Here is a 496,334-nt window from a genome sequence, read left to right on the forward strand (position 1 = left end):
CCACTGGTTGCCGTCCTTGGCGACGGCACGAGAAACAAGGGAACGCAACAAGTGCAGAAATGTGTTTAGTGTAAAAAACGTACATGCACACAAAAGACACTCATATACACACAAAACAAACAAGACCACATTGGTCCTCCAATGTCCTTGCAGTCGGTTAGTTATGAAACCACGTCACTCAGTTTCAGGTACTGCACTATGGAGCGCCAGCAGTCAACATTAAGTGCATCTAACTGCGTACTGCCATCACCAGCCTCACAGAGAACCCTCGCACGCACAACGCCAGCATAGACCATGTAGTTATCATCCAGGTAGCACCTTGCCTTCTTCACGTCCATGGACACCTGGAGCTCGGATTTTCCAGATAATGATACCAGGTGCTCCTGCAGTGATGCTGTACCACACAAATCGTCGAAGGCAGATGCGCAGCGATTTTTGGCAGAAGCTGTTTGGCGTCCGTCAAAGCTCATCACGAATTTCGCTGCCTTGTTCAGCAGGCCCCGGTTCTGCTCTTTAGCGTCGTCCATCGCTGCACAAGCCCACACCACGTCTTCCCAGGAAGAGCACCTCACAGTAACTCTCGATAGGAAGACATTCTTGGTAATCATATCTTTAAGCGCGCCAAGGACCGCGTTGGAAATGCTGCCGGTGCTCCCGATGCGCAGCTCAACTAAGCTTCTCTTGATTTTGGGAACCAGGACTGAAAACAACTGAGCAGTCTTCAAGGTTAGTCGAGAGGTGTCCAACTTCAGTTTCCTTAGTCGTGGGTTGCATATCAGGGCATCAAAGATCTCGGCGATTAGTGGGGCCGTCTCATCCCACTCATCGTAAGCCCTCCGCATGTCTAAGTGGAAGCTCTGGAGGCACGCACATGCCTTGAGTGCTGCACAGAGCGCATTGGAAATATCTCCTTCTGTTGTGCCGTCATTGCCATTGACAACGCCCCCGTAGTCAACGTGTAGTGAGCGCAGTGAGGGATTTGAAGCCAACGAGGCATATACAGAGCATAGGACTTTGCCGTCGAGCAAGCTGTGGCTGATCTTCACCTTTGTAGCGAATCCGAGGGCCTGTTCCAGGGTTTCGGTTACGACCAAGGGCACGTCTACAAGCAGGTAAAATTGCACGCGGCCAGGACACTCCAGTCTGAGCTGCTCAAGAGTGGAATTTTTCTCCTGTAAAAATCGGCATCTGCTGCTGAGCTGCGGCAGAACGAGGCTCCTCAGTGTAGAGTTGGAAGGAAGTGCCAGGCACAACTTGCTGAGAGTTCCTTCTTCAAGGTAACAGTTGTGCAAACTGAGGTGCTTCAGAGTGCAGTTCGCAGATATTGCCTTGGCAATACATGTAGCCCCTCTGCCATCAATGGTGCAATTTAGCAGCGACAGTGTTTGAAGCGAGTGGTTCACAGTCAAGAACTTTGCCAATGGCTCTCCCACTGTGTCACTAATTGATGTGCCTCGCACAGCCAGATGTTGTAATGATGGAATGCCTTCTAACGAACCAAACAGATTTGTCAAACACTCAAGACAACCTCGCCGCCCGCTTAAGTGCCCGCAGCTCATACTTGTTTCGCATAGACCCCCCAAGGAGAGTTTCTGCAGAAACCTGGTGCTCTTGAAGGCCTCTGTCATGGCATCGCAGGCGAAAGAATTTCGGTAGTCCTGGAGGGTCAATTCCTCAAGCCGTTTGCATGCGAATAGGGCTAGAAGCAGGGAAATTGCAGATTCCCGAGACAGTTGGTTCCCGATCAGCTTGACGCTGTGCAGAGTTTGCCCGTTTCCTCTCACCACATCAGCCACCTTGGGCGCCAGGGCGTCGCTGATGTGAACGTTGGTAAGGTCAAGCTCACGGAGGCACTTCGGAGGTCCAAAGGCTTGGAGAAATCTCTCAGGCAGGGGTCTATGGCTGGCATGAAGTACGAGGCTCTGCAGGTTGTTCGCCGATCCAACGATGGCAGACGAGATGAAGGACAGCCGGTCAATGTGTGCTCGGTCGAATACACGGACCTCGCGGATGCAGGGATGTTGTCTCGGAAGCCAGGCGATGAGCAAGGCGCCATCGTTTTCATTTCCAGAACCACGGTTCCTCGCCCACTGGTCACCACGGTCGTCATAAGAGCGCAGACAGAGCTTGCCCGGTTCAAACTGTGTCAACACAAGCCTCGTCGCTCGCAGAGCCTTGTTCCACGACTCTATATCTTCAATGAGCCAACATTCTTTGAGCTTGTCCGCGGAGCAGGAGCGTTCGCTGCGTAGGCCACCTAGCAAGTGTTCGAGTCTCCAACGCCAAGGATAGCGGTTACCTGCACCGTCCATGCTAGTATCGCCTTTTCAACACGCTTGATTCAGTTGGTGTCGTAATACCAAATGAAGCAGGTAAATTTCTTCCGTAGCGGTCTAATCTGTGCTTGGACGAAGAGTTGGTACTCACGCGCCCATGCGCAGAGTGTGGGCAGTCATTGTTGGAACACGAGTTCTTGCTTTTTGTCCGGATCTTCAGATCAGGCCATGGCGATGCCAGTGGTAGCACACTACCTGATCAACCGTGAGGGCGTGCTTCGAGGCCACAGGATTCGGGAATCAGCCGGGGGAACGAAGCCTAGCACGGTTTCGAACACGAGAGCCTCCAGCGCTGATGTGCTACGGCTTCATCTTCTTCTTAGCAAGTGGCCCCATCTGTTGTCACTTCTGATTACGGATTCCATGCTTGGATGTGATGTGGGCTTCAGGAGCAAGAATATATAAATATAGGTCTCTTGAACTAAATGATATGCTTTTATAATTATAGGAATTGATGCCTGTGGGGGATATCGACAAACAGCTAAGGCGTGTTAGCGTTTCAATTGGTTACCTGATATTAATAGTTAGTTCCTGAGCGTTAAAGTTTGACTCTTCAGTGTATTTAGAGGTTTTTTTAGTCAACCATTACTCGCCATATCGTCGTCAAGATTCTCGAGAAGGCGGTTCTGGGAGGGCCCCGCCGCGGTGGCTCAGTGGTTAGGGCGCTCGACTACTGATCCGGAGTTCCCGGGTTCGAACCCGACCGCGGCGGCTGCGTTTTTATGGAGGAAAAACGCTAAGGCGCCCGTGTGCTGTGCGATGTCAGTGCACGTTAAAGATCCCCAGGTGGTCGAAATTATGCCGGAGCCCTCCACTACGGCACCTATTCTACCTTTCTTCTTTCACTCCCTCCTTATCCCTTCCCTTACGGCGCGGTTCAGGTGTCCAAAGATATATGAGACAGATACTGCGCCATTTCCTTTCCCCAAAAAACCAATTATTATTATTAATTCTGGGAGGCGCTGCCACGCAACGAATTCTAGCCCTCCACTAGCGCCACAAATTGCGGGTGTTAGCAGCGTCCGCCAGGTACCTCCACCGTGGACGCTGCGTTCAGCTCCACCAGTGGCGAGTCTTGCCTGCCCAGCGGGTCAGCGCCCCTTAGGAACCCGTGCCAAAAAAAGTTCTCAATGCAGTCTTATGATTTCACAGTGCACCCATTATGCCGTCCCTTCGTGAAGGAAAGCCGAGTATGCCCTAGAAGAGGTTGTTAAAGTCTCAAGCGTCATGTCAAGCGTGCTGTATTTTTAAAACACCGCCATACGAGCGCGCTTGTCAACCTCGGCTGTGGGTACCGGAAGAGAGTGCGACCCATAGGAACACACGTAAACGAAGCTTTCCGAATAATTTTTTTTTTGCTTTCGTTTCACAGTCTACTTATGGAGGCAGCCGTTCGTGAACAGTTGACGAACGCTTTGAAGAAGACTGACAGCATGCAATGTCATTTCGAAGGCAATCTATTTTTTAAATACCGCAATTAATGTGTGTGGTGAAGACGGACATCCTCCCGAAAGGTGCTGTATCCGCTGGGTGTTTCCCAAAATTGCACAAGCTTCTCGTGGAGTCCCACATGCTTCCGTGCGCGCTGCATTTGGTCATTGATATAATCGTTCAAACTGTACAGCCTAGCCAGCTCTACACGAACAGAAGTTCTCAAACGCCATGATAAGCGAAAGAAAACAAACCGCGTTACGCAACAGACGTCGGCGCAACCGATGGCCCAACCGCGTTCGGCATTCGCTGGCGTGTTTATCATCGTTGCGGGGTTTCGGTCGGTCAATAGCCTCACCGGTTTCTTTCGAGGTGGAAACTTGAATAAAGGCGTCAAGCTTTTTGAATCCGGCAATGTCCACGACGTGAGGGAACGAATGACGGAAAATGGATGTGAAGTCGGTCGTCGTCTGCCACAGGTCGACGACAAAGGAGCCGCGGCAAAGGAAACGGGGGAATATTAACTTACTGTATTGTTGCACTCCAAAGAGCACTTATGCAGAAAGAGAGAAGCCTTTTATAGATCTTTTAAAACGCCAACAAACACTTGTGCGATGAAAATAACCGCGAAGAAAGATTGCAACAAGATCTTAGTTTTGACATCAAAGTATTTGAGTCCATGCAAAGTCTTCGCCGTTCATGCTTCCTGTGTCCCGTCTGAAAGCGGCACGATTTGGTCCGCACAGAACTCCGACAAGTGCTATTACAGCCAGCAGCACAGAAGTTAGCGTTACTCAATTTTACGTTTCATAGGTGACGGAAAGAAAGTATGGGACAAAACCGCTCGCTGCTATTCCATAGCCCTCGCTTCCCCCCTCCGGACGCTCGCGCCGCCGCTAGAGGCGCGCGCGTCGCAGTGGCGTTAGAAACGCCGGGCGCTTGTCGCGTGTTCTTTTTTACGGCAGTCGGGGAAACAGCGAGCAACATAAATATCACGAAATTTGAGCGGAATTACATTCTAGGCCCGGAACGGCCATTTGGACTCAAGTGACTTCCGCGGTGCTCCACAGCTTTTTTGAAGGCAGTCGAAATCTTCGGCATATACTCGGCATGCTGCAGTGGCGCTGAAGGTGTCATGTGTCGTTTTGCCAGCTTTAGCTGAACCTTTGAACAATATTGCTGAACCCGGACTGTGATGTAGCTTAGGACAACAGTATATTGTATAGTGATTCGGGCCGAACCTTAATTGAGTTTATCGAACACTCACTGAATCGTTCAGCGCGTAACATGGTTTAGTGAGCCGGTAAAGGCGCCCGTGAAAGTGAAACGCGCCCGCCTCGCCTTTCCGTGTAGTTCTCGCGTATGACTGCCCCGGAACGAATACAGATGCACTTAAGTTTCGAAATCGAGTTTTTAAACGGCAGTGCAACGTGTCACAGATGCAACGTTGATCGCTCATAAATCGTGCTGTTTCTTTTTCTGGATTCTGTAGTCCGGACGGAAGCGTACAGCGCACTAAGGGACGGGGACTCAAAAAAGCAACACACGTGAGACACACGAGTATGAGATATCCCGGGGCTTACTTGCCGTTACTGCTCAAACTCGGAGCTTTCGCGCTCGGACCTACTAACCATCCCTTCCTACGCGTACTGCGACGACCGTTATAACCCTGCGGCTGGCCAATATGGCCACTTCCCCAGGAGATCGTTTAAGTTTCAGAGGCCGGCTACGGGGAACCCTCCGCGAGGTCCATGGTTTTTCCCAGCAGAAACCGCCGCGTCGCTAGCCGGACGGCACACCCCCACTTGCAGGAGGGAGATAGCAGTGTATCTGAAAACCTTTTGAATTTTTGCACACGCCGACAGAGCCGGATTTCATGGATACAACATCACTGTGAACCAAGGCCTGGCTCCGCCAGGCATCGGACTTCATGAGCGCAATTGGCCCTCACAGTTGCGTGAAATTCGCTGAAGTCTCCCATGTGGTGTGTTGCCACAGTGGATGGGTCCTAGCCACGGTTATTCTTACACCGTGGTCCCAGCCATATCCATCTCCACCACCCGGGTTGCCGGTAATTTATATAGTAGCTTCTTGTGAATCTAACGATAATGTTACAACTTTTAACTTTAAACTTTTGGGGCTCGAATAATAGCGGATAAATCACACGGGAACAAAACTGTTTAACGATAAGAAAAACAGTGGCTATATTCAAGAAACATTACACACGTCTTCTTCCGACGACTCTTTTTGCACTGGCTCCATCCACCCGCTTTTTCACCCTCAATGTCCATGAAGCACTTTTTCTCTCTCCCCCGCACGTGCACATGGTTTGGTGGTCGCGTCCCCCCCCCCCACCCTCCCCACTTGCACCGTGTTTTATATCTGGAGTTCATTCGGGAAGGAGACCGCTTGCGCAGTCTGTAGCCGACCGCGCGGCTCTCCCGTATGTCGCTGCCAATTAAAGGCGCCGGGACTCGCCCCGCGCCCACCGACCGGAGCAGACGTGCGCGGATGGGCTCCCGCCCGACCCCGAAAGCTGCGAGTATCTCTCCCCACCATCGCCTGCTGTGAGCCGGCTGCCCCGACCGCCTCCCTACCGACCCGACTGGTTTCGGCGTAAAACCTGCTTGCCGGATCGACGGCGCCGTGGTATGAGGGGGGCATTCCGCTCGCCTCGCGCCCCTCGTTCTCGAGCTTCATGTTGGTGATTTTCATCGAACTGATTTCCTGTGAGGCTACAGGACCACCAAATGGCCACTGGGTCGTCGTTGAGCGGCGCGACACCGCTATGCGGCACCTACCCGAATGCATACTCTCCAAACCCGTTGCACGACGACTCCGAAATGGATTCCCGTGACACTCCCCCGCAGAACCAGGATCTTCTGTCCTCTTCGTCCGTGGAGAATGCGAGCCCACCTCTTGGCGGTGGTCCAGGCTGGCAGCACGCACTCAACAAGCGACGGGCAAAGAAGCTCCGCAGACAGGCCAGGCAAGCCCGGAATCCATCCACTCCGGACTCTTCTGCCTCCGTGGGCGGAAACCCGCCGAACACGTCAGGACAGTCATCGAACGCAATCCGTCAACCGGGCACTCGCCGTCCCAAGCTTCAGCCCCTTCCAAAAAATTATATAAAAGTCGTCATCCGACCGACACGTGGGCTAGCGCTCAAGACCTACCCGACCCGCGTCATTTCGGCGGCGCTCGTTCATTCCTGCCGAGACCCGAACAAGGTGAAAGGCAAATACATACTCCGACCTCATGTCGGGTCCAACATCCTCGTAATCAGCACCCCGCACGAAGAAACAGCGGCGGAGCTCTGTACGATCACCCACCTCATCCTGGGCGAGAGCCCCCACCCCGTGCGAGCGTACGTCCCTTTTCCAGCTACCACACTCCGAGGGGTCATTCACGGACTCGATCCCCAGGAGACACGCGACACCCTCATGGCGGGGGTGCGCATCAGGGACAACCGTATCGAACTGTTAGACGCCAGAATCCTTGGCTCTTCAACGACAGCCCTTCTCACGCTCGAAGGACCCCAACTCCCCCGATCCGTATACTACGACGGCTGCGAATACCCGTGCTTCGTGTACAGGCCAGCCAGGCAATTCTGCCATATATGCATGCAACCCGGACATCGCCCGGACGTCTGCCCGACACCAAAAGTCAGAGTCTGCCGCCTATGCGGCGCCCAGGACCCGCCCATAACACACCAGTGCCAACCCAAGTGCGGACTGTGCGCCGGCCAGCACGAGACGGGGTCTCGGGAGTGCCCAAATCGTCTAAAACCAGCCAGAACACCACGACCCGCTACTAACAAAGGCGCCAAGAAGACGACTCACCAGTCCCGTAAAGACGCGGGACCCAGGATCTACAACAACAGATGGTTCTCATCGGACGACGAGGAGACTACAGGTCGTAGCCAGAGCAGCAGCCACTCACGGAGCCGTTCCAACTCCAGACCCCGGACGAAGACACCAGTCCCACCCCCAGCCCTTCCGGCCGCGGACGAGGGAAAACGAAATAAGAAGACGCCACCACAAGGCCAAAAGCAGACAGCACCTCAAGGCAGCAGGCGGGCGAGCCAGTCTGGGAGCCGTTCCCGTTCAAAGACCAGGATCCCGGTGCCGCCCCGGACCACACCGAAACCGGCGCCAAGGAAAAACAAGCCGCCGCCGACGACGAAACAGCTGAGCTGGGCAGAGAAAGTTACGGCCTCCCTTCCTCCTTCGTTAACTGACTCCCGAACTGCTAAACTACAGGCCCAAATCGCGGCCCAGGAAACCCGCTTAGCAACACATGAAAAGCTTATAGCGAATATCAACGCCAAACTAGATCGCCTCCTCGCGCAAAAAGAATCCCCTGTCCCTAGCCCGACGTACGTCACGCAGGAGCAGCTCTCCCGATTCGCGGAGCGTCTTGACCAAACAATCCAAACCGAGGTAACCTCCCAACTCACGCACCTCCTTGAGACCAAAATCGAACCGCGCCTTGCTCGTATAGAAGCGCAGATTGAACACGTTCTCAGTATACAAACACAAAACGCGGCGGACATTCAGTCCCTCCGGTCTACGCAGCGAAAGCGTGCCGCCTCGAGCGACTCGGGCCCCACCCGAAATCGGGGTCGTGCAGAATCGACCAGCAGTGGGGCGGGCGTTTTCCTTGCCCCGCAAGTCCACCAACATGGCCCCACACCCTAGACAGACACCCACCGAACACGTCGAAATTTGGCAGTGGAACTGCAGGGGGTTCCGACGAAAGTTAGGTCTCCTCAAGCAGTTCATTGCTAAAGCTCCTATCAGACCCGATTTGATATGCCTGCAAGAGGTCAAGGCCGACAGAGCCCCCTCCGTGCCGGGATACTACACGGTCGTTCATCCCCTCATGCCGACGGTTGCAACCCTGGTTGCAAAAGATGTGACCGTTGTCGAGCACACGCTACCTGTGCCGGATGTAGAGCACTTAGCGGTCGAAATAGTGCCTAATAAGCGTGGCCGAAAAAGCACATTCGTCGTGAATATGTACAAACCACCGACCCCAGCGAGAGCTGACTTCACAGATTTCTTAACGGCGGCCGTGCAAAAGGCGCAATCTAACCAACTTGTCGTAGTCGGCGATTTTAACGCCCCGCACAAAGACTGGGGATATCGCACCAACTCGGCAAGAGGAGCCTCAGTGGCTAGGGCGATAGCAACTCTCGACCTCGAACTCCTCACCGATCCAGCCTATCCGACACGAGAGGGAAACAGCGTCACGAGAGACACTTGTCCGGACCTGACCCTTGTCAAAAATGTCACCCATGTCACATGGACGAATTTCGGAGAAACTCTAGGAAGTGATCACTGCATCCTCAGTACCTCGCTCACATCGACGAAAATTCGCAGAAACCTTGGCCCGGCACGGATAACTGACTGGACTAAATTCAGACAATCAGAAATTTCAGAGGGCGCCATCGAGTCGTTCTCGGATTGGTGCGACGCCATAAGACAGGCGCATGCTTCCGCCACCGAGATAGTACAGCGTACGCCGGAATCGCCGGAAATAGATCGGCACCTGCTCAAGCTATGGTAGCAAAGAATCAAACTAGTGCGACGGTGGAAGCGTCAACGCCTGAATCGCCCCCTAAAGAAACGCATCGCAACACTTACAGAGGAGGCCCAAACGTATGCCCTACAGCTTTCTCAAAGGAATTGGCAACAGTTCTGCGAGTCGCTGAGAGGCACGCTGGGAACATCGCGTACTTGGACTATCTTGCGAAATCTAATCGATCCCACGAAGTCCAAGACTGAATCAACTCGTACGCTAAAGCGCATCGCTCATCTGTTCCCGGGAGACGATGCAGCGCTGCTCCGAGCCCTGGAAAACAGATACGTCGGCACAATGCCGACACCACCGAGCACGGTCGAGTACCGAGGAAATCCCAATTCGGCCTTGGACGCTCCCATCACTACGGCGGAAGTCTACGCTGCGGCCCGTTCGTGCGTCCGGAATACGGCGGCGGGCGTGGACCGCATCAACAACGCAATGATCCGGAACCTCAGCAACGCTCAAATTCGAGACCTGACAAAATATATCAATGATTCGCTCTGGGAGAAGAACGTCATCCCTGAAGAATGGAAACATTCGGAGGTGATCGTAATCCCCAAACCCGGGAAAAAACCTACAATTGATGCCCTCCGGCCCATCTCGCTTACATCGTGCCTCGGCAAGTTGTACGAACGAGTAGTGCAAACAAGACTGCAAAATTATTTAGAAGAAAACAACCTTTTCCACCCATCGATGCTGGGATTCCGGGCGGGTCTCTCTGCGCAAGACGCCTTCCTCCTTCTGCATAACGAGGTCCTTGTCGGCATCCCGAGAGAATGCGAGCACGTCATCATGGCTCTCGATCTCAAGGGAGCTTTCGACAACGTCTCGCATGACGCCATCCTGAACGAACTGAATAACCTCCACTGTGGTGAACGGGTATTCCAATACGTGAAGAATTTCCTCTCGAACCGCACGGCCACGATTGGCATAGGCGAAACACGCTCCGACGTCAAGAGCATGCCCAACAAGGGCACGCCGCAGGGATCCATCATCTCCCCGCTCCTATTTAACATCGCCATGATTGGAGTGGCAAAGGCCTTGCAAGAAGTCCCCAACATCGAATTCACTCTGTATGCGGACGATATCACCATATGGACCACCAAAGGCTCTTTGGCGGCCAAGGAACAAGCGCTACAAGTGGCGGCGACATGCGTCGAAAGAGAAGCACTATGCCGCGGCCTGCAATGTTCCCCCGAGAAATCAGAAATAATCAGAGTCAAGGGGTTTGCTTACAGATCCCAAGACACCCCGGTCAACGTCCTACTTCACGGCACCTACGTCAAGGAAACCCCTCTAGTCCTCATACTAGGTCTCTGGATACAAAGCGACCGCAAAGCCACACACACCTTCAAGCTCCTGTCCCACGCCACCCAGCAAATCGCCCGAATGATACGCCGGGTGGCCAGGAACAGAAAGGGCATGCGAGAAGAAGACACATTAAGACTGGTGCAGGCGCTTGTCCTCAGCCGCATCTCTTACGGTCTTCCGTATCACACACTTCTCAGACAAGACTTCAAGAAAGCGGACGCGTTGATCCATACGACATACAAACACGCCCTCGGACTGCCCCTGTATACGACCAACGCTAAACTCGAAGCACTGGGACTTCACAACACCTTTGACGAAATCAGAGACTCTCTCCTCCTCGCACAACGAGAGCGACTCCTTCGCACGGAAACCGGCAGGCAGATACTGAGTAGAATCGGCTTCCCGGCCGATATCCAAGTCATTGAGTCGACGGAAAATCTTTCACCTAAATACCGCAATAGGGTTCATGTCAATCCATTGCCCAAGAACATGTCACGCTCGCACAACGAGGGCCGACGCAACGCTCGGGTCGACTACCTAAAGCGCACAGTCGCCCGCAGCTCCAAGACTCTATATGTAGACGCCGCCCTACACAGAGACGCAACGTGCGCCACGGCAGTGGTGGTGGACTCGACATTCCAAGAAGTGGCCAGCGTTTCCCTGAGGCACTGCACGGTCATCGAAGCTGAAACGGCCGCGATAGTGCTCGCCGTCCAATACGGAGATACTCACGGCAAAGAAGTACAGATTGTGTCGGACTCCCAGGCGGCATGTCGACTTCTTCTCGCAGGAAGAATCCCAAAAAAGTTAGCCAGATTTGCAACAACCTCTCCTGTACTCAATTCCGAACTCCAACACGAAATCACTTGGGCTCCGGGGCACTCGGGGCTCGAGGGAAACGAGGTCGCGGACCTGTCAGCTCGAGGGCACACCAACCGAGCGACAGACACCCCCGACCCGGATACCACACCCGAAATCCCCACTGCATACAGTGCACGGCTCCAATACTTTAGGATGCTTCGCCAGCATTACCCCCCACCGCATAAACGGCTAAATGCTCAGGAGGCACGTGAATGGAGACAGCTCCAGACCGATACCTTTCCTAATCCATATAAGTACCACATTATTTTCCCAGGCCGTTACAAAGGTTCCTGCCCGTGGTGCGAAGAACGTCCCACAACCTACCACATTACAAGTGGATGCGTCGGACCAAAACCATTACAGCTAAAATTCCTTAGAACGAAGGAGCAGTGGGAGGCCACTCTGCTCATCTCGGACCTTGCCATTCAGCGAAAGCTGATTATGCAAGCCCGGGCGGCAGCGATAGCCACTGGGGTCCTGAAATGAGGACACCACCCGTTCTGCAACCTTTCCTTTTATGATTTTCTTTCATTTTTGTCAATAAATGCTTCAACAACAACAACAAAGGCGCCGTGCTGTTGGTGGTCTTTTGTCCGCTTTCTTTGGGGCGGCGCCTTTCGAGTGTCTCCAAGGGCCCCCAGATTTCTGTTGCCGTCTGTTTCTGTTTTGTAGCACTTTACCAGAGCTTGGCGCTTCTTTCCGGTGGAACTGCTGGTTCTGCTTCTTCGTTTCCTTGTTTCTTTACATTGCCATTCTACAAAGCTATGCAGCCGAAACCGCCCTGGGCCCATCCAGCTGGCGGGTCGCGGACGTCGTACACGTGCCAAATCGGATTTTCCCCCACGGCAGAAAAAGAGCCCGTATTAGAGAGAGAAAAAAATTTATGATTGCCTAGCTCTGTTAGGCCAGTATATACGTAGCGAAAGCGCGGCGACATCTGGTTCGTAAGAGTTAATATATGAAACCCGTGCATTCACTAGATGTGTCTTTATTAACGACTAAAAATTGAGCCGTCGTCGCGGAATGGTAGCGTCTTCGCCACAAACGCCAAAGGCCCAGGTTAGATTTCCAGCCTCGTAGGTTTTTTTTAAAGGGACAGTGAGGAGAACTCTATCAATTTTTTTTGTTAACAAAATCTGATAGCTCGGCATTTCATGGCTTTGTTGCCGCTTGTCCGGGAGCGAAAGATGCATTTATTTCAAAGAAATTTGGATTCAAAGTTGAAAAATTTTTTCCCACTGCTCCGATTCAAACTCGAAAACTCTTATGACGTCATAGGACGGAGTGACGTGAAACGTGACGTAAACGCAGACTCCGTGATTTCTGAAGACTAGCGGTGCGGTCTGGCAGCAGCCGAAATGAAAGCTACCGCCGCCGCACGTTGAAGGCATCTATCGGGGGTCGCCACCGTCGCTTCGTTTACGTTTGCACCGGCGTCTTGCCAGCGTTACGATGGATCCCGTTCCCGAACCCGACGACGTAGTTCTCGCAAAAACTCCGGCCTGAATTTCAGCGACCTCAGCCCCACAGAGCGTGCGATGCTTTTGAGGGAGCACGGTTAGGTTAGGCGCCGGCGGGTGGTTTCCCCCTTCCTCAGAGAGCAGCCGTTGCAAACTAAATATCATAACACCAGTGCGGGGAGTCGCGAGGCGCGAGGACAAGGTCGGCGCGTCGTGCCCATCGGAGGCTGGCCGGGGCTTTGGGGCCAACGGATTGTGATTTGACTTTTTGACTCTTTGTGTAAATAATGTATACAGTATATTTATTTTGCATTTATAGTGTTCACTTTTAATGTTTTTATGCAGTGTATATTTATTTTATGTAGTGTACTATTTACCTCCCCCCATGTCTTTCTTCTGTCCCCTCACCTCTTTTATTTCATTTCTCCCACCTGCCTGCTATCCTTTCTTTCCGCTGCCCCAGCTCAGGTGCCACCGCACGTGATGGCAGATGCCGGGGCTAGCAAAAATCTTTTACCTTCCTTTTATGTTATTTTAAATAAACCACTACTACTACTACTACGGCGCGGTTGCACGGTGCAGCAGGCGGCGTCGAGGAGGTCTCCCACGGTTGCAGGGGCCAGGTTATTTATTATTTTTTTTGCCACAAAAAATGGATGGGTGCTCAAGGGCGGTCGCGTTTAAAGTGGGCGCCTTGAAACTAAAGCCGACGCTTCAACGGCTTCCGCGCGTTTCCGGAGGTACGGGGTCCACTGGATCGGGCTCTCTCGCCCACTTGCATGTACCTTCAGATGTGTACTGTGAATGGATTAAATTATGCGAGAGCTCGAAAAGAACAGCTCCGCCTAACTGCCGAAGCTGTTGTGACATTCCTTGTGTGCTACGAGGTACATTCCTTGTGTGTGCTACGAGGTACATTCCTTGTGTGTGCTACGAGGTTCCACGTTCGACGGCGCGGCGTAGACGGAGACCCAGATGACAGGCATCATCAATTACCCAGCCATGCTCGTTGAGAGTGACAACCAGAACGAAGGGGTTTAAGCCCAACCGGACCCAACCGGACCCGCCGCCGCCGCCGCGGGGAAACAGGCTTTATCCTCCCCAATTGGCGTGGCGGTTCCAGGGGCGGCCCTCCCGAGCACATTCCAGGACAAGGGAACTGTCAGCGATCCAGAGGGCGCCTTACCTTGAGGAGCGAGTGTCAGTTGATGGATGAAGAATGGAGGCCGGTGACCCGCGGGAACTGTCAGCGGGCCAGAGCGCGCCGTACCACAGCCGACGCTATGCGCTACCGCGAAGACAACCTTCTTTCCCTCGGACTAAACACGTGAGGGGGGCGAGACAATAAGTGCGGTGGTATGTTTGTGCGCCCAAGTGAAAGCCCTAGCCCCCCCCTCCTTCCCCTCCGGCGTGGGCGTCCTCACCCTAGCGAGTGTGGAGAAGAGGATATAAAAATCGAGAAGCAGTACGGAAGAGGGACGCTCAGGACGACATCGTTCGCCAAGAGGGCCTTCAGCGCCGAAGCCCGACGGCGTGCAGCTTCTGCCAGCAACCGCTCGAGCCCAACTCCGGAGCCACTCCATCGCCCCCATGAAGTCGTCGGCACGTAAGCTCGGACGCCCCAGCCTCTGATGTATAATCTTAATCATGTGTAATTATTGAATATACCTGTTTGTTTAAACTGAGCCATACGGTGTCTCTTTGCCTCTCCGTCCCGTGTGGACCTGCGCATTATGGGGGTCATCACACTGGTGTCAGAAGTGGGGTCTCAAAAGCAAATGTCCTCTGAATGCTGCGACATTCATGACTTCAAAATTGTAATCAAAAGGGAATCACGGGACTGATTGTGGGACTTTTACCCCCATTTGAGAGGCTTGAGGCACCGGAGGGCTTGAAAAAAAAAATGTCTTTATCTGAGGGAGCTCCCACTCCACAGCCGTCGCTCGGAGCAAGCATGCTGGCATTAGGAAGCGTCATTCCGACGTTTACGGGAGATAAGACAGGGGTTCCAATCTGCGATTTCTTTTCCATGCTAGAAGAGATTGGGAAAATGGGGGGATGGTCCGATGCTCAAATGCTGGGAATGGCGAGGTGTAAGATGGCAGGAGCTGCTCATGATTTTGCATGGCGAGACGAAAAAGTAAAATCCACAAAATCATTTGCGGAATTTAAGAAGCTCGCGTTTGAGCATTTTGACACTGAACCACGTCACGTGCGAGTACAGAGGTTCCGTGACGCCGGACAGATGGTAGGGGAGGACGTGCGAACGTTTGCGTCGCGGCTTCAGCGCTTAGCGCGCGATACGTTAAGCAGGGAGGAGGAAGGAGACCAGCTTAAGAAGAAATACGCGGAGGATATACTTAAAGAGGAAATGACCGCTTTGTTCGTGGCTGGTCTGCAAGACCCCGTGCGCCGGTTCGTGCTCTCGCGCAAGCCGAGCAATTTCGACCAAGCCGTGGAGGCCGCATTGGATGAGGAACAAAATGAGGCGTTAACGACAGCCGCAGCGAGAGTACGCGTCATAGAGAGAGCGGTGCTCAACCCTGAGGTTGCTCTCTTGACAGAGCGGTTAGATCGCTTAGAACAACTGCTATCTCAGCAGGTAGAACGCCAGGTTGAAGCGCGCGCTCAACAGCGCCCATTCGCTGGAAACCGGAGACCGCCACAAAGCTACAGGCGCGGTATGCGAGAGTTTGAAGAAATCGTATGCTTCGCTTGCCAGGGTCGCGGACACATCGCCAGGTTCTGCCAAAACGTGCGCCGTGGGGAGCCACAAAGAGAAGCAGGCGAGACACGCCCTAAGCAAGCCTACAGCGGGGCTCCAGATACCGAGACAAAAAACTAGATAGTCCTCCCCAGCCTGAGGAGCGTGGGGAGGGAGCAGTGGAAGATGAGGTGGTGGTAGTTTGTGTGGCCGACGAGGCATGCCCTGTTGTGCGTTGCCAGTTAAATGGTTGTTGCATGGAATTGTTGATAGATACGGGGTCAAAGGTGACATTGCTTAAGGAGAGCAGTTTTAACACGCTTCGAAGGAAGGGGGACCACGAGGTGTTGGAAGCGTCTGGTGGTATGGCAACCAAATTTGTAGGCATAACGGGGGATCCTCTTGGCATAAGTGGACTCTACCGGTTACACTTCTCTCTCGGCGGAATTGCATTGGAGCACCCCTGCTACGTATGCTCGGACACGGTGTCTCTGCCAAACGGAGTGTCAGGTATATTAGGGCAGGATTTTTTGAGAAAAGGGAAGGTAGTAGTCTCATTCTCTGAGGAAGAGGTTAATGCGGGCGGATCAAAAGTTCCGTTTTTGAACAGGAGAGGGGCTGAGATTCGCATTACCGATATTGACACCCGTCAAACAGTGGGATCATTGGAGAAGGTATATTCGCGGGTTGCCGTCAGGCTGGTCGATGAGGCGGTCGTCCTTCCTTGGTCGGAGCACATTTTGTACGCGTTTGTGCCTTCAGATGTAGAGAGCGGCGCCGTGGGAGTGCTTGAGCCGGTCGACTCTCTCAGCAATGGCCTGAAGGCAGCCGCGTGCCTCGTGACAGTTAATGACGCCCACAGAGTGCCCCTACGGGTGGTTAACTGTAGCCAGCAGCCACTGAGCCTTCCCAAGAACAAAACATTGGCTTTCTTCACCTCTGCGATAGAGAAACGTGAGCCCACCGATACGGTACTCGCAACTGTAGAGCATGCTAGTCCTTCGGCTGCTCCAAAGGTGTCGTTCGATCTTTCTCACGTAAAATCCAGGGAGAGGGAGGCTCTGGCTGGTTTGCTGAACGACTACTCGGAAGTATTCGCCGCGTCCAACCTGGATTTGGGCTGCTGTGGCGTTATAAAGCACAGGATAGAAACCGGCACTTCATCGCCCGTTTACCAGCGTGCGTACAGGATTCCTTACTCCCAACGTGAGGAGATAGAGCGGCAGGTGCAGGACCTGATTGATCGCGGCATTGTCGAACACTCAAAGTCACCCTGGGGAGCACCAGCACTATTGGTGGAAAAGCCAGATGGCTCGTATCGATTGGTAGTGGACTACCGCAAACTAAATGCCGTAACTCGCATCGATCCATACCCCATCCCCAATATACAGGAGACGCTTTCTCAGCTGGGCTCTGCCAGGTACTTCACGGTAGTGGACATGGCGGCGGGATTCTGGCAGATAGCAATGGATCCGGCAGATGCCGAGAAAACGGCATTCAACACGCCCTCAGGGCACTATGAATGGAAAAGAATGCCGATGGGTCTGGCCAACAGCCCTGCTGTCTGGCAGAGAACCGCTGATGTTATCCTGGCAGGTCTTCTGGGGAGGCTGTGCTTCGTGTATATGGATGACATTATCATATACAGTGACAGTTTTGATAACCATTTGCGCGATATTGAGCAGGTTTTGGTGCGACTAAGAGCAGCGGGTCTCAAGCTGAAGCCCTCTAAGTGCCAATTCCTCAAAAACGAGGTGAAATACCTCGGGCACGTTGTTTCAGCTGACGGCGTGCGACCGGACCCTGAGAAACTAAGGTGTGTCTCGGATTTTCCATCCCCGACTAGCGTCCGCCAGGTCCGGCAGTTTCTCGGCCTGATCGGTTACTACCGAAGGCACATAGAGGAGTTCGCCAAGCTCGCTAAGCCGCTCACCGCCTTAACAGCCAAAAATGTCGCCTTTCGCTGGGACGAAAACGCGGAGAATGCTTTTGGGGCCCTGAAAAGGAAGCTAATGAGTGCACCGCTGTTGCGCCACCCGGATTTTAATTTGCCCTTCGTTATGGCCACAGATGCGTCAAAGTTCGCAGTTGGTGCCGTGCTATCTCAGGTTATCGAGGGCAAAGAACATCCCGTTGCTTTTGCTAGCCGACAGCTGAGCCCCACAGAGCAAAAGTACGGAGCTACGGAAAGGGAGTGCCTCGCCGTTGTCTGGGCAGTAAAGCACTTCAGATGCTACCTTTACGGCCGCAAATTCAAGCTAGTCACAGACTGCCATTCTCTGAAATGGGTGATGAGTGTCAGGGACCCTAGCTCGCGACTCGCTAGATGGAATCTACACCTGCAGGAATACTGCTTTGAAGTTGAGCACAAGTCAGGAAAGACACATCTGAATGCTGATGCACTCAGCCGCACAGCTGCCGTGGCAGCTATAGATGAGTTTGTCTCCGTAGTCGACCCCGCCGAATTACGCACAGAGCAGTGCAAAGATCCTGACCTGAAGCGAATAATCGAAAGCTTAGAGGGCGCACCGTCTCACGCCGAACAGCTAGGTTATTTCATTGACAAAGACGGCACCCTGTGTCGGCGCACGAGGCCAACCAGGAAAGGGAGACCAGAGAAAACCGCTTGGGAGAGAGTCGTCATACCTCGGTCGTGGACAGAAAGGGTTCTTCGCGCGTTTCACGATGCGCCATGTGCCGGTCATTTTGGCGTAGCGAAGACACGCAGGCGTGTGGAGCGTTTGTACTTTTGGAGTGGCATGCGACAGGATGTTAGAGACTACTGTGCGAAGTGTCATTCCTGTCTCGAAAGAAAAACACCCAAGGGACGAAGACCAGCTCCAATTCAGCCGTTCTCTGAGGTTTCGGCTCCCTTCGAGCGGACAGGTATGGACATAATGGGCCCATTGCCCACGACCACTTCCGGAAACAAGTACATTTTAGTATTTGTCGATCACCTTTCAAAATACGCGGAAGCGGTAGCACTCCCAGATCAGAAGGCAGACACGGTTGCAAGAGCATTTGTCGAACAGATCGTGCTCCGACATGGACCCCCGAGACAACTCTTGACAGATCGGGGAACGAACTTCGTGTCGCAGCTAATGAGGAGAGTTTGCGAGCTGCTTAAGATCGCTAAGAAGCAGACAACACCGTACCATCCGGCTTGCAACGGCGCGGTGGAGCGACTGAACCAAACCGTGGCCGGGTTCCTGTCGCATTTTGTTTCGCGCGACCAGCGGGACTGGGACTTGTGGCTCCCGTATGCAATGTTTGCCTACAATTCCGCAGCACACGAGAGCACGGGCGAATCGCCATTCTTTCTTCTCTACGGCCGAGACCCGGACCAGCCTAGTGAAGTGCCAGAGGGCCCCCGTCGTGTCCCATACGCTTCACTGGACGACTATAAGGTGGAGCTAGAATCGCGCTTGCAAGTGGCGAGGGACATCGCAAAGGAGGCCTTAAAGAAAGCGGCGAAGCGCAGGAAGGAGGTGCACGATCGCAGTGCTAGAGACGCGCCGTTTAATGTGGGGGACAGCGTGTACATTGAAAACTGCCAAAGGCAGATTGGGCTAGCTCGTAAGTTCCAGACGAAGTGGAGAGGACCGTGCGAGGTTGTCGAGAAGCTTTCTCCGGTAAACTTCAGAGTCCGAGACGTGAACCGGCGCTTGATAAGGATACATGCAAATCGCCTCAAGTCGGCACCGGTTCAGTATTCACGAATTGAGGAAATGGAAAGCGCGGATTTTGATGGGGACAGAATTGAAGCGGAGCGCGCAGATAGTTCGCAAGAAACGCCCTCTCCTGCATTTGTTCGGCAGGCGCCAGAGGTGACGGCCAGAATGCCACCGGATTTACTTCATGCATTGCTAGAAGAAGAAGCGCGCGAGGTTGCTGCGCAGATAACGCCAGGAGAGGCTCCTGCCACGAGCCCTCGCGAGTCCCAAAGCAGACAAAGGGTCACAGACTTACTTAGTATGACTCATGAAGGCCGATATCCGCTGCGAAATCGGAAAGCTAAGTCGGACTAATGGTGTAAACAGAGCGGAGTTGTGAACTGGTCAGAATTGTGTAATGCCGCAGCTCATAACATTGCTATATGCGTATGTGTTAAGTTATCGGAGTTAGTAGTTAAACCTTTCTGTCATTAAGTAACACCTTCACAGGAGAGCATGCGGAGCGCATGCAGAACCTGCCCTACTTCCTTTCGTTATCTATATTTTTGTCTGTGCCGTGATCGTGCTAGAAGTGGGAGCTCCTTTGTAACTGTGGTAAATTTATTTCGTCCAGTTTGGACTAGAAAGGAGAGGCTTGGGTGCTGAGTTTCATGTTTATCTGTAAAAGAAGATCAGTGCTGCCCCTGGAGACGCCAGTTATGACAGCGGAGGCATATGGTGTTGTGCAGTGGTGTTGAGTGCAGCGAAAAGTGTTTTGTCGGACGCACTGTGCGAGGCGATTCAGAAAGACAAGGGGAGCTGCGTGGACTCAAATGTTCGGAGAACATTCTTCTGGAGGGTGAGCGTGTGTGACATTCCTTGTGTGCTACGAGGTACATTCCTTGTGTGTGCTACGAGGTACATTCCTTGTGTGTGCTACGAGGTACATTCCTTGTGTGTGCTACGAGGTTCCACGTTCGACGGCGCGGCGTAGACGGAGACCCAGATGACAGGCATCATCAATTACCCAGCCATGCTCGTTGAGAGTGACAACCAGAACGAAGGGGTTTAAGCCCAACCGGACCCAACCGGACCCACCGCCGCCGCCGCGGGGAAACAGGCTTTATCCTCCCCAATTGGCGTGGCGGTTCCAGGGGCGGCCCTCCCGAGCACATTCCAGGACAAGGGAACTGTCAGCGATCCAGGGCGCGCCTTACCTTGAGGAGCGAGTGTCAGTTGATGGATGAAGAATGGAGGCCGGTGACCCGCGGGAACTGTCAGCGGGCCAGAGCGCGCCGTACCACAGCCGACGCTATGCGCTACCGCGAAGACAACCTTCTTTCCCTCGGACTAAACACGTGAGGGGGGCGAGACAATAAGTGCGGTGGTATGTTTGTGCGCCCAAGTGAAAGCCCTAGCCCCCCCCCCCCTCCTTCCCCTCCGGCGTGGGCGTCCTCACCCTAGGGAGTGTGGAGAAGAGGATATAAAAATCGAGAAGCAGTACGGAAGAGGGACGCTCAGGACGACATCGTTCGCCAAGAGGGCCTTCAGCGCCGAAGCCCGACGGCGTGCAGCTTCTCCCAGCAACCGCTCGAGCCCAACTCCGGAGCCACTCCATCGCCCCCATGAAGTCGTCGGCACGTAAGCTCAGACGCCCCAGCCTCTGATGTATAATCTTAATCATGTGTAATTATTGAATATACCTGTTTGTTTAAACTGAGCCATACGGTGTCTCTTTGCCTCTCCGTCCCGTGTGGACCTGCGCATTATGGGGGTCATCACACTGTTGAATGACGACACAACGCGCACCTCGCTGCGGAGCCGAGTCGGTCTGGCCGGGCCGGCGGCGGCCGGTGCACTCTGCGCGAAATATAAACATGCTCCATGTCTCCGCCAGTGCGGTCAGACGAACGCGTCGGCGGTCAAGCGCAGTTGGAGTATAGAGGGTCTCGCTTTGGCCGACGTGAGGTAGCCGTGCAGAGCGCGCGCGCGCGTTACACCAGAGTATAAACGCGCCTTAGCAGAGCCTGCGCTTACCCGCTAACCAACGTATCCGGTGGCGGCATCTATGGGAACCACTGAAACCCTTCCCGCCCACTTACTGAATTAAAAAAAGAAGTCGAACCACGGCCACTGGCATTTGTGGCGGAGACGCCACCACTCCGCCACGATGGCTAAGGATTTAAGCGCGAATAAAGGCGCATCTAGTGAATGCATTCTTCCGATGCAGAAGTATCCGCGCTTTCGATAGGTATATCCTGGCCTAACAGAGCTATAGGTCTCCAGCTTATTTTTCTTAACTGCCTTGTACCTTGTCTCCCGTCCCTAATAAACGATTTCCGTTAAGTAGTTTGTAGTTGACTGGCACAGCCGGGAATGTTTCGTCGGGCGAGCGTGCGAAGACACAAGTGCTCTTTATACTGCGAACTGCCTTGTACGATCACCGACCATCGTGCCATCATAGTTTTTCATCGACTGTGGCGATCATCTGACGAGCCTTAACAGGCTCCTTCAAAGGTTAACAAAGGCCTTGAAGCGGCACTTGGAGTTCCTCTGCTGTTCGGCGCTTGTAAATCGAGGCGCGTCAAAAACAAAACCACGGGGCACGCAAAGCTAGTAGACGCGAAGCGCCATAGAAAATCGAAACTCTCCAGGCCGCCTGTGGCGCCGCAAAGCATCGGTTTCCTTTGCTTCCAACATTCAGGTTGTCTTTTGTTGTCTTCCTTGTGTAATAGAAGTGCACTATAGGTTTCCAAACAAAACTTACTTCAATATTCAACCGCGCAACCTTCTTTTGTCAGCCTCAGAGATTCGCGGTCCATGCAGGAAGGAAAATTCCTCCAAGGTGGCGTCTCTTCTCCTATGAGGTCTTCACACTTGTACTTGCGAGATTGGCCTGTGGCGGCGATACCTGTATTTTGGTCCTTGCTATTTTCTACCTTACAAGAGCTTTCTTTTCAGTAAGAGTGGCGTTTTTGTGATCAGGAGCTGGTATTCTATCGATACAAGCCAACTTCAATTTCTCCTCAGTGTCCCTTTAACAAGCCGTCTTGTATTCATTACAACTGGCAAAAATTTCTTGAGTATGTACTAGATGCACTGCGTAGCGAGTACCACTCAACAGCTGACTATCTTGGCCGCCTTCCCGTACACTGCCGGAAATGTGGATGCCCGCCACACTTACCCAGGACCACTCTTCTGTTCCGTCATAAGGACGTGACTTATTTTATTTCGTGACTTGTGAGGTAATGGAAGCATTTATTAGTAGGAAAACCCAGTGCCTCAGTCAGCCTTCCGAGGCCGTCCGATAAAGAACTCCGTTACTTAGAAAACCCGCTACCATCTGCTCCTGGCTAGTATCTTTTTGTGTGCAAGGTTTTATGTGTTTGAACTTTCTCCACTCGGTCGTGATGTGCGCAGTTTCCGGTGGTTTCTCTGTATATATATTCCTTCGCCTTTTCACGCAAACTTTAGCACGTGTGGTGCCTCCTCCTCTTGTGCGTCCGTCTAGTTTGTGCTGTTTTTCGCAATCAACCTTCACTTTCATTCCTATGCATTGTGAACAAGCTAAGCCCTCGTAGCGGGCCTTGGTCTGCGCTCGACGCCCGAGGAAGACAAGAGGAACCAGCCCAGAACATCGGTGGCAGCGCCTCGGTTACTTTCCTATTAGTGCGAAAACACTCACACACTCACCAACACCTACCAAGAATCTTCTCCGTCCGACCTTTCTTGCGTCGACACCTAGCAACAGTGACGTCATGTTGAACTTTAAAAAGCATGAAACACAGATACGTCCCAATTTCGTCTGGCCGCCTCCGAATTTGACCGCACCCAACACTATGCTGACCTCCAAATTTGCTCCGGGCAACACCAAAATTTCGCCCATTTACCCACGATTCGCCGCGGTGGCTCAATTGTTAGAGCGCTCGGCTACTGAGCTGGATTACCGGGTTCGAACACGACCGCGGCGGCCGCGTTTCGATGAAGGCGAAATGCAAAAGGCGCCCGAGTGCTGTGCGATGTCAGTGCACGTTAAATAACCCCATGTGGTCGAAATTATTCTGGAGCCCTCCACTACGGCACCGCTCTCATCCTTTCTTCTTTCACTCCCTCCTTTATCCCTTCCCTCACGGCCTGGTTCGGGTGTCCACCGTGATATGTGAGACAATTACTGCGCCATTTCCTTTCTTCAAAAACCAATTTTCAATTTTTCCGCCCCAAAAATTTGACCTTGGCCGATTAGCACCGAAATCGATGTCCGGCCATATTTAACCGCGCCCAAGATAATAGCGACCTCCACATTTGGCCGGCGCCGCCCCAAAAATTTGGTCCACCAGCCCCTAGAAATTGACCTCGGCCGATTTCGACCAAAACCTATGTCCAGCCATAATTAACCACACCAAACATGGTGACCTCCAAATTTTGCCCGGGCCACTCCAAAAATTTGTTCCAACCCCCCCCCCCCCCCCCGAAATTTGACCTCGGCCGCTTTGGACCAAAATCGATGTCCAACCATAACAGATCATGCCCAACACTATGCATGGTCACCTCCAGATTTGGGCCGAGCCATTTGCAAAACTTGGCCGGGCGACTGCAAGAAAAAAAAAGCCAATGATTTCGCGCTATAGTGTAACGAAGTTAAAACCCTAACATTTTTTTGGGCTCATTTGGCTCGACTCAGCGGCTGTTTTGAAAGAATATTGACAATCTGGGGCGTCCAGAGGCGCATCGCAGGGATGCTGTTCGCAAGTGGCTTCACAACGCGACTGCAACGTTCCGTCATATTTGACTGATAACACATGGTCTTCTGCTGCCGGGCACTTGCGCTGCTGCACATGTACCACGGAAAATTTTGGACTTGGATTACACTTCGCACAAGGCGTCGACCGTCACCGCTCAGCAAAGACTGCATCCTGGACAATGCGACGTGCCGTACGCACAGAAATCAATACAGCTGAGCCTTCTATTTCTATAACCAGCCGACATATGCCTTAAAGTTGAAAGCAAGCTTCGATCGCCTAATCGACTGGCCCGACGGCATACTGTCACTGAACGACAGGATCACAAGACAAGTACGCGCCAGGAGATCGATTGGATTGTTTATCTCTTGATGCGTTTGCTGCTCGTATTCTTTTCTAGCCGAGGAAAAATCGGGCAGCGACGCGAGAACGGGTGCCAAAACTGCGTCGGGTCGATATGATGACTCGCGCTTATGATATGCGAAGAGTCCGCGTTGCTGTGCTGCTTATTTATCATTAGTCGGCCTACTGCAAAATTCGAGCCATATCGAACGAATGTGGCGCGACGGTTGTGTTCGTCACGGAGTTCAACGGACCTGGCAGCTTTGTAACGGTGTACGAAGCTGTCTAATTATATAGCAATAAATCTGAAGCAGTTCGGCGCAGTATTTATGATTTCCTATCAGGATGGCGCAGCTAATCTGGTTTGGCGTAGTTTCGCGCGAGGGTGAAATCCCTGTGCGTGTTTCAAGCTAAAGCCCGTATTATATTGAAAAACAAGAGCAAAGAGACAGGTTGACAGGTGCGATTTCAGATGCTGTTGCCAGTCTGAAGGAAGGCCGCACGGTGTCATCTCTGCTTCGTTCGCCTTGACTAGTGCTTTAAAGTCAAGGGGGCGTGGCCCCCGCCAATATTGGCAACGGGTCTGAGACCCCGGGCCCGTGCTAGAATGTAGGAACTGATTCCGAAGCAAGCAACCATTTTTTTTATCCTTGTCAGTGGTGGTCGGAACATTTCTTCTCTATCGTTCTGAAATTTTCGCACTGATAGTTGGTAAGAGTCATTAACATGTTTTCTAAAACCCGAGGCGTAGAAAAATACAAAGTTGGCAGCGTTACACAAAGGGTAGAACAAAAGTGGAAGCCCGTGCACTCACACCACCATCGAGTCAGTCCCGAGCTGGCCGCTCAGCTCCAAGGATGCAAAGCAACGAGCACACTGGCAGAGCTTGCGGATGGTTTGTTTCAGGACCTGTGCTCAAATCACTTGCGACACCCCTTCGATGCCGCAAGACTTTAAAAGGGACCCTGAAATGAATCAGATGACCACATTCTAGTGCAGCGGATCTGAAGAGGTGGTCACTGTGGGTATTCGAGTCAAATTTAAAAGCTCTGCGTGGACCCTATAATTTAGAAATAATTTTTAAAAATCGCTGCTCGCAGTAGCTCACAACCAATTAGGGCGGCACACCTAACTGCGCGTGTCCCCTTCCCCGATGACGTCAGTGGGCAGACGGGGCAAGCTGGAAGGCTGGCCCTTCTGCACACTGACGTCATCGGGGAAGGGGACACGCGTAGTTAGGTGTGTCGCCCTAATTGGTTGTGAGCTGGTCAGAGTTCCAATGACTTTATTGGGAGCTGCTGCGAGCAGCGATTTTTGAAAATATTTCTAAATTCTACGGTTCGCGCAGTGCTTTCAAATTTGACTCGAATACCAACAAAGACCACTTGTAGATAACTGTTGAACTAAAATATGCCCATCTAAATGATTTCAGGGTCTCCTTAAGGACTGGCCTTGACGAATAAAGAGAATTCTGGCATGTGCTTTTCGTTTAGGACATCAGCCGTACTGTACGGATTAAAGGCTCATGTCGTAGTCCCTTCCAGTGTGTGTGTGTGTGTTTTTTATGGCGACCAGCTGTAGCGGGTCGTTCGGCTCAATCTTGGAGTCGTCCTCGTCGGCGCCCCTGTACGTCACACACTGCACGCCCTCCCAACCTTCACAACCTCCAACACCAAATCACGTGGGCCCCGGGGCTCGAGGGAAACGAGGTCGCGGACCTGTCAGCTCGAGGGCACACCGACCGAGCGACAGACACCCCCCGACCCGGACACCACCTCCGAAATCCCCACTGCCTACAGTAGACGGATTCAATACTTTAGGACGCTTCGTCAGCAATACCCCCCCACCGCATAAAATGCTAAATGCTCAGGAGGCGGGCGAATGGAGGCAACTCCAGACCGACACCTTTCCTAATCCATATAAATAGCACATTGTTTTCCCGGGCCGTTACGAAGGCTCCTGCCCGTGGGGCGAACAACGTCCCACAACATACCACATTACAATCGGGTGCGTCGGGCCAAAACCATTGGAACGGAAATTTCCTAGAACGAAGGAGCAGTGGGAGGCCACTCAGAACAGCTCGGACCTTGCCATTCAGCAACCGGGAGGCAGCGAGAGCCACTGGGGTCCTGGAATGAGGACACCACCCGTTCTGCAACCTTTCATTTTCTTATTTTCTTTCTTTATGAAATGTTTTCAACAACAACCTACAGTCCCCCCCCCCCCCTATTAAATATCACACCCGGCTTCTGCAGCACCCTTAGCAAAAGGCTCCCCGCAAAGACTGTAGCTCACCCGTGGCGCTAATGTGAGTGCAGCGATATAAACGCATATTCCTCCCCATAACCCGGAGATTGCAATTCAATCACCACAAGAGTAAACGTCCGATCGGTTTATTTCCCATTTGGTACTGCCTAAATGTTATACATTCAATGAATGCGCCTAAATAAGACAATCGTTTGGCGTTGCGTTCGTGTCGCCACCCTGCCCTCATTCACGTGTGCGGCTGTCAAACTTTATAGAATATACCGCAGCTAGTTCATTTGAACGTTGTATTTACTGTACCACTGAATCGTAGATATGAGGCTTCTCATTGTAGTACAACGATGCTGGTTGCCAAATGCGTCAGTGGTCGTCGGTTTTCAAATAAACCGCCGAAGCCTAAGGCAGGTAGTTGCATCAGAGTCACGTGAGCTGCCGAAAGCTCCACCGGAAACCGCACTCTCCGGATCGACGGTGTCGCCGACGGCTATCCATCGCTGATGCGGCCTGAAGCTAGGAGAAGCCAGGACCGGCCAGGGCGCACGAAATTTGCTCGGACTGTGTTTAGTGCGTACGCTGGTAGCCACGGCGTGGCGTAACTAGTTACACGGAGTTGTTCCAAAACGCTGCTGAAGTTGTGCACGCTCTCCAACCTAGTTTTCGATCGGGCGCAAGTCGTCGGCGATACCGCAGCTATTCATACAGGTGCAGCGCAGAAATGCCATGCACAAAGTCTTTATCCCTGCGTTTCACTAGCGGCGTGAGGTTGGGGGTTAACGCCGAGCATTCCTACTTGGCTTCGAGAAGGTACTGCATCTACTGTAGACATCTGACGCGCAGAGGCCGTATAACGCGAGTACGTCGCGTAAAAGGCGACTTCACACACTTGGAAGCCTCAGTCCACCGAGGTGCAGCTCATTCAGGGCGTTGAAAAGGACACTGCTTTGCGATGAACGCCAAAACTAGAGCGGGCGTGGCAGTCACAGCAGCAAAGACGTCTTGGCGAAGGCCAAACGGTCGAGCAACGCGGCCTAACGGCGAGGGTGCAGTACGCGGGGTTCTCTATGCGACCACAAAAGTGCTGCGTCGAAACTACAGCGCACGTGTGACTGGCATAATAAGCAGCGCGGTGCGGCAGCTAATAACTTGTGTAAAGAAAACCAAACACGGGGTTGCAGTAAATTCAAGAGACATTTTGGGCGTCACACGTTGGCCGTCTACTTCTGCATCTCCATTTAGTGTCTACACACACTGCATAGCACAACCTACTATGTCTGCCCACGAACTGTTTTCATTGCAAATCTTGCTTTTGACCTCCCATGTTATGAACATTGACTAACACACACATAATTGCATGTTTTCACTGTTTCGTGTCTGTTTGCAGCAGCATGGCTTTATAATAAAGTGAGGACTTCTCTGTGCTAGGGGATAACTGAGATTTTATTTCTGGCTCGGTTACACAGGTGTGATTAGAAGGGATAGAGATATGGTTCTGCTGCGCAGCAGCCCGAGAGGCGACGCTTGCAACGTGAGACGCCGTCTGCTCCGTGTTCACATGAGGGTGAGGAGGAAGGCGGCGGCCGACGGCCCGCTCGTCTGGTGCGTTGCTCGCGGCTCCTACGTTTGCCGGGTTCACCGGATGACGATAAAATCGTGCAGTCTGTTGGGGAGCATTCTTGCCCTTTGGGGTCGCGCCGGCGTGTGAGTCACTGCAGGGCGCTGCTGGATTTCTTGCCCCTTAGTTTCAGCTTCAGCAACGCTTTCCTTTGGCAGGCTGGTTCAGAACACTGTCTCCCACGTTGATTTCGTATGATCTGTCGTCAACTCCTTTTGTAACAGTTCCTTCATCCATGCTCAGCATCTGATGGGGCGGACGGTTACCTCTTGTCGTTCTTGCAATGTTGGTAAGTCCTTCGCATGGCTGTCGTGATAAAAGATTGTTCTTTGCCTTCTTTCACGTTTCTTGTCTGTCACATATAGTGGTTTTGGTTGCAACAGCTAGCTCACTAGCTCGCAGTCCTTGTAGCTGTGCTTTTCGGAAGTTTTGGAACGCCAGTTGTGGTTCCGAACTGCTTTCTTCCGCTTTCTTCAATAGGAGTTTTGCAGTTTTCACCGCTGATTCGGCCATTCCGTTTGGGCGTGGACATCCCGGGCTTCAGGTTTTGTGGTCGAAGTTCTAGCTCTTTCATTTTGGCGGTAAAATGAACTACATCCAACTCGCCCAACTCACCATTCTTCTGTTCCAGCTCTTTGCAAACTTTTTAAATTCCTCGCTCGCGAACTGCGGTCCATTGTCGCTCACTAGCACTCTTGGTATTCCGTATCTGGCGAAGTGGGCTTTCAGCCTGTGTATCACATGGTTTGACGTGGTTGCCTTTAGTTGGTCCACTTCCCAATAGCTGCTGAAGTAATCAACTGTCACCAGAAAGTTCTTTCCTTTTGTGCTCGAAGATGTCGCATCCGACTCGTTCCCACGGGTGCCTCGGTTTCGGGTGAAGCATGAGAGTTTCTCTCCGCCGCGAACGCGAATGCTTTGGCACACTTCACATCTTGCAATGTAGTCTTTCAGTTCTCTCAATTCCCATGTGTGCTGCGTGAAGCTTCTCTGATTTCCCGACGTAGAGACATTGGGACGAGCAGTCGTAATCCTTGTAGATGAGGTCATCTTCAACTGCAAGTTGCCATGGTGCGTCTTTGACTGAGAGCTTTCTGAGTGGTCCCGGCACTCGTGAGATTCTTGGCAGTAATCTGGAGAGGTAGTTAATCATTCCACAAAATCGCTGCACGTCTTGCACATCAGTTGGTTGAGGCATTTTTTGAATTTCCTTTGTCTTATCAGGATCCACTTTCAGTCCCTCCTTGGTCAGTACATGTCCCAGGAAAACGGTTGTGGTCGTGCGCAGTCGTGTCTTCTCCCTGTTGAGACGCATTTCTGTCTGTCGGCATCGCTGAAGAAGGTTTTCCAGCTTTCTGTCGTGATCTTCACGCGCGTCCTTTTCAGCTTCACCTACTCCGCAGACAAGGTAGGCGGCCAACGGTATCGACCATTGGGCATTTGGAACGTGGTCTTGAGGCTTGATTCTTCATCGAGACAGCATTGCCAGTATCCCTCTCGAAGATCTAATTTTGAAAAAATCTTGGATTTTGCAAGCTCCGGTAGGACATCGTCGAGAGTAGGCAGCGTGTGGCGCTCTCTTTCCAGCGCTTCATTTAGCGCTTCTGGGTCTATGCAGATTCTCATGTCGCCATTTTTCTTCGTTGCCACGACCATTCGGCTCAACCAGTGCGTTGGCTTTTTATGACTCCTCTTTTTTCCATCCTCGCCAGGGTTTTCTCCAATTGTGGTTTTATGCTGACAGACACTCTGCAGCTTGTGATGGCTTTCGGGACTGCTTATTGTTTAGTTACAAGGTGTACTTGTCTCGGTAGCATTCCTAGAGTTTCTCCAAAGACGTCTGGGTATTTTTACGCTAACCACCTTGTGAGGTCTTCTTCTGGAGCGTCAACCGTAGCTACTAAGTTGTAGTCAGTTGTTATGAGACCCACTTTTTCTGCTGTTGTCCTTCCGATTAGAGGTGTGAGCTCGTCTCCAACAACTACGAATTCCAGGACATGCTTCTTTCCATCTGCGGATTTTACCTCAAGTTGGGCTTTGCCTTTCGAGCAAACTTTGCTTCCATTCCATGCCCGCAGTGTCGTTGAGCTCGCTCTCAGCTGCTGTGGACGGACGTGTTTGGCTGTTATCACAACTGCCGCTCCACTGTCTACTTGAAATTTTACTTCGTTTCCGTTCACTTCTAGGAGTGTGTAGACTGAGCTGGGCTTTTCATTGTTGACTGCCAATATGCCCTCTTCGTCGCTATCGACCCCCAAACGAGTCACTACCCTGCTGCGTTTGCATACTGCTGCCAAGTGATTCTTCTTTTTGCATTTCAGTAGAGTTAGTTCTTGGGCTAGTTGGTATTGTTGATTGAAGTTCATAGTTCTTCAGCGCAACGGCACGTTTTTAGCCAAGGAAAAGAAGACAGAAGACAGAAAAAGAAGAAGGACGAACAAGGACGAACACAGCGCTGACTTACATTCAACTGTTTATTCAGTCACACACACACACAGCTTAAATGCTCTCAGACCAGCGCAGGACTGCTTCCGGATTGGACAGGCTGTTCTTTTGCGTTCGTGGCTTCCTCCGCAGTACTTGCATTTTGTTCCAATCGCCATCGAAGGAGGTTTTCCTTTTTCTTTACAGCTTTTACTGTTGAAGGTGCGACGATTATGCTCCCTTGCAGCGTTGATTTCGCTCTCGCTTGCAGCTGATCCCTCTTTAAACACTTTCGTCTGAAGTTGTGTAGCCTCGTGAGCAAGACACACTGTGACAACTTTCTCGAGGGTTAGATCAACGAGCTTTAGGATGTCCGCTCGCGCTCACTCGTCCTGAATTCCACAGACAATCTGGTCGCGGATCACTTTATCTCGTTCGTTTCCGAACCCGCAGTCGCGCGCTTTCAATTTCAAATCCGTGAGAAAATTATCGAACTGCTCGGATCCAGATGCTGCATTCCAGATCGGAAGACGTATCGCGAGTACAGTTCGTTGTGCTTCGGTAGAAAGTGCGCATCGAGAAGGCTGAACACATGCGTGTAGTCAAATTCTGGGTGTGGTCTTGCTTCGGACGTCTCCCCGAAGTCCAAAGTGTTGTAAATGTCGAGAAGTGTGGAGCCTCCGACGGTCAAAAGAAGTGTCGGTCGGGAGCTAGCTGCTCTCGCTGTGTTCATTGCTTTGAGGTACAGCGTGAAGCTATGCTTGAAGGCTCGCCATTGTTCCGCTGCGTTGCCAGTGGAGTCTAATTTCGCAGGTGGTGGTATCTTCTCTATGGTTGATGCGCTGACGGTACTTTTTTACTTCTGACGCCATGTTTCGTGCCTGTTTACAGCAGGATGGCTTAATAAACTGAGGACTTCTCTGTGCTAGGGGATAACTGAGATTTTATTTCTGGCTCGGCTACACAGGTGTGATTAGAAGGAATACAGATATTGTTCTGCTGCGCAGCAGCTCGAGAGGCGACGCTTGCAACGTGAGACGTCGTCTGCTCCGTGTTTACATGAGGGTGAGGAGGAAGGCGGCGGCCGAGCGTGTTTCCAAAGGCCCGAAGCTGCAGCAGCGGAAGTTGCGGTTACGTCACGAAACAAAAACACAAGCAAAACAATACGATTACGCCGCTTACGTTTGTTCGAGCATACCAATTTTTGCACAAACTGAAATGCATTGTTAATAAAATGGTCTGCAGCATTAAAACTTCTCAACAGCGATCCGCCGCCTACATCGGCCGCCTACATCGGCGTGGCGCGCTCGCTTTCGCTAGCTTTTGCTTGGCTGCGTGTTCACGTCTGCCTGGCCAGCCTGGCTGCGATGTGTAAAGTGTCATACCTAAGGAAGATGTAGCGGGGTGAAATCGCGCAACGGACCGCCACTGTGCAGGTTCGAAAGGAAGAATGCTGAAGATGTCATATGCCGCATCGCACGCGGTCACGCCGCGGGCTCGCGGTGCGTTTATACTTGCACAATTTTGTTCAGAATTAGAAACGTCCCAAATACGATCTATGCTAGCTATATATACAGCTTGTCGGGCCTTATAGTTCAGTGAGGTTGTCTCTGAAAAACGACTATTCCATTTTTGGCCTCATAACAGCGAGACTGAACACAGCCCCCAGTGGAACTATATGCGCGTCTTTGAATTTCAACACACCGTTGTATTCTTCGATCGCCAGAGATGCACGTGAAAACGTTCGGCCAGCACAGACAAAATAGATTTACTTTCAAGACATTGTACGCCACCGTGATATCAACCTGCAAACGAATAGAAGTAATAAATGTAGCATTCGCGCATTCACATGCAACCTGAATGATACTCGTAGTTGGAACCTGGTTGCACGGCCTTTGTTATAAATGACAAGATTTTTTAAAACGGGTGGTTTCTGTATGATATGTGTATATGTAAGGCAACAGTTCGGTTGCAAATGCAAAATTCTGTGTGCACTATCTTAAATTTATTCTTTTGTTTGTGTACGGCAGGTTTCACTGCCATACGGTTTGACGATGTTGTCTTGCTTATCAAAGAAGGTGGCGAGCTGACGCAACCGGAGGTGGAAGGCCACGGTGCATGTTAAGCACAAAAACATGACCAAAAGCTTAAAAAGCTTGGGTGCCGCATACCCTGCCCTTAGGAGTACAATTCAATAGCACAAGATCCCTTTCGCGCAACAACTCCTCCTCTTTCATAGGTTCATAAATTGTGGGGTGTCCTCATACCACTCCTGGTGCAGTGGTTAAGTCATGCGCCAGTGCCCCGGCAGGTGGCTGTTTCAAACACAGCCACCGGTGGAGCTTGCGAGACACAGATTGCTCTTCCTGAGCTCCCATAAGGCTCATTATTGCGGGTAGTTATTTGAGAGGCTGTCTTATCTCTCACCCAATGAGCCGGTCCGCAGTTCCATGGTGAGCAGGTGGGAATTGCATTGAAATTGTTTGAATTGATTTCACTGCCACCTGCTTTTTCGTGACATGGACGGACAGAAGCCCACTTTCTTGCGAATGGGACCTCGAATGCTGTCGCATTAAAAAGGTACGTATTATATATTCCTTTTGCTAAGCTCCCATGTGCAGTCGTGTAGTAGGCCACACAGCACAAGCATGACCACACAGTTGAAAGCGCCAATGCCTCACACCTTTAGCATTTGGGCAGTAAAGTGAAATCACTGTTCATTAGGCTCTTTGCTGATGGACTGCCACCATTCGGAACCTGTACACCTGTCTGAAAGGAGACTCGCTGTTGAGGACACTGCAGACTCATGGCAACTTCCTAGCAGTCATTTAAACCTGACTAAGAGTATCGTGCACATTATCTGTGCTGCAACATAAACACGGCATGGTTGTCAGTCTGCTGAAAAAGCTGCAAGAGAAACTTCCTGGGCTTGCAATTAAAAAAATCAGCTGGTTTCAGCCCCGCATGAAGCCTCTCATGAAGAGCCAGCTTCCACATGAATTAAGATAGCCTGATAAGAAGTTCTCTTTGTTAGCATAAATCGAAATATATTTCCATGGTCTAGGCATTCTCATGAATGTACACAAGAAAATTTCCAGGCATAGGGCTAGCAGTTATCACTCCATGGGTCTCTGTGTATTGATAAACTACAATATGGCCTAATGACACAGATTTAGTTACTGAATACATACTTTTCTGGAAAGACAACCCAGAATTACAAATACTAGCATGAAATGTGACAAACTTGTGAGCTATTTGGCCACTCGGAGTAGAAACCTAATTTAGAATGTAGAAGGCTGCTTAGAGTGCCCCTGTTATTACACAATTTCAGAAGATATAACAACATGCGAGTACAGTGACTACTTCCTAACTTCCAGTAGCACTTAGGCTGCAGAACTGGTGCGTTTTTTATATTAAAATGCCATAACCGACACATCTGCATTAAAATGCATGTAAAATCTGACAAGAATATAATGAAGTTATGGTGTATTCCAAGCCAACCCCGCCTTGGTGATGAGGCATGCAGTGCCTTGGATTTATTTCAACTGCCTGGATTGTTTCACGTGATTGGAAATAATGTGCGCGGAGTTTAGTTTTTGTGCTCAGTCTGCATCAGAAATAGTCTCCTCTCACAAGGAATCAAACATGTAACATAGCTCGTGCAGCAGAATGGCTTCGTCACTGCATCACCACAGAGGCCAGGTCACATTTTCTGAAGGTTTCACTCCATGAAGTCAATAAAACAAGCATGGCAAAAGAATGTATAGCAGTAAAGGTGAACATGGAAGAGCAAAAATAGCAAGGAGAGCACTGAACTTGATACATATGTAACAATGACGGTCTATGAAGCTACACGCAGCAGTGCGACGTAATGTGTTACTTAACACTAACACTCAGTACGAACCTTTCCACAGTGGAACATTTTTCACCTTGTTGATGTGGCACATAGAAATCAATATTGTGCTTCTGGTTCATGTTTAACGACCCAAAGCGACTCAGGCTATGGGACGCCGCAGTGGAGGGCTCTGGAAAATTTTCGACCGCCTGAGCTTCTTTTACGTGCACTGACATCGCACAGTACACGGACCTCTAGCATTTCACCTCCATCGAAATGCGACCGCCGCAGCCAGGATCGAACCCGCGTCTTTCGGGTCAGCAGCCGAGCACCATAACCAGAGCCACCGCAGCGGCTGTGTTTCTGATTAATTATGATAAATTGTTTTCATTCGTATACCAAAACCATATGTATACTTAACTTTGAACTACTTTATGTAGAGTAAAAGGTTAACCTCAATAGCTTACCTTATGTGCCGATTAGCACATTGTAAGGTGCACTGACATAATTGGGTGCTTTCAGGATGTCTGTTAGCTTTCTTTTCATTAAGAAGTAAAAAAGAAACAATGCAACTTCTGAGCTTTTAAGTGAACTGTGAGCGCATCGCTTAGTGCTGGGACAAATAAAGCATTCATGAATTAGTGTTAGTTAACTGGCAATGAAAAACATTCTTACATCGGCTTGAATCCATCTCTAGCACGTCATTTCTTTTTACTCTTGGAACAGTGTTGTTGTGATACCAAGCATGAACACTGCTTATGAATGAAGTACGAATAAGCATAAAAAGGATGCTTGAAAGTTAATGCTGACTGTATATTGCTGCAGAACTGGCACACGGGCTAGTTGGTCTTCATCATCAGACAGTTAAGGCAAATGACAGCAATGTAATAAAAATAATTTATTCCTGCATGCAAATAGTACATGAGTTCGCTGTATCACCCAAACTGCAACGTCTCAACAGGGTACAGTACCTGACAATCAGTACAAGTGGTGTAACACAAATCAGTTGCATGAAAGATGCACAAATCATACCACAAACATACAGATAGGTTTTCAGTGAACTTTTTCAATATGCAGAGAAAATACCAGTGAGGTGCTGAATCCGCATTTGTGGATGCGACTTGACCAGCATCAGACCAGTGTTTATGGAATGCAGTTCCTACAAACACAGATGAAATAAATTGTGTTGGAATCTGAAAGGTCATGTAAAAACATATTAAGCCAGGCATGTAAAATGAGCACAGATAATCACTTTCAAAATTTGCGCCTCCATGTTGTACAGTAGCCCTGGTATGGCTTTGGTAAGTTTGTCTTGGTTTGCTTGTCTTGCAAATGTTAACACATCAGAATGCATAAAATGTGCTCATTTTGCTACATAGCGATTTCATATGCAGGAAAAAAATTATATCATTCAGACCTTTAAAACTGTTCTGACCCTCAATTTGCACATACGAGGTTGTAGCATGGTGTAGTGGTCCGGCCGCCAAGGACTACGACGTACCCCAGCACCCCTGCCAAGCGTGAACAAATTCGATTTTTTGTGACTGCACAGTGGAATGGCGGCGGCATGCTGTCCCACTCGCATCTGACTGAGTGGGTCCTGTCAAATATATTTTGTGGAGACCCGACGACTTGTGTCGGTACTTCTCCACAAATTTGGTGACTCTGGACTTCGCTTCTTTGCACTCTGCTTCCGAGCTGCGCTTGCCTCAACCGCTTAGCAAGACCTACCGCCGCCCAGAGCTCGAGACCCCAGCTGCCTTTGCTTGCCTGCCTTCCACCGTGCAGCCAAGGCCATGGATTCCTTTGCTCACGTACCGACTCCGTTGCCTCTTACGCCACCGCCTCATGAGCCCGTGGTCTCGGCCCTCAAGCTCCCAAACTTCTGGTCACTAGACTCAGAACTTTGGTTCCTGACCATCAAGGCCTTGTTCTGTCAGCACCATGTCAATTTGCAGATGACCATGTTCCACCACGTCATTGGTGCGCTCATGCCTACAACTGCTGCGGCTGTTTGCGACGACCTACGTTCTCCGCCTGACGATCGCCCCTATGATCATTTTAAGGCGACGCACATCCAGTGCACTTCCGAAACGGAGCAACATCATCTGCAGCAGCTCCTTACCTCGGAGATTGCAAGCCTACCGAGCTGCTGCGTCGTATGAACGCCCTGGCTGGAAATGTGGCTACTGCACACAACAGCGCACTCCTCCAGGACCTCTTCCTGCAGCAGCTGCCTCCGCAGGTGAGCATGATCCTGAGCGTGCCTTTGTCTCAGACCCTGGAATCCCTGGCCGATAAGATCAATGCCAATAAGATGGGAATCAGGTAGCGTTCAGGGACTGTGACCTTGTTAAGCGCATGGTAATCACCGCACGGTCGCCAGTCACAGCTCTTTTTGGGCACCATGTGGAGGGGCGATGCCCAAGGACTGCAGGAGGGAGAGACACATGAAGCCAAGGTCCACCATGTGTGCAAATTCATGTTTGGCAACAGCAAGGCGATACAGTGCGAGGCAACGAGCGCGAGCAAACATGGGAGGCCCAGTCATCAGAAGGTTGCGAGAGCATAATTCATCACTGGGAGATAGAAACTTTATGGGGGTTTAATGTCTCAAAGCGACTCGGGCTATGAGGGACGCCGTAGTGAGGGGCTCCAGAAATTTCAACCACCTGGGGTTCTTTAACGTGAACTCACATCGCACAGCACACGGGCCTCTAGAATTTTGCCTCCATCGAAATTAGACCTCTGCGGCTGGGATCGAACCCGTGGCTTTCAGATCAGTAGCCGAGCACAGTAACCACTTAGCCACCGCAGCGGCCTTTGGAGTATAATTAGTGCCTGAAGAGACATGTGACTTGGAAAGTCCACAAGTCTCAAAAAGAATTTATAATAAAACAAAACATCTTGCAGTAAAAGGTTTCAGATGATATTCTGAAGGACATGAATGTCTGGCTATCACTGTGTTTTCAAGACTGCTGGTTATAATTTTTGTTTGAAGCAATTCTCTTCTAGTAAATGTGCATGAAGCAAGAAAGCAAATTTTTTGTGTGCACTGACATCACACAGCACATGTAATTTTTCTTCCATCAAAATATGGCCTGGATTTGATAGAGCGGCCTTGGGCTCGGCAGCCAAACGCCACAGCCACTGAGGTGGGTGGCTTTGTTTACATCCATTACAGTACTCTCGCGGTGAAATCTCTGTATGTGTTTGCGTGGTGATCCTTCGAAAGCAAGTGCGCAACTGTTGCTATTATGCTCTTTAGTCAACTGCAACCATGTGCAGGCCAGAAGTGCAGGAGGGCCTCCAAAGTGTGACAGAATCTGGTAGACATCCCTGTGTTTCAGTGCGAGCATCAGCATCAATAATGTGGAATCTCCAGCTATAAAGTGATTCTCTCTGCCAGTCTGCAAGTAGATGATGTCAATAGCACACTACTCGGTACTAATAACAGCCAGGCCACAACAGCAGGAGGGCCTCCAAAGAATTTGGTAAGCACACTGAATAGAATCTGCAATGCCACTCTTATGCCCTCTCTTCAGATGCTCCTGCCCAGGTTTTTTTTATAAACAGGTTCATTGTTTAGCAATGAGTGCGTCCATTTCTGTCACTGCTCCCAATGTGATCATGAAATAGCTGGAATAAAGAGCACTCACCTGGTTAATTCTCATCACCCGAGGTTTTTGTGCACTACACCAATGATCCTTCCATGTTGGAAAGGCGTAACTACCTGCATTCACAACGCATCCGAACAGCATCGAAAAGCCCCTGAGTTCACAGTAGAAGAAGTGAATAGACAGTTCTTTTCTTGAACAACCTTTTGATGCCGCGCTCTCATTTATTTTGTACAGGATGAGTGCCCACACATGGCCTCTAAAAAGAGCAGTTGCCACCCCTCTTCCCTTGAGTAAATACTACAAGCACATGGCCAGAAGACTTGAAAGCGAAGACCTTTGTGCAAGAGGCTCCTCAAAGCCATCATAAACTCACCGTAACGGCAGCTGCCAGGCTCTTCGCAATGAAAAGTGGCAGAACAAGAAACTCGTGAATACCTCATGTACCTAGCAGCGAGTCATTGGCCCACATCTCACGGTCTTGGGATATAGAGGTATCAAACTTGAATGTACAATAGCTGACGGCATGCCACCAACAGACACACATTCAGGCATGATTTAGAGTATCGTGTGCACAGAATTTTATCAAGTATACATTGGTGAAACGGAAAAAAACAGTGCCAAGGCTGATACACCACTGCTAAGGTACTTTTGAGTGAGTTGGCTTATAGGTGTAAATCAGGACAGTGCCTGTATGAGTTAGTCTGAGTAGCACTCTTCTATCAGACTTACCTTGCTATGTCTACAAAAACAGGTCCTCAAATGCGCTTGCTGAAAAACACTGAAGCCAAAGGCCATGATAGACTTGGTCAAGCAATGCATATTAAAGAAGGAAAAGAACCTGCAGTGCCGGACATATCTGGAATCGCGGATTAATCGAACCACCAGGCACACTGTAGTCTCGGCAACGGCGCCTATTTGCATGCTTGTGCCCGACATCTATGACACATACTGAGCCACAAATTGCTACTCGTTTTCACTATGCACCACTTCACGTGAACAAGGCACCCTCGATACATTAGTGATGCTGGCGGGCTCTTCCTCTATCGACCTCAGCCCACAGTACGTGAACAGGGCTCCTGAGTGGAAGCCGAAACGTCTTTAGCTTCAAATTGATTCACTTACGGCCAGTGTTCCGATTCTTTCGTATTCATGCCTATCCGCAAACTAACGGTTGCCATCAAACTTCCGACTTCCTGAGCTAGTGAGCGCATTTCATTGCATTTTTGGCGTCCACGTATAACACTACTGCAAAGCTTGATTTGCGCCTACTCTAATATTTGACGCGTTCAACATCGCGAGACGCTGCCCGGTTTGCCGGAAGTGCATTACTTTACATCTTCCCAAGCTGAGTTTTGGGTTTCTGCTAGGTTACTTTCACACACCACAATAGCCTTGTCGCCAGATGAGCGCACCTGAGGTGGTCTATGACCTGCGACTTGCGACTTATGCGAGCAGTTCTCCGTTCCGGCGATGACGTTCACATGTCGTCCGAATCAAAGGGCTGTGCTTCATGGCCGATGCCTCTTGCGTTGACGAAATTCAGACTCGAACGGTTCGCTGTGTGGAGCGCATCGGGCCTAGGTTGCACGACGTGCTTGGGCTTCGGTTCCTTGATGCTTCCTGCCAAGACTCAAAGCGTGAATCTTCCCCCTGATATCCTTGATTCGGCTGCGAAGATCGTCGATGGTCTTAACTTCACCGCGAGCAGAATGCGTCAGCACTGTTAGCTTCAGTAACTATTTTGAATGCCTCAGAAAAAAGTTTGAAGAAAATCAACTTCCAATGCTTCTGTCCCTAGATCGAGCGTTCATGGCGGTTTGGATTTGGATTCGTTCGACTTCGAGCCTTTGTGTTTGGATACAAAGAGGCGAGGCTTTGCGAACTTTTTAAAAATATTTTGTTTCAATAATTTTGAAATCAAATTTTTTAAATTAGACTCTATTTTTATGCTTATTTAGAAAAATTAGATTTTCCAAAATTGTTGGTTTAAAACTTCGCTCAATTTAGCAGATTTTTTTGTCGCCACAGTTTTTTGGTTTCTAAGATGGCTGCGTCCATGAGTCGGACAATAACTCGGAGGTTTTGTTTCCTCCCAGGTTGGGGAATGAATGGTTTTCTTTTACATTTGCGTGGAAATATTTGTGCTGTATGTTCACAGTTTTCGCGCAATGCTTTTTTTTTTTTAGTGGTGGTGTTTTTCTCACGCTTGCTTTTTGAAGACTGCTGTTCCCAGGACAGGTTTAGTTTACCTTTCAGTCACCGCAAATACTTGCTTCAGGGCGAGCCGGTCAGGGACTGCGACGCAGGCTCTGGCTGCTCTGCTCTGTTGGGAACGATCGGCTAAGTTTCATGTGGCTTCTCGTTTTGTGGGCTTTAAGCACGCGGTAAGGCGGTAAGCCCGGGCTATGTCTACCCAGTCTCCCGGCCAGGGGAGCTCCCCCTGGTCGGCTTCTCAATCCCCTGATCTGCCTTTGGAAGCTTTTTTGCGCAGCGGCGTCGGCAGTATCCCTGTTGCGCTGGTGTCTCAGGATGGCAGTGCAATCAAGATGACCAACCCTGGAGCTGTTCGGGCTGCGCTCCAGTAAGCCACTTCTCATTATGAGTCAGTCTCAGAGGTACGCCAGTTTGGACGCGGCGGGATTCTGTGTACAGTATTGTGCGTTTTTATCGCTGACACATTCAAAAATTTCCCAGCCTCAACCGCTGGCTCATTTGCGGTGAAACTGCACACAGAGCTTGCGTATTATGGTAACTTTTGTATCGTAGCAAGTTTGACAATGGTACTTACTTAGTTCAGGCGCACATGATGCGAAAACGTAAGCGTCTACGAGAGATCGGCGAGCCAAAACCCGCAGAGCGCAGACGACGCTTTTTCGCTGAGAACCGGCAGTGGCGCTGTGTGCAGTTTCACCGCAAACGAGCCAGCGGTTGAGGCGGGGAAATTTTTGAAAGTGTCGGCGATAAAAACGCACAATACTGTATATCGCCAGACCTCGACTGTGTCAGAGATTTACTAAAGGCCTCATCCTTTGCCTCGCTTCGGATAAGTTCATTTATCCCTTCATATCTGGCTTGCACGAAAGGTATCGTTCGAGGCGTGGACTCTTTCCTGTCTCCAGCAGAGACTCTTGAGCTTCTGTCTGCTGCAGGTGTTGTTGCTGTGCACCGCTGTAGCCGGGATGTAAACAACATGCGGGTGCCTACCGAATCTGTGATTTGCGGCCTTGTCGGAACTTCCTGCCCCTCTGAAATCAAGGCATGACTTCTAATTTTTCGGGTAGAACCTTTGTCATCTAGACCTTTGCAGTGCAACAACTGCTGGCGTAATGGCCATAGCGCCGGCGGTTGCAAATCCAACTTGCGGTGTTGTAACTGTGGGGATGGTCATGCAACGAGCACCTGCACTGAGCAGAACGAGAAGTGTTGCCTTTGCGGTGGGGCCCACTCTGCAAACTACTCAAATTGATCTTCCCGAGCGCAGGAAATCCAAATTGTAGAGCTAATTGACAGAAAACGCTGTTTGCGCCGTGACGCTATTGCACAGTTGAAAGAACGTGCCCACGGTTGTGCAGGTGTGACCGCTCGTCAAGGAGTCGTGTTAGACTCGACGCTGTCCCAGGCAATTGCGGCTGCCGAGGCGAAATGCAGATAGAACGTGGAATCTTGGAAGCTTTTAAAATAAAAAAGCCAGGCACTGATTGCATCAGCGATACGTCAGTCAAATTTTCTTCTAAAGAATACTGATTCATGAATGGGACATAGTCTCCACGTGCAAGATAGCAGTATTTTTAATGACGGACCTTTATTTTGCTTTTGTTTTCTTCCTTTTGTCGGCGTGTCCTGCTCATGCGCATGTGTGCCCTGCTCTGCTCGATTCCTTGGTCAAGTAAAAGGCACATACCCACGACGGGGAATTGGCCAGGGTTCAGTGAGGAGAGCCCAAAGAAGAGGATAAACTGGAGCCAAGCTAATTCTTGTGCTTTGGGTGATATATCAGAATAATTATAATAGGAAAGAAGAAAACAAAATCCGTTGCTGTTGGAGCCCGGTCTTTTTCTTTTCTTTTCAGGACAAAGAAGAAGAAGCGGCGAGAAGCATCACTGCGGGACAGGAAAGAAAATTTAGCCAAGAATTTATTAGCTTTTTTTTCTCTAGGAGGCAAAACATAAAAGTGAAGGATAATTTTGACTACCTGCGGTTCTTTACCGTGCACTGACATCGCACAGTGCAGACATTTATCATTTTGCCTCCACTGAAATGCGATCGCTGCGGCAAGGATCGAACCCTTGTCTTTCAGGTTAGGAGCTGAGCATCATAACCACTGACTAAAAGTAAACACAGTGGGATGGCAAATTGTTATATTTCTAAGGATTAATATAGCAGGTATTACATGCAAAAAAAGCAGGTAAGGATGAAGCGAAGATCGAATCGGAAACTCCTAAAGCAACCTTCTCACGGGTACCAACCCGTGCAACGCAAAACCAACCGTGGGAGGGGTAGGGGGAGATGGGTCTGCATGATGTGGCATCAGTTATCAGCGGCATCAAGCTGTGCAGATTCAAATCGAAGAAAGGAAGAAGAAATCAGGAAATCAATAGCGCTCCAATTCATTCTCCTTATCTCGGCTGACCGGCATGTATAAAGGATAACACACTTGTATTTATGGCTGCAATGGACGCATTTTATTTCATTGACGAGAGCAATGATAAAGCCCAATCATCTTGATGTTGTGCACACAGAATAAATGGGCAGTCACTCCCCTCTATTCCGTCTATGATTCAGGTTGGCAGACTCGCTTCCAAACAGTGGTAATCAAATTTTGAAACGGCCCACTACTTAAAACGTGAAGACGTGACGTTCCTGGCGTGCTCCCACAACGTGGACGGTTCCTAAAGAAAATGTTCAGCGTAACAAAAGACAACGGAGCCGGTAAGTAGCTGTTCTTCCATAGCAGAGCCGCTGGAGAAAAAAAAAACATATGTGCAGCAACCTGAGGATGAAGTACGTATGGCAGCTGACAGGTGGTGATTAAGCAACGAGCCTTGTCTTGAAGAGTTCGGAGGCATCTCCGCCTTTTTGGATGATCCACTGATTCTTAATCGGTACCTCAGACGGTTTTTCGAAGGTGACAGGCGTGAATAAAATTTGTATTGCAGGTTCCTCTCGATGTGCGTACGACGCAGTTCTGGACAAAAACATTTCTTTAACGGATGAGATGACGATGATGACGACAGATTTTTATGGCGCAGGGCATCTGTGGCCAAAGAGCGCCATGGCACAAGGTTTTTTCTTCTTCTCAAGGTGGGGTCAAAGACCAATTTCCCAAGCATTTGACCCTAAATATCTCGAGCACCAGACCAGGGTAAAGCCTGTACCCTCGGCTTGTATCCCCGGTGGGTATCCGATGGCACTGGGGATCGAACCGCGCACCTCCCTCATACGGGGCTGATGCTCAAACCATTAGGCCACCGCTGCGGGCAATTAATAAAAACTAGTTTATGAACGGATTTGTTTCATATGTTTTAAGATTTCACTGTAACAATCCGCTGACCTCCCAACAGGAGGCTAGCATTTATTCGCTCTCTCGCTATCAGCGTTATTCCTATATATATATATATATATATATATATATATATATATATATATATATATATATATATATATATATATATATATATATATATATATATATATATATATATATATATATCAAAAAAAATTTCTCTATCAAAATTTTTCTCCAAAAATACTGAACATGAACATCTTGCGTACCAAACGACAAGGCTGAGAACAGCCTAGTTTTCTGGCAAAATAATATTAAGGATAGGACCCTATTCTCCCGTTTCCTGCTGTCAAACGCGATTTTTGCGGCTAAAGCTGTGTATGATGACGTCACACTTGGCGCAGCCTGGCCTGGAGTATCCCTAGATCAGCTGATGTGGGGACCTTAGGAGAGAGCAGAGGGTCGGCGGCCCGGTAGCGAACTGGTCTCATGCGTTCAGGTGCAGTAGGGTTGAGCTGTTTGCTCGCAGTTTGAATTTTTTGGTCCCTGAGGTGGTGGTGGTGACTATTCTGCTGTTGGATATGTGCACAAATCCCTCGAAAAAGACGACGGAAGCGCCTTCGAAAACCGACATTTAACTCGCGAAAAGTGGACCAATGCTGTTTAGCCCCTGAACTAGCCCCCGACTTCAAGAGCGAGTGCTTGCATGGAACGTTTCACACCGGAGTGCATGTAACAAACACAGCATATTCCTGAAGGAGATATTGCAGGAGACTGTTGAGGACCTGTGCCGCCGTTGCTCTGATACACGATGCCTGTTAAGCTGCCTATTTCCTGACGGGGCAACTGTGAAAAGGAATCGAGGGGTGGAAAGTTTAGCAGATAGAAGGTGTTTTATTCTGGTTAACTAACCTTTACTACGTAAATTACTGCTAGTAGCGGAAAGGAACAAAAATACTTGTAGCTAACTACACAAATTTCACTCGCGCTGAAACGGGTATCGGAGGATGCGCATGTTTGCTTCATCATGAACTAATCACGTGCGCAACCTGTACACATTTCTTATTGTGTAAATAGTGTGTGTATAATACCTATCCCCCTATCCTCTCTTCCTGTCCCCTCTCCTCTTTCAATTCATTTCTCCATTCTGCCTGCTATCCTTTATTTCCGCTGCCCCAGCTCAGGTGCTTCAGTATCGATGGCAGATTCCGAGGCTAGCAAAAATCTTATCCTTCCTTATTATTATTACTTTAATGAACCACCACTACTACTACTACTACTACTACTACTACGACTACTATTACGCATGCCTGGGAGACCACGCCTGACTCAGTGCGAATCAAATATTTTAACGCGACAGCGTTAAGGGCCCAGTTCAGAGGAAAAGCCGGCGTCGTAGTTGGCGCTGGCACATCGAGAAAATCGGGATTGGTCGAGAGGGTCACGACGCCACAACCACATGACCTCCCGCGGGTAATTCAAACACACCACGGCCATTAAAGAAATAGTCCAAAGTTCTGCACCAAATGCGGGACAACAGCCATTCAGTACCATCTCATTTGGAAATGCCGAGATTCTCCAGGGATATTCATAGAATCACTGAGAAAGAGACCTGGGATGCTCTTCTCCGGAGCCGGGCTCCGGAGCATCAAGTTCGAGCAATCCGCCTGGCACGGGACGCTTTGCGGAAGAGGTCCCCCTGCGGGGCTTCCTCTCCCTCGGAGGCCCCCTAGGGCCTGACTGAGGGTGCGGACGGGCCTCTACATCGACGGCAATAAAGTTATGTTGACCTTGAACTTGAAAATGCTCGAGCCGGGCGTGCTACCCCTCGACCACTGAGGAACGTTCGTTCGACTTTGTTAAGGGAGGCCTTGTGTGTCTAGTGATAAATAAAAAATAAAACTTCAATGAAATAGAAATAAAATAAAGAACAGTGTCCGTTGTTGCGAAATGATATGCAAAAAGGCAGCCACCGTCTAGAAGACGTTGAAGTAACGACCGTTAGCTGTTTAGTTTGCTAGACGAAGAAAGTGAAGAACAACGCGCCCGTTGTCGGGTTACACTCCCTCAAGATACGTCCCAAACGGAATTTGCTTCGTTTAGGAGGTCAAGGTGGGCCTAGAATTCGGCTTGTGGTGCGATATGGCAACATTTCAATTAATAATTGCATGTATATAATGTTGAACTATTATTTATTTGCGGTTTTATTTCTATGCCACAACCCATAGGGTTTTATTTGCCTGCCAGATATGGTACACAACTGTCCGCGGACGGGTGCCCCTTGTTGCCGGAATATATATAGCGGAACGAATGTATGCACCTATAGCGGTCCCGTAACAGGGCTGTGTTCCTCCCGTTATAGGATATTCCTTTGGGGGGAAGGGATGGGAGGGCACAACCAATTTTAATAGCCATCACAGTCCGGAAAGAAAAGGCGCGACGCGCTACGCTCTCCGAGCATCGTCCCTTTTCTCGCGGGCGCAGGCAGTCGGTAAATGGCGAGTGATTTGTACAGTTCTCTACACGCAGTCGTCACACGCAGTGTTGGAGACATGGAGAAATAAGTGCGGATTTGAGCTCAGTCTTCGTACGGGCTGTGCCGTCGCTGATTCGCTCGTGGCGTAACTCGGCAGACCCCACATGCAGCTCGCTTGCCAAGAGCGGCGTCATCACTAACGTCGCGCAAAGCAGCCCTTCGGACAGCACGCTGGAATTTCAATTTTTATTCAAGCTGTTCGCCGACTAAAACTACTGTTAAACTATTAAAAAAAACGAAGTCATGTACTCTGACGAGAAAGCCCTCGGCAATATAGTAAATCATCCATAACTGACTAAATAAAAAAATCGCCGGAGTTGCCATGAAAGAATGGGTCTGCTGTGGCGAATCGAGCGCCAGTGTCGTGAGAAGTTTAAGTGTTCTTTTCATTTGTTCCGCTTTCTTAGCGTTAGTTCGCACCGCAGATTGAAGTGGGGGATGCTTCGAAACATGCACTAAGCAGCTATCAGGACCTCGTGGTTAAAACCCGCAGTGAACCCAGAGGTGGCTCGTTACTGTGATCGATAGCCTTTCTTGGTCACCTCAGGTTAAGAAACTTCGTGGGTAAACTGCTACAGCGTTACAGATGTTCAGGTACAGAGCGCGAACACGATGCGGCAGTAACTGCCGCCCAGTAGTACTCTTTCAAAAAGCTTATGTGGAAGGACCACTGCGTTATATACACTGCATGTTCTCCAACGAGTATCTCTCGCGAGTAAGACGGTAAAGCTGCGCGCAACAACAGCCTTCGGGTCTGTCTGGGCCGCCCAAAGGGATCCTGTTCTTTTGGAACTGGGGCAGAAGGCGGGTGCCTACAACTCTACGTCATCCCCTCCCAGAAGGGAATGCGTATAGGCTGCTCCGGCGTTAACTCCTATCCATTAAGCACTTCTTTCATTGCACTGACGCGACCCACAGCAACTCTCGTTATGGCCAAGCCATGCAACTCCTAGATCGTCCTGCTCGCACCCAGCCACCGAAACGGCTGCCTTTATCCTTTTCTCCCTGAACACATTTACCGCCTAAAATCAATTTGTACCAGGTGTAAATAAACAAATGATAAATTAACGCCTGCCACAGGCTGCGTGCTACTCCAAGCTGCTCTGAGCTACAGAGTTGTAAGATACTTACAAGAGACTCAAATCTTCACCGAGGGCTCTTCTTCTAAGGAGGTGGTTACTATGAGACCTCTGCAGGGCAAACGCTGTTCCAACGCCTTCAGCGGACGGTGTACTCCTTATCGGCAGAGCTGTACGGTACCAAAGAAGCTGCCCCGTATACCCTATGTCCAACAGCTGGACGATGTTTGATATTCACAAACCTAAAAGCAGCTTTGCAAAACCTCTCAACCATGCTTAGGAAAACCACTCGCAAGCCACTCCCCCGTGACGATGGATTCTATGGCGATCTGGGATGGAATATTCCTCCCCAATCCGCGGATTTCTGCGTTATCACTCCCTCCTTTACCCTTCCCTTACGGCGCGGTTCAGGTGTCCAACGATATATGAGACAGATACTGCGCCATTTCCTCCCCCCCCAAACCAATTATTATTATTATTATTATTATTATTACCGCCGTCGAGTCCGTGCTCAAAGGAAAAAAAAGGGGGGACGAGAACACGTGTGCACTATAAGCTGTTATTTGTTGGTCATTCAAATAACACACAGAGAGAGGGCCAGCTAGCTGCAAAACATCCATGAGCGAATCATCGGATGGTGAAGGCTACGTAAGACAGGCTTCCGATTTACCGGCTCGGGTAGAGACGCAACTTCGGCGGCGAGCAAGGCGGCGAGCGTTTGCTCGCGCCGAGAACTGAGGCGTTGCGCAATGGGGCCCTCCCGTGTGAGTCGCTTTCGTGTGACAAATCCATCCGGCGCCTGGCGCGGGAGGCCAGGAGCACGCCTCGCTGCCTGGAACCGAAAGCGCCGCGTGAAGCTATAGAGGACAGCGTCCAATAACGCGCTCACTAAATACAGACCACGACGTTCGAATGGGGGGAAGCAGCGTTCCCCGCAATACATACATCACTTAGCCAGGGTTGCAGGCCACTCTATGCTGTATCAGAGCCAGTGTTGGCGGTAACGCGTTACTTTTTTCGGTAACTTAGTAACGTACCCGTTACCATTTCCGAAGTGTAACGGGTAACGTACTTACGTTAACATTTTTCGGTAGCGTAAGGTGTCACGTTACTAGTTACTTTTAATTCCAGTTGTCCCCCACTCCGCCCCTTATTTAGAAAAACAAGAGCAAATCACCTAAAGTGATGTTGCAAACAAACAAAATGTAGAGGTGCTCTCGACGACCCTTGTTGCCGCTCGCATGCATGCCAATAAGCACCTGCCCTCGACAACGCACCCCACTAAAAAAGAAAGACAGAATAGCCATAAAGCACGAAACACGTGCACGAACACGCATTCACACACTTGCCTTCACCTACCTCCCCTTCCCAAAAAACTCACACACACAATTCTCTAAAGAGTGGAAGCATGCCCAGCATTTCGGAGTATCACATTTTTCAGAATTCATGTAAATTTGTTGAGAGTTCAGCGATGTTTTTTTTTGCGAAATTAAAATTGATGATGAAGTGTCAATTTGTGTTTAATGTCACATTCAGAAATAGCTTCACCATGTCGCACAGGGTTAGAAGCCATCCCATACAACTCTACAGGCAACTTTAGGGCACTGTAACATTTCTAAGCTCCTGCACATTTGTTCAATGTATTCTCGTTAAATCAGGATTTTCTGTGAAATTGTTGTTTGGGCTAGAACTTTCATGTGAAAGCTTTATAAAATTGTTATCGTGAGTTATTAAGGCGAAGACGCACAAATTTTAATTTATGGCCATGAAGTAACGGCAAAGTAACGTGCCGTACTTTTTTCGGTAACGGTAACGGTAACGCGTTACGTTTTTTTTGTAGGTAACGTAGGGTGGTAACACCTTCCTTTTTTCTGAGTGTAACGAGTAACGTATTTAGTTACTTTTTTTTTCGGTAACGCCTACAACACTGATCAGAGCACACTATGGTGTTTTGGGCAACGACAAAGGCTGCCGAAGCGGCCCACAGAGGTATTCAGCTCCAAAGCTTCAGGAAGGTTTACTTTACCAAATCCGACGCGTCCCTAACGGTGAAAAAAATACGCTTATGATGAAAGGGATCGGCTCTGAATTCTGCCACCTCATCATTACGCATTTTTTCATTATATTGACCCACACCTGAAATCTGGACTTCCGCCCGCCGTGGTGGCTGAGGGGTTAGGGCGCTCGGCTACTGAGCCTGAGTTCAAGGGTTCGAACCTGGCCGTGGATGCCGCGTTTCGATGGAGAACCGGAAAGGCGCCCGTGTGCTGTGCGATGTCAGTACACCTTAAAGATCCCCAGGTGGTCGAAATTATTCCGGAGCCCTCCACTACGGGACCTCTTTCTTCATTCAATCCCACCTTCCTCCCCTCCCTTAGGACGCGGTTCAGGTGTCCACCGAGACGTGAGACTGATACTGCGACATTTCCCTTCCAAATAAAAAAATAAATAAATAAATAAATAAATAAATTATAAACACAATATTAAAAAATCATTTCATAGACTTCCTGGTCATCTGAAATCGGTGTTCGACTCCGACTGAACGCCGTGTTCACAAGCAGCTTCCACATACCGCTTTGGTTAAACAGTCTTATTGTGACAACTGTGTCTCGTTGTAACAATGCAGCGCATTTTGTTAGAATGTTCAGTTTATGTAGAAGAGTGAGCATTTTACGAGCACAAAACAAACACCCACAGATGCCACTATCGATAAACTACGTGTTTTATGCTCCTTGTCCAGCCTTTCGCAGCAGCGCAGTGCACTGTACCTTCTATTTGCCTTTATAAAGGACACTGGACTCGTCGACAAACATTTAACCCGTCTTGTGCCGCCCCTTGATAAGTATTCGCAGGGCGCTGAACTTTTCGTCCGACCACCTTCAGGCAACTTGCGCTCCCTTCGATGTGTATTCACCCCAATTCAATGTCGGCATATTTTTATTACTTTTTTAATTATTTCAACTTTTTTCAGCCTTCTTTCAATGCCTTTCTCTCCAAAAGATCGTCCCACACCCATATGTCACCGCTTTCAAATGCCGGCTAAAATCGCCAGTGGCGTAAATGGCGGGAAGGGAGGGGGGAGGTCCTGACCCCCCTTCGCTTAGAGTGGGGGGGACACAGCATGCGAGCGTCACCCCCCCCCCCCCCCCCGCTTGTGATCTGTACCGGGACTACTCGGTCGGCGTCGAATGATGCCACTGTACAGGGAAGCCGCAGGAGCGACGAGGCCTCTTCCCTTCCACAGAATGGCTCAGCAGAATCACATGTTCAAAAAAAAAAAACTGCTATCATAATTACTGTCTGCCAACAACCAAAGAATATGTCATGATTAGGTGTGATTGTGTTTAAATTAACTTTAAGCCTGCTTTTCTGTCATCGATTCAATGTGTGATGGAGATAGTGGTTCGGCACCACGCAAAGGTTGGAAACTTCCATCGGGGTCTTTATCTTGTTCGAACCTGGCGAACGTTTTAACACTGCTCGAGACAGGCGCTGACAGATGCGACACGCCTTGGCAGCATGCATAAAACTACTTCATACCAGTTGGTTATCTTTACTTTAAAAAAAGGAAATGAGTAAAACATACTGAGCAATGCCTACCGCCGTCCCCTTCAGTTTCTTAAAACTGCCGGTCCAATTAGAAATTTGTAAATGTCCCTTCCACTTTCTCGGGACCACGCCTCCTGTGAACCAAAAATAAATGAACATGGAGGCTGTGATTATAGAGCGACAAAGCAGTGCTGCTTAAATGCTGCAGAAATAGCCCAACTTTTTCGACCACCTGGGGCTCTTTGACGTGTCCTCATCACATGAATATTATCCCTAGCACATGTACTTGGTGGCTGCTAAGTGCTGTAATAATGTCAATACAGAAGAAAGAGTGGCAGTGCAGTGCATCCACTTTAATACCTCGAACATGATCAAGTCACAGTGACATCAAGTGAAATCCTCCCAGGAAACAATACAGCATTTTACAAATCTAGAGAAGTCATTACAGCGACTGCACAGAAAAGCGCGTACACAGATTCCACTCCATGTCCTCATCGCGAATGTGCCAGAACCATAAGAATGCCTAGATTTTCACATCTGTCGAAGGAGCTTTCGTGTAAAAATATTAACCACCGTCTAGGCTTCTTGTTTCCACGTCACTGTACGTGGGCACAAAGTCAAGGACAGAAGGTGTAAACAGTACTCCTTCCATCACATCTTTGGCCCCCTGGTGGCTTCTTTGGGACGGGTGCTTGCCTTTAGTGGAATTTTTCCCTCTGCGATGCTTCCTGCTTCGTATGAACTCGATGAAGTACCAGCCGGCCCCTCGGCACGGTAGTATTTTCGTGAACTGTTCCGGACATGAAAGGTTTGGTACAATACTGGGTCTTCGTCATCACTCTCGGATGGTGTCGACTTGATGGACTCCGTTTCTTTGTCCCAATCTGAGTATGGGGTGGAACACTCAGCCCGACAGTTGTCAGCGCCCACTGAGATGAAAATGTCATCTTTTTCGGTGAGGTTATTGCGCTGTTGGCTTTCTTCGGCGCGCGTAGCAGAGGGGGCACATTTCACACGATCAGGGGACTTCGGTTCGACATTAACCACGGTTACATGGCAGGGCATAACTTGGGCACGTGGCAGTTATGACCATACATTAATGGTGTCTTGCAGCCTGTGTACTTGCGTCCCTGACAATCTCTCTCCGATGATTTCTCTGTAAATTTCCCCACATGTGACCTCGTTGCAAATAGCGGTGGATCTTCAGGGATTTCATTGTCAGGAATACTCACAGTTTAATCATGCGTAGAACACTGCTCCTGGTTTTAGTTTTAGCGGACTAAATGCTAGCTGTCCTTTTAGAGCTAGTAGTCTGCTTCGGCCGAGGGCAGCTGCTGATTTTTTTCCTTCGCTGCTAGCGCGACGCCTTGACCTGATGCTTGCTTTCCACTGGCCGTCTCGTTGGGCTCTTGCTCACTAAAGTCTTTACAAGACGCTTGTTTTCGCCAGAGACTCACGGCCTCTGCAATGGCCACAGACCATGCCTCGTCGTTCGGCATGGACATCTGAACGTTTCTGCAACTTCCGCCATCAGTGAAATCGCTGCGTGCAGAGGTGCGCGCTCGCTTGCGTCCTAAATTATCGGCCTGCCCAACACTCTCCGCTGGCCTCGCTCTCCGAGTGTTTTGTGACGGCGCAGTGTCGCGGCTCAGCTCTCTTGACCTCAGGCAAAAGGATCTCTGAGAAGTATCTGACCCACTGCGATTTTCTTGTGGGCTTCCGCCTGTGTTACCTTGACCACAGTGAAAGTCAAGTGGCCTGGCTCGGCGGTTGTTAAGCCGATGCCTGAGGTCCTCGCAGGAGGCTCGTTCATCCGGAAACCCTGGCGCCGTAGGCGGCGGTGGCCAGCATCCAGGAACACCCGGTGATGGCGTTGGCAAACAGGGCCCCAGCCGCAGAGACCGGCCAGATGCCCTCCAAGTGTGTCCGTCACGGAGAAGCGGCTCGCGGTGTTCAGAGCTCATTCTTGGAGAAGGCGTTCCCCTGGGTACCTCAATGAACGTCTGCGGCTGTCCCGAGCTGCAGAATGCGGCAGTGCCGCGGTCGAAGCTGAGGCCCGGGTTGCCGCGGCCGCTGTCGATGCCGGTGTGCGGGTGCAGCTCACCCTGCAGAAAAAAGGTGTATGCTCCTGGAAGCTGGCGACCTTCGCAGACAGATTGAACCCATATGGTGGGGTCCAGTCCAGTGTGCTCCATCTTCGGCGTCCTGAAGCTCGCGTCTGAACGAACGCCCTCTCCTGTTGTTGTTGTTGTTGACCTCGGTCTTTTTCGTCTTCTAGCACCGAATTGGAAGGAGTACACGGACACGATTATTTCGTGCATTTTTTTACGATATGCGCCAGACATGGATCGTCCCGAGCAATTAGCTTTCGCCCAGTAAATAATTTATAACTGAATATCTTCTCTCATGTTTCTGCTTCGGTTTAAGCCATCGAACGGCAGCTCTGCCATCAAGAGCGAGGTTTGAATCAGGTGAGGCGCGTGGAAAACGAAATATAACAGCTGACTGATTCGTTTAATTACAGAAAAACGCTCTTATTGTGTGAAGATCCTGGTTAAGGTTGCGCCATGCTTCTGAGGGCCTACTGACCACGTAACAGCCTACTGGGCGGCTATAATCTAGCTGTTTCGCGAAGAGAAGCCGTCTTATGTACGTCTCAACCAGCCCCGAGACAGTAATCTTTTTAAGATGTCTTGACAAATTATCTTGCTGTGTACTTGAAGAACATTTCTAAACATCTTGACAGATATTGAAGTTCAGCGCAGCTAATGCGCCAATTTTTTTAAATCTACAAGACATCTTGCAAAACATATTAGAGGAATCTCAAAAGCAGAATCTCTTCCTCTACAAAAAGCCTTTTTTGACTGAACACCAACCCGCCTTCTCGGCGGCTAGAAGGCCTCTCGGCAAGATTAAAGGGACAGTGAGGAGAACTCGATCAATTTTTTTTGTTCGAAAAATCTGATAGTTCGGCATTTCATGGCTTTGTTGCCGCTTGTCCGGGAGCGAAAGAAGTATTTATTTCATAGAAATTTGGATTCGAAGTTGAAAAAACTTTTTCCCGCCGCCCCGATTCAAACTCGAAAACGCTTATGACGTCATAGGACGGAGTGACGTGAAACGTAACGTAAACGCAGAGTCCGTGATTTCTGAAGACTAGCGGTGCGGTCTGGCAGCAGCCGAAATGAAAGCTACCGCCGCCGCACGTTGAAGGCATCTATCGGGGGTCGCCACCGTCGCTTCGTTTACGTTTGCACCGGCGTCTTGCCAGCGTTACGATGGATCCCGTTCCCGAACCCGACGACGTAGTTCTCGCAAAAACTCTGGCCTGCATTTCAGCAACCTCAGCCCCAGACAGCGTGCGATGCTTTTGAGGGAGCACGGTTAGGTTATGCGCCGGCGGGTGGTTTCCCCCTTCCGCCGTGAGCAGCCGTTGCAAATTAAATATCATAACCCCAGTGCGGGGAGTCGCGAGGGGCGAGGACAAGGTCGGCGCGTCGTGCCCATCGGAGGCTGGCCGGGGCTTTGGGGCCAACGGATTGTGATTCCTTGAACGGCGCGGTTGCACGGTGCAGCAGGCGGCGTCGAGGAGGTCTCCCACGGTTGCAAGGGCCAGGTTATTTATTATTATTTTTTGCCACAAAAAATGAATGGGTGCTCAAGGGCGGTCGCGTTTAAAGTGGGCGCCTTGAAACTAAAGCCGACGCACGACGCTTCAACGGCTTCCGCGCGTTTCCGGAGGTACGGGGTCCACTGGATCGGGCTCTCTCGCCCACTTGCATGTACCTTCAGATGTGTATTGTGAATGGACTAAATTAACCGAGAGCTAGAAAAGAACAGCTCCGCCTAACTGCCGAAGCTGTTGAATGACGACACAACGCGCACCTCGCCGTGGAGCCGCGTCGGTCTGGCCGGGCCGGCGGCGGCCGGTGCACTCTGCGCGAAATAGAAACATGCTCCATGTCTCCGCCAGTGCGGTCAGACGAACGCGTCGGCGGTCAAGCGCAGTTGGAGTATAGAGGGTCTCGCTTTGGCCGACGTGACGTAGCCGTGCAGAGCGCGCGCGCGCGTTACACCAGAGTATAAACGCGCCTTAGCAGAGCCTGCGCTTACCCGCTAACCAACGTATTCGGTGGCGGCATCTATGGGAACCACTGAAGCCCTTCCCGCCCACTTACTGAATTAAAAAAAGAAGCCTGCGCCGCGGCTCGGAATCGAACCACGGCCACTGGCATTTGTGGCGGAGACGCCACCACTCCGCCACGGTGGCTCACGATTTAAGCGCGAATAAAGGCGCATCTAGTGAATGCACTCTTCCGATGCAGAAGTATCCGCGCTTTCGCTAGGTACATCCTGGCCTAACAGAGCTATAGGTCTCCAGCTTATTTTTCTTAACTGCCTTGTACCTTGTCTCCCGTCCCTAATAAACGATTTCCGTTAAACAGTTTGAAGTTGACTTGCACAGCCGGTAATGTTTCGTCGGGCGAGTGTGCGAAGACACAAGTGCTCTTTATACTGCGAACTGCCTTGTACGATCACCGACCATAGTGCTATCATAGCTTTTCATCGACCGTGGCGATCATCTGACCAGCCTTAACAGGCTCCTTCAAAGGTTAACTAGCCCTTGAAGCGGCGCTTGGAGTTCCTCTGCTGTTCGGCGCTTGTAAATCGATGCACGTAAAAAACAAAACCACTGGGCACGCAAAGCTAATAGACGCGAAGCGCCATAGAAAATCGAAACTCTCCAGGCCGCCTGTGGCGCCGCAAAGCATCCGTTTTCTTTGCTTCCAACATTCACGTTGTCTTTTGTCTGTCTTCCTTGTGTGATAAAGTGCTCTCTCGGTTTTAAAAGGAATCTTACTTCAATATTCAACCGCGCCACCTTCTTTTGTCAGCCTCAGAGATTCGCGGTTTCCATGCAGGAAGGAAAATTCCTCCAAGGTGGCGTCTCTTCTCCTATGACGTCTTCCCACTTGTACTTGCGAGATTGGCCTGTGGCGGCGATACCTGTATTTTGGTTCTTGCTATTTTCTACCTTACAAGAGCTTTGTTTTCAGTAAGAGCGGCGTTTTTGTGATCAGGAGCTGGTATTCTATCGATACAAGCCAACTTCAATTTCTCCTCAGTGTCCCCTTACAGTTAGTGCGCGGGGGTTTCTGTGGCTCCCCCCCCTCCCGACCACATGGTTGGTCACGTGGTGCGGAGCAAGCTTCCGGTGGCACGGCGCCGTGGCTGGTCACGTCATTCGTAACGCGGTTTATAACGTGACCAGTCACGTTTTTGGTCACGTGGTGCGGTGCGACCACGGTGGAACTGTCAGCACGGCGAAGCTCCGAGTTCGTGGCCAATGTAGCTTTCGATACAAAAGAGACAAAAATAAACATCAAGATGCACGCTATTTGAGCCACGACAAATAGTTGGCCACCTCGATGGAATTAGAGGTGGAAGAAGGGGTCACATGAGCCATGTTTACTGAGGTAAACAACAGGAGTCGAAAGAATGTCAGTGGGGTAACTTCTCACGGCTCCGCAAACGACGGATCGCCTTCGAAGTGACAGAAGGATCATCGTCGCAAGCAGTTGGCGAGCGCAGCGGAGCGACAAACAGCTTATACATTGCTGTCACCGGCATGTGTAGTCCAGCCAAGCCATTATGTCGCCCTTGGACACTCAGCCGCGGAGGAAGCTTAGCCGGAGATTGAGGTTTCCTTGCAAGATGACGTTGACCACTGGTTGCCGTCCTTGGCGACGGCACAAGAAACAAGGGAACGCAACAAGTGCAGAAATGTGTTTAGTGTAAAAAACGTACATGCACACAAAAGACACTCATATACACACAAAACAAACAAGACCACATTGGTCCTCCAATGTCCTTGCAGTCGGTTAGTTATGAAACCACGTCACTCAGTTTCAGGTACTGCACTATGGAGCGCCAGCAGTCAACATTAAGTGCATCTAACTGCGTACTGCCATCACCAGCCTCACAGAGAACCCTCGCACGCACAACGCCAGCATAGACCATGTAGTTATCATCCAGGTAGCACCTTGCCTTCTTCACGTCCATGGACACCTGGAGCTCGGATTTTCCAGATAATGATACCAGGTGCTCCTGCAGTGATGCTGTACCACACAAATCGTCGAAGGCAGATGCGCAGCGATTTTTGGCAGAAGCTGTTTGGCGTCCGTCAAAGCTCATCACGAATTTCGCTGCCTTGTTCAGCAGGCCCCGGTTCTGCTCTTTAGCGTCGTCCATCGCTGCACAAGCCCACACCACGTCTTCCCAGGAAGAGCACCTCACAGTAACTCTCGATAGGAAGACATTCTTGGTAATCATATCTTTAAGCGCACCAAGGACCGCGTTGGAAATGCTGCCGGTGCTCCCGATGCGCAGCTCAACTAAGCTTCTCTTGATTTTGGGAACCAGGACTGAAAACAACTGAGCAGTCTTCAAGGTTAGTCGAGAGGTGTCCAACTTCAGTTTCCTTAGTCGTGGGTTGCATATCAGGGCATCAAAGATCTCGGCGATTAGTGGGGCCGTCTCATCCCACTCATCGTAAGCCCTCCGCATGTCTAAGTGGAAGCTCTGGAGGCACGCACATGCCTTGAGTGCTGCACAGAGCGCATTGGAAATATCTCCTTCTGTTGTGCCGTCATTGCCATTGACAACGCCCCCGTAGTCAACGTGTAGTGAGCGCAGTGAGGGATTTGAAGCCAACGAGGCATATACAGAGCATAGGACTTTGCCGTCGAGCAAGCTGTGGCTGATCTTCACCTTTGTAGCGAATCCGAGGGCCTGTTCCAGGGTTTCGGTTACGACCAAGGGCACGTCTACAAGCAGGTAAAATTGCACGCGGCCAGAACACTCCAGTCTGAGCTGCTCAAGAGTGGAATTTTTCTCCTGTAAAAATCGGCATCTGCTGCTGAGCTGCGGCAGAACGAGGCTCCTCAGTGTAGAGTTGGAAGGAAGTGCCAGGCACAACTTGCTGAGAGTTCCTTCTTCAAGGTAACAGTTGTGCAAACTGAGGTGCTTCAGAGTGCAGTTCGCAGATATTGCCTTGGCAATACATGTAGCCCCTCTGCCATCAATGGTGCAATTTAGCAGCGACAGTGTTTGAAGCGAGTGGTTCACAGTCAAGAACTTTGCCAATGGCTCTCCCACTGTGTCACTAATTGATGTGCCTCGCACAGCCAGATGTTGTAATGATGGAATGCCTTCTAACGAACCAAACAGATTTGTCAAACACTCAAGACAACCTCGCCGCCCGCTTAAGTGCCCGCAGCTCATACTTGTTTCGCATAGACCCCCCAAGGAGAGTTTCTGCAGAAACCTGGTGCTCTTGAAGGCCTCTGTCATGGCATCGCAGGCGAAAGAATTTCGGTAGTCCTGGAGGGTCAATTCCTCAAGCCGTTTGCATGCGAATAGGGCTAGAAGCAGGGAAATTGCAGATTCCCGAGACAGTTGGTTCCCGATCAGCTTGACGCTGTGCAGAGTTTGCCCGTTTCCTCTCACCACATCAGCCACCTTGGGCGCCAGGGCGTCGCTGATGTGAACGTTGGTAAGGTCAAGCTCACGGAGGCACTTCGGAGGTCCAAAGGCTTGGAGAAATCTCTCAGGCAGGGGTCTATGGCTGGCATGAAGTACGAGGCTCTGCAGGTTGTTCGCCGATCCAACGATGGCAGACGAGATGAAGGACAGCCGGTCAATGTGTGCTCGGTCGAATACACGGACCTCGCGGATGCAGGGATGTTGTCTCGGAAGCCAGGCGATGAGCAAGGCGCCATCGTTTTCATTTCCAGAACCACGGTTCCTCGCCCACTGGTCACCACGGTCGTCATAAGAGCGCAGACAGAGCTTGCCCGGTTCAAACTGTGTCAACACAAGCCTCGTCGCTCGCAGAGCCTTGTTCCACGACTCTATATCTTCAATGAGCCAACATTCTTTGAGCTTGTCCGCGGAGCAGGAGCGTTCGCTGCGTAGGCCACCTAGCAAGTGTTCGAGTCTCCAACGCCAAGGATAGCGGTTACCTGCACCGTCCATGCTAGTATCGCCTTTTCAACACGCTTGATTCAGTTGGTGTCGTAATACCAAATGAAGCAGGTAAATTTCTTCCGTAGCGGTCTAATCTGTGCTTGGACGAAGAGTTGGTACTCACGCGCCCATGCGCAGAGTGTGGGCAGTCATTGTTGGAACACGAGTTCTTGCTTTTTGTCCGGATCTTCAGATCAAGCCATGGCGATGCCAGTGGTAGCACACTACCTGATCAACCGTGAGGGCGTGCTTCGAGGCCACAGGATTCGGGAATCAGCCGGGGGAACGAAGCCTAGCACGGTTTCGAACACGAGAGCCTCCAGCGCTGATGTGCTACGGCTTCATCTTCTTCTTAGCAAGTGGCCCCATCTGTTGTCACTTCTGATTACGGATTCCATGCTTGGATGTGATGTGGGCTTCAGGAGCAAGAATATATAAATATAGGTCTCTTGAACTAAATGATATGCTTTTATAATTATAGGAATTGATGCCTGTGGGGGATATCGACAAACAGCTAAGGCGTGTTAGCGTTTCAATTGGTTACCTGATATTAATAGTTAGTTCCTGAGCGTTAAAGTTTGACTCTTCAGTGTATTTAGAGGTTTTTTTAGTCAACCATTACTCGCCATATCGTTGTCAAGATTCTCGAGAAGGCGGTTCTGGGAGGCGCTGCCACGCAACGAATTCTAGCCCTCCACTAGCGCCACAAATTGCGGGTGTTAGCAGCGTCCGCCAGGTACCTCCACCGTGGACGCTGCGTTCAGCTCCACCAGTGGCGAGTCTTGCCTGCCCAGCGGGTCAGCGCCCCTTAGGAACCCGTGCCAAAAAAAGTTCTCAATGCAGTCTTATGATTTCACAGTGCACCCATTATGCCGTCCCTTCGTGAAGGAAAGCCGAGTATGCCCTAGAAGAGGTTGTTAAAGTCTCAAGCGTCATGTCAAGCGTGCTGTATTTTTAAAACACCGCCATACGAGCGCGCTTGTCAACCTCGGCTGTGGGTACCGGAAGAGAGTGCGACCCATAGGAACACACGTAAACGAAGCTTTCCGAATAATTTTTTTTTTGCTTTCGTTTCGCAGTCTACTTATGGAGGCAGCCGTTCGTGAACAGTTGACGAACGCTTTGAAGAAGACTGACAGCATGCAATGTCATTTCGAAGGCAATCTATTTTTTAAATACCGCAATTAATGTGTGTGGTGAAGACGGACATCCTCCCGAAAGGTGCTGTATCCGCTGGGTGTTTCCCAAAATCGCACAAGCTTCTCGTGGAGTCCCACATGCTTCCGTGCGCGCTGCATTTGGTCATTGATATAATCGTTCAAACTGTACAGCCTAGCCAGCTCTACACGAACAGAAGTTCTCAAACGCCATGATAAGCGAAAGAAAACAAACCGCGTTACGCAACAGACGTCGGCGCAACCGATGGCCCAACCGCGTTCGGCATTCGCTGGCGTGTTTATCATCGTTGCGGGGTTTCGGTCGGTCAATAGCCTCACCGGTTTCTTTCGAGGTGGAAACTTGAATAAAGGCGTCAAGCTTTTTGAATCCGGCAATGTCCACGACGTGAGGGAACGAATGACGGAAAATGGATGTGAAGTCGGTCGTCGTCTGCCACAGGTCGACGACAAAGGAGCCGCGGCAAAGGAAACGGGGGAATATTAACTTACTGTATTGTTGCACTCCAAAGAGCACTTATGCAGCAAGAGAGAAGCCTTTTATAGATCTTTTAAAACGCCAACAAACACTTGTGCGATGAAAATAACCGCGAAGAAAGATTGAAACAAGATCTTAGTTTTGACATCAAAGTATTTGAGTCCATGCAAAGTCTTCGCCGTTCATGCTTCCTGTGTCCCGTCTGAAAGCGGCACGATTTGGTCCGCACAGAACTCCGACAAGTGCTATTACAGCCAGCAGCACAGAAGTTAGCGTTACTCACTTTTTACGTTTCATAGGTGACGGAAAGAAAGTATGGGACAAAACCGCTCGCTGCTATTCCATAGCCCTCGCTTCCCCCCTCCGGACGCTCGCGCCGCCGCTAGAGGCGCGCGCGTCGCAGTGGCGTTAGAAACGCCGGGCGCTTGTCGCGTGTTCTTTTTTACGGCAGTCGGGGAAACAGCGAGCAACATAAATATCACGAAATTTGAGCGGAATTACATTCTAGGCCCGGAACGGCCATTTGGACTCAAGTGACTTCCGCGGTGCTCCACAGCTTTTTTGAAGGCAGTCGAAATCTTCGGCATATACTCGGCATGCTGCAGTGGCGCTGAAGGTGTCATGTGTCGTTTTGCCAGCTTTAGCTGAACCTTTGAACAATATTGCTGAACCCGGACTGTGATGTAGCTTAGGACAACAGTATATTGTATAGTGATTCGGGCCGAACCTTAATTGAGTTTATCGAACACTCACTGAATCGTTCAGCGCGTAACATGGTTTAGTGAGCCGGTAAAGGCGCCCGTGAAAGTGAAACGCGCCCGCCTCGCCTTTCCGTGTAGTTCTCGCGTATGACTGCCCCGGAACGAATACAGATGCACTTAAGTTTCGAAATCGAGTTTTTAAACGGCAGTGCAACGTGTCACAGATGCAACGTTGATCGCTCATAAATCGTGCTGTTTCTTTTTCTGGATTCTGTAGTCCGGACGGAAGCGTACAGCGCACTAAGGGACGGGGACTCAAAAAAGCAACACACGTGAGACACACGAGTATGAGATATCCCGGGGCTTACTTGCCGTTACTGCTCAAACTCGGAGCTTTCGCGCTCGGACCTACTAACCATCCCTTCCTACGCGTACTGCGACGACCGTTATAACCCTGCGGCTGGCCAATATGGCCACTTCCCCAGGAGATCGTTTAAGTTTCAGAGGCCGGCTACGGGGAACCCACCGCGAGGTCCATGGTTTTTCCCAGCAGAAACCGCCGCGTCGCTAGCCGGACGGCACACCCCCACTTGCAGGAGGGAGATAGCAGTGTATCTGAAAACCTTTTGAATTTTTGCACACGCCGACAGAGCCGGATTTCATGGATACAACATCACTGTGAACCAAGGCCTGGCTCCGCCAGGCATCGGACTTCATGAGCGCAATTGGCCCTCACAGTTGCGTGAAATTCGCTGAAGTCTCCCATGTGGTGTGTTGCCACAGTGGATGGGTCCTAGCCACGGTTATTCTTACACCGTGGTCCCAGCCATATCCATCTCCACCACCCGGGTTGCCGGTAATTTATATAGTAGCTTCTTGTGAATCTAACGATAATGTTACAACTTTTAACTTTAAACTTTTGGGGCTCGAATAATAGCGGATAAATCACACGGGAACAAAACTGTTTAACGATAACAAAAACAGTGGCTATATTCAAGAAACATTACACACGTCTTCTTCCGACGACTCTTTTTGCACTGGCTCCATCCACCCGCTTTTTCACCCTCAATGTCCATGAAGCACTTTTTCTCTCTCCCCCGCACGTGCACATGGTTTGGTGGTCGCGTCCCCCCCCCCCCCCACCCCCACCCTCCCCACTTGCACCGTGTTTTATATCTGGAGTTCATTCGGGAAGGAGACCGCTTGCGCAGTCTGTAGCCGACCGCGCGGCTCTCCCGTATGTCGCTGCCAATTAAAGGCGCCGGGACTCGCCCCGCGCCCACCGACCGGAGCAGACGTGCGCGGATGGGCTCCCGCTCGACCCCGAAAGCTGCGAGTATCTCTCCCCACCATCGCCTGCTGTGAGCCGGCTGCCCCGACCGCCTCCCTACCGACCCGACTGGTTTCGGCGTAAAACCTGCTTGCCGGATCGACGGCGCCGTGGTATGAGGGGGGCATTCCGCTCGCCTCGCGCCCCTCGTTCTCGAGCTTCATGTTGGTGATTTTCATCGAACTGATTTCCTGTGAGGCTACAGGACCACCAAATGGCCACTGGGTCGTCGTTGAGCGGCGCGACACCGCTATGCGGCACCTACCCGAATGCATACTCTCCAAACCCGTTGCACGACGACTCCGAAATGGATTCCCGTGACACTCCCCCGCAGAACCAGGATCTTCTGTCCTCTTCGTCCGTGGAGAATGCGAGCCCACCTCTTGGCGGTGGTCCAGGCTGGCAGCACGCACTCAACAAGCGACGGGCAAAGAAGCTCCGCAGACAGGCCAGGCAAGCCCGGAATCCATCCACTCCGGACTCTTCTGCCTCCGTGGGCGGAAACCCGCCGAACACGTCAGGACAGTCATCGAACGCAATCCGTCAACCGGGCACTCGCCGTCCCAAGCTTCAGCCCCTTCCAAAAAATGATATAAAAGTCGTCATCCGACCGACACGTGGGCTAGCGCTCAAGACCTACCCGACCCGCGTCATTTCGGCGGCGCTCGTTCATTCCTGCCGAGACCCGAACAAGGTGAAAGGCAAATACATACTCCGACCTCATGTCGGGTCCAACATCCTCGTAATCAGCACCCCGCACGAAGAAACAGCGGCGGAGCTCTGTACGATCACCCACCTCATCCTGGGCGAGAGCCCCCACCCCGTGCGAGCGTACGTCCCTTTTCCAGCTACCACACTCCGAGGGGTCATTCACGGACTCGATCCCCAGGAGACACGCGACACCCTCATGGCGGGGGTGCGCATCAGGGACAACCGTATCGAACTGTTAGACGCCAGAATCCTTGGCTCTTCAACGACAGCCCTTCTCACGCTCGAAGGACCCCAACTCCCCCGATCCGTATACTACGACGGCTGCGAATACCCGTGCTTCGTGTACAGGCCAGCCAGGCAATTCTGCCATATATGCATGCAACCCGGACATCGCCCGGACGTCTGCCCGACACCAAAAGTCAGAGTCTGCCGCCTATGCGGCGCCCAGGACCCGCCCATAACACACCAGTGCCAACCCAAGTGCGGACTGTGCGCCGGCCAGCACGAGACGGGGTCTCGGGAGTGCCCAAATCGTCTAAAACCAGCCAGAACACCACGACCCGCTACTAACAAAGGCGCCAAGAAGACGACTCACCAGTCCCGTAAAGACGCGGGACCCAGGATCTACAACAACAGATGGTTCTCATCGGACGACGAGGAGACTACAGGTCGTAGCCAGAGCAGCAGCCACTCACGGAGCCGTTCCAACTCCAGACCCCGGACGAAGACACCAGTCCCACCCCCAGCCCTTCCGGCCGCGGACGAGGGAAAACGAAATAAGAAGACGCCACCACAAGGCCAAAAGCAGACAGCACCTCAAGGCAGCAGGCGGGCGAGCCAGTCTGGGAGCCGTTCCCGTTCAAAGACCAGGATCCCGGTGCCGCCCCGGACCACACCGAAACCGGCGCCAAGGAAAAACAAGCCGCCGCCGACGACGAAACAGCTGAGCTGGGCAGAGAAGGTTACGGCCTCCCTTCCTCCTTCGTTGACTGACTCCCGAACTGCTAAACTACAGGCCCAAATCGCGGCCCAGGAAACCCGCTTAGCAACACATGAAAAGCTTATAGCGAATATCAACGCCAAACTAGATCGCCTCCTCGCGCAAAAAGAATCCCCTGTCCCTAGCCCGACGTACGTCACGCAGGAGCAGCTCTCCCGATTCGCGGAGCGTCTTGACCAAACAATCCAAACCGAGGTAACCTCCCAACTCACGCACCTCCTTGAGACCAAAATCGAACCGCGCCTTGCTCGTATAGAAGCGCAGATTGAACACGTTCTCAGTATACAAACACAAAACGCGGCGGACATTCAGTCCCTCCGGTCTACGCAGCGAAAGCGTGCCGCCTCGAGCGACTCGGGCCCCACCCGAAATCGGGGTCGTGCAGAATCGACCAGCAGTGGGGCGGGCGTTTTCCTTGCCCCGCAAGTCCACCAACATGGCCCCACACCCTAGACAGACACCCACCGAACACGTCGAAATTTGGCAGTGGAACTGCAGGGGGTTCCGACGAAAGTTAGGTCTCCTCAAGCAGTTCATTGCTAAAGCTCCTATCAGACCCGATTTGATATGCCTGCAAGAGGTCAAGGCCGACAGAGCCCCCTCCGTGCCGGGATACTACACGGTCGTCCATCCCCTCATGCCGACGGTTGCAACCCTGGTTGCAAAAGATGTGACCGTTGTCGAGCACACGCTACCTGTGCCGGATGTAGAGCACTTAGCGGTCGAAATAGTGCCTAATAAGCGTGGCCGAAAAAGCACATTCGTCGTGAATATGTACAAACCACCGACCCCAGCGAGAGCTGACTTCACAGATTTCTTAACGGCGGCCGTGCAAAAGGCGCAATCTAACCAACTTGTCGTAGTCGGCGATTTTAACGCCCCGCACAAAGACTGGGGATATCGCACCAACTCGGCAAGAGGAGCCTCAGTGGCTAGGGCGATAGCAACTCTCGACCTCGAACTCCTCACCGATCCAGCCTATCCGACACGAGAGGGAAACAGCGTCACGAGAGACACTTGTCCGGACCTGACCCTTGTCAAAAATGTCACCCATGTCACATGGACGAATTTCGGAGAAACTCTAGGAAGTGATCACTGCATCCTCAGTACCTCGCTCACATCGACGAAAATTCGCAGAAACCTTGGCCCGGCACGGATATCTGACTGGACTAAATTCAGACAATCAGAAATTTCAGAGGGCGCCATCGAGTCGCTCTCGGATTGGTGCGACGCCATAAGACAGGCGCATGCTTCCGCCACCGAGATAGTACAGCGTACGCCGGAATCGCCGGAAATAGATCGGCACCTGCTCAAGCTATGGTAGCAAAGAATCAAACTAGTGCGACGGTGGAAGCGTCAACGCCTGAATCGCCCCCTAAAGAAACGCATCGCAACACTTACAGAGGAGGCCCAAACGTATGCCCTACAGCTTTCTCAAAGGAATTGGCAACAGTTCTGCGAGTCGCTGAGAGGCACGCTGGGAACATCGCGTACTTGGACTATCTTGCGAAATCTAATCGATCCCACGAAGTCCAAGACTGAATCAACTCGTACGCTAAAGCGCATCGCTCATCTGTTCCCGGGAGACGATGCAGCGCTGCTCCGAGCCCTGGAAAACAGATACGTCGGCACAATGCCGACACCACCGAGCACGGTCGAGTACCGAGGAAATCCCAATTCGGCCTTGGACGCTCCCATCACTACGGCGGAAGTCTACGCTGCGGCCCGTTCGTGCGTCCGGAATACGGCGGCAGGCGTGGACCGCATCAACAACGCAATGATCCGGAACCTCAGCAACGCTCAAATTCGAGACCTGACAAAATATATCAATGATTCGCTCTGGGAGAAGAACGTCATCCCTGAAGAATGGAAACATTCGGAGGTGATCGTAATCCCCAAACCCGGGAAAAAACCTACAATTGATGCCCTCCGGCCCATCTCGCTTACATCGTGCCTCGGCAAGTTGTACGAACGAGTAGTGCAAACAAGACTGCAAAATTATTTAGAAGAAAACAACCTTTTCCACCCATCGATGCTGGGATTCCGGGCGGGTCTCTCTGCGCAAGACGCCTTCCTCCTTCTGCATAACGAGGTCCTTGTCGGCATCCCGAGAGAATGCGAGCACGTCATCATGGCTCTCGATCTCAAGGGAGCTTTCGACAACGTCTCGCATGACGCCATCCTGAACGAACTGAATAACCTCCACTGTGGTGAACGGGTATTCCAATACGTGAAGAATTTCCTCTCGAACCGCACGGCCACGATTGGCATAGGCGAAACACGCTCCGACGTCAAGAGCATGCCCAACAAGGGCACGCCGCAGGGATCCATCATCTCCCCGCTCCTATTTAACATCGCCATGATTGGAGTGGCAAAGGCCTTGCAAGAAGTCCCCAACATCGAATTCACTCTGTATGCGGACGATATCACCATATGGACCACCAAAGGCTCTTTGGCGGCCAAGGAACAAGCGCTACAAGTGGCGGCGACATGCGTCGAAAGAGAAGCACTATGCCGCGGCCTGCAATGTTCCCCCGAGAAATCAGAAATAATCAGAGTCAAGGGGTTTGCTTACAGATCCCAAGACACCCCGATCAACGTCCTACTTCACGGCACCTACGTCAAGGAAACCCCTCTAGTCCTCATACTAGGTCTCTGGATACAAAGCGACCGCAAAGCCACACACACCTTCAAGCTCCTGTCCCACGCCACCCAGCAAATCGCCCGAATGATACGCCGGGTGGCCAGGAACAGAAAGGGCATGCGAGAAGAAGACACATTAAGACTGGTGCAGGCGCTTGTCCTCAGCCGCATCTCTTACGGTCTTCCGTATCACACACTTCTCAGACAAGACTTCAAGAAAGCGGACGCGTTGATCCATACGACATACAAACACGCCCTCGGACTGCCCCTGTATACGACCAACGCTAAACTCGAAGCACTGGGACTTCACAACACCTTTGACGAAATCAGAGACTCTCTCCTCCTCGCACAACGAGAGCGACTCCTTCGCACGGAAACCGGCAGGCAGATACTGAGTAGAATCGGCTTCCCGGCCGATATCCAAGTCATTGAGTCGACGGAAAATCTTTCACCTAAATACCGCAATAGGGTTCATGTCAATCCATTGCCCAAGAACATGTCACGCTCGCACAACGAGGGCCGACGCAACGCTCGGGTCGACTACCTAAAGCGCACAGTCGCCCGCAGCTCCAAGACTCTATATGTAGACGCCGCCCTACACAGAGACGCAACGCGCGCCACGGCAGTGGTGGTGGACTCGACATTCCAAGAAGTGGCCAGCGTTTCCCTGAGGCACTGCACGGTCACCGAAGCTGAAACGGCCGCGATAGTGCTCGCCGTCCAATACGGAGATACTCACGGCAAAGAAGTACAGATTGTGTCGGACTCCCAGGCGGCATGTCGACTTCTTCTCGCAGGAAGAATCCCAAAAAAGTTAGCCAGATTTGCAACAACCTCTCCTGTACTCAATTCCGAACTCCAACACGAAATCACTTGGGCTCCGGGGCACTCGGGGCTCGAGGGAAACGAGGTCGCGGACCTGTCAGCTCGAGGGCACACCAACCGAGCGACAGACACCCCCGACCCGGATACCACACCCGAAATCCCCACTGCATACAGTGCACGGCTCCAATACTTTAGGATGCTTCGCCAGCATTACCCCCCACCGCATAAACGGCTAAATGCTCAGGAGGCACGTGAATGGAGACAGCTCCAGACCGATACCTTTCCTAATCCATATAAGTACCACATTATTTTCCCAGGCCGTTACAAAGGTTCCTGCCCGTGGTGCGAAGAACGTCCCACAACCTACCACATTACAAGGGGATGCGTCGGACCAAAACCATTACAGCTAAAATTCCCTAGAACGAAGGAGCAGTGGGAGGCCACTCTGCTCATCTCGGACCTTGCCATTCAGCGAAAGCTGATTATGCAAGCCCGGGCGGCAGCGATAGCCACTGGGGTCCTGAAATGAGGACACCACCCGTTCTGCAACCTTTCCTTTTATGATTTTCTTTCATTTTTGTCAATAAATGCTTCAACAACAACAACAAAGGCGCCGTGCTGTTGGTGGTCTTTTGTCCGCTCTCTTCGGGGCGCCGCCGTTCGGGTGTCTCCAAGGGCGCCCAGGTTTCTGTTGCCGTCTGTTTCTGCTTTGTAGCTCTTTACCACAGCTTGGCGTTTCTTTCCGGTGGAACTGCTGTTTCTGCTTCTTCGTTTCCTTGTTTCTTTACATTGCCATTCTACAAAGCTATGCAGCCGAAACCGCCCTGGGCCCATCCAGCTGGCGGGTCGCGGACGTCGTACACGTGCCAAATCGGATTTTCCCCCACGGCAGAAAAAGAGCCCGTATTAGAGAGAGAAAAAAATTTATGATTGCCTAGCTCTGTTAGGCCAGTATATACGTAGCGAAAGCGCGGCGACATCTGGTTCGTAAGAGTTAATATATGAAACCCGTGCATTCACTAGATGTGTCTTTATTAACGACTAAAAATTGAGCCGTCGTCGCGGAATGGTAGCGTCTTCGCCACAAACGCCAAAGGCCCAGGTTAGATTTCCAGCCTCGTAGGTTTTTTTTAAAGGGACAGTGAGGAGAACTCTATCAATTTTTTTTGTTAACAAAATCTGATAGCTCGGCATTTCATGGCTTTGTTGCCGCTTGTCCGGGAGCGAAAGATGCATTTATTTCAAAGAAATTTGGATTCGAAGTTGAAAAATTTTTTCCCACTGCTCCGATTCAAACTCGAAAACTCTTATGACGTCATAGGACGGAGTGACGTGAAACGTGACGTAAACGCAGACTCCGTGATTTCTGAAGACTAGCGGTGCGGTCTGGCAGCAGCCGAAATGAAAGCTACCGCCGCCGCACGTTGAAGGCATCTATCGGGGGTCGCCACCGTCGCTTCGTTTACGTTTGCACCGGCGTCTTGCCAGCGTTACGATGGATCCCGTTCCCGAACCCGACGACGTAGTTCTCGCAAAAACTCCGGCCTGAATTTCAGCGACCTCAGCCCCACAGAGCGTGCGATGCTTTTGAGGGAGCACGGTTAGGTTAGGCGCCGGCGGGTGGTTTCCCCCTTCCTCAGAGAGCAGCCGTTGCAAACTAAATATCATAACACCAGTGCGGGGAGTCGCGAGGCGCGAGGACAAGGTCGGCGCGTCGTGCCCATCGGAGGCTGGCCGGGGCTTTGGGGCCAACGGATTGTGATTTGACTTTTTGACTCTTTGTGTAAATAATGTATATAGTATATTTATTTTGCATTTATAGTGTTCACTTTTAATGTTTTTATGCAGTGTATATTTATTTTATGTAGTGTACTATTTACCTCCCCCCATGTCTTTCTTCTGTCCCCTCACCTCTTTTATTTCATTTCTCCCACCTGCCTGCTATCCTTTCTTTCCGCTGCCCCAGCTCAGGTGCCACCGCACGTGATGGCAGATGCCGGGGCTAGCAAAAATCTTTTACCTTCCTTTTATGTTATTTTAAATAAACCACTACTACTACTACTACGGCGCGGTTGCACGGTGCAGCAGGCGGCGTCGAGGAGGTCTCCCACGGTTGCAGGGGCCAGGTTATTTATTATTTTTTTTGCCACAAAAAATGGATGGGTGCTCAAGGGCGGTCGCGTTTAAAGTGGGCGCCTTGAAACTAAAGCCGACGCTTCAACGGCTTCCGCGCGTTTCCGGAGGTACGGGGTCCACTGGATCGGGCTCTCTCGCCCACTTGCATGTACCTTCAGATGTGTACTGTGAATGGATTAAATTATGCGAGAGCTCGAAAAGAACAGCTCCGCCTAACTGCCGAAGCTGTTGTGACATTCCTTGTGTGCTACGAGGTACATTCCTTGTGTGTGCTACGAGGTACATTCCTTGTGTGTGCTACGAGGTTCCACGTTCGACGGCGCGGCGTAGACGGAGACCCAGATGACAGGCATCATCAATTACCCAGCCATGCTCGTTGAGAGTGACAACCAGAACGAAGGGGTTTAAGCCCAACCGGACCCAACCGGACCCGCCGCCGCCGCCGCGGGGAAACAGGCTTTATCCTCCCCAATTGGCGTGGCGGTTCCAGGGGCGGCCCTCCCGAGCACATTCCAGGACAAGGGAACTGTCAGCGATCCAGAGGGCGCCTTACCTTGAGGAGCGAGTGTCAGTTGATGGATGAAGAATGGAGGCCGGTGACCCGCGGGAACTGTCAGCGGGCCAGAGCGCGCCGTACCACAGCCGACGCTATGCGCTACCGCGAAGACAACCTTCTTTCCCTCGGACTAAACACGTGAGGGGGGCGAGACAATAAGTGCGGTGGTATGTTTGTGCGCCCAAGTGAAAGCCCTAGCCCCCCCTCCTTCCCCTCCGGCGTGGGCGTCCTCACCCTAGCGAGTGTGGAGAAGAGGATATAAAAATCGAGAAGCAGTACGGAACAGGGACGCTCAGGACGACATCGTTCGCCAAGAGGGCCTTCAGCGCCGAAGCCCGACGGCGTGCAGCTTCTGCCAGCAACCGCTCGAGCCCAACTCCGGAGCCACTCCATCGCCCCCATGAAGTCGTCGGCACGTAAGCTCGGACGCCCCAGCCTCTGATGTATAATCTTAATCATGTGTAATTATTGAATATACCTGTTTGTTTAAACTGAGCCATACGGTGTCTCTTTGCCTCTCCGTCCCGTGTGGACCTGCGCATTATGGGGGTCATCACACTGGTGTCAGAAGTGGGGTCTCAAAAGCAAATGTCCTCTGAATGCTGCGACATTCATGACTTCAAAATTGTAATCAAAAGGGAATCACGGGACTGATTGTGGGACTTTTACCCCCATTTGAGAGGCTTGAGGCACCGGAGGGCTTGAAAAAAAAAATGTCTTTATCTGAGGGAGCTCCCACTCCACAGCCGTCGCTCGGAGCAAGCATGCTGGCATTAGGAAGCGTCATTCCGACGTTTACGGGAGATAAGACAGGGGTTCCAATCTGCGATTTCTTTTCCATGCTAGAAGAGATTGGGAAAATGGGGGGATGGTCCGATGCTCAAATGCTGGGAATGGCGAGGTGTAAGATGGCAGGAGCTGCTCATGATTTTGCATGGCGAGACGAAAAAGTAAAATCCACAAAATCATTTGCGGAATTTAAGAAGCTCGCGTTTGAGCCTTTTGACACTGAACCACGTCACGTGCGAGTACAGAGGTTCCGTGACGCCGGACAGATGGTAGGGGAGGACGTGCGAACGTTTGCGTCGCGGCTTCAGCGCTTAACGCGCGATACGTTAAGCAGGGAGGAGGAAGGAGACCAGCTTAAGAAGAAATAAGCGGAGGATATACTTAAAGAGGAAATGACCGCTTTCAGAAGGGTATATGCTTGGGCTTGTTGGTTCATAACTTCAAGGTGAAAAACGTAGCGCAAAGAAACGAGGACACAGAAAGACAGACAACACAAAGCGCCGTGTGTTGTCTGTCTTTCTGTGTCCTCGTTTCTTTGCGCTACGTTTTTCACCTTGACCGCTTTGTTCGTGGCTGGTCTGCAAGACCCCGTGCGCCGGTTCGTGCTCTCGCGCAAGCCGAGCAATTTCGACCAAGCCGTGGAGGCCGCATTGGATGAGGAACAAAATGAGGCGTTAACGACAGCCGCAGCGAGAGTACGCGTCATAGAGAGAGCGGTGCTCAACCCTGAGGGAGCTCTCTTGACAGAGCGGTTAGATCGCTTAGAACAACTGCTATCTCAGCAGGTAGAACGCCAGGTTGAAGCGCGCGCTCAACAGCGCCCATTCGCTGGAAACCGGAGACCGCCACAAAGCTACAGGCGCGGTATGCGAGAGTTTGAAGAAATCGTATGCTTCGCTTGCCAGGGTCGCGGACACATCGCCAGGTTCTGCCAAAACGTGCGCCGTGGGGAGCCACAAAGAGAAGCAGGCGAGACACGCCCTAAGCAAGCCTACAGCGGGGCTCCAGATACCGAGACAAAAAACTAGATAGTCCTCCCCAGCCTGAGGAGCGTGGGGAGGGAGCAGTGGAAGATGAGGTGGTGGTATTTTGTGTGGCCGACGAGGCATGCCCTGTTGTGCGTTGCCAGTTAAATGGTTGTTGCATGGAATTGTTGATAGATACGGGGTCAAAGGTGACATTGCTTAAGGAGAGCAGTTTTAACACGCTTCGAAGGAAGGGGGACCGCGAGGTGTTGGAAGCGTCTGGTGGTATGGCAACCAAATTTGTAGGCATAACGGGGGATCCTCTTGGCATAAGTGGACTCTACCGGTTACACTTCTCTCTCGGCGGAATTGCATTGGAGCACCCCTGCTACGTATGCTCGGACACGGTGTCTCTGCCAAACGGAGTGTCAGGTATATTAGGGCAGGATTTTTTGAGAAAAGGGAAGGTAGTAGTCTCATTCTCTGAGGAAGAGGTTAATGCGGGCGGATCAAAAGTTCCGTTTTTGAACAGGAGAGGGGCTGAGATTCGCATTACCGATATTGACACCCGTCAAACAGTGGGATCATTGGAGAAGGTATATTCGCGGGTTGCCGTCAGGCTGGTCGATGAGGCGGTCGTCCTTCCTTGGTCGGAGCACATTTTGTACGCGTTTGTGCCTTCAGATGTAGAGAGCGGCGCCGTGGGAGTGCTTGAGCCGGTCGACTCTCTCAGCAATGGCCTGAAGGCAGCCGCGTGCCTCGTGACAGTTAATGACGCCCACAGAGTGCCCCTACGGGTGGTTAACTGTAGCCAGCAGCCACTGAGCCTTCCCAAGAACAAAACATTGGCTTTCTTCACCTCTGCGATAGAGAAACGTGAGCCCACCGATACGGTACTCGCAACTGTAGAGCATGCTAGTCCTTCGGCTGCTCCAAAGGTGTCGTTCGATCTTTCTCACGTAAAATCCAGGGAGAGGGAGGCTCTGGCTGGTTTGCTGAACGACTACTCGGAAGTATTCGCCGCGTCCAACCTGGATTTGGGCTGCTGTGGCGTTATAAAGCACAGGATAGAAACCGGCACTTCATCGCCCGTTTACCAGCGTGCGTACAGGATTCCTTACTCCCAACGTGAGGAGATAGAGCGGCAGGTGCAGGACCTGATTGATCGCGGCATTGTCGAACACTCAAAGTCACCCTGGGGAGCACCAGCACTATTGGTGGAAAAGCCAGATGGCTCGTATCGATTGGTAGTGGACTACCGCAAACTAAATGCCGTAACTCGCATCGATCCATACCCCATCCCCAATATACAGGAGACGCTTTCTCAGCTGGGCTCTGCCAGGTACTTCACGGTAGTGGACATGGCGGCGGGATTCTGGCAGATAGCAATGGATCCGGCAGATGCCGAGAAAACGGCATTCAACACGCCCTCAGGGCACTATGAATGGAAAAGAATGCCGATGGGTCTGGCCAACAGCCCTGCTGTCTGGCAGAGAACCGCTGATGTTATCCTGGCAGGTCTTCTGGGGAGGCTGTGCTTCGTGTATATGGATGACATTATCATATACAGTGACAGTTTTGATAACCATTTGCGCGATATTGAGCAGGTTTTGGTGCGACTAAGAGCAGCGGGTCTCAAGCTGAAGCCCTCTAAGTGCCAATTCCTCAAAAACGAGGTGAAATACCTCGGGCACGTTGTTTCAGCTGACGGCGTGCGACCGGACCCTGAGAAACTAAGGTGTGTCTCGGATTTTCCATCCCCGACTAGCGTCCGCCAGGTCCGGCAGTTTCTCGGCCTGATCGGTTACTACCGAAGGCACATAGAGGAGTTCGCCAAGCTCGCTAAGCCGCTCACCGCCTTAACAGCCAAAAATGTCGCCTTTCGCTGGGACGAAAACGCGGAGAATGCTTTTGGGGCCCTGAAAAGGAAGCTAATGAGTGCACCGCTGTTGCGCCACACGGATTTTAATTTGCCCTTCGTTATGGCCACAGATGCGTCAAAGTTCGCAGTTGGTGCCGTGCTATCTCAGGTTATCGAGGGCAAAGAAAATCCCGTTGCTTTTGCTAGCCGACAGCTGAGCCCCACAGAGCAAAAGTACGGAGCTACGGAAAGGGAGTGCCTCGCCGTTGTCTGGGCAGTAAAGCACTTCAGATGCTACCTTTACGGCCGCAAATTCAAGCTAGTCACAGACTGCCATTCTCTGAAATGGGTGATGAGTGTCAGGGACCCTAGCTCGCGACTCGCTAGATGGAATCTACACCTGCAGGAATACTGCTTTGAAGTTGAGCACAAGTCAGGAAAGACACATCTGAATGCTGATGCACTCAGCCGCACAGCTGCCGTGGCAGCTATAGATGAGTTTGTCCCCGTAGTCGACCCCGCCGAATTACGCACAGAGCAGTGCAAAGATCCTGACCTGAAGCGAATAATCGAAAGCTTAGAGGGCGCACCGTCTCACGCCGAACAGCTAGGTTATTTCATTGACAAAGACGGCACCCTGTGTCGGCGCACGAGGCCAACCAGGAAAGGGAGACCAGAGAAAACCGCTTGGGAGAGAGTCGTCATACCTCGGTCGTGGACAGAAAGGGTTCTTCGCGCGTTTCACGATGCGCCATGCGCCGGTCATTTTGGCGTAGCGAAGACACGCAGGCGTGTGGAGCGTTTGTACTTTTGGAGTGGCATGCGACAGGATGTTAGAGACTACTGTGCGAAGTGTCATTCCTGTCTCGAAAGAAAAACACCCAAGGGACGAAGACCAGCTCCAATTCAGCCGTTCTCTGAGGTTTCGGCTCCCTTCGAGCGGACAGGTATGGACATAATGGGCCCATTGCCCACGACCACTTCCGGAAACAAGTACATTTTAGTATTTGTCGATCACCTTTCAAAATACGCGGAAGCGGTAGCACTCCCAGATCAGAAGGCAGACACGGTTGCAAGAGCATTTGTCGAACAGATCGTGCTCCGACATGGACCCCCGAGACAACTCTTGACAGATCGGGGAACGAACTTCGTGTCGCAGCTAATGAGGAGAGTTTGCGAGCTGCTTAAGATCGCTAAGAAGCAGACAACACCGTACCATCCGGCTTGCAACGGCGCGGTGGAGCGACTGAACCAAACCGTGGCCGGGTTCCTGTCGCATTTTGTTTCGCGCGACCAGCGGGACTGGGACTTGTGGCTCCCGTATGCAATGTTTGCCTACAATTCCGCAGCACACGAGATTACGGGCGAATCGCCATTCTTTCTTCTCTACGGCCGAGACCCGGACCAGCCTAGTGAAGTGCCAGAGGGCCCCCGTCGTGTCCCATACGCTTCACTGGACGACTATAAGGTGGAGCTAGAATCGCGCTTGCAAGTGGCGAGGGACATCGCAAAGGAGGCCTTAAAGAAAGCGGCGAAGCGCAGGAAGGAGGTGCACGATCGCAGTGCTAGAGACGCGCCGTTTAATGTGGGGGACAGCGTGTACATTGAAAACTGCCAAAGGCAGATTGGGCTAGCTCGTAAGTTCCAGACGAAGTGGAGAGGACCGTGCGAGGTTGTCGAGAAGCTTTCTCCGGTAAACTTCAGAGTCCGAGACGTGAACCGGCGCTTGATAAGGATACATGCAAATCGCCTCAAGTCGGCACCGGTTCAGTATTCACGAAATGAGGAAAGGGAAAGCGCGGATTTTGATGGGGACCGAAGTGAAGCGGAGCGCGCAGATAGTTCGCAAGAAACGCCCTCTCCTGCATTTGTTCGGCAGGCGCCAGAGGTGACGGCCAGAATGCCACTGGATTTACTTCATGCATTGCTAGAAGAAGAAGCGCGCGAGGTTGCCGCGCAGATAACGCCAGGAGAGGCTCCTGCCACGAGCCCTCGCGAGTCCCAAAGCAGACAAAGGGTCACAGACTTACTTAGTATGACTCATGAAGGCCGATATCCGCTGCGAAATCGGAAAGCTAAGTCGGACTAATGGTGTAAACAGAGCGGAGTTGTGAACTGGTCAGAATTGTGTAATGCCGCAGCTCATAACATTGCTATATGCGTATGTGTTAAGTTATCGGAGTTAGTAGTTAAACCTTTCTGTCATTAAGTAACACCTTCACAGGAGAGCATGCGGAGCGCATGCAGAACCTGCCCTACTTCCTTTCGTTATCTATATTTTTGTCTGTGCCGTGATCGTGCTAGAAGTGGGAGCTCCTTTGTAACTGTGGTAAATTTATTTCGTCCAGTTTGGACTAGAAAGGAGAGGCTTGGGTGCTGAGTTTCATGTTTATCTGTAAAAGAAGATCAGTGCTGCCCCTGGAGACGCCAGTTATGACAGCGGAGGCATATGGTGTTGTGCAGTGGTGTTGAGTGCAGCGAAAAGTGTTTTGTCGGACGCACTGCGCGAGGCGATTCAGAAAGACAAGGGGAGCTGCGTGGACTCAAATGTTCGGAGAACATTCTTCTGGAGGGTGAGCGTGTGTGACATTCCTTGTGTGCTACGAGGTACATTCCTTGTGTGTGCTACGAGGTACATTCCTTGTGTGTGCTACGAGGTACATTCCTTGTGTGTGCTACGAGGTTCCACGTTCGACGGCGCGGCGTAGACGGAGACCCAGATGACAGGCATCATCAATTACCCAGCCATGCTCGTTGAGAGTGACAACCAGAACGAAGGGGTTTAAGCCCAACCGGACCCAACCGGACCCGCCGCCGCCGCCGCGGGGAAACAGGCTTTATCCTCCCCAATTGGCGTGGCGGTTCCAGGGGCGGCCCTCCCGAGCACATTCCAGGACAAGGGAACTGTCAGCGATCCAGGGCGCGCCTTACCTTGAGGAGCGAGTGTCAGTTGATGGATGAAGAATGGAGGCCGGTGACCCGCGGGAACTGTCAGCGGGCCAGAGCGCGCCGTACCACAGCCGACGCTATGCGCTACCGCGAAGACAACCTTCTTTCCCTCGGACTAAACACGTGAGGGGGGCGAGACAATAAGTGCGGTGGTATGTTTGTGCGCCCAAGTGAAAGCCCTAGCCCCCCCCCCTCCTTCCCCTCCGGCGTGGGCGTCCTCACCCTAGGGAGTGTGGAGAAGAGGATATAAAAATCGAGAAGCAGTACGGAAGAGGGACGCTCAGGACGACATCGTTCGCCAAGAGGGCCTTCAGCGCCGAAGCCCGACGGCGTGCAGCTTCTCCCAGCAACCGCTCGAGCCCAACTCCGGAGCCACTCCATCGCCCCCATGAAGTCGTCGGCACGTAAGCTCAGACGCCCCAGCCTCTGATGTATAATCTTAATCATGTGTAATTATTGAATATACCTGTTTGTTTAAACTGAGCCATACGGTGTCTCTTTGCCTCTCCGTCCCGTGTGGACCTGCGCATTATGGGGGTCATCACACTGTTGAATGACGACACAACGCGCACCTCGCTGCGGAGCCGAGTCGGTCTGGCCGGGCCGGCGGCGGCCGGTGCACTCTGCGCGAAATAGAAACATGCTCCATGTCTCCGCCAGTGCGGTCAGACGAACGCGTCGGCGGTCAAGCGCAGTTGGAGTATAGAGGGTCTCGCTTTGGCCGACGTGAAGTAGCCGTGCAGAGCGCGCGCGCGCGTTACACCAGAGTATAAACGCGCCTTAGCAGAGCCTGCGCTTACCCGCTAACCAACGTATCCGGTGGCGGCATCTATGGGAACCACTGAAACCCTTCCCGCCCACTTACTGAATTAAAAAAAGAAGTCGAACCACGGCCACTGGCATTTGTGGCGGAGACGCCACCACTCCGCCACGATGGCTAAGGATTTAAGCGCGAATAAAGGCGCATCTAGTGAATGCATTCTTCCGATGCAGAAGTATCCGCGCTTTCGATAGGTATATCCTGGCCTAACAGAGCTATAGGTCTCCACCTTATTTTTCTTAACTGCCTTGTACCTTGTCTTCCGTCCCTAATAAACGATTTCCGTTAAGTAGTTTGTAGTTGACTGGCACAGCCGGGAATGTTTCGTCGGGCGAGCGTGCGAAGACACAAGTGCTCTTTATACTGCGAACTGCCTTGTACGATCACCGACCATCGTGCCATCATAGTTTTTCATCGACTGTGGCGATCATCTGACGAGCCTTAACAGGCTCCTTCAAAGGTTAACAAAGGCCTTGAAGCGGCACTTGGAGTTCCTCTGCTGTTCGGCGCTTGTAAATCGAGGCGCGTCAAAAACAAAACCACGGGGCACGCAAAGCTAGTAGACGCGAAGCGCCATAGAAAATCGAAACTCTCCAGGCCGCCTGTGGCGCCGCAAAGCATCGGTTTCCTTTGCTTCCAACATTCAGGTTGTCTTTTGTCTGTCTTCCTTGTGTAATAGAAGTGCACTATAGGTTTCCAAACAAAACTTACTTCAATATTCAACCGCGCAACCTTCTTTTGTCAGCCTCAGAGATTCGCGGTCCATGCAGGAAGGAAAATTCCTCCAAGGTGGCGTCTCTTCTCCTATGAGGTCTTCACACTTGTACTTGCGAGATTGGCCTGTGGCGGCGATACCTGTATTTTGGTCCTTGCTATTTTCTACCTTACAAGAGCTTTCTTTTCAGTAAGAGTGGCGTTTTTGTGATCAGGAGCTGGTATTCTATCGATACAAGCCAACTTCAATTTCTCCTCAGTGTCCCTTTAACAAGCCGTCTTGTATTCATTACAACTGGCAAAAATTTCTTGAGTATGTACTAGATGCACTGCGTAGCGAGTACCACTCAACAGCTGACTATCTTGGCCGCCTTCCCGTACACTGCCGGAAATGTGGATGCCCGCCACACTTACCCAGGACCACTCTTCTGTTCCGTCATAAGGACGTGACTTATTTTATTTCGTGACTTGTGAGGTAATGGAAGCATTTATTAGTAGGAAAACCCAGTGCCTCAGTCAGCCTTCCGAGGCCGTCCGATAAAGAACTCCGTTACTTAGAAAACCCGCTACCATCTGCTCCTGGCTAGTATCTTTTTGTGTGCAAGGTTTTATGTGTTTGAACTTTCTCCACTCGGTCGTGATGTGCGCAGTTTCCGGTGGTTTCTCTGTATATATATTCCTTCGCCTTTTCACGCAAACTTTAGCACGTGTGGTGCCTCCTCCTCTTGTGCGTCCGTCTAGTTTGTGCTGTTTTTCGCAATCAACCTTCACTTTCATTCCTATGCATTGTGAACAAGCTAAGCCCTCGTAGCGGGCCTTGGTCTGCGCTCGACGCCCGAGGAAGACAAGAGGAACCAGCCCAGAACATCGGTGGCAGCGCCTCGGTTACTTTCCTATTAGTGCGAAAACACTCACACACTCACCAACACCTACCAAGAATCTTCTCCGTCCGACCTTTCTTGCGTCGACACCTAGCAACAGTGACGTCATGTTGAACTTTAAAAAAGCATGAAACACAGATACGTCCCAATTTCGTCTGGCCGCCTCCGAATTTGACCGCACCCAACACTATGCTGACCTCCAAATTTGCTCCGGGCAACACCAAAATTTCGCCCATTTACCCACGATTCGCCGCGGTGGCTCAATTGTTAGAGCGCTCGGCTACTGAGCTGGATTACCGGGTTCGAACACGACCGCGGCGGCCGCGTTTCGATGAAGGCGAAATGCAAAAGGCGCCCGAGTGCTGTGCGATGTCAGTGCACGTTAAATAACCCCATGTGGTCGAAATTATTCTGGAGCCCTCCACTACGGCACCGCTCTCTTCCTTTCTTCTTTCACTCCCTCCTTTATCCCTTCCCTCACGGCCTGGTTCGGGTGTCCACCGTGATATGTGAGACAATTACTGCGCCATTTCCTTTCTTCAAAAACCAATTTTCAATTTTTCCGCCCCAAAAATTTGACCTTGGCCGATTAGCACCGAAATCGATGTCCGGCCATATTTAACCGCGCCCAAGATAATAGCGACCTCCACATTTGGCCGGCGCCGCCCCAAAAATTTGGTCCACCCGCCCCTAGAAATTGACCTCGGCCGATTTCGACCAAAACCTATGTCCAGCCATAATTAACCACACCAAACATGGTGACCTCCAAATTTTGCCCGGGCCACTCCAAAAATTTGTTCCAACCCCCCCCCCCCCCCCCGAAATTTGACCTCGGCCGCTTTGGACCAAAATCGATGTCCAACCATAACAGATCATGCCCAACACTATGCATGGTCACCTCCAGATTTGGGCCGAGCCATTTGCAAAACTTGGCCGGGCGACTGCAAGAAAAAAAAAGCCAATGATTTCGCGCTATAGTGTAACGAAGTTAAAACCCTAACATTTTTTTGGGCTCATTTGGCTCGACTCAGCGGCTGTTTTGAAAGAATATTGACAATCTGGGGCGTCCAGAGGCGCATCGCAGGGATGCTGTTCGCAAGTGGCTTCACAACGCGACTGCAACGTTCCGTCATATTTGACTGATAACACATGGTCTTCTGCTGCCGGGCACTTGCGCTGCTGCACATGTACCACGGAAAATTTTGGACTTGGATTACACTTCGCACAAGGCGTCGACCGTCACCGCTCAGCAAAGACTGCATCCTGGACAATGCGACGTGCCGTACGCACAGAAATCAATACAGCTGAGCCTTCTATTTCTATAACCAGCCGACATATGCCTTAAAGTTGAAAGCAAGCTTCGATCGCCTAATCGACTGGCCCGACGGCATACTGTCACTGAACGACAGGATCACAAGACAAGTACGCGCCAGGAGATCGATTGGATTGTTGATCTCTCGGTGCGTTTGCTGCTCGTATTCTTTTCTAGCCGAGGAAAAATCGGGCAGCGACGCGAGAACGGGTGCCAAAACTGCGTCGGGTCGATATGATGACTCGCGCTTATGATATGCGAAGAGTCCGCGTTGCTGTGCTGCTTATTTATCATTAGTCGGCCTACTGCAAAATTCGAGCCATATCGAACGAATGTGGCGCGACGGTTGTGTTCGTCACGGAGTTCAACGGACCTGGCAGCTTTGTAACGGTGTACCAAGCCGCCCAATTCTAGAGCAATAAATCTGAAGCAGTTCGGCGCAGTATTTATGATTTCCTATCGGGATGGCGCAGCCAATCTGGTTTGGCGTAGTTTCGCGCGAGGGTGAAATCCCTGTGCGTGTTTCAAGCTAAAGCCCGTATTATATCGAAAAACAAGAGCAAAGAGACAGGTTGACAGGTGCGATTTCAGATGCTGTTGCCAGTCTGAAGGAAGGCCGCACGGTGTCATCTCTGCTTCGTTCGCCTTGACTAGTGCTTTAAAGTCAAGGGGGCGTGGCCCCCGCCAATATTGGCAACGGGTCTGAGACCCCGGGCCCGTGCTAGAATGTAGGAACTGATTCCGCAGCAAGCAACCATTTTTTTATCCTTGTCAGTGGTGGTCGGAACATTTCTTCTCTATCGTTCTGAAATTTTCGCACTGATAGTTGGTAAGAGTCATTAACATGTTTTCTAAAACCCGAGGCGTAGAAAAATACAAAGTTGGCAGCGTTACACAAAGGGTAGAACAAAAGTTGAAGCCCGTGCACTCACACCACCATCGAGTCAGTCCCGAGCTGGCCGCTCAGCTCCAAGGATGCAAAGCAACGAGCACACTGGCAGAGCTTGCGGATGGTTTGTTTCAGGACCTGTGCTCAAATCACTTGCGACACCCCTTCGATGCCGCAAGACTTTAAAAGGGACCCTGAAATGAATCAGATGACCACATTCTAGTGCAGCGGATCTGAAGAGGTGGTCACTGTGGGTATTCGAGTCAAATTTAAAAGCTCTGCGTGGACCCTATAATTTAGAAATAATTTTTAAAAATCGCTGCTCGCAGTAGCTCACAACCAATTAGGGCGGCACACCTAACTGCGCGTGTCCCCTTCCCCGATGACGTCAGTGGGCAGACGGGGCAAGCTGGAAGGCTGGCCCTTCTGCACACTGACGTCATCGGGGAAGGGGACACGCGTAGTTAGGTGTGTCGCCCTAATTGGTTGTGAGCTGGTCAGAGTTCCAATGACTTTATTGGGAGCTGCTGCGAGCAGCGATTTTTGAAAATATTTCTAAATTCTACGGTTCGCGCAGTGCTTTCAAATTTGACTCGAATACCAACAAAGACCACTTGTAGACAACTGTTGAACTAAAATATGCCCATCTAAATGATTTCAGGGTCTCCTTAAGGACTGGCCTTGACGAATAAAGAGAATTCTGGCATGTGCTTTTCGTTTAGGACATCAGCCGTACTGTACGGATTAAAGGCTCATGTCGTAGTCCCTTCCAGTGTGTGTGTGTGTGTGTTTTTTATGGCGACCAGCTGTAGCGGGTCGTTCGGCTCAATCTTGGAGTCGTCCTCGTCGGCGCCCCTGTACGTCACACACTGCACGCCCTCCCAACCTTCACAACCTCCAACACCAAATCACGTGGGCCCCGGGGCTCGAGGGAAACGAGGTCGCGGACCTGTCAGCTCGAGGGCACACCGACCGAGCGACAGACACCCCCCGACCCGGACACCACCTCCGAAATCCCCACTGCCTACAGTAGACGGATTCAATACTTTAGGACGCTTCGTCAGCAATACCCCCCCCCCCCCGCATAAAATGCTAAATGCTCAGGAGGCGGGCGAATGGAGGCAACTCCAGACCGACACCTTTCCTAATCCATATAAATAGCACATTGTTTTCCCGGGCCGTTACGAAGGCTCCTGCCCGTGGGGCGAACAACGTCCCACAACATACCACATTACAATCGGGTGCGTCGGGCCAAAACCATTGGAACGGAAATTTCCTAGAACGAAGGAGCAGTGGGAGGCCACTCAGAACAGCTCGGACCTTGCCATTCAGCAACCGGGAGGCAGCGAGAGCCACTGGGGTCCTGGAATGAGGACACCACCCGTTCTGCAACCTTTCATTTTCTTATTTTCTTTCTTTATGAAATGTTTTCAACAACAACCTACAGTCCCCCCCCCCCCCCCTATTAAATATCACACCCGGCTTCTGCAGCACCCTTAGCAAAAGGCTCCCCGCAAATACTGTAGCTCACCCGTGGCGCTAATGTGAGTGCAGCGATATAAACGCATATTCCTCCCCATAACCCGGAGATTGCAATTCAATCACCACAAGAGTAAACGTCCGATCGGTTTATTTCCCATTTGGTACTGCCTAAATGTTATACATTCAATGAATGCGCCTAAATAAGACAATCGTTTGGCGTTGCGTTCGTGTCGCCACCCTGCCCTCATTCACGTGTGCGGCTGTCAAACTTTATAGAATATACCGCAGCTAGTTCATTTGAACGTTGTATTTACTGTACCACTGAATCGTAGATATGAGGCTTCTCATTGTAGTACAACGATGCTGGTTGCCAAATGCGTCAGTGGTCGTCGGTTTTCAAATAAACCGCCGAAGCCTAAGGCAGGTAGTTGCATCAGAGTCACGTGAGCTGCCGAAAGCTCCACCGGAAACCGCACTCTCCGGATCGACGGTGTCGCCGACGGCTATCCATCGCTGATGCGGCCTGAAGCTAGGAGAAGCCAGGACCGGCCAGGGCGCACGAAATTTGCTCGGACTGTGTTTAGTGCGTACGCTGGTAGCCACGGCGTGGCGTAACTAGTTACACGGAGTTGTTCCAAAACGCTGCTGAAGTTGTGCACGCTCTCCAACCTAGTTTTCGATCGGGCGCAAGTCGTCGGCGATACCGCAGCTATTCATACAGGTGCAGCGCAGAAATGCCATGCACAAAGTCTTTATCCCTGCGTTTCACTAGCGGCGTGAGGTTGGGGGTTAACGCCGAGCATTCCAACTTGGCTTCGAGAAGGTACTGCATCTACTGTAGACATCTGACGCGCAGAGGCCGTATAACGCGAGTACGTCGCGTAAAAGGCGACTTCACACACTTGGAAGCCTCAGTCCACCGAGGTGCAGCTCATTCAGGGCGTTGAAAAGGACACTGCTTTGCGATGAACGCCAAAACTAGAGCGGGCGTGGCAGTCACAGCAGCAAAGACGTCTTGGCGAAGGCCAAACGGTCGAGCAACGCGGCCTAACGGCGAGGGTGCAGTACGCGGGGTTCTCTATGCGACCACAAAAGTGCTGCGTCGAAACTACAGCGCACGTGTGACTGGCATAATAAGCAGCGCGGTGCGGCAGCTAATAACTTGTCTAAAGAAAACCAAACACGGGGTTGCAGTAAATTCAAGAGACATTTTGGGCGTCACACGTTGGCCGTCTACTTCTGCATCTCCATTTAGTGTCTACACACACTGCATAGCACAACCTACTATGTCTGCCCACGAACTGTTTTCATTGCAAATCTTGCTTTTGACCTCCCATGTTATGAACATTGACTAACACACACATAATTGCATGTTTTCACTGTTTCGTGTCTGTTTGCAGCAGCATGGCTTTATAATAAAGTGAGGACTTCTATGTGCTAGGGGATAACTGAGATTTTATTTCTGGCTCGGTTACACAGGTGTGATTAGAAGGGATAGAGATATGGTTCTGCTGCGCAGCAGCCCGAGAGGCGACGCTTGCAACGTGAGACGCCGTCTGCTCCGTGTTCACATGAGGGTGAGGAGGAAGGCGGCGGCCGACGGCCCGCTCGTCTGGTGCGTTGCTCGCGGCTCCTACGTTTGCCGGGTTCACCGGATGACGATAAAATCGTGCAGTCTGTTGGGGAGCATTCTTGCCCTTTGGGGTCGCGCCGGCGTGTGAGTCACTGCAGGGCGCTGCTGGATTTCTTGCCCCTTAGTTTCAGCTTCAGCAACGCTTTCCTTTGGCAGGCTGGTTCAGAACACTGTCTCCCACGTTGATTTCGTATGATCTGTCGTCAACTCCTTTTGTAACAGTTCCTTCATCCATGCTCAGCATCTGATGGGGCGGACGGTTACCTCTTGTCGTTCTTGCAATGTTGGTAAGTCCTTCGCATGGCTGTCGTGATAAAAGATTGTTCTTTGCCTTCTTTCACGTTTCTTGTCTGTCACATATAGTGGTTTTGGTTGCAACAGCTAGCTCACTAGCTCGCAGTCCTTGTAGCTGTGCTTTTCGGAAGTTTTGGAACGCCAGTTGTGGTTCCGAACTGCTTTCTTCCGCTTTCTTCAATAGGAGTTTTGCAGTTTTCACCGCTGATTCGGCCATTCCGTTTGGGCGTGGACATCCCGGGCTTCAGGTTTTGTGGTCGAAGTTCTAGCTCTTTCATTTTGGCGGTAAAATGAACTACATCCAACTCGCCCAACTCACCATTCTTCTGTTCCAGCTCTTTGCAAACTTTTTAAATTCCTCGCTCGCGAACTGCGGTCCATTGTCGCTCACTAGCACTCTTGGTATTCCGTATCTGGCGAAGTGGGCTTTCAGCCTGTGTATCACATGGTTTGACGTGGTTGCCTTTAGTTGGTCCACTTCCCAATAGCTGCTGAAGTAATCAACTGTCACCAGAAAGTTCTTTCCTTTTGTGCTCGAAGATGTCGCATCCGACTCGTTCCCACGGGTGCCTCGGTTTCGGGTGAAGCATGAGAGTTTCTCTCCGCCGCGAACGCGAATGCTTTGGCACACTTCACATCTTGCAATGTAGTCTTTCAGTTCTCTCAATTCCCATGTGTGCTGCGTGAAGCTTCTCTGATTTCCCGACGTAGAGACATTGGGACGAGCAGTCGTAATCCTTGTAGATGAGGTCATCTTCAACTGCAAGTTGCCATGGTGCGTCTTTGACTGAGAGCTTTCTGAGTGGTCCCGGCACTCGTGAGATTCTTGGCAGTAATCTGGAGAGGTAGTTAATCATTCCACAAAATCGCTGCACGTCTTGCACATCAGTTGGTTGAGGCATTTTTTGAATTTCCTTTGTCTTATCAGGATCCACTTTCAGTCCCTCCTTGGTCAGTACATGTCCCAGGAAAACGGTTGTGGTCGTGCGCAGTCGTGTCTTCTCCCTGTTGAGACGCATTTCTGTCTGTCGGCATCGCTGAAGAAGGTTTTCCAGCTTTCTGTCGTGATCTTCACGCGCGTCCTTTTCAGCTTCACCTACTCCGCAGACAAGGTAGGCGGCCAACGGTATCGACCATTGGGCATTTGGAACGTGGTCTTGAGGCTTGATTCTTCATCGAGACAGCATTGCCAGTATCCCTCTCGAAGATCTAATTTTGAAAAAATCTTGGATTTTGCAAGCTCCGGTAGGACATCGTCGAGAGTAGGCAGCGTGTGGCGCTCTCTTTCCAGCGCTTCATTTAGCGCTTCTGGGTCTATGCAGATTCTCATGTCGCCATTTTTCTTCGTTGCCACGACCATTCGGCTCACCCAGTGCGTTGGCTTTTTATGACTCCTCTTTTTTCCATCCTCGCCAGGGTTTTCTCCAATTGTGGTTTTATGCTGACAGACACTCTGCAGCTTGTGATGGCTTTCGGGACTGCTTATTGTTTAGTTACAAGGTGTACTTGTCTCGGTAGCATTCCTAGAGTTTCTACAAAGACGTCTGGGTATTTTTACGCTAACCACCTTGTGAGGTCTTCTTCTGGAGCGTCAACCGTAGCTACTAAGTTGTAGTCAGTTGTTATGAGACCCACTTTTTCTGCTGTTGTCCTTCCGATTAGAGGTGTGAGCTCGTCTCCAACAACTACGAATTCCAGGACATGCTTCTTTCCATCTGCGGATTTTACCTCAAGTTGGGCTTTGCCTTTCGAGCAAACTTTGCTTCCATTCCATGCCCGCAGTGTCGTTGAGCTCGCTCTCAGCTGCTGTGGACGGACGTGTTTGGCTGTTATCACAACTGCCGCTCCACTGTCTACTTGAAATTTTACTTCGTTTCCGTTCACTTCTAGGAGTGTGTAGACTGAGCTGGGCTTTTCATTGTTGACTGCCAATATGCCCTCTTCGTCGCTATCGACCCCCAAACGAGTCACTACCCTGCTGCGTTTGCATACTGCTGCCAAGTGATTCTTCTTTTTGCATTTCAGTAGAGTTAGTTCTTGGGCTAGTTGGTATTGTTGATTGAAGTTCATAGTTCTTCAGCGCAACGGCACGTTTTTAGCCAAGGAAAAGAAGACAGAAGACAGAAAAAGAAGAAGGACGAACAAGGACGAACACAGCGCTGACTTACATTCAACTGTTTATTCAGTCACACACACACACAGCTTAAATGCTCTCAGACCAGCGCAGGACTGCTTCCGGATTGGACAGGCTGTTCTTTTGCGTTCGTGGCTTCCTCCGCAGTACTTGCATTTTGTTCCAATCGCCATCGAAGGAGGTTTTCCTTTTTCTTTACAGCTTTTACTGTTGAAGGTGCGACGATTATGCTCCCTTGCAGCGTTGATTTCGCTCTCGCTTGCAGCTGATCCCTCTTTAAACACTTTCGTCTGAAGTTGTGTAGCCTCGTGAGCAAGACACACTGTGACAACTTTCTCGAGGGTTAGATCAACGAGCTTTAGGATGTCCGCTCGCGCTCACTCGTCCTGAATTCCACAGACAATCTGGTCGCGGATCACTTTATCTCGTTCGTTTCCGAACCCGCAGTCGCGCGCTTTCAATTTCAAATCCGTGAGAAAATTATCGAACTGCTCGGATCCAGATGCTGCATTCCAGATCGGAAGACGTATCGCGAGTACAGTTCGTTGTGCTTCGGTAGAAAGTGCGCATCGAGAAGGCTGAACACATGCGTGTAGTCAAATTCTGGGTGTGGTCTTGCTTCGGACGTCTCCCCGAAGTCCAAAGTGTTGTAAATGTCGAGAAGTGTGGGGCCTCCGACGGTCAAAAGAAGTGTCGGTCGGGAGCTGCTCTCGCTGTGTTCATTGCTTTGAGGTACAGCGTGAAGCTATGCTTGAAGGCTCGCCATTGTTCCGCTGCGTTGCCAGTGGAGTCTAATTTCGCAGGTGGTGGTATCTTCTCTATGGTTGATGCGCTGACGGTACTTTTATACTTCTGACGCCATGTTTCGTGCCTGTTTACAGCAGGATGGCTTAATAAACTGAGGGCTTCTCTGTGCTAGGGGATAACTGAGATTTTATTTCTGGCTCGGCTACACAGGTGTGATTAGAAGGAATACAGATATTGTTCTGCTGCGCAGCAGCTCGAGAGGCGACGCTTGCAACGTGAGACGTCGTCTGCTCCGTGTTTACATGAGGGTGAGGAGGAAGGCGGCGGCCGAGCGTGTTTCCAAAGGCCCGAAGCTGCAGCAGCGGAAGTTGCGGTTACGTCACGAAACAAAAACACAAGCAAAACAATACGATTACGCCGCTTACGTTTGTTCGAGCATACCAATTTTTGCACAAACTGAAATGCATTGTTAATAAAATGGTCTGCAGCATTAAAACTTCTCAACAGCGATCCGCCGCCTACATCGGCCGCCTACATCGGCGTGGCGCGCTCGCTTTCGCTAGCTTTTGCTTGGCTGCGTGTTCACGTCTGCCTGGCCAGCCTGGCTGCGATGTGTAAAGTGTCATACCTAAGGAAGATGTAGCGGGGTGAAATCGCGCAACGGACCGCCACTGTGCAGGTTCGAAAGGAAGAATGCTGAAGATGTCATATGCCGCATCGCACGCGGTCACGCCGCGGGCTCGCGGTGCGTTTATACTTGCACAATTTTGTTCAGAATTAGAAACGTCCCAAATACGATCTATGCTAGCTATATATACAGCTTGTCGGGCCTTATAGTTCAGTGAGGTTGTCTCTGAAAAACGACTATTCCATTTTTGGCCTCATAACAGCGAGACTGAACACAGCCCCCAGTGGAACTATATGCGCGTCTTTGAATTTCAACACACCGTTGTATTCTTCGATCGCCAGAGATGCACGTGAAAACGTTCGGCCAGCACAGACAAAATAGATTTACTTTCAAGACATTGTACGCCACCGTGATATCAACCTGCAAACGAATAGAAGTAATAAATGTAGCATTCGCGCATTCACATGCAACCTGAATGATACTCGTAGTTGGAACCTGGTTGCACGGCCTTTGTTATAAATGTCAAGATTTTTTAAAACGGGTGGTTTCTGTATGATATGTGTATATGTAAGGCAACAGTTCGGTTGCAAATGCAAAATTCTGTGTGCACTATCTTAAATTTATTCTTTTGTTTGTGTACGGCAGGTTTCACTGCCATACGGTTTGACGATGTTGTCTTGCTTATCAAAGAAGGTGGCGAGCTGACGCAACCGGAGGTGGAAGGCCACGGTGCATGTTAAGCACAAAAACATGACCAAAAGCTTGAAAAGCTTGGGTGCCGCATACCCTGCCCTTAGGAGTACAATTCAATAGCACAAGATCCCTTTCGCGCAACAACTCCTCCTCTTTCATAGGTTCATAAATTGTGGGGTGTCCTCATACCACTCCTGGTGCAGTGGTTAAGTCATGCGCCAGTGCCCCGGCAGGTGGCTGTTTCAAACACAGCCACCGGTGGAGCTTGCGAGACACAGATTGCTCTTCCTGAGCTCCCATAAGGCTCATTTTTGCGGGTAGTTATTTGAGAGGCTGTCTTATCTCTCACCCAATGAGCCGGTCCGCAGTTCCATGGTGAGCAGGTGGGAATTGCATTGAAATTGTTTGAATTGATTTCACTGCCACCTGCTTTTTCGTGACATGGACGGACAGAAGCCCACTTTCTTGCGAATGGGACCTCGAATGCTGTCGCATTAAAAAGGTACGTATTATATATTCCTTTTGCTAAGCTCCCATGTGCAGTCGTGTAGTAGGCCACACAGCACAAGCATGACCACACAGTTGAAAGCGCCAATGCCTCACACCTTTAGCATTTGGGCAGTAAAGTGAAATCACTGTTCATTAGGCTCTTTGCTGAGGGACTGCCACCATTCGGAACCTGTACACCTGTCTGAAAGGAGACTCGCTGTTGAGGACACTGCAGACTCATGGCAACTTCCTAGCAGTCATTTAAACCTGACTAAGAGTATCGTGCACATTATCTGTGCTGCAACATAAACACGGCATGGTTGTCAGTCTGCTGAAAAAGCTGCAAGAGAAACTTCCTGGGCTTGCAATTAAAAAAATCAGCTGGTTTCAGCCCCGCATGAAGCCTCCCATGAAGAGCCAGCTCCCACATGAATTAAGATAGCCTGATAAGAAGTTCTCTTTGTTAGCATAAATCGAAATATATTTCCATGGTCTAGGCATTCTCATGAATGTACACAAGAAAATTTCCAGGCATAGGGCTAGCAGTTATCACTCCATGGGTCTCTGTGTATTGATAAACCTACAATATGGCCTAATGACACAGATTTAGTTACTGAATACATACTTTTCTGGAAAGACAACCCAGAATTACAAATACTAGCATGAAATATGACAAACTTGTGAGCTATTTGGCCACTCGGAGTAGAAACCTAATTTAGAATGTAGAAGGCTGCTTAGAGTGCCCCTGTTATTACACAATTTCAGAAGATATAACAACATGCGAGTACAGTGACTACTTCCTAACTTCCAGTAGCACTTAGGCTGCAGAACTGGTGCGTTTTTTATATTAAAATGCCATAACAGACACATCTGCATTAAAATGCATGTAAAATCTGACAAGAATATAATGAAGTTATGGTGTATTCCAAGCCAACCCCGCCTTGGTGATGAGGCATGCAGTGCCTTGGATTTATTTCAACTGCCTGGATTGTTTCACGTGATTGGAAATAATTTGCGCGGAGTTTAGTTTTTGTACTCAGTCTGCATCAGAAATAGTCTCCTCTCACAAGGAATCAAACATGTAACATAGCTCGTGCAGCAGAATGGCTTCGTCACTGCATCACCACAGAGGCCAGGTCACATTTTCTGAAGGTTTCACTCCATGAAGTCAATAAAACAAGCATGGCAAAAGAATGTATAGCAGTAAAGGTGAACATGGAAGAGCAAAAATAGCAAGGAGAGCACTGAACTTGATACATATGTAACAATGACGGTCTATGAAGCTACACGCAGCAGTGCGACGTAATGTGTTACTTAACACTAACACTCAGTACGAACCTTTCCACAGTGGAACATTTTTCACCTTGTTGATGTGGCACATAGAAACCAATATTGTGCTTCTGGTTCATGTTTAACGACCCAAAGCGACTCAGGCTATGGGACGCCGCAGTGGAGGGCTCTGGAAAATTTTCGACCGCCTGAGCTTCTTTTACGTGCACTGACATCGCACAGTACACGGACCTCTAGCATTTCACCTCCATCGAAATGCGACCGCCGCAGCCAGGATCGAACCCGCGTCTTTCGGGTCAGCAGCCGAGCACCATAACCAGAGCCACCGCAGCGGCTGTGTTTCTGATTAATTATGATAAATTGTTTTCATTCGTATACCAAAACCATATGTATACTTAACTTTGAACTACTTTATGTAGAGTAAAAGGTTAACCTCAATAGCTTACCTTATGTGCCGATTAGCACATTGTAAGGTGCACTGACATAATTGGGTGCTTTCAGGATGTCTGTTAGCTTTCTTGTCATTAAGAAGTAAAAAAGAAACAATGCAACTTCTGAGCTTTTAAGTGAACTGTGAGCGCATCGCTTAGTGCTGGGACAAATAAAGCATTCATGAATTAGTGTTAGTTAACTGGCAATGAAAAACATTCTTACATCGGCTTGAATCCATCTCTAGCACGTCATTTCTTTTTACTCTTGGAACAGTGTTGTTGTGATACCAAGCATGAACACTGCTTATGAATGAAGTACGAATAAGCATAAAAAGGATGCTTGAAAGTTAATGCTGACTGTATATTGCTGCAGAACTGGCACACGGGCTAGTTGGTCTTCATCATCAGACAGTTAAGGCAAATGACAGCAATGTAATAAAAATAATTTATTCCTGCATGCAAATAGTACATGAGTTCGCTGTATCACCCAAACTGCAACGTCTCAACAGGGTACAGTACCTGGCAATCAGTACAAGTGGTGTAACACAAATCAGTTGCATGAAAGATGCACAAATCATACCACAAACATACAGATAGGTTTTCAGTGAACTTTTTCAATATGCAGAGAAAATACCAGTGAGGTGCTGAATCCGCATTTGTGGATGCGACTTGACCAGCATCAGACCAGTGTTTATGGAATGCAGTTCCTACAAACACAGATGAAATAAATTGTGTTGGAATCTGAAAGGTCATGTAAAAACATATTAAGCCAGGCATGTAAAATGAGCACAGATAATCACTTTCAAAATTTGCGCCTCCATGTTGTACAGTAGCCCTGGTATGGCTTTGGTAAGTTTGTCTTGGTTTGCTTGTCTTGCAAATGTTAACACATCAGAATGCATAAAATGTGCTCATTTTGCTACATAGCGATTTCATATGCAGGAAAAAAATTATATCATTCAGACCTTTAAAACTGTTCTGACCCTCAATTTGCACATACGAGGTTGTAGCATGGTGTAGTGGTCCGCCGCCAAGGACTACGACGTACCCCAGCACCCCTGCCAAGCGTGAACAAATTCGATTTTTTGTGACTGCACAGTGGAATGGCGGCGGCATGCTGTCCCATTCGCATCTGACTGAGCGGGTCCTGTCAAATATATTTTGTGGAGACCCGACGACTTGTGTCGGTACTTCTCCACAAATTTGGTGACTCTGGACTTCGCTTCTTTGCACTCTGCTTCCGAGCTGCGCTTGCCTCAACCGCTTAGCAAGACCTACCGCCGCCCACAGCTCGAGACCCCAGCTGCCTTTGCTTGCCTGCCTTCCACCGTGCAGCCAAGGCCATGGATTCCTTTGCTCACGTACCGACTCCGTTGCCTCTTACGCCACCGCCTCATGAGCCCGTGGTCTCGGCCCTCAAGCTCCCAAACTTCTGGTCACTAGACTCAGAACTTTGGTTCCTGACCATCAAGGCCTTGTTCTGTCAGCACCATGTCAATTTGCAGATGACCATGTTCCACCACGTCATTGGTGCGCTCATGCCTACAACTGCTGCGGCTGTTTGCGACGACCTACGTTCTCCGCCTGACGATCGCCCCTATGATCATTTTAAGGCGACGCACATCCAGTGCACTTCCGAAACGGAGCAACATCATCTGCAGCAGCTCCTTACCTCGGAGATTGCAAGCCTACCGAGCTGCTGCGTCGTATGAACGCCCTGGCTGGAAATGTGGCTACTGCACACAACAGCGCACTCCTCCAGGACCTCTTCCTGCAGCAGCTGCCTCCGCAGGTGAGCATGATCCTGAGCGTGCCTTTGTCTCAGACCCTGGAATCCCTGGCCGATAAGATCAATGCCAATAAGATGGGAATCAGGTAGCGTTCAGGGACTGTGACCTTGTTAAGCGCATGGTAATCACCGCACGGTCGCCAGTCACAGCTCTTTTTGGGCACCATGTGGAGGGGCGATGCCCAAGGACTGCAGGAGGGAGAGACACATGAAGCCAAGGTCCACCATGTGTGCAAATTCATGTTTGGCAACAGCAAGGCGATACAGTGCGAGGCAACGAGCGCGAGCAAACATGGGAGGCCCAGTCATCAGAAGGTTGCGAGAGCATAATTCATCACTGGGAGATAGAAACTTTATGGGGGTTTAATGTCTCAAAGCGACTCGGGCTATGAGGGACGCCGTAGTGAGGGGCTCCAGAAATTTCAACCACCTGGGGTTCTTTAACGTGAACTCACATCGCACAGCACACGGGCCTCTAGAATTTTGCCTCCATCGAAATTCGACCTCTGCGGCTGGGATCGAACCCGTGGCTTTCAGATCAGTAGCCGAGCACAGTAACCACTTAGCCACCGCAGCGGCCTTTGGAGTATAATTAGTGCCTGAAGAGACATGTGACTTGGAAAGTCCACAAGTCTCAAAAAGAATTTATAATAAAACAAAACATCTTGCAGTAAAAGGTTTCAGATGATATTCTGAAGGACATGAATGTCTGGCTATCACTGTGTTTTCAAGACTGCTGGTTATAATTTTTGTTTGAAGCAATTCTCTTCCAGTAAATGTGCATGAAGCAAGAAAGCAAATTTTTTGTGTGCACTGACATCACACAGCACATGTAATTTTTCTTCCATCAAAATATGGCCTGGATTTGATAGAGCGGCCTTGGGCTCGGCAGCCAAACGCCACAGCCACTGAGGTGGGTGGCTTTGTTTACATCCATTACAGTACTCTCGCGGTGAAATCTCTGTATGTGTTTGCGTGGTGATCCTTCGAAAGCAAGTGCGCAACTGTTGCTATTATGCTCTTTAGTCAACTGCAACCATGTGCAGGCCAGAAGTGCAGGAGGGCCTCCAAAGTGTGACAGAATCTGGTAGACATCCCTGTGTTTCAGTGCGAGCATCAGTATCAATAATGTGGAATCTCCAGCTATAAAGTGATTCTCTCTGCCAGTCTGCAAGTAGATGATGTCAATAGCACACTACTCGGTACTAATAACAGCCAGGCCACAACAGCAGGAGGGCCTCCAAAGAATTTGGTAAGCACACTGAATAGAATCTGCAATGCCACTCTTATGCCCTGTCTTCAGATGCTCCTGCCCAGGTTTTTTTTATAAACAGGTTCATTGTTTAGCAATGAGTGCGTCCATTTCTGTCACTGCTCCCAATGTGATCATAAAATAGCTGGAATAAAGAGCACTCACCTGGTTAATTCTCATCACCCGAGGTTTTTGTGCACTACACCAATGATCCTTCCATGTTGGAAAGGCGTAACTACCTGCATTCACAACGCATCCGAACAGCATCGAAAAGCCCCTGAGTTCACAGTAGAAGAAGTGAATAGACAGTTCTTTTCTTGAACAAGCTTTTGATGCCGCGCTCTCATTTATTGTGTACAGGATGAGTGCCCACACATGGCCTCTAAAAAGAGCAGTTGCCACCCCTCTTCCCTTGAGTAAATACTACAAGCACATGGCCAGAAGACTTGAAAGCGAAGATCTTTGTGCAAGAGGCTCCTCAAAGCCATCATAAACTCACCGTAACGGAGCTGCCAGGCTCTTCGCAATGAAAAGTGGCAGAACAAGAAACTCGTGAATACCTCATGTACCTAGCAGCGAGTCATTGGCCCACATCTCACGGTCTTGGGATATAGAGGTATCAAACTTGAATGTACAATAGCTGACGGCATGCCACCAACAGACACACATTCAGGCATGATTTAGAGTATCGTGTGCACAGAATTTTATCAAGTATACATTGGTGAAACGGAAAAAATCAGTGCCAAGGCTGATACACCACTGCTAAGGTACTTTTGAGTGAGTTGGCTTATAGGTGTAAATCAGGACAGTGCCTGTATGAGTTAGTCTGAGTAGCACTCTTCTATCAGACTTACCTTGCTATGTCTACAAAAACAGGTCCTCAAATGCGCTTGCTGAAAAACACTGAAGCCAAAGGCCATGATAGACTTGGTCAAGCAATGCATATTAAAGAAGGAAAAGAACCTGCAGTGCCGGACATATCTGGAATCGCGGATTAATCGAACCACCAGGCACACTGTAGTCTCGGCAACGGCGCCTATTTGCATGCTTGTGCCCGACATCTATGACACATACTGAGCCACAAATTGCTACTCGTTTTCACTATGCACCACTTCACGTGAACAAGGCACCCTCGATACATTAGTGATGCTGGCGGGCTCTTCCTCTATCGACCTCAGCCCACAGTACGTGAACAGGGCTCCTGAGTGGAAGCCGAAACGTCTTTAGCTTCAAATTGATTCACTTACGGCCAGTGTTCCGATTCTTTCGTATTCATGCCTATCCGCAAACTAACGGTTGCCATCAAACTTCCGACTTCCTGAGCTAGTGAGCGCATTTCATTGCATTTTTGGCGTCCACGTATAACACTACTGCAAAGCTTGATTTGCGCCTACTCTAATATTTGACGCGTTCAACATCGCGAGACGCTGCCCGGTTTGCCGGAAGTGCATTACTTTACATCTTCCCAAGCTGAGTTTTGGGTTTCTGCTAGGTTACTTTCACACACCACAATAGCCTTGTCGCCAGATGAGCGCACCTGAGGTGGTCTATGACCTGCGACTTGCGACTTATGCGAGCAGTTCTCCGTTCCGGCGATGACGTTCACATGTCGTCCGAATCAAAGGGCTGTGCTTCATGGCCGATGCCTCTTGCGTTGACGAAATTCAGACTCGAACGGTTCGCTGTGTGGAGCGCATCGGGCCTAGGTTGCACGACGTGCTTGGGCTTCGGTTCCTTGATGCTTCCTGCCAAGACTCAAAGCGTGAATCTTCCCCCTGATATCCTTGATTCGGCTGCGAAGATCGTCGATGGTCTTAACTTCACCGCGAGCAGAATGCGTCAGCACTGTTAGCTTCAGTAACTATTTTGAATGCCTCAGAAAAAAGTTTGAAGAAAATCAACTTCCAATGCTTCTGTCCCTAGATCGAGCGTTCATGGCGGTTTGGATTTGGATTCGTTCGACTTCGAGCCTTTGTGTTTGGATACAAAGAGGCGAGGCTTTGCGAACTTTTTAAAAATATTTTGTTTCAATAATTTTGAAATCAAATTTTTTAAATTAGACTCTATTTTTATGCTTATTTAGAAAAATTAGATTTTCCAAAATTGTTGGTTTAAAACTTCGCTCAATTTAGCAGATTTTTTTGTCGCCACAGTTTTTTGGTTTCTAAGATGGCTGCGTCCATGAGTCGGACAATAACTCGGAGGTTTTGTTTCCTCCCAGGTTGGGGAATGAATGGTTTTCTTTTACATTTGCGTGGAAATATTTGTGCTGTATGTTCACAGTTTTCGCGCAATGCTTTTTTTTTTTAGTGGTGGTGTTTTTCTCACGCTTGCTTTTTGAAGACTGCTGTTCCCAGGACAGGTTTAGTTTACCTTTCAGTCACCGCAAATACTTGCTTCAGGGCGAGCCGGTCAGGGACTGCGACGCAGGCTCTGGCTGCTCTGCTCTGTTGGGAACGATCGGCTAAGTTTCATGTGGCTTCTCGTTTTGTGGGCTTTAAGCACGCGGTAAGGCGGTAAGCCCGGGCTATGTCTACCCAGTCTCCCGGCCAGGGGAGCTCCCCCTGGTCGGCTTCTCAATCCCCTGATCTGCCTTTGGAAGCTTTTTTGCGCAGCGGCGTCGGCAGTATCCCTGTTGCGCTGGTGTCTCAGGATGGCAGTGCAATCAAGATGACCAACCCTGGAGCTGTTCGGGCTGCGCTCCAGTAAGCCACTTCTCATTATGAGTCAGTCTCAGAGGTACGCCAGTTTGGACGCGGCGGGATTCTGTGTACAGTATTGTGCGTTTTTATCGCTGACACATTCAAAAATTTCCCAGCCTCAACCGCTGGCTCATTTGCGGTGAAACTGCACACAGAGCTTGCGTATTATGGTAACTTTTGTATCGTAGCAAGTTTGACAATGGTACTTACTTAGTTCAGGCGCACATGATGCGAAAACGTAAGCGTCTACGAGAGATCGGCGAGCCAAAACCCGCAGAGCGCAGACGACGCTTTTTCGCTGAGAACCGGCAGTGGCGCTGTGTGCAGTTTCACCGCAAACGAGCCAGCGGTTGAGGCGGGGAAATTTTTGAAAGTGTCGGCGATAAAAACGCACAATACTGTATATCGCCAGACCTCGACTGTGTCAGAGATTTACTAAAGGCCTCATCCTTTGCCTCGCTTCGGATAAGTTCATTTATCCCTTCATATCTGGCTTGCACGAAAGGTATCGTTCGAGGCGTGGACTCTTTCCTGTCTCCAGCAGAGACTCTTGAGCTTCTGTCTGCTGCAGGTGTTGTTGCTGTGCACCGCTGTAGCCGGGATGTAAACAACATGCGGGTGCCTACCGAATCTGTGATTTGCGGCCTTGTCGGAACTTCCTGCCCCTCTGAAATCAAGGCATGACTTCTAATTTTTCGGGTAGAACCTTTGTCATCTAGACCTTTGCAGTGCAACAACTGCTGGCGTAATGGCCATAGCGCCGGCGGTTGCAAATCCAACTTGCGGTGTTGTAACTGTGGGGATGGTCATGCAACGAGCACCTGCACTGAGCAGAACGAGAAGTGTTGCCTTTGCGGTGGGGCCCACTCTGCAAACTACTCAAATTGATCTTCCCGAGCGCAGGAAATCCAAATTGTAGAGCTAATTGACAGAAAACGCTGTTTGCGCCGTGACGCTATTGCACAGTTGAAAGAACGTGCCCACGGTTGTGCAGGTGTGACCGCTCGTCAAGGAGTCGTGTTAGACTCGACGCTGTCCCAGGCAATTGCGGCTGCCGAGGCGAAATGCAGATAGAACGTGGAATCTTGGAAGCTTTTAAAATAAAAAAGCCAGGCACTGATTGCATCAGCGATACGTCAGTCAAATTTTCTTCTAAAGAATACTGATTCATGAATGGGACATAGTCTCCACGTGCAAGATAGCAGTATTTTTAATGACGGACCTTTATTTTGCTTTTGTTTTCTTCCTTTTGTCGGCGTGTCCTGCTCATGCGCATGTGTGCCCTGCTCTGCTCGATTCCTTGGTCAAGTAAAAGGCACATACCCACGACGGGGAATTGGCCAGGGTTCAGTGAGGAGAGCCCAAAGAAGAGGATAAACTGGAGCCAAGCTAATTCTTGTGCTTTGGGTGATATATCAGAATAATTATAATAGGAAAGAAGAAAACAAAATCCGTTGCTGTTGGAGCCCGGTCTTTTTCTTTTCTTTTCAGGACAAAGAAGAAGAAGCGGCGAGAAGCATCACTGCGGGACAGGAAAGAAAATTTAGCCAAGAATTTATTAGCTTTTTTTTCTCTAGGAGGCAAAACATAAAAGTGAAGGATAATTTTGACTACCTGCGGTTCTTTACCGTGCACTGACATCGCACAGTGCAGACATTTATCATTTTGCCTCCACTGAAATGCGATCGCTGCGGCAAGGATCGAACCCTTGTCTTTCAGGTTAGGAGCTGAGCATCATAACCACTGAGTAAAAGTAAACACAGTGGGATGGCAAATTGTTATATTTCTAAGGATTAATATAGCAGGTATTACATGCAAAAAAAGCAGGTAAGGATGAAGCGAAGATCGAATCGGAAACTCCTAAAGCAACCTTCTCACGGGTACCAACCCGTGCAACGCAAAACCAACCGTGGGAGGGGTAGGAGGAGATGGGTCTGCATGATGTGGCATCAGTTATCAGCGGCATCAAGCTGTGCAGATTCAAATCGAAGAAAGGAAGAAGAAATCAGGAAATCAATAGCGCTCCAATTCATTCTCCTTATCTCGGCTGACCGGCATGTATAAAGGATAACACACTTGTATTTATGGCTGCAATGGACGCATTTTATTTCATTGACGAGAGCAATGATAAAGCCCAATCATCTTGATGTTGTGCACACAGAATAAATGGGCAGTCACTCCCCTCTATTCCGTCTATGATTCAGGTTGGCAGACTCGCTTGCAAACAGTGGTAATCAAATTTTGAAACGGCCCACTACTGAAAACGTGAAGACGTGACGTTCTTGGCGTGCTCCCACAACGTGGACGGTTCCTAAAGAAAATGTTCAGCGTAACAAAAGACAACGGAGCCGGTAAGTAGCTGTTCTTCCATAGCAGAGCCGCTGGAGAAAAAAAAATCATATGTGCAGCAACCTGAGGATGAAGTACGTATGGCAGCTGACAGGTGGTGATTAAGCAACGAGCCTTGTCTTGAAGAGTTCGGAGGCATCTCCGCCTTTTTGGATGATCCACTGATTCTTAATCGGTACCTCAGACGGTTTTTCGAAGGTGACAGGCGTGAATAAAATTTGTATTGCAGGTTCCTCTCGATGTGCGTACGACGCAGTTCTGGACAAAAACATTTCTTTAACGGATGAGATGACGATGATGACGACAGATTTTTATGGCGCAGGGCATCTGTGGCCAAAGAGCGCCATGGCACAAGGTTTTTTCTTCTTCTCAAGGTGGGGTCAAAGACCAATTTCCCAAGCATTTGACCCTAAATATCTCGAGCACCAGACCAGGGTAAAGCCTGTACCCTCGGCTTGTATCCCCGGTGGGTATCCGATGGCACTGGGGATCGAACCGCGCACCTCCCTCATACGGGGCTGATGCTCAAACCATTAGGCCACCGCTGCGGGCAATTAATAAAAAATAGTTTATGAACGGATTTGTTTCATATGTTTTAAGATTTCACTGTAACAATCCGCTGACCTCCCAACAGGAGGCTAGCATTTATTCGCTCTCTCGCTATCAGCGTTATTCCTATATATATATATATATATATATATATATATATATATATATATATATATATATATATATATATATATATATATATATATATATATATCTCAAAAAAAATTTCTCTATCAAAATTTTTCTCCAAAAATACTGAACATGAACATCTTGCGTACCAAACGACAAGGCTGAGAACAGCCTAGTTTTCTGGCAAAATAATATTAAGGATAGGACCCTATTCTCCCGTTTCCTGCTGTCAAACGCGATTTTTGCGGCTAAAGCTGTGTATGATGACGTCACACTTGGCGCAGCCTGGCCTGGAGTATCCCTAGATCAGCTGATGTGGGGACCTTAGGAGAGAGCAGAGGGTCGGCGGCCCGGTAGCGAACTGGTCTCATGCGTTCAGGTGCAGTAGGGTTGAGCTGTTTGCTCGCAGTTTGAATTTTTTGGTCCCTGAGGTGGTGGTGGTGACTATTCTGCTGTTGGATATGTGCACAAATCCCTCGAAAAAGACGACGGAAGCGCCTTCGAAAACCGACATTTAACTCGCGAAAAGTGGACCAATGCTGTTTAGCCCCTGAACTAGCCCCCGACTTCAAGAGCGAGTGCTTGCATGGAACGTTTCACACCGGAGTGCATGTAACAAACACAGCATATTCCTGAAGGGGATATTGCAGGAGACTGTTGAGGACCTGTGCCGCCGTTGCTCTGATACACGATGCCTGTTAAGCTGCCTATTTCCTGACGGGGCAACTGTGAAAAGGAATCGAGGGGTGGAAAGTTTAGCAGATAGAAGGTGTTTTATTCTGGTTAACTAACCTTTACTACGTAAATTACTGCTAGTAGCGGAAAGGAACAAAAATACTTGTAGCTAACTACACAAATTTCACTCGCGCTGAAACGGGTATCGGAGGATGCGCATGTTTGCTTCATCATGAACTAATCACGTGCGCAACCTGTACACATTTCTTATTGTGTAAATAGTGTGTGTATAATACCTATCCCCCTATCCTCTCTTCCTGTCCCCTCACCTCTTTCAATTCATTTCTCCATTCTGCCTGCTATCCTTTATTTCCGCTGCCCCAGCTCAGGTGCTTTAGTATCGATGGCAGATTCCGAGGCTAGCAAAAATCTTATCCTTCCTTATTATTATTACTTTAATGAACCACCACTACTACTACTACTACTACTACGACTACTATTACGCATGCCTGGGAGACCACACCTGACTCAGTGCGAATCAAATATTTTAACGCGACAGCGTTAAGGGCCCAGTTCAGAGGAAAAGCCGGCGTCGTAGTTGGCGCTGGCACATCGAGAAAATCGGGATTGGTCGAGAGGGTCACGACGCCACAACCACATGACCTCCCGCGGGTAATTCAAACACACCACGGCCATTAAAGAAATAGTCCAAAGTTCTGCACCAAATGCGGGACAACAGCCATTCAGTACCATCTCATTTGGAAATGCCGAGATTCTCCAGGGATATTCATAGAATCACTGAGAAAGAGACCTGGGATGCTCTTCTCCGGAGCCGGGCTCCGGAGCATCAAGTTCGAGCAATCCGCCTGGCACGGGACGCTTTGCGGAAGAGGTCCCCCTGCGGGGCTTCCTCTCCCTCGGAGGCCCCCTAGGGCCTGACTGAGGGTGCGGACGGGCCTCTACATCGACGGCAATAAAGTTATGTTGACCTTGAACTTGAAAATGCTCGAGCCGGGCGTGCTACCCCTCGACCACTGAGGAACGTTCGTTCGACTTTGTTAAGGGAGGCCTTGTGTGTCTAGTGATAAATAAAAAATAAAACTTCAATGAAATAGAAATAAAATAAAGAACAGTGTCCGTTGTTGCGAAATGATATGCAAAAAGGCAGCCACCGTCTAGAAGACGTTGAAGTAACGACCGTTAGCTGTTTAGTTTGCTAGACGAAGAAAGTGAAGAACAACGCGCCCGTTGTCGGGTTACACTCCCTCAAGATACGTCCCAAACGGAATTTGCTTCGTTTAGGAGGTCAAGGTGGGCCTAGAATTCGGCTTGTGGTGCGATATGGCAACATTTCAATTAATAATTGCATGTATATAATGTTGAACTATTATTTATTTGCGGTTTTATTTCTATGCCACAACCCATAGGGTTTTATTTGCCTGCCAGATATGGTACACAACTGTCCGCGGACGGGTGCCCCTTGTTGCCGGAATATATATAGCGGAACGAATGTATGCACCTATAGCGGTCCCGTAACAGGGCTGTGTTCCTCCCGTTATAGGATATTCCTTTGGGGGGAAGGGATGGGAGGGCACAACCAATTTTAATAGCCATCACAGTCCGGAAAGAAAAGGCGCGACGCGCTACGCTCTCCGAGCATCGTCCCTTTTCTCGCGGGCGCAGGCAGTCGGCAAATGGCGAGTGATTTGTACAGTTCTCTACACGCAGTCGTCACACGCAGTGTTGGAGACATGGAGAAATAAGTGCGGATTTGAGCTCAGTCTTCGTACGGGCTGTGCCGTCGCTGATTCGCTCGTGGCGTAACTCGGCAGACCCCACATGCAGCTCGCTTGCCAAGAGCGGCGTCATCACTGACGTCGCGCAAAGCAGCCCTTCGGACAGCACGCTGGAATTTCAATTTTTATTCAAGCTGTTCGCCGACTAAAACTACTGTTAAACTATTAAAAAAAACGAAGTCATGTACTCTGACGAGAAAGCCCTCGGCAATATAGTAAATCATCCATAACTGACTAAATAAAAAAATCGCCGGAGTTGCCATGAAAGAATGGGTCTGCTGTGGCGAATCCAGCGCCAGTGTCGTGAGAAGTTTAAGTGTTCTTTTCATTTGTTCCGCTTTCTTAGCGTTAGTTCGCACCGCAGATTGAAGTGGGGGATGCTTCGAAACATGCACTAAGCAGCTATCAGGACCTCGTGGTTAAAACCCGCAGTGAACCCAGAGGTGGCTCGTTACTGTGATCGATAGCCTTTCTTGGTCACCTCAGGTTAAGAAACTTCGTGGGTAAACTGCTACAGCGTTACAGATGTTCAGGTACAGAGCGCGAACACGATGCGGCAGTAACTGCCGCCCAGTAGTACTCTTTCAAAAAGCTTATGTGGAAGGACCACTGCGTTATATACACTGCATGTTCTCCAACGAGTATCTCTCGCGAGTAAGACGGTAAAGCTGCGCGCAACAACAGCCTTCGGGTCTGTCTGGGCCGCCCAAAGGGATCCTGTTCTTTTGGAACTGGGGCAGAAGGCGGTTGCCTACAACTCTACGTCATCCCCTCCCAGAAGGGAATGCGTATAGGCTGCTCCGGCGTTAACTCCTATCCATGAAGCACTTCTTTCATTGCACTGACGCGACCCACAGCAACTCTCGTTATGGCCAAGCCATGCAACTCCTAGATCGTCCTGCTCGCACCCAGCCACCGAAACGGCTGCCTTTATCTTTTTCTCCCTGAACACATTTACCGCCTAAAATCAATTTGTACCAGGTGTAAATAAACAAATGATAAATTAACGCCTGCCACAGGCTGCGCGCTACTCCAAGCTGCTCTGAGCTACAGAGTTGTAAGATACTTACAAGAGACTCAAATCTTCACCGAGGGCTCTTCTTCTAAGGAGGTGGTTACTATGAGACCTCTGCAGGGCAAACGCTGTTCCAACGCCTTCAGCGGACGGTGTACTCCTTATCGGCAGAGCTGTACGGTACCAAAGAAGCTGTCCCGTATACCCTATGTCCAACAGCTGGACGATGTTTGATATTCACAAACCTAAAAGCAGCTTTGAAAAACCTCTCAACCATGCTTAGGAAAACCACTCGCAAGCCACTCCCCCGTGACGATGGATTCTATGGCGATCTGGGATGGAATATTCCTCCCCAATCCGCGGATTTCTGCGTTATCACTCCCTCCTTTACCCTTTCCTTACGGCGCGGTTCAGGTGTCCAACGATATATGAGACAGATACTGCGCCATTTCCTCCCCCCCCAAACCAATTATTATTATTATTATTATTATTATTACCGCCGTCGAGTCCGTGCTCAAAGGAAAAAAAAGGGGGGACGAGAACACGTGTGCACTATAAGCTGTTATTTGTTGGTCATTCAAATAACACACAGAGAGAGGGCCAGCTAGCTGCAAAACATCCATGAGCGAATCATCGGATGGTGAAGGCTACGTAAGACAGGCTTCCGATTTACCGGCTCGGGTAGAGACGCAACTTCGGCGGCGAGCAAGGCGGCGAGCGTTTGCTCGCGCCGAGAACTGAGGCGTTGCGCAATGGGGCCCTCCCGTGTGAGTCGCTTTCGTGTGACAAATCCATCCGGCGCCTGGCGCGGGAGGCCAGGAGCACGCCTCGCTGCCTGGAACCGAAAGCGCCGCGTGAAGCTATAGAGGACAGCGTCCAATAACGCGCTCACTAAATACAGACCACGACGTTCGAATGGGGGGAAGCAGCGTTCCCCGCAATACATACATCACTTAGCCAGGGTTGCAGGCCACTCTATGCTGTATCAGAGCCAGTGTTGGCGGTAACGCGTTACTTTTTTCGGTAACTTAGTAACGTACCCGTTACCATTTCCGAAGTGTAACGGGTAACGTACTTACGTTAACATTTTTCGGTAGCGTAAGGTGTCACGTTACTAGTTACTTTTAATTCCAGTTGTCCCCCACTCCGCCCCTTATTTAGAAAAACAAGAGCAAATCACCTAAAGTGATGTTGCAAACAAACAAAATGTAGAGGTGCTCTCGACGACCCTTGTTGCCGCTCGCATGCATGCCAATAAGCACCTGCCCTCGACAACGCACCCCACTAAAAAAGAGACAGAATAGCCATAAAGCACGAAACACGTGCACGAACACGCATTCACACACTTGCCTTCACCTACCTCCCCTTCCCAAAAAACTCACACACACAATTCTCTAAAGAGTGGAAGCATGCCCAGCATTTCGGAGTATCACATTTTTCAGAATTCATGTAAATTTGTTGAGAGTTCAGCGATGTTTTTTTTTTTGCGAAATTAAAATTGATGATGAAGTGTCAATTTGTGTTTAATGTCACATTCAGAAATAGCTTCACCATGTCGCACAGGGTTAGAAGCCATCCCATACAACTCTACAGGCAACTTTAGGGCACTGTAACATTTCTAAGCTCCTGCACATTTGTTCAATGTATTCTCGTTAAATCAGGATTTTCTGTGAAATTGTTGTTTGGGCTAGAACTTTCATGTGAAAGCTTTATAAAATTGTTATCGTGAGTTATTAAGGCGAAGACGCACAAATTTTAATTTATGGCCATGAAGTAACGGCAAAGTAACGTGCCGTACTTTTTTCGGTAACGGTAACGGTAACGCGTTACGTTTTTTTTGTAGGTAACGTAGGGTGGTAACACCTTCCTTTTTTCTGAGTGTAACGAGTAACGTATTTAGTTACTTTTTTTTTCGGTAACGCCTACAACACTGATCAGAGCACACTATGGTGTTTTGGGCAACGACAAAGGCTGCCGAAGCGGCCCACAGAGGTATTCAGCTCCAAAGCTTCAGGAAGGTTTACTTTACCAAATCCGACGCGTCCCTAACGGTGAAAAAAAATACGCTTATGATGAAAGGGATCGGCTCTGAATTCTGCCACCTCATCATTACGCATTTTTTCATTATATTGACCCACACCTGAAATCTGGACTTCCGCCCGCCGTGGTGGCTGAGGGGTTAGGGCGCTCGGCTACTGAGCCTGAGTTCAAGGGTTCGAACCTGGCCGTGGATGCCGCGTTTCGATGGAGAACCGGAAAGGCGCCCGTGTGCTGTGCGATGTCAGTACACCTTAAAGATCCCCAGGTGGTCGAAATTATTCCGGAGCCCTCCACTACGGGACCTCTTTCTTCATTCAATCCCACCTTCCTCCCCTCCCTTAGGACGCGGTTCAGGTGTCCACCGAGACGTGAGACTGATACTGCGACATTTCCCTTCCAAATAAATAAATAAATAAATAAATTATAAACACAATATTAAAAAATCATTTCATAGACTTCCTGGTCATCTGAAATCGGTGTTCGACTCCGACTGAACGCCGTGTTCACAAGCAGCTTCCACATACCGCTTTGGTTAAACAGTCTTATTGTGACAACTGTGTCTCGTTGTAACAATGCAGCGCATTTTGTTAGAATGTTCAGTTTATGTAGAAGAGTGAGCATTTTACGAGCACAAAACAAACACCCACAGATGCCACTATCGATAAACTACGTGTTTTATGCTCCTTGTCCAGCCTTTCGCAGCAGCGCAGTGCACTGTACCTTCTATTTGCCTTTATAAAGGACACTGGACTCGTCGACAAACATTTAACCCGTCTTGTACCGCCCCTTGATAAGTATTCGCAGGGCGCTGAACTTTTCGTCCGACCACCTTCAGGCAACTTGCGCTCCCTTCGATGTGTATTCACCCCAATTCAATGTCGGCATATTTTTATTACTTTTTTAATTATTTCAACTTTTTTCAGCCTTCTTTCAATGCCTTTCTCTCCAAAAGATCGTCCCACACCCATATGTCACCGCTTTCAAATGCCGGCTAAAATCGCCAGTGGCGTAAATGGCGGGAAGGGAGGGGGGAGGTCCTGACCCCCCTTCGCTTAGAGTGGGGGGGACACAGCATGCGAGCGTCACCCCCCCCCCCCCGCTTGTGATCTGTACCGGGACTACTCGGTCGGCGTCGAATGATGCCACTGTACAGGGAAGCCGCAGGAGCGACGAGGCCTCTTCCCTTCCACAGAATGGCTCAGCAGAATCACATGTTCAAAAAAAAAAACTGCTATCATAATTACTGTCTGCCAACAACCAAAGAATATGTCATGATTAGGTGTGATTGTGTTTAAATTAACTTTAAGCCTGCTTTTCTGTCATCGATTCAATGTGTGATGGAGATAGTGGTTCGGCACCACGCAAAGGTTGGAAACTTCCATCGGGGTCCTTATCTTGTTCGAACCTGGCGAACGTTTTAACACTGCTCGAGACAGGCGCTGACAGATGCGACACGCCTTGGCAGCATGCATAAAACTACTTCATACCAGTTGGTTATCTTTACTTTAAAAAAAGGAAATGAGTAAAACATACTGAGCAATGCCTACCGCCGTCCCCTTCAGTTTCTTAAAACTGCCGGTCCAATTAGAAATTTGTAAATGTCCCTTCCACTTTCTCGGGACCACGCCTCCTGTGAACCAAAAATAAATGAACATGAAGGCTGTGATTATAGAGCGACAAAGCAGTGCTGCTTAAATGCTGCAGAAATAGCCCAACTTTTTCGACCACCTGGGGCTCTTTGACGTGTCCTCATCACATGAATATTATCCCTAGCACATGTACTTGGTGGCTGCTAAGTGCTGTAATAATGTCAATACAGAAGAAAGAGTGGCAGTGCAGTGCATCCACTTTAATACCTCGAACATGATCAAGTCACAGTGACATCAAGTGAAATCCTCCCAGGAAACAATACAGCATTTTACAAATCTAGAGAAGTCATTACAGCGACTGCACAGAAAAGCGCGTACACAGATTCCACTCCATGTCCTCATCGCGAATGTGCCAGAACCATAAGAATGCCTAGATTTTCACATCTGTCGAAGGAGCTTTCGTGTAAAAATATTAACCACCGTCTAGGCTTCTTGTTTCCACGTCACTGTACGTGGGCACAAAGTCAAGGACAGAAGGTGTAAACAGTACTCCTTCCATCACATCTTTGGCCCCCTGGTGGCTTCTTTGGGACGGGTGCTTGCCTTTAGTGGAATTTTTCCCTCTGCGATGCTTCCTGCTTCGTATGAACTCGATGAAGTACCAGCCGGCCCCTCGGCACGATAGTATTTTCGTGAACTGTTCCGGACATGAAAGGTTTGGTACAATACAGGGTCTTCGTCATCACTCTCGGATGGTGTCGACTTGATGGACTCCGTTTCTTTGTCCCAATCTGAGTATGGGGTGGAACACTCAGCCCGACAGTTGTCAGCGCCCACTGAGATGAAAATGTTATCTTTTTCGGTGAGGTTATTGCGCTGTTGGCTTTCTTCGGCGCGCGTAGCAGAGGGGGCACATTTCACACGATCAGGGGACTTCGGTTCGACATTAACCACGGTTACATGGCAGGGCATAACTTGGGCACGTGGCAGTTATGACCATACATTAATGGTGTCTTGCAGCCTGTGTACTTGCGTCCCTGACAATCTCTCTCCGATGATTTCTCTGTAAATTTCCCCACATGTGACCTCGTTGCAAATAGCGGTGGATCTTCAGGGATTTCATTGTCAGGAATACTCACAGTTTAATCATGCGTAGAACACTGCTCCTGGTTTTAGTTTTAGCGCACTAAATGCTAGCTGTCCTTTTAGAGCTAGTAGTCTGCTTCGGCCGAGGGCAGCTGCTGATTTTTTTCCTTCGCTGCTAGCGCGACGCCTTGACCTGATGCTTGCTTTCCACTGGCCGTCTCGTTGGGCTCTTGCTCACTAAAGTCTTTACAAGACGCTTGTTTTCGCCAGAGACTCACGGCCTCTGCAATGGCCACAGACCATGCCTCGTCGTTCGGCATGGACATCTGAACGTTTCTGCAACTTCCGCCATCAGTGAAATCGCTGCGTGCAGAGGTGCGCGCTCGCTTGCGTCCTAAATTATAGGCCTGCCCAACACTCTCCGCTGGCCTCGCTCTCCGAGTGTTTTGTGACGGCGCAGTGTCGCGGCTCGGCTCTCTTGACCTCAGGCAAAAGGATCTCTGAGAAATATCTGACCCACTGCGATTTTCTTGTGGGCTTCCGCCTGTGTTACCTTGACCACAGTGAAAGTCAAGTGGCCTGGCTCGGCGGTTGTTAAGCCGATGCCTGAGGTCCTCGCAGGAGGCTCGTTCTTCCGGAAACCCTGGCGCCGTAGGCGGCGGTGGCCAGCATCCAGGAACACCCGGTGATGGCGTTGGCAAACAGGGCCCCAGCCGCAGAGACCGGCCAGATGCCCTCCAAGTGTGTCCGTCACGGAGAAGCGGCTCGCGGTGTTCAGAGCTCATTCTTGAAGAAGGCGTTCCCCTGGGTACCTCAATGAACGTCTGCGGCTGTCCCGAGCTGCAGAAGGCGGCAGTGCCGCGGTCGAAGCTGAGGCCCGGGTTGCCGCGGCCGCTGTCGATGCCGGTGTGCGGGTGCAGCTCACCCTGCAGAAAAAAGGTGTATGCTCCTGGAAGCTGGCGACCTTCGCAGACAGATTGAACCCATATGGTGGGGTCCAGTCCAGTGTGCTCCATCTTCGGCGTCCTGAAGCTCGCGTCTGAACGAACGCCCTCTCCTGTTGTTGTTGTTGTTGACCTCGGTCTTTTTCGTCTTCTAGCACCGAATTGGAAGGAGTACACGGACACGATTATTTCGTGCATTTTTTTTACGATATGCGCCAGACATGGATCGTCCCGAGCAATTAGCTTTCGCCCAGTAAATAATTTATAACTGAATATCTTCTCTCATGTTTCTGCTTCGGTTTAAGCCATCGAACGGCAGCTCTGCCATCAAGAGCGAAATTTGAATCAGGTGAGGCGCGTGGAAAACGAAATATAACAGCTGACTGATTCGTTTAATTACAGAAAAACGCTCTTATTGTGTGAAGATCCTGGTTAAGGTTGCGCCATGCTTCTGAGGGCCTACTGACCACGTAACAGTCTACTGGGCGGCTATAATCTAGCTGTTTCGCGAAGAGAAGCCGTCTTATGTACGTCTCAACCAGCCCCGAGAGAGTAATCTTTTTAAGATGTCTTGACAAATTATCTTGCTGTGTACTTGAAGAACATTTCTAAATATCTTGACAGATATTGAAGTTCAGCGCAGCTAATGCGCCAATTTTTTTAAATCTACAAGACATCTTGCAAAACATATTAGAGGAATCTCAAAAGCAGAATCTCTTCCTCTACAAAAAGCCTTTTTTGACTGAACACCAACCCGCCTTCTCGGCGGCTAGAAGGCCTCTCGGCAAGATTAAAGGGACAGTGAGGAGAACTCGATCAATTTTTTTGTTCGAAAAATCTGATAGTTCGGCATTTCATGGCTTTGTTGCCGCTTGTCCGGGAGCGAAAGAAGTATTTATTTCATAGAAATTTGGATTCGAAGTTGAAAAAACTTTTTCCCGCCGCCCCGATTCAAACTCGAAAACGCTTATGACGTCATAGGACGGAGTGACGTGAAACGTAACGTAAACGCAGAGTCCGTGATTTCTGAAGACTAGCGGTACGGTCTGGCAGCAGCCGAAATGAAAGCTACCGCCGCCGCACGTTGAAGGCATCTATCGGGGGTCGCCACCGTCGCTTCGTTTACGTTTGCACCGGCGTCTTGCCAGCGTTACGATGGATCCCGTTCCCGAACTCGACGACGTAGTTCTCGCAAAAACTCTGGCCTGCATTTCAGCAACCTCAGCCCCAGACAGCGTGCGATGCTTTTGAGGGAGCACGGTTAGGTTATGCGCCGGCGGGTGGTTTCCCCCTTCCGCCGTGAGCAGCCGTTGCAAATTAAATATCATAACCCCAGTGCGGGGAGTCGCGAGGGGCGAGGACAAGGTCGGCGCGTCGTGCCCATCGGAGGCTGGCCGGGGCTTTGGGGCCAACGGATTGTGATTCCTTGAACGGCGCGGTTGCACGGTGCAGCAGGCGGCGTCGAGGAGGTCTCCCACGGTTGCAAGGGCCAGGTTATTTATTATTATTTTTTGCCACGAAAAATGAATGGGTGCTCAAGGGCAGTCGCGTTTAGAGTGGGCGCCTTGAAACTAAAGCCGACGCACGACGCTTCAACGGCTTCCGCGCGTTTCCGGAGGTACGGGGTCCACTGGATCGGGCTCTCTCGCCCACTTGCATGTACCTTCAGATGTGTATTGTGAATGGACTAAATTAACCGAGAGCTCGAAAAGAACAGCTCCGCCTAACTGCCGAAGCTGTTGAATGACGACACAACGCGCACCTCGCCGCGGAGCCGAGTCGGTCTGGCCGGGCCGGCGGCGGCCGGTGCACTCTGCGCGAAATAGAAACATGCTCCATGTCTCCGCCAGTGCGGTCAGACGAACGCGTCGGCGGTCAAGCGCAGTTGGAGTATAGAGGGTCTCGCTTTGGCCGACGTGACGTAGCCGTGCAGAGCGCGCGCGCGCGTTACACCAGAGTATAAACGCGCCTTAGCAGAGCCTGCGCTTACCCGCTAACCAACGTATTCGGTGGCGGCATCTATGGGAACCACTGAAACCCTTCCCGCCCACTTACTGAATTAAAAAAAGAAGCCTGCGCCGCGGCTCGGAATCGAACCACGGCCACTGGCATTTGTGGCGGAGACGCCACCACTCCGCCACGGTGGCTCACGATTTAAGCGCGAATAAAGGCGCATCTAGTGAATGCACTCTTCCGATGCAGAAGTATCCGCGCTTTCGCTAGGTACATCCTGGCCTAACAGAGCTATAGGTCTCCAGCTTATTTTTTTTAACTGCCTTGTACCTTGTCTCCCGTCCCTAATAAACGATTTCCGTTAAACAGTTTGAAGTTGACTTGCACAGCCGGTAATGTTTCGTCGGGCGAGTGTGCGAAGACACAAGTGCTCTTTATACTGCGAACTGCCTTGTACGATCACCGACCATAGTGCTATCATAGCTTTTCATCGACCGTGGCGATCATCTGCCCAGCCTTAACAGGCTCCTTCAAAGGTTAACTAGCCCTTGAAGCGGCGCTTGGAGTTCCTCTGCTGTTCGGCGCTTGTAAATCGAGGCACGTAAAAAACAAAACCACTGGGCACGCAAAGCTAATAGACGCGAAGCGCCATAGAAAATCGAAACTCTCCAGGCCGCCTGTGGCGCCGCAAAGCATCCGTTTTCTTTGCTTCCAACATTCACGTTGTCTTTTGTCTGTCTTCCTTGTGTGATAAAGTGCACTCTCGGTTTTAAAAGGAATCTTACTTCAATATTCAACCGCGCCACCTTCTTTTGTCAGCCTCAGAGATTCGCGGTTTCCATGCAGGAAGGAAAATTCCTCCAAGGTGGCGTCTCTTCTCCTATGACGTCTTCCCACTTGTACTTGCGAGATTGGCCTGTGGCGGCGATACCTGTATTTTGGTTCTTGCTATTTTCTACCTTACAAGAGCTTTGTTTTCAGTAAGAGCGGCGTTTTTGTGATCAGGAGCTGGTATTCTATCGATACAAGCCAACTTCAATTTCTCCTCAGTGTCCCCTTACAGTTAGTGCGCGGGGGTTTCAGTGGCTCCCCCCCCCCTCCCGACCACATGGTTGGTCACGTGGTGCGGAGCAAGCTTCCGGTGGCACGGCGCCGTGGCTGGTCACGTCATTCGTAACGCGGTTTATAACGTGACCAGTCACGTTTTTGGTCACGTGGTGCGGTGCGACCACGGTGGAACTGTCAGCACGGCGAAGCTCCGAGTTCGTGGCCAATGTAGCTTTCGATACAAAAGAGACAAAAATAAACATCAAGATGCACGCTATTTGAGCCACGACAAATAGTTGGCCACCTCGATGGAATTAGAGGTGGAAGAAGGGGTCACATGAGCCATGTTTACTGAGGTAAACAACACGAGTCGAAAGAATGTCAGTGGGGTAACTTCTCACGGCTCCGCGAACGACGGATCGCCTTCGAAGTGACAGAAGGATCATCGTCGCAAGCAGTTGGCGAGCGCAGCGGAGCGACAAACAGCTTATACATTGCTGTCACCGGCATGTGTAGTCCAGCCAAGCCATTATGTCGCCCTTGGACACTCAGCCGCGGAGGAAGCTTAGCCGGAGATTGAGGTTTCCTTGCAAGATGACGTTGACCACTGGTTGCCGTCCTTGGCGACGGCACGAGAAACAAGGGAACGCAACAAGTGCAGAAATGTGTTTAGTGTAAAAAACGTACATGCACACAAAAGACACTCATATACACACAAAACAAACAAGACCACATTGGTCCTCCAATGTCCTTGCAGTCGGTTAGTTATGAAACCACGTCACTCAGTTTCAGGTACTGCACTATGGAGCGCCAGCAGTCAACATTAAGTGCATCTAACTGCGTACTGCCATCACCAGCCTCACAGAGAACCCTCGCACGCACAACGCCAGCATAGACCATGTAGTTATCATCCAGGTAGCACCTTGCCTTCTTCACGTCCATGGACACCTGGAGCTCGGATTTTCCAGATAATGATACCAGGTGCTCCTGCAGTGATGCTGTACCACACAAATCGTCGAAGGCAGATGCGCAGCGATTTTTGGCAGAAGCTGTTGGGCGTCCGTCAAAGCTCATCACGAATTTCGCTGCCTTGTTCAGCAGGCCCCGGTTCTGCTCTTTAGCGTCGTCCATCGCTGCACAAGCCCACACCACGTCTTCCCAGGAAGAGCACCTCACAGTAACTCTCGATAGGAAGACATTCTTGGTAATCATATCTTTAAGCGCGCCAAGGACCGCGTTGGAAATGCTGCCGGTGCTCCCGATGCGCAGCTCAACTAAGCTTCTCTTGATTTTGGGAACCAGGACTGAAAACAACTGAGCAGTCTTCAAGGTTAGTCGAGAGGTGTCCAACTTCAGTTTCCTTAGTCGTGGGTTGCATATCAGGGCATCAAAGATCTCGGCGATTAGTGGGGCCGTCTCATCCCACTCATCGTAAGCCCTCCGCATGTCTAAGTGGAAGCTCTGGAGGCACGCACATGCCTTGAGTGCTGCACAGAGCGCATTGGAAATATCTCCTTCTGTTGTGCCGTCATTGCCATTGACAACGCCCCCGTAGTCAACGTGTAGTGAGCGCAGTGAGGGATTTGAAGCCAACGAGGCATATACAGAGCATAGGACTTTGCCGTCGAGCAAGCTGTGGCTGATCTTCACCTTTGTAGCGAATCCGAGGGCCTGTTCCAGGGTTTCGGTTACGACCAAGGGCACGTCTACAAGCAGGTAAAATTGCACGCGGCCAGAACACTCCAGTCTGAGCTGCTCAAGAGTGGAATTTTTCTCCTGTAAAAATCGGCATCTGCTGCTGAGCTGCGGCAGAACGAGGCTCCTCAGTGTAGAGTTGGAAGGAAGTGCCAGGCACAACTTGCTGAGAGTTCCTTCTTCAAGGTAACAGTTGTGCAAACTGAGGTGCTTCAGAGTGCAGTTCGCAGATATTGCCTTGGCAATACATGTAGCCCCTCTGCCATCAATGGTGCAATTTAGCAGCGACAGTGTTTGAAGCGAGTGGTTCACAGTCAAGAACTTTGCCAATGGCTCTCCCACTGTGTCACTAATTGATGTGCCTCGCACAGCCAGATGTTGTAATGATGGAATGCCTTCTAACGAACCAAACAGATTTGTCAAACACTCAAGACAACCTCGCCGCCCGCTTAAGTGCCCGCAGCTCATACTTGTTTCGCATAGACCCCCCAAGGAGAGTTTCTGCAGAAACCTGGTGCTCTTGAAGGCCTCTGTCATGGCATCGCAGGCGAAAGAATTTCGGTAGTCCTGGAGGGTCAATTCCTCAAGCCGTTTGCATGCGAATAGGGCTAGAAGCAGGGAAATTGCAGATTCCCGAGACAGTTGGTTCCCGATCAGCTTGACGCTGTGCAGAGTTTGCCCGTTTCCTCTCACCACATCAGCCACCTTGGGCGCCAGGGCGTCGCTGATGTGAACGTTGGTAAGGTCAAGCTCACGGAGGCACTTCGGAGGTCCAAAGGCTTGGAGAAATCTCTCAGGCAGGGGTCTATGGCTGGCATGAAGTACGAGGCTCTGCAGGTTGTTCGCCGATCCAACGATGGCAGACGAGATGAAGGACAGCCGGTCAATGTGTGCTCGGTCGAATACACGGACCTCGCGGATGCAGGGATGTTGTCTCGGAAGCCAGGCGATGAGCAAGGCGCCATCGTTTTCATTTCCAGAACCACGGTTCCTCGCCCACTGGTCACCACGGTCGTCATAAGAGCGCAGACAGAGCTTGCCCGGTTCAAACTGTGTCAACACAAGCCTCGTCGCTCGCAGAGCCTTGTTCCACGACTCTATATCTTCAATGAGCCAACATTCTTTGAGCTTGTCCGCGGAGCAGGAGCGTTCGCTGCGTAGGCCACCTAGCAAGTGTTCGAGTCTCCAACGCCAAGGATAGCGGTTACCTGCACCGTCCATGCTAGTATCGCCTTTTCAACACGCTTGATTCAGTTGGTGTCGTAATACCAAATGAAGCAGGTAAATTTCTTCCGTAGCGGTCTAATCTGTGCTTGGACGAAGAGTTGGTACTCACGCGCCCATGCGCAGAGTGTGGGCAGTCATTGTTGGAACACGAGTTCTTGCTTTTTGTCCGGATCTTCAGATCAGGCCATGGCGATGCCAGTGGTAGCACACTACCTGATCAACCGTGAGGGCGTGCTTCGAGGCCACAGGATTCGGGAATCAGCCGGGGGAACGAAGCCTAGCACGGTTTCGAACACGAGAGCCTCCAGCGCTGATGTGCTACGGCTTCATCTTCTTCTTAGCAAGTGGCCCCATCTGTTGTCACTTCTGATTACGGATTCCATGCTTGGATGTGATGTGGGCTTCAGGAGCAAAGAATATATAAATATAGGTCTCTTGAACTAAATGATATGCTTTTATAATTATAGGAATTGATGCCTGTGGGGGATATCGACAAACAGCTAAGGCGTGTTAGCGTTTCAATTGGTTACCTGATATTAATAGTTAGTTCCTGAGCGTTAAAGTTTGACTCTTCAGTGTATTTAGAGGTTTTTTTAGTCAACCATTACTCGCCATATCGTTGTCAAGATTCTCGAGAAGGCGGTTCTGGGAGGCGCTGCCACGCAACGAATTCTAGCCCTCCACTAGCGCCACAAATTGCGGGTGTTAGCAGCGTCCGCCAGGTACCTCCACCGTGGACGCTGCGTTCAGCTCCACCAGTGGCGAGTCTTGCCTGCCCAGCGGGTCAGCGCCCCTTAGGAACCCGTGCCAAAAAAAGTTCTCAATGCAGTCTTATGATTTCACAGTGCACCCATTATGCCGTCCCTTCGTGAAGGAAAGCCGAGTACGCCCTAGAAGAGGTTGTTAAAGTCTCAAGCGTCATGTCAAGCGTGCTGTATTTTTAAAACACCGCCATACGAGCGCGCTTGTCAACCTCGGCTGTGGGTACCGGAAGAGAGTGCGACCCATAGGAACACACGTAAACGAAGCTTTCCGAATAATTTTTTTTTTGCTTTCGTTTCGCAGTCTACTTATGGAGGCAGCCGTTCGTGAACAGTTGACGAACGCTTTGAAGAAGACTGACAGCATGCAATGTCATTTCGAAGGCAATCTATTTTCTAAATACCGCAATTAATGTGTGTGGTGAAGACGGACATCCTCCCGAAAGGTGCTGTATCCGCTGGGTGTTTCCCAAAATCGCACAAGCTTCTCGTGGAGTCCCACATGCTTCCGTGCGCGCTGCATTTGGTCATTGATATAGTCGTTCAAACTGTACAGCCTAGCCAGCTCTACACGAACAGAAGTTCTCAAACGCCATGATAAGCGAAAGAAAACAAACCGCGCTACGCAACAGACGTCGGCGCAACCGATGCCCCAACCGCGCTCGGCATCCGCTGGCGTGTTTATCATCGTTGCGGGGTTTCGGCCGGTCAATAGCCTCACCGGTTTCTTTCGAGGTGGAAACTTCAATAAAGGCGTTAAGCTTTTTGAATCCGGCAATGTCCACGACGTGAGGGAACGAGTGACGGAAAATGGATGTGAAGTCGGTCGCCGTCTGACACAGGTCGACGACAAAGGAGCCGCGGCAAAGGAAACGGGGGAATATTAACTTACTGTATTGTTGCACTCCAAAGAGCACTTATGCAGCAAGAGAGAAGCCTTTTATAGATCTTTTAAAACGCCAACAAACACTTGTGCGATGAAAATAACCGCGAAGAAAGATTGCAACAAGATCTTAGTTTTGACATCGAAGTATTTGAGTCCATGCAAAGTCGTCGCCGTTCATGCTTCCTGTGTCACGTCTGAAAGCGGCAAGATTTGGTCCGCACAGAACTCCGACAAGTGCTATTACAGCCAGCAGAACAGAAGTTAGCGTTATTCACTTTTACGTTTCATAGATGACGGAAAGAAAGTATGGGACAAAACCGCTCGCTGCTATTCCATAGCCCTCGCTTCCCCCCTCCGGACGCTCGCGCTGCCGCTAGAAGCGCGCGCGTCGCAGTGGCGTTAGAAACGCCGGGCGCTTGTCGCGTGTTCTTTTTACGGCAGTCGGGGAAACAGCGAGCAACATAAATATCACGAAATTTGAGCGGAATTACATTCTAGGCCCGGAACGGCCATTTGGACTCAAGTGACTCCCGCGGTGCTCCAAAACTTTTTTGAAGGCAGTCGAAATCTTCGGCATTTACTCGGCATGCTGCAGTGGCGCTGAAGGTGTCATGTGTCGTTTTGCCAGCTTTAGCTGAACCTTTGAACAATGTTGCTGAACCCGAACTGTGATGTAGCTTAGGACAACAGTATATTGTATAGTGATTCGGGCCGAACCTTAATTGAGTTTATCGAACACTCACTGCATCGTTCAGCGCGTAACATGGTTTAGTGAGCCGCTAAAGGCGCTCGTGAAAGTGAAACGCGCCCGCCTCGCCTTTCCGTGTAGTTCTCGCGTATGACTGCCCGGAACGAATACAGATGCACTGAAGTATCGAAACCGAGTTTTTAAACGGCAGTGCTACGTGTCACAGATGCAAAGTTGATCGCTCATCAATCGTGCTGTTTCTTTTTCTGTATTCTGTAGTCCGGACGGAAGCGTACAGCGCACTAAGGGACGGGGACTCAAAAAAGCAACACACGTGAGACACAAGAGTATGAGATATCCCGGGGCTTACTTGCCGTTACTGCTCAAACTCGGAGCTTTCGCGCTCGGACCTACTAACCATCCCTTCCTGCGCGCACTGCGACGACCGTTATAACCCTGCGGCTGGCCAATATGGCCACTTCCCCAGGAGATCGTTTAAGTTTCAGAGGCCTGCTACGGGGAACCCACCGCGAGGTCCATGGTTTTTCCCAGCAGAAACCGCCGCGTCGCTAGCCGGACGGCACACCCCCACTTGCAGGAGGGAGATCACAGTGTATCTGAAAACCTTTTGAATTTTTGCACACCGCCGACAGAGCCGGATTTCATGGATACAACATCACTGTGAACCCAGGCCTGGCTCCGCCAGGCATCGTACTTCATGAGCGCAATTGGCCCTCACAGTTGCGTGAAATTCGCTGAAGTCTCCCATGTGGTGTGCTGCCACAGTGGATGGGTCCCAGCCATATCCATCCCCACCACCCGGGTTGCCTGTAATTTATATAGTAGCTTCTTGTGAATCTAGCGATAATGTTACAACTTGAACTTTAAACTTTTGGGGTTCGAATAGTAGCGGATAAATCACATGGGAACAAAACTGTTTAACGATAACAAAAACAGTGGCTATATTCAAGAAACATTACACACGTCTTCTTCCGACGACTCTTCTTTTTGCACTGGCTCCATCCACCCGCTTTTTCACCCTCAATGTCCATGAAGCACTTTTTCTCTCTCCCCCGCACGTGCACATGGTTTGGTGGTCGCGTCCCCCCCCCCCACCCCCACACTTGCGCCGTGTTTTATATCTGGAGTTCATTCGGGAAGGAGACCGCTTTCGGGCGTGTATAGAGCTGAAGCGCAGTCTGTAGCCGACCGCGCGGCTCTCCCTATGTCGCTGCCAATTAAAAGTGCCGTGCTGTTGGTGGTCTTTTGTCCGCTCTCTTCGGGGCGCCGCCGTTCGGGTGTCTCCAAGGGCGCCCAGGTTTCTGTTGCCGTCTGTTTCTGCTTTGTAGCTCTTTACCACAGCTTGGCGTTTCTTTCCGGTGGAACTGCTGTTTCTGCTTCTTCGTTTCCTTGTTTCTTTACATTGCCATTCTACAAAGCTATGCAACCGAAACCGCCCTTGGCCCATCCAGCTGGCGGGTCGCGGACGTCGTACACGTGCCAAATCGGATTTTCCCCCACGGCAGAAAAGGAGCCCGTATTAGAGAGAAAAAAAATATTAAGGTGGCCTAGCTCTGTTAGGCCAGTATATACGTAGCGAAAGCGCGGCGACATCTGGTTCGTAAGAGTTAATATATGAAACCCGTGCATTCACTAGATGTGTCTTTATTAACGACTAAAAAAATTGAGCCGTCGTCGCGGAATGGTAGCGTCTTCGCCTCAAACGCCAAAGGCCCAGGTTAGATTTCCAGCCTCGTAGGTTTTTTTTAAAGGGACAGTGAGGAGAGCTCTATCAATTTTTTTTTGTTAACAAAATCTGATAGTTCGGCATTTCATGGCTTTGTTGCCGCTTGTCCGGGAGCGAAAGATGCATTTATTTCAAAGCCCCGCCGCGGTGGCTCAGTGGTTAGGGCGCTCGACTACTGATCCGGAGTTCCCGGGTTCGAACCCGACCGCGGCGGCTGCGTTTTTATGGAGGAAAAACGCTAAGGCGCCCGTGTGCTGTGCGATGTCAGTGCACGTTAAAGATCCTCAGGTGGTCGAAATTATTCCGGAGCCCTCCACTATGGCACCTATTCTTCCTTTCTTTCACTCCCTCCTTTATCCCTTCCCTTACGGCGTGGTTCAGGTGTCCAAAGATATATGAGACAGATACTGCGCCATTTCCTTTCCCCAAAAACCAATTATTATTATTATTATTTATTTCAAAGAAATTTGGATTCGAAGTTGAAAAAGTTGTTCCCACCGCTCCTATTCAAACTCGGCGCACTCTTATGACGTCATAGGACGGAGTGCCGTGAAACGTGACGTAAACGCAGACTCCGTGATTTCTGAAGACTAGCGGTGCGGTCTGGCAGCAGCCGAAATGAAAGCTACCGCCGCCGCACGTTGAAGGCATCTATAGAGGGTCGCCACCGTCGCTTCGTTTACGTTTGCAATGGCGTCTTGCCAGCGTTACGATGGATCCCGTTCCTGAACCCGACGACGAAGTTCTCGCAAAAACTCCGGCCTGAATTTCAGCGACCTCAGCCCCACAGAGCGTGCGATGCTTTTGAGGGAGCACGGTTAGGTTATGCGCCGGCGGGTCGTTTCCCCCTTCCGCCGTGAGCAGCCCGTTGCAAATTAAATATCATAACCCCAGGTGCGGGGAGTCGCGAGGCGCGAGGACAAGGTCGGCGTGTCGTGCCCATCGGAGGCTGGCCGGGGCTTTGGGGCCAACGGATTGTGATTCCTTGAACGGCGCGGTTGCACGGTGCAGGAGGCGGTGTCGAGGAGGTCTCCCGCGGTTGCAAGGGCCAGGTTATTTATTTATTTTTTTGCCACAAGAAATGGATGGGTGCTCAAGGGCGGTCGCGTTTAAAGTGGGCGCCTTGAAACTAAAGTCGACGCTTCAACGGCTTCCGCGCGTTTCCGGAGGTACGGGGTCCACTATGGGGCTCTCTCGCCCACTTGCATGTGCCTTCAGATGTTTACTGTGAATGGATTAAATTAGCCGAGAGCTCGAAAAGAACAGCTCCGCCTAACTGCCGAAGCTGCTGAATGACGACACAACGCGCACCTCGCCGCGGAGCCGAGTCGGTCTGGCCGGGCCGGCGGCGGCCGGTGCACTCTGCGCGAAATAGAAACATGCTCCATGTCTCCGCCAGTGCGGTCAGACGAACGCGTCGGCGGTCAAGCGCAGTTGGAGTATAGAGGGTCTCGCTTTGGCCGACGTGACGTAGCCGTGCAGAGCGCGCGCGCGCGTTACACCAGAGTATAAACGCGCCTTAGCAGAGCCTGCGCTTACCCGCTAACCAACGTATTCGGTGGCGGCATCTATGGGAACCACTGAAACCCTTCCCGCCCACTTACTGAATTAAAAAAAGAAGCCTGCGTCGCGGCTCGGAATCGAACCACAGCCTCTGACATTTGAGGCGGAGACGCCACCACTCCGCCACGGTGGCTCACGATTTAAGCGTGAATAAAGGCGCATCTAGTGAGTGCACTCTTCCGATGCAGAAGTATCCGCGCTTTCGCTAGGTATATCCTGGCCTAACAGAGCTATAGGTCTCCAGCTTATTTTATGCTTTGCATTTTGCAATCACTCAGTTCAGTCCTTGGGCGCGGCCGGGCAGCCACCAAACCACGTGACGTGATGTCACGACAGCCGGAGGAAAAGCTGGGCCCCAACTCGCGCGGTCGCGCGCGGCCGCAGCCACCACCTGACTCCCGCTCCTCCCGCTAGGGGCGCTGCGCCGGCGCGTGACGTCACGGAGGAAAAGCTGGGCCCCAACTGGCGCGGTCGCACGCGGCCGCAGCCACCACCTGACTCCCGCTCCTCCCGCTAGGGGCGCTGCGCTATGATTGACGTCACGGCATATGTATAAAAGAGCTGCGCTCCTTCGCCGGGACAGTCTTATACCCCTGTCACACGGGCATTTCGAGGGCCCTCGAACCGATAGTCTATCGACTCAAAGGCGATCGAGCGGTGCTACACGGGCAGTTTCAATGGCGATCGAGTCAATAGCCTATCGAGTCAACGGAGCAGCACGGAACTCCATCGAGATATGAAACGCATTCTTGGCTTAACCAAGCTAAGCCTGGCCATTTTTTTCTTAACTGCCTTGTACCTTGTCTCCCGTCCCTAATATAACGATTTCCGTTAAGTAGTTTGTAGTTGACTGGCACAGCCGGGAATGTTTCGTCGGGCGAGCGTGCGAAGACACAAGTGCTCTTTATACTGCGAACTGCCTTGTACGGTCACCGACCATAGTGCTATCATAGCTTTTCATCGACCGTGGCGATCATCTGACCAGCCTTAACAGGCTCCTTCAAAGGTTAACTAGCCCTTGAAGCGGCCCTTGGAGTTCCTGTGCTTTTCGGCGCTTGTAATTCGAGGCGCGTCAAAAACAAAACCACGGGGCACGCAAAGCTAATAGACGCGAAGCGCCATAGAAAATCGAAACTCTCCAGGCCGCCTGTGGCGCCGCAAAGCATCGGTTTCCTTTGCTTCCAACATTCAGGTTGTCTTTTGTCTGTCTTCCTTGTATCGATTTTAAAAGGAATCTTACTTCAATATTCAACCGCGAAACCTTCTTTTGTCAGCCTCAGAGATTCGCGGTTTCCATATAGGAAGGAAAATTCCTCCAAGGTGGCGTCTCTTCTCCTATGACGTCTTCACACTTGTACTTGCGAGATTGGCCTGTGGCGGCAATACCTGTATTTTGGTTCTTGCTATTTTTTACCTTACAAGAGCTTTGTTTTCAGTAAGAGTGGCGTTTTTGTGATAAGGAGCTGGTATTCTATGGATACAAGCCAACTTCAGTTTCTCCTCAGTGTCCCTTTAACTAGCCGTCTTGTATTCATTACAACTGGCAAAAATTTCTTGAGTATGTACTAGATGCACTGCGTAGCGAGTACCACTCAACAGCTGACTATCTTGGCCGCCTTCCTGTACACTGCCAGAAATGTGGATGCCCGCCACACTTACCCAGCACCACTCTTCTGTTCCGCCATAAGGACGTGACTTATTTTATTTCGTGACTTGTGAGGTAATGGAAGCATTTATTAGTAGGAAAAACCAGTGCCTCAGTCAGCCTTCCGAGGCCGTCAGATAAAGAGCTCCGTTACTTAGAAAACCCGCTACCGTCTGCTCATGGCTAGTATCTTTTTCTGTGCAAGGTTTTATGTGTTTCAACTTTCTCCACTCGGTCGTGATGTGCGCAGTTTCCGGTGGTTTCTCTGTATATATATTCCTTCGCCTTTTCATGCAAACTTTAGCACGTGTGGTGCCCCCTCCTCTTGTGCGTCCGTCTAGTTTGTGCTGTTTTTCGCAATCAACCTTCACTTTCATTCCTATGCATTGTGAACAAGCTAAGCCCTCGTAGCGGGCCTTGGTCTGCGCTCGATTGGTCAGCGCTCGACGCCCGAGGAAGACAAGAGGAACCAGCCCAGAACATCGGTGGCAGCGCCTCGGTTACTTTCCTATTAGTGCGAAAGCACTCACACACTCACCAACACCGACCAAGAATCTTCTCCGTCCGACCTTTCTTGCGTCGACACCTAGCAACAGTGACGTCATGTTGAACTTTAAAAAAACATGAAACACAGATACGTCCCAATTTCGTCTGGCCGCCTCCGAATTTGACCGCACCCAACACTATGCTGACCTCCAAATTTGCTCCGGGCACCACCAAAATTTCGCCCATTTACCCACGATTCGCCGCGGTGGCTCAATTGTTAGAGCGCTCGGCTACTGAGCTGGATTACCGGGTTCGAACACGACCGCGGCGGCCGCGTTTTCGATGGAGGCGAAACGCAAAAGGCGCCCGAGTGCTGTGCGATGTTAGTGCACGTTAAATAACCCCATGTGGTCGAAATTATTCTGGAGCCCTCCACTACGGCACCTCTCTTCCTTTCTTCTTTCACTCCCTCCTTTATCCCTTCCCGCGCGGCCTGGTTCGGGTGTCCACCGTGATATGTGAGACAATTACTGCGCCATTTCCTTTCCTCAAAAACCAATTTTCAATTTTTCCGCCCCAAAAATTTGACCTTGGCCGATTAGCGCCGAAATCGATGTCCGGCCATATTTAACCGCGCCCAAGACAATAGCGACCTCCACATTTGGCCGGCGCCGCCCCAAAAATTTGGTCCACCCGCCCCCAGAAATTGACCTCGGCCGATTTCGACCAAAACCTATGTCCAGCCATAATTAACCACACCCAACATGGTGACCTCCAAATTTTGCCCGGGCCACTCCGAAAATTTGCTCCAACCAGCCCCGAAATTTGACCTCGGCTGCTTTGGACCAAAATCGATGTCCAACCATAACAGATCATGCCCAACACTATGCATGGCCACCTCCAGATTTGGGCCGAGCCATTTGCAAAACTTGGCCGGGCGACTGCAAGAAAAAAAAAGCCAATGATTTCGCGCTATAGTTTAACGAAGTTAAAACCCTAACAATTTTTTGGGCGCATTTGGCTCGACTCAGCGGCTGTTTTGAAAGAATATTGAGAATCTGGGGCGTCCAGAGGCGCATCGCAGGGATGCTATTCGCAAGGCGTCGTTTAGTATGCCACGAGCAGTGGCTTCACAACGCGACTGCAACGTTCCGTCATATTTTACTGATAACACATGGTCTTCTGCTGCCGGGCACATGCGCTGCTGCACGTGTATCACGGAGAATTTTGGACTTGGATTACTCTTCGCACAAGGCGTCGGCCGTCACCGCTCAGCAAAGACTGCATCCTGGACAATGCGACGTGCCGTACACACAGAAATCAATACAGCTGAGCCTTCTATTTCTATAACCAGCCGACATATGCCTTAAAGTTGAAAGCAAGCTTCGATCGCCTAATCGACTGGCCCGACGGCATACTGTCACTGAACGACAGGATCACAAGGCAAGTACGCGCCAGGAGATCGATTGGATTGTTTATCTCTTGATGCGTTTGCTGCTCGTATTCTTTTCTAGCCGAGGAAAAATCGGGCAGCGACGCTAGAACGGGTGCCAAAACTGCGTCGGGTCGATGTGATGACTTGCGCTTATGTTATGCGAAGAGTCCGCGTTGCTGTGCTGCTTATTTATCATTAGTCGGCCTACTGCAAACTTCGGGCCATATCGAACGAATGTGGCGCGACGGTTGTGTTCGTCACGGAGTTCAACGGACCTGGCAGCTTTGTAACGGTGTACGAAGCTGTCTAATTCTATAGCAATAAATCTGAAGCAGTTCGGCGCAGTATTTATGATTTCCTATCAGGATGGCGCAGCTAATCTGGTTTGGCGTAGTTTCGCGCGAGCGTGAAATCCTTGTGCGTGTTTCAAGCTAAAGCCCGTATTATATCGAAAAACAAGAGCAAAGAGACAGGTTGACAGGTGCGATTTCAGATGCTCTTGCCAGTCTGAAGGAAGGCCGCACGGTGTCATCTCTGCTTCGTTCGCCTTGACTAGTGCTTTAAAGTCAAGGGGGCGTGGCCCCCGCCAATATTGGCAACGGGTCTGAGACCCCGGGCCCGTGCTAGAATGTAGGAACTGATTCCGAAACAAGCAACCATTTTTTATCCTTGTCAGTGGTGGTCGGAACATTTCTTCTCTATCGTTCTGAAATTTTCGCACTGATAGTTGGTAAGAGTCATTAACATGTTTTCTAAAACCCGAGGCGTAGAAAAATACAAAGTTGGCAGCGTTACACAAAGGGTAGAACAAAAGTGGAAGCCCGTGCACTCACACCACCATCGAGTCAGTCCCGAGCTGGCCGCTCAGCTCCAAGGATGCAAAGCAACGAGCACACTGGCAGAGCTTGCGGATGGTTTGTTTCAGGACCTGTGCTCAAATCACTTGCTACACCCCTTCGATGCAGCAAGACTTTAAAGGGGACCCTGAAATGAATCAGATGACCACATTCTAGTGCAGCGGATCTGAAGAGGTGGTCACTGTGGGTATTCGAGTCAAATTTAAAAGCTCTGCAATTTAGAAATAATTTTTAAAAATCGCTGCTCGCAGTAGCTATCAACCAATTAGGGCGACACACCTAACTGCGCGTGTCCCCTTCCCCGATGACGTCAGTGGGCAGACGGGGCAAGCTGGAAGGCTGGCCCTTCTGCACACTGACGTCATCGGGGAAGGGGACACGCGCAGTTAGGTGTGTCGCCCTAATAGGTTACGAGCTGGTCAGAGTTCCAATGACTTTATTGGGAGCTGCTGCGAGCAGCGATTTTTGAAAATATTTCTAAATTCTACGGTTCGCGCAGTGCTTTCAAATTAGACTCGAATACCAACAAAGACCACTTGTAGACAACTGTTGAACTAAAATATGCCCATCTAAATGATTTCAGGGTCTCCTTAAGGACTGGCCTTGACGAATAAAGAGAATTCTGGCATGTGCTTTTCGTTTAAGACATCAGCCGTACTGTACGGATTAAAGGCTCATGTCGTAGTCCCTTCCAGTGTGTGTGTGTTTTTTATGGCGACCAGCTGTAGCGGGTCGTTCGGCTCAATCTTGGAGTCGTCCTCGTCGGCGCCCCTGTACGTCACACACTGCACGCCCTCCCAACCTTCACAACCTCCAACACCAAATCACGTGGGCTCCGGGCCTCGAGGGAAACGAGGTCGCGGACCTGTCAGCTCGAGGGCACACCGACCGAGCGACAGACACCCCCCGACCCGGACACCACCCCCGAAATCTCCACTGCCTACAGTAGACGGCTTCAATACTTTAGGACGCTTCGTCAGCAATACCCCCCACCGCATAAAATGCTAAATGCTCAGGAGGCGGGCGAATGGAGGCAACTCCAGACCGACACCTTTCCTAATCCATATAAATAGCACATTGTTTTCCCGGGCCGTTACGAAGGCTCCTGCCCGTGGGGCGAACAACGTCCCACAACATACCACATTACAATCGGGTGCGTCGGGCCAAAACCATTGGAACGGAAATTTCCTAGAACGAAGGAGCAGTGGGAGGCCACTCAGAACAGCTCGGACCTTGCCATTCAGCAACCGGGAGGCAGCGAGAGCCACTGGGGTCCTGGAATGAGGACACCACCCGTTCTGCAACCTTTCATTTTCTTATTTTCTTTCTTTATGAAATGTTTTCAACAACAACCTACAGTCCCCCCCCCCCATTAAATATCACACCCGGCTTCTGCAGCATTCTTAGCAAAGGCTCCCCGCAAAGACTGTAGCTCACCCGTGGCGCTAATGTGAGTGCAGCGACATAAACGCATATTCCTCACCATAACCCGGAGATTGCAATTCATCACCACAAGAGTAAACGTCCGATCGGTTTATTTCCCCTTTGGTACTGCCTAAATGTTATACATTCAATGAATGCGCGTAAATAAGACAATCGTTTGGCGTTGCGTTCGTGTCGCCACCCTGCCCTCATTCACGTGTGCGGCTGTCAAACTTTATAGAATATACCGCAGCTAGTTCATTTGAACGTTGTATTTACTGTACCACTGAATCGTAGATATGAGGCTTCTCATTGTAGTACAACGATGCTGTTTGCCAAATGCTTCAGTGGGCGTCGGTTTTCAAATAAACCGCCGAAGCCTAAGGCAGGTAGTTGCATCAGAGTCACGTGAGCTGCCGAAAGCTCCACCGGAAACCGCACTCTCCGGATCGACGGTGTGTCGCCGACGGCTATCCATCGCTGATGCGGCCTGAAGCTAGGAGAAGCCAGGGCCGGTCAGGGCGCACGAAATTTGCTCGAACTGTGTTTAGTGCGTACGCTGGTAGCCACGGCGTGGCGTAACTAGTTACACGGAGTTGTTCCAAAACGCTGCTGAAGTTGTGCACGCTCTCCAACCTAGTTTTCGATCGGGCGCGAGTCGTCGGCGATACCGCAGCTATTCTTACAGGTGCAGCGCAGACATGCCATGCACAAAGTCTTTATCCCTGCGTTTCACTAGCGGCGTGAGTTTGGGGGTTAACGCCGAGCATTCCAACTTGGCTTCGAGAAGGTACTGCATCTACTGTAGACATCTGACGCGCAGAGGCCGTATAACGCGAGTACGTCGCGTAAAAGGCGACTTCACACACTTGGAAGCCTCAGTCCACCGAGGTGCAGCTCATTCAGGGCGTTGAAAAGGACACTGCTTTGCGATGAACGCCAAGGCTAGAGCGGGCGTGGCAGGCACAGAAGCAAAGACGTCTTGGCGAAGGCCAAACGATCGAGCAACGCGGCCTAACGGCGAGGGTGCAGTACGCGGGGTTCTCTATGCGACCACAAAAGTGCTGCGTCGAAACTAGAGCGCACGTGTGACTGGCATAATAAGCAGCGCGGTGCGGCAGCTAATAACTTGTCTAAAGAAAACCAAACACGGGGTTGCAGTAAATTCAAGAAACATTTTGGGCGTCACACGTTGGCCGTCTACTTCTGCACCTCCATTTAGTGTCTACACACACTGCATAGCACAACCTACTATGTCTGCCCACGAACTGTTTTCATTGCAAATCTTGCTTTTGACCTCCCATGTTATGAACATTGACTAACACACACATAATTGCATGCTTTCACTGTTTCGAGTCTGTTTGCAGCAGCATGGCTTTATAATAAAGTGAGGACTTCTCTGTGCTAGGGGATAACTGAGATTTTATTTCTGGCTCGGTTACACAGGTGTGATTAGAAGGGATAGAGATATGGTTCTGCTGCGCAGCAGCCCGAGAGGCGACGCTTGCAACGTGAGACGCCGTCTGCTCCGTGTTCACATGAGGGTGAGGAGGAAGGCGGCGGCCGACGGCCCGCTCGTCTGGTGCGTTGCTCGCGGCTCCTACGTTTGCCGGGTTCACCGTCGTCATCCGACGATAAAATCGTGCAGTCTGTTGGGGAGCATTCTTGCCCTTTGGGGTCGCGCCGGCGTGTGAGTCACTGCAGGGCGCTGCTGGATTTCTTGCCCCTTAGTTTCAGCTTCAGCAACGCTTTCCTTTGGCAGGCTGGTTCAGAACACTGTCTCCCACGTTGATTTCGTATGATCTGTCGTCAACTCCTTTTGTAGCAGTTCCTTCGTCCATGCTCAGCATCTGATGGGGCGGACAGTTACCTCTTGTCCTTCTTGCAATGTTGGTAAGTCCTTCGCATGGCTGTCGTGATAAAAGATTGTTCTTTGCCTTCTTTCACGTTTCTTGTCTGTCACATATAGTGGTTTTGGTTGCAACAGCTAGCTCGCTAGCTCGCAGTCCTTGTAGCTGTGTTTTTCGGAAGTTTTGGAACGCCAGTTGTGGTTCCGAACTGCTTTCTTCCGCTTTCTTCAATAGGAGTTTTGCAGTTTTCACCGCTGATTCGGCCATTCCGTTTGGGCGTGGACATCCCGGGCTTCAGGTTTTGTGGCCGAAGTTCTAGCTCTTTCATTTTGGCGGTAAAATTCAGCGCGAACGGACGAAGGACACAAAAAAGGGGACAAAACAAGCGCTACATCCAACTCGCCCAACTCCCATTCTTGGATGAACTACATCGAGTAGCTACATCCAACTCGCCCAACTCACCATTCCTCTGTTCCAGCTCTTTGCCAACTTCTTAAATTCCTCGCTCGCGAACTGCGGTCCATTGTCGCTCACTAGCACTCTTGGTATTCCGTATCTGGCGAAGTGGGCTTTCAGCCTGTGTATCACATGGTTTGACGTGGTTGCCTTTAGTTGGTCCACTTCCCAATAGCTGCTGAAGTAATCAACTGTCACCAGAAAGTTCTTTCCTTTTGTGCTCGAAGATGTCGCATCCGACTCGTTCCCACGGGTGCCTCGGTTCCGGGTGAAGCATGAGAGTTTCTCTCCGCCGCGAACGCGAATGCTTTTGGCACACTTCACATCTTGCAATGTAGTCTTTCAGTTCTCTCAATTCCCATGTGTGCTGCGTGAAGCTTCTCTGATTTCCCGACGTAGAGACATTGGGACGAGCAGTCGTAATCCTTGTAGATGAGGTCATCTTCAACTGCAAGTTGCCATGGTGCGTCTTTGAGAGCTTTCTGAGTGGTCCCGGCACTCGTGAGATTCTTGGCAGTAATCTGGAGAGGTAGTTAATCATTCCACAAAATCGCTGCACGTCTTGCACATCAGTTGGTTGAGGCATTTTTTGAATTTCCTTTGTCTTATCAGGATCCACTTTCAGTCCCTCCTTGGTCAGTACATGTCCCAGGAAAACGGTTGTGGTTGTGCGTAGTCGTGTCTTCTCCCTGTTGAGACGCATTTCTGTCTGTCGGCATCGCTGAAGAAGGTTTTCCAGCTTTCTGTCGTGATCTTCACGCGCATCCTTTTCAGTTTCACCTACTCCGCAGACAAGGTAGGCGGCCAACGGTATCGACCATTGGGCATTTGGAACGTGGTCTTGAGGCTTGATTCTTCATCGAGACAGCATTGCCAGTATCCCTCTCGAAGATCTAATTTTGAAAAAATCTTGGATTTTGCAAGCTCCGGTAGGACATTGTCGAGAGTAGGCAGCGTGTGGCGCTCTCTTTCCAGTGCTTCATTTAGCGCTTCTGGGTCAATGCAGATTCTCATGTCGCCATTTTTCTTCGTTGCCACGACCATTCGGCTCACCCAGTGCGTTGGCTTTTTATGACTCCTCTTTTTTCCATCCTCGCCAGGGTTTTCTCCACTTGTGGTTTTATGCTGACAGACACTCTGCAGCTTGTGATGGCTTTCGGGATTGCTTATTGTTTAGTTACAAGGTGTACTTGTCTCGGTAGCATTCCTAAAGTTTCTCCAAAGACGTCTGGGTATTTTTACGCTAACCGCCTTGTGAGGTCTTCTTCTGGAGTGTCAACCGTAGCTACTAAGTTGTAGTCAATTGTTATGAGACCCATTTTTTCTGCTGTTGTCCTTCCGATTAGAGGTGTGAGTTCGTCTCCAACAACTAGGAATTCCAAGACATGCTTCTTTCCATCTGCGGCTTTTACCTCAAGTTGGGCTTTGTCTTTCGAGCGAACTTTGCTTCCATTCCATGCCCGCAGTGTCGTTGAGCTCGCTCTCAGCTGCTGTGGACGGACGTGTTTGGCTGTTATCACAACTGCCGCTCGACTGTCTACTTGAAATTTTACTTCGTTTCCGTTCACTTCTAGGAGTGTGTACACTGAGCTGGGCTTTTCATTGTTGACTGCCAATATGTCCTCTTCGTCGCTATCGACCCCCAAACGAGCCACTACTCTGCTGCGTTTGCATACTGCTGCCAAGTGATTCTTCTTTTTGCACTTGATGCACACTTGCTTCCGGACTGGACAGGCTGTTCTTTTGCGTTCGTGGCTTCCTCCGCAGTACTTGCATTTTGTTCCAATCGCCATCGAAGGAGGTTTCCCTTTTTCTTTACAGCTTTTACTGTTGAAGGTGCGACGATTATGCTCCCTTGCAGCGTTGATTTCGCTCTCGCTTGCAGCTGATCCCTCTTTAAACACTTTCGTCTGAAGTAGTGTAGCCTCGTGAGCAAGACACACTTTGACAACTTTCTCGAGGGTTAGATCAACGAGCTTTAGGATGCCCGCTCGCGCTCACTCGTCCTGAATTCCACAGACAATCTGGTCGCGGATCACTTTATCTCGTTCGTTTCCGAACCAGCAGTCGCGCGCTTTCAATTTCAAATCCGTGAGAAAATTATCGAACTGCTCGGATCCAGATGCTGCATTCCAGATCGGAAGACGTATCGCGAGTACAGTTCGTTGTGCTTCGGTAGAAAGTGCGCATCGAGAAGGCTGATCACATGCGTGTAGTCAAATTCTGGGTGTGGTCTTGCTTCGGACGTCTCCCCGAAGTCCAAAGTGTTGTAAATGTCGAGAAGTGTGGGGCCTCCGACGGTCAAAAGAAGTGCCGGTCGGGAGCTGCTCTCGCTGTGTTCATTACTTTGAGGTACAGCGTGAAGCTATGCTTGAAGGCTCGCCATTGTTCCGCTGCGTTGCCAGTGGAGTCTAATTTCGCAGGTGGTGGTATCTTCTCTATGGTTGATGCGCTGACGGTACTTTTATACTTCTGACGCCATGTTTCGTGCCTGTTTACAGCAGGATGGCTTAATAAACTGAGGACTTCTCTGTGCTAGGGGATAACTGAGATTTTATTTCTGGCTCGGCTACACAGGTGTGATTAGAAGGAATACAGATATTGTTCTGCTGCGCAGCAGCTCGAGAGGCGACGCTTGCAACGTGGGACGTCGTCTGCTCCGTGTTTACATGAGGGTGAGGAGGAAGGCGGCGGCCGAGCGTGTTTCCAAAGGCCCAAGCTGCAGAAGCGGAAGTTGCGGTTACGTCACAAAACAAAAACACAAGCAAAACAAAACAATTACGCCGCTTACGTTTGTTCGAGCATACCAACTTTTGCACAAACTGAAATGCATTGTTAATAAAATGGTCTGCTGCATTAAAACTTCTCAACAGCGATCCGCCGCCTACATCGGCGTGGCGCGCTCGCTTTCGCTAGCTTTTGCTTGGCCGCGTGTTCACGTCTGCCTGGCCAGCCTGGCTGCGATGTGTAAAGTGTCATACCTAAGGAAGATGTAGCGGGGTGAAATGGCGCAACGGACCGCCACTGTGCAGGTTCTAAAGGAAGAATGCTGAAGATGTCATATGCCGCATCGCGCGCGGTCACGCCGCGGGCTCGCGGTGCGTTTATACTTGCACAATTTTGTTCAGAATTAGAAACCTCCCAAATACGATCTATGCTAGCTATATATACAGCTTGTCGGGCCTTATAGTTCAGTGAGGTTGTCTCTGAAAAACGACTATTCCATTTTTGGCCTCATAACAGCGGGACTGAACACAGTCCCCAGTGAAACTATATGCACGTTTTTGAATTTCAGCACACCGTTGTATTCTTCGATCGCCAGAGGTGCACGTGAAAACGTTCGGCCAGCACAGACAAAATGGATTTGCTTTCAAGACATTGTACGCCACCGTGATATCAACCTGCAAACGAATAGAAGTAATAAATGTAGCATTCGCGCATTCACATGCAACCTGAATGATACTCGTAGTTGGACCCTGGTTGCATGGCCTTTGTTATAAATGACAAGATTTTTTAAAACGGGTGGTTTCTGTATGATATGTGTATATGTAAGGCAACAGTTTGGTTTCAAATGCAAAATTCTGTGTGCACTATCTTAAATTTATTCTTTTGTTTGTGTACGGCAGGTTTCACTGCCATAAGGTTTGACGATGTTGCCTTGCTTATCAAAGAAGGTGGCGAGCTGACGCAACCGGAGGTGGAAGGCCACGGTGCATGTTAAGCACAAAAACATGACCAAAAGCTTAAAAAGCTTGGGTGCCGCATACCCTGCCCTTAGGAGTACAATTCAATAGCACAAGATCCCTTTCGCGCAACAACTCCTCCTCTTTCATAGGTTCATAAATTGTGGGGAGTCCTCATACCACTCCTGGTGCAGTGGTTAAGCCATGCGCCAGTGCCCCGGCAGGTGGCTGTTTCAAACACAGCCACCGGTGGAGCTTGCGAGACACAGATTGCTCTTCCTGAGCTCCCATAAGGCTCATTTTTGCGGGTAGTTATTTGAGAGGCTGTCTTATCTCTCATCCAATGAGCCGATCCGCAGTTCCATGGTGAGCAGGTGGGAATTGCATTGAAATTGTTTGAATTGATTTCACTGCCACCTGCTTTTTCGTGACATGGACGGACAGAAGCCCACTTTCTTGCAAATGGGACCTCGAATGCTGTCGCATTAAAAAGGTATTATATATTCCTTTTGCTCAGCTCCCATGTGCAGTCGTGTAGTAGGCCACACAGCACAAGCATGACCACACAGTTGAAAGCGCCAATGCCTCACACCTTTAGCATTTGGGCAGTAAAGTGAAATCACTGTTCATTAGGTTCTTTGCTGAGGGACTGCCACCATTCGGAACCTGTACAGCTGTCTGAAACGAGACTTCCTGTTGAGGACACTGCAGACTCAGGGCAACTTCCTAGCAGTCATTTAAACCTGACGAAGAGTATCGTGCACATTATCTGTGCTGCAACATAAACACGGCATGGTTGTCAGTCTGCTGAAAAAGCTGCAAGAGAAACTTCCTGGGCTTGCAATTAAAAAAAATCAGCTGGTTTCAGCCCAACATGAAGCCTCTCATGAAGAGCCAGCTCCCACATGAATTAAGATAGCCTCATAAGAAGTTCTCTTTGTTAGCATAAATCGAAATATATTTCCATGGTCTAGGCATTCTCATGAATGTACACAAGAAAATTTCCAGGCATAGGGCTAGCAGTTATCACTCCATGGGTCTCTGTGTATTGATAAACCTACAATACGCCTAATGACACAGATTTAGTTACTGAATACATACTTTTCTGGAAAGACAACCCAGAATTACAAATACTAGCATGAAATATGACAAACTTGTGAGCTATTTGGCCACTCGGAGTAGAAACCTAATTTAGAATGTAGAAGGCTGCTTAAAGATATATAACAACATGCGAGTACAGTGACTACTTCCTAACTTCCAGTAGCACTTAGGCTGCAGAACTGGTGCGTTTTTTATATTAAAATGCCGTAACAGACACATCTGCATTAAAATGCATGTAAAATCTGACAAGAATATAATGAAGTTATGGTGTATTCCAAGCCAACCCTGTCTCGGTGATGAGGCATGCAGTGCCTTGAATTTATTTCAACTGCCTGGATTGTTTCACGTGATTGGAAATAATGTGCGCGGAGTTTAGTTTTTGTACTCAGTCTGCGTGATTGGAAATAATGTGCGCGGAGTTTAGTTTTTGTACTCAGTCTGCATCAGAAATAGTCTCCTCTCACAAGGAATCAAACATGTAACATAGCTCGTGCAGCAGAATGGCTTTGTCACTGCATCACCACAGAGGCCAGGTCACATTTTCTGAAGGTTTCACTCCAAGAAGTCAATAAAACCAGCATGGCAAAAGAATGTATAGCAGTAAAGGTGAACATGGAAGAGCAAAAATAGCAAGGAGAGCACTGAACTTGATACATATGTAACAATGACGGTCTATGAAGCTACACGCAGCAGTGCGATGTAATGTGTTACTTCACACTAACACTCAGTACGAACCTTTCCACAGTGGAACATTTTTCACCCTGTTGATGTGGCACATAGAAATCAATATTGTGCTTTTGGTTCATGTTTAACGACCCAAAGCGACTCAGGCTATGGGACGCCGCAGTGGAGGGCTCTGGAAAATTTTCGACCGCCTGAGCTTCTTTTACTTGCACCGACATCGCACAGTACACGGACCTCTAGCATTTCACCTCCATCGAAATGCGACCACCGCAGCCAGGATCGAACCCGCGTCTTTCGGGTCAGCAGCCGAGCACCATAACCAGAGCCACCGCAGCGGCTGTGTTTCTGATTAATTATGATAAATTGTTTTCATTCGTATACCAAAACCATATGTATACTTAACTTTGAACTACTTTATGTAGAGTAAAAGGTTAACCTCAATAGCTTACCTTATGTGCCGATTAGCACATTGTAAGGTGCACTGACATAATTGGGTGCTTTCAGGATATCTGTTAGCTTTCTTTTCATTAAGAAGTAAAAAAGAAACAATGCAACTTCTGAGCTTTTAAGTGAACTGTGAGCGCATCGCTTAGTGCTGGGACAAATAAAGCATTCATGAATTAGTGTTAGTTAACTGGCAATGAAAAAAATTCTTACATCGGCTTGAATCCATCTCTAGCACGTCATTTCTTTTTACTCTTGGAACAGTGTTGTTGTGATACCAAGCATGAACACTGCTTATGAATGAAGTACGAATAAGCATAAAAAGGATGCTTGAAAGTTAATGCTGACTGTATATTGCTGCAGAACTGGCACACGGGCTAGTTGGTCTTCATCATCAGACAGTTAAGGCAAATGACAGCAATGTAATAAAAATAATTTATTCCTGCATGCAAATAGTACATGAGTTCGCTGTATCACCCAAACTGCAACGTCTCAACAGGGTACAGTACCTGGCAATCAGTACAAGTGGTGTAACACAAATCAGTTGCATGAAAGATGCACAAATCATACCACAAACATACAGATAGGTTTTCAGTGAACTTTTCAGTATGCAGAGAAAATACCAGTGAGGTGCTGAATCCGCATTTGTGGATGCGACTTGACCAGCATCAGACCAGTGTTTATGGAATGCAGTTCCTACAAACACAGATGAAATAAATTGTGTTGGAATCTGAAAGGTCATGTAAAAACATATTAAGCCAGGCATGTAAAATGAGCACAGATAATCACTTTCAAAATTTGCGCCTCCATGTTGTACAGTAGCCCTGGTATGGCTTCGGTAAGTTTGTCTTGGTTTGCTTGTCTTGCAAATGTTAACACATCAGAATGCATAAAATGTGCTCATTTTGCTACATAGCGATTTCATATGCAGGAAAAAAATTATATCATTCAGACCTTTAAAACTGTTCTGACCCTCAATTTGCACATACGAGGTTGTAGCATGGTGTAGTGGTCCGGCCACCAAGGACTACGACGTACCCCAGCACCCCTGCCAAGCGTGAACAAATTCGATTTTTTGTGACTGCACAGTGGAATGGCGGCGGCATGCTGTCCCACTCACATCTGACTGAGCGGGTCCTGTCAAATATATTTTGTGGAGACCCGACGACTTGTGTCGGTACTTCTCCACAAATTTGGCGACTCCGGACTTCGCTTCTTTGCACTCTGCTCCCGAGCTGCGCTTGCCTCAACCGCTTAGCTAGACCTACCGCCGCCCAGAGCTCGAGACCCCAGCTGCCTTTGCTTGCCTGCCTTCCATCGTGCAGCCAAGGCCATGGATTCCGTTGCTCACGTACCGACTCCGTTGCGCCTCATGAGCCCGTGGTCTCCGCCCTCAAGCTCCCAAACTTCTGGTCACTAGACTCAGAACTTTGGTTCCTGACCATCAAGGCCTTGTTCCGTCAGCACCATGTCAATTTGCAAATGACCATGTTCCACCACGTCATTGGTGCGCTCATGCCTACAACTGCTGCGGCTGTTTGCGACGACCTACGTTCTCCGCCTGACGATCGCCCCTATGATCATTTTAAGGCGACGCACATCCAGTGCACTTCCGAAACGGAGCAACATCATCTGCAGCAGCTCCTTACCTCGGAGATTGCAAGCCTACCGAGCTGCTGCGTCGTATGAACGCCCTGGCTGGAAATGTGGCTACTGCACACAACAGCGCACTCCTCCAGGACCTCTTCCTGCAGCAGCTGCCTCCGCAGGTGAGCATGATCCTGAGCGTGCCTTTGTCTCAGACCCTGGAATCCCTGGCCGATAAGATCAATGCCAATAAGATGGGAATCAGGTAGCGTTCAGGGACTGTGACCTTGTTAAGCGCATGGTAATCACCGCACGGTCGCCAGTCACAGCTCTTTTTGGGCACCATGTGGAGGGGCGATGCCCAAGGACTGCAGGAGGGAGAGACACATGAAGCCAAGGTCCACCATGTGTGCAAATTCATGTTTGGCAACAGCAAGGCGATACAGTGCGAGGCAACGAGCGCGAGCAAACATGGGAAGCCCAGTCATCAGAAGGTTGCGAGAGCATAATTCATCACTGGGAGATAGAAACTTTATGGGGGTTTAACGTCTCAAAGCGACTCGGGCTATGAGGGACGCCGTAGTGAGGGACTCCAGAAATTTCAACCACCTGGGGTTCTTTAACGTGAACTCACATCGCACAGTACACGGGCCTCTAGAATTTTGCCTCCATCGAAATTCGACCTCTGCGGCTGGGATCGAACCCGTGGCTTTCAGATCAGTAGCCGAGCACTGTAACCACTTAGCCACCGCAGCGGCCTTTGGAGTATAATTAGTGCCTGAAGAGATATGTGACTTGGAAAGTCCACAAGTCTCAAAAAGAATTTATAATAAAACAAAACATCTTGCAGTAAAAGGTTTCAGATGATATTCTGAAGGACATGAATGTCTGGCTATCACTATGTGTTTTCAAAACTGCTGGTTATAATTTTTGTTTGAAGCAATTCTCTTCTAGTAAATGTGCATGAGGAAAGAAAGCAAATTTTTGTGTGCACTGACATCACACAGCACATGTAATTTTTCTTCCATCAAAATATGGCCTGGATTTGATAGAGCGGCCTTGGGCTCGGCAGCCAAACGCCACAGCCACTGAGGTGGGTGGCTTTGTTTACATCCATTACAGTACTCTCGCGGTGAAATCTCTGTATGTGTTTGCGTGGCGCTTAAATTGGCCCAGGGAGCTGCCTCTGCAGAAGACAACTGGGTGATCCTTCGAAAGCAAGTGCACAGCTGTTGCTATTATGCTCTTTAGTCAACTGCAACCATGCGCAGGCCAGAAGTGCAGGAGGGCCTCCAAAGTGTGACAGAATCTGGTAGACATCCCTGTGTTTCAGTGCGAGCATCAGCATCAATAATGTGGAATCTCCAGCTATAAAGTGATTCTCTCTGCCAGTCTGCAAGTAGATGATGTCAACAATAGCACACTACTCGGTACTAATAACAGCCAGGCCACAACAGCAGGAGGGCCTCCAAAGAATTTGGTAAGCACACTGAATAGAATCTGCGATGCCACTCTTATGCCCTGTCTTCAGATGCTCCTGCCCAGGTTTTTTTATAAACAGGTTCATTGTTTAGCAATGAGTGCGTCCATTTCTGTCACTGCTCCCAATGTGATCATGAAATAGCTGGAATATAGAGCACTCATCTGGTTAATTCTCATCACCCGAGGTTTTTGTGCACTACACCAATGATCCTTCCATGTTGGAAAGGCGTAACTACCTGCATTCACAACGCATCCGAACAGCATCGAAAAGCCCCCGAGTTCACAGTAGAAGGAGAAGTGAATAGACAGTTCTTTTCTTGAACAACCTTTTGATGCCGCGCTCTCATTTATTGTGTACAGGATGAGTGCCCACACATGGCCTCTAAAAAGAGAGCAGTTGCCACCCCTCTTCCCTTGAGTAAATACTACAAGCACATGGCCAGAAGACTTGAAAGCGAAGATCTTTGTGCAAGAGGCTCCTCAAAGCCATCATAAACTCACCGTAACGGCAGCTGCCAGGCTCTTTGCAATGAAAAGTGGCAGAACAAGAAACTCGTGAATACCTCATGTACCTAGCAGCGAGTCATTGGCCCACATCTCACGGTCTTGGGATATAGAGGTATCAAACTTGAATGTACAATAGCTGACGGCATGCCACCAACAGACACACATTCAGGCATGATTTAGAGTATCCTGTGTACAGAATTTTATCAAGTATACATTGGTGAAACGGAAAAAAACAATGCCAAGGCTGATACACTACTGCTAAGGTACTTTTGAGTGAGTTGGCTTATAGGTGTAAATCAGGACAGTGCCTGTATGAGTTAGTCTGAGTAGCACTCTTCTATCAGACTTACCTTGCTATGTCTACAAAAACAGGTCCTCAAATGCGCTTGCTGAAAAGCACTGAAGCCAAAGGCCATGATAGACTTGGTCAAGCAATGCATATTAAAGAAGGAAAAGAACCTGCAGTGCCGGACATATCTGGAATCGCGGATTAATCGAACCACCAGGCACACAGTAGTCTCGGCAACGGCGCCTATTTGCATGCTTGTGCCCGACATCTATGACACATACTGAGCCACAAATTGCTACTCGTTTTCACTATGCACCACTTCACGTGAACAAGGCACCCTCGTTACATTAGTGATGCTGGCGAGCTCTTCCTCTATCGACCTCAGCCCACAGTACGTGAACAGGGCTCCTGAGTGGAAGCCGAAACGTCTTTAGCTTCAAATTGATTCACTTACGGCCAGTGTTCCGATTCTTTCGTATTCATGCCTATCCGCAAACTAACGGTTGCCATCAAACTTCCGACTTCCTGAGCTAGTGAGCGCATTTCATTGCATTTTTGGCGTCCCCGTATAACACTACTGCAAAGCTTGATTTGCGCCTACTCTAATATTTGACGCGTTCAACATCGCGAGACGCTGCCCGGTTTTCCGGAAGTGCATTACTTTACATCTTCCCAAGCTGAGTTTTGGGTTTCTGCTAGGTTACTTTCACACACCACAATAGCCTTGTCGCCAGATGAGCGCACCTGAGGTGGTCTATGACCTGCGACTTGCGACTTATGCGAGCAGTTCTCCGTTCCGGCGATGACGTTCACATGTCGTCCGAATCAAAGGGCTGTGCTTCATGGCCGATGCCTCTTGCGTTGACGAAATTCAGACTCGAACGGTTCGCTGTGTGGGGCGCATCGGGCCTAGGTTGCACGACGTGCTTGGGCTTCGGTTCCTTGATGCTTCCTGCCAAGACTCAAAGCGTGAATCTTCCCCCTGATATCCTTGATTCGGCTGCGAAGATCGTCGATGGTCTTAACTTCACCGCGAGCAGAATGCGCCAGCACTGTTAGCTTCAGTAACTATTTTGAATGCCTCAGAAAAAAGGTTGAAGAAAATCAACTTCCAGTGCTTCTGTCCCGAGATCGAGCGTTCATGACGGTTTGGATTTGGATTCGTTCGACTTCGAGCCTTTGTGTTTGGATACAAGGAGGCGAGGCTTTGCGAACTTTTTAAAAATATTTTGTTTCAATAATTTTGAAATCAAATTTTTTAAATTAGACTCTATTTTTATGCTTATTTAGAAAAATTAGCTTTTCCAAAATTGTTGGTTTAAAACTTCGCTCAATTTAGCAGATTTTTTTTGTCGCCACAGTTTTTTGGTTTCTAAGATGGCTGCGTCCATGAGTCGGACAATAACTCGGAGGTTTTGTTTCCTCCCATGTTGGGGAATGAATGGTTTTCTTTTACATTTGCGTGGAAATATTTGTGCTGTATGTTCACAGTTTTCGCGCAATGCTTTTTTTTTTTAGTGGTGGTGTTTTTCTCACGCTTGCTTTTTGAAGACTGCTGTTCCCAGGACAGGTTTAGTTTACCTTTCAGTCACCGCAAATACTTGCTTCAGGGCGAGCCGGTCAGGGACTGCGACGCAGGCTCTGGCTGCTCTGCTCTGTTGGGAACGATCGGCTAAGTTTCATGTGGCTTCTCGTTTTGTGGGCTTTAAGCACGCGGTAAGGCGGTAAGCCCGGGCTATGTCTACCCAGTCTCCCGGCCAGGGGAGCTCCCCCTGGTCGGCTTCTCAATCCCCTGATCTGCCTTTGGAAGCTTTGCGTTTTTATCGCTGACACATTCAAAAATTTCCCAGCCTCAACCGCTGGCTCATTTGCGGTGAAACTGCACACAGAGCTTGCGTATTATGGTAACTTTTGTATCGTAGCAAGTTTGACAATGGTACTTACTTAGTTCAGGCGCACATGATGCGAAAACGTAATAAGCGTCTACGAGAGATGGCGAGCCAAAACCCGCAGACGACGCTTTTTCGCTGAGAACCGGCAGTGGCGCTGTGTGCAGTTTCACCGCAAACGAGCCAGCGGTTGAGGCGGGGAAATTTTTGAAAGTGTCGGCGATAAAAACGCACAATACTGTATATCGCCAGACGTCGACTGTGTCAGAGATTTACTAAAGGCCTTATCTTTTGCCTCGCTTCGGATAAGTTCATTTATCCCTTCATATCTGGCTTGCACGAAAGGTATCGTTCGAGGCGTGGACTCTTTCCTGTCTCCAGCAGAGACTCTTGAGCTTCTGTCTGCTGCAGGTGTTGTTGTTGTGCACCGCTGTATCCGGGATGTAAACAACATGCGGGTGCCTACCGAATCTGTGATTGCCGCCTTTGTCGGAACTTCCTGCCCCTCTGAAATCAAGGCATGACTTCTAATTTTTCGGGTAGAACCTTTGTCATCTAGGCCTTTGCAGTGCAACAACTGCTGGCGTAATGGCCATAGCGCCGGCGGTTGCAAATCCAACTTGCGGTGTTGTAACTGTGGGGATGGTCATGCAACGAGCACCTGCACTGAGCAGAACGAGAAGTGTTGCCTTTGCAGTGGGGCCCACTCTGCAAACTACTCAAATTGATCTTCCCGAGCGCAGGAAATCCAAATTGTAGAGCTAATTGACAGAAAACGCTGTTTGCGCCGTGACGCTATTACACAGTTGAAAGAACGTGCCCACGGTTGTGCAGGTGTGACCGCTCGTCAAGGAGTCGTGTTAGACTCGACGCTGTCCCAGGCAATTGCGGCTGCCGAGGCAAAATGCAGATAGAACGTGGAATCTTGGAAGCTTTTAAAATAAAAAAGCCAGGCACTGATTGCATCAGCAATACGTCAGTCAAATTTTCTTCTAAAGAATACTGATTCATGAATGGGACATAGTCTCCACGTGCAAGATAGCAGTATTTTTAATGACGGACCTTTATTTTGCTTTTGTTTTCTTCCTTTTGTCGGCGTGTCCTGCTCATGCGCATGTGTGCCCTGCTCTGCTCGATTCCTTGATCAAGTAAAAATTTTCAGTTGTGTCTCCAGCGTCGTCCGTGTGAATTCCTATTGTGTACACGTCCTCTTTGCTGGTTTTTCTACCTGATACCTACTTAATGCGAATCCCTTGGCGCTCACACTGAACGAGAGAAGAACTGGAAGAGACACAAGGAGTCCTAACGTCGCAAGGGTGACCTCCAGATACGACTTTCTCTGAAATGTGAACCGCAGGCAAGAGAGGATAAAATGTTCTATTGTTTCAACTTCCCCACATCAGTCACAAAGGTTGGTCGTAGCGAACCCTCATCTGCATATGTACTATCGGGGACAAAACTGGTATACTCCACGCAGCGGGAGTCGGAGCAATGGAAAACTGCATCATAATGCCATCTAAAGCACGAAACATTGAAATGAGTCAAGCGACATGCCTGCAGAGTCTCGATCCCAGATGCCGCCTGTGATGGCATTACGATGCAGTTTTCCGTAGTGTTCATATATATGCTCCCTGCGGGAGCATGTATAGGAACACTACGGAATAACCAACGGAAAACTAGTGTTCCGTTGGTCCGGCTCCCGCTGCATGGAGTAAACCACTTTTGTCCCGACAGTACAAATTTAGGTGGGGGATTGTCAGAAGCGTCATTGACACCTCACACAGCCTTGATTTATATGACCAGACATTCCAATTAAGGGTATACTTTAAGAGCTCAGAACCCGCGGTATTGAGCAACGGAATCACTGAAGCTGGCTGAGCTATGTTGGAAATGCAGGAAACGAAATCTCCACCAGAATGAGGCGAGGGACAGGATTGATTACAAGGACACTGAGAGCTGACCTCGCAGTAAACCGACCACCTCGCTAAAGTAGACACCCGAATGACCAGATACTCGGACAAAATAGACCTCTCTCACGGAGAGTGGAACAAAAAACCTAAAGGAACGATTCAATAGAGATTTTCCTGAAGTTTGGAGAGAGATAAAACTGAAAGGCAGTCTGCAAGGATAAGAACCCCTGTTACATGTCTCGGAATTTTGAGAAGAGCCAAACCAATAGCCAAAAACTCTGCAAAGAATATAGAAGTGTAATCACTGATACGAAACGGAATAGCTCCAAGCCATTCCTGCGAATGTATCCCAATCGCCGCCTTCTCGCAGCTTCCGGAGGAATCAGTGAAGAGAACAGTACGATGAGAAAAGTTCTCTAGGTGCTCAGCAACAAGACCATTTAGGATATTTGCGGGCATATATTTGGGACGGGACGGAAAAATATACTCGTAAGAGAAGACAGGGTCAGCCTGCGTATCACCAAAAATAAAAACGCACTGCACACCAATGAGTATGACAAGATCGCGCGACAGCTATCGAGACGAAGTTTCAGCATAGCTCACCTTCGGTTTTCTTTTTTTTTTTTGCAACCTGTACACTGCTCGTGCTGGTTTTGGGGCTGTGCCGTAGCGCGATACTCAGTCCTATGCACATTTCTTCCCGGCGAAACTTCAAAACTTCAATCGAAACCAGCCAGCCCGCCAGCTGCCCCGTCGGCCGACGTGAAGATGGCGCGACGAATGAAGGCGATGTAAAGAGCGGATTGCTGTGAGAAAGTTTTAATGCAGCAGATCATTTTATTAACAATGCATTTCAGTTTGTGCAATAAGTGGTATGCTCAAACAAACGTAAGCGCATAATCATTTTGTTTTGCTTGTTTTTTGTGTTTGTTGACTTAACCGGAACTTCCGCTGCTACAGCTTCGGGTCTTTGGAAACACGCGGCGGCCGACGAGGCATCGGCACCCCGCCGCCGCCGTTTTCACTTGGCGCAATAGCGCGCCCTTTAAACATGAATATATTTTTCCCTAGCTGCGTTTGAGATTTGGTTTTGTCTTGTTTAATTCTTTTCCCTGTCTGAGGCATATAATCATGTCAAGGAGTCAACATGTGAAGTGTGTTGCAAAGAAAGAACACAAAACAAACAAAAGCAACCCTGCTCTCCGCACGTCTACACATGCGTATTGTCAGCAGACAACGCAATGTGGCATTGCGAAACTTCTTCAAAAGTGCAACATGGTGCAACGAGCAGAAACAACGGTTTCAGAACGTCGAAATCACCACTTGAGGGTCGCAGGCACTGTGGATGCGGGTGGAATAAGCGATATGTCCCAAAACGGCATCTACGCATCGTAACAATCCCGGCTAGAAAAATGTTGACCTGCTGCAAAAAAAAAGTATTTTATTTCTTTTTTATTACGGGAAAAGGCCCTTATAAGAACAGTTACTTTAAACAAATGGCGATTAATATTCAGAGCAAGTGATTTCACAAACTGTCCGGACGGATATGTTTGTGTTGTAACACCTATACTGATTGGTTGACAGGTCTGCACCAAGCAAAGTTTGCCATAGAAGAGGTCTGTTTCTTTTTACATTAAGAATAATGTATAAACACAATCTCATTTAGAACAAGTGGAAGTACGATCAACATATTGAGTGTCACGTGCGTCGGTGCTGGCTTAACAATTCTAGACGAATTCACCGACTCTGCGCAATGGAAAAATACTTGTATAAACGAAGGATAGCAAAAAAAACAATTGCGACTACGACGCAGAAAAGAAGAAAGGTTCTGCACGTTCGTGAGCAAGAAATATATAAACACAATCAACATACGTGCTTGTGATATGTGCCCAACTTTTTTTTTAAATATATGGCGCCTAAAAAGATTTACAGAACATTTTACATTTCTCTCACCCTTCAACCTCTGTATTCTGAGTGCTTCGTACGAGGAGCCCTAAAATTTCAACCAGTTTAACAAAGAAGGCTGTAGTGAAATAGCTTTTTAAATTTGTGGTTTAGCTTTCCACGCTGCCGTCGAAAAATGGCCTTGCGCCGCCGCCGAGTGGAAACAACCGCCACGGCACACACCTCTACACAGTGTTGGCGGTAACACGTTGCAAGTAACGGCGCTACCGGTAACGTTACTTTTTTCGGTAACTAATTACCATATTCGTTACCATTTCGGAACTGTAACGGGTAACATACTTACATTAACATTATTCGGTAACGTGAGGTGTCAGGTTACTATGTACTTTTTATTCCAAATGTCCCCCCACTGCGCCATTTTTTTCAGAAAAAGAAAAGCGCAGAGCGTCTAAAGTGATGTTGCAAAATAAACAAAATGTACAGGTGCTCTAGACAACCCTTGTTGCATGCCAGAAAACACCTGCCCTTGACGATGTGCCCGTGCACGTTGAAGAACCCCAGGTGGTCGAAATTTCCGGAGCCCTTCACTACAGCGTCTCTCATAGCCTGAGTCGCTTTGGGACGTTAAACCGCCATAAACCAAAAAAAAAAGAAAGACAATATCCATAAAACACGAAACACGTGCATGAACACGCATTAACACACTTGCCTTCACCTACCTCCCCTTCCAAAACCACTCACACGCACAACTCTCTAAAGTGTGGAAGCATGAGGAGCATTTTGGAACATCACATTTTTCAGAATTACTCTAAATTTGTTAATAGTTCAGTGATATTTTCTTTGTGGAGTTAGTAGTGATGATGAAATGCCGTTTATGTTTAATGTCGCATTCAGTAAATTGCTTCACCATGCACCACAGAATTAGAAGCCATCACTTGTAACTGTACAGGCAGCTCTAGGCCAGTATAACATTCCTAAGCTCCTGCACATTTGTGCAAAGTATTCTCGTTAAATCAGGATTTCAGCTAAAATCGTTGTTAGGGCTGGAAGATTTATGTGAAATACGAGCTTATAAGATTGTTATCATGAGTTCTTGCAGCGAAGAGACAATTAAAATCTATGGCCATGGAGTAACGGCAAAGTAACATGCGGTACTTTTTTTCGGTAATGGTAACTGTAACGCGTTACCTTTTTTGCAGCTAACGTAGGGTTGTAACGCGTTCCTTTTTATTTAGCGTAACGAGTAACGTATTTAGTTACTTTTTTCGGTAATGCCTACAACACTGAACACAGCCGGTCTCGAGAGGAGTGAAAGTGCGTGCTCCCCTCAAGACCGGCCGTGACCTCTACTCGCGGCTCCTACGTTTGCCGAAGACCCGACTCGTCGCTGGTGTGGCTGGCGCCATATATGGGAGCCTCTTGTAACATTCATCAGAGTGCACATTTCGTGCAGTGCTAGCTTAGCTCATGTATCCCAAACCTAATGGGTATAATATTCTTTTTATATACATTTATAAAGGAAAAATTGTGCACTGATAACGACCACTGATCTCGCACATGGAAAAAGCACAACAGCAAAGGGGCTCCCATTATGTTGGTGCATAGACTCACTTAAATTTGGCCATGCATGACAACGCACCTCTGTTGTATGCGTAGTATGCACTGGACAAGAGGCCGTTGCATGAGAGGAGGAGTGTTCCCTCAAAGGTCAGCATTGAAGACCATTTTGGGCCACATCTGTTAGCTGCACAAAGGCCCTTTTAAATTGTCATGACATTCACTTTTGACTGAAGTCCAGTGACTTTCCTTAAAGCAATTAATATTAAACTTGGCATCCTATGGCCAGTACAGCTCACTCATGTAAGCAAGCAATTTGCCTTGTCATAGATGTTAGAAAAATTGTTTGAGCAAACAATACACTCCCTTTCTCTGTTCAGTGGTACACCGAAACCCACTGGCACCATCTGAAATTTGCTGATACAGTGCTCCAAGAATAGTAGTGCAATGCTCTTATGATGCCTGTAACAGATGCTATCCACTACTAACCGTGCTTGGCACTTCAGGCAAGTTATCAGCCATGATGTGCTTGCTTGCTTAGCTCATGAGCAAGTCCAAATAGAACCTCAGGAGTGAGAGAACATAGGTTTAATTTTTTGGCTAATCCATTATATCAGCTCCAGCTCACAGCATAAAAGCAGCAGTAAGTCAATGTGTCACACACAACAGGATCTTCCACCTGTGAACCTGCATGCATATCACATTTTGATGGCATGCAGGTACAGGTCCTGTAACGATTGTAACAACACTTCTGCACATGACCTTTGATGTTTACAGTAGCATCCCTTGACATGAACTTGAGCCCAATATCGAATGAGATGTATGCGGTGCTAGAGCCAAATCTAGCTTGATCATTTGCACGCATTCCACATAACAGATTGTCATGACTGCTGTGACTATGAAAGAGCAGTGTGCTTTGAGTGTTATAGATGCTTGCAAGGTTTACAGCCTTTGTAAAAAAATATACAGCCCATCAGATCTACTTCCAAGCCAAGCAGCTCGGCTTGTTTTGCATCATTGTTTCAAACCTCTCGAAGGTGATAGGATCTCTCATCCTTGTCTGCACATGCTTGGGACTTGGAAGAGCTGCTGAAAGTTCCACTGTATGGCTTCGAAGCAAGACACTGGGCCATACTTTTGACAAAGGCTGTACATGGAAGAGGGGTCAGCTCTTAAAGGGACCCACAGGAGAAAATTCACACCTAGGTCCAATAAAAATATTTTATTAGAAAAATCAAAATCTGTTGCAAAGCTTGCCAGGTGCCTATATGGCTCAGATGACTATCATGGCTGACTCAATGTAGAAGTCGAATGGGTTACACATCCTGCTGGCCAGGTTTTGCAGCTATGCAACCAGCTGGCTCTTTTCCTCCTGTGGATGGGCAAGGAAAAAAGCAGCATTGGAGCACATATCTGAGAAAGCAATACTGCATGGAGTTTTATAAAACTGGAAAGATAGTCCCTCCACCAATTAAACACTAGAAACACTTAGTTGGCCCCACTTTTCCCAACATCTGAACCTAGAAATGAAATCAACTTATGTGTACAAAGGTTATGAACAATGAAGAATCAGTATGAGACTTTTGTGGTAAGCTAGCTCTGGTTTTAATGAACTTGGCATTACAGCGATGCAAATGCCCTTCAGCTTCAGTACCACGCAGATAAGGCAACTGCTGTAATTTCCGCTATATACAGTCTTCAACTGGTGTATTTTGCTTAAATAAAATTGTTTTTACTAGACTGTCTGCGCCCAGTACATAGTCCCCAGGAGCCAGGTGTGCAACCAGCACATAAAAATGTATGTGCCCACACAGTACAAGCATTAACAAATCTTGCAATAGAATCGTTAGGAATTTCAAGACACTTTAGAAGAGTTAACTGCTGGGCGGTGCGGCCGTGTTGCCGCTGCGTGCGGCTGCGAAAGGAGAGCGAGTGCTGTAAAAAAAAAAGTCGGTAATTCGCTTGTAAATTGTTCCAGTGAAGAAAAGTCAACTGCACACCGGGGCTAGATTTCCCGTATGAACGGCTGCGAGAAACTTCTGGTAACCTCCGGAGCGTGCGTTGCACCAGAATCTGAAACTAGCGAACCGTTGTCTGTTCTGCTTGCCGCTACTCATCTGGACCGCATGCAGGGGTGTCGTTTTAACGCCTTTTATCTCCATTCGCCTCTGACTGCTGGCTTTGCAACTGTATCCTTCCGCGTTTATTCCTTTGAGCTGTGCACAGGCCGTCATGCCATCATGCGGGGAACTACATAATATGCATCTGGGACAGGCGCGGGGGAAAGGGGGAAAGGGGGGGAGATGCGTCGATTTAATTTGGAGCCTTTCTTTTTTTGTCCAGCATGGGGCACGAGCTGTGGAGCGACTTATATGTGGCAATATACTGCATACATTGCATGCTATGACCTTTGTGGAATTTTTCAAGCTGTATTCGTGAAATCTCCACGTTATTTGCTCACCCCCTTTTTCAAGCCTTAATTTTAGGAAGAAAAGTGTGTATATTATGCGAGTAAATACGGTAGTATGTTCACTGCATGGTGCAATGTTTGTAGGTCATGTCTATTTCTCCCACTGTGCTGCAGCAAATAGTAAGACGTTTTGTGCAATGCAACAGCAATATCAGTGAAGATCTGGTCTTACTGCAGATGGCGAAACCTTACGTGAGGTGGAACAGCTGCATGTGAGTGGCGACCTGCCACGACACATGAGAATACTGACCACACTCAGTGCTATGTGGCCATGGGTGCCCCTCATAGTGCCTCGAGGGTCCTGCCCTCTCAGTACACAAAGCACAAGTGTTACTTGAATAAAGACGACACCTGCTGCTGCTAGTGACCTACTACACCCTCAAAGTGCCTGTCAGGCTTCACTTTATCATTAGTTATCTGCTTGTTTAAAAACACCGTAGCATTATGGCAAAGTAGTCTTTTTTTTTCCTCGGAAGTGTTGCAAAGGTACCTTGAATGCGTCATACGAAAAATATGCCTGTGGAGTCACAGCTCTCATTTAGACCTTTCCAACCTGTGTGCCGCCATATTGCTTGTTGAACTGCTTTTTGTAACTGGTGCCGCCAAGCGCTCCCTGGGCGTCGCATTATTCATCGCTAATCCAATGAGACAGGTATGGTAGACTGGTAGTACCAGGTGTGAAAAGTAGTTCAATGAGCAGCATGGCAGCATCCAGGTTGAAAAGGTCTAGTAAAGGAGTACAGACACCATGCTTTCTAATGTGAAGTAAAATTTGAGCAGCCATGTTGATTGTGCCAACAAGTGGTAAATAATTTATAATTGAATTTTTTTCATGTTGTTTCCATTTCAACAGCCAAACGATAGCTATGATTCATATTTGAACAGCGCAATAAAACAACGGGACACAACGAAGAAAGGACACCACAAGCGCTGTTGTGTCCCGTTGTTTTATTGCGCTGTTCAAATATGAATCAATACCAACTCGCCCAGTTCGCAGCTTTAATGATAGCTATGATGTAAAAGACGAGTTTAGGTCACCTAAGGGACATAAAAACTGTAGTATGGTTGCCTCTTTATTTTACTTCACCCCAACTCTAATAGAGCTGGAAGGAAAAAAGAACAAGCAGCAATTATACTCCAGTTTTTATATGGCTCACATGACCTCAACTTCTTTATGTCACAGCCACTGTTCGACTGTTGAAATCAACACAACATGAGAAAAAAAATAATATATATTATTCAGCTGGCGCAGGGGAATTCGACAGCATGACTAATGTACAGCGTGTTCTGTATTTATCTGTCGGGATTTTAAAAAATTTTCCTGTGCAAACTACTTGCCGGTTTGGGCTCAAGCATAAATTATAGGGTAGCTTATGATAGTCTGCATTTCAATAAATAATTTAAACACCGGAATTTGCCTGAATTGTCTGAAATTGGCTAAAAACTGCAATAATCTGTGTGGAGAATTTTAATCTAGGTGAGCGGAGCAGCAGATTTGACAGGCTGCACCATCTGCGATACTGAGAGACCTACCCCAGCTCCGAAGAGGGATATTTGTTGCCTCACAGTTCGCCAGATGGCACAGCCTCTCAAATCGGCTATCCTGCTAACCTCGATTAAAATTCTGCGTGCAGACTACTCCAGTTTTTCACCGATTCCGGGCAGTCCAGGCAAGCTCCGATGTTAAATTATTTATAGAAAAACACAAGACTATTATAAGCTACCCTGTGATGTGTGCTTGAGCAGAAATAGACCAGTGGTTTGGGCAGAATTTTTTACAACCCAGACAAATAAATACGGAACACCCTATATACTATACTGCCCAAAGCACCATTCCAAACAAAAAAATGTGCATCCAAAAATTTGGTCTCTCTACATCGTTAATGCCTTTTCTACATCAACATCAAAATTTCCACGGCCTTAAAATTTTACAGAAAACATCAAGGCTAGCTGGTCAGCAGTGTGAAATAAATCCTTGGTAAGTCATGCAGTGAGTCAGCAAGGCTGGCTGTGGCCTATTTCGGCAGCCTGAGAAAGCAGCTGCATACTGCAAATCACTAGGTCACTATGCACCTAAGGAAAACAGCAGGTGATCCTCTAGTGGGTAAAGACATGGCAGTCATGAGCCTCCACAAGTACGTGCAACACTGAAGAAGTTAATTGCACTTGTGTAACTGTTTTTGACCATATCAGAAACCAACGCATGAGTGCAAGAGCTGCAAAGTCAACTCTGAAACAATTCATGTGAGTTAAGTAAATCTTACCACTGAGTGAGCTTGTTCATATGCTACTGTAGCTTGTTGTGGTGGTTTCAAAACCAAGCTTTCCGGCCGTTACTTCATCACAGAGGCAAGACTGCAAGCAGGTAATTAGACAGTTCATTCAATATGCATTGTTCGCATCACAAAAAAAGACAGGAAGAAAATGTGTACCAGCTGTAGCACACCATGAAGGACATCACAAGAGTGGCAATTTCGATGAGCATTATCAGAGACAGGGTTAACAGGATCAGCTAGTGATCCTGTCTCTGGGCAAGATATATTAAAGGGACACTGAGGAGAACTCCATCATTTTTTTTTTTTTGTTAGCAAAATCTGATACTTCGGCATTTCATGGCTTTGTTGCCGCTTGTCCGGGCGCGAAAGATGCATTTATTTCAAAGAAATTTGGATTCGAAGTTGAGAAAGTTTTTCCCGCCGCTCTGATTCAAACTCGAGAACTCTTATGACGACACAGAGAACTCTTATGATGTCACAGAACGGAGTGACGTGATACGTGACGTAAACGCAGACTCCGTGATTTCTGACGGCTAGTGGTGCGGTGCGCAACCTTCCTTTGTTTGTACGTACTGCTACAACATTCCACTTCTGCAAGAGCCAAAGAAACACTCACAGCACTGTGCAATAATTAAATAAACAAGTTATTGTTTAGCCTCATTTGATCTTCCTCAGAATTATTTTTTTTACAAAGGACACAATCAGCTATAACTTGACACAAACAGAAAGGTAATCGAAAATACTATCATAATGAATTGCAATAAATAAAATAAGTCCAAAAACAGATTCCAGGGGACACCAAAATAAACTTGAATGCTAGCTGTGATAAAAAAGTGGCACTGGTTTAAAATATGGGTCTTGATCCAGGCTTGTATCTTACCGTTTTTTTTATTACGAAGCTGAATTTGTAAATTACCTTTTTGTGCAAAACCTTGTCATATGTCTTGCAAAAACAATAATACTGAGTAAGTTTGTTTCTCTTCATGAACTGCCGTTCAAAATAATGAATTGTTTCTACTAGTTGTGTATATGTTCAGTACTCATTTCTGAACATTTAAAGGGACTATGCAATAAATTAATTGAGATTACATAAAGCAGACGAGACATAGGCATTCGATCAATCGTCACACCAGTGCAAGAATTTTTGAGCTAGCATCAATAACAGCGAAGATATACACAATTAAAAATTACGCTCCTCCTCTCCCCCCTCAACTCGTACACGAGGAGCATCAGAAAAAAATTAAGAAAACAGCTCTGAGACTGGGCCCCGCCCATGAATACGCCATCCGCTGACGTTTATTTTGCAACTTCCGGTTGTCGCTCCTAGCCCCCCAGCAGCCACGTCGGCGGCGTGGTGGCATCTCTCCGGTCTCTTTGCCTTCCTGGATTGTGGCGCGCGTCGGGTTTCTTTGCTTGTCATCTGTGGTAATTAGCAGTAATAAACCCGGACCTCGAGGTGCGACTGGTCGCTTTTATGGCCGCGATGGGCATCGAGCCCTATGCGTGCGCACGAAGAGCCGTGCGAGTGGCTCTGGAACTCCCGACAGAAGGAGGCGGCAGAGGAAAATTGAAACCATATGCGCAAAGGCAATGCCCTGGCTCGCGCTTGCCTGAGAGGGTTGCGCGGCGGCACGAGCAGACGATTTTCACGGCTACCGGAAGTGTGCCCGTGACGTCGTGGCTGCCGTGGCTCCAGCGAATGAGAGCGTGTGGCGGCCTCGCGACGTCATGGGTAGTGTGACGTCGTTTCACGATATTAGTTCCAAAATCAGTCACTACGAGCACACCAATCAGCTCGCGAATTTTGAAAAGCACGGTTTTTAAAAGTTCATAATAAATTGCCGGCTCAGTTCTGAAGACTCATACTTGGTGTGAATGCTTCTTAGCATCATTTCTAAGCATTGAAAACATTTACAAGTGACTTTTTATTCGTCTCTCAAAAAAGTCAGTTAAGTATTCCCAAATAATATACTGAACTAGTTTGCATGCAACAGGGCAATCTTGAACACATGCCTTGTCATCTGTCCGCCAGTCATATGACAAAACACCTTGAGCTGCAGACATATAGAATAACAAGCACATGTACTAGGAACATGACTGTGTGCACTGTTTCAGGAAAAATTTGAGACGTTTGGACCAGAGGATTTCTTAACATCAAATTTAATAAATAAGATAAATGCTCAAATTTTAGATATTACATCAAAGATAAGGGACTAAGAGAAAACAAACGGTAGAAAGTGACCAATGCCTCCAGTGGAAATATATGTGAAATGGTTATTAAAAGCAATACATGCTTCATTATCATCTTCTACACATTTACAATCTATCACAAATGCAACAGTAAGGCTAGAACTCAGCATAATAAAACTCAAAAGTTTTTCATGTGACATTTTAATGAACGAAGGAAGTTGAGCATTACAACAACTCTTTTCGTTAAGCCCAATCTGTATGTTTAATTTTCCCAACCCTTCTTTAATAACGAACTGTGAAACAGCCGATTTTGATCTTTTCTTCCGTTGTTTCAGTCTTCACTGAAAATGTAATGCTTCTGTACTGATCCTAAGACGAGGCTAACAGGATGTCTTGGATATCTTCGGCACAAATACTGAATACATTCATAGTCTATGCTCTTGAAAATGAGCCACAAATCATCGAGACTGTACGAATTGTTTCTGAAATTGTTATAAAGTCAAGAATAGATTTGTTATCTCAGAAATTACGCTAATATTAAATGCCATTGCGATAGCTAGTCTGAAGGCATTCGCATCTACCTCATATATGGGAGGTACTGGGTTCGATCTCCAGTGGCACCATCGTACCCGCTGGTTTTCCAATGGACACAAGGCTTCCCATAGCTGGCCTGGTGCTCAGGCTGCTTTGGGGTGGAAGCCTTGGGAAAAGGGCCACTCTCAAAACATTCCTTTGTTGATTCTTTCACCTGCTTGATTTCCTGAATAGTCACACTTTTACTTAATACCAGAGAAAAAAATAAAGGGGGGGGGTAGGAGTTCAATAAGAATATGTCCCTGCCCACATTCTAGTTTTCAGTTCAGGCAAGAAAAGTCAATGCAGTGTAAAGAGTATCCTGCAAGTGTGTGGGAGTCATCTACATGTACCACAAAGAAAGCACACCTTGGCTTGCACAATGCTTATGTAAAAATGCATGAGCCAAGTTCTTGCATGAGCCCAATTTATTTCACAAGCTCCAACACGTCTCATAGCTACTGTGCTCCCCGGTTTTGAGTTTTCAATTTCCACAAACAAAAAGTGGAAGTCAAGCATGATGAAAAGTTCTTTTTCATGCCAGTTGAAAAGAAAAAATTATTTGCAACATTTTTAGCTATGATGCAAGGTTAACCTCTGTTTGTACAGAGACACAATAAAAATACAAAGGTAATAACCATTCCTAGTGTCTCACCATTCTTCAGCTGCCCGATGAAGTTGCACCTCTTCGAGCAAGTTGCCCTTTACACGACAGAGTTTGACAGAAAGGCTTGCCGTGTGGAATGTACACTGTCAAAAATATACAGCCCAAGGGGTCTGCTTCTGAGCCCTGCAGTTTGGCTCCTCTTGCATACTCAGGGATCCTAATCTTATGAAGGCAGGAGAAATTTAGGTCCTCAACCATCCCAAGCTTAGAACTGTCACATGTGCTACAGAGCCCCACTACACAGATTGGAAGCAAACCCCTTGGGCTGTATATTTTTGACAAAGACTGTACGTCATCCTTGAGCAATACCTGGCATTGAGATAACTCCCTCTCCAAGCAGAAATGGGTTGGGTTATGTGGGTTTAACATCCCAAAGCGACTCAGGCTATGAGGGACGCCAAGCAGAAATGAAAAGAAAAGTGCAAAAGAAGGAAGGTGAACTCTAATTATCCTTTTTCTCAGCATTTAGATACGTCCATTTTGTTTTTAAAGACAGTTTCTTTCACTGCAACCATTTCCATTTATTTTTGTTTTTTGACTGACTGGAGACGCTCTCAATAGTGTCACTGCGAAACCTGATGGTCAAGGCTTGGACAGCATTTACTGTGACGGAAGCCATCTGGCTAGGTTTAGTTAATCCAGATTAGCCAATGACATTGGGTCACTGATTATACGAACAAGCAATGACAGAATAACATGCAACTGCATGCTGCATACTGCAAAGTACCTCATGTCATAACTCACAGCATCACCAACAGTTTCCTCTTGCATGCATTAAAATCGAATGAAAGCCTATGCACAGCTGATCACTTCTGTAATTTCTTAGGCTATTCTATAAAATATAACCATGACTAAAATTCATGTTGCTGCCCCTCTAAAAAATTTTTCAAAAGGTACAACATAAAAAGGCAAGCTAGCCTTCTGGAGCCTTACTTTTGCAAGGCTTCAAAAAGCTGGGTCTCCTCAGCCAGTTTTGTTGGCAATAGCAGAGATGAAACCCTAGAATATAAAAGGAAAGGAAAGCAATCAAGCTCAACTGTCAAATGAAAAAACGGGACCAGAAGTTTTCACCTGCTCCAACTGCACAGCCTAGAATCTAAGAAAAGTAGCATTTACATACAAGTTGCCGGTTATTTTTTCTGTGCTCTGCAAGCTGGCCACATATGCCCTCATGTTAATAATGTAAGAAGAAAAGATAAATGTGGGCCGAAACATGTCCAAATTAACGTATGGGGACTTTAAGGGGACAGGATAAGCAAAAAACCTGAAGAAAAAAAATCAATTTTGTTTTTTTCTTCTAAATACGAAAGTAAATTCTTTTCTGCATCATTTGATGTATCACACTTCATTCTGTGCATTTTATATCAACCTGAAAAAGCTATCTGAAAGCAAGTGGTCAGCGACACACCCCCTTTACGAGCGGTGTGTTTTCTGTGCTTTTATTAAAAATTAAAAAACACGAAATGTTCCTAATTCTAGCTGAAAGAGAAAGCTCTCTGGCACCATCCAAGTTGTTAGCCAAGACAAGCATGAGACGCTGCTGCACGGCTTACACGTGCTTTCCATGCGGTGCTGTTCTGAGTATATGTTGAGCGTTCGGTCTGGTTTATGTGCTGCGTCTTCCGCGACAAGGAACAGTTACTGCCTGTGTTTGAGTTCAGTGGTAAATCTGGTAACCACCTCTGTTAACAGATGGGTAGACCGAAGGTATTTCAAAAGCGTTTCCGCGGAAATCAATATACTTCAGACGGTCAACAAAGGAGTTCTTTGCAAGGCACTGGAACGGCAACAGCGGACCCAATCAGCTTCTCGAGATCAAAGATTGGTGCATTGCCGCAAGAAGAGAAGTCAGGTGTGTGTGATGCCGGCTATGCTCTTGTGGACATGAACATATTTTTCAGCGTAATTGTACAAAGTTCTGATGCAAATTATATGGTGGAGACATGCAACTTGAGGAGAACGCTGCCAAACGCGTGGGTGTTGTCAATGCTTGCAAGTTGAACTGTTTAGCCTGTGCAACCTCACATAAGTTCCATACTTCTGAAAAGGCTGCTTCTGGCCTCTATGAAGCCAACGTAAGAATGGTATATGCCTTGAGATGCATCGGCAAAGGAGCAGCTGGTGGAAGTGTGCCATGTGCTATGCCGAACCTCCCAAAGCCGCCAACAAAGTTTTCAAGATACAATGAAGAGCTCGTAGTCCATATTGAAGCTGCAGCTGAGGATTCGATGCAATGTGGTGCCAAAGAGGCCGTGCCCTTGAACGACAAAGATGACAACATCGCAGTTGCCTTGGATGGAAGTTGGCAAAAATGAGGTCACACTTCCAACAATGGCATTGTTTTGTTTCGGCAACTAGCGTTGACTCCGGAAAAGTTATTAATGCGGCAGTCATGGCAAAACACTGTCGTTTGTGTAACTCAATGGAGGGATATAGTGATCCACACCACGAAAAAGCTTGCTAGCGTAACAACCAAGGAACTAGAGGTGGCATGGAAGTTTCGGGTGCAGTGAAAATTTTCGGTAGGAGTGAAGAACGCCGTGGAGTGCGATACGTCAAGTATCTCTGAGACTGCGACAGTAAAGCGTTTCTGGCGGTGAAGGCAGCAAAGCCATATGGAGAAAGCAGTGAAATCATTAAGCTAGAATGTATTGGACACGTGCAAAAGAGAATGGGCACGAGATTGAGACGAGTAAAAACAGAGAAGACAGAAAAGTCTGATGGGAAAACACTCTCCGGCCGAGGAAGACTAACAGACACAGTCATACACAAGCTTCAAACGTACTATGGCTTGGCCATAAGAAGAAATATCGGCAACTTGGAAGAAATGCAGAAGGCCGTTTGGGCAACATATTTTCACATTTCATCATCTGACAACGACTCTTGCCACGGATTGCGTCCAAAGGGGCCTGGTACCTGGTGTGCGTATAACAAAAGTGTGCATGAAGGCAAACCTTTTGTGCAAGAAGACAGTCTTCCTCCACCTGTCTTGGAGGCCATAAAACCATATCGGCAGCTTTCACAGCCAGAGCTTCTATCGAAGTGCCTGCACAGAAGAACCGAGAGCCCAAACGAGTCCTTCAACAACGTCGTATGGGAGCGTGCTCCAAAAAATGTCTTTGTGGGCCTACAGACATTGAAGATTGCTACATTAAATGCTGTTCTGACCTTCAATGATGGTGCCATTGCAAGAACTAAGGTTCTTGAGGCATGCGGACTAAGTTCGGGCAGCAACACTGTCTGCTGGCTGAAGCAAGTCGATTGGTGTCGAGTTTACTTCGCTGATCCAGCTACGCAGTGACAAAACAGGCACGAGAAGCTAAACGGCAGGAAAAGAAGTGCCAAGCTGACCTAGATGATGACTATGCAGCTGGTGCCTACTGAATAAATTGGTCAAAATGAGTTGGCTAAGTCGAAATTTTAGGATTGAAGATCTTGTTTAATTTAAACAGTTTTCTCAAAACAAGATTTTTTGGTACGTCGGTACCATTATTTTCGAAATGACAACAGATATCAACCTGATTTTTTTCTGTGCATACAGTACATATATGTTGAATATTACTGTACCAAAATTATCAGCGTGTGGATAACATATTTTATTTTAAAATAAAAATATGTACAAAATTTGGTCAAAATTCATGTGTAGAAAGTAAAAAAATCACTAATAATTTCATTTCTCGTATACCAAAATAATTTTGGTACAGCGGCTAGAAGATGAAATTCTGAACAAAATAAAGTAAATATATTGCCGCTATCTTTATTAGTTGCTGAGAAAAGTGCACCACAATATGCCCCAAAATACATGGGAAAGATCGGGCTTACCCTGTCCCCTTAAGGCAGGAGTGTTCCATCAGATTGCTCTCACATGCAGCAAATATTACATTGGTCCTATAGGATGGTGCTGGAATATATAATTGCATGAGAATGAATTAACTGATCAGAAACAGTAACGAAATCGATCACATCTGCCTTATCACTGTGAAGCTTGCAAGTGCATGCCCATTCTCATAACTTGGTTAGATAAGGCAGGACTGCTTAGCCTGAGAATGAAAAGAATATTAATTCACCACAAAAAAAAAAAAATAAAGAGGAGCTTAGAGTTCAGCATCATGTTGGTCATGCTGTGAATAAATTTTGCATTCTGGACGGCTTCTGCTGAAATAAAGGTCACAAACCAACACAGATTTGATTAGTTTTATGTACTATAAACGTCAAATGAAATGTGAACTGTAAAACTGGAAGAAGTTACTCATCATTATCAGCGTGAATACACCCACAGCAGGGCAAAGGCCTCTCCCATGTGTCTCCAATTAACCCTGCCCTTTGCAGCTGCGCCCACCCGATGCCCGCAAACTTCCTAATCTCATCCGTCCACCTAACTTTCTCCCACCCCCTGCTACGCTTACCTTCTCTTAGAATCCACTCCATTACTCTTAAGGACCAGCCTTCGCATTACATGCCCTGCCCAAGACCATTCTTTCCTTTTGATTTCGACTAGGATGTCATTAACATGAATTTGTTCCCTCACCCACTCTGCCCACTTCCGTTCTCTTAACATTACACCAATGATTTTTCTCTCCAAGGCTCGCTGCGCTGTCCTTAACTTAAGCTGAACCCTTTTCGTTAGCCTCCATGTTTCTGCCCCATAGGTGAGTACCGGTAAAATACAGCTGCTGTACACTCTTCTCTTGAAGGATATTGATAAACTGCTATTCATGATCTGAGCGAACCTGCCATATGTGCTCTACCCCATTCTTACCCTTCTAGTTATTTCCCTCTCATGATCCGGATCTGCAGTCACTACCTGCCCTAAGTAGACGTAATCCTTTACCACTTCCAGCACCTCGCTCCCAATTGTGAACTGCTGTTCCCTTGCTAGACTGTTACTTTGGTTTTGTGCATTTTAATCTTTAGACCAGCCATTCTGCTCTGTCTGTCTAACTCATTGATCATGATTTGCAGTTCACCTCCAGAGTGACTCACCAAGGCAATGTCATCAGCGAATTGCAGATTATTTTTGTATTCTCTATTAACTCTTATCCCCAACTGTTCCTAATGCAGGCCTCGGAATGCCTCCTGTGAACAGGTGGTGCATAGCGTTGGTGAGATCGTGTCTCCTTGCCTGACGCCCTCCCTTATTGGAATTTTATTGCCGACTTTATGGAGGACTGTGGTAGCTACACAGGCACACTACACTGCACTACACAGGCTGAATTATACACCGGTTTATTTTTACATTAAAGGCATAATGACCACTTTTTGTAAGCGTTGGTAGGCCACGTCTTCATTTCCTCTCCAGCCATTAATATTTTTTATTGTCTGTGCTCGCATTTCAGTGTTCCCATTTCGTTTGATGCTGATGGTACACAGCTATTCCTTATGGTGTTAATCAGTTTTAATTTGCAACTGTTTCAGTAAATTTTCTTTCACTTTTGTTGCTTTTTAAACCCTCACACCACGAATGACTTCATTTTCATTTCTTCAGAGCATTTTATACCACATATGAAGTTCTCTACAACTGATTTATTCCTTGCTTGTTCTGTGTTGCACTAACTTAATACCAAACATTTCTCTGCATTAGCATTGCCATGGACAATTCACATCTGCACACATTTTGGATAAAACAGGTAAGTGCCATACCTGTATTTAGTATGGCCACTGTCAGATATCGCCTCTGTGCAAAAATTAGAGCACGAACAAACCGACAATTTAACTGCAGGAATAATTTACACCTGTCTCGCAGAGTACAACATTCAATATTTCCATAGCCACAAAAGGCAAAATTACATGACAGACACCATGAAGCAGATGCAAAATCTGGCCAAGAAGAGTTCATCTCAAATGATAAGCACAAAATCTGTAGTGTAAACATGTGCACAAGGTCAGTAACCTAAATGATGACAGCACTTTTGGTAACTACAGTTAGAATAATTCCTGCACTAAAAGTAAAGTGACCACGTTCCTCAGACCCCAAAACAGGACATGAAGGGGGAGGGGTGTGCCTCTAAGCGACACAGCTAGTAGTTTAGACATGCACTTTTTATTATTCTATCTATATATCATACAACAATATTTCTTTTCCGCCAGCTTTTGCCTAGCTGGCATATACACCTAACACTTCTGGCTTGAATGGATCTTCTTCAGCTGTACTTCATTTTTGCAGATGTGTCTGTGGTACTGTTCACATGTCGTGCGCGCATTCACTTTGAGCATTAGCATCGCTTTAAGTGTCGTCACTTTAAGCTGTGTCTTCTCTGCAGGCCACAGTTTGTTTATCAAAGGAAACATCCTCTCCACTGGTACATTTGTTCCTGACAAGCACATGCAGTACTCAATAATTGCCCTCATGTTGTCGCAATGCACATCACTCATCTCAAAGTAGTGAAGAACATCCACCCATCATTCCCCGACCGGCTTCTTGTGGCTCTTCCATTCCTCTAGTTTTTCAGTCAAGGCATCCCAGCTGAAAAGTCCATAGGTTCCAATTGGGACCAGTTAAGTTTTCGGACACCAAATGGACGTGCTTCCAATTGGTTCCAGTTGATTTCAGTGGCGTCAAAAATCGATTGGTTCCAACTGGAACCAGTTAGATTTTTCCCAGGACCATTGGGGAACATTCTGCCTTGTGCCAACATTTTACAAGGAAATTGAAATTATGAAAATTGCACACTGTTAGAAAAGTGAAGCCAAACAAACCATCACGAAAGCATCACACACAAGGAACATAAGCTCAATACATATCCACAGAACACACGTTTGCTTCCACTTATATACTCCATTAAGGGGACCCTCCTGATGGATCCAGTGACGCTTGTCCGTTGAGCGAAATTATTTCATTTACTCACGCCCTCGGTAGTGGTGGAAATTATGAAAGCAATTCAGCAGGTAAAGCTGCTACTATCTTTTTAACAGAAACCTCTTTAGTTCACTGTTGTATGCAAATAAAGAGCAACCTGTAGCTGTGACACGGACCACCTGGCACCTCTATAACGCATCGGAATGTCCAATTGGAATCTCAAGAACCAATTGGATTTATCCAGTTGGACAAGCTGCCGCCAAATGAACTCAGTGACTCCAACTGGTTCCAGTTAACATCAGTTGGCAAAACTAGCAGGACAAGCTGCTGCCAACTAGAACCCAGTAACTCCAATTGGTTCCAGTTAATTCTTCTTGGCAAGACCAGTTGGACAAGCTAGCTGCTGCCAATTGGAACCCAGTAACTCCAATTGGTTCTACTTAATGCCAGCTGGAATTCCATTTGAAACCAATGGACTTTTTCAGGTGGGATAAATGTTACAGGCTTCACCAAATAAAGCATTCTCTTCAAGACGGATGTGACTGTACTCTGAACTTATGAGCGCCTGGCTACGGCTTGTTTCTTCCATTATTAGGCTGGGCTGGTGGAGCTAGGCAGAGCGGGTGTAGCCAGTGTAGCGAAGGTCCTACAGGCATGCTGGTAGGACAGCGGAACCTCGCCCGCAAAAGAGGGACATATCCTGCGTAAATCGGGATGTCTGGTCACTTTAACTAAAAGTATGCGCCATCAATTAGTTCAAGCACATACACAGTTTGGGTCATCGCCACAGAATTAAGAACAACAAACTTAACTTTCCTATACAATACTTATAATGGTGACACCTGCATAAGCAGTGGTTTAATTCAGAATGCAGCACTTTGTGTTAACATTTATTTCTCCTTACCCTTGCAGCGAAAGTACCGCTTCTGGTTATTAATAGCGTTGTGTTGTGGTTGGGTTTTATGGCACATAGGCAGCTAAGGCCATCATGCGCCAAGCTCAAAGTATAGAAATGGTTTTCTGTAGAAAGTTTAGGAATATGAAAAATCGTCGATGGTGTAAATGGCCTAAAGAAATAGAACTGCCTGGCAAAAAACAGAGAAGAAATCTGGAAATAGCTAATGGTAAAAGCCACAGAGAAGGTAAGGTAGCTTCAGCGGCTGTCCTTGGCTGGGCAAGGATCCTGAGGCTCCCAACTAATAAAAAAACAGCCTCAGCCTTCTTCTCAGGAATGAGAAAGTGGCTAAGGTGTACCATGCAACAAAGCGAACCAGTGGTTCAAAATTTACAGTTTTTCAAGTGCCCCTGCTTCTTTTAAAAAGCTAAAAACGGAAGGTATGTTAACAATGGCATTATCATCTAAGAGCAGTGCTGGATGAAAAGGAATGCATTCATTATAAAATTGAGCAAAATACTTTTTTCTTAGTGTTTCAAGTTTCACACACGAAAATAAAATGTGATTAACAGTAAGATAATCGTCACATTCGCAAACAGGTTTGCCTTGCTTTGTTAGCAGGAAGTTGTGCGTAAAGTGCGTGTGGCCTATCCGGAGACGGCATAAGATAACTCCCTTAAAACGTTCCTGGTGAACACATGATTTAAATTCACGTAAAACCGGTTTTACCAAGTGTAGTTTATTATTCACTTCGGTGTTCCATGTGGACTGCCATTTTTCTCTTAATTTACGCTGTACTAAGTTCATGAAATCCCCAAAAGGTATATTTACTTTTTTTATTTCCTTGCCACGAGCTATAGCAGCGCAGAAATCCGCCCTCTCATTGCCTCTTATCCCGACATGACTGGGAACCCAGCAGAGTTTTATGTTTTGTCCTCGAGCTGTCGCTGTTACTATCTTGTGTATGATGTCACCAAGAATCGGAGTGACTGCATCTCTAGAGTGCAGAGCTGTAAGTATACTGATGGAATCTGTGTAAATAATACTGTTGGAGAGGTTTTTGTTTTATATTTTTTATATGGCCACACATACTGCAGTGAAGATGGATGAGCACTGTGGAAGTCGTACTGTTTTCTCCAACTTCCCTCGGACCACTGCGCTTCCTACATAAACGTCCGTTTTTGAACCATCTGTATAAAACTGTGTAAAACTACTGTATTTTTCTTCGAGTGCAAGGAATTCTTGTAGTATATGTTGTTGCGGAGTTTGTTTTTTATGGAACTGAGTAAGAGTGAGATCACAGATTGCAGGAAAAATGTACCATGATAGTGGATCTCGTCTCCGAGCAATGTCAGGTAATGTATCTAGTACGCCGAGGTTTTGGCACATCTCTTCAATACGCAGGAGGAGTGGCCTGATAACGCGCGGTTTATTGTTAAACAATGTTCTAGATGGGCACTTTGTGACTATTGGGTAACATAGGTGTTTGGGCAGTGAACGGATTTTTAAAATGTATGAGCATGTGAGCATGGTTCTTCTATCTGTGAGTGACGGTTCGTTGATTTCTACATAAAGACTATTTGTGGGCGACGTCCTGTAAGCACCAGAGGAAAGACGCAAACCTAAATTATGTATTGGATCTTGTCGTTTCAGGTACGAAGGTCTCGCTGACCCGTAAACTATACATCTGTAGTCTACGGTAGAACGAACAACAGACCGATAAATTTGTAAAAGGCACATCCTATCAGAACCCCATTGTTTCCAGGAAAGTACTTTAAGTATGTTCAAAGACTGGGAGGCTTTCTTTTTTAGAGCATTAATATGTGGTAGGAACGTCAACTTTTTGTCAAAGATAATGTCCAGAAATTTTACTTCACTCTTTATAGGCAGTTCGATTTTGTTTAGATGTAAGCTGGGGTTGGATTGTAGACCTTGTTTTAGTGAGAACAGCACGCCCACTGAATTCTGTGTAAACTGGAATCCATTTTTGTCTGCCCATGTCTCTGGTTTGTTTATTGTTAACTGTGTTATACCCGTGTCACACGGGCACTTGTAAGGCCTTAGAAATTAAGGTCCTTTGCCCCAAAGGCGCGTGACGCGCATCAACATGGCAAAGCGCCGGGACCTTTGCGATAAAGGTTTGTAGCAATAAAGGCGACCGTCAGCGGCCTTAAAGTTGCTTAAAGGAGCAACCCAGACGGCAGCGCCAGCTAGCGAGCTCAAAGAATAAAAAATTGACGCAATTTTTAGTTTTGAAACCATAAAAAAATATCTAATTTATCTTATTTAATGGTTAATTTTGCGTTACAGTGCAGTTAACCGTAGAGGAGGCTATGACTAAAGACATCCACAATGCTAAGAAAGGACTTGAACGCTTTTCAGCAGCCGCATCGACACACACGTGCTTGCGCATCTTGCTTTGCTGTTTTTTCTTCGTTTGCTCTTTGTTGTGTGCGTGTTTTGAGTTTGCTTGTGTGCACAAAGACACAAGCAACAAAGCACGCTTCTCGAACACGACGAGGAGCCGAACGGAAAAGTGCGCCTACCGTGGTCGGACCGAGAACGATGAAAAAAAAAAAGAAACTTTGTTTCAATATATTCGTTTCTCACCGTCAGAACGCTCGTTTATTATCGTGATAGCTACTTTTTCCAACATAAACGAAAGCACTCTTAGCTGAAGTGCTACCGTCTGCTTTAATTTCATAATGTTACTAGCGCCGCTTCACACACAGCGGTGACTTTTGGCATTCACGGAGGCCGCGTTCTAGCTCCTTTGGATTTGCCGTGTAGCAGCGTCGCTGCTCCTTTTCGGTTTTCCTCCTTTAGTGCAATAAGACAACTTTACGGCAAAGGCCGAGAAGAAGTCCCGTGTGACAGGGGTATTAGTCTCTCGCATGTTGCTACATTGGATGATGTACAAGATATTTGAAGGTCGTCGACATAGACTGAGTACATCATGGACTCTGGGATTATTTTCCTTATGGAACTCATCTTTACAATAAACAGTGTTGTGCTTAAAATACACCCCTGAGGAACCACGTTCTCTTGAACGAAGTTCCTGGAAAGGGTTGATCCCAGGCGTACTTGAAATGAGCGGTTGGAAAGGAAGTCATTTAGGCAGTTCAACATCCTGCCTCGGATACCTAGGTCCGCTATGTCACGGAGGATCCCAAACCTCCAGGTTGTTTGGTTTATGGTTTATGAGGGTTTAACTTCCCAAAGCGATTCAGGCTATGAGGGACGCCGTAGTGAAGGGCTCCGGAAATTTCGACCACCTGGGGTTCTTTAACGTGCACTGACATCGCACAGTACACGGGCCTCTAATATTTCGCCTCCATCGAAATTCGACCGCCACAGCCGGGATCGAACCCACGTCTTTCGGGCCAGCAGCCGAGCGCCATAACCACTCAGCCACCGCGGCGGCCAAAACCTCCAGGTTGTATCATACGCCTTCTCCATGTCGAAGAAAACGGCAAGACAATGCTGTTTGTGTATAAAAGCTTCTCTTATTGTGTTTTCGAGGCGAACTAAATGGTCTGTCGTTGAGCATCCCTTTTTATAACTGCATTGATGGACATCAAGATGTTCGCGGGATTCAAGGACAAATGTTAATCTTATATTAAGGACACATTCGAAAGATTTCGGGAGACAGCTAGTGAGGGCTATCAGCCTATAGTTACTTGGGGAAGTTGCTGGTTTCCCAGGTTTCAGGAGTGGCACTATGACGGCTTTCTTCCACTCCTTAGGTATTTTTCCTTCTGTGAATATTTTGTTAAAAAAATTCAAGAGTTCCTCTATGGCAGGCTGGGAAACCTGGGCAAGCATTTCGTAGTGTATCTGGCCGTGTGCTGGAGCAGTTTTTTGCCGGCATACAGTACTTTATTTCTTGAAGAGTAATTAGACAATTGTATTTTTCATTTACCCCCCCACTTGTTGGGAGTCTGTGCTTTTCGGCCGTGCTTTTGTATTTCAAAAATGACTGGCTATAGTGTGATGAACTTGAAACTGCAGCAATGTGCACCCCAAATATGTCTGCCTGTTCTCCTATATTTGTTTGTGTACCGGGTGTTGTCAAAAAAGGAACTGTGAAAGGTGAGTAGCTACCATTTAATTTTCGAACTTGCTCCCACATTTTCTTCGATAGGGTTGAACTATTTATAGAAGACACATGAGCTCTCCAGGATGTTTTTTCGGCATTGCGCCAAATATACCGTGCTTGTGCTCTGGCCTTTTTGAAATGGATGAAGTTCTCGTGTGTTGGGTATCTGCGAAAGACTCCCCACGCTTTATTTTGCCGTTTTTTTTTGCTTCCTTGCATTCACGTGTGTACCACACTTGTGGTTCTGACGGACCACTCCTGATGATTTTGGGATTGATAAGGGGGCGGCAGTAAGGATGCATGATGTGAATGCATCATTTATTTCGTCTATGCCGAGATGTTCTAAAGCAATATTCTCTAAACTGGCCTGTTCTCTAAACAATTCCCAGTTAGCTAAATGGCATCTTCCAACGGCGTGGTTTTGTCGGGATGACTGTTGGTGAGGATGACAGGCTTATTATGACAGGAAGGTGATCGCTCCCATACAGGTTGTCAAGAACATCCCATTTAAAATCGGTAAAAACGCTTGGTGAACAAAAAGATAAATCTAGGCAGCTCATTTTCCCACTGCTTGCCTTGGAGGACAGTACGTCTGTTTTCCTGTGTTCAGGAGGCAGACAGTGTTGCAGAGGATAAAATCTTCTAAAAATCCAGCCTCTGAAATCCGTTTGTTCGCTTCCCAAAAAAGTGGAGTGGCATTAAAATCCCCAACTAAAAGATATGGTTCCAGAAGTTGTATTAAAAGACTTTCTAAATCGTGAAGTGTGACTGTTAGGTGAGGTTCAATGTATATGGAACATATTGTTATTGTCTTAAAATCGAGGACAGTGACAGCAGCTGCCTCATACAAGTTTTTTAGGTCAATTTTTCGAGTAGCAACACCACCCTGGACAACTATAGCAGTGCCTCCAGCTTTCGGGGTGACAGAGCAGCCTTCGCTGTCCCTGCCTGGGGCGTGGATGGCCCTGCCATCGGCTCGGTAGAAGCCGCCTCGGCAGGTGCCAGAGTGCTGTGTGGTGCTACGACCCTGCGCACCACATCAGCGAAGCTGGATTTCGCTGTGAAGGAGAATTGGTTGGTGAGGGCAAATTGCCTTCTCGCTTCTCTAAATGAAATGTTTTCTTTGGTCTTTATATAAAGGTGATTATCTCCTTTTCCCTTTTCCAGGACAAACACACCCTGGAGTATGCAGCATGGTCTCCTTCACAGTTTGCGCAGCGTAGGGCTGCGTCACATTCCTCAGAAACGTGATTCTTCGAAGCGCATTTTGCGCAAGTTTTGCAGCCGCGGCAGCTCTGTGAGCCGTGGCCAAACCTTTGACAACTGAAGCATCTTCGTGGGTTCAGAATACAGTGCCTAACATTTACTTTTAGGTATCCTACTTCTATGGTTTCTGGTAGTGTACTTGACTAGAATGTTACAACCAAGTGTTTTGTATCTATTTCTTTGTTGTCTTTCCAGATTTTGATTCTGTATACATCTGTGACATTTTGATCGGACAAGCCTTCCAGAATTTCTTTTTCACTTAGGTGCATAAGTCATTTTCAGAGATGACGCCACGGACAGTGTTAAGTGACCGATGTGCTGTTATGGAGACCGGGATGTCCCCTATAGAAGCAATGTTTGAGAGTTTCGAGCACTGGATGCACTCGCGCAGTTCAAGGAGAGGGCCGCCGCTGGCCCTTTTTGAGACCTTGTAGCCAGGGCCCAAGGTATCGGTTAAACATTTAGACACAAGGAATGAAGAAATTATTCCTGCTTGTTTTTCATCGCTTTCACTGTGGATTACATGAAACTTGGTGAACGCCGGTTTCGTTTTGACAAAAAAATCTCCTGCTTCGTTCCGCCCACTCTTGAGAGAGCGATCTGGTTTTGAAAGGGGGGGAGCCATAAAAAAATGTAGTTATTCAGTCATGGTGCCAGCCACCCACCACAGAGTCCAAGAAGAGGACGTGACAGGAACTTGAAAGCAAGTCCTGCCCACGCCAGCTGTACACAACTATAACCAAATATGATGGGTAGTTGGTCACACAAGGTTAACCCTCGCTGCCAGGAAAAAAGGAAAAACCAAGAAGTGAGTAGGATATAGGAGAGTTGTGAGACAGAGATAGGAAAGTGGAAGATGGAGGGGAGGATAGGAAAATGCCACTGCCGATTTCCCCCGGGCGGGTCAGGTTGGAGGTGCCATCTACAGGAAGCTGGGGCCAAAGTGGTGTGTTGCCTCCGCCGAGGGGCCTTAAAGGTCCGAACACTCGGCATCGGCTCAACCACCAGGATCCCCTTTTCCCTGGACATGGCGATGCCACGCACAGCAAGGCGCAGGTGCTCGGGTCCGTGGTGATGCACTGTTCACCATCATCACCCTGCGGGGATGTCCCTGCGGATGCTCGGGAACCCGTGGTGTCTCGCCACTCACCAACGCCTGTGCAAGCTGCAGACTCCCCCCTGCGGGGCGGTTATTAATAGCATACTGTGTACTACTGCCAGAGTTTGTCATTCTAACTTGTGTAGACTACATGCACTGGCCCAAAAACAAGCATTAAGCTCTTTACAGTGCATCAAAAATTCCGTTAACCATGCAAATTAAAAGCAGGCCCTAAAAAACTTAAAACTACCACAGCACTGATCTATGCCCCATGAAATATACTGCAACTGGCAGTTTTAAGTGCTAGCAAACTTTTAATGCAGCACTACTGAGTATACAGCCGAAGCAGCCTCAGAACTCTTCACCTTACAAACATACATCATAAATGCACACTACAATCTACAGTAGAGCCGCATTTTCTCACTCAAACCTGCCAACAGTGCCATCAAGGTTGTCCATACACGCCAACAGCTCGCTGGATTCTCTTGCAAGCCTGCTCAGCTTGGATCCCCATCAGTCAATAGAGCCTGAATTGACCTGCACAGACAAAGACAGCCTATTATAGGCAACTGTGGCTGAAACACTGCACATATCTGACTCCTTGTTACCACAGAGCTCCAGCAGAACCACAGGGACAAAACATATACACTTTGCCAATTTCCAGGTTTATTTCTAACTTTTGATCCACTATCACAAAAGTTTCTACTATAAGACATTCAGCCAAGGAGCTTTAATGCTCTTATGACATTCAGAACAATGAGCTGCAGTATTCACAGCATGCCACGCAGAAAAACGTGAGAGAGCAACATAAGGAGTAGAACGAGACAATGTGCAAATTTCAAAAAGTAAAAAATTCCTCTTGTCGCAACGCGAGCGTGCTGAAAGAGAACAGTTTTTGTTTTGATATTTTTCATGACTCAAAATGCGTGAGTGAAGCTATCATTGCCCAGCTACAAATCCGTGCACAGGAAAATTATCACGGTTCTTTTTATGCAACTGCAACTTTGTGCAACATATGACACACCATATGGGTACTTACTGCTGTATACTATAAAGGCTAGACACCTGTTACTTCACCATGCACCTGAGAGCAAGCCTGTCTGTTTCCACTACCTCACATACTTGATGTAAAAAAACAAGCACCCATCAAAAGCATATTGACTTAAATGTCCCTATGATTTGTTCACAATGAGACTGTTTTTACTGTCTCCTGGTATGTAAAAATCATATAAAATCATTGTACAATGATTGCAAGAAAGGCAACTGTAGGAGTGAAAATGTCAATACACTTTGAATTCCTATTCTTGTTGATTCATCTTGGCTAATCTTGTTTTTTTACAGAATGAATCTTCCTTGCCAGATGCATTTCTGATTAGCTTAAATCGGACACCTATAGTGTCACCCAGTTAGACTCATTTCTCTGCGGAATAAATCAACCACCACACATGAAAATTTGCAAAACTTCTTAAAACCTTCGTGCTAGCATACAGACGACCTATTTGACACAGGTTATAAAATCTAGTAATCACAGTGTTCACTATATATGTTTCATGTAAAAAACTTGGGAATGAAAAAACCAAGGCTAGACCATTTCTTCTATGTCCAGAAAACCTACATGCAAATGCTACAGCACACACAACACTTAGACACAGAAAGTTTAAGCTGCTTATGAAACATCTGATTGTTTACAAGCACTAAGAACAAATGCTAGATTACCGAGTAGTTTAAACAGTGCAATGCGAGATTCAAGTCAAGAAGTCTTTATTGAGTAACACAAACAAAATGTATACACAGATATTTGGACCAATAGCCAATGAGGCTAGTAAGCGGTCCAATACAAAATAACATATAGGACAGCAATCACAAACACATTGAAGAAAAACTAACTTTGTAGCCTTGCTTCCATTCCCAAAAAATGTTTCTTGCATGTCAGTTTGAAATTCCTAGCTTGCTTTATTTCAATTGGCAACGAGTTCCAAATTTTCGCTCCTGTAAATTCTATTCGTCTTTCTCCGTACGCATTATGGCAAATTGGAAGGTTAAAATTGCCATTGCTGGCTTGTCTAGTGTTGCGGACGGGAATACTGAATGCACCAAGAGGTAAGGGGTAGTTGGTATTTATAATATTATTAACCATAAGAGCTATTTTGTAATCGCGTAGGGTTGTGAATGACATGATTTGCATTGTGTCAAAAATGTTATTGTTAGAACTATTCGAAGAAGGTAATCCCATGGTTTTCAAGGCACGTTTTTGTAGTCTTAGCAATGGTGTTAAATACGTTCTGTATGTGATTCCCCATGATTCACTGCAATAACTGAGATGACTGTGACATAATGAAAAATACAGTGATCTAAGAATAGCAGGTGGAAAGTGCCGCCATGCCTTAGCCAAGGTAAAACAGCCGCACGCAATCTTTTTACACACATTGTGCACCTGTTCCTTCCAAGACAAGTGGCAGTCAAACATGACCCCTAAATATTTAAAAGAAGGCACACTATCAATAACATTGTTGTCAACACATATAGAAAAATCACTTGATTCAATACACTTTTGTTTTGAACGAAAAATAACATATTTAGTTTTTTCAGTGTTTAAAGTTAGATGATTATTACGAAACCAGGACGAAATACGTTGGAGTTCATTGTTAATAGGTTTTTCTATTGACTCAAGTGAGTTGCCAGTAAAGATAAGTGCAGTGTCATCCGCATACATCAAAATTTGAGAACACTGTATTGCATTGGGGAGGTCATTAATAAAGATTGAAAATAAAAGCGGTCCCAGAACTGACCCCTGGGGTACACCACACGTAACAGTTTGGTATGCAGACTTGAACTGTTTGAGGACAACTTGCTGCTGTCGTGAAGAAAGATAACTTTTAAAGAATTCAAGTGCCCCGCTATGCACACCATATGCTTCCAGTTTCATTAAAAGAATGGAGTGTGAGACTGTGTCGAAAGCTTTTTTGATGTCTATAAATACGCTTACAGCAACATTATGATTATGAAGAGCAGATAGGATAAGCTGTGATAGAGTAACTACAGCCGTGGACGTGGACCTGCTAGAAAGAAATCCGTGTTGCTGAGGACAAATAATATGATTAGCATCAAGAAAGGTTTTCAGTTGGAAAGCAATTTTTCAAAAATGGTATTGACGACACTCAGTACAGATATTGGCCTGTAACTAGATGGGTTGTTAGGGTCACCAGTTTTAAATATCGGAACAACTTTTGCAACTGTTGAGATATTACTCTCACTCTTCTTCCATGGTAACCACTTTCCAGTTATGCACTCCGGTCTCGCCATACTCTCCTTCCAAAGTAACAAATCTCCAGGTGGTTGCCATAGTAACCACCTTCCAGTTACAAACTTTACTCTAGTCATACTCTCCTTCCAAAGTAACAAATCTCCAGGTGGTTGCCATAGTAACCACCTTCCAGTTACAAACTTCACTCTTGTCATACTTTCCTTCCACAGTAACCAGCCTACGGTTACGCATTCTCAGCTCTATTCATGCCCTCGTCTTTCGACCCTACTGGTGGTTCTCATGGCAACCATCCATCGGTTATGCTGACTACTACTACTACTACTACTACTACTACTACTACTACTACTACTACTACAACTACTACCACCACCACCACCACCACCTGTTTGGGACAATAATAAAGCAAATGTATAGCAATTCTATACAGCAAGAAAATAAGCAATCATGCATTTTTAAGTGGTAAAAATAACCAGAAAAGAATAGCACCTGATTTTTATTCCTAGCAATTTGAAAACAGGGAAACCAAAAAAATGGACCTATGTCACTTCGTCGTGCACGTGTCAGAAGACTGCACCATGTGCAGTGCTGTGAGGAGGCTGTTCATGTGATACATTAGGGAATTATCTGTTGTGTCGTAGAGGGGGAGCTCCACTATGAAACAGCTAGGGCATGGAGATTGGTTTTGAGCAAAGGACACAGGCTTCTCAGGGTAAGCGATGGAAGACGGAATGAAAGAAGAGAGAGGTGCTGTAGTTCCTCTTCGGAAAAATTTAGACCACCTGGGTATTAGTGATTTCGAGGAAAGGTCATGGTGCAGTAAATAATAGAGCAAATATATAGCACCTCGACTGCACCGTGAGGGAAGGGAGGAATTAAAGTGGGAGTGAAGAGAGAAAGAGGTGCCCTTGAGGAGGGCTCCGCAATAATTTCGGCCACCTGGGTCGCGCAGAACACGAACGCCTTTTGTGTTTCTCCTCCATCGAAACGGGGCCGCCTCGGTCGAGTTCGAACCCGGGTATCTTAACGTCCACCAATGCGTGCACTGACATGTCACATGAGGATAGAGAAGGTGATGAACGGGAAGGGGAAGGTAACGCGGCAGGCTACCGCACCGGCTGTAGTTGACCCTAGTGACGCCACTGACTTTAACGACAGCTCCATACACGAAACAGCATCTGCGTTTTTGCTGTCTCCACCACTCACTCCCGAGATACGGACAGACGGGCTAGCTACGCACTACTCAACTGTAGCCATCCAACGCCTTGCAAAGCACCATCACCGAGAAGTCGCTAGCTTTGCCGAAGTGTACCTAGACAAATGCATCAAACGATTCGTGCTGCCTAACAAGGCCAAGATCGTCCCTAACAGCGCTTTAGCAGCCGAGAAATGTTGCTTGGCCGGCTCGTAGCGCCAGGCGTGGTACCTAGGCGGCTAGGTACACCACGGGAATGCTAGCGACGTTTTAGTGGACGCTGACACATTGAGGGGCTTTTATTTTTCTCTCCATTTTTCGCGGCGCGCCCGACTCAAAGTCGCAGATGCTGCATGCGACCTTTCAGAATTTGAAGAGGCCAAAAACAAACGAGCATGACTGCAATGCGACCGCTAATGGGGTGGTGAGGTGAAGGTGCCCGTCTCTGCGCCCTTCGTAGCAGCGAAGTATCAACCGCGAATGCATGCAAGTGAGGCCGAGCGTCACTGGCTAGTGAGCGCGAAAACAGCGCACTTGTGGAAGCCGGCGCCTCGTAGCCTCCCTCCATGCACAGCCAGAGAAAGTTGCCCCCGACTTGATACTGATTCGCGTTGGCGAGAACGCAGTTGGTTCTTTCACATCTTTCTTAACGCCTGCAGATAATCTGCAGATGGCGTCTATGCAAGCGCTACACCGACAATGAGTTTCGCTCGCTACGAACAAAGCCGGTTTTCGCGAAAGTAACATTCCCCATTCTTTTGTGCGTTTAACTAGCGCTCAGGTCGAACCAATTGCAATATAAGCTCTAAACAACGTTTTTAGATTTCTCTAAACAAAACCTCGGAAATTTCACCCGGTTTGCACGTGGAAACCGGAATCTATTGCTAGATTTTATTAGTGCCCACATAAAAATAACGCTATAATAGATTAACAATAATGACACAAGTAACGCAGATAACTGCACAAAACTACTTAGGAATCAAAAGTAAAGTATGTCACTTGCACATAGCGGGATAAGGCCTGAACATAACGGTGGAAGCTGCCGAAAAACTTGAACGCCAGCCGATTACCGTCGTGGGCCAAAAAGTCTTTATTTTAAGGATTCGCTTTCTTTTAGAGAAAACGGTTACGCAATTTTTTTTTTCTCAAGCGCCAGCCCAAGCGCTCGGCGATCCAAAGGAGCGGTTGATTCACGGAGGTTGAATGCGAGCTTCCTTGGCAGACACAAACGATGAACGCTACGCTGGGCGCGCTACTTACATGACACCTCAGACGCCAGAAAGGGGTGCGTATCATGCAGACATGCACGCTAACAGAGGCATTGACTACTCATAGCGCTCCTACTGAAACGCCGAGGAGGCACTGCTCCACAACATAACCAAGGTTGACAGATAGTTGCAAACACAGATTGCCAAATGTAGCCAAAAAGCTTTGTTTTTTAGCTATGTAAATTATTTCCCGCAAGTACATTTCCTTAATACTATTAGGAGTGGAGCAAAGCTGGCATGCAAGCGAATCCAGTAGGCAAATGAAAATCTTCATCAGAAATGTCGTTTTTTTTCTTTCAAATAATAAAAGTCACAAAAAGGACAACGCACAAATAGCTTCGCACAATAAACTCTCTGAGCAATGGTATGCATTCAGCCATACAGTGTAGTTACAGCTGACGACAATTTCACTGAACACAACGAAATAAACAGAACACTGTGTGTGTGTGTGTGTGTGTGTGTGTGTGTGTGTGTGTGTGTGTGTGTGTGTGTGTGTGTGTGTGTGTGTGTGTGTGTGTGTGTGTGTGTGTGTGTGTGCGTGTGTGTGTGTGTGTGTGTGTGTGTGTGCGCGTGCGTGTGTGTGTGCGTGCGTGTGTGTGCGCGCGTGGGTGTGTCTGCGTGTGTGCGCGCGCGCAATACATTGCAAGGCAAAATCTTGTACAGATAGCGACTAGCACAAAACCTAGCACAGTAGACGGAAGAAAGTAGGTAGAGAGGAGTCTCAGGAATCATGAGCTGATTTTGAAGTGGATTTGCTAGGGCCTAAAGTCCCATCATGAGCTTTTATAAAAAGCAAAGCTGATCTAGGGGCTTTACTAGGGCCATACAAAATGTTACAGCTGAAACGGGACAAAAATTCTTGGCCGGTTTAAAATCATTGTAGGGCCTGGCCAGGCCAAATTTCACGCGGAGGAGCGCTTGCAAAGCCTAGTTAGACATTGTTTCGCAGGGCGGTTTTAGTGAGCAAGACCTAGCTAGTTGAACACTCGTTCAACGACGTCGTTTGGTACGGGTATTGACAAAAAAGAGAGTGTGCAGCATACACATCAGAGGAGGCGTCGGCTTGCCAGCAACACTTTTTTGAATTTCCCATGCTTACCTCATTTTGAACCGCATTTTACCGCATTTCGAACCTGGTATCTTCTGCCAGATAGCCGACTCTTGTTTGGAGGTGGCGATACTCTTCTATCGCATAAATTGTATTTGTAGCTATAAAAGCACCGAATGAGCGACGGTCAAAATCGGAGTACTTCGCAACTTTTGGTTCGGGAAGGCACTATAGTCGCTCACGTCAAGCTTCTTTAGGTTCGCAGGAAGCCTCTTCAGTGCCCTTTTATTGCACGCAAGAATACAGTTGCAGCACCTATCCAAAAGAAAACGTTTGTAAGAGATTCTGAGGGAAGCAGTGTTATAGGCTGTCGAGAAAAACGACTCCCACACTGCATGTCCTGAAATGTAATATGTGCTGCTCCCATTCGGTGTTGTCATTCTACGCAGCTGCAGACATATTATAACTCTGGCCATTAAGGTTTTCACAAAAGAAATTAATGTCTCATCTATCTCGACAGAAACTGGGGCCTCGCACTGAAGGAGTTTGTTGTTTTTTTTTTGGGGGGGGGGAGAGGAAATGGTGCAGTATCTGTCTCATATATCGGCGGACACCTGAACCCCGCCGTAAGGGAAGGGATAAAGGAGGGAGTGAAAGAAGAAAGGGAGAAAGAGGTGTCGTAGTGGAGGGCTCCGGAATAATTTCGGCCACCAGGGGATCTTTAACGTGCACTGACATAGCACAGCACACGGGCGCCTTAGCGTTCTGCCTCCACAAAAACGCGGCCGCCGCTGTCGGGTTCGAACCCGGGAACTCTTGTTCATTCGCTCCAATTCACCGATAAGCGGGCTTCAAAATTTCTCAAAAAGTAAATTTTGCTCATCAGTGTAAATTTTGCTTAATATGTATTCTTGCTGCGTAGCAGCGTTCTATATTTTCCATTGCTTCTAAGTGGGCTTCCAGTGCAGCCCACTGATTCACGATTCATCGCAAGGCAGGCACAATGCTGAGCCATCTTGTCACACAGCTAGAAGCTGGTTGATGTCTGTGCAACAATAAAAAGCCATCACAGGATGTCCGGCACTGCTGCCAAAACCTCGGGCTATGTCCCGAATAATTATTAGTAACATTGCACCGGGGTGATGGTGGCGTACGTATCCCTGTACTATTGCTGAATTTTTGGAGAATATGTGATCGATTTGAAATTTTCGCGTACAAGGATTCTAGTACATTATATACAACACAGTGAATGTGGGTGGGCAGCATATCGATCGCCAGATTACAAGCTAGCTCTAGGGAAAATGCACACATAATTTAGAAGCACACATTTTCTGCCTTAATTTTTGTGTAAAGGCTGTTGGGCTGCCTACACAGGACACTTGTCCCGTCTGTTCCGAGGCCCACACAATATTTCAAGTTAAATGTTTGCTATCAGCTAACAGTGCTTCAACAGAGAAAATAGCCTCTCCGCAAATTTTGCATCGATCGCTGGCACAAAGCCGAGTAAGGCTGTAGCCAGAGAACAGAATAGCCCAAAAATAGCCACATAGCCAAAAGAAAAATTTTGACAACCAACTCGAACAAAAAGTAGCCCGATTTGGCTACTAGGAAAGAAGGTGGCTTAGGTAGCTAGCTAGGAAGGTGACTAATGAGAAAATTAAGTACTATAGCAGAGCCAACTTTGAAGGAATGAATGCTGAACTATCTCTATTTACTGACGTGTTTCTTACTAGCTTCTCGTCCCGTACAGTTGAACAAAACTGGATTGCGTTCAAAAATGTGTTCTCCGCCCTTGTGGATAAGTATATACCTATCATAACAATTAAGAGTAACAGTTCTGCTCCATGGTTTAACCAAACAACTGCGAAGCTTAAACAAAAAAAAAAGCGATTATACAGGCAAGCCGTCAAGAGCAATCACACATCATCGTGGCTTAAATACAAGCAGTGCGACAAAGAATACCAGGCTTTACTTAAATCCTCTCGTCGATCTTCTATGCTGACTAACAACCCTCGAAAATTTTGGCAAGTAATAAACCCCAGCAATCATCCTGAAGTTACACTTACTGATCACAAAGGCACCACTGTTCCCGAGTCAGAGTGCGCACAGATATTCAACAACGCATTTTCATCTGCATTCCCACGCGAGGACGTCTCTTCATGCCCAAACATAGGTGCACTTTCAGATATGATCATGCAGCAGATTACTATCAGCAAATCCGGCATCATATCACTACTTAATAATCGCAAATTGTCGTCTGCATCTGACCACGTTGGCTTCAACAACAAGTCAATAAAAAACACACCGCAAAGCATTTCGGAAATCTTATGCGCACTTTTTTCACAGTCATTGTCATCCGGCCGGATTCCTAATGATTGGCGCACAGCCAAGGTCATACCAATTTTAAATCTGGCGAGCGCACAAATCCTCTTAACTACCGACCCGTTTCATTAACTTGTACCGTCTGTAAAGTACTGGAGCACATCATATATTCTCAAATCATAACATACCTAGAAGAGAATAACATAATCTTCAAATACCAGCACGGCTTTTGCAAGGGATATTCATGCGATGGGCAGTTAATGGGATTTACTAATGACTTGCTATCCTGTATTGACGTCGGCAACCAGGTGGATGCCATATTCCTGGACTTTCCTAAATTGCTTTCGACCCCGTTCCTCGATCACCACAGGCTACTAACGAAACTAAAACATCTGAAAATTAACACACGTCATTTTATGAATAAAAGATTTTTTGTCATTCTGAAAACAGTTCGCAAGTATAAACCACTGCAATTCCTCTTTTATTCCAGTCACGTCCGGCGTGTACCACAAGGGAGCTTGCTTGGTCCATTGCTTTTTCCAATATATATTAACGATTTGCCTAACTGAACCTCGTCCCGTGTAATACTGTTCGCCGATGACTGTGTCATTTACCGTAAAATTACTACTGAAACTGACCAACAAGCGTTGCAATCAGACCTAAACGCGATTAATATGTGGTGTTCTGACTGGCAAATGACCCTAAATCATACCAAAACTAAGTGCATGTCATTTACACGTTCCTCTTCCCGCATTCTAACCTCATACTTTATAGATAACAATATTGTCGGGCTTACTACCACATACACGAATACCTTGGAGTAAATTTTCCAACAGATCGAACATGGCATCATCACATCGACGTTACACTTGCAACTGCTAATCGCTCACTCGGAATCATGAAACACAGACTAAGGCAAGCAACCTCACACATAAAAATGCTCGCATACACCACCTTAATCAGACCTAAAATTGAATATGCATGTGCAATCTGGGACCCGAGCCAGGATTATATCATACGTAACATATTGAATTCCTGCAAAGCCGTGCTGCTCGCTTCATTCTTTCGGACTATTACACCAGTGTTACATCTTTTAAAAAATCGTGCCGAATTAGATCCACTAGCACTACGACGAAAACACGTTCGCCTATCTCTGTTTCACAAGCTTTCTCACCACGAAGTTTTGCATTACGACTTCCTTCAACCACCTTGTCTCATTTTCCGCCGTGATCACCCTTATAAAGTCAAATCGCCAAGCCTGTCAGTCGTCTCTTAACGCGCAATCATTCATACATAAAACCATAAGTGACCTTCCATCAGATATTGCTACCGAGGCTCACCGAGACAAATTTCACAAAATGCTGCATACTCACATTAGAATGTGACGCCCGTGTGCACCAATGCACTTTTAAAGAGTTAGTAATCCTTCTTTTGTGCATCCTCGAATGCCATTACCTTCTTTAAGATTTTCTTTTCCATTCGTTTTTTTTTCTTTCCGCGTTGTCTTTCTATTCTTAATCCCAGCTGTTTGAATTTTTACGCTTTTCCATTTGCGCCATAGCTTTGTTGTTATTGTTCATGTTATTGTTGTTTTTTTACTCTACTTCAAAAAACGGTGTCTATTTTTTTGTTTCCCTCTTTTCTGCACCTTTCCGAGCAAAGTGTTATCAAAGTGCTTCGTGTGTCCCCACTATGTAATACCCTCCCCGGAGGGCCTTCAGGGTATTTGAATAAATAAATAAAATAAATAATAGCCCAATCTGGAAACCCTGTAGCTTGCCCTGTTGAAACCTATGGCTGAAACATCCTAAAAAGTCTAGCCACAATGAAGCAAAACAAAAAACACTGCGATGTTTAAAAATAAAAAATTATAAAACCAACAAAATTTAAAACATTTAAAAATAAAAGATCTACTGCACACACACTAAAACTAAGAAATTGGAAATAATTAATCATTAGAAATCTGGCAACGATGTTCACTAAATGAGCACGCGCGTCAGGCAACTATGTTATAATTGACAATTTTGCGCAAAACTAAGACTAATAATTTGTAAAATGCATAACAGAAATTAATTAATTTTTATAACTAAAGTATTACAAAAAGTTTAAATAAAATGTTTTCAAAAATCGAGCAACATATGCACTTTTATCTCAAAGTCCGGCAACAAGCTACACCGCAATCTCGAGTGCACGTGCTCGAGTGCAAGTGCCTGCTGTAAAACAACACATGAACGTCAAAAGGATTTGAAACATATCAATTTTGTAATCGTGCTTGTATATTTTGCGCTCAGTCTTGACAAAAAAGGAATAACACCACTTAACATTAGCTTCAAAATTTGGGCCACCCTGTTTACACAAAAAAGTCTGGCAACACAATTTTTACGTACAATAACGTTCAAAATTAGTCACAAAACGCTGGCCACAATGCTTTTGATCACGAAAATCTAGCCACAAGGTCCTGGGTTTGACCAACGTTGCTAGAACAGCTTCAGTGCTCTGCGCGACAAGGAGCAGCGAGTCCAAAACCTGCAGTTTTATGGCAGCCTTTCGGTTTGAGAAGCCGTGTAAAAGACAAGAAACGAAAATGGTAACCTGCAAAATAAGTTTTGTTGTGACTTTTTAACATATATTTTCGCTTGTATGAAGTTGCCTGCTCTCGGCGCTACGGTCGCTTCCACCTCGTCTCCATTTGGTTGAGCCGTGGTCCCGTTGTGGTCGTGCGGCACAGGTTTAAGTTATGGCCCCGACCAAGGGTAAGTGCACCACCCCTTTGTTATACGCTTCATAGAGTTACGGCGGATGGAGTCGAGGGGAGGTGTCATCAGTTCGATGGCCCACCACCGCCAATTGGCTCCTTCCTACTTTTCAAAACGAAAACAGGCCTCTGATCTTAGCGAGTTATTAAAGGTGCAGAACGCAGCCGTGTTAGGCAATAGGATTAACTGCGACGTTTTGTCCTGCACCGCTACTAAAAAAAAAAAATCGAGGTCGTTCCGCGTGCGTGCGTGCTCTCAAAAGACATTCATCCAGTGCAGGGAGGTGTATAATTACGTTCACCGATCCCTAAACATCATCCCCCTGCTCCTCGATAACTTATCCTCCAATGGGATCAGGTTACTCTACTAGAAGGGGATGACGCAATGAAACACATAGGAACAAGGATGACAGAAAAATTTAAATGTTGCACATAATTTATCGAAGGAGGATAGACCGGTTACTGCAATTGCTTCACTTGAGCAAAGAGAGTGGGAAAGGGCAGAGAAGAAGGTTCCTAGTGGCACATCAACAGGACCAGATGGTATTCCGATAATGTTAACAAAGATGCTAGGATTCAGCGCCTTCCGTGTGTCTCGTCTCGTCCTCTGTGTTTTTTAACGCTGGCTCGCGCTTAGCTCGAGCCAGCGGCCCCTCCCAGCCATCGCCACACGTCTGGGAGCACGGATATATGCGGTGTGCACTCAACTTCGACTGGAGGACAGCGGCTCGCCGCAACGAAACACACCTCAAGTTCGCGAAGCGGACTTCAGCAAGCGACATAAAAGCACATGCATGAGCCCCATATGTGTTAGTAATTTTGCAATTCGCACGACGAAATCGACGAGTGGCAAAGGGGCCAACCGGGTCCGAAGGATCCGCCATGGTGTTTGTAATGCGCGTAGCAGAACATGTAGCAGTTCATTGAATGTCGCTCTCGAAGTGTGCACATACACCGAACGCCAATCGGCCTATTCCGGGCAGTGAGTAAGTATTCTTAGCCAAAGGTGTACCTGTCCTGGTAGAAGGTAATCCAAAGGAACGCAACTAGAATAAACCGAGCAGACCGCCGAGCGAGAATCAAATGGCTTAACTTTGAACAATACTCGGGAAAAGAATGCTCCAGGTCCATCCAACTTATACCTCTAGCCAGCCCCCATTCAGATAACCTTCGCTTGGTTACTTCTACCCGCTTAAAATCTACTTTCCCTTCACTGTCCTTAAACCCCAATGCCTTGGGTAAATCAGCCCCCCTGCTTTCCACTGTAGCGTGAAGCCCTTTACAGAAAAGTATCAAGTTCAGCCGTTTCCTCCTCCTCTCCGCATGCAACGCACAACGTGTCTATCTCGTGATACCTGACTCTATATGTCTCAGTCCGCAAAACTCCCGTCCTGGCCTCAAACAACAATGAGCTTCCCCTACAATTATCATAGATATTTTCTTTGGCAATTTCCTGCTTAAAGATCCTGTATGTTCCCAGTGCCGATTTCGTTTTCCACAGAGCTCTCTCTGTTTCTTTAACCTTTTTCTTAACCGATAATTACTGATTTGCCCCCTTACTGCTGTCCAGACATTTGCTTGTCAATTTTCTAGTTCGCTTTCTCCATTTCGTGTCAACATTCCTTATGTACAGGTATCTGAAAACTTTCCTAGGCCACTGCTTTTCCCCCATTTTTCTCATTCGCTCCTCAAATGCTATCTTACTGCTAGCTTCTCTGCTCTCGAACGACGCCCATCCCATATGCCTCCCTGATTTAATTGGTGCATTGCCATGCGCTCCCAAAGCTAGCCTCCCCACGCCGCGTTGTTTGATTTCTAACCTTGCTTGAACATCTAGTGTCATGCACAGGACCGCATTGCCGAAAGTCCAGATCCCTCTTACCACTTCATACCTATTGTAATTCCACAGTGCCCTATTTTTCTTGACAGCTGCATTCCTACTAGCTTTATTCATTACATATTTTTCATGCTCTGTCAGATACTCAGCACCGTTATTTATCCACACCCCAAGATACTTGTACTCATGCACCACTTCTAGCGTGAACTCCTGCATTCTATGCTCGCTGCCCTCATCATTAAATATCATGACTGCAGATTTTTCCTTACTGAACTTGAAACCTAATCTATCTCCCTTTGGACCACAGATGGTAATCAACTTCTGCAGGTCTTCCTTGTTGTCAGCCATTAGCACATCACCCGCGTACATTAGTCCCGGTAATGACTGGTTAATCCATTCTCCTTGCTTTAAAAAAGAAGGGTTGAAGCCTAGTCCACTCCTCTCTAGTTTGCTCTCTAACCTTTGCAGGTACAACATGAACAACAAAGCAGACAGAGGGCATCCTTGCCTAAGCTCCCGCTGTATCTCTATAGGCCCTGATACATTTTTTTTAGATTTTATGAGCACTATGTTACCTTTATATATATATATATATATATATATATATATATATATATATATATATATATATATATATATATATATATATATATATATATATATATATATATATATATATATATATATATATATATATATATCAATGATTAATTACTCCATCTTCCACATCCAATGTGCCCAATATGTCCCACAAATCCTCTAGAACAACGTTGCCGTGGACTCCCTAGCTGATAACCAGAAATGAGGTGATAGACTTCATCATTCATCGTCAGCCTGACAACGTCCAATGAAAGACAAAGGCCCCTCCCATGTCTCTCCAATTAACCCTGTCCTGTGCCAGCTGCGGTCACCATATATCCCCGCATACTTCCTAATCTCACCCGCCCAACTAACTTTCTGCCACTCCCTGCTACGCTTCCCTTCCCTTGGAATCCACTCCGTTACCCTAAATGACTACATCAGTTATCTTGCCTTTCGCATTACATGCCCTGCCCAAGCCCATTTCTTCAATACAGTAAATTGCTGGGCTAGTTGGTTCATAATGCTCAATGGTGGAGCCAGCGAAGCACAGCGAGTACGGCAAAGCAGAGAGCGGCAAAAGCGCCTTCTTAGACCTAGGTGCATATTTCTTTTTTTTTTTTTTTACCTGATCGACACGTGTGTTGGAAATATGCGCCTAGGTCTAAAAAGGCGTTTTTGCCGTTGGAATCAGCACATTCGCAGTTGGTGAAGCGAAGCATCGCGAACTTGTGTTTTTCAATGCTTTAAAAAAAACCTGCCCGCATACGATGCAACAAAGTCTGGCGGAGCAGGTTGACCGCTTGAAAACCCCGGGGTTTCCCCCATCGGTTTTGCTGGCGGTGTGTGAAACCTTGGGGGAAAAAATTACGAAAAGGAGTTCTGAAAAGCCCGCATGCCCACTGGAAGAGGATAGGAAGAAGACTGAAGTGCTCCCCTACTTCCGCAAGACGTCGCATGGGCTGAAAAAAGTGGCTAAAAATTTGGCGTCACGTCGGTTTTTTCTGCCCCGCGAAAGCTCTCCGGTTTGCGAGCCCAAATCTCTGGTGGCCAGCAGCAGACTGGCGCTTGTACCACTAAGCACCAGACGAAGTTCACCAAGTGCGCTCTCTCCATTGGAGTTCACCAAGCAGTTCTCTGTAGTGCAACCGATCGCGCTTACTCCAGTGAAAACTACATAAGCATGCTACGTTCTACACCGGGATTGCTGACCCATGCTCATGCTCTCCTCTCGGCACGTCTCGTGAGCTAGAGCTTACACAGCGTAACACGTAAGCGCGCTAAAACGCTGCAGGAAAGCGAAAAATACTTAAAATGACTGTCTTGTGAAGCCGAAAAGCTCACGCATCGGGTGTCGCGTAGCTGTGACAGGCTGTCACGGTAATTTTATTCAAACCACAGCGGACAAAGACTACATTAAAGCGATAAAGTGGCTTTAAATCACCAGTGCGACTGCAAAATATAAACGACCGTCTCGCATTACTAACCAGCTCCTGCGATCTTTTTCATGTGACAGTCATATCGCTGCACGTAATACAAACATCGTACTACAATGACTCAGAACAGTGTGACTGACGCTCGACCGTTCGGGCGCCTCTCGGCCGTACAGGCTAGTGCTGTAAAACTGTTCCTCGCTTTCCTCCAGCGTTTTAGTGCAGCATATTATTATGCTGCGCATGCCTGGGTACCGGAAGTATGGCTGGAAAACTTTCCGCGAAGGATATAAAAAAAAGGTCGTCCGTGAAGGATCCCAACTGTGAAAAAATATCTATGCCATATCGCTGCTCACGGACTGAAGCGGGCCAGCGGAAATCAGTGACTTAGGGGTCACGTCATGCTGGTCCGCGAGGGCGCATCGCAGTTTGGGCCGTTGTGTTTGATCCCTGACCCACATTGCCCGCTTCCGGTCTCTTAACGTTACGCCTATCATTTTTCTCTGTCCTTAAGTTGAACTCTTTTCGTTAGCCTCCACTTTTCTGCCCCGCAGGTGAGTACCGGTAAGGTACAGCTGTTATGTACTTTTCTCTCGAGGAATATTGGTAAGCTGCCATTCATGATCTGAGAGAACATGCCAAATGCGCTCCACCCCATTCTTCTTCTTGTTTCACTCTCGTGATCCGCATCTGCGGTTACTGTCTGTTCCAAATAGACGTATCCCCGCACCACCTCGCTACCTCGATGCGCGCGCTCCCTCGCAGGGTGGGTGGGGGTCAATGCCGCCTTTCCGAGCGGCGGCCACGCTTCACTGCTGCGGTTGGGGAAGACGCGCGCGCAGCGTCTTCAAGGGGGCCCAGACCCCCCTCTGTGCCCTGCCATGCACGACTGCTGAAGTTTCGACTGAGTCAAATGATTTGTCGTGATCACAAGGTTATTCGAGGTGTTTCAGCGAAGACTAATTTTCAAAAGTAGGCAGTCTAGCCTACAGACTGAGGAAGTATTTTTTTCGGTCTTTCTGTGCTCAGTCAGCACATCACTCATAAACCGAACTTAGATATTTATATACCGAGCCGTATATATTGCAAAAGTAGTAGTAGTAGTAAGTGATTATTTATTTAAAAATAACAAAAGGAAAGTAAAAGATGTTTGCTCACCCCGGCATCTGCCATCACTAATCGGTAGCACCTGAGCTGGGGTAGCGGAAATAAAGGATAGCAGGCAGTTTGAAGAAGTGAAACGAAAGAGGTGAGGGGATAGTAGGAAAGAGATAGGGGTGAGGGCATATATACACTATTTGCAAATTGTAATTTCTGCAAAAGCCTGGATTATAGCGAAATTTTGAGAGGCTTATTTCGTAATCGTTTTCCTTTTTCCAATACTATAGCTACTTACCGCTACTAAAATTGAGAGCACAGCTTAAGGCAAAAGCCGTAATTGCTTAGCACTGTCTGATCAGCTGTCTTCGGAGCCACGTGGAGTGACTGCGCAGGCTTTTCCTCGGAGCCAGGAAAGTCACATATCGCAGGAAGACACTCCGCATATCAAACCGTCGGATCCGGCCAAAAAAAATTGGTAGAATTCCCTCCCTTTTGCAGTGTTGAAGGGGTGTTGCTTCTACTGGCACGGATTAGGCCGGGAGGTGACTCATTCACACCTGTCTTCCAGAGAAAGTCAGGCACTGAGAGCGACCTTCGAAGATCGTGGCGACAAACGACTCCCCAGAAACCGATAGCGGTGGCCGGTTTCTTCCACTTCTCCTTGTTCGTTGTGGCCGGCTGTTTCCTGGAACTAGGACGTCCTCATGAAGGTCGAGAGTAGTGTATAATGTGCCTCATATCTGAAGCCCACTGGTGCGCTAAATAATTTTTCGCACTTAAAAAGCAGTATACAACTCGGGTGATGCACAATCAAATGAAAAAGTGCAACCTTCGCTGCAGTTTATATCACCGCTGAAATAACCATTCGGAGGTATGCATACTTTCAGCAGCACAGCGATTACGTGACGTCACCACCACTGCTTTCCACACGGCGCGGCAGGATACAGCCTGTAACTGGGGTAGTCAGTGATGGAGAACACGACTTGGAAGCGCGCGCATCCTATCGTAAACTGCTGTTCCCTTCCGAGACTGTTGAACATTACTTTGGCTTTCTGCATATTAATTTTTAGACCCACAGTACTGATCTGCCTGTCTAATTCATTGATCATGTTTTACAGTTCATCTCCTGTGTGGGGCTTCAGTCCCCCTCCTCGAATTTTTTTCGTACTTTCATGCACCGCCGACCAAAACAACCACCGGCGCCGGAAATCATCCTGGATTTTGTCGGCAATGCCTTTTTCACGCTCGAAAAAACATTTCGGCGCGACCATTGCGAACTCAGGCTGGATTTCGTGGCAATTAATGCCCGTGCACCTGAAGTCACATAGAACAAGGAACCCCATCCGAAGCACAGTCTCCAAGGGCGTTTCGATGGCGAGCAGGCTCGCCGCGGCATCTCGCGGAATCTACGGAGCGCGTGGATTTCAATTCCGAAGTTTAATAGATATAAAGTTCTCATAAACTTTGTAGTTTAGATAGCAATGCAGCAAAAAGCAATGTCGGTAAAAAGCGCTGTTCCTTCAGGCCCATAAATGCGTAATTATGAAAACGTATGACTGTTAGCTTTTAAAACCCCAGATATTTTTGCCATTTATTCTAACAGTTAGCACCATGATCAAAGTTATCATGTGAATACGAAAATTACAAGGACATCAATAAACAATTTTAACTAACCTTGCTTATTGAAAGCCCAGCCCACGCGGCGTTTCGCAACACACACTTGCCGCATCACCTGGGGCTTTCGTAAGTTATTTTCTTTCCTTTTTAGCTACCTGCTTTCAGTTCTCTTTTCAACCACAGCAATACCCTTTACTTTTGGGTACAGAATAACTGTCGCTGTGCAGGCAGCTAAAATACACATTTTCTTATTTATCTATGCATTCTTCATCCGTTATTCTACCCATATGGCGCTTTCGCGACCGCAACATGGCCCAAGTACATATCACAATTTCTGCTATCATAGTTTTGTTCTCGCTTCGATCGTCAGTCTTTATATGCGTAAGGTTTACTATCTGTGATTGCACAACATGTTTATTTGCCTTGTTTGACGCTTTGTGTACACTGACTTTTGCTTAGATGTGTGGATTTATTGGAGACGTGTTTAAATATCCTGTAGCGAGGCTTCGTGTACACATGCGACGAACTTTGTTCCCAGTGACGCTTTTTTGCCCTTTCTCAAGCTGTATCTTCGCATTCGTAATATTCCATTGTATCTTCGCATTTCATATGCATATATTCTGCAGAACTCATGGTTTATATCTGCACTCTGTTGCGACTGTAATTTCGGTGCAATTACTCACAATACTCGACCGACGTGACAGCTGCTCCTGCGCAATACATTGAAACAAAGGACAGCGCGTCACTGAGATTTTTCCCTGGCCGCTGCATATATACAAAAATGTAAACAAGGTTCTTGAATGACAAAAATTCGTTAAAATATTTGTCCTCAACTTGTTCACTGCGTGGCCTTTACGTTTTTCATATCAGCGGCATGCACTGTTTTGCTGGTTTAGAACTGATATAGTTCAAAAGTTAGTGTGATATTTTCTTTACTTACTAAACAGACAAAAACCATGGAAGCATTGATATCAGTTATTTCTGCCCCAAGTTTTGGGACATACGAATATATTCTTCTGTGGAAAAAAATATATTTTACTTGTCTTGGCAGGGCGTGGCGTTCAAGAATTCGTTTGCAGCATCTAATTCACAGTGGCAATGACAATTCATTTATTATTAATGTATTTGATCCCTCGACAAATTCTGTAAGGAGGAGGCCGCGCTGCAACGCGCAAGCGCCCCCCCCCCCCCAAAAAAAAAAAAAAAAATTCTGACTGCGCCCCTGTCAAAGGCACCTGCTGAGCACCAGACCGCGCCGGGAAGGTCGCGTTTATTCGTAGAAGGCAAAAGGCTTCAGAATCGCACGATGTTCGCTTCTATATACAAGTAGTGCCGACATTCGCCGACTTTTTGGATGCCCGCGACCCTGGAAAGATAGGATAGCGATTTTTCTGTAACCGCTGTGCAGCGCCTGCATGATGCCTCAATGAAATTAAATGGTGATTATGGTGATTAAAGACAGCATTTTTTTCCCTCCCCCAGTGGAACAATAGTTTCGACGCCACTGGCTGGACGGGCCTCCTTTAAAGGGCTTTTTCCGCCCCGTTCTTGAGAAGTGCTGAATACAGTTAAAGTGGGCTAAGTAAACGAGAGAAAGTTTGAGCAAAATAGGCAGGAGTCTGCGCTGGTCGTTAATTTCACGGGAGCAGGAAAGCGGCAAATAAGGAACGACACATTTGCGCCGAGCTGGAAAGCGTGAGCAGTCACGCAGGTGTGTTTTCAGTAAATCACGATTAGTTTATGCGAGTGGTTTGGCACGTGGTGTCCAGTGTCCTAAAGATTTCGACCACCTCAGTAACGTGCGCTGATATCGCACAGTAGATCGGTGTTGTTCTTTCTTGCTCTTTCATTCGCCATCCAAGACCTTTATTGTTCTGTGCTGTGGAGGTTAGCTCAATATTCTTTCCTTACCCGCAAAAAGATGTGGCACTGGATATATACCGGTATATCCGAAGTAGAAAAGACGTTGTACCCGGTTAAGATACGCACATTCAAAATTCTGGGCTCATCTAACAGAAAAAAAAGACGCAGTAAACAAATTGACAATAAATGATGTGGACGTTAGTGATAACCAAAAAATAGCGACAACATTTAATGACTATTTCTCTTCTGTGTTTCTGGTGGGTGATGACCGGACAATTGATTTCAGATCAAGCAATCGTAATGTACCCGATCTTACTATAAGTGAACCAGGCATTTTCTCCGCTCTTCTTCACCAGAATATAAAGATATCATCTGGGCCAGATGACATTCCGAATACGTTCCTTTACAGGTACGCGGAATGGTGCGCGAAATACCTCTCTATTTTCGATGCTAGTCTGCCTACAGGTGAGGACCCCAGTGATTGGAAACTGGCTAAGGTTGTCCCGGTCAATAAATCTGGTAATAGGCTCCACGTCATAATTATAGGCCAATAAGCTTGCTATGCACTACAGGTAAAGTAATGGAACACTTCATTTCTAAGCACATCACAACGTTCTTGGAGGAAAACAACTTTTTATCTGAGTCCCAACATGGTTTTCGCCGTGGGTTATCGACTACGACACACCACCGACGATTTCTTCTCAACTCTTGATCCAGCAGGACAAACTGATGCCATATTTCTGGATTTTGAAAAAAGCGTTCGACCGAGTACTCCACTGTAAACTTTTACTCAAACTTAAAAACGTCTTAGAAAATAAACAAATTCTGCAATGGCTTGATTCGTACTTATCACACCGGCAGCAGTGCGTGCAGATCTCTGGTTCAAGTTCGTCGATCACTCCAGTGCTGTCAGGAGTGCCGCAGGGCTCAGTCCTCGAGCCATTTCTTTTTCTTATATATTTAAATGACCTCAAGTTCGATTCTCCTATGCAGGCTCGTTTTTTTGCAGACGACTGCGTATTTTATCACACAATTCTCTCCGAAGGCGACCAGCTAATTAGAGAACTATTTAGGTGTTGTTAGTAATTGGTGCAACAACTGGAAAATGTCGTTAAATGTTAGTAAGTGCAAACAAATGACCATAACCAGGAAAAAAGTTCCATTGATGCACTCCTACAAAATTAACAGCGTCTCTTTTGAACGGGTAAATGAATTTAAATTCCTTGGCGTAACGATCAGTTAGAATCTAAGTTGGAGCCCGCACATTAATAACATAATCTCAGTGGCATCTAAAAGACTATGGCTAATAAAATACCGGCTAAAACATGCTTCCACTGAAACAAAGCTTGTGGCGTATACTTCCCTAGTGCGTCCATTACTCGAATATGCTGACGTAGTATGGGACCCGCATACGAAAACGGATGCCAAAAGTATAGAGCGTGCCCAAAGAAGAGCACTACGTTTCATTTCCAACGCCTACGGAAGACAGGTATCGATATCTGATCTTTTAGCCGTTCCAGTTTGCCTACCTTGGAATCTCGTTGCAAAATGCATCGCTTGAAAATGTTATTCGACTGCGTCAATAATCACACCAGAATAGACTTTCACACTTATATGCAGCATAACATAACACGACAAACTCGGCACAAACACGATAAAACAATTGTAGTGCCCAAATGCTGAACCACTGCATACAAGCTGTCGTTCTTCCCAAGAACGATAGCCGATTGCAATGCGTTACCTCGCAAAGTGGTCACCTTATCGTCAGCTGAAGCATTTTTGTCTGCAATCAACCCCAGCCGGTCAAGTTAGGGTATTTGGTTCGATTCTGGAGTGTTGCCCGTATCATGTTTTGTTTTGGATTTTAATGTAAAGTGCTTGTTACTCGTCTATTATTTGAGTTGTTCCACGGAAATTATGCTGCCTGCCAGCAGGCCTTCTTTTTCCCTTTTTTCTTTGTTGACAAAGCACTGTGCAGTTGTATCCACACTCCTGCCTTGGACACCAAAAGGCGGCTGGCAGTATTGAATAAATAAATAAATAAATAAATAAATAAATAAATAAATAAATAAATAAATAATAGATACACATGTGAAAAGCAGTTTATTCATTACGTTTCGTCCGGGGCCCGGCCTTCGTCAGAATGATGATTTATTGAGCGGTAGCTGGCTTTTACGCCAGCAGCTGTCAACGCCACTTTTACATATCATGCTCAGGAACAATACTGGAACAATGCACTGGCCATGATATCAGCCTCGCGGATACAATGGTACATGGAAATGAAAGATACATGAAAAAAAAAGAGGGAATTGCGCGAAAACACACATGTGGGAAGTATAACCGCTACCGGAGCTGACAAGACGGTGCGTCTGGACTTTCGTTTAAGCCAGCAGAAACAGTATCAGATTTATACAGTATTGTGCGTTTATATCGTGAAGACTTTCAAAAATTTCCCCGCCTCAACCGGTGGCTCACTTGCGCTGAAGCTACACACAGAGCTTGCGTATTATGGTAACTTTTTTATCGTAGCAAGTTTGACACGGTACTTACTTAGTTTAGCCGTGCATTATTCGAAACGTAACCGTCTACGTAGAGATCGGCGAACCAAATAATAATATAATAATTGGTTTTTGGGGAAAAGAAATGGTGCAGTATCTGTCTTATATATCGTTGGACACCTGAACCACGCCGTAAGGGAAGGGATAAAGGAGGGAGTGAAAGAAGAAAGAGGTGCCGTAGTAGAGGGATCCGGAATAATTTCGACCACCTGGGGATCTTTAACGTGCACTGACATCGCACAGCACACGGGAGCCTTAGCGTTTTGCCTCCATAAAAACGCAGCCGCCAAACGATGTTTTTTCGCTGAAGGGCGCCAGTGGCGCCATCTGTTTTCGGCAGTGGAAAGCGTCACGACAAGTCACCGAGACGAGCGTTGCAAAAAATATTCTTTGAAAGGTAAAGCCTTGCTAAATCATTTGTTCTGATATTTTTTTCCCGCTCAATTATCCGAAACTGTTGTAAGCGCTTCAGTTGAAGCAGACGAAATGGCCGGAACGGCATATTCAAAGGGCCCGCGCTTCTGGCAACGCTCGCCTCGGCGCCTTGACGTTTTCCACTGCAAAAACAGATGGCGCCACTGCCACCATTCAGCGAAAAAGCGTCGTTAGCGGGTTTTGGTTCGCCGATCTCTACGTAGACGATTACGTTTTCGCATCATGCACGGATCAACTCAGTAAGTACCGTTGTCAAACTTGCTACGACACAAAAGTTACCATAATACGCAAGCTCTGTCTGCAGTTTCACTGCAAATGAGCCAGCGGTTGAGGCAGGAAAATTTTTGAAAGTCTTCACGATAATGAGATATGACTCGCGTTCCCATTTAATTACGCGACTGAAAATCTGATTGTAAAATACTGACTTTTATTTCATCGAATGAGTGGCCGGGAATCCTGACGTGTTTAGATAGCGGTAGGCTGGGGAGAGAAGCTTGTGTAGTCAGCCTTGTGGCTGTTAAAGCGCAATAGGAAATGGGTTTCGGTTTGTCCTACATACTGTACTGCAAATTGCACACAGAGCACTCCAGGAGATAAATCACGTTCGAAGTGTCGCAGCAAAACGTGATTTGAATTTTGACTTGATAATCAGAAGCGGTGCTGGTAGCTGTTTCCAGAGTCCTGCTGTTACTGAGGTAGTCGTAAGTGCGCAAATTTTTCTTCTTGGCTTATTACAAAAGCGGCAGCCTTTTGATAGACGATTAGAAATGTTTGAAAAAGTTAGAAGTCACCTAAATTTTTTCATCCTCTGTAGACTACTATGGGCAGTCTGGGAATATTAATTTCAGGCGTTTGGTTTGTTAGACTATCATGTTATGATGCCTACGAAGAATGCCGGTGACGTCTGTAATGGAAGCTGAATGCGTCAGCGTCAGATTAGTTTGCTGAACTATATTAGCTATGGCGATGCTCTTCGGTCGATTTGGTACGCACGTAAAACGCGTCGTCAATTAGTGAGGCGGAGTACTTTTGTTGGATTAAAGCCTGTTTGAGGGCCAAGCAGTTCTCGTTAAAATCGGATTACTCAGGACAGTTGAGTTTGTAGCGGAGTGCTTGAATATAGGGAATGCTCGTCTTACTGCAGTGCTTTACATGGCTGCTGTGGTAGTAAAAGCAGCGATGTCTGTAAGGGGAGGCTTCTTGTAGAACGTTGCAACTAGTTTGCCATCACGTAGGAGCACTGTCACGTCGAGAAAGTTAATGCGCTTGGATGAGTAAGTATGCGAAAAACAACGTCATTAAAAGCAGCGATAAAAGAAATTAAGGTTCTCCATGTTCCCATATTAAGAATATATGTCATCTATGTAGCGCTTCTAATACAAGAGTTCGAGTGAGCGACTGGACAAAAATTTGTTTTCTAATGCACCATGAATGTGTTTGCGTAGTTTGGACCGACTTTAATGCCCATAGATGTGCCGCCGACTTGAACGTAACGTTGGTTATTAAATTCAAAATTGTCAAGGTCAAGGATTAACCGCAGTAAAGTAGCCGAGGTTACGCCATCAAGGCGTTTGTTGCACAGACTGAATACCGTCAGCGTACGATATATTCGTGCAGAGCAGCGAAGACACATCCAAGGTAACGAGAAGAGAGCCGCAAGGGATACGAACGTTAGCGATGTGGCGTAAAAGTGGTTGCTGCCTTTTATGTAAGATGTAAAAATAGAGGGGATGTGGCTGATTAGGCAATCAACAAAACGTGAAAGGTTAATTTTCAGTCACAGCTCCTATGCCTGAAACAACTGGCCGCCCAGGGATGTTAAAGGGGCTGCGAAACACCGCTTGAACGGATGCCGGTTACACTTCAGATGGATTCTTTATTTCCCACAGATGCTGACTCAAAAAGAATTACGAGAATCGATGCATAGGAACGGGAGTTATTCAATGAAGAAATTTCAAAATACAAGCAAACAAAATGCTGCCCTCAACTCGATTTTCGCGCAGCTTCTTATTCCCATTTCACTCTCCCAATGACGACACACTGTGCGACCAATCAAAACAGCCTATCTTGCGCTATTTTATACGTCATGCACTATCAACAAGCCCAAACCGCCACCTTGTTAGCCTATCTTAGCACGTGGCGGAAGTTTACACTCCATGGTTGCCTGTTCTCTGTAACTCGTTCATGCCAAGGCTGGCGGCGCCGTTTGCATGGTTACAACAACCATGTGAACGCCCAGCTGACCCAGCGATGCTTCATCGTCACCACGACGGCGCAGAAGGGAACACTGATCAGTGACGTTCCCTTACTTACGGATCCCATCTCGAGCGCGAGATACTGCGACGGTGTGACAGCCTGCGCAAGATATCAGACACATTTAGCATAGCGCGTACCGCTACCGCTTACCGCCAACCATCGCCCCTAGCGCGCTGGTCGGTCACGGCGAGCAAGAATTGACAGGAACGTGGCGCCATCTGGCGCCGCCGCCCGGTGATCCTCCACAAGCTGACGTTGCGCACTGTCTGCTAAATGTGAACTGAACGCATCATTCCTTGGGACCGAAACGAACGCTTATAGAGTGCAATGGCTCGATCGGATCAACTCTGAAAAGACGCTCTCAGATACATAGAGAGTACCCATAAATGTTAGTGCTAGGTCGTAGGATGTTTACAGAGAGGCGCAAAGTCCGTCGATGCAAAAAGTAGCCAGAGCCCCTAGTGGTTTTTTTTTTGTTTTACTTGCTTTACAGTGCTTTTATCTAGGGCAAACAAGTTGGTTTTGTTAATGTAATATAGAACACAAAATGTATCTCTAGTTATTAACACAATTTGCAGTATATTTACTCTTTGTCCAATCATAAAGCTCGCCCTCCGTGGTGTCATATCCGATGCTAAAAGCCGCCCCTGTATGGTGACACCGTCAGCGCCATGAATTTGTTTTTGTGAGCTATTTAAAATATTAAAAACAGGAGTATACGTGGTACGACCAATGCTAATAGCATCACTATAACTCATTCTATGCAACCAACGGGCAAAACAATGCACTGAAAATGTGTTTCGGGGCCCCTTTAAGGCGGATTCACGTTGGCGAGTCGCGGGGGCCGCGCGACAGGCTTAGGCCGATTCGTAACGGCCTCTTCCCGCTTCCCCAGTGCTCCCAAACCGTGACTAACCGACCGAAATCGGTCGCGCGACGTCTGGAACTCGCCAGTATGAATCCGCCTTTAGGATTGTGCATACTAGGTCGGACCTAGTGGAAGGATGGAATTCATGCTGTTATTGGTGATTCTTTTTTTTTTCTGTGAACAGTTTCTCAACGGCTCCTTTCATTGTGGAATTGAACTGTGCAGTGGGATCGTCTTCAAGTGTCTTGTAGAACGTAGGATGAGCAATTGCCTGTAAGCCCCCGCGACGTACTCATTTGCATTCAGTGACGACAGCACCACCTTTGTCGGTGGGCTTGATCATTATGTCCCTAATGCTTGCTAATTTCTGAATTGCACTGCCTTCATGAACGGATATATTGTGCTTATTACGGATATATTGGCAGCGGCTCGACAGCCGCTGCCAAGCTAAAAGGGGCTGCGGCTTTGTCAAGCTGTATCTTACAGCTTTTTCTGCGTCTCCGCTGTCTGTACCTTTTCAAGGCAGAAATAAATTTGATTTGCTTCAACTCGGTGTTGTCTATTGTGGGCGTCCGGTATGTCGTGTTGAACTCCCTTTATTTAGATATCAAGGCATTTATCGCGTTGGGAATGGGGGTTTCTACAGTTTCTCCCGCGAAGTCGCATATTTTTAGCAAAATTATCCAGGTCTTATAGAAGCTGCAATTAGTCATAACCAGTGCTGGGAGAGAAATTTAACCCTCGTGACAAAAATGCTAAACTCTTCACTGGGCAAGATATATCTAGAACGGTTGATTACGTTATGAAGACCATCATGTTTTTTTGACGCTGTTTCGACTGTTTCATCCGCTATCACAGAACGCTGAGACCGAGGCACGGGAACGTCATCACGGAGGAGCTCTTGCGATTTTACCGCGCCGATTTAACCATCTTTCTTTTGTCGGTATGTGTTTAGCAACGCGATTTATTGAGCTGACAATCGCGACTGAGAAAGCGGTCGGTTATCAGTGTTCAGCAGTGATTTAGAAGAATGTTTATAGCGGCATGCGACAGTATGGGTTAGTTGTAGCTAAGGAGGCTTTTTCTTAAGCGTATAATCCGACTTTGTGCGGTTAACAAAAGATCTGGAGATTTACGGCAGACTTCTTCACAATCGTGAGGCCTTTAGGAGTAATGGATGCAGCTATAGGTACGTCTTTAAAGTGGACATATGCAGATTGGAACGGTCTCTCTTCTCAGAAGAGCAAGGTTCCGGGCTAGTTGGTAATGCATTGTACTTAGAAACAGCGCGAAGAAACGACACACACGAGCGCTGACTCACAACTGAATTTTTATTTTGAAGGAAAGATGCTTAAATAGAAGACATGAAAGGGTGGTTAAAAGGGCTGCTGCAGCGATAACCGGCAATCAGTGTGGTCGCGTCACAGAATTTCAAAAACAGGAACGAACGAAGTAAGCGATAAAAAGACGGTGTAAAGAGCCACAAAAAGGTGGTCAGGTGACAGTAAAAACAACAAGACCAATGAAAAATAACCCCAAAAAATGGGGGGGGGGGAGAATGCGTTAAAACCATGAGGGACACAGATGGGAAAATACAAGTGAAACATAAAAATGAAAGACGTAAAAGCTTTAAAAACGTGCCCAAAAAGGAAGGGGGAGGGGAGGGGGGGCTAAAAGCGTTAAAATCTTCGCTGCGGAGCATAAAACAAGATAAAGGCACTACCAACAAGGGATCATTGAATCATTTGGCTGTAAGTGGCACAAAAGAAACCTTAAGTGTTCATCAAGCCACCCAGAAAATTCCGCTCTTTTTCCGACAAGGAGAGGGATGCGGTGCTCACGCATTGTTCACCAGCATGATGAATTTGGGGGGCTTCGACGACTTCCCTCGTCAACCTATATCGCCCTCGGCGGATAGTGGTGCAGCGATTAAAGACAGGGGTGCAGATTCTTTCAGAGTCGTCTTCTGTGATTTTGCACTTCTTACAGGGCCTATAGCCAGGTGCCCGGAAATGGCTATACTTTTTACATTGTTTTGATGTTCTTGGAGACGGATATTGATGCACCTTCCCGTTTGACCGATGTACCTCTTCCCGCATGACACTGGGATGGAGGAAATTATTTTTGAATCACATTGGACATACTGTTCAGAGTGTGTCACCCTACACCCTCGGGTTTCCGGCGGGTTATTCAGCTTGGAACAGAGGGCGGAAAGCTTGTTGGGAGCTGTGAAGACGACATCCACGCCGGCGCGCTGCGCGACTTTCTTTAGACGATGGCTGATTTTGTGAAGGTAGGGCATTACCACAACATTTCTGCACTTATCGTTTGAAGCAGCTGGTCCGACGTGCGGCCGGGACTTCTTGATAAGTGCAGAAATGTTGTGGTAATGCCCTACCTTCACAAAATCAGCCATCGTCTAAAGAAAGTCGCGCAGCGCGCCGGCGTGGATGTCGTCTTCACAGCTCCCAACAAGCTTCCCGCCCTCTCTTCCAAGCTGAATAACCCGCCGGAAACCCGAGGGTGTAGGGTGACACACTCTGAACAGTATGTCCCCTGTGATTCACAAATAATCTCCTCCATCCCAGTGTCATGCGCGAAGAGGTACATCGGTCAAACGGGAAGGTGCATCAATATCCGTCTCCAACAACATCAAAACAACGTAAAAAGTATAGCCATTTCCGGGCACCTGGCTAAGCACTGTAAGAAGTGCAAAATCACAGAAGACGACTCTGAAAGAATCTGCACCCCTGTCTTTAATCGCTGCACCACTATAAAATAGCTCGTTAAAGTAGCCTGGAGCTGCGTGGCAAAGTAAGGCTTATTTATGTTTGTTTATCTCACAGCCGTGCAGAGATCAGCTTCGCGGGTGTTGTTGTTATACTTGAAGAGTTGTTGATATGGCGGAATTTAATGCGGAAAGTAAATCCTCGTTCAGAGAAGTGCGGTGTTCTTAACAAGACGCGTCGCTGAACTGGTCTTCTTTAGAGCGTCGGTTATAAATAATTATATTCACTGGAGTAAAAACCGCTCCTGAAATCGCAAGATTAACGTTGTCTTTTTCGGGCAGTTGTTTATTAAAAAGCTTAGAAAAATGCATTTTGTAGCGATAGCTATATTACGGTAGCATTTCGAGCCTTCAGCGTGGCGGCGCGCCACACTGGCTGCGCCGCCACGCTGTCACGTGGTTGGTCACGTGACCAAGTTCCACTCGGCCAGCTGTAGCTATCGCGTCATTCCAGGTTTAACCAGCGCTAAACCACCGCCAATTTTTCATGTGCTCCGTGTTTTGCTCACTGCACTTGTACTATACGAAAGCATCGGGGCACTGGTGCGAATCACTGACGATGGAAGACACAGCAGCAGTTCTTTTTGTTTTTGTTTTTTCAAGTAAAACAAGAACTTGCAGGTAAAACTTTCTGAAAGATACGCTACCGACGTGTGCCCATAGACCAGTGAACTCGCTCGCATAATGAACGCACTCCTACTTTGGCTGTCAAAAAGTACATTTTTTCCCCCTCGCGTAATAAACGCACCCGCGCAGATGGCCGATGATAACAGTGAATGCTAACTGGCGCCCTATTTCAACGCCCGAAACAACTACGCAAGATAAAGCACTATCTGTCGAATGTCAAGCCCACTACTATACCGGGTTTTTCACCTAAGCTGTTCTGCAATTTTTGAAAATAGGCTCTTTGAAATAGAAGAGTGCTTTTTTTCGACATAGCATTTTCAGGAATGTAGCGTGTCTGAATACAGCTAAGATATTGAGTAGGTAACTGTTTAACTTTTGCTGTCATTCTTCATATTTACTGAGAGGCGTATAGTCCACCGTACGTAATATCCGTATCAGTTTTTAGAATTTCAGAAACGAAATTGCCCTCGGTGCTGTGGCTTAACAAATTTCGGCTATTTCGACCAGTTTCGTGCACTAGAGGGGTTGCTTTGCTTGCAAGCTTCTCGAAAGTGCATATATTGTGGCGCAATGTAGCCCAAACTTTGTTGGGCCACAGCGCCGGGGGTAACTGCGTTTTCGGAATTCTAAAAACCGATATGGATATTACTTACGGTTAGCTACGCGCCTCTTAGTAAGATGGCTAACAGTAATAGTTAAAAATCAATCAATCAAAACAACTTTTTTTCTCAACTTTACAAGGCGAAAAAGGTGGCCGGAGAAAAAGCTGCTACATTGCAGCTTGACTGGGCTCCAGCCACCCATCGGCAATAGAAACGAAAACACATTCAACAATAATAAAGCACTATACCAAACATAATAAAACAGGAATACATTAGAAATCAGATGCGCCACAATAAGTGCATAATACTTATATTCAGGGACGCCGGAAGTATATTTTCATGGGGGGGGGGGGGGGTCGAACAAGTTTCTTTTTGTTATTTTTGTTTATGTACCTAGGTTTTTGGATATTACATTCCAAGTCTGGCTCCAGAGAGAACATTTAACTGCGTGAAAAAAATTGTTTTCCTTATGCAGTGTTTCTTTGATCGCTAGATGCTGCATATTATACAAGCATTTACAATAAAAAAGTTACAAAATGAATTTTCAGTGCGCACATATTTATTAACATTTGTCAAATTTACATATTTAGGCGTTCGCGCATGAGCAAAACCATAACATAAAACAAGACTTTAAATACCACAATCCAAGCAAACGCGCTATATACAGTACATATGCAGTTACCAGTAATGCACGCAAGCAGCAGATATTTCGGACAGTGCTGCTCTTTCTAGGTGCTTAGACGGGACCAAAGGTTGCTGCTCGCTCCGCAGTTCTGCTCACAAACTCCCCGATGACGTCGTCCAAACTTAGGAGCGCCGTTCTTTCTTTGTGTATATGCAAAATCAAAAGATGCGATAACCTCTTTTGAGCCGTTCAGTTGCGCAAATACGTTTTGGTTCTGCGCAGAGCACTAAAAGAGCGTTCCCCAGAAGCGACAGACGCTGGTATGGAAAACAGAAGCAGAAGATACCTCCCGACCTGATCCATCAACTCGCGAATGTTTTGCGATTCCCTTTGTTGGATCTCCAGAATGCCCAGAGTTGTGGCAGAATCAGCACCGCTTAGAAGAGCTGATAATAGCATAAACTGCGCCGACAGTCTGCACAAGTCAAAATAAACTGCATGTACTCCCAAAGCCGCCTCTAGTTCATTTGCTGTATACTGACTTCCTCCAGTGGCGCTGGTTAAGGTATCTTCTAGTTTTACGAGCTGTTCCATGCCCGGCTGCTCAAAACGCTGTTTTGTTTCACTTATGATTCGGTCGGCAGTAGCGAAATACTCCTTGTGCAGCGCGGCCTTAACGTCAAGTCCAACTGGCTGGACAGGTGTACCAGACGTCTCATACCTCGCTGGAGGTTTTGTCGGCCTTGACATATGAGGTTCCTTCAGGCTTAGGCGCGCTGCTGTTGTGCTTGTGTGCTGCCGCAGCTTCTCAAACTCAGTTTCAGAGCACAACTGGGAGATTGCCTCGCAGAGAGCCTCTGCTGCCTTTTTTGCACCCGCAGCGCAATATGTTGAGCTCTGGAGAGCCCTTGCTAATTCTTCACAAGGCCCAAAGAAGGCTATGGAAATGTGGATACCTAACAAGGTTTCAATTTCTGCCAAAGCCGATCGTAACCTCTAAAAATAGCCTTGCTGCTTTCAGTCACTGAACCTGGTGTATGCAAGAGCTCCTTGAGTGTCTCTTGGACTCTGGCGTAATTCTCAACGAATCTTTGCATCGACTTCACTCTAACGGTCCATCGCGTCGGGCAAAGCGGCAGTAAGATATTTGGCCGTGATCCACTCTCCAGGGCTGACTCGCGTCCTGTAGAAAGTACTATGTTTGCATAAACACTTTTGCGCTTCTTGGAGTCGAGGACTGCGTTGGAAACATCCTTAACAGTGGTAAGAGCGTCTCCAATTATGTCGCAACTCCTGCTAGCCTCTTGCAGTACCAGATCTAAACAGTGATTACTGCAATGAACATGCAATGGCCGTGGCTCGCAATCAATAAGCCTTTTTTGCGCACCCGAAAAACGACCGGACATATTCGCCGCCCCATCAAAGCAGTGGCCTCGTACACAGTGGAAGTCCAGGCCGAGGAGCAAATTCATGTCCTTGATGGCCGAGTATAGGGTCTCAGATCTACTGTCAGGCGCGTTATACAGGACGAGATACTCTTCCCGAACTTAGAGATTCTCGCTCTGAACCCACCGCAAGCAAAAGGTGAACTGATCGTCACTATTTACATCGGTTGTTCCATCAGCAATGATAGCAAAAAAAAACAATGCACTAGACTTCACGTCCTCTATAATTTATCGTTGCATACTATGGGTCATAATCTCTATAAGCTCATTCTGCATGTCACCGCTCACCAATTTATTTCTCTTAGTCATCCGCGTCTTAAAGACCGGGACATCCTCCGAACTTTTGTCGAGCAAATTGAGCAAATTTCCATCACATTTGCCACGTCCTCGAAAAGCTTGACCTGTGCGGCAGAGGTAGCGCACAGAGCTAACTATGACCCGAAGTGCTGCCCTGGCCTCCTCCCGCTCTTTGTTGTATTGTTGCGAAAGGAGACGCAAAGTAGGAATGCCTGCCAGGCATGACAAATGCTTGGCATGGCCAAAATAAATGGTGAGGGCGAGGGTCTTCTTCACATTGCTCAGATTGCTTCAATTCCCCCACCACACCTCTCAAACACGAACCATTTCATGTGGACTGTCAAGGGTTTTTAAACGGGACATCTGAGCTCAATATTTCCAGTTGCGTATAAGCACACCTTATGTTATTTGCACGCACTGCAAAACAATGTTGCTGAAATAAGAATTGTGTTTGGACAAAGAATATATTTGGCTCAAAATAAGACGGAGCCAAGGCAATAAAGAAAAAAAGCCCCATGGATTCTCTGTTCCATACTACTCCGCCGCTGTGGTTAATGATGACCTGCAGCGCTGTCAGTACTTGCATTTAACCCGCATGTCTTCTATTTCATAAAGAGCAAGACTAAGCAGGCATATATACTCCGCTATAATAATAATGTAAGCGCAGATAGCGCGGTACATACCCGGATAAGCCCCCAAAAAGGCTGGAACTGTCCACGCAGGTTGACAAACGGCGCCGGCCTTCCTTGATCGCGGTACAAGCTTCGGCCAAGCTCCCTAAAGATCGGCTCCCAAGCCCCTTCCCAAGCGCTTTTGTATATATAGCCACTGAAATTGACCACTTTTCCAGTAACGTCGTGGCGCATGCGCAAAGCCTCCTCGTCCGCCAATTTCGACGACTGAATTTTTGAATAGGAGAGGAGTTCGCTGAACGTGCTTTTCCACGACGTCCCCTCGATGCGACAAACTACTGCACAATAATGGACCATTTGGAAAAATCTAAGTGAGCTTACCGCAAGACTTGTTTTCCAACCAAAAGTTCTCGTTGCGAGACGACACTCTCGCATTCTCTGTGCAGTCGGGTTCCCCCTTCTGAGTATCTTCTGGAATATCGCCATTTGACTTCAAGATGGCCCCGAGAGAGGGGGGACCGCTGTCAAACTCCTGTAACAGCGCAGTAGAGGTTAGGCAGGAAATGCAAGGAAACGGGCTTCGCTTCCGTGACGGCAGGGGTGGGCTACCTCATACAGGGACTCTGCTCATACTAAACTTTCTTAGAGTTTTCTGCTGAACAAATAGACTGACGCCGCACCGTCGCGCCAACTTCCTCCGTACCCCTCATTGTGGACGGTAACGCGTAACAGGTAACGGCGTTACCGGTAACGTGTTACTTTTTTTGCTAACTTACTAACGTGCTCGTTACCATTTCGGAACTATAACGCGTAACGTATTTACGTTAACATTTTTCGGTAACGTAAGGTGTCACGTTACTAGTTATTTTTTGTTCCAGTTGTGACCCACTCCGCCCCCTTTTTTAGAAGAAAAAAAGCGCAGAACACCTAAAGTGATGTTGCGAACAAACAAAATGTACAGGTGCTCTCGACGACCCTTGTTGCGGCTCGCATGCATGCCAAAAAGCACCTGCCCTCGACAACGCACCCCACTAAAGAAAAAAGACAGAATAGCCATAAAGCACGAAACACGCGCTTTATCACGCATTCACACACTTGCCTTCACCTACCTCCCCTTCCCAAAAAACTCACACAATTCTCTAAAGAGTGGAAGCATGCCGACCATTTTGGAACATCACATTTTTCAGAATTATACCTTATACTTGGTGAGAGCTCAGCGGTGTTGTTTTTGTGAAGTTAGAATAGATGATGAGATGACAATTTATGTTTAATGGCACATCCATAAAATGGCTTCACTATGCGCCACAGTGTTAGAAACCATCACATGTAACTCTACAGGCAACTTTAGGCCACTATAAAATTGATAAGCTCCTGCGCATTTGTGCAAAGTATTCTCGTTAAATCACGATTTCGCGTAAAATCTTGTTTGTCTACAAGCTTCATGTGAAATGTGAGCTTCGTAAAATTGTTATCGTAAGTTCTCAAGGCGAAGAGTAATTAAAATTAATGGCCATGAAGGAACGGCAAAGTAACGTGCGGTACTTTTTTTCGGCAACGGTAACAATAACGCGTCACCTTTTTTCTTAGGTAACGTAGGGCGGTAACGCGTTCCTTTTTATTTACCGTAACGAGTAACGTCTTTAGTTACTTTTTTTCGGTAACGCCTACAACACTCGTACCCCTAGCCAAACAATGAACAGCCGAACAGCCCACCAGCCACTTCGCGACGACAAAGACCGGCCTCCGCCTTTTCGTGCGCCACGCTGAGTGATGACACATCCGACTAACAAAGACGACGGTGACTGGGACTGCCGGGGAAACTTCCCTTCGCATACGTTAATGTACTTCGCCACTTTTTAACAAAGGAAAAGCGAAGCCAGCTAGCTCCCTGCTTCTGCTGCTACTGCGAATTGGTACCAGCGCCAGACTGTTTTTATTGCTAAAATTGCCGATCTATGAAATCCAAAATGAGGGCCAGCACTCTTATTCATGCCTCTTCCAGAGATTAGGGAATGTCTTCAACGTGTACTTTCCTACTGGGACGTCATGGGAACGCGGAGGTCGTAAGTTAGGTTACAGCAAAAAAAAATGTAAACAAGGCAGGAATTCAGGCGGGGGAGGGGCTGAGCCCCCTCATGAGAATACTTGGGGGGGGGGGGGCTCTGCCCCCCTCCCCCCCCCCCTGTTCCGGCGTCTCTATAGCACATATCGTAAAGCATACTGAAACAGTAAAAGTAGAATAAAGCACACAGTAAAGAAGAGCATAAATGCATATCTTCGAGAAAAGGTGGCAGTGTGAAAAAAATTCTGCACGTGACACAATTGCGGAATCTTGACCTATGCACTTTTATACACAAACAAGTGCTCTTTTCATTTTTATTATGTAAATAAACTTATTATGTCTTATTTTGTAAACGTTATGATTTCAATATTCAGTGTGTCATAGTGGTTTAATGTCGTTGTCAAGGTATGCTGAATTCTCTGTCGGCCGTACTGTATGCGCAAAAAACGAACGTGCAAAAGCGGTTGACAGCGAAAACATTATGTTGTAGGGGTGCGCTCAAGTTGTGCAATGTCGAGAAAAAACATGTAATCTTCCTTGAACCGCTTTCTTGTAACAACATAATATGGTGTGAGAGTGCAAGTCCTGAACTCTAATGATTCTGTTCTTTTCAAAAGATGGCGCCGTGTGCTCTAAATAGAAAGCACTTGACACCGCGCGGACTGCCTTTTTCTCCACTACAGTGAGTTTGTGTAGGTTTTTCAGCTCCAGTATGACCCCAGAACAGTGCACAATAACACAAATTAGTGCTCAACGGGGCATCATAAAGTAGTCTCCTAATCGTCGCTGGGAAAGTTTGTAAGTGCCTCTATTCATTATGCCCACTGTTTTGCTTAGTTTTGCTAATATTGGTTAACCAGACTACTAGTTAGCATGTCTCGGCAGTGTTCTGATGAATTACACCGCTGACAAATGCTATGCGGAAGCAAGCGCTGTTCTCAACTAAAAAACCCACATTTAATAACTGCAGAACTATTTAGGTGTATATTGTATACCTGGTGTTTCAGGGAAGCCCGCCACTTACTTTTAAAAATATATTCTTTAGGTAAAAAGAGACTTTTGGCGGAATTGTAATACCAGTGTTGGCGAATGCCAGAGAACCGGCGAATCATGATAATTAGTAAATTAATTATTTACATTTATTATTTTAACTATTACAGGCAGCCGCCTGAATGCAATGAGATTTGTAGCCGGCCACTAGAAATATACATATCAGTTGTTAGAATTTCTAAAATGCGATTACCCTCGCCGCTGTGGCTCAACAAACTTGGGCCATTAATCTCGCAGTTCGAAAACCGCGCGCCTGCGGTGCGCGCTCAGCCAACACCACCTCAGCGGCCATGCGCTGCGGTGCTCGCCACTGCTTGCTGCTCCAGCCGAGGCGGGGAAGAGAGGGTTTCACTCACTCACTTTCACTCACTCACTCACTCAATTTCACTCACTCACATTCACTCACTTTCACTCCCTCACTTTCACTCACTTACACATACTTTCACTCACTCACTTTCACTCTCACTCACTCGCTCTCACTCTGTTATTCACTTTCACTCACTCACTCACTTTCACTCACACACACTCACTCACTCATGCACACTCAATCACTTTCACTCACACTGACTCACTTTCACTCGCTCACTCACTTTCACTCACACACACTCACTCACTTTCCCTCACTCACACTCTCTTTCACTCACACACACCCACTTGCACTCACTCACTTTCAATCACACACACTCACTCTTACTCACTCTCACTCACACACACTCACTCACTCTCACATTCACTTTCACTCACTCGCTCTCACTCTCTCATTCACTTTCACTCACACACACACACACACTCACTCACTTTCCCTCACTCACACTCTCTTTCATTCACACACACCCACTTGCACTCACTCACTTTCACTCACACACACTCACTCTTACTCACTCTCACTCACAGATTCACTTTCACTCACTCGCTCTCACTCTCTCATTCACTTTCACTCACTCGATCTCACTCTCATTCACTTTCACTCACTCACTCACTTTCACTCACACTCACTCATGCACACTCACTCACTCACTTTCCCTCACTCACACTCACTCACTCACTTTCACTCACACTCACTCACTTACCCTCACTCACACTCTCTTTCATTCACACACACCCACTTGCACTCACTCATTTTCACTCACACACTCACTCTCACTCAGTCACTCACTTTCACTCACTCACTCACATATACATGCGCGCACACGCACGCACACGCGCACAGACACGCAGTTCAGTCTACAGGACGAATAGTTAATAATGTTCCGCGTGGAATCCCAGAACAAAAAGAAACGGCGCCTGCTCACAGAAGGTTTCTCTATTCGATCTGCCTAAGTAATGATTTTAGCAACTTACTGTGACTGGGCGTCGCGCTGTATACTGTTGTGCTCGAGAGAACCCTCGTTGCGCTCTCTTTGAACGGAATAATGGGCTGCTACGCGAATTACAACGATGGCCAGAGGCCGAAGTCTATTCAAGGGGCCACGTGAGCAGCGCTCACCCCGCAGTCAGCTACGCTTGACGACGTGAGAACACCGCAGGTCGTGCAAGCACTCACACCCAAGTGGCGAGAAGCTTTGCAGCCGGCTACGGTCTTGAAGGGGGAGCATGAACGCCTGGACTCTCAAGTACGCGACAGACTGGGCTTTTTAGAAACTCCGCAGACGGGCTGTGCAGTGAAGTGGCAGTACGGCACAAGAATGACCACCAGTGTGGGCGCTCGACATCAGAATTTTTTTTTCTCGTTTAAAAACAAATTCCACCGAGTAAAGCCACTGAACAATACGCCAATACCTGGCCATCAAAGTCCAATATTTTATTTGTCCTTGGACGACCTCGTTATGAAGTTTGACCGGATACTTGGCAAAACACTCTTTTTCATAACTTACAGGTTTTTTTTCTCAAGCTGTCTGCGTTATATTTCAGCTAATAATAATTTTCGCCAGCATTACAAGTCCAGGTAGCCTATACAAATAAAAAAAAAATTGGATTTGGGGGAAAGGAAATGGCGCAGTATCTGTCTCACATCTCGATGGACACCCGAACCGCGCCGTAAGGGAAGGGAAAAAGGAGGGACCGAAAGAAGAAAGGAAGAGTTGCCGTAGTGGAGGGCTCTTTTAACGTGCACTGGATCTTTAACGTGCACTGGCATCGCACAGCACACGGGCGCCTTTGCGTTTCGCCTCCATCGAAACGCGGCCGCCGCGGTCGGGTTCGAACCCGGGTACTTCGGATTAGTAGCCGAGCGCCCTACAAATTTTGCTGAAATCATTTTGCGTCCACAAGGTGGCTTCGTCCTCACCGCACTACGTCCTGTGCAGGTCAGCCGTTCGTGCTTCTGCTTTCCTGACGGATCCCGAATACGCCGAAACTCGGTTCGAGACTGCAGGGCCTGAGGAGTCGGGCAGTCTCTCTGCTTCGGCACCCCAGTTGGCACTGAAGATGACGCTACAGTGCACACCCAGAACATCGGCAATATACCACAAGTTTCTGTCAATGTGGCCACACCAGCCAACTCCTGCAGTGATGTGGTCCATGGCATCGATGCCGACAGTGCTCCAACAGAACTCCCGGACTTTACATCATCGGTGGGAAAGATTAAAGCCGCACTGGTGACCTTTCACGGAACCGTCGTTCCTTACTGTGTTACATTGAAGAGCAATCCGCCGGTGCAAGCTCCATTATTTGAGCGCTCAGTAATGCACTGCGATCGATCTGAGGCGTGCGCGGCACCAAACGAGCCACGCTACTCAACATGCGGTGCGGGTTGAGCCACATCCAAGCACACCACACCGCCACTGCGGCTCACGTCGCCATGAACCGCCTCCCCAGCGCTGCCAGCCTCACCGTCCCGTTCCAGCGTGCCTTACTCCAGCCCAGCTGCTCCAAGAGGCGGACGCGGGTCGCAGTCTTCAAGCACTCTCTCAGTCCCGGCCAAGGCGGCGCCGTATCAGCATAAGCGAGCCGCCGAGATGACCCGCAACCCAGGTTCTACCTATAAGGGACTCAGCCATCACCAGCAAGGGTGAGTTGGTGAACCAATCCCGCCGCTCTCTCCAGTATCCCACCCTACAGACAAGTTCTGGTTTCCCCGCTCATCACGTGATGGCACATGTCAAGGGTGAAGGGGTGTCCTTTAAGCACCATCATTCCTTTGTGCAGACCCACCACCACTTCCTCATCCCCCCCCCCCCCCCAACCCATTGGGCATTCATCGCCCTTGACCAGCATGCCCATCCCCGGTTAAAAAATGACTAGTCTCGAGCAAAGCCTCGACACCATGACTACCCAGATTGAGCAGCGAACGGCCCTTCACACAACCAGTACCACATTATTGACCACTGGTCTTGAACTCACTGGCGACAAGCTAACTAAATCGGCCACTGAGCATATGACGTGCAACCCAAAGCTCCGCTCGCAAACATGTGCCCCCGGGATGTAGTACGGCCGCGTCTCATCCCGATTGTACTAACCGCGACAATCTAACTCCCAGGCAGCGAACATCAAAGCCGTCGGGCGCCCTACCCGGTCTGCTTCAGTACAGTAAGCAACCGCGCATACACTGCGATAGGACACGACGCGCTTACCTGTGGCTTGAACACAGTCAGCAGCTAAATTGTGAGGGATGCGGCTGCGCGAAAAAAAAAATACTTTAGCACGCCAAACGCCTGAAATGGCCACAGGTATGAAGGACATGCATGCTTCATCTACTGGTCTCAATAACAGGCGCCTTAGGAGCACGGAAGCCGAACATTAAATTTGTTCCGGAGGCTACTCATGCTGGCGAATGGACCTATTAATTATGCGGTGGACCCTCGCGTACAGCCCAGGAGCTGTGATAGGACACCTGCGTGCTAATGGCTACTAGCTTTTGATTCTTGCTTGTGCGTGTACGCAGTTTCATGCAGACCCCTTCTTTCTCCGCACTATCCACTCTTACTGTAGTTTTTCTCCTTCCCATCTATCATTATTGTCCCTTTTACTTTCCGCTGACTGTCAATCAGCTGCCCGAGGATGGAAGTGCCTGCGGCTGGCATCCATCACTTTTTTCCTTTCATTTTTGTTATTTCCTAACAAAACCGGTGCCACGACCACCATCACAGTGCAGCAAAGTACATGACCAACAAGACGACCGCCTCGTGGCTACATTAGTTCGTTGTACACATTTCACCGGTAATTTGACTCACTACACTACCGCGCGTTCTTACGGAACTCATTCGGGCCGCTAAAGGAACGCTTCATTGTGCCCGGCAGCGAAATTTAACGGGACGCCTAGCTGAGCTCGTTTCCAATGGAGCCAATGTTATAAACAGCCTCTTGTGTAACGGGATCATTTAGTCTACTTTTTGTGCATTACTGGCTTCTCGCGCGATTGCCGGCAAAAACAGGAGCTCAGCGCAGTCCACACAAGCTGTATTTATACCGTGACTTCAAACTGCTCTCGTATGATTATTGCGCGACACGGCGAGAACCAACTCTTGTCTATAGATTGGCCTTGAAACTTCGAAACTGTACCGCTACGTGGACCTATACACCCATGCTTCCAGTGACTACTGATGAGAGGGCGAGCAAACATCATGAATTACGTCTGGTGTCCAGTCCCGGAGAAGCAGCAGAGAACAAGGACGCGTTACTGGCGGCATGTACGCACCTAACCTTCACAGTCACTCCAGGATATATCATACTCGAAGGGCATCGCGAAATAATTCGATATCTAAAAGATGGCCGTAGATAAGCTTATATATATAGCCTAGATGCAAGAGTACGATGATGCGTCCGCGCTAATGGCGCGCACTCTGCAGCGACGTGCCGCCCTCCGACGTACTGGCAGGGCGCGCCGCTCGCTGGGTGGTCACTATGCCTAGCCTGCTTCGCATCAAAGCCGCAACGGTGCTTTGGAACTAGTCAGAGCAAATCATGATGAGCCCAATCATGTTACCAGTACATTATGAATACAATACGCTGTCAATGAATTATGCTGCGTTTCGTTTTCAGCGACGCCTTCTGCGACGAAGCAGGCCGGGCAAGTGCCGCCGACAGCTTCCGGTAGGGTAGGTTAAGCTTCACCGCATGACAGTGATGTCACGTGGAAAATGAGCACGCCCGAAACGAAGACTCGCTTCTTCTTGTCCTCGTCTTTTTAGCTTGTTGCGCTGCAGGATTTCCAAGATGTCCTCTACCTCTCGTCGCGCGAATGTACGGCGTCTTCGCGTGGCCAGCAGCTGCCCAAGGCCGTGGCCAGCAGCTGCCCAAGGCCGTGGCCAGCAGCTGCCCAAGGCCGTACAGCCAGCAGCGCAGCAGAAAAGTCACTTGCAGGAACCAGGCGCATCGTTGAATATATAGAATGTTCCGCTGAACGGTAGTTGAACAAAGGTTAACCGAATTATCATACTTTTTCATGCAATGTATCCGTCATCGACGGCGGCATGGAACGAGGGCGCTATGCTCGCCACGTCGGCGCACGTAGTGCGTCGTCAACGGCTCGGTACGGGCGACGCGCAGCAAGAGTTCCTCAAAGAGCAGGGCGAGTGCAGCCGCGATCTACGGGACGAGCCGAGATGGCGCAAGACGACGTCATCGGACGGACAGCTCGCCCAGTGGAAGCGATAGTAGTGGTGGTAGGAGTAGTAGTCGTAATGGCACTAGTATCAGTATTAATGGACACTTTAGCCCCGCAGGTGAATCCCCTAGTCCGGGGCCTCATAGGTGGCGGCCGGTGTACTAGGGAACGGTCCACCAGCCACTGCTGGCCAGCGCCTCTCCCGCGAGGTCGGGGTGGGGTTGGGAATGGGTGAGCTTGTACGAATGACTTTGCAATGCAAGAGCGTGTTGGAGAAGTGTGGGACGAGTTGGAAAATGTTTGTGCGCAGTTTGGGCCGCAGGACGGCTACGGGAAGGGTGAAGTGAATGGGCAGCGAGGCGTACCTCGTAGCGGAATATGAGAGAGCTCCCGGGCAGCACGCACGTGCACAAAGTGCGCCGGGACACGCAATCGCGGATGAAGGGCTGGCAAAACGACTCGCACATAGCCCGCCTGACAACAGCGGACGGTGCACTTTCTGGCGCACGAGCGCGAGACATCGTGTGAGACACCACCGAATGGCTAAGGCTGCAGCCGAAACGACCCCGAGTGCCGGCGGGGCAGGGGGTGCAGCTCTTCAGCGCTCAGGGTTCGATCTGCGCTTCAAGGTCTCCCAGGTTTCTCTACTGCCTATATTATGCCCCCCCCCCCCCCCCCCCCCCCCGAGTACGGGCATTCCATTATTACGTAGTCGAGGGTCCCTCTCGCCCCACAAAGATTACACCTATCGCTCCTGGCCTCAGGGAACATGCGGTTCGCCATAACCGTGTGCGGGTACGTATAGGTTTGCAGTCCCCTCCACGCGACTGTCTCATTGCGTGTCTGGCGGGAGAACCAGTATACGATTCAATCTATAATGCTGCTTGACCTCCCCAAATTTTAGCATGCGCTCTCCCCCGAACTTTGACCGATGACCTTTAGTTGACCTTGACATTAAGTGACCGTCGGGTTGTCCTTTGACCTTAAGAACGTCCGATGGGATGATAGGGGCCACAAGCGGCTCGACGGTAGAGATCCCTAGCCAGCTCCTGGGCTCGACCCCGAAAATGCATTACATTAGCAACCCCTAGGAGCTTTACCAATATGGAGCGATGAATGAAACCTAATAACTATTTTCCATCACCCTTTCCTTGCGCAGACCACAAAACCTTCGCAAAAAAAGAAGCCACCACTTTTATTGCGGCTGTATTTCCATCGCCGTGAGAAGGAGGAAAAACATTTATTACGAGCATAAATACTGGGTGGTTTCAGTAGGAGAACCCATTGGTCGCCATCAAAACCCAGCCCCTCTCAACCAAAGATTTCTGGTCGAGGGGACTGTGGCTATGAAGGGTTGCCTCCCAGCGCTCATAAGTCGGATCGGGATTGCTGTCCAAGTCTGGGTTTTCTTGACATTCCATCGCCGTGAACAAAGAACGCAGAATCCGAAACGATCGCGCCAGAAGCGCGTCAAATCCTCGCGCGCTCACGCATGACTCCTCGCATAGATAGCGCGCGTCACAGCGTTTGGTTTGGTTTATGGGAGTTTAACGTCCCAAAGCGACTCGGGCTATGAGGGACGCCGTAGTGAAGGGCTCCGCAAATTTCGACCACCTGGGGCTCTTTGACGTGGCCACATCACATGAATATTATCCCTAGCACATGTACTAGGTGACCGCTAAGTGCTGTAATAATGTCAATACAGAAGAAAGAGTGGCAGTGCAGTGCACCCACTTTAATATCTCGAACATGATCAAGTCACAGTGACATCAAGTGAAACCCTCCCACGAAACAATACAGCATTTCACAAATCTAGAGAAGTCATTACAGCGACTGCACAGAAAAGCGTGTACACAGATTCCACTCCATGTCCTCATCGCGGATGTGCCAGAACCATAAGAATGCCTAGATTTTCACATCTGTCGAGGAGCTTTCGTGTAAAAATATTAACCACTGTCTAGGCTTCTTGTTTCCGCGTCATTGTACGTGGGCACAAAGTCAAGGACAGAAAGCGTAAACAGTACTCCTTCCATCACATCTTTGGCCCGCTGGTGGCTTCTCTGGAACGGGTGCTTGCCTTTAGTGGAATTTTTCCCTCTGCGATGCTTCCTGCTTCGTATGAACTCGATGAAGTACCAGCCGGCTTCTCGGCACGGTAGTGTTGTCGCGAACTGTTCCGGGCATTTAAGGTTTGGTACAATACAGGGTCTTCGCCATCACTCTCGGATGGTGTCGACTTGATGGACTCCGTTTCTTTGTCCCAATCTGAGTATGGGGTGGAACACTCAGCCCGACAGTTGTCAGCGCCCACTGAGATGAAAATGCCATCTTTTTCGGTGAGGTTATTGCGCTGTTGGCATTCTTCGGCGCGCGTAGCAGAGGGGGCACATTTCACACGATCACGGGACTTCGGTTCGACACTACCCACGGTTACATGGCAGGGCATAACTTGGGCACGTGGCAGTTATGACCATACATTAATGGTGTCTTGCAGCCTGTGTAGTTGCGTCCCTGACAATCTCTCTCAGATGACTTCTCTGTAAATTTCCCCACATGTGACCTCGTTGCAAATAGCGGTGGATCTTCAGGGATTTCATTGTCAGGAAGAATACTCACAGTTTAATCATGCGTAGAACACTGCTCCTGGTTTGTTTTAGCGGACTAAATGCTAGCTGTCCTTTTAGAGCTAGTAGTCCGCTTCGGCCGTGGGCAGCTGCTGATTTTTTTCCTTCGCTGCTATCGCGACGTCTTGACCTGATGCTTGCTTTCCACTGGCCGTCTCGGGCTCTTGCTCACTAAAGTCTTTACAAGACGCTTGTTTTCGCCAGAGGCTCACGGCCTCTGCAATGGCCACAGACCATGCCTCGTCGTTTGGCATGGACATCTGAACGTTTCTGCAACTTCCGCCATCAGTGAAATCGCGACCTGCAGAGGTGCGCGCTCGCTTGCGTCCTAAATCATCGGGCTGCCCAAAACTCTCCGCTGGCCTCGCTCTCCGAGTGTTTTGTGACGGCGCAGTGTCGCGGCTCAGCTCTCTTGACCTCAGGCAAAAGGATCTCTGAGAAATATCAGACCCACTGCGATTTTCTTGTGGGCTTCCGCCTGTGTTACCTTGACCACAGTGAAAGTCAAGCGGCCTGGCTCGGCGGTTGTTAAGCCGATGCCTGAGGTCCTCGCAGGAGGCTCGTTCTTCCGGAAACCCTGGCGCCGTAGGCGGCGGTGGCCAGCATCCAGGAACACCCGGTGATGGCGTTGGCAAGCAGGGCCCCAGCCGCAGAGACCGGCCAGATGCCCTCCAAGTGTGTCCGTCACGGACAAGCGGCTCGCGGCGTTCAGAGCTCATTCTTGGAGAAGGCGTTCTCCTGGGCACCTCAATGAACGTCTGCGACTGTCCCGAGCTGCAGAATGCGGCAGTGCCGCGGTCGAAGCTGAGGCCCGGGTTGCCGCGGCCGCTGTCGATGCCGGTGTTGGGGTGCAGCTCACCCTGCAGAAAAAAGGTGTATGCTCCTGGAAGCTGGCGACCTTCGCAGACAGATTGAACCCATATGGTGGGGTCCAGTCCAGTGTGCTCCATCTTCGGCGTCCTGAAGCTCGCGTCTGAACGAACGCCTTCTCCTGTTCTATTCGTCTTCTTTCTCTTCACCCTACCTCGGTCTTCTTCGTCTTCTAGCACCGAATTGGAAGGGGTGCACGAACACTATTATTCCGTGCATTTTTTTAATGATATGCGCAAGACATTAGTAAACATAGATCGTCACGAGCAGTTAGCTTTCGCCCGGTAAATAATTTATAACTGAATATCTTCTCCCATGTTTCTGCTTCGGTTAACCCCTCGAACGGCAGCTCTGCCATCAAGAGCGAGATTGAAAACAGGTGAGGCGCGGGCAAAACGAAACATGACAGCTGACTGATTCGCTTAATTACAGATAAGCGCTCTTGTGTGAAGATTCTGGTTAGGGTTGCGTCACACTTCCGAGGGCCTACTGAGCACCTAACAGTCTACTGGCCGGCTATAAATCTAATATAATCGCGGTGAAAAAATTGTAATAGATTAACAGGTCTTTTATGCATACGAGCTGCTGACTAGGAGCGTGACAGTTTGCGCGATGAAATATCTGTAATAGATGAGAAAAAATTATTTGGTGAAGTTTTTTTCTGAACAACCTGTCATTTTTATGTGGTTTGTGAAATATTTAAAAAATAACGGCATTTTGCGTCCCGCACAAAACAAGCGCTTATCGCAAACTGTATTTTGCTGCTAAAAAAGTGCCCGAAAAACCAGAATTATGGAAATTTTTGCTGAATAACCCAATTTGCACCTGACTTTGAACTAAAAAAAAATACCGACCGATTTTTACCCCCAAATTGCAGAAAAAAAATAAAAGTCGAAAGGAAGGGCCGTGCGGTATGCCTGACAGCGAAGCGCGGGCAGAACATGCATGCATTCCTCCAGTGCGGCAATCTAGGCGTAGCGCGGAATAGACCGCTAATTGTTACTATTTCGTTTCACTCGATGGCACGCTCCTTGGCGCTCCTCTCCGAAGTGGCGGTGGTTTTGTGATCAGTAGCGTAATTCTTCCCCGCCGAAATGAGTTGTTTGAAAAACGTTATGCAAGCACTCCGTTCCTTCAATAATTAAGCTGGAGATTCGTCCCATTTCTGCAAATACGCTTCGTTTATGAATTTAATTAACGAGCAAGTGATCTAGTTCTCCACCTTCGCTCCAGTATGCGGGAGATGAACTGAAAGTTCAGCTGAAGTTGCGAATATTCATTTTCTCTCGCAGGTTTTTACTCCTCCTACCTTCCAGCTTTCTCTCTCTTATTTGCTTCCTTCATTTTTTTTCGTCCATGCTCGTTGCGTACGCTTATGGTTCGTGTTGCCTCTTCTTCTGGTATCTTCTTTCCCTCTCTCCTGTGGTCTTTTCTGCACGCGCCCTCTTATGTCGCCACATCTATAGTAGAGTACAAGTAAAGAAGGCAGCAACAAATACCTCTCGTAAGGCGCCGTGTAGCCAGTGGCGGACAGCGATTGTCGCGATATCGCTTAGTTTAGTTTTGTTTATTTGGGTTTAACGTCCCAAAGCGACTCAGGCTATGGGGGACGGTGTAGTGAAGGGCTCCGGAAATTTCGGCCACCTGGGGCGTGCACTTACATCGCACAGCACACGGGCCTCTAGAATTCGCCTCCATCGAAATTCGACCGCCGCAGCCGGGATCGAACCCGCGTCTTTCCGGTCAGCAGCCGAGCACCATAACCCCTAGGCCACCGTGGCGGACCCGTCGCGACGTCGCTGTTAATCCTATTTCACGGAGGCACTTGCCAGTGAACCGCGACGTCATGAGAACCTGTCGACGCCATTAGGCTTCCTTTGAAGGGTATTTGCCGCTGCCGTCTAGACTTGCACCCCTTCCTCAGGCCTTCATTTCTGCCCGTTGACCGCCTGCATCCCACTCCATCACCCCCAACTCACCTCTGGTTCGCTTCGAGCATACTTCACATCGCGGCCGCCTGAGCGTCGCTAGTGTTTGGCCTCATTAGTTATCAATAATAAGACGTTTTCTCAATGGCAAACCGCTCACCACGGGCGCTGGGAGCAAAACTGCAGGTTGATCGGCCCTTGTGCAGTTCACCTTCACGTTTATTTTGTTTTTGTGAATCCCGACATTTCGCGCACGGGGAATAAACGCAAAATTTCTTGTAAGAGTAGCTTGGTTTGGGCTAGTTGATAACTGTTCTTAGAAAACATAGCGCAAAAAAGGACACGGACGACACAGAAGTGGACAGGACAGGCGCTAACTTGCAACTTTATATTTCGAAAAGCCACCACGTCTAATATATAGGAGCCGATCACCACAATCAAGCGATGAGCATGCGCAAAGAAGAGCACAATCAGGATTACAGCGTGTGAAAAACTAAGCAAAACATTTTTACGATAAAATAACAAAATGAAAGCACGGTGCCGGGGGAACACTGAAAGATAAGAGACAACGTGTACTGAAACTTACTGAAAAAGCGCTTTACAAGCTTGTCAAATTAAGAACCAAACAAATAACGCGGCAAAAAAGGGAGATAAACAGATCGACTAAAAGATGAGGGGAGTGTACAAGGCTCCACACTGAGACAAGAACGTGGTGAAGAAAGACAGAATGACAAAGGGGAAACTACATTTGTGGGCATGGCAATGGAAGTAAAAGAGCAGAAATTTAGGCCAAAAACAGATAAGGGCTGTGATACTATACATAATCAAATTAAAAAATTGAAAAAGTTTGAAACTAGGAAACAATGAAAAATATGTTTATGAAAAAATACAGAAAGACCTAAACAGAAAAAGGATAAAACCAGAAGTATAAAACACGAGTGTAGAGGGCTCCACGCTAAAACAGCGAGGGGGGGATGCAAATATGAGAAAGGAAATAACAACTGAAGTAAAAGTCAATAAAATGCCAAGGAATAGAAGCAGCAGGAAAACCCAAAGGAAAAACGGAACCGTTCCAGTTCACAACAACATAAACATTCTTGACACATGGTTCACACCTACAGATAGCCATCAAGGAATTCAACTTCACTGTCCAGTAATTGAATAGAAGGTGCGCTGACGCACTTTTTCCCAGCCTTTCTTATAAAATACGCCTCCATGACTTCACGCTTCGTTTTTCCTTTAGCTGATGTTAAGAATTCTGTTTTCTCTATTTTTGGATAGCATCCACTCTTTTGCTCTGTGTCACATGCTTTGCAATGGTCGGCCAGGTTACTTCCTGATTTGTTGCGTACGCATAATCTATGTTCTCTGGCCCTGTCATTGAAGCATCTTCCTGTCTGCCCAATGTAATGACGCCCGCAACTGATAGGAATTCTGTACACAACGTTCGCCTTACATTCTGTAAACTTTGATGTTTCGTCGTGCAGTCATCTCGTTTTACCATTTTCTTAGTGCAGACCTTGGAAAGCTTACATGGGGCAGAGAAAACTACTTGTACATTATAACGCGCTGCCAGCTTCTTGAAATTATGTGAAAACCTATGATAATATGGTATTACCTGGACAGGAGTCTTGCCTTTTATCTCTTCACTCCCCTGCTCACTACAAGAAACCTTGGGGGCTTTCAGCTTTTGCAGAAGGCTTTCACACACTGCCAGTAGAAGGACTACGGGGAATCCAGCCTCCTGCAGGCGCCTGAATTGCTCATGGATGCTGGCGGCCATACGGTGCGTGCAGGATTTTGTAGCTGCTCCGTGGAGACATGAAGACACGATACCCCGCTTAACAACTTTAGAGTGCGCGCTGTCAAAGCGTAACAGACGTTTTTTGGTTCGTGGATGGTACATCCAGCAGATATTAAGGTTGGTGAAATCTAATTCAATATCTAAGAACTGAACGCGGCCATCTGTAGGTGATTCCCACGTGAAATTTAACCCGGCACCGTGCTCCGAAAAAATTCTCAACACTTCCTTGTCAACATCGCATTTTCTTCCATGACATTTTCTAAAAATAATAAGGAAATCATCAACGTATCTGAACACTTTTAAAACAGGAAGGTCAGAAAGATTAGCTTGAATGCGTTTGTCAATCGCGGATAAAAATAGGTCACATAACACAGGCGCAACAGAGGAACCTATACAAATTCCTCTTTTTTGAATATAGAAATGTCCTTCTGAAAAGATAGCTGTGGACGCAAGGTAGAATTCCAGCAAAGACAGGAAGGAATCGCTGCTGGTTCCCGCGCCGTTCTGGAAGGCTATTTCCCCGCTTTCACATATTGTTTCTCGGAGCACCGAGAGCAACTCTCCATGAGGTACTGAATAATAAAGGTCGTCTATGTCTATTGAAAAACCATTCACGTCGCAAAAAGGACCCTGCTCGAGGTTGACGACCAATTCTTTAGAGCTTCGGATGAGGAACGGATCCTCAGTCTTCAAGGTGTTAAGGTGCCGTTGAAGGTAGGAGCTAACAAGCTTTTGCCAGGTGCCGTTCTCGGACACTATGACCCTAAACGGACATGCAGGCTTGTGCGTTTTCGCAGTGTAAAATACATCTAAGCATCCATTTTTGGTCTTTTCCACTGCTTTACGAAGAGTGTCGAGACCTAGTTCTCCCAGAAGATGAATTCCAGAACGACGGCACCGCTTCGGGTCAAACTTGACTTGGTTGAAGTTGTTTTGGATGGCGGAGAGGGCTTTTTCTTTAAACATCGCTGCTGGTAAGATGGCAAAGCCACCTTCTTTGTCGCACTGCAAAGCAACCAGATTCTGTTGATGCAGATAAGCAGTCACTTTTTGAAACGGCGGTTTTTTGTTGATCAGGTGCCTTTGATTACTCTTGAGGCAGGCTATTCCATCTTCAATCAGACGCTCTCTGTCCTTTTCCGTTGCTCTAGCCGCCGTTTGACGAACACACGCGATTAATGCTTGCCTTTGCACAGGGGGCTGGTACGCAAACTTCGGTCCTTTCTCTAAAATATTCCTTATTTCAGGGGAAATGACAGCGTCTCCCAGAACGGTGACGTCTTCACCTGTTCCTTTCAATGACTTCCTTGTTTGTGGCAGGCCAAGACGCGCTCGCTGCCACAGGAACTCAGTCGTCTGCACTGCTAGCTTCTTAAATTCCGCTAGTTTTGTGGGATTTCTAGTAGGCTGCTCCAAAACGAGGACTCGAAGCCAATCATGGTATAGTCGAACTTGTCTCCAGTACTCACTTTTCAGAATCTTGCAAATTCTTCGTGCATGTCCCCATGATGGTGGTACGGCTCCTAATAAGGCTTGCACCTCCCAAGGGATAAGTCGACGTTTCAAGCAAAACGCCAGTACCCTTGACTGACTTGTAGTTGTGGCGATGAGGTTGACACAGGTGATCACAGGATGAATGGTGGCAGGTGAGGATAGAAAAGAGCCCAATGTAGGAGAAATTTGATGTAACAGTAGCTTGGTTTGGGCTAGTTGGTAACAGTTCTTAGAAAACATAGCGCAAAAAAAGACACGGACGACACAGAAGTGGACAGGACAGGCGCTAACTTGCAACTTTATCTTTTAGTTGATCTGTTTATCTCCCTTTTTTTGCCGCGTTATTTGTTTGGTTCTTAACCTTGACAAGCTTGTAAAGCGCTTTTTCAGTAAGTTTCAGTACACGTTGTCTCTTATCTTTCAGTGTTCCCCCGGCACCGTGCTTTCATTTTGTTATTTTATCGTAAAAATTTTTTGCTTATTTTTCACACGCTGTAATCCTGATTGTGCTCTTCTTTGCGCATGCTCATCGCTTGATTGTGGTGATCGGCTCCTATATATTAGACGTGGTGGCTTTTCGAAATATAAAGTTGTAAGTTAGCGCCTGTCCTGTCCACTTCTGTGTCGTCCGTGTCCTTTTTTGTGCTATGTTTTCTAAGAAAAAATTTCTTACCAGCGCTCCTTTTTTTGTCCTTTGCTCGTCCGCGCCCTTGCACTGTTTTTCAGCTAGCTCGCCTAAGTGTTCTTTCACGCGCACGCACGGAAGCTAGCGGGAACAAGCGAGCAGCGCGCGCTGCCTCCGCGCCTATATATAGAACTGCCGGGGTCGAGCTATTTGGCACGTGACCGAATGTTATCACGTGACCGAGATGCCACGCCTACGCGGACGTGATTACACCACCAGTCACCGCGGTTATCACGTGACTAGAACCAACCAAATTGCCAAATTGCAAACCTACAACTCGGCTGTACATTTTTACCCCTTTCAGTCAGGATTACACGATTAACTATGCCTTCGCAGCTTCATAGTTACCTACGCTTTACGATTCCTATCTGAATTTTCCTAAAAGGACCATGACAACAGCTTCATTTCTTTCTTTCTGCTTAGTGGTTGGCGTAATTTTCTGAATTTTTGGAACATTTATGATTTCCTTCACAAAAAAACAATACACACCGATTAAAAGACGAGGTGTATCCGCTAGAACTTGAAAACGAGATGCATGATATCAGGTTTAAAGTTAAAACCTAGTTTTCGGAAGAGCTAAATTTCGTCGCATTCGCAGTACATTGTTTCTGGAGCTAACACTGCAACATTTTTTTTTTCCTGTACAATTATACAGTCAAACCTCGTTATAATGAAACGGTTTATATTGAACTGACCCATATAACGAATGAATAGCTATTTCTGAATAGGATCTCCCAATAAAAGAGATACGGTCGAGCCCGGATATATAGAACCGGATATTTCGAATTATTGGATATATCGAACACATATTATTCCCTTGAAAATCCTGCGAAAAAAGCATACGCAAGTCGGGCAGTATATCGAACTGAAATTTCGCTGGTCATTCGACATATCGAACCGCGCCTTGCAGATGGCGCTCGTCTGCGTCACTTTTCCCGCGCAGGCGGGTCAGCTGTGCGGTCTTGGGCACCTGCTGGAAGCGCTAGCGCTGTGGAATGAGTGACACGGTGAACGTGGGTTGTGCTCGTGGGTGGCCTTCGGTCTCTTGTACTCATCTCCCGCGCCACATCGCTGTCATTGGTGAAGCCAACTTAATTATAGCCAACCCGCTGCGGAATGTGCCGCGGAAGCCAGCTCTTCCGTAATTTTAACGAGCGATTATTCATTTAATAGTGTACTAGCAACAGGATGAGACGTCTTATGACAGGCAGTGGCTGTAGTTCCAAAGCACCATCCGCTGCGGGTCCGATGCGAATCAGGGTAGGCATACCTAGCAAGCGGTGCGCTAACAGCATGCCAGCGGGCGGCACGTCACTTCAAGATGCGCGTCACTAGCGTGGCTGCAATGTATTCTTGCTTTCAGGTTACGATAAGCTTATCTGCTGCCATTTTATTACATCGAATTATTGATAAATCGAACTCTTTCGCGATCGGCATCGAGTTCGATATATCGGGGTTCGACTACACTGAACCCACAACTAACCCCGCTGGCTACTTTGCGCCAACAATGCGGATTTGTAACGGTGCGCAACAGTTGCGTATCCGTTTGTCGTGACCAGCACCGCATGAAACTTGCGGAAGACTTTCCCCCGCGGGGCTTTGACGGAGGGTTTCTCCGTATAGTTCGTGGGCATCGGCTTCGGCGCGAAAACGTTTTAACACCAGCGCGCCGTGGCCGAAACGCGCGCGCGCGCGTGTGTGTGTATATATATATATATATATATATATATATATATATATATATATATATATATATATATATATATATATATATATATATATATATATATATATATATATATATATATATTCTGCCTGCTGTGCAATGCTCCGCCTCGAGAGTTGCTGAGGTCACTGCAGTTCCCCTGTTCTCCAACCTCCTCGGTGCACATAGTCCGCTGTGAACGCTCTGCGCTTCTCAGGAGCCGTGTGCAGTAGTTTGGGTTTTCGCAGCGTGGGCGCATGGTTTGACCGTTTGGCAGTGCGTTTGGTGTGCTTGACGGTGTACGCACAGGGTCAAGATTAGTATCAACTAGTAGAAACGAGAGCGTGAGTCGGTTTGCTTTGACCATAAGGCGACCATGCATGCATGCTCAAAGCAGTTGCATCGGGGACGAAAAAGTGTCCTTCGACGTAGCTTTGAGCACGTTTCTACATACCTCGGTAACAAGGAAGCAAGCACATACGCCGCCACTTGTGGTGTGAATGGAACTGGAAAGAAGTTGAGATTTCGACCACGTGTGGATCTTTAACGTGCTCTGACGTCGCACAGCACACGGGCGCCATTTTGCATTTCGCCTCTATCAAAACACGGCCGCCGTGTGGCTGGATTTAAACCTGGGTACTCGACTCAGCAGCCGAACACCTTATCCACTGAGCCAGGACTTAAATTCTGCTATTCAAATGTGCCCCAAGAGGGCAGTAGTAAAAGTTCATCGCGTAATGAAATGAATTTTAATAACATTTAATAATGCCCTCTCGGGGCACTGATTAACGAGTGTTTCTATTTCCTTCCCAGTCGCTGCCGGTCTACCCAGCTCAACTGTAGGAAGCTAGCTCAGCCTGCTTTTCTTTAATGCGTTCGCATTAAAACAGTGCTTCGAACAAAAACCAGTCTGTTGCTTTGTGTACGGCGTCGTTGAAAGAGGACAGGAGGTGGCGCTGCAATGCAGCCCCGCAAGTTGTCGGTCAGCCCACGTGGCTCTTCCGTGGCGTTAGGCGCTGGGCCGCGGATGGACGTCTCGCGCGTTCCAAGAGTCGCGTTGTGTTTTGTGCGCTGTAATTGATTGATTGATTGCAGTACGGCACAAGAATGACCACCAGTGTGGGCGCTCGACATCAGAATTTTTTTTCTCGTTTAAAAAGAAATTCCACCGAGTAAAGCCACTGAACAATACGCCAATACCTGGCCATCAAAGGCCAATATTTTGTTTGTCCTTGGACGACCTCGTTATGATGTTTGACCGGATACTTGGCAAAACACTCCTTTTCATAACTTTCAGGTTTTTTTTCTCAAGCTGTCTGCGTTATATTTCAGCTAATAATAATAATTTTCGCCAGCATTACAAGTCCAGGTAGCCTATACAAATTTAAAAAAAAATTGGTTTTGGGGGAAAGGAAATGGCGCAGTATCTGTCTCACATCTCGATGGACATCCAAACCGCGCCGTAAGGGAAGGGAAAAAGGAGGGACCGAAAGAAGAAAGGAAGAGTTGCCGTAGTGGAGGGCTCCTCTAACGTGCACTGGATCTTTAACGTGCACTGGCATCGCACAGCACACGGGCGCCTTTGCGTTTCGCCTCCATCGAAACGCGGCCGCCGCGGTCGGGTTCGAATCCGGGTACTCCGGATTAGTAGCCGAGCGCCCTACAAATTTTGCTGAAATCATTTTGCGCCCGCAAGGTGGCTTCGTCCTCACCGCACTACGTCCTGTGCAGGTCAGCCGTTCGTGCTTCTGCTTTCCTGACGGATCCCGAATACGCCGAAACTCGGTTCGAGACTGCAGGGCCCGAGGAGTCGGGCAGTCTCTCTGCTTCGGCACCCCAGTTGGCACTGAAGATGACGCTACAGTGCACACCCAGAACATCGGCAATATACCACAAGTTTCTGTCAATGTGGCCACACCAGCCAACTCCTGCAGTGATGTGGTCCATGGCATCGATGCCGACAGTGCTCCAACAGAACTCCCGGACTTTACATCACCGGTGGGAAAGATTAAAGCCGCACTGGTGACCTTTCACGGAACCGTCGTTCCTTACTGTGCTATATTGAAGAGCAATCCGCCGGTGCAAGCTCCATTATTTGAGCGCTCAGTAATGCACTGCGATCGATCTGAGGCGTGCGCGGCACCAAACGAGCCACGCTACTCAACATGCGGTCCGGGTTGAGCCACATCCAAGCACACCACACCGCAACTGCGGCTCACGTCGCCATGAACCGCCTCCCCAGCGCTGCCAGCCTCACCGTCCCGTTCAAGCGTGCCTTACTCCAGCCCAGCTGCTCCAAGAGGCGGACGCGCGTCGCAGTCTTCAAGCACTCTCTCAGTCCCGGCCAAGGCGGCGCCGTATCAGCATAAGCGAGCCGCCGAGATGACCCGCATCCCAGGTTCTACCTAGGACTCAGCCATCACCAGCAAGGGTGAGTTGGTGAAGCAATGCCGCCGCTCTCTCCTGTATCTCACCCGACAGACAAGTTCTGGTTTCCCCGCTCATCACGTGATGGCACATGCCAAGGGTGAAGGGGTGTCCTTTAAGCACCATCATTCCTTTGCGCAGACCCAGCACCACTTCATCATCCCCCCGCGCAACCCATTGGGCATTCATCGCCCTTGACCAGCATGCCCATCCCCGGTTAAAAAATGACTAGTCTCGAAAAAAGCCTCGACACCATGTCTACCCAGCTTGAGCAGCGAACGGCCCTTCACACAACCAGTACCACATTATTAACCACTGGTCTTGAACTCACTGGCGACAAGCTAACTAAATCGGCCACTGAGCATATGACGTGCAATCCAAAGCTCCGCTCGCAAACATGTGCCCCCGGGATGTGGTACGGCCGCGTCTCATCCCGATTGTACTAACCGCGACAATCTAACTCCCAGGCAGCGAACATCAAAGCCGTCGGGCGCCCTACCCGGTCTGCTTCAGTACAGTAAGCAACCGCGCATACACTGCGATAGGACACGACGCGCTTACCTGTGGCTTGAACACAGTCAGCAGCTGAATTTTGAGGGACGCGGCTGCGTGAAAAAAAAAAATACTTTAGCACGCCAAACGCCTGAAATGGCCACAGGTATGAAGGACATGCATGCTTCATCTACTGGTCTCAATAATAGGCGCCTTAGGAGCACGGAAGCCGAACATTAAATTTGTTCCTGAGGCTACTCATGCTGGCGAATGGACCTATTAATTATGCGGTGGACCCTCGCGTACAGCCCAGGAGCTGTGATAGGACACCTGCGTGCTAATGGCTACTAGCTTTTGATTCTTGCTTGTGCGTGTACGTAGTTTCATGCAGACCCCTTCTTTCTCCGCACTATCCACTCTTACTGTAGTTAGTTAGTCTCCTTCCCATCTATCATTATTGTCCCTTTTACTTTCCGCTGACTGTCAATAAGCTGCCCTGCCCGAGGATGACATTGTCTGCGGCTGGCATCCATCATTTTTTTCCTTTCATTTTTGTTATTTGCTAACAAAACCGGTGCCACGACCACCATCACAGTGTAGCAAAGTACATGAGCAACAAGACGACCGCCTCGTGGCTACATTAGTTCGTTGTACACATTTCACCGTTAATTTGACTCACTACACTACCACGCGTTCTTACGGAACTCATTCGGGCCGCTAAAGGAACGCTTCATTGTGCCCGGCAGCGAAATTTAACGGGACGCCTAGCTGAGCTCGTTTCCAATGGAGCCAATGTTATAAACAGCCTCTTGTGTAACGGGATCATTTAGTCTACTTTTTGTGTATTACTGGCTTCGCGCGCGATTGCCGTCAAAAACAGGAGCTCAGCGCAGTCCACACAAGCTGTATTTATACCGTGACTTCAAACTGCTCTCGTATGATTATTGCACGACACGGCGAGAACCAACTCTTGTCTATAGATTGGCCTTGAAACTTCGAAACTGTACCGCTACGTGGACCTATACACGCATGCTTCCAGTGACTACTGATGAGAGGGCGAGCAAACATCATGAATTACTTCTGGTGTCCAGTCCCGGAGAAGCAGCAGAGAACAAGGACGCGTTACTGGCGGCATGTACGCACCTAACCTTCACAGTCACTCCAGGATATATCATACTCGAAGGGGATCGCGAAATAATTCGATATCTAAAAGATGGCCGTAGATAATCTTATATATATATATATATATATATATATATATATATATATATATATATATATATATATATATATATATATATATATATATATATATATATATATATATATAGCGCGTCCGCGCTAATGGCGCGCACCCTGCAGCGACGTGCCGCCCTCCGACGTACTGGCAGGGCGCGCCGCTCGCTGGGTGGTCACTATGCCTAGCCTGCTTCGCATCAAAGCCGCAACGGTGCTTTGGAAGTAGTCAGAGCATATCATGATGAGCCCAATCATGTTACCAGTACATTATGAATACAATACGCTGTCAATGAATTATACTGCATTTGGTTTTCAGCGACGCCTTCGGCGACGAAGCAGGCCGGGCAAGTGCCGCCGACAGCTTCCGGTAGGGTAGGTTAAGCTTCACCGCATGACAGTGGTGTGACGTGGAAAATGAGCACGCCGGAAACGAAGACTCGTTTCTTCTTGTCCTCGTCTCTTTAGCTTGTTGCGCTGCAGGATTTCCAAGATGCCCTCTACCTCTCGTCGCGCGAATGTACGGCGTCTTCGCGTGGCTAGCAGGTGTCCAAGGCCGTACAGCCAGCGCAGCAGAAAAGTCACTTGCAGGAACCAGGCGCATCGTTCAATATATAGAATGTTCCGCTGAACGGTAGTTGGACAAAGGCTAACCGAATTATCACACTTTTTCATGCAATGTATCCGTCATCGAGGGCGCCATGGAACGAGGGCGCAATGCTCGCCACGTTGGCGCACGTAGTGCGTCGTCGACGGCTCGGTACGGGCGACGCGCAGCAAGAGAGTTCCTCAAAGAGCAGGGCGAGTGCAGCCGCGATCTACGGGACGAGTCGAGATGGCGCAAGACGACGTCATCGGACGGACAGCTCGCCCAGTGGAAGCTATAGTAGTGGTGGTAGGAGTAGTAGTCGTAATGGCACTAGTATCAGTATTAATGGGCAGTTTAGCCCCGCAGGTGAATCCCCTAGTCCAGGGCCTCATAGGTGGCGGCCGCTGTACTAGGGAACGGTACACCAGCCACTGCTGGCCAGCGCCTCTCCCGCGAGGTCGGGGTGGGGTTGGGAATGGGTGAGCTTGTACGAATGACTTTGCAATGCAAGAGCGTGTTGGAGAAGTGTGGGACGAGTTGGAAAATGTTTGTGCGCAGTTTGGGCCGCAGGACGGCTACGGGAAGGGTGAAGTGAATGGGCAGCGAGGCGTACCTCGTAGCGGAATATGAGAGAGCTCCCGGGCAGCACGCACGTGCACAAAGTGCGCCGGGACACGCAATCGCGGATGAAGGGCTGGCCAAACGACTCGCACATAGCCCGCCTGACAACAGCGGACGGTGTACTTTCTGGCGCACGAGCGCGAGACATCGTGTGAGACACCACCGAATGCCTAAGGCTGCAGCCGAAACGACCCCGAGTGCCGGCGGGGCAGGGGGTGCAGCTTTAGATTCTGTCCGGGAGCCTCTTGGGTCCCGGCGGCCTCTTCAGCGCTCAGGGTTCGATCTGCGCTTCAAGGTCTCCCAAGTTTCTCTACTGCCTATATTATGCCCCCCCCCCCTTCCCCCCCGGAGTACGGGCATTCCATTATTACGTAGTCGAGGGTCCCTCTCGCCCTACAAAGATTACACCTATCGCTCCTGGCCTCAGGGAACATGTGGTTCGCCATAACCGTGTGCGGGTACGTATAGGTTTGCAGTCCCCTCCACGCGACTGTCTGATTGCGTGTCTGGCGGGAGTACCAGTATACGATTCAATCTATAATGCTGCTTGACCTCCCCAAATTTTAGCATGCGCTCTCCCCCGAACTTTGACCGATGACCTTTAGTTGACCTTGACATTAAGTGACCGTCGGGTTGTCCTTTGACCTTAAGAACGTCCGATGGGATTATAGGGGCCACATAGCGGCTCGACGGTAGAGATCCCTAGCTAGCTCGTGGGCTCGACCCCGAACATGCATTCCATTAGCAACCCCTAGGAGCTTTACCAATATGGAGCGATGAATGAAACCTAATAACTATTTTCCATCAACCTTTCCTTGCGCAGACCACAAAACCTTCGCAAAAAAAGAAGCCACCACTTTTATTGCGGCTGTATTTCCATGGCCATGAGAAGGAGGAAAAACATTTATTACGAGCATAAATACTGGGTGGTTTCAGTAGGAGAACCCATTGGTCGCCATCAAAACCCAGCCCCTCTCAACCAAAGATTTCTGGTCGAGGGGACTGTGGCTATGAAGGGTTGCCTCCCAGCGCTCATAAGTCGTATCGGGATTGCTGTCCAAGTCTGGGTTTTCTTGACATTCCATCGCCGTGAACAAAGAACGCAGAATCCGAAACGATCGCGCCAGAAGCGCGTCAAATCGTCGCGCGCTCATGCATGACTCCTCGCATAGATAGCGCGCGTCACAGCGTTTGGTTTGGTTTATGGGAGTTTAACGTGCCAAAGCGACTCGGGCTATGAGGGACACCGTAGTGAAGGGCTCCGCAAATTTCGACCACCTGGGGCTCTTTGACGTGGCCACATCACATGAATATTATCCCTAGCACATGTACTAGGTGACTGCTAAGTGCTGTAATAATGTCAATACAGAAGAAAGAGTGGCTATGCAGTGCACCCACTTTAATATCTCGAACATGATCAAGTCACAGTGACATCAAGTGAAACCCTCCCACGAAACAATACAGCGTTTCACAAATCTAGAGAAGTCATTACAGCGACTGCACAGAAAAGCGTGTACACAGATTCCACTCCATGTCCTCATCGCGAATGTGCCAGAACCATAAGAATGCCTAGATTTTCACATCTGTCGAAGGAGCTTTCGTGTAAAAATATTAACCACTGTCTAGGGTTCTTGTTTCCGCGTCACTGTACGTGGGCACAAAGTCAAGGACAGAAAGTGTAAACAGTACTCCTTCCATCACATCTTTGGCCCGCTGGTGGCTTCTCTGGAACGGGTGCTTGCCGGTAGTGGAATTTTTCCCTCTGCGATGCTTCCTGCTTCGTATGAACTCGATGAAGTACCAGCCGGCCCCTCGGCACGGCAGTGTTGTCGCGAACTGTTCCGGGCATGAAAGGTTTGGTACAATACAGTGTCTTCGTCATCACTCTCGGATGGTGTCGACTTGATGGACTCCGTTTCTTTGTCCCAATCTGAGTATGGGGTGGAACACTCAGCCCGACAGTTGTCAGCGCCCACTGAGATGAAAATGCCATCTTTTTCGGTGAGGTTATTGCGCTTTTGGCTTTCTTCGGCGCGCGTAGCAGAGGGGGCACATTTCACACGATCACGGGACTTCGGTTCGACACTACCCATGGTTACATGGCAGGGCATAACTTGGGCACGTGGCAGTTATGACCATACATTAATGGTGTCTTACAGCCTGTGCACTTGCGTCCCTGACAATCTCTCTCAGATGACTTCTCTGTAAATACCCCACATGTGACCTCGTTGCAAATAGCGGTGGATCTTCAGGGATTTCATTGTCAGGAAGAATACTCACAGTTTAATCTTGCGTACAACACTGCTCCTAGTATTAGTTTTAGCGGACTAAATGCTAGCTGTCCTTTTATAGCTAGTAATCTGCTTCTGCCGAGGGCAGCTGCTGATTTTTTTCCTTCGCTGCTAGCGCGACGCCTTGACCTGATGCTTGCTTTCCACTGGCCGTCTCGTTGGGCTCTTGCTCACTAAAGTCTTTACAAGACGCTTGTTTTCGCCAGAGGCTCACGGCCTCTGCAATGGCCACAGACCATGCCTCGTCGTTTGGCATGGACATCTGAACGTTTCTGCAACTTCCACCATCAGTGAAATCGCTGCGTGCAGAGGTGCGCGCTCGCTTGCGTCCTAAATTATCGGCCTGCCCAACACTCTCCGCTGGCCTCGCTCTCCGAGTGTTTTGTGACGGCGCAGTGTCGCGGCTCAGCTCTCTTGACCTCAGGCAAAAGGATCTCTGAGAAATATCTGACCCACTTCGATTTTCTTGTGGGCTTCCGCCTGTGTTACCTTGACCACAGTGAAAGTCAAGCGGCCTGGCTCGGCGGTTGTTAAGCCGATGCCTGAGGTCCTCGCAGGAGGCTCGTTCTTCCGGAAACCCTGGCGCCGTAGGCGGCGGTGGCCAGCATCCAGGAACACCCGGTGATGGCGTTGGCAAACAGGGCCCCAGCCGCAGAGACCGGCCAGATGCCCTCCAAGTGTGTCCGTCACGGACAAGCGGCTCGCGGCGTTCAGAGCTCATTCTTGGAGAAGGCGTTCCCCTGGGTACCTCAATGAACGTCTGCGGCTGTCCCGAGCTGCAGAATGCGGCAGTGCCGCGGTCGAAGCTGAGGCCCGGGTTGCCGCGGCCGCTGTCGATGCCGGTGTGCGGGTGCAGCTCACCCTGCAGAAAAAAGGTGTATGCTCCTGGAAGCTGGCGACCTTCGCAGACAGATTGAACCCATATGGTGGGGTCCAGTCCAGTGTGCTCCATCTTCGGCGTCCTGAAGCTCGCGTCTGAACGAACGCCTTCTCCTGTTCTATTCGTTTTCTTTCTCTTCACCCTACCTCGGTCTTCTTCGTCTTCTAGCACCGAAATGGAAGGGGTGCACGAACAGTATTATTCCGCGCATTTTTTAAATGATATGCGCAAGACATTAGTAAGCATAGATCGTCACGAGCAGTTAGCTTTCGCCCGGTAAATAATTTATAACTGAATATCTTCTCCCATGTTTCTGCTTCGGTTAACCCCTCGAACGGCAGCTCTGCCATCAAGAGCGAGATTGAAAACAGGTGAGGCGCGGGCAAAACGAAACATGACAGCTGACTGATTCGCTTAATTACAGATAAACGCTCTTGTGTGAAGATTCTGGTTAGGGTTGCGTCACACTTCCGAGGGCCTACTGAGCACCTAACAGTCTACTGGCCGGCTATAAATCTAATATAATCGCGGTGAAAAAATTGTAATAGATTAACAGGTCTTTTATGCATACGAGCTGCTGACTAGGAGCGTGACAGTTTGCGCGATGAAATATCTGTAATAGATTAGAAAAAATTAATTTGGTGAAGTTTTTTTTCTGAACAACACCTGTCATTTTTATGTGGTTTGTGAAATATTTTAAAAAATAACGGCATTTTGCGTCCCGCACAAAACAAGCGCTTATCGCAAACTGTATTTTGCTGCTAAAAAAGTGCCCGAAAAACCAGAATTATGGAAATTTTTGCTGAATAACCCAATTTGCACCTGACTTTGAACTAAAAAAAAATACCGACCGATTTTTACCCCGAAATTCCAGAAAAAAATAAAAGTCGAAAGGAAGGGCCGTGCGGTATGTCGGACAGCGAAGCGCGGGCAGAACATGCATGCATTCCTCCAGTGCGGCAATCTAGGCGTAGCGCGGAATAGACCGCTAATTGTTACTATTTCGTTTCACTCGATGGCACGCTCCTTGGCGCTCTTCTCCTAAGTGGCGGTGGTTTTGTGATCAGTAGCGTAATTGTTCCCCGCCGAAATGAGTTGTTTGAAAAACGTTATGCAAGCACTCCGTTCCTTCAATAGTTAAGCTGGAGATTCGTCCCATTTCTGCAAATACGCTTCGTTTATTAATTTAATTAACGAGCAAGTGATCTAGTTCTCCACCTTCGCTCCAGTATGCGGGAGATGAACTGAAAGTTTAGCTGAAGTTGCGAATATTTATTTTCTCTCGCAGGTTTTTACTCCTCCTACCTTCCAGCTTTCTCTCTCTTATTTGCTTCCTTCATTTTTTTTCGTCCATGCTCGTTGCGTACGCTTATGGTTCGTGTTGCCTCTTCTTCTGGTATCTTCTTTCCCTCTCTCCTGTGGTCTTTTCTGCACGCGCCCTCTTATGTCGCCACATCTATAGTAGAGTACAAGTGAAGAAGGCAGCAACAAATACCTCTCGTAAGGCGCCGTGTAGCCAGTGGCGGACAGCGATTGTCGCGATATCGCTTAGTTTAGTTTTGTTTATTTGGGTTCAACGTCCCAAAGCGACTCAGGCTATGGGGGGCGGCGTAGTGAAGGGCTCCGGAAATTTCGGCCACCTGGGGCGTGCACTTACATCGCACAGCACACGGGCCTCTAGAATTCGCCTCCATCGAAATTCGACCGCCGCAGCCGGGATCGAACCCGCGCCTTTCCGGTCAGCAGCCGAGCGCCATAACCCCTAGGCCACCGTGGCGGACTCGTCGCGACGTCGCTGTTAATCCTATTTCACGGAGGCACTTGCCAGTCAACCGCGACGTCATGAGAACCTTTCGACGCCATTAGGCTTCCTTTGAAGGGTATTTGCCGCTTCCCTCTAGACTTGCACCCCTTCCAGGCCTTCATTTCTGCCCGTTGACCGCCTGCATCCCACTCCATCACCCCCAACTCACCTCTGGTTCGCTTCGAGCATACTTCCCATCGCGGCCGCCTGAGCGTCGCTAGTGTTTGGCCTCATTAGTTATCAATAATAAGACGTTTTCTCAATGGCAAACCGCTCACCACGGGCGCTGGGAGCAAAACTGCAGGTTGGTCGGCCCTTGTGCAGTTCACCTTCACGTTTATTTTGTTTTTGTGAATCCCTACATTTCGCGCACGGGGAATAAACGTAAAATTTCTTACCAGCGCTCCTTTTTTTGTCCTTTGCTCGTCCGCGCCCTTGCACTGTTTTTCAGCTAGCTCGCCTGAGTGTTCTTTCACGCGCACGCACGGAAGCTAGCGGGAACAAGCGAGCAGCGCGCGCTGCCTCCGCGCCTATATATAGAACTGCCGGGGTGGAGCTATTTGGCACGTGACCGAATGTTATCACGTGACCGAGATGCCACGCCTACGCAGACGTGATTACACCACCAGTCACCGTGGTTATCACGTGACTAGAACCGAACGATTTCCAAAAAATGAACCCCTTTCCCAGTGGCAGCCAAATTGCAAACCTATAACTCGGCTGTACATTTTTACCCCTTTCAGTCAGGATTACACGATTAACAATGCCTTCGCAGCTTCGTAGTTACCTACGCTTTACGATTCTTGTCAGAATTTCCCTAAAAGGACCATGATAACAGCTTCATTTCTTTCTTTCTGCTTAGTGGTTGGCGTAATTTTCTGAATTTTTGGAACATTTATGATTTCCTTCACAAAAAGACAATACACACCAATTAAAAGACACGGTGTATCCGCTAGAACTTGAAAACGAGATGCATGATATCAGGTTTAAAGTTAAAGCCTAGTTTTCGGAAGAGCTAAATTTCGTCGCATTCGCAGTACATTGTTTCTGGAGCTAACACTGCAACATTTTTTTTCCTGTACAATTATACAGTCAAACCTCGCTATAATAAATAGGTTTATATTGAACTGACCCATATAACGAATGAATAGGTATTTCTGAATAAGATCTCCCAATAAAAGAGATACAGTCGAGCCCGGATATATAGAACCGGATATTTCGAATTATTGGATATATCGAACACATATTATTCCCTTGAAAATCCTGCGAAAAAAGCATACGCAAGTCGGGCAGTATATCGAACTGAAATTTCGCTGGTCATTCGACATATCGAACCGCGCCTTGCAGATGGCGCTCGTCTGCGTCACTTTTCCCGCGCAGGCGGGTCAGCTGTGCGGTCTTGGGCACCTGCTGGAAGCGCTAGCGCTGTGGAATGAGTGACACGGTGAACGTGGGTTGTGCTCGTGGGTGGCCTTCGGTCTCTTGTACTCATCTCCCGCGCCACATCGCTGTCATTGGTGAAGCCAACTTAATTATAGCCAACCCGCTGCGGAATGTGCCGCGGAAGCCAGCTCTTCCGTAATTTTAACGAGCGATTATTCATTTCATAGTGTACTAGCAACAGGATGAGACGTCTTATGACAGGCAGTGGCTGTAGTTCCAAAGCACCATCCGCTGCGGGTCCGATGCGAATCAGGGTAGGCATACCTAGCAAGCGGTGCACTAACAGCATGCCAGCGGGCGGCACGTCACTTCAAGATGCGCGTCACTAGCGTGGCTGCAATGTAGGTTACGATAAGCTTATCTGCTGCCATTTTATTACATCGAATTATTGATACATCGAACTATTTTGCGATCCCCATCGAGTTCGATATACCGGGGTTCGACTACACTGAACCCACAACTAACCCCGCTGGCTATTTTGCGCCAACAATGCGGATTTGTAACGGTGCGCAACAGTTGCGTATCCGTTTGTCGTGACCAGCACCGCACACCGCATGAAACTTGCGGAAGACTTTCCCCCGCGGGGCTTTGACGGAGGGTTTCTCCGGATAGTTCGTGGGCATCGGCTTCGGCGCGAAAACGTTTCAACACCAGCCCGCCGTGGCCGAAACGCGTGTATATATATATATATATATATATATATATATATATATATATATATATATATATATATATATATATATATATATATATATATATATATATATATATATATATATATATATATATATATATATATATGAAGGGAGGCAACAGTTGTTTTTTTCTGCTGCTTTATAAGTAATTTTCTTTAAGCAATTTATTAATCTAAGAATTATTATCCTATTGATAAGCATAACACATTAAAAAAAAAATTATCGTTCCCCTATGCACCTTGGTTTCGGTGACTGTTGGCTCCCTTCATAAATTTGTCAAACGGGCCCCTCATTTCCTTTAACTTGTCTGCTGATAGCTTAACGAGGGTCTCGGTTCTGGCAGTCTTAATGCCAAAGGTAGGATAAGAGGGCTCTCGCACAGTTTCCGCCCTCGCCGTTAGATGACGTTCTACGTCACGCTCGCGGTATTACAGGACGTGCTACGTCCGCCGCTATGGTCGAGGGTGGCGCTGGTGAACACTCTCAAGGCTCGCTTACACCCGGTAAACATAAATACCCACGAGAGCAGCAGATTGGACAGCCGTCGCCGTAGCTCAGTTGGTAAGAGCACCGGACGCGATATTCGGAGGTCGTGGGTTCGGATCCCACCGGCGGCATGGTTGTTTTTTCTGCTGCTTTATAAGTAATTTTCTTTAAGCAATTTATTAATCTAAGAATTATTATCCTACTGATAAGCATAACACATTAAAAAAAAATTATTGTTCCCCTATGCACCTTGGTTTCGGTGACTGTTGGCTCCCTTCATAAATTTGTCAAACGGGCCCCTCATTTCCTTTAACTTGTCTGCTGATAGCTTAACGAGGGTCTCGGTTCTGGCAGTCTTAATGCCAAAGGTAGCATAAGAGGGCTCTCGCACAGTTTCCGCCCTCGCCGTTAGATGACGTTCTACGTCACGCTCGCGGTATTACAGGACGTGCTACGTCCGCCGCTATGGTCGAGGGTGGCGCTGGTGAACACTCTCAAGGCTCGCTTACACCCGGTAAACATAAATACCCACGAGAGCAGCAGATTGGACAGCCGTCGCCGTAGCTCAGTTGGTAAGAGCACCGGACGCGATATTCGGAGGTCGTGGGTTCGGATCCCACCGGCGGCATGGCTGTTTTTTCTGCTGCTTTATAAGTAATTTTCTTTAAGCAATTTATAAATCTAAGAATTATTATCCTACTGATAAGCATAACACATTAAAAAAAAATTATCGTTCCCCTATGCACCTTGGTTTCGGTGACTGTTGGCTCCCTTCATATATATATATATATATATATATATATATATATATATATATATATATATATATATATATATATATATATATATATATATATATATATATATATATCTTCTGCCTGCTGTGCAATGCTCCGCCTCGAGAGTTGCTGAGGTCACTGCAGTTCCCCTGTTCTCCAACCTCCTCGGTGCACATAGTCCGCTGTGAACGCTCTGCGCTTCTCAGGAGCCGTGTGCAGTAGTTTGGGTTTTCGCAGCGAGGGCGCATGTTTTGATGCTCAAAGCAGTTGCATCGGGGACGAAAAAGTGTCCTTCGACGTAGCTTTGAGCACGTTTCTACATACCTCGGTAACAAGGAAGCAAGCACATACGCCGCCACTTGTGGTGTGAATGGAACTGGAAAGAAGTTGAGATTTCGACCACGTGTGGATCTTTAACGTGCTCTGACGTCGCACAGCACACGGGCGCCATTTTGCATTTCGCCTCTATCAAAACACGGCCGCCGTGTGGCTGGCTTTGAACCCGGGTACTCGACTCAGCAGCCGAACACCTTATCCACTGAGCCAGGACTTAAATTCTGCTATTCAAATGTGCCCCAAGAGGGCAGCAGTAAAAGTTCATCGCGTAATGAAATGAATTTTAATAACTTTTAATAACGCCCTCTCGGGGCACTGTTTAACGAGTGTTTCTATTTCCCAGTCGCTGCCGGACTATCCAGCTCAACTGTAGGAAGCCAGCTCAGCCTGCTTTTCTTTAATGCGTTAGCATTAAAACAGTGCTTCGAACAAAAGCCAGTCTGTTGCCTTGTGTACGGCGTCGTTGAAAGAGGATAGGAGGTGGCGCTGCAATGCAGCCCCGCAAGTTGTCGGTCAGCCCACGTGGCTCTTCCGTGGCGTAAGGCGCTGGGCCGCGGATGGACGTCTCGCGCGTTCCAAGAGTCGCGTTGTGTTTTGTGCGCTGTAATTGATTGATTGATTGAGCAACTTTTATTTCCATCATAAAAGTCGTTTATCCCCGCCCCCGGCACGCAGGCCTGGAAGGCGGGGAGCTGCGCGTCCGCGGTTAGAAGCTGGCCGGCAGTCCTTGACTGGTAGCGGCATCTTCCGCCAGATGGATGGTGGTGCGCTGGAGCTAGTGGCCCGGGCTTCTTAGCAGGGTCTCCCAGGCGTCTCTACTATCAATATTTTTGCCCGCCCCGGGAGAATTTGGGCACGCTCAAATAATGTGGTCGAGGGTCCCTCTCGCCCCACAGTGTGTGCGTCTACCATGCGACCTCAGCTATGGGTATACGTGGTACCTAATGCTAATGCCTTACGGTTGCTTGAATCCTATTGATTGCACTTCATTCTTTTTTAATTTGGTTGAATTAAAATGAAGCATGGGATATATTCCCGTAATGTAGCAGGGGGCAAGTGGGGGGAGTGTCAGTAGAGGGAAAGGGAGAGAGGACCTACATGCACATTAGCCCAGGGCACCCATTTTTCTTAATCCGACCCGGCAATAAGCTTGAGAGCAACTTTCTGTAGTATCCAGTGTCCCTGTTTTGTGCTAGAAAGGCGCGCCATTTGCCGGTTAAGATTTTGTATGTCTCCCAGGGGCAAGGACAGCCCCGTAGAGCATAGGCGCTCGTTGGACGTATGTACGGGAACGTTAAGGGCGGTCTTGTACAACGTGTGAGGCGCAACCTCATTCTGATGTTTTTGATGACAGTCTAGAGTGAGATATGGCACTGTACATAAAATTTTGCTTTGGGCTAACTGCCTGACGTGGACTAACTGCCTGACTTGACCCTCGCGTAGCCCGGCGTGCTTACTGACAATGCGGCGGGCTAGATGTGTAAGCTCATGGCAAACTTTAACGGTTGTAGTAACACTGGCGTGATTAGATGACTCATGAAGTCCATGAATCAGCAGGACAATACGCCCATGTGAGAGTGATGAGATGGTTGTGTTGGCGTTGATATCGTGTTGCATAATTCGGATTTGTCAGGTGCGGGAGAGAAGCGTATAGTGTGTCAAGATAACTTGTGACTGAATCGCTCTTGCTGCAAGGTGTCCTCCACTGTCCCAGGAGACCCAGAGGTGCACCAGAGAGTAAGGTCGTCTATGCGTGCTTGAGGTTTGGGATGCCAGAATACGATATTGGGGAGCTGTTCCGCGGTTAAAAAGAGCGGGTGATATAATTTCACTCTGTGGCGTACCGCCCGTGAGGGGAAAAAGGATCGGAGACAGAATCGGGGAGGCGGAACCTGGCCGTGCGGTCGCGCCGGTATAGTGGCAAGGATGTTTAGGAGAGGATCATGGGCAAGGCTGTCGGACGCCTTACGCACATCAAGGGCAACTGTGACTTGAATCTGGGAAGAGGGTCAGAATCATGTGTCAGGAGGAAGGTCCCGGGTGGACACACCCTTCAGTAAGCCAATTTGTTGACGGGGAAAGAAATCCGTGGATTCAAGATGAGCCGCAAGCCGATTGAGAGCCATCCGAACTTCCATGGTCTTTCCCAGGCATGATGTTAAAGAGATAGGGCGGAGATTTTGAAGGGCAGGTTTTTCGCCTGGCTTTGGTAACAGGGTCATAAGGGACCCTTTCCAAGATGTCGGGAGGATGCCTTCTCGAAGTTTATACTTTTCAGAAAGTTTTCTCTGTCCTGGTCGTTGAGGTTTGGAATGAATGAGTAGGTAATCTGGCCCTCACCTGGGGCTGACTTCCGCTTTAGTTGTTCTAGTGCCCACTCGAGGTCACAGAGGCTAAACGGCTCATCTAGTTCTGCCCTGGAAGGGCCCATGAAGAGAGGATACATACTAGGCAGGGGAGGAGGAATGTAAGTATCGCGGAGCTGGGTCGTTAAGGCGTCCGCACTTAGCAGGGAATGGTGCTTTTCCATAGTAGGAACAGTAGCCTAGACGATATTCCTATCCCATTGTCTCCCGCATTACGCCGGCTGGCGTAAACGCTGTCCCATTCTGTCAAATGTGTGGGTAAAGATTTGCGGATGTTATCAGGGGAGGAGGGGCTGGACTGGGCGGGGATCTAATTTCAAGGGCTGGATTGTGGCGAGGGCTCCTTGTCACGGGTATGGTGTCTAGAGCGGGAGGTGTGTGCATCGGCTTGGCTGTGCCATGCGCAGCTAGTGGGGTGACACTTCCATGGAAACAACGAAGCCGGAAAAGCGCTGGCGACAGCAGCGGCACCTGTTTCTTTGGCGTAAAACTCTCGGACTGCTAAAATAATATTTCCCCTACCGCGAAGCTTTAGTGAACTTCCTATACGTTTTATCTACTGCAGTATACATTCGTTTAAAAATCAAATGTTGACATTGCAGGTTACGTGCGTCGAGAAAGTTAAATTATCGGATGCGCCCAGGCACGTAGCCAGTAATTTTTTTTCGGACGGGCTCAAGGTAATAGATACTTTTGGAATAGGGGGTCCTATCGCTTAAGGGGAATAGCGATGCGCCAGTGCGCATGCGCAGAACAATAACGGCTCTCGGATTATTGTCCGCCGCATGAGCACTGCCTTAAACGATGGGTTTCCCTTATTCTAAAAGTCCCCAATCTCCTGTATCAAATGAGCAGTGGTTACGTTAGACGGTACATGTCCGACGAGAATACTGCTAAAAGAGGGGGTTGGGGCTCCTCTTGGATGCGTGCCTGTGATGAGCATATATGTGTCAAGACAAAGGAATGAACCGTAGTTTTGCAAGAAACGCTGAAATTTTCTTGAAAAAAAAAAACGCATATCACAAGCGGTGGACAACGTCGCTCTTGCGATTTCACGCAATCGCGAGTTTGGATCCGCACAGCACGAAAAAGAAATTTCACTTATTTTTCATTTTTTTTGCAAACTTTTCAGTTGGAAGCGTGCAGAAACTTTTTTTTTTTAATTCCAAGGAGGGACTTTCCACTGGACAAGAAGGCGTAAGGACCTAAGAGGCTCAAATATTTCCCCAGTAATCATCAGTCCTACATATTAACGTCAGAGAACATTCGTTCTTCTAGACGGGGAAGTTTTTTGTTTGCTTGCTTTTATTACCTGGTAATTTTAGAGCAACGATAAAGTATTACATTATTACGTTAAGCATAAAATGCTTAACGCAGACTATATTTCGTTCAGTTATCATAACTGAATACTGTCCATTAAGGTTACGATTACGACTACCAAGTTAGTGGATGCGGTTGAATTTTTGTCGACACAATGACAGAATTTTGGAAAACAATTGGGAAGCTTTCCGTAGCTTGTTAGTCCCGTTTTTATTACGTTCAACATTTCTGTAAGTCCCCTACTTATCAGGTGATCGCTTTGTACATTTTATATGTCCGTTTTATTAATATCGGTGATCCTGCTTCCGGCTTTGTTTGCACGTTAAACTATGCATCTGAGTTAGCTGGGGATCAGACTCGAAATGCATTTTTTTTCTTGGCTCTTATCAAGAAACTGGTGACGAGGAGACAAACACAACGTACGCTAAACGTCGCTATGATTTTTACTTCGTGAAAGGCGGGTATACATACAGAGATCCCTTCACACAAGCCCACGCAGGCACAACATGAAAAATTTGGCGGCCGATCATACGATGCGATGCGGCAGATCCGCGTTAGCAAACATTTCCATTTGACACTTTCGCTTTCACAATGGTCACCTCCCATTGCATCTTTGAATTTGATTTCGTCGTCGCTTCTTCGATCCTGCGCTCGGTGGAGGCTGGTACGTGAGAGAGGCATTTTTTACAAGTGGGTGCCCTCCCCACACGTACACAGTGGCTTATTGGCCCAAAGAGGACTATATACTGCTAGCGCAGTGACATATATAGCAAAAGAAAATCACACTGAAGCATTTTCCGCCAGAGTCGGCGGAAAAATGCAGCGGCTTAGCTCGGCTATGCCAGGATATACGTAGCGAAAACTAATGCATAGCTTGGTTAGCCTTGGTTAATCTTGATTACCAGTCCAGGTTAGTCTGGTTGTCCGGCTAGTTGTCACGTGACCAGTCACGTGGTTGGTAACGTGGTGCGGTGCGAGCACGGCGAAACTGCCAGTTCGTAGGGCAATGTAGCTTCCGCTACAAAAAGTAGTATCGCTGGCAAGACTGCGCCCTAGGAAGGAATGAACCTGCTCGGAGGGACACGATACAAGCGAAACTAAGTGGCCTGCACCACGAATGTGATAGTATTTGATATATGAAGTGTACGCTGTGTCTGTCCTCTCATCCCTGGTCGTGTTAGAAATATATATATATATATATATATATATATATATATATATATATATATATATATATATATATATATATATATATATATATATATAGGACCTGCTGCTGTTTATTTCCGGCACGTAGTTGCAATATGTAGAACAAACTGAATTCAGTTTTAATTTTGATTTCAACTCGCGTCATGACTTCCCGGTCAGCACTGGCGGAGACGTTGGTGCAAGGCGGCGGCTGCACACGTGTGCCTCTGCCCGATGGGCCCGACCTGCCTATGCTGTCGACTCGCCTGGCCTGCTCTACGTCGTGCCCATAGGAGCTGGGCCAGATTCAGTGAACATCTGCACGATACCTCCTTTGCGGGACGTCATGGTAGCGTCCCCAATGCAAGACGCGACCACATCTCCCCTTGATGTCCGCTCCAGACGCTGTTAATTCTAGCCTCATTACCGTACTGGCGCCAATCAAGGCACCTCACCACCGCCGCGGTCCGTTTTATCCCAATATTTCATAGCTACCGCCATATTCGACCCGGCAGCAGCACTATGAAAAATCTAAGCGGCGGCTGCTACGCTAAACCTCGCCAGCTGCGACGGCTGCCCTGTTCACGCCACGTTGAGAGCCGCTGCGCCCGATCTTCTATAGTAGACAAAGACCTCGTCGCCGAGCCTGACTTCACTGCAGATTCGACGGACAGCTGGATTATCCCATACCGTACCGGCACGAAGCCACGCAATGCACCGTGCTCAATGCATGCACTTCACATGATAGGCATACAGTTCCCTACCGGCAGCTTCGCTCGTACAATTCTATACAGGCTTCCTACTGCCATCTCTGCCGCTGCCAAACTCCCAGACAGCGCAAATTCCGACGCTTCGCTCCACCTGTGATCTATACAGAGTCCTGCCATACTTAAGACACGTTCGCATCTCCATGCCTTGCGACCAAATTCGAACCTCCACGGCCACAAGCTTGGTGATCTGTCCGTGACGTCGAAGGAGCGGCCTCTCCTCGGACGCCTTAATACGGGATCTAAAAGTCATATCACGCCGACATCATTATACCTTCATCGGCTCCGTCGTCCCCAGCACCGTAAAAACCTGGCATGTAGCATAAAGATGCCGCCCCCACCACCACAAGGCGAACATAATTATAAGTACAAGCGCCTAAATTTTGGTCACCGCACTTTCCAAAGCTTTGAGTAGTACATCTATCTGTTCCACTCAGCTCATCCTCCAAGTGAATCCCATCCGAGCCCCGCCTGGTGGGTCTGCGTCGACAAGACCAAAGCAGGATGAAGACGGTGTACGAACAGCGCCTATACAGCACCGTCGAGCAACTACACAGAGCACAGAAACATCACTTCCGGCCTCGGCTCGCCTCATCATTCGCCGCGGCCGTCGACCCTTCCGGCCTGGACAACATAAGGCCGGCTAACCGAGCCATCCCTACCACTCCCGCCCATAGAGTTTCTTACTATTAACTAGAGGGAAAGCTGGCGCCCCGCCTATTGGAGTTTGCATGGAGCTTCCTCGAGACCACCTGTACCACCATGGGCGCTCTAGGCATCATGGGGCGGAGAGCTACCGACTGCACAACTACAAATTTTGGCCAAAAAATAATGAAAAAACAAACGTTGTTCGATAGTCAAGAATGTCCTAATGTTCAATATCTTGTCTATAAATTGCAACAAACGAGCAGAAAAGAACGTAAATGCAAAGTTTGCCCAAAATCAGCGATGGCTTGCTCTCTTATTGGCCAAGCATTGCAGACTACAAAAGCCAATATTTCGTGCTTAACAGGCGCACTTTTAAAAAGAATTATGTTCTTGAAAAAAATGTTGTCCCTTCAACATCTCAAAAAGTTTTTCCACAGCATTTCGGAAAACAAAAACCTTTTATTGGCGTCGTGTGCTGTTGCGTTCTCGCTACTATGGCTTTTGCGCACTACTTTTATGCCGAAGTCGTCAGGAACACAGCGTGGCTTTACGGAATGGGACATCTCTGTAAAGCCACACTGTGTTCCTGAAAAAAAAAACCTACTGTCCTGCACCAAGTAGCTCATCGCCCCATGATGCTTTGCGCGCCCATGGAGGTACAGGTGCAGTGCCGCCAGCTTTCCCTCTAGTTAATAGTAAGAAACTCTATGCTCCCGCCAGTCTGATGCCCACAAGCCTATAGACCTCCTGCATGTTTGCAAACAAACGAGGTGGCGCTGCAGTCGCTAGCGGGCTCGTGGTAGGCAAAAGGCCAGGGAGTGGCGTCGCGGAGAGGTGCTTAGCACGGGTTTTCAAGGCTTGTAGGCGCTTTTTCAGTTTCTGCGAATCACAGCAATGGTTTATGTTTTCAACTTAGTAATTTCTTGAATTACACGAGCTCGCGTTGGCCACGTGCGGTGTATTCAGAGAAATAGTCCACCACTGTGTATTGTACGTGGTTTGTAGTAAACAGAACGCGTTTCTGGCGTTGATTTCTATGCTAGGCATTGAAAAAATAGGTAGTTTTTGACACTGCTCTAGCCAGAATGATTTTACTTCGGGACAGCAGTGAGAGGATGTGCTGGCGACCTTTCGGCGGAGCAGACGTGCGCTCACCGTCTGCTGACATACGTAGGTGTCGCGCTGTGCGAAAAGTGGGGACAGCGTCGTGTCCCCATTCTCCTCTGTCTCGCTTAAGCGCTGTTTTTATCCGCAGGATCACGCACCAGCCAGGCCGTCTTCTCTCTCCCCTTGTTAAACTGGTCGATTTGGTGAAAATTTTTGATTTCGGGAATTATTTTCTTTCTTAGCCCTGGTGTGTTCTGTTTCCTGACGAAAAATTATAGCAAAATATTCAGTAGAAATTTATAAATTACGCTTTCTAGATGCGTGGTCGTCGAAAATTGTGAGGTAATTTTTTTGATTTCTTTGAAGCTTCCTTTGAGTTCAGTACGGCATTTCTTTGACCAAAGCGCAAGTAGGAGGCCAAAAACGAGGGAATAAACGTTAAGGTTCGTTTTCTGACCTTTCACATTTTCTGCGATTGGCATCACTCACACCTTCGGAATTTCGTAACGCATGAAAATAGAATGATTCCATTTGTCGCAAACGATTCCTGAGACTTTGAGGAGTGTAATTTATCTCTCGATATTTTTTCCTACACGTGCAGTATTATGTTCGTTATTTTTGTAAGAAACGTTTTCATGTAACTATGGATGCATAAGTACATGATCATCTAAAAAAAGAAGTAATAGCGTCATCATACAGAACAGGGCTTTGTGAACATGCTGGCATACAAAATTGAGTACATTCTGCTCAATTATTTAAGACCTTGAGGTGACTTGACGAGGGTGTTAATTATAATTACCCAAGAACTACACCAGGTGTAGCTAAAAATAAAGAGCATTAATGAAACTACCGTAGTAATTTCATATTCGCACCAAATTTAGTTACATATCGCGTGCATAAATAACGAAAACACTTTTCATTGCCGCGTCTCCTCTCAATCTCGCCACGTATCTGTTAGTAGCACGCCTGCGGCTGCTTGTTTCCAAACAAGCTTCGCGATCATGGACTACATCATGAAACATGACAGATGCATGATGCAATGAAAAAGCATGTGGCTTTTAGCACACTTAAGGTACGTTATTCTAAGCATGCCAACGTGACCGCGCATGAACGTGCTGTGCTATCAACAAAAGAACGCATTCCTTGGGGGCGAGTGAACCTGCCGGCGCCATCGTGCACACCGGCTCAAGGTGATAAATGCGTGCACAGCTACATATGTACTTTTTTCCTTGCGCAGTTATAAGCGTACTATGCTGATGTTCAGGTGAATGAACGCAGTAACTTACATGCTATTAACTATGCTGATGTTCAGGTGAATGAACGCAGTAACTTACATGCTATTAAGTACATTGAGTGTCAGTGCCTATCGACTCCCAGACTTCGCGTTTTAGTACCGCGGCCAATTCCCTGTTAGACAGTTTCCTAATGCGGTATTTATCACGAGAAGCCTATCGGGGCTAATTTAAATTTCCTTTCATGCTACTACGCGGATCCAACAGTGACGCGGCTGATCAATACATGCTGCTTCTGCAGTGCGCAGGCATGATGCAGCCGCCGGTAGCTGGAGCAGCTGCGGTAGGCACGGGCAGGCTTCCGCTGTTTTGCCTACCATGCGAAAGTCGCTGCTGACATCAGCGCCACAGCATCTTCGTGACGTCGCGAGGTGAAGGAGGTCTATAGAACCCGAGGCCACACAGGCCTGACCTAAAGCCACTGAAACTTGACTCGTTGGCCCGCAGACTCCACAGCCCGGACAGCCAGCACCGCGGAATCTTCCACCAATAGCAGCCACCAGTCAGGTACGCCAGCTGCCCTAATTCCCCTCCTTCGTGATTAAATCACCTAACAATTTAATGAATTTTGAGCGCGCGCCTTCAACAACTGTGTTGTTGGGACTGGGTTGGAGTCCCTTAACTGCCTCCATCCTCCTACCCGCTTTCAATCCCCTCGCCGCTGGCACTGAAGAGCTCACAAACACCATTGAATCCTTTGAAAAGGCCGTCTTTCTGCTCATTGTCGTTGCCCCCATGGGCGCCACACCTAAATCCCTAAACTGCTGATGTCCCTCCTTCAAATACCGACCGCCATGATAACAGTCTGCCCTCTTACCTTCTATCCCCATCATGTCCGGCTTAGACCACAGCTCCTAACTGAATATACAACTTTTTCCAGAGGATAGCGAAACCTCCGGACTAGAAGAAAACCCTTCCAAGTCATCTTTCCATTCCGTGTCCGCCTGCTAAAGGAAACTCGCCATGTTCACAACATCCCAGGGTATCGTGATATTCACTTCTCGCAACGCACACCTCTCATTTCTTCCTTCTTCCGTAGATACATCCAGTTAAATCTCTGGATGTGTCCCCCTTCTTTGCAACCCAACCTTCTTGCCCTCTTTTGTCGCCGCTAAACCTCAACCTCTGCGTTTTCTAAATGTCTTATTTCCTCCGCGTCCCTACAAACCGCTGTCTATTAAAGCCCCTCTTCAAAGTCTTCACCTTCGTTGTGGAGCTGCTCCTCCCCCATACGATGTCGTCCTAGTAGGGGATTTTAAAATCCGCATGTCGCCTGGGGCTATCCGAGAACACTACAGCCTTGCTGTGTCCTCCAATCCTACATCTTCCAACATCGCTCTCCTCGGCACCTCAGACACCCCTGCACGGGCCAGTACTTCTCCCCATCACCCCGTCACACAAGAGCTGCACCTTTTCTTCGGCCGCACCCATATCACGCAGTATAACACTGATGCCCGTATCGAAGCGATAACCTAACCCACATATTTTCAGCCACCTAACCGCCCCCGTGCAACCAAAGTTTATCAAGCCAACTGGTACTCATTCCGCAAAGTTCTCACTTCATAACCCCGCCGCCCTCTTGCTACCCTGGCATATCCTTGTAATAAATGTTAGTCTCTCTCCTCCTCCTTGTAATAAAAGCTACCAGCAGCTCGATCCGATGTGTGCCATATGCGCCATCTCTGCGGTCTACATCAAATAAATGAGAGCTTTAGTGCAGCGGAGACGTATACCGGGCTACCGGACGTTGGCTACACATGCGCAGTGGCCCCACCTAGCCCTTCCTTGCCACTGCGGGTGTGCAGGAGGTTCCCGGTAAAGCAGCATACGTATATGCTAGTACGTCTCCGCTACGCTAAATCTCTCTGTCATTGTGCTCAACGGGTAAGTTCTACTGACTCGATAATTCCATAAATGAACCTGCCTTGGTGACTCAATGGCTTTTGTCTTTCGGCAGCTTATCTCAAGATTACGGGTTCGATCCCGCCGGCGGCTGCCGTATTTCGATGGGGACGAGATGTAAAAACGCCCACACAACCCCAGGTGGTCTAAATTATTTTGGAGTCTTCTACTATGGCATCCCTCATAGCCTGAGTCGCTTCGGTACGTTAAGACCCCTTAAACCAGTTCCTTAAATTGGGTAAAAAAGACAGCCAGTATGCGTTTTGTAGGTATGTACCATCGGTGCCACCGGCAGCAAAAGTTTATGGGACGTGCGTTTGCAGAAAAAAAAAAAGCCTCGCGACCCAGTAGCCTTTTTTCAGGGGGATGGATTACGTGAATGGAAAGAAAATTTTTTTCTGCACATTCACGTCCCGTAAATTTTTGGTGCCGATAATACGTATTGAACATGTTAGTGGTGTGTGACGAAGTGTTCATGTCGTGCGTGTGTTATGCTTCTTGTCTGCCTTTATTTTCTCGGAAGTGAGTAATTCTCAGGAAACCTTACAATTCACTTGTAAAAATGTTACCATCCTAGCTGAGGGTTCGACGGAAACCCGTCTGGCGAGGGAAATTCAGCATATCCTTTTAAACGAACACTTACCAAAGTCATGTTACCATCATGTTACCTCATGTTAACACTCATGTTACCATCCTGCACATTTGCCTGCAGTTCTCACAAGCAATGATGTGTTTATTTTTTTGCTTCACTATAATAATGTAAGTGAAGTTGTGCAAATATTTTCCACACTGAGTATTTTGTACAACTTCGTAGGTACTCTAACGTCTCTTGAATGCAGTATAGTTGCCTGGGACATATTGGGTCCAACAGGTGACTGCAATTTGAGGGCTAGGCACACTATTGGAAAAATCCAGTTGGAGAGTAGAAATGCGCCCGCCGCGGTGGCTCACTGGTTAGTGCGCTCGGGTATACTGAGCCGGAGCATGGCCGGTCTCGAGGGGAGCGCGCGCTTCTCTTCTTACGGCCTTCGCAATGGGGTCTGTTTCGACCTCCCGCCGCACCTCGGTGGGGTCGCGACTGCCCCACCGCTCCGCCGCTGCGACCGCCGTTCACTCCGAAGGAGAACGCGCGCTCGCTCCCAGTTCGGCCTGCATCAGTGGTAACTGTCAAGCCTTTATATTTTACCTCTTTACGCAAAGACCGTGTAGTCAGCCCCTTTGCCATGGGAGAAATCTGAAACAACGGATTAACGATTGCGCGCTCTCTCCTTCAGCCCGACTGTGTATGGTCGAACGTATTGCTTCGAGCACGGACGTCAACACGTTCTACCCTTTTATCTGGCTAAAAAGCAAGGCTATCAGCTTACATAGTTCGTCTTCCTGCAGGTTCTTTATGAGCGTGTAGAATGATATGCGGCATGTAATACTTGGATGGAAAGTTTCAAAGAGTAAAAGATTCTGCAGCGTACATATAGCTCCTGAAATTTCAAGTGCAGCTGCTTTAATTTTGCACAACAGCGGCGTTAGCAATAATTCATGGTGCTCCCCAGGAAAACGCATCATGTCATTTGTGAAAGGAACGGGTATAGACGGAACCCAGCGCTGGACGCAGGAGCAGAGCACGTTGCACGCACGCGACGTCCAAGATCTCCTCTTGGAACAGACAGCATTTTGAAGTTTGGCGCAAAAATTAAGTCAGTAGTTGACAGTAACTGCAAGCATGAACTAACTTCCAGCAAAGCAAAATTAGTTCAGAACTGCGTTCTGTCAATAAAATCGGCCTTTACGAGCGAACAGACTTACCTGAGAGGCGATGACTATAAAAGATTTGCATATTCTCCTGCATTTCTGTAGCCTCGTCATCGCTTTCGATAAAACTCCCGAGTGCACGAACTTTCCTCACGTCATTCAGGAAACAAAGTAGCACCCCAAAAAGAAGTTTTCAGCAACCTAACGGAGCTCCACTAAAACTCACAGCAATGCGCGTTATACCAGCTGACTTAGCTTACAATGTAAGGAAATAAAAATTAACATTTGCGATGCTTACATCTTAATAAAAGTCCCCGAATTTAAGAGAATAAAGGGCACTGGGCATTCAACTGCATAATCTGAGATCTTTCGCAAAGATATTTAAACCAATTTTTTTTAGGCAGCTTCAGGACACGGCGCAGGTTGAATATACGTGGGCAACAAAAAATGGCGCTCTTTATGGTAGCTGAAGTCAATCAGTGGACATACATACTCTCTGAAATTGCAATACTCAGTACACGTCAATATCTGTGGCAGCATACGCAGCTTGTACTGGTTGCTTCTGCTACGTTCTGGTAGCGTTAGTCAGGCCAGAATGACGACAAGGAAGCTTGCGTCCAAGTCGAAAATTGTTTATTGGGCGAACTCGTGTCCTCAAACAGGCGGCGCGGCGATAAAACAAAATTTAAAGGTGACAAGGAACTTGAAACATTAGACGGCTAATGCGCTTACAATTTTGAACATGAAGAGAGACTTGTGCGCGGCTACAGTCATTCCAGAGGGATCTGGTGGCTTCTCGTTTGACAACAAAAGCAGAAAGGCCGCGGGCCATTGGCTTCGAGCACGGAACAGTGCATTACAGTTCTTCTTGAGACTTGCTCGCACATTAGTAATTAGCATTCTTTTGAGCTATCGATACAGGCCTCTCGTTCAAGGAAGTTGTGATGTATATGAGGGTGAAAATAAGTACATTCAGGACGTGCGAAAAGCGATATCGGCGAAATCGAGTACTATATACATCTCACAGCAATCAGTTTATTTGACAGCTCAACATTGGTGTACATGAGTCTGACTTTCAACTTTACAAGTATCGTCTCAAGCCACCAGCTACGGCGCTCTCGGATTTACGGCTCACGCGTCGTAGAGAATATTTTCCTCGATATAGTACATTTTTATGGGACGAGCGCAACACTTCCCTTCTCCAAGATTTCATTCTTTTCCCCTTAGCATTAACTTGTCATGTAATCACGGACCATGAGACATACACGAGGAAGTGATCAGAGTATTTCCTTCTGTATTTAAAACCACAAATGCACGACATAGTTCTGGGAAATGTGAGAGTGATTCCTTATTTTAAATGTTTTCATCGAGCAAAGTTTGTGACGAAGAATCTGTGCACAAGTGGACTGTGTTGAAGATACGCAGCTTAAGCACCTGCATTTTGCTTTCTTTGATTTCGGTGCTGCGCCCACCATGAACCAACGGGCTACAGCGCGAAACCAGGCAAAAACCATTCGCCGTCGCAGATGCAGGCGTGGAGCCAACGGTAGGGCCGTCGCGCCTCTAGCGGCGGCAGGCGGCGTAACTCTCGGAGAAAAACTCGCATTGCTTCCGCGGCGAATGCGAAGGCCGTATGAAAGAGCACGCGCGCCCCCCTCGAGACCGGCCGTGGCCGGAGTTCCCAGGCTCGAACACAACAGCGGCAGCCGTGTTTCGATGGTGGTGAAATGCAAAAGGTGCCCATGTTCTGTGCGATGTCAGTGCAAGTTAAAGATCCCCAGGTGGCAGAAATTATTCCAGAGCCCTCCACCACGGCACCTATTTCTCTCTTCTTTCATACCCACCTTCCCTTACGGGCTCCGGTGTCCACCGAGATGCGAGACATTTACTGTGCCACTTCCTTTCATCAAAAAACAATTTTCAAATTATCAATGCATTTTTTTTTAGACTGGGTTCTGGAAGTGCTGGCACCAGCTGAGTTGATGTCTCTTGATTCACAAGGGAAAGTTTAACAGGTGACTGTAATTTGAGGGCTAGACACACTATTGGAAAAATCCAGTTGGAAAGTTAGGGCTTATTCTCAAAACTTCTTGTACAAAACAATTCATGTTCAGACAGTGCGCACATAATGCTAGCACTTATCTGCCTTCTTTTGCATATTCTTTTTTTTCCTGCTAGGACTGCAGTTACCTCAATGGCAGGCCTATTCAAACACAAGACATCCCGTGAGACAAGCCTTTCAGTTCAACTCTGTCATCTGAAGAGCAGCTTGGAGGGAGAGGTGCAGGTTCATCGAGCAGCTGAAGAATGGTGAGGCACGAGGCGTGGTGGCCACCTTTGTATTTTTGCTATATGCTGAGTTTCTGTGAAAACAGCTACATTTCTTGTATCATAGTGGGAAATGTTACAAGTAAAGCTGTCTTGTGTTCACAAAATTAAATGTATATGAATATAACGAGACCATAGAGCGAGCGCAAACTTCTGAGGGCAACCATAACCTAAGGCTTCGCGTGAGCTTGGCGTGGTCTTCAGAAAAACGCGTTAATGTGTGCGGCCTCCTGCATGCGTCCGTTCTAGACCATTGCAGGGGCCTTAATTATTGGCCCAGGCCAGGTACCCTCTACCGCTACCCGCCCGCACCGGGCCCGGCCCGACAAGTGGACAGGCCCAGCTCAGGACCGAAACAACACAAAAGCTATAAGCACGTACAGAAGCGCAAATGTTGTTACTATGAATTTCAGTGAAAAATAGTGGGCTGTTGTTAGAAAAGACGACGTCTAAGATTCTCTAGTTTCTGCTTCTGGTTTAGTTGGTACTCTTTTTATTATTTGCCCCGAAGAAAGTACATTGCAGTGCCTTGAATGCCACACATAACAATTTGCTTGAAACCCGTTTTCCTCCTCTTAGTTTTGGATTTAATTTTCGCAAGAATGTGTCAAACAGCCTGTATTTGACTTTTTGTCAAATACAGCTTTTGTAACATTGCAATTGGTTCGCCACCAACACGCAAGAAGTCACGCGAGACCATAAGGCAGTGAGGTGTCTGCTTGTGTCTGTTCAGGTAGCTGCTTCTCCCACTGTCGCTTACCTTTTACCATCCAGCAAAAACAAAATGCAGGTACATCAACTGGGCTCTGATATATGCCCCATACTTTGCTGAAACTGAGTGTTAATGCAGTCGTAGAGTAGACAATTAGTTTACAAAGCTTTTGTAGAATTAAATGGCACAAAAAAAGCAGGACTTGACAAACAAGCGAGAGAAGTCTCATAAATATTGTGCCATACATTATGAAAAGTGTTTAGCATGAAAACACAGGCCGGAAGAAGAGAAACTACACTACACGAGCACTATGAGCTAAGCATGTCTTGGGTGCAGCCTACAAGTCCCATATTTGCCCGCATGCGCAGCCTCCTCTATGTTCTGGGAAATCCGGGGGAGCACCGCTACGAAACAGAAGTAATAGTCCGATTATTACGAAATATGATTATGAGACATTAATGTTGAGCGTGGAACATGTCAGAGCCAAGGCGCGTGCTGGGGAGGAGGTAATTAAGTGTGATGCATTCAGAGCTGAGAAGCTGAAAAAAAAAAAATGTGCGCGGACGCCGTATTTATGCTTCATGCGTCACGATTTCGCAAAGCTAGGAAGGTGGCAAGCAAAAGTACTGTGTCAATAAGACTTTCAGTGCTTCTGAATCTGAGAGCTTTGCAAAGGGTGAAAATGAGCTTAAGGAACACATAATGGTATATATGCTGTTTTGCCTTAACTATTTTGCATTTTCTGCATTGTTTTCATTTTTTTTTTGCACGCTCAACATATCACATGAATATAGGGTTTGGACACCTTGGGTTTAAACCGAAATAAACCGATAAAAGTACGCCGATTTCAGTTTTCCAAATTCGGTTTACACCCAAAAAGGTCAATATGCTTGTCACGGCACCGATAGCTGGCTGCTGAATGTGAGTTACACTCAGTTAAAGCTGAAATTATGTAAGCAGGAAGCCAGGGGCATGATGCGACCATGTTGTTGGATAAGCAGCGCAGTTGTGCAATTTGTGGTATTGCTCTGCTAGTTTACACGCCTCTGACGACCGGGAAGTACCAACTCCTCACTGCCTGCAAGCTAAGCATTGTTTGTTTGCCATCATCACCTGCTTAGAGCAGTTAGTCGGTTAGGTAGGGTAATCAACTGCATGCAGGACACTGTCACGGTACCATGCATGGGTGTCGCAGAAAGGCATGTTCTGGCTACTGCGGCAATTGGGCGGCAGTTCCATTGCTGCCATCAACACGCAGACCAAATGATGCCCCGCCCTTGCCGCTCAGCTTAGCGCGACAAGCCAACGTTAATATGTCATCCCAGTTCTTACAAGTACACTTTAACGCGTTTTTGTTTGTCGGTTATCTCATTTAACTTGAGTTACTATTTTAATGAAGATAGCAACTTCTTCTACAAGCGCAGCTCCAAGTAATTAAATTTGGCCGCTAGTTATACGTACTGGTAAATAAATTGTCCATGATGACAACTGGCCTCTGACTGCACAGGATTGCCGCATTAAATCATAAAAAAAGCCAGTATTTCATTCGTTGAAAATAATATTCGCCGAAAAAAGACTAAACTTGGGTTCTGAAATAAAGTGCGATAAAATTCCACCGAATTAAAAAAAAACATAACAGAAAAGTCCCACCCCTACACATGACATTTTACCGAAGATCAAAAAGTTCGTACTCTGGAAATAGTTCAAAACTGTCTCCAATTGTCTTGACCTGCCGTTTGTTGACCCCATGAAAACATAAGAAACGGGCATTCTCTGAAAGTACCCGTTCAGAAGCCCGAGCCCGGCAGAGGCCCGTCAGTATACAGGCCCGGCCCGGGCCCACAACCCAAAGCATTGGGTCCGGCAAAAAGTTTTCGTACCCGGTCGGGCAGGGCCCGGGCTTTCGAGTAAGCCCGAGCCCGTGCAGTGCTCTAGACTCCGTTCTCCCTGTCCCCTTTCCCTACTGCTCACAGCTCTTTCATTGCCTTCCCATTCCTACTGGCCCACGCCACCTTGTTTCCGTGGGCGCCCTCTCGGTCGTGCGTTTATCATGAAACATGGCGCACGTGCGCTGTGTTTCACGTTGACTGACCGCCTTCTTGTGCCTTCCGCGCACTTTGCCGCCCCGACCCAAGGTCGTTGAAAAGTTGGCTTCTCCTCTCAGAGCGTGAGTACGATGGGTGGGCAATCGCGAAGTGCCGCGAAAAGAATTCCAAATATGAAACGAGGCACGTTCTGAAGCAGATGATTCAAGAGAAAAAAATCGCCCTATATTTGGGCAAATATGGTAATACTCCGCGGCACTACTCACTAACATACCATTATTTAGTTAAAGACTTATCTAAGGAATGCCCAGGCTCAAATGAACCCAGGCACTTTTCAGAAACAGCAAACGCAGAGGTGGTCTGGGTATTTCTGCTCATTATTGTTTATAATTCTAGACGATGTTTTACAGGAGGACTAGGAGACAGTCAGAATTAAACCATCATATAAACTAAGTGACAAGGGGTATGTTAACAATGATCTTCCTATCTTACTTCTCCACCAAGCAAGCAAGCTACTCGCACACTTGTTCAAAAGGAGGCCGAAGGGTGCTGTCAAATTGGCCACTGGGCTTTGCTCATGGAACCGGAAACAGCTGAGGATTAAGCTCCCCCCACGCTCTCCCATCCCAGAAGATCGGTTGCTCGGCCACTAATGTTTAAAAATAGGCTTTTTGAGCTATAAGAATGGCTTCCGCGGCATTACGCTAGTGTCGGCGGACATAAAAAAAAAACGGGTGGATAATGTTAACAATTAAGTTGGTTAACTAATTTATAATAGTAACATTTTTAGCTATTACTGTTAGGCGCCTGCTTGCAATCAGAGATTTGTAGCTGGCCGTTAGTAATAGCGATATCACTATTTAGAATTTTGACAATGCCATATGCCCACCAGTATATGTCACTCCTGGGCATGTCCCATGCCATCTTTAGGTCTCCTCGATTCGCTGCACTTTCTGCACTACAGTATTTCCCGCTCAATTTAATCCAAACGCCAGAATATTTATTCTGAGTGCCATTCAATTTAATCCAGGTGCCACAGAAATTAATCCAAGCGCCAAAGTATTTAATCCAAACGCCAGCGAATTTAATCCTCATGCATTCTCACACATGGACCGCTCAAACTTAAAACACGGTCTACAAATCCCAGGCGCGTTATCGATGAGTTGTTACTGACGAAGGATTAGACACCCAAAGAGCAAGTAATAATAACAACTTTTTTTTAATCATAACAAATAAGGGCCGGGTATTTATACCACCCACCACATCAACCGAAGTACAGGGTGAGCGCGAAGCATATTGCAGATATGCATCGGCGGTGTCCTGCAACTCGCATCATCATGCCACACCTTTGTTATCCTGATAAGATGAGCGACTCATACCCCTGTCACACGGGACGTTGAATGTCATTCGCAGCGAATGACATTCACAACGAATGTCACTGCCTGCTGGCGTTCCCGTTCTACACGGGTACACAAAACGGCATTTGCAAATGATGGCGATGTCCATCGGCTAACTGCTATGACAGCAGAACGTTACAAATCATGTTTTTCATACACATTTTTTATGTTTATTGCTAGTATCACACTGTTACACATTAATAGACTCTTTAAAAATTTTTTGCAACGCCTTGTGGGAGCAATAGTCAACAAGCAATCCACTGAAATATCCAAAGCAAGACAGGCTCAAAGCCGCTCACGATCCCTCCCGTACATGCCGCCCGCACTTCCTCCCGCTGTCGGCACTATAGAGGGCTGCGAAATTGGTGCCGAATTCTTGACAGTCGCTGATGAGCAACAGTGCAAGCGAACATTGCTTGTTCACACGCCTTCTGCTGGGCTGGCGAAGCTGCAGAGTTGTTTTCCATTGCGAGCACTGAAGGCAAATGGAGTGACGACCAAGCTACTCAGGCAAGATGGAGGATGGTTTGTAAACAAACGCGGCCGTCTCTACAGTAACTGGAGGCGACTGGGAACAAGAGTGTAGTTGCGCAAATCGCTTCAAATACCTTATTTTACATCAAAAAATGATTCAAAAGTTCATTGCAGCAATTAAAATAAAGTTTTCTTTGAATACGTTTTGTTCTCACTAATCAGTTTTGTAATTTTTCGCCAAGCCGCTGTCGTCGAGATTACACAGGTCGCGCTTGCATGAGTTCGGGAAAGTCATTCAATGGGCGAATGTCTTTAGCTGTGAATGTCATTGACTGTGCCCGTGTAGCAGCGAAAAAAACGCCATTCAAAAGTAATGTCATTCGCTGCGAATGCTGCGAATGACATTCAACGTCCCGTGTGACAGGGGTATCACTCTAAGGTTATGACTAATATAAACTCCCAGTGATCAGCCGATAGTCCACTCACATGACTTCGCATCACTTGCAACCTGACGTCCCACATTCTCAACCAAAGTCATGAGAGGTATGGAACGAAGCATTATGTCGAATGTAATGATGCTACCACTTAGACACACCTTTAGCTAGCACATTCACTGTGTTCCTACATGGCTGCCCAAAGATGTGCAATTCTTCCCGCCTTATAAAGCCACGTGACTTTCAGGAAAGGGTAGGCACTTTCGCGACCCAACAACATTGGTATCGGATTTCCCTGGACAATACGTACGGCTATCATTTGCACACAGCTATTTCGTTGAGTCCACTCTCCGCTCTCACGCGACTTGCAGTATCATGCATCACATCAAGTCACTATTGCAATGCTATCGCTATCGCTAACTCTAAACGCTTTCGCTGCGTCATTACAAGTTGTGACGTCACAAGGAGCCTACTTTCATCATGACGGGACGTTATGGCAACCCTGCGGTGGGTTGCAAGTGATGCGAAGTCATGTGAGTGGACTATCCGCTGATCACAGGGAGTTTATCTTAGTCATAACCCTAGAGTGAGTTGCTCAGCTTATCAGGATAACAAAGGTGTGACATGATGATGCAAATTGCAGGACACTGCCGATGCATATCTGCAATGTGCTTCGCGCTCACCCTGTACTTCGGTTGATGTGGTGGGTGGTATAAATACCAGGCCCTTATTTGTTATGATTTAAAAAGTTGTTATTATTTCTTGCTCATTGGGTGTCTAATGCTTCGTCAGTAACAACTCATCGATAACGCGTCTGGGATTTGTAGACCGTGTTTTAAGTTTGAGCGGTCCATGAGTGAGAATGCATGAGGATTAAATTCGCTGGCGTTTGGATTAAATGCTTTGGCGCTTGGATTAATTTCTGTGGCACTCAGATTAAATATTCTGGCGTTTGGATTAAACTGAGCGGGAAATACTGTAGTTCACAAAAGTGCTGTGCTAGTGCAGCGTCAGTTCTTGCGGCGCGAGTGTAGCCCGACACTAGTGCTCTCGTTGCAAGCGGCTAAATGAGTGCAAAAGTGCTGAAACGCTCGTCTGCTTCGTCTGGTTTGACATATGCGTGGGATTGTGCTAGCTGTATTGAATGCTGTGCATTTTTTCGAAGTGCCGCATCTCGTGAAGCGGCTATGAAATTTGTTAATCCCAAAAGCGATGAAGAATTTGATATCGTCCTTTCCGCTGCGTTGTGCAAAGTAGCGCAGGTTGGTCGACCGTGATGCAAAGCAATCACAAGTAAAGAACAACGGCTGCTAAAATAGATTCGGACATTGACAGGCACCTTATTTGGCAACCCGTTCCACTTGCAATAGTCCTTGGGCGGGAAAAAGGAACTGGTGTCCGCATTGGTCCGGTATTGAGGTACCAAAATCGCCTTGTGTTTCATCTGGGTTGGTCATGACGTGTTAAACTGCATGTATGTCTGGAAATCTAGTTTTATCTGGTTGTAAACGATGTTGAATATCATTTTTAGGCATTGCAACTTTCACCATGATTCGAGTGTGCAAAGACCGGACGGTTTTTAAACATCTGATACGGAGACCTGCCCAGGTATATTCAAAGCATGCTGTGCAAGGTGTGAATGATATTTTTTTACTGAGTTACCACGGTGACAGCCTGGGAAGACTGCAGGGAGTGGCAGAAAAAGGCCATTGTGGGGAATTATCCAAGTAGCAGGTTAGAGTGTGTGATGAATTGAGAAGCACCCTCTGTGCTTCATTAAATGTGTCCATGACACTGCTATATGAATTAGAGGAGCAGCAACCCAAAGTCTGAAGAAGTACATTAATGCACCCACCAACTAACCCTGGATGCTTCCAGCAAAGATGAGCGTGACAACTCAGCCGCAGGCATGTGGCGTCGTCGCTGTACAAGTTTACATGGCATGATAAGGGGAGCACGTGAACAGAGAAAAAGTTGAATTGGTACAGCTGCCACTTCCTGACACACAGTGTGACTAAATAACAATGAAGCCTGAATCGCGTTAGCAGGTGGCTATGCACTACAGCCTTGCCGAGAGGTCCAGGTGCAGTGCTAGAATGGTCTCGTTTAGTAGGAGAGGCCCACAAGCCGAGGTGGACAGATGCAGTAGACTGATTTCTTGACGTAGCAAGGCTCAAGCAGGGAGTAAGCCTTAATAGAGATGCAGGCAAAGCTTTCAAGCTTCCTGTAGTTCTATTGCAGAACACTCTGGTGGTTCACCAAAACTGAGGGCATAGTCAAGATGATAGGATTATTACCATGTCAAAAATTGTCCCATTTGTTGACTCTTAAGCATAAGAAGGTTCAGCCTTGAGGGAGAAAGTATCTCATGATGGTGGTTAAACTGGGCCAAGAATGAATAAGAAATCTTGAATTGCATCCTCCTATCCTCCATCTTCACTATATGAATAATGTGTTCTAATAAGCCACACACCTAAGAAATGCGGTACAGCTGGTCCCATAGCAACCACTTTTACTGGTAAATACCTACTGTAGTGGCTCAGGCACTCCACTGTTCAGCATGGCATTGCAGATTAAATCCCAGTTGAGGTGACAACATTTCAGCCAGGACAAGATGCGACGATTCTTCTATTTTGTGCAATGCCAGCGCATTCTAGACCCTCTGGTCATGAAAATTTATCCTGAGCCCTGTACTATGGCATCTGTCATGGCCAGGTGCTTTAAGCTCCAGATATCATTGCTTCTTGTTTGTGAAATTTTCCTCTTGCATCATGGTGCCCCACTGAGTGATTCCTTACTCTAAGGGGTTAACATTAATGGTCTTGCGCAGCTCATCTGCCTGTTTCCCAACACGGCCTCTAGTGCGCCAGTGCTCCTTGTTTGTCCTTTCTGTTTGCAAAATCTTAGGTGCTGCTCGTACAGCATCCTTCTGTGAAGCGTGGGATGCTTGGCCTGAACAGCCTTTTGTTGGGGAGTTTCTGATGAACAGACCGCTGGTAGACGGAACTGATTGTGCAAGAAGAGAATAGGCTTCCTCCAGTTTTTCTGCTGCTTTGTCTAGAGCTGAAGAATCGCTGCAGTAAAAAAGGAGACTGCCACACTTCTCCATTATGCTTCGAAAGTTGTTTCGCTTCATCTTCAGCTGATTCGAAGAACATAGAGGTATGCTGAGAGCTGTCACTTCATGCGAACTTGCTCCTCCTCCATGCCCTTCCTGGCTGTCTGGTTCGTTTTCTTGGTCATCAGCAGTAGCACAGGCTGTCACAGCAACATGAGGCCGATTCAGGTAGCTTTCAGGAAGGTCAGAAAATGAACTCTCGGTCAGCCTGAACACTGCACAAAAGTGCTTGCACGGAAACTTTGTTGCTGCAAAATCCATGCACGTGCAGTTCGGCCCTGCAAAATCCACCGTGTGCCAGCTGGATGACGACTGCGACTGTACGAGGTACTGCCCTACCGCAGATTTTCTCTTGATGCCTTCATGCGTGTACTCGCATGCAGTGAACATCCTCTGCATTACATGCTTAATAAAAGCTGGTGGCCGGTTGTGCAAATATTCTGGGATGTTGTTTTTGTATGTCCGGTACGATGATGACAGGCTCATTACCTTCCTTTGGTGCTGATGTTGTCTGTCAGGCAGAAATTGCTTGACAAGTGTAGAGATCAGCATTGCCAAAGACTTTCTGCCATGGCTATTTTTGATGTAATACTGCTTCAAGATTTTGTTTTGTGCTTCAGTGCCATTATTTTTCGTCAGCACTACATCATAGCCTAACCTATATGCACGCACCCACATTTCTTTCACTCTCAGCCAATGTGTGTCAATGTAACATCTGAATTTTTCATTTTCCCAATGCCGAGATGCTTTGAGATCATTAATACATTGATTCATTTCTTCCTCAGAGGTTGCATTGGCTATTCTTCGCAGCAGAAAGAGGACATCTTCTTTTGCAACAGTGCAATTCTCGGACCTGTTTAGCCACCTTCCCCATGCCTGCTCTCTATGAAAATCACAAATTGTGATTTGGCTTTGGGGGAAGCTGCTCTGAAGGGCATTGATTTCTACCTGACTGTAGTCAATCATCCAATACTGAGGATTGAAGTCGGGGCACCACTGCCTGAACACTTCAAGGGCCTTTGCGACGCAGGCACTCGTTTCAAATTGCGTTATGAAAACACCGGCACACATGTAGCCTTGTGCTGTCTTCACGACAATGAAGAAAAGTGGCAGAGCATAGTCTGTCGTTTTGTTCGTTGCATCCAGGCATGAAACTGATTGTCCATATTTTATGAGCATTTCATTCATAAATTTTGACTGGTAACAAAACAGTAGCGTTTCCTCGCATTCCTGCTCCATTTGCTCCAAAACGTCATCACTTGGAAGGCTATTGATTTGTTCAGTTTTCTTCTGATACTGTCTGTAAAAGAATTTGCTATCAGGCTCCTCTCTCTGATATTTATCAATTAACTGCTTAGCATTTTCTTGATCAAAAGAGCTAAACCTATCTCTGCGAAGAGCAGCCTGTATGTGGTTGTGTATGTCTTCTTGTGTTGGGAAGAATGCTCTGCAGCTTCTTGATGGCTTGTTTTTCCCTCCAAACAGAACGTCTTGTACGTAATAGTCAAGACACTTTTTCACTTCCTGTACCGATGTCACGCCCTCACAAACAAGGTCCTGAATTCGTGCCGACACAGCTTTGTTTACAGTTTGGCTGAAGAAGCCTGCCATTTCACCAAATTGGTGAGCATGGTGGAAACTCATGGGCGAGATTGCCACATAGATGCACTGTTCGGTTCTGCAGTTTACATGGGCCTTTTGCTCCTCAAGTTCTCGTATTTTTGCCGCCTTCATTTGCAGAGATTTTCCTATCCCTGTGTGTTGAGGGATGTCAACCTGAAATGCAAGCAGAACAATGAACACATAAAAATCTGATCACAATAAGAGTTCAACACAATAAAACAAGCTCACTCTTTTATGTGGAAAAGATCCTTTCTGACAAATTAAACAGCAAAATAATTAATTTATCAGGGGCCAAGTGAAAGGAATGTGGTTTAGCATGAATTTTCTAAATGCCTTTGTTCATGCCTCCAATGACGTTAACTAGGCTTGCTTTTTCCACATAGCAATTCTTGTTAATCGATTAGGATGAACTCGAGGTTACAAGAAGGTTTTATTATTACAAGTAAAAGAAACTGATTTAATTTGTTTTCCTGTTCAACAGGATCCCTAAACTTAGCAAACAAATGATTATTACAAAAGGCCTGGCAAGTATAAAGATGAGAATGTGCAAATTGTGTGTTGCAGTGAAAGCAGAGCATAAACTTGATTTTTTGGTATTAATCAACTTACGGTACAATCTGGTGCATGATCATACTATGTGGATACATAAATGGTCATGATAAAATATGCATATTCAATGCCGAAGCTTTATGCTTTAATGTAGGAAGTATTATAAATTAAAATCTAAGGCAAAGCACATAGCTGAACTTTTAAACACATAAAAAGAAAAGGCTAAGGCCTGACACCTGGTGCAATATCCAGCGAGAGCTACTGCTTCTTCCGCATCTAATTATTATAACTGGTGCTTCAGTGAGGTGCTATGAGGAGCTTCACATAAACAGCTCTTGCTGTAAAAGAGAAGCGTAAAACCATAGGCCATAGTTTCAGCAAAAATGAGCTGTACACTGAAATTTTGAAAAGTCTATTGGTCAAAGTATTGGTCTGAAATGTGTCTGAAAATGCTGTGCAGTATGTTCTGTGTACCTAATTATAAATTTATTCTTCTTGTTTTTCCAACTCGGAGATAAGACTTGTGCTTCACTTCATTGTTCAATAAAATGCGTGAACAGTGGCCAACCTTGAATTCTGGGTACATGCTGATCCACTTTAGATGCATGCTTGCAGTGCACCCCTTCTTCTTGGTTCCTTGCAGCTTGATCTTTTTTTTGCAAAAGACTTCGCTGGACCAGTCAGTTGGATCTTGTGCCTAAAAGCATAGCCACACATGAAAATTACCACTGTCTGTGCACGTTATTGCAATGAAATCAGTACCTTACTGCAGATTTTATGTAGTTCATATGCACAGGGTCTGCCATGTTTAGCTAGAGGATTTTAAAAATGTTCTGCCTCCAAAACACTACCCTATTTGTAACCAGAAAGTAGCAAAACGTTATGGTCTGTTTTGCTTAAGAAATGCTTTAATATAGACAGCTGCCTGCGCTGCCCTATATAATTCAGAAACTGCTGTTAACTGACTCCCGTTTGTAGGCAAACAAGGAAATTAGACGGGCAGCGTCAGCTGCTGACATCATTCGTAGAACTCGCCCATCTTTCGGGTTGGTGCTCTTTGCCCAGGCTGCCCTTCGACCCTGGATGGTCCTCCATACAATCTCCAATGGCTTCATAACGCGACTATGAATATAAGATGAATTACTGTCGAAACATGGGATTCAGCCCATGAATGCAGGACTTGTGCTGAAGCTAAACTTTAATCACTAAACCGAGACTCATTTTTATAAATACTTAATATAATCATTTGCTTAACGAAAACATATGCCAAATGTGTCATCAGCCTGTACACAATTAAATAAAAAATAACTGTACCAATGATTGTTATTGTCATTATTACTCTACAATATTGTTTGGATCACAAGGTGCTTACAGTGCTAGTGCTTTCACATTTGTCCTTATGGTGATCAATTCCAAGCACACAGTCCTTGTCCACTTGTCGGACGACTTGAAACGGCATGTCCAGAGAAACAGGCACTGTACCCCCGTTTGAAGAGAACATCAGTTGAGCTGGGTAAAGGGAAAAAGTACACTCTGAGAGACACCAGTTAGACTTAAAGGCCCTAGGGGTCCGTTTGGGCGCGACACGTTGCAGGAGGAAGCTGAGGCGTAGGCAAACTTCTCGGCAGAAATGTACAGCTTGGTTTATCTATTAAACCATTCACATATTTTACACATCGACCAGTGTGGTCGCTGCCATCAAGAACGATCAGGAGCGTCAGGCCAAAGCTCGCCCCTACGAAACTGTCCTGGCCTGACCGACTTGACTCGTGCTACACATAGGGGCTCCTCGTTCTTCGGAACGTGGCCAGCGCAAAGTTTGGCCCTGTCCGTACTCTCACGACTCCGACTCTCCACCAAGAGCCCCTGCCCAAGTCACCCCCTTTTGGTGCCAAAACGCCTCTTTAAATCCGTTTCCCCAGCATCCTGGGGACCATTTTAGCGACCAATCAGGAATGAGCTTCTTAAAGCCAATCGGAGCATTTTCTCTTAAATTGAAGGGACCAATGACACACCGGTGCCCACGAGCTTGTTTGCTCGCGAGGACCGCGAGCATTCCAAGAAGTCGATCGAACTTTTCCACAAACTCCAAAAGCAACATCAACATGACAACAAAATACACACAAGTGCAACTTCCACCAGCCGGTGCTCTAAAAACAGATACAGGGTGGCATCTGAGCCCCGCTGGCCAGAAGCAGAGCAAACACAGCTCATTAACCGACATCCAGCTGCACGACCGTCGCACGTGCACCCAGAGGATGGCCCGCCAGTAGCCTTCCAAGAGAGCTTCATTCTTCAAGCTACGTCCTCAAAGCTTTCTTTGACACTGCGCTCGAAAAGCCATAAAACGGACCTAAACAATGCGCCGGGGTGCAAGACACGCAGGCACTGCGCAGGCATGGAGCGGGTCCCATTCAGGCACCCCTCGCTGCCGTTACTGCTTTTATTTTTTAGCTCGGTAGCCCTCTGCCAGCAGCATTTGCTCTGTTTGTTTTAGAACGGCCGGGCGACCGTCGCCGGACTGTGGGCCACGCGGCGAGCTGCTTAAAAAAAAAAAATCTGCATACAAGGACCAAGTCAGCGGCGCCCGGGGCGAAATGTGGATAACCCATTGCCCCACGGCCCGCAAACCCAACTACATCTACCCAAGAATCTATATAGCACATAAAACAGGCTAATCACACCAGCTTGACACTTGCAAAAAAACAAACAAACCAGTGTTCCGAATCTTGCAAATTTTAGGTTCCAAAGATCTTTCACTGAATTAAGTGACTTGCGGTTTTAGGCAGTTTTGTTACTCAGAGTGAATTGTGCTATGCAACATGACGAAAAAGGTTTTACAACTATAAATTACGACTTCTAACTTTCTGGTGAGAAGTTTTAAGCGTGGATCAACTTGTTTGGATGGCTTGTGCTATGTACATATCCTGCTATTATATACGAGAACGATCTCTACTCCCCGTGACAATAAGATGGCTGATCGAACACACAGCGAGTATAATATTCGGCCAGTTAACGAAGGCGACTCAGGCTATGAGAGGGACATCGTAGCGAAGGGCTCCGGAAATTTCGACCACCTGGGGTTCTTTAACGTGCACCGAGATCGTAAGGCAAACGTGCTTCTAGAATTGCGCCTCCATCGAAATTCGATCGCCGCATCAGGATCGAACCCGCGTCTTTCGGGTCAGCAGCCGAGCCTCATAACCATTAGGCCACCGTGGTGGCTGCATTATACTATATATAAAATGCGTACATATATGTACTCGTGAACATCGCTAGTTCGTCACGTTACATTAGTAGAGCATATATACTTCATACTTCAAGAGTACTCACATGCCCCACACTTGTGATTCCTTGACGACGTCGTAGAAAACTGGACATGAACGGCTGCTAACTTCTCGAACGCTTGCAGCTCTTCATCGGACTGCAAATAGCCAGTCCACTTGTCACCAGTTTTCTTGAGATCTAGGAGGCATTCCTTCATAATCACGTCTTGTGGGTCGTCCGCCGAATCAGGGTCCATCATCTCAAACTTTTACTCAACTCGAAGAGCCGCGCAGGACACTCTGTGAGCGCGTTTAAAGTTCCGTTTTCAACGCGCGAGAAGCCGCGCAGGACCCACTGTGAGCGCGTTTCAAAGTTCCGTTTTCAACGCGCGCAACACAGGCGCAAGCGCAGAAACAGCCTTTTTATTTTTTTTTAACAAATAACCACGTGACCACAACCGCTGGCACGCAGAGGCGCACACCGCCTGAGCGCGCACAATTCGTTTTCTTTTCCTTCTTTTTTTTTTATCGCGGAGTGCCCACGTGATTTTTTGAGGTGACGTCAAGCTCCGCCCATCGGCTAACTCCGTGAAAAAAACGGGTCCCGCCGAGGTCCGTGTTCCATTCCACAACAGTTTTGAACGCTGTACACGAGTTTTACCGATACTTTTTCGATCAGTGCATGCGCCCGTTTTTATGTAGGCCGATGCTGAAAACAGCTTAAGAAACAGCAGTGAACAGTGGTCCGCTGCGTCCTGTATTACTCCGCTGACCAATCACAACAGTAAATAATAATAATAATAATTGGTTTTTGGTGGAAAGGAAATGGCGCAGTATCTGTCTCATATATCGTTGGACACCTGAACCGCGCCGTAAGGGAAGGGATAAAGGAGGGAGTGAAAGAAGAGAGGAACAAATAGGTCCGTAGTGGAGGGCTCCGGAATAATTTCGACCACCTGGGGATCTTTAACGTGCACTGACATCGCACGGCACACAGGCGCCTTAGCGTTTTTCCTCCATAAAAACGCAGCCGCCGCGGTCGGGTTCGAACCCGGGAACTCCGGATCAGTAGTCGAGCGCCCTAACCACTGAGCCACCGCGGCGGGGCTCACAACAGTAAATGAAATCAATTTTTTGATGTTTCACTATATCAAACAAGCCATAGGAATAAAAATTCTTGAGCTTACATTTTCGTCTACCTAATTTTATTGCGCGTTTTCTTGTATCAAACAATACATGGACTACTGGGTGGTATTTGCCTACAACCGCTAAATAAATTATAATTGATTTTCTTCTCTCATGCTCTTTCGGTTTCGGTTTCATCTACCGAACGACGACTGTGACGTCAAGCTGTTTTGGTCACTTGATCCACTAGAAAAACTAATATAATTGCTGATATGTAGTTTTAATTCACTAAGACAATTAATCCAGCCCCTTCCAAGACCTGCAATGACAAAAATGATCTGTCAGTGATTAAATTAAGTTTTTCTAGTGGATCACGTGACAAAACATCAACTTGACGTCACAGTCAATGAAACCGAAACCAAAACAGCGCCAAGAAGAAATTCAATTACAAATTATTTAGCGGTCGCACAAGAATACCATACGGTGTTCCATGTATACGAATATCTAACGCATCGTTTGAAAGAAGAAAACACGCAAGCAAAAAGTTGGTTTCTATATAGTCCTTTAAGGTTACAAGAAAAGTTTTCACAACATACTACTTTTTTGTTGCGGAGGGATTCTATGAGGCGGTCCTAAATGTGGGCGGAGCTTCACTGCAGACTTAAGTTATATCCAAGTGTAGCAAGCTCGTTAGCCAAAATCTAAAAAGTGCCGATTATAGTGCTAAAGCACGGGCAGTATTAGTGAACGAAGACGGTATGCAATGCACAGCCCGAGAGTGGGTTGCAGTTAACATGAGGCGTGTTCATGTACACAGCACATCGCTTCACTGCAATAAATACCATGATTTTAAAGAAGCGGCGACAGCCCAGTGCTCTCACACAGCAGCCTGTGAGCTGATCTGTTTGCGCCGCCGCGGGTTCGACTCCTAGTCGTGCATACTGATTTGATTTCTTTTTTAACCTAACGTGGAGTCACTGTTTCTAGACAACGGCACAAGATCCAAAGCTGACAATTAAGTCCGCCGTGGTGGCTCCGTGGTTAAGGTGCTCGGCTGCTAGCCAGAAAAATACGGGTTCAATCCTAGCCGCGGCAGTCGAATTTCGATGGAGGCGAAATTCTAGATGCCCGTGTACTGTGTGATGTCAGTGCACGTTAAAGAGCCCCAGCTGGTCGAAATTTCCGGAGCCCTTCATTACGGCGTCCCTCATAGCCTGAGTAACTTTGGGGCGTTAAACCCCCATAAATCAAATCAAAGATGACAAGATTCTTGGTCAGTTTTGGAGAGCGTATGAATGCCTTCGCACTAATAGCTAACCTTTTAGCAATCAGAATTAGGCACTTGATTAATTTGTAGGTTAAATGTCTATATCAGTTTCTAAATTTTCAGAAACGCGATTCCCGTTGGCGCTCTAGCAGTACATAGCAAGAACTTTGGGCTCAACAGGCAAAAACCGAAACCGCGCGGCGGAAGTGCCGCACGCAGCCTCGTCGTCGAGTGCGTGTCACATGTAAAGGGTGACGCAGACTGTACATGATATGAAGTATGTGACGTCAACAACATGTACTCAATGAAATGTCCAATTATTTGCATGCAGTCATTCCTCTGCATGGAGGCAATGGACTTCAAGCTTGGTTTAGAGGGCCACCACAACAAGCTGCAATAGCAGATCGACAAGCTCACTGCAGACAATGGTAAGACTGTCTTCACAAACGTGAATTTTTAGAGTGAACTTTGCAGCCCTCTCTGTCACGGGTTTAACAGTTTCTGGCAGGGCGGATTTATGGGTCACTCCTGAATGGGGGGGAGCGCAGTTTTATTTGATCCATGTATTTCTTCGATTTTTCTGTCAAAAGCAATACGGTTCAGTATGTTTTCCCCATGCGAAAAAAATCATGCTTGGGTGGGGGAGGGAAGCGGCTCTTTCTTAAATATACTTCTGGCTTCTGAGAGAGTCAGTAAGCAGAAGTTCACATAAACTTGTTCAGTGCAGTAGGTAGTTGTGAAGACTTGACTAACGTGTCTATCTATTAGTAAGTCATCTGTTTTCCTTGGATGTATTACAAGGTGTATCCCAAGAAAAATTGGCCAATGGCCGGTAAGTCACTGGTCCTGAGTTGGTAGCCGATGTGCTCGGCCTACTATAAGCCGGGCCAGCGTGGGGCAATGGCTGGCTAACATGCCGTGTCAGCCAAGGTTGGCAAAAGGCAAAGAAATGACCACTGGCAAACTCCTGGCAATAGTTGGCTGCCGACGCAGTGGCAAGCAAACAAAGGCTAACACCACGTCACCGGTTGCCCCCAACCACGACTCTTAAATTTTGAAACAATTGTGCAGAAACGTAAGCCACAGCCGCTGGTCTAAATGCTGCATGTTATTTTGATTGTATGTGTAAGAACCCGCAGAACTTTTTCCAAATGCACGCATGACATGCACATGCCACCAGTCGTGCGCCTGAGAAAATCACATTTCATTACATTTGCGTATGTTGGCGACAAAGATGGCAAAATAGACTATTGTGCTTTTCCTATTTTAATATACGTGCATTGTGGTCCACTTATTTGAATTTCTCGTTTGTGTCATCAGAGAATGATAACTGAATGAAACAGCATTGCTTAACACGCAAGAGCCACAGGCTTCAACAGAGGGATCTTAGATTTGAAGTATATAAGCTCAAAAAATTCTTTGGTCTGTGGATGTATGCTCAGCATGACCTGTTCTGGTTTGTATGGCATTCCTGTAGCTTCTTTATCTGTGTCACATGTGCTTGTTTGACATATGGTCTTCGTGACAGCATCTGACATTATACTATTCAGATTACACTCAATTATGTCAGCACTGGACTAAGCAACTTCCAAATATTTTTCACGTATTTTGCACAGCTGCCTATTTAGTGTGCTCACTAGAATTAAAAGGTAATTTGTCACTGGCCTGTCATAGGGCTGAGCATGGCCCGACTTGTTTATGAGTTCGGTACAAGGCCGACCTAGTTGGCTGCCGGATGTGGGCCATCACCGGGCCAAGTAAGCTTTTGCTCGTAGCCAGCTAAAACTGATTAAAAACAAAAAAGAAACAGCGTTCGTTGGAATTGAAATCAAGTGAATGTTGTTAGGATTTATGTAAAGTACCGGCTAGTATTTTTCATTCCACCTAACTTAATAATCAGTCAACATTAATTAACTTTAAAAATATGGCTTTAAATGCTCAGACATGAATGGGCAAGTCGTCGAGCACCATAAGAAAATGGCCCAACCCAGGTGCTTCCGACGAGGTAGCCTTAGTGCAGCCCTTTTTATATGGCAAAAATGAGAGCCTGCAAAATTTAAAAAATACCACACGACAGCATGCTCCGTGCACCTGAATACGGCGTGATCACAGCGCTCTAACTGCGGCTTGGTAAAGCGCTACCAGATACGAGCCTTCTGCGCTTCCCACAAAATAGATCTTCGATTTGTTGCTGGTTTCAAGATAAGCGTGTGCCGGCGCGCTGTAATTACGGCACATTCGAGCGCACAGGGCTTCTGGACTGCTAGGGGCCCTTGTGGGGTACTGCAGAAGCTTAAATAGCTTAATCTAGCGTCCTTTCAATGAAGTTTGTCCCTCTTCCTCCTCGACGCATGCTGTCACATGCTGTTTCTAAATTTTGCGGATTTCATTTTTTCCCAATAAAATGAGTTTTGCTAAGGCTACCCGTAGGAAGCACTTTGTTCGCACCATTTTTATGGTGCTCGACAACTTTCCCATCCATGCCTGAGCGTTTAAAGCCATATTTAAATAGTTAAGTGATGTCGACTAATTATTAAAGTAGGCGGAGCAAAAAAATACTAGGCAGTACTTCATATTAGCCCTAACAATATTCACTTGATTTCAGTTCAGATGATATTTTTTTAAAATTTTGATCCATTTCAGCTGGGACAACCTGTATAATGACCTTCTAGTGATTCACAGATTAGAGCTTTCTCTGGCTGCCAAAATATAAGGGGTGTCCTTGATGACTTGCACAACAACCGTCTGGTAACCTTTTTCACACACTGCTTACCAGATAGGCCTTGATGGTTTTTTTTTGTAATTTCAAAGCTTTTAAATAGAGATACATTGATGCAGAACCAGCTTCAATCCTGGTAACTGTTACCCAACAGGCATATGTTTCATGTGGTGCTTTTAAGATGTAGATGAATAATTAAATTACCATTAAATTGCCAAAGAAGACTGCACATATCTGCCATAACAATTTTTGTCAGGTGTTTATTATCTGTATTTTTGTGCAGTGTTGAATTATGCCAGCACACAAATGGACACCCAGGACGATTTCCACAATAGTCACTGTCATTCCGTTTAATTTCATTATATTTGTGTCGTTTGGAAATAAACCTTTTTTTGCATTTGTAAACAGCTTGTGCTTCCATAAGCACTTCTCACACCGCATGCACAACCTGCCACAAGTTGGACTTTGCAAGGTCATGCCGACAAAAAGAAAGTGGCAACTTTGGTGGACACTTTAAAACGCTTTCCACATGAAAGTAGCACCAGGTGCTGCCCAGTCAAGCTAGCACATTGCCACTTGTGCTTCGCCTATTACAGGGCAGCACCCTTTAAGGCACTTTGAGGGGCTTTTTTTTTTTCTTTTCTCATATCAGATGTTTATTAGTATATCAAAATTTGTTACATAGATGAAAATACAGAAAGAGGTCCCTAAGTATAGTATAAGTGGCCTAAGTAACATGGGTGAGGTTTGTAACTTTGTAATGAGCCAGACGTACCTCTTAATTAAAGTATCGCTCGCAATCATGCTACACAGAAAAACTTTGTGTTTCCTACAGCATCGCTGGAAAGCTCGACGTGTCTCACCACTGCCTCATGATACGAAAACATGTGAACTGTGTAAACGCAAGGCACAAGATCTTGCTGCGATGTGACTGGTGGGCATGCACATGTGTTGCTGACACTGGTAATGTTGTCAATGTTCAAATTTTCTTGATGGCATTGCACTTCAGCAGATCTCACTTCTTGGGTGTTGTACTGGTACCAAGAATCGTTTACGAGAAATTAATCAGGTGACAGTTCTTGAATATCTCACTCTCGGCTGTTTTTGAGCTTCTATATCCCCAATTTTCAAATACGATGTCTGAAGGAATGAAGGTTTGTATGCATAAAAGTCATGTTGCTGGCACAACTGACCAGTTGTGCAGTGCACACATTGCAGCCTAGCCCCAGTGCTATCTAGTTGAGTAATGAACTGCTTTTGTATCCTTGCTAATATGCAGCACAGTACCAGCAGAAAAAGCAGTTGCTAACAGAGGAACTCTCAATTTTAGATGAGCTGAAGGAAAGTGTTAATGCTGCCAGCTCAAGCATGAGAAGGTTTGCCCACCACAGCTATGGTGAAATGATTAAGCCCTAATGTGTCTAGTCAGAGGTAGCATTTCATTGTGAATATGTGGTTGCAGGTGGTGGCAGCATTATCTGATATCGAGGCCAAAGTATGCATGTAGTACTTTAGCACCAAATTAGTTGAAACTAGTTTGCTTACTATTCAAGGCACCTTGGTGCCAGTACTACGGTATGATGATAAACAATAATACTTCACTGCTATATTTACAGTTCACGACTGGCTCCGCACAGAAATGTGCAGATTAAATTTCCACGTTCAGATATGGTAAAAAAGGAAAGTCAGCTCAGTGTATCTGGTGGCAAATGCTGCAGGGACTGCATCTTTGCATTCTTTTGCAATGCTATTAATTTGTGTCTGTTGAAAGTAATTCCCTACACAAGGTCACTTGTGCTGTTACGTTTCCATTTCAAGTGCTCTTTATTTTGCCTTGCCTGTCTACAGGAGGAAAAAGACCAGCTCAATGCACAGCTGAAAAACCTGGGCAGTCTGCTGTGAGCCAAATTCAACAGTGAGTCAGCTATGACAGCTATGATCTGCCATCTAGGCCAGTCGCCATAAACATCACCTCCCTCCCTGAGCAAGGAGCATCTGGGTGCCATGCTTGGCAGTTATTATGACCATTGCTGGATTTTAGGCATTAATAAAGTTCAAATTGTTAACCTGTTACAAGTGAAGACATCACATCAGCCATGGCAGCCCGAGCCACAAGCAAGATTACGCAGCAGCCTGCAGAAGATGAGTGCAGCTCTCCACATAAGAAGAAGGAAATAGTGAGAATTCAGTGTTCTTAAAAAGATGCTAATGACAACTCCATCAAGCTTTTGTCCATAGTAAAATTTGACATCTGGGCTTTCCGTGATTTTGTTGATCCTTGTTCAGCACCACAAGATGCTTTCACTGCTGTGAAATTTGAAGTTAAAGTTCCAATATTTTCCCCACCAACCTGATTCAGGTTTGTGGTGCTTTGGTAAATTTTCAGAGTTGTTTAGTTGTTATCTTTCTTGTGCGAGAGAGCTGCACTTGTGCTCGCAATATGAAACTTTGCTATGCTCAATAAAATCCTCAACTGATGTCATTCCAGTGTACTTTAGAAAACAGGAAGCGCTAGTAATGCCTGTCTTATTTTTTTTCCTTTTCTAGCTCACAAGAGCTTTCTTTTGAGTGAATGTAGCCTCTTTTATTATTTCAACTAATTAACCAATCCCAACCACCTCACTTTGCCTTGATCAACATCAATTTAATGAAAGTAGCCAACTAGCAGGCAAACATCTCCAGTAATCTATAAAGTGTGCCTCCTGCTCCCTTAATGCCTTAGAATTTAACACACATTTTGTGTAAGTGATGACAGAGAGTTATGACCTAAATTCGTGCTAACACACTGCCTTTTGATTTACCTAGTAAGAAAATCTTCAAGATCGCCAATAGTGTGTCCTGTATCAGCCACTAGCACCGGTGTGCACAGGTCTCTCCATAATGGGGGGCCAAAGTTCATGGTAGGTCTTGTTCATGTCTTCTGGGTAGTAGGGAACAATATGGTACAAAACTTGCACCCCTCTCCACATATGTCCATTAAAGGGGCTACTGCACCCTCCTCACCCCCACCTCCCCTCTGCACAGGTCTATGGCCACTAGCATATCTTCGAGCACAAGTTGATGTACTGTTCTGAGATGCATATCTATTGCAAGGTCATACCACTGCTCATGCAATACTGCTGAGCTAAAATCCGTACACATGAAAGTTAAAATAAAGTCGTCAGCCATCATAACGTCCACAGCTTTTCAGCAAGAACACCAGCTAGTAACACACGTTGTTGGGCTCGTTGGTGCACTGTATTCAGAAAAAAAAACAGCCAAAAAAGATGCACACAGGAAAACTAAGAAGAAGATAGGAAAGTTCTCAGTCTTCCTCTGTGCGTCTTTTTGGCTGGTTTATTTTCTGGATACATCAGCTTGTCATTTATCACTTCCTTCATTCAAATCTAAGCATACGCCTATAGAAAAAATATGCCATGGACTTTCCATGATTATAAGACTTAATTTGTCCAGTTATTGAGGTGCCTCTTGATTTCAGTGGTCATTCTTCTCAGAACTGTACCACTGACCCACTGATAATCTTCCCTGTAGGTCTTCCTTGGATTGCTATTTCTGGTTTTCATTCTGCTCAGTCTATGCCGAAATTTAGAACAGTCCAGATAGTTTCCTGCACTGCTTGTGACTTAATAAATTTGTTAGAGTGAATCGCCTGATCATCCTTTTCGGTACTGTTGTGTCTACTACTGCTAGTCATACACAAAAGGTGGCAGGACTAGCAAACTAAGAAAGTGAACAATTTAGTGAAGACACTGCCTCAGCTAATTGACTCCTTCTCTACCAAGTGGCATTTATACTGCACTGTACTACCCACTGCACAGCATATTACAGTGCAGGACATGAAGGGAAGGTTCAGCTGTAATAAGTAACAATGGAGAAATATCACAACAAAAGTAGAAAACCAACAGTTGCAATTCATGTTACACCAGTTAGCAATTTTGAGTCTCATAGCTGGTTAGCAAGCAAGAAAAAAGCTCTCTGTTTCAAAGTGAGAACTCGTTCAGTTGCAAAACAACTGAAAAATAAAGGAATTCATACAGTCATTGACTACACCAGCCTCCCTTAATGGCATCGAAGGAAACCACCTCATCCCTCCAAATGAGCAACCAACCGTGCATTAGGTAAGTTATTAAGGAACCTTGCAAAAAGAACAATGGTTTGAGAATATTGAAAACAACACCATAAAACTGGCACAACAAGAAGATGGGAAATGAAATAAGGTAGTAATTACTCATTGGCATCTACCCAAGTGCAGCCATACAGCTACAAAGAAAAGCTATAAAGCTTTCTCAGAAAAATTCGTCCTGGTTCGGACTCGGGACCACCAACTGAGCTAACCGAGACAGTAAGCTTATGGTAGGGCTAGAGCGAATTGATCAATAACTCGAAGTGGGAACAGTGTTGGTCAAATAATCGGGGGAATTCCCCAAGGTGGAGAAGATTTGAAATAAGGTAGTAATTACTCATTGGCATCAACCCAAATGCAGCCATACGGCTAGCTTTCCTTTGTAGCTGTATGGTTGCGCTTGGGTGGATGCCAATTCCCCTAAACATTTGACCAATATTGGAAATGGTTTTGCAACAATGTGCTTTGTTATCATTACTGAAAGACCAATTGCTAAAAAGTAGAGGTGTGTGAATATTGAAATTTTCAAATATGAATCGAATACAAATATGAAAAAAAAAATCTCCTCGACTATTGAACAATTATCTGTTCGTTACAAAAAAATTGAAAAAAGATCAAATGGAAATTGCAAATTATGGGGTTTAATGTACTGAAGTTACACATGGGCTATGAGAGACACGTAGTGGAGGTCTCTGGATCAATTTACACCAGCTGCAGTTCATTGATGTGTGCCGGCATTGCCTAGAACGCAGGAATTTTTGTATTTCACCTCCATCAAAATACGGCTGCAGTGGCCGCAATCAAACCAGTGACCATGGGATCAGCAGCCCAAGCCATTCAGTCACTGCGGTGGGTAAAAAAAAAAGATGAATAAGCAAATGTAATTTTTATTTTTCAGTGCATATTGTATGGTCTTTGGAACCAAAATAAAAAAAATCTATACTGACTCAGCACCATACAATCTTCTGTGGCAGCTGCTTTTCGATGGTGGCGAAACGCAAAAGGCACCCATAAGCTGTGCATGGCAGCACCCGTTAAAAGAGTCCCAGATGGTCTAAACTAATCCGGAGCCCTCCAATACACCTTCTTGACAGCCCTGTTGCTTCGAGACATTCAAAAAATAATGACATGCTAAACTGCTTGATTAGACAGCATATATAACAGGTTGACTGGCAACTAAAAATGACACGATATGGGCAGAGACCGAAAGAAATGCCGGCATTATCTAAAGATGGGGTATACAATTGTTCCCCTGCTCTCTGGGAAAAAAAAAATCTGCCGACAATGCGAAAATCCGGTGAAGCCATGTGATGAGGCACTATTGCACAAACTGAAAAGCTCGGGACATGGTTCGTGACGAGTGCATGGTTTCAGCGTGCTGGAAAAACAAAGGTGTAAGCGAGGGGAACGCATGTTAAATTTGCACACGAACAGCGAGACATACTCAGTGCCATGCCAGTAGGTGTCCTAAAGCAGTGCACAGCGCAGTTCGGATGGCTTAAATTCAACCTTGGGGTAATTTGCCCAGATATCGTGGTTTTGCCTCGATAGTCTTTATGAAAGTTGGCATAGCATTCCATCACTGCCAAATATTTTGAAATTCTCAAATATCAATTACTTGAATCAAATATGAACCGAATAACAAACATATTCGATTCATTTTCAAAATTTCAAATATTCACACACCCCTACTAAAAAGCGATTTGTACTTGGCCAAAAAGTTCCTGGTGAATGACCACAATTATTGCCAGTGAAGGCCCTGAGCACGGAGAAACATATAATCTGATTGAAAAAATGGAGTGAGAGGCCCTGCTGCTTAACGCTGGATGATCAAAGACTGCGAAGAGAAAGTTTGGCCTGCTTCTGAAAAACAGAGTATATATTGTTAACTTTCAAACAATTAATGCACTTGTGATCCTCTCTTTTTGTGTGTGCTCATATAGCACCTTGTTCAAAAGTTAACATGCAGAACCAACTAGCTCAGTAGCATACGTTACTGTACACACAGAAGAGACAAATCTATTTGCTGATGCACTTGTTCTCATAATAGTTGGGTGGCAGACCATGAAAATCCACTGTGGGTACTTCTGAATGATCTGCTTTGTAAGCAAGAACTAAAAACATTGTGAATGAAGCCACAAAACCAGTAGCTGACCAAATACTTCTTGAACACTGTGGCTACTACACAGTTTTAATATTCATGGTACTGGCAGTGGCTCCCATGAAACGCAGTGAGCAGTTTTAAACAGCTTTTTCAGCAATCATTCCTTCTCAGCTTCCCTTCGAGATGATAGTGCATTTTGATTAACCATTAATGGCCCTAGACAAGCCAAGTTAGTTCCCAGCCAAAACCACTACTTTTGACTTTTAAGAATCCTGCCTTTTCGAGTATACCTGGAGCTGTTAGTGGGGTTTTTGACTAGCTGAGCATTAGAACAATTTCATTGTTAGCGCAGGATGCAACAGTTCTGACCTGTCAAACTTTGGAGCTGCCCACAGAGGAATAGCATAATGTTAGCTGCGAAATGGCAGGAAGACGGCATGGCCCTGACACTGTGTGTGTGCAATCCCATACTTTGAGTGGTATCACACAAGTGAACAAGGGGGTTGATGAGCAGAAAGTTGGATTTTCACTATTCTGGCATGATGCACCTCGCACATTTCATTTACCATGAAGTTTTAGAAACCATTCAGGAATACTGCAATTATTTCACCATTTTCTCACAAAAGTCTGCACTGTTTGCAATATGCCAAATAATGTTTTAGCTCTACCAATTATGCAGTCCCTGTCATGTTTTCTAAGCTTTGAGAGGTGTAGTTTGTACCTGGCAGCACCATTCTGTCACCACTTTTGTCCAGAAGTATTGGCCATTAAGAGGTTAACGTACATGCTTAGAAGATTTCAAGAAGAGAACAAAATTGCCCAGAATTAAGGAAATGATGTATTTTTCTGTTCTCAAGGGAAAGGTGAAGTTAGAAAATTAGAACATAGCATGCTATGTTCTATTTTTCTAACTCTACCTTTAACATAAACATAACCTTTAACATAAAATCTTCATTGCACTATAGTGAGTATGCAATGAAACTTCATGGAGAAAGTATCAGCCCCCCCTGAAAGTTAATGCATTCATGCTGTCATTCACACTTCTGATGAATTAGAAAAGTGGAACGCCACAGATAAATTCTGCTAACAGAAGTCCCAAACTTGCCCAGCAGCTCAAGTTGCAACAGCTAAGAATGCTCAATGCAAATGCACAGTCTATTGCTGGCGCTGATGGGTACAAGGTCCTCACCGAATGTTTTTTCCTTAAATTAACAATGGGCATCATGAAAGATCAGGAATACCACATAGCTGCAGCCCAATGAATATATCAAAGAAAAATTGAGAATGTTATAGTTCCCTTTCATAAACCCACAGTACAACACAAAGGTAGGTAAGCATCGAATTCAGTTTGAATAATATTGGTGCCTGATTGCTGATGTATATGATTTTGCTTCATTTAACTGCATTCCAATTTTACTTGTCGAAATATAAACCAATCCTCCATCAGACCAAATGGACTGGACTCTGATGGTGCCAAATTGAGTGAGTCTTGTGAATGACCACAAAGCTGTATCGTCATGCTAAGGGAGACTTCAGAACGAAGGGGGGGGGGGGGGGGGGGGGGTCATCCTGCCCAACATTTTTGTAGACGGAGTAATGCCCCTGCCAGTCTCAAACTGTTTGCACTCACTCAGATGTCTGAGAAACGCTTCTAGGATGTTATTAATGTAAGCGTAAACACAGTGTGGCCGAGCTAGCTGGCTTCATAGCCAGTCTTATTAAAGCTTTTTGTTTGAATAACCTAAACCAGTCATGTTCAAATGGAAGACTGTGATTGACTGACCCCTATTCATGAGCATGATTAACAGAACTGAAAGAGGCTATGAAGCAACTTCTCTAATGCAGTGTGTACATCCTTAAAAAGCTGCCCACTTCATTTTAAATTTCATACGCCTTAAACAAATATACCTTTGAATGCTGCAGAAAAAATGCAAAAAAATAAAACTTAAGAATTGTTTAAATAAAATATGTAATAAATAAACAACAAAACAAACTCCCAGTCCTGCCCCCTCCCCTAGTCTAAAATATGTTCCAGGGTCCCTGCAAGCTAAGACAGCTGTATGTAATGCTTATCTTCGTTCTAGACAACATCAGCACCCTGGTTCAATTCATCTCTTCTTCTCAATGGCCTCATGCAACTAGATTCTTAACTTTGCAGATTTCATGGTTGCTTCAGACACCTTTCCAATAAACCAACAAACCGATTAGAAAACACACAGTTTTTGCAAAATACTGTCTCCATGACCTCACCTTCTGACATGACCCAACTTTACTCTGATTATTACAAGTGTGCCAATTTTCCCATCTCTTTAACACACCTCCTCCTGTATCCTAATTGTGAATATAAATTCTTAAAGGATTACAGACAGCAAATTTTTGCTTGCATGCTTTCAAATGATGCGTTAGACATAGGTATACACGGAGCACCCCGTGGTAGTCACCTACGAGTCCTAAATAATTTATAATTGAATTTCTTCTTGAAGCACTATTTTCAGTTTTGGTTTCATCAACCGAACAATGGCTGTGACGTGTAGTTGATGTTTAGGTCACGTAAGGCACAAAATAAAGGCAATATTACTGCTAATATGTCATTTATTAAAATTCTGGCTACTGAACCAGGCTGGTTAAAGTGCTGTAGTGAGTTAAAACTATGTATTAGCATTTATATTGCCGTTTTGTGCATCACGTGACCTAAACATCAACTACATGTCATGGCCATCATTTGATTGATGAAACCGAAACAGCATGAAAGAAGAAATTCAATTATATATTATTTACTGGTCGTAGGCAAAAACCACATGGTGATCCATGTATTCTAATGTCTAAAGCATCGTTGGAAGGAAAACACACACAATAAAATTAGGCGTCTACAGTCCTCTCACTGTTTTGAAAGCAGCATGTAAAATCTTAAACTGTCGGGTTAACATCCCGAAGCAATATATCCAAGTAAAAGAAAAGCCAATGGGACTAATTTGGAATCTTAACTGGATCCAAATGGAGCCAATTGTATAGCCAATTGGATCCAAATGATTCAAGAGGACACAGCAATCCAATTGGTTGGTCCAAACCGATCATCCAACCGGTTTTGCTGATTCCAGATGGCTATTCCAACTGGCTCCCATGAATCCAATTGGTGCCATGTTTCCTACTTGGATAATTCACTTGGGAGAGATGACATCAATTGTAACCTTGGGAACTAACTAAATATTGCAAAACCAGTTGGATAAATCCAACAGATTCTTGAAATTTCAATTGATTCCAGAGATTCCAAGTGGCGTCCCAGTAAAAAAAAAAAAAATGCCACCAATAAGATCTTCCAACTAGATAATTCACAATTGTGTACTTCCAAGCAAGTGAAAGTATAACTACAATGTCCAGATGGACTGCCTTGAGCATTACATGTCAGCCGATTGCAAGGTCCAACTGGGTGTTCTATTTGGTTCCAAATATGCCTTTGGAAATTAGAACTGGAAGCCAATGATTGCCTTGACTAGAAATCTGCTTATTGCTCTGTATTAATTCACAACAGTGAACTAATTATGTTTCTGCAAAACAAGATATTAACAGCTTTAAGTGCTAAATTGTTTTCATCATTTCCACCATCATGGTGTGCATGATTAAATGAAACAACTTCACTCAACCGTTAAGCGCCACTGGCTCCAGCAAGAAGGCCCCATAAATGGGAATACATAAATGTGCACAAAACTGTCTCCTGTCAATATATACTGAGGTTCTGTGTGATGCAGACTTGTTTGTATGGCTTCACCTCTCTAAAAGCATGCAATCCTTATAATTTCAATTCCTCTGCATAAATGTTGGCACAAGGCAGAGAATACCTCTGCTTCAACCGGTTTTAAGCCCAAAAAGTTCCAATGGTGTCCAAAAATCAATTGGTTTCAAATGGAATTTCCAATGGTCATCTTTTACTGGGATGGGTTGTGAAGGATGCCGTTAGTGGAGACCGCCGAAATAAAGACAAATGGCCAGCATGTTGCTGGTCCTTACCACTCACTGATACTGGTAATCCAGCTGATCTGCAATTTTAGATTTCATGCTTTGAAATCTCTTCACCATATATTACACATTAATAAAGTCCATTGCACCTCTAGAACAATGTTCAGCTGACTAAAGATGCCTATATATATGTATATATATATATATACCAAAAGGTAATGGCTGATCCAGTGCTGTGGATGCAATGAAAATCTGCAAAATATGCATCAGTAAGGTTGACGTGGATATTACACCTTTTTACCACTACAAAGACCATTACTTTTATTTGATAAAAATTACAAACAAGAATCCTTATTCCACGGTGCCTTCGCATATTTTAAAAACTCTTTTTACATGTTGTGCTATCAGAGTTTCAGTGAAATGAATCTCATAGCTCCATTGTGAGAAGCCACTTTTCCACTACATTATTATGTAGACCTGACTAAGCTGTCACTTGAACTTGCACATGGGCATCTGGTTTGTACCTCAGGCAGCAAGTTGTTTATGCTACTGAATAGAATAAAAAAGTAATCAGATATGTGATGAAACTATTCAAGCAAGCTCTGTGCAGGCAGACTTCAAACTGCTTCCTTTACCACAATAATCACACAAAATACACATAACTGTGCACATGCAATCAGAATGCAGTGTAACAGAACAAGCGTTTAATCAGCTCAAAAGTTACTGTACTCCTCTCTTCAATACAAGGCATTCACAATCACAAAATATTTCCGCAATTAAGCAACCCAGCCAGAAATTGTAACTTCACAAAATACTTAAGGTGATAATTTAGCATGGCTACATGAAAACAGAACAATTATTTCAGGTAAAATCACTGTACAGAATATATCCCTAAGCTCTTTCCAGCTAACATCTCATTGCTGGTAAACTCAATTCAAAGGTTTACTCACCAGTTCTAGCTAGAACTGAAGTTTTTTGTTTCCTGACTCAGACAATAAAATACTTCACAAAATCATGATTTGATTTGTTAGTGCTCTATCTGACAAGCCTGCTGAAAACACATGAAGGATATTTTTTTTTTGTGCATAACAAGAGAGAAGAGAGGTGGTTTGATGGATGCAAAGTGGTTTCACTGTACATACAGTACCAATGTGCAGACTGTCATTACCCTGAATTCTGCCTCAGATGTGGAGAAAATAATGGCTTGCCAGAAAGCACAGCTTATGAAGAGCAATAGAGTAGTTAAATTCACCAAGGATGGTCACTGTCTCTGCTGTTGATCATGATTACGGTAGTATTCTCAAGGTTGAAGCAATGTTAAAAACAGGCAGCATTTTATAACATGACAGAGTTTGTTGATGTTGGTCATGATTACAGTAGTATTCATACGGTTGAAGCAATGTTAAAAACCAGCAGGATTTTATGAGATGACGCAGTGGGTACACTGTTTCCTTCATATAAAAGCTCGTGAAACAGTGTTCTATTTAAGCAGTATTTAAGTTTGGGTGAGTTGGTTGTGTGTATTCTGCAATAAACCACAGCTGCGAGTTAGCATGTGCATCTTCCTGTCCATCTTCCGTCTTCCCTTCGCACCATTTTTCATCACGAACTATTCTTTTTGCCATCCGCCAAGATTTTTTTACCATTTTCCATTGGAAACAATACAGAATCTGTCCTGGCAGTCAGTTTCACTCAGTGTTCCTGTCACTGTAGTGAGATCTGTGTTTCGTTCTTTAATCATCCATTTTATTCTGAATAAAAACAATTATGAGATAACTGCGGCACCCACATTGGAGGAATGCTTAAGCATTGTCTAAAACTCCTTTGCACTCTTTCGCTTCCTTTTTCCACTTAATTAGCTCTAATTAATTATTGTTGCACCATATCATGCCACACCAATGGCGTCAAACCACAATTTTTTTCCAGGCGTTGATGTAACTGATGCACACTTTTGACGCCCACGGTTACACGTGACCTCGGACACAATTTTGTTGCATTTTTTCACTTCATTGACTCTAATTAACTAATTATCCAACATGCACCTCATGATTTCCCTTGTGACATTTTTAATGCTCTATCTAATGCAACCATTCTTTTTCTTGTAACTCAATTCGTTCAAACATTATCATGATGACAAGCTCGTGATGACACGAAACTGCAAACATAGCCATACCATACAATGCTTCCGCATTAAAACCTTAGCAAGAAAAAAAATATAAGCTTGACAAAGTCTTATTCTGTGTGTAGTCGAGCACACAGGAATTGTAAATATCAATAATCAAGAACTCGTTAATGTACATTACAAAATCTTCAAATATTATGCATTAATTAATAACAACTCCCAGTTGGTTCATGACTGAAATATATACCTACTTCAATATATCTATAGTTAACTTGCACACCTCAATATACACCATGTTATCACCGAACCGTATATCATGCTTTCTACAGCTAGTTCTGTTAAATGTGTGAACACAACTTGCTGCTTAAGAATGTTTAAAGAAAAGCTGTATGCATGCTACTGTGACAGTCTAGTTTGCTATCAACACGGTTATCCCGAGGAAGACAAGATGCATTAAAGAAAGAGCAAGAGGGATTTCTTTTTCGAGTACTCTTCACATACTAAATCCAGTTTTGAAAACAAGTTTGAACATTTAATTCTTTAGTGGCTGTGAAAAAGAAACTTACTGCAAAAATTCAAATCAAAACAAGAAATAAAAATTAAATCAACAAACCAAAGCACAGAGCATCAATGCTGGACTACTGTACTCTTGTTAGTTTGCTGCACATACTCTTGCTCTTAATTTATGCAGTTTTTTTTTCTTTTCCCCTGTTTACAGTGGCCGCCGCGGTGGCTGAGTGGTTATGGCGCTCGGCTGCTGGCCCGAAAGACGCGGGCTCGATCCCGGCCACGGCGGTTGAATTTCGATGGAGGCGAAATTCTAGAGGCCCGTGTGCTGTGCGATGTCAGTGCACATTAAAGAACCCCAGGTGGTCGATTTTCCCGGAGCCCTTCGCTACGGCGTCTTTCATAGCCGCTTTGGGACGTTAAACCCCCATAAACCAACCAAACCCGTTTACAGTGCGCGGTTCTTCCGTTTGAGACCAGATGGCGCCATAGGCGCGCTAGGAATAGTGTTCCTGTATCCCGCAGGGAGCATATACAGGAACACTAGCTAGGAACAGAGGGCACCACATTCCCACAGGCGCTCGGGTTTCACAATCCTGCAGTGGACGACGAAAGAGACAGCTCCAAGGTCAAGAGCGAGGGGGTGCTGCGAACCAAGCGTCGACTAACTGTTTGGTAGAGCACTGTGTCTAAAAGCGCGAAACCGCTGAGTCGGAAGTGAACGAGGTCGATGAGCGAACCCCCCCCCCCCCCCCTCCCCCCCCCAAACCTCCTGACTTTAGCCTTTGCGTGTTTTTTTTCCTTGTTCCTTTTTTGTGTGTTTTATCTTTCTTTCTCTCCTTGTGCGCTTCCATCGTCTTTTTTTGTTCTTGGTCCGGGTGCCCAACCTAGTGGTGCCCACCCGTTACAAAGGGAAAGGCCTCAAGTATCTATCTGAACACATCGCAATTATGGGCCTCGTTGCCAACGTGAACGCCTCGACGCAGCAGCGGGAACATCGCGGGCGGCTGCCGAATGCCTTTTTTTCTACGAAGATGTGGAAAGGCAGAGGACATGCGTGCTGTGTTGCGGATTGCAAGAATTGCGACAGAGAGTTAAAGGTGTGGGATGAGATCGTTTGCGATCACTACGCAACCGAACTGTACAAGAACGTACTGCCCCTGTCGCGGCCGTTCGGCATGCACCCTTTCCGAACGGGCGAACGCAACCAACACGTTCGACAGCGCTAGATAGATAGCCAATATAGAAAAAAATGTGTCGATCTGCGGTGGCAAGTGCACAACATAGCCGCATGAACAAGCTGTCCCGCCTCCGAAACCGTCACTTCGTGCTTTCAGATGCTGTGCGGTTACGTCCGCGTGTGTAGCGAGACCCGATTGCTCGTAAGTTAAGGTGTGCGGCCATTAGTAACAGGAGCACCCGAGAACGAATTAGGAACGGAAAAGAAAGGTGACTTACGCTCCTTTATACCGCTGTATTACATGACGCCGCTGTTGAGCTTCGCTCCAAGTAGCGTGGTTTTCGTGGACCATATTCGAAATAAAGCATTTGCACTGCGGCTGGTGTGCTGGGTGGTTGTCACTTCCTCGCGGTTCATGCGAGACAGTCACTAAAAGTGACTCCGCAGGCCAGCTCTCAGAGTGAAGCTGATTACTTGCCACCAACGAGACCTCTAGAATTTTCATGTCCTCATATCAAGCGTGGAGCGTACCACAATTTTTTATGTGAGGGTGACATAATTGTGAACTTCGTGTAGTATTAACGCGTTCCCATACGCGCATTCTAACAATAATATCGCGGAATCCTGCAAAATGATTGCACGCCAGCTCGTGAAGAGTTTTATGAATGGTACTGCTACCATGATAGTTAACATGTGTGCGTCTATTTATTTTTGTCACCTGCCTGTATTTAACAAACCAGCAGAAAATATTTTGTTTCCTAAGCACCGCTGACAAGTTGTAAATATATGCGCACGATCTGCATGTGACCATTTTAGAGAGGTGTATGCATGCATGTACAGTACACGACAACCACCTGCGCTGCCGCAGGAGCATTAAACCTCGTCCTTTGAGATAATAACAACAAAAACATTCAGCAAAGCTTTCAGTGGATGCAAAAACAAGCATTCAGGCGATCCATCCCTTGGCGTGAAGAGGGAGAGCTGAGCGGCACTCCGCGACATGAAGCCCGAATACGTTTTCACGCCTCAAGCGAACAAATTAAGGCTCTCACATGTCCTTTGAAGCTTTGGCCAAACCATAGTGTCGTCTGCCCACTCCTTTACAACCGTATCAGCCTAACACTGCCTGTCGGAACCGAACCATCGGGCGCAGCAGGCGTCGCGAAGAGGCGCGCGCCGAGCAATCAAGAGGCGTGTAATGGCGGCATGCTCACGTGATCAAAAATGGTAGCCCCCATGATACGGCGCTGTAAAGCCTGGATACAATTTGGCGCTTTTAATTAACAATGAATTATTAAAACCTTTCATAACTTTTGTCCTTCCCTCGAGCAGATGGGGGGCAGTGATTGCTGCACACCTGCATGCAGCAAGGTGAGCGGCATATACTGCTCACACTTTTAAATATATTGCTCTGCCATTTGATCTTAATAGCATAAAAAGAGGAGCACTCGCCAAAAAAGGAAAAACAAAGACGTTTCGGGGCCCGTACGGGTCCCTTGTTCACAATGGCAGCGGATGGGCGAAGGTGGTTACTTATGTACGGTGCAGGTGACGTAATGAGCATGCGTAGATCTCAGGAAGATTACCCCTCGTTCGATTTAATACATGTGGTGTCGTTTGGATGTCAAGTGATTCTAGAAGTAAACGGGACGATAAATACTTCTCCGTCGCGATGACTGAGGCGTTGTTCCAATCGATGGCATGGGATGCAACTTGATAGTGTTCAGCCAAGGCATTTTCTTTCGTGCGGCCTTTGGCGACGTCATTTTGATGTTGTTTTAAGCGCCTGATAAAATTGCCTGATTAGCCGATGTATGCAGCTTTGCAGTCCTTGCAGGTGATCTTGTACACCACTCCGGGGAATCTGTTTCTTTCAACCCGGTCTTTAACTCTGACAAGTTTTTGCTTCAGCTTACTTGGTGGCACGTGGGCGATATGGACATAGTAGTCCTTGAAGACCTTGGCTAAGGCCTCGCTCACTCCTGGAACGTAGGGGATGCTTGCTCGCTTGCTTTTCTTGGTGGCCGTTGTTTCCGCGTTTCGACGTGAACAGCGGCGTTCTGCATTGATTATCATATTTTTCGGGTACCCGTTGTTGGCAAGATCCTTCCTCACAATTTTTAGTTCGGATCTGAGTGTCCTCGGGCTTGAACAAAGGCGGAAAGCGCGGCCGAAAAGTGCAGATGCAACGGAGCGTTTATGTGCGACAGGGTGTGCCGAATGAAAACTGAGGTACCGACCAGTGTGAGTGGGCTTGCGGTACACGCTCGTTGCGAGCCCATTGCTTGTTCTTTGCACAAGCACATCTAGGAAGGGAATGGCTCCCTTCTTTGGTGAATTGAATTGTCGGCTGAAAGGAGTTCAGGTGCTCAAGGAAATGGCTTGCATCCTGTCGGCGAATCACACAAAAACAGTCATCGACGTTCCGGAGAAACAGTTTAGGGGCTGGATGAAATGAACCAAGTGCCTCTGCTTCAATGCGTTCAAGAACAATGTTTGCGCACACGACGGAGACGGAAGCACCCATGGCTGTGCCAAAAAGTTGTTTGTAGTGTTGCTTCCTAAATACAAAATACGTGTTGCGCAAGCAGAAATCGAGCAGACGACAAAGGTCAACAACTTCAAAAGGCGTACGTGAAGGGAGCGAGGCGTCGTTTTCTAAAAGGCGTTTGCAGGATGAAACTGCGAAGTCTACCGGGACTGACGTAAACATTGACTTCACGTCGAAAGAGACTAGGACATCCTCGTCGTCTATAGTGACGTCCTTAAGCTTGTTGACGAAATGGGAGGAGTCCTTTACATACGTCGTTGTTCTTCCAACTAGAGGGCGAATCACTTGATGTAAGTATCCGGAGAGGGCGTGCAAAGGAGAGCGCGTAAAGTCTACGATAGGGCGTAGTGGAACGTCCGACTTGTGCACCTTAGGCTTGTGCACCTTGCAATGGGCTCGCAACGAGCGTGTACCGCAAGCCCACTCACACTGGTCGGTACCTGAGTTTTCATTCGGCACACCCTGTCGCACATAAACGCTCCGTTGCATCTGCACTTTTCGGCCGCGCCTTCCGCCTTTGTTCAAGCCCGACGACACTCAGATCCGAACTAAAAATTGTGAGGAAGGATCTTGCCAACAACGGGTACCCGAAAAATATGATAATCACTGCAGAACGCCGCTGTTCACGTCGAAACGCGGAAACAACGGCCACCAAGAAAAGCAAGCGAGCAAGCATCCCCTACGCTCCAGGAGTGAGCGAGGCCTTAGCCAGGGTCTTCAAGGACTACAATGTCCATATCGCCCACGTGGCACCAAGTAAGCTGAAGCAAAAACTTGTCAGAGTTAAAGACCGGGTTGAAAGAAACAGATTCCCCGGAGTGGTGTACAAGATCACCTGCAAGGACTGCAAAGCTGCATACATCGGCGAATCAGGCAATTTTATCAGGCGCTTAAAACAACATCAAAATGACGTCGCCAAAGGCCGCACGAAAGAAAATGCCTTGGCTGAACACTATCAATTCAATTCAATTCAATGTTTATTTTTTCCAGAAAGTGCCTGGAGGGTCTCCTTGGCTAAAAGCTGCTCATGCCGCTTGACTAAGGCCAAGAAGACCGTTACATAGCAGTATCAGTAAAAACACATTATAATTAAAACAGACATTTACCTCTAATTTGCAACAGTAATTACAAGTTTTGTACAAAATTCGGAGCACTGAAATTATACCAGGTAAATAGCACAAGTCGGACATCAAACAAAGTACACAAAAAAAACACATTTCAAGAAACGTGGCAAAAAAAAAAAAACATTGTACAATTGATTTGCATGAAAAAAAGCACAAGAACAGCAACAGAAAAAAAAAAACAAAAAACATAAGGTGTAACAAAACACAGTATACCAAAACAAAGTATTACCAGGGGAGAGCAATTACAAAAAACAAGACCTCAAACCTCTTCTATTCAAACCTAAAGTGTGAGTATTTTTGTTTAGTATAAGTGGGAGGTTATGTGATAACGCTTGATACTTATAAAAAGTTCGGAACCGTGGGATTTCCCACATATCTTTATTTCTTGTGGGTACGTTAGCGTCGCGGCGCTGCAGTGATGCTAATGACATTAGTTGGTTTATTGTAGTAAGGGAGGAAAAGTAAAATGTTTTCAATAGTCGGAATTCATAAATATCCTAAATACGAAGTATTTCAAATGACCTGAAGGTACTTGTTGTAGTGGCCATTGGTTCCATATTGGCAATATGACGAATTATTCGCTTTTGTATTACTAGAAGCCTGTTTAAATTTCTTTTAGTTGTTGTGCCCCATACTAAAGTACAATAATTTAGATGAGAGTTGAATAATGCTTGATATATCTGAAGTTTCGCTTTCAAAGGAAGTATACTGCGGCAGTGTGCTAGAGCTCCTGTAACTGAAGACAGTTTTTTACATAGATAATTGATATGAGTATCCCAGCCTAAGCTAGAAGAGAAGTATACTCCAAGAATCTTGTGGTGGTCAACTTCTATTTCTAGAGTTTCGAACATAATTGTAAGGTTCGTTTTAACTTCTTTATTCCTGGCGCGAAAAATCATTGCTTTTGTTTTGACAGCATTTATCTTGAGTAGGTTTGCTTTGGACCGAACAGACAGTTTTTCAAGTACTTCGTTACATTTCAGTATTAAATTATCTGTTTGTTCCAGAAATAAGTAGAGTGCTGTCGTCAGCATAGATGATAAAATCTGTTGAATGATCTACGTCTGCAATGTCATTTATATAGGCGTTGAACAATAGCGGACCAAGAACGCTGCCTTGCGGGACTCCATATCTAATAGGTAGAATCACTGAATTATGGTTGTTTAAGTGCACAAACTGAGCTCTGTTTTCAAGGTATGTTTTGAGTAAATTTATGCACTTTCCGCGGATTCCATAAGATTGCAGTTTACTGATTAAAATTTGGTGGTTCAGGCAGTCAAATGCTTTGCTAAAATCTACAAAAACTGCAAGTGTGAACATATTGTTTTCTATGTTTTGCAAAATACTTTCTTTTATTGCTAACAGAGCCATTTCCGTCGACCTGTCTTTCCTAAAGCCGTATTGCGCGTCACTCAGAACGTTATGTCTATCAAAAAACCCAGCTATTCTAACAGAGATTATTTTTTCCAGCGCTTTCGAGAAGACTGGAAGAATAGATATAGGTCGATAATTTGTTGGCAAGTTGCGATCTCCTCCTTTAAAGACAACTAGCGTTCTAGCTATCTTCATTGCATCTGGAAATTTTCCGGACTCTATTACTAAGTTAAATATATGTACAAGTACAGGCGTTACTATGCTCAAGACGTATTTAACGGGTTGCATCCCATGCCATCGATTGGAACAACGCCTCAGTCATCGCGACGGAGAAGTATTTATCGTCCCGTTGATTTCTAGGATCACTTCACATCCAAACGACACCACACGTATTAAACCGAACGAGGGGTAATCTTCCTGAGATCTACGCATGCTCATTACGTCACCTGCACCGTACATAAGTAACCACCTTCGCCCATCCGCTGCCATTGTGAACGAGGGACCCGTACGGGCCCCGAAACGTCTTTGTTTTTCCTTTTTTTCTTTTTGGCGAGTGCTCCTCTTTTTCTGCTATTATGTTCCCTCCTCGCCAGACGGGATTCCGTCAAACGCTCGACTATGCCATTTGATCTGTACTCTGTGCAGGTTGACATCATTTGATTTCTCTGATCATTCTCCAAATGCAAGCCCAAAATATAAGGCATGCTGCTGAGCGACGAATGCGAGCCTTATTTACAGCCTGCTTTGATATTTTCCCTTTTGTGCATTTCATGTAAATGAAAGATAAAACGATTTAAGTCATGAATGCAATGCCAAATGCCCCTCACAAGAGGCCCTCCAGTCAAAGCACCATAGTCAATTAAAGGTAGCACTGCGCAAATAAGACCGGACAGAAGACAGCTCCTTATTCGCGCAGTCCTACCTTTAATTGGAAATGAACCAACTAGCCCGCAAGAACGGTCTACTAATGCAGCATAGGTTTGACAGGAAAGAAAAGGAGACGGTTCCTCGTCCCCGGCGTGGGCCCCTCAGCATTATCCACCCTACACCCTCCAATTTCCTCCCTTCGCGCCCCTAATCCAAACAACAAACCACTCCCTAAGCCACAGGGTCAAACAACTGTTTTCATATCTTTCCTGCCCAGCCTCTGCTGTACTGCAACCACGGCGTCACAGGACCTGATCGAAGGAATTGGCTGAAGGACCTCCTTTCAGGGGCATTCACTGCTGCATTCTTGACTTGTATCGGACTATAGTATGAAATTTTTGGCACATACATTCTTATGAAATTAAACCAACCAAATTAATGATACCAGTTGGCATGCCTGTAATGTCATGTATTATGAGTACCAATGTGAACTGCATGAATGAACATAAGCTCCGTTCAACTTCTCTTAAGGGCAATATGTACTGGCTCCATGCATACTTAAATGAATGAATGAATGAAAAGCACATGACTATGATGGTTTTGCATGCCTTCTGACATCAGCATAGTACTTAGCTCATAAAACCATCTTGTGCTCCAAAACAATGAACAGCGTCATGTGTACGCAAATACAGAAACAAACGATTAACAATTAAGAGTACATGAATGGGCTAGATAGGAATCTGAGTTTTAATTACTGCAGTTTTAAAACACCTACTTAGATCCATTGATGAAAGGTTATAAATCCGGCACATAACGTGGCCACTTGCAAAAACAGAAGAGGCAACAGCAGTGTTTTGATTGCCACACTGTTATATGAATCATTCAGATAATTGTTCGCAGAGTCAAAGTTATCTAGAAGGTTTCCTGCTCATAACTAGCTTTTGAAAGCCTGCCGGGCTTCCATCCACCTCGGCTTTATGATCTAAACCATGTAAATACTTATTTTTTTTTGTAAGCACCTGAACTCATCTGATTTCATTCAATGTTGACATTTCACAATAATTCACAGACACTAAATTTTGCAAAACAGCCAAAAATTTCCGAGTTGGCCAGTTTCTACAGACACTATATATAGCCCCAAAAACGTTACAACTTCATCAGAGGCAGCTTCACAGGATGGTAAGCTATTATCTTATGAGCCAGCAGATGAAATTATGCACAGCTCATTAATGTCCTGACATATTTGGAGGCCCATAAAGATGCAATTAAGGCAGACTGCACTTCAACGAATATTGCATGCAATCAATAAAGTTCTTTGGTTAACTCCCAATATTTCTGCTGCTTATATTCAGTGATGTTAATGACAGAGAGTGGGCTGTCACAGCATGAAAACCACCCCATGTTTCCACATTCCAGCAAATCTAGACAGGCACGCTGAGGAACTTCAGCACTTGGACGTTGCTGAGGGCCCGAAAATAATTAAATAGTCCCCCCCACCATCCATTCCTCCCATTTCTAAGAGCAGCTGTTTGGAGGACAAGTTTTTCGTTGCTATCAGGCCATTCGTGCCACTGATCGGCAGGAAGATACAGCGGCCACACACTCACGTGAATACGTGGCCGCGCTCTTCAGAGCGCCCGCGCGTCCAACACGGCAGCGCATCGAGGCCACGGAGATCGGGCGGCCGTGCATCAAACTGGCTAATGAGCACCTGGAGGTGGTGCTTCGCGTCGTCTTCCAGAGCGCTTTGAAATTGATGCACGAACGAGGACGCGCGGACTGTCGCTCTGAAGGGCGCGGACACACACTCGCGTGTTCACCGGTAGTATATGAATTTACCCATGATGTCTCAAAGATTAACCAACACCGTCGTGGTCGTGCGGGCCATGGGCTCCATGCTGTACTTTGCAAACTTCCTGTTGCACAAAAGTCTAGCCACACTGACACAAATAAAAGAAAGCCACTAAAGGAAAAAAAAACAATTTTTGTAGAAGCGTGTTAAAAAATTAAGGAATTAAATAATATAAGAAATATAAAGTAATTGTTATATTATTCTTATAATTTATCAAAACTCAAGCAACCATGTACGTACGTGTTAGCATTAATTAGGCAACAATGAAACTTTAAAAAAATTTTACAGTTTGATTATTAGCAATGCGCGTATATTTAAAAATTACTAGCAATAATGACCTATTAAAGCAAGTCAACTGCATTTTTTCATATTTTTTCATTGAAATCTGGCAACCACCAACTTGACGCAAAAGTCGGACCACATAAGCAACACTTTCTGTAATTTACAAGATTCATATCATTCTTTCACACCTTTAACATAAATTTAAATCTTGTTTTTGTCTAAGAACAAAAAAATTTCACCCACTCGCAAGTTTTATTGAATAAATTATAATTTTTACATAACGCTGCGAGTTCTGGCCACACTGTAATATTTTTTCAAAATCTGGCCACATGAGAAAAATTATATCAGTTTATTGTTGTTCTAACACACATTTTTACATACAATTAAGATAAACAAAATCTTAAGAAATAAAGAGCATTATTTTGAGCAATTCTTTAGATAAGCTTGTTGTATTGTTGGAGGCGGTGGTAAACCACCGTATCGAGACGCCCTGTGCATTCAAACTATAAATTCCAGCAGTAGGTGATAAAAAAAAGTCAAAGGCTAGTATGAACCCACGCGAATACGTGGGGTTTGACTAAATCATGCTACTGCAAGCCCATCATTAGAAAAAAAAGAAGAAAACGGATAGGAATGAGGATGGATGGCTGCATTACCAGTTTTTTTTTTTTTAAAGGACCTGACCAAACGCCGTTTGTGACCATACGCACATGTGTATATACAAACGAGGGGGCTATTTTGAAATGCGACTGGAGGGAGCACGCCCACTTCTGGGCGCGATTGTCGTTTCTCTGTTGCACGCAGATCTGTATTATTTGACTCGGGTGATCATGACAGTACAATCTAGAGATGGGGTGAGTAAATACGCTACGCTAAAAAAAATTTTCATTGCCCATTACAGCGCCGATACTATCGCAGGTTGTCAGCTGTTCAGGAGCTACAATCGAAGCAAGAAACACCCCGAAAGCGGTGATAACCTCGTTTCGCTAATACTGGCCGACGGTGGTGGTAGCGGTTTGTGCGTATCAAAAAGGAGGGAAATTTTTCAAGAGTGGTGGCGGCGCATATGCGGGGCCCGTAACAGCCCGCACTCAAGTCGGACGACTACCTCAACGGCGGCAGACGAAACGAGTGTACAACGATAAGACAGGATAAAAAAAGAATAAGGAACGGTGATTGCATGCGTGTAGCTCATCCCATAACTTACATTTACTGCTTTCACTTTATTTACTACTAAACTGAATGACCGCTTTCTGGGCTAGGATGAATAATGAGCAACTCCTTGGAGTGTGCTGTTCGAAGGGGAAGGGATCCCAATTGCACAATAGATTTCCCGAACTTGTTTAGCCCCCCCCCCCCCCCCCCCCCCCCCCCCCCCCCCCCCCCCACAAATTGTGGTTTCCCTCATTCGTCATGCTCGATTGGGAATGCAATTGTTCGGATATTAGTTCAGAGTACGGTAAACAAGTCACATAGTACTGCAGGTTCGCTGTTCTTAGTAGTGCTACGGTACTGCACGGTATGAGACAGAATCGCGAGATTCAGACCGCCGTTTACATGTCCAACTGCAGGTCGCCAACTCGACGGGTGGTTTAGAATAGTGCCTCCATGAAAGCTGTGGACGCTCCCTCCACGACTGTCGCATTCTCACTACTGGCAATTACGGGACGATGCTGAACTGCGGTTTCATTAGAAAACGAAAAACAACTCTGAGCATAGCGAGTCACAGTGCTATGCTAGCAAAAATTCAGATAGACAGCGCTAAAGATACTATTCATAAGCCGCATATGTTTTCCTGCAGGTCTTGTAAGTTTGTGTAGCGTTATCTTTCATAGGTTCTGTAGCGTTATCTACAAGATCTCACACGAAATTTTGTACAGGGCACATAAAGAGGGCCTGACAGAATAATATGTACCGGTTCTCCTAGACTTCAAGACCATGCAGAACCTTTTAGTACAACCTAGCGATTTCATATTTTAGACAATCAAATCGCCAGTTCTCGGATTTTTGCAACTAATTCTTCGAAACGGCACTGTTTCGATGGTCGCAGCCACAAAAACTAAACCGAATGAAACCCAATCTTTATGCAGTTAGAAGAAGCTACTTGATCTAGAATACCCAACGGCTGACACTATTTTTCGACAAGTATTTTGAATAAGCCTCTGATGCCTTTTCCATTTCAGTCTGAAAGAAAACGAAGTCAGAGGAGCGACTGGAGGAGAAGAAGAAGAAGAAGACTGGCAGCTAACTGTTCCTAGCCGATACAATCCAGGCCAGCGAGTTGCGGACGGACGACGCTGTGGCAGATATGGTGGCATTTATCTGGCGGCGGTTAATTGTAGTTGGTTGGAGTATAGTTATGTTGAAGTATTTACTCTGTCGATGAAGTGAACGGCTGCTCTACCTGACGCAAGAGGCGAGTTCACATTTCTTGTCTGAACGTCATTTTGTGGTGACTTTCCTGCGCAAACACGCAACGTACTCGACAAATGTTCGTCATCAAGCTGTTGGGAAGGCACATTCGCATGTTGCCACTTGAGAAAATGTGCGGTGCAAGTGTGGGGCAAGCTGTTTTTTGGCTAGCTGATGACTGTGCAGCCGTTTGCAAGTGGGCGCAGCGAAGAATTTAGCTTCTCACATAAAACTGTATACAGGCACAGAGGCGAATTGAGGGCGAAGGGGGCAGCCTTGTTGCACCCATTCTTTTTTAAAGCCTTCTCTAAGTCGAGAAAACAAGAAGGAGTGTGTGTGTGTGTGTGTGTGGGGGGGGGGCAGTACTGTTTTAGTGGGAAAATATCGCTGCAACGCAAATCTGGAGCGATGTGGTAAATTTCACCCTTCCTTCTTTGCCCCGTCGAGTGGCCAAAAGGACCTGACCAAAGTTACCAAACGCCGTTTGTGACCACACGCACATGTGTATATACAAACGAGGGCGCTACTTTTGAAATGTGGCAGGAGGGAGCACGCCAACTTCTAAGCGCGATTGTCAATTCTCTGTTCCACGTAGAACTGTATTATTTGGATCGGGTGGTCACGACAATACAATCTAGCGATGGAGAGAGTAAATACGCCATGCTAAAAATATTTACCGGTTCCTTTCAACTTAAACATTAAATGTGCACTTAAGTCTCCTTACGAGCGGAAATACGAAAGCATTTCGAGTTCCGTTGCCTCCTCTGTTACTTATTAATACAACTAATAATCGATGGAAATCATTTAATCACGAATTAATTTTAAGCTAAATTAATTGTTGAGTTATTAACGATTTATTACTTAGTTCTTTAATTATTGATCAACTTCACTGTATTCTATTGTTCGTTCAATTCTGGAGGAATTACCAGTAATTCGCCAAGTTCGTGAATTACTCGGAGGAATTAGCGAAATTAATTTCCTTATGATTTATTTATTTTATTTAGTAATTCGGTCGCTTAAGCTTTACATTCAATCATTATTTATCATAACAAATCATAATTACACTCTTATTGGATGATCGCCAGTTCATGAGGGCACGCTCTGTCCACACTTCCTGTCCACAGCCCGTGGTGACACATCCTGTCCACGCCATTGATGAGGCAAGAAATGATTTCGCTTTAAAAAATAAAAAGTTATGCACTGTCTAGCGTTTCGCAATGCCTCCCCACTGCACAACGCGTTGCGGTTGCGCTCCGTGCTCCAGCCAGGTGTTTCAGCGTAGTGCACCAGGCTTTTTTTTTTTTTATGAAGCGACAACGCGCTGGACGAAGATTTGACAAATGCAGGGTTGTAGGCAGTCTTCTTGACCAGGTCAGCACCCTTTAAAGATTCTCCTGATCTGGTGATTAACAGGTAAATTTAAAATTGTCTCGAGTTTGCTAACGGTGTCTTCGGCTGATGGCGCTCGTGGAGTTTTCTAGACACTCGTGCGGTGCCCCACGTGCTGCTGGATGCCACTCGCGCAGTGCCGTAGTACGTTCGGCTGGCACAAGCACGACACGCGTGCGCGCCACCGTGGAGACCGGCGTTTGAACGCGGTGCAAACCCGTCGAGCAGCACGCGCTAGCAGACGCCGCGTGCAGAAGACGCTGTTGACGCAGAAAATTTCGCTCCACAGTGGCCGATAGGAAGCTCGGACTAACAGGGAGAACAGACGAAGCACCTCAAGTTGACATATTTTAATAAATGTTGAATACGATAGGAGTTGCAATGCCTTTATTCGCGCTGCAATCACGCAGCCACCGGCCGGCGAGCTTAGCCTGATGAGAAAATTAGAGGTCTGTCAATATTTTACGTCCCGGTCGTCTACAGGAACTTACGTTTTTACGTACCGGATTTTAAAAAATTCCTGTGCGCATAACACTGACCTAATCGAGAGCAAATACCGCTAACAAGGTAGAATATTATCGTCTAAGTTGTTTGAGATCTAAATAAAGATCGGTACTTGATTTGACTTCGTGCGATTCGCGAGAAACTGCTTTCGGTTGTTCCTCTCTTCTTTCACTCCCTCCTTTATCCCTTCCCTTACGGCGCGGTTCAGGTGTCCAACGATATATGAGACAGATACTGCGCCATTTCCTTTCCACCAAAAAACCAATTATTATTAATTATTATTACGAGTACAGTTTTTGCAGATGTGAGCCCAGCAGCCGGTCTCACAGGCTGCGCCATCTGCCGGATGAACATGCAACTCACAAGCGACGACTTATCAGTTTTTAGTGTGCGCAGTGCTGTTGTCACATTTTCAGTGTGGTATTTAGTAGCAGAAGCAGAGATGTTCTTTGTGAGATTAATTCTGGCGGCCAGGCGAACCCCATCTTCGAAGAGAGCACGCTTCTCGCATCTACCGAGCCGAGACGTCGTTTGCCTCGCCGTCTGGCAGATGGCGCAGCATGTGAGACCGGCTGCTTGGCTCACGTCTGCAAAAACTGTACTCGTAGCCGAAAAACAGTTGTTGGATTTTTTTTTAATTGGTTTTTGTGGAAAGGAAATGGCGCAGTATCTGTCTCATATATCATTGGACACCTGAACCGAGCCGTAAGGGATGGGATAAAGGAGGGAGTGAAAGAAGAAACGAAGAGAGAGGTGCCGTAGTGGAGGGCTCCGGAATAATTTCGACCACCTGGGGATCTTTAACGTGCACTGACATCGCACAGCACACGGGCGCCTTAGCGTTTCGCCTCCATTGAAACGCAGCCGCCGCGGTCGATGGAGGCGAAATGCTAAGGCGCCCGTGTGCTGTGCGATGTCAGTGCACGTTAAAGATCCCCAGGTGGTCGAAATTATTCCGGAGCCCTCCACTACGGCACCTCTCTCTTCGTTTCTTCTTTCACTCCCTCCTTTATCCCTTCGCTTACGGCGCGGTTCAGGTGTCCAACGATATATGAGACAGATACTACGCCATTTCCTTTCCACAAAAACCAATTAAAGAAAATTCCACCAAATACAGGCAAGTACCAATGTTTATTTAGATCGCAAACAACTTAGGCAATAATATTATACAGGCAATAATATTATACCTTTTGAGCGGTGTTTGCTCTCTATTAGGCCAGTATTTTGCTCACATTAATTTTTTTTAAAGTCCGGCACATAAAAACGTAAGTCCCTGTATATACTTTAGCACATGCAGAATACGGCATATGTTGTTTATCCTGCATGCTTGCCCTGTATAAACTTTACAACGTCGTACTTTTTTCAACGCATGCACAGGTTAAATGATATCAATGAAGCAACAATGTGGCGAGCTGAGATCGTATTGACAATCGCCTACATATATATTCGAAGGTACATCTAAACCGGAAAGCACAACGCGCCGTGGACTGGTGAGGTCTGACAAACATGCACCACTTACCATAATCCCAGCAATTCACGAGCATGCTTGACGGTCCCGCGTTTCCCAGTTTCTACGAGCGCCTGATTCAAGCACGGTTCCGCGCGGTGTTACGGAAGAGCTTGTTATAAAAATTGCTAACTGTAGTCGCCGGCTTCGGCCGCTTGTAAGAATGGCCTCTGAGATCATCTGTCTCGGAGGCCACGTTTAACTAAGTGTAGAGCGACGTCAGCCTGCGAGTGTTTCGCAGGTTCGGCAAAACAGGCAAAACGTTGGTTTCGGTCGGCGTACAAAGGGACGTGCAACTCGTGTTTGGCGTCACTTCCCGCGCATCGGGGCGGAGGCAGTGCGTGCGTCTCAGCGCACGACACCATAACTTTCATCACAAAATTTTTAGTGATGTAAAAGTTGTACATACTGTTCAGAAATGTTCATTTCAGATGTTTTCTCCGAAATAACTTTAGCTTGGTAACTTTTTTTAGCTTAAAATAAAGCTTGCCATATTAAAAAAAAAATAATTTGACTAGGCGGTAATGTTAGCACTCTCAAACGCACACCGACTGAAGTATCTCGATTACGCAGAGCTGCAGTGCATCGGTCAAAGCAATGGTTGCACGATGAGCGCGGGCACATTGGTTTGATAAAATCATGACCCTGAAGCATCACCACGCCCTCGCCGCTTTGCGCCATAGCGCAGAAATTTTCTGGCAGTTAGCGCGTCCGTGCCTAAGATGCAGCACCAGGGTCCGAGCAAAGCGAAGTGCCTGCTTTCATCGTGAAACCGTCGCTGTGACTAGTGGCCTGTTTGTTCATTGCATGCTTGCGTAACCGGTTTTCTTCATTCAGAGGGCCTGGTCACGTGCCAGGTTATGAATTTAACGGGACTAATTTTAACCCATATAAGCCTGAACTTCAGCGACCTAAAAATATATATTTTGAAATAAAATTCTGGTGTGAAATTTCACACCAGAATTTTCCTTACATTAATAGAACTGTCTTCCTCAACACTGGATTTTCAGCCGTCCTAGATGTTAGACTAGGTAAATTTACGAACTGCTGCGTATGGTAAAACTTGAAACATTTGACTTCGACTCACATTTCTCATCCCACGTGGTTTTCTCGAGACAGTGCGCAAATCTTGTTTGCTTTTCTAGCGGAATCGCATTGTGGTCGACGCGGTCGAAGCTGTTCACCCCTCCCAGAGAAGTCTTACGGTTCTTTCAGAATGCACATGACGCACAGAACTGAATGCTAACAACGCAACGCTCGTACAGGATAAGTTTAGAGCCTTTTGAACCTACGCTAGCGAACGTAAGCCTATACAACAAACTTTTATAGAGTTACTTCGCAAAAAGCGGTGTCCTGTCATAAGCTGGGCACTAGACATATACGAATTGTTAGAGATGAGCGGCCCTTGGGTTGTCTGACTCGCTTATGCCCGCAGGTCCATAGTGTCGGACGGTTGCGGTAGAAACTGTGCAATAGATTTATTTTACATTTTTACAGTCGGGACAGAGGCACACCGGCAACACGCAATCAGCCCGTTAAATACAGTTCGTATTCCCTAGATCCCTGGCTGGGGAATGCAGTCCGGTGAGCAGTTGTGGACACTTGGGGTGCCGCGCACGGCAGGAGGTTGAGATGATGCACTCTCGCAGCTCGGTCGACGTAAGTGGGAGAGACCGGGTCATCGAACACGGTTGTGTCGCAAGTCTTCCGTTCGGAGCCCTCCGTGGAAACGGAGGTTCAACCCGTCTCCCAGCCGGAGAAAATGAGTGACCTCGTCCTCCCCCGCAGAATGTCAGAAACAGGAGGTCTGTGCCACTTGAGGCCGCAGCCGCCTTTCGGTTAACCCCTCCAGCTTCAGCTTAGCTCTGTCCCGGCGAACGGGGGTAGACTCTGCCAGTTGATGTCGCTGCCGCCGGTATTCCTTGCCACCTCGTTGCCTCTGGAGACTCTTCCGCCTCCGCCTTGCCGGACAGTCCGCGAGGAATTTTTCCCAGCCCCAAGTTTGCGGATCTTAACAGAGTGAAAGCAAAAAGAAAGGAACCTCACCGAATTTACTATTTAAGAGAACACCTAAAATCGGTTGTAACAACTGTAGCCCTGCGCTAATCGAATCTTCGCAGAGCGCGTTGCCGTTTTTTTAACGCTCAGTGCAACTTAGGTGGCCGCTCATGTCATGGGCGCGTCGTGGAAATCCTTGGTGCATGCCGAGACAGATTAGAGGCTACGATACGAGAGCGCAAGTGGGCCTCTGCCCCACTGCTTACCACATCGTCTGGCGGGACGGTGGCGGAGGGGCCAGCAGCTGCCATCTTGAGCGCAGTCTGCTTTGTGGTCTGGTAGCCTGGCGACAGCAAGGGCGCCCCTCCCCATAACCCACTTTTCTACGCGTTACATGCTTTCGTTGACCACGGAAGTCGACTTGCCCTTCTCATCTACGCGCGCATATTCTCCGTTATATGAGCGCGATACGTATACGTCAGAAATTTGATACGATGCACTGCTGGTGAAAACACAGGAGCATTCATGTGGTTGAGAGGGAAGTAGGTTTGAAATGAAAACTTCTGGTAAACTTTAAGGGGATTGCTGTAGTGAACCTTCTAGTGGGTTTCCTCCTCGTCCTTCGACTCTGGTCTCCTTATGTTTGTTATTACTTCGCGTCAGTTAGCATGTTGTAATGCATCGGGTTTTTTAAGAGGTCGTTCAATACTGGCCTTTGCCAACTAGACGCTTCAGCCCCCCCCCCCCCCTCCCCTCGATGCTGTCATAGGTACTCTTTCAATAGGATACGGGGAAAAAAAATTCAGTTGCAGAACCGTAACAGACTTCACGATATGTCAAAGTTTCGTTTTGTTGCACCGGCCCGACGAAGCGCTGTTGGTACATAATGAATTTTAGTTTCTATAAATTTTCATAACTCCAGACAGAAATGCGTAACCAGCAATATTGTCGTGTAATATAGGCAGTCTGAAATCGCAGGGAAACATCCGACAGTATCTACTTCGCCAGCATTGCCTTCCCGGGGACGGAAATGTGTGACGAGGCGTATTCGGTCTGAGTGTTTATCCAATCGTATTTGCTCAGCATGCAAGCAAGAACATTACAGCACATTCTCCACTAGTGCGAAAAAATTGTATGCAGTTTTCACTTCCAATGGCAAGCTATTCCTTGTTTTTGTGCCCCTAAATTAAAGTCGCCGATTCCCGTACGCATTGTTTGTCGGGGGTAAATTAAAGTTACCCGCCAAGTATTTCTGGTGGTGCGGGATGAGGAGCACAATAATGACGCATGGAAAGGATGGTTGTGTCCGAGGACAGTATTCACGGTAGTGGCCATATTTTTTTGACGGAGTATGGTCAAAGGGTAATGCCTGTAATTTATGAAACAATACCTTGATTGGGTGGTCATAGCTGGAGGTTTGTAATTATTCGCAAAGCTATATTTTGTAGCTGCCTTAGTTGTTGAAGATATGTCGTGTATGTCCATCCCGAAGAGTCTATACAAGAAGTGGTTTTGAATAAATGCAAAATGTAACATTGTTAACACCTTGTTAACACGAATCAGTCCCTGATGCTCTGGCAAAGATCGGAGATGTTATAAAAGAGACAATTACTGAGGCTGACATCGAAGTCTGACATCGTGTGCCGACCCGAAATCCCGATAAAAGTAACATCATCGTCCAGTTCCGGGCACGCACTAAGCACGATAACATCCTCGCGAAAGCGAAAAAGGCTCGTTTCACGAACAGCAACATCGGTCTTAACACTTCAGAGCCCGTATACATAAACGAGCACCTATGTCCAGCCCTTAAAAAACTTCTAGCCATGACTGTTAAGAAGAAGTACGAAAACAGTTGGAAGTCCGTTTGGACAAGCAATGGAAAGATCTACGCAAGGCAGGCCGATGGCATGCAGGCAGTACAAATCCTCAGTGAAGCTGACATCGATAAAATCTTTTCAGACCAGGCTAAGCTTGTGTCTTCATCTTCAAACAGTGACTGAAGTATGTACAGGCTTAGCTGCTTGCACAAAAGGTAACAAATGATGTACACAAAATGTCAGTACACAGCTCAATTGCCTCAAAAGCCTAAAACCTGATCGCACATTATCTTTTCTCACCTAAATTGCCCGTTCGCTGGAATATAAGCATGATGATTTCGAACTCTTGCTGAATTCCGTAGATATCAAGTTTGATGCTATTATGGTATCCGAAACCTTGAATACCGAAGCTTCCTGTTCGTTTAATCATCCGGCTTATAATAGCTTTACACTTTGCCGTCCGCATAAAAGGGGCGGTGGTTTGCTGCTCCTTTTGAAACATTGTTTTAACGTGCATATCGTCGAAGAATATTCTGAGTCAAATGAAAATTACGGGGTATTGACTTTTCGTGTGATGCTTGCAGATTTTCCACCGTGGTTTATCGTCCACCACACGCAAACGTCGCAATTTTTTTTGCGTTTTCTTGAACATCTTTTTTACTTCATATCTTTAAATAAGTACTCATTATTTCTTGGTGGCGATGTAAACATTGACATGCTCGTCAATTCAACCTGTCGAACTGGTCTGTTGTCTGTTTTTGATGCATATGGCCTTTGTTAACCTCAGTAATTGAGCCCTCACATATAACATCATCCTCGCAAACTCTGATGTATTTGTTACAAATGTTGATAAACCTGCAATCTCAGGAACTCTTGTATGTGATATTAGCGATCACTTTCCTATTTTCGTATCTATTCAGGATAAATATGCCCCCAAGACAGACAGCTCACCTCCCTTGCTTTTCAAAACATCACCGATACTTCTTTAAACAGTTTTCGCACTGATATTCAAGCCCACGACTGGACTCATGTTCTTGAAAAAACTGATGTTGATTCCATGTATGACGCTCTCATGTCAGATATTACAATCATGTACAAAAAACATTTCCCGTACATGTCACGCGTAAATAACAAATAAACTCACGGAAGCCATGGATTACAAAGCTATCTCCTAGCTCAAATTAAAATAAAAAATAAGCTATACTGGAACTTCGTAAAATCAAAGGATTTGTCAGAGCTTCAAACGTTTAAATCACTCAGGAATCGTTTTAAATGCCAAAACTTAAGCATGCCAAGCATCGGTATTGATGGCGCATTTCAATGATGCAATTAAAATACTAATTTGCTGTGGAAGCGTTTTAAACAGTCCTTCTACGATGCAAAAGACAAACTGTGCTTACAAGATATGACTGGCAAGGCGCTCTCTGATATGCTGAATGACCACTTTATTGGTGTGAGTGCCTCAAGCAGACTGCCGGCAATAAGTTCGGTCCCACTTGCCGGACGAATTTCAGTCAGAAATAGCATGGTATTTTATCCCACAATTGCGGCAGAAATTACATCTGCATTTCAGGCAATGAAAAATTCTAAATCACTAGATGTCAATAACATGCAGATTTCTCCAGTTAAGTATGTCCTTGATCTGATTGCGCCTGTCTTATGCCAACTATATAACCTGGCTCTAGAATGCAGCTGCTTTCCCAGGAACATGCAGATTGCAAAAGTGGTGGCCCTATACAAAGGAGGTGATAAAAATAACATAACTAACTTTCGTGCCATCTCAGTACTGCCTATATTTTCAAAAGGTTTGCAAAAGATAATGCACACGCGTCTTTACAATTTCCTAAACAAATTCTCTCTGATCTCGCCGTATCAGTATGGCTTCGTGAAAGGAATATCCACGGAATCAGCACTATTAGCTGAAAAGGAACTCATCACTGACGCCTTTGAACGTAAAGAACTTGTACTAGGTCGGTACATTGATTTTTCAAAAGCGTTTGACTGTGTCCATTATGAAACCTTACTGTCTAAGCTGGAGGGCTACGGAGTGCGCGGCAGTGCAAATCTTCTTTCTTCATATCTTCATAACAGGTGCCAATATGTAAATCACAATAATCATAATTCTAACATAAAAAGAATCCCTTCCGGCGTACCGCAAGGAAGTATCCTTGGGCCTTTGTTATTTGTTGTTTATATTAATGATATTTTTTCCCAGCATGACGCCATATCATGGGTCGGCTACGCGGATGGTACTGCTATGTTTTTCAGAGGGGCAAATATAGATGATTTAATTTACTCTGCAAACCATGCACTGTCATTTGTTAGCGACTGGTCGCAAAGAAATCATTTACGGTTGAACGCTAAAAAGGCACAGGCTATTCTTTTCCGCACTAAGAACACAAATGTTAACCCCGAAGGTAAGATACTTTTAGACGGTGTGGAAGTAAGTATTGTTAACGAAATTAAGACCCTTGGCGTAACATTTTCTGAGACCCTTACGTGGAATAAGCATGTTGAAGTACTCTGCAATAAACTTAACAACGTTTGCGGGATACTAAACAGGCACCGCCACTTCCTATCGACCGCAGTTAAACGCGCAATTTATAACGCACTATTTCTGTCTACACTAAACTAATGCCATCTAATCTGGTCAACTACATCTAAGGAAAACATAGGAAAACTTAAAATCTGTCAGAAACATGCCTTGCGTGCGATTGCTAATATTCCATGTCATGCGCATACATCTGATTACTTTCATCACTTTAAACTTCTTCCCATAGAATCCATCTATCTTTTTCGTCTCACGTCTACATATCGCTCGTCCGTTTTGGCGTGTAATCGCAGCTTCCTGGACTCAATAAATCTTCGACCCCACATTTCCTTCTACAATACTCGTCGAAATGACTCATGGGTTGCGCCTTTCTGTCGTACAGATTATGGTCGCCAGTCCATTTCTTATCACGCAGCTGTTCTTTTAAATAACCTTGCGGCCATCGATGTCTGCCCGGAAAAGACGTCCAAACGAACAGTTTATGCACATTTTCTTGCAACTAACGCCTGATAAATTTTGTATGCTTGTGTTTGTACTTTTTTGGTGTTCTTGATGTATGTTACTTGTTGCTTATTTTATTGCATCCTGTGTTTTTGACTGCCATGAAGTGTTCTGTACTGCTGCAGATTCTTTTTCTGAATGGTGTTGAAAGGTTCTTTTATAGGAATTTTGTTTAAGCTGAAGTGTATTTAACGAAATCTGTTTCTAACTTTTCGAAGCTAAATGTGTTTTTTTTTTTCAAACTGCTGCCGAATTCTACATGAGGGGGCCGGGCTTCGTCAAGCCGCAATCATGCGGCTTTTACCCGCCACCCCCTCTTTCTCCTTAAGAGAGAAAATAAAGATTTGATTTGATTTGATTTATCGTCAAAATAGTTTCTTGCTTGTAGTAGCGTATGACAGCCAGATGATAGCTTCGAGCAGACTGAGTTGATGTGCGCTTGCCAATTCAAGTGGTTATCGATTATTATGCCAAGATACTTGAATGACCCAACCCTTTCAAGCCCGCCATTGTTTATTTTTATTTTAATATCTGAGGTGATTGATCTACGCTGGGAGTGGATTATCATGTATTTAGTTTTTTTGTTTGTTTCACATTGAGAATAATACACAATGAGAATAATAGTGGCCCAAGTACCGACCCCTGAGGTACTCCTGTGTGCAGCAGTTGGGGGGACGATATCACATTATTAATACCAACTACCTGGTGACGCTGTCTGATGTAGCTGGAGAAGAATTCATAAGCCCTGCCACAGAAGCAATAATGTTGTAGTTTATTTAATAGGGTACTGTGATCAACGGTATCGAACGGCTTTTGCAGGTCAGGAAAAATAACAGCAATGAGTTCGTTGCGATTTAGCGCAGAATTGATCAGTTGTGTGAGTGTAAGGAAAGCGGTTGAAGTAGAAAATTTTGGCCGAAAGCCATGCTGCTGAGGGCATATTTCCAATTATGTTTTTCCATAAACTTGTGGATGCGAGTCGAAAGTATTTTTTCAAATATGTTTTTGATGACACTGAGAACTGATATCGGGACATTGGTACAACTTTTGCCGTTTTTAGGGGTAAAGGATATGTTGAACTGGATAATGCATGGTGAAAGATATTACACAAAATTGAGCCCAATATGTGAATATTTTCTTTAATTATATGCACCGTTATTCCATCTATACCATCTATTCCATCGTTCATGTGTCGTGTAGGAATAGCAACGTTCATGATTACAACTCTCAGGACAAGAATAATGAATGAATGAAAAACTTTTTATTGATTCTCTTAGGGGGGTGGTAGCAGTGGAGGACGAAGTCTTCATCTTGAAGCTTGGGTCTCCTTGGCCGTGGGTGGGCCCCTATTCCAGGGCTCCACTGAGTCGGGCCACCTCGCTTGCGTGCGCTACTAGGGCCCTTTGGACCCCGAGCTCGCAGCTGGTGAGCCGGCTCTCCCATTGCTCCGCACATGGTGTTTTGTGTTTGTGGAATGCATGATTTCTTTCGCACTCCCACGTGATATGGTATAATGTCGGTCGTGCTCCGCACCACGGGTAGTTGGCGCTATAATGTGTGGGGAACATCTTGTTTAGTATGTTTAAGTTAGGAAAGGAGCCGGTTTGCAGTCTACGCCATACTGTGACCTCCTCCTTGGTTAATGCTTTATGCGGTGGGGGATATTGGATTCTTAGCCCCTTGTATAGGTTTAGTAATTCCGAATAGCTGTCCCCACTTGCGACCTGAGACTCCTCCGGGGTTAACGACGTTCCTGCTCGGCTGGTCATTCCTCGAGCTAGGATGTCTGCCCCTTCATTGCCCCTGATCCCCGCGTGACTTGCATGGTATCCAGATTAAACTTTGTGTTTGTCGTTCCTCGGGGAGCGAGGCTCCACCGAGGATTTTGAGCGCCGTACTGCTAATTCTGCCTCGGATATAGTTCCGGCACGCTTCTTGCGAATCTGTTAAAATGTTAAGGGATTTCCCTGTTCTATATCCTTCTCTAGCTGCCAGGGCGACAGCTATCTCCTCTGCCTCCGTTATATCGGACACTTCGGCTGTGAGGCTCGTGATGTGTTCTCCTCGGTTGTTTACGACTACCGCTACGGCGTAGTTTTTGTGTGCTTGGGGGTAGAAGGAGGCGTCTGTATAGACTGTATTGTCTCTGTGCCCCATGTGCCTCTCGTAAAATTCTGCTCTGGCCTGTCTCCTGTTAACATGGAGGTTTGGGTCCATGTTTCGGGGGATAGGTTGTATGCTTATTTTCTTTCTTAGCGGGTCTGGTATTGCGGCCCTACTGTTTTGCGGCTTTTCGATATCCCGACCCAACCTCGTCAGGAGCGCCCTTCCGGTTGTTGTGTGGCTAAGTCTGCGTACTTGTGCCTTGAGCTGGCATTCCCTCAGTTCTTCAAAGGTGTTGCTAACTACAAGTTGCATGAGCTTGTCGTTCGAGGTGTTTCTTGGGAGATGAAGGGCTGTCTTGTACGCCTTCCGGAGTATCGTCTCCGCTTGCTCCTTTTCTGCCTTGATGGTTACGTGGTACGGCAGTGAGTATGTTACCCGGCTGACCACTAGGCTGTTGACCAGCCTGAGTGTGTCCTCCTCCTTCATGCCGTATCGCTTGTGGGCTACTCTGCTAATCATTCGGCTCACCTGCTCCGCTGCTTTGCTTAGCAGGCTGAGGGCGTGGCTGCATTTCCGGCTTCCTTGCAGCCACATGCCGAGGATTCTTATCATCTTTTGCTCCGGGATATTCTGGCCCTCTAGTTTTACTTCGAGTGGGGCATCCGTAGGGTGTCTGCCTACTCTGAGGAGCTCGGACTTCTCCGTTGAGCATCTGAGTCCCCTTTGTCTTGTATATTCTTCGATGCAGGTGGCAGCCTCTTGTAGTGCCTCTTGCTTCTCTCCCAGTGAGCCTTGGGTGGTCCAGATGGTGATGTCGTCCGCGTACATTGCGTGATTGATCCCCTGGATTCGGCTGAGTTTCTTGGCAAGATTGATCATCGCTATGTTGAAGAGTATTGGCGAGATTACGGAGCCCTGTGGAGTGCCCTTAATTGCTTGGCGTGGAGAAGGTGTCACTCCGTAGGTCTTCTAGGCCTACTGTTGCCGTTCTGTTTGTGAGGAAGCTTCTGACGTAGTCATGAATCTTCTTCCCGCAGTTGGTGGTGTTTAGGCCTTCCATTATAAGAATAAAAAAAATTCCCCGTCGTGTGCAAAAAAAAAGAAGAAAATTTTAGCAATAGTTCAGTTCGAGCTGGTTGGTTGTTACGAGACATAATTGCACAAATGCGAAGGCAGGAGGACGAAGAACGCGGACACAAGTGCTGTCTGTGTGTGTTCGTCCTTCGCGCCAGTTCGCTTCGCGACATGCTGTATTATACATAGAACAGGTCGTGGTTCGCATTTGTGCAAAAAAATTTCGTTTGCGAATTAAGGAGGCACCTTCAGAAAAACAAGGGTGTGTGAACACCCCCCTAAGGGGGCCTTAGGAAAATCGCTGGAAGTGAGCCACGATCCACATTAAAGTGCACGCAACAAACAGGGTGTTTTTTCCAAACCAGCTAAATCCCTCCTAGTGCGATGGTTGCACGTTATAGACGTGTGGCGGATTACATGAAACGCAGGACTGCTAAGCGGTGTGCACAGCTTCACTTTGTTTAAAAAAGAGCGTTAGCTCTTATTACTTACGTTTGTCAATGACGCGTCTGTCTGCAATGAAGGTCAAATTGACCAAAACAATAACCACGTGACCACACTATATCACATAGCAACAGTGGGCGCGTAGCACCTCAATTGACACCTACGCTTCCGATCCGTTATACCGGGTGTTACAAGGAAGGCATTACGCAATTTTCAAAAATAGAATTTCTGAGGCAAAAATATGGCTTTTGCGGCATAGTACTGCCAGCGTTGGCGGACGCCAGAAAACCGGTCAATCATCTTAACTAGTAAGATAGTTAACAAATTTCTAATAATTAACTTTCGAACTATTAGAGTTAGGCGCCCAGTTGCAATCAGGTATTTGTAGCCGGCCGTTAGTAATCGCCATATCAGTTTTTGTAATTTCGAAAACGTAATTACCGTCACCGCTGTGGCTGGACAAAATTTCGCTTTTTCGACTAGTTACGTGTACTGGACGAGTCATGCTGGTTCTTTCTGGCTCTTCCACGCTCCTCTCGACGAAGCCGGACCACCACGAAATGAAGGTTACAGCAGAATTTATGTACAATATGTACAAATTTGAGACAACTTTTGTGCCGTCAGGATGCGGCCTCTCGTCTCGGCATCCACCATCTGTCTGTCCCGTTCTTCCCGTTCCTCTCTCCTCGGTTCAGGGTCTTCATTTCCAGCTTGCTATGGTTCGCCCTTGCTTCCCCGTTGTTCCCTTTGGTCGACTCCTTGTGGAGGCAACATCTCGGCTGGCTCCGGCGGCCGTTACGGAGGCGTACTTCGCCTCGGCACTTCGCTTTCCTCCGGGCACCGGACCCCCTTCACGTCTCTCGGGGGTGTCTCCCATCCGTCGTCGCCTGAGCCGCGCGAACTTGCGCACAAACGCACCGCTCGTTTCACTCGCGTCTGGGGCGATCCAACGGACGCGCCCGACAGGAGGGGTGGCTTTACCTGCATGCTTTCAAAAGCGCGTGTGCTTTCGCACGGTGTAGCCAAATTTTGCAGCGCGCAACGGCGACGCTGGTTAGCTTTAGAATAGGGGTACCCTGTCGAGTAGTGGGGGATAGGGTTTCCCTACTCTAAAACTGGATGTGAAGCACGTTGGGGCGTTGCCACTGCGCATGCGCTGCAGGCATACGTTAATACGGTATCATTCTCATCGTCAGCCTAACTGCAGTCGGATACAACTCACGAATCAGTTTTTCAGCAGCGTGCAGCGAACGCGGATTAAACACGGAGAAACACGCCGGCGTACGAGCGCTGAGGTTAACTGCATAAATAACCGAAAAAAGCGCCAACCAGGGGTAAATAACTAGACACGTCGCGAAAGGGCCTGCCACAAAGAAAAGCAAAAAAAATTGGATGAGACATTTAAACTAAGATGTGGTAGCATAATGGGTTAATTGCCATTTATGCAGAAGGTCATTCTCTACATTCCTAGACCCCTGGGAGTCCTCATACCCCACCTGCCGCAGTTGCAGCGGCTAAGCGATGCGCCACTGCCCTGCGATGGCAGGTACTCCCAGCGGTGAGCCTTGTGCGGCCCAGGCTGACTTTCCCGAGCGGACAATCATTACTTTAACTGCCACCTGCCACGGCGGACAGGTTGTGATGACGCCGGAAGGTCACGTGACCAAGGTGGACCACCTGCCTTCTAGACTGCTCTCTGGGCACCACCTGCCAGACCCGAGCCCGTGATGTTTCGCTCACAACGCCGACGCCGGATTTTCTGGATAACGGAGCCTTTAACGCTGTCGCGTTAAGAAATTGCAGATTATAAATCCGATTGATGCGGCAGAGTAAGCGTGAGCATTAATGTTCCCCCCGGACAGAGCAGCCTCTGCAGCTGGTGGGTTCAGCCCATTCAAGCCGGTGGCGTGATCCAGGCCGCCAATCACCCTGCGATTTCCACCCCCCCCCCTCCCTCCCCCACCCTCTTTTCGTCCTCCCTATGTCCATTATCTCCCCTGAAAGCTTCAAGTCCCTTCTACTTTGCCCCCCGTCGCCCTCTTCCTTTTCCGAAACTTTAAAATAAATTGGTTTTCGGGGGAAAGGAGATGGCGCAGTATCTGCCTCACATCTCGGCGGACACCTGAACCGCGCCGTCAGGGAACGGATAAAGGAGGGAGTGAAAGAAGAAAGGAAGAAATAGGTGCCGTAGTGGAGGTCTGCGGAATAATTTCGACCACCTGGGGATCTTTAAAGTGCACTGGCATTGCACAGCACACGGGCACATTTTGCGTTTCGCCTCCACCGAAACGCTGCCGACGCGGTCGGGTTCGAGCCCGGGAACTCCGGATCAGTAGCCGAGCGCTCTAACCATTGAGCCACCGCGGCGGGTAACCTTTTTTTTCCACCAAATAGATTACTATTGTTGAAGCAGATGCGCATGCACAAGGCGCTTCACATTTTAAACTGGAAACCCGCGTCAGACTGGAACGGCCTCCCCCACTCCGTTGCTGCTATCACCTGCCCATGATTCTTCAACGCCAGCACGGAAATACACGTATCATAGTGACAAAATGTAACAAAACTTTCGATTACCCCACCCCTTCTATAATACCCCGAAAGGAGCCTTTGAGGTAACTAAATGAAACGAAATGGGTCTGTCAACGAGCGATCGAACACCCATGTCAAATCGACATTTTAAATTTCAACGAAAAAATATATAATAACGAAAATGTATCCGGAAGAACTTACCCGAGCTTACTTATGGGAAAAAAAAAACGTCCTTTCCGGAAGAAAAAAAATCACGAAGCCAACTTTGAGGACGGGCCGGTTTTCCGCAATTCGCGACACCTGAACTTTGGACGGCTACAATGTTTGCGCCGAGCTGTGCAGAATTTTTTTTTACCACACTCTACGTATAGCATAATGAAGCGATGGGTATGATTTTGTCTCCCAGGGTGGGTGTCGAGTTAAAAAAGAAAGTAATCATGACACATTTCGAAAAATGTTCGAAATATGGAGGGGTACATCTCTGTAAATTTGAAAACTAAAAACCATAAACTTTGTGATCTGATTATGTGTTCCGTTGGCAATATCCATACCCATTTTGGCATGCATGGTAGGACTCCTTCGTGTCTGAAAATGCACTCGATTGCGAGCAAAACACGTGAGTTGCCAAATTTTGAAGATTATTTTTGAACAAAAGCCAATTTCAATTTCTAACTTTCAGATATGATGTTTCAGAACATGCCCAATTGCATGCTTAAAAAGGTTCGGCTGAGGCTTAGCTAAAGTGCTAAGCCTGGATATCTCGAAGCGAAAAGCGTTTAGCAAGGCGTGCCTCTCGTGATTCTGGCGTTTCAGCCGCTTGTCTAGCCTTGCACTTTTCATATCTTCGCTGCTTTTGAGCCAACTCCCACGCTACCACTTCTGCGTCTTCTGCTCCTCCTTCCATGGCGAAAGGTCAGACGACGGAGGCAGCGTGCGGCGGCGACGACGGCTGCGGCCACCTGCGCTCCGCGTGACGTCACTCGGTTTCACGGTGAGACGACGGAGTCAGCGCGCGGTGGCTACGACGGCTGCGGCAGCAGCGACCACCTGCGTTCCGCGTGACGCCACTCGGTTTCGCGCATGCGCAGCTGTGGCAAATATGTAGTGTGGCTCACGCGAAGCCCGGTGTTGACGAGCCTAGTGAAGCTTTTCGCTTCAAAACAAGTTGAATTATCTTTGTATTTACAGACTTGCGGAGTAGCGAATTTGATCCTGTTAGCGGGACTTCTGCTACCAATAGGGCAACTGATTAAGAAAGGTCGGGTCGCAACTTAAAATGACTATAAGTGGTCAATGAGTGTGGAAAAACTCTCTCTGACTTTAAAGAGGCCTAAGCACTATTGAAATAATTTTAACGCAAATATCCGCTGATATATAGCAAGTGACGCAGCAAGAAGTGTCACTTGGAGGACTGAAGTTTGAAGCTGAACTGTTTGTAAGTGAGCAACATAAACACGAAAAAAACTTGAACATAAGCTTGTGAAGAAAGCTTAAGTTTACTCTAGATTTGCAAAACCTGTTAGCCGGAAGGCGTATAGACCTCAAACTCCTCTGACCAGACAGGATACGTGTGAAGCGCTGAAATTCGCTTGTTTAATGAAATGAAAATGAGATACCAGAAGCACAACACAGCACAGGCGCCAAGCACAGAACACCTTCATTACAAAACATTGCTGCATGTGCATTAACGCTGCGAGTCGAATGCGAACATGCACAAAGTAGGGAGCATTCGTAGCGCAGCGTTACTTCGCAGGGGCGTGGTAAAGTTCTTACAGGTCGGTACAGTGTCCGTTCGCCTTGGTTATCCCACTTGTTTCCGGTGGTGTCAAAATATTTTGCGCTAGCGTTGTGCTGGCTTCTCTATATCCATGTCCTATGTGTGATATTTTTTCGATATTTTTGTCGTCTCGGTGTATTATGCGCGAACTCCTTTTGGTGACGCTGTTTTCTGCTTCATCAATACAGTCCACCGATTGCGTAAAGAGAGCGCGACTTTTTTTTTTTTGTCTACAGTGTTTTAATGATTTCAAACTTCTCGTGCTTTAAAAAGGAAGATATGTGTTAACATTGCTTTTCATTCGCAATATTCTGGACGTTTTTCCTGCGCTTCATCAAGAAATACTTTATATGTCCATGTTTATAGGTTAACAATGTTTTTTCCGCATCGACACTTCTGCTTACAAGCAAACACTGCACTTGCGTTGTGCCGGTCCGCGCGCACTGCCAGAGGTGCCATGTCAGAATGCCACGCACAGCGGGAACAGAAGCTCATTCTTTCTGTTTCGCCTCTCTGGATGCTTCGGCATCAGCTTTCGGAAGGTGAATCAATGTGATCTTCGGCAGTTTATTTGTCAGTGCACCATTTCAGACGCTGACTTGATGGCGGCTGTAGCGTGCACTCGGAGGTTATGCAGCGTGGACTGATGCTTCACAAGGTCCCCGATTCCACAACAGGCATTTTTGCCATAACCAGTTGTTGTGAACAAACCGCTTTGCAGAAGTCCAATGGCTGCGCTGGAGCTCATAAAGTTGGTACCTGTTTCTAAAAGCCGCTTGCTGCGCCTTCACTGACGTACATCACGTTAGTATATGAAGGCCCCGTATCGTGAACCGAATCGTAGGTTGTGTCATCACTTATGATAGCCAGACAAGGGATTTTTTTTCCTATTGTAACGACGCAAGCGAATATAGAAACTTGGCATTTCTTTCTTCGTTTCTTCAGGAAGGACAACTGTCCGGTTTTCTGCAAACTCGAAGCGGAGGACAATGCTACCGTTCTGCGAAAACTCCTTTTCCTAGCTAATGGCTTTTTCCTGAAGACCTCCTGTGTAGTCATGTCTTGCCCATCTTCTTAGGCACTTCCGGAGAATTCCCAAGGAGATTCTGTGAAACAATTAATTTGCGCAGTACGCATGCTTTTGACCATACTCCTCAGCCATAACAGCAAACGAAGGCAAGAGACGCTGGCGAACCGTAGCCATCTACATGTGCTCGCTCACGTTTCGTTCAGCGAATACTAATGTAAGGGGAAGGAGGTTACGCAGCGCTCTTATTGTCTCCCATCACCGCCACGGCGCTAGGCAGGGGCGGAATGAATAGGACAGGGTGAGAGATCTGGCGATGGCGAGAAAAGAGGGAAAGGAGGAGGAAACTTTCTGAACCACTCCGCGCCTCTCCCCGACATACCGCGTTCGCTCAAGGGTGAAGTTCAAGGCTTCGCCCGTCGTTTCGTAGACAATATGTCGGCTGCTCGATAAGGACCGAGGATCTCGGCTCACCATCCCTGTTTGTACGGCTTGGCGCAGCGTGTGTGTTTTGCAGCGATTATTATTACTGGAGGATGGAAGTGGTTGGGGGATAATGAAGAGGGCGATGAAGGGATCACGGCAACGCCGCTGTGCGTGGGAATGGGACTAAAAGGACCGAGGAGAGGAGGGGTGAGTTGGGTACGAGGGAAAGGGAAGGACAGGAACGAGGTCCCTGTTCGGCGGCATTGGAGTGAAGAGGGGTGCAACACTTCAAGAAATAAGGCGCTACAAAACACGCGAGACGAGACTGGACGACGACACAGGCGTCTCGTCTCGTGTGTTTTGTAGCGCCTTATTTCTTGAAGTGTATCACGCATATCCAACTATAGCCCAGCAACAAATGTTACTGAAGAGGGGTGAAGCGCCCACGGCCAGAGCAACGCGTGCACATTCACTGCCTCAGCGTAAGTTAGAAGCAGCCTGAGGACGCGGCGAATTCTCGTAGCCAGGCCAGGCGCGAATGATCAGGCTCGTTGCGCAGTCGGTGGCGTCTTTCCGCCGTCCATACACGCCACATAGACACCCGCATCGGAGCACGCCCCGCCGTCACACGAGGATTGGGTCTACCATGACGCTCCAGACTGAGTATGGAACACTTAATCACATCTCAAAGTGTAAGATTTTGATGTGTCATATTTGTGGAGATACACCCTTCCATAGCTTGAACAGTTTTCAAAATATGTCGTGTTTACCTTTTTTTTACTCGACCGCCGTCATGGGACACAAAATTATACCCATCGCCTCATTATGTAGTACGTGGAGTGGTGACAGAAAAATATCTGGACAGCTGCCCAAAGTTCAGGTTTCTGCAAATTTCGGAAAACAGGCCAGTCTCCGAAGTTGGCTTTGTGATGGTTTTTGTAGAAAAAGCAAACTTTTTTTTTCCCCAAAGAAGTAAGCCCGGATATGTTCTCACGGAGCACTTCCATCTGAAGTATTTCTTTCGTCGTAACTAAAGATTTCGACCGCACATGAGTGTTCGATATCTCGTGGACAGACCCAACTGCACATACGGAGACCGCACACGAGCGAGCAAGAGAGTCGGGAGCCACAACACAATCTCCACGTGTTTTTCACTGACTGCACTGGAGTATTGATTCTGGACTGTAAAGAAAAATTAGGGGGCACTTTGGTTATCTGACGTGCGATGACGCGAAATCCTTTTGCACGGCGTTGCTGCCCCTGCCGCTGTTTGTGCGCTGAACGCATACCAATCAGACTACGCGATTTTAGACGGAAGCGCAGGTGCATCGTTTGCTGGCGCCTTGCGCATGCGCAGTGCATTCAACGTACCCCGAGTTTCCAGTTACGGCATACTACACCAATGTATTTAACTATCACAAATTACCAATTAAGTGACTAATAAGCTAATGAACTGAACTGTTACTGTATATACAGTCAGGGATGATTTTGTCGTACTGCATACTACTAATGAGGTCACCGATGAAGTCACCAGTTTGATTGACAGCTACAGTGTGACAGAAACGCGATCGGACACGCTGGCGAGTCATGAGACTATAAATGCTTTCGCCTTACTATCTACTGCATCCTCGGTAAGCTCCAACGCCGGAGCAGCGATACCCGGCACACAGTTGCGGTGCCTATGGCCAAGTGTATGCGACAAAAAAAAAAAAAAACGAATACGCTCGCACTGTATGCCCGCATGCTGGCAGCAGCGCTGGAGTATATAATAATTGGTTTTTGGGGAAAGGAAATGGCGCGGTATCTGTCTCATATATCGTTGGACACATGAACCGCGCCATAAGGAGAGGGATAAAGGAGGGAGTGAAAGAAGAAAGGAAGAAGGGGTGCCGTAGTGGAGGGCTCCGGAGTAATTTCGACCACCTGGGGATCTTTTAACGTGCACTGACATCGCACAGCACACGGACGCCTTAGCGTTTTTCCCCCATAAAGACGCAGCCGTCGCGGTCGGGTTCGAACCCGGGAACTCCGGATCAGTAGCCGAGCGCCCTAACCACTGAGCCACCGCGGCGGGTGCGCTGGAGTGCAAGAGCCTGAATTGAATTCATGCGACAGAGTTCTAGTGCACTGTTCGTATGATATTCGGATTGACAAAGAGGGAGCAAGCTCTCGCTAAAAGCTACGCGAAGAACGGCAACTTGACAGGGCCCCCTCTACAAGGCGACAATCAGAAGTGAAAATTAAACACAGGAAATAAATTCTTTCCATTTTTTTAACGCGACAGCGTCAAAGGTCCCGTTACCCAGAAAATCCGGCGTCGGCGTTGTGAGCGAAAAATCGCGGCGATGGCTCTGGCAGGTGGCGGCCAGAGAGCAACCTAGGAAGCAGGTGGGCGTTATCCAGACCTGCCCACCTGATTGCGAGCAAGCTGTCCACCATGGCAGGAGGCAGTTAAATCAATTACTGGTTGCTCGGGAAGAACAACATGAGCCGCACAAGCTGCACCGCTGGGAGCAGCTGCCATCGCAGGGCAGTGGCGAATCGCTTAACCGCCGCACCACTGCGCCGCCAGGAGGGGTATGAGGACTCCCAGGGGTCTACGAATCTAAAGTAGAAAATGGCCAATTCCCCATATATGGGAATTAAACCATTAAGCTATCGCGTCATACCCTTAAGGCGGAGCTTAAGTGCCTCCCCCAATTCTTTGCTCATCAGCTAACCAAACAAAACTTTCAAACTTTTTCAACGCATGATAAAGCAGCTGCAATGAAATTGCACGCGCCAGTCAAACAACACTGACTACACCGGCAATAGGCATGAGACCCGCTGCGATGGCTTTGCGGCAATGGCGTTCGGCTGCTGAACCCAAGGTAGCGGGATCGAATCCCGATCGCGTCAGTCGTGTTTGGATGGAGGTGAAATGCAAAAACGCCCGTGTTCTGTGCGATGGGAGTGCACGTTCAAGGATCCCAGGTGGTCGAAATTAATCCGGATCTCTACACTATACAGCGCCTCTCATAGCCCATATATGCAGCTCTGGAGCTGGTTTAAACCCCACACACCAAAAATTTGCACGAAAAAAGTTTAGACATATGCAGTGAACAACGACAGGCGATATCAATGAGAAGTGTTTGGGTACATAAGGAGTAAAGCTGGCGTATTTCATGTTCAGGAATTTTTACGAGGTCAACACAAGTTTTGCTGTAATGACGCAGTTGTGCTGGCACGCTGCACAATTTTTCCAGCATGCAATTAGTTCGAATGGTTGTGACATCGCATTTTTTTATAATGGGGTAAAGTATGAGCATGCTTTAAGTTACAATTAACGCAGTTTGAACGTTAAAAGAAAAAGATTCCACACTTTTCTCTCCCTCGGAGCGAACAAGTGACGGCGGCCATTCCAAGGCCCACCTCCTGATTTACAAAACCAAGACGACGCATGCTGTCCAAGGAGCCCTCTCCTCGGGCCATTTCGAAGACTCTCACTTTGGGCAAGCGAGTGAACGCGGTAGTTTTAGGTTGCTACAACGCCGCTTATCCTGGAGTGTTCCTCGGATAGCTGCTTTTTTTTAAAACAAATAAATGAGCAAATAACTGAACAAAACAGATATGCCTCAATATCAATAAACGCTTCCCTGTCAAATTTCTGATCGCCGATTCCCTCACAAACAAAGAAGCGAATGCGTCGACGGAAGGGGTGTCGGCCACCACAACACACGGGTAGCCGCCGCGGCAGTGGTTATGGCGCTCGGCGGCCCAACCGAAAACTGTGGCAGCCCAGAGCGACAAGGCAGAGCCGGGGTAACGAGCAACGTAGGCGCTTTATGGGACGCCCGTGCCGGGCCGAGAAGAATGCACTATGCCCGCGGAACGCAGCGCTTATATACAGCGCTGAGAGACACGCTATCAATGTGATGTCACACGCGCTTCGGACGACACCACAAAAACCACGGGTCCAATTCCGGCCAAATGATTCCCGCCGCACAAAAAAGACGAAGACAGACAGAGAACAAGCACTCCCCAAAGCGCCGTACTTCAACTAGTTGATTTTCACGCGACGCGAAGAAAAACTACAAAGATATAGGTGATACGTCGGGTTCCTTTTTGGTAGCGACGATTAACTATACGTGCAACACGAGGCAGCTTCATAAACTATAAACACAAGCACATTACTACACAACCAAACTAGAATACACGTGAATGGGGAGCCGCAGAGCAATCGTTGCTGCGTCATTATGCCCAAGAAATGACGCTGCTTGTCACTTAACAATAACGAAGGCGAGCTGAAGCAATTTTCTTTAAGCTTTGCGATTTCCCCAGCCTGAACAATTCCCCTTGTGGTCTTTTCTGGTCCACAGGGCAAAGGGATTGGACGAGTGGACGAGCCTACGTTGGCCAGACTGGCAGATGTCTGAATGAGAGGCTCAGGGAGCACAAGTAGCTCACAGCATGCCTCTCGACACCTAGGCGTAGATTGCCGTGACAGAAGTCAGTGCAAGGACCAAGGTCCTTCCTTTGAGCACACCACAGTTCTGCGCGTGTGTGCAGAAAAGACCACAAGGGAAATTGTTGAGGTTGGGGAAATCGTAAAGCTTAAATAAAATTGCTTCAGCTCGCCTTCGTTATTGTTAAGTGACAAGCAGCGTCATTTCTTAGGCATAATGACGCAGTAACGATTGCCCCGAGGCTTCCTATTCACGTGTATTCTGGTTCGGTTGTGTAGTAATGTGTTTGTGTTTATAGTTTATGAAGCTGCCTCGTGTTGCACGTATAGTTAATCGTCGCTACCAAAAAGGAACCCGACGTATCACCTATATCCTTGTAGTTTTTCTGCGCGCGCTTTTGCGCTGCACTGTACATATGAAGCGCTTCGCGTGAAAACCAACTAGTTGCAGTAGGGCGCTGTTGTGTTGTGTCCTCTGTCTGTCTTCATCTTTTTTTCTGCACGGGAATCACTTGGTATGTGTAACCAACTAGCCCACCAGTTCGTCCTGAGCAATTCCGGCCATGGCGGTCGCATTTCGATAGAGGCGAAATGCTAGAGGCCCCTGCACTGTGCGATGTCAGTGCACGTTAAAGAACGCCAGGTGATCTAAATTATCCGCAGCCTTCCACTACGGTAACCCTCATAGCCTGAGTCGCTTTGGGACGTTCAACTCCACAAACAAGAAACTACACAAACTAGTGAGCAGAGAGATCCGGAATTCGATCTGGTGTGTGCAAACACTGATCACTCCTCATCCCCTCAAATAACGTCCCCCATTGCAGCGCACTGATGAACGAGTCTCGGGCGCTTTGTAGAGGCAGCGTTGTGACCAAACGTTTTATCATCATCATCATCATCATCATCATAATATCAATATTCAGGCACACGCAGCCGGCAATGTGAAAACTTCTGGACTGATCCAACTGTCGCCGACTGCGTTGCTTGGTTAACCGCATAATCGCGTGTCGCTTCGACGACATCGACGAAGGCAGCAGTACCCGTCTATCTATTGACGAGTACTATACTATATGCGAGGGTGCTGAAAATTTCTCGGCCTGGCCTGGAAAATCAGTTTGAGCCGTCCAGCCCGATGCTCCACACACACAGCACACTGCGCAGCATTTTATTTAGACGTTGGGGGGGGGGGGGGGATGAATTCTGGTCACCAAAAGGGAACTCTGTTGCTGCAGCTGCCTCGAAATCACCGATTTTGCCGTCCTTTCAAAATATTTTCCAGATATGGGAAAATATGTAGTTAAAGCAAGATCTGGCAAGTATATATTGGTAGGTAGTCTGCGCACTGGAACCCAAAAACTGCCAAAGCATCTGTCACCTTTACGTCCCTGCAAACAGGTGCATCGTCCAACAGGTCGGCCCCACTCAGGGCCTTTCATATTCTTTGCCACAGTGACTATCTGCACTGTGGCTATAGGAGCATGGAAAGACAATCCGTCATTACCGTGGGCCTTTTCACATCAAATGAAGCGGTCATACCTTTCCAGGTGACATTTAGGACTTGAGTTTCTTTGGTCTTGGAAACCCTGACTGGAGCCATTGCACGGTTGTGTTTCAGGGTCGTACATCGCTAGCAGTTGCCGATTACTGACACGATCTCATTGAAAATACTGCAAATATTCCACTTGGATGAGTCCACCAGACTTCACTGTTCACCGGCGTTCAAATGTTCTGGCACCCAATTGGCTGAAAGCATCTGCGTACCCGGCTAGTACCTGTGGAATTGTGCAGTGCCTCTCTTACACAGCTAGCAAAGAAAACAAAAAAGGCGCCCATGTACAAGGGAACAAAATGTTTACAACAAATGGAGCACAATCATGGCGCCTGATTTGTGACCTCATTCAGGCTCAGTGTCAGCGGCGGAAACGGGACAGCGAGCTGCGCGGGTAACTATAGCTGCGCTGCTCCCCGCGTGACTCTGCGTTACGCGTTTTCTTTGCCGTCTGCAGGGGACAGGAGTCGTCTGCTTGTACTTTGAGAGCCGCTTGTTATCGCATATGAAGCGATGCAACGTTTAACCAATAGTTCGGGGTCGAAAAGAACGAAGGGGCAGATGCCCCTCAATGAAGGCCCTCCAGCCAATGGCGTCTACCGATTTTCACGACCCCGCGGTTAATCCGGCTAAGCCGTGGTGTGTCCCCTTTAACTTGCCACACACTGCGATGTCATGCTAGCAGGTCTAAGGGGCTCACCCTGGCTGCCATGAGAATGGGTTGACGCCATTGGCTGGAGGACTTCCTTTGAGGGGCATTTGCCGCTTCGTTCTCGTGTTGTATATCCGACAAGTTGACTAGAGACCAGAGGAGGAGGAGTTGGACACGAGAACATCACCGCAGGTAATATGGCATGACAGTGTTTGCTTTCAAATTCATGTCCTTAAACCTTAGTTTCTTCACATGACTGAGCAACAAACACTGCAGCCTCATAAGCTCTGTCGGTACTCGGCGTCGAAACTCTACACCAATGCAAGCCAGCGCTTAGCGGGCTGGCTGCGCGAACAAAGGCCAGGTATGGTGGCTGCGTACTGCGGGCTTCAGATGAGCAGCCGTTCAGTGTATAGCCTACTGCGGCGCAAAACGGCGACAATCCTACATCTTGTACGGCAGGCACCCCTGAAGCAGCAGATGTGAACAGCGAGCCAGCGACGATGGTAGCCAGAAGCAAACGAGAAGATAGGTGGCGGTGCGGACAGCACATAGTTAACACAGTGGTGTTTTTTTTAATCCAATTTCGGACTTTAGGAGCGTTGAGATCAACTCAATTTGGAAACAAGAGTTAAAATGAAGGGAGTCCTCCTTTGCTCCAATAATCAGAAAAGGTAGTAAAATAGGGCATTTACCTCATTTTCGCCCCATATAGATGGAATATATATGCTTCCACACATGGGAGTTTAAACGGCAACGTCAACCGCTTAAACTTCCTTTTGGTTTGATTATTGTTTAAGTGCGGAATTAATGTTCAGCTTACGCAGACGAGCAAGCACTGTACGGGTATCAAATGGAGTCTAGTGCAAGTGCCACTAACAATGAAGTGTGCTTTAGGCCCCTCTGCCTGCCCTGCGCAGCAGCGCCGTGTCTTGGAATTTTTTGTTGTCTATTTGGAGGACTGCTGACAAATTTACAAACATTGAAGCCTTTTTGTGCGCCCCTTGATGCGTATTCGCCGCGCACCGAGCTTTTTCTCTACCCACCCGCAGGGCATTGGACTTGTTCTCTAACTTGTTCACTTGTTTTGGACTTGTTCTGTTTTCCGCGTCCCCTTTGTTGCACATACAATTCACTGCCCGCACTTTTTTTTTCTATTTTCTGCGCCCTTCTCCCCCGCTTTCTCTCCCAAAGCCCCTAGCCCCCCAACGCAGAGTTGCATGTCAGCGTTGTTTCTACTTGTATGCATATTCTAACTGCGCGAACGTCAAGGGACGAAGAAAGAAACAGACAGTACGGAGAGCGGTTACAATATGCATGCAAGTACGAACCACCACCAATTAGCCCGCCTTTCCCTGTTATCGTTGTTTTTATTCCGGCTAAATTGTCTGTATTTCATTAAAGAACTCTCTCTCAGCACGTGGATAATTAAACCAACACGTTTCCTGGAGAGGCTCTAATTGAGCACCAATAATTTTAACAATATTCACCTGTCTCGCAAGACCACAGTCGACAGTTTCGAAGATGAAACTGTTGGCCGCATTCCCGACCTTGCTTGTAATCTTACATCTGAAAAATCTCCACACTTGAAGTCTGCCCACCAGTCCCCGGTCACACGATGGGCACTTGCACTCAGTGTGTGCAATCTACATTCGCAATTTTTTCTCAAAATTCTTTTTGCCAGAAATAAAGCCTTCATAGAAGCTCGGATGTACGCAAATAAAATACCCCACCTTTTCCTCAACATGGCTCTTTGGATGAGCTGGAACAGTGTCTAAACTACGATTGTGGAAATAGGTCATTTATGATAGGAATCATCGATTTTTTTTGCAAATACACAGAAAGAACAACGCTCAAATTTTGGCAGCCTGGTCAGGCCGAAAATTTTTCAGCACCTAGCTACTTGCACACAGACAACGTTCCTGCTGCGCGATTTCAGATAGATCATGCAGTGGATGGCTGGTCGACATTAAGTATTCACCAGATATTTCACCATTGATCGATGTCTGGAGAGAAGGGATCAGCAATTATTGTCGTCTATAAAATTTTTACGCATAAAAATTTATTATTACAAAGAGGTGCACTCTAGCGCTTACTGTCACTGCTGTTTTGCCAAATTTGATTTGAAATAAATGGAAATATATTACGGACATTTTTGAAAAAATACGAAGCAAATCTATGGCTATTGTGAGCGCCCCCTCAATTCTGATGATTTCTAACTTTCATTTTTTTTCTGAAAAATCGCAAACCTGGCGCACTGAACATTTTTTTTTGTGACTTCGCAGGCTTTCACCTGAAATAAATTCATTCTGCAGAAACTTATCTGCTAAATGATATAAAATTCGTCGACATATGTTTCACGGATAAGGAATTACTGCTGCGCGAACTTCAAGAACCACAAGAAATTTAAATGGCGCGATTAAAAAAAAAAAGGAACGTTTATTGATATTTTGTATCTTCCGGCCAGCAGTTGTGCACCCTATACTGTAACGAAGAAGAAGCTGGCAGTGGCGCGGGATGGAGCGCGCGCGCTAGGCCAGCAGCGATTAGTCATGCACAGCGAATGAATGAATGAAAAACTTTATTGAATTCTTTTGGTCAGTTCCGGAGAGTCTCCTTGCAGCTGCGTCTTGGCGCTTGCCGCAGCCGCCGCCGCCGTCGGGGGCTCCTTAGCAAGGGTGGTCCCTCATTCCAGGGCTCCACTGGTCCTGGCCACCTCGCACGCGTGCTGCACCAATGCCCTTTGGGCGGTGAGCTCGCTGCTGGTGAGCAGGCCCTCCCATTGCTCCGCACTCGGGTTAGTCTGTTTGTGGAAGGTGTAATTGTGTTTACATTCCCATGTGACGTGGTAAAGTGTCGGGACGTCCCCGCACCAGGGGCAGCTGTCGCTGTACTGGGTGGGGAACATTTTGCTTAGGACGTGTAAGTTGAAGAAGGTGCCAGTCTGCAGCCTCCTCCAGCTGACCGCTTCTTGCTGTGTGAGGAGTTTGTGGGGCGGGGGATACTTGAACCTGCAGCCTCTGTAGTGAAAACATTTTGCATAATATTATTGGTGTAGTAGATACCGCACTTCTAAATAGCCTATTTTTGGGCACACTGCTTTTATTCCAACTTAGGTTAGGTGGCGATTCATGGCACCACTGGTAGAAGTTCATAGCTATGGCAGGCACGGAGGAGCTGGAAGGCGACCGCCGCCACTAGCCGCGCGTTACTTACAAGAACTGAAGAGTTTCAGCGTAGCCGGACAGCCGTTGGGAAAATACGGCAACGCGTTGTTGCGGCTACCGTTGCCAGGCTTGCCTAGCCACATTTGCCGTAGTTGCTGTGTTTACCGTACTGTGGGGCTATAGCTCTCTATTAACCCCCGTAGACTTGAACGCTATTCACGTCATGTTGAAATTATCTCGTCAAAGCTGCACCCCCCCCCCCCCCCCTTTCCCGCTCTCTGCTCTACAGGGCCCGGTGGTTGCAATAGTCATGAACTCGGCACGACCTTTTACTCATGGCCCTCGGCGCACAAATATTTCTATGCTACACACAAAAATGGCGTCTTATTTAACCTCTTTATTTAACAGCAATCGCCGCGCATGAAGACCTTGAAGCAGTTTTTTTTTGTTTCAATTCCTTACGCACGAATCTGCACGCTGTCTCTTCCAATTTATCCCACACGGTTCCCTGTACAACCTTAAAGCCTGCAGTGTTCCTTCCTGGTCAGCCACCGGTCGATACGGTATAAAGTCCCTTGAGGGGCTTTCATTCAGTCGTACTTGCCGCACTAACATTTGGATGAAGAAGCGTCGTGCTTGCGCACTGGAGAACGCATCTGACCGCCGGGCTGAGCGGACGTGGCCTCTCCAGCGCCTGCATCGTAAACTGGCAAAAAGTGAGGCCGCCGTTGCCACACATATTAAACACCCTCAACCGCTGACCATCCAGGAAAGGCCCGAAGGCCGGCGATGGCGGGATGGCGGGATGGTCACGTGACCAAATATGGTGGCGCCCATGCTCCCGCGCTGTAAAGCGTCTATAGTGTGGCTGTATCTTCCCACCATGGGCATGCGGACCTGTATGTAGTGGGACCGCACAGGGCGAAGCGGTGTTGCTTCCGCCCGAGGTATACGGAAGGCATGCCTTTTTTTTTTTTTCGGCTCAGATATACCTTACTTCATCGAGGTAGTGGAAATGTGCACTTCGATGGGCTATAGGAGACATTCACGCACTCATCTTTCCTTTACGCACCAAGCGCCACTTTAGGGTGGGGCACCCTACACCATTTTGCTATGCAGCGCCACTTTGCACATATGGATTCTGGGGGATCATCTGTAACCGAGAAATATGGCACCGTACCTTTCCGGGGGCTCTGAGCAGAGGGCTAGACTTGTACAGGGTTTCCGGCCGCTGGCTTTGCTGAAAAGAGAAAAAAAAGCAATTGTCGCCGTTAATTAGGTGCTTCAAGTGGGCCGGAGCTGCCTGCCACTGCTGCAGCTGAGAGCGTGCACAGTACAGCACGACCAAGTTCCTGTGTAATCACTAAAATTACCGACTCATTTTATACAAATGGTTCCACGGCAGCAGAAAAGGTGGTCTCGAGTTCCTTGATTGTGTCTGCTCGTTTCTTCTGCTTGTTTTTTCTGTCGTTTTTTACACACTCCGGCCTTTTTCTGTTCATCATTTGTACTCTGTTAATAGTTGTTATCATCCCCGATACTGTTTTCGGGTGTTTTACTCACGAGCCGCTGTTTTTATTTTATTTGCCTAGTGTGACCTACACTTGAGCCACACAGGTAACGATGTTGTTCTTTCTTGTTCATTCGTTGAAAGCTGTCCCATCTTTTTTCGAATGTTTTCAAGGCGCTCTTCGCGATATCATTTGGCACTACGTCGTCCAGTGTGAGTGGCGTTATCGTGCTGGTTTTACAAAAAAAAATAAAGAGTTGGCATAGTCAGCGCCCGTCCTGTCTTGTGTGTTCCCCCTTGTCCACGCTCTTTCCCGCTGTGTTTTCCGTCAGTTAGCAATGCACCAACTACCCCAGACAAAAGTCCGGATTGATTTCTACACCTCCCAGAAAACAGTATTCCTAAAACGTCTGTGCGGATATATGGGATTTTGGGATGAAATTAATTTTCCTTCAATTTAAATGTTTTCGATTTGTTAATTAAAAGGACCGATTTAATTGGTCTTAAAGATTAAAATTAAAAAAAGAGAAGTACACAGGGCAAAACGCTTGTAAAGAACACGTTCCGGGCGTGTTTCGGGGCGAACACGCGATATCTATAGCGATAACATTTGGTTAAAAACGGTCCGGATGTAAGCATGCGCTGCTAAACTCATAGGACTTCATCGTCATTTTTTGCCTTCCTGGTCGCAGCAGCGCCTTTGGGAACTGCAGGAACACACAGTTCGGTCGTTCTAGACATGTTTCTTTTTTTCATCTGTACGCGCATCGAAAGACGTGTTTTATGCGCGCTTTTTTGTAACCGAACTTTACACGTTCGCTTTTCGGACGGGAAATCGGTGGCGTCGGTGGCGAGCCAGGACACGACATCGTGCGCGAGCGAGCGACCACAAGGCGAGAAGCTCTATTGTTCCTAGGCATGGAGGCAGCATGGTTTGCTGCTTTTATCAAAAAAGTGCGGAGAGCATTTTTGCTCGTGCTGAGGTAAATGGTTCGCTGGACCTGTGTAGTTTACTCGCCTTCCGGTTAGGACGACAAGGTGCACAGGTTGTATTGCATTGACCGGAGCTGAACTGAAGCTTTGGTATGCGGGCTTTAAAGTACCGAGGCAGCACACTTGTTTATGAAGGACGCCGTAGTGGAGGGCCCTCACTCTCGCAATTTCCGGTACACAGACCGCTGACTACACATCTTTAAATGCTAAAACTTGGGTTCCCGTTCCGCAGAAAATCTATCGTCGTTGGTGGCGGCGGCGTTGTCAGCGGAAAAGCAGGTGGCCCGCCTGCCACTTAAGTCACGTGACCTTACCGTGTGCGGACGATGCAGTAGTACTGATTTCAAAATTGCCTATGATGACGTGCGACCCAAACGAAATTCTATAATGAACTATTTTTACTTTCATACTTGCGTTGTGTTCACGTTGCCATAGCGCAGATAACTGGTTCCAAGGCAGCTACAGACACACACCTTCCCTTCACCCCAGCGACCTGTAGCTTTTGCGGAGGCCCCCGACACACGGTCTGGGAATGCAGCCCTCAGCCGCCCATACGCCGTCCCCAGCTCCTCTTGGCCGGCCTGCTGGTCCGCAGCGCGCGGGAGCTAGATCGCAGCCGTCTTTTGAATTAAGAGGAAAGGCAAAAATATATTTGTAGTAAACTTTCGCCTGTCTATCTCTCTCTGTATACGTCATTACTGACAACAACAGCTATTTTTGGCATTAGCAGGTTCTCCCTACAACCCGCACCGAAAATGAAGCATGCGGCTGATCATCTGATCTCCGCTACCCCAGCTCAGGTGCTTCAGTATCGATGGCAGATGCCGGGGCTAGCGAAAATCTTATCCTTCCTTTTTGCTATTATTTCAGTAAACCACTACTACTGCTCATCGGCACCTAACTAATTTCATAAGGCTGGCGCGTAGCCTTGCTGGTGTCGCAATCGTCCGCTGCGAAGTGCTGCGGTTTATATCCCCCCCCCCCCCCCCCCCCGAAGGATTGTGGAGTGAGTCCTAGAGACGTCTGCTCTCGAGGAAGAAAATCAGAGAAAAAAGACCGAGGATGGTCCTTTTACCGACGTAAAAAATTATAGACCCATTGTGTCCTTTAACAGCCCGGATGACGAGTTCGGAGACTGAATAATTAATTATTTGCAGCGGTTGCGAAAGCAAACGCCGACACTCGCCGGAGAAAACAAAGAAAAGCAATGACGTCTCAGCGACCGTATGGTATCGGGTACGGCACATCCGGCCCGCGCAAAATGTGTGCCGGGAGTGGATAATTTAGTAAAGAAAAAATGCTTTCAACGAAAATTCAGTCCTCTGAACCACACACCGTGGCTGCGTGCAACAGTGCGCAAATTACGGTAATTTTAACTGAACTATATATGTATTCCGCCCGTAGTCCCCATCCGATTCAAAACATTCTGATGATGATGTTTTTTTTTTTTGCTCAAGGGCATTTAAGGCCACTGATCTCCACTAGGTGGCTGGATACCGCATTCCCGCTTTCCGAAGTGGGCGCAAGTGAAGCCACCGGAAGTCGGGTGGCATGCCCCGGAACTTCGGTGTCTGCTGTGTATTCCAATGCAAAAAGTCGCGTCTTTCGCCCTTCCGTCCTCAGTTATTCGCGTTGTTTACACGAAAACAACGCGAGTAACTGAGTCTACCGTAATATCAAAGGAATAAGCGAGCTCAACGCGAGATATGTGAGCATTGTTTGGGGAACCCTGTCATTTCAGAGAAACCGAATAAAACAGGCATGCAGGTCTCACCCTGCCGCGGCAAAGGGGTACGCGCATTAAACACAGCGTTCTTATCCGGTTCTTGTCTTCCGAGCGTAATTATAGGACAAGTAGTGGAATGACGATGAGTCTACGTCATCTTAAAAACAAATTTTCGTGTAGCAATGAAAAGGCGAATGATACGCGGAAATACTAACACACGAAGAGCCACTCGTTGTACAGCTACCACTGTTTCAGTTTCGGGTTGGTGGCGGACGATGTCGCTTCTCATCGATGGCAGGTAATGTTTATCGCTTTAGGGTGTCACTTACCTTCCAGACGTGCTTTTAACCCAACTCCACAGCACAGATGTTTCATCTACACAGCACGAGAGAAACGACTGACGAGAAAGACGAATGCAGCAGCGCATGTGACAAGCGTTGTTAGAAGTCAACTGCACCAAGTATTACGAATAAAAGCCCATTCAGGCATGGTTCGCTACAGCACGAAACAGTACTTGATACACTCCGTCGAAAAAGCAGTACCATATACCTTTTGGGCGCGCTAATGTGAATCAGCGGAACACGGACGGCACCTCATCAGATTGTGGCCTCGCCCGCACTCCGGTTCGGTCCAAACATATAATTCGGTAACATCCGTTTGTTCTTGTACTGTCTTTTCCGGAAGAGCATGTGAATTACTTCGAAAGCGTAATTTTCCAAAAGTCACTCGTGACACGTTCGTCTTAAAACACAGAATTTATCGATGGATCACCCGTATCGTAACACAAACCTTTTACATGGCGTGCGTCGAACAGTGTAATGCACATTTGACATCGACCGCGTGAAAATGCCTTTGTCACACGCGAAGCGGGCAGTTTTGATCGTGATCGATCAGATCCTAATCGGGCCTCAATATCCCCCGATCGTGTTTCAGCCGCGTTTAGAAATAGTTGACTGCCATCGGAGCATCGGAATCAAGCTGCCCGATTGCTTTCGGAACCTACTATGTGCTTTTTAGGTGTCATAGAGTGCTAGGAAACGAACAGCAAAAGAGAGAAGCCTAAAATATAAACAAGAAAGGTTGTTTTAGACTGCAGCACGACAAATGCTAATACGTTTTATTCAGACATAATTTCTTGTATCTGTGTCAATACCTCCGACCCGTGTTTCAGAGAATTTCAGGTGATCGGCATTGATAGGTATGTTTTTTAGCGATAATACCAAATTGAAATATTTTTTCTGGAATGAGTAATTTACAAGGATTTTTTTCTGCGAACTTGGCAAATTTTGTTGGGTGTTTCGGACCTAACTTAGTGGGATCTATTGCGCTAAGGCTGTTCTTATTCCCGATCCTTGGACCGCTATATCAGCGATCATCTTCCATCGCGATTGAAAGTCGATCCCGGTCGAGGGGCTCGATCACAATCGAAAGTGCCCACGTGAAGGGGTATAAGAAAACCGTTGCGGATGCTGCCATCTACGCAATCATTACGACAGTGCGCGATCACTGTCAAGCGAAAGTTTATCACTGGTCGGTATACCGCATATAGGTACGGTCTGGAAGAAAACCACAGAGACAACCATTGACAACAGTCACTGCTTTATAGACAAAAAATCAGTTTACGTCAGCTCGCTTCAGCAAGGGATTGAAGATATATTTAGGCAGAATGTTTCATGAACGATAAGTTGACACGCTTGTCTGCAAACATGTCATCAGCGAGTTTATTTTTCTTTTGCTGCGATACATTTCCCTCGTGGCAGGAACAGCGCAGCACGAGACAAAGAAGGGACAGGTGGGACACGACGAGATCATGCACCAACCAGCCCAAAATATTTCCCCTTTTTCTATTTTTTTTTTGCCGCTGGACGTTTTTGGAAAAATGGAATTGACGTCATCCTTGCGGCGCTCGTACCGATCGGTGAAGGAATGATCAAGATGAAAACCTCTAAGGTTCTTCAGCAGGAGCTAAGGTCTCGCTCTACCCACTACCTCCAGATCTCTGAGGTGCGACCGTTCGGCCGTAGAGGCATTGTTTTCAAGTCCTCTGACATTGCTTGCGTCACAGACCTGCTCCAGTGCAAAATATTTCAGTCATTAGCGGTGAAAGCATTCATACCTGAATAGCTCGCATGATACAAAGGTATTGTTCGTGGAGTGGACCCAGCATCTTCCCCACAGGAAATACTGGAGGAGTTTCAGGATGCAGGTGTGGGGGTTCTTTCTGTCTACCGGTGCAGTAGAGAATTAAATGGTGTGCGTGTAGCGACAGAATTAGTTATAACTACTTTTGCTGGCTCCTCCTGTCTTTCTGAGCTCAAAGTCTGGCCAATGTTCTATCGCGTGGATCCTCTGCAACCCCGTCCACTTCAATGCACCAACTCTTGGCGGTTCGGTCACAGTGGTAAAGCGTGTAAATCGGCGACCCGCTGCCGTGTTTGTGGGGTAGGGCATTCGGATGACAGCTGCTCCTCTGATCAGCCCCAGCCCATACAAAAACTTCCTATGGGCGTCTGTGGAAAAAGCTATGTCCGTCTATTGCCTCTTATGAACGTCTATAAGCACCCACAGAGGTGCTTATTGCCAGCTATTGAAAAATCTATGCCACTAAAGCTATAGCTTTGGAACCATACAACTGTTTTAAGCTCTCTATAGAAAAATATATCAGCCTGTATATACAGCTATGGACAGGAATAGGAAAGGTCTATAGCTATTTGGGCCAAAATCCTATAGCCGGCCATAGGACATTTTTGTATGGGAGTGTTGCCTCTCAAGTGTAACCACTCAGCTGATGATGCCAACTGCTCGAAGCGAGCTGACGAACAAAGCCTGCTAGATATAATTCAAGCGAAGCGATGCTCGAGAGCAGATGCGTATGCACTTCTGGATCGCAAGAATAATACATATGCCAGCCGTGCGCGAAGCTCTGTTGCAGATATAGAGTCAAGTTTGACTACTTCGATAGTGTCCTCGTAGAACAGGCTCTTTCTGTGGTGGTCGAGCGAATGCTGTGCAACTTCACCGAGGCTTTACCTCAACTTGATGCAGGCCTGTCTCTGCCTTCTCAATGATCTGTTTCGGCGGCGACGCCTGCATCGCTCCTAAATTGTGCTGCTAGTAAGAGTGACTCCATGTCGCCTCCTGACAGATCCCAAGTCCCGCCTGCCAACAGCGCTCCTGGCAGTGTCTCTCACGTAGATATCTGAGAGATATCTGTAACACGGATGTTGAAATGATCTGTCCTTCCGTCTAAAAGTTCTGCAATGGAATTTTCGTTCCGTACTTTCTTCTCTCACAGATCTTGAAATACTTCATAAACATAATTCAGATATTGTGATTTTGCAAAAAACGTGGCTCTTTCCACTTAAATCATTTTCAATAAAAAAATTCCGTGTTTTCAGGGTAGACCGCATTAATGACAGGGGTGGTGGGTTAATAACTATGATCTCTACAAAAATATGTCACCGGGCATCAATTTCGCAGAAAGTTATGCTCCCTGACTGTGAGTTGTTGGCGGTTGAAATCTCCCTTCCACAGTGCGCCAAAGTAACTATTGCTAACGTCTACTTTCCTGTAGGTGTTCACAGGACAGACTGTTTGGATATCTTACTGAGCGGAGCAAACAACACAGTCATCGCAGGGGATTTTAATTCGCACCACAGTGTCTGGGGTAGTCGCTCTGACTCCTGCGACCAGCTTCTCTGGTCATGCATGTCTATGAATGCAGTGCGCTGCTGCAATTCCGGAGCAGTAACCTTTATGCGTGGAGCTTCTCGTTCAGTCATAGATTTAACATTAGCATCACGTGGGGCTGGAGTATCTGCATGGTCAACAGTAGACTCAGGTACATCTAGTGACCACTTTCCAATAACCTTTACTGTTATGTCCTCTCCTATCAAAAAAGGTGGTGCAACCATAAAATTTGTAAATCACATTACGTATAAAAAAATATCTGCCTCGCTTCCCTCCATAGTTAGCTCAGGTCGAGCAGAAAGAGCTCAGCGGGCTATTTCCTTTCTACAAGATGCTGCTGAGAGCGCTGTATTCTCTGTGTGCGCTACTGCCCCTGCCAGACAGCCGTCTCCTTGGTGGACGGAGTGTGAGAAAGCTTATCGCCTTAGAAAAGCAGCATGAAAAATCCTTTCCTATAATCAGAGCCCAGCTAATTGGATAAATTATAATTTCTACTCTGCATCTTTCAAAAGAACTGTTAAAAAAGCAAAGGAGGATTATAATCAAAATTTAAACACGTATCTCTCTAAACCTCAGAATAAGAAGGCTCTATATAGATTCATGGCGCAGAACAACAACTCTCTGGCCTCCAACCGCATAAAGCCAATGGTACTGTCTCCGCAGGAAGCTAAGTAACACCTTGAACGTATCGCTCAGAAGCTGGCTTTACGTTTCCAAGTGCAGAAAACGGAATCTTTGCACACTCTCACCCCCAGCTCGGACTATTCCGAGGTGGACGTGTCGGAACACCTCCCAACCTCCCAATTGTCTCCTCGATGCAGTCTGCTGTCCAGGGATCTGATGGGGTTACTGTGGGCATGTTAAAGATTTTAGCGCAAGAATTTCCAACTCACCTTCTGGATATTGTAAATGCGTCATTGGAAAACTCTTGGATTCCTTACAGTTGGGAAATTGCGAAAATAATATCACTTTTGAAAAATGCAGAGAATGGATTTCATTTAGACAATATTCGGCCGATTGCTTTAACCTCAAATACTGGGGGTTCACATGAGCCCGACAAAAGTCAGGTTAAGTCGGCTGTCGGGCTGAAAACCGGTTGTCGGGCTCATGTAAACGCTAGGGGATCGAGATAAGTGATCTTCGAGTTGAGCTGGGCCAGCCCGGCTGCAGGGGTGGGTTGACTCGTCCCGACGTTGGCCCGACCCGGTTGGAAGGACCATGTATACGCTGCCGCATCGGCTTAGCGCCTCCTCTCCTGCCTCCTGTCTGGTCTGGCGGCGCTGCGCAAGCCTGGGCGCTCCTCCTCCTCTTCTAGCATCCACGCGTGGTTTGCTTGCTCGACGCTAGGGGTAGCGGCGATCTCTGCCCGACAGAAAATGGGTTCATATAAACGCTGTCGCGTCGGGTGGTCAGCCCGACATCTGGCGCGGCCCTACTCGACCCGCCGCTGTCGGACTCATGTAAACAGGGCTATAAAAGAGTAGTACACAGTCGCCTCACAGAGCATGTTCATCACGTTAACGGCCTCAGCTCCGCACAGATTGGCTTTCGTCGCGGTTGTTCCATATGGTCCGCGCATGTGGATCTCGAGTGCCGAATACGACTCTCAATGCGCAAGAGAGAAGTTGCGGCCTTGGTGACACTTGATGTTGCTAAAGCCTATGACAGCGTTGAACACACGGTAATTATTAACAATCTTGCTCAGCTACATCCACCGCACTACATCTATGCTTGGATTTGTGAATTCTTAAAAGATAGATTTTTCTTCTGTACAGACGGATCTTTCTGTTCTAATACCTATGTTCAATCAAGAGGTGTGCCGCAAGGATCTGTTTTGTCTCCACTGCTTTTCAACATATTGGTTCGGGACATACCCATTCATCCAAACATTACAGTTTATGTATACGCAGATGATATAGCTTTTTTCGCATCAGCAAAGGATATTCATGCACTATACGAGTGTTTGCAGGCATACCTGAATGCTATTGAAGTCTGGTTGAACCAAATTAATTTATCACTTAATGTCAGCAAATGTGGCGTGCTGGTATTTCCGCCCGACACTCCTTTGTACATCTCGCTAGTATACCGCTCCACTCGCATTCCGCAGGTGGAGTCGGTTAAATACCTAGGCGTTACTTATGATCAAAGTTTGGACTGGCGACACCATATTAAGAATAATGTTATTAAAGGGGAACGTGCTCTGGGCCGGTTGACACGAGTTCGCAATAAAAAGTTTGGCATGCGTCGTGATACGTTACTGTTGCTCTATAAGGCTTATATGAGACCGGTTCTGGAATTTGGTTGGTTCTTGTTCTCTGGTAGCGCTAACTACAAGCTGCAGCGATTAGCTTTACTGGAAAGGCGTGCCCTACGGCTATGCCTCGGGCTCCCAAAACCAGCTTCAAACGCTGTCCTTTATCTGGAAGCCCGTATCCCCGATCTCTTTTCCCGCTTCCAACTTCCAACAGTGCGTACTTTCCTCAGGTCCTTTGACCCGGCCCCCGGCGTTAGTAGTCCCATTTTCCTATCCCAACCACACCTGTTTTTCACTAATCATTGGCCACGCTATCACCTTCCGCAAGTTAGGTTCACGCAGAATCTGTTAGCCCCACTTCAGGTTGATCTGATCTCCTTGCAACAAGTTGCAGATACGCAGGCTGACCCCGTCTTCTATTATGACCATATTTTCCCGTCCCATGCGAAACACATGCCCACAAATATCCTAAATGGTCTCCTTTCTGAACACCTACAGAATTTTCCTCTTCATACTGTTATCTCCACTGATGCCTCCGGCAGCTGTGAGAAGGCGGCGGTTGGTATATATTCGCAGGAGCTGGCTTGGAGCTATTCCGTTCGTATCCCAGATTATACTCCTATATTCTTCGCAGAGTTTCTGGCCATTGGTTCGGCTCTTCTCAAACTTCCTAGGCATGTAGCACGGGTTCTTATTCTTGCAGACTGCCTTTCAGTTCTCGTCTCTCTCCAAAATTTGGGAAAATCTTTATTGAATCGTGCGCTTAGGTTTTTTGCTCCGCGCACAGTGCGTGAGATCCGCTTTGTCTGGGTACCTGGGCATTCGGGCGTCTATTTTAACGAGGTGGCTGATTTACTGGCAAGGTCAGCTCTCAGCGCTCCTGTAATCTATCCCGTCCCTCACCTCATTCTGTTAGAAACTTCACGTTTACAGCGCTTCCAACATATTTCAGCCAACCTGATTGATCCATTGCTCAATACCGTGGACTTTAATCACTTAAAGTTCCCATGGAATATCCGGTGGTGTAAATCAAGGCTTTGTGAGGTGTCAATGACGCTTCTGCGATGCGGAATCCCTCACTTAAATTTGTACTTATGCAGATGTGGGTTCGCTGCGACAAACCTTTGTGTCTCATGTGGGCAAGTTGAAACAAAAGATCATTTTCTCTCTTGCCGGCGGTTTGCAGTTCAGAGAAAACAGTATTTGGAGGTCCCTCTTTCTAGGTTAGGACTCCCTCTGTCTCTTCCAGTTATTCTTTCGTTCGGTGCGAGCGTAAAGGGATTCCCGTTAAGCAGTGTCTGCGGCTACCTTCATGATTACATAAGTGCAACTGATCGATTACCTTGTTAGCAGTATACAAAATTTTGTCGCATGTCCAAAAATACTCGATTCTATTCCTGGTAATTCATTTGACTTTTCCAATTTTTATCTTGATTCAGTCTTCTCACGCCTATTTTTCCCCGCGCAAATACCTCATTGGGATTATATACTGAACCTTGGCCAATCCCCCTGCGTGGGTATGTGCCATGCTTACTAAGGAGGAGAAGAAGTTCTTCCGCATTCCTCGTGACAGCTGGCGATTGACGCCTTTTCTGTGTACTTTAAAGAAAATATAAAACAGTGCTGCCAATCTCTTGTTAGAACCGGCTACTGTGCGCATGTTTTTTTTTTTAGTCATCCAGTGAAGCGAATAATCACAGGTTATACTACGTCATAATTATTTCAGTTCGATGGCTTGGATCGAGTGTGCCAAGAGCTAGGGGCGACCTGTTAGAAATGTCACCGACCCAGCTGTACGCCACGTACCGCATCTGCGGGGATCATTTCACCGCAGATAACTTCACGGACCCCGGGATGACTTCGCTGAAGACGACGGCTATTCCTACTGTTCAGCCTACAGGATACTGGGATTGTCAGCTCGCTAAAGGTGCATTTTTTTTGCGTGGTGTCTACACCTTGACCAAAAAATCGCAACAATCGCCTTTTACGAAGAGTGCAAGCTTACTATTATGTTACTGTGCTTTATGCGTTTATTATGCATTGAATATGCTGTGCTTGTATTTCTGAGCAGCCTATGCACCTATCGCTCAAAGCTGCTGATGTGCAAACCCGCAAAGCGTATGTGCAATATTTTTTTGTTCGTGACATAGTGCCACCGGCTTTACAATAAGTTCTTTCTTGTTGCTCTTTGTATAATGATGTATTTTATAAAATCTGCGAGATCCAGTAATTTTTTTCCTTTCCAGTTCAAATTGTAAACAAGAAAAAATAAGCTGTTGGTGTGAAGCCACTCCCTTCTATGTCTGCAACTGAAAGAGGCGGCTCAATGACGGCAAAAAAAATTAAATTAAGAACAGCTCTGATTGCATTATTCCAATTCGCATGAACTAATTCAGCTTGCGTAGGTTCTTCGAGAAGCTTGGTGGTATTTCCAGTAAAAGTCTGCGATCAGAGCGTTTATTCCGTCTATATGTATGGCATGCTTAGAAATGAAATATTTAAACAAACTTGTGCTCCACTTAGACGATGTAGGTGAATATTTTAATAGCCAAAGGTAATTCAGAATCGAAAGCATTGCTATTGAAACCGAAACTGAAACGAAGCTGAAGCACACATCTAAACTCTCGGAGGACGAAATTAGCGGTCTGACCACCCGCCCGGGGCGCTGGGGGCAGTGTAGTAGTATTTCCAGTGACTCTATGTAGTAGCTCCGCCGCAGGGCCCTACGGGAGTGTCCGCTGTTTCTCTATGCGCAGGCTGCCAGGTCACGTGGGGCGGTGAAGTTTCACCCCCCTTCTTTGTTGGGATTGAGAAGAGGACAGCGGGCAGTGTGGCCAACACTGACAGGTGTTTTCTTCACTGCCATTCGACACAGCCGTGCCGGCGAAGTGTACATGACTCGTAGTTTTGTACAAGAAAGCTTCAGGCCTGACACTTTCGCGTCCCAGCGTTGTCTCGAAACGCGATGGATCGTCACGGTGCATCACTCGAGGGTGTCTGCGCAGAACAGCCAGTTAGCGGCTTGCAGCTGCGCTTCCTTGAAAATGGTACTTTGGAGATAACGTGCGAGACAGGCGGCCAGAAGTTCGAATGCCTTCTTGACAAGCGGCTCACTGTCGATGTAATAAGTCTACCCCTGGCCACGGCTTGGGCTCTGCGCGAAGACCTCGAAAACTCGTCGCTGCAAGCAGCCTTGGAGAACCTGCCCAAGCGACTCGAGGCGTACGTACTTCGACAGAAGCAGGTCGAGAATACGGAGCGGAAACACGGCCTGCACTTGCTGCGTCGCAAGCTTGAGACTGCGGGAAGCTACACTTTCATCAGGGCCGACCTGGTGCTTGACTTTGAAGACTACGGCGGCATAAGACTGGACATGTGGTACGACGACTTCTCGGTGCGCCCCCACCGCGCCATCGTGAAGTGCCGGGGCCCGTCCAGTTTCACTGATATGGTCTCCGACAAGGTAGAGGGTATACAAGATTTGTTGCAAAGCTTGCCACTGGACGAAGCCTGCGACGTGTTGTTCGCGACAGCCTGAATCGACCGTTGCGTCGCGATTTGCCGGGTGTTTTGTTCATCCCCACTTGTGGCATCTGTCATCCTGCCTTGTGAAATACGAGCTAATCTGGTGTTGTAAGCCCAAAATTCATTGTTTGTAGCATGTAAACATTAATGCACATGTGGCGCTGTTGCGGTGCTTTAAGTAAATTCTTGTGTTGCAGTGAAAATTTGCTTTTTTTCACGCCATCAGTCACATTTTCATGTGCGAGCGTTGCATGCAGTCACTTAGGCAGCATACCTTACGTGCAGTGCTCTTATAGATGGCTTGCACCTTCGTCACAGATGCTACCAAGTTGGAGACCCAGGGCACGACGAAAATCTGATAGTCAAGGCATGCCATGTTGTCCGATGCCAGGGCCAAGAAGTTCAAGTAGTGAATGAACATAGAATTCTCGGGGTTACGTTTTCTTCGAACTTAAGTTGGGATAAACACGTAGAAGATTTTTGTAGAAAACTGGCCGCAGTGACGGGAATCTTATCTCGCTGCCGACATCTTCCAACACAGGCCAAAATCCAAATTTATCACGCACTGTTTGCTTCACATATCGACTACTGTGGTCTAGTATGGGCTACAACGACAAAAGGAAACGTTGCAAAGATAGTTGTACTTCAAAAGAGAATCATGCGACATATTGCAAACCTTGATTACCTGTCTCCCACGCGAAGTGCTTTTATAAGCTACAACATCATTAGTGCTGAATATGTGTATCCATATCGCCTGCTCCGGTCTTTTTACTTTTCCACTGTAGCTTTTCAGGATTTTTTAATGAATCTAGGATCTCTAAAAAGAAGACATGTTACACTATCCACGCGTAATGATGTCTGGGTGCGCCCGAAATTTCGAAATAATTATAAATTTCAGTCACTACAGCATAATCTGCCATTTATTCTAAATGAGCATAAATGTGTGATGAGTTGCGGCGTAAAAGAACTGAGAATGTTTTTTCTATTCAAAGAATGAAGGGCTATGCGTGTTTACCTTTTCATTTGCAAGTGCTGTTTTTCAAGAACATGTATGTACTCTATTTTTCTTTATATTTCTGTCTGCTTACTTCTCTTGTTGGTATTGTGCTGTGTTCAAAACTATAAGTACAGTTTTTGTAGACACATTTTGAAATCATATGCTGTTTAGTTAATAATTAAATTGCATTTCTGCTGTTGTATAACTCATTGTTCTTTGCATTTCTTAATTGATGTTACCTGTTGCTGTAAACCTACTGCCTTGTAGAAGGGGTCATGGGCCTAGTCAAGCTGTCGAGGCAGCTTTTAGCTCTTGGCCCTTTCCAGGATCCTTTATTTCTGGAAAAATAAAAGAATTGAATTGAATTGAAAAAGTTTCTTTGACCCCCTTATCACAAACAGCTTTGACTTGCATTGTGGAACTTGTGCCTGGTGCTCTGTAATGGCAAACTTCACCAGGGGTTTCCCCAGAAATTGCAATTAGAAAGGGGGTGGGGGGGGGTAAGAGCAGAGGAAAAGCCTATTTATTTTTATTTTTTTCTTTGTGATCTTGATGTGCCACAAAGGACTAGCAAAGGCTATGACTCCAAAACTCATGACAAACACTGCGAACAACTACTTCTTTCACATAAGGATTGGATTCGTATTTATGAACAGGCAAAACTAAAGAACAAGGCCTAAATAAAATGTGAAGTAGAAAACAGTGAGATATGAAGATAGAAGTGCTGTGAATGTCAAATACTCCTTTATTCATAGCAAAATGTTCCACTCTACATATTCCTCCTGTGTTGTTCATCGTACAGCAAGCCGACTGCTGGAAAGACTTCCCTCTAGTTTACTGTCTCTGGCTTTTTTGACAGGCACACATAGAAAGATTGCCAAGTTCTGGTGGGGTCGACAAGTCGTTACTGAAGGTTGTCAAGAATTGGGTCGTGCACTTGCTTACTGGGGCATCAGGTTGCTCTTGCTCTCAATTGTGAATGCGCCGATGAAAGTACCATTTTCAAGAAGCTTCTCTGATGCCAGTCGTGCATCTTTGAGCACTGCTTCCACAGAAAGCTACACAATTTCCTCCATGGTTGCCTCAATCACAGGTCAAAGATCCACAGTTGTACTTGTAGCTGCCTGGATGTCATTGTTCAGAGATGCCAACGGCCTCAGGAAATGATCCGAAAGTTTAGTAACAGCAGTAGTTTTTTTCTCAGCCTGTCTGTAAAAGTAGTCTGCCAGTTTCACTACTCGTGTCAGTGCCATCTTGGTATAGATGCTTTCCAAGGCAAGTTCCTCAGTACTTTCAAGATCACAGCCAACAATCGCTCGTGAGAGAGCTGGACCTGTTTCGGCTTCAATTCAACAGCATCTTCGATTTTTATCATGGACACTTTGGTGTACAGGAGTCTTAATGAAAAAAGAGTAGAGCGATGAGACTAGATTTCCTTCAACGACTCTGCGGCGTGCGCATGGGCAGGCTGGAGTAAGCGACTTCTGCAGTGGGTGTAACAGAAATGAAGGTTGCATTTCTGCTTCAGTATAGCCTGTTCCCTGTTGTCGTATTTGCCTTACTATCTTTTGTGTGGAAGTCGTGCTTTCTTCCACACCAAGTGAGCTATGGATGATGTGTCCCTTCGCGTACATTATTAGCACTATTAAACAAAATTCCTCGTCATGTGTAAAAAAAAATTCAGAAAAATGGGTGTGTGTATGTATGTAAGCACTGCACAGGCTTGGGCTGGCCCAAACGCCTGGGCTTGGCCCATGGGCCCGGGTACAGCAATTTTTGCGGGGCCTGGGCCAGGCTCTAGCCTGTAAACTGACAGCTCGGGCTTGTGTAGTGAATGCGTACGTTCACTAAGTGCACGCTTCTTATTTTCTCATGTGGTTAACAAATGCCGGGTCAATTTCCTGGGCGCAACTTATTAATGTTCCGTAACATGTAGTGTCATATGCTGAGCGTGCAAAAAAAATAAAGCAATGTAGAAAACGAACTAATTCAGACAAAACGGCACAACATTTTTAAGCTTATTTCCTCTCATTGCAAACCTCTCCGTTTATCAGGCATTAAAATTCTTACTGACATAGTACTTTTGCTTGCCACAATCTCAGCTTGCAAGCAACGTTTAGCATGATAATTGAAACATAAGTATGGCATCCGCACACAAAATGAAGAAACATTTTGTTTTAATCGTTTGAATATTGCCTGGGACCAACAGGAACTGTGAGGATGACTTCGCTGTTTTGGTGCTAAATATTTACACCTGAATGCATCGCACTTGCCTCCTTCCCAGGGCATGCCTTAGCTCTATAATGTTCCACACTCGATATTAACGACTCCCCCCCCCCCTCATGTTTCCTGATAACCATATTATACCTTCTCTTTCATGGTGGTACTCCCCCTGGTTTCTCGGAGCATAGAGGAGGCTGTGCGTGCAGGCAAATTAGGGCCTTGGAGGGGGCATCCAATAAATGCTTGGTATGTAGCACTCGTGTAATGTGGTTTCTCTCCTTTCATTCCGTGTGTTCGTACTAAGCACTTTTCATCATGCATGGCAGAATATTTATGAGGCCTCTCTCTTCTGTTGGTCAAGTCCTGCCTTTTTTTCATTTCTTTGCGCTCTTTAGTACTACAAAAACTTTCTAAACTAAATGTCCAAGATACGACAGCATTAACAGTCTTCCAGCTTCAGCGAAGCATAGGGTCTAGAAGTTGACATCTTCATGTCATCATACATGCGAGCCCAATTGATGTTCCTGCATTTTGTTGTTGCTGGAAGGTAAGAGAGAAGGGATAGTGACAGAATGAGGCTTCTGCTGTTTGAGCAGACACTAGCGGACACCTCACTGGTGCTCGGTTTCTGGCCATTGTTCACACGCATGGTTTCATGTACAGGAGACGGAAATGTTCGTTGCGGGACATCCAGCTCCTTCCAATTATTGCTCTTTGCCGCGTCATCCCCACTCTCTCGTTCGAACGAAACAGTCCAGCTTGCACGGTCATAATCAAATAGCATTCGGCGAACGCACTTATCTCAATTGCGGTAAGCGCGGGAAGGAACTTTGACTTATTGCGGTGGCCCACCATGGTACGTAGTGCCTTTCGCCTGCGTTGTTTTGCGACGACGGTGATATGTGTCCCTGGGTTCCCTCCAGGCTGCACTTGGCGAAATATACTGGTATAATTGCATAAAGTGACCAGACGTCCCGATTTAGGCGGGACAGTCCCGCTTTTGCAGCCATGATCCCGGTGTCCCACTGCGGTATTTGTGGGACGGCGTTTTGTCCCACTTTGTCTTTAACGAAGCTTTGGTTGATAAATAGCGCTCAGGATCGCCTCCTTTTAAGCATGGCCGCTGCGAGCAATGCGAGCAAGTTAATTGTTACCTTTTTCTGCTATACAAATCGTATGTTTTCGTAACGGCCTAGAAAGATGCCTTGTCTCCGGCTAGCGGCTTTATCCGCTCTATCCATCAGAGTACGGCAGCACCACCTGACCGTGGCCTCCCCAAACTCGCGTCTACTTCCATGGCTGGCTGTATACTGGATAGGCCGGACAAGGCTTGCTTCCGTGCTGGCTCGGAGGCTTGCGTTGTCCGCGAGCTGTGCCGCGTTCGCCGATGCTCGTCGCGATATGCTTGTGGCCTATAGTGCGCTGGGCATGCTACCAGATTCCCTCAAGACGCTACTGTGGCCGCAGGGCAGTACGCACACCCGTGAGCGAACCTTGATGAGCCTCTGTGCATTCGTTGAACAGACGGGCTTGACGTCCCGTTAATTCTCCGCCAGGTAGTTACACGCAGTGACCGAATGCTCCGCGAGTGCTATCTTGGACGATTAATAACTGGACGCCCCACTTCAGCTGTAGTCAACATAGTGCTGTGCGCGTGGGCTTTTATTGCTCCATCATGAACTAACCACGCTCACAACCCGTACACATTTCTTTTGGTGTAAATAGTTTGTGTATATTACCTCTCCCCCTATCCTCTCTTCCTGTCCGCTCACTTCTTTCAATTCATTTCTCCATTCAGCCTGCTATCCTTTATTTCCGCTGCCCCAGCTCACTTGCTTCAGTATCAATGGCAGATGCCGGGGCTAGCAAAAACCTTTTCCTTCCTTTTTATTGTTATTTTAATAAAAACCACTACTACTACTTTGGCGTTTGAGGCGGAGATGCTACCACTCCGCCACGACGGCTCAAGGTTTAAACGTGAATAAAGGCGCATGTAGTGAATGCACGCCTTTCATATATTAACTCTTCCGAACTAGATGCTGCCGCGCTTACGCTACGTATATCCTGGCCTAACAGAGCTAGGCCATCTTTATTTTTTTTTTGTCGATAGACAAGTGTCCGTCTCTTGTAAAGTCTTTTTTCGAAGACCCATGTGGAGAGCTCTGGCTCTTTTTTCTGCATTGTGAAGCTCCTATGTTTGAAGCTACTGTACTCCAAATTTTAGGAGACACAACGACAGCTGTGGAAGTCTACCCCGCCTTAAGCCAGCTGCAGACCAAAGTGCAAGAAAGATTTGAGCAATCATTTCTGCCGCCAAGTGTGCGCTCAAGGGCAACAGAGCTCGAAGAACAGGTTCGAAGAGAAGAGGTTATGAATACTGTGGTGAAGTTTTATGCGACTTGCGTGTCATACCTTGACCGATGGTGCCAGCAGTTTGATGAAGTCAGAAGCCTTCTATGGGTCCCGCTTGGGTCATCCACATGCTGGGATGACGTGCAGAAAACTGTAGAACTCATAACTTCTGAGTTCAATTATGTTGATGAGAATGCCATGTTTGATGAAATCAATAATGTTTCACATTATGTGACCGCTGAAAAAATTAAGGAATGGAAGGCGCAGAAAAGATCTGCTGGGGAACGCTGGGTGGAGATTCTCGGGCACTTCGAGAAGAATGATGTGCCTAGTGAGAACTTGATAACAGTGCTGAAATATTGCATGTGCCTGGTGCTGGTACAAATTCACCGGTAGAGAGGGTGTTTTCTCTCATGAACAAGATATGGACCGCAGAGAAGGCACAGCTTAAAGTGGCGACACTAAAAGCCATGCTTGTGCTGAATGTAAATGTACACATGACATGCGAGCAACTCTTTGTGCATCTTTGCAAAAAGGAACATTTACTAAAGAAAATACATTCTAGCCAGAAGTACTAAAGAAGGAGAAACTTTTCGCACAGGTTGATTTAGAAAAACTAAAATGGCTTTTGAGCGTTTGAAATAAAAATGTATCATTGAATGGTCACTTCGTGCCTACCTCCGCCCCCCTCCCCCCGTCCCACTTTGGGTTCCATAGAATATGGTCACATTATACTTATATCTGGTTCATCCTAGCCTCGTATGTGTTAATAGCAGGGCTAGAAGTTTAATTTCACCAGACAAGGTGAAGGGCAAAAAAATTTAGTTCAGTGAAATTGTGTATAAATACATAGCTGCTGCCAAAATATAGCAGAAAAAAACAAAACCAAATTTTGCATATATATACTTTAAAGAGCATGCTTGTTTGTGTTCTCTTTTTTTATATAATCTGTTGCACATGGTGCCACTGAAATAGAACTTGTTACTCTGTGCCGTGTATCATCTTTCATTCTACCCTGGAAGATTTCCGTGTCCAATTTGCTGGCACGAGGCTTATATTTAAATGGCCCTCTGCAACACTTTGTACATGAGAGCACCATGATTTTCGATTGGACAGCTGTCAAACGTGCTCATGAGGTTGTAAAAAAATCTGTCTTTGCTGGAATGAATTTAGAGCTTCATGCCTGAGATCCCTGAGCAAGGTTTTTGATGTCGGCTTGTCTGCATGCTGTGCTCGCAAAAAAGTGGTCCATATACTGGCCACACTTTAATCACGCTCTCTGGTGGATAGCACAACCCTCTCAGATTTAAGCTGAATAAGTGTGCACGTGGCTGTTTTTGTCTAAGTCGTGAACAATGCTTCTATGCATGGTCCCACCGCAGCTTAGTGTTCAACCTGCCTTTTAATGCTGCTCTTGTTGACGAATATTGCAATCTCTATATTGCATATGTTTGGGCAGCTGGCTGTGTCAACAATGTCTTCTGCTGCAGCAGTGAGGACAAAAAGAATCCTGCAGTATTTTGTTTTTGGTCTTGAATACTATATCTTCATAAGTTTTCATGTGGCTGGCCATGCCAGAAATGCTTTTTCCTACAGCAGCGAGGATGGGCAAATATACTAAGAAGTCTGAGTTCTTGACCCTGAATGCAAAACTTAGCATCATAACATATTCATAATGATGACCATGCCAACAATGACGTTTGATTCACAAGGGCCACTCATAGAGGTGACAGAAACAGAGAGGGCTGACAGTGCCTATAGTAGCACGGCAGGGGAGGATTTATGGGGAGGGGAGGGATGTCATCCCCATCCCAATGCCTGAAATTTTACATAGGAAAACTGTGCCAAACCCCTATTTCTCAACAAGAAAATTCCAAGAAATACATGTTTCAAATGAGAAAGCCCCAACCTCTCTCCTTTAAGAATGATCCATAAATCCACCCTTCTAGCATTGCCACGTGGCAGGTTTTACATCCACAGATCTAGTTTAGTGCATGATAATTAATATACATGACCGTACCTTTTCAGACTGCTTCTAGAAGTTTAGGAGTACCCAGTGGCTTCAGTATAGGTTTCACAGTGTTATGCATTATTTCAATGCTGTGTTTCATGTTTAACGTGCACAGCTGCAGCTGTACACACAAATTTTCTCTAGTTGTTGAAATACTAGCTTGCAGTGTCACTGCAGAGTGGCACACTTTACTTGTGATCCACCATACAGAAGATGAAAATCAATGTATTGAACACATCAAATTATTTTTCGTCAGCATAACCACAGGCATCACTGAAATTGAATGCACATGTGCATTCTCATTTCACTGAGTACTTTTTACCACAAATGACACTATCATAGGTCATGGGCAAGATAAAGACATGTGAGAAAAGGCGTCCAAATTCAATTCGAGCTTCATTACACAGTGAAACCTGAGAGTAATAACATTCATACTATTAATACGCGAAGGATGGCAAACAAAACCATATGGGGAGTTGAAACATTTTCGCTGTCATGAAGTACCAAAATGCTTCGCCTTTTCGCACTTCTTGCTCATGACCTCAGCAAAACAATTGCTGAACCTGCTATAGGAAACGGATCTAAAAACAGCGCACGACCAGAAATACAGACTTGATCTTGATATGAACGAATACACATGAGCCCGGCATGTCCCAAAGGCAAATAGCTCGCATGACGCTTCAAACGGGCAGCCAACAAAGTTTCTATATACTAAGAACAAAGCGAGCGCAGCTGCTTCCTTTACAGTATCGCTCTCCGCCCATGTCATGAGCCCCGTCGCTCATACAAGTGCAATCGTGGAAAAACAAAAGTACCAGTTGTATTATAACCAACACCAGTCGCAATCGCTGGAGCGTTGCAAGAACATGTATAACTAGCAACGAGGTTTCACTGCTGATCGAGACGGGAACGCGAATAGCACATGGCACGCACAAGACACGAAACGTTCGCACAATACGCCAACGACCGCTCTGTAGTGCATGCCGTTTCTAATCACTGGTGAACAAACAGCGCGAATGCTCCTTTTAGTGAACAGCGGCAGTCTCCCGACGGCTCCGAGCAGTGCTGCAGTAGACGTTGTCATTGAATGGTTGTCGCCGAAAGCGTTCAAATCCGGGCACGCAACAGGAATTTTGCACTAAAATATGATTGAACGCCGTCAACGTTGACCTGTGAGCACCGCCAAAAACAAACTCGAGCAGGTAAAGAAAGTACGCCTATGCCACACCTCAAATGGTTCACCGCGGCCGGCTGCTGCCGCCCGGTTTGTAAACAGCAACTACGACGCCGTTGCTAAGCTGCTCGGACAAGATGGCCTCCCGAGCGAGAAAAAAAAATTAATGTGGATTAGCCCAGCTAATCCAGGATATACCAAGCGAAAGTGAGATTGAGGTCTCCAGTGGCCCACGGAGCCGGTTGTGCTCTGGCCTTTTCACTCTTTCTTCGAAACCGCTCGACGTCTCCCAAAGTACAGTCTTCGCTCACCTGGCCACTCTGAATTGACGCAGCCAAACGGTGCATTTCAGTGTCCTTTTGCCGCCGTTTAGCAAGGCATGCTTCTCGTGATTCTGGAGTTTCAGCCACTTGTCTAGCCTTGCACTTTTCATATCTTCGCTGCTTTTGAGCCAACTCCCACGCTACCACTTCTGGGTCTTCTTCTCCTTCTATGGCGAAAGGTCGGACGACGGAGGCAGCACGCAGCGGCGGCGACGGCTGCGGCAGCAGCGGCCACCTGCGCTCCGCATGACGTCACTCGGTTTCACGGTCAGACGACGGAGTCAGCGTGCGGTGGCTACAATGGCTGCGGCAGCAGCGATCACCTGCGCTCTGCGTGACGCTACTCGGTTATGTGCAGCTGTGGCAAATCTGTGGTGTGGCTCGCGCGAAGCCTGGTGTTGACGAGCCCAGTGAAGATTTTCGCTTCAAAACCACGTGACTTCCTCCACACTTTTCTCCTATGCTGTTGTATGGAAAGGGCCTCTCCCGAGTTGTCCTTCCTCCATGCCTATGTAGGACACCCGATTCCAGCCACTGTAGTAGGACGGTGGGACCGTATGATTATGGTGAGTAAATTACAGTTTTTTCTTTCTTCTATTTTGCGTTTTAGTAGGGAAATATGCAGAAATGCAAACTGAGTCTTATTTTATGTGACTAACTTTTCTTTTCAGTTATCGACTGAGTTTCATGCACAATCTAGCGAAACGGTAGCGAAAATGTAGTCGCAGGAGGGCAACGACGGGTAGCTGGTTTTTTTTTTCTAAGTTTGTGTGCGCGTCAGTACTCAGCAGTGCTGTCAACCTTAGGGATTTTTCCCTACATCTAGAGTAATTAAACGTTGCTTAGGGGAAAAGGGATTTTGGTTATAATCTAGGGAAATTTTAATTTCTGTATGGGTCATTCCTATCTTTCGGTGCGAATCGGCTCCTTATCCACGTTCCTTCACCATCTTGACCTTGATAGTCTGTCAATGCGCCATCTGCACGAGGGGATAGCGTTGCTGAAATTGAGGCAGCGTGGTCGGGCTGGGAGGAGGTACGAGGATGACGGGACTTGGGGAGACTTCGGGGGACAACAAGACATTCTATTCACATGGTGAAGCAAATGCATGGACTGTACAGAGATGATTAGTGCAGCGCTGGAGAGAAGAGCTCTAGAGACTCGATGAGGCGGACGGGCACTCTGAAATAGGGCTTTGTCTCTAAAAGCTTAATTCTTTGTTTGCCGCACTCCAGTGCAACAGTGGAGAGAGTTTTCTCTCCGATCAACCTGATGAACGAAAACAGACTAGGAACACCTTGGTGATGCAAACCCTGGCAGGTACCCTTCCCGCCAAGCGGATTCTAGGAGGAGCCAACTGTTATGAGTTTGCAGCGAAGGAACGCTTAATTGGCCTCATGAAAAAAAGACATGTACATCCATGAGTGAAACGCAGTCGGAATGCCACCCGAATGACGTGTCCTAGGCACAAAGTGGATTTACCTCGCTCTTTGATTGCAGTCGGTGAGCGTAAGTGTTCACTGCGAGATTTTTATTTATTTCAGGGTTTAGCCCAAGGTTTGTTAGCTTTTGATAACTCGAATGTTTTTCTTACTCGTGATCGTGGTACGTGAGTTTGCATGGTAAATTAATATGCTATTGTATTCAAAGTTCCTACAAAAGTGTGGTAAAAAGGTCTCTGCGAAATAAAAGAGTTTGCAATTCAACTACGCACCCTTTTTCCATACTTGACTATTATTCTTCGCATCTAGGGAAATCTAGGAAATTTTGAGTGAAAATATGGGGGAGAAGTGGCTTTCGAGGTTGGCGGCACTGGTACTCAGTACCGTAAGTTTGTCGCGGTGTGCGCTGCCGTGAATTCAAAGTTCTGCAAGACGCTTCTCGTGGATATCAACATTCCAGCGCTAGTTCGGCTTTTAATGAGGTGCATATGTATTAGTTACAACCGCGGGCTGCGCTGCGGTTATTATTCATTTTGCGCTGTGGCGCTGCGTTGCTGACGGCCGTTGCCACGCGAACAAAGCAATTTGAATCGCGCCGTATGATGGAATTAATGCGGTGGAGAGTTTTAATATTGTAGGCACGATTTATTGACAGGAGTATTTAAAGTCTTTAACCTTAATTTTGCTTTCTATTGTGCTGCTATCTTTATTCCTCAAGTGGCAAGTCGTGCCCCGGAGGCTCAGCACGGCAGATTGTACGTCTTGCCTGCCACATTTTATATTTCGCATAGGAGAGTCAAAGTAACGCTCGTTTCGGCGGCATGCAAGATGCTAAGCGTTCACCGAGACTCGCTTCATTAAGATTTGGGCACACCTCTGCGAGACGATTACACCGGCTGTCGAGGTTCGGGAGGATGCTCTGAACGCTCTACTTCCGATTCCAACGCGGCTATCTTGCCGCCGGTGGTCGCCGGTTGTGCACGCCGCCTCGGAGGCCTCGATAGCCGGTGTAATCGGCTGGCACAGGTGTGTTCCAAGCTTAAAAGTCGTATCAAGAGACTATATCGACGAGTATTTGCGTATCAGATTGTGCGCGCTACCGGCAACCATAGCCTGCGCATAGTCGCATTGGAGCTGAAAGCAGAGTGGACAGGGAGTTTTCCAGGCCCATTTGCCTGCCAGAGCTTTCGAACAGTTCTTCCAAACATGCGGTGCCATCACCAGGAGAGACCAGCTGTACGTTGACTTGGTATTGGAGATGTTTCTTCTTTTTAGTGCACCAATGAATTTACATGCATCAGTGGCATATCACTGCTGTACAGTGGGAAGTACAAATTTTATGAGCAGGTGATGCGGTGTCCTGCCCGTGAGATCAATTTTTTTTTTCAGGTGCCCTAGGTTTGGAGAGACTGCACCAATTGGCCGGAACCCACAATCTTGCAACCCACCTCTACTTGCAGTCAAAGTTTAGGTGATGTTCCATTATGAGTTGCTGCTCTCATTGTGTATTAAATTGTGTATACATGAAACTGCTGCCTAACTCTTCATTCCTGGAACTTCCGAGCTCTGGAGGGACAAGGAAGATTGATGTCCGTACCCTCCAGAAATCTGAACCAGTAGACACAATGAGACCCATACACCATTAAAACTACAAAACAATTGTTTGTTTCATGGGGGTTTAACGTCCCAAAGCGACTAAGGCTATGAGGGACGCCGTAGTGAAGGGCTTCGGAAATTTCGACCACCTGGGGTTCTTTAACGTGCACTGACATTGCACAGCACACGGGCCTCTACAATTTCGCCTTCATCGAAATTCGACCGCCGCTGCCGGGATCGAGCCCGCGTCTTTCGGGTCAGTAGTCAAGTGCCATAAGCACTGAGACACCGCGGCGGCCTACAAAACAATTAAGAAACCAATAGCCTATCAGATTATTGACAGCTATATGTGTGTCAGCGTACTGGTCTTATAGGCGTGTTGGTATATACCAATACACTATTTGGCCAATAAGACGAATATTCCAGCAAGCCTATGACCAGTACACTACTGACACACCCATAGCTGTCAATAATCGATAGTTTATTGGTTTCCTACGGGCGTTTTTTTTTTTTTTTGCTAGCGTTAATTTACCGCTTTGACCAGTTTCAGGCCCTGGTTCTTTTATATTTGATTGGCTTAAGCCTGCGATAACTCTGCTAGGGCTGGCTCCCTCCACTTTTATTTTTTCTTTTCTTTTCCTCTCGGATGGTCCTGTAGCGCCCTCGTGCCGCGCTCGGCTCGCAGGCCATGGCACGCGGCGCCGGAGAAGAGGAAGTTGGGCTAGGCCGCCGCAGCGCAAGTAAACAGTTCGAACCTCAACGCGGACGGATCTGGTTCTTCTTCGCCTTAGGTCCAACGGCCCCAAAAAACGGAAACAAAGGGTTAAATTCAGCGTATTAGCAGATTGCAATAAAGCTGAAAGTTCACACTTGTGCGCGTCGATTCGTGCTACACCAGAATTCACAAATTTTATATATTGCTGTACTGAACTCCGAAATCGTTATTGTGACAAAAAAAAAAAAACATCACTGCGGCGACCTGCACTGCAGAAATGCGAAAGCATTACGTTGCTTCTATGTATCGACATGTAGTGACGTCAGTGGATGTGACGTCATGAAATTTTCTGGAATGCCGCGGTGGAATGCTACGGTGCCAGTATGCGTTCCATACATCCGTGGCTGCTGTGACGTCCAGATTTTATTTTTATCTTTTTTTTGGGGGGGGGGGGGAGCGGGGGTTCACAGTCCTAAAGCGACTCAGGTTATGAGGGACGCCGTAGTGACGGGCTCGGGAAATTTCGACCACCTGGGTTCTTTAACGTGCACTGACATCGCACAGTACACAGGCCTCTAGAATTTCGCCTCCATCGAAATTCGACCGCCGCGGCCGGTATCGAACCCGCGTCTTTCGGGCCAGCAGCCGAGCGCCATAAGCACTCAGCCACCGCGGCGGCATCCAGATTTTATGTTGACGTCCGTGGCTATTCTGATGTTTAAGAGTAATTTTCATGTTTAATTAATTACAAATGATCAACCAAATTTTTCCCACAGCAAGATCTCATCATACACTATCTAGCACAATCACACTCTTGCACATTTATCTTCACAGAACGACGTAATCGTGCGGACATGAGACATAGCCTAATGTCTACGTCCGTGCCTGTTGTGACGTCTAAGTGTAGTTTTCATGTTTAATTAACTAATTGCAACTCATCACCTTAATTTTTCCCACACCAAGATCTTATCATGCACTATGTAACACAATTAAACTTTTGCATATTTATCTTCACAGAACGACGTAATCGTGCGGTCACGAAACACGGGGCATAGCCAAGTAATGCTTTCGCATTTAAAAAAAAAAAACGATATTTCTGCGTGTGTTGCCTAGTTTTAAAGCTATATTAAATTTGAGTTCAAAGCATTACGCACAAAGACTGAGAGCAAGCTACAGGAGAATAGAAACAAAAAATACAGAGCAGAAAAATTCACAGGATAACGTTCACTGAGAGACACCAATTTCTCCATCATTTCGTAATTCAACCTCGTTATAACGAAATCGAAGGGGCCGACGATTTCTTCGTTATAGCTGTTGCTCCGATCATTACAAACATAACTGTTGGCCGCCTCAACCTTTGACAGAGCACCATGCAGCGGCGGAGGCCTCGCATCTACTACCGTCAACGCACGGAGCCCGCGCATCCTGGCCTCTCGTACCGCAGGCGTAGAGAGCGCACGCGAACATTGCATTTGCAATACGCAGACGATACGAGGCGCGAGCCAGCGTTGACCAGTTATGCAGCAAACTGTCCACGTGACCAAGCGCAGCCAATGGGCGCAGCGGCGGCGAAAAGAAAACCAAGAAAACTAATGTGGTACTGTCAAAACCCTAGAGATTGCGTTCGCGTCTCTTTGAGCGTAGTGTTCATGCAGGAACACTGAGCGCAATTTGGTGGTGGTAGCGGCAGGGCTAAATGATGCCCTGAATGGTGAAGCCACAAAAGTAGTGGAAAGATTAGCGGAGGGAGTTGACGATTTAAGGGCGATATAGCACAGCAAGTCCAGATCGCGGTATGCACAGTGCCGGAGGTGAAAGGACGTAACGGAGAAGTTGCCAAGGACGTTGTGGCTGTTAATCGAGAGATAAGGAAGTTAAGCCAGGAGAAAGGCTTTGGAGTGGCGGACATAAACAGAGAAGTGCATAGAGCAGGCTTTGGCGGAGGCTTTACACGAGATGGCATCCATTTTAATGGAAGGCTAGGAGCTGAGATCGGCTGGCGTTTGGCAGGGAGGGCAGTAGCTTTTTTAGGGGGTCCACTGCGGCTCAGGGCGTAGGGGTAGGTGCAAAGTAGAAAGTGTAACAATGGCGACTGACGCCAACAAAATGGCCACTAGGAGGTCCAGGAAAAAAAGTATGAAAAAGAAATTTAACACCAGGATCAGGTACATAAACATGCAAGGCGGTAGAAAGAGAGCGAAGTGGTTGGAAATAGAACAGCAGTTAAATGACGAAGAAGTAGGTGTATACGCTCTATGCGAGACACATCTCAGGGATCTAGAAGATCCACCGTTTATTGATGGCTACGTCTGGGAAGGGAGCAACAGAACAACAACGGAGAGGGAGGGCGGAGGAGTGGGTTATGCTCGTACATCAAGGAACAAATTGGCAAAGAATAAGGTCAACTTGCAAAGAACGTGTCTGGGTATCGGATACAATTGCCGGTGAAAGGACATGGCTAGGAGAAGTTTATTTAGGGACAGGGGACAAATGCAGACAAGAGAACACGGATCTAGTTAGGTGTCTCAATGACGATATAAAGCAGTTTGGAGAAAGCGCCGATATTATTCTGTTGGGGGACACGAATGGCCACATCCAGGATCTGGATGGATACACAGATTGTAACGGGAAGTTGACGCTAGACTTCTGTGAGCGACACAACCTAGTTATTGTAAATAGAGAAACAGTGTGAGAGACAAACCACGTGGGAATCCCGTAACAGGCAAATGACCATTGACTACTGCTTAATGTCGCAAGCTCGCAATAATAGAAACAGACGAAGAGGGGAAGTACAGCCTCGGTAGTGATCACAAGCGTATTAGTCTACAGTTTGGAGCCCTGCTCAAAAGAGAAATGCAGGGAAGTAAAAAAAGAGTATGCAAAATTAAATGACGAACAAATAGCGCTAATAGCGGCCTGCATAGAGGAAGCAATTGAGAAATATCCGGAAAAGTGTTACTATAATCAGTAAGAACTACTCGTTACAACAAAAATAAAACAATTAAAAGGGGTAAACCTCTGGAGAGGAAAGAGGAAGCCACGAAGTTGGTGGAATAAGGAAATTAGGGAGGCCATCGAACAACGACGGTTGGCATCACGGGAACACAGAGAAGCAAAGAGGGCGCAGTTAACTGAAGAGGAAATAGGCCGAAAATGGGTATCTTATCGACAAAATAAGCAGCAAGTGCAGGTCCTCGTCCAGGCTAAAATAAAGCAGTACTCTGATCGCTGGTTGGCTGAAATTCGCGATTCAATTAAAGGGGGCCAAGAAAATTCTGGAACCATATAAGCTGGCTGGCTAAAGCGAATCACAGAAAGCAGGAACAGATTCACGATGCCGAGGGGAAATGTTTAGAAGGAAATGACGTTGTGAACTACATTGCATCAGTTATAGCTGAGTCATTTAAGAAAGACGATAGAGCAATCACCCCACATGAGGGAGCAACACAGGACAGCACAATAGAAAACAGCTTAGAATTGACCAATATTAACTGGAAAAAGGCGGAAACAAATATTCCAAGGTGTACGTCCGCAGGGATAGACGAAATTCCTATCAAGCTAATTAATGAACTTGGCCCAAGAGGCAAGTAAACGCTGATAAAAGCATTGGAGGCAGTCATAACAAATAAGCGAATTCCGCCCAGGTGGAAAAAGAGTAAAATAAATTTGATTTATAAAGGGAAAGGCGATAAGACGAACATAAAATCCTTCCGACCGATTACGATAACATCAGTTACATACAGGCTGGCGATGCAGGCGGTGAAAATAAAAATGCATGTCATGGGTAGAAAGTAATAGAATACTCGGAGAGCTTCAGAACGGGTTCAGAAATGGTAGGCGCTTAGGTGATAGCCCATTCGTGCTTACCCAGTGCATAGAAATAGCCAAGGCGGAAAACGGATCTCTGTATTTCGCCTTCCTGGACATAAGCGGTGCACACGACAACGTGAACAGGGAACTCCTGTGGAACATATTAAAAGATGACGATGTCGGTCATGAGGTAATTGATTTTCTACAGGAAATATATCGAGAAAATGAAGTTGAAATAGCGTGGGAAGGAATTAAGAGTACAACAACTGTCGAGATACACAAAGGATTAAGGCAAGGTTGTCCTCTATACCCTGTGCTGTTAATGCTTTATATGATAAGTATGGAAAAAAGGCTACAAGGAAGCAATCTAGGTTATGATCTGTCGTAAACATTAGGTGGAAAGGTTGTTGAGCAACGACTACCCGGTTTAATGTATGCGGACGATATTGTATTGTTAGCAGATAGCCAGGAAGATTTGCAAACTTTGTTTAATTGCTGTGGAGACGGAGACAGTCTAGGTTTCAGCTTTAGCGCAACTAAGTCAGGTGTAATTGTTTTCAACGATACAACTGATCAGGAGCTTACAATAGAAGCCATGAAATACCCCGAGTGGCCGAATACAAATATCTTGGGTTATGGGTAAACGAAGGGCAGATTTACTTACCTGGAAAAGCACGGACAGTCTCTCATACCAAAAGGGCGAAGAGATGCCGGGATAATGAAACATAGATCATTATGGGGTTACAACAAATATGAAGTACTGAGAGGTAATTGGAAAGGATCGAATAATGGTGTCGGGGCTTACTTTCGGGAACACGGTTCTGTGCTTAAGGGCAGAAGTTCAGTCGAGATTAAAGTAAATCAGAGAGCCGTTGGAAGATTAGCACTAGGTGCCCACGGGAAAACCACAAACGAGGCAGTACAGGGGGATATGGTCTGGGCAACGTTCGAAGCACGGGAAGCTCAGAGTAAAATACTATACGAAGAACACCTGAGAAAATTTGACGATAACAGGTGGGCAGCTAAGGTATTTAAATACCTATACAGAAAGAGTGTTGACTCACAGTGGCGGAAAAGAACTAGAAAGCTAACCAGTGAGTTTGCCAGACACGGGGAAGGAGAAAGAATTAGAATTAAACGACAGGTTAAAAGCTTGGAAGGTAAAAATTGGATAGATTCAATGAAAAAGAAGCATAGTGTAGAACTATATTGATACTGGAAAAAGAAGGTCAGGAAGGAAGTGTTTTAAGATAACTCAAGAGGCAGTGCCCTCCTCGTTGAAGCTAGGTCAGGGTGTCTTAGAACGCGCAGCTACAAAAAGAAATTTAACGAAGATGACACATATGCTGTGTGTGGTAAATAAGTAGAAACAATAGAAAACCTCATACTAAAAAAATGTGATGGTATCCATCCCAATGTCAATGCAGGCACAGTCAGTGTTCCTGAGGCCTTAGGGTTTAGAGATAACAGTCATGTAAATAAATCTGCTGTGGAAATTAGCAAAAAGCGATTGGAGGATTGGTGGCACAAAAGCAGAGAGATGACATAAGTTTAAAAGTGTACGAAGACGCATTTAAAAGAAAATGGCGAATTTTATTAACAACTTACAACAGAGTTAAAGAAAAATAACGGAAAGAAATTGAGCATGGTGGCAACTACCATCGCCCCGTTTCAAAGGGGACGCTCCTACCTTCCATCCATCCATCGATGAAAGCGGCAACGAAAGTGGGGCCGCATCCCGGGAGTAAGTTTTCCAACTGTCCTTATCTAAAAACGTTGCTAAGCACGCGTTGCCTCAAGTGCTTTCGCACGTCCTACGTTAAACGCACTCTCGGTCTACCATATTGATCAACGCATATCGCCACGTGTTTTCGTTTTCCGCTGCTGTCACTAATCTTGATCCTATCTTGAGTGAAACCAGCAGCGCGTCGACGCCGTAAGAGAGAGAGAATCAACTTTATTGAGCCGAGCTCGACGTCTTCTTAGACGCCATCAATGGAAGTGGTTCCCTCTTCACGGGACCCATATGCATCCGTCAGGCACACCAAATACACTGACAAACACCCAAACTACATGGCCACGCCGCGGAAAGCAAAACTAAACTGCGCACAGCACAGCGCGTGGGCCATTCGGAGCGAAGATATTGGAGAACTGGCGTCGTTGCATTTCTAATGCAGCAAATACGGAAACCGTTTGTCTTTACTATGGCGTAGAAGCAGCTAGTTAACTGGATTTCCGCGACAATACAGTTCACTGTAACAATACTACGCCGACGCCATTTCAAAAATGTGCACTGCGTAGAAGCCAACTTCACGAGCTAGAAGATGTGTATTTTTGACGTTACATATTTCGAAATGCATTGCCAATAAAGAAAATTTAAAAACTGGACTCAGCTTTTATCTACGTTGACGGCCTTCAATTTCTTAACAATGCTGGCCCTTGAAATCAAAAGTAGAAAAGTTGATTAGTTATAATTTCAGTTAATTAATCGTTTAACCACAGCTGTATCACATTCATAATGTCCGCCTTGCCGTACAATCCATCTGCACAGACCGCACCGACGTATCTCCCGCAGGATTTAAAAAAACGATCAGTAAACGGTTAAAAAGAAACGCCCAGTATATGCTCCATACCATGACCACAAAAAGTATAAAAATTCCTGACTGCTTTTCCGAATTTCCTCACGACAAAAACTAGTGACAAGCATGATACGCAGGCTGCTAGCTGTGATTTCGTTTTATATTTCCTTCGGTGCGCCTGAGGGAAGATCGACATTCACCCATTTGAAAGTTACTCGGTTACTTTCGAACGCTATCGGTTCTTTCGAAACGTGCTCCCCACCTTCGCTCCCCACCTTCCAAATTTCGCATTAAAGCGCGATGCCAGACATTTCAACGCGTTTGCACCGAGCCTGATTCAATATCTGCCGCCAGGGACGCGGAATACAGTACTGTGTGCCTAAAGCCTTTATATATGCCAACGTTAATTACGAGAACAAGGCGAGGTTCGCAGGCTTACTCAAGTTACGTGGCCTGCATATCTTTTTGTTTATTTGTTTACTGAACTGCCACACTCGCCTCGCAACATGGTGATCCAAAAGTTGCGCTGTCACATTGAATTCACGCTCAGCGGACGGAAATTAAAACGAAATTCCCGCACGTCCGCGCGTCGTCTGATCTCGGCAGTCGGGCACAGGTATTTGGGCAGTAAGCTAACCGACCACCGAATAACCGGGGCTAAATGGCACAAACATGCGTTGTAAAAAGTCGCAGCCTTGTGTCGCCGACTGAAGTCGCAGATTTCTCGCGCGAGTGCCTCTACGCTAGAAAAATCGGCGGAGAGCATTGCCCCCCAGACATGTGCTGCCCATAGAGGCGCTGCTCGCGTTCCGACTCTGCATTCATCTAAAAACGTTGACTCATACCGCGTCATCTGAGCACCGTTTTTCCTCAAAAGGAATGAATATTCGCAAATTTGTGACGCGGGGCGATAATATTATACCGTTGTAACGACCACTATGTGTTTAAGGGACGGTCAGATGGCAAAGAGCGCGGGCGCGCCGTGATGCGGAGCGCACTAGAAATACCGTTACTGTGTGGCCAGATTTTTCTGCCAATTAATGGTTGCCAGATTTTTCAAACTAATATGAACGTTTTTATTAGCTGTTTTTCATTTTTTAAGCGCTTATAAGCTAATTATTTTAACAGATATGCATAACTATATTTTTTACAAGGCACGATGTTAAAACATTTTTTATGTGTCCAGCCCGTTCAAGTCAAATGTGAAGAGGGTAGCCAGATTTTTTAATACGTTTTTAAAGTTTTCAGTTTTGTTCTCACATTTTATATTAAAACTTAACTTGGTCACAAAGTGCATTCGCAGCATTAATCCTGTCTTTTTTATTGTACCACAGTGGCTAGACTACAAGCAAAGCCAGTGCCATTTCAGTGTACAGACGCGCTACATGCTGCCCAAACTACGGCGGACATTGCGTCACGCCAAAGCTCCGTCACGTGACACGCAACATAGTGATCTCAGCTCTTTCCATAGCCCAGCGCAATCTAACGGCTTTGAGCGACATTGCAGCTATTTTGATTCATGCAGCGTATATTGCCTCGGGGCACAAAACACGCATTAGTGGGGAGAGGTTTGCTCCTCTAGTGAAAGCCGAGCGCGTCGTATACATCGGCAGCCTGTAGAGCGCTCAGGTGCGCTTTCAGGGATTAAATGCGCGCGGATACAAGCACGAACGGAAACGAAAGCCAGGTACACCCCTTTTAATACTGAGCCAGACCCATGCGCCACGAAAGGTTTGGTTTATGTGACTTTAACGTCCCAAAGCGACTCATGCTATGAGAGACGCCGTAGTGAAGGGCTCCGGAAATTTCGACCGCCTGGGTTTTTTTTTTAACGTGCACTGACATCGTACAGCACACGGGCCTCTAGAATTTTGCCTCCATCGAAATTCGACCACCGCGGCCGGGATCCAACCCGCGTCTTTCGGGCCAGCAGCCGAGCGCATAACCACTGAGCCACCGCGGCGGCTGCCACAAAGGGAACCTTCCAACCTTTCCAGCATTGGCGGCTAACGTCAATGTGAAGTAACAGCTCGCAGATAAACGGACAGAATATTGACGGAACATATTCACGCGCCTTGAGGGAATTCCTCTTCGAAAAAATGCGCCGGTTGTCCGGAGCGACATCTGGTCCCGCGTCCAAACTTTTGACTTTACAGCCGGTACCATTCGTGGAAGTCTTTTCCGTTGGAGGGTGCAGTACCAGAAATCTTCAATCAAGATTTTGATCACTAAGGATGCATTACAAGGTGCACGGTGTGGCTCAGAAGCAAGCCAACCCTCTGGGTTTTAAACTCTCGACAAAATACGTAAGTGAAACAGCATGTACAAACAAATACTCGAACACTGAACAATGGACCGCTGAGCATAGCCGCGGCCTGTGCTTCCGTGGCTGAAGGCGCGGCGGCCAGCTTTCCCGCGGTAGTCGCTGGGGAAAAAAACAACAACAACTGTAAATGGTTATTTCCTGCTCCTCCCTCGTGCCCTGGGAGGGCGATACCCCAATTGGTCGAAGCGTCGCGTGGTCACGTGTTAGCGCGTGCTTTTTCAAAATCCCGCCGATGCCTACGGCGTGCGTTTAGATCACTTGCGTCAGCATCCATGCAGCGGAGCTCTGACGGGGCAGTTTGGCGGGTAGTGACCACAGTCGGATAGAACTCAAGAACAGAGTTGCGTCGACCGATTCTCTATCTCTCGTCCCTTCACAGATCCCCTTGGATCTGCTGGCGTGAAAGCGCAGGTGGCCGCAGATGAATGGGAAGCAACCACGGCTTAATCGGATTAACCACGGCGTCGTGAAAAGTGGTCGACGCCATTGGCTGGAGTTCCCCCTTTTGAGGGGAATCTGTCGCTTCGTTCTTCATTTGTCGAGCCTGTGCTGTGCTTATGGGCACTACAGCAAAGGAGGTACCGGAAAGAGACTGTTCGCAGTTCCACACGGCAAGGAAGACACGGCTCGCCGAAAGGTTTGGCTTCGCAGAATCGGTGCCGTCTTCCAGTATAGCTAGAGTCTTTTACGGCTCCCCTAGACACAAAAAGGCCTTCGAAAACGAGAACAAAGCTGACGGGTGGCATGACTGCTCCACTGTGCGACTGAGAAGGCAAAGGCGGGTCGTCTTCCGGAATATTTGCTGCGAAAGGTGAGTGACTGCATGGACACTTTCTTCGGTGTGCACTACATTCTGCGTGGCTGTAATTTGACTCGTGAGCTCACGGCCTAGACACGTCAGCCGTGCTTTGTGTTGTTAGCCGCGCCTTTTTAGCTGTTCGCTGAGGAGGCTTAGAGCTCCGAAATAACAATGTATGCGCATACCAACGAAGCTCGAGCAGCTTTAGTTGCGTGCATTACCAAACGTATGTTCTTGCGGGCATGCAAATCGGCCGTCACTGTGCTTAAGCAACTGTGCCATCTGGGGCAACTCTTTGTTGCCGGCGTCCTCGCTGTGGGTGCACTTTGCCGTGACGTCACTGCTGCGCCAAGCCAAAAGGATGACCCTGGTCATCACCAAACCCTGTACTTCTTTCAGGAAAGAAAAAAAAATTGATTCTCGGGAGCCGTGGAGTGACGGCGTCAAGGGGAAGTCAACGGTGGCGGTCGCCACCCCAAATTTTTGGGGGGTGGAGAATAACTTGGTTAAACATATTACAGTGCGAGAGCACGGGTTTTTTAGTGCAATTCGGCCAAGGCCAAATTTCTGCGGTGGCGATTGCCAAATTTGGAAGTCACCATGGTGTTGGGCACGGTCAATTATGGCTGGAGATCGACTTTGGTCAAAATCAGCCAAGGTTAAATTTTGGTGGTGATCCGGGCCAAATTTTGGAAATGACCAGGGCCAAATTTGGAGGGCACCATCTGAGCTTTTGGCCAACAATTTGGCTTTTTTAATAGTTACGTGCACCGGAAAGGTTGCTTTGCCTGCATGCTTTTCGAAAGCCCATGCATTTTGGCACGATGTAGCCAAATTTTGTTGATCCACAGCGCGAGAATAATCGCGCTTTCAAAATTATAAAAATTAGTAACGATGGGCTCCAGGCCTTTAATAGCAACCAGTAGCCTAAATGTTATAGTGAAAAGTTAATCATCACAAATTAGTTAAGCGGCTATCTAATTAACAATATTTACATGTTTTATGATGTGCGCCTTCACACCTCAAAAAGCCTATTTATAAAAATGCTGGTTCACCTTCGCTGAAACACCTGGTAAATATTTTACACACATTTTATGTAAGCAACGAGCGAACCTGACACATAAATTAGCTACCTCGCTTTGCTTTACTATTTCGCGCCCGTTTAGCTGCGTGGCTCCGTCCTTCTTGTCGAGCATGTTTAGCTACCTGGCTTTGGCCTATTTGTTTCCAGCACGTTCAGGTACCTGGCTTAGCATCTCTGTTTGGAACTCGTTTGGCCACTGGGCTTTGCCGCTTTATGAGGCAGCACCACCGCTATCAGTGCGGTCTTGTACGTGCAGCTCTGGTTATCAACACGCTTTCGACTTTCTCGTCGCAATGGAGAAAATCCACTTCTGCCGGCATGGCGAATCTACGAACATCCCACGGCGCAGTCTTCGCAAACATCCGTCGTAGACGGGTGTAGGAAAAAACGTCCACGGAACCAACGTCCTCGGAAGATTTGTCCCCGAAAAAAAAAAAAAAAACGGCTCCTGAGCAAGCGCCAACATGGGGGGGGGGGGGGGGGGGTGACATTAGCTGTGGTTTAACCACTGTTGAACCTGGCTAGAGAGCAAAAGCTCCGTTGTACCGGGCAACTAGACGCGTGTCTTGGCGTCTGTAGCGTTGAGCGCATTCCGGACAGCTGCCAGCACTGGAGCTCATCGAAGCGACTGCGTTTTCATTCCCGCCCATGTCGCCGTATATAGTCTGCGGAGAGAGCAGCCTCGGTAGGCGCTGCATCAACGCGTCGATTGACGTCGTGCTAAGCCATGTGACTTACAATGTGTTGTACAGTATATGACGCCATTTGTTCACCCAATGTAATTCTTACATTTCGTTCAATTCTTCTTGCAGGTCAAGCTGAAGGTCACATCACGTGTTTAGCACTTGAAGATATCCGTTGCCATAGGAACATACATAAGTGATTAATTGCGGTAATTAAACTGTTTAATTAGTGTTGCTTAGTTAGGCAAACCTTTTCTTTCCGATGATCCGCTACGTCTGAGAATTCTTCTGTTTACTACACGCCAATAGTCAAGCGATCCAGCGGAGCTACGCCGCGGCGAAGCGAACAGCTGTAACGCAGATCCCGTTGCTGGGGGAGCCCCGTTGCAAACCGCCTGCTCGAGGCTGCGGCTACATGCAGCGAAACTTTGGTTCGGACTAGCGTAGTATAGTTTTCGCTCTAAAGTGCATAAGTGAAAAATTGCCCAAAGAAAGAATTCCCCAGGAACTCATTTTGACAAAAAATTGCCCCCATTGTTGGACTATTCCTTGAAATTGCAAATGGGTGTAAGCATGAATTATCCTGCAGCACCAGGTCACACTGTGGCCATGTAGTGCATGTCATGCCAAGAAAAGCCGCACCACAAAGCACTTCCGCCGGTGACTTGCGTGATTGTGATGTTGCATGATTGCTGCCATGGTCCTCCATCAAGAGTGGCCGAGTGGACACTCCATATCGCAGGGGGGATAAGTGGCAAGTGTTCACCGGAAAGTAACCATGTTTTAGCTACGCTTACCAACCTGCAGGTACCGGAAAAATATCGGGTATCAAAGCAGTCTAATATTTCTCGGGCAGCTTCTGGCATTAGTCTCTTGGGGCAGACGAGACAGTAATTAAATTACTGCACTGAAATTACAGTGAAATTATAGGGCTCCACCCACCGCGGTGGCTCAGTGGTTAGCGCGCTCGGCTACTGAGCTGGAGTGCCCGGGTTCGAACCTGAACGCGGCGGCCGCTGTTGCGACTGAGGCCAGAGGCGCCCGCGTGCTTTCACTCTTTCCCGTCGACGGGTTCGTGAACGGCGGGAGTGAGAGCCGCCGGGTTTCGTTTCGAGGAAAGGAATGCCCCAGTAACTGTGTCGCTTCACGGTGAACACCTCAACCTCAAAAGCGTTACGCGCCTCCCTCGTGTGCCCCCTAAATGGCTTATATAAAGATAACACAGCTTTGGCTGTAAAATGTTGCCTGCCGCGTTCCACTTACGCTCCTCGAGGCTGGCGCTTGGCCTGCGCTCCTCCGACCTTCATCTTAGCGCGTGGCGATAAGCGGATTAGCCATTCCCACTGTCATTCGCCTTGTTAGTTTACTGTTGGCCGGCAGTGAATTGGACGGACTGGAAGTGGGGCATCACGTACGTGACGCCCAGCACGCGGGCCAACGATCTGCCGTGTGAATCGGCTTTCAGGGCGTTCGCCTGTGGCCTTGTGTAAAAGAGGAAGCTCGCCCAGAGTACCTCTCATCGGTCTAGGTCATTACTGTCGCCGCGAGCCCTCCACCCACACAAATTAAGGCACTGAAAGAAAAACTACAAAAGCAGGAAATAATGCCCCCCGGTGGGTGCAATGCACAACACCACAGAAATGCTCAGTATATCTTGAAAACATGATCAGCAGAACAAAGTTAAAAAATAAATTGAATAAATGAATAGTAATATTTAAAGCTGTAAACATGTGAAAACGGTTTAGTTGCACAGCAATAAATCCAAAAAGGTCACTACACTGTAGGAAAGGAGGATCAGCACACACCATGATACAAGTAAAAATAGGCTTATCTCATTTATACAAATAAAAAAAGCTGTCAATGAAACGTTACCATTCCATGCTGTCTCTCACTGTCTAGTGCGTGCCGTGTGTGCGTGTGTAACGAACCACGACTCGTCTGAGCTCACTCACTCATTTGGACTTACGAGTCATGGACAGTCAGTCCAAGTCCACTCTAGTTCACTCTAGCTTGACTCATCGGAAGCGAAGTAGCAACGCTGGCCCATAGAGGGCGAAAAATTATGCGTGATCCTTCTCTCGAGCAGTGGGAGGCCGTGCTGGCCAGCTCAGACCCGGTCGTCCAGACCAGGGCCGTGGAGTGGGCCACCCAGGTCGCCGCCATCCATGGTTTGATCTAGCACGGAATCGTCCGCACATGCGTTCTGACGAAAATAAAGTTCTTCCATCCATCCGGAATAATTTCGACCACCTGGGAGTATTTAACGTAACTTTAACCTGTGCTGGCATCGCACAGCACACGGGCACCTTTTGTGTTTCGCCTCGATCGAAACGCGGCCGCCGCAGAAGGGTTCGAACCGGGTACTCCGGCGGGGCGAAGGCGATCCGCGCGCTGGGAGGCAGAAGCAGACGACAGCAGCGAGGAGGAGGGCGTTCCCAAGCGCCTCCTCTCCTGTCAGCGTCCCCTCTCTTCGCCGGAGTGGGAGGGAAGCGGAAAGACCTTGACGGAGTTGCACCAGACGGCGAGCTGTCTGCAGCGAGAGACAAACTGGGTCGACCGACCCCGTCCTCCTCCGGACAGGGAAATCCCCGCCTGGGGCCATCGACCGCGCAGACACCGGCCGCCCGTTCGCAGCCTCTCCCACGGCCGGCCGTGCCTCTCCCCGCAACCTTCCTGCCGCTTGCTGCCGTGGCGCCACCAGCACGTCTCGCGTCGTCTGCTACGGGCACACCTTCGCCCTCGGTTCCAAAGCGCTGAGGACTACGGCCCCTCGCGCGCTGCTGCTGCGAGTTTGTCCCAAGGTGTCAGGCGAGCAGGGCTCAATGGCGGCGACAAGCTGCCCTGAAACGCGCTGCTGCGGCGGTCCATGTTCCTGATAACCTGGCGGGCACCAGCCTGTTCAGGCCAGCCGGTCGCAGCGTGGCCATCAGCAAAGAGCAAGAATGGGAGCTTGCTGTGGAGCTTGGACACGCGCTGCTCGCCACCACACGGCCATCCGTAGCTTCGCGGTGCCTCGTCTTTGGGGTCGAAGCCCGGCGCTCTGCTGAGCAGCTACCGGCCGCAGTGTAGTCGCGCGTCCCTATCGTGTCGGCCTCGCTGTATGGGAGCGCACACTCTCTAAGATTCGCGGCGCTGGCGCCGCCAGTGAGTCCACGTGAGTCGAAATGAGGGGGCCCAGATGGGTCGTGAGGGGTAACGAGAAGCTGACCCCGAATGAGTCGAGAGTCTGAGTGAGTCCAAATAAGTTGCGAGCCTAAATGAGTGAGTTCGACTGAGCCCGGGCTTGCGTAAGCTGAACTGAACCCATAGGTTAACCTAACTTTTATAAGTAAGCCTAAGTACTTGTGATTTTGCCGAGGTATGGTGTGTGCCCGCGCTCGGAGCATCACATGCCGCCCTCGTCCACGCGCTGTGAAAGTGCGCGGGCGCCGCACTTTGCAACAATTTCTGTATTTGCATATTGTGCACAGTGTTACCCCTACCCTTGTCCTTCCTTCTTTCCCCGTCCCTGTACTTTTCCTACCCCTTTTTATTTCCAGGTGCTCGAAATTTCCGGAGCCCTTCACTGCGGCATCCCTCACAGCCTGAGTCGCTTTGGGACGTTAAAACCCTATAAACCATAAAAAAAAAACTTTTCGGCTAGTCGCAGCTCAAGTGCTTCAGGCTTCGATAGCAGATGCCACGGCCAGCGACATGTTTTCCTTCGGTTTTATTTTGTTTTTGAATAAATAACCAATGATAATAATAATTTTGCACATCTTTTCTTTTTTTCTCCTACTCGTACCCACTGCCAACCATTTGACGCTGCGGATGTTGAATGAAAACACGTGGGAAAAAACAGCGGACGCCCAGCAGGCAATGTCCAGCAAGGTTTGGCGTTGGGGCAAGGATCTCGCCGGGTTCGTGAAGCAGTACCACAATACACGCTCCGCAGCCGAGGCTGGGTAGGCGGAAAGCGAACGAGACGGGGAAGGGTCTACCTCAGCCCTGGCGACCTCGCACCGTCTCTCCAAATTCCCGCCTAGAGTGTCAGGGGCGCTGCAGTAGCAAAATGCCTATGGAATGGCCACTGCAAAACAGTGCTACTCACACACGACTGGTGCTTCACTATGGCAGAAAGCTATACCCGAGCGTTTGCGGAAGTGACGCTAGTGCAAGCCGTGTACAGAGGTAGCTTTGACAAGGGGTGCTCTCTGTCGCCTTTGTTGTCCATGCCCTGCCTGCACGGCCGGATTGCAGACCAGCCTAGAGAGGAGCGGGCTTAGCTTCAGCCTTTCTTTTTTTCAAGCGACGAGAATGGACTGAACAGTCATTACCGGATGATATTATACTAGTGGCTGACAACAAAAGGGTTTGCAGAGATTGATGAACATCTAGCAATTCACCGCATGTGCGTTGATTGGCCTTTCCACCGTAGTGGGTACGTGCCATCTTTGAGACCAACCCACCGATACCTGCAGTACAGAGCGAGATAGATCATGTCTGAAGTTTAGTAACGAAAAATCGGCAGTCATAACTTTTATCAAAGTGAGAGCGGCGAGCATAGGGTGCAGGAGGTCACGCTATAGGTAGCGGATAAGTACAGGTACCTTGAAATAATGGTGCTGAGTATCAACGGCCGGAGCATGAAAAATATGCAATGATTAAGGGTAGCAGGAGCGTAGCTGTCATGTGGCTTACACTGACGTCAGTGAAAGGAATCCTGGGATATGCCTCCACCACGTTTATGAACCACCAGCTCCAGAAGTCTTGCTCACTATACGTCATTTCGGTATGGTTGTGAGCGCGATATTTGGTCGCTCCAAGCGCGCGCAGTGGTAGCCGCGGAAGGAAACCTTCGTCCAACGCAAACTCGTTCGCTCCACGGAGCATCCCGGAGGACCAGTGCCAGGGAACACACAACGGTGGAGCTCGCGTGTGGCGACCTCCCAGTGCGTGGCGCACACTTCACAACAGGTGAATCCGCAAATCCGACTGTCGAGTACGTGAAGATGGCGAAACAAGGATGCCCCGAGATGAAATCCCGACTGAGACGTCTCGCTTCTCCCTGGGTACAACGCCAAGCGTGGAAATTCCGCCCGACGCCAGCGCAGAGTGAGAAACGACGAGTCGGAGCAGAAATTGCATGCCCATGCGCGGCGGGGACAGCGCATCGAGCCGTGTGCCTATCTTCTCCATGTCGCCGCAGCTGACAGCAGAAATCTGTCAACTGTGTTTTAGCATGGAGAAAGGAAGAAGTAAACTCATATTTACATTAAAGCCTCGAGATAAGTTCACCAGCACAAGGAGCCTAACAGTTTTGCGCTGACCCTTCGAAGTATCCTCTGTCTTCCTCGAGCTGCGTTGCCGACAAGCCCTCACGTACACGCACAAACAAAGAAAATGAGCGGCTTTAGAAATTTGTACGCATTCCCTCGAGGGTCGCAAAGTAGCTGGTAGTGTTAATAATTTGCTTAAAACATAGTGACTGGCTAGTTGGTTCTGCATACTGGAAAAATTGCAGCGCAGCAGTAACAAATACGAGACGAGAAGGACGCAAACACAAGCGCTGACTAACGCTGCAATTTTTCCAGTGTTAATAATATCTGGAAACAGGCTGGCGTTCTTCACTGCAGCTCATCTGGGGGACGATGTTCTCGCACTGCCGAACGCGCACTGATGCGATAAATGTTGACTCGCAGCTCTCCCGAAAGGATACCGCACACGACAGGGAAGGTACTTGTGCGCAAAGAAAAAAAATCACGAGGGAGCCGGTCGCAGCAACGAAACACCTCTGTGTATTATATCAGCGTCTCAAAGCGCGCGCAGCAGCCAGGCGGTTCGTAAACACGGCCGCCGTAGCAGCGATCTCGCTGACGTGACGTCACGTGCAAGCTTTGTTTTGTGGAATTACAACAGGTACGAAGTGGTAAGAGGGATCTGAAAAGGGGTGATGGTTCCTAGCCTGACTTTCGGCAATGCGGCCCTGCGCGTGAGGTCAGAGCTTCGAGCAAGGTTAGAAATCAAACAACGCGGCGTAGGGAGGCTAGCTTTGGGAGCGCATGGCAATGCACCAATTAAATCAGGGGGTACAGGGGCATATGGGATGGCATCGTTCGAGAGCAGAGAAGCTAGCGGTAAGATAGCATTTGAGGAGCAATTTAGAAAAATGGGGGAAATGCAGTGGGCTAGGAAAATTTTCAGACCTGTATATAAAAAAATGTTTACACGAAATGGAGAAAGCGAACTAGAAAATTGACAAGCAAATATCTGGACAGCAGTAAGGGGGAGAATCAGCAGTTATCGGTTAAGAAAAAGGTTAAAGCAACAGAGAGAGCTCTGTGGAAAACAGAGATGCCGACGAAATCAGCACTGGGAACATATACAAAAATACAGAACGTTCAAGCAGGAAATTGCCAAATAAAACATACTGTCACGTGTTGAAGTGAGGCACAGGCACCTCGCCAAGGAAACTCTTTACAGAAACTAAACTCGGCGGCGGCAGAGCAGGCGTGTGGCGCTGACAAAGCTTGGTAGTAATTAGGGCGCAGTCGCCGCGCAAAATGAAGGTACGTGCACATGTCTGCTACTGGCCAGATTCGGTAAAGGGCATAGTTGGCGACATATGTCCATGGGCGATGACTCTAGGGGAAGCTCTTTGTTCTTCGAAGGCAGTCGTAATTGCGGAGTAAGACGTACGAGCGCAAGGAGAGCGACACGTTGCGCGTAGCGTGTGGAGACACTTTTCTGTAAAGAGCTTCACCGTATACAGCTGAAGCAAACGAGGCTGATTTATTCAAAGCATTGGGGTTTAAGGACAATGGAGGGAAAATAGATTTTAAACGGGTAGAAACAACCCAGTGAAGTTTGCCTGATTGGTTGCCTAATATCAAGGCAAGGGTGAAAATTTCATCCGCACTCTGAAGGGGCTCGTGCATGGAATGGCTCGCGCTAAAGGCAAAAGAGGAGCGTTCCTCGTCCTGATTTAAGCACAAAATATATTACGAGCCTGGGCGAGAAGACGCGAGCCGCCAACGCATTTAAAGGGTGCAGCCTTGTCGACCGTCTGTCAGAGCTAGGGAGCAGTATGCCCACAGCGTGCCCTCTTCACGGAAACGTCGCTCGGGCTCTTTTGTGCCCTCGGATTCTAATCTTTTTTTTTTTCGGGGATGGGGGGGGGGGGGGGGGGGGGGGGCTTTTACATTTGCGCTCTCAATAATTTGCGGCGCTTGAGTCGACATATATAACACCAACACGTGCAAGGTCTGCAAGACAGGACGTAGCCACATAAAAGGCACACCTAACCGGTGTTCATCCCGGAACCTCCTCGTCGAGGTGGTCCCGCCCCCTCTGCGCAGCTCCAGCCTCACTGGGGCCCTCGAGGCGGCGAAGAGACAAGATCTCGACGTCCCCAAGTGGGAGACCTGGGCCCGGCCGCGCTAAACCCTGCCGGACACTCGTAAAGTTATTGCTTACTGACTCTTGAGCTTGTAGCCACACGCCCATTTGCGTTGGGATTTGTTGAAGCGCGCATGGGTTGCAGCGGATAAAAGCAGTGTGCATGTATCTCAAGAACTTCATCATGACTTCAAAGACTCGCACTGCTATTGCGAGACAAAAAAAGAAACGCGTAATAAGTGCTCATGACTTTCTTGCTTCGCTAGGACGACTATATATAATTAGCCTATACTGTGATGTGCCAATTCACAATAACTTCGTAGTAATAGAGGCACGATGCGTTGTGAAGGTCTTGGGATTAATTTCGGATCACTTGGGTTGTGTCATCATCATCAGCCTGACTACACCCACTGCAGGAAAAGGCCTCTCCCCTGTGTCTCCAGTTAACCCTCTCCTTTGCCAGCTGCGCCCACCCCTATGCCCGCGAACCTCCTAATCTCATCCGCCCACCTAACCTTCTGCCACCCCCCTGCTACGCTTGCCCTTCTCTCAAAATCCACCCCGTTACCCTTAAGGACCAGCGGTTATCTTGCCTTCGCAGTACATGCCCTGCCCAAGCCCATTTCTTCCCCCTTGATTTCGACAAGGATGTCATTAAAAGGGGGTATTCACACGGGGGATGGAATCCCTCCCGAACTGACGGCGGCTGCGTACACGTCACGCCTTCGAGTGTGCTCGCGGCGACGCAGTTTCCGGTTTTTGGTCCGGCGGCCGCCACCGACGGGGGAGGGGACCGTTCGCTCGGCCGCTACGTTCAGTCCCCGCGTCCCCGGGAGATTAGGCGGCACTTGGCAGGGCGCGCGTTGGGGTCGCTGTGAGTGGCGCTCCGCTGTCGACGGAGCTGTATTACTTCTTGCCGTGGATTTTGCGCACGTTGGACGAAGAGGAATGCGTGCACTAATAAAAACATTTTTGAAGTCCAATATTTATGAACTGGTTAGAGCAAGATGCGTTTTGTGGCATACGTCGTCTTTGTGTTTGCATCTTCTCAGAGTTTCTTCTCTTCTATCTTTCACGCATCTTTTTTTTCGTCTAATTTTTCCCCCCTCGACTGTCGGCATTTTCCCTCCTCAGATCAGCACAGCCCCGCTCCTTGAGCATGGTAAACCCAGATGGCGGCTTTTGTTGTAAAAAAAAATAATAATAATAATCCGGTGTCTGATGCGTTCCAGCATCCACAAGAAAACTTCATGCGGCACACGAAGCAGTTTCTGGTATTCGTCCGGGTCATCTTCACGGAGCGTGTTATACAGACTGTGCTGCACACCAAGTGACTTTTCTTGCATCCATGGCTTCACCCAGCACCGCCGCTTTTTCTTGAAAAGATCGTCGTCATCCTCGGTTTCAAGTAGAGCCGCCAACAACACGTACTTTCGCCTTTTTGCGACGTCCATTTCCTGCTCTGGATCCTCTAGCGCCAGAAAGTTCGACGTGTATTCAGCTCCGGTGCTGGGAACTGTCTATTTGTTTCCCTTTTTCGGTTTCTTTTCCCTTTTATCTCCCTTCAATCTTTATTATTTTTTTTAGCCTTCGATGTCTTCAAAGAACAGCAAAACCGGCCGTCCGGCCCTTTCTTTAACCCCTCCCACGCCGCCCGGCCGCTTCGCGCGTCTAGATCCCCCGCGGCGGCTCCCCGCTGCCCGTGTGAATACTAAATTTGGGAGCGGGGGAGGGGTTTGGCCGGCCGGTGACGTAGCGCGCCTCGTCTCCCCGTCCCTCCGCGCCGAGGTCCCCCGTGTGAATACCGCTTAACACGCGTTTGTTCCCTCACCCACTCAGCCTGCTTCCGGTCTCTCTTAACGTTACACCTATCATTTTTCTTTCCATGGCTCGCTGCGTTGTCCTTAACTTGAGCTAAACACTTTTTGTTAGCCTCCACGTTTCTGCCCCGTAGGTGAGTACCGGTAATTGATACAGCTGTTGTACACTTTTCTCTTTAGGAAAATGTGGTAAACCGCCACTCATGATCTGCGACAACCTGCCATATGCGCTCGACCCCATTCTTATCTTTCAAGTTATTTCCCTCTCATGATCCGGATCAGCTGTCACTACCTGCCCTAAGTAGACGAATTCCTTTACCACTTCCAGCACCTCATTGCCAGTTGTGAACTGCTGTTCCCTTGATAGACTGTTGAACATTACTTTGGTTTTCTGCATGTTAATTTTTAGACCCACCTACTGCTACTGGATGGATGGATGGATGGATGGATGGATACGGCTGAACCCTTTACATCGGGCGGTGGCTCAAGCCACCTAGCCATGTCTTGTGAAATTTTACTCCTGTCTTGCTTTTAGCCACCAATCAGATAACCTTTGCTTGGTTACTTCTAACCTCTTAAAATCCACTTTCTTCTCACTGTCCCTAAACCCCAATGCCTTGGGTAAGTCAGCCCCGCTGCCTTCCACTGTAGGGTGAAGCCCTTTACAGAAAAGTATCAGGTGTTCAGCCGTTTTCTCCTCCTCTCCGCACGCAATGCACAAAGTGTCTATCTCCTGGTACCTGACTCTATACGTCTTAGTCCGCAAAACTCCAGTCCTTGCCTCAAACAGCAAAGAACTTCCCCTACAATTATCATAGATATTTTCTTTGACAATTTCCTGTTTAAAGGTCCGGTATGTTTCCAGTGCCGATTTCGTCAGCATCCCTGTTTTCCACAACGCTCTCTCTGTTCCTTTAACCTTTTTCTTAACCGATAAATGCTGATTTGCCCCCTTACTGCTGTCCAGATATTTGCTTGTCAATTTTCTAGTTCGCTTTCTCCATTTCGTGTCAACATTCTTTATATACAGGTATCTGAAAACTTTCCTAGCCCACCGCTTTTCCTCCATCCTTCTCAATCGTTCCTCAAATGCTATCTTACTGCTAGCCTCTACTGGAGCCCTCTAGCGGTGCTCCTGGCGGCAGCGGCGCACGGAGTAATAATAATAATAATAATAACTGGTTTTGGGGGAAAGGAAATGCATGGCGCAATATCTGTCTCATATATCGTTGGACACCTGAAACACGCCGTAAGTTAAGGGATAAAGGAGGGAGTGAAGGATGGATGGATGGATGGATGGATGGATGGATGGATGGATGGATGGATGGATGGATGGATGGATGGATGGATACGGCTGAACCCTTTACATCGGGCGGTGGCTCAAGCCACCTAGCCATGTCTTGTGAAATTTTACTCCTGTCTTACTTTTAGCCACCAATCAGATAACCTTCGCTTGGTTACTTCTAACCTCTTAAAATCCACTTTCCCTTCACTATCCCTAAACCCCAATGCCTTGGGTAAGTCAGCCCCGCTGCCTTCCACTGTAGGGTGAAGCCCTTTACAGAAAAGTATCAAGTGTTCAGCCGTTTCCTCCTCCTCTCCGCACGCAATGCACAAAGTGTCTATCTCCTGGTACCTGACTCTATACTTCTTAGTCCGCAAAACTCCAGTCCTGGCCTCAAACAACAAAGAACTTCCCCTACAATTATCATAGATATTTTCTTTGACAATTTCCTGTTTAAAGGTCCGGTATGTTTCTAGTGCCGATTTCGTCAGCATCCCTGTTTTCCACAAAGCTCTCTCTGTTCCTTTAACCTTTTTCTTAACCGATAATTGCTGATTTACCCCCTTACTGCTGTCCAGATATTTGCTTGTCAATTTTCTAGTTCGCTTTCTCCATTTCGTGTCAACATTCTTTATATACAGGTATCTGAAAACTTTCCTAGCCCACCGCTTTTCCTCCATCCTTCTCAATCGTTCCTCAAATGCTATCTTACTGCTAGCCTCTCTGCTCTCGAAAGACGCCCATCCCATATCACCCTGTACCCCCTGATTTGGTGTATTGCCATGTGCTCCCAAAGCTAACCTCCCTACTCCCCGTTGCCTAATTTCCAGCCTTGCTTGAACATCTGGCCTCATACACAGGACCGCATTCCCGAAGGTCAGGCTAGGGACCATCACCCCTTTCCAGATCCCTCTTACCACCTCATACCTATTGTAATTCCACAGTGCCCTATTTTTCATGACAGCTGCATTCCTACTAGCTTTATTCATTACATATTTTTCATGCTCTGTCAGATACTCAACACTGTTATTTATCCACACCCCAAGATACTTGTACTCATTCACTACCTTTAGCACGAACTCCTGTATTCTATGCTCGCCGCCCTCTTCATTAAATGTCATGACTGCAGATTTTTCCTTACTATACTTGAAGCCTAATCTATCTCCCTCTGTACTGCATATGTCTAACAACTTCTGCAGGTCTTCCTTGTTGTCAGCCATTATCACTATATCGTCCGCATATATTAGTCCCGGTAATGTCTGTTTAATCAATTCCCCTTGCTTGAAAAAAGATAGGTTGAAACCTAGTCCGCTCCCCTCTAGCTTGGCCTCCAAACCTTGCAGGTACAACATGAACAACAAAGGGGACAGAGGACATCCTTGCCTAAGCCCCCGCTGTATCTCTACAGGCCCTGATACATTTTTTCCCCATTTTATGAGCACTCTGTTACCTCTATATATATCTTTTAAAAGATTAATTACTCCATTTTCCACATCCAATGTGCCCAATATGTCCCACAAATGCTCCTGAGTAACGTTGTCATAGGCTCCCCTAATATCCAGAAATGCTAGCAATAAGAGCCTATGTTCCTTTTCCGCAATTTCTATACACTGTGTCAATGAAAATAGATTGTCCTCCAACCTCCTTTGTTTCCGGAACCCATTCTGTAGTTCCCCTAGCACCCCCTCGTTCTCCACCCAAGCCTGCAGTCTATCCTTTATAATTTGCATCACCACCCTGTAAACCACAGACGTCACTGTTATGGGGCGATAGTTACTTACGTCTGCTTTGTCTCCCTTTCCCTTATATATCATGTTCATTCTACTTAATCGCCATTCATCGGGGACTTTCTCATCCACTATCATTTTGTTCACTACCTGTATTAATGTTTGCTTGGATTTTGGTCCTAACTTCTTTATCAACATAATCGGGATACCATCTGGTCCTGTTGATGTGCCACTAGGAACCTTCTTCTCTGCCCTTTCCCACTCTCCTTGCTCCCAGCGCCATCTGTGACAGCAACTACTCATCACGTTTCGAGATTTCGTGATGCCTCCTACCACCCTAAGATCAAAGCGCCATCTGTGGCTTCAACTAGAAAACAGCGCATATTGCGACATGTAGCACTATCTACAATAACACTGTAAAAACAACCACCTGCCGCGTGCCATTGATGGCATCACGGTGCAATATGGTGGACAGGAAGAGAGGTGACGCGTAGTGGAGGGCTCCGGAATAATTTCGACCACCTGGGGATCTTTAACATGCAATGGCATCGCACAGCATACGGGCGCCTCTTGCGGAACGCAGCCGCCGCTGGTCGGGTTCGAACCCGGGAACTCCGGATCAGTAGCCGAGCGCCCTAACCCCTGAGCTACCGCGGCGGGTGCGCGCGGAGGGGCCATTATCGGCGAGGGAAACGCGCGCGCTCTTCACGCAACGCAACTATCTCAACAGTTCTAGCCATGGACCCAACCATTCGGCGCACATCAACCTGGCGAGCCGACAAGTACCACTCAGCGTCGCTTCTAAGTCCGTCAGTGCGGTTCATTTATAAAATCAGGCCAGCGAATTGGGCAGCTTCTCGCGGTTGCAAAATGTGCATGTACTGTCGTAAAAATATTTAAGATGAAATATGATTATGATGACTTATACCCTTCACAGGCAGAGTTTACCGCGGTTAACGTAACCACGGTTATGCGTAACTACGGTTGACGTTTACACGGCATATGAAACCACGGTTACGCCGCTAACCGCGGTTGCGGCGAACCGAGCTTGGCAACCTCAGTTATCGAGAAGATGGCGGCGTCCGTGGACGGAGTGTGCGAGTCGGCAGCGTCCGCGTGCGATAAACGCACGAGCTGGTCACCCCCAACAATGGAGAGCCTAATCAGGCTGTGGGAAAGTAATTTGCGCCACATGCGAGGGACGACACGCAACGCCAAGGTGTACGCGGCGATTACGGCCGAATTGAACGCCGGACTGCCGTCAGGCGTGCAGCCCTTCACCGTGAAGCACAGGTTCGCTTGAAGATGGATAACCTGAACAAAAAGTACCGGTAAGTACAAGAGTATATCTTGTGGCCCATCTAACACGTTTTGCTGGTTTCTGTTTAATTTACGCGGAGCTAACCGACAACAGGAGCAAATTTTTCAAGCGGCCAAACTTCGACGGTCGCCCTAGTGCTGGCTCTTTTGTTGTGTTGCATGAGTCTGAATATTTACCTCAGTTACCGCGTTCGTCCTGTCTTTGGCCTGGGTGAAGCAACGCATGGTGCAAGGCCGTGTTTAAAAATATTAACAATAGTAAACAATTACGCCAAACTGGTCCCTGCCGGTTGCGCTGGGAAAACGCTCTCGGCGTAGGTTAACTAGTGCTGCATTGCATGCGGTCAAAGCGATTGGAATGTGAAATCGGGGTTTAATGTCTCGAAAAAACAAATGTACAATGAGGGACGGCGCAGTGAAAGGCTCCGGATTAATTTAGACCACTGAGTTTTCCGGCGTGCATCGACATCGCACAGCACACGGGCGCATTCTGCGTTCCGCTTTCATCGAAGGCTGTGGCAAGAGTTCCGTTCAGACGGAACTCCAATTTGCGCTAGAGTTCCGTCCAGACAGAACTCCAATTTGCCTTAGAGTTCTGTCCAGACGGAACCTAACTTAACCCATCCCAAACCAACCTAACCTAACCCAACCTACCCCAATCCAACCTAACTTAACGTAACCCAACCCAAACAAGAACCTAACCTAACCCAACCTACCCCAATCCAACCTAGCCTAACGTAACCCAACCCAAACAAGAACTCCCATTTGCGCTAGAGTAACCCAACCTACCCCAACCCAACCCAACCTAACCTAATGTAACCCAACCCAAACAAGAACTCCAATTTGCGCTAGAGTTCCGTTCAGATGGAACCTAACCCAACCTAATGTAACCCAATCCAACCCAACCTAACCCAACACTACCTAACCCAACCCAACATAACCACCACCACCACTGGACGGAACTGGAGCAGAAGCAAATGTTCCGTCTGGACGGAACGCTAGACACTCCGTTCATCGAAACGCGGCCTCTGGGGCCGGGATCAAACTCGGGTACTCCGCTCATTAGCCGAGTGCCATAGCCACTCAACCAAGGCATTAAGAGGTAATGCTAGGTGTTACTGCCAATATGAACATTTAAGACATAGCGCCATGTTTTGCTTCCGTTTCTACCTATTTGTTTGCCTGATGCTCAGCAAGTATGCTTTCACATTTTTGTTAACATAGCACCTATCGGTTCTAAAGGAGGTTGTGTCTACAGTGAGTTTTCTTGTTTTCTTAGGAAACTCAGGCGACAAGGTACGACAACTGGCTCAAAAGGTATATAGAGTGGGAGCACTATTGGAGCCTGCACAAATTTTTGGGCACCCTGGTGGCCAACGACGACCAGTTGGTTGAAGAAAGTTTCCAGGTATTCAGCATTTATGACCTAATTTGGAGTGTATTTTGCTGCCCTAATTAAATAGTGCTGGGATATTTAGCACACAATGCCAGAATGTATGCACTGCTTGACCTTTTTCTTTATAGGGATGGCTCGAATACTAAATAAGAATGCTGGCACCAAATAGTTTGTGTGGTATTGGACTACACTTTTCATTGCTAGTAACATAATGGCTGATATGCGATGGAATGGTTTGGTTTATGGGTGTTTAACGTCCTAAAGTGACTCAGGCTATGAGGGATGGCATAACTGAAGGACCTTGGAAATTTCGACCACCTGGGGTTGTTTAACGTGCACCAACATCGCACAGTACACAGACCTCTAGAATTTCGCCTACATTGAAATTCAGCCACCGCAGCTCGGATAGAACCTGCGTCTCCAGGTCAGAAGCTGAGAGCCATAACCACTGGGCTACCACGGCGGCTATGAGATAAATGAACACTAACATTAAGCACCATGTGGCAGCCACCCTCGGTGCATTACGTTGTTAGGCCATTGATATTTATCTTATTGAAAGTGCCTGCATGTGTCTGCATAAGCAAATGAGGCGTCATGATTGTGTTAAGCCCTAATCCAAGGTTTTGAATGTGCAGGTTGAAGCAGCCACAGATTTTACAGAAGGTTCCCAGCTGCTGGCCAGTTGGGATGACCCCGTTGCTAAGGCCAGCACAGATGGTGGGGATGTGGGAGGCGGAAGCAGCAGCACCAGCCCTCTTCCTTTAAACTGCAGCAGCTCGAACACCAGCAGCGCAGCAGAGGCAAGAGGCAATGTTGCAGTTGAAGACAGTGCCACCACCAACGAAAGGAGATAGCGACCCGCCACTTCCATCATGCAGCAGCTGCTGGATTTGCATAAGCATGAGGCTAGCACTGCTGAAAAAGCAGCCAAAAAATCCAGAAAGCTGATGAAAAAAGGCTTGGAATTGCAGAAAGAGTCGAATGAAATGCAAGCTGCTATGCTACAGCTCATGCAGCAGCATTTTGCTGCAAAACCAAATAAAGAGCAGTAATCAGTGATGAAAGCATCATTTCACATTTATGACAAGGAATTCGAGCAGAGAAGCTGCCATTTTGGAGCAGGTACTGATGCAAGTTGGTTTACTACTTATATAGTTTTAATACGTAGAAGCAGGTCGTGTAGCAATACACACAAAAGTAGAAAAGAAAGGAATGTAACAGTGCACTAACACACTAGTGAGACTTAAAGCGTTACTTTTTCAGATGACAAGTGCTTACTAAATATGCCGACCAGAGTCGCGTATCTTCATTTTTGGTTTGGCTTTAAGAGGGTCAAAATGCCAAAGCGACTCAGGTTATGAGAGCCGCCGTAGTGGAGGGCTCCGGAATTTCAACTACCTGGGGTTGCTGAGCAAGAGCTCTTTCTCCTGAAGGCGCGGTCTTGGAAAAGCGGCTGAAAGGCTTGCTCAGCATTCATTTAGTGCGGTATCAAAAAGCATCTTTTTTGCTCGCGATGTTTAGTTTGCAGGCTCTCATCTTGGCCATTTTGGCTGCTACTGGTTTGGGTTCCTTGGCTGACTGTGCTTGATAAGGCCTGTATGAACACTTCACAACCTTAACCAACTCTGACTTCAGTGCAAGTGCACATGCACTTTGAGCGTACCTCTCAGCAAGACCAAGTGGTGCACAAACCATTTATACATTCTGGGGAGATGTTGCCACGAACACGCAGTGTTTGGTGCAATTGGAACAGCACTTCTACCACTGAATTTGTAGTTGCCACTGAAAACTGTGCTTAGCCTTCCAGGCTTTTTATACAGAAAGACATGTAAACATTTAGAGTTGCATTGATATTAGAAATGTTCAAACACGCTACATGAAGAGAGGATGCCAATAGTATCCACACACACACAAGAAACACACAGCTGCTGATCTGTTCTTTGTACACAGCGTGGGTCACTGCTGTAGCACAAAAGATGACAATAGCCAGTCTCAAACTTCCTTTATCCCAAAGTACACTGCACTTCCGAATGGTTCACCCATTCCGAGCGTCACAGATGTGGAGTTTGAGAGCACAGCATAAAGAACCCTGGGTGAGATCTGCACACCGAAGTTGGCAGAGGAAATCCTTGTACTCTTTTTAGTTGCCAGCAAGGAATGCGGCTAAAGCCTTTCGCACTTCTGCGCCATCTGGCTCAGAGCGGTTAGTTGTGCACTGTGGTTGAGGCCTGCTTGCATCAATGGTGTGTGCAGTGTCAATCCAGACTCTGTCACATCGATCACTGAGTTCTTCACAAATATTGTGCAGCACACAAGCAGGCATGGATAACGCGTCTCGTATTACCGATGTGGTTTTCCAGGCCTTTGTGTAAAATTCTGAATAGTGCTTTTAAGCGGCCAAATGCATTTTCCACTACTCGTCTCGCACTAGACAAGTGATAGCTAAACACTTGCGAAAGAGAACCTGCAGCTCCTGGTAGTGGAAAAGGCTTCATCACACCCTTATGAAGCGGGAACGCTTGATCAGCAAGCAGTACAGGGCTAACTGTTACTCCATGGAACGTTTTTGTTTCAAGCTTGAACAAGTCGCTTGACAAAATCTTCACTAGTTTAGACTTTTGAAAAACATCAGCATCATGGTTTCTTCCGGGTGTGCCCACATTTACATGTATGAACTTATAGGAGTGGTCTACCACAGCCAATAGTATTGTGCTATACCACCCTTTATAGTTGTAATAGTCACACGCTTGCTCTTTGGGTGGGCACACTTCTATATGGCAACCATCTAGAGCTCCTACACCTTGGGGGAACCCAGTGAGAGCTGTAAACTGCCTCATGTGTTCTGCTAATTCATGTCGTGCTGGGAAGAGCACGAAACGCGGCTCGAGGACACAAACAACAACTTGGCAGAACTCGCGGAAGATTAAGTTCACGGAGGAACGGCTGACGCCGAAGAGGTTGGCCACTGTTCTATCTTCCGCAGATGACGCCAAGCGGTAGATCGCGATGGCTACCCTTTTTTCCAATGGGATGGCCTTACGCTTGTTGGTGTCAACGCGCCTCATACACTCGCAGACACTCAAAACATAACGGAAGGTGCTTCGAGTCATTCTAAAGTTTCCTCTGAAGTCTTCATCCGAAAGATGAGTCTGGGTCGTCTCCCACCACGATGGACCCCGCGGGTATGACCACAGGCGCCTGTCACGTGAACACAGTCGCGCAGCAATCACCATAAGCCGTTTACACCGTCTTTCCGCTCTTTTTCGCGCGGCATCCAACTCTTGAGCTTCAAGAGGTTGCGCTCTCGGATTCGCCACTGTTGCAGCAATACCTGCTTGGCCATAAAAGAAGCCCAGAATGCTCCATCATCATCGCTGCTTTCGACTGTAACCCCAAGTGCAGGCTTGCTCAGGGCCATCGCCGCTCATAGAACACTACCCGCGTCAGTCACTGCTACACTCAACGCGCACGAGAACCTCAGAGCACATTATATCAGAAGCAATTGAAAACGACGCAGCAGACGCAGCTTCAGCTGCTGCTACGACGCAGCACTGGCAGTACAACAAGAGCAATGTTGAAAGACTTGTTTTGCGTGCCGCCCATCTTCGCGCAATCCAGAAACAGCTCGTGTTACGAACTATTTCAGACGATATCTGCTACCCGAAACATATTTATGAATAAAATTATGTTTGATAACAGATATCTTGTAAATTACACGCATATTTGCATACAGTAATTCATTCTGCTGATTTACGAGTCAGTTCGTCTTTTTCACCCAAGGGGGCGCTACTTATCCTAGCCGAGAATGCTGGCGTGCCGTGTAACAACGGTGAACCGCGATTTCAGGTAACCACAGTTCGGTAAACGTGGTTACGTTAACAGCGGCTAACTCTGCCTGTGTAACCAGGGTATTACATTTTTCACCGCGAGTTGAATTTTTATGCACTCTTCACAGAAAATATCCGCCACTGAAAGCACAATACTCTTGAGAACAAGAGAACCGCTTGGCAATGCTTTACTTGCCCTAACAGTTTTTAACCTCTCAAAAGAAATCATATTTTTCATTTCCAATACTCTGTAAAAAAAAAAAGTGAATTAGCTAAGAAGAATAGATAACATTCACCAACAATTAAGTACAGCCAAAGCTTGAATAATTGGGCATCTAAAAAATCTGAGCTCCAGCTACAGTCAACATCATTTATTAAGCCATAAGACCCTTATCCCTCTCATGCGCTTTTTCAAGAGACCGTATTTTGGCAGAACTAAATCATTTAAATCTCGGAGAGAAGGTTTACATAACCAATGTCCTTATTCTGTAGAAACTATTGATAACGAAGGTTTCTGGCATATCCAGTTAGCCCTTAATGAGTTCGGTGAGGAGGGAGAGTAGCCATGCCACTAGAGTTGCCGTTTTGCTCACAAAACATTTCAGACCATCTCATCCTTGGCATTGCGGCATTGCACCATTATTCCCGAGCTCAATGGCAGCAATCAGCTTCCTCAGAACAGCTATCGCCCTGTACTGGTGACATCGGTATGTTGCTAAATCATAACTCAGTGAATCCCATTTCCCTGACACAAACAAAATGTCTGTCATAAAAAATAGCTTTAAAAGCAGTCGTTCCATATTAACATGACTTGTTGAAACTACACATTATTTTCCAGCAGCATTAAACACTTGGCAAAGGTTCGACTCTGCGTCAATTCCACCAAAGCCTTCAGCAAGGTCCCCCATATGATAAGCATCTTATCAAACCTTGTGCAACATGAATAATTTATGAGGTCATAATGAACTGGAGATCTTCAATTTTTGACCAACTGAAAACATGTTGGACACGCACACACATGTACGTGCGTAGGCGGGCGCAACAAAAAGAAATGTGAACAGAGCTGCACCTACATGCTGCGCTTTTCAAATTTCTTTTCATCGTGCTTGGACCTGAAAGGTAACCAAAAGACAATAGAGTGGGCTAAGGTATAACCACGGACGACTCTAGCATAGTTTTTTTACCATTCAGGTACAAGCATGATGAAAAGAAACTCGAAAAGCAGAGCATTTAGGCGATGTGCTGTTCGCATTCCTTTATATCACAACTGTACATTCGGTTCCCTAGATATGTAAAATGCGCACCACAAAAGGTCTGTGTTGAGTCCGTTGCTGCTCCTGTTGTATATTAATGACCTTGCAACCACATATTGAGATTAAGTCTTTTCTTTTTGTGCCAATGAATATTAATATATGCCCAAGTTGTTTGTACAGAGGAGAACGACAGCAAAATTAATCAGTGTCTTGAAAATTTGAATTCCTGGTGTGAAAAGTGGAATGCGAAAATTAACCAGGGCCCAAAGCGATATATTATTTGAAACCATATGCTTAAAGTGAAATTGCTAAATGAAGGCCCGCTTACTGATATTGGTTCCATACACTTCCATGCTTTTGAGTTAAGTTGGGTTTATTGGCGCATAAGCATCCAACGCCATCATGTGCAAAACACAAGGTAAAAAAAATGATTTTGTGCAGGATTTTATAAAAAAAAGTAAGACAACGGTACTGTAAAGGGCCTAAAAGTTATTTCGTACTAGCTAGTATAAGATGAAAGACAAGATTTTAGAAATGGGTTATGGTAAAATTTAAAAGGACAGGTAACCTCAGCAACCATCCTTGGCTGGGCAAGGATCTCAAGGTTTTCAACGAATGAAAATAGACACACCCCAGTCTTCTTCTCAGTAATGAGAAAGTGGTTGAGGTAGTACCAAAAGACAAGTGAGGGGGTTTATCAAGAAAACCTGCTTCTCTTAAAAACCGAAAAACAAAAATATGTCAACAGTTGCATTATCACCTAAGAGTAGCAATTAATGTATGAAAAGGATTGTGTTCATTAAAAAATTGAGCAAAGTACTTTTTCTTAAGAGATTTTTCTTGATTCGTTAGTAGGAATTTATGTGTCAGGCATATGTGCGCCCTATGCGGAGGCGACATAAAATTACTTCTATAAAACGTTCCCGATGCGTACAGGTCTTACATTCCCCAAGGACAGGCTTTATGAAATGCAGCTTGTTTATTTCATTATCCCAAGTTGTCTGCCATTAGCCTTCAAATAACTATGTATTAATTTCATGCGCAGTCTCTATAGGGCATGCGGACTTTCTTGATTTCATGACTGCGGGCTTCTGCAGCACAGAAGTCTGCTCTTTCATTTCCATCTGTTCAAACATGGCTGGGCACCCAGCAGAATTTTATGACATGTTCCCGTTTTTATTTTTACTATGTTGCGTACTATGCTTCCTATTAAAGGTTGGATGGCATTTCTAGAATGTAGTGCTTTGAGCAGACTAAGTGAATCCGTGCAGATTATGCTGTTTTCTATACTGTCTTTATTATTTTGCTTACAGCTACAGGAACCACATAACATCCTGCAGTAAAAATGGATGCGGAGTTTGGCCGCCTTGCTATTTTTGGCCAGTTTCCTTGTACAACCGTGCTTCCGACATATTCTGCTGTTTTTGAGTCATCAGTGGAAAATGCTGCGTAGTTCAAATATTTCTCTTATAGTGTCCGGTATTCCTCTAATACGTGTTTGTGTAGTGTTTGTTTTTTCTGAAGGTGTGCTAATGTAAACTCACACACAGTCGGGAGGCTGTACCATGGGGGCAGTTGGGCATGCCCTGAGGCGACATCAGAAAGAGTATCCAGTAATTCCAAGTTTTGGCAAATATCCTCGAAGCAGAGAGATGAGGGGTTTGTTGTTGAACAGTGTTCTGGAGGTGCACTTGGTAACTATGAGATCACAGAGGCGTTTTGGCAGTGAACGTACTTTCAGGACATATGTGCATGTGAGCATAGTTCTTCTGTCTTAAAGGAGGGTTCATTGATTTCGACATAAAGACTGTTTATAGGAGATGTTCTATATGCCTCATTTGAGAGAGGTAAACCAAGGTTATGCACTGGTTCCAGTCGCTTTAGATATGTCCTTGCAGACCCATACACAACGCATCCACAGTCCTAGAATAGATCGTACGACAGACTGATAGATTTGTGAAAGATGTGTTGTGTCAGATTCCCAGCATTTTCATGACAGTACTTTGAGTATATTCAGAGATTGTGAAAGCTTTCTTTTTGATGATGTTTATGTGTTGCAGGAATGTGAGTTTCTTGTCAGAGGTTGCACCCAAAAATTTACGTTCTGGTTTAACTGGAAGTATAATTAACTGAAAGTACAAGGTGGGATCAATCTTCAAACCTGTTTTGAGTGAAAAAAGAAGAGCAACTGTTTTTTGTGTGGAGAACTTAAAGCCATTTCTGTCTGCCCAAACTGCAAGTTTGTTTAATTCCAGTTGTATCTGTCGCTCACAGATTAGCTGGAGGATGTGCATGGTATTTGAAGGTCATCGACATATAGAGAATACATAATGGACTTTGGAATTATCTTAGTAATGGAATTTATTTTCATGACAAACAGGGTAGTACTTAAAATACACTCCTGCGGTACCCCATTCTCCTGAATGAATCTATTGGAAAGGGTGGAACCTAAGCATACATGAAATGAAAGCTGAGACAGAAACTCTTTTAAGAAGTTCAGCATCCTTCGACAGATACTTAGGTTTGCCAGGTCGTGAAGAATCCCAAACCTTCAGGTGATATCATAAGCCTTCTCCAAATCAAAGAAAACTTCTAGACAGTGTTAAGTATGAATGGTTCTCTGGCTGTATTTTCAAGGCGGACAAGATGGTCAGTTGTTGAACAAGACTTTTTAAATGCACACTGCTGGATGTCGAGTTCAAGACATCCAAGAACAAACATCAGCCTAACGTTCACAACACTTTCAAAGGATTTAGTGAGACAGCTGCTATTGGCCTACAGCTACTTGGGGAGGTTGGTGGCTTTCCATGTTTCAAGAATGGTACTATAATGGCTTTTTTCCACTCGTCAGGTATTTTTCCTTGTATGAATATCGTGTTGAAAAAATTCAAAAGTGCCTCCACCGCAGGCTTAGAAAGATGGGCAAGCATTTCATAGTGTATTTGGTCAGGTCCTGGAGCGGTTTTCTTGCTAGCAGACAGTACAATATTGATTTCTTGAAGCGTAATAAGACTATTGTATTTTTCATTTGCACATCCACTTGTTGGTAGTCTTAATTTGTTTTTCGGATGTTTTTTTATTTTAAAAATTACTGGCTATAGTGTGATGAATTTGAAACCGCAGCAAAGTGGCCCCCCAATATATCCGCCTCTTCACCTATACTTGTTTGTGTACCAGGTGTTGTTAAATGAGGAATTATGAAAGGTGAGTAGCTGCCATTTAGTTTCCGAACTTGCTCCCACATTTTTTTTTCAATGTTGTTGAGCTGTTTATTGAAGACATAAGCTTTCCAGGATGTTTTCTCGGCACTGCGCCGAATATACCGTGCTTGTGCTCTTGCCTTTTTGAAAAGGATAAGGTTCTCGTATGCTAATTATGTGTGAAAGATTCCCCAGGCTTTATTTTGTCATTTTTTTGCCTCCTCGTATTCACGTGTCTACCACACTTCGTGGTTCTGGCGGACCACTCCTGAGGATTTTGGAATTGCTAGGTGTGCGGCAGTAAGAATGCACGATGCGAATATTTCATTTATTTCGTCTATGCCGAGATTTCCTACAGCAATATTCTCTAAACTGGCTTTTTCTCTAAACAATTCCCAGTCAGCTAAATGTAGCTTCCAACGCCGTGGTTTTGTCGGCATGACTGTTGGCGAGATGACAGGCTTATTATGACGGGGAGATGATCACTTCCATACGGACTGTCTAAAATGCCCCATTTAACGTTGCTAAAAACAGATGGGGAACTAACAGACAAATTTAAACAGCTCATTTTCTCCGAGGTTAGGGAGCAGTATGTGGGTTTACCAGAGTACAGCAAACAAACACTACTACATAGAATACAATCCTCTATTATCTGACCTCTGGTATCTGTTTTCTCAGTTCCCCAAAATGAGAAATGTGCATTGAAGTCTCCAACTACCAGATAATTAGGCTCTGGCAGTTGCTCTACAAGGTTTTCTAAATCAATGTGAGTTAATTTCATGTGTGGCTCGAGGTATACGGAGCAGACTATTATAATTTTATATGTAACCAGCGTGGCTACTACGGCCTCTAATCTAGTTTTAAGTTGTACTTCACGAGCTGCGACTCCACTTTGTACTATGATGGCGACTCCGCCCGAAAGCCTGTTCTCGGTCGTGGCGGAAACAAAGCACACTTTTGCGCTGAGGACCAAGGTTCATTTCTTGCGTGCAAACGGCAACAGGAGACAGTGAAGCAATGATTTCTTTTATGTCGCTTAACTTGTCTAACAGTCCCCTGCAGTTCCAATGTACTATGAACCCCTCATGTAAAGCCCTCACCCAAGGGCCCTTGAGGTATCTATAATAAATAAATAAATAAAATGCCATTTTAGTTTATATATGTAAAGTGGAAAAACAGACTAGATTTTTCTTGTCCCTGTGACTCAGAGCCTGTCTTTTTTTAACTGATCCAAGGAGCCTCGCCGTCCATCCGATGTGGACGGCACGGAGCTGCCTTGAGTCGTATCCATCGCCTCTGCAGAGGCGCTTGATGACTGTGCAAAAGGCATGTTGACTTTCGAGTTATACCTCTATCTGTGGGAGGAGGTCTTAAGGCCCACCGACCCGGGGGTCCGCGAAGCCTCCTTTCGGGTTGGCGGAGTAGTGTGAACTACTCCACCCGGGGACGTGGATGGTGCCATAGGCTCACTGCAAGTGGCCTGAGCAAGTGCTGAACCCTGGTGTGGTGCACTGCGCCCATGCACCACATCAACAAAGTTTGTTTTCGCGGTGAAGAAGAATCTGTTTGTGTGAGCCCATCGCCGTCTTGCTTCTTTGGATGAAATGGTTTCAGTAGTTTTCAGCACGGTTATTTCTTTTTCTTTCTTCCAGGACGGACACGCCCTGGAGTATGCAGCATGGTCTCCTCCACAGTTTGCGCAGCATGAGACACCATCGCAGTCACCAGAAGAGTGATTTTGCGAAGTGCATTTCGCACAAGTTTTGCGACTGCGGCAATTCTGTGAACTGTGGCCGAACCTTTGGCAGTTAAAGCATCCTCGAGGGTTAGGATTGTAGGATCTCGCATTTATTTTCAGATAACCCAATTCAATTCAGTCTGGGAGCTCTATGCGCAAATGGGGGTCAAGACTATGTGTTTTGACGAGATTTCATTGCCCTCTTCTTATTTCGATCCTGTGAACATCACTGAAGTTTTGTTCAGCAAGCCCTTCTTTGATTTCTTGTTCAGTGAGATGGAGGAAATCATTTTCTGAAATTACACCACGGACTGTGTTGAAGGATCGGTGGGCATTGATCAAGACAGGTATGTCACCCATGGATATAATTTTGGAAAGTTTTGAGTGTTCGACATCTCGGAGTTCCAGCAAGAGGTCTCCACTGGCCATTTTTGTTACCTTGTAGCCTAAGCCCAAGGCACCTGTCAGGCATTTTTTTACAATGAATTCGGAGATTAATCTAGCGGATTTCTCTGTTTGTTCACTATGTAGGGCATAAAACTGGGAAACTTTGCTTGTTTTTCTGCAGGAACTGTTGAGTTACATTGATCCACCCTCTCTTGAGAGGGCGATCAGTTGATCAGAGAAAGTTAACCATAGAATATGCATGTTTTTTGGCTACGGTGCCAGCCACCCACCATGGAGCCCAACGAGGGGATGGGGCAGAAACTTGCAAGCAAGTCCTGCCCATGCCAGCTGCACTCCCATCTATAACCAAATATCACTCAACTCTAAGTGGTTGGCCTCACAAGGTTAACACAAGGTTCTCAACCGCATCTATTTAAAAGACACCATCACCTCCCAACCTTCCCCTAAACAGCAAATTGCTGTGATCCCATATATGCACAGCTTCTCCCATTGCCGAAAAAATAGGGCAACGAGCGAATGTAAAAGTTCTTTTTTCTGCCCCTGACAAGCTGCAAAAATTGTGCACATTGCAAAAACTGCGCACACTGACTAAGTCCGGTGGCGCAAATAACAAAGAGTGCAAAAAGAAGCACTGAACCAAGTTTGTTGAATGTGCCAATTGGATTGTGTACAGTATTCCACTGTCAAGTGGGAAAAACTAAGTTGGCCAAAGTGGCAGGTGTCTGAACGCCCACCTCCGGGAGCATTGTAACAACGTGTCTGAAAAGAGAGGTGGGTTTCTTGACGTGCACTGTAGGAAATGCAGGCCTGATGACAACAGTGCACATGAAGATGGTGAATCAGATCAGGTTTCCACATGTCAGGCCCTCTGCCAAGACTGCACTGTTACTTCCAAAAACAGATGTAAACTGACTCGGGAAATTATTGAAGCTGAAATGACAGATCGTTTAGGTGGCTCTTGTATATCGAAGCCATCGATCGCCCTTACCCGTAAGGAACTTTTGTATCAACGTCAGTGCCTGAATGTTCCGCTTGTCACGCATGCATGATGTTAGCCATGTTTTACCTATATATTCCGGGGCAAGGTAGAAATAAACTGTTGTAAGTCAGCGCTCGTGTCTCATTGTTTCTCTCCTTGTGTCCTCGTCCTGTGTACACTGTTCAATCTTGCTATGCAATACCAACATGCCCAAACTGCCACGTTAGTGAACGCAAACCAACGGCAGCTATGCAATGTACATATTCTGATGTTTTCTGTTCCTTAATTACTGAAGAGCACAGACCATTGGGCAAGTTGGTGCACTGCAGTCACATACAAGCGCAAAAAACATGGACAAAGAATGACTTGGACAACACGAGCGCTTACTTCCAACTGAACATTTATTGACACACGAGCACATTAAATACACCTTGCTGCACAATGTCATACTGACAGCACTGCCTACATCGAGTGGCCGCACACAAAAACATTGTTTCCTTGTTAGTCAGTGAGACATGGTGCGCTGACGCAGGATGGACCTGCTTTTCTAATAAAATCTGCCTCTATTATTTCTCTAACGTCCTGACAGCTATGCTTCCACTATCTTGCATGCACTGAAGAAAGGTTTACATGGTTTCTTATTCTTTTCAGCGCAGTCATGACAATGTTCGGAAAGATTGCAATCTCTATAATTGTCTACCTTCCTCCTGCGCTCCAGCAATCTTTTATTCAGACATCGCCCAGCTTGACCGATGGTCCTAGAGCCACAGGATAGAGGAATTTCATAAACCACACCAGAAGTACATGCTACAAAAGGATCTCGGTGCTGATACCACATGGCTTTTTATACCGCACGGCTTCCTTACTTGATACTGCCTGGCTTGGCTTTACAACGCATAGCTTCCTTACTTGCACAACACCTCGCACCGCCTAAAAAAGACTGCGAAATGCAGTGACATCAGAGTATACTGCTCTCGGCGCCCAAGAAGCTGGAAAAGCTGGTCAAAATGACTAATCCTTTCCAAAAGCCTAAAGAGCCATGCGGTACCAAGCACAGAGATCCTTTTGTAGCATGCACTTTTGGTGTGGTTTATGAAATTCCTCTATCGTGTCGCTCTAGGAACAACGGTCAAACTGGCCGATGTCTGAATGAAAGATTGCTGGGCACAGGAGGAGGGTAGGCAATTATAGAGATTGTAATCTTTCCGAATATTGTCATGACTGTGCTGAAAAGAATAAGAAACTATGTAAACCTTTCTTCAGCGCATGCAAGATAGTGGCCAAGCATAGGTGTCAAGATGTTAGAGAAATAATAGAGGCAGATTTGATTAGAAAAGTGGGTCCATCTTGAATCAGCACGCCATCTGTCTGACTAACAAAAAAACAATGTTTTTGTGTGCGGCCACTTGATGTCAGCAGTGCTATCAGTATAACGTCATGCAGCAAGGTGTATTTAATGTGCTTCTGTCAATAAATCTTCAGCTAGAAGTAAGTTCTCGTGCTGTCCAAATCCTTCTTTGTCCATGTTTTTTGCACTTGCACGTGATTACCTTAATTACTGGCTTGAGCATGCTGACAATTTCATGCATTTTATCTATATACTTTACAGTAGACAATCGCCCCACTAAAGTTTCTTTGGCATGACATTAATAGCAAATATAGTGCAACATTGCCAAAACCCAGTAAAAAAAAAGCATTTCCAAATGAATTATAATGGAATACAGTTGGTTCCAATTAGATAAGCCAAAGACTCTCAACTGGACACAGCAGTAGTCCAATTGGCTTCTCATAATCCAAATGAGCACCAAGCTAGACCATTCTGTGCCCAATGGCTCAAATAGGCGAGTGCCAATTGGATTGGACCCCAATTTGCTACATTGCTGTATATAAGTGGTTCGTGCAAGTGATCCCTACAGTTGTATGCAGCATAAAATGAGCCCCACAGGTGGGACGCCAACTCTCCTCCTATGCAGAATGCGGTTGAAAAAACAATTTCAAATGTCGTGTAACTATAATCAGATTCAAAAAATTTTATTCATCAGTTCCAATCGACCCTTTCTGACTAAGCGTTACTAGCTGGCACATTTTCGTATTACAAGCACAGTGCAGAACTAGTATTGTTCTTATAATAAAAGATATCAGCAGCTTGACCAGCTAAATTGTATCATCACTTGCACCACTGCCATGGCTGAAATTATAATAATCGCACTCAATGGGCAAACACCGCTATCTGGCAGCTACAAAAGCTGCAAGGTTGTACAAATATATCGCACAATGCATTTTTCAGAACGCGACAGGTACATTTTACAAATACTTCTAGGGTGGAATATCCGGGAGCTGTCAGGCTGAAATATTACAAATCCCCACCCCACATTCTTGGTCTAAATGATTCAACAGGAGACAAAACACAATTAGAAAATTCATTATCAGCAGCAGCCTTACTACGCCCACTGCACAGCAAACGCCTTTCCCATATCTCTCCAATTAACCCGGTCCTACGTGCCAACTAAGGCCACCTTATCCCAGCAAACTTCCTAATCTCATCCACCCACCTAACTTACTGGTGCCCCCTGCTACATACACTTCGCTTTTCTTGGAATCCAGTCCAGTTACCCTAAACGACCATTGGTTATCTTGTCTACGCATTACATGCAATGCCCAAGTCTATTTCTTCTTGATTTCGACTAGGATGTCATCAATGCTAGTTTGTTCCCTGATACATACTATTCTCTTCCTGTCTCTTAACGTTACATCATTTTTCTCTCTATAGCTCACTGTGATGTCTTTAAGTTGAACCCTTTTTGTTAGCTTCCATGTTTGTGCCCCACAGGTGAGCAGCGGTAAGATATATACTTTTCTTGAGGCATACTGATAAAGTGCCATTCATGATCTCAGGGTGTCTGCCAAATGCACTCCACCCCAACCTTATTCTTTTAGTCATTTCTCTCTTGTGGTCCCGATCTGCGGTCGCTATCTGCCCTGAGTAGATGTATTCCTCTACCACTTCCAGTGCTTTGCTATGTATCGTAAACTGCTGTCCCCTTCTGGGACTGTTGAACATTATTTTAGATTTCTGCGTATTAGAAAATTCATATGGTGCTAATTGTAAATTCCCCAAAATGAAATTAAATTTTTTTTTCCTACTGGAATATGCCTTCATTTGGGAACATTAGGGCATGACAATTAGCGTGTTATGTAAGTGAAGCCAGAATGGGCTTTTAACACACTTTTAGCCATTTATTTAAAGCAATGAAAGTGCACTTCAGATCTTTTTCTCTCACCCGCCGCGGTGGCTCAGTGGTTTGGCCACTCGGCTATTGGTCCGGAGTTCCCGGGTTCGAACCCGACCGCGGCGGCAGCGTTTCGATGGAGGCGAAACGCAAAGGCGCCCATGTGCTGTGTGATGTCAGTGCACGTTACAGATCCCCAGGTGGTTCCACTACGGCACCTCTTTCTTCCATCATTCCCTCCTCTACCCCTTCCCTTAAAGCCTGGTTCAGGCATCCACCGAGATGTGAGACAGATACTGCGCCATTTCCTTTCCCCAAAAACCATTTTCCAATTTTCAATCTTTTTCTCTGCGTGCAAAGATCAGTCTTTAGGTCCGCAGGAATAGAAGTTGCAAAACATGCAGTATAAGCAGAAGATAGAGGTGGAAAAAGAAGCAGGAGCCATCCCGGTGGCCCAGTAGTTACGGTGCTCGGCTGCTGACCTGAAAGACTTTGGTTTTATTCCCAGCTGGGGCGGTGACGCTTTTGATGGAGGCGAAGTGCTAGAGGCCTGTGTGCTGTGCTATGTCAGTGCACGTTAAAGAAACCCAGGTGGTCGAAATTATTTGGAGTCCTGTACTACAGTGTACACAATAGCCTGAGTTGCTTTGAGACGTTAAACCTCTTCAAATCAAAATAAAGAAAAGAAGCAGGAGTAAATAGTATAAGGCAAAGTTCCAGAGGTAGAAGTAGTAGAAGGAGGGAAACTCTAAAACTGGGACTTGCTTCGCATTCACTGCAAGTGGAGTGGGTGCATTGGCAACCACTGGCACCAGCTGCTAACCTAGAGTAAAAGGCCGTCATGTTTCCCAATGCACCCATGGGAGAAAAAAAAAGCTTTTCTGGGTGGAGGCTTCTTAGGCCAACATCAACTAGGTGATCACTTGAGGATATTTCATACGAATGAACGTTTGAATAGGCCACTAGCTATTTGCAGCCAAGAAGCAGCAAGGAACAATGGGAAGAAACCAAGTAAAGGTATGGGCATTGTAATGGAAGGGAAGGAATTGCTACAAGGCAAATTTTCTTGTGCACTAATCCCTGCTTTCAGCTTCACTTCTACTCAGGTTGAGCAAGACATTTTGTCACAAAAATAATTGTGCACTGAGAACAAAGGGCAAAAGAAAATGTGTCAAGGTCTTGAATGCTGCAACCACTAGGCCGTGACATCCTCACAAGAGGACACAGTGCCATTATTCAACATATACGCATATGTATCTAATATCTTTATATTTTTTAGTTCCCTGGCTTACTTGTGAAGATGAAAAAGCCAATAAATAATTCCCATAGAGTACGAAAAATTCAACGCTGAAAGGGCTAATCACGCAAAAACCGTGCTGCACATCACTAACACAAAAACCATTCTCACTTTTCAGCATGTGATAAGCAATAATTATTTGCTGGCTGTACGCAGCTTCAAATATATGGGAAGAACTATTGCACATGATTTCAGCTGGTAACTATTGACAACGAAAAAAAACACGAAAAAGTGAGCGCACACAGTATTCAGCCTGAGGACATCACCATCATCAAGGAGACTTCCGAACGCCGGCCATATTTGATGTTTACTTCAGTACGGCTAGGGTACGGCTCGCGATTGGCTTTGGCTAGTTTTGGCTAAATTCGATTAATATAAACAAACATCGTGGAGCAAAATCAATTGTTCGCGCTGGTTGAGGCGTTGAGGCTAGATTTTTTTGTTGTTGTTGTGCAGATTCGCCTTTTGAAATTAAGGAGAACTACAGGCTGGTTTCAATAATGAATGCTAGCAAGCCTTACTGCTGAGGTCCATGTCACGCATGTGGCAAATGGGCGACATGGGCTTCAGTATCGGTTGGTAGCTGCGGCTGCGTAGATGTCTGTCGCGCAAGCACGGGACAAGTTTGCCATTTGGTTTACAAATTTCAGCTGGACTTCGTATTTTCCAGCTAGAACAATTGCAGCTGGGAAAGTTCCAGCTAGGAAATGCACTATCCAGCCAGAAAAATTCCAGCTGGAAAAGTTTCTAGCTGGAATTCGTTATTTTCCAGCTGGAATTCCTTGCTTAAAACATAGTGACTGGCTAGTTGGTTCTGCATACTGGAAAAATTGCAGCGCAGCAGTAACAAATACAAGACGAGAAGGACGCAAACACAAGCGCTGACTAACAACTGTGTTTTATTGCTCTGAGCCAGCCTATATAAGAACTAGGTACAAAACAACAAAAACAGAAACCAACACATCACCTCACGCATTCGTGGCACGATTATCGGAATTGTCTCCCGTTCCTCCAATCTTTCGTCCTATCATTGCCGTTCAGAAATGACATTTCTTTTTCACTAAGGCACACAGAGGGGTTGCTGACACACTTATCTGCGCATTTTGATATCGCCAGAGCTTCTGCTATCAACCTCGTGGTGGTGTCCCGACACTTACGAAGAATAACTGTGCTTTCAAGGGCAGGGGTGCAGCCTTTGCACTTGCTACAGTGTAAGGCGAGTTCCCCTGAGTTTGGGTCCCTTAGGTTCCTTTTGTGCTCTTGTAGCCTTGTGTTCAGACATCTCCCTGTTTGGCCTATATAGATGCTGCCGCACGACAGGGGAATTGAATATACGACATCTTTTTCGCAATCGACGAGACGCGGACGGTGCCTCGTCACGCAGTCGGGCTCACGTTCGGTGTCAGAATTTACTCTTCTGCACAACTGATGCAGTTTCTTCGGGGCCGAGAGGCGGCAAGCACGCCTCTACAAGAATCACCTTCGCTTGCTTCTAAACTGCTCCGAGAGCGTGGTTAATGCTGCGTGGCGCTGGAACGAAGCTTCCCGTCTCATCGACCAGACTACTGAGGTCCTGTGGACACAGGTACTGCACCAGCTACGGAGAAACCTTCCACGGAATGAGACACCCTCCAGGAATGCAGTGCACACTGTTGGTGACGTGCAGCTCCCTGCGGAAGTCCACCAGCTACTCGGCCATGGTCCAAAGTTCGCCGTGGAGCCGAAAAAGAATGCAGCAGAACAGCTGGCGATGGTGAGGCAAGTCGCACGATTTGTGCCCAATACAGAGACAGAACGGTGTATTTCGGAAGGCGTTGATGTACTGTTGCGTCGCAGTGGACATGTAAGGGATATGTCGCTTAGAAGAGTTGTTGATTGTCTAAAGGAAAGGTCTCTCAATCTGTTACCGGCGGACAAAGAGGGTGGCTTTGTCGTTATGTCAAGCGAAGCATATAAATCGCGAACTACTGATGCAGTGCACTCGGTCTTTGACAGGCACGACGAAGTGTCGTTGAAAAAAGTGAAACGTCATGCTATACAGCTATGCGAAAGTTTAAACCTGGACAAGCTTGCTCGGAGTATCAATGGTGACAATAAGCTCTGCTTAGATATATTTTTTAGCGCAAAAACGCACAAGCCTGACTGTCCACTCCGTGTCATTGTTTCGGAGAACGGGGCATGGCAGAAAAATCTAGGAAAGTTTCTCCAGACTCATCTAAACGTGCTCGATATTGACGACCCTTTTCAGGTGAAAGGCTCCGAGCAGGTGATTGACTACTTAAAAGATAGGCGCGGAGGTAGTTTTACTGCCATATCTGTGGACATAAAAGACTTGTACTATTCCATCCCGCATGACGACCTGTTAAGCGATGTCAGAGATTGTATCGAGGCCCATGGTGCCGTCAAATTTCAAAATGCTTCAGGCGTGGCTGTCAGTAGCTTCTTGGAGCTGCTGGACACTTACCTGAATTCCACCTTTGCACAGTTCGAAGACCACATTGTCTCTCAAAGAAACGGGATTTGCATTGGTTCTTGTGTCGCGCCCGTACTAAGCGATATATGCCTTGGTGTCCGGGACCGCAAGATACGGGAACGATGCGCTGAGTTTGGCATAGACGAAGTGTTTAGGTTTGTAGACGATTTTCTCGTAATCTTGAACGACGAAAACGGTTGTGCGAATACGCGAGTGCCCGAAGTTTTGACAATGTTTTCCGAGTGTCTTCGACCGTTGGAGGTGACTCATGAGCGGCCAGCCAACGGCCACATTCGGTTCCTAGATTTAGGACTGTACTTTGGCTCTGATCACGTTTGCTGGGCCTGTGAGCCGAGGGGTAAAAAACCAGTCCTCCCGTATGCCTCAGCGCACTCAAAGCTTGTGAAGAGGGCCATTGTGAAGTCGTGCTTTGTGAGCGCTCTTGAGAAAACATGTGGGCACCGTAAAGAGGAAGCCTTTCGAAGCCAAGTGGGGCGTCTTGAGCAAGCCGGATATCCAGCGCATCTCCTAATTGCTGTTGCAGAGGGCATACTGAAACAATCGCGAAATGGGCCCACCACAAATGAACGTCGAACAAAGGCAGCTGTGATACCATACCTACATGCAGTATCACACAAACTGAAAAGGATAGGAAACAGAGCGGGAATTGATATTTTCTTCTCGGCCCCGAAGAAACTGCATCAGTTGTGCAGAAGAGTAAATTCTGACACCGAACGTGAGCCCGACTGCGTGACGAGGCACCGTCCGCGTCTCGTCGATTGCGAAAAAGATGTCGTATATTCAATTCCCCTGTCGTGCGGCAGCATCTATATAGGCCAAACAGGGAGATGTCTGAACACAAGGCTACAAGAGCACAAAAGGAACCTAAGGGACCCAAACTCAGGGGAACTCGCCTTACACTGTAGCAAGTGCAAAGGCTGCACCCCTGCCCTTGAAAGCACAGTTATTCTTCGTAAGTGTCGGGACACCACCACGAGGTTGATAGCAGAAGCTCTGGCGATATCAAAATGCGCAGATAAGTGTGTCAGCAACCCCTCTGTGTGCCTTAGTGAAAAAGAAATGTCATTTCTGAACGGCAATGATAGGACGAAAGATTGGAGGAACGGGAGACAATTCCGATAATCGTGCCACGAATGCGTGAGGTGATGTGTTGGTTTCTGTTTTTGTTGTTTTGTACCTAGTTCTTATATAGGCTGGCTCAGAGCAATAAAACACAGTTGTTAGTCAGCGCTTGTGTTTGCGTCCTTCTCGTCTTGTATTTGTTACTGCTGCGCTGCAATTTTTCCAGTATGGAATTCCTTGTTTTACAGCTGGAAATAGAACTTCCATTTTCATCAGGAATAATTTATCTTGTGTTGTTACTTTTGATAATTCAAGAGTATTTTCAAATCCTGAAAGTGTTGCTTCATCTCCAGTGGGTCATTTTCAAATTCTGACAGTGTTGTTCATTTCCCGTTGCGTCATTTGCCGGCAACAGCCACATAATGTATATGTATCTCATTCAGGCTCTGCTTTAAAATAATCATGAAAATAATGTGCAGGTGCTGGTTGAGCAAGTTTCTTCATCCCTGCTCCTCTTGAGCAGTTCACTTGCTTTAGTATGCACCAACTAGCACACAAAGAAGTGCTGCTGCTCATTTCAGTTCACGCATAAAATGCATGAGCAAAGCTAACTTTATGAAATAATAATATAACTAAGTACTCACACCAGGTATGCATAAAACACTACCCTACATAACTGAGCCCATGAAGTCCAATCATGCAGGTATAAGAATGTGTATGCCAGATAATCATGTACAGTACTCACGGATTGAAATAGGACATTCGGAGCGCGTGGCCGTCGCTTCATGGAGCGCCGCCCGTAGATGCTCATGGAACCAAGGTGGTGCATTGTGGTATGGCACGAGGGGGAGAACATCTACAAAGCAGAATTGTTCCTTCCAGTCGCCAACGAGCCGGCCTGTGGTTTAGCACATGCCTGCGTGGCACTGCAAGGCTTGTGCTTCGAATGTCCTATTTCAATCCGTGAGTACTGTACATGACACATTAAGAAGTGGGGCATACCAGCAGAAAAAAAGCTTTTGCACGTGGAGCCAATTTTGAGATCATCTCAAATGAAATATTACCTCTTAAGCTAATCCGCCTTTTCACGACGCGACTGCGCATGCGCCCATCCCCTGGCGGCGGTGTCGCGAAACATATTGGAAGGGTCGCGCGCCGCTCGAGACCGGCCGTGGAAGTGTAAACAAACCGGCTGCCTACGCAGGGTGCGTTGCTGCAGCCGTCGGGCGTTCAGTGCGACGCATTTGGCAATGCCTACGACATGTGTTGCATACGGCTGCATTGCCCAATATGTAAAGGGAAGCAAACTCGGATTTTTTCGCTCTCCGAACGCTTCCCGGGACCGCCTTCGAAGCGAAGCGTGGATAAAAGCCCTTCGCCGGCTCGACGATCGTGGCCGCCATTGGGCACCGTGAAGACTGTACGGGAATCACTTCGTGACAGGTGCGGACGAGGTACTGCGTTTAAATGAGTGTGCAGTCCATCACGAAATGTTTTATTGATGGACAGGAAGGCCTCGAATGTCACCGCGGCACCAAGACTTCGTTCCGACGCTTTTTGCTTTCTCAACCAAGAAGGCCAAATGGGCAAGTGCTGTGAGCCGCTTTCAACGCGCGGTGGAGCGGACAACGAAAAAGAAGCTACGAGAGCATTCACGCATGGTACTACAATTTTGTCGTAATCTCGTAAGGAAATTTCCTTCTTTATGCCACTACATCTTGGCCAATACCCCCATGTGGGTACGTGCCATGTATTAAGAGGCAGAAGAAGCAGAAGGTGCGTTATGTGTGTGTTCGCATCATATCCATGATGAAAAGCTCTGCGTGTTTTCGTCGGAATGGCTCAATGTGCGCTTCTCGCGTACGTCTTTATGGACGCGCATGCTTGTTCGACCTATGCAGCGGTGTGCTGTGGGAAAACAAAGTAAAATGCTAGCAGAACTGCCATGTTGCGAGTACGCTTGTGCTTTTATCGCTCGTGTAGCTATCCGGAAGCGCTTGAGCAGAACGATTGCTTGTGAAAACTGGTTTGGTTTAGCGACTCAGGCTATGAGGGACGCCGTAGTGAAAGGCTCCGGAAATTTCGACCACCTGGGGTTCTTGAACGTGCACTGACATCGCACAGTACACGGGCCTCTAGAATTTCACCTCCATCGAAATTCTGCCGCCGCGGCCGGGATCGAACCCGCGTCTTTCGGGCCAGCAGCCGAGCGCCATAACCACTCAGCCACCGCGGCGGGATTGTGAAAACTGTTGTCCCCAGTCGTTTTCTGTGCTACGGCGTGCACGATGTAGTATCCACCTTCCATGGATAGCAGGCATATACAGCGAAAAACACCGTTCTCACTGATCGGGGATATTTCATTGAACATTATGTTCCAAATGTAGCCTTCATCTCTGAAGCGGCGGCCCTTGCTCAGCTGGCGATCGCATCGCATGCCGCATGATCGGAGATACTGAAGAATTTGCTCTTCGGTGGGCTCAGCAGCCTGCCTCTGACTTCGCACACAGCCACCAGTCAATCCTAGAAATCCTCCAGGCACCAGGTGCTGCCCAGGACACGCCATCGTTGACAGATTCCTACAAAACGAGCTCCGCAGCGGCACTTACTCCGGCCGGGTTGGGCGCACAGTACCCTTCCAATTAGCTTCCAGCGCTGTACGCGAGGTGGCAGCACAAGAATATGAAAAAGGCGGATTCTAAATGAAACCAGCTCAGCTGGAGCTGGTCTACCTGGGACAAGGGTACTAACTTCCACTGGAAGCATCTGATTTCTTGCTCAATATATTTACAATGCAGCAGCTGTTTGCCATTCCTTATGAACAGTACACCCCACAACCCGTTGCCAAAAACCTCCTGTCACTTACTTGCCTCGCCGGTCAAAGGCATTTTCCACTCCATTTCAACCAACTACCATACCAGTGGTGCTGCGGTGGATATCATGCACATTTCGATGTCTGCCTCTAGTTCTTTTAACTGCTCAGGTAGAATGAGTGTTATATGAAAGTTTGTTCAAACATAGCTCTGTAAGTCAGGCATTGTACATAAAATATACCTTAATGAAGCAAAGGTGCACATATTATATACGAGCACAGCAGGGCTTACGTGCTACTATATTACTTCACTTACAAACCGATCTGGAAAGTCTCATATCTGCTTGAAAAACCACCAGTCAGAAAAGTGAAAGACAATACTCCCCGCTTTTCCCAAGGCTCGCGTTGACTGGCGTACCCATATCATTCAGCTGCCTCCCAGGATCACTGAGCATCTTAAAGAATTCCTTCGGGCAGGGGCAGCTCTGACCTTTGACTATCATCAGTGGTGTGACAACCTTAATTCTGCCTGCGACTGACAAGTGCCCTCACTGCGACGTTTCGCTGGACCTGTGTGATGGGCGACACTTGTTGTGGACATGCACAGCCTTGGCTTCTGTGCGAAAATGCTTCCTCGGGTAGGTGGGCCTGCAGTGGAACTGCAAATGTGACCACGAAATGTGGACTATGGCACGACTAGCTGAGGAAAACTGGCCTTCAGTCCCAACTTTCTCCTACATTAAAAAAATAATTCGTAAATAGCGGCCTGGAATGTCCTTACTCAAACAATGGAATGTTGTATGGCAAAAGAGGTTTAAGCCGACACGGGCAGCGGAAAAACCGACCTCGAGGCAGACTAAACGCCAGCTATATGTTGGCTTCACAGCATGACAGCAGCGTCGTGTGGGGAATAGGCACGCCAGACCTAACTGTCGGCAGCGCGTACTGCAGCGAGGCACACGCGGTCATTCCTTCTCATTTTTTGCGCATCGAGAGAAATAAATTATTTTGATCTAATGTGGACAAATAAAAATTCCAAGCGCAGCTCTCACTATTTTCATCTACTTGGAGTTGGCAGGAGCGTCAATGGAATGACTAATGAACATGGTTGAGTAGACAGATATTGGTAGCTTGGCAGCCTGTTTCTCTTCATTCCCAGAACAAAGAAAAATGCAAACAAGTCCGTCCCAGTATACTTCCTGACAGTGCGAAAAAGTCGCACGGCGGCCAACGTTCCGAAGTCTGGTCGCCGACAGCTGTCATCGGCTTCAGCAGTATGATAGTAGGATGCCCCCCTGAAAGCATGCCACACTGCTACTCTGCGATGACTACAACGTCGCCCTAATGCTGGCATGAGAACGATACAATCAGTTGATTGTTCGCACGGGGTGACTTTGACATATAACACACTGTAAATAATACGGTGCCCCTCCATTCTGCTCCCCTAAAGTCACGTTATCCCCCCTCTCCCACAACAACTTCGGCGCCACACGTGGAACTTAGTCACACTTAACATTGCTTAATTTATAGGTTTAATAGATTTGCTTCGGGAGAGCAAAAGTCGGAATAAAATAACTTCCCTAAAATATCCTTAATGGGCGAAAAAAAAAATTTGCACCTCGTAGGTTCACCCGCCAAACTTAGCGCTCACAACGTCCTTGAAGAGGGTTATCACATAGACATAAACACAAAGAAACCGCACATCTGCGTATTAACAAACTACATGAGCGTGATAAATTTTTTTTGAAAGAAAAAGAACAAAATTTCACCCTAAACGTCAAATTTAACAAGGCAAGTGTACAAAAATCAGGCAACGCTGTACGTTACACAATTTTATTCATTAGGCAACGCTGTAAAATTTTGCGCATTTTGTTAATTTTGTTCACAATATAACTTGCCGAAAAATAAAAAGCAACAACGTATATATAAACAAAATTATTTATTTAAAAGATTGTTTTTATCTTGACAAAAATCTGGCCACACTGAAAAAATGTTAAAAATTTGGCAACAAGCGTTATTTAGGAGACAAGTATTTGTGCGTTTGAGTGCCATACAGGAAAGATATCAAAAAGCGGAACTTTTTAAACTATTAATTAAACGTCGACCAACAAAATAAGCAGTGCAATTAATTCCTCTGCAGCACTGAAGAGTGTCGCTGCTATCAGACGCCACCAATGGATAGGTGACGCTTGTGACTACCCCGATACAAAGGAGAGGCTAATAATAATTATCTATCTATTCAAACAGCTCTGAAGCTAGGTAGGTAAAGCAAGGAAGTCGAGGAGTACTCAATAGTTAAAAGCGAAACTGAGAATATCATAAGAAAGCCAAAGCAAACAGCTAAATGAACGGGCAGAATGAGTCTACGAGGCCTCTTCGAGTACATCCAAAGGCGATGCATGTTTTAAACACCCAGACACGCGTGGTCACCCCCCCCCCCCCCCCCTTCCCCGCTGGGGGTACAAGTAGGAGCGCGATCCAAAGAAGCACAGGTAAACAAAACTTTCCGAAATGATATTCTCGTTTACCCATAGAGGCATCTATTCGTCAGCAGTTGGCAAGTATTTTCAAGAAATGCGCGTGCTACGTCATTTAAAAACTACCTTTTTAAAACGCCACGATAAATGCGTGTTGGTCGAAGCCGGACATACTTCCAATAGGCGCTCTATTCCCTGAATGTTTCTCCGAATCGCGCAAGCCTCTCGTGTAATCTGACATACTGCCGCGTGTGCTACATTTCCTCGCACGGTTTACATAAAAGACAGTCCTCAACGAGCACGATAAAAGAAAAACGAACCACGCACAGTAGCAGACGACGGCGCGAGACCAACGCTGTGTTTACAAACATAGGAGGCGTTCACGGACGACGGAGCCGGAAGCGGCTGAGAGTATCACCTGCTCAATCGTCTGCTACAGTGCGTGGTTCTCTTTCGCTCACTTGCCATGGTGTTTGGTTGGTTTTTGGTTTTTTTGGGGGGGAAAGGAAATGGCGCAGTATCTGTCTCATATATCGTTGGACACCTGAACCGCGCCGTAAGGGAAGGGATAGAGGAGGGTGTGAAAGAATAATGGAATAAAGAGGTGCCGTAGTGGAGGGCTCAGGAATAATTGTTGGAGGACAATCTTTTTTCATTGACACAGTGTATAGAAATTGCGGAAAAGGAGCATTGGCCCTTATTGCTAGCATTTCTGGATATTAGGGGAGCCTATGACAACGTTACTCAGGAGCATTTGTGGGACATACGGGGCACATTGGATGTGGAAAATGGAGTAATTAATCTTTTAAAAGATATATATAGAGGTAACAGAGTGCTCATAAAATGGGGAAAAAATGTATCAGGGCCTGTAGAGATACAGCGGGGGCTTAGACAAGGATGTCCTCTGTCCCCTTTGTTGTTCATGTAGTACCTGCAAGGGTTGGAGACCAAGCTAGAGGGGAACGGACTAGGCTTCAACCTATCTTTTTTCAAGCAAGGGGAATGGATTAAACAGACATTACCGGGACTAATATACGCGGACGATATAGTGATAACGGCTGACAACAAGGAAGACCTGCAGAAGTTGTTAGACATATGCAGTGCAGAGGGAGATAGATTAGGCTTCAAGTACAGTATTGTGCGTTTTTATCGTGCAGACTTTCAAAAGTTTCCCCGCCTCAACCGCTGGCTCATTTGCGATGAAACTGCACACAGAGCTTGCGTATTATGGTAACTTTTGTATCGTAGCAAGTTTGACAACGGTACTTACTTAGTTGAGCCGTGCATGATGCGAAAACATAATCGTCTACGTAGAGATCGGCAACCAAAACCCGCAGACGACGCTTTTTCGCTGAAGGGCGGCAGTGGCGCCATCTGTTTGCGGTAGCGCAAAGCGTCGCGACAAGGCCGTCGAGGAGAGCGTTGCAAGGAGCCCGGGCCCTTTGAATATGCCGTTCCTGTCGTTTCGTCTGCTTCTACTGAACCGCTTACAACATTTTCGACTAATTAAGTGGAAAAATATCAGAGCAAATGATTTAACGAGGCTTTACCTTTTAAAGAATATTGTTTGCAATGCTCGCCTCGGCGGCCTTGTAGTGACGGTTTCCACTGCCCAAAACAGATGGCGCCACTGCCGCCCTTCAGCGAAAAAGCGTCGTCTGCGGGTTTTGGTTGCCGATCTCTACGTAGACGATTACGTTTTCGCATCATGCACGGCTCAACTAAGTAAGCACCGTTGTGAAACTTGCTACGATACAAAAGTTACCATAATACGCAAGCTCTGTGTGCAGTTTCATCGCAAATGAGCCAGCGGTTGAGGCGGGGAAATTTTTTAAAGTGTTCACGAAAAAAACGCACAACACTGTATAGTAAGAAAAAATCTGCAGTCATGATATTTAATGAAAAGGGCGGCGAGCATAGAATACAGGAGTTCGTGCTAAATGTAGTGAATGAGTACAAGTATCTTGGGGTGTGGATAAATAACAGTGCTGAGTATCTGACAGAGCATGAAAAATATGTAATGAATAACGCTAGTAGGAATGCAGCTGTCATGAAAAATAGGGCACTGTGGAATTACAATATAGGTATGAGGTGGTAAGAGGGATCTGGAAAGGGGTGATGGTCCCTAGCCTGACCTTCAGTAATGCGGACGTGTGTATGAGGCCAGATGTTCAAGCAAGGCTAGAAATTAAACAACGGGGAGTAGGGAGGTTAGCTTTGGGAGCACATGGAAATACACCAAATCAGGGGGTACAGGGTGATATGGGATGGGCGTCTTTCGAGAGCAGAGAGGCTAGCAGTAAGATAGCATTTGAGGAGCGATTGAGAAAAATGGGGGAAATGCAGTGGGCTAGGAAAGTTTTCAGACTTGTATATAAAAAAATGTTGACACGAAATGGAGAAAGCGAACCAGAAAATTGAGAAGCAAATATCTGGACAGCAGTAACGGGGCAAATCAGCAATTATAGTTTAAGAAAAAGGTTAAATAAACAGAGAGAGCTCTGTGGAAAACAGGGATGCTGACGAAATCGGCACTGGGAACATACCGCACCTTTAAGCAGGAAATTGCCAAAGAAGATATCTATGATAATTGTAGGGGAAGTTCTTTGTTGTTTGAGGCCAGGACTGGAGAGTCAGGTACCACGAGATAGACACGTTGTGCATTGCGTGCGGTGAGAAGGAGGAAACGGCTGAACGCTTGATACTTTTCTGTAAAGGGCTTCCCCCTACAGTGGAAAGCAGCGGGGCTGATTTACCCAAGGCATTGGGGTTTAAGGACAGTGAAGTGAAAGTAGATTTTAAGCGGGTAGAAGTAACCAAGCGAAGGTTATATGATTGGTGGCTAAAAGCAAGACAAGAGTAATTTCACAAGTCATGGCTAGGTGGCTTGAGCCACCGCCCGATTTAAATGGTTCAGCCGTATTCATCCATCCATCCATCCATCCTTCGGCATCGTTGCCAATGCCTTGGTGACTGCGCGTGATGTGGCGGAGTAATAATCCGATCACTGCCTAGGATCTTGTTGGAGGCGTACGCAACACGGTCAACCCAATGTGGACTACGACACGAAGTCAGTGATTCGGAAGACTGGAGAGCGAGCTCAAGCGCCTCAAGAGGGAAGCCACATCCGCGGCCACCAGTGCAACCTAGGACAGTGATGTGTTGTACTCAGTTTTCTGAAAGCTTGCATGGGGGCATGAGGCCGGGACAAGAGGGTTGTTAGCGAAGTGGCGATGTCACTTCTCTCTAGAGAATGAAAATGCTACACAATGTCGTAAGTTCTACCTTCTCGCGCAGAGCGCCCGCCGTGCAGTACTACTTCTGCTTACGGGCCTTTGATTAGCGCCTGTATTTTCCGGTGCTTTAGCGCAATGTAAAAGAACGCATAACAAATTCTTAACTCTACATGATATGCGCAAGTGGAATGGTAGCTGGCCGCGTTAACGACCGGGTATAAGCTTGTCAGGCTTCAAAAAAGAAAGGCCGAACGCGTGAAACAGCGGATGAAATGTTGCTCATGTGGATCAGGTGATACACGTATCTCCTTCAAGCGCTGCGAGTACATTTGTCCATGTGTCCGGGTACGCGTGTCCAACGTCCAAAATCCTTCGCAGAAACGTTTCAAGTCAAGATTGCAACATGAACGTAAAATATCGTTATTAGGATGGACGCTTTCGCGTCTCAGGGTAGCTCTGGTATGGTTCCGGTGAGTGCCCACCTTCTTTTGTATCTTTTTGCTAGCATGATTGATTTAAAATGCTTAATGTGGGTCGATTCGTCTACAAAGGAGTTCGTCAGTCAGGAATGAGTTAAAACAGGTATAATTGAGGCCCTGAAACTAGTGTTGTCACCATGTGGAGGTATGAGGTATCAACAGAAATAAGCGTCTGGGAGGATGTAAAATTTTTTTTGTGCAATACTGGCATAGTCCTTGGAAAAACCTGAAAATTTCAACATTTTTGTATCCAACCACTATTAACATGGTCACTAATGACCAGAATTAAAAGGATGCTTTAGAGCATGGTTAGCCATATGCAAAAAGGCACCCATGTGCTGTGTGACATCAGTGCACAGTAAAGAACCCTAGGTAGTCTTAAATTATTCCGGAGACCTCCACTACGGCATCCTTCATAATCCATGTGTTACTTCGGGACTTTATACCTACGTCAATTTACAGTTTTTTTCTTGTTAAATAGGTGTATAAGATGCTATTTTATTTGCTTGCTGGGACGGCAAACAAGCATAGCTGTGCCTAAGTTTGACCAGTCATGTATAACAGAGTATTTCTCTTGAACTGAACAAATTTTCTAACTCACTTGAGGTATCTTGAAAACAGCGTAGTGCAGCATGTGTATGTATCTTTGCATGTTAGTATTAGCCATACACCATGCTCATGACATTCATCAGACTACAGAGAAATATTTTCATATTATAACCAACCTCTTCATATGTTATAAATAGAAAAGCATTGACTCAATGAAAACACCTGTAACCTGCGCATGAGCATTTGTTTCATCATTGAGGCATTGAAGTACATGTGAGCATGCATTAGACTCCACTGTAGCCATTGTGCTTTGGAAAAGTACAGAAGTAAGGCGTGAAGTTGGGCTAGTTGGTTCTTTAGTTCAGTCACTTTAAAACTGTGCGAAGAAGCACTGACTTCCAACTAGTTGTTTGCGTGAAAGCAGGAGCATTATAAGGGCCTTCAGCATAACAAAAAACAAGGTACAATCATAGATGAAGTGTGCACGAGGCAGCGACAAACAAAATAAGAGAATAACAATGCCACGTGTGCATAAAGTCCAATAGAGAGCACAAACGTGCCCATCAAGGAATTTAATCTCTTTTCTCAATATTGATAAAGATAGGGAGCTGACGCAGTTGTCACCCCTTTAGGCAATGTAGAAGGCCTCGATTATTCCTCTTTCTGTTTGTGCTTTTGCCTTCGATAGGAATTTTGTTCTTTCCAATAAAGGTGTACAGCTATTGCTGTCGCAGCTCTTACAGTGCAGGGCAAGATTGCTACCCGTACCTACCGGTGTGCATGGATCGTTGATGTTCTAGAGTGCGCTCATTAAAACAGCTGCCAGTTTGTCGGCCGCACGACAGCGGTATCTCGTAGATAATGTCAAATGCATTTTGTAAATTAGCACTGATGGTTTTTCTTGCATAACTTGGCATCCCGTTTTTCTTTGTTCGTTAGGGGGCACACCTTCTTGAGTTTGCAGGGGGCCTAAAAAAATGACACAAATCCCATACCTTCCTGCAACCTTCTTAATGTTGTGGTATAGACAATGATAATATGGCATAACAAGTGGTGGAAAAAAAAAGTAATGTTAAGGGACAGAAAGAAGGAAGCATGGATGCACAGATATGAGATATGGTACTTTAACTAAAGGAAATTAATGGAAAAGGTGGGTCGTAATGCATGCAATAGATAACCAGTGGTCAATAAGAGCAACAGAATGAATAGCAACAGGGTGTAAGTATAGTCACGGCCAGCAAAGATTAGGTACAGCCGCAGTATAAGGAAGCACACTGCACGATGGAGCCTTTGAACAACCTTTGCTGGGGAACTTTGGATTTCAAATAAACTGCGTGAAGGAATAGGTGCTCTTAAAGTAGCACAAGCTGCCTGGAGCTTCTCATTAGCATCACCCAAAGCTCAAGGATCAGTGCAGAAGCACACATGGCTGCTAAACTTTTTCGTAAGGCTTCGAAGCACAGACAAATTTGAGCTTTTCTCACAGCTACTACCTTTGTCAGAAGGGTGTGTCTGGCTTCCATCTAAGGAAGGCCACCTAGTGTGACAGAACCCAAATATGGGATGCCTGGCAAGGAAGGGCCTCAGATTATAATGATGACGAGTTAAAGGCTGGAAAGAAAGAAGACACTTTACTTGTTCTCTCTGCAAATGAAAAGAATATTCATAACATAAGCTTTATGGTCCCAGGTTACATATGCTTTGATGTATAGTTGAAGTGACCATGGAAACAAAGTTACTGCAGCCTTTTTTTTTTGCTTTTTGATGGCATGGGGCTTCTTGTGTCTTCAAGCACCATACTGACATGGGCCTCACCTGACTGCATATGCCTCCACAAGCTGTGTATAATTTGATATGAAGATCATTGGCTCACAGTTCACATCTCATATAGCATCACTACATCAGGAATACACCTACAGAACACGGTCTGAAGTCACAAATCGGAGCTTAAGGAAACTTTTGTTTTTCACCACTACCTTCATGATCATAAAGTGGTGCGGCAGCTACATGACATCTTTAATGATGCCAGAACCCTTGTGCAACAAAATTTGGTTACAAGCAGCAACATATACCACATGTTTCGGGGAAGCCTGCCGCTAAATTTTTGAGACTGTCTTTTGAGGCGAAAGGATGGCTTTTTTGGAAAAGTAATAACAGTGATGGCAGACTTCAGAAAACACTTGAATCGTGAATTAGTAAGCTGTTAAACAAATTCTAAAACTCATCTCTTTAACTGTTACAGATAGCCACCTGATTGCAATTAGAGATATGTACTGACCATTAGTAATAGCCATATCTATTTTTAGATTTTTGAAAATGTGATTGCCCTCGGTGATGTGACAACAAATTTTTGCCATTGCTACCCAATTCGAAAATCGTGCGTCTGCTATGTGTGTACAGCGACATCTAGAGTCACTGGAAAAATTTGAGTACCGCGTTTGCTTTCCCAGTGCAGCCGGGCTTGGAAAGTATGGATCGATGGAAGGGTGACAATGACTTTCCCCTTTGCATCGGGGGCATCTTGTGCCACCTAGCCTATTTCTTGCCCGTTAAATTTTTCGTCTCAGTTTCGCTTTTCCCTTTTTGATATGTCTAATTTGACAATGTTTTTTGCAAATTCACCCCTCCCTTTAATTCCTCCACCAATCTTCTATCCTCTGCTTTGAAGCCATGCTTTTCTCATCGATTCTTCCGAGCAAATCCCAGCACCTCCTCTATATCTGTCATTCTTCCCTCGGGAAGGATGGGGCAAAGTTCTGTGCACACCTCAAAACTAAGTGCTCTGCGATATTTGTTTCAGTTCTATGGGCAGCGCATAATGTGTCTATGTCTTCAAATTTAGACCTGTTCGTTTCCGTTCTCAAAAAACCTCTGTACTAGCTTCGAAAAGCTTCATTATGTTCTGTTTTCGTTCCCTATATATACGTAGCGCTGATTTTCCTTGCATTCTTTCTTTCCACACCTTTCATTCTGTTTTCTTTACCTCCGTTTCCACATGAGTATTTTGCTGAGCCCCATCCCTCACCTGTAGGTACATAATTCTTAGCTTCTGGGGTCTGTTTGTCTTTTTTGTATTGATACTTTTCATTTATAGGTAATTGTATACCTTTTTTGTCCACCTTGTTTCCTCCATTTTCATTAGTCTCCGACTCTAATTCAGCTTGCTAATTGCCTCTCCAGTTTTGAACAGCGCCCAGCTCATGCACCTCCCTCCCCCCCATTGGACTCCCTCATTTGGAGTGTTCCCATGTGCACCCAAGGCTAACCTTCTTACACTTCTTTGCCTAATTTCTAGGCTTGATTGCAGCTCTGATTTCATACACAGGGCTGCATTACCGAATGTGAGGCCTGGTACCATAATTCCTTTCCACAGTCCTCTAACAACCTCATACCAATTATAATTCCACATTGGTCTGTGCTTCATAATATTTGAATTCCTTTTCCCATCGTCCTTCATAAACCTTGCATGCCCTTCTAGATATTGTATTTCTAGTGGATCTCCCCTCTTGTCTTTATATACCATTTTCCCAGACTTCTCCCTACTGAAATGTATTCCTAACTTGTCGTCCTCCCCTCCACAATCTTAAGTATTTCCTGCAATCTATCCTGTTTGTCAGCTAGCAGTACAATGTCGTCCGCATACAATTGATTTACTTTCCGGTCTCCCTGCATATAACTAGGGATTGGACTTCAGTCTAAACTGAAAAAAAAAGATAAAAGCACGCCGAATTCAATTTTCCAAATTCGGTTTTAACTGAAAGAGGTCAGTATTCTTGGTATGCTAGGCATAACTATCTGGCTGTTGAATGCGAGTTTCACTCAGTTCAAGTTGAAAAGTAACTAAGTAAGGAAGGCAGGGGCATGATGCGATGATGGTATTGTTGAATAAGCAGTGCAGTTGTGCGATTTGAGGCATTGCTCGTTAGCTTACATGCCTCTGCACACCAAGAAGCATCTCCTCGCCGGCTTCTAGCTGAGCACTGTTCACTATCATCACCTGCTTAATTAAAGCAGTTAGTCAGTTTAGAAGCTTAATCAACTGCATGTAGGACACTGACATGAGATTGTGCATGGGCATCACAAAAAAGTAGTTTGAGCTACCACGACTACTGAGCAGCAGTTCCATTGCTGCCACCAACATGCAGACCATGTGATGCTTCACCCTCGCGCTCAACCCATTGCGACAACGTACGGAAAACGTCAATTTAGTTCTTAGAAGTAATCTTCAACTTCCGTTTTTGTCTGCCGACTATCTCATTTAACTTGAGTTTCTCTTCTAGTGATAATACCAAGTTCTTCTACAAGCACAGCTCAAAGTACTACCATCTGCATGTTAATTACAAGTAAATAAATTGTTTAATCTGCATGTTAATTACAAGTAAATAAATTGTTCAGGATGACAAAAACAGCGAAATAGACTTAGTCATTTTTGACCACAGAATGGCTACGTTAAATCACCGAAAAAAGTCAGTATTTCATTCGTCGAAAATATTAGCTGAAAAAAACCAAAACCTGCGTTCAAAAATAAAAACCAGAAAAAGACTGCTGAATTTTTTTTAAAATAGAAACCGAAAAGTCCAATCCCTACATATAACTCACCTCGACTCCTACCTTACTTTTTTCTGGCCTCTTTTTCATTTGACTCATCTATATCATGAAAACAAAGAGTGATAGTGGACAGCCCTGTTTAAGCCCACTTTTAATTTTAGCTGGTTTTGTAGTTTCTCCCTCCCGTGTTACTGCCACCTTATTATCTCTATACAAACATGGAAGCTCGACCTGATTCCCATCTCCATATCCTTTCATTTGGCCCCAAAGCTTTCCTGATTCACATTGTCATAGGCTCCCTTAATGTCAAAAAATGCTATCCATAGTGGTCTCTCTATCTCTATACGCTGAGTTATAACAAATAGATTATTCTCTAACATTCTGTCCTTTCGGAAACTGTTCTGATGCTATCCTAGGATCCCCTCATATTCTGCCCGTTCTCTATTACCATTTTTACCATCTGCAGTGCTAGCATGTATGTAACTGATGTAACTGTGATTAGTTAGCAGGATTTAATGTTGTCCTTGTTTCCCTTACCTTTGTATATCAGTCGCACCCTGCTCAATTTCTAACCATTTGGTGCATCTCCTCCCCCTATTATTTTTCTATGAAATGTCGCAATTTCAATTTTCTTTTTTAGCATAGTATGGTAATTAATCTCATAGGTATGCCCTCTGGTCCTGTCGCTGTTCCCATGGGAACCTTGCTTTCTATTTTGTCCCATTCCCTTGTAGTCATCTCCCTGAGCTCTTCCTCCCCTCCCTTGCTCCTGCCATTGCTCTCCTCTATTTCATTCACCTCAGGATCTGCAAATGCTGCCTCAATTGTTTGTCCGATATATTCCTTTGCTTCCTGTCCCTCTACTCTATTCCCCTCCTGTGTGGCCAGTCAGTGTTGGACACCCTCTGTCCTCTTCCCCTATAACCTTATATCTGTGTTCTCTCTTGGTGTTACGCTATGGCTGTCTGAACTTCCCTGTCCCACCAGCTTTTTGGTTTATGTTTGCCCTTCCTTCTTCCCTTTTTGATTTGGCCCTTCTCTAGTTTCCTTTGAAAAATCCCCACCAGGTCATCATATGTCCACATTCTATTCGGCTACTTAGATACTATGTCTTCAGTGTGTTTTGACACTTCCTGCAGCTGTACATTGTTGAGGTTATGTTTACCTTCCCTCACTTTAGTTTCTATTGCTGATACTGTACTACCAAATTTAATTTTTTTCTTCTCTGATTGCTCCCCTCATTGTGTTTGACAGTGAGCTCCATGTAAGCACGATCAAACAAATGCTGTAGTTGCCGCATGCAAAATGCTCATTTCCATCGGTGAAGTCACGGAAGCTGACGTGTAAGAGTGCTGCAGCGCCACCTGCCGCTTTCCTCCCCAAGCACTTCACCCGGCCGGGCGCTCTCCTCACATTTCCCCCTCCTAGCCACTGTACTATTATCCAATATGCCAAAAAAAGTGCCTAAGGAGCACCTCTTTCCATACCATAGAAAAAGAAAATTTTTCCGTTTATTTTATTATTTTTGACTGAAAAATTCTTACATTAGCATGCAGCGCATCAAAAAGAAAGAAACTAAATGTGCTAGATGGTAGTATGCATTTCATACAGAAATATTAGAGAGTAATGTGAAATTTTAATTTTCTGTTACAAACTTTGGTGAAAATTATGGTAAATATTTGACATCAAGGTTTCAGAAGAAAAAATATATTACACATTCAGAAATACACAAAATTGTGCCTGTTTTATTGCATAAAGCTCCTGAACATTTAAATTCTTTTGCTGGCAAATACCTCGAGCTACAAAAAAATGTTTGCAGTCTCATAAAAAGTAGCTACTTATGGAGTTGTTACAAAAGCTAATTTATTTCCAAATCTTTTAGTAGCTCAGAATGCTGGAAAGTACAAAAACATCTACTTACATCAATGCTCTTCTCAATGATCATCATTAAAAGAGTAAATGAGGAATTGTAATCCGCAAGAAAAACTCTAAATTGCAAAAATCCAGTGAAGCTGATAGCAAAACTTGGAAAGAAATGTGAATATCATAAAAGAAAAAAATGGCTAATATGTATCTTGTGCATAGATATGCTTCAAATTAAAGTGACTAAATGTTACATGTGAAATGGACTTGTATCCCATTAATGTTTTCTGCTACAAAATAAAACCTCCACTAACCAAGGCTCATGTGCCACCGCGCAAACCAGCTCCTCAACGTTGAAAGATGCTACAGACATCCAGAAAGCTCAGAAGAACAGTAAAATGCCTTGAGGACATTAACGTAGGAAGAAAAGGACCATAAAACAAGCTGGCACTACTCCAGTCAAGATGCAATCGTAGGGGCTTGACGACGTTCTTGGATATGAGCAAGGCACTCGACGATGCACTTACTCACGGCGTTTCTTACGTGTCATCGGATTTAGTTTGAGGCTGTTTGCTTAGTATTAGCATCCAGACATACTTGCTCATGTGAAGTGGAATCTTAGTGCTGCTGAGAAAGAGCCCAGTAACATTGTTACATCTCATCGCCTGTCTGCTTCAGTGCACGGGTGCCATTGGTACTCCAGAGCGCCTTGCAGGGGGCAGGTTCTTTTTTCATGCAGAACTGCTGTATCTATAAAGATGGTGATACCAAATCTTCGCCACAAAATGTAGAAAGACGGCAAAGAGCAGCCATAGTAATTGCACATCCCTATTACATCTTAAGTGGCACAAATAAATTCATACAGCGGTAGCAGACAGGAAACACTGCTTCTTGGTGCACAGTAGTTGAAGTTTTGGACTGCATGGTTTCTTGAGGTATTCATCATCAAAGACTATCTGACGTTAGCCTAAAATCTCACACTGCTACTGGTAGCATTCAAAAAGTTATTGTGTCGACCAAAAAAAAAAGATTAAACTGAGGTCGTTTGCAAGCTGGTCCGGATATTGGGGAATTTTCTATGCTTGCTAATAAAAGTTGTGCAGCATGCTCTTTAGCCCAGCACAAATATTTGCCACTTCATAGCACAGTTACAAATTACTTCAAAACTTTCTTGGACTGCATAAGTGATCGTGCATAGCAATTTGAAAAGTTTCTTGGTAGCATTTAAACAGCACGCTATAATTATGGGTCACTGGTGATCCACACTCAGTAGCCATGATATGGAAAGTGTTAAGGTGCACCTGATAGTCTATGACATATCACTGGCAACAACAGCACATAGTGATCAGTTCTCCATACTACATGTGTGTGATTTTTTTGTGTATAGTACGTAATATATTGATTATATTTGTGAATGTATATATTCCAATATATTATTGTACATATTAGTTTTATACTGTGTGTGTGCCCTCTCTCTTTATGCACTGATGAATGTGCTGCTGTTTTTTTTCTAAAATTAAAAAATGCATGCTTGAATTTGTCTGGCTTACATGTTCTGGCTCAAACAAGGAAAACTTGGGACATATAGACTGCAGAAACAAGAAGTGTGCAAATGTGCTGAGTAAACACAGGCAGTTTATTTTATAGTAGCTTGTTTTATTTACTGCAGCACGAGATGGCGATAATTGAATTTTTTTGCTTGCCGCCAGCAACAAATTTAAAGCAAAAAGAAAGCGGATCAACAAAGTTCCTATTAATACATTTGCAAAGTGATTGTCTCCTTTGGTGCACCTGTTTCTAGCATCTTGTAAAAATGTTATAGACATTGGTATGGAGGGCAACAAGAATTGTGGACATAAAGGCACACAGGGAAGAAGCAGGAAGGAATGGGTTGATTGGAGGAGGAGGCACACTTTAATGATTACTGGAGGTGTTTGCCTGGTAGTCTACCTGCAAGCTACTCCAGATGAGAATGAAAAAATAAAACAAAACACATGCACACAAAACTCACAAATTCAGTGTTATCAGAGGGTTTGCATCAGACCCGTATCTTTGTTCCACATGACACCAAAGCTGTGTCACACCAGGGATAAAGTAAATGCACGAGACGGAGGGTACTGCCTTGTTGGCCCAAAACTCTTTCAGTATTCTGCAGGATGCTGGAGAATTTGATTTTATTGGGGGGGAAGCAGTTGGTATTCCCAACATTGATGCGAACCTTGAGCAGGCAATTGCAGTTACACCTTTCTAGGTTTTTTGGCGTGCGGCAGTCACTAGTCGGGTCGATGCAAAGTAAGGGACTGTACTAATGTTTTCTTTCACATTGCAGAATGTGCTGCAACTGCCAGGCTACAGCAGCCATAAGTGTCACTCCATCACTCCAAGGAAAAGGAATAAGCATCACCTCGAATGAATCACCATGCACCATTTTTGGGGCTGGCAGCATGGTCATTTCTTGCAATTCCACCGGAGCAGGCAACTACTACAGCACAATGCTGTGGCACAGCTTACAGGCTTCGATGTGAAGTCTGCTAATAACAATGATAAGCTGCTCCTGCCTGCATGGTGACTTCATTAGTTGCAGTGCAGCTCAATACTCAGTGAAAATAGCCCATGTTATAGGGAGGCACTTCAGGTTATAGGCGAAGACTGCCTGCAGTGCAGCCAGGTCTGTGGGAGTAGCCAATGGTCTGTGGCTCAGTGTCGCCGAGATTGTGATGTGCATGAATGGTATCCCAATGCCGATTGCAGATGACGTGATGCGTGACAGAGTCATCAAGAGTGTGGTAGTGCACCCTGTCGCATGTAGAGGTGTGCTCAAGATAGAAGTATGCAAGTGCTGGGCTGCAGATGTTGGCTTTGCTCTTAATGCCATGTATTGTTATAGTGACGATCCATGGAGAAAATTTCCATGGTGCTAAAGATGTGGCAGCTGCTAGCATTGCAATGGGAGGAGGTCAGACACTTTGAATATGCTGCATGCTGCTAGCAGATCATCAGTTTCACATGCCACTATCTGCACTTGGGGATTTTTGAAAAAGACGTGGCACTACAAGTACATGTACAAAAAAACAAGTATTTGTAGCGCCATGTCTTCCAAAAAAGCGAAACCAACTAGCCCGAACATGAAGCTGGTCCTGTGGGAGTAGCACTTGTAAGGAGAGACATTTACTCTCCACCAGAGTACCCACTGTTGAAGTGATTTTGGGAAGGCCAAGGCAGGTTCTGAAAGCCTTAGCTTGAAACCCTTGCAGCAGCTTTATGTTAGCTTGCGCGATACCCTGTGCGGGCCTTCACAAAGCTCTACATAAGAGCCATAGTAATGATTCAGCAGGCATACGTAAAAACCAGATTTATGCGTTAAGGGACAAGGAGGGCAATGTTATTAGCAATATAGCTCAAATAGTTAAAGCAGCCAAAGAGTTCTACACAAATCTATACAGTAGACAATGAAATCAGAACATTAATGAGAGACAGTTGCGAACAGCAATGCATCATCCCGTCATTAACGAAAGAGGAAGGAAAGAAACCCTTAGGAGCAATGCAAAGGGGAAAAGGAGCTAGTGAGGATCAGGTAACAGCAGATCTGATGAAGGACGGAGGGGGGATTATGCTAGAAAAACTAGCCACCCTGTATATGCAATGCCTTATGACGTCGACCGTACCAGAAGCTTAGAAGAACGCTAGCGTTATCGTAATTCATAAGAGAGAGACGGCAAGGACTTGAAAAATTACAACCTGACTAGCTTACTGTCCGCTGCCTACAAGGTATTTACTAAGATAATTGCTAATAGTCAGGGCAACCTTAGACTTCAATCAACCAAATGATCAGGCAGGCTTTCGTAAAGGATATTTCACAAGAGATCATATTCACACTATCAATCAGGTGATAGTGAAAGGAGCAAAATATAACCAACCCTTATATATAGCCTTTACTGATTACGAGAAAGCATTTGGCTTAGCGTAAACCTCGGCAGTCATGCAGGCATTGCAGAATCAGGGTGTAGAAGTCTTTGTGAAAATACTGGAAGATGTCTATAGCAATAGCACAGCTACCATAGTCCTCCATAAAGTCAGCAATAAAATTCTAATAAGGAAGGCCGTCGGGCAGGGAGACACAATCTCCCGAGCGCTATTCACCGCCTGCCTGTTTACAGGAGGTATTCCAAGGCCTGAATTGGGAACAGTTGGGGTAAGAGTTAATGGAAAGTACCTAAATAATCTGCGATTCGCTGATGAAATTGCCTTGCTGAGTCACTCAGAAGATGAATTGCAAAGCATGATCAAAGGGTTAGACAAGCAGAGCAGAATGGTGGTCTAAAACTTAACATGCAGAAAATCAAAGTAACGTTCAAGAGAACAGCAGTTCACAACTGGTAGTGAGGTTCTGGAAGTGGTAAAGGAATATCTACTTAGGGCAGGTGGTGACAGCTGATCCGGATCATGAGAAGGAAATAACTAGAAGGATAAGAATGGGGTGCAGCACATATGGGAGGTTCCCTCAGATCATTAACACCTCTTTTTGGGCTAGTTGGTGCATACTTGATTTAGAGAAAACCTAGCGCAAAAACATGCAACCACAAAGACAGAACAGACGAGACACAAGCGCTAACTCACAACTGGCTTTTTATTGAAGCAGGATGCAGTTTATATACGGTGAAGCTTCAAGGGGAGAGAAGGGTGACAAGGAGGAGAAGGTGAACAAAGGGAAGATCGCTTCGCAAAAAACAGGCAGGCAGCCAAAAAATCATACAAGAAAAAGAAAAGGTTGCATGATAACTGAATCTAAAAATTGATACTCTGAATCAAAAAGATATAAAGAAGGGGTACTGATGCACCTACTGCCATATTTCTTGATGTAGAAAGCCTCCAGACTAACACGCGCCGTCTTATCTGTGCTCTTGCCAAGACTGCATCTGCTTCAATAAAAAGCCAGTTGTGAGTTAGCGCTTGTGTCTCGTCTGTTCTGTCTTTGTGCCTCAGATCATGAACGGCAGTTTAACAATTTCCCTCAAGGCAAAAGTATACAACAGCTGTATCTTACCGGTACTCACCTAAGGGGCAGAAACGTGGAGGCTAACAAAAAGAGTTCAGCTTAAGTTAAGGACAACACAGCGAGCCATGGAAAGAAAAATGATAGGTGTAACGCTAAGAGACCAGAAGCGGGCAGAGTGGATGAGCGAACAAGCATGGGTTAATGACATCCTAGTCGAAATCAAGAGGAAGAAATGGGCTTGGGCAGGGCATGTAATGCGAAGGCAAGATAACTGCTGGTCTTTAAGGGTAATGGAGTGGATTCCAAGAGAAAGTGTAGCAGGGGGCGGCAGAACGTCAGCTGGGTGGATGAGATTAAGAAGTTTGCGAGCATACGGTGCGTGCAGCTGCCAAAGGACAGGGTTAATTGAAGAGACATGGGAGAGGTGGGCATCGTCAGGCTGATGTTGATGATGAATGGTTCAGTGGCGCATCCATTTCTGGTGGTCAAGAGCATGCCGAAGATGGAGGCAAACAAGTAGAGTGGTCTTGATCTGTTGGACGTGGCGACCACGGGAGAGACTTGTTGAAGGTCACCCCTAGACATTTCTAATTTGTAGCATAAGGCATTCGGGTGCCATCAATTAACTTTCAGCACATAGCGCGAAAGGTTGCGTCTGGTAAATGCAATTGCCGCACAATTTTTGGAACATAACGAGACCTCGCTTTTTCAAGAATATCGTATTTTCTGGACTACAGTTTGGGAGCTATGCATGTTTAAAAGCTGAAATTTCACGTGGTCTATATATACCACGTGTTGCGCAGTTATCTGTGGGTTGTAAAAAATTCTGCGCAAACTACTGGCCTATTGGGGCTCAAATGCCAACCACAAGGTGGTAGCTTATAGTAGTATGCCTTTTTTGATACTTAATTTAACATCGGAACTTGCCTGGATTGTCTGGAATTAGCGGAAAACTGCAGTTGGCTGCAGCAGAATTTTCATCGCGGTGAGAGGAGCAGCCCACCTGACAGGCTGCACCACCTGGCGAGCTGTGAGGCAACCAGTGTCCCTGGTCAGAGCTGGGATGAGTTTCAAGAGTTCCCCAGATGGCACAAAGTCGGTTCCTCCGCCCACCGCAATGAAAATTCTGCTTTTGCTGACTGCAGTTTTTCTCTGGCTGCAGGCAATCTAGGCAAGTTCTGGTGTTAAATTATTTATTGAAAAATTCAGACTACCATAAGCTGCCTTGTGGTAAGCAGTTGGGCCGAAATGAGCCAGTAGTTCGCGCAGAATTTTTTTTACAACCCGGACATATAAATGAGGAACATGCGGTATGTGCATGATTTAATTTTTTAAGATCATTTGTCAGAGACGAAGAAGCATTGGATGGCTTTCAAAGTAAAAAAAAAAACATGGCCTGACTGTGCCTGTAAAATTTTCCTATGCTAGATCACACAGCGAAAACAGCTTCGATATGCAAGTGAATGCTGCTTGTGGTGGCTGCTTTTTAACAGAGCTTGGATTTGTGAGCACATGTGCAAAACCTTGAAGAATAATGCCATGGGTGGTGCAGTCCTTCTTGAAGAATGGTAGTGATATGGCTCATAGAGCAACAGCCCTGACAGCACCATTCAAGCTCATTGTAGTTGAGCCTGTGCAAGCACTTAAGTCAAACCGAGCTGCGGAGAAAGAATTTCACATCGATGAAAAAAGTGCCGGGGGCTGCTTCCGTGGGATGAAGAAAGTATGGAGGTGGAGGGCACTAAGCTTCGCCAAACCTTGAAGAAAAGCTGGCAGCGTGGGTAGGACAGCCGCAGGAAGTGGGGAATGCAGCATCGACTGAAAATAAGACTGGAATAGGACTGATTGCTCGTACTATGGCTTCTGAAGAAGGTACCCGGAATTCAAGAGTAGTGTGTCGTGGTGCACCAGGTTTATGAGATCGTCTGTGCATTCAGCAGTGCACAATTGTGGGTCCAAACTGAACCAGGCACTGCAAGACTAGACTGGAAGACCAGGACCGATTGTATACTACTTGTGAACAATCTAAAAAAACTTATTTTCAGCCAAAAGTTGTCTCTGCGAAATATATGCACTAGGGTTGGAGTGTCTAAGAAAAAACATTACTATTTTAAGTTGAAATTTGCCCATGCAGACTGTAAACTGGGTGCAGACAATGGCTTAGAAAATATGGTACTTCAATTATATACACGGCAAAATTACTTTTGAAAAGCAATTAAATTACATTAATAATTACTTTCCTAGAAATCTCTTGAAAATAACTTCACTATATTGCCAATAACTGCTCTCAAATAGTAATGACATTACATTAAAATTTTTTCCCAAAAAGTAATGAAAATTACATTTAAATTAATTTTTAGTTTCAACACTTAAAAAGTTGTGCATGGGTCATAGTTCCTACAAAATTTTCATATTTGTTTTCACCGCCACTGAGCTTCAAAATGGGCACCGGAAATTTTGCCCCTCTTTCAATAAAGGTAACCCTAATGCATTGAATTGCCGCTTTACTGATGTAGCTGAGGTAAACTTAACTGCAAAATTTAATTGGTCGCATCACTATCGATTTAGAAGTGAATTGTTCAATTTGCAGTATGGTCCCACCCTCTTGATTTCGAAGAATTTGTTGTACACGTAAACAGCGGGAGTGCATCGACCGCCTGTTGACGGTCATCGTCCTGGAAATGCACCGCGGTGCAGACAAGCTGCCACAATTCTGCTGTTAAGTTGACTTGTTCTGGAAGTACATTGGCGGAAAAAAATAGCATGTCGTGGTGCCGCTGTCGTCTATATTACCCTTGAGTTAAAAATATGGCTTCATAACCAGGCACAGAAACTAGTTTTCCCTAGAACTCACAACTAAGTTTGTTAGATATCATTTGCAACTTGTCAGTGTTGCGACGTGACAATATATATTCATCAGTCTAGAGGGAACTACTCGCTCAAGCACTCGCAGTGTGTCTGTAGGAAGGGGCAATACAGCATGTCATGACCATGGAACTCTCCCGATGGCCCTGCAGCGTGTCTGTATGTGCAACCGTACGCAGTGCTGGAAGAAGCGTAGGAGCCCTATTAAGTAGACTCATCACCAAGGCGGTGCCGATGCGTGCACGCGCATCTCTTCTCCTCCACGTGCGACGCTTCGCTGAAGTGCTGGCTATTCCTGGACACGTGTTTTTCTTGCTTTCTAGATGCTCAACCCCGCAAACACGAGGCCAGAGCATGGCTGATACAAGGAGGAGCAAGAACTCATTAGTCAGCAGAAGTAATTTTGCTAGTAATTAATTAGTTTTGCATGAAATTACTGCTCCAAAGTAACTCATTACATTACTATATTACCAGCCCATAAAAGCAGTGAATTACATTACAGATTACCGAGCAAAGGAATTTAATTACTGCCATGTCCACTTCAATTGAGCCTTTTGCACTATGTGAATATGCATGTATACACAGTGTGCACTTATTGAGACTGGTGCATCACACATATATGTAATCAGCATATAAGGGAGATTTCAGCAGAGGGTGGCTATGAGGGACGCCATAGTGGGGGCTTCGGATCATTTTGACCACTTAGGGTTCTTTAGTGTGCACTGACTGTGCACACTACACAGGCCCCTACAATTTCACCTCCATCGAAATACGTAACCACTGCGACTGGGATCAAACCCACATCTTTTGGGTTAGCAACAGAGCACCATAACCACTCAGCCACCGCGGCAGCTAGAGATTCTGTGTTTTCGACACCGAATACAATTCTTTGATGTGCAGCCTTCATGTCTTGATCAACACTTGGCATGCTCACATGCTTCGGCTTTTTATCACGCCTGTCAATGCTTCCTCTTCCTCCCCTCTTCAGCTCTTTCTCAGTCTTCATTGAAGAACCATGCAAGTAATTTGCCCTGATAGTTTCAGTTGCTAGAATTTCAATCTCCTTCACTAAAGAGCCTCACAGCTCAGGTGAAAATTTCTTACTGGGAGTCTCCTGGTTTCAGCAGCACTGCTTCTATAGCACATTCCCAGCATCTGCTGCAGTAGTTGCTGGAACTATCAGCTTGCACGATAGCACCAAAACATTAAATTTAATTCTGTTTGAAGAAATAATTTGTACAATCTCCTTTCATTTTCCAACCTATCTGAAAAATTAATGTTAAAGTAACTTCCTAAACGTTGAGCACACATAAAAAAGTCGGCGGGGAGAGTTGTGTGAGAAGGCGTAAGCCCGCCCGCTCAGTTTGTGAATGCAGTCGCTGTGCGCTGCGGTGTGATGTAAGCCACACAGCTGGAAATTGTACCTCCGCATCTCTCTACGTAGCTGTCGCACCCCTTCTGATCTGCGCACTAACTTCGTGAAGTCAGTCGCCGTGGTACCGTTGCCCGCTTTGCCTAAAGGGTACAACGCGATAGCTAGTCTGTTAATTGTGCAAAATTGGTCATTCTCTACTTAACATTCATAGATCTCTAGGAGTCCTCACACCACGCCTGGCACAGTGGCGCAGCGGATAAGCGGTGTACAACTGCCTGGGATGGCAAGTGTTGCCATCGGTGGAATTTGTGCGATCCAGGTTGTCCCGAGCAACCTTGCACGACCAAACATTAATTTAATCGCCACCTGCCAGGTTGCATGTGTTGTATCTTGCCAAAGATTATCAAGTGTGTTATCACATTATTACAGTGCGCCGCATATCCGATGTACGCAATTGGTGTGCACGTGTGCAATTGTATCGCTAACCAATGGCATGCCTCGGTTGCACCAAGGCTTCCTTTATAACGCAAAGCCCCTGAATCATTTGGCTGTTATATTCGTGTTGCTGTTCGAATAAATACTTGACTTCATGGCGTCTCTGGTCAACATGGCGACGAGGATGGGATCTTTCGGGCTGAGGCAATGACCGAGCCTGCAGAAACGACGACAACGCACGGCAAGCGAGGACATCAATGATGAGCACCACCCTGGGATCTCTGGCCAAGTTCTGCCCCGACTCTGGCAATATCGACGTCTATGTGGAAAGGTTCAACCTGTATGCAACCGTCAACGGAATAGACGCAAGTTAGAAGTTGCAAGTCTTCTTAACAATCCTGGGTGAAAAGGCTTACGTGACTCTGCATAGCCTGCTGCTGCCGAAGAAACCCACGGAAGTCAAGTACGAAGAAGCTACAGAAGCACTCCGAAAGCACTATGCTCCAAAACGGTCTGTGGTTACTGAGCGTTATCACTTCTACCAGCGGAAGCAAGAGCCGAACGAGAGCCTGCAACAGTTCATCGTCGAGCTGAAAAGACTGGCTGCAACGTGTTCATTCTGAAGTTTTTTGGAAGAAGCGCTCCGGGATTGACTGATTGCTGGAATCAGAAATGATTCGATTCAATGTCGTCTTCTTGCCCCGTCGGACGATGAAGTCACTTGGGAGCGAGTCTGCAAAATTGCCGCCTTGGAAGCTGCCCAGAAAGGCACCCGAGAAATGCTGCTAGAGGGGTCAACCGCTCGTCTTGCCAATGTTTACTGGCATCGGGAACACACCACTCCAGGAAAATGACATGCAGCGAAGGACAAGACCGCTAGCAACGAGCAGCGGGCCCCCCAAAACAGCGCATGGAAGCAACGTGGGAAAAGCAAGGCTTGCACCTGCCATAGATGCGGTAGACTGCACACGCCAGTGAGTTGCCCTTTTCTCAAAAGTATGTGCTTCAAATGCTCAAAGCCAGGTCATGTAGCGAAAATGTGCAAAACAAAGGTCGTGCACAAAGTTGAGGAGACAGTGTCTGCAACCGATTTGCTTGCAGTTTGTACAATGAATAAGGTTCATAGCTCTCCGCCTATTGTCCTCAATGTAAAAGTAAATGGCAAGCCGATTCCGATGGAATTGGACACAGGAGCCGCTGTTGACCATAATGTCTTAAAGAGACTTTGATGAAAGTTTTCCTAATCACCCATGTTTCAAAGATAACGTGCGTCTAGGTGTGTATAACGGCACTGCACTCAAAGTGAAAGGTGTTGCGAATGTCAGAGTCTCTAATCAGAACCGAAGCTGCAATCTGCCTCTGATAGTTGCAAAGCAAAAAAATGAAGCTCGCATGCCGATGCTTCTAGGTCGCGATTGGATAATGGCGCTTAAAGTTGACCTGCACAATGCTGTGCAGCAGTTGCAACATGGCGTGGATAACTTACAGGGTGGCAGGCAGATGGTAGCTGTGGAAGCCGACAAGAGGTTAAAACAACTGTACGGTGAAGTGTTTGAGCCAGGCTATGGTTCGATCAAAGGATTCACTGGTAGCATCCAAATGAAAAACGATGCGCAACCAATCTTTTGTAAGGCGACACCAGTTGCATATGCTTTGCGTGAACAAGTGGAGAATGGCGAGACCTTGAGAAAGCTGATGTGGTGTACAGGGTCAGGCACAGTGCTTGGGCTACACCACTTGTAACTGTGCCAAAGAAAGCAGGAAAAGAGATCAGGATATGTGGTGATTGCAGTCACTGTAAATCGGGGAATCGAACTTGACCGCTATCTACTGCCCCTACTGGAGGACATATTCGCATCACTGGTTGGCGGAACTGTGTTCACTTTATTGGATTTGTCCAAAGCTTACCTGCAGCTTAAGCTGGATGAGCAGGCACAGGAACTGCTCACGGTGAATATGCACATGGGACTTTTCAGGTTTCGGCGATTGCCGTACGGAGTGGCAAGCGCACCTGCAATGTTTCAGGCTATGATGGACCAGGCTTTACAAAGCATCCCTGGTCCTGCCTGTTACCTGGATGATGTGTTAATAGCCGGCAAAAACCTGACAGAGTGCTATCAGCATTCCGAGCAAGTGCTACAAGCTCTTAGTAAGCACGGCATTCGTGTAAACCTAGGCAAATGTAAATTTTTCAAGAAAGTATTTGTTACTTGGTACGCGATCTGGACAAAAACGGCATACACTCAGCAGCGGAAAAAGTGAAGGCAATTTGAGAAGCGCCAACACCAAGAAATGTGACTCAACTAAAGGCGTTTTTGGGCCTAGTAGACTACTACGCCAAATTTTTGCCTGATCTAGCAAATGTTCTAGAACCTCTCCACCAACTGTTGCGTAAGGGCAGCACATGGAAATGATCGAGCCAGTGTGACGCATGTCTCAATTGCTGTAAAAACTTGATCAGTGATGACATGGTCTTGGAACTGTACGATGTAATGAAGTAAATACATCTGACATGTGGCGATTCTGCTTATGGCTTAGGCGCAGTGCTATCTCACGTGGTTGAGGGCGTAGAGCGACCGATTGCGCTTGCATCGCGCAGGTGGAAAAAGAAGCCCTCGCAGTTGTTTTTGGAGTAAAAATATTTCATAAATATCTGTACGGGCGTAGTTTCAATGTGATCACTGATCACCAGTCACTCGCCATCATTTTTGAGGCAAAGCACCACACAAATGCAGTAGCTGCAGCTCGTGTGCATCGCTGAGGAGATTTTCTTGCAAACTCCAACTTTCACTATGTGCACAGAGCAGGAACAAAGATAGCCAATGCAGATGGATTGTCACGCCTTCCACTGGCAGAAACCGGTGATGAAGCAGAAGAAATTTATTTTTTGCCTCCGAATAACCTCCCCTTGACTGTGAAAGATTCAGTTCTGAGTGCTGTTCGTGAAATGGTATGGCACGGATGGCCACGTGCTGTAGACGCTCCTTATCAGCCTTTCTTCTTGAGGCGATTTGAACTTTCAGTAGATTGCGGTTGTTTGGTGTGGAACAACAGAGTTGTGATACCACAGTCACTTCAAAGGGAAGTCATGTGTTTGCTGCATGAGCAACACATTGGCATTACAAAGATGAAGGTACTAGCAAGGTCAATGGTTTGGTGGCCACAGTTAGACAACTGCATGGAACAAACTGTGAAGCAGTGTGAAATTTGTCAAAGCACAAAAGCTGTGGGGCCACTAGCACCACTTTCATCTTGGAAATGGTGTACAAACAGTTGGGAGAGGGTACATTTAGACTTCGCACAAAAAGAAAACAAGATGTTTCTTTTAGCTATCGATTCCTATTCCAAATGGTTAGAAATAAGAGTCATGACATCAACTACCGCGCAATGTACGATCGAAACAGTGCGCTCGTTCGCAAGTCACGGTCTACCGACAGAGGAAGTCACAGATAACGGGCCGCAATTTCGCGCAAAAGAGTTTCAGGAATTTTTGTTGGCAAACGGGGTTAAGCACATGCTTACTCCGTCATATCACCCTCAGTCGAATGGGTCGGCAGAACATGCTGTTCAAACAGTGAAACAGTCGCTGTTAAAGCAATTGCTCGAAGATCAGCGGAATAAAAGTTCCAGGTCACTGCAGCACAGAATCGACAATTTTCTGTTCGCTTATATAACAACGCCACATACATTCACCGGCCAAACACCACCTGCACTCTTTTTGAGGAGGAAGTTGTGCACAAGGTTATCGTTATTGAAACCAAATCTGCAAGATGCAATAAATGCCAAATTGGAGAGGAATGTCCGCAGTGCAAACAAGCGGAGGAGTTCACCTAGAGTATTTTCTGTTGGTGATGCAGTGTTTGAGCGTTTGGTACGTGGGGAACAGGTGAAGTGGCGTCCAGGCAAAGCCGTGGATGTGAAATCGGCAATGACTTACCTTGTGGTTGTGGGTGGACAGACACGGTTTGTGCATGTGGATCACTTGCGACATTCTTGTGTAAAGCCTACTGTTGTAAAAGAAAATGATGTCTCTTTACCACTTGCAAGCGACCTGCTCGAAAGTGAACCCACCTCAAACCGGCCAGTGTTGGATCGAAGTGATGGTTCTCCACTAGCAAGTGCAGCCCAAAGTGCATCAACGTCGAAACAAAGTGATGCCGGTTCACCTGTGCTACCTGGCACAGCGCTCGTCATAAGCGGAAGCCAGATCGTCTGATATATGACAGATTCTGATCTTGGAGGGGAAGTGTTGTATCGTGCCAAAGATTATCACGTGTGTTATCACACTGTTACAGTGCGCCGCGTATCTGATGTACGCGGTTGGTGTGCACATGTGCAATTGCACCGCTAACCAATGGCATGCCTCGGTTGAACCAAGGCTTCCTTTATAACGCGAAGCCCCTGAATCATTTGGCTGTTATGTTCATGTTGCTGTTCGAATAAATACTTGACTTCATGGCGTCTCTGGTCAACAGCATGAGGACATCATTTCTCTCTTTCTCTCTCTCACACACAAACACACACATGCACCGCACGCATGCACATGGGTTTTCGCTCAATGGGCTAAGTAAGGCTTACTCGCAACCTGCGGCAAAATGGTAAAGTCATCCTGCAGGATCACGCACATCTGCCCATAGTGGGAACATACATACAGCTTTAAACCCCATTCGAAAAGCACCTAGAACAACAACTTTCAAAGCGCTACAATACATGCGAGAGCCCCTGTGATGATGAATTTTTATGGCGCAAGGGCAGCTTTTGCCAAAGAGCACCACTGCACAAGGTAGTTTTCATTTCACAAGGTGGGGTCAAAGACCCATTTCCCAGGCATTTCACCCTAAGAAGCCGAGCACCAGGCAAGGCAAAGCTTGTACCCATTGTACAAGCAAATTGCACGTGGAACTCACATTCTGATACCATATGGGCTCATGCTTATAAATCCCCCATTATGGGAGTTCCACAGATGTTCATGATGAATGCATGTTAATAAGCAATGCTCTATTGTTAAATTTTAGCACTAAAATTGGTTTCTGAGGAAAGGAAATGGCCCGGTAATTGTCTCACATGTGGTACCCAATGTGGACACCCAAACAGCGCTATAAGGAAAGGGAAGAAGGTGAGAGTGAAAGAATAAAGAGAGAAAGAGGTGCCATAGTAGAGAACTCCGGAATAATTTCGACCGCCGGGGGATCTTAAAGTGCATTGACATCGCACAGCACACAGCTTTTGCGTTTCGATGGAGGTGAAGTGCAAAGAAGCCCGTGTGCTGCACTATTTATTCAATTTTAACACTCACAGTTGAAGACATTTAGCTGCAAGGTTCTGTTAGCTTATTACCGCACAAACAAAAAAATCTCTACAAACAGAACAGCTCAACATTCTTTGCTAGAACCAGTACAACCAACAAAAAGCAGCAGAAAACCAGTAAACACCCTACTGGAACCACCACAACTAGCAAAGAACCAGCAGGTATTCTGATGGTTGCTTGGTGGCATAAATCAGTGCAAACTGGCAGATTCCAATTAACAAATTTTCACCTGGAGAAGTGACGTAGTGTCCATGAAGCACTTTAAATGCATCCCTTTTGGGAAATTCGCTGCAAGCTGCATCACAACAGAGCCACCAAGTCCAGGGCGCTAATATTCAAAGCTAACATCTGTGCCCTAACAAAATTAGCAATCGTGGGCTAGGTCACCAGAGCTATGGCACCCAACTCTATCCAGCACTAGAATCATCCAACTTTCTCCTTTCAGATGCATGATTTCAAATGCCAGTAGTTAATAACGCCATTTCGTACTATACTTGCTAAAAAAAATAAAACATCGCACACCAAGGCAAGAAAGCGCCACTAAGATTTTTGGCATTAAAGCACCATGTCCCAAATTGTGGACACAAGACTTGAAAGCTCAATGCAGCACTTTTTTCCTCTAAGACTGAAAATTGCAACGCAGTGTCTATGTTAGCTTATTTTTACACTTAGCATGTCAAATTGCATCATTCATGATGCCAGCAGACATGAAACTAAAAATTATTTTCTCGTCCCATCAGAATGTGCAGATGACCATGTTCAGTTGTTTATGAACACATTTTGTTGCAGTTGTCAGAGCTGGAGCAAAGATCGGCAGGCAGGGTCTAAATGTTTAGGGTGTCGAATTCAAAGTTGGGAGCTCACCATGTGTCCAAGAATACAATTAGGTTCATACCGTGTCCATATTTGTGGAAGCAGTGCCTGAAGGGGATTTCATTCACTGTGGTGTTTCTTGTAATTATCAGTAGTGCAATTAAGAGTGGTGCACTAGACTGGAGGCTAGTGCAGCTGAGTATGCATGTCAAGCATGAATTCTTACCTAGAGCTGCAAGCACATCTCATTGTACTGGCTCAGGAGTGCGCGGCCTTCCCAAAGTATGTCGCCACAAAAACACAAGTAGGTAAGATTTTTATCTTACCAGTTTGCCTAAGGCAAGCAGGTAATTAGCTTGCAAAAAGCTGATGCTTCTGCAGGCACAGAAATTTCTGTCAAAGGGTACACTTAAGCCAAGGCATGCAAGCCTAGAAGTAGCCATTTAGTCACACAAATTTCCAAACATATGCACTTGAAGGTAAGATAAAATAGGCAAGAAACATAGGACTTCAGCCAGGGATGCCGGGCCCACGCTGTTGGCGCAAAATTGCATATGACTGTACACGGATGTTGCTGAACTTGTTGTTAGCGGGAGATGTAGAGATGAACCCCGGGCCTCTTGATAGTGTTGACGCTATCTCATCTCCTGACCTGGTCAAGATGTTACAGGATCTACAGTGCGGGCAGTCAACCATACTCGGCGAGCTTAAATCAATTAACGAAAAGCTATCTGACCACGACAAAACGTTCGAGGACCTGAGTAACAGGCTAGGAAAAATTGAGTCCGAGTTTACGTCGCTTACAGCCTTGAAGTCCGACCTGAGCGCAGTTCAATCGGCAACAAATCAGTGCTTGGCTCAGGTATCTGCTCTGACTGCCCGCGTTGTGGATACTGAAAATAGGTCTCGTCGCGACAACTTAGTGTTTTTTGGTTTGACGGACAGCCCAAGCGAATCCTGGTCTGAATCCGAAAAGTTGATCATTGACCACTGTCATCAGTTTCTTGATGTCGACATTCAGCCACGAGATATTGCACGTGCCCATAGACTGGGTACTTACACACAAGGAAAAAAGCGGCCGATCATCGTTAAGTTTGAGCGCTACAAAGACAAAGACCTTGTGCTATCTTTGCGCAAAAATTTTAAGGGAACCGTTTACAGCGTCAGTGAAGACTTCTCGCCTGAAACTCGTCTTGCGCGGAAAAAGCTTTTTCAGTTTGCGAAGGAACGTAACCTTAAAATCAACTTAAGAAATGACAAGCTTATCGCAAACAACAAAACATACATTTATGATCACGCCGGCCAAAACGTCGAAAAATCCTAGCGCGAAGTGCAAGTTCAACGCGAAATCGCCAATGTCAATTATTCCCCGGTGCAATTCTTGTACACTAATATCCGCAGTGTTATACCGAAACGTGATGAAATTTGCAGCCTCATTTCTTCTTCTTCTTCGAGTGACTTAGTACTACTTACAGAAACTTGGCTAAATCCATCAATAACTGATCACGAAATATTGCCTTCACTCCCTCACTTTGATATCTTTCGCAAAGATAGACCCGGCAATGCGCGCGGTGGCGGTGTTCTAATCGCCGCAAACCGATCGCTGCGCTGCACGCTCGTTAATATCTCGTCCCCTTTAGAAATAATCTGGATATGTTGCAATGCTACCTTTCCGCGCTTCCTAATTGGTGTTTGCTATCGACCCCCAACTACAGACGTCTCTTTCTTACCTTTATTTTACGAATCATTGCAAGCTATAACAACCATGTATCATAATACCCCATCGTTCTTTTTGGTGACTTCAATTATCCCTCGATAAACTGGACTAACCCTGCTTCCCCCTTGTCTAAGTGCAACAACGAATGTGAATTCATGAACACGTGCCTGACTTTCGGTCTATCACAGCTGGTCACAGAACCTACACGCATTACAGACCACTCCTCTAATATCCTGGACCTCATTTTAACAACCCACGCCGATATTTTTTCTTCTCTTATCTTTCTCCCGTCCCCGAGCGATCACGCTGTAATCTGTGGCTCTTTCCACTGCAGTTCACTCAAAAGCAAAAAAAAAAAACAAGAAAAACTGACTTTTTATGGTAAAGGTGATTATGCAGGTATGAATACAGAGTTGGCATCTTTTTGCGACACGTTCGCGGCCAATTATAAAGAGCGTCCTGTTGATACTAACTGGCAACTTTTTAAAACCGAAATGCTCCGTCTAATCGCAAAGTACATCCCCACTACCACAATAACAGAGCGTGCACAGTCGCCATGGTTCAATTCTGTACTAAACCTGTTGAATAACAAGAAAAAAAAAGGCTCTTTCGCATTGCAAAGCATTCAAACAACGACGCTGCATGGGATAAGTATTTTCGCGCCGCCAGCGAGTACAAAAAATCTTTATATACCGCCAAACACAACTTTTCCAACAACACTCTGCCCTCTATGCTGCGTAACGACCCAAAACAGTTCTGGAAAACAATCAATCCTTCAGTTTCAACCAGTATTTCTTTGTTCCATAACGACGGCTACAATGTTCCTGAACACGAAGTTGCTGGTGTACTAAACGATGCATTTTGCGCTGTCTTCACCAATGAGACACTTGTGCACCTCCCTTCACCCCCGAATTATGCTCATCCTCAAATGTATCCCATAACTTTCGACCCGTTCGGTATCTCTAATGTAATCGACAAACTAAAAAATTCATCCGCCGTGGGAACAGATGGCATTAATGCCAAAGTGCTTAAAAATACTAAAGTAGTCAGTAGTTTTGTTTTGTCACTCATATTTCAGCAATCGCTAACTAGTGGTGCCATTCCTGCTGACTGGAGGATTGGGAAGGTCGTTCCTGTCTTCAAAAAAGGTAACCGTTCATGCCCCACCAACTACAGACCAATATCTATCACAAGTGTTTGTTCAAAAATCATGGAGCATGTTATTTATTCCCAGGTTGCATCTTTCCTTTCATCGGTCAACTTTTTTCACCTCAATCAGCATGGCTTCCGTCAAGGTCACTATTGTGAATCACAGCTTGCTCTTTTCCTTCATGACATTCACACCAACCTTGACCTTAATACACCCACTGACGCATTTTTTTTAGATTTCGAGAAAGCATTCGACAAAGTATCGCATCGTCACCTGCTACTCAAACTGTCATGCCTTAATTTAGACTCGTGTGCTCACCTGGATCAGCAGTTTTCTAACCAATCGTCTCCAGTTTGTTGTCGCCAACTCCCATTCATCCGCTCTCTCCCATGTCCGGTCGGGTGTTCCTCAAGGTACTGTTTTAGGCCCCCTTCTTTTCCTAATTTATATTAATGACCTGCCAAATAACATGTCATCGAACATACGCCTGTTTGCCGACGATTGTGTGATTTACCGCTCCATAAATAACCAATCAGATGTTGCCGTTCTACAGAACGACCTCGTTAAAGTGCAAGAGTGGTGCGATACCTGGCTCATGAAACTAAATGTCAATAAAACCTTTTTAGTCTCTTTTCACCGCCGACGTAACTACTCACCTCCCAACTAACTCCTTTACGGTTGTCCCATAACTCAAACCGACAATATTAAGTACCTAGGTGTCCATATCTCCAGTGACCTATCCTGGCACAGTCATGTTACTAATATAGCTAACTCAGCCAATCGCGTCCTTGGCTACTTACGGCGTAACTTTTTCTTAGCACCCCCTTCCGTCAAACTAATTGCCTATATATCACTTGTCCGACCTAAACTAGAGTACGCCAGTTCTATATTCGATCCTCACCAAACCAACCTGTCGAATTTACTGGAATCTATTCAAAATCGCGCTTCGCGATTTATTCTTTCAGAGTACTCATATCGCGCTAGTGTAACTGGACTAAAATCTCGACTTGAACTTCGTACCCTAGCATCCCGTTGTCAACTAGCTCGCCTTTCTCTTTATCATACATTTTTTCACAGCTTGCCACCGAACAACGCACTCATCCGCCCAGCCCATCGTTTATCCCGTCACAGCCATCTCAAAGCAGTCTACCCCCAGCGCGCCCATACCACAACGTTCCAAAAATCATTTTTCCTCCGTACTGCCCTGGACTGGAACGACCTTCCCGGCCATATCGCTTCCCTTGAAGATCTTCAACAATTCAAGACTGCCATCGAAAATCATTTTTTTTTGTCATAACTGCCGTACTCCCCGCCCACCCCTCATGTAATACCCATTAAATGGGGCCTTTGAGGACTTAATAAATGAAATGAAAGGAAAAGTAGATTTTCAGTGGGGGGGGGGGGGGGGCTCGAACAAGTTTCTTCTTACTTTTTTTATGTACCTAGCTCGAGAGAGAACATTTAACTGCGTGAAAAAAATTGTTTTCCTTATGCAGTGTTTCTTTTATCGCTAGATGGTGCATATTATACAAACATTAACAAGAAAGAAATTGGAAAATAAATTTTAGTGCGCGCATATATGCCTAACAGAGGTTAGGCAGTAAATGCAAGGAAACGGGCTTTGCTTCCGTGACGGCAGAAGTGGGCTACCTCATGTAGGGACTCTGCTCATACTAAACTTTCTTAGAATTTTCTGCTGAACAAGTTAGACTGACCCCGCACCGCCGCGTCAACTTCCTCCCTTCACCCCTCCGTACCCCTAGCCCGATCAATGAACAGCCGAACAGATCACCAGCCACTTCGCGACGACAAAGACCGGCCTCCCCCTTTTCGTGCGCCACGCTGAGTGATGACACATCCGACTCACAAAGACGACGGTGATTGGGACTCCCGGAAAACTTCCCTTCGCATACCTTAATGAACTTCACCACATTTTAACATAGGAAAAGTGAAGCCATTCACTGCTTCTGCTGTTACTGCGAATTGGTACCTGCGCCAGAGTGTTTTTATTGTTAAAACTGCCGTTCTATGACAACCAAAATGTGGGCTAGCACTCCAATTCATGCCTGTTCTAGAGACTTGGGGATGTCTTCAACGTGTAGTTTCCTACTGGGACGTACGTCATGGGAACGTGGAGGTCGTAAGTTTAGTTACAGCAAAATAAATGTAAACAAGGCAGGAATTCAGGTGGGGGAGGGGTGAGCCCCCTCATGAGAATACTTGGGGGGGGGGCAGAGCCCCCCTGCCCCTTCTGTTCCGGCGTCCCTGACTTCAGCTAATAAAAATATTTTCTTTCCAAGGCAATGTCCTGCCTTGCCCAGCTAGTATGAGCCCAATCATAATAGACAGAACAACTTTATTACATAAATTCAGGTCTGACCTTCATGAGAAAGTCCCCACACCTTCAGGTAAAGTGCAATGGATCAGAAAGCTGGTGCTTTGGGTAAAGAAAATCTTTTTGACTTCAGGTCATAGAGAATATGGCACAGCATGCCAGCCAACTAGTTGCCCCACCTACACTAATCCCCCCGCAAGAACCTGCACTTAGTGAGCAATGCATATACTAAATATCCTAGCTAAAAGACTACCCAAATTGACCTGCCCACTGCACTTTGCTGGCATAGACACAAATTCCCGCAAGAAAGTACCCACGTAACAGCAACTAGGTAAGATACGCAGAAGATGAAGAATCCCTCACGTGAAAACAGTTTCTGCTTCATGAGATGTCCACAACGCAAACCCTTAGTCCAGTAGCTGACACCACCAATAAAGGTCTCCATGCATGTACTATTACTAGGCCGAATTGAAACGCAAACACACATATGCAGTATTTTTCCACTGCACAGCGAGACATTCCTTTGCAACCAGTTTACAAATATACACTTCACTTGCTCTATCAGTACACATAAACGCAGATCAAACTAGTTGTATATTATAGCTGAAACTATAGAAAGGCAAAATATTGTGTTCTGCTCATTGGTGCTGTTAGTGTTTCATTCTTGCCTGATAGTACTTTCCGACGACATGCAACAGAAAAAAAAATGGACTGCCTCCTCTGACCAACGCTCTGCCTCAGGCGGTGCTTTACATCTGTTCTTACAAGCACGAGGATGCACAATGTGGACAGGGTGCAACGAGCTCATCCAAAACAGCTGTGAGGCGCGACATATGGCATGCATGTGCACTATTCCTAAGAAAGATCGGTACTGACACAGCATTGTATTCCCCACAGATAATGCCATCTATGAGAAGCTCAAACAAAACAAAAGGAATAAGTCGCGATCAACAGTACACTTCTTCACATCTCTAAGAACTGCACTACAGGCAGCCAAGGTAAAGCTCTCTGTTACATGGAGGAATTAAGCTTCATTTGGCCACAAAAAAAAAGAAGCAAATAACTGACCTCAAAAGCCTTCTCAATGAAATGAAAAACTGCTGATCTCTGAGTGGACAAGCAATACTGAAGGCTACGGAGAAAAATCAGCAGAGAAGGGCACATTCACAAGGAGCAGTAGAGAGCATGACGCTGGAAACAATCCTTATCCTTGTAAACGCGTCCTTTTCTGCTGGTTTCTTTTTGTTATCATGCACGAACTGGCCTAACAAGTTACCCTTCTTAAATACTGAAGGCATTTAAAGAACTGCCACGAGAGCTAGTAAGACACTAGAGCTCTAACAACCCTAAAGCACCATCACAAAAACTACACAAGAGATGAATATGCTCACAACAACATTGTATAATAAATTATCAAGGGTGCACCCAGCAGGCACTTTGCAGCTGGCTCAAAGTGGCTGATGCATTGTCAGGGTTTATAAGTGTCCTTAGGAACCCCAGAACAGAGGGGGGGGCAAGGAGGCTGTCGCCCCCTCAACATTTTTCCAGAGAAAGCAGCGCCCCCCCCCCCCCGCCCGTCTTTAATTGCATGCACTCAGATTAGATTTCTGACAACTGAAACACTTCAGTTCTAGTACTCTTTTAGTGCAAAGCACAGTGGGGCTGAGCTACTTGGCTTCATAGCCAGTTGTAAAGCATTTCGTATGAGTAACCTAAACCAGTCATGTCCCAACAGGAGTCGGCTGTCTGACCCGTGTACATGATCATGATTAGCAGAATTTAAACAAACTATGCACAAACTTCTTTAATGCAACCGATCACTCTTCGTGCGTAAAGCTTCCCAGTTCAATTTGTTTTACATTGCTGTGAATCTTTGCACCGTCTGTTCGTTCGCACTCAAAACTGCCGGCACGCAGCATTATCATATTGTTTTGTAATGTGAGATGTAACTAGACTTATCTCCATTCATCGTGGCCATGTGCGAATGCTTCTACATTTATCCAGGTTGTTGTAGTTGCTGTTGGTTCTTTATCTCAAAGGTTCCTTGCGAGCTTTAAATTGAGCGCGGACAAGAACTGCAGGCATTCAGCTCCATGACCGCCGAGCATGGCTATCGCCACCGCCGGGTCATTCAGTTCATAGTGGGTGCGAGTCAGTCCCTTAAACCGTTTCTCTTGGAAGCCTTATCGTTGTCTTCCTGACTGCTGGAGTGTCGTCACCACATGACAGCTTGCATAAAGCTTTGAAGACTGAAAAATTAACAATAAAACTATAAAAGTTATTATGTAAATGAGCATTAGGTAAATAAATAAATAAGAAAATAAGCTCGATGTCTTGCCCCCCCCCCCCCCCCCCCCCCCTCAAAAAAGTTCCGGAGTCCCTGATTGTCCCCCAATCACCTGAAAAAAAAGATCCTTTATTATTATTGAGGCAAAAGAATGAGATAATTGTTTTGTTGCCTAATTATTACTAGACGGCATGACCACATCAGAAGAAGGTGTGAGACTGTCGCTGGGACTGGAAAACTAATCGGCTGCATCAACTTGGGCTACAGTCAAGTCCAATGAACACAGATGATGCGTTGTTAGCAGGTAATGCTTTCGTGCTCGTGGCACTTGGTGCGGTAGCTTCATGGAAAATGCCCTTCGGATACTTCCTTACAATAAGCTCAGTGGGCACGAACTTAGGAACATTGAAAAAGCCATCCAGCAGCTGACACAATGTTCACACTGAATGTCGTTGATGTCATGTGTGATGCCCTTGCTGCAAAATTTATCCATGGGCTTGCTGCTTGAATATCGTATCCATGAAACCACAAGTGAGCTGTATGTAAAGGCTTTTTTCCATTCCTGCAAACAATTAAGGGCCATATCCTTGAGTCTGTGCTACCCATGTATTTAAGTGACTCTGGAACCTCCTGGGAGAGACCGCAGTGAATAGAGTAAGGCATTCAAGTTTGATGAAGTGTAATTTGTTTAACATGTATTTAATTTGTAGTGTATGTTGCTTGTAATTCATTTTACAGTTAGTCGAATGGAGCTTCAACGAGAAGTTGCAAGATCTTCAAGAAGCAAACAGTGTTCACGCTGCAAACCAATATTCAATACTACAAACAAACAAAGAAAGTGGAACTAGCTGCACAAATATTGAGTGCATCAAATCAGCAAAAGCCTGAAGTCTGCCGAGGAAATGAAAATGGAAAAGTTCAATGTATCCAGAGGAACCGCAGAGTTAATTTTATTGCTTTATTGCTTGCAGTGGCCACCCAGTTAAAAAAATACCAATGGGTCCCATTGGGACCAGTTGGATCAAACAGGTCAGCCCAGTTGGCTCATGAATATGCTTGGGTAGTCCATTTGGTTACCTTATAGTGACCACCCAGTCAAAAAAAAAACAATGGGTTCATTTGGGACCAGTTGGACTGAACAAGTCAGCCAAGTGGGCGCATGAATACGACTGGGTAGTCCATTTGGTTACCTTATAGTTCCAGTTCGGCATTCCCATCGGTTCTGCCATTTCAATTTGATCACCCATCTGGTTCCCGAGGTTCCAAATGGTTTCGGCACTCCCAACTGGATCATCCAATTGGAACCATTTTCCAGCTGGGCATTCTAATTGGTTCTGCCATTTTAGTTGGATCACCCAAGTGACTCCTGAGGTTCTAAATGGTTATGGGAGTCCCAACTGAATTGCCCAGTTGGAACCATTTGGAACCAGTTGAAGATTCTAAATAAAACACAGGAAACCAACTGGAAGCTGAACTCCCAGTTGGAACTAATTGGAGGTACCAATTGGTTTCCAGGGTTCTGATCAGAAGCTCAAATTGGTTCATATTGGGTGATCCAATTGGAAAGTCTAAGTGGAACCCAAGATTTGCAAAAAAAAAGAAAACTAAACTAATCAGGTACTTGTAACAAGAGATATATATTAGCAGCTTTATCTTCTGAAGTGTTTTCACTATTTCCACCATCACCACAGACGTTATTAAATCAGATAACTTTGCTTCATGGACAAGCATCATTGGCACCAGCAGGAGAGCCATGAGTGCGTAGGTATATAAGTGGCTGCAAAAGTGCTTTTTGTGGATATACATTGAGAACTTATATTAGTATAGTGTCCAACTATGGTGTTCCTTGTGTGCGATGCATTCTTGTCGGTCTCGCTTGAAGATGTTGGCACAGCTCTTCAAGCAGTTCCAGAAGAAAAGCAAAATGATTGCAAATGGAATTTTTTTTTGTTTGGCTAGTTCAGCCCATTTGAGTCCAGTCGGTATGCCATTTGCCATTTGAGTTCACCTGGTGAGCCATTTGGTTTGGTTGGGTGGCCCATTATATTTAATTGGAAGCACCAGTTGGGCTCAACTGGTTGAGCCCAATAAGTGGCAAAAACACAGTTAGCTTTTTACCAATTGGTTACAATTGGAAATTTTCCAAATGGGTCCATTTTTTCTTATAGCGTGGCGAGTTGCTGAGAATGTTTTCTTTTGTGCAACTAATAATACAATTTTTTTACGGCGCCTTTGGTATTATTAAATTCTCAAGGATGGACTGGAATGATAAAAGGGGCGCAATCGCCCCATCCCCAACATTTCTCGAGAGGCAGCAATACCCTCCTCTACCCTGTCTCTAATGGTTCGCACTCAAATCAGATTTCTGAGAAACGTTGATGAGACCTTCTGTGCATATTCTATGATGTGCTTCAACATAATGCCAAACTGATGACAGACATTGCTCCTGGAGGTATACATATGAGGTTACCAGATGGAAAGCACAGGGACATGAATTTTTATTACAACTGCACCATCGTCTGCTTTTGAGAATGGACTGTAACTGCTTGCAACAGTGCTTTAAAATTCATTCCAGTCAGAAAATTGGTTTTTGAAAAAAGGAAATAGCGCAGTAATTGTCTCACATCTTGGTGGACACCAGAACCCCACCAAAAGGGAAGGGAGGAAGGGAGGAGTGAAAGAAGAGAGAAAGGGGTACTAGTGGGGGGCTCCGGAATAATTTTGACCACCTGGGGAGCTTTCTCTCTTGTTTCACTCCCACTTACCTCCCTTTCTTTACCCCACAGTTGGGGTGTCCACCGAGATGTGAGACAATTACTACGCCATTTCCTTTCCTCAAAAACCATTTTCTGACTGGAATGAATTTTAAAGCACTGTTGCAAGAAGCTATAGTCCTTTCTCAAAAGTAGACGATGCTGCAGCCCTAATCATTGTTCATGTCTCTGTGTTTTTCATCTGGTAACCTCATATGTATACCTCCAGGAGCAGGATGTCTGTCATCAGTTTGGCATTATGTTGAAGAGCATCAAGGAACTGGCACAGAAGCTCTGATTCTGCTTATGCAGGCAGGCAGGGACCCCGGAACAGGGGGCGAAAAGGGGAAATCACACCCCCCTCTCCAGTCTCCAACGGTTCGCACTCAGATCAGATTTCTGAGAAAGATTTCGATTCCCGGACATAGGACATTAATAATGTAAAGTGGAGTGGGGCTGATCATCTTAACCAGTCGTAAACTATTTCCTTTTAGTAACCTTAACCAATCATGTCCCAACAAAAGTCGTTGATTGTCTGTCCCATTTATGAGCATGAATAGCAGATCTGCAACAGACTATGTACAAACTTCTTCAGTGCAGCCAATCACTCCTCATTTATACAGTCACCCACATATGTACCTGTCTAGAGCACTGGAATGGCGCACCGGGGAGTACACCTACCAGTGACCTAGGGCACGAAACCTGTCCATATGGTGCATCTACATTCCCACGGATCGTGTATATCTCATTGTGTCTTTAAAAGCTGCGTTGGACCTGCCAGTCAGCAGCTGTTATAAATGCAAAAGAAAGCACGCCATTCGAGCACTCTAGTGTGTGGACCACTGTACGTACTAGTGTGTGGACCACTGTACATCTTTATGAAGCTGCCCATTTAAGTTCAAGGCATTAAAAAATACACCTTTGTAGGGTGCAAAATAGGAAAACTATAAACAAGAAATATACAACTAAGTATGTAAATAAAATATGGTATAAATAAATAAATTACAAAACAAATTTGAAGTCTAGCCCCCCTCCCTCAAAAAACAGTTCCGGAGTCCCTGCAGGCAGGGCTATACATTGTGCTTCCTGTACCATTACGGCATGCCAATAATGTGCACTGAGACTAAATAAGAAACCTTTCATGAATTACAACTTAAACAGCTCTTAATTTGCATTTCCAGTGCTGCTTCTTTAATAAAGAGTGTCCAAGACTACAAAGTATTCCGTGTCGTGAACCATGTACATGAAAGCACATAATCAGGAGTTTCAATTGGTACGTGCATTTCATCCCAACTATAACAGCATACTTCAAACCTAAAGCATAGCCATGCAAGCATAACAAGGTGACACTGACAGAAGCACAACTGATAAGCGTATACTAAAACTGTTTACAAAAAGAATATTATCGTATAGAGCACACAGCTTCAGTTCTTATCACTGAACAACAGAACATACCTGCTTGCCTAAAACACTAGCCCAACGACCTGACGGTGCAGTAAAATTTAAAGTACAGAGCCTAGAACAGAACAGCATGCATTTTGAGCCACTCACAAGGCATATTTCTTGCATTAAGAAGCCCGTCAAATACTAATGCATGGGGACTTGGATGCAGAATAAATAAGCTCGAATTCTGAAAGTGTATGACTGGGATATTTCCAGCATCGCAAGCAATTTAACTCTCCAATTGCACAGCATAAGCGGTACCACAATGCAGAAATCTATTTGATGTGCAATTGTGTTCGCAAGTGAGGCAAGTGGAAAGTCAACAAAAGAACAATAAAAAGTCTAAACAAACCAAACATTGTACTGTTTTGTAAGAAGTCTAAAAAATAATCACTGGCTCAAATTATTTCAATGTTCCATCAAAATAGAACATGAATATGACGCTACATAAAGAACATAAACATTTTGCTTTGTCAATATGCACAGAATGCCCTTGACAAACGATATGTGGTGAGGAGAATGGGAAAAAATCTATGTTATGCTGATTGACCAGACCCCCTTCCCCCACCTTAAATTCGGCAAGCAGTAATAGCAAAACGGCTCAATAACAAAAACTGAATAGCGCGTTCAAGACATTGCATCACTACAGAAGGAAAAAATAAATCGGAGGAAAAAAACAGGATGAAAATGAAATAAAGGTAAACACTCTTTTACCGCAACTAAGCATGGCATGCAAGACATTCTTTGATAATAAATGGAGTTTGTCTAAAGTAAGTTTAAAGTTATTTAGTAAATGCGGAAGACTAAACTGCAGCACTTGCAGACCATAGTTGGTACGGGAGAAAGGTACATACCGGAGCTCACCAAACCTGGTGGAGCGAGACAAAGCATTTTCTTTCAGGCGGGCTGTGTTTGATAAATTTTTAGTGTGTTTATGTATTTGATGTTTAAGTGATGTTAGAAGCTGATATTCATAGATGTGGTCAACTTTTATGATGTTGAATTTTTAAAATAAAGGAGCACTGTAAGCATCATTTGGTTCATTTTCAATGACACACATTTTTCTGCAGAACCTGCAGCTTATGAAGCGATTGTTGTGCTCCATTACCCTAAACTAGATGACAATATTGAAAATATGATGAAAACAGCGAGTTGTATAACATCTACATTCGTGATGGAGGTAGTAGCTGCTGACATCTTAAGAATTAAACCTAGCACTCTACATAGTTTAGTTCGTAGATAATTAGTGCAACAGTGCCAAGCCATTTGTTTTCGGAAGAAAACACCTAGTGTGTTTACATTTTTTACTGTGGGACATATTTCATTTCAAAATTACTATAATAAACAAAGAAGCTAAGCAAAAGCTATACTGTTTCGAGCCTTGCTAGAAACTTAATCACTGGACAACTTCAATACGATGGAAAACTGATCATGGTAGTTCTTCCTTCATTGCAGTTACTTGTACACACAGACTTAACCAAAATCACCTTGAGAAGTTCTTTAATTACATCCATCATAGAAGTAAATGGAACAATAACCCTTCTCATGTGCAGAGCATGCCAGTATGCATACAGAAGCCTGCTGAAGCCTGTGACCACCAGCAATGTTGTTTCAGATCCAGAGGGGACTGACAGTAGTAGCAGTAATGATGAATGAAGCTGATGAGTCCCCATATATATAGAGTTACTGCCACAAATCATGACTGCAGGGGCCTTAGGTATGGGCTCACAAATTTCAGCAGTAAGGTTGTTACATGCATAGATGGTTTTATTTTTAAGGTTGCATCAGAAAGCATAAATTGCAGTTGATGCTTGTAGATCGATCTTTGTACAGGATGATACCGCATGTGCTCTGATTTTTATCACAAATAAAGGAGGCCTCTGAAAATACCTTCAGCCTTCACATCCTGCACACGGTGAAACCCATATTCTGCAGTGATAAAGGGCAAAGCACCACCTCGTCATGCAGTCCTTTTATTAGTTCTTCCAACGATATAATCAGAGCTTGCTGCAAGTAGAGCATTATGAGAAAAATCCCTCACATGTCACTGTCTACTTCAAGAAAGTATGTGACACACACTAAGAGAGAGGGCCAGAAAGACATCAGAGAGGACAAGAGGGGCTTATGTCAAAGTACTCATCACAACGCAAATTTTGTTTCAATACCAATGAAAGTAATTTTCGATGGCAGGATCGAATGAACTTCATTGCAATTAACTTCACTGCAAAATAATGAGGGAAGTAAAAAATAATCAATAACAAGCAAAAGCCGCACTTGGGCTGTGAGGCACAGTGTATAAGTGGGCTCTCTTTCAATCGCCAAGGTTCAGAGGGACCGATCGCTGACCAAAACGAGCCATGAGATTATGGTGGAAATGAAAAGATCATGCCTCATATTGTGAGAATTCAGCACTGCAATATCAAAGACACAAGGATTTATAATTTTAGTTTAGCACTGAAAAATGCATGAAAAGCCATCTTGCAGTGAAACCCCCCATTATTGATGTATCCTGCCATGTGACCACATCTCGGTAAAATATTGCTGATTTGTTTTGAAGTACACAGTGTTATTTCTTTCAGATGTGTTTACATATTCATTATAGTTAACACTCTCTTCAGTGCCCCTTTCAATGAAAAAAAACGCTCCCTTTGCATCATTAACAATGTGCTTTTAGCTTTTGGCTCTATACAGTGCCACAGTGTTTTGCATTTCTTAAATGAAGCGGCAACGACAGTCCACTAATACTTTTGTCAAAGGAGCATACATCACTGTGCCATAACAGCTTGAGTTTGGAAACTAAAATGGACTCTTCTCTACACTAAAAAATTACTGTCTGGCAGGTGAGATTCATATTAATTTTTGGTACACCATTTCTGCCAGTGTTGGAAAAAACATATTGTTCTAAATGAGGAAGTAAAAGTCTTGGCGTTAGTTTTGTTTAAAACATTACAAATATGCCATGTATGCATAATGCTGAGAAGGCATGCACTTCTCCAGAAGTTCATGCCTTTTCAGTGCATGAAATCTTTTGGAGGCAACATAAATGTACAGTAGTTAACATTTCGGTGCTATTTATAGCAATGTTCTGAACAGATCTTCATCAGATGCACCATGATATCTGATAGGGATAAGACTTGAAATACTGATTCCAACATTGTTCATGCCCAGCTGTTGCATTATGATGCCAAGATGAAAATGCAGGTTTTTTAGTATTGCTTAATGTTTGTGCAACAGCGTGCAGCAGTTCACCCGTGCTTGTTTTGTTGCTTTAGTGTTGTTTATTTGCCGGAAACGTGCGTCTGCTAACGAAAGAGCATGATAGAGGAGGAGAACATACCATTTCCGTTTTTAAAAACAGGATGGAACGAAGAGTTTTCGCATTGTGGCCTGAAAAACAACCATGTGTGGCAATGCCTGCACTTTTCTACCTCAACAGAACGTCGAACGATCAAATGAAAATTTGCATGAATGTGCGCCTATGGGCGGGCCAGTGTAACAGTATAATGGAATGCACTTTCCTAATGCGCACACACGTTTATGTTTGCACTTCCCTGATAGGGCAGGAGAGAGAGAAGCTCTTTAATGAAAAAACAGAGAATTCAGCTGGCGTTTAAAAATCGCTGGCATGCTACTCTGTGCGAGGAAGAGAATTTGGGAGATAAAGGCGGAAAGTGAGCAGTGCGTAAAAGGTAAAATAAAGCAAATGAAAAGGTGAGGAGATAAAACAGAGCCATCAAATGCTTACTAAGGTGCCGCTGCGAGTAATGATGTTACATATGAAATGATGAAGTGCATAGCCCGACAAACGGGCTAACAAAGTTCACTGTGAAAAGATTGGTCTAGTTTGGTTTATGGGGGTTTAACGTCCCAAAGCGACTCAGGCTATGAGACATGCCGTAGTGAAGGGCTCCGGGAATTTCGACCACCTGGGGTTTTTTAACGTGCACTGACATCACACAGTACACGGGCCTCTAGAATTTCGCCTCCATCGAAGTTCGACCGCCGTGGCCGGGATCGAACCCGCGTCTTTCAGGCCAGCAGCCGAGCGCCATAACCACTCAGCCACCGCGGCGGCTCACTGTGAAAAGAGTGCATGAGAGCAACATGCAATGTGAAATTAGGGGTTGTAAAGGCATCCAGTGTCCTTTCAATATGGAAATAAAAAGTTTCTGCTAACTTCATACAGCACCTTTTGCCGCAGGCCACACTTAACTGGTTAGTAAACGACCCATTGTGCTATCTCAATCACGGCTCGTGCTGATACGGCAGAGCGTTGCTTTGCGTGCTAATGGTCTGCACAGCAGATAGCACAGCTTGACATTGTAGCATTTACGGTGAATATCCATACTAGTATATATCATTCGGTTTTAACCGAATACACACGTGCGTCGATGGCAAAGCTCTTCTAGAACGACAGAGCTGTGCGCACTTGGAAGCAAGCGTGAAATGTAGCAGGAACACCCGTTTCGAAACATGCTGGATGCGCGCATTACTGGCCCCACCAATTGCTTCATCTTTTGCGCCTTGTATCTCGTCACGGCTTTTACTACGCCCAAGTCTCGCTGTTGCAAAATGCGTGGCTAGTTCAGATAAAAAAACGTTGTAGTTACATGGCGGTTACATGGCAGTTACAGCTCACACCAGTCGCCGCACTACAGCGCAGGAATGCTCGGCCGGCTCATGTTTTCCAACCAAAACCAAATTGCCTACAGAGGGCGCTGGCTGTGCCTTCAGCCCGCGCATGCGCAGAAACTTTTCTGCTAATGGTCAATTCTTAGAAAAACTTACTCTATTATTGACAATAGCAATTTCCCTTACAAGCCCAGCTTTAAGAACTACTGTTAACATGTTAATTTATTCAGGATGACAAAAACACCGAGATAGATTTTAAGTGGCTTTTGACTACAGACGATTGCTTCATTGAATCACCGAAAAAAGTCAGTACTTCATTCGCCGAAAATAATTGCCTAAAAAAAAACGAAACTTGCATTCTGAAATAAAAACAAAAAAAAAGTCCGCCAAATTTTCAAGAAATAGAAACTGAAAACTCCAACGCCTAGTTATACGATGTAAAGAATGGGGGTTTGGTGTGAGATTAACATCACAGAAAATTTGAATTAGTATGCCTGATCTAATTAGAAAATTCTTCTACCCGCCACAATGGCTCAGCTGGTTAGGGCGCTTGGCTACTGAGCTGGAGGACGTGAGCTGAATTCTGGCTGTGGCAGCTGTGTTTTGGTGGAGGCAAAGTGTAAAAGGCACCCCTGCACAGTGCGATGTTAGTGCACAGTACAGGCTAACAAAAAATAAATAAAATTAAGTTTCTGCGCATGCGCGGGCTGAAGGCACAGCCAGCACCCTCTGTAGGCGATTTGGTTTTGGTGGAAAACATCAGCCGGTCGAGCATTCCTGCGCTGCACTGCGGCGACTGGTGTGAGCTGTAACTGCCACGTAACCGCCATGTAACTGCAAAATTTTTTTATCTAAACTAACCGTGCATGCATTTTGCAACAGCGAGAACCCCCAGGTGGGTCTAAATACTTTGGACTGTATGTCAGTCAGAACTTTTTGTTAGTATAAAATGTCTCAGATATATAATAAGTGCGCTGCGCTGAGAATTGTTTTTGTTTTTTCTTTTGTTCCATATGGAAGCATGTGGAACACTGTGTTGTTTGGCAGACTGTGTATGTATTAAACATTGTTTCTGAGCTGTAATATTTTTCTTTATTGCATGCCTAGTCTGTAAGAGCATCACAAAATAAAATTATAGGAATTTAGGGACACAACTAAATGTTAATGCTAAAATAGCACTGGTTATGACATCAAGTGCCGCCTTTTCAGGAGCAATGTCAAGGGGCCAGTTGTGTAATGGTCTTGTATAATATAGTTGTGATTCTTACAGATCTACTGCTTGCAAAAGTTCTTTTGATAGTGATCTGCTTGATATTTCAAAAGTTGTATATGAATTCTCACATTTCTCTGCACCTTAAATTCCTTGCATAATTAATATTCTGTGGGTGCTATCTGTATGGCACTAATCCCATAATTTTCTTGCATGTTTTTCCACATAAGTACACCAGCAGTCAAAAGTTAATGAAAGGCAATAATTAGTGAAAAAAATTGATCTCACTGCCATATCTTTCGACTAATCCATGGAGCCTAATAGTGACATTAAAATTACACATTAAATGCAATACATCCTGAATGCAAAAAAATTAAACTCCTTTGACAGTCGCCTTCCATAAACTCTTGACAGCGGGTGCACACATTGATGCTTCATTGCATACAGATCAAACTTTTGTGAATTGAACTTGCACTTCAATCATGCAACATTCATATTCACAACAATTTTAATGGAGACTGTTAAGATTTTGCAAAAAGCTTGGAAGAACGCTAACATCATCTTATTAAAAGAGAGTTCAAGAACTTGAAAAATTATACTAATCAGCTGACTTTCCGCTGCCTCCAAGGTATATACTAAAGTAACTACTAGCAGATTCAGGACAGCCTTAGACTTGAATCAGCCAAATGATAAGGCAGACTTTTGTAAAGGCTATGCGACAATAGACCATGTTCACACTATCAATCAGGTGATAGAGAAATGCACAGAATATAACCAACCCTTATATAGAGCCTTCATAGATCACGAGGAAGCATCTGACTCAGTTGAAACCTCGCAAGTCATGCAGGCATTACAAAAACAGGGTGTAGACGGGTGTAAAAATAATTGGATGATATCTGTAACAGCTGCGCAGCCACCATAGTCCTCCATAAAGTCAGCAATAAAATTGCAATAAGGAAGGGTGTCGGGCAGGGAAACACGATCTCGCCAATGCCATTCACCACCTGTTTACAAGGGGTATTCAAAGACCTGGATTGGGAACAGTTGGGGATAAGAGTTAATGAAGAATACCTTAGTAATCTGCGATTCACTGATGGATGACATTGCCCTGCTATTTCACTCAGGGGACGAACTTCAAAGCATGACCAATGACATCAGATAGGCAGAGCATTAAAATGGGCCTAAAAATTAATATGCAGAAAAAGCAACGTATTCAAGTCTTGGAAGGGAACAGCAGTTTACAATTGGTAGCGAGGAGCTGGAAGTGGTAAGGGAATACGTCGAATTATGGCTGATAGTGACTGCAGATCCAGATAATGAGATTGAAATAATTATGGCTGATAGTGACTGCAGATCCAGATAATGAGATTGAAATAACTAGAGGAATATGAATGGGGTGCAGTGCATTAATTGGCAGGTTCTCTCAGATCACGAATGGCAGTTTACCAATATCCAATAAGAGAAATAAGAGAATAACCAAGAAGAGAAAAGCATATAACAGCTACATATCTTACCAGCTAGTACTCATCTATGGGCAGGAAAGTGGAGGGTAACGAAAAGGGTTCAACTTATATTGAGGACAATGCTAGCTAGCTATGGAAAGAAAAATGATAGACTCAATGCTAAAAGACAAGAAAAGGGCAGCATGGGTCAGGGAAAAAATGAAGGTTAATGACATCCTAGTTGAAATCAAGAGGAAGAAATAAGCTTGGGGAATTAAGGCATGTAATATGAAGGAAAGATGGTTTGTAAGGGAAACCCCAGGTGGAAATTTCACAAGTGGGGCCATTTAAAGTGAGTTACTGGGCAGGGACCACTTGGCAAAGTGAGACCATTTGAGCAAGTGGGAGCACTTGATAAATGGGACTATTTGAAACTTCCCGGTTAAAAAAAAAACATTGTAAATTTCAATTAGAACCATGCAATTGGATATTTCAGATGGTTGCAACTGAGTTTTGAAATTGGCTGTAATTGTGTTTTTAATCAGCTAACATATTATTAAGGTGCAAAAGGAAAACTGATTTGTGAGGACTGCAGAGCAGCCGTGAGCCTAGTGCCAACATTTTCTCAGGAGAATTAATGGAACTGAGAATTGCATATGTTGTCATGGAAATCAAGACACACACATAAGCATGCATCCCACACAAGAAACACACAGCATGGTCAGATGCAATAACATTAGGCCGTGTACGTATACACACCCACAGAACATATACTTCTGCTCCTAAATATATATCTACACACAAGACTCTCATACTTGGGTCAGTGGCACTTGCCTATTGAGTGCAATTACTACATCTAATTTCAACCTCAGTGATTAAGCAAATGATGAGTACAATTTAGTAGGTTAAGCTGCCGACAGCTCTTTATGATAGTTCTGTCTTGTGTGCTGAATAAACAAATGTTCACATGGATCCTGGTTCTACTTGGTGCCCAGCTGTGGCCACTTGCAGCCCAGTGGTCTCACTTTGCAAGCCACTTGCTTTCAAAACACTGGAACCACTTGAAAGCAAGTGGGACCACTTGTTAAAACCACTTGCTTTCAAATGGTGCCACTTGAAAGCAAGTGGGACCATTTACAAGAACCATCTGCTTTAAAGTGGCACCACTTGAAAGCAAGTGAGACCACTAGTAAAACAACTTGTTTCAAAGCAGCACCACTTGAAAATAAGTGGGACCACTTGGAATTTCAATTCATATTTTCACCTGGGACGGAATGGATTCCAAGAGAAGGCAAGGTAGCAGGGGACGGCAGAAGGTTAGGTGGGTGGATGAGATTAAGTTTGCTGGGATAGGGTGGTAGCAGCTGGCACAGATCAGGGATAATTGGCGATATAGGAGAGGCTTTTGTCCTGCAGTGTGTGGTCAGGATCAATGATGATCATGATTATATAAGATTTTGCATATTCAAACAAAATTCACATCTTAATTAACCCTTTTACAACAAACCCTGGGCATCATGGGAGATTGTACCAATATCGTCAATGGTGAGTCACACTCGCCCAGCTCGATGTTGCGTTGCTCCCACTGCCAAAGATGAGTTACAACAGCCAATTGCGCTGGTTGCAATTTTGAACACTAGAGGGTAGTAGCTGTTCGTGAAACATTTTGTTCCTTTAGCTTGTTTAAGCCTGACAAAAGTCAAACCCCCAGAAGACACACATATTGGGTCAATAAAAGATTTAATCAATAATAGCTCTGAGCCATGCATGTGTCGTCTCATCCCTTCTGCCCCATCTTTTCGCACTGCAGTGTCAGGATGAAATCACACTCGTAACAAATGGGGGAATCTTTATGCAGAAAATAAAGTGCAAATAAGCCAAAGAAGGCTGCGCGCTGCTTGAGTTCCATTCATTACTGCTGGTAAGATGTGGTTGATAGTGAAGACAATAGGTCACAGTGATGCTCACTTCATATAACAGGGAACTCTAGATAGTAAAAGGCATGGGGCACACATATTTTATCAAGCAACTCATACAACAAAACGTAAAACCTATCTGAACCTCGCTACCAGTTCTTTTTTACCTTGGCTCAGACAAATACAAATCATATATGTTCCTGGCACAAGACTTGCCACTTAAGTACACTTCACAGTCACAAAATAGCAAAAACTGGGCAAGTGAAGAAGACCACTTCAACACACCACCAGCAATAGTAACACTGGAGCTCCACGTACTGCACAAGTCAATGCATATACTACATGTGGCCATGATGGCCTAAGTTGCTAGGTTAGCACTCCGTAATTCGTGATATACATATATGCATTTGTTTGACAGCTGCTGGGTACATGCTGGGTACCATGAGCATGCCACGACAGTTCACGGTCAGAAAATAAGTGGTGAGGGTGCGCATGGGAATGAGACCACTGCTTTTGCTGTAGGGTCAGCATGTATTGATTCTATGGTTCGAACTGATCGTTAAGTGCAAACTCCTCTCTTCTGAGGCTCTAGACCAAAGCGTATTTATTGAAATAAATAAATAAAAATAGAGGCACCATGTTGCAGTGGTTCATCGCAGATGGCCCAAAACAGTTTAATCCAGTGGTGTCGCGGGCAAATGCTTTCACCTTTGCTATGGCTGATCAGCAAAATAAGGCTCTAAGCATGAGTCCATGGGTTTGATTCCTGCAAGAACAGCTGCATTTCCATTGTGTAGGGTGAGGATACCCGTGTGCTGATCATTTTTTAGTGCACGCTAAAGAGCCCGGGCAAGTAATATTCTGCGAGGTCAATATTCCATGTCAAATGTCCCTGGTGTGGCACTCAATATCCCTAGTTTGAAAAAAATGCATGCCCTTTTGGTGCACTTGGATAAAATAGTTTTGATGCTTGAGAAAATTTGGTGTTGGGCATAAAACTTGGCAGAGCACAGTATGCGAAATTTGGAGGATGTGGGTTCGGGCCCCACAGGCAGCGCATGGTTGTTTCTTTTTCTGCTTTCTTATCAATCATCTTTCAGCTGTAAAATGATTACAATAGCAACCTCCCATTGATTAACACCACTTATAAATAGAAACATTCCTGTATGCCTTCCTTGGTTTTCAGTGACTGTTGTTTTCCTTCATGTAAGTCATGATGAGCCCCTCATTTCCCTACTAATGTCTTCTCAATATACTGGCAGAAAAATTCTAAAAAAAAACATGTTTCATGCACAACTTCATTTTATTTTTCCTGTGCCGGCAAACTCATGGCAAAGATCGTAATTGAATGCCTAACCAACTGCATGGAGGAAAACATGACACCTTGTATCATGTTTGGCTTTACATAGAATCTCTTAAGGCAATATTTACTCCTTAAACTAAAGAAAGAAATTGTAGATTAAGTGGGAAAAGCCCCCACAAGAGCCACTTTGGCTTATGACCTCAAAGGGACTTTTGACATCAAATATTGTTGGATTCTCCACAACCTCCAAGGAATCAATTGCAGCAGAAGGACCATTGCCCACATCCGTAGCTACCTCAGTGACAGAAGAGTACACATTAATGTTGAAGGCGAAGATGTAGGCTATGACCATGCTGCCAGAACACTGGCAGAACAGTTAAGCAAAATCAAAGGGATCAGACAAGCACCTTACGCCGACAATGTAACAATTTGGACAAACCAGGGAAACATCGAACAGATGAATCTAACCTTGAAGAAACAGCCAAAACAAAGCAATCTTATGGCACGGAATCCTGACTCAAGTGCTCCACAGAAATGTTGGAGCTACTTGTCCTCAGAAGGAAAGGAGAAGATGGAAAGATTAAAACAGGATCAGTGGAACACACCTTTGGGAGGTAGAAAACATAAGAATCCTTAGGCTAATCACCAACAACATGGGAAACGACTCTATCCCCATAGCGGAACTAAAGGAGGTGAGGAAGAAGTGAGCTGAATAATCAGAAGAATAACAAACTAGAGAGCCAGAATGCTGAAAAATGGCACCCCGAGACTTGCCCAAGCATTGTGATTAACAGAATAACATTTCATTATTTACTTTACTTAGAACATACTGCAGTCTAAAAAGACCAAGCAGATGGGAAGATAAAGATTAAAATACAATGTGTTATAAATGCTTTAATTGGGAAACATACTTGAAACATACTTGAGTGTGCTTGGTTCCAGAGAAAAGTCACTAAAAATGACATGGCATAATGACTTACCAAGTGCAGAAGAAGAATACATTCAACAAGACAAAAATTTCTCTAAGGTAGTACATCCATAGACCAGATTTCCGCACACACAAGAAAAGAAAGGTAAACAGTAAAAGTATCAAATATGGAACTGCGCTTGCAAAAGAACATCAGAAAAGTGTCGCAATGAAATGTTAAACTAGCATCAGGATAGTAATACACTGGTCAAAGTATACTCAGTTTGCTTTGACCATGCAACTCACTCTCTGAGGCTGAAGAAAGCAGAAGTCATCAAACTTGACACAATCTTCAAAAAGGCCTTAAAAGAAAGCACTCAGCCAAATACACTTAATGAGAAACCACTATGCATAGGCATTAATGGCACGGTGGAAGAAATCAGAGGCCCATCTTACAGCACAGAAAGTGAGGCTTGCCAACACCAAGACTGGGAGAATGGTGTTCCATGACCTCAAAATCCCCTTCCACTGAACACAGACAAAATCCACTGAGCACAGACTCGACATCCTTAAGCCTGGAGAGGGAAAATAAATGCAAGTCTTCTCTACCAGGAATATGCACCCAATTTACAATGAGGAGAGAAGAAAAGCCAGAGCAAAGGCGATCCAAAAGGCATTCAGAGGGGAAATAGGCATGACATGCCTGGATGATGCGGGAAGACTGATTGATCATTGTCAGGGAGCTGAACATCCACATAGGGGCAGAATTATCAATTGTCACAATACCTAGCTCAGAAGCCAAGGAAATAGCCCTACAGCTGCTGCAGACAAGCACTCAGAATTTATTCTCATGGACTCACAGACAGCCCACAGGAAATTCAGCAAAGGTAGAACTAATTCCAAAGCAGCAAGAATATGCAGAATTAATACACTGCAGAAACTAAACACTTAATTTGGTTACCAGGCCATCAGGGCTTCAAAGGGAACGAAGGTGTATGCACCGTTTCCCGAGCTTTCCTCCCCCGAACATCCTTCCATTAACTTAACTGATCATGACTCAAACATGCTCATTGCATACACAGTGCAGCTTCAACAATAGACTTGAGGGAAGCTAGTGCATATACCCAGAATGAACAAAGTGCATGAGAGAAAGCTTAGGAAACTGCAGACAAACACTTGCAATAACACTAAGAAATTACGCTTTATAGACCCAGAAATTTTCAATTCCAAATCTTGGTCAATCCATCAGCGAACAAATGAGAGGTGGAAGACAGCTCTGTCCAGCTCATGCCTCAATTAGCCAGGAATGGCTCATCACGAGGGCGAAGGCAGCAGCAAAATCCAATGGCACCCCGGACTAGGCATGCCGCCCAAGGACCCAACTTCCCTAATTCCCGACAATTGTGTCAAATAAAGTTTTCTCGCTCTCTCTTATCTCTTTTTGTGTTCAACATTTTCTTCTCTTCCTTATGTTTATATAAGCTCAGAATAGTCAGCGAGATACTTCCTTTTTTGTCTGTTTGTAATGCTAATTATAATACCCCGCAAAAGTGGCTACTTCACGAATTAGAAAAAAAAAAGAAACGATTTTCTGGCACTGTTTTACGGTTTTGGCAGGACTAGCCGTACCGACAAAAAAAATAATGTATGCGGCCTGGGAAAAACATCGTTGTTTCTCATGTCTTGCTGCCAAGAGCAAGCTGCTCAAGCAAAATCCGCGGAAGACTTCGAACTCGGGGATTTCTTCGGCTCCCGTATGCTCGCTTCACCGCATAGCAAGTCGACATGCGTCACCGCACCGAGCCACGCGGTGAAGTGAACACAGAGAAACTGCTCCAGTTCAGAATTTTTTTCTTTACTTCGATAACCCTTAGAGAATGAGCCATACCTTGTATTTCTGCTTGGGCCGCCAAAGTCTGCATCGCGACAGAAGAACATGAGAAACAACAGCGTTTCTCATATATGAATTATTTTTGGCAGAAATATGCCGAAATACCGGGGCTTGGAGCTCATTTTCTCGAATGGTACGGCGTCCTCTAACCACCGCAAAAAGCCAGCTAGGAAAGGGGCGGCATTTTCTTCAAGAATTAATACTGAAATCTGAAAAAAAAACAAGGAAACTCGTACGTTGTGCAGCCGCATATTTTGAAAGGTGCTCAAGCAATAAAAAGATTTGCCAAAAATATTTTGGCGCAGTATATATTCCCCGCGCGCCAGAACACGATTTAGGGCCGCAAATCGGCACGTTAAACGAATCTAGCCACCGTAGTAAACGACTGGTAGAACGGCGTAAATAGAGAATAGCGTGGCACAGAAGATCGTACATTAATATGGCTCCCCATATGGACGACACAACGTACTGCTTTTCAAACATTCGGATTTCTTTTTGTTACCTGAGAAAACGACCACCGCCATTGCGCGGGCACGGACACATCTGCTAAAAAGAGAGACCTCCTGACATGTCTCACAAATAGTCACGTCAAGTGGTACGAAGCTGTCCGCCACTGCTACTGCGGGGCGTGCTCAGAGTTCCCGCATGCAAAACTGGGCTACAGTGTAATGCGCATATGAATGCAGACGACTCTCGACGCTCTGGGCTGCAGCGCCCCCTTGGACCACACACACACTATAGCATAAACTAGCATAAGATAGACTCATTGGATATTCTTTGCTGTACATTTCTTCTTGAAGTTTGCAATAAAACACTTTAAATAAACATTCAACAAACTCAATATTTTATGCAAACTGCAGAAATCAGGCAACAATGTTCAAAATTATATTGCAAACCTCTGGCAACAGCAAACTTTAGTCAGTAGATTGCAAATATTTATATTTATTTGTAAAGAAAATTTACAATATTAATTTTTACTGCAATATAACGTACTTAAAATATGATTGAAGTTTTATATCAGGAAAAAAAGTTTTTGTTTGCGCCAAGTACTGGCCACTCTGTAACTCATAAACGTCTAGCCACATTAAAAATTAAAAATTTGCTTTGTCTGCGGATACAATAAATATGTTGTTTCGTAAATAAAGGAGAAAAGGAGAACAAGTGCTTTGTTTACGATATTGGAGGTTAGTTTCAGCAAACACCCGCACCTCCTCCACTACAAAGCTAAGGGGCGCTACAAAAGAGACCGGGATAAAACAGAGCTTTAGTACATAAAAAATGAAGGAATAAACTTTTTTTGGCAGAGAAGGAACCAATAAAAATCAAAAGTGGTTATAAAAAGTGCTGTCTCAGAGGAGGGACCGAGAGAAAAAAACTTTTACATTAAGCAGGGCTGGAGCTTTGGCGGCCACCCCTAGTGGAAACCTCAGCTGCATCAACACCGCCGCGAGGTCATGATGGAGAAGAGAGTGAAAGAAAGTGGAAAGAGACGCAGTAGTGGAGGGCTCCGGATTTATTTCGACCACCTATGGTTCTTTTGCACTGCCCACGGGTGTGGCAATAAATGGAAGAACGCAACACGTTGTACCTAACACAAAAACTGCTTTCCGTGTGCTGCTGCGTCTACGTTGGGTAAAGGGTTTCACTGCTTGCTAGCCTCGGCAATAAATTAAATACTAGCTTTAAGCTTGGTCTGTGCGGGGTTAAACGTATACAAGTTCGCGTGCTTATCGTTCAAATGTATCATTTTGAGATGATATATCTAAAAATTTTCGACTGAAAGAATAGGGAGGACGGGGGAGCAAACTGAAGAAGCAACATTCGCCAGAAAATGCAAAGCTCGCAGTGAACTACAAGCAGAGCTGCACTAGCCTATGCGCAGCTTATATACGTGCTGAAGTCTGTCCGTCTGACTGAGCTAAAACTCCGATGTTGGGCTGTCGCGGCACTTGCGGCGTTGAGACACTGCTCAGTGGCTCAGCGCTGAAACGACACATGAGCTATGAGAGACGCCGTAGTGGAGGGCTCCGGATTAATAATCCGCACTGACTGTGCAGTACTCACGGGGGTCTCTCCTGTGGCGCAGGGCTTTTTGGAGGCCACACAAGCAAGGCTCTCGAAGTCAGTTCGGATGGCGTCATATGTAACTTCACATTTCTGACCACGAGTTTCTGACATCCTTCACCGTGCCACCTAACGCCAGGCGATATGCCTAAAGCCCCATCTTCACGGCTGGTTCGTAGAAGTCTCCGTGATCAAACGCGCAGTCGTAAATATATAGCATCCACAGGGAAGTGCAGCGCTCAACTGATGCGGCGAGTGCATTTTACGTCGACTTCGATCGAAGTATGCAAAAAAATAGCAATGCGGTCCCACAGCAAGCGTCGTCGCCACAGCTTTTAGGCACGGCTACTAGGATTGGTTGCTTTTTAGGCACTCAGTCCTAGTACCGCTTACCGCGGGAGTTTCAAAAATTGGTGTAGCAGCGATTAGCCCCATTTTAAGTGCATAAAACCAGCATTCGTGCAGAATTTGGCGGAATGAATCTCGTTTGTAGGATGCGAGCAGCTTTCGCAACAACATGCGAAAACATCGCAAGATTTCCAGCCACGTCAAGTGACAAAATGTGACGGCGCCAGCGGGAGTAGAACCGTAGAACGTAAGATTCCCGCCCGCTGAGGAGAAATACAGCGCACGAGACGGGACTACTGTTGTTGCTGTGTGTGTTTACCCCTGTGCACTTATAGCGAGTGACACTACCCGTTAATGCACTTAACTTGCCCGCTTGACAGGGGTATAACTTCTTGCTTCGTCCTGTCCCGTCTTGTCCGCTGTAATTCTTCTGTAGCGGTTTCGCGTTAGTGCCGCTGCATGGAGCCACAAGTACAAAAGTCGCAAGGCGGGAAATTTTAAAATACTGGTGACGGTTGCTACTCACGCACCTTTGAATGCCTTTTGCCCATCGAGAGAGTACGAAGTGTCAGTATTCCGAAGGCATAGTGATGTCGTACTGGCCGCATTTTTTAATTCGTTTTACTTAAGCGGAGGGAGCACTGAATATCTAAACGCAAACTTCACTTCAGAAGCTTATTTAATATAGTCTGCACGTTTACGTGTTTCATTCGCAATTTTCCCACCCCGTGCCCATTTTCGGGCTGAATATGAAGTACGTCGGTTAAAAGTTTCAGCCCATTCTTCGCTGCTCATGCATCCAGAAGCTTTGGGAACTTCTGTGAACTTTAGGGCTATTTTTTTTAACCTACACTTCGTGCAAGCTGGCGTAGGCGAGTGGAGGACGTGGCTAAAGCTATGACGTGCGACGCTGCACTCTTCTGCACGAGCGTCAGCCAATAGCGTGATACCGATCGTCGCCGTCCTCTGAATAGCAGACGACAATTGCTCTGAATGTTTGGGTCGTCGTAATATACTATAAGATGAAATGAGAAATATATACTGCAAAACGTTTTTGCGTGGTGTTTATTAGGGTAGAGAAATGCAAAGGACATTTTTGTTGCCCCTCAAATGGAGTGCAACACACAAACTTGTCTGCTCTGCGGATGCATGGAGCGTACCACGTACAAAGCATCCATGCTTCTGTCGTGACTAGGGGAACAGCATTATGCGCCGCGTTGAAACTGAAACCGGCGTTCCGAGGCATATGGGTGCGACTTTCCATGGCTGTTTCTCGACTCTCAGCCAGCGGGCTTACCGACCGCTTTGGGACGCCGCCGTATTATTACACAGACATGAAAGACGATACTGTAAGCGTAGGGAGCTTCGCACTAACATACACAGGTACGTAGATTACCAAGTATGCCAATATACTCGTATTTCTCACGCCGCCGCGGTGGCCGGCCGAGTGGTTATGGCGCTCGGCTGCTGGCCCGAAAGACGTGGGTGCGATCTCGGCCGCAGCGGTTGAATTTGGATGGAGGCGAAATTATAGAGGCCCGTGTACTGTGCGATGTCAGTGCACGTTAAAGAACCCCAGGTGGTCGAAATCTCCGGAGCCCTTTACTACGGCGTCTCTCATAGCCTGAGTCGCTTTGGGACGTTAAACCCCTATAAACCATAAACCATCATATTTTTCACCTGAGTCGCCAAACGCTGATACCAACCGAACGAACGCGGCCTGTACCTAAACGCGAAGTAGCGTTCAGCAGACTAAAATATGCACTTTCAGTCTTCTTCTTCGGCATGGCACATACCCACATGGGGGGATTGGCCAAGGTGTAGTCCATGGCATGGCATAAACATGTCGTGCAAGCGATTTCAACTTCGTCGAAGATAAGGTTGCCACTTAGAGGCATGAGTGCACCGCCACAACGCTACCGTGGTCCTCGCGGACGAACTTCATGGACTTGCAAGGCTGCGCTGCAACCGCTGGCGGCATTTGCCATCAGAAAATGGCGTTGTGCGTTTGAAACGCGCGCTTTCTTTTTTCGTCTGCTAGCCTACACCTCCACAGAAAGCGGTGTAGAAAGTGTAGTTTTCATTCTACACTACGTGTAAAAGAAATGCGCCCGTGTAGGTAGGCGGTGCTACAGTTTTGCTACACAGGCAAAAAAAAAATGAATACATGCTACACTACACCAGTGTAGGTAAAAAAAAAGAGACTCGGTCTGTGTGCACGACGTCGTGATCTTGAACCGGAAAAGGTATGCACACGACGCGACCTTAGCGTCCTCAGCGGCGGTTGCGGCAGCGGCGGCGCGCACTCGAAGAATGTTCGGCTGGGCCGCCGCTACTAAAATCCGCGGCCGGACGTACTACTTCTTGGCGCTGTGTCGTGAGCTGCTGCTGGCGTTGCAATTTGTAAATAAAGCGATGTGCGGCTTTTACGGGGGTACCCGAATTGCTGGAAGTGTGATTCGGGACAGCTGCGCTGAAAAGTACAACGCCGTGCTCGTGCCGTATTGCTATTGCTCAGAATCAGAACTGACACGCCTTACAACAGTAATACAGTATTGTGCGTTTTTATCGCTGACACTCAAAAATTTCCCCGCCTCAACCGCTGGCTCGTTTGCGGTGAAACTGCACACAGAGCTTGCGTATTATGGTAACTTTTGTATCGTAACAAGTTTGACAATGGTACTTACTTAGTTCAGGCGCACATGATGCGAAAACGTAAGCGTCTACGAGAGATCGGCGAGCCAAAACCCGCAGACGACGCTTTTTCGCTGAAAACCGGCAGTGGCGCCATCTGTTTTCGGCAGCGGAAAGCGTCATGACTAGGCCGCCGAGGCGAGCGTTGCAAGTCGAAAACAGATGGCGCCACTGCCGGTTTTTTTAGCGAAAAAGCGTCGTCTGCGGGTTTTGGCTCACCGATCTCTCGTAGACGCTTACGTTTTCGCATCATGTGCGCCTGAACTAAGTAAGTACCATTGTCAAACTTGCTACGATACAAAAGTTACCATAATACGCAAGCTCTGTGTGCAGTTTCACCGCAAACGAGCCAGCGGTTGAGGCGGGGAAATTTTTGAGTGTCAGCGATAAAAACGCACAATACTGTATACCCCAACCCTAATCGTCGTCGGGCTGACTCGCGCGCGGAACTCGATCTTAGGTTGGTGCTCCTTATCACATTTAACAGCAATCATAGACTGTACGACAGCAGCTTATAACTGTTTTTCTAGCAGTGCTACATTCTCTGTTCGGCGAAGTGGCTGCCTGCCTGGAATCGTGGAGCCGTGTGAAGTACTGCTACTTTTAAGTTTTGAAGACTGTGACATAAGTTCTAGTAGTTCACAATAAAAAAGCATAGGCATGCGAGGAAACAGTGGTAAAGTAGAACTACAATTTTCCGGCAATTTATCAGAAGGAACAATGATAATTATTTCTTTCCATTAAGTAAAAGTGCAGTGTGTGGCATATAAGTCGTAACCGAAACTCCTGTACGTGCCCGGCGGGTACAAACTCAATTTGCATGTATCCGGCTTTCGTAAGTCCGCTGCTGCTGCGGCCGAATATGTTTGCAAAGGAAAACTCGATGTGCACAAGGAAGCGGGCGAGCATCACGGCGCTGATCGCTCCTGCGATCGATCAGTATACATCGCCAGCATGGACAGCGGTAGCGGCACACAATGCCGAGCCGTCCGGCTGCTGATTTGAGTAACGTGACTACGACGAGAAAGCAGTCTCAGCGACCATCCGTGAGCCATGTTTGGCGCCGGAGTAGGGCACCACGGGGAGGGTGGCACAGGCTCGACAGCCGGCAGCGGCCAGCCGAACGCAGTCTTCGTCGAGCACGCACCAAGGCGGATCTACCTTGCACGCACTACCACCGCCGCTGAGGGCGCTAAGGTAGCGTCGTGCGCATACCTTTTCCGGTTCAAGATCACGACGTCGTGCGCACAGACCGAGTAAAAAAAAAATGGCCCTTTTGAGCGAGTCACAGCCACCAGTTTCGTCAGGGTAGCTGGAATGTGCAGGACCTTGAAGGAGGGAGCGAGGCGAGGTGAGGTCCGTTCGATTCGCCCTACGTACACGGCGTGAACCAGCACATGGCAAAGCAAAAAAAGTGCCCCACTCATATGCAGCGTCAGTTCAGCAGTGCAGGCGCAGTGAGGAAGGAACGCTAAAGGGACACCAAGGAGGATATATAAAAGTTGCTGGAGTGGAGAGGGCGCGCTCCGACCGAAGCCGCCTTGTCAGGGCACGGTCAGATGGCTTTTTTTCGGAGCACCAGCGACTACGTTCGAAGCTAAGTGCTTTTTGGTATTTGCGCTTGTACATGCTGTCGGGCGGTAGTTTTAGACCGAGTTAAGGGTAGGAAGGCTAGCGGAAGTGTGTGTGCCAAAGGTTTTTGTGTAGGAATTTTGGCGGACTTTTACGTTGCGTAGTGCTGAAGGTTTTTTTTCTGTAGGAATTTTGGCGGGCTTTTACATTGCGTAGTGCCGAGGAGGAGGAGGAGGACGACGGAAAACCTTTATTGAGCTCTCAGATTGGTGAGATTCACGAAATCAGATGGTGTCTTCCATCTTCTAAGCAGTGGCCATCTGCCCCTATTCCAGGGCTCCGCTGGGTGCTGCTGCCAGCTCAGCCCGTCAGATCAGCCCAAGTTGGACGTCAAGCAAAGGCAAGGCGAGTACACCAAAGTCAAAAGAACAACGCAAACATCTGAAGTAGACGCCAGGCTTCTCAGGCTATGGGAAGCCAGACGCGGCTTAACCAAGAGGTGGAAGAAACAGAAACACAACAGGAAGCTTAAACTTAAAATAGCGGAAATAACAGCTAAGGCAGAGGCGTACGCGGCGCAACTAGTGAGAGTAAAACTGGCAACAGTTTAGCAGCTCCCTCAACGGTACTCTGAGCACAGTAAGGACGTGGCATATCCTTAAAGCGCTCATTGACCCGACCAAAACCAAGTCAGAGAATAACAAAGCGATTCACCGGCTGGTTCAAAAGTTCGAGGGGACCGACGAGGAAATCCTGGACAAAGTGCGCGTCAGATGCTTCGAAGCCACGAACCCGACTGTGTACGCGGGAAGCTACAGGGGAGCAGAAAACACAGACCTAGAGAGACCCATCACGCAGGAAGGAGTTTATGCAGCAATCAGAAGCACAACTAGAAATACGGCAGCGGGTGCGGACAAGATAAACAAAATAATGCACTCATCCGCAACCTCAGTGACGAGCTAGTTGCAAAACTAACCGACTTCCTCAATAAACATTGGGTAGCGGAGGCCGTCCCCCGAGGAGTGGAAACATGCAGAGTTAGTCATGATACCAAAACCGGGCAAAAAACTACAAATCGAAAACCTAAGACCCATCTTCCTCACATCATTTCTCGGGAAGCTGTACGAGAGGGTGGTTACAACCAGGCTACAACACATGGAGGACCACGAACTGTACCCCCACAGCATGTTCGGGTTCCGAGCCAAGCTGTCTACTCAAGACGTGCTCTTACAGATTAAAGAAGTCCTAAGTAACATTACCAGGAGTGGAGAAAACGTGATAACGGCACTAGATATCAAGGGAGCTTTCGACAATGTGAGCCACGAAGCCATCCTAGCGGGTCTAGATGACCTAAACTGCGGTAGGAAGGTCTTCGGTTACGTCAAAGCTTTCCTCTCTAACAGGACAGCCACGATAGGGCTAGGAGAGCTCCGCTCGGAGAAGTTCTACACCCCTAACAAAGGAACCCCCCAAGGATCAGTCATCTCGCCAACGCTGTTCAATATAGCAATGATTGGCCTAGCGAATCAGCTCAGAGAACTCGAGGGTATACAACATGCCATGTATGCCGACGATATTACAATTTGGACAAACACGGGCTCACTAAAAGAGAAAGAAGAAAGACTACAGAAAGCCGTGACCTGCATAGAAAACTACGTGAGGGCAAGAGGGCTAGCCTGCTCCACCGAGAAATCTGAGCTGCTCAGAGTATGGAGAGGAAAACAGAACCGCACACTCCCAACTAGCGACGAGCTCAAACTCGACGTCTACCTAGAAGGAAAGCCGATTCCGGAGAAGACACTCATAAGAATACTGGGCATGTCGATGTAGTCGAACCAGCGCTGCTCACATACCATAGCCCTCCTCAAGGCATCAACACTACAAGTCGCTCGCATGATTACGTGCACCTCCCACGGACGATCGGGCATGCGGGAAGAAGACACTCTAAAGCTCGTCAGGAGCCTAGTGATCAGCCGGGTAGCATACAGCCTCCCGTACTATAACCCAATCAAGAGTGAGGTCCAGCAAATCAACGCGATAATCCGAAGAGCATACAAGACCGCACTCCACCTACCCCAATGCACATCTAGAGAAGCTCCTAGCACTAGGGCTTCATAACACTTCTGAAGAGCTCAAAGAAGCGCAAAACATCACCCAACTGCAAAGACTACAAAAGACCCTGACTGGCAGGGAGCTACTGCACAGGCAAGGATGCAGCGAACAAATTAAAGAAATACAAAGAACCACGAATATCCCGGACGAAATACGACGCGACATCAGGGTGGCCCCAATTAATAAAAACATGAACCCCCATCTACATGAAGAACGCAGAAAGGCGAGAGCCGACTACATACAAAAATCACTAGCCCCCTCAGGACACAGCAGTGTACGTGGATGCAGCCACATACCCTAGGAAAACAGGGCTAGCCAACTCCAATGTGGTAGCGGTGGTGATAAACTCGAACACACGAGAAATCGTTAGCGCATCGCTACGAGACTGCACGGTAACCGAGGCTGAAGAAGCGGCCGTCGCTCTAGCGGTAGCGGAGGGCTACCAGACTAAGCGGTCCCTAACCATTCTCACCGACTCTCAAGAGGCATGCCGAAACTACACGTTAGGCAGAATAGGACACAGAGTGCTCCGCATACTCTGCTCTGGAGGTCTCCACACAAGAAGCACACAAGAAAAAAACCCAGTTAAACGCACAATAGTGTGGACGCCAGGACACGCGGACGTGGAAGGCAACTGAGAGGTCGACAAGGTAGCTCAAGGATACACTACGTACCGAGCCCCCTACGACATCGGTCTCGAGGACGCCGAGCCAACTAGTCCCTAGAGAGCACTCGGCTATACTCAACCACTACAGGGGCAGCAGGAAGCGGTATCCCCCACCGCACAAATCTCTCACCAGAGAAGACTCCGTAGCTTGGAGGCTGCTACAAACAGGCGCATACCCGAACTTGAACACACTCAGTAAGATACAACCCGCACAATACACAGACAAATGCTTAGTGCTGAAGGTTTTTGTATAGGAATTTTGGCAGGCTTTTACGTTGCGTAGTGCCGAAGGCTTTTTGTGTAGGATTTTTGGTGGGCTTTTACGATGCATAGTCGGCCGGGCAATGGGTCAGCGAGCTAGGAAAGTCAACCTGGACGGGGACGGGAAGTTAGTGCAGTGCCAGGAGTGCGAACTTGGTGCTATTTAGACGAGACCGAGTTCAGGAGCTGAGCCGAGGCGGACGGGGCTAGCTTCGCGTGCAAGATATGTAAGCGTTTTGAGGAGGCTGTTCAGACGGTGAAAGGGGAATGGGCAGCTAGGATTAATGAATTCAAAGGGGACCTGAAGGTGGAACGAGAGAAACGGATTAAGTTAGAAACTCAGGTCGCCGAGTCGCTTAAGAGGGAGGAGGCTAATGCCGACGTGTTGGAGCGAATTGTGGGCGAGCTGAAGGAGGAGCGGGAAAAGCGTGCCCAGCTAGAAGAGCAGGTAGAAGCGCTCAGGCTGCGGCCAGCAGGGCACCCCGGTTCGGAGCAGTGATATTGCTTGCTTGTTGCCGCTGCCACTTCATTTAATTCCCGAGTCAGGTGGGGGACAAGGCTCGTCGATCCTACAGTGCTGTAACGCAGCAGCCTTTGAGTTGGGAAGAGAGAGAGGTAAAAACGAGCACGGAAACTCGCGACAGTAGCGTACGGTGGCGGGAGAGACAGCTAGTGCAATCCGGAGGGCAACAGTCGCAGTTAGGAAGCGAACGGTTAGAGCGCAGGAGGGTTCTGGTACTCGGGGACTCGAACGTAGCGAGGGTTGAGGGAGGCGTTTTGACGACAGTGAAGGCGGACAGGCGGGTGCAGGTGGAGGCCCAGTCAAAGAAGTGCATGGTAGACGCAATGGCCAAAACCAAGGAGGTGGTAGGGGGCAACATGGATGGCGAACACCTTGTTGTTATCCATGCTGGTCTCAACGATGTGCTGAAGGGGAGGAGCCAGAATCTCGAGAAGCAGTTAGAAGTGGGGATGCGTAGGCTTAGAGAGGCCTCTGAGAGTGTGCATGTAACCATATGCACAATCCCAGAGGTCCAGAGGCAGGCTAGCGAAATGGAAAGGAGGGTCATTGAGGCTAACCGTGTAGTTAGATTAATGGGTTGACAACTAGGATACGGGGTAATGGAAGTTAACAGGGAAGTGTACGAGGTCAGGCCTCAACCTTTTGCACAGGATGGCGTTCACTACGGTGGTGCCCCTGGCAAGAGGGTGGGTAGTAGGATAGGTCGCCAGGCAACAGCTTTTTTGGGGGGACCCAGAGCTCTGAGGGAACCAGTGTAGAGAAGGAAGAACCAAGATCAAAGGGACGATGGAACCATAGGAGAAGAAATAGACACAAGCGCCAGAGCCAAGTTAATTCAGATATAGGTTTCATTAACATGCAAGGTGGCAGGAATAGATTGAAATGGGAGGAAATAGAAGAACAGTTAAGGCAGGAGGAATTAATGGTATATGGTTTAGTGGAAACGCATCTTAGAGACATGGAGCAACCACCCCGTAACCCAGACTACGCATGGGAATATTGCAATAGAACAGAGGGCAGCAGAAAGGGGGGTAGAATTGGGGCATTCGATCATAAAAGTATGAATTTTCAAAGGGTTAAACTGGCACGCAAGCAATATTTATGGCTAAAAGGAAAAGTGGCAGGGAAGCAAACACTCCTTGGCTTTGTATACCTGTGGACAGGAGATAATGCCACAGAGGAAAACAGGAAAATGTTAGAATATATTGCAAGCGACACTGATGAGCTAGGAGGACAGGGTGAGATAATTATATTAGGCGACATGAACGCACATTAAGAAGACCTGGATGGGTACACAGATTTGACAGGAAACATGCTGTAGGACATGTGTGACAGGCATGATTTAGTTGTATGCAACAGTACCGAGAAGTGTGAAGGGCTCATAACATGGGAAGTAGGTAGTCTGCACTAGACAGATTATGCACTAGTGTCACAGAGGATGTATAATAGATTAAGGGTAATGAGCATAGATGAACATGGTTCCAGAAGTCTAGGTACTGACCACAAGCGTATCAAGATGAGGTTCAGAACAGAAACCAATGTAGGACTGAAGCGAGATGAACAATCAGAAGGGAATTTTTACTCAGAAAAGCAATTGGAAGCAGCAGCCAAACAAGTTGAGAAAGTAATTTTTGAGGATAATGAAACAGAATGGAATCATACCAAATTAACTCGATTACTGGAGCTAGAGCTAATATGTGAGTAAAGCTAAAAGGGAAAAGACGCAAACCCAAGAGTTGGTGGGATGAGGAGGTCAAGAGAGCGATAGAGAAACGTCAGGAAGCGTCCAGGGAGCACATATTCCAAGAGGGGGGAACCAGAAGTTGAAGTAGACAGAAAATGGGATACCTTCATAAAATGTAGAAGGGAAACATCCTATTTGATTAATGAGAAAATTAGATGAAAGGGTGCCCAATGGATGTCAAAATTAAATAAAAGGGATAGAAAAGCAGCTCAAAAATTCTGGAAACATCTAAATGCAATGAGTAATAAGACTAGGTTAGAGCAAAGGTTTATTGTTACAGATCGGGGTATTCGACTAGAAGGGGATGAAGCGATAAAACACATAGGAATAAGGATGACAGAAAAATTTAAAGAAAGGAATGTTGCACATAATTAATCGAAGGGGGATAGACCGGTTACTGCAATAGCTTCACTTGAGCAAAGAGAGTGGGAAAGGGCAGAGAAGAAGGTTCCTAGTGGCACATCAACAGGACCAGATGGTATTCCAATTATGTTGATAAAGAAGCTAGGACCAAAATCCAAGCAAACATTAGTACAGGTAGTGAACAAAATGATAGTGGATGGGAAAGTCCTCAATGAATGGCGATTAAGTAGAATGAACATGGTATATAAGGGAAAGAGGGACAAAGCTGATGTAAGTAACTACTGTCCCATAACAGTGACATCTGTGGTTTGCAGGGTGGTGATGCAGTTTATAAAGGACAGACTGCAGGCTTGGGTGGAGAACGAGGGGGTGCTAGAAGAGCTACAAAATGGGTTCCGGAAACAAAGGAGGTTGGAGGACAATCTATTTTCATTGATGCAGCGTATAGAGATTGCTGAAAAGGAACACAGGCCCCTATGGCTAGCATTTCTGGTTATTAGGGGAGCCTACGACAAAGTTATTGAAGAGTATTTGTGGGACATACTGGGCACACTAGATGTGGAAGATGGAGTAATTAATCTTTTAAAAGATATATGTATATAAAGGTAACAGAGTGCTTATAAATTGGGAAAAAAATGTATCGGGGCCTGTAGAGATAATACAGGGGCTTAAGCAAGGATGTCCTCTGTCTCCTTTGTTGTTCATGTTGTACCTGCAAAGGTTGGAGACCAAGCTAGAGAGGAGCGAACTAGGCTTCAAGCTTTCTTTTTTCAAGCAAAGAGAATGGATTAAACAGTCATTACCAGGACCAATATACGCCTAATATAGTGCTAATGGCTGACAACAAGGAAGACCTGCAGAAGTTGATAGACATGTGGTACAGAGGGAGATAGATTAGGTTTCAAGTTTAGTAAGGAAAAATCTGCAGCCATGATATTTAATGAAGAGGGCGGCGAGCATAGAATACAGAAGTTCACGCTAGAAGTAGTGGATGAGTACAAGTATCTTGGGGTGTGGATAAATAACAGTGCTGAGTATCTGACAGAGCATGAAAAATATGTAATGAATAAAGCTAGTAGGAATGTAGCTGTCATGAAAAATAGGGCACTGTGGAATTACAATAGGTATGAAGTGGTAAGAGGGATCTGGAAAGGGGTGATGGTCCCTAGCCTGACCTTCGGTAATGCGGTCCTGTGTATGAGGCCAGGTGTTCAAGCAAGGCTAGAAATTAAACAACGGGGAGTAGGGAGGTTAGCTTTGGGAGCACATGGCAATACACCAAATCGGGGGTGAAAGGTGATATGGGATGGGCATCTTTCAAGAGCAGAGAGGCTAGCAGTAAGATAGCATTTGAGGAACGATTGAGAAAAATGGAGGAAAAGCAGTGGGCTAGGAAAGTTTTCAGATACCTGTATATAAAGAATGTTGACACGAAATGAAGAAAGCGAACTAGAAAATGGACAAGCAAATATCTGGACAGCAGTAAGGGGGCAGTCAGCAATTATAGGTTAAGAAAAATGTTAAAGAAACAGAGAGAGCTCAGTGGAAAACAGGGATGCTGACGAAATCGGCACTGGGAACATACAGGATCTTTAAGCAGGAAATTGCCAAAGAAAATATCGATGATAATTGTAGGGGAAGCTCTTTGTTGTTTGAGTTTTGAGGACTAAGACATATAGAGTCAGGTACCACAAGATCGACACCTGTGTTGCGTGCGGACAGGAGGAGGAAACGGCTGAACACTTCATACTTTTCTGTAAAGGGCTTCACCCTACAGTGGAAAGCAGCGGGGCTGATTTATCCAAGGCATTGGGGTTTAAGGACAGTGATGGAAAGTAGATTTTAAGTGGGTAGAAGTAACCAAACGAAGGGTATCTGATTGGTGGCTAAAATTAAGACAAGAGTAAAATTTCATAAGTCATGGCTAGGTGGCTTGAGCCACCACCCGATTTAAAGGGTTCAGCCGTATCCGTCCGTCCGTCCGTCCGTCCATCCATCCATCCATCCATCCATCCATCCATCCATCCATCCATCCATCCATCCATCGACTGCCACCATCTTACCAGAGGCAAAAAGTGCGCTCGGAGCCGGCTCGCGCTGCTGTTTTCGTGAGTTGGTTTGCAGTGCAAGTTGATGTGAGGGGCATGTAAACACCATCGATTTGATTATGGTTGTCTCTTGCTTTGCTTAGGGATGTGCGAACATGCTGAAGAAGAGTTGCGGCCTCACATTTCACCTGTAAGTATACGAAAACACGTTTGATTGAGCCACTACGTTCGCATTGCTGATGGATGTCAACTGATAAGTTGTGTGTTTGTGCAATGATTAATATTCCAGGAATTACCGACAGGTTTCCAAAAGATCTGAAGCTGCGGCGCCTGTGGGAGCGGGCTTTTTGCCGTGAAAGGTGGCACGCGAAAGATGGAGATCGCCTTTGCTGTGTGCATTTCGCGCCGGAGTGCTTCGACTGCACTGGAGACAATGCAACTGAGTGCAGGTAGTGTCCCTTCTGTGTTCCCTGCATTTCCGGAGCATCTACAGAAGCCCGTGAGTATGCAGAACATCGATCCATCGCGTTTTTCGTGCGATGTATTTGTGGCTTTGCGGTTGCGAAACTCTTGCATCAGCAGTCTTGTTTTCGTTGAAAAGAAGTGACCGTGATAAGCCGAATAAATATCAACACTGTGTGCCCTGCCAGCTGCAACAGCGAGAAATGCGACTGAGTTTCTCGAACTCATTAGATCGCGGATGCCACTTTCATCTAATGTCATTAAATTTTTCATTGTGACAACTAATGAAGGGCATTACCTTTGAATGACATTCGACGAAAATTACATCAAATTTGGTGTCTGGCAGAGTCGCGTCAGCTAGGCTGTAACCATGACATTGGATAGAGACCGCTATTATGTCTAGATTTTGCAACGCTTCACTTTTTTTTTTCATTTTTATAGGACACGAAGTACGAAAACTGTTACTCATAACCGTAGGCTACAGATGCGGCTTCAGTCACCAAATGTGTTCAGTAAGTGTGCGTGGGTGGTGACATGAAGAGATCGAATTAATATGCAAGCTTAGATACTAAACAAAATAAACAGGCTAATGATTTGAAAAGGTGCTATTGGATAAAATTGAAAATAACATACATCCACCTTTATGAAGCAGTATGTTTGAGGTAGCAAATGAGACATAGCTTCGCAACTGCTCTTAATTTTCTCTGACTTGAGACTCATCAGAAGTACCACTAGCGTCAAAGGAAACACGAAAAAAGCAACCGAAACGAGAGCACAAGCAATGAAAAATATTAGCGGCTGGAGAGGAAATACAAGCGTGGCCTGTTAACACTTCCAAAGAGCGGTCTTTATGCCTTCAATGCGAATATCAACCGCTCTAGTAATTTGCCTCCCTAGTGTAATATCTTACAGTTTTGCAGTCTGCGTTTCGATTCTCTTGTTCGCATTTCATTTGGCGCTGATTGTACATATGGTGTCTATTTCAGGTGAAAAGGAAGTGTCCAGGCTGCAAGTATGAAGACGCCCCAGCCAGTAACTGTTCACCACAGCATGAAGAGTCTGAATCTGAAGAAGAGCCACCTGTGTCTTCACCCACCAAACAATGGTACAAAGAAAACGTCAGTGCCTTTGAGGAAGAAATAATTCAGTTGAAAAAGAAAGTTAAAACTTTTGCACCAAACGAAGCGAAGACTGATAAAGAGAAATGAGACAGTGCAAGAAATTATCACAGAAATCAGAGATCAAAAACTCCTTTCAGATAAAGGATCACAGGTGTTCACATCTTCATTTTCAAGTGATATTCAGCAGCTTCTGAACAGAGCAGGCAACAAGCAAAAGGGTGTATACGCACCCGAGCTCCTAGCGTTCGTGCTGACTTTGCATTTTTATTCCCTAGCCACGTATGACTACGTCAGGTCCAAATTCAATGATGTCGTTCCTTTACAGCGCACACTTAGGCAATGGTATCGCTCAGTCCACGGTGCTCCTGGCTTTACAGCTGAAGCATTTTGCTTCCTTGAAAAGTTTGCACAATCACGGAGTGAGCCATTCTACTGCGCTCTGATCGTGGACAACATGACCATAAGAAAACATGTAGAACTTGTTGGAAACAAGATAGTCGGGTATGTGGACTTTGGAACAGGGCTAGATGATGACAGTGTCCCAGAAGCGAGAAATGTGTGTGTGTACATGATTGTTGGTGTAAATGTCAGAATCAAGATGTCTGTCGCTTACTTTTTGATCGACACACTCACTGGTGCAGAGAGGGCGGAGCTGACTAAGCAGTGCATTGACAAGCTTGAGTCAGTGCATGCTAATGTCATCTCTCTTACATTTGATGGTGCCTCCTCTAACTTCACTATGGCGAAATGTTTAGGTGCCCAGCTTCAACTGGGTTCTCACTTGTTTTCTACAAGCTTCGCCAACCCTGCTGATTGCACCAAAAACATTCAGTTTATCTTAGATGCCTGTCACACGATTAAGCTTGTTCGGAACTTGTTGGCAACTGTAAGCCACCTTATTGACGGAAGGAATTCACGTGAAGTGGGCTTATATAGTGGCATTGGAGGCACTGCAACGAGGTGAAGGGTTGCGGCTTGGAAACAAGCTCACAAAGGTGCATGTGCAGTGGGAAAAGCAAAAAAAATGAAAGTACAATATGACAAGCCTTGAGTGCTTCAGTTGCTGACGCCTTGGCCTTCTGCAAACAAGTGCTCAAGCTGCCACAGTTCAAGGGTGCCAGTGCAACATCTAAGTTCATTAGGCTTTTTGATCACTTGTTCGACACCATGAAGTCTCGAAACCCACTTGCAAGGTCCTATAAGGCACCTCTTTCGCAAGCAGAATGAAGCCTGCTGGAAGCTATTCTTTCCCGAGGCCCATGGTATATACAAGGGCTAAGAGATCCAGCAGGACTTTCAGTAACAGAAGGACTGAAGAAAACTGGGTTCGTTGGATTTTTGGTGTGCATGACCAGCACAGAAAAATTAATCGATGAGCTTGTTGGCAAGGATCAGCTGAAATACTTGCTGGCGCACAAGCTTAGCCAAGATTATGCCGAAAAGTTCTTCGGGTCCATACGTGCATGAGGTGGTCATAACAACCCAACCGCTGCGCACTTCATGGCTGCATACAAGCGTCTGCTGGTTCAGACAGAAGTGACTTCATCAAGCTTTGGAAACTGCTCCAAGACATGGTCTCAGTACTAAATGCAACAACTACAGGAGCTTTGGTAGGTGAAAGCAGCATGCTTACTGATATGCGCAGGTCATCAATCCTGCAGGCCGATGACCACAACTATACGCAGTGCACTGACTGCCCAGAAAGCCTGTCAGCTTTTGTCGGTGCTGAAGTGCCGTTCGGAGAGTTCGTTCAGCGATAATGGGGATTTGCGAACACACGTGGCAACTACTGAGTGCCTCTTCTTTTCACTGTTATAGCCATCAAGACAACGACCACACGATTGACAGTTCTGATTGTTGCAAGCTGGCTGCTCCGTGATAACTGCACTGGAAATGATGTCATCTTTATCGTCGTGAATAGCGCCACCACCAGCTATATAACGACTGCATCGCCTCTGCTTCCCTGGGATTTGCGACCATGCGTGGCAACTACTGAGCGCCTTTTCTTTTCACTGTTATAGCCATCAAGACGACCACACGATTGACAGTTCTGATTGTTGCAAGCTGGCTGCTCCGTGATAACTGCACTGGAAATGACGTCATCTTTATCGTCGTGAATAGCGCCACCACCAGCTATATAACGACTGCATCGCCTCTGCTTCGCTGGGATTTGCGACCGCGTGTGGCAACTACTGAGCGCCTCTTCTTTTCACTGTTATAGCCATCAAGACAACGACCACACGATTGACAGTTCTGATTGTTGCAAGCTGGCTGCTTCGTGATAACTGCACTGGAAATGACGCCATCTTTATCGTCGTGAATAGCGCCACCACTAGCTATATAAGGACTGCATCGCCTCTGCTTCCCTGGGATTTGCGACCACGCGTGGCAACTACTGAGTGCCTCTTCTTGTCACTGTTATAAGTATGACGTCTTAATCACTGTCCTTAATACTGTAGTCGATTTTATGTGGCCGTGATCCCCATTGTGGTTCGCCTTGCTGTACCTGAGTAACGCTCTGGGTATTGATGTAAGCACATACAGGGCTCGTATCGGCTCCTTTCTACCGTTTGGACAAAGTTTGAACAGACAACCTCAGCGATTCAGTGCAGTATGTAACTTCATAAGCAGTGTTTTTCCCAAACCTGCAACAATGTTGGCATTGATGTGCATTGCTGCTCTTTTGCTCTGTGCTGGTGATGTCGAGGCTAACCCTGGACCGAAGTTGGATGATGTTCTGACATTGCTGTACAAATTCCAAAATGAAAATGAAGAGGACTTTAGCAGCACCAAAACAGCACTTGATGAAATAAAGAAAGGCATTGAAGACTTGAAAGACAGGGTTAGTGTCATTGAAAGAAGTGTGAGTAGCATACCGAAAATTAATGGTGATGTTTGCACTGTCAGCGGTACTGCTGAAGATGTTAAGTGCTCATTATTGCGAATGCAGAGTAAACTGACTAATGTAGTTGATGACTTGAATAATCGAATAAGACGGAACAACGTGCTCGTTAAAGGTGTTCCCGAACTTGACAAGGAAGACTACACGGAAACAGAGTGAGTTGTTCGTGAGTTCCTCTCACCTCACCTTGAAGTCGAGATAGGCGAAATTGAACGCGCACACTGTATAGGAAAATGCTGCGCTGACGCTCACCGGCCAATCATCATCAAATTTTTAAATTTCAAGGCAAAAAATGAAGCCCTCCACAACGCCCATAAGTTGAAAGATGTGTCGCCCAAGGTATGGCTGGAAGATTATTCCCCCAAGTTCAGTTAGAATGTAAAAAGCTGCGGGACTTCGCCAAAATCAACAAAACTGAAAATGAGTGCTATGCTGTCCATTTTAATAAACTAAAATTTCGTGACAATTTGTACTGTTACGACGCTGCAACTGACCAAGTTATACAGGTTTCTAGGCTGATTTCTACGCATGATGACAGCCCGTCTGCGTGACAAGCAGGCCGAAATGAAGTCGAACAAAAAACCGCATGCAATGTATCCACCCTCATGGCCAATTTCCGTAGCTTACTTCCTAAACTTGATGTGACGAAGGCAATGATTCACACATGTGAAGCTGATATTGTTCTTGGCACTGAAACCTGGCTGACCGGAGACATATCAAATACTGAACTATTGTTCCCAAGCCATTTATCAATATTCCATAAAGATAGACTGACTTCGAGAGGAGGAGGCATAATGATCATGGTAAGAAGCGACTATCAGCCATCTCTGTTTCCTCTTGACACAGCCCTTGAACTACTGTTTGTGACGGTACGGTTTAGTGGTATCACTTACGTAATCGGTGTTTGTTATCGGCCACCTGACTGTTGGTCAATTTTTGTTGATTCTTTTCACTGGGCAATTGAGTGCATCTTTAACAAATTCCCGAATTGCATCCTTATTTTAGGAGATTTTAATTGCCCTGCTATTGACTGGCATACATCATTTGGAGATTCCCAGGGTAGCCTGTCTCACTGTTCCAACTTTTGCAGTACTCTTGACTTGTTCAATCTAACTCAGCTGGTGTATGAGCCAACACGTGGGAAACATATCTTGGATTTTATCTTCACTAATCAGCCTCACAATACAGAAGTGCATGTGTTAGAATGTGTAAGCGACCATAGCATTGTACACTGTTTACACCCGATATAGGCTCGCACAAAAACAGCCGCTAAAAAATATATCTTGAACTATGCCAGAGCGGGCCAAGACAAAATGAGCCGAATGCTGGCTGACTTCGAAGCCGCATTCCATCATAACTTCGAGGAACGCAGCACAAATGAAAACTGGATAATGTTTTGCGACAGGTTGAAAGAAATTGAAGAAGTCTGCGTACCAAAACTTCAGATCAAGACAAGAGTTGATGCTCCCTGGTTCACAAAGGAAATCAGGAAGCATCTGAACAGGAAAAAAATGGGCATACAGAAAGGCTACTGAGGCTAACGCACCCCGTGATTGGCAAAGGTATAAGGAACTATCATCTGTTGCGGAAAAAAGCATCACAGAAGCAAAGGATTGCTTTTTTAATCATACGCTTCTGAACCTGTTAAAAACAAACCCCCAAAAATTCTGGCGGGCTGTCAATCCTGAAGATTCAAGCATGTTAATAACACTAAAGGACGTCAATGGAATTTTGGTCCCCATAGAAGCAAGTGCGGAACATCCAAACAGTCACTTCAGCAAAGTATTTAGATGAGGCACCTATTCCCAAGCACATTCAGCTTCCCGTTCCATTCATTGCTTATCGTTCTAATCCTGTCACTATCACAACAGATGGGGTTCTTCGTGTGATTGATAGGCTTCCATTAAATTCTAGCCATGGTCCGGATGGTATAAGTACTAAACTACTGAAGCTAACTTCTCACGTGTCGGCATTATTGTTATCACTTTTATTCCACCAGTCTCTTAACAGTAGCTGTGTTCCAGACGATTGGTGAACTGCACTCATTATACCAATATTTTAGTCTGGGGATAGTGCAAATCCCAACAACTAAACAAATACCGACCAATTTCTCTTACTTCAGTGTGCTGCAAGCTACTGGAACACATATTTACCCACATCATGAAACACCTTAATGCAAATGACCAGCTACTGGTTTTCGGTTCCGGCATTTATGTCAAACTCAATTATTTGAATTAGTAACGGATCTCCATTGTACAATTCACAGCACCTTGTACACTGACGCAATTTTTATCGATTTTTCAAAAGCCTTCGATCGGGTAGCCCACAAGCGCCTCATCCAAAAGGTGTATAACTTGCAGCTTGATCATGGTACTACAAAGTGGACTGAAGAATTTTTAGCTAGCAGGCAGCAATCTGTATCTGCTAATAACATCATATCTGAAACTAAACATGTTAAATCAGGTGTACCTCAAGGATCCGTCTTAGGCCCACTTCTCTCTTTAATTTATATTAATGACATCGCTTCAGACATTAGCTCCTCCATACGTCTTTTCGCTGACGATTGTATCATTTATAGGGAAATAGCAAATCCGAACGACGTTGTTGCCTTGCAAACAGATCTAGATAGGTTAAGTACTTGGTGCAGTGTTTGGCAGATGGAAATAAACACCGATAAAACCAAACAGATGACTTTCTCTTCACATCTCTAAAACTCCAGTAAACAACTACATTATAAATAATGGTGTAATTGAGCCCTCATCAACTTTCAAATATTAAGGCATTGTTCTTTCTCCGGACCTAAGTTGGCATAGCCACAAAGAGTATATCACTAGCAAATCTTTAAAAAAATTAGGCCTTCTTAAACATAGTCTATCTCTAGCTAACCCTGACACCAAACTGGTCACCCACACTACTCTAGTTCGGGCATCATTGGAATATTGTTCGGTAGTATGGCATCCCCACCAAAACAACTTATCCAGCTCAATAGAATCTGTGCAAAATAAAGCAGCACGCTTTATTCTACGGTCGTACTCTCCATTCCAGAGCGTTACTGCAATAAAACAATCTAAAACTTCTGGACCTCAACATACGACGGAAATTCTTTCGCCTATCGTTCCACTCCCTCTACTACAACCAGTCATCTTTCGCTCGCAGGCACATCACAGCAGCACATCACATATCATCTTGTACCGACCATGCGCATAAAATTCAAACAATTTTCGCTCGCACAAAGAAATATCAGAATTCCCCGCTAGTCTTGGCTATAAGGGAGTGGAATGCTTTACCTGCTAGCATGGTGGCTATTAACGAATCATCGTCTTTCCGTTCATCTGCATTGTCATCTGTTCGAACTTGCCGCCTTGTACCTTTGTTTTGCTTTGCACGTGTACATATTATTTTTGTTTATTGCACACTGCACCATGCCGAAGATGTATAAGACCGACCCAATTTCATAATTAACACTTTGTTTTTTCATTCTTTTTCACTCTGAATTATGTATGAAGTGAACCCATGAGTTTTTTCTTATTTGCTGTCCCCCCCCCCATGTAATGCCCAGCCGGGTCATTAGGGTACTGAAATAAATAAATAAATAAAGATGTGAACTGTGCATCACAGCCCTGCACTCTGATGAGCTGGCACCTTTAATTAGGCAAAAGAGCCAAGGTGGACTTATTTCACCATCACAAGACGCCGTTGCCCTGTGTGAAGAAGTTGAAAAGGCACTGTGATGGCCACAGGTAGAATATAATCCTATTAAAATGGTGACAACAAGATCAAGACACCTCATCCTTGAAGTCCTGGGCGCCTGCACAGAGAAAAACTGGTTCCAGAAACTTGAGGACCACATCCTTGACCTTGATCCACTTGATAACCATATTTATATTTTGTGCAAAAAAAATAGCTGAAGAATATGTAAAAGTGAGAATACACCACATGACGAAAGAAAAAACCATGAACTGATCAAAAACAAAGTGAGATCACTTTTGTCGAGGGTGATTATTTTCAATCACCAGTAGGGTATTTGTCATGATGTTCTTGAGTGTATGTAAGATTTCCTCCTTAATATTTGTGCAGTTGAACTTCCTTCTGTATATCAGGTGACTGCTGGTTGACGGTTAATAAACGTCTACAACTAAACCCGCACATTTGCATTCTTTTCTAAATGCGAGCAGCTGCATCAAAGCACGAGCGCGGCTGCGCAACGCTTTTTTCCTTAATATTTGTGCAGTTAAACTGCCTTTTACATGCCAGTTGGCTGCTAGTGGAAGGAAAATAAATGTGTATAACTAGAACCATTCGTTTTCGTTGCTCTGTAAATGCGAGCAATGTCATCCACAGCGCAGAAATGCACGAGCGCGGCAGCAATCAGCTTTTCTGCTTAATATTTGAGCTCGAAAACTGTCTTGTACATGGCAGTTTGCCGCTGGTTGACGAAAAATAGACGATTAAAACTAGAACCGCTCGTTCGTGTTGCTTTGTAAACGCGGAACAGCGCGGCTGCACAACACTTTTCTCCTTAATATTTCCGCAGTTAAATTGCCTTCTTCACGCCAGTTGGCTGGTAGTTGATGGAAATAAATGTTTACAACTTGAACCACTTGTTTTCGTTGCTTTCTGAATGTGAGCAACTTCATCAGCAGCGCGAAAAAGTAGAAGCTCGGACAGGCGTAGCTGCGTGCCGCTGCTTTTGCCTCTGGTAAGATGGCCGCCGCCCGTTCGGCGCGGCTTCACCCTTGCCCATAGGAGCGTATAGGCGGTTTCCACTTCAGCAACTTTTACATATCCTCCTTGAGGGACACTGAGAAGAAATTGAAGTTGGCTTGTATCATTAAAATACCAGCTCCTGATCACAAAAATGCCACTCTTACTGAAAACAAAGCTCTTGTAAGGTAGAAAATAGCAAGAACCAAAATACAGCTATCGCCGCCACAGGCCAATCTCGCAAGTACAAGCGCGATTACGTCATAGGACAAGAGAGACCACCTTGGAGGAATTTTCCTTACTCCATGGAGGCACCAATCTCTGACGCTGACAAAGGAAGGTTGCGTGGTTCAATACTGAAGTAAGTTTTGTTTTGAAACCGATAGTTCACTTTTATCACACAAGGAAGACAGACCAAAGACAACCTGAATGTTGGAAGCAAAGAAAACCGGTGCTTGGTGGTGCCACAGGCAGCCAGGAGAGTTTCGGTTTTTTATGGCGCTTCGTGTCTATGAGCTTTGCGTGCCCCGTGGTTTTGTTTTTGACGTGCCTCGATTTACAAGCGCCGAACAGCAGAGCAACTCTAAGTGCCGCTTCAAGTGCTAGTTAACCTTTGAAGGAGCTTGTTAAGGCTCGTCAGATGATCGCAGTCGATAAAAAACTATGATGGTCGGTGATCGTACAAGGCAGTTAGCAGTATAAATAGCACTTGTGTCTTCGTACACTTGCCGGCGAAATGTTCCCGGCTGTGCCAGTCAACTTCAAACTGCTTAACGGAAATCGTTTATTAGGGACAGGAGACAAGATACAGAGCAGTTAAGAAGAAATTTCTGCTGGCCTATCTCTGTTAGGCCAGGATATCTGTAGCGAAAGTGCAGAGACTTCTGCATCTGAAGAGTGCATTCACCAGACGCACTTTTATTCACGCTCAAAGCTTGAGCCGTAGTAGCGAACTGGGAAGCCGTTCTGAACGGCTGTATGTTGACATGCTTCTAGCTGGAACAGTGCATCGGCCGCTGGCCAAGGTCTCCTGACACCTGAAGTTGCCACGGACTCGCACAAAGTTGTTCTCCCTCGACTACCTACCGGTAATGTTGTCCTCAACACCATCTTTCTGCATGCTGACCTCAAGGGTCGCCCATACAGTGCTCCTGACTTCCAAGACGCGCTCGCGCAGACAGTGGACCTCCGTGAGATTCTGTGTATTGGCCAGTACCAAATGAGCCACGTTTGAATGGTTACCTGTGAGAGCAGTTCCTCAAAACAGAAGCTTATTGAAAAAGCAGAGTTCCATGTCAAAGGTCTAAAATGTATTGTGTTTGATCCGGACACCAAAAACTTGAACCTTAATTTTCTATGGCTCCCGCGCTTTATGGAGCATCGGAGGATTGTGGAAGCTTTGGATCCTTTTGGAACTGTAGAAACTATCGAGCGTGAGAAGTGGCGGTGCCCCGGAATGGAGCACATGGAAACAGCGAACCGTGAAGTCTCACTCACACATAAGGATGGAGTGTCAGCCAGTACAGTTCCTCACACGCTTAACGTTGTTGGGGTACAAGTATTAGTTGTGATCCCAGGCAGGTCTCCGCAGTGTCTTCGTTGTAACCGTGTGGGCCATGTATGGCATCAGTGCCGTACGCCTCGATGAACCCAGTGCCGATGCTTCGGGCACACGGTAGACAAATGTGTTATGAGTTATGCTGACAGGTTACGCCAAAGCAACTGGGCACATGAGGATGAAGTGGTGTCAGAGCACATTATGGATGTGTCGGATGTGGAAGCGTCGGGTGAACTGAGTCATGAGCTCCCAACAGAAGATGGACCAAAGGTTTCTGCACCGAATAACGGCAGGGGTCCGCCTGCAAATACGGACAAACAGGATTCCCCATCTCCAAACCCAAAGCCACCGGACCCGGGTCTGCCAGGGTCTGCTACTTTGAGTCCTGTGCTTGCTGCTCAGGAGCCACCTGTCGCCCAACGATCACGAGAGCTGAACACCTCTCCTGTAGAGTCAGTGGAGGCGCTGCAGCCAATGAATGTGCGACATGCCTTCTGCGCCGGCGATGCACCTTCGTCGCCGGAGTGCAGCAGTGCGTCGCCTGAAGAGTCAGCTTCTAGTGTGTTAGATGCCCCGTCGGTTGTCAGCGTGGTTGCGAGCGACGCAGTCCACTCGGCTTCATGGGCCGAAGCCTTGGCTGTCTCAGAAGAGGCCGACAACAGCGCAAATTTGAAGCGTCCTGCAGATGATGAGGTGTGTGTCGATGGTGATGAGCAGAAGGCACCTGCTGTGGTGGCATTGGGAAGGGTCACCTCAAAACGAAGGGCGATGACTGCCCTACAGGCCGCTGATTTGCAGGCTGTCCGTCCCAGTACAAGGGATGGCCTTCAATAAGACAATTACCAAAAATGGCAGACGTCACAGCATTTTAGGTCGGTACCCTTAACATTAGGGGTTTGCGTAATCGTCGAAGGCAACATCAGTTACGGCATCTTTTAAGCAAATGGGGTATGAGTGTGGCAGCCATCAAGGAAACCAAGCTGTCCTTTGATGAGGAGACTGAAGCTGCTGTCGAGACTTTTTGTCAGAATTCAATGTTATCGTTATTCACTCGAGAGGCTTAACAGGTGGGTGCATGCTATTCCTGGCCAACACACTCAGGATTACTGCCGTGTCGTATAGCACAGATGATGACGGGCGTCTTACCTGCTGTGACCTCGCAATTTCGGGTGTACAGTGGCAAATTGTTTGTGTTTACGCCCCTGTAAAGCAGCGTGACAGAAGGCTGTTTTTCCTGTCACTAGTCAACCGCACTATTTCCAAGCAATAAAGAAAAAAAAAAGAGCCATAGTGGCGGAGTGGTAGAGTCTCCTCCTCAAATGCCAAAGGCCCTGGTTCGATTCCGATCCTCGCCACAGGTTCTCTCTTTTTTTTATTCAGTGAGTGTGCGGGGGGTTTCAGTGGCTCCCATAGATGCCGCCACCGAATACATTGGTTAGCGGTTAAGCGCAGGCTCTGTTAAGGCGCATTTATACTTCGGCGTAACGCGCGCGCGCGCACTGCACGGCGACGTAAAGTCGGCCAAAGCGAGACTATAGTGCCTAGAATATCCTACTAGTGTGTCGAGCGGAGTGCTCTCCCAATGGGAGAGGGTGGCAGCGCGCGATGCCTTCCAATTTTGGCCGCGAGGGGCGCTGCTCGTCATAAAGGTGCCGTCGCTGCCGGACATGCCGCAGTCGCTGCAGTTGCATTGATCATGCGCGGTGTGGATTATAGCATTTTGGTCGCATCTACGCTTTTTTCTGTTTTGTCCGTGCTGTTCCATGTGAGGGAAAACCACGGTGACTAATGATGGTAAAGTTGAAGCATCGAGGCCGGGAAAAAACATGTTTCGTGCCACTCTGTCGGAGTAGCTACTGGTCGAATCTGGGCAAGGCTTCCATGTTCCGTGTGTCCTCAGACCCAACACGGCTTGCGGAGTGGGAGCGGCTGATCAAAAGAGAGGACCGCTAGTTGACTCCAGCGTGTGTTGTCTCCGAGAAACATTTTGAAGACTGCCACATCGAGAAACGGTGAACGGTGTCGTCAACGAGCTCGCCAGAGATAGACCACGTCTCATGCCCAATGTCATGCCAGCAGTATTCGATAACTATCCGAAATACCTTCTGCCTAAGACGACATCGAAAAGAAAAGTGAGGAACCTGTGACCAACCTGCCGCTAAAGGGCAAACGCGCAGTGCCGGTGCAGGTGCCAGCCATGGACCGTCAAGCACGCTCGACGATGTTTCCGACGAGCCGGCAGCAACAGAGCAGCCGAGTGAGAACTCATGCCCGCAGCAGGAGATGGGTTGTATTGCTATTGAAGATCAGCATCCATTGGACTCAATTTGTATCCCTGCAATCTGGACCAAAATATCTGAAGCACCTGCTGGCTCTATAACCTAGGCACGTTATGGAGCGGAGAAAAACAACTTTGCCACTTTGTATATAAAAAGAATGGTAACGTTTGGAAGCTTGATGCCAGAACGCAGCCTTGTGGTCACTGCAGTGTATTTTCTCGGAAAAGAACAAAGCAAGCACGTGCTTACAACAAGCCCTGTTTTTACTGTATTCCAGATTTGTAAATATAAATCAATGGTACAATCACCATTTTCTTTTATTCCGTTACAAAGGGAAGCACAAGCTCATACACACCTGCATAAGTTGTACGAAGCAAGCTGCGATTTGCAAATAAAACACATCAATAGTGAGACCTATTCCAACTGCTTGTGTTGATCGTCGCGTGCGACCTTTGAAGACGGAACCCGTGGTGGGAAAGAGCGAGAGTGCTCTGCTTTTCTTTTACCTACATGCGACGCCATTCTGGGTTAGATGTTCTGCTCACCATTGAGAATGGGGGCCACGACTCGGTCTTTCCACCTGGACAGAGCTAGCCGAGTGCTCACTCCCGCGATCGTGATGCGTGGATCGCAGTCGACTGGCCTCTAGTCGAATAAAGTCTCGATCAGAAATGAGTCCGGACCATACTCGATCATTCAATCATAACAATGTAATGCGGTCAACGCATCAAGTTTTGTTGCTTATTTCAAGTTGGGTACCTCGCTGAACATTAGGCAGTCAATATGACTTCTGCTTAAGTCCTTCCGCGGTTCACTGCAATGAATAAACGAATAAAAATTTAGCAAACTGGACCTGGTGGTATACGTGTCAAATGCTTCGGAGAGCGCTGCTTCAGTCCAGGATTTTCTCCTGTTGATGCCAGGCCGGTAAGATTGTCTGCAGCCAGTAGTGTTTTTGTGCAAAAGTGCTCTCAAAGCATTCAGAGACAGGCTTTCGTAGCGAAAAGCACAGCGCACCAACGCCAGACTTGCCGCACCTACGCTGCCACGGCAGGGAACGCGGCGTGGTGGCACCTTAGCGACTGGCAGCGCCACCCCGCGGTGGCCGCAGGAAGGCATCACCGCAGCGGCCACGCGAGCGCGCGCCCTCGGCACACTAGCAAGTATATTCTAGGCACTATAGCGAGACCCTCTATACTCCAACTGCGTTCGACCGCCGACGCGTTCGGCGGCTTCGGCGCACTCTGACAGCACTAGCGGAGGCATGGAGCACGTCTCTATTTCGCGCCCAGTGCGCCAGCCGCCGCCGGCCCGGCCAGACCGGTTCGGCTCCGCGGCGAGGCGCGCGTTGTGACCTCATGGGCCTCCTCGGAGCACCGCCTTGGCGAAATCAAGTTCGCGGCCAGTAAAGCTTTCGCTTTAAAAGAGATTTGGAACCTGCAGAGAGCGTAACTCCGCTTTCCTCCGACTCTTTTGTTTGCAGCTCCATTCAATAGCTTCGACAGTTGGGCGGAGCTGTTCAATTAGAGCTCTCGGCTAATTTAATCCATTCACAGTACACATCTGAAGGTACACGCAAGTGGGCGAGAGAGCCCGAGCGAGTGGACCCCGTACCTCCGGAAACGCGCGGAACCTGTTGAAGGGTCCGTGCGTCGGTTTTACTTTCAAGCCGCCAACTTTAAACGCGAGCGCCCTTGAGCACCCATCCGTTTATTGTGGCAAAAAAAAAAAAAATACCCTGGCCTTTGCAACAGTGAGATACCTCCTCGACGCCGCCTGCTGCACCGTGCAACAGCGCCGTTCAAGGAATCACAATCCGTTGGCCCCAAAGCCTCGGCCAGCCTCCGATCGGCGCGACGCGCCGACCTTGTCCTCGCCCCTCGCGACTTCCCGCACTGGGGTTAAGATATTTAATTAGCAATGGCTGCTCACTGAGGAAGGGGGAAACGACCCGCGGGCGCCTAACCTAACCGCGCTCCCTCAAACGTGCGCTCCCGCGCACGCTCTGTGGCGCTGAGGTCGCTGAAATGCAGGCCGCAGTTTTTGCGAGAACTTCGTTGTCGGAACGGTATCCATCGTAACGCTGGCAAGACGCTGGTGCAAACGTAAACGAAACGACCCCCGATGGATGCCTTCAACGTGAGGCGGCGGTAGCTTTCATTTCGGCTGTGCTAGACCGCACCGCAAGGCGCCAGAAATCACGGAGCTTGCATTTACGTCACGTTACACGTCACTCCGTCCTGTGACGTCATAAGAGTGCGCCGAGTTTGAATAGGAGGGAGGGAAAAACTTTTTCAACTTCTAATCCAAATTTCTTTGAAATAAATTCATATTTCGCTCCCGGACAAGCGGCAACAAAGCCATGAATTACCGATCTATCAGATTTTGCTAGCAAAAAAAATTTATGATAGAGTTCTCCTCACTGTCCCTTTAAATGCAGAAGTGGTGCAAACCTCCTGCCTCTGGTGCGAGGTCGTGACGTGTAGGGTATCGGTCTTCCCCATGTACACGTTTTTCTTCGCTGCTGCATAAAAAAAAAAGATGAACTGCAGCTTACAGCCAACGGTCATAGAGGCGAAGACGAAGTTTGATTTCAAGCTTCTTTTCCGCCTCTCACGAGGCGCATTTGACACTCTTGTGGGTTCCTTTCAAGTGTCGCTGTTTTTCCCACATACCATGGGAGGCCGTCCACAGACGAGTGCATACAGAGAAGGCACCTTGTTGTTTTCCAGCAGCTACCTTCGGGTCCAGCGCAGCATGTATTCGCTGGCTGACCAATTCCATGTATCGGTTTCATCCGTGCATACCTGCATTCACCCAGTCCGTCGTCTGCTGCCGTGATGCAGTCGGTTGCTCTACGAAACCGGCACTGACAGTCGCGGAAGTGCAAAATTTGCTGAACCAGGTCTGCACGACATCTGCACTTGCTTGGAAAGAATGGCGTCCCGCAGAGAGCACTAGGCTGCATTTTCCCTACATAACCACCCACACGCATGAACAAAGGGAACTCGTGCGTGGATGTAGCATCCGACAGGACATTAGCTCATCCTGACTCGCGATCGGCCCTTGTTACCAGCATAGTTCGAGATGATGGATGTCTTATATCGCACCCCACAGCTCAGCAACGTGGCTTGGCAAATCCGCGATATGTTCGTAATACCCGACACATGCAGCATATTCAATGGAGGCATTGATTCGTTACCGTTCCATCCTGTCCATTTTGAGGGAAAAAAAGTGACCTGCAAACGGAATGAACTCTGTCATCGAAGCCTTAATCAGCACCCGCATAAAGTCAGACTCTGCGCAGATTCTTGAAAAGCAATATATATATATATATATATATATATATATATATATATATATATATATATATATATATATATATATATATATATTGGAACCCCTACAGAATATATATATATATATATATATATATATATATATATATATATATATATATATATATATATATATAAGATGAGGGAATTCAGAACGAAAAGCGCTTGCTATCAGCCAACATTTGTATTACCGATCGCCAGATGCCCAAAACTTCATATATTCAAGAGCTGTTTAGCTCACGCGCATGCATTTTTTCATGATTAAAGGTGCACTTTTTCTTTTTTTTTCAATTATCCAGTTCACCTGAACTCTGCAGAAAGAAAACAAATCTCAAGCTTGAAAAAATCACGCATTTTGTCCGGCCGTTTCTTCAATAACTAGGAAAAATCTTCAAAGCTGCTAAATACTATTACACGACTTAAATGTCCACCAATCCATATTGACGACCTCAGTCTGCGCTCATCGTTTAGAAATAGCGCGCAACCTTCGATATTTCTTTTACAGGCACATCAAAACGCACGCTGCTTTCAAGGCAGGGAACCAGGGGCAGATTTATGGGTCACTCTTGGAGGCGAAGGGGGCGGCCCATATTCTGGCTATGTACAGTATTGTGCGTTTTTATCGCTCACACTTTCAAAAATTTCCCCGCCTCAACCGCTGGCTCGTTTGCGGTGAAACTGCACACAGAGCTTGCGTATTATAGTAACTTTTGTATCGTAGGAAGTTTGACAACGGTACTGACTTAGTTGGGCCGTGCATGATGCGAAAACATAATCGTCTACGTAGAGATCGGCAACCAAAACCCGCAGAGGGCGCTTTTTCGCTGAAGGGCGGCAGTGGCGCCATCTGTTTGCGGTAGCGCAAAGCGTCAATACAAGGCCGTCGAGGAGAGCGTTGCAAGGAGCGCGGGCCGTTTGAATATGCCGTTCCTGTCGTTTCGTCTGCTTCTACTGAAGCGCTTACAACATTTTCGACTAATTAAGCGGAAAAATATCAGAACAAATGATTTAACGAGGCTTTACCTTTTAAAGAATATTGTTTGCAATGCTCGCCTCGGCGGCGTAGTCGTGACGCTTTCCACTGCCGAAAATAGATGGCGCCACTGCCGGTTCTCAGCGAAAATGCGTCGTCTGCGGGTGTTGGCTCGCCGATCTCTCGTAGACGCTTACGTTTTCGCATCATGTGCGCCTGAACTAAGTAAGTACCATTGTCAAACTTGCTACGATATAAAAGTTACCATAATACGCAAGCTCTGTGTGCAGTTTCACCGCAAACGAGCCAGCGGTTGAGGCGGGGAAATTTTTGAAAGTGTCAGCGATAAAAACGTACAATACTGTATATCTCCATTTTTTTCGCAAAAAAAAAGGAAAAAATTGAGTTGAACATGGTTTTCGAATGTAAAATTTCTCGCCTGCAGTGGTAGGGGGGGGGGGGGGGCAACATAAAAGGCCAATGTAACATCACGCCGCCGCAAGCACTGCGGAAAAGAGGTTGTGGGTCACTTACGAGACATTAACAGCCTGCCCAACATGAAATCAAAGTGCACAACCACTAAAAAGTAACAGAGCCGCCGCGGTGGCTGAGTGGTTATGGCGCTCGGCTGCCGGCCCGAAAGACGCGGGTTCGATCCCGACCGCGGCGGTCGAATTTCGATGGAGGCGAAATTCTAGAGGCCCGTGTACTGTGCGATGTCAGTGCACGTAAAAGAACCCCAGGTGGTCGAAATTTCCGGAGCCCTTCACTACGGCGTCCCTCATAGCCTGAGTCGCTTTGGGACGTTAAACCCCCATAAACCATAAAAAGTAACAGAGGGCCAACGCTTTCAATGCACTGGCGCTATGCACTGCACGGACCAGGGCCTACCCGAAAACCCGGACTACCCGGGCAGCGCACATTTCCTCTACGCCCGGGCCAGGCCCGCAGACCTGAAGACAGCCTTGGATCGACACCCACACACATAATATGAATAACATTTTCTGTCATCACATCTGTAACATCGGAAACTGCGGTCTTGCAGTTAACCTTTCTGAGACTCTTGGCTTAGAATTCATGCTACGTACGGAGTGAACCTGCATAATAAGCCGCTCTGATGCATCTCTTTCCGATTTGTCACTGCACTATATTTTGCTCTTTGTTCAATATTCACCGCATAAGGGAAGCTTCTGGATACCCGCGCATTAACCGGAGTAAAGCCACTTCCACAAGGTCATATAGCGATTAGCTTCGCAGCACAAGAACTCTCACAAGCTTCCGCACCGTTAAGGTGGTAGGCATAGCTAGGTGTGCGCAGAGGAGGAGGCAAAGAATTTTGTACCATATTGTTCCCTACCGCCAGTGCGACCTGTGGGGCTTGCTCCGCGTCGGCGTGACACACAGTAAGAGGACCAGCGGGCCGGGCCTAAAAAAAAAAAGGCTAATGCAGTGCTCTAAATAACATAAGCCCCAGCAATGCACGCGAAAGAACCTCTGCTGCAAGAATGGAAGCTGCCCATTCGACTTTTTATGACACTGACAGGCATGGTGGCCCCAGCGAACCCGGAGGCATCTTTCAAACATATTTCACCTCCGGATACGGCGGTTCATCAGAGCAAGATAGAGCCGCTGATCTCAGTACGTACAACATACGTCGCGGGAAGCCCCGACATCGACCAAGCCAGCTGTTTATTGTTTATTCTAATTCTGATTCTGTTCAAAAGTGGTTTTCATCTGTCATCTCTTGCGAGCTTTAATGTTACCCGACGAGCCCATACTGCAGCCCCGTAACTAAGCGTACACCGCGAGGGCATTGTCGTTTGATTGGGCTACATTTGCGCACTGCCCCATAACACTCCGAGAAAAAAAAAGTTTTTTCACGGCAGTATCGTCAGAACAAGCTGTGGCTGGGATTCAACCTGCGCGCTATAAAAAAAAAAGTGCCTCTTTTACGCTTTTCTCTAGGCTGCAAACGTTTAAGGCAGGCATTTAGGACACTATGATAACATGTCAGGAAAATTGTACCGAGAGTGTATATTTTCATGGCAAATATATTGCAACGTTCACGTAGTCCAGGCTCTATTAGGTCGTGAAAAACCATGGTGGGCCTAGTACACACGCAGCTGTACGACGTCTCATTTTTTTTTTGTCTGGCACTAACAAGGCCTGCGAGCAATAATAATCAATTAAGCTTATTAGTTTCCCTAGGTACTGCGTGCATGGTACGACAGTCAGGTTTGGAGCAAACATTACACGAATAATAATCTGGAACGAGAAAGAAAGAGAATAGCGAAAATCATTTCTTTTTGTGTTTCCCGACCTCGGTGCCATTTAGTGCGTGCGTTGTTCTTAAACGAGAGATCAAAACGCTGCTTGTACAGCTTCGTCCTTACTAAATACAAGACACACCACTTTTTTCTGACATGACACCTCTTCGAGGCGAAAGATGGTACAAAACTTACCGTACTCGGCGGGCTGTTATTTCCAGAAAAGTGAGGGCGAAGTCCCGAAGCTTGCAGTCATGTGCACATGTGCACTTGTACGATCTCATGCTATCGGCAACAAGGTTCTTGGGCCACAATCACATGTAATAACACTGACACAGCCATGTCACGCTGCGCCTGCAAATCACATGTGAAGACGGACCGCTTCGGCTTTGAAAGCGACGATTACTGAGCGCTCCTGTCGAAGTAAGCACTGTCTCCCCACCGACTTGTCGTTGTCATGAGAGTCGCAGTATCGTGCAAAACGGACTGGAGATGCACTATCCAGGTGTGGCTGAGCATTTGCAAAGAGCCAGGCGACGAACATAACCGTCGATCGAGGTTGCAAGTAATACAATATGGCGTGGTCAACAAATGTTCCGAAGATTCCCCATAGGGAACAACAAGCTTGTCGATCTAGGCGCTTACGCAGAGAAACCTTTTTTTTTTCTTTCACAGAAAATAGCAAGACGGCATGAAAGAGAATGCGTATGCGTTTAATTCGACTTTCAAACGAATCACGGTGGCTTAATAAAAGCTACGGGTGCTGGAGAAACACGCGAGGGTCTAAGGACACCGGTTAACTCGCTTAGGTAGATTGCGGCGCTAAAAGGGGAAACAAGGCGCCAGTCAACTTGGACCTAGAAAGACCAGTTTCCCCTATCTGCGCTGCTTTCTACACATGCGAGCCGTTGACGCCCTTAGCTCTATTTCACAGTACGGGTTCATGGTAAGCCTAAAGTAGGTGCGCTCTAAGGAGGGGGGGGGGAGCGCGTCCTAGGGCTCCCCAGAGCATATTCCCCAGCCGATGTTTTAATCGGGCTACGTTTGGTATGATGCTCTTCAGTACGCGACATGTTTATCAGGGAGAAAAGATACATTAACGGACTCCTTATTTGGGTGCTCATTTTTTTCTGAATTTAGCGCGATTTCCTCAACGCTCTTTCAGGAACGTGGCGTTGGTGTCCACCTGCAAAAACTTGCTTTCGCGCAATATTCGCAATGCTAAAGGGCTAGCAATTTTTATGTCTCTGAAATAAACCGAGCACAATTTATCAGTACCTCTTCCTACACACCGAGGAGAGAGGTCGGATATTTTTCATGCTTTCTTTGTTTGAAAGGTCCTTTAAAATCTCTAATGAAACTGGCTACCCTCTCCTGTCGTAATAATAATAATTGGTTTTTTGGGAAAGGAAATGGCGCAGTATCTACCTCATATATCGTTGGACACCTGAACCGCGCTGTATGGGAAGGGATAAGGGAGGGAGTGAAAGAAGAAAGGAAGAAATAGGTGCCGTAGTGGAGGGCTCCGGAATAATTTCGACCACCTGGGGATCTTTAACGTGCACTGACATCGCACACCACACGGGCGCCTTAGCGTTTTTCCTCCATAAAAACGCAGCCGCCGCGGTCGGGTTCGAACCCGGGAACTCCGGCTCAGTAGTCGAGCGCTCTAACCCCTGAGCCACCGCGGCGGGTCTCCCGTCGCCAATCCGCCTTTTTTCACGACGCGACTGCACATGCGCCCATCCCCTGGCGGCGTTGTCGCGAAACATATTGGAAGGGTCGCGCGCTCCACTCGAGACCGCCCGTGGAAGAGTAAACAAACCGGCTTCCTTCCTGCGCGGTGTGCGTTGCTGCAGCCGTCGGGCGTTCAGCGCGACGCATTTGGCGATGCCTACGAGATGTGTTGCATACGGCTGCAATGCCCAATATGTAAAGGGAAGCAAACTCAGATTTTTTCGCTTTCCGAACGCTTCCCGGGACCGCCTTCGACGCGAAGCCTGGATAAAAGCAGTTCGCCAGCTCGACGATCATGGCCGGTCTTGGGCACCGTCAAACACTTCAGGACTGTGCGCGAATCACTTTGTGACAGGTACGGACGAGGTACTCTGGTTAAATGCGTGTGCAGTCTTGCAAGAAATGTTTTGTTCATGGGCAGGGAGGCCTCGCATGTCACTGCCGCACCCAGACTTCGTTCCGACACTTTTTGCTTTCTCAAGCAAGAAGGCCAAACGGGCAAGTTCTGTGGGCCGCAATCAACGCGCGATGGAGCGAACATCGAAAAAGAAGCTACGAGAGCATTCACGCATGGGGCTACAATTTTGTCGTAATCTCGTAAGGAAATTTCCTTGTTTATGCCACTACATCTTGGCCAATACCCCCATGTGGGTATGTGCCATGTATTAAGAGGCAGAAGAAGAAAGTGCGTTATGCGTGTGTTCGCATCATATCCGTGATAAAGAGCTCTGCGTGGTATCGCCGGAATGGCTCAATGTGCGCCTCTAGCGCTCGCCTTTATGGATGCGCACGCTTGTTTAAGGTATGCAGCGGTGTGCTATGGGGAAATAAAGTGAAATGCTAGCAGAGCTGCCACGTTGCGAGTACGCTTGCGCTTTTATAGCTCGTGTAGCTATTCGGCAGCGCTTGAGCACAAGGATTTCTTGCGAAAACTGTTGTCCCCAGTCGGTTTCAGTGCTACGGCGCGCACGATGCAGTATCCACCTTTCATGGATGGCAGGCATATACAGCGGAAAACGGCAACCTCACTGATGGGGGATATTTCATTGAACATTGTGTTCCGAATGTAGCCTTCATCTATGAAGCGGCGGCCCTTGCTCAGCTGGCGATCGCATCGCATGCCGGATGACCGGAGATACTGAAGAATTTGCTCTTCGGTGGGCACAGCAGCCTGCCTCGGACTTCGCACCCAGCCATCAGTCAACCGCAGGAATCCTCCAGGTACCAGGTGCTCCCCAGGACACGCCATCGTTGACAGATTCCAACAAAACGTGCTCCGCAGCGGCACTCAGAGCGGCCGGGTTGGGCGCACTGTACCCTTCCAGTGAGCTGCCAGCGCTGTACGCGAGGTGGCAGCACAGGAAAATGAAAAAGGTGGATTGATCACATGTGTTTATTATCCTTGTCCGTCACTTATTCCCCCCCCCCCTTCTCATTTCTCTCTTTCATCAGCAGTATCTGCGCCTTTCTCTATGTAGCCTGAACTTATTGCTCCGCTGCTTGCACCGTAAGGGAAGGGATAAAGGAGGGAGTGAAAGAAGAAAGGAAGAAAGAGGTGCCGTAGTGGAGGGCTCCGGAATAATTTCGACCACCTGGGGATCTTGAACGTGCACTGACATCGCACAGCACACGGGCGCCTTAGCGTTGTACCTCCATAAAAAAGCAGCCGCCGCGGTCGGGTTCGAACCCGGGCACTCTGGATCAGTAGCCGAGCGCCCTAACCACTGAGCCATCGCGGCGGGTGATTGCGCGGAATGCAGCTGAATCTGAGGTTCAACGAGCGCGGGCAGTGTGCCAGCTCACTCTCCACAATTGTGACTGTCGATATTTACATTTTTTTCAATGTAAACGAAACACTCAGTGCTCAAAACGGTAAGTATTCTTTGAAAACGATGCGCCCTTCGGCATTGTGAGGCGTCACTGTCACCTAGCTGGAACCAATTGGTACAGGAAACACTCGAAGTATACACACGGGGCTATTTCCGAATGGCCGAAGGTTTGTTCATCTCTAAACATCTGCAGTTACCGCCTAGAAAATGCAAAATTGGAGCTGCTGAGTAAGCCACTAAATTAATTTTGCAATAATTATTTGGTTAACGCTATATTGGGCACATGGTACGAAGGTTAATTTAAATTAAGGGCTTCTAGCGGAAATAGATAAGGGCACATAGTGAGGATAGACACAGGACTGGCGCCAAGCGAAGTTTACTGAGGTTTATTGTCCAACGATGCATTTATTAAAGTCCACACCAAATCCAGACGCATACAATATATTAAAGAAAAATTCGTTGGAGGCACTTAGATATTTCTGAACTGCGGGAAGGCGAAAGCCATTTGCAACTGACTGCACTGATTTGAATTTGCCGCGCTTGAATTTATTTCACGACAGAGAAGAGCAGCTGATGCGAGCGTGGCAGAGGGATCACGTGACCTTGTGATGTCACGTGACCGTGACCCAAAATGTAACGGACGGACACAAGTATGAGCCATTAATGGCTATCGCCTTAAAAACTGCAAACTGTATGCCTCTGTAGTAGTGAAGTACAAACCGACTGCCAAGTTATATAATTGCTCTATCATATGACTTGGGCATGAAGGAGGACGAAGCCACACTTTAGCCATGCACTATCGGTGCTGACCTCCATCGGTCAAGACCAGAACAGATTTCCCAGCTCTTCAGCTCAAGCAGTAGATGACATATTACTCACTGCGCCCACCGCAAGCAACGATACCAATAACCTTTGTGGAGCTCCGGGCTGAAGGTATCCAATGGCTAGTTCAATGTATTTTGCGCAGGAAGCTTTCCTGCACTGCGGCTGCCCTGTATATATATAGTGCGTTAATCCCTATACCCGATTTCGTTATAAGCGGGATCCACTGCATTGTGATGAAGCTGCCCAGTCTCAGACTAGATCAGACCAGCTTTCCAGGCAGCAGAATCCGGTGCTGTGAAAGCAAGCTTTTCGGAGCCTCTGAAAAGGCCGCAGCTGGAGTAGTGAGGGACTGACTCTGTATGTATCATTTTAGATTAGCTGCCGCATGATTCCCTGAAATTATTCCCGGCTGCATTAGAAGCCCTCATGCGCGCATTGCTGGAGGCATTTGAACGAAAACATCGATGGAAGTCCAACAGATGAGAATTTTATAAGCAGACTAGTGGCACTGCCATGGGCGCCGCGATCTCGGTGGCTGCTGCCAACCTGACAATGGAGGCCATCGAAGAGAAAGCGCTGATGTCATTTCAAGAAATACCAAAAGTTTTCATTCGTTACATTGCACTGAATTGAATTTATTTCTCCAGAACAACTGGAAGGATTTCCAGGCAAAAAGCTGCTTTTGCAACTTGACTGGGCCCGGAAAACCTTTACATAGCAGTGGCTTCGACATACCAGCTGATGGAAATGAACATAAGATACAACAGAGGAGAACAAATATACACACTATCAAATACAAACAATGAATACACTTTTACATCAATTGTATGGTTAAAACTGCAACTTCTAGGCTCATCTAGTGCAAAAATAATACGTAATTAAGAAATGCACATGTAATAGAATCTCAAAGACGTACTTAATGTTCACTTATAAACATTTTGAACCCATATACACACATGAAAAGCAGAATACACACATCAAATTGTATGAAATAATCAAAATATTAGAGAAATGCACAAAATTGTCTCTGTACATCACAGGCCACCTAGAGAATCAGAAGTAACATATCTAAAAGAAATAGTTCACAACTCTACGAAATACCGTCGCAATTCTTTGAACCTGAAATTTGGGGTATGTTTATATTTGTTAAGTACATGCGGAAGATTGTGTTGCAATGTTTGGAGTTTATAATTAGTTCTAAAATGAGGAACAAACCAAGCGTCCGTGCTGCGGGTATGAGCAGAATTATGTTTAATTTTTAGGGACGCTGTTTCAGTTATAAAGGCATTGTAAGAACTGTTAGAGAAAGAAAACAAACGTAGCATCCGGAAATCATACATGTGGTCAATGCGGACAATGTGATACAATGGAAACAAAACGTTTGTTGGGGATAAGCAGTGTACGTGATGTGACGAAGGGTTTTCTTTTGGAGGCGCAGAATCTTCGCGATATTTGTTTTCGTAGTGGTTGCCCATATTAAGCTACAGTAATTAATATGAGATTCGAAGAGTGCATAATAAATTTGTCGCTTAACGTTTGTGGGCAGCAGCGTTCGGCATCGTGACAGCGCTCCTGCTGTCGCAGCGAGCTTTTTACAGATGTTATTCACCTGCGTATCCCAGCTGAGGTTAGACGAGAAAACAACTCCCAGAATTTTGTGCTCATGCACAATTTCAATTTCTTTATCAGCATATCTAATTGCGTGTTGAATTTGAAGTGGTTTATTTTTTGCCCGGAAGATAATTGCTTTTGTTTTTGCTGCATCAATATTTATCTTGTTGCGCTGCGACCAGAGCAAGAACTTGTCAAGTATATCATTGCATTTTAGTACTAATTTGTGTACACTTGGACCAGAAAATAAGACTGTGCTGTCATCTGCATATATTATGAACTTCTCTGTTTGGTCTAGTGTAACAATATCATTTATATATATAAATTAAATAATAAAGGCCCCAAAACACTTCCTTGTGGCACACCATGTGTAACTGTTAAGAAATTTGACTGTTCCCTATCGATGCATACGCACTGAGTTCTGCCACTCAAATATGACCGAAACAGTTCTAGTGGTATGCCCCGAATTCCGTAGAGTGAAAGTTTATGCAGCAGTATATCGTGATTAAGACAATCAAAGGCCTTCGTGAAGTCAATAAATAAACCTATGGTAAAATTGTTATTTTCTATATTTTGTAGTATATTTTCTTTCAGAGTCAATAAGGCTGTCTCTGTTGATCTATTTTTCCGAAATCCATGTTGGGCATTGCTTAGCACATTATGCTTCTCTAGAAAAAGAATTAACCGTTCATAAATTAGTTTCTCTAGCCCCTTTGAAAATATTGGGAGAACAGATATTGGTCTGTAATTTGAAACCAATTTTTTATCGCCCCCCTTATGAACTGCAGTTAATCTAGCTTTCTTCATGGCAACTGGAAATACACCAGTTTCAAGGACCAAGTTATAGATATGAGTTAGAACAGGAAGAATATCCTCCAAAACATATTTAACAGGCTTTACTTGCATATTATCTACATCTAATGCTGTACTGTTATTCAAATGAATAAATGTTCTGTAGATTTCTGATTCATTGGTTGGCTGCAAAAACATACTTTCGGGAACGCTTTGAATAGCCATATCCAAACTTAATGGGTTATTGTCCCTTGGTATAGATTTAATAAAATGTTCATTAAAATGTTCCGCAAGTGCCTTTCCAGTCAATTCGGAGTTGTTAAAAGTAATTCTGTTTGGCTCTGTGTTTTTCTTTCCGCGACCTAAGACCTTATTTACTACTTTCCAAACGATATTTGGGCTCTTTCGCGCGATATCAGAGAATAATTCCTGGAAGTATACTTTCTTGGCCCGCCTTAATTCAGCATTCAGCCTGTTTCTGGCTGCTTTAAAACCATCTAGATCGGCAGGCGAGCGCGTGCGCAGAAAGACATGATAAAGAGTATTCTTCTTTGTGATCATGCCTAGATGAGCCCTTGTGACCCACGGTTTCCTTATCTTTCTTGGTTTCTTAAAGCTCCTAAATGGGAAGTGTCTTATGTATATCTGCACGAAGATTTGAATGAATGCGGTATAGGCATCACTTGCATCTTTAATGCGAAATATGAACGACCAATCATAAACGGCGACATCATGTTTAAATGACTGCAATGCGAGGTCTGTTATGTACTGCAATGTAATCGGGCAAGAAGCATCAGTTTTAGCTCTTGTTTTAGCTCTTGTTTCTGATTTTTAGATCATAAAGACTGGACAGTGGTCACTAATATCTGATGTAATAGTACCAGCGTCGGAAATGACCGTCTCTATGTTTGTTATCAGTAAATCAAGTATAGACGTACTAGATGACGTGACGCGAGTTGATGTTTCATTTACATTTGCGAAACCAGAGCTGTGAAGCGTTGTGATAAGGTCATTTGCCGCAGTATTATGTTGAGAAATGTTAATATTAAAATCACCTCCCAAATTAATCTAAGGTTATTAACACGCATGTAGTCAAGAATTATGTCAAAGAAGGTAAGAAAATTTGAAACCTTGCCATCCTGGGGCCGGTACACAACTGTAACCGCTTCCTGCTTATATTTCAAAGTTAATATTTCAAAATCATTACATGATTTTGAAATCTCTGGAACTATCTCGTAGTCATGGGCAGAATCGACATATACAGCAATACCACCGCAGCGTCTACCAAATCGATTAATAAAAAAAGTTTCTATAGCCCTCTAGGTAAAGCATATTACTATGCTCATAATACCTAGTTTCTGTCAACAATATTATTTTAAACTTGAAATTAAATTCATCTAGAAAACTACTAATGCACTCATCCTTGTTACAAGCAGAACGTGCGTTGATATGTAAGACAGGGTTTTGTGTGGACTGTTCAAGTTTTATGTTTTGGGGAAAAGCAAATTCGTGATAGCGCATTTTCGATTGATGCGGTATCGCTGTGCTGCTCTAAACATTGCCTAGCAGATCTTTTCAATGTCCTTTTCATTTTCTATCTGCACAGCATCAGTGCCGTCTGCCTGCTTTGCGAAAATCTTTCCATTAACCGACCAGACCGACTTCCACTGATGCTCCCGTTTCCTTTTGGCAGCCAGGCCAAGCAAACGTTTCAAGGACTGGGCAAAGATGTTCATTCACATATATTGGGTCACTACCTTCGATTCCTACATCGGTGTTTGTGAGACGCATTTTCTTTGCTTTTCTGAGCGTTTCATCGCGTTTCGCTCGTGACTTGAACTGGACGAGAATGTTTGGCGTTTTTTCCCTTGTCGAGCGGGTAAACGGTGACAACTCTCTATGTCAGCTTCGGAAATAGGCTCACTGATAGCCTTCCCAAGTTTGGAAACTATCTCCAGTACACTTTCACTTTCTTTCTGCTCTACACCCTGGATTTCAATGTTTCGCCTTTCGCGAGTACATTTCTAAACGAACAAGGCGTTTCTCTAGTTCTGCAGTGTTTTGCTCTAGGGTCCCCACATTTGGAACGAAGAATTTCATTCTCTTTTTCCAGCTTAGAGTTTTTTTCAATTTCATTGTCCAGTTTTTTTCTGTAGTTCTTCGAGTGTTTCGTTCGCATATGTAAGGGCTTTGTTTGTTTCAATCTGATCAGCTCGTATTTCCCGAATTTCATTCCTTAAACTCCGCTCAACTGATTCTTTCATCGTCTTCAGTTCTTGTCGGAGCTCCTCTTTAAGCTTAAGAAATTCTGCTCGCATTTCATCCTTCACTTTAGCCAGCTCTTTCGACATCTTTGAAACAACAACAGATTTCAACTTTGGCAGTGGAGACGACGTAGGTAATTAATCAAGCGGCAGCAGTACGCTGTAAGCACTAACCTGCAACAAGGCAGAAGAGCGGGGTTTAGCCGGTGTGCATTCACGTCGTCGCCACTGCCATGTGAAGCTGGGGGCGGTGACGGCTTGGCTTTATAGGCTTCTTCTCGTCGCTCGATGCACTGTGCAGATAACCAGTGCCAGTGCTTCTGCATTCTGAAGACATCGCAGGTCGAAAATTTCCGCGCACACCTCATCTCAGTCGAGCCTTCTATTCAGTTCACAATGGAACGAGAAGTAAACAGCACGTTGCCATTCCTGGACGCATTTATAAGAAAAGGGGGAGATCTAAAGTACGGTGTGTATAGGAAGCCAAATTATACCGGTCGCTACCTAAATTTCAATTCTAACCACACTACTAGCCACAAAGCATCCGCCGTCTCTTCTCTCATGAGGAGAGCAAAGTCAATCTACTCCTCTGAGGCGGAGAAAGGAAGAAGTCACCGTTTTCGCCGACCTTCAGAAGAACGCTGCACACGTGACTTTATTCAACGCGTTGCTCGCCGTCAGGCTCGGAGGGACAGGGGACTAGCCAGCAGTGAAACAACGAAACGCGTGCGCGTTGTTGCTTCCATACCTGAGGGGAACCAGCGAGGAACTTGCACGCATTCTGGAAAACATGAAATCTACGTGGCCTCTCAAACATGTTTCAATAATAAGCTGCTTCTTACCACGACCGAAAGACCACCTCCCTAGAGAAATACAACCGGGTGTCGCTTATAGAACTATAGTGAACTAACAGAACCCATGCTCCAAGTGCTCGGCTTCATACATCGCCGAAGCAAAAAATCTCCTCCAACGAATAAGGCAACATAAGAAGGATATCCGGCTAATGAATTCAGAAGCCAACCCCACCGCCGCACACTCCGAACGTGCTGACCACGGAATAGCCCTTCGAGGAGGTGAGCGTATTGGCCGTGGAGCCGAACCTGTTCACGAGGCCACATGTCCAGTCATGGCACATCCGGCTCACAAGAGAAGCGAAGAATAGGACTCCAGGAACGCTCCCCTCCACGTACGTTAGTGGACTACACCACGTGCTAACAGAGGGAGAGCGAAGGCGCCCCCCCCCCCCCCCCCCCCCCCCCCCCGCTGCTGCTAGCACACACTTTATTTACCCCTGAAGAAGGGACCAAG

At 46.9% G+C, this 496,334-nt stretch overlaps 3 protein-coding genes, 2 long non-coding RNA genes and 5 pseudogenes across 30 annotated transcripts; 6 read left to right on the forward strand and 4 right to left on the reverse strand.

Annotated features, from left to right (window-relative positions):
- Positions 1-131,599: 131,599 nt before the first annotated feature.
- LOC144115525 (uncharacterized) lies at positions 131,600-140,001 on the reverse strand. Its single transcript, XR_013311420.1, has 3 exons — positions 139,585-140,001; positions 136,625-136,789; positions 131,600-131,782 (listed from the first exon to the last, which is right to left on the reverse strand). It is a non-coding gene; the product is annotated as an uncharacterized LOC144115525 (long non-coding RNA).
- Positions 140,002-147,308: 7,307 nt separating this feature from the next.
- On the reverse strand, positions 147,309-486,560 carry LOC144115527 (uncharacterized). 26 transcript variants are annotated; one of them, XR_013311424.1, is made up of 10 exons: positions 486,164-486,560; positions 485,044-485,127; positions 324,182-324,241; positions 168,894-168,969; positions 159,918-159,951; positions 158,100-158,178; positions 157,232-157,323; positions 155,211-155,276; positions 150,836-150,926; positions 147,309-147,473 (listed from the first exon to the last, which is right to left on the reverse strand). XR_013311424.1 is itself a non-coding variant. In XM_077649938.1 (6 exons), the coding sequence occupies exons 2-6, from the start codon at positions 168,876-168,878 to the stop codon at positions 152,759-152,761; spliced, it is 402 nt and encodes a 133-aa protein (XP_077506064.1). In that variant the 5' UTR covers positions 168,879-168,969; positions 178,901-179,077; the 3' UTR covers positions 150,936-152,758. The 26 variants fall into 26 exon arrangements, 9 of the variants coding, with proteins under 9 accessions (XP_077506064.1, XP_077506063.1, XP_077506065.1 ...); XR_013311422.1 differs by having other exon boundaries at positions 168,863-168,969; XR_013311423.1 differs by lacking the exon at positions 159,918-159,951.
- LOC144116470 (uncharacterized) lies at positions 199,583-200,065 on the reverse strand (annotated as a pseudogene).
- Positions 207,350-223,796, forward strand: LOC144099426 (uncharacterized). The gene is made up of 2 exons (XM_077632723.1): positions 207,350-207,967; positions 223,344-223,796. Exons 1-2 carry the CDS (start codon positions 207,915-207,917, stop codon positions 223,636-223,638), a joined length of 348 nt encoding a protein of 115 aa, XP_077488849.1. The 5' UTR covers positions 207,350-207,914; the 3' UTR covers positions 223,639-223,796.
- LOC144116471 (uncharacterized) lies at positions 258,598-264,233 on the reverse strand. Its single transcript, XM_077651195.1, has 5 exons — positions 264,044-264,233; positions 262,083-262,219; positions 261,279-261,407; positions 258,878-260,314; positions 258,598-258,678 (listed from the first exon to the last, which is right to left on the reverse strand). The coding sequence occupies exons 1-5, from the start codon at positions 264,231-264,233 to the stop codon at positions 258,598-258,600; spliced, it is 1,974 nt and encodes a 657-aa protein (XP_077507321.1).
- Positions 374,063-376,807, forward strand: LOC144115526 (uncharacterized). The gene is made up of 3 exons (XR_013311421.1): positions 374,063-374,353; positions 375,622-375,750; positions 376,374-376,807. It is a non-coding gene; the product is annotated as an uncharacterized LOC144115526 (long non-coding RNA).
- On the forward strand, positions 420,567-425,361 carry LOC144099437 (uncharacterized; annotated as a pseudogene).
- Positions 458,128-463,259, forward strand: LOC144116472 (uncharacterized; annotated as a pseudogene).
- On the forward strand, positions 466,547-468,328 carry LOC144116473 (THAP domain-containing protein 2-like; annotated as a pseudogene).
- LOC144099444 (uncharacterized) lies at positions 468,972-475,090 on the forward strand (annotated as a pseudogene).
- Positions 486,561-496,334: the final 9,774 nt, after the last annotated feature.

The sequence above is a fragment of the Amblyomma americanum genome, chromosome 1 (assembly GCF_052857255.1).
Source record: "Amblyomma americanum isolate KBUSLIRL-KWMA chromosome 1, ASM5285725v1, whole genome shotgun sequence".
NCBI lineage: Eukaryota > Metazoa > Arthropoda > Arachnida > Ixodida > Ixodidae > Amblyomma > Amblyomma americanum.

Bases quoted from the DNA above. Each gene is read 5' to 3' on its own strand.
- LOC144099426 (XM_077632723.1), top strand. From the start codon at position 207,915: ATGACCCGCAACCCAGGTTCTACCTATAAGGGACTCAGCCATCACCAG. The intron at 207,968-223,343 runs GTGAGTTGGTGA...CGTCCTGTGCAG, and splicing joins CTCAGCCATCACCAGCAAGG to GTCAGCCGTTCGTGCTTCTG.
- LOC144116471 (XM_077651195.1), bottom strand. From the start codon at position 264,233: ATGGACCCTGATTCGGCGGACGACCCACAAGACGTGATTATGAAGGAA. The intron at 261,408-262,082 runs GTAAGCACCTTG...CTATGCTTTTAG, and splicing joins AATGTGAAAGCACTAGCACT to GCACAAGATCCAACTGACTG. The intron at 260,315-261,278 runs GTTGGCCACTGT...CTTGCATTTCAG, and splicing joins GCATGTACCCAGAATTCAAG to GTTGACATCCCTCAACACAC.
- LOC144115527 (XM_077649936.1), bottom strand. The intron at 230,131-324,181 runs GTACGGTGCCAT...TTTTTTCTGCAG, and splicing joins TGCTCAGAGCCCCCGGAAAG to GGTGAGCTGCACCCGCACAC.